We start from the raw sequence: 576,716 nt of genomic DNA, 5'->3' as shown, positions 1-576,716 counted from the left end.
GGGGGGTGTGGTTGTAGGGACAAGCAAGCAGTGATAGAAGCAGATCATCAAAAGATGTCAACAACAATAGAACAAAAGAACACATAGGTGTTAAAGTTGGTGATATTATCTAAACAAATGTGCTAATTAAGAATGGATGGTAGGGCACCCAAGGTATAGCTCTAGTGGGGGTGGGGAGAGCATAAAAGATTTTAAGATATTTAAAAATAATGGAAATAGGTGGGAAAAGAAAAATCTATATAATTTATTGGAAAAAAAGGAAGGAGGAAACAGAAAGGGGATGGGGATGGGGGAAGGAGCTCACGACCTAAAGTTGTTGAATTCAATATTCAGTCCGGAAGGTTGTAAAGTGCCTAGTCGGAAGATGAGGTGTTGTTCCTCCAGTTTGCGTTGGGCTTCACTGGAACAATGCAGCAAGCCAAGGACAGACATATGGGCACGAGAGCAGGGTGGAGTGTTAAAATGGCAAGCGACAGGGAGGTTTGGGTCATTCTTGCGGACAGACCGCAGGTATTCTGCAAAGCGGTTGCCCAGTTTACGTTTGGTCTGTCCAGTGGAGAGCAGACCACATTGGGAGCAACGAATGCAGTAGACTAAGTTGGGGGAAATGCAAGTGAAATGCTGCTTCACTTGAAAGGAGTGTTTGGGCCCTTGGACAGTGAGGAGAGAGGAAGTGAAGGGGCAGGTGTTGCATCTTTTGCGTGGGCATGGGGTGGTGCCATAGGAGGGGGGTTGAGGAGTAGGGGGTGATGGAGGAGTGGACCAGGGTGTCCCGGAGGGACCGATCCCTACGGAATGCCGATAGGGGGGTTGAAGGGAAGATGTGTTTGGTGGTGGCATCATGCTGGAGTAACACCCTGGTCCACTCTTCCATCACCCGGTGAGTAGCTGTGTTGGTCAGACCTCATCACCTGCAAGAATACTCGGAGGCGGGAATGCAAGATTTCCTAATCTTTCTGCTGGTCCCTCCTCCAAACCTGTCTCTGCGGGACTGGAAAGATTCCACCCAGGGACTTCTACTCATTGTGTGAGAATGCAGATTCAGTTGGAGATATGGGAGCAGTTAGGAAATGATTTAAGGGAACAATAGATAACAAAACAAATTAGGCATTCTGCAACTTATAAGTAGGTGAGAATGTTGACTTTTTTTCTTATCAACTACCCAATCAAGAAATTAACATTATCCACTTCATGTTAAAAAAAACCCTCTGCCTAATTTTTAAAGCATTAATACATGAAGTAAGCCAAGATACTTTGCTGGCCAGTAACCTCTCAGAAAAACTCAAGTGGCTCAAGTGTGATGTATAAGGCAAGGTACTGAGAAGCTGGAAAGGCTTTGATAAAATGGGAGTGACGCAGCATGCAAAAGGACTGAATAACCGCATGAGGGAATATGACAACAGCACAAGCATAATGACACAAGCCATATGTCTCAGGGAGAAGAGGCACAGGAAGGAATGTAGCACAGCTGGCTCATCACAGCAGGAGCAGCCAAGGGGGATATCTACCATGCAGTATAACATCTGGGATAACAAAGAAGAGCCATAAAGGAGAACTTTCCAAATGTGACTGTGAGGCTGCTTTTCAGCTCAAACTAATGAAAATTCTAGAGAGTGAACTGGAACAGGTTAAAAAGGGCAACTTTTATCGCAGCATCAGACGTTGGTTGAAAGTGCATTTTACATACATACATACACCAATTCACTTAATGATTGACCAGATAATTAATGTTGGCAACACAACTGAAAGCCCACAAATTTCACTAATAAATGAAAATCCATGAACTAGATCTTGACTGTGTAAAATGGGTGTAAAGTGGGTGAGTGAGTCAGCAGTCATGTGACATCTCTCCCAATTTTTATTTCTATTGACTTCAATAAAAGTCAGCAGTGCTGTAAAACAGGCTGCTCACTCACCACCACCCACTTTACACTCACAAAGGCAAGGTCTACCCCATGCCTGTCACAAAACTTTTAATAGGATTACATTCATCTCCCTGGTCTCTCAAATAAACTTTTAAAATTAACTACAGCTGTAAACACCAATCTGATTTTCTTCCAAGTCAACTTGCAATAAAATATCACCGGAATCTGTTCTGACAAAGTGTTTATGGCTCATTGAAAATTGATACCTCAGCATTTGTTGTACATTATTTCTCCATGAAATCAGGGAGCTAGCAGCACTGAAATTCAAAAGTCCTCCTGGGCTTCACAATAACTTCCACAGTGGAACTTGCATGGATATTCCAGGGAATTGGTATGGATGTTTTGATCTGTTTACACTGTTTCTATGGGTATTCCACAACATTTCTGCTGAGGTTACGATGGCCAGCCAGGGGAACTTTAGGACCTGTGTGATATTGCAGATACTTGAAAAGAAGATGAGCCTGGAGATAAGGACCAACATTTTCCATTCAGCACTACTGACACCACAGTTACAATATTTGTTGGAAGCTTGTGTAGCTCCAGTCCATGCTTTTCCAATTGTTAATGGTTTGAAATCAGAATATGTATGTAATTTCCCTATCTGTGCCCTTTGGGTGGAATTTAATCCAGGCGACAGGGGTTTTGCCTGCTGGCTGGAGAACCGGTGAGGGCCCTGTGTTGCCTCCTTTGTGGAAGGCCTGTCATGCTAAGTGCCAGTGGTGGACCTTCCCTGGAATCAAGGACCCCGGGGCCAAGTGGAAACCCCACTCCCTGACCAGTCAGAGGCTGGCATCTCTCCATTAAAGGCAGTGCTACTGGGAGTAGTGGTAGCTACTGGCAATTAACCCACTAGAGGCCCAGGATCAGTGAGGGACCCTGGCCACAGCTGAGTGAGGGCTAGATGGGGGTCTAGCTAGTTAGGGGCCAAGGGGATCAGTGCCTGACAATGAGGACACATCCTCCCCACACCTACCTGTCCCACCAAACGAGGGTTTGCTTTTTTGGTGCCTCATGTGGTGACTGCCCCGCACACTGCTGCTTTGATATCAGTGGCAGCGGGACGAAGCCCTTAAGTGGACATTAATTGCCCAAGTAAGAGCCTCTGTTGGCGTCATGGTGCCTTCTCACCCAAGACTTAATCAGGCATAGGCAGGAAGGTTCTCCACCCCACACCATCTAGATCAATTAAATGCCCCCTCCCCCCCCCACCCCAGCAACCGCGCGCACCCCCCCCCCCCCCCCCCCCCAACCTCCAACCTCCCATCAGGTAAGGGCATTAAATTCCTCCTTGTTGTGCACGGGCAATCTGGATTGGAAAATCCAGCCCTGAGACACTCCAATGCCACAATACTAATGAATCTTAAGCTTCTTTAATATTGCAGGTTGCTACTTTGATGTAGATGCCATAGTTGATGCAATGTTGAGTTATTTGAGAGGCTCTCCCTTTATGCTCATACAAGTGGAGCTCTGATTGTGCTCGGTTCCAAGTACAGAAATTGGTAAGTCATCATTCTGCAGCTGACATCTAGGGTCGTGCTGATAGGATTGTGCCCTATTTTTGAGCTTTATCCATTTGTCAGTTGGAAGGGCTTTGGAAAATCATTCTTCCACCCTCCACCATGCCAAGGATGGAATCTTTCTGACTGGGGAAGTTCTTTGGTTTCTTCAGGAGGTCCATCCAGTACACACTTACATGGCCTCAGTGGAATGATCTACAGTTGGAAGCTAGCATTACTCTTGTTGATGCCTTCGAAAATATTCCCAAACCATCACCAAGCAAAATTGATCACAGTACATTACATTTCTTTTCTTAAGTTTTCCTTTGGAGTTGAAAGATTTAAATATTTTTAACCTTCTGATGTTAGTAGTAGGGCCTCAGGCACATTCAAGGAGGCATATTGAACTATTCGGCTGTTGGCTGGCAGACAAGTTAGGTTCTTGCAGGTCCTTCCAAGCATTGGTGCTTAGGTAACTGTAGATCCAGAATGAATGTTCGGTGCATGTTGAATTTAGAATGGGGTACTAAAACAGATATAAGGCTTCTGATTTGCACAACCAAGGGGCCCAATTGCCATTTTAGGTGAGTATCCTTGAAAGTCACCAGATTTCAATTTGACAGCCAGTACAGTTCCAGAGCAGATTGGGTGCCAGGAAGTAATCCATTGAACTTTAATTTTCTGCCCAAAGAAACAGGGCCATTCAGCCCCTTAAATTTGTTCTGCCATTCAATAAGATCATGGTGATCTGTATCTTAACTCCATCCGTCTGCCTTGATTCCATATCCTTTTATGCCCTTGTCTAGCAAAAATCTATCCATCCCAGATTCAAAATTATTAATTAAGCTAGATCTTACTGCTTTTTGTGGGAGAGAGTTCCACATTTCATCCACTTTTTGTGTAAAGGCATGTTTCCTAACTTCTCACCCAAAAGCTCTGATTTTGACGCTATGTCCTTTTTTCCTAGAGTCCAGCACCAGCCGAAAACGTTTCCTTTTATCTGCCCTATCAATTGATTTCCAAATCCTAAAAGCCTCAATAAAATCACTCCTTAACCTTTCATATTCTAAGGAATACAAGCCTCTTGTCTGTGTCATCTCTCCTCAGGTATTAGCCCTTGAAGCCCTGGTGACATTCTGGTGAATTGTGGTGCACTCATTCCAAGGTCAATATATCATTTCTAAAGAAAGAAAGAAAATGCACTTTCATAGCAATTGATAATTTATTAATTGATCTAGCATCAATCACCATTTGCTGAAGCTGGTTTACATGCATGTAAAAATTTTTCCTAATTTTAGCCTTGAAAGGTCTGGCTCTAGTTTTTTGACCATGGCCCCCCTTGTCCTAGACTCCACAGACAGCAGAAATAGATTCTCCCAATCTATCCTAACTGTTCCCCTTAATATATTTAAGCTTCAGTCAAATTACCCCTTAGCCTTCTACATTCCAGGGGATACATCCCTTGTTTCTTTAATCTCTCCTCATAGCTTAACTCTTGGAGTCCAGGTATCATTCTAATAAATCTATGGCGTACTCCGCCAAGGCCAATTATATCCTTCTTAAGGTGTTGAGCTCAGAACAGCTCTCACGATATACAGCAATATCTGATTGTGGATAAGGAATTTGTTAAAAGAAAGGAAGCGGTAAGTTCTTTCTATGAGAGTGAAGTCAGGACAGGGAGTAAGTGCTGAGTTGATTGTCTTAGGGCTCAGTGCTAGGGCTGCAAATGCTCTGAATCTACATGAATAACTTGGATACACAAACCTTATGAAAGCTGCTTGAGTTTGCAGATGATGCTAAATTATGGGTTTCTATTGGTACAGACAAAGCTGCCAATGACCAACAAAAGAAATTAGATTAGATTGACAATTGGACATCAGAGACAGATGAAGTCTAATACAAATACATGCGAGGCTCTACACATTGGCAGGAAAAATATATGTCAGGAGAAGCATATTATGGGTGTCATAGAATTAGCTGATGGTTAAGTAGAAAGTAGATTTGGTTTTTAACATGTCAAATCACTATGGAGCAGCAATAAACAAAGCAAATGGAATGTTGAACTATATCGCTGGGTCTCTCAAATATAAGTCAGAAAACTGCAATTCGTCAACCTTCATTACTTCAATTTTGATAACCAAGTTATAAGGAAAATATTTAAATAATGGAAATGGGACTAATCTCCCATGTCAAAAGATGGAGCTGTGAGAAAAGAGACCCGAGAAACTGGAACCCTTTAGTTTGGAAAGGGCACCGTGTAGAAGTATTGAAAATAATAAATGGTGCAGATGGCAGAGAGCACAGCAGCAAAATATGACAAGGGGCAAAACTTAAAACAGGTGAAAGAAAGCATAGGAGTGATCTCAGGAAGAGTTCCTCCATGGAAAGAATTATCAACACATGGAATGGTTTTCCAGATACAGTAGTGGATCTGAAAAGATTCATTCAAGGGCTCTGTAGCCCTGTGGATGTCCACAAGAATATGCCGAGGCATCTGTCAAAAATGTGTAGGAAGACAAAGATTGACATGATAATAGACCAATCAAAACCGGATTCTGGACAAGGGGCACCCAAATGCCTTATCAATCAGGAATTACCGTCCAATGAAAGTGAGTCAAAGCCAGGGTGCTTCTGTGTTTGCACAAGTTTTGGTTGAAGTGTGGCTGGGAGAGAGAAAGAGAATAAGCTGGTCCATGTGTGAGGCAATGGTTGTTGTTTGAATGCAGTGTTTGTAGGGAGACGCCAGAGTGAGGGGCGATAGAGCTAGGGGATAAGACATTGAATGTTGCCTGGCAAACAGCACCAAGAATCAGTGGCAGGGAGAGAGAAGCTGTGACTTAAAGATACATCCCTTATTTCCCCAGTGCCAGGATTTCTTGTGTCATGTTTTCTTTGTGCTTCTGACTCCTCCTTAATTCTGCCTCTTGCGTGTGATTTAACTCTCTCCACATTGCCCTCTTCTCTAACCTTCAACTTTCTTTAATTTGTGATTTGCGTTGTATCCTGATAATTTGATGGGGCTTCTAAGAATTATCACAATGCTCAAATTTTAACTTCTCATGTAACATTTGTGATCGCAAAAATAGAAATCATGGAAAACTTACAATACAGAAGGAGATCAATTGGCGCATCATGTCCGTGCCTGTCTACAAAGAGCTACCCAGTCTAATCACACCCTCCTGCACTAGGTCCATTCTTCCAGGAGGAGCAGGTCCAGAAGCTAGCGGAATCTCAGAGAAAACTGGGTAAATCAGGATATTGTTAGAGTTTGTGGGAAAAACACCAACCTGCATCCAAAGTTTGGCAATATTATAGACTGGCATGTGGCAATATAACTTGTACATACATATGAAATACCCATTTCTAATCCCAAACCATCCCTTGGTGGTGCATGGTCAATAAAACAGCCTGATTTAGCAAATTTGTCCTTATTTGTAGTTGTTTTTTAAAATTTTTATCTTGTTTATAAAGCAGCAACAGGCAACGGCCAGGGTTGTGCTGGATGGACAGTCTTTCCACGAAAACCCAAACTTCAGGAAATTGTTTATCTTTTTGGGGTCAATGTATTCATGTGCCATTTGAGTGGAAAAATACTGGTCAAGGTAAAATTTGTTACAATTTCTGTGCAACTGAATCTTATAAAACTAACTCATTAATGCAGATATTATATGTATTTTATAAACTTGTAATTCCTTGATTGAATTTACAAGAATGTGAAAGTTGTAATTGCTGCATCATTGGGAATTAGAATTGTGTCTACTACCATATTTATATAGTATAAGCATTTTTAAAAAGTACTTGATAAGGCACAAAGAACTTGCAAATGGGAAGGATAATTAAGTGAGATGCCTCTCTTCAGTTGTATATGAAGAAAAGAGGGAATCTCAGCCCAAGACGAGGAATGACTGGAGGATTGCAGTCAAATTGTAAGTAAAACAGAAATAATAACAAATAAATCTTTAATTATATAACTTTTTTTATACAGAAAAAAAACTTGTGTTGCATTACTGGGTATCTGTGGAATTTTTATAACATGGGAGGGGTATCCTCAGAAGGAAAAATGAATTAGATGTTGTGACAGTGAGGATTATAGGTACTCTATTCTGGATGGATGAGCTAATCATGGCCTATTTCATCTGTATATATCTTGTGATCTCCTACATTAACTGCCATTGAGTCATTATGAAACAGAAGGAGGGCATTCAGCCCATCGAGTCCAGCCAACTCTCTGTAGAGCAATCCAATCAGTCCCATTTTCCCTTTCGATCCCCTATTCCTGTAAGTTTATGTCTGTCAAATGCCAATCCAATTGTCTTTTTAAATCATTGATGGTCTCTGCTTCCACCATCCTAGTAGCCAGCGAGTTCCAGGTTATTAATACTCACTCTTTCTCATATCTTCCCTGCAGCTCTTGTCCAAACCTTAAATCTGTCTAGTTTTTGTACCAACAGCTGATGGGTGGAGCTTTTCTATGTCTACCCCATATATATATATATATATACCTGTCTTAATCTTGCACACATCTATCAAATCCCCCACCCCTTCCACCAATCTCCTTTGCTCCAAGGAGAACAATCCCAGCTTTTCCAACCTGACCTTGAAGCTAAAATTCCTCATTCCTGGAACCATTCTGGTAAATCTCCTCTGAACCCTCTCAAGGACCCTCACATCCTTCCTAAAGTGTGATGACCAGAACTGGACACAGTACTCCAGTTGTAACCTAACTAGAGCTGTATACAGGTTCAGCATAACTTCCCTGCTTTTGTACTCAATAGTTCTACTTGTGATGCACAAGATCACAAATGCTTTGCTAGTTACTCTCAAAATATGCCCTGTCATCTACAAAGATCTATGCTCATGAATCTCCAGAGCCCTCTGTCCCTGTACACTCTTTAGAAACGTGCCATTAAGTCTATACTGCTTCTCCCTATTTATTCTGCAAAAGTGCATCACCTCACATTTCTCTGTATTAAATTCCATCTGCTAGCCTATCTATATCTTGCTGCATTTGATTGGTGCCATGCTCACTGTTTGCCACACCTCCAGATTTGGTACCATGGGCAAATTTTAAAATTTTACTCTGTATTCCAATATCCAAGTCATTTTATATATCAACAAAAACAGTGGTCTTAGCACTGAACCCAGGATACTCCTGTTGTTAATCACAAGGTCAGGGCCTCAGTTGACAGTGATTAACAGCAGGATCTGCATCAGGAAGACCTAAAAATTCACTTAAAACTAAACCTGAACAATTAACACTCAGCTCACCCCGACCCTCATCCTCCAACCCCACCCAAGGGTAAACTTTTAATCGCAGTCAGAAGCTACCCTTATGACATTGCCACTGATGGAAAAATCTAGGCCATTGTATCTGTTCTGATCCTCATTTGAAAAATTCAACTGACATGCATCATTTACCCTCTTTTTTGTTTCATGATGATCTCTCCTGTAGTATAAAGGGTTAACAAATGGGTTATGCTAACGTATAATGTGGGTAATGCTGTAGTACTGACATCAATCAGTCATGTGTGAGAGATAGAGAGTTTGGAATCATGCCTAGGAGCTACTTGCCTTCTGTAACTTATTTGGATGTAGTACTAATAAGCAAGTGTTAAGTAGATACCAGAGTATGTCTGCTGTCTGTCTAAGAACCAAGTTCCACGCCTGGAGCCCAAGGTAAAAGGACCCATCTCAGAACATGGTGGCAGCCATGGAGACATCGATGTAAAAAAAAACACATCGGTGTTATCGAATGAACCATGAGTGAAGAAACCTTTGACAGCAGCTTGAAGAATTTTGGCAGTAGGAGGAGGCACATTGGAGAGAGGTAACAATGACCTTTGCCCCACCCATTTAACTGCCTTGAGGGCCTGCAGAGAGGCCAGCAGTGGGGGATATGGAAACGCCATTTTCTCTGGGACCAAGCAGCATCAGGTTTTCATGTAAAGGAGCCAAAGTTTCAAGTTAGTTCCTTTCTTTATACAATAGGTCCAGTAGGAGATGACATTCTCCTAAGGCAGGATGTGCAGGAGTCCACTGCGGATTTTGATTTTATTATTAAAGCCTTTGACACCTATTTTAGCCCAAAGCAGAATTTAGTAATTGCACAAGCATGTTTTAACCAGCAGTTGCAACGACCTGGAGAATCAATTGAATTATTCCTAATTAACCTATATTGCCGAGCTAGTTCTTGTGGATACGGGGTGCTGAAGGACAAAATAATTTGTGATTGCATAGTCGTGGGTGTCCAGGATGAAAAACACCCTGACTTTCTACAGAACAAAGTTGATCTTACTTTGGATCAAGCGGTCCAGTACGCGAGACAGGCAGAGCTTAGAGTATTTAATCGGGCTATAATTTGTGGCGACTCTAAGGCTACACATGACTCTGTAGATTGGGTAGGCCCATGGACAGCAGTCTCACCCACATGAAAGCCCGCCAAACCAAATGAAAGGGCGGGAAACTCAATGCTGGCAGCCATTTTGAGATGCTTGCATTGTGGTGTGAAAACCCAGCATTGGCGCCACAATGCAGCCCAGCCAAAACTGGACATTTCAAGTGTTTTGGAAAATCCATGAATTTTAAACGAAGTCACAGACCAGTAAGTATTTATGAAATATATTCCTTCCAAGAAATGGTAAGTGCAGAATCAGACAAAACTACAGAGTTCCTTGGGGTGGTAAATAGTCTTAGTCCAGACTATTGGTCAGTTACATTCCAAGTTCAAGGCTTCGATACTTCTTTTAAAATTGATACTGGAGCTGCTATTAACATGTTAGCAGATGATCTCAACTACCCTCAGCCAAGGATCCTTTATCCATCGGACATCAAGTTACAAAGTTAAGGCAGCATTGTTCTTCCAATCAAAGGCAGGATTATTGCTCCTCTTAGCTACAAAGGGTGACAGAACATTTATTTTCTCCATGTTCTTCACAATCAGTGTACAGCCCTGTTGAGTGGCGATGTTGGCATACTTCTAGGAGTCTTAGAAAAACCAGGTGATGCTAACCATTTGAACAACTCACTGTCTTTCATGCAATGGTCTTCAGTCTTTTATTTAGAAGCAGAGGAAATGCAGTCTTCAGAAGCTCAGGAAGTTTATACAATCAGAAGTAAGTTCCTTTCTTTCATAGAGACACCATCCACTAGACCTAAGGCAGAGATTGAAGTTATGAATCTCTCAGTTCATCATGAAGTAAGACCAGGGATGGCAGATACAGAAGGCACTGCAGGAGATGGTGACCATTCCCTGAAGACCTGCTGGACCTGAATTGGCTCTTCCTAGATAGTGATGAGGAAGAATCCCTTGAAGTACTGAGTGAATTCTTGGAGGCTCAGGTCCTACAGAATAATTCATCTTTCCTGTTGATGGATGCACTTGATGAAGTCTCCATTGTATTTTTAGAAGAATCAGCTGTGCTTCTAGTGGCTGAGCAGCATTCAGATCTTAGTTCCACTGAATCTACCAAGGTATCGCCTACTTTATCTCCTGTTGTTCATGAAGAGTCTTCCACAGAGAATGCCTTGCCTGCATCCAGGTTAGAATCTACAGAGGATCAAGCTGCATTAAAGCTGGTGCCTTCCAAGAATGAAAGTCAATTGGCACCCATACTTCAATCCCAACTGAAAGTCTTCTTCCCTTCAGAGTTGGAGGAAAGCTGTGTTAGAATCTTTAATACTTCTAAAGCTGCAGAATCCTCTACAGCAATCTTGTCCCAGAAATGATTGTCTCCAGAAAATTCATCTCATTACAGAAGATGAGACTGTCTTGCCTCCACATCCTCAACAGTTTTTCCCATTGCCCATAGAGGAGCAACCTCGTACAGAGAGGGGTGTGGCTTTCTTACCACTGCGACAGAAAGTAGCTGGTCCTCCTGAAAAATCTTTGGGAAATCATCTCGTCTTCTTTTCCTGATAGTCTTATAGGAAATTAATTATTTTTTTCCTCCATAGTCTCAGTTCATTGAAATCGCAGATCTTCAATGCCTTCTCAGTCTTTGATACAGCAGTGGATAATACAGCTGTGATAGTCTTCCCTGATTATTCCTCTTCTGAAGCCTCTTTCCAGAGTCTTTTAAGGGAGCAACAAGTTCCTCAGAGTGTCCTGAGTTCTTCTCCTCTAGTCCTACAGGGTCCAAAGGTTGATTCTCTTCACTCTTCTCTTTTGGATCAGTCTTTGTTGAAAAATCTTCATTATCCTTGCAGTTCAGTCATCCTGTCTCCCAGCAACCCTGACAAATATGATGTTAAAGTGTTGCCCTATTCTGCCAATTCTGCTGTCCTAACAGATGGAGAAGTACGCTCTCATGTCTCCAAGATGTCTTCCCTAAGAGCCGAAAATACTGAGGGAGATTGAACCCCCAGGACTGTGACCTGGGGACAGGAAGAGTAGGACTTGGAGTTGGCTGGAATCTGTAATTGTGAAAAGGAAGTTACAGAAAGATAATGTAAATTGTTAAAGACATAGGGTGGAGTTTTCTACCCCTGTTGGCGTCGGTCGTCATGGTGGCATGAGCGGACAATATGGTAGTTAGGCCAAAAATCAGTTTCATGACATCGTGAAACCAGTTTGCGATTGTTCACTCCGCCTGTCAATGGCGGGCTGTCTTTCTTGCCACCACACATTGGGAATGTTATTTTAATACATCTGTATCTAATTATAAGCCCTGCTCGCCGGAATCATTCCCCCCATGCTGGATCATCCAGCTGATGTGTTTCACAACTGTACATAAGCGACGTGCACCTGGCGAGCTGCACTTCACTCGGGACTCCAAAGTTTGTTTGCCTGCTTTGCTTCGGGGAGCACTCACGGTCATCAGCACCAGGCTTTGCTGGCAGCACCACATCACTTTTAGGGGGGCTCACGGACAGGTCTCTACCTATCAGACCATCTGTAAGGCGGGGGTGGCTTTTCAATGGCTACAGGGCTAGGGCTTGCTTAGGGAAGTGGGAGAAGTGGCCTCAGGCAAGGGAAGAGGCTGCAGGGAGAGGCTGTTCTGGGGAAGGGGGTATCCCAGGATATGTATGGGGGCACATGTTGATCTGTGCAAGTGGCCTCAGGATGGTGAGGGCTGAGGAGGCAGTCTCCAGAGGAGATGAGGCCAGATGGAGATGTGGGGGGTATATGTGAGAGAGTGAGTGGTGATATCCCTTGAGCTGGCAGTGAGTGAGATGCCAGTAAATGTGTGATGGCCATGTAAATTGAGATTGATAAGGTGGTTGCTTTACCTTGGCAGCACAGATGAGATCATTCACCCGTTTTCTGCACTGGTTTGCCAATATCTTGTGTGCAGGTTGGCACCGGTACTTCTGCCACTGCCACATAAGCCGGAGTGGTGAGACTGATGGGGCTCTTGTGGCCAGACTGGGGGTGGAGGATATTGCAGCGGGCTTCCATAGCGTTCTGAAGACGTCCCAGGGAAAAGTCACAGAATCAGAGTGCTGCACTCTTCTTGGCTTTTGGGACCATGTATTCACTGGTGCTGTCCTGGGCTGCAAGCATTGAGAAGTGTGAGCGTGGCTGCACTTTGAATATGGTGCTCTGTGTGACTAAGTGGTGAGGTAACAGCATGGCAAGCAAATCGGAGACTGCCCACCAGCAAAACAACGTATTTCCTGTGGCTGCATAATTAATAAGGTGGGAATGGGACGATACGGTGTGAAAACCCGCCATTGCGGCCAGCTGGTAAAACGACTTATTCCCCGCCCGCTACCATACTTTGTGCAAATCTGGGATGATTCCACCCATAGTTTCATGCTGTTGTTAAAAAGTAAGATCGTATACTTGGAGTGAATTATGGTATCAATGGTTAACAGATGGGATATGTTAATGTATGATGTCGATGATGATATACTACTGACATCAGCCAGTCATGTTTTAGACTCTCTCTCAAGAGAGAGGTTGGAATCATGTCGAAGAGCATCATGCCTATTCTGTAACCTGTTTAGATGTAGTACTAATAGCAAATGTTAAGCAGATACCAGACTATGTCTGTTGTCTGTCTAACAACCAAATCCCACACTTAGGAGCTGAATTTTACGTCCCGTGGGCAGGCACACATCCGACATGATCAGGCATAAAATCACGCGAGAAGACTTCGGGCGTGCGTCCTGATGTCATCGCACGTTCGCACGGTATTTTATTTGGCGGGCACACGCAAAAGTCAGAAGGGCGCCCACCGACAAGTAAGAGGGCAATTAAGCCCATTAATGGCGCAGCTGACTCCAATTTTTCATGGCCTGTCCACCCTTACAGATGGGGGACGGGCAAATCGGCCAGGCAGTCATTGCATTTTTCATCAAACCTCATCCAAGGACGGGATGAAATTTTGGTGATGAAATAAAATAAAAATAAATATCTGTGGACAGCATTTTTATCAGCTATATTTTCAGATGATTGATTATGATGCAGGAAACCTTTTTTCAGCTTTTAAAACCTTTATTTGAGCTTATTCAGGTTTCCAGCTCCCTGAGGCAGCTGTCTGCCTTCAGGGAGCTTTCTCGCAGCGCTCACCTGCGCCTGTGGTGACATCATCGCCCGCCCTCTTCCCGCTCTCACCCTGGCAGCGCTGAGCTTTTCAATGTGGTTTTCACGCTGGCTGACCTTTAATTGGTCAACCAATATGAAATTGTGATTGGAGGCCCATTTCCTGACCGCTTCCAGGCCCACTGATCGGGCATGCCTATCAAAGGTAAAATTTAGGCCCTGCAGTCCCAGGTATAAGGACACATCTCAGGACATCTCCCATTATGCAAGCAACCCTGGCTTTAGTTGTTTTACCTTTTACCAAAGTTGGAATTTACCTAGCCTATACCTGAAACATCTTCTCCTTAAAGGTCGCCCTTTGCTGACAGAGTGTTGGTTTAACATCCCACATATCCATCAGTGCAGCACACCCTGCCTGAAGATCTTCTGCTTAAATCTCAAGAATGGGAGTTGAATCCACAACCTTTTGACTCAGGCAAGCATGCTACCACTGAGCCATAGCTGTCACTGATCAGAATTCTCTGAAGCATTGAGTTAGTTCTCCTAATTGAAGAAAGTTGGCAAATTCTAAATCTAGTTATTTTGAAAATCATCATTAATGGTGATTGTATTAATCAGAGCACAGAATTATATATGCATAAAATACTAGATGAGTAAGTTTTAATTCCCAGGAGGATGGATTGCAAGAATAGTTTGTTCTGAAATGAAAGCATTCTTTCGAGTTTCCTGTAATAATTTCTCAGATTTTTGTTCTGGTATTTTCTTAGTGATTTAAGTCCCAATAGATAATGTTTTACCATATCAGGATTTTAGGCTATATATAATTTCAAGACACCAACTTGTAGAGCATTTATTCTTTTCACTATTTTTAACTTAAGAAGAAACTGATCTGGGTTAACATTCCAGCATTTTGGGGAGCATCATCCATGTGATGATGAGACAACAAGACCAAGTCCTAATCAACCAGAATCCCAGAGGTGTCCAATGCAAACTAAATGTGCCACATAGATCCCCAGCCATGGTATCAAATTGTTAAGTAGCAAATGAGCATAAATAGGTAACATTATAGCTAAGTCACAATATGCACTGCCTGAGAGACAGTTTCAATCGAAGAATTCTAAAGAGAACTAGATTGTTATCTGAAAAGATTATAGGGACAAGGTGGAGAATGACACTAGGTGAATTGCTCATTCAGAGACCCCATGCAGACACGATGGGCCGAATGGATTCCTTCTACGCTGTAACAATTCTGTGGTTCTGTGAATTGTTCTGTTACAGCTTTCCCTATCAGTCTTTGATTCCATTTTACCCTGGCTTGATCCCTTTCATTTTATTGCAGTTAGTCCTGTTCCAATTTAGAAGTTCCACTTTAGATTGTTCCTTGCTCTTTTCCGTTGCTGATCTAAAGTTTATGGTACAATGATCAATCTTACCCAAGTGTTCTCCCAAAACACTTGGCCCACTTCATTGTCCAGCACCAGATCCGGCAATGCCTCTTTCGTAGTTGAACTGAGAACATATTGGTCAAGGAAGTTCTCCTGAACACATTTCAGAATTTTTTTCCCCTCCTTACCCTTTACTCTAACATTATTCCAAAACTTCTGGTCTGTGGATTGTTGGAGACCGGAAGTGTGACCAGAGATATGGGTCAGGGCCCTGTGGAAGTCCTGATGCGTTGACCTATGTGGGAATTGCCTGGGAAGTTTCAACTTCTGATGGGCAATTCCCCTGCTCCTCAGGACCCTCTTGTAAATCACTCCAACTCTGAGTTAGAGTTGGAGACTTCAAATGTTCCAATGTACTTATCTGAATAATTACCTAGGAACTGATAGACGGAAAAAAAAGCTAGTCTAACTCCTGGGTACCTCCAGAACTCACTCCTCAATCACTCACACTGACCGCCTTGACTACCAATCCCCCCCCACAATGGCCCCCCAAACCCAACTAGCACCCCACCCACCTGACAACTCACACACCTAACACCTCACCCACCTGTCATTGTATCTAACTACCCACTTACCTCACCCATCCTATCCTAAGTTACTTCACCCACCTACCCATCCTACCCATTCGCTCATTCATTCACTCACCCATTCACTAACATTCACAATGGACCTTTAAACTTTCCATTTCAATGGAGTTCCCTGGTGAGTGATACTCGCCACATCTCCAGAAAAGTTGAGCTCAGAAGACCCGGTGAGAAATGCAGAGCAGCTTCGACTCGGGCAAAAGTTCAAGTGGAGCGGCACCCAAATGATGATTGACCCTTGGAAGATCGGGGCCATTGTCTTACCCCATGAAGTTAAGCATGTGTTTACCTAGTTCAGTTAAGCTGGATCAAATCTGACCATTAGTCACTTCACAAAGATATTCGATTGTTTTTATTGACACAATTTTACTGTCCTGTGAATGTTTATCTCAGCCGTGTTTACTGGGGTTTTCTCTTACAGGATATGGTGAATCGGGAAAAACCACCACATAGGAGCTTGAGAAAGGTGGGAGTAGCAGACAATGCCAAGTGGGAGTGAATAGCTTGTGGGGCCTATTTGATTTTCCTTTCATTCCTTCAACTTAATTGATCTGGTCTTAGATCCTAGGATAAATTATGATTAGATAATTTGAACATGCAAAGTTTTAGCTTTACCATAAGAAAATCATCATCACATCTTTCCAGATGCTTGCATCTCATACCCTTTTATATACTGTAAATATTGGGCGGGATTTTCTGCACCCACCCGCCTCCGGGATCTTCCAGTCCTGCTGCAAGTCAATGGACTTCTGGCTAGGGTGTGGCCTTGCCAATGACAGGACTGGAAAACCCCGGCCATTGTATTCTGCAGATTAATCCTAGTGACTGAAACAATCATGTGATAGAGAGCCATTTATATTAGTTAGTCTCAGTTTAAGAATTCAATATTCCTACTAAGAAAACTATTTTGCCCAATGTAAGGACATTTTATATTTAAAAGGTTTGAGCCAAAGGGTGTGAAATTTGGATCCATAGGGGAGGATTTTCCCCTCATTGGGTGGGCGTGCCAGGTGGGACCGGGAGCAGCTGCACAACAGTCCACCGCCCACGATTGGGCCCCTGCCATGATTTCATGCTGGCTCCCTGCATGCCGAGGTGAAAATTCAGCCCATAGTGCCACTGGAGCTGGAGCTACAAAAGCTGGAGGCATTCCAAATGGCTGTCTCTGGCACAGTCCGCGCGATGCCCCATATTGGGAAGGACATGCCCTGCGTGCACCAGAAGCTTGCTAACTGGGTGATTCGTGATGTTGAATGACCATACCACCTGGTTTTGTGCATGATTTACAAACTTGGGCCTTCCTGGTCCATTCAACCTATTCGTTTCTCACTCACCAAAGAACGTGCATAAACCGCAAGACTTTGGCTTGTGTTCCTTCAAAGGCCATTCAGCCTGTCGAGCCTGCTCCACCATTCAATATGATCATAGCTGATCATCCACTTCAACACCTTTTCCCCACATTATCCCCATTTCCCTTTATGTTAGTAGAAATCTGTAAATCTCTACTTTAAACATACTCAATGACTGAGCTTCCACAGCCCTCTGAGGTGGAGAATTCACAACCCTCTGAGTAAAAAATTTTCTCCTCATCATGGTCCTAAGTGGCTTCCCCCTTATTTTGAAATTGTATCACCTGGTTCTTGGCTTCCCAACCATTAGAAACATCTTAGCTGCATCTACCCTGTCTATCCCTTTTAAGTGTTTTGTAGATTTCATTGAGATCACCTCTCATTTTATGAAACTCTCAAGAATACAGGCCCAGTTTCCTCAATCTCTCTTCATAGGGTAGTCCCGCCATTCTGGGAACAAGTCTGGTGAACCTTCGTTGCACTGTCTCTATGGCAATAATATCCTTCCTAAGGTAAGGGGACCAAAACTGCACACAGCATTCCAGGTGCGGTCTAACCAAGGTTTTATACAATTGAAGCAAGACTTTGCTACCCCTGTACAAAATCCTCTTGCGATAAAGGCTAACATTCTATTTCCTCCCCTCCTTTCTCCCTTACCTTTTCCCTTACTTGTTTAAGAATTGTTACATCTCCAAATGCTCCCATTTCTCACTAGGTGGGGTCATTGACATGAAGCATTAACTCTGTTTCTCTCCACAGATGCTGCCAGATCAGCTGAGTATTCCCAGCATTTTCTGTTTTTATGATTCTTTCCCTCCCCCACGCCCAAATGACCTGGCTGCAGCTAACCTGCACCTGGTGCCTCACAAATGCCGATGTCAACTCAACACTAGCCTCAAAAGTATGTGCAGTCTGAGCTGATGGGGGATGTGATTGTCAGGTCAAGTCAGGGACAACTTTTATCAGTTTTGTGCTGTTCTCTTTCTTCTCCCTGGGTGTACTGTGGCTGGACAGGTGACAGATCTTAGTTATCAGAAAGCAGAAAAAAAGAGGAGAACAGCAATAGTGGTAGGAGACTCGACAGTAAGGGGAACAGACAGGCGTTTCTGCAGCAGTAGACGTGACTCCAGGATGGTATGTTGCCTCCCTGGTGCCACGGTCAAGGATGTCACTGAATGGCTTCAGGTCATTCTAAAGGAGGAGGGCAAACAGACAGAGATCATGGTACATATTGGTACCAGCGACATAGGTAGAAAGAGGGATGAGGTCCTGCAAGCAGAATTTATGGAGCTAGGAAGCAGATTAAAAAAACAGGACGTCAAAGGTAGTAATCTTTGGATTACTTCCAGTGCCATGTGCTAGTGAGTATAGAAATAGGAGGTTAGTCCAGATGAATGCGTGGCTGGAGAGATGGTGCAGGAGGGAGGGCTTTAGATTTCTGGGACTGTTTCTGGGGGGCGGTGGGACCTGTACAAGGCAGATGGGTTGCACCTGAACAGGGATGGGACCAACATCCTTGCAGGGAGGTTTGCTAGTGCTGTTGGGGAGGGTTTAAACTAACTTGGGAGGGGGATGGGATCCTGAGAGGAGGTTCAGCAGGGGGAGATGCACAGCCAAAATTAGAAGACAGAGCAAGTGAGTCTGGAAGGCATAGAAATTATAGGCCAGTTAGGGCACAAGGGACTTTGGCAAGGTTGGATGGTATTTATTTTAATGCAAGGAGTCTGACAAATAAGGCAAGTGAGCTGAGGGCACAAGTTAACACATGGAAGTATGATGTCATTGCTGTCACAGAGACATGGTTGAGAGAGGGGCAGAATTGGCAGCTCAGTGCTTCAGGATATAGGGTCTTCAGGCAAGAAAGGGAAGGAGGTAAAAGAGGAGGGGATATCGCAATATTGATCAAGGAATCAATTACAGCAGTAAGGAGGGATGACATCTTAGAAGGCTCCTCAAATGAAGCCATATGGGTAGAACTTAAAAATAAAAAAGGAGCAATCAAATTGCTGGGAGTGAGTGGAGCCGGAAGACGTGGGTCGGGTTCTAAATGAATACTTTGTGTCTGTGTTCACAAGTGAGAGGGGTGGCATGGATATGGAAACCGGGCAGAAGGACTGTGATGTAATTAAGGAAATTAGCATAGAAAGGGAGGAGGTTCTAAGTAGTCTGGTAGGCTTATAAGTAGATAAATTGCCAGATCCGGATGAAATGTATCCCAGGTTGTTGAGTGAGGCAAGGGAGGAGATGGCAGGGGCGCTGGCAATAATTTTCAATTCCTGTCTGGCCACAGGAGAAGTGCCAGAGGACTGGAAGACAGCCAATGTGGTATCATTATTCAAGAAGGGAGGAAGGGATAAACCAGGGAACTACAGGCCAGTCAGTCTAACCTCAGTGGTGGGAAAACTATTGGAAGCAATTTTGAGGGACAGAATTAATCTACACTTGGAGAGGCAGGATTAATCAAGGACAATCAGCATAGTTTTGTTAAGGGGAGCTTATGTCTGACCAATTTGATTGAATTTTTCGAAGAGGTGACCAGGTGCGTAGATGAGGGCAATGCATTTGACATAGCCTACTTGGACTTCGGCCAAGGTCCTACATGGGAGACTGATAACGAAATTAAGAGCCCATGGGATCCAAGGCAATTTGGCAAATTGGATCCAGAATTGGCTGAGTGGCAGCAAGCCGAGGGTGATGGTCGAGGGGTGTTTTTGTGACTGGATGCCTGTGTCCAGTGGGGTTCCACAGGGATTGGTGTTGGGTCCCTTGATATTTGTGGTATATATAAATGATTTAGATTTGAATGTAGGAGGGTTGATCAGTAAGTTCGCGGATGACATGAAAATTGGTGGGGTGGTAAATAGTGAGGAGGATAGCCTTAGATTACAGGAGGATATAGACGGGCTGTTCAGGTGGGCTGTTCAGTGGCAAATGGAATTTAATCCGGATAAGTGTGAGGTGATGCACTTGGGCAGGATAAACAAGGCATGGGAATACATCTGTTCTGTTGAAGGGTCATGAGGACTCAAAACGTCAACTCTTTTCTTCTCCGCCGATGCTGCCAAACCTGCTGAGTTTTTCCAGGTAATTCTGTTTTTGTATGGGAATACATGATGAATGGTAAGACCCTGGGAAATACCAACGATCAGAGAAACCTTGGTGTGCATGTCCACTGGTCCCTTAAGGTAGCAGGACAGTAGATAAGGCAGTTAAGAAGGCATATGGGATACTTGCCTTTATTAGCCGAGGCATAGAATATAAGAGCAGGGAGGTTATGCTGGAACTGTATAAATCGCTGGTTAGGCCACAGCTAGAGTATTGCATGCAGTTCTGGAATCCACATTATAGGAATTGTGTGATTGTGCTAGAGAGTGCAGAGAAGATTTACCAGGATGTTGCCTGGGCTGGAGAGTTAGTTGTTAGGAGAGATTGGATAGACTGGGGTTATTTTCCCTGGAACAGAGGAGATTGAGGGGGGACATGATTGAGGCGTATAACATTATGAGGGTCATAGATAAGGTAGACAGGAAGGAACTTTTCCCCTTGGTGGAGGGATCAATAACCAGAGGGCATAGATTTAAGGTAAGGGGCAGGAAGTTTAGAGGGGATGTGACGAAGAATTTTTTTCACTCAGAGGGTGGTGGAAACCTGGAACTCACTGTCTGAAAGGATGGTAGAGGCAGAAACCCTCATAACATTTAAGAAGTATTTGGATGTGCACTTGCGATGCCATGACATACAAGGCTATGGGCTTAGTGCTGAAAAATGGGATTAGAATAGTTAGGTACTTGTTTGACCAGTGCAGACTCGATGGGCCAAAGGGCCTTTTTCTGTGCTATAGACTCCTATGACTCTGTGACAGAAATGGAGAAAAGGGATGCAAGATGTGGGGTGAGTTGGAAAGCAATATTTTCATGGTCACTTCATCGACAACTTTCAAATCATGCCAGATGGTAGAATGGGGATGAGCTGGGATTTGAGGACGGGCAGAAGGCAGGAACATTCAGTGATGTGCAATGTTCTCAGCAATGTTGGCTGCCACCTGCTCTGTCGCAGCTGGACCCTGTGGAGAAGCACCTAGGGCTCAGAACATTCAGGCGTCCATGTCCCACACTGGCTCTGCTCTGTTCTATTTTCTGCTGCTTTATCCTGCAAAAGAGAGGGAAAAGCCTCAGTGAGTGTGCTGTATGTGATTGGGTGATATGCCTGCCACAATTGAATAATTGGAGATATGTGGAAGCAGCAGGAGCTGGGTGTGAGGCTGGCATTATTGGAATGTGTGTGAGGGTGAGATGGAGTAGCTGAATATTAGGCATGAGCCCTGAATGCCTGAGATAGCTAATGGGTGGATAATGGGGGGTGGTCCATTCATGAGAGATTGGCAGAGAGGTGGATAGGAGGTGACATGTGATGCTGCATTCATTGCACTTTACCACCCACATGAACTTCTTGTGGCCCTGCTGCCTGGGTCTCTGGGGCTAGACTCTTTGCATTGACCTCCCTGGCCACCTGCTTTGGAGGTTGGTCCTACATGCAGCCTGTATCAGTACAGGCAGCCAGCAGTAGCTCCCTTCCACAGAGAACAGCTCCCCTGCAAGAGAGGCAGACCACTTTTAAGAGAAGCAGGCTGGCTGCACCACTTGCTACCAACACACGCTACTCAGTCCCCTTTTGAGTGCTCAGGGCAGCTGTGCATGAGCCCTGTTTAGACTAACACTACAATCATACAAATGAGGAGACAGCACCAAGTTTGCATGCTGACTGCCTCAATGATAATGGACACGGACTTGGGCAGGCCTCAGACTGCAACCCCTGCACCTGAAAATGGCCCATAACCAACTTTTTGCTCATAACATTCTCCAAGTTGCTACAATTTTCACATGAAATAGCTGTTATGTAACTAAACTCAATGGAAATGTTCTTAACATTTTGAATGAAATTAAAGTATTTTAAAATTGCAGCAATGTGATGGCTGCCAATAGATGCATCCACTTGTGTAAAACTTGCTATTTTGTTCCATAACAAAAACAGAATTACCTGGAAAAACTCAGCAGGTCTGGCAGCATCGGCGGAGAAGAAAAGAGTTGACGTTTTGAGTCCTCATGACCCTTCAACAGAACTAGATTCTGTTTAAGGGTCATGAGGACTCAAAACGTCAACTCTTTTCTTCTCCGCCGATGCTGCCAGACTTGCTGAGTTTTTCCAGGTAATTCTGTTTTTGTTTTGGATTTCCAGCATCCGCAGTTTTTTTGTTTTTATTTTGTTCCATGTTGTGTTCGAGAAGAAAATGATAAACCATCATCCTTCCACACCAATAACCAATTTTGAGTATTCTAGTAACGAATTATTTTTCTGACATTTCCCACTCTGGTAGTTCATAATGCAATTGTGAAATTAAATTCTGAAACCCTGCACGATTTTTTTGATATGAAGTGTCAAAGTAAGACAGTTTCTGCAGAAAAGCTTAGCAACATGGAAAATGTGCAGCCTGAGTGTGAGTAATTAAATAGGCTGAAGTTCAAAAATTACAAATTCATCACTTTTTAAAATAAGCAATGAAGAGAAATCCTGATACAAGCATAAAATTTCTTGGCAAATTATTTTCTGCATTTATCAGGTTTTCAAGTGCTACAGATAATTAGAAGTCAAAATATCCCAGCGGCTCCATTTCTTATCTGTCTCCATTAAATAAAGAGAACATGGAAGGACACTGAAGTTCTGACTGGCATATGTATAAATTGAACTTATTTTGTACATTGTGTACTCTTCTGTACTTAACAAACAAAAAAGAATAGAAATTGGATCCCATTACATTACAGGTGCAATGAGGGCCAGTTTCATGACCAACCTATCCTGCATATCAAGGGTGTCTAAAAAATGTCTGATCTAAGCAGGTTCCTTTTATATGCCAATACGGGACCTAATGCTTACTCTAGGGTTCTTCAGTGAAATTGCCTGTCCTGAGCAGGGCAGGTGTCTGATCCGCTCCACTCAGGTTTCCCTGGCCGAAATGGGCATGGCGAGCAGTTGCCACCAAAAAGTTGTTTTCTTTTAGCTTTGATGTGGGGTCAGGAGAAGAATCCTCCTCTGGGCTTTACTTCACCCTCAAGGGCTGCTGCTGGCCCAAAATCTGCCCTCTCCTATTCCCTTTCTACTCTGGGACTTAACTTCAGGCCACTCGCCTTACTGAGAGTGACTTGACATTTCCTTAAAAAGCAGACGAGTCACATATGTTGGTTGACAGGCATCAGCAGCAGGTTACAGCAACATGTAATGAGTTAAATTCCCTAAAAATGACATTGGGCTGCGATCCCAACATTATCCTGCCCACCTCTGAGTTTCACCTGGACGGGTTTGAAGGCAAATGGTGAATTCCCTTGGAGCTGACTTGAAGGTAATTAGATCATGCAAACAAGCACTTAAGTATCTCTTCAATCCTGCATTCTGTCTTTAACAGCCACTGGGCTGATTTCCCAAGCTAGGGTCAGCGAGGTGAGTGCAGGAGTGGAGTGCTACTTCAGTGAAACTGACAGGCTATGAAGCCTCTGATCAGTGAAGCTCAAGAGCTGCAGCCATGACCAGGTGAGGGGCTGCTGCTCACATCACTGCTGCTCAAAAAGTGCTTTCACTGCTTGACAGGTGATTGCCAGCTTCTTCAAAGTCACTTTACCTGTCTTGCGCCTCCAGCTGCATTTCCCTGCTTCCAGCCTTTAACGTGGGAGCAGTTTATACACCTCCCAGCTCTGCTGAGGAGCAAAGTCAAAAATGACACCACTGGCAACAGCACCAGGCACAACACACGCAGCAGGACCAACTACTTTCTCTGCAGTTGCATGCTCCACCAGATGGAGGAAGGGGTGATCCAGCTGAAAGGAGGTGAGACCCTCAACACAGGGTCTACAGGCACAGGATCAGCTTTCCCCACACATCTGAGCACAGTGCCTCAGCAGGCTCAGATAGTCACGACAGCTCACTTTTAATATCTGCAGCCTCCTGAACAAGCCCCCTTCCTGGCGGACCAGGAGACCATGCACAAGCCCATGGCCATCAAGGTGCCCCGCACTGGAGGCCCCCCTTCATCTCCCCTAAACCACGGTCTTTCCCCCACATTGTGTGCTCTTTTCTTCCACAAGAACTGTTAGAAATAGCGTGTGTGGAAAGATGGATAACATTTAGGGAGGGTGACTGTGGGGCATGGGTGGATGAGAGCAATAGAATGAGGGTGAGTGTGAGTCCCGACTGTTCACATGGGGATGTGAGGAGCGTGGAGAGTGAGGAGCGAGTGGAGCTGCAAGGTGTATTCTCCTGAGGAGTGCTGTGCTGGAGAATGCTGGGAAAGTCAGTGTCTGGGGTTTTGTCACCTAACAGTTCTTTGAAACTCACCTTTTCCACCCTCCTGGGGTCCTGGATCCTCTTGGTTCACTACCTCCAGGTTGGAGAGACCACACTCTTGTGCCCAACTCCCTCAGCCATGCCTGTTTGGATGGACAGGCTGCCTTCTTCTTCCTGTCCCTGGGAGAGCTCACCTCACTCGTCATCGTAGGACTTCCGGATAAGAGTGAGAGACCTGGGGACAGCCTTCCCAGCTTACCTTTCTATTCCTGTGGGATCTGTGGGATTCCTGTTGCTGCAGCTTCAAAAATCCACATGCAGTTGAGATTACTCAGATTGACTTTAATTAGAAATCATTTCTTTTGCAGATCCAATGCTTGCCCATCTTCTCTGATTGGTCAGAGATCCCAGAAGCAGATGATAATGCTGTAGCTGAGTTAAAGAACTGCAGCAAAGCCCACAGCAGCTGTCAACTGGTTCCTGACCCACCAATGGTCCTGTGGATTTCCCCTGTGAGTTTCAGGACCCCAATGCTGGTCAAAATCTGAAATTGTGGGGAATAGTCACTCACCTGTGATTTTCGGCAACTTGCCCAATTATTGGCCAAGGGTGGACTTGACATTCAATTAAAGATGGCGGTCAGGCTTTCAAAACTGGAGGGTCTCAGGAGGCCCTCCAGCACTGAAGCAGTAGCAGGATGCTACTCCAGGTAAGCTGGGAAAAGGGGGCCTCCATGATAGAGGTGCCCTCAGTTCAACTTCTTTGAAATAAAAAAAAGATCAAACAACCAGATCACTGTTGTGGGGAAGAGCCTTTTCACAGGGCAGCCTGCATCTGCAGCTGAAGCCTGACAGCCAGAGATGGCCTCAAAGCCTACCTGGAGAGCTCGGCCTCAGTCTGCCACCTGGATGCCACCTCCAGGCAGCTGCACTGTTTCCCAAGTCATGGGGGCCCTGATTAGAAATCTACTGCCCCCTCTCCCAGCCCTGCCCTTTTGAAAATGCATAGGGTGGGATTAGCCAGGGAACTGGCAAACCAATTAGTGATGCAAAATTTCGTGCCCGCCCCCATCGGAGCCTAAATATTCAGCCCTAAGTGTTAAAATTCTGTCCAAAGTTAATGAGGATCAAGGCCCAAATTCAGACTGTTCTCCAGACTGCATTTGGGGCATACACTCCCTCTTCAATGGCCATTTCAGGCCTGAAAATCGACCAAAGATAATTTTCACTCCAAAATGATGGTTACAGCAATTACTTCAACTGCTATCTCTATTAATGTATTTTCCCACAAAGGACGTAAATGGTATTACATTGCAATAATAGTACAGTCCTGTCCACAAAGTGCAGGACAAATTGAATCTGGCAAATTACTGCCCCTTCAGTCTACTCTCAATCATCAGCAAAGAGAGGGAAGGTGTCATTGACAGAGCTTTCAAGCAGCTCTTACTCAGCAATAACCTGCTCACTGGCATTCAGGAAGGATTTCACCAGGGCTACTCTGCTCCAGGCCTCATTATAGCCTTGGTCCAAACATGGACAGATGAGCTGAATTAAAGAGGTGAAATGAGAGTGACTGCCCTTGACATCAAGGCGGCATTTGATTGAGTGCGGCATCAAGGAACCCTGGCAAAATTTAAGTCTATAGGAATCATGGGGAAAACTCTTTAGTGGTAAGAACCATACCTAGAAACACAGTTGTAATTATTGGAGGCCAATCATCTCAGCTCCAAGGCATTGCTGCAGTCATTCCTTAGGGCAGTGTCGGCCCAATCATCTTCAGCTGCTTCAGCAATGACCTTTCCACCATCACAAGGTCAGAAGTGGGGATGTTTGTTGATGGTTGCACAATGTTCAGCACCATTTGTGACTGCTCACATTCTGAAGCAGTTGTGCTCGCATACAGTAAGACCAGTTAACATTCAGGCTTTGGCTGACAAGTGGTAAATCAAATCTGGGCTAGACAGGTGGCAGACAATGATCATCTCTAACTACCTGTCCTTGCTGTTTAACAGTATTGCCATTGCTGACTCCCACAGCACCAATATCCTGGGTGTTATCATTGACTAGATACTTAACTGGACCAGCCATATAAGTACTGTGGCTACAGTTCAGAGGCTGGGAATTCTGCAGGGAGTAACTCAGTTGCTGACTCCCCAAAGCCTATACACATTCTACAAGGCACAAGTCAGGAGTGTGATGGAATACTCTCCACCTGCCTGGATGAGTGCAGCTCCAACAATACTCAAGAAGCTTGACACAAACCAGGGCAAAGCAGCCCGCTTGATTGGCTCCACATTCAACATTTATTTCCTCCACCACTGATGTACAGTGGCAGCCATGTATACCATATACAAGATGCATTGCAGCAACTTGCCAAGGCTCCTTTGACAGCACATTGCAAACCCGTGACCTCTACCACCTAGAAGGACAAGAGCAGCACATAGGAACACCACCAACTGAAAGTTCCCCTCCAAGCCACTCACCATCCTGACTTGGAAATATATCATTGTTCCTTCACTGTCGCTGGGTCAAAATCCTGGAACTCCCTCCCTAACAGCACTGTGGGTGTACCTACACCCACTGCGGTAGTTCAAGAAGGCAGCTCACCACCACCTTCTCAAGGGTAATTCTAAATTCCTGCCCAAAACTCTTACTGGAAAGATCCCATGATGAATACAATTGATGTTAAATAATTTATGTACATTCAGGCATTTATTTAAAAGAGAAAACAAAATGGAATGCAATTTGGCTAGTTTTATAGTTGGAGGGTGGAGGGGGTCTGTTCAAACAGCATTAATCTTTCCTCTCATCACCTGCTTGTAAACTGAAGGTGTTTTGATTTGTTTCCTTTTTAATAAGCGGTGGCATGTTCCCCAACCCCTTGGTTTTTGTGCGATCCAATTCTTACTAATAACCTCATAGCAAACTCAAGGTAGGGTGAACTCAAAACAGTTAGTTTGTTGTATACATTCAAAAACCATGAAAAGGAGGGTCCGTACCATCCCCCTCTGCTCACTTACAGTAAATAGAGAAAAGAAGGTTTTACAGTGTAGAAGCCACAGAGAAAATAAATATTGGCTCACATGAGATCCAGAGTCCAGAATCAAGGTCCCACGAGGAACTCCTTCATGGAGGTCAGCAGGCTGAAAGCTGGTGGGGTAAGGTTCACTTTCCCTATGATGTTGACTTCACAAGATGAAATAGACATGCAGAGATGAATCAGTTTTTGTAGGCGATGGTGCAGAATTCCCAGCAGAGTTTGGGTAGATGGGGCCAGGAGTCCAACCTGGCCAGAGCTCCTTCTGTGTAGCCTGCTAGTCAGATGTTAAACCAGCAGACTGGCTTGCAGCTCAGGAAGGCAATATTAATTTGTTCAATAAGCCAGAGTCATAGGTCATGTGACATTACCTTTCCACAAGGTCTTCAGAAAAGGTTGTTTATCTAGTGCCTGGAATTCGGCTTGGCCTTCAGGACTGCTAATGTCCCCATCATTATGGGTTAAAAGTAATGTTTGAGAGGCCACTGTCTTAGTAGGCTGTCTGACTCTGCTGGCAAGCCTGGTCTATCAAATGCAAATGGCCTTTGTGTAACTCCCTTTGAAGTTGGGTTGTGCACTGCCCAGGTGTCTGTTAGTAGCTCCTCAGAAATAACAAGGTGTGACATTTCTGACACTGAGATGTGGCTTATTTTGTTCTGGTGAGTCACAGACATAGGGTCAGTCATCTTAATGGTCCAGTTTAAAATTAAGGAATAACCATGAGGATGTATTTTATAAAAAATATAGAGGGTCAGATTCTGTTCTGTCACATTATTAATAGCTATCAGCTGCCATTAGGTGAGGCAAACAACTAACTTCCAAATTGCAAATAGAGATTAATTTTCAGCATATTATGAGGGTTGGAAACCAGGGGGATTTATGCCCTATCCCAAATTACTTCTCTGTCTCTTGCAGAGTTTAGGATCAATTGATGCCTCAACAAATTGCACAATTTATGTTCTCATTTCTTTCACCCACCCAATACAAACGAAGATGTTGAATATGTCTACAGTTTAAGGAACATGTATGTGTCCCGCTGCACTTTCAATGTAATTACTTATTTTCACATTTCATGGAGTGATATTCAGGACTGCTTTTGAGTTTATCAACCTTTTCATAGCTCATGGTTAACTTTTACTAGCTTTTTAAATTGCTATACAGGCAGTTTAATAATAAAGTCTAGAAAGAATTCAACAGATTCTGTTCTGTGAAACAAATTTAAAAGACTTTTTCAAGCTAACTGCAAGTATAACTAAACTTGTCATTACTTTAACCTATCGAATTTCTCAAAAAAATTCAGCTTTGAAAGTAAGATTATCACAAAGTAGAATCAGAGAATAATGACATTGAATATTTAGTTAACATAATTTGACAAAAAAATCTAATCTTTAATGTTGTTTATCCACATAAACCCCCCACATTTTTATGTCCCTACAGGAGGTATTTTTAACAATAGCATTCTTGCAGTGGGAGGCCTGGGCCATAGGCTTCTCCACAAGCCCTGTCAAACTCATTCTGATCTGACAGGAGGCATCAGCCAGTACACGTGCAGTACGAAAGTGAAACATGGACAGTGAATCTCCTTCGGTTGTCTGGAAGCAGCTAGATTTCCTGCAGATCAGATCCATTAGCCATTCCATTCACTTAAAATGAAATATACAGAGCTGTGAGTTGTTTCAGCATGTGGGCCAACTAATTCACAAAATTCCACATATCCTTCCACCTCAAACCTAATTGTGGCAGACAGGCTCGAGTGACAGGTGGACAAACTGGATTTGATGCAAGTTCTTTAAATTGCAGAGCTATGCTGTAATCTTTTAACTTTGATTTTGCTTCTGTATAGTTCAACCACACTGGAATTTCCCTTTTGACTTAAGAATACGATGGCCAGTGTTTGAAAGATTAAAAAAACCTCAAGCTGTGGGGACCAGTGTTTTAGTATGCAAATGAGTATCTGGGCTAGAGAAAAGCCAAGTGGTCACATGGTTGTCAATGTACCTATAAAAGTTAGCTGTGCAATGGTCTTTGACAGACTTTTAGGCTTGTTGTTTCAGCCTTTCAGTCAACCGTTCCCTGCAGCTAGCCTTCAGAGTTTTCAGTCATATTTTATCAGTGAATAATGCTGAAGTGCTGAAAATGACATCCAACATCTACTGGAGGGCAGAGTTTCAATCCATAAATACTTCACGCAGTTTAAGCCTCCAAGGAATTCTTTCACAGTAGATTTGTGAGACAATGACAAGGAGAGAAAGCCTGGTTTCAAGGTTTTGAATACGGTAGCGGCCAAAAAGGAAAATTAAATACAAAAGGAGTGGGGGATGGGGAGCCTGGATTATCGCAGTGTTCCCAGACCACAAACTTGCTTTTCCTTTAGGCTCTAGCTCTTTGCTTGTATTTTTCCAGTGAGCCCCTGGTCACTTTTGTGTATATTTTATAAATGCAGTTTGAAAAGGTATTAAATTGCTGTAATTTGTTTCCCAAACCATAAAGGATGTAGTCGCTTAATTACTTGTATGGCACAATTCATAGAAAGAAAAAATAATTTACTTATTAATTTTACTTCAGTTTCATTTTAGTTCCGATAGGGAAAGAAAACCCAAGAGGGATTGACAACAGAAGTGGGATCCTCGCTGACATTCCTATCCCCGACCCCCATTACTGCTTTCCCATTTAAGCATTGAGATTGAGTAGCTCAGTAAAGACTAGGGCCAGGATTTTCCGTTTCCACCAGCGCGGGCATGTTCGATGCCTGAGCAGATAATATAGCACGATTAGTTTCACAAAGGCATGAAACCAGTTCGCAATCATCTGCTCAGCCTGCTGGTGGCAAGCCACGTTCCCTGCCATGGGACACTGGGAACCTCATTGGAATATATCAGCATTTCATTATTAGGCCTGCCCACCTGAATCACCCTCCCTACTGGATTGTCCATTCACATTGGCAGGAAAACATGTCGTGTGTTTCACAACAGCACCAAAGAAAAACATGCACCTGGCGAGCTGCACTTTGCTCAGGACTTCAAGGTTTGTTTGCCTACCTTGCTTTGGTCAACACTCACAGTCATCAGTGCCACGCTTCACAGACAGCACCACATCACTTTTAGGGGGGCTCATGGATGGGTCCCTGCCTACCAGATCAGCCATATGTGGGTGGCTTTTCAATGGCTGCAGGGCTAGGGCTTGTCTGGGCAAGGGGGAGAAGTGGCCTCAGGCAAGGGAAGAGGCTGCAGGGTGAGGGCTATACTGGGGTGTGTGTGGGGCACATGTTGATCTGTGCAAGTGGCCTCAAGATGGTAAAGCCTGAGGAGATGTTCAGAAGAGATGAGCCCAGATGGACTTGGGAGGGTATGTGAGAATGGGTGGTGATGTGTCCCTTGAGCTGGCAGTGAGTGAGATGCCAGTGAATGTGTGGTGGGCTTGGGTGTGTGAGTTTAGAGTTTAGAGATGGTTGCCATACCCTAGCTGCATGGATGAGATCATTCATTCTCTATCTGCATTGAATGGCCAACCTCTTCTGTGCAGCATTGGCACTGACCACCACTACCATTGCCTACCAAGCCATAGTGGTAATGTAGCTGCTCCTCCTGCGGCCAGAGCGGGGATAGAGAACATCTCAGCAGGCATCCACTGTATCCAAAGGGCACTCGAGGGCTGCAGTCTTCTTGTCTTTCAGGGCCATGCCTTCTTTGCTGTAGTGCTGGGCTGGAAGCACTGAGTGCGGCTGTACTTTAAATATGGTGCCTGGCGTGATGAAGCAGTGAGGTGACAGCGTGGCAGGCGAATTGGAGCCCACCTGCCATGGAAACAACATGTTTCCCCGGAATGCACAAATAAAGTGGCGGGTTTAGAACAACATGGCGTGAAAACCCGCCATTACGGCTGGTGGGTAAAACATCATTTTAACTGCCCACTACCACACTTAGTGCAAACCTGGGATGATTCCGCCCTATGTGTTGAACCCAGGGGCTATCTATAACATGTAATTTGCCCATCATGCTCAGCGCTCCAAGCAGCCAAGTTACAACTGTTCAGCTGTTGACATAAACTTAGCCCATTGCAAAACTGTGCACAAAGCTCATGAAGGTACCAGTTTTGTTGAAGACTTCCTGCATCTAGAGATGCATGAGGCAGATAAAGCACATACTTATTTTTTCATAGCTCGTTTTTGCTGGAACAGGTCTCTTGCCTGAAGCCTGGGGTATAGCTGGAGAGGCATCAGTCCACATCAAGCATGGCTGACCAGAGTCTCTCCCACTTTTACTGCTTGCATAGGTGGGAAGGACTGGCATGTTGACAATCATCCTGTTTGGCTGCATTATGAGCACACCAAGTGGCCATCAAGTCCAGATCGTAGGGACGCTACTAAGGTTGCCAACTGTAACTAAATGTATTGCTGGAGGTTTCATCACATGACTTGCCCCCACGTTCCAGCTATTGGGCAGCCAACACATCCATCCTTGCGGCACTTTGCCTTCCTACACCAATAGGAAAGAAAAAACACTCATTACCTGATTGGATGATGCTCGGCTGTCAGCCAAACTGCCTTTTTTCCCCACTTTCAATGTTTTAATCTGGTAAAGAGAAATATTCAAAGAAAATGACAAAAGAACCTATCTTTCAAATGCCCCGATGATTTTACTCCATGGTCGTACACAGCAGTTTCCTGGAGATTGATTTTCAATTCCCAGAGACTTGAGGCCAATTTTGGAGGGTTGGCAACCCATGACGTTACCCACTGCGCCACAGGCACCAGGAAATATTTAAATTAGAGAGACTCCCAATAATGTAACTATACTGAGCAGTGTCCAATTACTGAATGCTTTGTGAAATAGGCACTTTGACGGAAGCTAGTGGGACAGAAGAAGAAGTTTATTTTGAGATGGCTATCCCCGTAATACATGGTCACCCATGCAGATTGTTTTTGTCTTACTGGTTACATTTTGAAAAGGGACTTAAATCCCCAGTGGCTGCAGGCAGGAAAAAAATTGGCAGCAATGAACAGGCAGTCTTCTACTGCTATAAGAACAAAAAAACTGCGGATGCTGGAAATCCAAAACAAAAACAGAATTACCTGGAAAAACTCAGCAGGTCTGGCAGCATCGGCGGAGAAGAAAAGAGTTGACGTTTCGAGTCCTCATGACCCTTCAACAGAACTAGTTCTGTTGAAGGGTCATGAGGACTCGAAACGTCAACTCTTTTCTTCTCCGCCGATGCTGCCAGACCTGCTGAGTTTTTCCAGGTAATTCTGTTTTAGTCTTCTACTGCTGGTGGCACCAGATATTCCAATTCCAGATCACAAAGCTGCTTGCAGTTCTTCATTTGCCATACTCTGGAAGAATCCAAAAAAATTAAATGTGACGCTAATTGAATACAGAACTGGATAAGTCTTGATGATTAGTGTGCATTATTGAGTCTATACGGTGAGGTCATGTTTGGGTTTATCACATTTATAATGCAATTGACATCAATGCCTCTTTTTCAACTTGGGGATGCTACTGATACGAACTTTTCCATTTCCCACTACAATCATTTTTATGGCCTCTTTGAGGCAAATTACAAATCTTGTGTCAACATATATGCAGTTAATGCTCTGGACTAACTAAGGACTACTTTGAGACTGTCCAAACTCAATTCATGAAGGATCTTTATAACTGGGGGTATGAGGATTTTCATTAATCAGGTGTGTCTGCTTTTGAATCCAGAACTCATGGGTAATGATCACCTCGAAGGAAGGTATCCTCATTATTTATAGGGAGATCATAAATTCAACTTTAATACTTGTATTTTCAAATCTGTTACAAATTGCAAACAATAAAAATCTTTCCCTCTGAAACTTCAATTCATTAGTAATGATTGAAGCATTGCACCACAGGAAGAGAGCATAAGAAACAATATATTCTTCATCTATTACCATCTAACAATTTTTAAACTGATGTCTGTTATCTACACAAATTTAAAAATTGAAAATATGAATCCTAACCGCACATGTAATAGCATGAGCATGCTTGATGTAACACTGCAATTCTATTTATATATTTTTTCCTGCTTTTTTCCTTTTTCCCGTATTCATCTTGTTTATTCTTTCTAATCTTTCCTTCTATTCCCAGGATCTGTGTACAATTTATTAAAGCACTTAAATTGCTTCAAGTGTGAGCTTCAGGCACAAAACTATTGACTCTTGAATGCAAGTTTTAAATTCTTTATGGGTAACTGTGACTTTTTGGGATGCTGTAAAACAGGTGAGAGCAAATCACTTGTTTTACATTGTTTATGGTTTTTATTTTTATTTCCAAATGAAAATTATCCCTGAGGAGTTTAGAAGGCTGAGGGGTGATCTAATCGAGGTGTATAAAAAAAAAGGGATTCAATGTGGTACACACAGAAAAACTATTCCCCCTGGTGGGGAATTTCAGAACAAGAGGGCATCGTTTTAAAATTGAAGTGAGGTCATTTGGGAGAGAACTCTGGAAGTATTTTTTCACACAAAATACAGTTGGAACCTGGAACTCTCTCCCTCAAAAGGCTGTGGATGGGGCAATTGAACTTTCAAGATTGATAATGACGGGTCTTTGTTAAGATAAGGTTTGTGGAATAAAAGCAGGTAAATGGATTTGAGGTGCAGTTCAGTCATGATTGAGTTGTTTGATGGAATAGGCACAAGGATGTGCGTTGCCTGCTCCTCTCGTAAAGTTCTATATCTTCATTATTTAGATACTTCCTTTCAGTGCCCCTTTCAGCCATTCTGTAATCCTTAGTTCTTGCTACCTCTGGAAAGAAATAAATTGTATTTCTATAGCACCTATTGAAACATAAGGGTGCATCAAAGTGCTTTACGACCAATAGATTGTCTTTAGGAATAGTAATTTTTCTTATGTAGGCAAAAAATAGCAATCAATTAGCAAACAGCAATTGAACGTATGTTCAGATAATCCCTTGTGCTGCTGGTGGTTGAGGGAGCAATGTTAGCCAGGGACCCAGATGAACTACTTGCGGTAGTATATTGCAAGGTCTGACTATTTGGTTATATTGCCCTCTCTGCTGCTCTCTCTCTGTTAGTTCAATAATGGCTGCCTGCAGTTGAATGTGTCTCAGTGCAATACATAACAGAAAGATGATGATGAGATGGAATTCTTTTTTACAATTCTTTTCAGAAATTAAGGACTGAAGAACATTTTGACACATTTTTAGAACCCTTCAAGTTGATTTTGAGGAAATTTGAGTGATTTGAAAGATTGCTCCATGTGTCCTCATTGTATTCAGGTACACAATTGTTTTCAGGTACACAATTTTATTCAGGTACATAATAAATCAGCATGGCGTATAATTTTTTAAAATGCCACTGAAGATAAAGAAGACTGGTGACATTACAAATGAAGGTTACACATTTGGTTGAAAGTGAATAAAATAGGTGATGAAGATAAAGTAAATGGTTTCCTCACCATAATGGGACCAGATGCATTTGAGCTGGTGTTGCCTGTGAGACTCCAGTGCTATGGACTATTCTGAAATTAATGAGATTCTGCACTCATATTATCGCAGGACTAAGAATGAGATTGCACTGAGAACTGCATTCCATGAGAGGAAATAGTTGTCAAGTGAGACTGTTGCAGATTATATTCTCAAATTAAAGAAACTCTCTTGCTACCGTGGTTATGAAGTGAACTTGGAAATCAACCTTAGAGATATGTTTGTAGGAGGCCTAAAGGTCAATGAAATCCAGGTCAAGATTTTGAGCAAAGGTAATAAGCTAACATGGAGAAAGGCCTGTGATGAAGCCTCAGCCATGGAAATGGGCGAAAGAGATAGTTGCAAATTGCATGGGGAATCTTTTTCCTGAGCCGACAGGGTATGTCCATCAGGTTTCAACAGGCTTCAGGCCATGGCAGCCAAGTTCACAGTCAGAAATTTAGATGCTACCACCCATGGTAGCCACGAACCATTTAAATGCTCCCATTTCTAGTCAAAGTGCTATACCTGTGCCGAAATCAGTCATAACCAGGTGAAACACAGGAGTAGAGGAAGCAGTAATGCTCCAAGTCATTGTAAAGTTCCAGCTCATAGCTGTTCACTAGGTTGAGGCTGTGGTAGATATAAAGGTAGTTCAGGGGTTTGGAAATCCTCGAATGTGCATATGATAGATATGAGTTGATGTAATTAAACAGGAAGATTAAGGGCTGAATCTTCTTGTTGGCGTGCAGGGGCGGGCCCGACAGGCTGATGCGTAAAATGAGGCCATTAATAAAGTAATTGACCAGTTAAGAATGCTGCCCGTCCAACCTTAAGGTTGGTGGGCAGGTGAAGAGCCGAAGTGACCTTTGCATTTTTCAGGAAACCTCACCTTCCTGAAGCTTTTATAAAATAATTAAATAAAATTTCCTAACTTCACGAACATGTCCCAGCTCATGTGATACTGTCACATAAGGGGATATATTTAAATAAATTTTTACTTCATTTATTAAAAAGTTCTATAATCCATTCAATCTCCCTGAGGCAGTGCTGTGCCTCAGGGAGATTGCTGCGCCCTTTTGGCACAGGCCCTGACTCTCCCTCCTCCCCCTGCCTGCACAGGTAGTGCTGAACGCTACCGGTCGTGCATTATGCTGGCCTTAATTGGCCCTCCCACATAAAATGGCAGTGCGCAGTCGATCGTCAGCGGCAATCAGCTCCGTGCCCACCCCCACCCGCTCCCACCATAGGAAAAATTCTCCCCTAAAAGTTGTACTCAGTCAAGAGCAAGCAAAACACATGGAAGATGAGAGTAATGGGGCTGAAGATAAACTTACAGCATCCACAATAGAAATGAAAGTCGGTTATTCACAACTTACTTCCATAATTCATACAGTTGCAAACGTGTCTGTTATCCCAGGAGAGTGCAAGAAGTTTCTAAGTCACATTGCCTTATCCAAAACTGATGTGAAACTAATTAGTTATTCCAATAACAATAGTTTAGCACTAAGTCAAGTTAATTTTAGGTTGGGATATGATGATATATTCTATAACTTGCCATTGGTAGTGGCAGGAGGGAACAAAGTCTCCATGATGAGAAGGAATTGGCTTAAGAAACTATGGTTAAACTGGGCTGAGTTATTTACAATAGGGATCAGTAAAAGCACATCTGACATTTGAAGAAGTGCTAAGGGAGCACAAACTGGTCTTTGAGCAAGGATCAAATGATAAAATTAGGCATTAGAAGACAGAAGTCAAGATAAAGGAAAATCTAGAGCTGACACTTTGCAAGGCTAGGCCAGTGCCTTATGCACAGTTAGAAGCAGTAAGTAAAGAGCTGGATAGATTAGAAAGAATGATAGCAATTAAGGAGGTGAAGAGCAATGAATGGGCCACACCATTGTGGTAGTTCAAAAAGCAGACTGGCCCGTTTGAATTTGTGGTGACTATAAGCAAACAGTAGGTAAGGTGATCGAGAAATGGGAGAAGGTGGTAATGTTCGACTTGTAATCTAAAGACCTTGGCTAACGCTCCGGGAACATGAGCTTGAATCCCACCATGGCAGTTGGTGGAATTTGAATTCTGTTAATAAGTCTGGAATATAAAGCTAGTCTCAGGAATGGTGACCATGAAACTATAATTGATTGTTGTAAATCCCATCTGGTTCACTAATGCCCTTTAGCCTAATCTGGCCTACGTGTGACTCCAGTCCCCACAACAATGTGGTTGATTTTTAACTGCCCTCTGAAATGACTTAGTTCAAGAGCAATTAGGGCCTTGCCAGTGATGTCCACATCCCATAAAAAAATGAAGAATGATACCTACCCACTCAATACCAGTGGAGATTTGTTTTCTAATTTAGCCATTGGAAAGCTGTTCCGCAAGATTGGTCAAAGGCATATTTGCAATTAGTATTAACTATCAAGAGCAAGCAATTGCTTACAATTCATACAAACAAAAGGTTGTACCAGTACGATAGGTTACCATTTTGGGGTGTCTGTTGCTCCCTCAGTGTTACAGAGCATCATGGATCAGGTACTAAGTAGAATAAAAGGAGAATACTGCTTCTTAGATGACTTCTAAGCAGTAAGACACATTGTTAACTGACCATCAAGCCCTTATGATCATATTTGGTTCAAAGAAGGTGGCATCATCCCTAACCACAGCACAGCTTCAGGGATGGGCCCATCAGTACGATATTAAGTATCATAAATCAGCAGATTATGCAAATGCAGACATTCTTTCAAGATTTCCCATAAAGACTGGTTAATTTCAAGCCCCTGAGTTACCTGTGAATTAGTTGATATAGACAAATGACATGTCCATGTCTAACAGAGAAATTAGTAAAGAAACTCGCAAGGAAGTGGTGCTCAGTAAAGTATTCAATTTGTCATGAATGCTGCCTAAAGAGTGTGATGATGAGAAATTGTAGGACTATTTCACATGTAGAAATGAAATGAATGCAGATCAAGGCTGTCTCCTGTGGGGTTTATGAATCATTATTCTCAAGGTTTAGAGAGAGATTGTTAGAGGAACTTCATCAAGAACACACAGGGATAGTCTGTATGACAGCACTAGCAATACATTCATTTTTATATCCAAAAGTAGATAGAGATATTGAAGAATTGGCAAAAAGTTGTTAAGTGCATCTCAGAACAAGAAATGACCCTTTCATCCATGGTCAAATACAAGAAAACCATGGGAACAAGTACATGTCGATTTATTTGAAGTGGAAGGACAAGAGTACCTTGTTTTGGTCAATAGTTATGGCCAAGTGGATAAATGTCCAATGCTACAAATGCTAAAACTATTGAGGTATTGAGAAGTTGTTTTGCAATATATGGATGTCAGATAGTGGTCCACAGTTTAGGTCAGAAGACCTAAATGCTTCTGATTAAGGAAACCCCACTCAAATACCACCATATCACCCAGCATCGAATGGTGCTGCAGATTGTGAAGAGATCTTTGCAGAATATTTGCTAGGTGACAAGCTAGGCAGTAATTTGCATGTTTCTCCTCAACACAGGCTAGACAATTTTATGTTCTCTTACAGAATAATCACAGTTTACAACAGGTTGCTGCCCTTGCAAGTTAGTGTTTAAACACACTTCTAGGAGAAGGTTTGGTTTAGTTAAGCCTGATGTCAATAGTGAGGTAAGAGAAAATCAAGATGAAATAAAGGTGTGTCATGACAGACCAGGCATGAAACTTATCTTAGGGCTGGTCAGGGGGTCATGGTGAAAAACCAGTGAGGTGATAAGGAGAAGTATGTGATTGGAATTGTTGTAAAGAGACTAGAGGCATTCAAATATCTAGAGTAGATTAGAAACAGACTCTGGCAGTGTCATGTAGATCATTTGTTTGAAAGGGAAATTCTGACAAAGGGAGAGCATGAGGAATTTCTTATAACCCAAATTCCTCCTACAGCCAAAAGTTAAAGTCAGAAAGAAAGTGAAGCTTTGCTGGTACAAAGGAATCCACTGGTAGAGCAAAGTGAGTAAGGGGCTTTGATTAAGACAAATGAAGGAAGTGATTGTGAATTTGTATAAGGTATATTTGGACCACTGTGGGAGTATGGCTCACTAATGTTCAGTTTGGATTCTGCCAGAGCCACTCAGTTCCACACCTCATTACAATCTTGGTCCAAACGTGGACAAAAGATCTGAATTCCAGAGGTGATGTGAGAATGACTGCACTTCACATCAAGGCATAAGTTGCATAAGTGTGGCATCAATGAACCCTAGTAAAATGAAAGGCAATGGAAATCAGGGGAAAGGCTCGCCTTTGGCTTTGGATCATACCTAGTACAAAGAAAGATGGTTGCGGGTGTTGGAGGTCAATCATCTCAGTTCTAGGACATCACTGCAGGAGTTCCTCAGGGTAGTGTCCTAGGCCTATCCATCTTCAGCTGTTTCAGCAATGACCTTCCTTCATCATAAGGTCAGAAGTAGGGATGTCCATTGATGATTACGCAATGTTCAGCAACAATCGTGAATCCTCAGTTACTGAAGCAGTCCGTGCCCATATGCAGCAGGATCTGGACAACATTCAAGCTTGGGCTGAAAACTGGCAAGTAACATTTGCACCTAGCAAAGCCAGGCAATGACCATCACCAACAAGAGAGAATCTAACCATTGCCCCTTGACATTCAATGGCATTATCATTGGAGAATCCCCCACTATCAACATCCTGGGGGTTACCATTGACCAGAAACTGAACTGGGCCAGCCATGTAAATATTGTGGCTACAAGAACAGATCAGAGATGGGGAATTCTGTGGAAAGTGATTGCAGGCCAACATACTTCACAACTGTACGTAAGCGATGTGCACCTGGTGAGCTGCACTTTGCTTGGGACTTCGAGGTTTGTTTGCCACCTTGCTTTGGGCACTCACTGTCATCAGCAGCAGGCCTTTCAGGCAACATTACATCACTTTTAGGGGGGCTCATGGGCAGTTCTCTACCTACCAGACTAGCTGTAAGGCAGGGATGGCTTTTCAATGGCTGCAGGGCTAGGGCTTGCTTGGGGAAGAGAGAGAATGGCCTCAGAAAGGGGAAGAGGCTGCAGGACAAGGGCTGTACTGGGGAAGAGGGGTATCCCAGGGTGTGTGTAAGGGTATATGTTGATCTGTGTGAGTGGCCTCAACATGGTGAGGGCTGAGGAGGCAGTCTTTGGAGGAGATGAGGCCAGATGGAGATGTGAGGGTGTGTGTGAGAGAGTGAGTGGTGATGTCCCTTGAGCTGACAGTGAGTGAGATGCCAGTGAATGTGTGATGGGTTTGTGGGTGTGTGAGTTTAGAGGGATAAGATTGTTATCTTACCCTGGTAGTATGGATGAGATCATTCATCCATTTTCTGCACTGGATGGCTTACCTCTTGTGAGCAGCATTGGCACTGACCACCACTGTCACTGCCTCCCAAGCCTGAGAGGTGAAACTGATGGGCCTCCTGTGGCCAGAACATGGGTAGAGGACATTGCGGCAGGCCTCCACGGCATCAAGATGACATCCAGAAGGCATCCCCAGGATGCAACACTGAATCGGGGGGCCTCACCGTTCTTGGAATTTGGGGCCAAGTCTTCACCGGAGTAGCCCTGGGCTGCAAGCATTGAGAAGTATGCATGCGGCTACTGTGTAAAAATGGTGCCCTGTGTGAAGAAGCAGCAAGGTAACCGCGTGACAGACAAATCGGAGGCCATCTGCCAGCGAAATGTTTCCCGTGTCTACGTCATTAATGAGGCGGGAATGGGACGATACAGCGTGAAAAGCCGCCATTGCGGCCGGCAGGTAAAATGTCCTTTATCCGCACTTAGTGCAAATCTGGGACGATTCCGTCAGTTATTGTTTTGTTCAACCCATTGCATTCATTATCTATTCATCCTGGATTGTGTACAGTAACATACTTGGTTACTGTTTTGGGATGTATGTTTCTCTCATTCCTTTTTAAAAATTAAATGGCAGGAAACATAAGACCCATTCTGTTCTGGCTTAATCAGGAACTGTACATTTTTAGAACCCATTTCATTTTTTTCATCTTCCCAAGGCAGTTAGGCTTCATCTATAATTAATATGGATGTAGATGAGCAGCAAGACAGAAGCAGCAGGCAAGGGTAGAAGCAGCTCAGAGGTCACTCTCGTCATATCAACCAGCTTCTTCTAAGCATCAGGGATTTAACTATTTCCTTCCTGCAGCATTGCAGAGTATCCCTGGATGTGTTAGTGGAGGGAATTTATCTTACACTGAATTACCACAGAGTTTAGGTGCTGATCTTAACAAACACCTTAAACTGTTTTTTGACAGGAAGCTGATTTTAGTTGTCACACATTTTCAGCCACCCTATGACCTCACGGGGAAAAGCAATGCTGTTGTGTTCTGAAGCTCTATTGTGGTCAATTTTAACCGTTACTGCCAAGTGGGAAATGGGTGACAGTGAGTTGGCTAGCTTGCTGTGGGTCTGACCCAGATTTTCTTTTCAATGAAAACAATAGCTTCTCGCCTAAATGGAAGAGTTCAAATTGACCCTCATTAACTAGAAAGTCCGAGGTTTGATTCCTGGTATGTACTAGTTAGCTGATTTCAGTCAGGGCAGCAGTTGGGTGATACAGTTGGTCTCGGCACCACTGGGTAGCCTGCCAACTATCACAGTCTAGGCTCATACATGAAGATTAACTACTTGGACACAGTGCTGGAGAACTATTGGAGTCTACGGAACCATACCCAACATGAGTCAGTGGTTATGGGAGTATGGTAAACATGCATTTATGAGCACAGAGAGAGGATTGTAGAACTTGGAGAGGGAATTGTGAGATGGGAGAACCCCAGCTTTAGCAGACTGGAATCTGGCGGGATTAGTGTGAGAATGGGGGAGGGGGCCTCAGGAGGCCATCAAATGATCAGGTGCTGACCCGCCATGTGTTCTACGTCAGGTTCGCCCAACGTCATTTTCACCATTTCAATCAGCTCCTCCCTTTATGTTCTTGGCTTCAAGAATTTCAGTGTAAATGTTCCATTTGCTAAAAGAAAGTGGACAGAATATCATGGGCCAGGAGTGCATCATTTCCTGATACAACTCCTGCTCTTCCTTGTTCCACATTAAAACCATGGGGTGCTGTCAGCTACTGTTTGCCTCCTCCATTCTGATTGCTTTCTTTCCTCCAGCCGCACCTCAGGCCCTTACTGGCAGATTTTCTATCTCTCCCACACCCCTGGGATTATGAATAAACAAACGAGGCTGCCATGGTCTTGCTGTTGACCTCTTTTGACAAGTACAGTGTGCATTTAACTAGAATATGCTCCAGTTCAGGTGCAACCCAACTTCTAGGACAATGTATTTAATCAAACATGATGATTGATTCAGTGAAACTAATATGGTGATGGAACAGAAAGAAATCTGCTGTCCTTAACTGGTCTGGCCTACACGTTACTCAAGACCCACAGAAAAGTAATTGACTCTTAACTCGCCTCTGAACTTTATAAAGACTGGTCTTACCAACAATGCCACATCCTGTGAACAAGTAAAAGAAAAGGATCATCTGCTTGTTGAAGAACTGATTCAATTTTTGTCCTACCAAACTCCCAGGTTGAAAATGACCCCCATTCTGTTTACAAACCATTGCTAAAAAAACATGAACAGCTGTTATTATTCCCATATGTATTTTATGTGAGGAGTTCATATTAGGAAAGCACAATTGTAATATATTTACATAAATGCACCACCTGCCTGAAAAATTAATCTCCAGTTTTGTTCAAAGTCTTGCAGATAAAGCAAAATGACTCAGATCCTCATAGGTTAAGGGAATTACCCTTTTACTTTTCAACTCCTGCTGGTGGGTAAATTGCATACTGGTAAATTCCAGAGAGTGCTCACGCTCAGAATGTACAGTTATGATTGAAAACTCATTCAGTTACGTATTTTGTCAAAGCCCACAGGCAGAGGCCTTCAGATAAAAACTTTAATAAAGGCATTAAAAGACACAAAAGTGATTCATAATAAATGTAATCATAATGCTGTGAAATATGTACTTTTGGGTTTTTAGGTTTTGTTGAAACAATTATTTATAAATTTAAAATGAAAAACACAAAAAATGGTGAATAAAAATACAAATTCGCAGGAAGGTTGACAAATCTGCTCTTCAGTACCACCTAGTGGCCAGAACATGGAACTGTAGAGTCACAGGCTATTACACTAATAGGAAATTATATTGAGAATAAAGCCAAATGCATACCCTGGCATCGACCTAGGCACCAGGTTTGGACACAACAAAGCCACACCTAGCTCAGTCAACCCTGCAAATCCCTCACTAAGATCTGGGAGAGCTGTCCAACAGACTGTTCAATAGTCTGACATAGTCATCAGAATCAAACCTTTCAGCCAATGTCCCAGGCACCTTCTTCACCATCCCTGGTCATGGCCTGTACCACTGGCAGGACAGATCAACCAGAGGTGGTGACATAGCAGCATAAGTCAGGAGAGAATGAACCTAGAATTCCTCAGCATTTACCTGGACCCCACAAAAACTTGTAGCCTCAGGTAGTAAACATGGACAAAGAAACTTCCTGATGATTGCCACATAAAAGAACCTATTGGGCCTCACTATCATCAATGCATCCGCCCATGACAGTGTTGGTAGGAGTGACCACTGTACACTCCATCTGGAAACAACAGTTCAAACAGGAGCCCCCTCCATCATGTTATGTGGCACTAACATCATGCCAAATTGAATAAATTCAGGATAGATCTAGTAACTCAAAACTGGGCTTCATGAGGTGCTGTCGGCATTAGCAGCAGCAGAATTGTATTCTATCACAATCTGTAACGTCATGGCTCGGCATATCCCTCATTCTACCACTACCATCAAGCCAAAGGACCAAGCCAGGTTCAATTAGAAGTATAGCACAGCATGCCAAGAGTGGCAACAGGCATACCTAAAAATGAGATACCAATGTGGTGAAGCTACAACTCAGGAGTCCATTGCCCCACTCAAGTGCCAGACAACGATCATCTCCAACATGAGAGAGTCTAACAAGCTCCCCTTGACATTCAACAGCATTGGTGTCATCAAATCTCCCAACATCAATATCCTTTGGGTAGCACCATTGATCAGAAACTTAATTGGACCCATCAGATAAATACTCTGTCTACAAGAGGAGGTCAGAGGCAGGGAATTATGTCATGAGTAACTCAGCTCCTGATCTTCAAAGCCATTCTACCCACCACAAGGCAGAAGTTGGGAGTGCGAAGAATACTCTCCACTCAGCTAGGTGAGTGTAGCTTCAAAAAAACAACACCATCCAAGCAAAACCACCTTTTTGATCATAACCCATACGCCACTTTAAACCTTCATTCTTTCCACCACCAGCAATGCATCCAAAAGATGCATTGTTGCAACTCACTTCTTCAACAGCACCTTCAAACCCATGATCTCTACCACCTAGAAGGTGAAAAGCAGCAAATGCATAGGAACACCACCACCTGCAAGCTCCCCTCCAAGTTACACAGCATTCTGACTTGGAAATATATTGCTGTGCCTTCATCATCACTGGGTTAAAATGCTGGAACTCCCTCGCTAACAGCATTGTTGAACTCCCTTCACTACACAGACAGTAGTGGTTCAAGAGGCAGCTCACAACCACCTTTACAGGGGCCATTAGGAATAGGCAATAAATGCCCACACTCTGAGAATGAATAAAGTTGGAAAAAAATTTACTGAAGCGTAGTAAGGAGGTGTCAGATGTGGGAAACATATGGAAAAGCTGAAAGATACTGTTGACATAGCCTTTTGAACAGAAATAACATATAAAAATCATCTGAGAATCCTTGACCTTAGTCTTTTGCCTCAATGAATGGAAGAAAGGATATTCTTAAAATGAGCTTGACTTCTTATCTTCCCATCTCCTCACCTCTTGATATCAACTTGGCTGTCTGTAATACTGTGAGTCATGAGATTGTGGGCTTCAAGCATTTATACAGGCTTGAATACATAATCCAGGAGTACACTTCAATGCAGTTCTGAGGGAGAACACTACTGTATCCAAGATGTTGGAGCTTAAAGTCAATATGCCCAATAACAGATGCAGAAGCAGAGCATGTAGAACTCAATCGTTAGAAGAGAGTGCACCGCAGCCCATGCTAAATTCATCCTTAGGCATTGATGCAATAAATCCGGCAAGCTGCGAGTACCAGCTGGGAGATCTAATATAGGTCACTGGCCTGGGCCCTTCAAATTTTGGAAGGCTTGATAGCCAAGCCTACCTCCGATAAGTCCAGGAATGGGGGAAGGCAAATGCTTATCCCGGCCCTATGTTAATGTAAGATAAAACAATTTACCTCTTAGTTTTGCCTATGGCCTTCAGTGGCCCCTTTAAAGATCATTGACTAAACCACTGCAAAGCCTGAAGAGCAAATCAATTTTGCAAAGATAGGTGCAGAAACCTCATTTCATGAGACATGCACTCAATTCGAGTAGGTGCCACAGCCAGCTGAGAAGACCCTGACCAATTTAGCTGCCGGCCGAGCGCCTGTGCAAATTGGGCATGTCCGTCTGCTAGATTCATCAGAGTTGCGCTCATTCTACATCTGTAAGATGGGCATAACAATGCTAATCTTTTGGATGAGGTGATAACCCAAGGTCCCCCCTGCATGCTTAGGTGGCCATAAAAGATTCTGTGACATGATTCAAATAGAAAGAGCAAGGCTAAGCAATATCCCTCCTTTAACCAATACTGGGCCACCAAATAAAGAGATTACCTATTTATTCATCCATGCTGTTTGTGGGGCCTGGCTTTGTGCAAAGTGGCAGCTATATTTGCCTAAGTAACAAAAGGAATCCATACACTGTAACGTCTGTTGAGGGATCCTGAGTATGTAATAAGATGCTATATAAATGCAAGTTTTTATTTGATTATGCTTCTCCATTCTGAGGTCAGCAGTATTTTGACAGCACTCCTAGGGTTCCAGAAAAATTGGGGAGGAAGGTTGTCAGAAGAAGGTTACAGCTGCCACTTGGCCTTCAGTACAATATCTAAATGGTCATTCCTCACATATCATCTTAAAAGATTTAATGCCAGGAGGAAATTTGACCATCGTGGGATATGGCAACCAAGCTTGGACATGTTGGCCAGACAAAGCATTTTTCAGCAGGGGTCAAAGGGCAGCAATCAGGAGCATCATGGTTATTTTTTTTTACATAGCCCAGTCTTGTTGGGAGCAGTTGCGATCATTTTGCCACCTTGGCTGAAATTAGCTAACCCAGTGCTCAAACCTGGCATCCGTTTGACTCAATTTTTCATTGGCCCCTGTGAGTTGAGCTACAAGGGGAACCTGAAACTTCTCTAAATAAATAAATAGGAGATTCGAATTTAACCTGTAGAAGTATGCCTGCCACCGAGTCTGAATAATTGCTGCAGGATATAAAATGTACAGCCAGCATTTGTGGTTTAAATGCTGGAGGCAAAGGCAATGTTTTAAATCTGTTAGACACTCCTACCGCCTGCCTTTATAGGGGGAGGGGGTGTGGTAGGAGAAATGCTGACCCAGGCTGCCCTGAAGAACAAGTTGAGAAATTGCAAGGTCTGCTCAGGAATGGTGTGAGAATGAAGCCTTGAATGAATGAAGTGCTGTGAACTGAAACAGCAGTCAGCTGACGGGCACTGGGAAAGCACTGAGCTGCTCAGTGCTGAACAGATGTAGTCTATAGATCTTTAGGCTTTAGTCAGAACAAAGGGAATGTTATCAGGTTCACTTATCAGGGAAAAAAAATATTAGCAGAGGAAACCCTAAGAAGGAAGTGAATGGCAACTCACACGCATTTTGCAGCTGTTGTTGGAAGAACCCCCCTCTACCCACGCCTCCTGTACTGATGTGTGACACCATCTTCACTAATTGAATTTAAACATTTAACATTTGTCCCTTCTCCAGAGCTCCTGCATGATTTACTCTGCTAGAATGCATACTGACTGAGGAGTGCCCTGTTCATCAACATAAAGGTCTTTAACAACTTTTTGTTAACATCACAAGGCATCTATTGTGAACTTGTGATGTCAGGCTGCAAAAAGAAAAATGTGGTTCCGCTGTTGAATCAAAAGACTGAAGATAAAATAAGTCTAAAAATTAACATTAGCCTGAGAGTAACTCAAAGCTGTAATCTAATCTCCGAGTTCAGATGGCAGTAATAAGCTTTGCTCTTGAGGTTTATGACATCATCTAAGCCCTTCGCTTAGACTCTGAGCTTGCTGCTCATTATTGTTTTCTATTTCTAAAACAATGATCATTTCAGCATGCTGGAAAACACAAGGCCAATCTTCTTGACCTTTACCCCCAGGAAATGTCTATTCTTTAGCTGCAAAGGTCAGGGGAAAGGGGACGGAGGCCTCTTATGCAAGTTCTGTGCCTCTTTGTATTGGCAAGGATTCCTTTAACTTCCCCCAGTCGGTGGAGCAGGGTGTTAATGAGGTTATGGATGTTCTCTGTCTCCCGCCTCCATTTCCTGCGATTGCTGCCCAATGGCACTCAGGAATAGGCAAAAGTCCTCGCAGCCAGGAGCACCGCTTCTGGCCTCTTGGGCTGCATTTCCTGGATAGAGGACAGGACTGCACTGGAGCACAACTATCCCAGTTTAATAGTCCATCAAATTTTGACACATCTTGGCCTGGTCTGGAGCAATATATTTAAAGTATGCTCTGTTTATTCAACACTTAAGCAGCAGACACCTTAATATATAGCAGTCATGTGGCCTGAATCTGGTGTGTAGGGCAGCAATGAAACATTGTCATTCCAGTCAATGTCACCCAATTATTGTAAAAGCAAAATACTGCGGATGCTGGAAATCTGAAGCAACAGAAAATGCAGGAAAAATTCAGCAGGTCTAACAGCATCTGTGGAGAGAAAAACAGAGTTAACATATCCAGTCTGTATGACTCTTCTTCAGAGCTTGAAGAGCTTCAGTCATACGGACTCAAAATCATACGGAGTCATACGGACTCGAAATCTTAATTCTGTTTCTCTCTCCACAGATGCTGTTAGACCTGCTGAGTTTTTCCAGCATTTTCTGGTTTTTTTTCACCCAGTATTGTACCTGAGAAATCAAGACTCATGTATTCTTCAGTTCAAGGCTATAGTTACTTGCCAAGACTTGCCATAAGGGGGGAAACAGAAACTTGGATTTTCTTCTGCTGTCCCAAATCAGAAACAATATGAAAATTAGGTATTGGCGCCTACAGACAAGCCCCTGAACCAACATTGTTTTCTCTTCACCATCCACCCTTGCTGGAATGGTCACTCTTAGCCTGATTGCTGATTATAAATTACTGAGTGAAATTAGGAGGACCTAGCAAGTAACCCTATTTTTCTGCCTTCCATACTGTGGGGTATGGCAGTTATCCCTGAGTCAGAAGCAAAAATCATCTCAATGTTCTGTTTGGGAGGAAATGGCCCTGTAGTACACATTTCCATCTTCCAATAGTCTGTGTTTGCTTACCTTTCTTAGATATTGGCTTAGTGCCCTTTGCCATCAGCCTTCTTTCCCCCAAACTATTACTAAAGGAAGTTTTGTTTCATTTCACAATTCAACTTAGTTGCTTTCATTTAAGAAAGACATCAAGTTAGAATGAAAAAAGAAACTGTCCATGTTTCAGCCTATTCATTTCATTAGTGTTAGCAATTATTATCTCTGTCTTATAGAATAGGAAATTAACAATTACCTTTGCGATCATCAAAACATATATGGATAATTAAAACTTCAAATTCAACTATTGCTTTTCAAAATTAACTAACAAGTGTTCTCTTCGCCTGCCCCACACTTGAATTTGTGCTATCTTGTTCTCGCTGCCTGACTTAATACACTTTTTGAAATTTGTGGAAATTTATGGCAATTTTCAAACACAAAACAAATGTTCTAATGTTACAAGATGCACTGCAGGAATTCGTCAAGGCTCCTTAGACAGCACCTTCCAAACCCATGACCACTACCATCTAGAAGGACAAGGGCAGCAAAGAGAGGGGAACACCACCACCTGGAAATTTCCCTCTAAGTCACTCACAACCATGACTTGGAAATGTATCGCCGTCCCTTTACTGCCGCTGAATCAAAATCCTGGAACTCCCTCCCAACAGCACTATGGGTGTACCTACACCAAATGAACTGCAGCAGTTCAAGAAGGCAGCTCACCACCACCTTCTCAAGGGCAATTAGGGATGGGCAATAAATGCTGGCCCAGCCAGTGAAGCCCACATTCTGTGAATGAATAAAAAAAAGGTCTGTAATGAGAACTTTTTTTTTCATCTCTGCCTGCCTGCCTCTTACACAGAAATGCACACAGAAAACCCCTCAGTTTTTGAAAAAGAAAGCAGTTTTAATTTTACTTAAATAAAGCTTTTGAAATTTATCCTATCATCTTCTAAAATTATTTGAATAAAGGTACTACCAGAAGCTATAAAGAAAAACATTTTATTTTCATAGTTGATTAAGTAGATGTGATGTATCTTGGGGAAATTAGGCATATTGCACATACTAAAACAGCATGATCCAAATTCAGCCCATGGAGGTACAGCTCTGGGCAAAATCTAAGCCAAGCATTCACCCTCCTTTTTTCCCAATAAGCAAAGTTTTAAAAAAAGCTAAAGAACTTAGTTGTTTGGGCTTCTGGATCCTCTTCTCAGGCTGGAGCTTGTGCAGGGCGAGACATCCACCGACTCCTTTGTCTACGCCTCAGCTCTCACCTTTTATTAGGTCAGCATGACATATACACAGGGCGGGAATCCTGCTGTCCAGAACAAAGGCAGTGCTGCAAGAGGGATGTTGAGGCAGTGCCAAATGATTTGGGAGCATTAAGGAGCAGAAGGACCTTTAAGAACAGAGTAGAACAGGCTGAGTTTAGGCCAAATCAGCTTCATTCGTTTATGTTGAAGTTTAGCACTTCAGACCAGGCAGGAAAGCAATCTGAAGGCACAGGGTGCGAAAAATAGCACCAGCTGAGGCAGAACATAATGCTAATTCCTTACTTTGCTTTACAGTGGAACCTTGCACAGATAAGTTTCAGTTTTGATGCCAAATTATTTTTTTTATCTGACACACCTTGGCAGGGTGTTTATAACTTAGTATAGACCTATCTAAAATTTATTAAACAATTTTATGCCAGCATGCAATTCCTATCTACAAAACCTTTCTTCTGTTGTTGATACAAATAAGAGTCATGAATGTATATTTTGTATATTTTTCCTTTCTTTGATGTCTCTCATTTATGCTGCCTTTGTCTCACTATCATGTCTGCTATTTAATCACCTCCTGCCCTCCACCCAAGCACGTCACAGGTCATTCTGTTTCTTTTCTTGTCTGTTCGTGTTTTTCCCCTCCCCCCTCCCTTGTTGTGTTCCTTTCTAAATGCTGTGCATCTGTAATATCTACCCGTCTAGAGGAAAGGCCAAAAGCCTGAAATGGATTTGGCTTGACCTGCTGGGCATTTCCAGCTTTTCTGTTTTTAGTTTCAGATTTCATGTGTTTGAAGTACTTTTTATGCTCTTACTTCTATTGTGATGTTTGTGTCACAGTTTTATGTTGACTTTTTCAATTTATAATGTAACCAGCCTGTTTAAATCTGCTAAACTATAACTGCGCCACACTGAGCCCCCCACCCCCACCCCAAACTGCACCCCACTCTCCGCCATGTTTTGGTTGTTCACTTGCTTCAGTTTTACGTTTCCCAGCTTCTCTGTACTGCACAGAAACTCTCCAACCAGCTATTTTTCAGTTTTCTAAAATGCTGCAAGTTGTACTGCTTCAATTTACCTACTTGAAACAAAAATAAAAATACCTGGAGAAACTCAGCAGGTCTGGCAGCATCTGCGGAGAGGAACATAGTTAACGTTTCGAGTCTGTTTGACTCTACCTATTTGAACCTGTTTGGAGGGCATGAAAGGGTGTCTGCCAGAAATCAAAGATCAGGCCCTTGGCTACCTGCTGGCTTCCAGGGAAAAACAGGGAGACATTTCAGTTGGTTTCTCACAAAAGAAATGAGGGGAGTCAGGGCAGGGGAGACCATGACTTTCCTTGTGGGGGTCCAGGGCAGCACTTCTGCTCTGCCCCACAAGTTATAGACTGACCTAAGGCCACTCTCTCTGCAGACTGCTTCAACTGCTTCAGACTGCTGTGGCAGCTATCTAACTCAGGCCCCAGTTAAAACTCCATTGGGGTCCTATTAGCGAAACTTTGTTTACATAATTGACATTTTTTAGTGAGTCATCCTTCATATATTTTCTACATACAAGACAGCACTCTGGAGAATCTGTCGCCTCAGCATCCTTCCGATGGCATGGAACCCAACTGGACTCTAGCTGTAACCCTGTTATATTGGATCACCATTGCATCTCCAATGTTATTCTGTACCTTTTGCCACAAAACCAAGTGTTCAGTTAGCTTTTTATAGCCTTGTCCATGGAAGGTGCTACTTGTCCTGTGAACCTGAACCACAAAATCTTCCTGGCTTTCCACATCACCCAGTTCTTCCCATTCAAGATTTATATTTTTAACATACATCTACTATTGTAAGATATTATGCGTAGCTCAGTAGATCTCACAAAGAGGTTCTGACTCCAGTATAATTTAACAGTAAGTGTTCATTAACTACTCATAATTATGCACAAGTATAAAGTATAAGCTGTAAGCTAGAAGCTGTCTCCATGCTTGCCTCTACATATGTCTCTGTCCAGTACAAGACTGCACTCTAAACAGGGATCATATGTTTCTTTAAATCACAGTGTGGACGCTACTGTACCCAGTCACACGTTAACTCTTTCTATGCCAGCCCCTTATATTATACCTACAAACATACAATCCCAGCTGCTTTTGTTATTACCCATTATGTTATGTCATGAATGCCCAGTCCAAAGGCAGGTCCAAGGCTCATTGTCTGCTGATGCTTCATCCTGAGACGTGTTCCTTGGGATTTTTTTTCAATGGTGGTTTGCCATTGCCTTCCACTCTCAGGGCAGGGCGAGGAGGCAGGTACCAAGTCTACCCCAGTTGATGCGCTATTGGTGTTATTCTGAACCACATGCTAGCCAACTGAGCTAACCAACCTCCATTTTACTGTTAATACCAGTTTACAGTATCAGCTTACAGCTTCCTTAGAAATAATGAGGAAGAATTTTCTCCCTGTCAGGGGGGTTGGGCGGGAGAGGGCGCCTCCTGTGATCGGATGCATGCCGCCATTTTGTGTGGCAAGGCCAATTAAGGTCTGCCCAGCGTGACATGCACCCAGAAGCACTGAGCGCTCCTTGTGCAAGCGGGGGGAGGATGGTGAGTCGGGGTTTGCGCTCTTTCACGCATACGTGCGAAAGAGTGCAGGAATCTCCCTGAGGCACGAAGCTGCCTCAGAGAGATTGGTTTGATTTCCAAAAATTTCAATAAAAAGAAAAAATTTTAAGATATGTACCCTTGAGCTGGGACCTGCCAATGAACCTTAAGTAAAAAATTTATTAAATTTATAAACCCTTCATGAAACCCCATCCCGCCCTTGGATGAGGTTTCATGATAAATGCAAAGGCCACCTGGGCTCTTCACTTGACCGCCAACCTTAAAGTTGGATGGGCAGCTCAGTTAATAACTTTAATTAGTTTTTAAATGGCCTTAATAGGCCTTTGACAATTCAGCGGGTGCGCAGCCGACTCCACTGTGCACCTGCCAAACTGTAGACCTGAATGACATGTGGTGATGTCGGGATGCACGATCGACATCACCGTGCATCATTTTACGTGTTAGCAAGCGGGGCTGACCTCTGCTCGCCGCCCTGAAGATTCTGGCCACTGACTACTATATTTCCTATTTCGGTATCATCTGCAAACCATTCCCTATTGCTATGAATCCAAAATATTCATATACACTGTGATATTTTTCATATAATCATCGAAACCACAGAAGGAAGCCATTCAGCCTGATGTGTCTGTGTTGGCCCTCTGAAGGAGCAATTCACCTTGTTCTACTCTGTTGCCTTCTCCCTTGCCTCTGCCGATTCTTCCTTTTCAGATAATAATCTAAATCCCTCCTGAAATGCCTCAATTGAACCTGCCTCCACCACACTCTCAGGTAATGCTTTCTAGATTCTAACTACTCGTGAAAAAATTTTTCCTCATGTCACCATTGCTTCTTTTTCCAATTACCTTTAATCTGTGCCCTCTGGTTCTCGACCCTCATACCAATGGGAACAGTTTCTCCTTACCTACTCTGTCCAGACCCCTCATGATTTTGAGCTTCCCTCTTCTCAATCTTCTCTTCTCCAATGAGAATGGTCCCCAGCTCCTTCAATTATATTGACTTTTTCAGTCTATAATGTAATCAGCCTATTTAAACAAACTGAAGTTCCTCATCCTTGGACCCATTCTTATGAATCTTTTCTGTACCCTCTCTAATGCCCCACATCCTTCCTAAAGTGCAGTGCCCAGAAAGGACGCAATGCTCTAGTTGAGTCCGTACCAGTGTATTATACAGGTTTAATGTAACTTCCTTGCTTTTGTACTCTATTCCCCTAGTGATAAAGCCCAGTCCGCTTTATTAACCGCTCTCTAAACCTGCCAGGCCACCTTCAATGATTTATGCACATATACAGCCAGGTGCCTCTGCTCCTGTAGCCGCTTCAGAATTGTAGCTCTAATAGCACCCACTTGTGACCATTTGTGTACGTATGTATGTAAACCAAAACTGGAATACACTAGTCCAGTTGGGCACTAGAGCTCCAGGTGTATGCACCAGTGTTTTTGCCCTGCAAAGATTTCACAGTCTCACAATGGGAATAGGGTTTTGGATTCTCTAGCTGAACAAATCTGAGTTTGAGAGGCAAACCAGCAGAGGAATTGTGAGGTTTTTGCTGAAAAATAGGCTTAAAAGTCCTGTCTTAGAGAAAAGGCTGCTTGAACACGTGGGTGGAAGGTGGCTGCACCAACAAGTATTATTGGGCAACTGGGAGTATATAGTCATGACCGAGAATCTTTCAATGACTATGTGAAGAGGCGTTTGACGTTCTTCATTGCTGATAAAATCCTGATAATCCAGCTGTTTAATCAGACAGTGGGGGAAAGGAAAAGCTCAATTTTTTGACAGAAGAAGGCCCAGAAGTGTACAAAGCACTCAAGAATTTGCTCGACCTTAGTAATTCAAAATACACGTCGCTGTTGGATATTTTGTGCAAGCTTGAGCAGCATTACAATCCCAAGCCATTGGAGATTGCTGAAAGCTATCGGTTTGGAACAAGGGAATAAGTTTCTCAGTGAGGACATTGGAGAGTTTATTGTGGCTTTGAGAAAGCTGGCCTTCCACTGTAATTTTGGAGAATTTCGAACAAGAGCACTGTGAAACAGATTTGTGCACAGCTTAAAAAGTGAACACAGTCGCAATAAGTTGCTGACTTTGCCAAAGTTAACTTTCAACATAGCTTGCCAAACAGCATTGTCCATGGACAAGGCAGAACGTGACTCAACAAAAGTCAGAGTTAACAACTGCCTATCATCTGCTGAAGTAAATTAGCTGCAGTTGAGTAAGCTGAAAGCCCCAGTAAAAGCAGTTGGTTGCAGCGGAGGTGTTAAAAATCGTGTCACTGGTGCTTAGGCCAACATTGGGCACAGAATTGTCCATTTCAGAAGACAGAGCACTACAGCTGTAAAAATAAGGGTCACCTTGCCAAAGCATGTCGGAAGAGGGTAAAGGAGAAAAAGCTGGCTGAATGAAACAGCATCATTGCATATGGTTCTTGAAAGCAGAACATTGACGAGGGATCAGATGAGGTCCATACGATCTGAATCACAAAGTCTAGTGGAAATTTGCAGGTCATCATGGCTCAAGTAGCATTGGAATGAGCTTCAGTAAACATGGAAGTCGACAGAGGTGCATCAGTCAGTGTGATTTCTGAACCGCTGTATCTTCAAAAGTTGAGTCAACATCAGCTGAAATCACACATATGGTGTCAAACTTATTGAGTATGGTTGGAGCTGCACTCATCTAGGCAAGTGGAGAGTATTCTAGCACATTCCTGACCTGTGCCTTGTAGATGGTGGACAGGCTTTGGGAAGTCGGGAGGTGAGTTACTCGCCACAGGATTCCTAGCCTCTGACCTGCTCTTGTAGCCACAGTATTTATATGGCTAGTCCAGTTCAGTTTCTGGTCAATGTTAACTCCCAGGATGTTGATAGTGGGGGATTCAGTGATGGTAATACCATTGAACATCAAGGGGTGATGGTTAGATTCTCCCTTGTTGGAGATGGACATTGCCTGGCACTTGTCTGGCGTGAATGTTACTTGCCACTTGTCAGTCCAAGCCTGGATATCGTCCAGGTCCTGCTGCATTTGGACATGGACTGCTTCAATATCTGAGGAGTCACAAATGGTGTTGAACATTGTGCAATCATCAGCGAACATCCTCACTTCTGAGCTTATGATGGAAGGAAGGTCATTGATGAAGCAGCTGAAGATGGTTGGGCCGTGGAACTCCTGCAATGATGTCCTGGAACTGAGATAATTGACCTGCAACAACCACAAACATCTTACTTTGTGCAAGGTATGACTCCAACCAGTGGAGAGTTTCCCCACTGATTCCCATTGACTCCAGTTTTGCTAGGGCTCCCTGATGCCACAATGGGTCAAATGCTGTCTTGGTGTGAAGGGCAGACAAACACCTCACCTCTGGAGTTCAGCTCTTTTGTCCATGTTTGAACCAAGGCTGTAATGAGGTCAGGAGCTGAGTGACCCTGGCGGGACACAAACTGAGTGTCAATGAGCAGGTTATTGCTGAGAAAGTGCCACTTGATAGCACTGTTGATGACCCTATCCATCACTTTACTGATGATAGAGAGTGGACTGAAGGAGCAGTAATTGGCCAGGTTGGTTTTGTCCTGCTTTTTGTGTACAGGGCATATCTGGGCAATTTTCCACATAGCCGCATAGATTCCAGTGTTGTAACTGCGCTGGAACAGCCTGGCTAGGGATGTGGCTGGTTCTGGAGCAGAAGTGTTCAGTACTGTTGCCGGAATTTTGTCAGGGCCCATAGATTTGCAATATCCAGTAACTTCAGGCATTTCTTGATATCACATGGGGCGAATCGAATTGGCTGAAGACTGGCATCTGTGATGTTGGGGACCTCAGGAGGACGCAGAGGTGGATCATCCACTCGTGTTGGATAATGGCAAGGAGAGACCAATTGCATTTGTCTCACGCACCCTCGAGGCATATGAGTGAAATCATGCTCACATAAAGCGTGAAACATTTTTTGATTTTTGGAGTAAGAAGTTTTCTTAAATATTTGCATGGTCATAATTTCGCATCAAAAGTGATCATAAGTGACTTGTGGCTATTTTTGAATCCAAGCTCCTCAGTACCCACTTTAGCTGCAGCCTCAATGCAGAAATTGGCTTTTATTTTGTCTGCTTATCAGTACAACAATAAGTATAGACAAGTGGAAGATCATTATAATGCCGATGCGATGTATAGATTACCATCTTCCTCAGAGGTAGAGCCCAACAGGGAAGATGTATTTTTCTTTTCACATGTAGATGAGTTGCCCGTCACACCAGGTGACATTGGTAGAACAACTCTCAGGGACCCTGTTTCGGCAAGAATATAAGATTATATTGCAAATGGGTGGCCAACACAAATACTAGAATTAGAAATCATGCCATATTTTATGCTGAAGAATGAGCTATCGGTTGATAAAGGCTGTTATATGTGGAGGAGCCAAAGTGATGATTCCTGAAAGGTAAGTTTGCAGTTGCTATGTGATCTTCATGATCAACACTTAGGGATGAGCTTGACAAAACATCTAGCGAGAAGATATTTTTGATGGCCAGGGTTAAATAAAGACATAAAAGACACAATGAAATAGTGTAGAGTATGTCAAGCTGTAGGAAGGACATTGCCATCGATAGCTTTGCAACTTTGGAAATGGCCAGTTAGAACTTGGCAGACACTGTACATAGATTTTGCAGAATTGGAAGGGCAGCAGGTATTCTTTGTTATAGATAGCCATTCAAAGTGAGTTGAGGGGTTTCCGAGGAATTGAACAACAAATGGCAAAACTCAAGATATTTTGTGTAGTTTGTTTGTTGCTTATGGGTTCCCAGTGGAAATTGCGTCTGACAATGGACCACAGTTTGTTCAAAAGGGTTTTCAAATTTCACGAGAATGAACGGGGTGAAACACATTAGAGGTCCGCCATATCATCCTGCTTCAAATGGAGTGTCAGAGGAGATAGCAGAAATTGTTAAACGTGCTCTTGTAAAGCAAATGCCAGATACAAATTGGAAGAAACATCAGTTGACATTGAATTACAAATTGGCAAATTTTTTATCTTTATCATAACACACCTCTCACCACTACTGGCAGAAGGCCAGCTGAATTGTTTTTTAGAAGACAGTCTAAAACAAAGTTTTCATTGCTGGAGCCACATTTAGTAGAAGAGAAACAATCCAGGCAGAAAGAGAGTCATGATTGGGGTAGAGTGAGAGAAAGAAGTCTGAAGTTGAACCAGAAGGTTAAAATGAAAGATCATCATCATATGTGGTTGAACTGGCTACCAGAAGTTTGTGAAAATATGGGATCCTTGCATATATATGATCAAGATGTTTGATAGTGGAAATGTTAGGTTTTTACATATAGAACATGTTTTGCTATCAGAGGTTCATGAAGAAGAATGGAGTTGGGAGTAATTTAATGAGTCTGATGAGTTGGAGTGCCAAAAGTTACTCCAACACAACTTGTGCCTGAACCAGTTCAAATCAAAGCCAGAGCCATACAGACATGTCTGATGTAATGGAAAATTCAAGTGAAGGTCAAAGGAAAAATCAATATTTGTTGGAGAAAACCTCTCCTCAGACTCAGGCCAAGATGGGTCAAAGTCCTTCCCCAAGTTTTGAAAGTTTAGGTCAAGAAAGGCAGAAGATTGGAAAATTATGGCCAGTGCCTCCACAATTTCCAATCTCACTTCCTTCAATCTCCTTGGATGCATCTCATCTGGTCCTGGTACTTTATCAACTTTATCAACTTTAAGTACAGATAACCCATACAATACCTCCTCCTCATCAATTTTAAATTTTTCTAGTGTCTGAATTACCTCCTTCTTCACCATAGCTTGGATATTATCTTCTTCCTTGGTAAAGACAGATGCAAAGGATTTATTTAATACCTCAGCCATGCCACTGCATCCGGCATAAATCACCTTTTGGCCCATAATTTGCCCCACTCCCCTTTTTTACCGCCCTTTTGCTATTTATATGTCTAGGGAAGACTTTTGTATTCTCTTATATGTTAGCTGCCAGTCTCTTCTCATGCTGTCTCTTAATTGCTTTCACAATTCCCCTCTGAACCTTCCATTTTCAGCCAGGCTCTCAGTTGTATTATCCACCTGACATCAGTCATAAGCACATTTTTTCTTCTTCACCTCAATCTCTCTCTTTTTTGTCATTCAGGGAGCTAAGAATTTGTTTGCCCTACCTTTCCCCTTCATGGGAATATACCTTGACTGTGCCCAAATTATCTCTTCTTTTAAGGTAGCCCCATTGTTCATTTAAAGTCTTGCCTACTAACCTTCAATTCTCATTTATCTGGGTCAGATCCATTCTTACAGAAAAACAGTGTGCTGGAAATGTGCAGAAAATCTGGGGACATGTGTGAAGAGACAGAAACAGAGTTAATGTTTCTTGCCAAATATGACTCTTCTTCAGAACTCCAATACTTTTGTTTTTATTTCAGATTTTCAGCATCTGCAGTATATTGCTTTTATCTTACCCCATTGAAGTTGGCATTCTCTCAGTTAATTATTCTTCCTCATTTCATTACTTATCCTTTTCCATTGCTGAAACCTAAACCTTATCACAAGTTTTGTTGTACTGACACTTGATCTATTTGGCCCATCTCATTCCCAGGAATCAGGTCCAGCAATGCCTCCTTTCTCACTGGACTGAAACATAGCACAGTAGAAAACTTTATGAACACACTCTAGGAACTCCTGACTCTCACTCTTACTGTTCACAACTACAGTTCCATTCTATATTTGGATAATTAAAGTCCCATCTTATAACTACACTATAATTCTTGCCCCTTTCTCTAATTTCCTACATCTTTCCCATTAGTTGGTGTTATAGGCTACACCGGGCAATGTAATTTTACCTTTTTTGTTCCTTAGCTCTAGCCAAATAGGTTCTGTCCATCTGGATAAATATCCTTGTACATTGTGGCTTACCATACACATGTGACCTCTGATGTCATTATATGTAAATAAAGTTTTTGGGCAGTAGTCATTCTACACACCATGGCCAGAAATGTACGCTGTTTGTGCAGGCACACGCCTGACCTGGAATCACGTGAGAAGATGTCGGGTGTGTGTCCTGACATCATCGCACTTGTGTGCAACAGTATGGTTGGTGGGCGCATGCGGAGTCGGAAGTGTACATGCCGACAATTAAGCTGGCAATTAAGCCCAATAAGGAGCCACTTGTTAGTGATTTTACGTGGCCCGTCCACTTTTACAGTTGGTGGATAGGCCAAACAGCCAGGCAGCCTTCACATTGGTGCAGGCGGTGGGGGTGACACATTGCATCTGATGGGTACTGGTCCTCCAGGGTCAAGGGTGGTTCATCGGGGTCCTGCAATCAGTTACTGGCTGTCGGTTCTTGGGGAGAAAAACAACATGTCAATAGTATTAGTCATCACACTGTCACTGTGTATGCTAGGTGGGCTGGTGAGACAATGGAAATCTGCATCATGGTGCCATCGTCTTTTAGTGAACAATGGGGACTCCAGGTTTGAGGTTTCCATAACAGATGAGACAACACAACAATGTTTACACACTCAGACACTCTCACATCTGTGCACTGCACTCTTACCTTCATCAGAGACCCCTGTCTCTCCATGACCCTGGTGAAACAAGCTGGGCATCAGCACTTCATCTCCAGGGCATCCATTTCATACCTCATCAGAATCATCAGGTTTGGGGGCCTCTGCCTGTCCTTGGCCTCACGATGTTGTTATGGCTTCTCTTCTCCTGAAAGGATAGAGGAGCATTGATTAGTCCAATCTCTACCTGCAGCGCCATTGCAGCCTGGCCAAGCCCACTTGGGGAACACCTTGCAGGGCACATCTGAATCATGGCCCTCAACCCGCAAAGCAATCAGCCCAAGCAGCCAGATCTCACCGCTGATGTCAGTGACAATTGGCACACAAACTCTTACACCCCTGAGCACCACGGGGGGACGTCTAGCCATTAACACTTCTCCACGCAGATCCATGCCAACTCAGTATTCACTCTTGCCAAGCTCAGCAGATCGCTGAATCTCTTGTGGCACTGCACCAATGAGTGCTGCACAACATCATGGCTGCTGAACTGAGCTGACTCTTCTGCCCATGTTTTCTTGGTCAGGTGCGGTGGCCTCCTCTTGCCATCTCTGGGGATGAGTATGCTCCACATGGCGCTGACCTCCCCCATGAGGATTCCCAGGTACTCATCTGAGAATGGGGGGGGGGCCAAGTGCCCACAGGACTTGCCCTTCTGCCTGGCGAGTCCAGCAGGAGCAGATGCCATTGCAGCTCAAAAAAAAGGTTTCTTCAAACAACTCCAAAGCTACAATGTGTCCCCTGACAGTCGTCAAGGAGCTGCCCTGTGCTGCTTTTCAATCCCTTGCTGGATCGCCATTGAACCCGGTGCATTGAACAGGCTCTCGCCCCCGCTCGGCCCTTCTGTCGATTGTGAAGATGAGTTTCACGCTGGCCGACCCTAAATTGGCCAGTCAGTGTGAAATCATGTTGGAAACGGGAGTGGATTATACGCTTGCATCTGGACTGCTGACTTGGCATGCACGCCAAGCGTGAAATTCAGGCCATGGTGTCGGAAGTAAATAACTGGGATTAAATGGATTTTAGTAGCTGTAAGAGAATTATCAAAAACAGCAGAGAATAATTGAAACTCCAGTCTGTAACTTTATACAGGGCATTGGCTGTTGGGTTAGTTATTATGGTTTTGAATATTCAATACTTAACCCTTTTTTTTGTTCATTTACAGGATGTGACTGTCGCTGGCTAGGCCAGTATTTATTATGCATCCCTAATTGCCCTTGACAAGGTGGTGGTCAGCTGCCTTCTTGAACTGCTACAGTCCACATGGTGTAGGTACACCCACAGTGCTGTTAGGGATGGAGTTCCAGGAGTTTGACCCAGTGACAGTGAACGAACAGTGATGTGTTTCCAAGTCAGGATAGTAAGTGGCTTGGAGGGGTAGTTCCAGGTGTTCGTGTCCCCATTTTTCTGCTGCCCTTGTCCTTCTAGATTGTAGCAGTCGTGTGATTAGAAAGTGCTGCCTAAAGAGCCTTGGTGAGTTCTTGCAGTGCGTCTTGTAGATAGTAAACACTGCTGCCACTGTTCGTTGGTGGTGGAGGGAGTGAATGCTTGTGGAAGGGGTGTCAATCAAATGGGCTGCTTTGTCCTAGGGAGATAAAGGGAGATCTGAGGCTGAATTTAATTTCTTCCAGTCTCAATGGCAGAATTATGAGATGGCCAGAGTTGAACAAGAAACTGGAACAAATAAAAGTAACAACTCTGTTATCAGTGATGGTGAAAGAGTGCAACAACATGTATTGCACCCAAGACTTCACTGAGGAGCAGAAAAGTCAGACTTGTGAAATCCTGGCAGCCTTGAAGACCAATTTTGAATCCTCTACTAATGTTATTTATGAATGATAGGGTCTGGATTCTGGCTCCCAAGTCGGGAGCGCAAAGTCGGGACATTTGTGGGCTCGGCAAACCCAACTGGGAATAAATGCCCTGGAAATTGGAATTTTCATTCGGGGGTGGCGGGGTTTTCTGTGAGTTGCATTGGGCAACCCCGGAACAAGTGCAGAGGCTTCCAGATGCAGAGGCAGACTGGGCAGAAGGCATGCCTCTGTGCTCTGGCACAGTGTTGAAGTTTAAAAAAAAAATAAGATAAAACAGCCTTCCAGCCCTCACCCCTCACATCCGCTCACCCCCACACATTCCCAATGTCCCATTCATGCCAAATGATACCTCCCGCACACTCTCATGGCTCCTCATACCCTTCATACCAACCTATGCCCCTTTGACCACCGCCATGGACCCTCATACCCTCCATGCTAACTCATAACCCCACCCATCCCTATGGCCCTTTAAAACCATTATGCCACCTCATGCCCCTCTTCCCATCCCATGGCCTTTTATAGCCTCTATGCCATGTAGTGCCAACTCATGCTAAGCAATGCCCCCATCCACCACCCTTTGCCCTTACACCTACCATGCCAACTCACCCAGTATTCACCATGGGCAGACCTCAGGAGCCACCATAAGATGAGATGAAGTTCTAACTTTCTATTGCAGACTTTATTTAAAAAAAATACTCCCATTCATTAAAAAAAACACCCACTAAATTTACATTTCTTCAACTACATAGTCTGTTATCGGAACAAATATTTCATTCAAATGCATAACCTCTTATAAAAACAAGATTGGAATTCATAGTCCCACTTTAGAGTCTATAACCTCTTGGAGTTGTCAATCAAACTGTAAAATGGCAGGCATCCAACATTGATAATGGAAGGTTGTGAACTCAGCCACGCAGTGGTAATCCAGCAAAGGTAATCTCCAGGTTTATGTCAACCGACAGAGTGAAATCGCAAACAATGATTTTTTAAATGCTCCAGACAATTGTTTCAAAGATTTAAAGGACAGGGATTGTAAGTGTCTTGAAAGCTTGACAGTTAACTTTGACAGTTCATTTTGACACTTTTGACAGTTACAATGAGCTTGAAAGTTAAGGCATTTATGCACTTTTTACACAAATTCATGCCTAATTTTAACAATTCCAAGTTGCACTTCACCTCTCCGAAGGGGCACCCGACCTCCCTTAAGTGGCACTTGACTTCCCCCAAAGGGCACCTGACCTCCCCCAAAGGTGTCCTGGGACCACATCCAAAGGGGCATCCTTGCCTCTTCAAATTGGTGCCCCACCTTTCCAAAGGACGCCACCAAGTTTAGATCTGCACCTACCAGGTCTAATCTACACACGTCGTGTTTCACACACCTGGGCCAAACTGCTGATTTATTTGGGAGCTGTCTCTGTGAAATATGCACATGCAAATTCTGACCCAGGCGCATTCCTGTCCCCATGAAAATAGAAGGTGCCACTTGAGGGAGGTCAGGTGCCTCCAAGGCATCTTATGGGCTCCCCAAGTGTCTACGTAGTTCAAGAAAGGCACACAGCTTGAACATGTTCCTTTTGTTTTCAGAGAGCCACATTAGGAGCTCTACTGATTATTTTAAACTGGTTGTTAGTGTAGCTATTAGCACATGCAGGATTGTTCAGCTAGTGCTGCCCAATCACAAAGAAAAGACATAACAATTTAAAGAAAGGCCAGCAGAAAGATCTACACCAGAGAACCAGAGAGTAAATACTGTGGAGGACACCACTTAAAGGAAAGGAAACATGTTCAGCATGGGGAAAATGCTGCTCTCGCTGCAAGAAGCTGAACAAAGCTTTGCTGGAATAAAGAAAAGCAAGCTTATAAAGATGGTTGTAGGAGAGATGTGGAATGATGATTCTGACAAATCACCCTAGAGCAGATTGGCACCATCAAGTCATGAGGTAAAAAATAGTTTGTGACAATTGGAGTGATGACTGCATAAGGAGAGCATCAAATTAATGTGAAATGTCAGATAGACAGAGGAGCTTTATGCAACATCATGAGCTTTACAAACTTGTGTGACGTTGCTCAAGATGGTGACCTGAAAATGAAGCTGCTGAAGGAAACGTTGAGACTCTCTGATGGAATGATGCTCACCACACGGGGACAAACCAAGTTGAGAGTCCAATACAACAGAAAGAAAGCAGATCTGCAGTTCCAGATGGTGGACCCATATGCAAAATCCCTACATCTTAGCTGAAACAATTCAAAAGCTTGGACCAATAACCCTTCATGTACCAGAAGAAATTTACTGTGTTTTGCATGACACCAAGCCATTGACTGCTGAACAGATCCTGAATCAGATCAAACAAACTACACAACGGAATGCAACTTTTCAAATGCTACAGGAAGTTGTGATGAAAGATTGGCCTGAAGCCATGAAGGGCACATCTGTTGTGGTTAGAGAGTATTGGGGATACAGGACTGAAGTGATTGCCCAAGGTGGCACCTTGTACAAAGGGACTAGGGTCATTATCTCTAAAGAGATGAGAAAGAAACGCTGAAGTGTGTCCATGCAAGCCATCAAGAAATCAAGTCCAGTCTGAGGAAGGCAAGAGAAGAACTTTGAAGCAAAAACAGAAAATGCTGGAAAAACTCAGCAGGTCTGACTGCACATGTGAAGAGAGAAACAGAATTAACGTTTCAAGTCCGTATGGTTTTTCTTCAGAGCTAAAAGACAGCTCTGAAGAAGAGTCATACAGACTCGAAACGTTAACTCTGTCTTTCTCTCCATAGATGCTGTTAGACCTGCTGAGTTTTTCCAGCATTTTCTGTTTTTGTTTCAGATTTCCAACATCTGCAGTATTTTGCTTTTATCTAAGAGAAGAACTTTACTGGCTAAACATGAGCAATGAGATTAAGAACCACATCAGTCAGTGCAGTGCTTGTAATGAACATAAAGCTAAGTAAGCTAAAGAGTCGCTCATGATTCATGAAACCCCAGACAGATCATGGATAAAGCTGGGAGTAGACCACTTCACTCTCACTGGTATTGATTATCTTGTCACAGTTAACTACTATTCAGACTACTGGAGTTAGATCAGCTGAGATCAATGACCACCTGTGAGTTCGTACAATGCTTGAAAGCGCACTTCAGTCGTCATGGTGTTTCCGACATTGTGATGAGCAAAAATGGCCCTTAGTTCATGAGAGAAGAATTCAGACACTTAATGAATGATTGGGAAATTCAGCACTACACATCATCTCCACACTACCCAATTCAAATGGAAAGGCTGAGGCCTGTGAAAATTGCCAAAGGGATCATAAAAGAATTAACTAGATCCAGCAGAGATATGTACAAGGCAATCTTAGAGTAGCAAATCACAGTTGCTGAAGGGATGAAACGTAGTCCAGTCCAGTGACTAATGTCATGCCACACCCAAACTATTCTTCCAACAGCTAATAAACTATTGAAGCCAGAAGTATGACAGGAATGAATGACAAGATCAAAGTGAAACGACAAAAAGCCAAAATTCACTTTGACAAAGCTGCCAAATTGTTGCCAGAGTTGAGAGTTGGAGAGCTGGTCAGAGCGTAAATATTCAACGCACTCAACAAAAGTCAGCCCACTTGACAACTTGGGACCTGTGTAGAGAAGTTGTCACCTCGATCGTGCACGGTGAAAGTGAGTGACCAGATCTATTGTCACAACCACAAACATCTATGTGCAACTGGAGAGGTTGATGAGGCAGATCTAATTTCATCAACTAAGCAAGGAACTGAATGACAATCAGTCCCAGAGGTCAACTGTCCCCCAACAAATGCAACGGATCAGCAGCAACACTCGCCACGACAACAACATTCCCTAGAGAAACAACATACCCTAGGAACCTGCAGACTCCAGAAGAAAATCAACAATAGCACTCATGTAAACCATAAAAAAATCTGAACTGCTTCCAGGCTTTACCACACTCTTTTTCAAATTATGAATCACCTAATGCTCTGCTTATTAGTCTACATCTCTCCCCTGCCTCCATTTTACTCCCAACCACTTCTAACCTCCCGGTCATCATTATTGTTAGCTACAAATTATCCCCAAGTACCCATCAGCCACCTTCACTTGCCCTCTACTTTCCACCACCCCAAATTCAAACTACTCTGCTTCACCGACCTTAAATCCTCAATGTTCCATCCAAGTACTGTGGTATAACGGTATCTGGCATAGCAAGAGTTAATGTGGGACTGGGAAACAGTTCCACCCAGAGTGTAATGTTTTGAGACACATGACCTGAGACTAGAGTCAGTTGTGGACCGGACAGAGACCTGTGTAGAAGCATGGAGTTAGCTCATAGCTTGGGCCATACCCTGTATAAATGTGCATAGTTATGTGTTATCAGTAAACTTGAATGTTCAACCATATAAAACTTGGAAACTCTTTGTGAGACTTACTGAACATACAACATGCTGGCAGCTAATGGAAAAACCCAGAATCTCAGGGATGCCAGGGCAGAAATTCAAAAGCTGGAAAAATAAAGGTGCAGTGTTCTGACCTGAATAAAAGCACTGGAAGTGAAGACACAGAGGGAGATCACCTGAAAGAAGATCCACTGCAGAATTGGAAGCAGAACAGGCAGAGAATAAATTCCACTGTGCAGCTGAGGATTCCACAAGATCTCTCGGAGGACCAGTGTGGATGCCCATAGATTGCAGAGTCAAGGCACCTAGCAGGGGTGAGCAAAAAATTCAGTTCTAAGCCAGGACGAGTTTAAAAAGCTTCAGTGGTGTAAAAACATCAGAGTAGCCCATTCTGAATGCACCATGGCCAGCCCAGGTTCAGAATCGGCACCACACTGCATGGCGCTTTTACAGAGCGCTGACCCTTGTTCTGCTATCACCACCCTCTGCTTTCTTACCTTTCTGCCACTATCAGCACCTTCTTTACTCTTTACCACTACCATTAACACTCCCTTTGTCCTGTGTCCTTGACATCTTTGTCATTCTCTCCTTAGCCCCGCCTATCCCCAATCTAATTTGTTCCATCTGCCCCATCCCCTCTTAAATAGTATAAAATTCATCACATTTCTACTTCTCTTTAGCTCTGAAGAAACCATACGGATTTGAAACGTTAACTCTATTTGTCTCTCCCCAGATACTGCCAAGCCTGCTGAGTTTTTCCAGCATTCTGTTTTTATTTCAGATTTCTAGCATCTGCTGTATTTTGCCTTTATCACAAAATTGGGGACTTTGGCGAAAAAGATTCTTAAGCTACCTGATAACTTCAGGATTAGATAAAAAGACAAATGCTGAACAAGTGCATATACTACTTTATTCATCCTATAGCCAATTATATTATTGTGAGGCAAGGAATAATTAAATCCTCAGGTAAATTGGATGAAGTTCTAAAGTCATTCAATACATATTTTATTCTAAGAAGCAACAACATTTTAGAGAGACTGAAATTAAAGACAATCCATGAGATTGAGGCAACACATGAGGAAGAGACCCAAACGTACTTCTTGGGTGAGGGAAAGGATCTTGGGATTCTCTTTCTGGAATGCAGCAACTCAGTAAACCAAGTTGGTCATGACAGCCAGTGTTATGGTCCACTCAGATATGGAATGGTGGCTGTGACCTCTGGCTACAAGCAACAGACACACCACTCTATGGACCTGGAGGAATCTGACTTCTGGTCATAGGCTGAACCTAGAATGACCAAGGTATGGCAACAAGCAGATATTCAAAGTCACATATGTCATCTGAAACCAATCCTTTTCTTTCTTGAGTGAAGATGCCTGTGTGGCCCAAAACCATCTTAAAATGTCAGAAGAGGTCAAGACAACTTCTGTCAAGTATACAGAACTGCAAGTTCCCGAGAAGACCAAAAGTAAAAAGACTGTTGACTGGGCCTTCAGCTCTGAATTGTCTTCACTCTTCGCAGAACTGGTTTGTCCAATTTCTTTGCAGGCACCGCAACCTCCTCTTTGGTCAGACCAGCCAAACATTCAGTTAATTAGCACAATACCTTAAGTGGAAGACACACAGGAAAATAACCAGCAACAGAAGAACCCAACCCCAGACTCCATCGGTTGCTGCCACATTATCTATAATACCATGACAAAGACATTGCAACCTCCAGTCAACATGCAAAGCTGCAAGGCGATATTGGAGCAAGGAATTGGTGACCATCAACTCGCCAAAGCTCACCTCAGTAAGGCACAGAGACACATGGGCCTGAATTTTTCACTCGTCGGGCACACGCGATTGGCGGGCCTGGGAGCGGAGGGGAAACAGGCCCCCGATCGCGATTGGCCACCGACAGCAATTTCATGTTGGCTGCCTGTTAATTGGCCAGCCAGCATGAAACATGCGCTGAGAAAGGCTCAGCATTGTCAGTGGGGGCGGGAAGAGGGCGGGTTCCAGTGTCACTGTGGGTGTTGGTGAGCGCTTGTGCTGAGTTCCCTGAAGGCAGGTAGCTGCCTCAGGGAGCTGCTGACCTCCACAGAATAAACAAAACAACAAAAATGCTGCAAAATATGTCCATGCAGCACAGTCAAACTCCTGAAAGCATACCTTATAAAAAAGCAGTCCCCAGATATCCCGTTTTATTTTATTCCGTCCTGGATTGAGGTTTGAGCAAAAATCTAAAGGCTGCCTGGCCGATTGGCCCGTCCGCCAACTGTAAAAGTGGATTGGCCATGAAAAATCACATTTAATTGCCTCCTCATTGGGTTTAATTGCCCGTTTAATTGTCAGCGGGTGCGCTTCCAACTGCTACGCGTGCACGCCAAGTGAGATATCACACGAGTGTGTGAAGACTTTGGGATGCTCACCCGACGTCATCTCGCACTATTTTGTGGTCAGACAGGTCGGGCACTTGTGCGCCTGCAAGACGTAAAATTCTGGCCCAAGGAAAAACACAGTGTTGCAATTAAAGCCAAACTACAAGGTGAACCCACTGATGATGAATGTCTCAATGACAGGGAGAGACACCTTCATCTCCCACAAAGACCACAATGGATCACATGGATAAACAAAAACTGGGATCATACCACAAATGAATGGAGTGAACACCGTCTCTGGAAGGAACAGGACAAGCCAGCGGTCCCCAAGCAGAGCAAATGGGAATTGACAAAGAGAAGTTAAATTCCATGGGGTGGAAAAAGAGTAACAGAAGAAGACAATCAAGTGCCAGAAACACAGACTACAACTCAAACTTCGAATTAACAAAGGTTGCTCAATCAATAGAGCCTACCACTCCTCAGAATGTGAACAAGATCTGGAAGAATCGCCTGAATTTATAAAGTCAGAGATTTGAATAGGGGAGAAGGGGTAGCATGATTGTAATGTAAATATGTTGGGTAAAGACTTGGGGGAAGGTGTAGTATAAGAGTATCTGGCATAGCAAGGGTAATTTGGGACTGGGAAACTGTATCACCCACAGTGTGATGTAAAGAGACACATGACCTGAGACTAGAGTCAGTTATGGACTGGACAGATACCTGTGGAGAAACAAGTATGGAGTTAGCCCATAGCTTGGGCTATACCTTGTATATATGAACATAGTTATGTGTTATCAATAAACACTTAACATTCAACCATACAAGACTCAGAACCACTTTGCGAGACTGACTGAACAAACCCTTACAATAAGTAAAAGTCCATTACTTCCTTCATGCCCTCAACTACCTATTATTCTTCCTTCCGCCTTTATTAACCACAGGTACCAACTTCCCATCTACTCACTAATGCTGCAATTCCTCATTTTCCCAGACCATTTAACTTCTCCATTCCTTTCATATCATACTAGATAAGTACCTTGACCCAAATCATAACCGAAGTACAACAAATTCACTCCCCTATTAAACAGCATATCCTCCAGTTGCCTGAGAGCATCAAGGGTGATTTGCAAGTCTATTTAAAATATTACATCTGGAAAGGCTTTAGATTTTAAGTTCTGATTATCTTAAAAAGCATCTTCCTACTATGAAATAAATAGGAAATAATTGCAAATGCTGGGAATCCACCTTTAACCAATCATTACTATAGCAAACTAAATTGAATAACACCTTTAAAGAGCATTCTGATCGTGTGTGATCTCTCTTTTTCCTGCCCTCTACGGGTGTTTCTTTCCCTATTTCAATTTGTTTCAGGCTGTGTGTGGTTTATCCTGTTTCTGTTTCTCTTGATTTGTCTCTGTGTGCAGGTCTCAACATGTGGCTTTATTTCTCGCTGTCTCTGTATCTCTTGATGACTTTTCTCTCCCATCCCCCAAACACTCATTCACACCCACGCACAAAACACCAATGTGATTTGCAGAAGAATAAAACTCTTCATCAGACCTAGCCAATGCATGTAGTGACAACTGTGCTTACCAGATGTTTGCAGAATCGTGCTCAGCTTTATCCATATGGGAAGCATATGGAAATAAATAGAAACACATAAATCCTAAAAGCTTATTCAGATGCACCACGTTTTAACCAGATGATACGGGGGAGATGTTCAACTAGTGTTCAAAACAGGCACGAATTGGGCAAGGCAATTATGTTACTTGCCTGATATGAGGCACCAACCAGTTTTTCAGGTTTATGCCCATTCAACTTTGCTGAACATGTCAGCATGAATTGTGCTGGTAAATGGAGAGAAGGGATTTTGTTTTTGACAGAATTGACATCAGTTCCTTGGGGCTGCAACTCTTAAAGGGAAGGTGCACTGCTCATTGTTGAAATTAACTAATGGCTGTTTTCAGATTTCTGAAAGGTAGAAATGCTACCAGGACTTAATCTTTAATTTTAGATTGAGGACCTAAGCAGGGGAGGAGTGCAGTTTCTTCTTCCAGCCGGGAGCTGAATTGTGATCCAGGAGAGACCAGGAGGTCACGGACTCCCTTTTTACCAAGGCACATACCTTTGTCAATTTCAACAGGGATCAGGCAAGCCAGGAAGCAAGAGCACTGTGATTTGCTCAGATTTCCACACTCACATGGCTCTTAAATCTCCTTGACAACAAGCAGTCCAGTATGTGAACCACAAAAGCTTCCACCCTCTCAGTGTTCAGCTGGTCTGCGCCCATAACAAACGGATCATGCAGGTGCGTGCAAAACACCCCGGAAATGTCCATTATTTATACATCCTCAGCAGGTGTCAGATCCCTGACATCTTCCAGGGACCACACAGGATGCAGGGTTCGCTACTTGGGGACAAGGGCTACCCATAAAGGACACAACTGATGACACCTATTTGGCGCCTCAGACTCCTGGGGTAGGGTTTTTAGGTTGGTGTGCGGATGCGATTGGCGGGCCCAAGAACAGCTGGGGAACGGACCACCACCTGTGATCAGCCCCCGACCACGAGTTTATGCTAGTGGCCAATTGACGGCCAGCCAGCATGAAGCGAGAGCTTAAACGCTCAGCGCTGCCGGGGTGGGGGCAGGAGGAGGGCGGGCGCTGATGTGAGCGCAGGCATTAGGGAGCACGGAATGAAAGTTCCCTGAAGGCAAAGAGCTGCCTCAGGGAGCTAAAGAATTTAAAACCAATAAATAAAGATTTTAAAATCTGGAATAAAATGCCCACTCATCAGAATCAGTCACCTGAACATCCACATTGTGAAAATTCTGTCCACTCATTTTTTAAAATTTAATAGCGGAAACCTCATCCTGCCCTTGGATGAGGCTTCATCAAAAAATGCAAGTCTGTCTGGCAGATTCGCCCATCTGCCAGCCGGAAGGTTGGATGGACTACAAAAAATCGGGGACCATTACAACTTTAATGAGCTTAATTGCCCTCTTAATTGTCGGCGGGCAGGCTTCCAATTTTTGTGTGCGCCTGCAAACCAAAATGTCGCGTGAGCGCAGAATGACGTTGGGACGCTCACCTGACATCCTCACGCACTGTTTTATGCTCGAGCAGGTCGGGCGCGCGCCCACACACTGACCTAAAATTTCTGCCCCTGGTGAGAGAAGCTACACTGAGGCTCATGCCACAACCCAGAATTTGGTTGAGGACACCACTGGCATCCTGAAAATGAGATTCCAGTGCCTGGACAGATCTAGTGGAGCACTGCAGTACACTCCCCAGAGGGTGTCACACATCATTGTAGCTAGCTGCGTGCTACATAAACTGGCGATGCAAAGCAGGGATGACCTGGATGATGAGGAGATGCAAGAGCTGCATGTCTCCTCCAATGAGGAAGAAGTCGAAGGGGATAAGAGTGATGTGGTCCTAGAAGGCGAGGGTGCAGGTGATGAGGCCATTGCACTGGCCAGATGAGGCAGGTGTAATTGTGAGGCCCTCATTGCCAAAAGATTCCAGGAGGATGATGACAAGATGCAGTGAGGACATTCCTGAGATCTTCAAGTTACACCTGTGAATGTCTGGCACCCGTCTGGCTGAGGGCAGCGTACATACACTCTGTGAAGAGGCTCATATCAATAGAGATGCTGAGAAACAGCAGCCACATGGACTTTAAACAACTTGATCCTTTGGCAGGCTTCATCACCTGTTCCCTTCAGCACCGCATCTTCACCTATCAGGAATGGTGTCAAGATTGGGAGGGGCAGCCTCACCTCAAAGGTGCTGAGAGCAAAAACAGAACATCACGGAGCCCAATGATGCTTGGGTATGAGGTTCTTGCCGCAAACACGAGCCACATGGAGGTGCAAGCGTCACTAAGCTGGGCAGTGATTTTGAAGACAGACAATCACTGTACTCTAAAGGTTACACTCTGCACAGGGGAGAGGCCCTGCACTGTGACAGCAGCCTTCATTTTGTGCAGGAAACAAGGTTTTACATCTGATTGGCACAAACACTGCTCAACATAACAAAGAGCCAGAGACAAGGAGACATTCGTGGAAGTGTATTTACAATGATCAAAATTATGTACATGCGATTAACACCCATGTCCACATTGTGCAACTAAATCTTCTTGATCTTTCTAAACCTGCAGCTACGTCTTGGTGCTCCCCAACATCCACAGCAGAGGTGGAGGCAGCCTGTTGACTGCTACATCCTGTTGTCTGTGATGACCTTGGTGAGTGTCCTCTGGAAGGACAAGGCCTGGAGGGCCCAGACACCTTTCAGGATCCTGCTGCTTGGCAGTAGCACCCTTCTCGGCCTGGAGCTGCTGGGGTCACAGGAAGAGGGGATTCCGATGGGATGGACATTCCTGGAGTCACTAGAGTGAATGACCCCGAGGTGTGCACCTGCTGATCCTCCAAGGGCCCGAGGGCCCTTGGCTGTCTCCTTGAGAGGAAGGAGCATTTGGAGTGAGCTTGAGATGCCACACTCCACCTTGCATTTGTACTTGGATGGATGCCTGAAAGTGCCTCAGCGATGGAGTGCAGCTGCTGCAGCAGTGCAGGACCAATGTCCTGAACCAAGGTCTCCATGGCAGATGCCATCCCGCCATTGTTGACCTCAGTGCATTGCAATGCTGGCGCTATCACCTCAGACTTAAGGCAAACAGACTCCTCCATCATACCTTGCAACCTGAGGAGTGCTGTGGACATCCCTTTCTAATGTTCCTGAGCTTGCCTTTGCAGCTCAAGCAACTGAAGTCTGACCGGATCCAGAGGCTCCTCATCTGATTTAGACTCAGCACAATTCTGACCTCCAGCAGTCCTCTGAATGCTGGAAACCTGGGAAGTCCCTACCTCCGCCTGCTGTGGATCAGAAAGTGCGAGGTACTCATCATAATGTGGCCCTGAGGCTATATTAGAACTAGGTCCCACTGAGGTGTGTGACTCTGCACTAGTGGAGGGTGTGGTGAGTGCTGTGACGGGTTTTCAATGAGGGTTTTAGCAGGCTCCTCTTCTGTGGTGTCCTCGGGGCTAGAGTTGAGGATCTGGCTTGTAGGCCTCCTTGGCTGCGAAAACAAGGAGAGATAATTAATTTACGGCAGGGGACTGCGAAACAGGGGAACTCTCTCACAGCATGGTTGTCTGATGGATGTTGCACTGCTGGATCCTTATTTAGTTGAGCACCACTGACCTCACCATCAGCACAGGAACAGTCCAGATCGTCACTGGCCAGCTGGATGACTCTATTTTCAAAGTCCGTATGGAACTTAATGCCGGGCATTCCTCCACCAGTTTGCGATCTCTCCCTTTTGTTGAGTGCCAGCTTGTCCTGCATGAATACAGATGGAGAGAAGGATGTTTGGAATGTGTGGGTGTTGAGTGGTGCTGTGGATGGGACGAGGACATGATCCGCAGGGCAGATGAAGTTGTGTGTGAGAGAGTGAATGGTGATGTCCCTTGAACTGGCAGTGAGTGAGATCCCTGTGGATGTGTGATGGGTTTGTGAGTTGAGAGTGATGAGAAGAGTGACTTATCCTGGCAGAACAGAAGAGATCATTCATCCTCTTTCAACCCTAAGCGGCTGTCTTCTTTTGCAGGCCATTGGCGCAGACCACTGTTGCCACTGCCTCCAATGTTGGATTTGTCACCTTGCAGGGCTTCGCCCAGAGTGGAGGTAGAAGACTTCGAGGCAGGCCTCCACCGTGTCCAGGTGCTCGAGGGAGGCATCACTAAATTTGGGGGCAGCATGTTTCCTCCCTTTGGCAACTATGACTTTCCAGCAGTTTCTGATCCCTTAGAGAGTGCTAGCTCTGTGCAGGGGCACCCTTTAAATATGGCACCTGGATTACTGAAGGCCTGAGGTGGTGGCGGGGCAAGTGAATCAGAGGTCACCCTGCCAGCGATATGACGTGAAACCCTCTGCACTTTATAAAAAAGGTGCTGCACGATATGGCAGAAAAAGCCACCATTGCCGTTGGTGGGTCAAACGCTGCTTTCCTTGCCCGATATTGGAATTTGCCGAGTTCTGGGGAAATTACAGTGATATCACTTGGGAGACTGCTGTATGTTTTCAGAATGCACGTTGTTGGTAGGGGTGCTATGTTTGGGTTGCATCTTAGACTATGTTCTACTATCAATAGATTTACTCAGTGTTTCTGGTTGTGGTATTGTTCCGATTTGGCATCTGTTTTGACACACTGTTGTGCCATTTGATGTTCGTACTTGATATGATCTGGAATATTCTGACGATTTCCACTGGATTCCATGTGCCATTGACTGGGTGTTGTACACTAACTTTTTGCCTAACATTTAGGTTGGTTAACTTGTTGCCTGTATGCCGGTTGTAGGCGCCTTTCATCTTCCCCTGTTTTTCAATTTGTGCGTCATGTACTCCTGGGAGTATCGACAAATGATGACTAGAAATGGCTATACACACTTATCTGCTGAATAGTAATTGCAGTGTTCTGCAGTGAGATGAAGTCTGCAAATTCGGAATCAGCATAGATATTAGTTTCAGGCTGTGTTGCATAGCCTGTCGGCTGCTGATCTGCATTGCGAGTTAGGTGGTCTTTTCCCAGTGTAAGCATGGGATTCCTAGTGGCATGCCTTGTGGCCTGTGATGGTATCATGAATGATGACCAAGGACAGGTCCCTGCACACCAATAGGCCTTTAATCACTGGATCTGTGGTATATTTGGTGTGACCAGGGTGAGCGTTGTAGCGACACTTAAGTGTAATAGATCCCAGGGACAGAATCCCCAATCCATTGTATGTCCTGAGTTTGGCAGTGGTTGGCTGAACCATCACCTGTCACATCAGTGGGCACATACATTTCAGCGTGCAAAATGCAAGGTTTGTTTTTCAAATAATTTATGCTGCCCCTGCATTTGTGGGCATATAATCTGAATGGTGGAAAAGGCTTTTGTTGGTACCACTGTGCCAATACATTCTTTGATGCTCACCATGCTAGACTTTTATGGACCTTGTTTTGATGATGCCTGGTATATTCATTTGGTTGATTTGAGTGCTGTACCTGTCTGGTGTTTAGTTGTGGCTTCTCATGATGTCGAACCACTAGTTCCAGCCTTTGCCTTCTTCATTTGCACTCTGACATACATCATGGAAATCTGGACAATTTCTGGGTGCATGTGTGAGATTGCATTGCCTGCATTGCTTATTAGGCTTGCCTGTGTTGGCAAATATGCCAATGAGGGATAAATCATACATAGCCTGTAGACTCTGTTCATCCAGTAGTATGGTTTCATTCTTGCACCGCTTTGTAGAAGTGCTTTCATGCTATAACCTTTGGGTTGGTCCAAGAGGTCTTTTGTAATGCTTCTGTGGGAGCAGATGCTATCATGAGGTCAATTATTCTGTCGGCTAGCTCTGCTGTCATGAAGTCGCAACCAAGCCCCTTGTCTCTGCAACTGCTTATGAATTAATCAATGGTCTCTGTTAATTGTTGTCTAGAGGACATGAATTCCAGACAGTGTATTATGAAGTTGAGCTTCACTTGTAATTGATCTTTGAATGTTGACAATATCTTGTTCAGATTTTTAAGGCCATCATCTGATAGACCTGACATGTTCAATCTGTGGGGGCCATCATTGCCAATAGCAATTTTAATATTTATGGCTCATTTGTCTGATTTGGAAATATTGAGGTCCAGGAAACAGTGCTCTATGCATTGTTGGAACAATGAGTGTTGTAAATATTGTGGTCATCCTGTGGCTTTTTTACAGGATTAGTAGGTACAATCTGTAACAGAGGGAAATGTTCAGGCTTCACACAGCTTTTCAGCCTATTGTTTCTGTGGCTCCCTGAGTTGCAGTAAGTGGCTGCAGCCTTAACTGGTCACAGCTTGTTGCTTGACTGGAATAGTGGTGCTGTTGAGTTGTTGCTCCACTCCCAGGTTTTGCAGAAGCTCCACCCATAAAGTAGTGATTTTGTTGCGAAAATGTATTGCAGGGCTTGAAAAGGATAATTAAACAGTGAAAAGTTATTTTTACAGTCTTCTTCAAGCTGTTAGAAGCTGTTGGGAGCTATTACTGGATGGACTCTTCCTTCTTGGCCTAGTCACCCTCCCCTGGCCTCCTGAAGAGATGGCTGCAGCAGTAACGGATTCTCTTCTCTGTGTGGAGTTCTGCTGGACCTAGACCCCTGGAGTCAGCTACTTAAGGGCTGTTCCTGCATAAACTTTGCAGCAGGTAAACATAGACTACTTAAATTCTCTCGAATTTGAACAATGTTAATGTGACCTGATTTCTGCTGGCCGGAGTGAGGTGCAGTGTCCCAGAACAAAGATACTGTGGGTAGGATCCCTACAGCGGTGCATAGTCACTTACACACTGACTTGACAGTTATTTCACTTCCACACCAATTCTTCTGCATGTGAAAGACATGAGTCTTGTATGTTGTTCAGTCAGATCTTCAAAAATCACTCACTACCAGCATTGTCAGCATGTTCTGTTCTTCTATTTGTCACAACTGTACCAATAGTACAGCAAGGATTGGTAAAACAATAGTGTGGGTTCTTCATTTGAAGGTAAGACTGTGAAAATACATTAACTGGGAGGCCATGTAGACATATCTGACCTACAGGACTGCTGCTGTGTTCTGTGTCAGAGTCATGGGATTATACATCACATCCTGTCACCTGGTGGATAGTGGTGGACGGCAGTTTAAGATATAATTTCTTAAAGGTGCATGTACATCACATCAAACCCTGATCCTGCCTTTATACTACCTTCTAAAGTCTGTGCAGTGCCAATATTTGAGCTGCTGGCTGCAAGTATCAGATCAAGTGACAGTTCTTCGTCATCTCCTTTGTCTGCTTTGCTTATGCCCTGCCAAGGTCTTGGGATTGAGAAGCAAAAATGCAGAAAGAGAAGATTGGGGCGAAAGAAGCAGGGGTGGGGCCCAGGATCACACAATCTGCAGTTTGACTTTGTGTCATATGAAGGCTTTTTTTATTCATTCATGGGATATGGGTGTTGCTGGCTAGGCAGCATTTATTGCCCATCCCTAATTCCCTTGAGAAGGTGGTGGTGAGCTGCCTTCTTGAACCGCTGCAGTCCATGGGCATAGGTACACCCACAGTGCTGTTAGAGAGGGAGTTCCAGGATTTTGACCCAGCGACACTGAAGGAACGGTGATATATTTCCAAGTCGGGATGGTGTGTGGCTTGGAGGGGAACTTCTAGTTGGTGGTGCTCCCATGTGTCTGCTGCTCTTGTCCTTCTAGATAGTAGCGGTCGTGGGTTTGGAAGGTGCTACCTAAGGAACTTTGGTGAATTCCTGCAGTGCACCTTATAGATGGTACACACTGCTGGTACTGTGCGTTGATGGTGGAGGGAGTGAATATTTGTGGATGGGGTGCCAATCAAGTGGGCTGCTTTGTCCTGGATGGTGTCAAGCTTCTTGAGTGTTGTTGCAGCTGCACTCATCCAGGCAAGTGGAGATTATTCTATCACACATTCATCTTGTAGATAATGGACAGATCTTATGATGGAAGTAAGGTCATTGATGAAGCAGCTGAAGATGGTTGGGCTGAGGACACTACCCAGAGGAGGTGAGTGGGTGGGAGGTTTCTTTTGAAGGGCTACTCACTGACCTCAACCAATCATGTGAGGTTATTGAATTTTTTTCTGAAACTTCAGTCAGGTCCTTGGGCCAGACTCTGTGGCCACCTATAGATAAAAGCAAAATACTGCGGATGCTGGAAATCTGAAACAAAAACAGAAAATGCTGGAAAAATTCAGCAGGTCCAGCAGCATCTGTTGAGAGAGAAACAGAGTTAACGTTTCAATTCCAAATGACCCTTTTTCAGAGCTAAAGAGAAGTGGAAATGTGATGAAATTTATACTGTTTAAGGGGGATGGAGCAGATGAAACTGGATAGAAGGCCAGTGATAGGTAGGGACAAAGGAGAGATTGGCAAAGATATCATGAACTAAAGGACAAAGAGAGTGTTAATGGTAATGGTAAGGCTAAAAAAGGTGCTGATAGTGGCGTAAAGGTAAGAAAGCAGAATGTGATAATAGTAGAACAAGGGTAAGCATTGTGTGAAAGAACAACATGGAACAAGCAACAGATGGCCCTGTAGAGGATGGATTGGGGGGAGGGGGTCAGTATTGGGGAAAAAATAGGATAGAAAATGGGATAGAAGGGGGATAAAAAGGGGATAAAACAATGAATAAATGAATAAAAATAAGTGGATAAAATAAAAATAAATGTAGAAAAAAGGGGATTAAAGCATGGGTGAGAATAGAGGAGAGCGTTCAAGGTCTGAAGTTGTTGAACTCAATGTTAAGTCCAGAAGACGGCAAAGTGCCTAATCGGAAGATGAGGTGCTGTTCCTCTAGTTTGCGTTGAGCTTCACTGGAACATTGCAGCAGGCCAAGGACGGAATGTGGGCATAAGAACAGGGTGGTGTGTTGAAATGGCAAGTGACAAAGAGGTCTGTCTGGGTCATGCCTACAGACAAACCGAAGGTGTTCTGCATAGCAGTCACCCAGTCTGTGCTTGGTCTCCCCTGGCTACCTCCTCCCATTCATTTCTTAAGCATACCTTGTGGGCCTCCTGCTCTCTGTGGAAACATGTCTCTCCCCTCCAATCAGCCTGTTGGACTGAGATTTCCAGCATCACATTGGAGAACTGGGAGCCCTCTCTCTGGCCTGCCGCAGTCTCCTTCCAGCCCTCAAAGACTTTCTGATATACTTCCTCCAGCTGCTGCGGTATGAATGTACCTTCCCTTTAAGTGGGGCAATCAGCAGCATATCTCACATTGGGCAGCAAGCTATAATCATTGAGATGATCAGGCAGCATGAAGTTTGTGTGCTCCTGCTTCAAATCAGCGAGGTGTGGGGAATTGAACATTGCCATCCCAGCGACCACTAATAGGCCTAGTTGAAATTTTAGCCTCAGTTTCCCATTAGCCCCAGTGCACTTAACACATCAAACCATTTAAGACTACCTTCACCCAGGTTTAGACAAATTCAGCTGCAGCAGCATTATGATTGGCCACAGTGCCAGTGAGCACACAAGTATAAAAATTGGCTACCCTTTCTGCTCCTGATAAATATCCAACAAACACTGCTGGAAACCCTTGGCATGAATATTAAGGGTGAGAAACATTGATTTAGTTTAGAAGCTCCCATGGTTGAATAATTAACTGATGCTCGCTGTCCGTGTTCACACATTAATAAAGGTCATTTGACTGAGGCACTGGAAGACTGACAGCATTTGCAGAACTATATCCCAGCATGAATAATTTGCTTTGGCAGAGAGCATGTAAGAGGAGAAAGATGGGGGACAGGGGACAGCCTTTCTAAGTTATGTTGATCTCGTAATATATAGCTCATGGGCTTGGTTTATTAGAGTGGCATGGGTGTTGTAAGGTATAACTAGCAAGGCCCCAGCCTATCCAAGACAACAAAGTGAAAATAAATTAACTGACTTGTCAAAAAGCTTTTTGTTACCAATCAATCAAGTGCTGAGAAACCCGGATGGATGAAACCATTTTCTGTTGTTTGGAATTAATAGTTGGCAGATAGTGAATAGGTTCTGACTGCACAGCTGCAAGTGTGATGGTCATTTTGAATATTGTTGGCTCTGCATAGTATTGATATGTAAATTGCTTGATAGTGTGGTTTTGTATGTATGGATGTAGTGTGCAAAGATTAACCCTTGAAGAATTGCAGGGGCATTTTCCCCACCAAATATAAAGCAGAATACAGAATGCAAAACAACAGACAGCTAGAGCCCTGATTAAAGCTTTAACATTGAAGAATTCCAATGTAGAAAAATATTCACTTATATTGACTAGCATTTCTGATCTGTAACGGATGTCTATATTTTAAGCAAATACGCATAGAAAGCACAATTTTAACTCGCTTCCCTGGCAGGAACTGATGGTTGAGAATTACCTGCTGCATCCCTGACACTTTTGTGCCCAACCCCATTCCAAGTCTCAGGAAGGCAATGATTTTATAGAAATTTCAAGGTCTGACGCCATTCGGAACCTCTAGATGGTGGCTTCGATGCTTGGTGCTGGAGGCGCCAGTGAAAGCTGGCAACAGGCAAGATCATAGCCAGAGGAGGCCTGGGAAGATGATCAGGAATGCTCTCCCAGCCCCACAAAGAAACCCTGAGACTCTCCTGCCCCTGATTAAAATAGGCCCTTATGTGATGCTACTCGATCCATTGCATAGAATCTTACAAATGGTAATTTGTTTTATCACTTTGTTTTTGATGTGTTTTCTGTTTTTTTTAAGGGGCTGAGTTGTTGAATAAATGATTAAATAGACTGCTGATATTAAGAAACTTGCAAACTATTCTGGGGTTTATGGAACTAATGACCCAAATGTAATGTTTATTGACAGAATATTGTGTATTTGTCAGGATTCAAGTGAATTAAGAAAACAGAATAAGCTAGACTTTTTATTTTGTTTGTTGGTGCTGTTATCCAAAGATTTGACAATCATGGAATATACTTTATCAAGATATCTGTTGTGAAAATATACATTTAATATATTTTCAAACACTGCAATGTGCTTGCAGTAATATGGAATGAGTATTAGCTAAATATTCAGGCCTAAGAGTTGGAAGATGGATTCAAAACCCCACTCCAGACAGCCCCAGCAAGCAAAGACAAGAATTCTGGTCTCTGAATACTGTGTTGAATTCCAGCAGGGTATTTGTGTCCAATGGAAGTGGAGTGGTGACCCTCCCCCCAACCATTGTATCTGGCTGGTCTGCCGGAGAGAGAGCTGTGAGTCAGACTAATGAGCTGTCCACATAAAAAAGGCCTTTGTTATGGAAACAACCTAGAGCACGATCTGCTGGATGTGGAAGAAATGGGCTGCCTCATGTGCCACAGAAGAGAAAGAAGAACATAAATATAAAAGGCTATTAAAGGAAAACTAATCTTTGTCAGATATGTATGTGCATGTTTAACTGCAGTTCTATGTTGCTTTGGTGGACAATACAATCAGTGAACTTAAAATTGCATCCAAGAATTTCTGTATATCAATTTAAATAGAACAGATGTGCTGAGATTGATGTAGGCTAAAGGCCATCCTCCAGTATTGCTGAAGAGACAGGTCAAGCATGTACTTTTTGGCTTCTTTCCCTTTCCTTGCCTCTTCTCTTAAAGACACTGTGGGCAATTATTTTCCCCCCTATCACCTGTTTGCACTTCAAAATGGGATAGTATAGAATGCAAAATATCAGGACTGATTGAAGCATTGTTTTAGCACTCCCTTGTACCTATTTTGGGCCAGATCTCAATGTAGGTGGCAAGACCACCTATTGGGCATGATGTGCTGCTGGTCTCATGCATATTTGTAGCTACTGCAGTTCTGAATTTGATAATTGCAACTGTAACATCCACATTTCCCACCTAGGAAGTTCTGGCCTGTTTGAAGAGACATAGGGTTTCAGCTGTGGGTGCTTACTAAAGCACAGGTTTCCTTTGTCATTGGAATTTGGGGTCAGGTGATGCAGTTATGACCCCCAAGGCTATTTTAATCTGTCCCCTGAGATTACTGCCAATCCCCACACCTATCCATTTTACATGGGCAGTTGAGGACAAGAGTTAATGAAAACAGAAGGTGCTGGAAAAACTCAGCAGATCTGGCAGCATCTGTGGAGAGAAACAGAGTTAATGTTTTGAGTCCAATATGACCCTTCTTTGGAACTGTTCCGAACTTAAAATGTTAACTCTGTTTCAGTCTCCACAGATGCTGCCAGACCTGCTGAGTTTTTTCAGCACTTTCTGTTTACCTCAGGTCTCCGGCATCCACTGTATTTTGCTATTATTTTTAGAGGGTCAAGAGGTGACTGTTTTGAAATGGGATGCAGGTTTGGCAGACTTCCAACTTCCAAGTTCCAATCAGTAACTTGTGAATTTAGTCCCCTCAGTGCTCTAGTTGCTGCAAAATTTTGCCTGCTCATCAAAATTGACAATTACTTTCCCTCCCAATGCTTCCACCCACTCTATTAGAGTGCTCTGTAGGCCCTTCAAAATCAGCCAGCCTACTAAATTTCCTGACCTCAGGACACACATTACCTATAGGTAAGACATTTTACCCTTGCAACTCACCAAATTAATACGCACAAATTGGCTGTCTCATTTCTCAGATTACAAGAGTGACTATACCTCTAAAGTATTTAAAAAAAATGATTTGGGATGTCCTAAGATCAGGAAAGCACTATGTAAATGGAAATTCTTTTGAAGGTGTGCATCCTTTGGGAGTCTGGGAGGGAGAAAATTACCTGGACACTTTGCTCTAGGGGGTGGTCACACTACACAGGTTAGATAATTTGAACTTGGTCTGTGATCAGGGACAGGAGGGAGTGACTGCAGGTGAGGTAGGGCTGGGGACCCAGGGGGTAGCATTCAAGGAGCCTCAGCTCCTGCAATTGTTCAACAGTTACAAGGTTCTTGCAAGCTGTGTGGACAAGAGCGGAGACTGCAGGGAGGATGAGCAAACTGACCATGGTGCCGTGGTACAGGGAGCCATTCAAGTGGGGAGAGGAAATAGGAACGTAGTAGTGGTAGGGTACAGTATAAATAGGGTGATAGATACTGTTCTCTGCAGCCGTGAGCATGAATCCTGATGGCAGTGTTGCCTGCCTGGTGCCGGGGTTAAGGGCATCTCAGGGCTGGAGAGGAACTTGGAGTGGGAGGGGAGGGATCCAGTTGTCATCGACCACATTGGTACCAATCATGTTGATAGGATTAGAAACGAGGTTCTGCTGAAAGAATTTGAATAGTTAGGAGCTAAATTAAAAAGCAGAACCTCCAAGGCAATAATCTCGGGATTGCTACCTCAGCCAAGGGCAAACTAACATAGGATAAATAGAGTCAAGGAGTTAAATGCATGGCTCAGAGATTGGTGTGGGAGGAATGGGTTTCAGTTCATGGGGCACTGGCATCAGTACTGGGATAGAAGGGAGCTGTTCCGGTGGGACGGGCTTCACTTGAACTGTGCTGGTACCAGTATACTGTCAAACCGAATAACTAGGGCTGTAGAAAGGTCTTTAAACTAAATAGAGAAGGGGGGAGGGGGGAAGAGATCTGGAAGGGGGATACATGGGCTTACAAAGCAGAAGGATATGGCAGCAATGCAGGGCAGCTACTTAGGTAATGATACCCAGAGTGTGATAGGAAGGGACAGAGTGTACAAACATAAAAAAAGCAGAAAATAGGGTCAAAGGGGGAAAAAAGTGGTAAAAAGGAAAAATTAAGGGCTCTTTACTTAAATGTATGTAGTATTTGGAACAAAATAAATGAATCAACGGCACAAATAGAGGTTAATGGGTATGATCTTATAGCCATTAAGGAGATATGGTTACAAAGAGATCAAAGTTGGGAACTAAATATTCAGCAGTGTGTGACTTTTTGAAAGGATAGGCAGGAAGGAAAGGGTGATGGGGTAGCTTTGTTAGTAATGAGATGGAATAAATACGATAGCAAGAAAGGATCTTGGATCAGAAGATGTGGAATCCATATGGGTGGAGGCAAGAAATAACAAGGGGTGGGAGTGGTCTATAGATCCCCTAACAGTAGCTATGCTGTAGGACAGAGAATAAATCAGGAATAAATGAGGGCATGTAAAAAAGGCAGTATATTAATCATGGATGAATTTAATCTTTATGTAGATTGGGAAAATCAAATTGGCAGAGGCAGCCATGAGCCATGAATTCATAGAGTGTACTCGAGACAGTTTCCTAGAACCATATGTTGTGGATCCAGCCAGGGTTCAGGCTATTTTAGATCTGGTAATATGTAATGAGGCAGGTTTAATAAATGATTTAGCATTCAGTCTGAGAGTAAGAAACTTGGGTCGGAAACAATTGTGCTAAACTTAAATAAGGATAATTACAAAGGAATGAAGGCAAAGTTGGCTGCAGTGGACTGGGAAAGGAGTTTTGCAGAAAAGACGGTTGATGAATAATGGCAGACGTTTACGAAAATAGTTCATGACTCACAACAAAGATATAATCCCAGTGAGGAAGAAGGATTGTAGGAAGGGAACAAACCAATCATGGTTAACCAAGGAAGTTAAGTATCAAAGTGAAAGAAAAAGCATACAATGTGGCAAAGGTTAGTGGAAAGCCAGAAGATGACCAAAAATAATAAAGAGGGAGAAAATAAACTTTGAGGGTAAACTAACAAGTAATATAAAAACAGACAGTAAGAGCTTCTTTAAATATATAAAAAGGAAGAGAGAGGCCAAAGTCAATGTAGCCCTCTTAGAGAATGAGGCTGGGTAAATAATAATGGGGAACCAGGAAATGGCAGAGGAGTTGAATAAATACTTTGCATCAGTCTTCACGGTAGAAGACACTAATAGCATTCCAAAAATACTAAATAATCAAGGGGCAAAAGTGGGGGAGGAAATAAATACAATAATTATCACTCAGAAAATGTGCTAAGGAAACTAATGGGCTAAAGGCCAATAAGTCACCTGCACCTGATGGGCTGCATCCTAGGATATTAAAGGAAATAGGAAATTGGATAGCGGATGCACTGATAATAATCTTCCAATGATCCTTAGATTCTGGAAAAATCCTAGAAGATTGGAAAACTATCAATATAACACCCTTATTCAAAAAGGGAGGTACAAAAACAACATGTAGCTGTAGGCCAATTAGCTTAACATCTGTCATTGGGAAAATGTTAGAGTCTATTGTAAAGGATGCAATAGCAGAGCATTTAGAAATGCATAATATAATCAAGCAGAGTCAGCATGACTTCATGAAGGGGAAATCATGCCTGACAAATTTATTAGAATTCTTGGAGGAGCTAACAAGCAGGATAGATAAAGGGGAACCAGTAGATATAATATATTTGGATTTCCAAAAGGCATTCTATAGGGTACCACACATATGGTTACTTAATAAGATAAGAGCCCATGGTATTGGGGGGAGTATATTAGCATGGATAAAGCACTGGCTAACTAATAGAAGACAGAGAGTTGGGATATGGGGGGCATTTTCAGGATGGCAAACTGTAACTAGTGGAGTAGCACAGGGATCAGTGCTGGGGCCACAATTATTTATGATATATATTAATGACACAAAGAATCTACAGAGTGATATAAACAGGTTAAGTGAGTGGGCAAAAATGTGGCAAATGGAATATAATGTGGGAAAGTGCGAGGTTATGCACTTTGGCAGGAAGAATAGAGGAGCTGAATATTGCTTAAATGGTGAAAGATTGAAGAAAGCTGCAGAACAGAGTCATTTGGGAATCCTCATGCATGAATCCCGAAAAGCTAGTCTAAAAGTTCAGCAGGTAATAGGGAAGGCAAATGGAATGTTGGCCTTTATTTCAAAGGAAATGGAGTATAAAAATAGGGAAGCCTTGCTAAAACTATACAAGGCACTAGTTAGACCACACTTAGAATGCTGTGAACAGTTTTGTTCCCCTTATCCAAGGAAAGATGTACTGGCATTGAAGGCAGTCCAGAGAAAGTTCACCAGGTTGATCCTGGGTATGGAGGGATTTTCTTATGGGGAGAGATTGAGTAGGTTGGGCCTGTACTCATTGGAGTTTAGAAGAATGAGAGGCGACTTTATTGAAACATATAAGATTCTTAGGAGGCTTGACAGGGTAGATGCTGAGGGGTTGTTTCCCCTTGTGGGAGAGTCTAGGACCAGAGGGCATAATCTCAGAGGGAGGTGTCGCCCATTTAAAATAGATGAGGAGGAATTTCTTCTCTCAGAGGGTAGTGAATCTGTGGAATTCTTTACCGCAGAGGGCTGTAGAGGCTGGGTCATTAAGTATATTCAAGGCTGAGATAGACAGATTTTTAATCAGTAAGGGAATCAAAGGTTATGGGGAAAAGGCAAGAAAGTGGAGTTGAGGATTATCAGATCAGCCATTTCATTGAATGGCAGAGCAGGCTCAATGTCTGAATGCTCCTACGTCTTATGGTCTTTTCTTATCCTTATTCCAGGTTAATTGTAAAGCCCATCACTAGTGGGCTGTGTCTTTTTTTGTGGAATAGAATGAGGCAATATTTGGATTATTACTGTAATCTTCCTTTTGAAATGTAAACAAACAAGTAAATTGATGAAGGATTTCCTGTATTCACATCCACCCTTAATGTATGTATTCTGTTACACAGTGAAATGTTGTATATTAAAGAAGTAATATTTACAGTAGCACCTTGTCTTGGCATTTAATGCTGCAAAACCAAAATTATTACATTTTGATATGATGTTCCCATTGAGACTCATTTACTCCTTTAATATTAAGGATAGTATTTTACAGCCACAGATTACAAAATCAGCTTTGCTTTTCAACAAGGGTAAACAAGCCATGGATATTTTTTTGAACTTGTTCATCTTACAGTTATAGTCTCATTATGGCACAGAAGGAGGTCATTTGGCCCGTCGAACCTATGCTGGCTCTCTATAGAGCAATGCAGTGAGTCCCATTTCCCCACTCTTTCCCCTTAACCCTGCAAGGTTATTTCCCTCAAGTGCCTATTCAATTTCCTTTTCAAATTATTGATTGTCTCTGCTTTATTGATCCTCTCCACTTCCACCATCCTCAGCCAGCCAGCTCATTATTATTTACTGTGTAAAAAAGTTCTTCCTCACAGCCCACATATCTCTTGTCCAAAACCTTAAATCAATATCCCCTAGACCTTGTACGGTCAACTAATGGAACTAAATTATCCAAATCTGTCATAATCTTGTAGACCTCTATCATATCTCCCCCTTGACCTTCTTTGCTCCTAGGAAAACCAACCTAACTTGTAGCTAAATCCCCTCATTCCTGTGACACTATTTCTGTAAATCTCTGCACCCTCTTGAGGATCTTCAAATTCTCCCTAAAGTGTGGTAACCAGAATTGGATGTAATACTCTAGTTGTGCCTTAACTACAGCATTATAAATTTCAACACAACTTCTCTGCTTTTGTGCTCAACACCTCTAGTTACCTCTATTTTTTCTTTTTTATATTTATGAAGTTCAAGATTGCATGGCCAGCATTTTATGATCCCTCCATGACATGTCTCCCCTTGGTGGATGCGATGAGCCATTTAAATCTCCATTCAGTTTGGCGGGACCATAATATCCCGCCGGGCGGGAGGGGCTGTAAAATTCTGGCCCATATGTTTTGCTAACTAGTCTCTCAGCTTTTCCTGCACTTTCAAAGATCTATGCACATGAATCCCCTGGTCCTTCTGAACCTGTACACTCTTGAGAACTGTGCAATTAAGTGCATATTGCTCTCCTTATTCCTTCTGCCAAAATGCAACACCTCGCACTTCTCTGCATTAATTCTATCCGGCACTCGTCTGCCCAGTCTGCTACCCTACCAGTGTCCTGTTGCAGTTGATTGGTAACATCTTCATTGTTTGTCATGCCTTCAAGTTTGTTGTCATTGACAAATTTTAAAATGTTACTCTTGTGATCCAATATCCGAGTGATTTATGCTAATATAATTAATGAACATTAATTGGCTGGAGACAGGACTGCCGCCTTGCCTCAGAGAGCAGCCAGCTAATCTGATTGGCTGGCAGCTCTGTAGTCCCAGCAGCGCTAGTGGCAGCAGTGGCCAGGATTGAGAATACAAGCAGCCCCGAGATTCTTGAACAATGTGAGAAGTTGGTGGTGTGGTGGGCAGGAAACATCATGTGAAGGTGCATTCACTGACCTTTATCCACATCAGTGAACCTGGGAGCCCTCTCCCTACCCTGGTGTTCTATTTCCTTGTTTAGAATTACAGCAAGAGTATCAGCATGAGCCTCCTGTAACTCAGTGCAGCTTACCTTTAAGGGAGACAGACTGCCTTTAGTAAGAGAAAGTTGGTTGCACCATGAGCTATTAGTACACACTGCAGTGTTTGCTTCACTTGCTGAGTTCTAAGGTAGCCAGCAGTGTGGGACCACTCAGGCCAATGTTGTAATCAGATAAATGAGGACGCTGCACCAAATTTGCATCCTGCCTCCCTCCACCGCAGGTCCAAAATCACGCCCTCCATGACCAAAATACAGCACAGGCCAATTTTTAGCTCTAAAACTGAATATATGTAACACTGGCTTTGTTGTCAGCATGTGATTCTCCAATGATCAGAAGATGAGCAGCAAATGCAGCTGTCCAGAGGAAATGCTTTTCTGAGGTTTTTGCTCAAAACTTCTAAAATAATAAAGGAATTCAATAGGGTATTAGCAGAAAAATTGCTTCTTCCGATAGAGTGATCCAGTACAAGGGAGCATAATCTTAATCTTACAGCCAAGCCAGTTAAGAATAAAATCAAAACGCACTTTAACACACAAGGGCTATTGAAGATCTGGAATTCTGTCCCCGGAAAGCTGTGAATGCTTGGTCAATTGAAGCTTTCAACACTGGGTTTAATAGATTTTTTGCTTGGTAAGGCTATTGAGGGATATGAAGTAAAATCGGGTAAAGAAAATTGAGGCCATGGTCCAATTGAATGATGAAACATATTCGAGGGGCTGAACATTCTATTCCTATTCCTATGATTGTAAACACTGAAAGGTACAGGCATGTTTTCCCCTTTACCCCTGGGTGTAAACTATCACCTAAGTGGAGCCCGTTGAGGAAAATTGGCAAAGGGGAATTGCAAACTCGTGGAAGAGCCAGCCTGATTTTCTGTCCAATACATATCTTAGTATTTCATATGTTGCCTCTCAAAGTGGCCAGTTCTGAAGTGTTCAAGACAGTAATTAATCTTACTATATATTCTAGCTTACTCACTGAACTGTGGAAACAGAGATGAGTGCATCATTAGAGGATAAACCACCAGCAAAACAGACGCCAGGGGCTGTTGTTATTGCTTATGCACTCACCTGTTAAAATATTTCACTCTGAAAGCTGCTCTACAGGGGGGAAAAAAGCAAATGTTCTGTGAAGGTACCACACTCTTGGGAATTTTCAGCTGAGTTCTTTGGGAAATAAGACATTTTGATGACATCAGTACAAGCTGCAAGCAGCACATATTTAACGCACATTTAACTTCAAATAAGTGCTTTCCTGACTCAAGTATTGAATCCTAATGTGTCAAACCACCTCTTAATCATACACATCATAGAGTTTTCCATCAAAGTATAATATCAAAAATGTTTTACATAATGATTAGATAGCAACTGTATTTATTGCTATTTTTAGAAAGCCAGGGCATGAAAGCATTTGACTAAGTTACAGTCATTGGGTACATGCATTAACAAGCCAATGGGCAGAATATTACATGGCCAAAGTGGGACTGCCATAGTCCTGCAGGAGCGTTAAATCCGGTGTGATGACATCGGGTCGTGAACCGACATCATTATGCTGGTCTGCAATAATATGGAAGGCAGGTGGGCTCTGAAATTGGCAGCCCTCCCACCATTTTGAAATTAGTACTTAAACCCCAATTAGCAGCTGAATTGACTGCCATAAAACATTGCCCATGCTTTAATAAGGCAGGTGCACAGGAAACACGACTGGTGGTAGTCACATTTTTTTTCAGGGGCTGATGAAAGTGTGGATATGAAGGTTGGAGGTAGGTCTTTGCCTGACTTTAGCAGGGAAGGCTGCTGAGAATTAATTATTTTGGAAAATTTTGATCCACACCTCTGATCAGATTCAGGGGAGGGTCCATAAAGTTGGTGCTGTAGTCATCTTTGAGCACTACACTATTGTGTGAAATGGTGTCCCCTATGAGCATTGTTCTTTCTGTGGGAGGTGTAGTATAATGGGTTACTAGTTATGGTAATGAGTTAGTGATCTGTATCATGATGTAACTGTGACATCAGCAGTCATGTGCTAGAGACTCTTTAGAACAGATGGAATAGTCTATACTCAAGAGACATGTACCTATCTTGTAGCTTATCTTGCATATAGTGGTAATAAAGTATTTTTGAAGCAACCTGCCTGAGTCAGCCTAGAGTTACTCATTTGTAGAGGGAAACCTTTCCTGTATAGATTAGGCTACGAGACCTATCAACAAAACAGGAGAACAGGAGGCACCCCCTCCAGTGAGGAAAAGAGGAGGAGATGGAGAAGGAGGAGACCAGCTGGCCAGGGACAGGAGCAACATGAGTTGCTGGAAGGTGGACAAGTTGCTGAGGAGCGAGGGGTTGTGGAGGAGAGGCAGCAGCAGACACGCAGACATAGGCGAAGGCCATTCTCTGCTAATCGAGTTTTTAGAGACTGAATGCCCTACCTTACGATGATGGAGCAATAGTGTTTGTGGAGACTTCGCCTTTCACGTGAAGCTGTAACAACCCTACATGTAATGCTGGTGTCTGAGATAGCCTCCAATTGTGTGGATGCCTGTGGCCTGAAAAGTGACAGTCGCCTTGAACTTCTTTGTTTCTGGTTTATTCCAGACTGTCTTTGGTGACCTCTTTGGGATCACCCAGCCTACAGCTTATCACTGTGTAAAGATCTTCTCTGATACCATGTTCAGGCGTGCACGTCAATATATTTCCTTTAGCACATATTTTCCAGTAGTAAAAGCCAGTGGCTTTGCAGCCATGGCTGGTTTCTCATGGGTACAAGAGGCCATTGATTAGACGCATGTAGCCACCAAAGCACCAACAGGGCAGCCAAGGGGCTTTCATTACCTATAAGGGATGTCATTCCATAAATGTGTAGATTGTGTGGAGCCACGATCAAAGAATCAGGCATGTATGTGCTCAGCTTCCGGGAAGGAGCCATAACTCGTATATCCTCTGACATTCCCAGGTGCCAGGGATGTTTATGGGCCTGGGCACTTTGGGTGGATGGCTGCTCAGAGGCAAAGGATACTGCCAGAAAAAATAACTGATGACTCCAATTCAAAGTCCGAGGATGAAGCATAAGTGTCATTACAATGAAAGCCACGCAACAACCAGGTCCATGGTAGTAGTCCGCTATGCACCACATAACATGTCAGAGGAGGAATTGATGCAGACAACCTAGTCCTCTGTTTCGGAATCAGAGGAAGAGGAGGGTGAACTGCAGCAGGCAAATGGCCAAGCAGGTCCAAGGAAGGGTCTGGATAGCCGTGAGACATGGGAAGCTCAGAAGCTCTCATCAGAAGATTCCAGCAGCTGAGTTTCTCCAACTCAATATCACCTTCATGGCCATTGGCACTTCTCCGCACAGGTCCATGACATGACCACCAGTGCCGCGTATGGGCAACGTTACTCAGCTAAATAATGTCATTCGGAAGGATGCACATAATCACAGAATCACATAAGAGCATCAATAAATCCATATTCATACTTTTGCACAGAGTTAATAAACAAATGCAGCCAGATAATAATTGTTACGACTGGTCCCCGGACAAGGTACCCCAAATTACTATGCTCCCAGATGAGGAGGGATGAACTGGCTCCCTTTCTTTATTCAATCCCCATGGCTGGTTGCAACAAGGTTAATTTAAAAAGGATCCCATCCTTCAAGGATACCTTTTCCCAGTCCAAATGTATTTATGTTTTAAAAGGAGCCAATTTAACAAGGCTGTCTTGAGTCAAAGAAAGAGTGAGTTTATAAGTTACCAAAAGCAAGGAAAATAATAAAAATGCAGCACACAGATACACAGATTACAAATGAGAAATTGAGTCCAAAAATAAAAGTTAAAGAAAATATACGAATCAGTCCTTTAGATTGTGCAGGAGGAGTAGATGGTGAAACGTTGCGGCCGTTAAGTTGGGGTGATTCTAGTAATGCTGACTTTGGCAGTTGAGCAGTTGAGTTGGAGATTCTTGGTTTTGCAGGTTAGCTGAAAGGAGTTGTCCTGTTCCCTTTTTAACTGTGGCTTTGCTGACTTGTGACTTGCTTCCAGCAATCAGAAAGAGAAAGTTTTTTTACTTGCAAGCACAGGGATACTCAGTTGGTGTTCTTCAGCTGTGACCTTCAAAGCGCACACACACACACCAGAACAGAACACCAGACTAGCACATAGAACTAAAGTTGCAGTTGGCTTTTTTAAAACCCCTTTCCTTGTGTGCTCCTGGAAGGGAAAAACAAGCATGTATTTTGCCCAGATATGTTTTCTTTTCAACTCAGTTCATTTTCACAGTCTGGGATATAACTCAACAAGAGGTGGTTTTGGCTGAGATGGTAATCATTTTCCATTATCTCTGTAACCACAAGAGATTACAGTTCAGTTTGCATTGTATCTTTTCCTTTGAAGTGCCTCTGTCTGAAGTATGCCGTGTCAAACCTTTTAGGTGCAACATTCCATTCTTTCTGAACTAGTTGGTCAAGTAATCCACATAGGAATTTTCCAGCAAATGGTTAACTTACAGTCTCATCCAACTTTTGCTTGTATGTTCTTTTTTCAAAAAACACATGTCTTACTTAAAAGTTCAATATGTTCATAAGTAATTTGGGGATAGGATCGGTGGTCATGACATAATTGGAAAATGAAAATCAGTTATGTATACATTAGTTCATATCAATGTTCAAATCTCACAGATAAGATAGGCACCCAAACTAATGTGGGATTTTCTTGGATCTTTTCTGGGTGCCGTGGTGTCCCCCTCCCCCCTTGCTGTCTGCTGTGGTGGAGTCGGGCTGCCGTCTGTTATGCTGCTTTATCTGTGATGACTTTGGCAGCCATCCTCTGGTCATCTGAGGCTACGAGGGCCCCAGCATGATGGGAGTCTCCTGCACAGGTGCAGGACAAATATCTATCACTGCAGCACTTGAAGGAACCTGTGCCAGTGGCAGAGGGGCGGAGGAGAGGCCGTGACCATCAGGGGTGCCCTGAGAGGTGCACCCCGATGCATTAGCAGCTGCTCGTCCACTGCTATTTGGTCCATTTGGCCGCCCCCTGCTTTCCTGAGAGGGACCAGGAGTTGCATGCGACTCCAAGGTCCTTGTCCCCCCTCTTGCCTCAGCTCTGGACCCCAGAGCTCAGAGACTAGGTGATGGAGTGCTGGTCAGAATGCATACCTAGCATGGTATCTGTGAGCTGCTGGGCTTGCCCACACTATGACACTAGTCTCTCAATGGAGAAAGCCTTGCATCCTGCAGAGTGGGTCATCGCAGCACTCATGGCCTGGGTGGACTCCTCCAATGACAGTGCCAGAATGCACAACTCCTCTGGCATCTCTGCCACATTTCAGCACATTGCAGACTGGACATATGATGGATGACTTCAGAGGCTCGTCATCAACATGCTGCTCAGCATCTGGGTCACCTCTGGCATTCTTCCAACTGCAAGAGGCCTGCTCTATCTCAGTCCCCAAATGTGTGACTGTAACGTATTCTCACCAGCATGAGGATCCCTTAGAGCTGAGTTGCACATACCCACCAAGGCACATGTATCTGTACTGAGGCATCTGTGTAGAGCAAGGATGTGATGCTGCACCTTCTGAGGCATTCTCTTCCTCCTCAGAGGTTAGCATCGGTCCCTCAAGGCTACCGCTGCAGATGCCAAAGTTGCACCTGTGGGAGAAACAAAAAGGGCATTCTGGGGCATCTTCAACCTTGCAGGTGAATTTGCTGAGACACTCTTCTTCATTGCAAACACATGAGCCATGGGTAGATGTGATTCATTGTTAGAACTTTATACCATTCTATATAGAGGCACACTTTCATCCCCGATGTCTGTAAGCCTTCAAAGTCACAAACCATCAATTCTACCCTCCTGCCAGCTTCCCCAGCTTCAAGCACCCCGACTCCCATCTCTCCCCAGCCCCTTCCACAATGTTTGCTGGAATTACACAAATGCGCCCTTGGATTCTCACTACCCTGGGGCCTTCTTCCTATCTCACCTCAACCAAGGCCTGGCTCCATTTGTTGGCAGCCAACTTCTGGACCTCCTCCTTAATGAATGTCATGACAGTGATGTTGAGGACACCAGTCCTGTTCCTCTCTTGGACATTGTATACCCTCTTCTCCTACAAATAAAGAGGGAGATTGTAATGATGATGCTGTGTTACAATCAGGCCTTCAAAAGTGTAGCCATTGTGTATACTTTGTCAGCAGCACACTATTCTCAATGATCTTTCCATCTAACAGGGGTGGCAGTTCCTTCCCCCCTTCTTAACCGCCATTGCTATGCAGAGCGGCATGTATGCATCAGTGCTGCCATATGCATTTGGGCAACACACAAGACAATCCCATAATTGACCCACATCACACCCTTCCATATTTGTCCATCTCCAGAATGATGACACACAGACCCTTGCAGATCCCAGAAGGTCATTGAACCTTTTGTGGCACTGCAGCCTCATTCACTGGATGATCCCAAGGCTGATCACCTCCATGCAACTTCTGCCCAGGCTGCTCTTGTCTGGCTGGGAAGTCTCTTTCTATAAGTGGGCACGAGGACCTCCCGCCGATCACTTGCAGCCTAGAGGAGGTCTGACAGCGAGACTTCATCAAACTTTGAGGCCATCATTGATCTTTTTCCCCCCCCCAGCTTCTGGCTCCAATGTCTCAGCCATCTGTGGACAGACAAAGAGAGTTAAAGGCCTGATTTCTAATACTTCCCAATATACCTTTTGTTCATAAGGGCACTGGGTCAGCTACATTAATTTCTTCCTGGCAAAGGTCCAGAATGCATCCAAATTACATGATTAGTCAGACAAATTAATAAATAAGCTCTTATCTGCTGCAACAGTTTTCAGGAAATCAAAATTTTCACCACAAATCACTCAGGCACCCAAATGCTGCTTTCTGGTGCAGCTGCCACAGTCCCATGTCAGGGATCCCTTTAGATATGTGGACGTGACCTCCTTCTGGGCCATGGCCTGTCCTTTCTGTCCCCAGCCTTTAGTTTCCGATTGGGCACACTGCCTGCCATCTCCTGATGCTGTTGGCTGGCTCCCCACCATTCGGCTGTTAATTGGCCACCACACATATTCTGCGCCACCTTTGAAAGGCGGACGGAGGGGGTCGTGGGAGTCAGAGATCTACTGAATTCCACATCAGTCTCCCATCTACCACTGTATCAGGGAAAATCCTGCCGAAAAATACTCGTTTTCAGTTCCAACAGATTGATTCACTCCTCCTTTCTTAAGACGGTGACTCATGCCAGGGGATGGTTCCATATCAACCAGTACCCTCTAATACCTTAGCCTAGTCTCCATTCTTCTGAACAGTGAGTGTAAATTTTCTGCTTGGACAAAATCCCCAGGAGTAGGAAAGTGGAGAGTGATTGACATCAACCAAATGTAAGCCTGCTGACTCCACAATTATTCACAGGATATTCCCAATTAAAATATTTATGGTGTGGTCTGATTTGAAGCTCACCTGTTGGGGAATGGAAGGTCATGTACTGCTGCAGGGTTTGAAGGGGTAGGCATTTACAAATTGAGATTTGCTGTCAAGCTGTAAGTTTTGATTGGAAGTATTGGGCACGTTTGCTGGTGGAGAGAAGTGAGCCCCTAGGTTTCCTGATGCAGCAGTGGAATGGGGTGTTAAAGGAAATCAAGCAGAAAAGGGAGCAGTGCATGGGGCCCCAAGGAGAACAATGCATGGTTGACCGCAGCTTAAGACAGGGCATTCAGTGCTAAAACAATCACCCTGCATGAATTAGGCATCATAGAAAAAAGTTAAGTAACTTTATCAGTTAAGCAAGGGAGGAAGAGCACTATCTCAATTCTGCCACTTTTCAAGAATGCACAATATTAATTGTTTTCAGTAATTTCCTCTCATAATGTGTTTAAATGCTAGCATTGCTTACCATCATTGCCCAAATGGCAGCACAGTTCCCATGACATTCCCTGTTTTTACCTGGAAGTCTCCCTTCACTCACAGCCTTGCATCCATTCATCCCATGAAAAACCTTTTGCTGAATTTAATTACTTGTTGCACGTGCCTCTCATTACATCCATTATTGACGTCATACCAACAATTGAGTTTAATTGCATGTCATGGGAACCAAATGCAGTCCTTCCATCTTGTATCCTTTTCCAAGAGCAGGAGGTGGATCCAGTAGAGCAAAGACTAATGGCCAGGAAGTTCCTTATTTCAACTGGTGTTAATCATCCCAATGCAATGATCAGGAGGGAAATCAGGGAGAAGGTTATTCAGAAAATAAACAGAGTCACAAAATAAGTGTGGAAATGTTTCATTAATGCAAAAAAGAGAGTGAAGGAAAGGATTGTGGTAGAGTGTGGGAGCCTCATTGTTGCAGTACAGGGGTTCTGAGTAAAAATCTCACTATGGTAAGTTGTGAAATCTACTGATTTGTGCGTGAGCAATAGAAAAAAAGGCTCAGAATTGTCTGATGACTTTCAGGGAAGGGAACTTATCACACATACTTAGTTTGGCCTTTTTGTGAGTCCACTATACAATGTACGGTTGACTCCTAGGCCTGAATTTTACCTTTGGCAGGTGCTCGCGATTGGCGGGCCTGGGAGCAGCTGGGGAACAGACCGCCGACTGCGATCGGTCCCCGATTGTGATTTCACGCTGGCTGGCCAATTAACGGCCAGCCAGTATGGGATGTACGCTGAAAAGCTCAGCGCTGCCGGGGTGGAAGTGGGAAGAGGGAGGGTGGTGTTGTCACTGCAGGTGCAGGTGAGCGCTGCAAGAGAGCTTCCTGAAAGCAGACAGCTGCCTCAGTTAGCTGAAGACCTGAAAATGATGGAATAAAGATTTAAAAATCTTCAAACAAACGTCCACGCATCACAATCAAGCACCTGAAAATATATCTCATAAAAATGCAGTCCTCAGATATTTATTTTTATTTTATTTTATAGTGGAGATTTCATCCGGCCCTTGGATGACGTTTGATGTAAAATGTAATGGCCACCTGGCTGAATCGCCCGACCATCAAAGGTAACGTTGGACGTGCCACGAAAAATCGAGCATAATTGTGCTGTTAATGGGCTTAATTGCCCTCTTAATTGTTGGCGTGTGCACTTCTGACTTTTGCGCGCACCCACAGAGTGAAATATCATACGAGTGCGTGATAACTTTGGCACTTGTGTGGCGCAAATGTTACTTGACACTTGCCAGCCCAAGCCTGGATGTTGTCCAGGTCTTGCTGCATTTGGACATGGACTGCTTCAGTATCTGCGGAGTCGCAAATGGAGCTGAACATTGTGCAATCATCAGTGAACATCCCCATTTCTGACCTTATAATGGAAGGAAGGTCATTGATGGAGCAGCTGAAGATGGCTGGGCCTAGGACACTACCCTGAGGAACTCCTGCAGTGATGTCCTGGGACTGAGATGATTGACCTCCAACAAGCACAATAATTTTCCTTTGTGCGTAAAGAGGCTACAAAATGACATGGATAAGTTAAATCAGTGGGCAAAGATCTGGTAAATGGAGTATAACGTGGGAAAATGTGAAATTGTCCATTTTGGCAGGAAGAATGAAAAGAGGCTTATTATCTAAAGGTTAAAAGATTGCAGAGCTCTGAGATTTAGAGGGATCTGGGTGTCCTAATGCATGAATCACAAAAGGCTAGTATGCAGGTACAGCAGGTAATTAGGAAAGCTAATAGAATGTTATCATTTATTGTGAGGGGAATTGATTACAAAAGTAATTGTACAGGGCATTGGTGAGACCACACCTGGAGTATTGTGTACAGTACTGGTCTCCTTATTTAAAGAAAGATATAAATGTGTTAGAAGCAGTTCAGAGAAGGTTTACTAGAATAATACCAGGAATGGGCGAGTTGTCTTATGAGGAAAGGCTGGACAAGTTAGGCTTGTATCCACTGGAATTTAGAACAGTAAGAGGTGAGTTAATTGAAACCTTTAAGATCCTGAGAGGTCTTGACAGGTTGGATGTAGAGAGAATGTTTTCTCTTGTAGGAGGATCTAGAACTAGGGCTTGCTGTTTAAAAATAAGGGGTTGCTCATTTAAGACAGAGATGAAGAGAAATTTTTTTCTCTCAGAAGTTTGTGAGTCTTCCTCAAAAGGTGGTGGAAGCAAAGCCTTTGAATATTTTTAAGGCAGAGCTAGATAGATTCTTGGGTAACAAGGTGGGTGAAGGTTATTGGGAGTGAGGTTACATTCAGATCAGCCATGATCTTATTGAATAGCAGAGCAGACTTGAGGGGCTGAGTGGCCTACTCCTGCTCCTATTTTGTATGCTCGTATGTTCCTGCTAGGTATGACTTCAACCAGTGGAGAGCTTTCCACCGATTCCCATTGACTCCAGCTATGCTAGGGTTTCTCAACGCCACACTTGTTTAAATGCTGCCTTGATATCAAGGCCAGTCACTCTCACCTCACCTCTGGAGTTCAGCTCTTTGGTCCATGTTTGAACCAAGGCTGTAATGAGGTCAGGAGCTGAGTAACCCTGGCGAAATCCAAACTGAGTGTCAGTGAGCAGGTTATTGCTAAGCAAATGCTGCTTGATAGCACTGTTGATGACCCCTTCCATTACTTTACTGATGATCGAGAGTAGACTGATGGGGCGGTAATTGGCTGGTATGGATTTGTTCTGCTTTTTGTATTCAGTACATACCTGGGCAATTTTCTGGTAGATGCCAGTGTTGTAGCTGTACTGGAACTTGGCTAGGGGCGCAGCAAGTTCTGCAGCACAAGCCTGCTGTACTATTGATGGAACATTGTCAGGGTCCATACGCTTTGCAGTCTCCAGTGCCTTCGGCCATTTCTTGATATCACGTGGAGTGAATTGAATTGGCTGAAGACTGACATCTGTGATGCTGAGGATGTCCAGAGGAGGCCAAGATGGAAGATCCACTTGGCACTTCTGGCTGAAGATTGCTGCAAATGCTTTAGCCTTGTCTTTTGCTATAATGTGCTGGGCTCCCCCACATTAAGGTTGGGGATATTTGTGGTGCCTCCTCCTCCAGAAAGTTGTTTAATTGTCTACCACAATTTATGACTGGATGTGGCAGCACTGCAGTGCTTAGATCTGATCTGTTGGTTGTAGAATCACTTAGCTCTGTCTATTGCTTGCTGCTTGCACTGTTTGTACACAGTCTTGTGTTGCAGCTTCACCAGGATGACACACCATTTTTAGTTGTGCCTGGTGCTGCTCCTGGCATGTCCTCCTGCACTCTTCATTGAATCAGGGTTGATCACCTGGCTTAGTTGTAGTGGTAGAATGGGGTATATGCTGGGTCATCAGGTTACAGATTGTGACTGAGTACAATTCTGCTGCAGCTGATGGCCCAAGGCACTTCATGGACGTCCAATTTTGAGCTGTTAGATTTGTTCAAATCTATCCCATTTAACATGGTGGTAGTGCGACACAAAATGATGGAGGGTATCCTCAATGTGAAGACGGGACTTTATCTCCACAATGACTGTGCAGTGGTCCTACTGATATTGTCATGGACAGATGCATCTGCAGTAGGCCGGTTGGTGAGGATGAGGTCAAGTGTGATGAAAGTATAATTATTTTCATAATGTTTTTCTGGTTTATTGTGAAGTGGGTTTATGGGGATAAGCATGGTTGGGTCTGTCTGTGTGATTTAATTACATCTGGAGTCAAGTAAAATATAAGCTTTTAATCATCAGAAGAAGCTAGGTTCTTGACAAGCTAATGAATAAATATGGATGCTGGCTTTGCATATAACGTGTAAATGGAATTAGCATTTTTAGATAACTGAAGGGATTTTTGGATTTCAAAGGGATCTTGGTCTGTTTACAATTAGCCAGATAAGCAGGGCTAAGGAGTGTGTTTGTTTCTCCCAAAGGTTATTGACAATATTGGCTACATGAAAGTTTATATATTATAAGGAAGATACAGTTTCAAAAACATATGGTGCTATAGAATTTACATATTAAAAAGAGAGAAATGTATATAAAGGAGGATGAAAGGCTATGTGGGAGAAAGCCATGTAAGATCTAACACGAGTGTGTGAAAGAGCCTTAATGAAGCCTGCAGCCATTTATGCATAAGTCTGCTATATAACAAAACTGAAGTTGGGGAAAAGCCATTTGGAATTCCACTGTCAAGTGGGTATTGTATTAACTTGCTGGTTCTGTTTTAAATCTAAAATCTATTTTGGATACCATAAACTGGGTGTAACTGGGGGGTCAAGTTAATTAGGAATTGGATCTATTATAGTGTAAGTGATTGTAGTCTTATGTATGTGCTTGAAAATTTTTATTTTGTCAATAAATATTTTTATTTAATTTTTATCTCTATCCCTAATTTCTCTAATCTCTAAAGATCCTGGTGGACTTATTAATTCTGAATTCAGTGCGCACATCCTCTTGTATTAAATACAAATTGCAAAAATGTTGTGATCGCGCACCCAAGTTGCCCCTTTGGATTTGGTCCGCCTGGCACACATCATCTGCCAAGCCATAATACACATATGTTTTTCCCTCATGTTGGTTCCCTTGCCACCTGCTACAGACCCAGTCTAGGAGCTATGTCCTCAGGACTTGGCCAGCTCGGTCTGTAGTGGTGCTACTGAGGCACTCTTGGTGATGGACTTTGAAGTCTCCCACTCAGAATACATTCTGCACCCTTGCCACTCTCAGTTCTTACTTCAAGTGGTGTTCAACATGGAGTAGTACTGATTCATTAGCTGAGGGAGTGTTGCAGGCCGGGGAAGGGGGGTGGTAAGTGGTAATCAGCAAGAGACTTCCTTGCCCATGTTTGACCTGATGTCATGAGACTTCATGGGGTCCAGAGTCAATGTTGAGGACTCCAAGGGCAACTCCCTCCTGACTGTATACCACTGTGCCGTCTGCTGGGTCTTTCCTGCCGGTGGGACAGGACATACCCAGGGATGGTGATAGTGGTGTCTGCTGAAGCCCTGCAATTTTATGCTGATATAGCTGTGAGGGACAGGTCATTTTGATCTCCACAGATGAAATTGGAATAATCTGAAATCCAAAGGCAAACATTGCACCACACTGCACGGGGAGCATCTAATAAAGCAGCAGGCACCTTGACAGAGGTTGTGGCACTTATTCAGACTCCACACTCTCTTAGGATCCCTCAGCAGGAAATCATGTGTCTCAGCCTGCACCAAGTCCAAGCGTTACAGAATGGAGAGGGACATTCTGTGCACTTCCAGCAATTTCCTTTCATTCATTAGTTTTCCAAATATTAGTTTTTATTTATTTTTATCTTTTAAGTATTGTGTTATTAAGTTTCCTCTCTGTTATATTCTGTGTATGCAAGTGTATTTTAAAGAAGAGTCAGAGAATATTTGCTACATTAAAGCCTGAATTTTTGTAAAGATGGAGAGGATTGCCATTGTTATGAAAATGGCCCCAGAGGCCGGAATCCAGAAGTCCCAATCCCAAAAATGCACCTACCATTTTTGTGGGGAGTGGGAAATGGGGGTGGGTTCTAATGTGCACATCTGTGGTTCACAGAGGCAACTGCACATATTAAAGTGCAGGTGCCTCAGGCTGATCTGATTTGCACTGGTGGGATGTCCAAGTGGTTTTCTCGTTTTATTGTTTATTTTCATAACCCCGACAAAGTCCCGGTGCACTGAGGCAGCCCTTCCATCCAGCTTTCCTCTGCACCCGGCAGCCTCCAGCCCCTTTCCGAGGTCACTTGCCATGATTCCCATTTTCACCTGCCTCCAACCCCGCAGACCGAAAATTTGAAGTTCAGAGACACTTTCTCCTGGGTTTGCAGAGCTGGGAATTGTCCCAGCTCTATGCTCCTGACCCCGGAGCCAAAACTCAGGCCTGAGTTCTCTCCCTTCTTTCCTAAAAGTGTAACGATTCTTCTTAGCTCAAGCACCTCCAGATCAGCAACCGGTTTGCCTGAAGTGGCTGCTCACATTACAATCAATTAACCACTTAAGCACATGTGTGAATCTTCCCCATAAGCTCTCCCTAGAGAAGCTCAGGAAGAATGTTAAGAAATGAAATGAATGGTCAGCATGAAGCTGAAAATGCATTAAAATAAGGCTAGATCTGAATAGGAGAGAGATAATATTAATAATTGTAATATGGTATTTTAGTACTAATTAATGTTATATAAAGTGATTATTCCAAAAGCTCTTCACTTAATTTTCCTTGCATTTTTTTAACTGAGAATTGCATTTACCTGTAGGTTTCTTCAAAAATGTTAAAAGCAACAACTGTCTTCCACAATACATATATTAATTTTCTTTGTTTGCTTTTCATCTGGTATCGCTATAGAGCTCAAGTATATACAGTTGCCAACACCCTTAGGCTCTTCCTGACCTGGCAGTGGAATCTTGAAGCAGATTGCCTATCTGTATCACTCAAACCTGTTTGGTACTGGCACTGAACCCACAGTTTTGCCATGCAATATTAACGTAAATTAGAACATGCTGTAGATCTTCACTATCCTTCAATTGTTATTTGTCAGCCATAAAATGAATTTACAATCCATGCTAGGCCATCATTGTCTAAGTGCCATGCTGAGTATTGTACATGACCATAATCTTCCAAACTTTCCTATCATAGCAACAGCAGATTACCTCCTTGTTGGAGTTCTGGTTAAGCCAGCCTTCAATATTGTCTGGCTGATTCCTTTGCTGTTGTCCTCTTGCTCCTCTTCCGTTAACCCTTCCATTGGTGATTAAGCACTCCAACCCTTCTGCACAGATAACCTGTTGGAAGAATTCCATTTGTAGTCATTTCGTAGTGAAGAACTTGAGTTTTGTTAAAAAAATAGACATGTCTAAGCTTTTCATCTTGCACTCATCAGGGCACTCGCAAGAATATGCATAGTAGCAGCGTGAAACAGCTAGCTTCACCTGTTACTCAAAGTTTTGAGCTACCTTATCCTTCCAGAGTAAGCTGAGGTAGACTGGGCACTTTTCAGGGCCAAAAGTGACAACCTTTGGCCCGTTCATGAGCTTTTGTGATACACAGTGTGAAATGATCTGTTCAGGGTCGCCATTATCCTTCATGATTACCCTGGACGGACAAGGTATCTCAAAAATTTGAGCAACAGATAAAGCTAGCTGTTTCACGCTGCTACTATGCAGTAGCAACACGAGTGGCATTCGCCACTAACAGGATGCTGCCATCAAGCCAAAAAGGTATTCTGCCTGTCACACAAGTGAGTAATGCAGTATATGAATTTCAGTGCCAGTGTGTCGCTAGGTATGCATGTACATCCCAAAGAGTGGCAGACTGTATCAAACAGCATGTCCCAGTCGCTGTTCGCAATATGTAGGCTACACATCGGACCCAATCAGCCCGTGCTTGCAACACTCAAAACACAGTGTTCAATATTAGATGTGATTCCGTGATTGGACAACATTTGCTGAATAATGCTCAATGTGCTAAGAATTACGCTGACAACCAATTTAAGATTCAGTAAGGCTCACAATGTGGCACATTGGTGTGTAATGGAAGCGACATATATTAATTCACAGGACCCTGTTCTTTACAGACAGAAAGAACATGTACACGTTGCACCTGTTTCAGCTGAACAAAATAAGTAACAGCCATTCCCTGACTCATTTCTCAGGGCAATACCTTGACCAATCAGGGTCAAGCTGCCTGGTTTAAATTTCAAAAAATGCTGGGCATTTAACTGTCAGCCGCCATCAGTGGTGCATTCTCCATGGCAATGCCACTTGCCAACCAATCAGCACTCTCTTCACATACAGCATAAATTGTCATCCTCCCCCCTTATATTGATATTCTTGCGAGTGTCCTGACGAGTGCAAGTCAAAAGCTTAGACATGTCTCTTTTTTCAGCAAAACTCCATTTATGTCCTTTTGATATCATTTAAGAGTTCTTTTTTCCTTCCAGCCTCATTCAGTACTTCTTCATGCTAGGCCACCTGTTAATAAACTTATTATCTCAGTGATCTTACTGGATAATTCCATGTTATTACCAATGAATTTCCTCAGATGTTCTGCCACTGTAACTTTGCCAGAAGTCCAATAATACTTACAAGCATTAATGACAATTCCACCTTATTGTAGCAGAGGTATGGTGGCACAGTGGCAGAAATTCCAATGAAATTCTGGGCAAAATCTAATTCTTTTTTATGCTTTAGCTTATTTCAGTTCAGGTCGTGTGCCTGATACCATAATTATCTCTGTTCTCCTGTAAATAATTCCAGTCATTATGATGGATGGTGTCTGCTACCACATAGCAGAAACCGCAATGACAAAGGTACGGCCTGCAAATAAATTTTTATTAGAAATTGAATTTTTAATAATTCTTCTAGTTATTGACCCATGGACTATACCTGATGATGTAGCTGTAGAAGGTGCACCTATTTTTCTTTGGCTCTTGGTAGGCTCGTTGTCTGCCAGTAAAAAGAAAAAAATAGTGATCTGTTTCTAATAGCAGGTTTACATACTGCAGTCAGAAGCTGGCCTTTTAAATGATCCCCCAGGGTGAACAGTTTTTTTCCTGTGCGAGGGTGCAAATGACAGGAAGTGTTCCTATGATGTATTATCCTCATCTGTATCATAATAGGGGTGTGACTTGGCGTAACTGATTCCCACCGCAAATTCTATCTTCGCCCACCCACAATATCTTGTTTTTGTGGCCTCAGGGCTGTGTAATTCTGGGTTTTAAAGACTGCTACCTTTGTAAGGTGCCAGAAGGCTGCTGATTCTGGTGAAACAATATCCCACGAGCAGTTGATGCCACCAAAGGAGAACAGTAGTTTGACGAATGAAAGAATTCTACTCCTGTTGTTTCATTCCACTTCAGTCTTTCGAGAACCCATCCCTTGGTTGATCTAAAAAGTCTTGTGCAACGAAATTGTTATTCCCAGACTTTATTATTAAATTGAGACATATTTTGATTACTAGAAACCAAGGCCTGGATTTCCAAAGGAGGGGCGGGGGCGGGGGGTGGGGGGGGTGTCAGGAATGCAGCACCCAGATGAATTCCGGGTCCCGACCCCGTGATGCTTTGTTAAAACGTAAGTGCCCTGATTGGGCAGGAGGCGAGCTTGGCGCCCAATTAGTAGTACTGAATGCCTCCAGAAGGCAGGAGCTGCCTGCCTGATGGATGCTGCAAAGGCAGATAGCAGCCATAATGGGGCCTTGCTGAATAGAGCAGGCAGCTCCTCAGAGGGCCAGCAGCATTAATATGGAGGAAAGTGGCAGACAAAATGAATGTGCTCAACTTGGCACAAGTTGACCCATGAAATGACAGCTTTCAACAAATAAAAAGATGTCCCCACAACAAACCTGCCAGCTAGGCACTGACATGAACCAGATTGTTCGGGTTCACCGATTTGCCCTCTGAAAATCCCATTCTTGCTCTCCCCAGCCTATTAACAAACTCCTAACGGAGCTTAATGGGTCATTAATTGAAGGTGAGCAGGTTCCCCATTCCCTCCCTCCAACACCACCTTGAAAATTTTAGACTCTCCTAGAGGCACCAGGATCTAGAGATGACCTCTGGGACTGCAATTTTTAAATTGTGCCCCCACTGTCCCAATTCTGCTGGTCCCAAGTGTTCACCTGCTTTCAAGTTACGGACCATTACTGGTAGACAGCTGAATACTAAATATAAAACAGCATCTTCCCTCATTCTCTGTATTACATATTTTGTTGTGAACTGATTATATCAGTGAAATTTTATCTTTGCCTTCTCTTCCTGTATCTCTCCACTTTCCTTGCAGTGAATCGCAATCCTGGATTGTTGCATTATGATATCCTGTACCCTCACTTATTTGCCGAAACAGCTCTAAAGCCGTCTGTTCATCTGTTTGCACAAGATGCTATACTAATTATATTCTGGATTTATCTGCTCCTTCATCTTGATTACAAGTGTTTGCCGCCCAGTGCAACCAGAATATTATGCATTCTTTCCTCCAAATCTGGTTTGACTAACATACAACTATAATGTCCACTCATTCATTGCATTAATTTGCTTTGTTTCCTGTTCCACTGCCCATGACCACTCATTTTTTTCACATTTAGAGTAGAATGACATAGGCCTTTGCCATTTTGTTTTCCACCCAATGAATTTCTGTTCTTGAATAGATTACCTCTGAAAGATGCCAAACCATGGAGGGAGGTAACATTAGAAATTGAGTCATCCGAGGCTGAAGTGATGCACTTGTAGATCTTGTTTAGTTTACCAGATCATCTGGGAATGGCTGCTTTGCTGAGCCTCCTGAGAGGATCTTAAAGAGAGGGAGAAATAAATTTCAAAAAAACAAGGGCCAGGATTTTCCAGCCCTGTCACAGATGGGTCCCACCAAGGGCGAGGTGGTGCCCCAGCCAGAAGCCCGTTGACTTGCGGAGAGACCAGAAGATCACGGCAGTGGGCAGGCGTGGAAAATCCTGCCGAACATAAAGAGTGAGAAATTATAAAATAATATCGGTCTGTGATAACTAAGGTTGAAACACAGGCAGCAGCATTGCATTAAGGAGTGAATAATGCAATGGCAGTTACCTGATGGGCTGAGCGCATTAGGTATCAACTCTCCAGAAACCTGGACACAGAGACCCAGGCAGGAATTTTCCGTCCCCTCACGCCGGCGGGACCTTCCAGTGTGAGCGGAGAGTTCTCTGGCTCACCGGCCCCACAATGGGGAACCCGCCGTGGCCGGGGGAGCTGGAAGGTTCCAGCCCCAATGAGTACAGAGTATTCAAGTCAGCCGTGGCACAGCAATATAGGTGCTGAGAGCAAAGGCTTTTGCAAGTTATGCACTAGGACCCTGATTACAGAGTAACCAAGCAGCACTCCAGCCACAAAACATACATTTGGAACAGACACATAGGGCAGAATTTTGCCCTAGGATGGCGGGCGGGCCCCACGGCTCGGCGGCGGGCAGACAGCCGACCCCCGCCACCGAAACGGGGCCTGCCGCCATTTTGAGTGGGCGGGCCGATTAAGGCCCACCCAGCGGCCTGCCTGACAGGAAGTATTACGTGGTTCCCATAAGGAATCCCCATCTGTCAAAGTGCACTCATTCGCGAACGCACTGCTCCCCGAGGCAAAGTCCTGTCTCAGGGAGATTAGTGACAGGTAAGTAAAGTCTAAAAATAGAAAAATATTAAAATTATTAACATAGATGAAGTTTCATGAATAATCTGGAGCCCGCTGGGGATCCTGGCTTGCCCGCCAGCCTTAGGCTTGGACGGGCAGGTCTTTAATTATCTTAATTAGCCTGTCAATAGCCTCAATTGGCCATTGACAGGTTGGCGGACGGACAGCTGATTTCGCTGTCCGCCCACCTTCCTAAAAATTTAAAGGGACCGCGTCATTTTCCCTCGGCGAGCGGGCCCCACCCCCAAATCGCTGAGGGGAAGATCCTGCCCATAACATGCCATCCCAATCCTTAAGTACTTCCCTATATCTATAAATAGGACTATGTGGGTAGACCCGTCATTACAGCCTGATCCTGCCCACTAAATTTAGTTCTTCCTATCTTCACTTTAATATTTCTCCCCTTGTCCAGCCTTTCCCAACCCACATTCATGATTCATTTGATGCCCTGTCATTTTAACAATTTCCAGTTTCCTGGTCCTAACTGCCTCCTCTTCACTATGGACATCCAACCCCTCTACATCTCTACCCCCCACCAAGGGCAGGACTTTAACATTGTCAGGCGTGTGCTCAAGGCAGGGCCAGGAGCGACCGTGAAACTGACTGCTGCCTGTGATTGGGCCCTGAAAGTACTTTCACACTGGCAGGACAACTAACGGCCAGCCAGCGTGAATCGCACACTGAAACGCTCAGCACTGCCTGGGTGGGGGAGGGCAAGCACAGAAGCCAGCGCAGGCACGGTGAGTGCAAAGTTAAAGCCCCCTGAAGGCAGAGAGCTTCCTCAGGGAGCTGAGGATTTCTAACATTCAAAATAAAGATTTTAAAATTGAGATAAACATGTCGTCTGATGTGGCTGTGTCACATGAGGAGTGACATGTTAAAAATGAGATTTAACAATTTTTATTTTATTTTTAATTAACACTGGAAATCTCACACCGCCCGTGGATGAGGTTTCCTCAAGAATACAAAGGCTGCTTAGCCTTTTTGCCCGCCTGCCAACTGTAAGGTTGGATGGGCAGAGAAAAATTCAGTTGAAATAATGTATTAATGGGCTTAACAGCCCTTATAATTGTCTGTGAGCATGCTGCTGACTCCTGCATGCTCCCATCGACCCAAATATCGCACAAGTGCGCGATGACATTGAGATGCTCGCCCGACGTTATTGCGCGCTATTTCACACTCGTGCCCGCAAGCCGAGCTGGAAATCCAGCCCCAGAGTGATCTGAGGGCTCATCACTTCTTTATTGAACGGAGACCTGAACAGTCCCCATCCACCACCACTCTCCGCTGCCTGGCTGAACTTGTTTTCTCATTGAACAAATCCTTCTTTAACTTATCTCACTTTCTCCAAATAAAAGGTGTTGCTATCCATATCAGTATGGGCCTTAGTTATGCTTGTATTTTTGTGGGGCATGTGGAACATTCCTTGTTTCTCAGGCCCCTCCCACAACTCTTTTTCCGGTACATCATTGGCTGTATCAGTGCTGCTTCCTGCTCTCGCCCATAACTGGAAAAATTAATCAATTTTGCTCCCAATTTCCACCCTTCTTTCACCTTCATATGGACCCACATCTGAAATTTCCCTTCCCTTCCTTGACTTCTCTGTCTCAATTCCTGGGGATTGACTGTCTACTAGTATTCATTATAAGCACACTGACTCCCATAGCTACCTCAACTACAGCTCCTCACATCGTGCTCCCTTTAAGGTTTCCATTCCATTCTCCCAGTTTCTCTATTCCCATAATCTCTGTTCTTTCTTCCACAATGTTGCTCCCAACATGTCTTCCTCTTTTCCTCAACCAATGATTGCCCCAAGGTTGATGGGGCTCTCAACCATGACTGACCCATTTCTCGCATTTCTGCCCTCACCCCTTCCCCTCCCTCCCAGGACCATGATAGGGTTTCCCTTTTCTTTCCACCTGACTAGCCTCCGTATTCAAAGGATTATCATCCGCCATTTCTGCCAACTCGATCATGATGCTACCACCAAACACATCTTCTCCCCTCCCCTATCAGCATTCTGAAAGGTCTGTTCCCTCCACAACACCCTGGTCCAGCCTTCTATCACCCCCAACTCCCCATTCCCTTCCCACGATAGCAGGAGGTATAAAGCCTCCCCCTTTTCCTCCTCCCTCCTCACTTTCTAAGACCCCAAATACCTTCCAGGTGAACCAGCAATTTACTCATTCTTCTTTCAATTTATTATACTGTATTCATTGCTCACAATGGGTTTTCCCCTTCATTGGGGAGACCAAACGCAGACTGGGGGTTGCTTTGTGCAACACCTCCACAGGCATGATCTTGACCTTCTGGTTGCTTGCCATTTAAATTCACCATCCTGCTCTCACACCCACATGTTGCAATGTTCCAGTGAAGCTCAACGCAAATTTGAGGAACGGCACCTCATTTTCTGATTAGGCACTTTACAGCTTTCTGGACTCAACATTGAGTTTACCAACTTCAGACCATGAACTGTTCTCCATTTATTCCTCTAGTGCTAGTCTGCATCTTGTTGTCGTGTTTTGTTTTCAGATAGTGCTGACCTTTATTCTGCTATTAACACCTACTCTAGACCAATGCTTTGTTCCTTTACTACCGCCATTGCCATTACTTTTGCCTTTTGTTCCATGACAGCTTTGTCATTTAAACTCCCCCATCCTCTAACCTATCCCTGACCTTCCCTTTTGCTCCACCTATCCCTCCTCTCATTTTCAGCAGCATAAAACACTTCACTCTCTATCTCTCTTTAGTTCTGAAGAAGAGTCATATTGGACTTGAAACATTAACTCTGTTTCTTGCTTCACAGATGTGCCAGATCTCCTGAGTTCTAGCTTTTTCTGTTTTTATCCCAATCCTTAAGGCTGGGTTCATAATTAATGACAATGTAATCTATACTGATCCATGTCAAATAAACTAATTGGAGAAAAAAAAGCTTGTTATATGACAGTACCGTCATATATTAATGACAAATATTATCATCGCCTGCAAAATATTACCATCATCAGCACCGCCTTCGTTCAATCTGATGCTGACACACCACAGAACATGCAGCAGAGACACCACCCTCTGTAACAAAGTATCTAGTCCATGTTCAAATGCAGGAAGACCTGGACAATATCCAGGCTTGGGCTGACAAGTGGCAAGTAACCTTTGCGCCAAACAAGTGCCAGGCGATGACCATCTCCAACAAGAGTGAATCTAACCATTACCCTTTGACATTCAATGGCATTACCATCACTGAATCACCCACTGTCAACATGGTTTATCATTGACCAGAAGCTGAACTGAACTAGCCAAATAAATACTGTGGCTACAAGAGCAGGTCAGAGGCTAGGAATCCTGTGGCGAGTTACTCACCTCTTGACTCCCCAAAGCCTGTCCACCATCTACAAGGCACATGTCAGGAGTGTGATGGAATAGTCTCCACTTTCCTGGATGAGTGCAGCTGCAAGAACACGCAGGAAGCTCGACACTGTCCAGGACAAAGCAGCCCGCTTGATTGGCACCACATCCATAAACGTTCACTCCCTCCACCACCGATGAACAGTAGCAGCAGTGTGTACCATCCACAAGATGCACTGCAGAAACCTTAGGCAGCCCCTCCCAAACCCACAGCCGCTACCACCTAGAAGGGCAAGGGCAGCAGATACATGGGAACACCACCACCTGGACGTTCCCCTCCAGGTCACACACCATCCTGAGCTGGAATTATATCACTGTTCCTTCACTGTCGCTGGGTCAAAATCTTGGAAGTCCCTCCCTAACAGCACTGTGGGTGTACCTAAGCCACAGAGACTGCAATGTTTCAAGAAGGCCCCTCACCACCAATTAGGGATGGGCAATAAATGCTGGCCTAGCCAGCAACACCCACATTCCATAAATTAATTTTAAAAATTGATCATGTGGGTTATAAGAACGAGAACCCAATCTGGGGTTTCATTTATGATTCACAAATTCCTTGATCTGATTACAGTCCCGCAATGCCCTCCCATTCCAAGCACATTCAAAAAATAAAAATGACAGTGTCGTTAGAATGTTGTGCTCTCTGTTTCAAATGACATCCATTAATATTGTCATAGGTCTTGTAACGATGATGACATAAACTGCAGTATTAGCTGATTCTCTCCACTTGGTGTCAGTGTGTTTTGGCTTTCAAAAGGTTCAGTGCACCATCGATACAGAAGGTTAATGATTTGTTTTCTCTTTAGGGAGCTAACCTCTTTTAATTGGTGAATCTAGCAATTCTGGGAAATTAAATATTTTTCATGAATTTAAATAACATTTGTTAGATGCTACAATATTGATGCTCATTGGTTACAATCCCATAGCAATTTGTTACCATGACAAGGACATTGTAATTTACTGCAGTGAATCATCACTTTAGGTTTGCTCCATATTTCCGTCACATATTTCAGATCAATGCTGAAGCTAAACAGCCATCTCTCATTATTGTGATCATTGAATGTCATATTGAAGATGAACAAAAAGATAAAACAATTACAAAAATGGTAGCCTCTCCGCCCCATTCCACTTAATGTCATTAAATCGATGTTTTTAAACTTAATGTAATCAGTTACAATATACACAACAAATGGACTTCAAATTATCAGTCAAGCACTGATTTGGTTTCACTGTGCTAAGCTGGGTCTCTGATTTTAGTTCTGGCATTGTAAATGCTAAACAGTGCCAGGCCATTATCTCACACAGGCTACGACTATGAAGGACATTAACAGAGCCCCTCCTAACCTGTCAGTGTTACAAAACCATCCATTAAGACCCATTTGGTCCTTTCGATGATCTCTTTTGTAGAGGCATGTGCCTCACTGTAGTGCTGATCTGCTCATGTTCAAGTAATTCTTAGTTGGGTCATTATCCATGGGAGCAGGGGATAGGCTTTGTTAGTTATAGCAATCTGTTTAACATCTTCCTTGAAGAGATCAGGGAAGGTCAAATTCTGAAGCATGAATGCATCATGGCAACTCCATGAAAGTGAATCTCGTATTGACATGCAGTATCCTTTACATGTTCCATGCACAATTATCACAGCTGGAAAGCTCTTCCCGGTGTGGGATTGACTGTAGGAGCTCATCAACAACATGAGTGCTGGGAGCTCCATGAAACTGGATGGTCCTAACCACCGCTGTCTGAATGTGGCATCAAAGACAAATTCAAATTTCCTCAGTCACCTTAAAAATGCAGACTTGAGCAGCACCTTGAAAGATATTGCAAAGACTTCCCCCAGCTGCTTGACACTCTGTTTGTATCCTTTATTTAAAACCAAGGCCTGTGAGATCCATGTGCTGACGCTTGTCAGCCAATGATCAGGATCTCATCATACTTTTCAGCTGTCCCTTTTTCCCCAGGGCTGCTGTCCCTTCCCTCTGGATTCTTGTCACTGGACTGTTGCTTAGAAGTGATGGCAATGGAGGAAATGTTGTGCAGATGAAATGGCAACCAGAGTGGGGTGACTCCCCTTACTCATTTCATCAGCAACATCTGCTAGATTTTGGCTGTCTGGAGGACAGAGTAACTGTCATTAATTTGTGGCTATATAGCAGTGGGTTGAAATGAAACGTCCAGAGTGCAATTCAATTGTGTTAAGATTGTTGAGAGTAGATCTTGTCTGTTAAAGCATTAGATACCTGAATTGTATTATCTATGCACGAACCTGTTGCTGCAACTGGCCCATCAGCCACTTCATCTCCAGCAGGCAAACTGCAATCCACAGAGTTGCCTCCTTGTACCAGCTCAATTCATATATTTGCCATCCTCCCCTTCTGAGTTTGAATTGCCTGGCATTGCCTGGTTGTCTGAATTGGCTGGTGTCAGAAGCGTAGGACACAAGGCCCTAATTTGTAACTAACAGAGGGCTAAAGCTGAAAAACCCCCAGGCCTTCTGGTTATAGTAGGAAAGAAGAAAAACAAAATTGAAATTTCATCCACTATTAACTTAGATTCTTCCCATTTGGCTGTGCATTAGGTGGTTAAATGAACTATTAACACTGATTTGTCACCCATACATTTCAGCTGACCTATCATTTTCTGACGAGCATTCTTGCATGTCAAGACTGTTTTCTTCACTACTTGCCTAGTTATAGATGGTCAGAATAAAATAGGAGATCCTGTATTGAATGTAAGGCAAATAATTCATTGATTTCACTATACATTTCAGTAAAAAATTATTGGCCTGGATCTTGCGGTCCCAATAGTTGTGAATACTGAGCTATTCGCCACTACTAAGGGCCACAACTGCACCACCATTTCCAAGGAGCTCAGTTACACTCGAATTTGGAAGTTGCGGTTTACCTGAATTGGCTCCAAGGGAGCTGATGATTCCACCAGGACCTGTCAGTGCAAGAACTTGGGCCTGGGTCTTGTGGTCAGCGGTGAAGCAGAGGTGTACCACTGCTGACTGCGTAATGCTACATTTTTCATTGGCTGCAATGGGAACTTGCTCTCCTAGCTGCAGTGTGGGTCCATTGACAAACAGACTGGAGAAGTGGCAGGCCTAACGGTGCGGCACATTGCCAGCAAAGTCATGCCCCCCCTGATGTCACGATCTGAAAACGTGCTCCTTAAGGTCTGTCTTCAACTCAATGACAGGTAACTTTTTTTAATAATTTGCAATCTTTTATTTCATGTGCTTTGATTTGCAATGCCACCCTGGCTCCTCTGTATCCCAGTATCCCAAGCTGCATTCCCTAAACCCCTCCTGGCACCCCCAACTCCCCTCCACCCCCAGCACCCCCAGCTCCCACCCTAGAGTTGATGAGAAAAGTAGATACATAGTTTTAAACGCAGTCAGTGGTGTATGCCTCCACTTTGCCGCTGACAGGAAGATTCAGATCTTTGTACCATCAGTAAGATTACTGCATCGAAATCATGCATCGTGTTTCAGATGTTCAATTTATTGTTCAAAAATTTAGTCTTCAAACTCCCTTAAAATATAAATATTCACAAAATACAACCTTAATTAACAAGTTATCCAATTACTTTGAGGCAGAGAGTAAATAATGGGCAGAATTTTACCCTATGCTTGTGGGCTCAGCGGGGGCAGTCGGGAAGCCGACTGTCACCCGCGATCGGCAGTGCACTGTGATTTTACATGGGCAGGCCAATCAAGGCCCACCCAGCATGAGACGCAGCCTTTCAATGAGCGCAACGGGGCGGGCGGGGGCTTAATGTCCGCTGGATCCAATGGCAACCTGCTGGCCGATTCAAATGCAGCCTCGGCAGCCCCTGGAAGGCTGACACCGAAGCGCGAGGAAATCATGTGCTTGGATGCCACAGCGGGTGGACATGGCAGGCGGGAGGGCAGGTCGGCGGGGTAGTAGGCCCTGCGCTTTTCGGGTGAGTGCCTCGCTGCCATCCTGGAAGAGGTGGCAGCCAGGAGTGAAACACTGTCCCGAGGGATGGGAGGAGGAGGCCTCACAAACCTCACCAAAAAGGCCTGGGAGGATGTGGCATCCCGGGTCAGCAGCAAGACGTGGCGAGGTGCACGTGGGTGCTGGAAGCACTTTAACGATCTCCTGCAATCGGGAAGGTCATGAATCAGCTGAGCCCTGTGAGGTGTTCCTCAGGTGGGGTTGGCCAGGCTGCAGTGGCACTGCAGGTAAAGGATCCCTAGTCAATGCTTCTCTATCCTTCCGGGAGAAAACATCCCATAACAATGCAAGAGGTCGCAGACTGGTGGGGGACCCCCCAGCCCGGGACAACCCCCCCACCCCCTACCCTCCCCCACCTCCTCATCCTCAGTAGATACGAGCAGGAGGCTCTGGAGCTGGAGAGGCGCCATGCACCTCGGTCAAGTGGCCGCGGTGAGGTTGGGGTGCCAGAGGGAGGTAAGAGTGCAGTGCACTGAGGTGAGAATGTGGCTTTTCACAACCATAGCAGAGTGGTCTGTATATTGATGTGAGCCTCAAACCTGGAATATCCATTGATAATGGAAAGACCATGATGCAGATCTCTGTCTCATCAGGGTGCCAGGCATGCACAGTGACAGTCTAATGACTTAAATTAATGACATGTGCTTCTTCTCTCTTTTAGGCTCATCAGCAGACCCTGGTTGTGAGGAGCCTGAAGGCTCACCCTGACCCCTGAGGACCACCGTGCTGGGCATGCACTAGCATCACACCCTTTCTGTCAAGCAGGCACCAGCACAGATACCAGCACCTCGGTGGGCATAGGATCAGCGTCTAGTATCTTGGTGCACGTTGGTGAGGGCACTTCACACTCACTCGAAGTGCAGGCGGAGGCAGAGAGTGCCCAGGGTGCTGGCAGTCGGAGGAATGCTGGAGAACAGGACAATGCTCAGTCATGGGCTGATGATGGGCCTCTGGAGTCGTCCCTGAGGCAGCAGATGCTGGATGTCCAGCAGGGTGTGCAGGAGGATCTGGCGGAAAATAATGAGGGAATGCCTGCCATGGCATCCATTGTGGAGGAGTCCATGTGGAGTATTAGCACTGCATTGACCCTCATGGCCGAGCGCACTGCCTCCTCCATGGAGAGAGTAGCGACTTTCATGGAGAGGCTCCTTCAGGGTCGCAGTCAGGGGTTCCTGGGGATGCTCTCGGACCTGCAAGCCCCCACATCGGCAATGACCTCATCCAGTATCCCAGCTAGGTGCCCATCCATCAATGGTGAGCAGGGAAGTCCAGAGCGGCCTGACGTTGGCGCACTAGCTGCCTGTCGTCTCTGCGGGCTCCTCTCAGGGCACTCTGGATGATGGCAGCAGCTCCTCCACCCCTCTGCCAGTAACCATGGCATCTGATGAGGCTGCGGTGACTGGGTAGATACCAGCATGGGCTCCACTGGTCAGAGGATGCCCGCCGAGGCCATCAGAGTCAACAAGGCAGCAGAAGGAGCAGTCTGTCTCCAATGCTGGTGTCAGAGATGGGGGAAGCACTAGACAGAGCACTCGCAAGTGAAAACTTAAAGCACCTTAAACAGAATTTGCATCATGTCGTCTCTGCACATCTGTCTCTACACTATCTACACATTCATCGAGTGGAAGCCCTTCCTGTTGACGAAGGCTCCAGGCTCACCCGCTGGTGCCTTGATGGCCACATGAGTACAGTCGATTGCACTCTGGATACAGGGGAACCCAGCAATCGCTGTGTAGCCTCTGGCTCATTCTGCCTGGCTGGCCTCGTCCGTACGGTAATGAATGAAAGTCAATACCCACTTGAACAGAGCTTCTGTCACCAGCTTGACACAACTGTGGGCAGTTGATCGGTAGACTCCAAACAGACCCCCCACTGAACACTGGGAAGAGATGGAAGCATAGAAGTTTAGGGCCACCGTGACCTTCAGAGCCATTGGCATGGGGTGTCCACGCACACAGTCAGAGCTGATCTCAGGGCTGATCTTCTGACAGATGGAGGTCGCTGTCTCTCTTGAGAGATGGAGTCTTCTTCGGCATTGCATCTTAGACATATTGAGATAGCTGCATCGCCACCTGTATATCCTGGCAGCAGGATAGTGGCATCCTCTGTGGCCCCTTCCACCTTGGACTACCTGTTGTGGCTGCGTGACAGCCTGAAAATCACATGGTCTACATAAACTTGGAGTCAGTTGGTCTCTCAAGGGTCTTAATGGGACACTTAATTACTGGTGGGCGTGCTTCTGTCTTAATCGCGTGCCCGCTGAGCGAAATATCACAGGAGTGCATGTTGATGTTGGGACGCTCGTTCTATGTCAACATGCTTTATTTCACGCATGGGAGTGTTAGGCAATGCCCCCAAACCAAGGGTAAAATTCTGCCCAATGTTTTAATTGCTTCAACAAGCTGAAAACTTTGATTAAAATTGATTACAAGATTGAAGAAAGCACTTTTTTGTCAATATATCATCACTGCACATTTTTTTTTTCTCATAATTATCTGCTTGCACAGAGATATGGGTTTGCAATAGTTCAATTCACCTTTTCTGGCACAAGGGTAACTGAAGTTTCCACATAACTAATATGAACAAAGCCGGGCACTTGAATCTTGATTTTGTAACTTTCTAATGGGGTCTGAATTGGAGCTGAATGAATGATGATCTCCTAAGGGACCTTGAACCATTTTGTGAAAGTAAATTAAAAAATGTTCAGTGAAGCATAAGATTGAATAAATTATACCTTTTGTCCTCTAAGAACTCTGAACATTCAGAAGATAATCAGATAGAGTAGAACAGTCCCAAGAAGGATTTTATGAAATCCTTTAATGAATCTATTAATCTATTAATGAGTCAAATGCTCTGCAGCAACTGTCCTTTCAACTAATTCAGAATTGATATTGAACTACTTTGCCTGTTGCAGTCGCCAATATCTAATGTGGCCACTCTGATCCTACCTCTACAGCTAACAGAAACCAAAGCTTCAAAATGTACTGCAGTTTATCATTTCCCAATATATGCATTTCATATTACATTTTTAATTCTATTTAATGTCTCATTCAAAGGCTGGCACTTCTGACAATATCACCAAGATTTTCTGATCAGATTCATCCATTTTATATGTGTAAATCAGGGAAATTGATTAGAGAATCATTAGAGATCATTTGTGTTGCATTCCTGCCCCCTTGACATCATGCGCAGTTTTGTGGCTCCAGAAATATCAGAAGCAAGAACAACTTACCTAAAATAGAAGAATTTAAATATTTAGAAGTGAGCAAGAGTGACATCCTATGCACTATTTCCTGCTATTTTGGAATTCAGGGTGGCAATTCATAATAATACCTCCAGGTTCAAATCCCACCACAGCAGATGATGGAATTTAAATTCAATAAAAATCTGGAATTAAAAGTCTAATGATGACCATTAAACCATTGTCAATTGTTGTAAAAACCCATCTGGTTCATTAATGTCCTTTGGGGAAGGAAATCTGCCATCTTTACCTGTTCTGGTCTACATGTGACTCCAGACCCACAGCAATGTGGTTGACTCTTAAAAATGCCCTCCGAACAAGGGCAATTAGGGATAGGCAATAAATGCTGTCCTAGTCAGCGATGCCCACATCCCATGAATGAATAAATAAAAATAACCGCATCATGCAGGGCTGTTAGGCCCTGTTAAATATATAGATCATTTAAAGGGCACACTAATGTTTTTCAGTATTGCTTTCTTTATTCTGGCACTTTGGATCTAATGACTTTATGTGCCCATTGTTCTAACTTTCCTGCCTCGGTGACTCCACCAATGGATCTCTCAGTAAGAATTCTCTTTGTTTGGAAAAGAGGAAGATCAACAAAGAGATACCAGGTAGGTAAAGCTAAAAAGAAGTAATTTGTGTCCACTTATCAGTACCCATATCAACAAATGGAGATAAACACACTGGTTTAAGTGAAAAACAAAAGATCCAAAGTCAAATATGAGGGAAAACCCTATTCAAATAGCAAGTGGTTAGGATCTGGAAAGTACTGCCTAAGAGTTTGTTTGGGGTCAGATTCAGTTGTGGCTCTCAAAGTTGGATAGATATCTAAAGATAAAAACATTTGCAGGGCTATGGGGAAAGCGTGGGAAGCTTGGACCATCATAGATCACGGCATATAAATCAACCCAGCATATAAGATGTCCATTTTTTTTGGTGCCAAAAAATCATGCTTTTGTATAAACTCAGCATAAAAGTCAATCCCCCTTTACAGCCACAAATTGCTATACTCCCATTGGTAGTCAGCCTCCATTTTTCACCCCAGAAATGCATGGTTTACTTACCTTATACAGTAAGTCAGTGCATGGGATTAAGGAGGCAATGCAGGCTGTGTTGCGAAGAAGATGCTCAGGAGTTTAAGACATGCCCACACACAGCAGACTGCACATGACATGGTGAGTGATGAAAAGAAATGGATCCCCCAGCAAAAAATACAAAGTATGAAGCTGTCTTTGAGCTAAAAGTTGTAATATTTGCTAACACATCAAGTAACTGTAGTGCAGCAAGGGAATTTGGTGTTAGTGAAAATTTTGGTGTTAGCAAGAATGGAAGAAGAAGGAATCTGCCTTGAAAAAGATGCCCAAAACTATCCACAGTTCATTTATCCACAGGGTCTAATGTCTGCAGCTCAATAGTTCTAGACAGTCCTGAAATTCAAGAAAATGCCTGATTAAAAATATGGACAAACACTACCACTTTTGAAACTTACAAATCCCGTTGTTAAGGATGCATCATCAACAGAAAAGACTATGACATTCCAGCCCACTTGTCTTTCTGCTTCACCATGGACATTAGAAACATTGAAACTCAATGGGTGTTGGACGAATATGAAATGGATCTTATTAACCTTTTGTGATGGCTTATCATCCCAAACACAAAAATCTTGGCTGATTTTGGCGAGAGAATGTGAGAGAAACTGTGTGGTCATTTACAGCAAGAGTGTGAGAGAAACAATGTAGTCATTTACAGTGAGAGAGTGAGAGAGAAACAGCGTGGCTAGTTACAGTGAGACAGTGTGAGAAAAACAGCGTAGTCATTTTACAGTGTGAGGGAAACAGCGCAGTCATTTACAGCAAGAGTGTGAGAGAAACAGCGTGGTCATTTACAGTGTGAGAGAAACAGCGGGGTCATTTACAGCGAGAGTGTGAGAGAAACAGCTTGGTCATTTACAGCGAGAGTGTGAGAGAAACAGCATGGTCATTTACAGTGAGAGAGTAAGAAGAAACAGCGTGATCATTTACAGTGAGAGAGTAAGAGAGAAACAGCATGGTCATTTAAAGCGGGAGTGTGAGAAGAAACAACATGGTCATTTACAGTGAGAGAGTGTGAAAGAAACAGTGTGGTAATTTACAGTGAGAGAGTGCAAGAGAAACAGCATGGTCATTTACAGTGAGAGAGTGTGAGAGAAACAGCCTGGTCATTTAAAGTAGGAGAGTGTGAGAGAAACAGCATGGTCATTTACAGGGAGAGACTGTGAGAGAAACAGCATGGTCATTTACAGGGAAAGACTGTGAGAGAAACAGTGTGGTCATTTACAGAGACGAAGTGCCAGAGGAGGTGGTCTTTAACAGTGAGAGTGCAAGAAGAGTGTGAAACCATTAAAGAGCACAAGAGGGAAAAGAACGCAGAGAGCAACTGATTGGTGAGTAGGATTGGTGAGTATTTCTAGTCTTTAAAATAAAAGTAAGATCTTTAGTTTGTGTTTAGACCTCTAGACTTTTTTTTTCTTTTTCTTAAACATAGTTTGTTAAGTACAAGATCGACACTAGTGTGTATAAAAAAAATTATAATAAAGTGTAAAGAGTGGGGATACTAGAGTAATTAATAAATAAATTGAATAAAATATGATAGCGATGGCAGGACAGTTGATGTATTGCTGCTGCAGCAGGTGGCAGCTGCAAGGTGATCCAGAGCGAACACATCTGTACCAAGTGTTTGCAGCTCGAGGTACTTTGGATCCGAGTTAAGTAGTGGGGGTCTGAGCTGCAGACATTGTGCCACATCAGAGAGGGGGAGAGTTACCTGGATACTTTGCTCCAGGAGGCAGTCACACCCCACAGGTTAGGTAATTCAAACTTGGTCTGTGATCAGGGATAGGAGGGTGTGGCTGCAGGTGAAGCAGGTTTGGGGACCCAGGGGATAGTGTTCAAGAAGCCTCGGCCCATGTAACTGTCCAACAAGGGTTTTGCAAGCTGTGTGGATGAGAGCGGGGACTGCAGGGAAGATGAGTGAACTGACCACAGCACTGTGGTACAGGGAGTCATTCAAGTGGGGGAAAGGAATTGGGAGCATAGTAATGGTAGGGGACAGACTAATTAGGGGGATAGATACTGTTCTCGGCAGCCGTGAGTGAGCGTTCCAAAGGCTGTGTTGCCTGCCCTCAGGGCTAGCGAGGATTTGGAGTGGGAGGGGAAGGATCCAGTTGTCGTCGTCCATGTTGGTACCAATGACATTGATAGGACTAGAAAGGAGATTCTGCTGAAAGAATTTGAACAGTTAGGAGCCAAATTAAAAAGCAGAACCTCCAAGGTAATAATCTTGGGATTGTTACCTGAGCCATGGGCGAACTGGCATAATGTAAATAAAATCAAGGAATTAAATGCATAGCTCAGAGATTGGTGTGGGAGGAATGGGTTTCAGTTCATGGGGCACTGGCATCAGTACTGGGATAGAAGGGAGCTGTTCTGGTGGGACGGGCTTCACTTGAACTGTGCTGGTACCAGTGTCCTTGCAAACTGAATAATTAGGGCTGTAGAGAGCACGTTAAACTAAATAGAGGTGGGGAGGATTCTGGAAAGGGGATATGTAAGCTTACAAAGCAAAAGGACATGGCAGCCTTCCAGGGTAGCTATTTAGGTAGCAGGGAGGGACAGAGAATACAAACATAAAATAACAGCAGCATATAGGGTCAAAGGGGGTTAAAAATGATAAAAAAGCAAAATTAATGGCCCTTCACTTAAATGCATGTAGTGTTCAGAACAAAATAAATGAATTAACGGCACAAATGGCGGTTAATGGGTCTGATTTTATAGCCATTATGGAGGCGTGGTTACAAGAAGAACAAGACTGGGAACTAAATATTCAGGGTATGTGACTTTTCGAAAGGAAAAGGAAGTAAAGGGTGGTGGGGTAGCTTTGTTAGTACAAGATGGAATAAGTACAATAACAAGAAAGGATCTTGGATTGGAAGATCTAGAAACCATATGGGTGGAGGTAAGAAATAAAAATGGGAAGAAGACACTGGTGGGATTAGCCTATAGGCCCCCTGACAGTAGCTATACTGTAGGGCAGTGAATAAACCAGGAGATGATGAGGGCACGTAAAAAAGGCAATATATTAATCATGGGTGACTTTAATCTTTATGTACATTGGGAAAATCAAATTGGCAGAGATAGACACAAGCAAGAATTCATAGAGAGTATTTGGGACAGTTCCTTAGAACAATATGTAGTAGATCCAACCAGGGATCAGACTATTTTGGATCTGGTCATCTGTAATGAGGTTTAATAAATGATCTCAGAGTAAAGGATCCCCTAGGAAACAGTGACCCATAAGGTGGGTAGAATTTAGCATTCAGTTTGAAAGTGAGAAACTTGGGTCAAAAACAACTGTGCGAAACTTAAATAAGATTAATTACAAAGGAATGAGGGCAGCGTTGGCCAGAGTGGACTGGGAAAGCAGTTTAGCAGAAAAGATGGTTGATGAACAATGGCAGACATTTAGGAAAATAGTTCATGATCTTTAACAAAGATATATCCCAGTGAGGAAGAAGGATTCAAGGAAGGGGATAGACCAACCATGGTTAACCAAGGAAGTTAAGGATAATGGTAAGCCAGAGGATTGGGAAAGTTTTAAAAAACCAACAAAATATGGCCAAAAAAATATATAGAGGGAGAACATAAATTTTGAGGGTAAACTAACAAGTAACATTAAAATGGACAGTAAGTGTTTCTTTAAATATATAAAAAGGAAGAGAGAGGCCAAAGTGAACATAGGCCCCTTAGAGAATGAGGCTGGGGAAATAATAATGGGGAACTAGGAAAGGGCGGAGGAGTTGAATAAATACCTTGCTTCAGTCTTCATGGTGGAAGATATGAATAGGATTCCAAAAATACTAAATAATCAAGGGGCAAAGGCAGGGTGGGGAGAGAGAGAGAGAGAGAGAGAGAGGAAATAAGTACAATAACTATCACTGGAGAAAAAGTACTAGGGAAACCAATGGGGCTAAAGGCTGACAAGTCCCCTGGACCTAATGGGTTGCACCCTAGGATATTAAAGGAAGTAGCTACAAAGATAGTGGACGCACTGATAGTAATCTTCCAAGAATCCTTAGATTCTGGAAAAATCCCAGAGGATTGGAAAACTGCCAATGTAACACCCTTATTCAGAAAGGGAGGGAGACAAAAACAGTTGACTATAAGTCAGTTAGCTTAACTTCTGTCATTAGGAACATGTTGGAGTCTATTTTAAAGGATGTAATAGCAGAGCTTTTAGATATACATAATCTAATCAAACAGAGTCAGCATGGCTTCATGAGGAGGAAATCATGCCTAACAAATTTAACAGAATTCTTTGAGGAGGTAACAAGCAGGATAGATAAAGGGGAACCAGTAGATGTAATATATTTGAATTTCCAAAAGGCGTTCGACAAGGTACCACACGTAAGGCTACTTAATAAGATAAGAGCCCATGGTGTTGGGGGTAGTATATTAGCATGGATAGAAGATTGGCTAACTATTAGAAGACAGAGTTGGGATCTGGGGGACATTTTCAGGATGGCAACCTGCAACTAGTGGAGTTCCACAGGGATCAGTGCTGGGGCCTCAATTATTTACAATATATATTAATGACTTAGATGAGGGAAGTGAATATACTATTGCCAAGTTTGTGAATGACACAAAAATAGGTGGGAAGGCAAGTGGAGAGAATGATACAAAGAGTCTACAGAGGGATATATATAGATTAAGTGAGTGGGAAAAAGCTTGGCAGATGGAATATAATGTGGGAAAATGTGAGGTTATGCACTTTTGCAGGAAGAATAGAGGAGCTGAATATTATTTGAATGGAGAAAGACTGCAGAAGGCTGCAGCACAGAGGGATTTGGGAGTCCTTGTGCATGAATCCCAAAAAGCTAACATACAAGTTCAACAGGTAATAGGGAAGGCAAATGGAATGTTTGCCCTTATTTCAAAGTATAAAAATAGGGAAGGCTTGCTAAAACTATACAAGGCACTAGTTAGACAACACCTAGAATACTGTGAACAGTTCTGGCCCCCTTATCTAAGGAAAGATATACTGGCATTGGAGGCAGTCCAGAGAAGGTTCACTTGGTTGATCCCAGGTATGGAGGGATTTTCTTATGAGAAGAGATTGACCAGGTTGGGCCAGTACTCATTGGAGTTTAGAAGAATGGGAGGTGACCTTATTGAAACATATAAGATCCTTAGGTGGCTTGTTAGGGTAGATGCTGAGAGGTTATTTTCCCTTGTGGGAGAGTCTAGGACTAGAAGGCATAATCTCAGAGGGAGGAGTCACCCATTTAAAACAGAGATGAGGAGGAATTTCTTCTCTCAGAGGGTAGTCAACCTGCGGAATTCTTTATTGCAGAGGGCTGTAGATGTTGGGTTATACAGTATATTCAAGGCCGAGATAAAGATTTTTAATCAGTAACAGAATCAAGAGTTATGGGGAAAAGGCAGGAAAGTGGAGTTGAGGATTATCAGATCAGCCATGATCTCATTGAATGGCAGAGCAAACTTGATGGGCCGAATGACCTACTTCTGCCTCTACGCCTTATGGTCTTAAGGTTGTGGTGTGAAAAGCCACAACACAGGATGTTTACTGGCCTAACACAGCACCTTATTTGGAAAATTAATTTGGATGTGTAACAGATCACGTGGTTAAGGCAGTCATGTTTGTTACCTGCTTTTAAAATACAACAGCAGAAGCTCTTCTAACACAGCTAGTACCAGAAACACGATCTAAGCCATGGAACTAGCTGCAAGACAAGTATGCTATGCCTTGGAAGTGGGAGAAGGACTCTATCCCCAACCTGTTCCAAATTCAAATTCACCTGAGTGGTGGACTCCTGGCAATTCAACTACAAGATGCCTCACAGCTTACTGAGAATCTCCTGCTTTTACAAGACCTCCATTCCAGCTAAAGCATCACTCCATCTAAGAAAGTACAGACCTGCTATGAAAGAGATTGAAATCATTCCAAATTGTGATTGTATTGTTTATCTCTTCATCTATATCTAATCTTTTTGTGTGCGATACAGTATGTGTGAGACGTCATATTTTAAACCTGCGGGGCAAGTGTGTGATTGTCATGACCACGTAAAAAGCATTTCCTCAGTGTGGGCTGTGAGCTAAGAATTTGTGTGTGTGTCGCCCCCTTTTTATTTGCAAAAGATTCAACTTAAAATAACCGAGCAGTCTCGCTTTATTCTTAATTAAGATGAAGGTTAGTTTATTACAAAAGTACTTCTGGAAATTACTTAAGTAGAAGTGATAAAGTTATTAATTAAAATACAGATAAAGATTAAAATGCAAATAAGGAAAAATAGATACTTGAAGATGAGATTTCAAATGGGCTTCTGTGAGATATTTGTTGCAGGCCAGCTGCTTGAATTCCATCTTTCTGAAGTGAAGGGGTTGGATCTTGACGCTCTGTTTAGTAGCTGTGATGGCTTATGAAGTAAAAGAGTCAAAGTTTTCCTTCCTAGGTAGGCTCGATAGGTAGAACAGATGCTGGAGGAGAGTATAGGCTCCTTTCCTTGAAACTGCTGGTACCATTTGATACCAACATTTGAAGATTGCGTTTTTTTTTTCCTTTTTAGCATTCCAGGGATGATCCTCTGGATGCCTTACTCTGTAACTCCCTATGGCTGGGAGCCTTAGCTCTCACTGGCTGCTTCAGCTGAGAGCTGTGTGCTGCTGTTGCTTCTCACACTGCCACAAAAAAATGGCTTCTTACAACCTCCTTTGTACAATCCAAAAACACGAAATGGCTGCTATCCCAATCATGCTTCCATCTTAGGTATTAGCTTAGCCCCAGTCGGGGAAGCATAGTGCATTTATTGTATTTTTAGCTGAGGTAATCAACCTTTTAAATGTCTCAGCCATTAAGTTGAATGGTTCCCATTCTCCCAGGTTTGAGGAGGTAGGAAAGAGCTATTCACACCTCCAGGGAAGTAACTGTCATTGAGTTTCTGTTCATTCTTATGCAAATGTACATTGAATTTCAAATGTCTCTACATGTCTGGATATGTCTATTTGCAATCTACTTGCAGCCTTCAAGAAGCTGGGCCATGTTGCTGTTGGAAATATGGTCAAGCTTCTGGCAACCATCTTTAAAACCTCTTGGGTCTATTTAAAAGAAAGATTAGCATTTTTGCAAAATTTTGTGATATCACAACGGTGATATTAAATAATCTCCTTTATCCTAAAATTTACAAAATCTTGCTGCTGGGATCATTTAAATTGGGACAGACCAGTATGAGGGTAGGAAAACACACGAACCTCACACATGAAAACACTTTGATCACAGACAACAATAAAACACAAACCCTGTCCGTGCAAGGCTTCAAAGTTCAAACTACATGCCTTGATCTATGGGGAGAATTTTCTCCCCATTGGGCAGGCCGTTTGGGAGCGGGCGCATGCGGGCGCAGAGCCAATCGCTGCCTGTGGCTCCTGAGGATAGCGGGAGTGGGTGGACAGCGGCGGGATTGCAATGCCTGCTGGGTCCAATGGTGACCCGGCAGCCTGTTTAAATGAAGCGCTGGCAGCCTTGCAAAGACTGTTCATCATGGCCAGGAGAAGGGCTCACCAGAGCACTGCTGGAGAGCAGGTCAGGCTGAAGGGTAGGGCAGTGGGGCAGTGTGCCCTTCATTTTTCCAATGAGTGCCTAGCTGCTCACCTGGAGGATGTGGCAGCATAACGGGAATCCTTGTTCCGAGGGACAGGAGGAGGAGGCCCCCCCCCCCCACCTAAACAAATGTGCATGGGAGGAGGTGGCAGAGATAGTCAGAGATCATTGGGACTGACTATCTCTGCCACCTCCTATCATGTGGTGCGATGCACGTGGGTCCAGTGCCGCAAGCGCTTCACCGACTTCTCGCGCTCAGGAAGGGTGAGTACCATGTTGACAGAGGTCAGTTAACACAGCCAGTAACTTTCCCCTCAAGCCCTCCGCCGCCACCACCAATCCATCTGATGCCCTTGGCATTCCATGTGTTTGTGCCTCCTTGCTTTGCAAGGTTAGACCGTGTGGTGCCAAATATGATGGAGGCAGCATGTGGGCAAGGGGAGGGTCAGCCCTGGCTTCTTGGAGTGTGAGTGTGTAGCAGCTGCAGGATGACAAAGCACTGGAGCCCTGCAATGTCCCATTCTGGTTGGGATGGCAGGGATGCGATGGGAATCCAGGTACAGAGTGGACTAATCAATGCTCTTCTCTCCTTTTCAGGAGAAGACTGCAGATAATGCCACCGAGTGAATGCGGACTGGCGGAACCCAGTCTCAGTTGGCCATCGTGACCAGATACGAGCAGGAGGCGATGGATCTGGAAGGGCGCCATGCACTCAGGTCCACTGTTGGCGGTGAGGCGGGAGTACCATGGGGAGGTGTTTGCCGAGCACTGAGGTCACCATATGTGTCCCAACGGCCATGGCACAGCTGAATGCTCAATGATTGCCATAATAATTGACCATTGATTATGGAAGGATGAGCGCATACCAATCCGGGGGACAGGTATGCACATTGACATTATCTCCACTTTAACTAATCAAATGTCCTTGTTCCTCCTTTTAGCATCACCAGAGCAGGGCCAGAAGGAAGAGGCAGAGGGGCCACCTCTCACACCTGAGGCCCCTGAACATTTGGACTCACCAGTCACACCATCTCTGCCAGGCAGGCACCCAGCACAGATACTAGCACCTCGGTGGGAATTAGATCATCAGCTAGTGTCCCGGGGCACAGTGGTGAGTGCACTTCACACTCACTTGAGGTGCAGGCAGAGACAGAGAGTGCCAGCAGTTGGAGGACTGCTGGAAGTGCAGCAGGGAATGCTGGAGGATCTGGCGAAGATACGTGAGGCTATGTGTGGCATGGTCTCCATGCTGGAGGATTCCACGTGGAGCATCACCAATGCAATGAGCCTCATGGCTAAACACCATGCTTCCCCCATGGAGAGGGTGGTGACTCACATGGAGAGCTCCTCCAGGAGATCAATCAGGGCTTCCGAGGGTTGCACTCGGACCAGCAAGCCCTCACAGCGGCATTGACCTCAGCTGGTCAGTGCCAGTGTGGGAGATGGTTTGGGCACCAAGTAGCCCAGCTCAGTGCCCATCCATCCACGGTGAGCAGGGTGGTTCGAACCGACCTCACATCAGTGCAGCAGCTGCCTGTCATCTCTGTGGGCTTCTCTCAGGGCACTCTGGATGAGGGCAGCAGCTCCTCTGCCCCTCTGCCAATGACCGTGGGATCCCATGAGGCTGTGTCGACTGGGGAGATGCCAGTTCTGGAACTGGCTGCTCCCTCCCAGGCTGAGCCATCAAAGGCTCCACAGGCCAGAGGACGGCCGCCAAGGTCATCGAGGCCAACAGTACAGCACAGTGAGCAGCTGTCTCAGATGCCAGTGTCAGCGAGGAGGGAGCACCTGGACGAAGCACCCACAAGAGTAAACTTAAGGCACCTTAGGCACACCACGGGTTTCTCACTGGCTTTTATGTTGCCCCGCTATTAATTCATGACCACTTTGTGCAATGCGTAACACCTTTGTAATTATTTTTTTGGTGCTTCATTTTGTTAAATCATTAAATTTTGATATGTGATGGCTCAGGGTGATTCCTTACTTCTGCAAGTGGACGGGAACACATGATGTTATTAGTAGTTCTTTGACATTGAGCTTTATTGACAAGGTCCTTAGTTAATGTTCCTACCCAGGCAGATTTTGCACTCAGGTATTGAGTATGGAGCCTGCAGCCTTGGCTTGTGTTGGAGGTCCATCTGTGGTGGGCTAGCTGAAGGTTCATTGGATTAAAGCCTCCCAGGTGTCCCTGCCTCCCCGGAGTACGCCCAGGTCAGCATCTACCCCCTCAGCATTCTCCTGTGCGTGCTCATCCTCGGACTCACTGCTGGACTCCACGTGTGCAGCTGGAGCGGCTGTATCTACATCTTCTTTGTCCACTGATTCTCCCCTTTCCAGCGCCAGATTGTGGAGAGTGCAGCATATAACCATTATCAGTGACACACAATCTAGGGGGTATTGGAGTGCGCCCCCTTGGTGGTACAGGCATCGGAAGCGCATCTTGAGAAGACCAATGGCTCTCTCTACCACAGCTCTTGTGGAGGCGTGGCTCCTATTGTACCGCTGCTTGGCCTCTGTTCGTGGATGGTGGAGAGGCATCATGAGCCACCTTCTGAGGGGATAGCCCTTGGCACCCAGCAGCCATCCATCCAGCTGTGCTGACACATTGAAGAGCCCCGGCACCTGGGAGTGTCTGAGGATATATGTGTCGTGGGAGCTGCCTGGGTACCTTGCACAGACTTGTAGAATCAGCATCCTGTGATCACACACTATCTGCACGTTCATGGAGTGGAAGCCCTTCCTGTTGACAATGGCACCCAGCTCAACCGCTGGCGCCTTGATGGCCACCTGTGTACAGTCTATAGCACCCTGGACGTGGGGGAAGACAGCAATCACTGTGAAGCCTCTGGCTTGCTCTGCCTGGCTGGCCTCGTCCCAGCAGTAGTGGATGAAAGTCAATGCACACCTGAATGGAGTGCCTGTGACCTGCTTGACACAAGTGTGGACAGCTGACTGGGAAACTCTGCAAAGATCACCCAGTGACCGCTTGAAAGAGCTGGAGGCATAGAAGTTGAGGGCAGCTGTGACCTTCAGCGCCTCTGGCATGGGGTGTCCACCCACACAGTCGGAGGTGATCTCAGGGCCTATCATCTGACAGATGGAGTGACTGTCTCCCTTAAGAGTCGGAGCATCCTTCAGCACTGGACCTCAGACATATTGAGGTAGCTGCTTCACCACCTGTATACCCTGGCAGCAGGACAGTGTCATCTTATGTGATCCCTTCTGCCTTGGGCTTCCTCTTGGCCCTGCGCCTCTTGTGCCTGTGCCTGTCCCCCCCAAAGGTAGCTCCCCTGGAGGTTGAATGGGACTCCTGGCCTCCTCCCCCTTCTAGCCCTCCCTTCCTCCTCAGAGGAGGCCCATCCAGTGGACAGCACAATCCCCATTCCCAGGCTAAGGGAAGGATTCCGGAAACCAGCAAGACCCCAGAAATGATGGTTACTCAAGAGTCCTGACCTGAAGCCTGTTACACTTCTCCAAGCAGCTGTGAAGAGTTTTGAAGAATTCTTGCTCTCACAGCCAAGTATCAGTAACTTTAACAATTAAATATCTGACAAATACCACTCGTGACCCCACTCACCCCTCTTATTCCGCCCGTGGATGAAGTTTATACAAATGTCTCCTACCCACTTGCCCATTGTGCCCGTGCGCCGTCCTGAAGATCGCAGGGATCCCGAAAAATCCCTGACAGTTACTGCCTCAAGGGCCTTAAGTGGATCATTAATTAATGGCGGGCTTGCATCGGAGAACATTGCGTACCCGCCCACCTAAATATCGCGATGGCACGCGGTCACCCTGCATTATTTTACACGTCGGCTCGCCCCCACAGACCAATGAGAAAATTCTAGCCATAGAGTCTGAACTGGTCTGGTAGGGAGCTGGCACAGACCGAATAACTTCCATTTGTACTATAACAAATCTATCATTCTATGATTCCTTTCCTCACTATACCTCGCTATTAGTGCAGGCAAATGCTAAAATTCACAATGGAAACTGGAACCGCAGATCTCACAGCACCACTATATTAAGTGAATGACTAGATGTAATGCTGAGTGCTTCCTCTAAGCACTGCAGTCACACCAGGTGATATTTTCAGTGCTATCACATATTCAAAGACATGGCGAGTTGATCAGTGGTTACATGGTAGGGTAACATTGTGGTTACATTACTGGATTAGTAATACAAAGGCCTGGAAGACTACTCTGGAAAAATGAGTTCAAGTACCACCATGGTAACTGGAGAATTTAAATTCAGTTCATTTAATAAATCTAAAAAGCTAGCCCCTGACCATGCAAGCACTAGATTGTCTAAAAACCCACCTGATTCACTAATGTCCTTTAGAGAAGGAAATTTGCCATCCTTATCCAGTCTGACCCATCTATACATGTCTCCTGATCCATAAGAATAAGGTTAACACTTAACTGGCCTATGAATAACAAACCACTCAATTGTATCAAACCACAACAAAATGTCAAAGAAAAATACCGTATGGACAGCATCGACCCAAGGTACTGGACAGAATAAAGGCACACCCTGCCCAGTCAACACTGCAAAGTTTTCCTCACAAACATTTGGGGAACTGTGCCAAAATTCGAAGAACTGTCCCACAGTCTAGTCAAGCAATGGCCTGATTTAGCCACACTCACCAAATTATATCTTTCAGCCAACGTTCATCACCATCCTTGTGTATATCCTGGCCTACCGGCAGAAAATCACAACCAAAGGTGGTGTGGCACTATTGACCATTCAGTCAGGGGTTGTGGCACTGGGAGTCCTCAACATTGACTGTGAATTCTCATGGTATCAGGGCAAACATGAGCAAGAATACCTCCTGCTAAATATTAACCTGTGAATCAATATTCCTGCATCTTAAACAAAACTTCGGAAGATGTACTGAGGGTAGCAAGGGCACAGAATGTGTCCCTTCAATGTTCATCACCAAAGGTAGCTCAGTAGCACCACTGTGGTTGAGATCTATAGAACATAGCTGCAAGGCTAGGCCTATGACAGCTACGGCAATATCCGAGGCTATGGGCAAGATTTTGAGTTCGGCGAGTGGACATGGTCGGCGGGCCTGGGAGCAGCTGAGAAATGGGCTGCCTGTGATTGGCCCCCGACCACGTTTTCATGCTGGTTGGCCAATCAATGGCCAGCCAGTGTGAAAGGAACGCTGAAATGCTCAGCACTGCCAGGGTGGGGGCTGGAGGAGAGCGACTGCTGAAGTCAGCACAGGCACAGGGCAGCACTTACAGAAAGCTCTCTGAAGGTAGAGAGCTGCCTCAGGGAGCTGAAACAATCAAAAGCCATGAATAAATATTTTCAAATGCTGAACAAAATGTCCACGCATCAGGATCAGTCACCTGAACATATTGCTGATGTAAATTGTCCAAACATTTAATCCTATTTTTAATTAATATTGGAAACCTCATCCTGCCCTTAGATGAGGTTTCCTCAAAAAGGCAAAGGCCGCCTGGCCAATTCGCCCACCCACCAACCATAGCATCGGACGGGCTACAATAAATCACTGTTGATTACTGTGTTGATGGCCTCTTAACTGTCAACAGGCGCTGCCCGCCGACCGAAATATTGCGCACGATGATGTCGGGATACTTGCCCCGATGTTGTCACATGCTATTTCACGCTCAAGTGGGTAGGCATGTGGGTCGAAAAATTCTGCTCCATGACTTTTGTCTTCCTGGTGCTGATGGTGTTGGGCAGACACTTAGAAGTGTGATGTCATATTATTCCTGAAGTATGGCTCACAACAGGGCAGGAATTGCAGCTCTACATCCTTAGTTACAGTGTTTTCAGATAAGAAAGAGAGGGGAATTAAAAAAAGGAGTGGGGGTCACAATTTGGCTGGAGAAACAATTACAGCTGTGAGGAGGGTTATATGCTAGAAGGATCATCAAATGAGACAATGAATGGAATCGTCCCAAATTTGCACTAAGTGCGGTAGCGGGTGGGGGTAAAGGATATTTTACTCGCCAACTGCAATGGCAGCTTTTCAAGCCATACCATCCCAATCCCGTCTCATTCATTATGCATTCCCAGGAAACACACCATTTCAATGCTGAGCGGGTTGTCATTCGCCCGCAAGCCATCACCTCATCGCTTCTTCATGCCAGGTGTCATATTTAGAGTGCAGCTGTGCACACATATCTCAGTGCTTCCAGCCCACAACTGCTGCAAAGATGACATGACATCGAAAGGCAAGAAGACTGCAGCTCCCCAGCTTAATGACAATTCCCTTGAGCACCTTTTGGACGCAGTGGAGGCCCGCGTGATGTCCTCTACCCCTGTTCTGGGCGAAGAATAGCAAGCAAGGTCACCAATCAGCATGGTAGGTGGTGGCAGTGGTGGTCAGCGCCAATGCCCAGCAAAAAATTACAGCCATTCAATGCCGCAACAGGATGAATGGTCTCATCCATTCCATCAGTGTTAGTCACTTTGCTCATCACTCTCAACTCACATGCTCACAAACCTATCATACTTCCACAGGGCCTTCACACCTCAAGGGACATCACCACTAACTCTCACACAGACCCTCACATCTTCCTCAGACTCATATCCTCTGGAGCTAACGTCCTCATCCTGTCCATGTCTCCGTCACCACACAAACATTCCATGCAGTGCCATGCGTCCTGCTCACAATCTCTCCTTCTGTTTTCATGCAGGACAAGCCTGTTCATAACAGCAGGGATAGACCCCAGACTAGGGGTGGAGTGGCTCACATTACGTACCTCACTCACTTTGAGGAGCATGTCATCCTGCTGACTGGTGAGGATGTGGACCGCGCCTGCAGCGAGTGAGGTCAGTAGTGAACGCCCTTGTGAGGATCCGCACCATATTATCCCTCTGTCAATGCAAATGTGAGTGCTCTGTCTCCTGCTTTTGACTCTGCTGCCATGCACTAATTATCTCTGCTTTGATTCACAGGGAACTCTGCCAAGCAACTGACACCCTCAGCCAGCCATGCTTCAGCTCCATCCACATCCTCACCTCCAGCTTCGATTGAAGAGCTGGAAGTAAGCAGCCTGGAAGACCCATCACAGTGCTTACCCAGACCTTCCATCAGCACAGAGGCACACACATCAGTGGGACTTAGACCTAGAGCAGGCCCGGGTTCACAATTTGGTCGTCACTGCAAGGACATAGGTCCGCAGCAGGAAGAGGCATGGCTTCCACGATGGAGCCGAGCTCCCTGGCACTCGGAGGACTGATGGGGAAGAGGCATCTGTGAAGCCTAAGTCAGATGACAAGGCTGTGGAGTTGACTATCTAATTCTTAATGGAGAGTCAGCAGAAGGAAGGGGAGCATCTTGCAGAGCTGTTGTAAGCCCTCAACAGAGTGGCTTGCGAGTGGGATGAGTGTGTCTGTCTGGTCTCAGTTGAAGTCATGCCCACATGTGCCTGTATGGAGATCTCCATGGGGAGGGTGATAGATACCATGGAGACCCTGTTCCAGCAGAATGCCGAGATGCACACAGCCCTGCACTCCATCGTGGGAGCCATGGGTGAGTTCCTGCAGTGGCAACAAAAGAGGGAAACGAGGCGCCTCGGCATCTCCCCAGGTGCTCCTTCCCCTCAAGGAGTCAGGCCGGTGTCCTCGGGCACCTGAAGGGAGGAGAAGCGGCAGCTGGACACCCCTGGGTCATCCACTCAGGAATCTCAGAGGCTGTCCTCTCCCTCCGAGTCCCCTTTGCCTGTGACCCCCTCAACCTTGACTTCTGTCACTGCAGAGGGAGCAGCTGGCCCTCAGGAGGATAGCCAAAGCAAGCCGGACCCCAACGCCTCAGCTCTCCAGGGGGCCCATGCAGAAATCATCAAAGGCAACAGAGCCACCTCTTGTCTCCACCACTGCTGCGGATGTCAGGGCAGCACCTAGTAATCTAAGGCATTCAAAAGTTAAGAAATTCTGATCACAGTTGGTTGTACGAGTGAACACATTTTGTCACTTTACAGTCTGAAGATATATTCACTTTCACTGAATATATGTGTAATACTGTCTTTCAACTTCATTGACAAGCTTTGTGAGTCCTCCCACCGTACATCCCTGCACCACCAGCTGTTCAGCTGCATACAGCTGGCCAACAAGTGATTCTGGAAGGAGAAGTTTTTAAATGGTTACTTTTCACCTGTGTTCACTATGGAGAAGGATGGTGCAGGTGTGGAAATCAGGCACAGGAACTGCAATAAACTTGAGCAAATTAGCATTGAAATGAAGTAGGTATTAGCAGTTTTAGTGGGCTTAAAAGTGGATAAATATCCAGACTCAGCTGAGATGTATCCCAGGCTGTTATGTGAGACAAGGGAGGAAATTGCAGGGGCTCTGACACTAATTTTCAAATCCTCTCTGGCCACAGGAGAGGTGCCAGAGAACTGGATGACAGTGAATGTGGTACCATTATTCAAGAAGGGTAGTAGGGATAAATTAGGTCATTACAGGCCAGTGAGTCTAACATCAGTGGTAGGGAAACTATTGAAAAAACTTCTGAAGGACAGGGTTAATCTCCACTTGGAGAGGCAGGGGTTAATCAGAGATAGTCAGCATGGCTTTATCAGAGGGAGATCATGTCTAACAAACTTGATTGAATTTTTCAAGAAGGTGACTAGATGTGTAAATGAGGGTAGTGTAATTGATGTAGTCCACATGGACTTCAGTAAGGCTTTTGACAAGGTCCTGCATGGGAGAATGGTCAAGAAGGTAACAGCCCATGGGATCCAGGGCAATTTGACCAATTGGATCCAAAATTGTCTTAGTGGCAGGAGGAAGATGGTGACGGTTGAAGGTCGTTTTTGCAATTGGAAGCCTGTGACAAATGGTGGGGTCAGCAGAGATCGGTGCTGGTACCCTTGCTGTTTGTAGTGTACATTAATGATTTTGATGTGAATCTAGGGGGTATGATCAGTAAGTTCACAGATGACATGAAAATTGGTGGTTTTGTAAATAGTGAGGAGGAAAGCCTTAGATTACAGGTCAATATAGATGGGCTGGTAAGATGGGCAGAGCAGTGGCAAGTAGAATTTAATCCTGAGAAATATGAGGTGATGCATTTTGGGAGGAATACACAATGAATGGTACGACTCTAGGAAGTATGGAGGATCAGAGGGACCTTGCTGTACATGTCCAAGGATCTCTGAAGGCAGCAGCACAGATAGATAAGGTAGTTAAGGAGGTATATGGGATACTTGCCTTTATTAGCTGAATATAAGAACAGGGAGGTTATGTTGGAGCTGTATGAAACGCTAGTTAAGCCACAGCTGGAGTGCTGTGTGCAGTTCTGTTCACCAGACTATAGGAAGGATGTGATTGCACTGGAGAGGGTGCAGAGGAGATTCACCAGGATGTTGCCTGGGTTGGAGTGTTTTAGTTATGAAGAGAGACTGGAAAGGCTAGTGTTGTTTTCCTTAGAGCAGAGAAGGCTGAGGGGGTACCTGATATAGGTATACAAAATTATGAGGGGCATAGATAGGGTAGATAGGAAGAAACCTTTCTCCTTAGCAGAGGTGTCAGTAACCAGGGGGCATAGATTTAAAGTAAAGGGGATTTGTGGAAATTTTTTTTCACCTAGAAGGTGGTGGGAATTTGGAACACACTGCCTGAGGGGGTGGTAGAGACATTAATCCTCACAACATTTAAGAAGTATTTAGATAAGCACTTGAAATGCCATAGCATACAGGGCAATGGGACAAGTGCTGGAATATGGGATTAGAATGGATAGGTGCTTGAAGGCCAACATGGACATGATTGGCCGAAGGGCCTGTTTCAGTGCCATATGACTCTATGACTATGACTCTAAGTGTGTGTGTGGCAGGGCCTTTCGGAGCCTTGTGCTAGCGCTCTCCCACACACGCAGATCCTTCCTCCCTCACACTCATCTCACTGTCCCGAGCATTTTCAATGCTGCCTGCTGGGGTTCTCTTTCAGTTGTCCATCTGAGCCGACCTGATCTCCTCCCACCCACTGATCACCTGATCACACTCCCATGCAGGCCCTGTTCACACCCAACTTTCAATTTAGCAAGTATGGTAGTGCTAAATTTTTTCCTGCACTCCCCCATCCTTTCCCCTCCCCCAGTTGCCCATTTCCTTTCCCCCATCACTGTCAAACCCCTGGCATCACCTTCCACCTCTCACCGGCCACAACCCTTTTCCTTTGGGGATGTCCTCTTGAATGTTCACGTTCCCTTCCTTCTGGAAAATCTCACCCCCATCCCCATCTTGACACCTTTGTCACCCCACTCCCTGATGCCTTCATTCCCCCACAACCTCACGCCCTGAAACCTTTTTCCCCTCCCTCCCAACTTCAACCCCCGACTCACCTTTCCCAGTAGATCCTAGACCTCCCTCTCCCACGCCCCCCCCCGGTACACCTTCCTCTCCCAAACACAGCTGGACCTTCCTCTCCACCCCCTCGACCATCATCCGTTGTGAGCAGACTCTCAACGGTGATTTTCCACCTTCTGTGAGCTGTTTTGCGGTGGAGCCATGCCCGTGTGAATCTACCTAGCAGGCCATGGACATTCCTCCAGGGTCTGGTTACTGTCAGGCTCCAACATCTTCTGCTCCTCGGATGCCCGACATGTGAGCAAGGCCCTGATGGTAAGTATTGACTTCTGCACGTCACACTTGTCAAGACATATTCTGCACCAGTCTGATTTCCTGTCGACATGGGCAGATGATCCAGCGTGGGGGATGATTCCTGTGGGATGGGCTTATAATGATATGCAGATGTATTACAATGAGGTTCCCGATGTCCGATGGCGGGAAACACAGCCCAACGTTGACGGGTAGAGCTGCGGATTGCAAACTGGTTTCACAACGTCGTGATTTTTTGCCTTCTCACCATATTGTCTGCTCACACCACTGACCACGCCTGACACCAGAGGGCATGGAAAATTCTGCCCAATATGGGGTAAAGTGAAGATCAAAAAAGAGGCTATCAGACTGTACTGCACACCCCCAAACAAATCCTGATGCACAGACATATGGAAATTGCCCCGGAAGTTTAAACTTCCAATGGGCTGATTTTCATTGCCCAGGACCCTCCATGAATATCTCTGGCACTGATCTCAGGTTTCAGACTTGGACCAGATACAGAGGACTTACCTGCATTCTTACTCTGGTAATGTTACACAGTTTAACAGCTGGTCTAACTCAGAGATTAACCAGCATAACTCAAACGAGCAACACAACTGACCAACCCCCAGCCCCCAATCACTCTCCAAAACCAAGCAACTAACCCCCGACTGGAGCCAACTATCCCCTCGACCACCTGACTAACCCCCAACCTGACCACCTGACTCCGCCTCCCCGACCACCCAACTACACCCAGACTAGAGCCAACTACCCACCCAACTACACCCAGACTAGAGCCAACTACCCACCCAACTACCCAACTACCTCCCTCAGACCACTCCACTGCCCTTCCCGACCACCCCGCCCAACCACCCAACCTCCCTCGACTATCCAACTACCCATCTGACCACATTCAACCATACCTCCGACCACCAGACTACCCAATCCCCGACAACGCAACTTGGCCCCAAACACCTCACCACCCAGCCACCTGACTACACCCCCGACCACCCGAATACACCCCTGACCAAACCCAACCACCCCCAAACACCCAACAATCCCCCTGAACACTTGATCATTTCCCCATGACCACTCCCCTGACCAACTTACCTACACCAACCACCCTCCCCCGACCACCCGACGACCCGCTGACACCTGATCATCTGCCACGTCCATCCTGAAAACCCCCGACCTGACCCAACTACACTCCCACCACCTGACTACCCCTTGACCACCCCATGGCCGCTTGACTACCGCACTGCCCAACCCCACACTGGCCACTTGACCACTCCCCGCCCCAACCACCCAACCATCCCCGCAACCACAGCCTAAACACCCGACTACCTCCCCAGCCATCTGACTACCCCCCCATCTGATTACCGCCTAAACTGACTAACTGCTCACCTCACCCACCTACCTATTCACTCACTCAACCATTCACTTACTGAAAAATTTGGACCTTTAATAACTTCTCTGAATATGGCAACTATTGTTGTGAAAAGGGGGCATGTTCTCTCTTCTCCCATCTCTTCTTGCACCCAAAGACCTTCTCCGGAGATAGCTGCACTGACCCTTCAATGCCTCAGCTGGGATCGGAAGATATGGCTGAAGAATTGTAAAAGGGTTGGTTTGCATAAATTTTTGCAGGCAACAACTTCAGTGTACTCAGCATTGATGCTGACCGAAGTTTTGGGCATTAAGTAGTTTAGAATCTTTCAAATTGGATAAACCCCCAGGCCTAGATGAAATGTACCCAGGCCATTCAGAAAAGCAGGTAAGAAATCGTGGGGGCTCTGGCCATCATTTTCCAATTCTCTTTGGCTACAGGCGTAGTGCCAGAGAACTGGAGGACTGCTTGATTTGTACCATTGTTTAAAAATGGAGAAAAGGATAGAACAAGTGATTACAGCCAGTCAGCCTAACCTTGGTGTTGGGCAAATTATTGGAGCAAATTCAGAGGAGTAGCATTATTGGTCATTTAAAACGGCACGGGTTAACCAAAGTCAGTCAGCATAAGTTTGTTAAGGGAAGGCCTTATTTGACTAAATTGATTGAATATTTTGAGGAAGTAACAAGGAGGGTCAACGAGCGTAGTTTGTTTGATGCAGTTTATTTAGCAAGATTTTTATCAAGGCCCCACAGACTGGTCAGAAAAGTAACAGATCATGGGATCCAAGGGAAAGTAGCAATTTGAATCCCAAGGTAATTAGTAGCAGGAAGCAAGAGGTAATGTGACTTTTAGTATGTTTCCAGTGAGCTTCTGCAGGACCTAAGAAGAAAACAGCATACTTTGGGAATATATTGGGCCCTAACTTCCGACTAGCTTCAGGAAATGCTGTCCCACAGGCATTAGAAGAAATAAATAACTACTTAGCTGATCTTGAAAATTGCATGGCCACTTCCGTTCACCGGAGCTGCTTGGGGCCTGCACTGAAAGAGTCCTTGCAGGCCCCAGCAAAGTCTAGATCAAGCATATTCAAGGAGGTCATGTCCCCTTTCTATGGCACTTGCTGCTATAAAGCAGGTTAAGTTTAAAGAAAAATTGACAGACCAGGGGAAGTTAAGTGGATAGGATCTGGGGGTTGGGGGTGTTTTGAGGGGTGGGGTCGGATGTTCGGTAAGGAGGTGGGGGTCAATCAGAGGTCCAGTGAGGGGAGGGTCAGAGGTATGGGTGGGGGCAAGGAGGTGAATCCAATGTATGGGTGGGGGCTGGGTGGGAGTTGGAGGTCTGGGAGGGTGTCCAAGGTCAATGGCGGAGGTTGGTCGGAGGTCCAGTGGGGTCGTGAGGGGGTCCCAGGTCCGGGGTTTCGTGGGGTGGAGAAAGTCCAAGATCTGGGGGTTGGGGGGTCCGAGGTCCAGGGGAGGTGTGTGAGAGTTAGAGGTGTGGGAAGGAGGGCTCGGATGTCTGTGAGGAGTGGGGAGAGGGTCCGAGATCAGGGTGGAGGTCAATCGACGGTCCAGGGAGGTGGGGGTGATGGGGGTTGGGGTGCTGGGAGGTGTCGGACGTCGGGGAATGTTGGACATCGGGGTGGGGGTGGATGAGGGGTTCGAGGCGTTGGGGGTGTTACGTGTGGGGTGGTTCGGTCATGTCGGTGGGGGGCCCCGTGGTTTTGGTCTGGGTCTTTACAATAGTTACCCAGAAGTTAGAAGAGGTTTTAATTCCTCTAACTTTTTCTCGGTAACTATTGGTGGAATCATCCGAAGTTTGCGATTTAAACCGCATTTTCAGATGGTTCCCAGCACAGTGCAATTGTCCAGATGAAGTGTGCACTTATGAGAAATTGCTATGCAAACCCTTACCTGGGATCTTCTGAGAAGGACTTCCCAGTGCATCTTTAGGGTACACCCCAAATCCGATGCTGAGGGGCTCAGAAGTTATGGACTGGTCAAGTGGGCAGGAAGGTGGTAAGTGGAATTCAACTAGAGAATGCGAGGTAATGCATTTGGGAACGGCAAACAAGACAAAGGAATATGCAATAAAGGGGTACAGAAATATAGAGGCACAGAAGTACCTTTGTTTGCATGTCCACAGATCCCTGAAGGTGGCTGGATGTGTAGATAAGGTGCTCAAGAAGGCATACAGACACTCTCCTTTATTAGCTGAGGTATAGAATATAAGAACATGGGGGGTTATGTTAGAATTAATTAGGCCACACTTAGAGTGCTGTGTACAGTTCTAGTCAAGGCATTGAAGGACAAACGTGATCATACAAGAGAGGTTACAGATGAGAGTTACAAGGATGTTGCCAGGGCTGGAGAATTTTAGCTACGAGGAAAGATTGTTTAAGTTGGAGTTGTTCCCTTTGAAACAGAGGAGGCTGAGGGGAGATTTAATTGAGATGTTTAAAATTATCAGGGGCCTAGATAGAGTGAATAAGAGTGACATATTTCCCTTAGCAGAGAGGTCGATAAGCAGGGGTCTTAGATTTAAAGCAATTGGTAGAAGGATTGGGGGGAGTTGAGAAGAATTCTTTTCACCCAGACGGTGGTGGGGTTCTGGAAGTTGCTGCTTGAAAGGGTGTTAGAGGCTGGAATGTTCATCACATTTAAAAAATACTTGGATATGCACTTGAGGAGCCATAACCTATAAAGCTATGGACCAAGGGCTGAAAAGTGAGATTAGGCTGGATAGATGTTTTTTGGTTGGCACAGTCAAGATGAGCCAAATGGCTTCCTTCTGTGACGTAAATCTCTATGATTCCATGAACATTCAGGCCTGGGCTGCTAAGTGGCAAGTACCATTTCTGCTATACAGGCGCCACGTACTGACTACCTCCATCAAGATATAGTCTACCCACCTCCCCGGCTTTCAAAGGGATTGAAACCCCTACCTTATCCCAGAGTCACCATTGATCAGAAAATTAACTGGACAAGCAACTTAAATACTGTGGCTATAAGAGCAGATCAGTAGCTGCATTTTCTGTGGTGAGTAACTCACCTCCTGACTCCCCAAAGCCTCTCCGTCATCTACAAGGCACAAGTCAGGAGTTTGATGGAATACTCCCCACTTGCCAGGATCAGTGGATCTCCACCAACACTCAAGAGACTTGACATCATCCAGAAAAAAACATCCTGCTTAACTGGCACTCCATCCACCACCTCAAACATTCACTCCTTCTTCACACTGGTGCACCATGGCAGCAGCTTGTATCATCTACAAGATGTACTGCAGCAACTTGCCAAGGCTCCTTAGACAGCACCTCTCAAACCCATGACCTCTACCAATTATAAGTTCAAAGGCAACAGCTGCAGGTGGACAGCATTACCTGCATGCTCCCCTTTAAGTAATGCACCATCTTGACTCGGAAATATATTGCCATTCTTTCACCATCATTGGTCAGCTGCAACAATTGAAGAAGGCAGCTCACTACCACCTTCTCAAGGGCAATTAGGTGTGGGTAATAAATGATGGCATTGCCAACGATTCCCACATCCCATGAACAAATTTTAAAAAAACATAGTTTGATGACTGCACCCACCAAGATGGCACCAACCACATATGCAGATGTTTTGCACTCTGCCTGTCAAGATTTGAGGCAACAGAAAGTCAGCTGAAGAGGCTTACCATCTGCTGCTAATACACCCGCCATTACCATGCATCATAGAGCTGGCACAGCCAATGAGAATACTGATCAGATACAAGCTCCAAATGACTTTCATCTCCTTGCAAGGATGCTGCAAAATGAGGATGGTGGCACAAGGAGACAAAGAAAACGCTTTCCTTGCAGTTTCCTTATGCAGCATCACCTCCATATCATCAATCGTCAAACAGGAGGCTAGGGGCCAGGATATTTTGTCACTCAGTACAGGCAGGAGCTTGCACCTTCCATTTGAGTCTGTCTAAAACACAGTTCTAACCATCTGGGTCAAAATGGATCCCAAATTGGAAATCTGAGGTTACTAAATGCTATATTTTGTTTAAGAGCTCATGTCCTGTTGTGGAACTCAAACTAAGAACCTTTTGATCTAAAGGCAAAAGCGCTACAAACTGAGAAAGCTAGCACCTAGCCCAGTATGTGTATCTAGAAATAAAAAAGAACTTACATTTATATGGTGCCTTTCATGACCTCAGAGAGTCCCAAAATGGTTTACAGCTGAATACAAGTATGGTTGTCCTATGACGAAAGGTTGAATAAATTGAGCTTATATTCTCTGGAATTTAGAAGAATAAGAGGTGATCTTATTGAAACCTACAAAATCCTGAAGGGGCTTGATAAAGTGGACACAGACAGATTGTTTTCACTGGTAAGGGAATCTAAAACAGGGGGCACAGTTTCAGCTTAATGGGCCAATCATTTAGGACCGAGATGAAGAGAAATTACTTCACTCAAAGGGCTGTAAATCTTTTTTCAATTTTCTACCCCACAGGATTGTGGATGCTGCATCACTGAATATATTAGAGGGCTGGGGTCGACAGGTTTTTAGTCTCTCAGGGAATTAAGGGATATGGGGAGCAGGCAGGAAAATGGAGTTGAGGCCCAAGATCAGCCATGATTGTATTGACTGGCAGACCAGATTCAATGGGTAGTGTGGTCCGGTCCTGCTCCTATTTCTTGTGTTTTTAAATACGTTTTCAAATGTAATCACTGTTGTAAAGTAGGAAATGCAGCAGCCAATATGCGTGCAGCAAACTCTCACAAATAGCGATGTGATAATTGCCAGTTAATTTATTTTAGTGATGATGGTTGAGGAATAAATAAATACTCCTCTGCTCTTCCTTGAAATAGTGTCATGGATATTTACATCTGACTGAGAGTTTAACCTCTCATTCAAAAGACAGCACTGCTAACAGTGCAGCACTCCTTCAGTCCTGTGCTGAAATGATATCATGTTACATGTTTTGCCTCACAAACCTTTACAGCATCAGCTGTAATTATCTGCATTACACATTATGCTATTTACTTTCTCAATTCTTTTGCCATGACAATATTAAAATATGAAATGCTGGCTGCCAGCTTGAATAATTCAGTAGAGTGATATCAAATTGGTGGATTAGCCACAGATCTTGCATTAACTTCACATCTTATTATGCAATGCAATTAGCTGACATGACACCACTAGTCCACTAGCAATGTTAAACAACAATTTAGCTGCTCTATTTAATTTTTTCCTCTATCTGTTGTGTGTTTGATTATTAGGGTAGACTGGCATATTAGTGTGCAGATTGTCTAACTAAATGTTTGCACAGAATTTTCACTTCAACGTTTACACAATGGTTTACAGATTTTTATTTACAAGACTTTCATCTAATGCCCACAGAAATAAAAACAATCTATTTCTGCCATTAATAAACATGAGGAGTAATTCTGCATTTTGCTGCATTCAGGAAGTGTATCCTGGGAATTTGCAGGCGTACATCCATATAGGCAATTGTGATTTCCTGAGATATGTTCGGTAAATGCCACTGCTCACTGAAAATCCTGGATTGTGGAATCACTCCTATGCTATCTATCAGGGTGGCGTAGTGGTAATGTTGCTGGATTAGCCATCTAGAGACCCAGGTTGATAGACTTAGGTGCATGGGTTCAAATCCCACCATAGTAACAAGTGGAATTTGAGCTCAGTTAATGAGTTTGGAATATAAAGCTAGTTTCAGTGAACATTGATTGTTATAAACCCCATCTGTTTCACTTATGCCCTTTTGGGAAGGAAATATGCTTTCCTTACTTGGTCTGACCTACATGTGACTCCAGACCAACAGCAATGTGGTTGACTCTTAACTGCCCTTTGAAATGACCGAGCAAGGTCAGTTGAGGGAAATTAGGGATGAGCAACAAATGCTGGCCTTGCCAGTGATGCCCACATCCCAAGAAAGAATTTTAAAAAAATCAATGTTGAAGTCTGTAGTATTAGGGAGTTCAGGACTTTAAGGATTATTGTTGTTAATGAACAGTTATTGTTTAACTATAAAAGCCTCTAGTCCTCTTCATGAAACAACATACAACCTTACAACATGGTGGCAGCTGGTGCAGGACCCCAAAATCCCTAAGAATGAAGTAGTAAAGAAATTACTGCCTGACCTGAGAGAAGTGAGCCTAACTTGAAGACCTCAAATACAGAGCTGAGGATTGCCTAAGAAGCTCCATTACAGGCTTGGAGTCTGAAGGACAGAAGAAAGATCCAGTAAGTAAAAGGACTCCACCAAAGCACATGGATGTCCATTGCGTGATCTGATTGAAAGCATAGTCAAAGGACTAGCCAGATTGCAAAAAGGTGAGCAAACTCCAAAAAAAGACTGAAATAAGCCTTTAAATTCAGTGCAATAATCAGGGAGCACTGGCAGATCGATTGCTTTAACGAGCATGGCTTGACAAATGCTGCAGCCTGGATCCAGTGCTGGCGCCGTAACACATGCTGAACAAGAAAATGATTTGTTCAAAAGATTTTCTGGAGAACTGCTGAAGTTTAGAACGGCTCCATAACTGCAATGGGAGCCCATCAAATCAAATAAATGTGGGATGATTACCATGGTGACATTAAAAAAATTAAATCTGTATCCCCATGTGCTGAAATCAGCTATGGATGGTAAATCAACACTGCCAGGCCAAATTAAAACAGAGATGGAAGGGCCAGATCAGGTGGAAAAGTGGGCACGGTGGAGAAGAAGATTTTTAAGATATCTGATAACATCAGGCTTGAATAAGAAAACAGAGGCTGAACATTTGAATACACTATTCTATTCAGTAGGTCCATAATTGCTAGATAAGAAATAAATGACTCTTCTGATAACTTTTAAGAGGTCATGAAGTCCTTTGACACCCACTTTAACCTAAGGATCAATAAAAGCTTGGAGCAAGCAAAGTTTACCGAGAGTCCAAACCTCATGGAGAACCACAGACTCTTTCATAAATGAGTTATATAGGTTGGCTGAAGGCTTTGATTATGGTGACTGTGATAAAGTGGACTAATCATGTGACAGTACTGACCATTCACTGTACAGCGCGGGCTAATGGTTAACTAAGCCTAGAGCTGGAGGTGGTTGTGGGACCACGCAAGGATTTAGTGCTCTGCCTTCTGTTGCAATAAGCAAGCACAGTTTGTTCTTATGTTGGTCTCTCTCCGTTGTTGATAGTGAGCATCAACTAACAAGTGTACATGAAGGCGTGCAATTCGAGTTTACTCGACTAGTGAACTCATAGAGTCAAGACATAAAACTGGTGCCGAGGATTAAGGGTGAGCAAAAAATTAGAAAGAGAATATGTATTTATGTTATCAAATAGATGGCAATCAGAGCATAAAACAGTGCTGCAGTTTTAAATTGGGAAAAAAAGCCCCCCTGCAGAACCATGATTGCGGGGATCCCACCAAAACTTGAAAAGAGTGCGAAACGCAGCACAGAAAAGCCGACAGCTGCAAAGAAGGAGTTAAAAAGAAACGGTGACTGCTCTTAAAGCAACAATACATTTAAAGAGGTACTTGCAAGAAAAATGGCTATAGACAGAAAATTATAAGAGACCATAGAGAGCAGGCAACTCTGTGGAAGGCAAAACACGAATCGATCAATGGCAGTCAAGAAAGCTGCGGTAAACCAAACATCTGAATTTGTCATTAACTGGGAAGCCGTCGAAAGCACAGTCCCCTTGCAGTCGTTCACAATGCCATAGTTCTGGTATGTCGATCTATTCAACCCATTTCAGATGACTGGTCTCAGTATGTCGAATGCCTAGCATTCTTTTTTACCGCTAACGGCACTGTGGGGGAGGAAAAGAAGAGGGCAATTCCTTTGTCCACATGTGGGTGCAAAATGTATGTGCTGATCCACAGCCTCAAGTCACCCAACACCCCCGACTTGAAGACTTCGACAATTTAATGAAAATGGTAAGAAACCACCTGAGACCAAAGTCCTCAGTTACTATTAAGCACTTCAAGTTCAATTCAAGGAATAGGCATTCGGGAAGACAATAGCTGACTATCTTGCCATTTTAAAGGAGTTAACTGAACATTGCAAATTTGGAATGTCCGTTAGGGATATGTTGAGAGGCTGACTGCGGGATTGGAGATGATATTATTCAAAGGCGTTTGCTAGCTGAAGTTAATCAAGACTTCAATAAGGCATTAGAATTAGCCACAATCTTGGAGAGTGCTGTTAGAAATTCGGAAACTATAAGAGATGCACAAAATGGCATCGTCCATCTGGTAGGGTGGGATAGACCGTCAACAAAAGGCGCAAAAACATCAGATCCCACAACAAAGCTGGAAATGCTCCCTTTGTACAGATCAGTAAAAAACAACAGTACTACAGTGAAAACCTACAAAATGAATGAGAGAAGTGCATCCAGTGGGCGATTGACAATTCAAACAAGTCAAATGCTTTTTCTGCCATCGCTATGGTCACATAAGGTGGCTCAACAGAGATAAATCCTGAAATATGTCTCATGGAAGAACCAGAAGAAATAGAATCAGACATGCATTAATTACATAACCTGAAGGTGGGTAGAATTGAGCCAATCCATGAAGTCATTATAGTCAATGGATAACCTGTTAAGATGAACTGATACTGGAGCGTCGTTGTCCAGCTTTGGAGAACATACATTCAGATACTTGAATAAAGGAACCTAACCTTTAAGGTTGGAAGTTTTGGACACTAAACTGAGAATATACACGGGTGAAGAAATAAGACTGGAAAGCATATGTCAAGTCAAGGTTCAGTATGAGGAACAGTCTGCAAAATTACCCCTACTTGTAATGTCAGGCAGGGGACCGAGACTCCTCGGAAGGAACTGGCTGGGAGAGATAAACCTTGAGTGTCCACTAACTTCCCAATTGTAAACTGGAAGTGCTACTGTAGAAGAAATGAGTGCGCGAAGACCTAACGGGAGAAGCCCGTAAAACTTTTACACCAGGACAGAGTTCAAGCTGAAGTCAGCATCCTTTAAAAAGAAAAGGAAAACTTATTAAAGAACTTTTGGACACTACAAAATTCAATCAGCTCCCAATTTGTGCCACTGAAAAGATAAGAAGAAAATGAAGAGTTAAACCTGTCTCTGGCTGAGTTAAGAAACGAATTAGCTGAGAAGGGGAAATGATATGAGATTCTCCAGGGAACTATTAATGAGAATAGGAAAAAATTGAAAGTGCTGAAGCAGTAGCTGCGTAAAAGCCCTGAAGTTTTAAAACTTGAAGGCCCTGAGTTCTCAGAAGAGCTGTCAGAAAACCCAACTATTGAGCTCACCAATGTTCAGCTCGGACCTGAGTCGAGTCCAGCTAATAGTGAAATTAAAGAGAAGACCAAGATAAGGATCAGTGCTACCAAGAAAAGGACATGCTGGAAGAAAAAGAGGAATTATTGACAATCCTCGAAAAGGGCTTGATGCCCTTTACCTATTTCAGCTTGGAGGGGAGAGGCAGCAGGAGAGAGCATGACTACACCCAGAAGGTGGTGAAATCATCCACTGAGGAACCTAGTGGACAACTGGCCCCTGAAAAAGAGGTCTCAGAAAAACCAATTGAGGTTGTTGAGCAGTGACGCTCAATGTGCCCAAATAAGTCTCCTGAGAGACTTGATTTGTAAATAGTTATTAGAGTAAATAGTTCACATGTTATTAAGCTTGTCAACTGTATTTTTTAAGTAAAGGGGAAGGGATGTGATAAATTGGAATACCATGTACCTTGAAGAGAATGCAAGTGGACTAACCATGTGACAATGCTGATCAATCACTGTACAGTGCGGGCTAATGGTTAACTAAGTCTAGAACTGGAGGTGGTTATGGGAGCATGCAAGGATTTAGCATTCTGCCCTCTTTTGCAATAAACAATCAGTTTGTTCTTATGTCGGTCTCCCTCCGTTATTGATAGTGAACATCAACTAACAAGTGCACATGAAGGCATGCAATTTGAGTTTACTTGACTAGTTAACCCAGACTCAAGACAGAAAAGTGACCTTAAGTCAGAGCTCATAAGAGACTGAATAGTAATGGGAGTGGCTGATGATACTCTTTCGGATGTACTCCAATTTAAGAAGATCTCTCTTTGGTAAAAGCCATCCAAATCATCAGACAATCGGAAGTCCGCCTGCAAAATTGATCCATTTTGCAGTGATGACGTTAAATTGTGTGCAGAACAACCCCAACAGTCCAGCTCATTAAGTAGCAAAAGGGCAAGGAGACTCCAGGGCAAGGAAAGCAACACCCAAGCAAAACACAAGATGGTGGCAGACCATATCAGCACTGTGGCACCAAAATAGGTGAGAACAGTGTCCGGCAATCAGTATGCAGTGCTTTCATTGCAACCACCTGGGATGCTTTGGAAAGATGTATAAGTCCAAAACCTCGAGACGTTTGGAGGATCCCACATGAGGAGTCTATGAGATAGATGAACCACACCATGAAGTCCAGCAATGCTTCTTGGGAGAAATTAACTGTTCCAGATTCACATTTTGGAATGCTGACATACCTGTAAATGGTCACCTCACAAATTTCAAATTAGACACAGGAACCAGTGCAAAAACAGAATTACCTGGAAAAACTCAGCAGGTCTGGCAGCATCGGCGGAGAAGAAAAAAGTTGACGTTTCGAGTCCTCATGACCCTTCCACAGAGGGCCATCAGGACTCGAAACGTCAACTCTTTTCTTCTCCGCTGATGCTGCCAGACCTGCTGAGTTTTTCCAGGTAATTCTGTTTTTGTTTTGGATTTCCAGCATCCGCAGTTTTTTGTTTTTATCTCAGGAACCAGTGTGATGATCCTGTTGGAGAACCATGGCTCGTGAAACAATGTCTGATGCCACTTACAACACAGTTATATGGACCAGGAGGCTTCAAGCTCCAGGTCAAGGGTATGTTGCAAGTAATGCTCCAATATAAAAACAAACAAATAGGGGAGAAGTTATAGGTGCTCTAAAAGCAAGAATTTTCTCTCCTGAGCACGAAAGCCTATGTCAACCTCAACCTCAACCAATTCAAATGATTGACGTGATTACCAGCAAGGATTTGGTGCCAATTTTAAAAAAAGGATTTTCCAAAGTTTATCACTGAGCTGTGATGACTTAAGGCTGCATACAGCATAACCAAGTGAGAAATGATGGCAAACCTGTGCGCTTGTTTACATCATGGAAAATACGAAACTCACTTCTGAAGCAAGTACAAAAGCAACTTGATGAGATGACCAAGGTGGGGTTATCTCCCCGGTCATTGAGCCAACAGAATGGTGTTCTGGGATGGTCCCAGTTCTGAAGCTAAACTGGTCCATTTGCATCTGTGTCAACTTGACACAACTCAACAGGGCAGTGGCAAGGGAAATCCAGCCAATGTCTTTGGTGGACAACAGCTTGACCAAACCCTCCAAGAGCATAGTGTCCTCAAAACTTGATGCCAACAGCATCTTCTGGCAGGTTCCGTTAGAGGAGAAATCTAAGTTGTTTACAACTTTTATTACCCCATTTGGCAGATTCTGTTTCAATTGTTTGCCTTTTGGCATTACCTTGGCACCCAAGATTTTTCAGCACACAATGTCAGTCATCTTACAAAGCCTGAAAGGAGTCTTCTGCCAAGGATGATGTCCTTATCTGCAGTATGACTGTCGACTCACAGCTTTGTTGAAGAGCTTGCCAGAAGCAGGACTGACAATGAATCATAAGTGTGAGTTATCTAAGACTATATTGTGCGCAGCAAAAGCATCATGATGGACCCTTGCAAAATGAAGGCAATTAATGAGTTTACAATCTGGTCATCCATTCCAGACCTCAATGTTCCTGGGCATGATGAACCAGTTAGTGAAATTTCTGCCCAATCTGGCGCAGGTCACAGAGCCTCTGTGACACCTTCTCAAAAAAGGCCCAAGCGTGGTGTTAGGATGCACGCCAAAAGCAAGCATTCCATCAGATCAAAGACATGTTGTTCTCACCAGATATCCTGGCTCACTATGACTCATCCCTGCCAACTGCAATCGCAGCGGATGCCTCGTCAACAGAATTAGGGGCAGTTCTATTCCAAGAGCAGCTGGATGGATGCCGCTGACCAGTATATTACGCGCTTAGGGGACTGTCAGACAGAAAGATGCGGTATGCAGCTATTGAAAAAGAGGACCTCACAGTAACATGGGCTTGTGAGAAGTTCTCTGACTCCATTGTTGGGCTGAAAGTGATCATTGAGACAGACTGCAAACCATTGTTCTCATTATTGGACAGGAAAGAACTCGCCAAGATGGCCCCCAGAATTCAGAAATTCCACTCACATCCCAGGTGCTTTGAGTATAAGACAGTGTACGTCCAGGGAAGCATCAAACGACTGTGGACACAATGTTCAGAGCCACAGTTGACCATCCTGTGACACACAATGTCAATCTGGTCGACTAGCTCAAATTATATTCCCAGTTCAAGACAACACAACTGCCAGAGAGCTCCAAAAAGCTTCAACAGATACAGCAGGAGTGAGATGAAGAGTGAGTCTGCATCTGTCAGTACTGCCTACAAGGTTGGCCACTGCAGCGTCCAGGTGGCAATGTTATGAAAATTTACTTTGAACAGCAGAAACACTTTACTGTTATTGATAATCTGCTCGTCTATGATGAGCAGCTGGTCATTCCTGTCTCACTTTGGCTGGAGAGTCTACAACAAATCCATCAAGGCCACTTGGGCATTACAAAGTGCAGAGCATGGGCCCAGCCTGCAGTGCAGTGGCCGGGAATATCAAGAGCAATTGAAGAGATGATTTTAAACTGCCAGGTGTGCATGCTACACAAACCAATCCAGAGGGAGCCCCTTACCCACACACAGTTCTAGACCATGAGAATGTTTGGGAATGGATCTATTCAAATATAATGGCAAGTCCTTCCTCCTCATTGTTCATTACTTCTCTCTGTGGATCGAAGTGAAGCATTTACACACAACAATCACAAAGTCAGTCATTAGGTCATTGAAAGAGATCCTTGCGATCCATGGCAAACCGGACCAGGTGGTGTCCAACAACAGCCCGCAATTCATTAATGAATACTTCACTCATTTTGCCAGGAATTATAGATTTCAACACCTCACCAGGTCCCCAAGGTGAGGCAGAAAGGAGTGTCCACGCTATTGAAAACAAACGGCAAAGATATTAATCCCAGGGTTGGCAGTCAGGGACTATCAGAAGGTTCAGGACCAAGAACAGTCTGACAGACAGTGACAAGCTTCCACTAACAATAGGAAGTTCTGTACTAGAAACCGGCCCAGGCTAAACAGAGGTGACAACATTTGGATCAGGGATCTTGCAGAGAAGGCGTCATTGTCCTGAGGGATGAAGATCAACGATAGTCTTACTTGATACATACCCTCATGGCAATCCTCCTATCATACATTTGAATGAACCACATGTAAAAACCCAAATAACTGAAACACCAAATATTATAACTTCAACTCCAAACCAGCAAAGTCAGCCCAAAGCAGCTGAGACTATCCTCCAAACTGAAAAAGAACGAGATCCAGAAGAGTTGTAAAGCCTCCAGACCATCTGAATTTTTAAAATCAGAGACTTGGAGGGAGAAGGGGGAGCATGTAATTATTATTGTAAATACATTTGGGTAAAGGCTTGGGGGGAGGCATAGTATTAGGGCATTCAGGACTGTAAGAGTTAATGTGGGACTGGGGAAACAGTTACCACCCACATTATGATGTAGAGAGTAAAATGGGAATAGGACAGTATAGCAGTGAATCTGGTAGAAGTTGGCATTAAGGTAGCACCTAGTCTGGACTGTCTCCTATATATATGTGTATAGTTATTTGCTATTAATAAAAACTTATTGTTCAACCATACAAGCCTCTAGGCCTCTTTTTGAGGCAACTTCCAACCTTAAAACAAAGTCAATTTGGCTAGGAAAATGACCTACAACACGCTGGAGTTTTGTTTGATTATGTTTGGAGAATCAGGAAATGCTTATGCAGAACTTGCCCTCAGGAAATTGTGTAATAGAATTTGTGATTAGGTAGATTGTGCAATGAGTAGGCTTGATGGATTAAATAGCCTTTTTGTATTTTCTTACATGAAAGGGATTGATCTGCAGTGGAATTACCATTTTAACTGACATCACTGATATATTTAAGTAATCTTTTGACAAACCCTCAAAGAGGCACACTAAATATCACATGGATTTTACTGTAATTCTTGCTATTACTGCAATGTTACTTTTTGCATCCTCTAAAATAATGACAGTAAAATGAATGTGTTAAATGCAATTCATTGTAATACTCAAATGTGTGCAAAAGTTCCAGTGGTAATGCAATGAGCTGGTGCACGAATGCTAGACTACTTTGCTCACGTTGTGGTATTCTGTGCTGGTGAAGTAATACTTTCTGCTTGTATATTGCTATTCCTACTGGTGTCAAATTATGCATTCATTTTGTATTAATGTTCAGAGAGGGAACAGGGACTTCACTGTTTGCTGGTATTAGTAAGATGTCAACATAAACAGGTTTGACATATGTGGGTAGGACTGTAGTATTCCACACTTGTGCATTAGTATTCTTTACTGCCATACTAATAGGCTGCACTGAAGCATGGGTATTCTTTGATATTGGGCAGAATTTTCTGCCTGCTGGGCGGGCGGGCCTGACCTAATCTCCAGTGGGCGGGGAGCCAATCCCCGCCGGAGAAGCGGCCCCCACTGCCATTTTACATGGGCAGGCCAATTAAGGCCCACCCAGCGTGATGCCCAGTGGGAAGCGCCCTGCACTTCCTGTGCGGGCAGGGGGGATTCCCCAAAAGCGAGAGTGTGCTCTTTCGTGCATGCACACAAAAGAGCACACATCTCCCAGAGTCTAAGTGCTGCCCCAGGGAAATCGCTGACACTTTGAAAAATAGAAAAAAAAATTCCCTAACATGTTCCCCTCATGTGACAATGTCACATGAGATGGGACATGTTCATAATTTACATAATAACCTTATTAAACTTTTTAAAACCCTACATGAAACCTCATCCCATCAGTGGATGAGATTTCATGTTTTTTCTATTTGCCACTGGGGCTCCTGGCCTGCCCGCCAACCTCAAGGTTGGATGGGCAGGTCCTTTAATTGTATAATTGATCCTGTCAATGGCCTCAATTGACCACTGACAGGTTGGCGGGCGCACAGCTGATTTTGCTGCACCCCCACCTTCCTGAAAATTTAAATGGGGCGGATGATGTCGGGGGTTCCACCTGACGTCATCCCGTGTCATTTTATGCATCGGCAAGCAGGCCCCGTCCCCTACTTGCCGACGACAAAATTCTGCCCATTGTCTTTGCATGCCATTATGGTGCATGAACACTCTGTGTTATCACATGACTCGATGGTATTGGCGTAGTAATAGTCTCTGTTGAGGAATCTGTGCTCCTGTCAGATGCTGTTGACTGCTGTTGATTTTTTGTTGCACCAGTCACACTGCTTGAATTCTTCAGGCTTGAAACCTGGGGGAGTTCTCTGCATTGCCATTGAGTCGATTTAGAAAACACAATGATTCATGATAAACCTAGGAATAGATAAGAAGCTGGTTGAGAGGTAGGAAACAATGGGCGAAATCTTCCAGTTGATAGGGTGCAGGTCAGAATGCATACTCACGATTGCCTCAGTAATCTGCTGGGTTTGGCCCTCCATGACAGCCACCAGTCTGTCAACGTAGGAACCGTATGTTCTGCTGAGCGGGGATCGCAAAGCTCATGGACTCAATGGACACCTCCAAAGTCCTTGCCAGAATGTGCAACTCCTCTGGTATCTCCGCCACATCTCCACAGCTGCTGCCTGACGGACAACTCCAGAGGCTCGTCACTGGAATTCAGCATCTGGCTCTCCTCTGGCACTCCTCTGACTGCCAAAAGCATGTTCAGTCTCCGGCAACTGCACATGTGACTGTGGTGTGCTGTCACCAGATTGTGGTTCCCTTATTTCTGAAGCATGATTCCCCACCGATGTGCTAGTATCTGCTCTGGTGCTGGGTGCAGAACAAGGATGTCACACTGCACCCTCTGAAGCTTCCTTCTCCTCCTCGGTGTGAGACCTCGGGGGCTTACGGCTGCAGCAGTTGATGGTGCACCTGTGCCGGAGACAAAAACAGGGCAGGTTAAGACCATCTTCAACCTTCGAGGTGATTGCGTAGAGACCTGCTTTCACATTGCCACCACTACAAGCATTGTGAAATGCCAACATGTTGGCACTCATACCTCCCCAGAGCATGAGAGCACTCAAAATCAGATACCATCATTGCCTCATTCATAACAACATACCAGACATCATGCATTCTCCTCTTAGCCTTCTTTAAAATGTCTCTCTCAATTGAAAATTATGCCCCTTGTAATCTCACCATTCCAGGACCTTGCTCCTATTTCGCTTCTCCCAGTGGACTGACTAAACTAATTGGCAGTGAGCTGCAAAACCTCCTCCTCAATGGGTGTGAGGGTTGCCAGGTTTGGTACACCACCTACTGTTTTGTGTCTTTCTCTGGCATTGTGGGCCTTCTTCTCCTGCAAATACAGTACAACATTGTGATACTTTTGAAACTCCTGTACAATCAGTCCTTCACACATATGGCATCTAAGAACTCCACAGACTGTACAATCTGCACAATGATTAGTGCCCAATAACCAGTGTGCCTTTTGCACTTCCCCCACCCCTGCAAAGACTTCTTCATAGGCCTCGGGACTGAGTACAGGGGTATTTGTGTAACATGCCACATCCCATATTTGGGCAGTACGCAAGACACTACCCTGAAGGAGCTTTCCCACACCTTTCTGTGAATGTACCCCTCCATATGAAGCCTCACTCATCCTGGCAGATCATAAAAGGTCATTGAAGTGTTTGCGCCACTGAATCCAGGTTCTTTCGACAACCCCAAGGCTGCTGACCACTGCTGCAACCTCTGTCCAGACTGCTCTGGTCAGGCTAGGAGTTCTCTTACCGTCAGCTGGCTTGGGGACCTCCCACCTGTTCCTTACAGCCTTCAGGAGGATTCGCAGGAAAGCCTAACCTTGAGGCTGTCCTAGTCCTTCTGCCCTGCCCATCACCTGGCTGCCTTCTCTTTGCCATCTGTGGGGAGACATAGGCGAGGATTTTCCGGTGGTCGGGCGGGGGCGAGTGGGAGTGGCTGCGAATAGGCCCGCTGCTCGTGATTGGTCCGTGACCGCCATTTCACGCTGGCTGCCCAATTAACAGCCAGCCAGTGTGAATCGTGCACTGCAGTGCTCTGCGCTGCCTGTGTGGGGAGGGGAGGAGGGTGAATGCAGAACTTCATACATGCGTGCAGGGGCGTGCAGTAAAGCTTTTTGAAAATAAAACATAAAGAATTTAAAAACGTTAATAACATGTCCCCACTCATGTGACACATGAGCAGGGACTTGTTATAAATTAGTTTGAAGTTTTTTTTTAAAATCGCTGATCGATCCCGCCTGTGGATGAGGTTTCACAAAAAAATCCAAAGTCTGCTTGGCCTTTTCGTCTGCCCGCCAACCATAAGGTCGGATGAGCAGTGAAAGATTTCATTTAATTACAACTTTAATGGCCTTAATAGGCCTGTAAATTGTCGGTGGGCATGCAGCTGACTCCTGCTTGTCCGACATCATCGCGCGTCATTTTACGCTAGTTCGGGTCAGGCGGTGCCCGCTGACGTGCTCAATATTCTGCCCATAGAAAGTTAACAGCCTGATTCTCCACGTCTCTCTATATTCATCAAGGTTATGCTTCAAATGCATTCCATGGCTTTGTCTCCCCTGCCAAAATTCCTGAAATTTTCCCAACAGTAAAAACACAAGAATAAATAAAAATTGGCACTCACCTGCAGCAATGCTTCAAAATAATTATATGCAGCACCAAACTCTTCCTCCTTCAGGAAAACATTTATCCCTAATGCACCTGGCACAGCCCCGTGCCAGGGTTCCCTTTAAATGAGTGGCTGTGACCTCCTTCCTGCCAGTTTGAAGCCCTCAATGGCCCGTTGGGCGAGCAGCCCACCTTGCACTAACCCTGTTGGCTGTCAGCCAGCCCAGCAGCCATTAATTGGCTGATCACCATATTGTGGCACATCTCTCGAGGGCGGGGGCGGGAGCCAGCGACTCGTGCACTTCCAGGTCGGTCTCCCACCCACTACCATGGACTGTAAAATTCAGCCCAATGTTTCACTGCTGAATGTCATTTAGAACAGCCACTAAAACAAGAAGCACAACTGATGCAAACAGCACTGCTGCCACATGGAAAGGCTTATGACTTTTGCATGGTTGAAAATAATGGGAAATTTTTTAACCTAAAACACTTAGAAGGATACACTAAAGTGACTGATTTGTCCCGAACAATAGAAAAGACAGTCGAACAAAGAGAATACACATTAGGGGCAATTTTAACCTAACCTGCTCATTGGGAAACTGAAAGAGGTCAAATCCAATGCTCCACTCGATGGAAGTCAAGAGAAAATAACATTGGATGGGGTGTAGACCAGTTCCACCTGATTCCATTCCCAAAAAATCAGGTTAAAATTACCCCACAGTCCCACTTACTGCCAGTTTTGTGTCAGTTGTGTTGATTTTTTTTTTAAAGGGCATTAACCCATGTGGCAAAAATCTCATTTGAAAGTTGCTTCTCAAAATAAATTTGCATTGTGATGTCCAATCACCCATCGGAATCATTAAATATCTCAGTATTTCAAAGGGAATTGATTTTTACCACAATCGATCACAGATAAAATTAAGTTTGTGCTGCCTCAGATATCTATTATACTCCTCTGCATGAATTCTTTGAGAATTAAACAAATGACTGATGAGGATAATTTTTGATCCAACAATAAAGAAAACTGGACGATTGGCAGCTGTACATAGAATGATTTATTTAGACTGCATTCTCACACTGAAGCAAGAGTCCAGTTTGTTAATGATTATTCATTTAGTCTTTTAGATTTACCTTCATTTCTGATTTCTGTAAGCCCAGTGGCTGATTTAATGCTCCTCATTGGAGCGTGTCAGCATGTAAACCCATCTAGAAAATATCCTTAACAAATAATGGAAGAGGTGAGAAAAGATTTTGCAACTGATAAATCTGCAAAGGGTTTTAACACCATGGTTTAATATAAAGAGAATCAGCTGTAAGACAGTTTTTCAATTGAGCTTCAGTCACTAAGGAATAAAACATGTTTTTGGTTCAGTTCCATTCAACAGTCAAGCATCGCTTTAAAAATATATATTGTCTTTTCTTAATACCAAATCATCCAACTTCTACAATTCACTCCTCCAGCATTCTATTTCGGGTTGGACAACCCTCATGAGTTTACTCCCCTAAGGGGATATTTAGATTGCTGGCCACAGGGCTGGTGTGAGTAAATTTGGAAGCTGTTTAGTTTCACTCTGCTATGTAGTTGGTTAGAAGACAGACTGTGGGAATGAAGATTGCACAGCTGAAAGTTTTTTTCTGTTGCTATATCAGCCAAAAGTAACACTGGTCATGACATCATCGTATCGATACCAATTGAATAATTTCTGTTATGGTAACTTCTCCCTCCCACCTCCTGGAGCCACGCACCATTCATGGTCATGAGGATGGGTTGACAATCTCTCTCACTCCTAAGCCAATGGTCTCCCAATGCAGCATACCAGCCTGGATGCTTCTCCCTGTGATTTGTCCTCCATTTTGTGTGGAGAAGCATCTGGTCTCCATTTTTCACAATTCCACATTGTCTGATATCAGGAACTCAATGTGTGAGAGCTGACAGGCAAGAAGCAACTTTTCACCTTTCCGCAGAAAGGATTTTAATACTCATCATATTATGCTGCCCACAGAAAAACACTTTCATATTCTGTGTATTTAAAGAGCGCAAGTGGCAGTGACTACTGCTCATCACGCTGCTTAGCTGACTGCAGAGGGCAAATTTGAATGTATAAATACATAAAAATGAAATGATCATTAATCTTGCATTTATGGCATTGACAGAGGACACACCAAATATAATGTTGCTTCTTAACTATAACAAAACTGGGTAATATTTTTTCCAGCTATTGATCTTATGCAAATTGGAGCTCCATAGGGGGTCGCAGTTTCTTGATTTGGTGGCATTAATTTGCATGATCTTTCTTTTTATAGTCTACACACACAAATGATAATTGATCTGTGAAATCAATAAACTGCATTTTCAGTTGATGCAGAACCTACCGAGGGCTCAGGTGCTTCAATGGTCTAAAAGTTAGAAGGTGTCACCATTGTGACCTACACTCATTAAGAAAGACAGATGCCACAGTAACATCTCATCACTAATGCTGAAAATCCAAACATATAATATAACCATCTTGAAAAATATTAATTGCAAAATACATGAGTATATAGGAAACATATATAAAGGAGATTTTAAAAAACTTAAGCGCTAGAGATCTGGCATATGTCAACGGTTTTAGAGTTTTTTAATCAAAATACCACATTCCTTATATTCCAAGCACGTCACAATTCAAGTATTAAAGTTTTATTCTGGTATATTGGCACATTTCTCTGTGGATTCTTGCTGCCCTAGATCTCTGTCACTCTCATCAAATTAAAGGCCAGATGATGGGAAAATTGGACCTCCTTACTCCAAAATTTTGGGCTTGAATCAAAAGGAGACAACAGAATTTCACAGCTTCCTGTGAGTAATACTCAGGTGTACCTGGCAATTGTTTTGACAGGAATTATTAGCCTGAAATATGCTAATAAAGTCAGCCTTGCCTTCACTGAGTTGAGATTATACCAGCTGTATCTTTTTTTTAATTCATTCATGGGATGTGGGCATCACTGGCTAGGCCAGCATTTATTACCCATCCCAAATTGCCCTTGTTCAGAGGCCATTTAAGAGTCAACCACATTGCTGTGGTTCTGGAGTCACATGTAGGCCAGATGACCAGGTAAGGATGGCATTAGTGAACCAGATTTTTTTTTACAACAATCAGCAATGGTGTCATGGTCATCATCAGACTTTTAATTCCAGGTTTTTACTGGATTCAAATTTCACCATTGGCAGTGGTGAGATTTGAACCCAGCTCCCCAGAATATTATCCTGGGTCTCTAGAATACCAGTCCAGTGACAATAACACTATGCCACTTCCCCATCTCTGAGAGACCTAACCAAGGTTGTTTAAAGAAATATATAAAAATGCATAAAAAGCTGGTTTTAAACTTCAATGACAGGAGTACAATGAGAAAAGCAAATAACCAAATCTTAGAAATAGAATTAAGAGATGGATAAAGTGTGGATTAGTACCTACCCAGATGGCCAAGTGGGTACTTCCTAATGTAGAACTAATTTCTAGAAAACAGGAGTTCCAAGGTTTCATTCTCAGTGTTACAACTGGGATGGGAGGAGTGCATAGTTGATCTAGCTCGCCCCTACTGCACAGGTCACACCATTAGTTTTAAAGTTTGATTCACTCACCAAAATGGCCAATCATTTACTTTCGCTACTGTTACCCAGGATAAAAGAGACTTTAACCAGGCTTTTTTCAATAAACAACAAACTTATTAGTTTATTATAAAACCATTCTTGATGAATAGAAAGGCAAAGCTTATTAACATATTAACAAGTATGGAGTATGAAAGTATACTAATTACTTTTTCGAGATGCCCTATGTCACACACACGTGTGCATACATGCAAACACACACCAAAAAAAGATAAAGTAAAAATAGAGGAATTCTGTCAAAGGATAAAAGTCAATGGTTCAAGGGAAAAGAAAAGATGGTGAAGCCCTTTAAATGGCATCTGGATTATATGGTTAGCCTCTCAGTGCTGACCGGTGAAACAGCCGACGATTCTTACACTGCTCTTACACTGCTTTTCAGGTGGATTTGAGGAACACATGCAGGGGCACTATTCCAGCACACAGCAACTTAGGAGCAGCTTATATTCACTTCCGGCTGTGGACTGGCTCTGGACTGAAAAAAGGCTGCTTGTCTTCCTTTCACAAGCAGTTGGTCCTTTTTCTTCTCAAAGCAAAACCAAAACCAACTTTTTAAGTTTTTCCAGGCATCTTTCTTTCAGAGCCATAAACTACCATATGACCCCTTTTGTATACAGTCCACCAGGGTCAAGAGGTTTCTAACTTCTTTAAAACTGCTTAATTACCTTTTCTTGTAAAACGGTGCTTTTTTTCCAGGAATAGCAATCAGATTCCTGCATTAACTCTTTAAGGGACAGTGTCTTTTAAAACTCAAATTCTTCCAGAATATTCTTAGTCCTTGAAGATGAATCATTTTCTATGATTAAAGTGTTCATGACATGAGTGTGTGTTAAATTAGTGGATCTCAACCAGGGAGGTAGGACAGATGCGACAATTCACCTCTAACACCCAGGATAAAGAAGAAAAATCAGTCATGTGCCCTCATTTGAGTTCTGCCATGGCCCTCAATGCAAAGTATATTAGAATAAAGTGAGGACATCAGTGGATCACCCTCAGATGTGATGCTCTTCATGGTTAAAAAGGTTGCGAGCACTCAATATCAATGTTCATATTTACAGAAAGTTCACTTGGACGAGAAACTGGAGGACTACAAGCACCTTTGACCATACAAGGCACAGCAGATAGGAAAACAAGGGGAGAAAATAGGAAAGAAGAAAAGCAAGAACGGACATCCTGAATTAAATTGAGATTTTGGACTTACACCAGCATGCCACAAGGAAATGCCAATGGCTAAGAAAACCTATTCTGTCCAGACTAAGGGCAGAATTTTCCGCTGGTGGTGGGCATGTTGGTGGTGTGAGCGGACAATATGGCACAATTGGTTTCACAAATGTGGGAAGGCAGGTTGTGATTGTCCACTCAGCCTGCCAATGGTGGGCCACGTTTCCCATCATTGGTTGTTGGGAAATTCATTGTAACACATCAGCCTATTGTTATCAGGCAATCCCGCCAGGCTCTTGCACCCCCACTGGATGGTCCGTCACAAGTGCACTTGGCGGCCTGCACTTTGGTGAACTGGAGATGAGTGCATAGCAATGTTCTGCAGAGCTCAACAGGGTTGCCTGTTGCTTTGTAGGCTTCAGAGGCACCAGGGAGTTGGGGTTAAATTCTGCCCTGCCTCGGAAGTGACTTTTGAGGGTAAGGGGGAGTGGGAGTCAAGTGCCGCTTTGCCTCTGAAGTGACTTTTGAGGGTGAGGGGGGAGTGGGGGGCAAGTGCTGCCTTGCCTCAGAGGCGACTTGTAAGGGGGTGTTACGTACAGCCTTGCTGCTAAGGCGACTGGTGGCGGGGACAGGGTGGGGCAAGGGCAGCACAAACATTTGGGGTGGGCGGGTAGGGTGGGTGAGGGAAGTGGCCAATCATTTGGGAAACCTGTAGAAAGTGACCATTCCTCTGCAACAGAAACAGTTCAGGTGATATGATTGGGTTTGGACTCATAGCTTATCTGCCCACTCAAGCAATGTAGAGGCATTAAAGTGCCACCAAGTTCTCCAGAGATCCCCCTCCTGCGCCCCCCAGCATAAACTGCAAATCCATGAGCATTTTAGTGGACTGCAGAGCAGTTGGACTGCATATGTTGTACAATCTCCTTGCTAAAGCTGGGCATGGAGCAGTCACTGCTGGAAGCGCTCACAGCCCCTTGCAACGTCAGCACCCCGGTTTGGACCAGCTCCCCCATGGTTCAAGCTAATAGGGCAGCCTTGAGGTGCACTAATCTCTGACCATCCAAGTGGTGGCCAGTCTCTCTGGGAAGCGTTAAGGGGCCGTCACACTTAACCAGGACAGGTTCTTAGTACATCCATGCTAACCACATGTCTCTCTTTTTTATCCTGCAGGAGGAGTACATCAGGATCATGGAGCCTGGTGAACTAGCTGTATGCCTGATGGCCTACAGATTGCGGAGAAGATGGAGGAGAGAACAACTAAGGGCCCTGGCTGCACAGAGGCAGGAGCAGCAACCTAAGGAAGAAGGGGCGGCTGGGGCTCCCGCACAGAGCCTCAGCGAGCCACAGCTTGTTGGTCGGCACCTAGTGACACCCAAGGTCTATAGACATCACCTTTCATTCCTGCAGATGACTGAGAACCAGTGTTGTCGAAGGCTGCGAACCGTCTAAGGAACTGGTTGCTCACATCTGCCAGCTACAGCAGGATTTGGTGCCATAGGGACACAGAGGGCTGTGAAAGTGGTTGTGAAAGTGACTGCAGTGCTCAATTTCTATGCCAGTGGCTCCTTTCAGGGCTCCACAGGTGACCTCTGTGGGATCTCTCAAGCCTCCACTCGCAAATGCATCCATGAGGTAATGGATGCCATCTTTGCGAGGGCACACAGCTTTGTGCATTTCGCCCAGGACCAGGACAGCCAGGATGCAAGAGAGATTGGATTCACCCAGATCTCGGGATTCCCACAGGTTCAGGGTGCGATCAACTGCACTCATGTGGCGCTCAGATCTCTGTCACAACAAATGGTGACTACATCAACCACAAGGACTTCCATTCGCTGAATGTGCAGCTGGTGTGCGACCACCAGAATCGCATCCTGCAGGTGTGTGCACGGTTTCCAGGGAGTGTGCACGATGCCTACATCCTCAGTCGGTCACCGATCCCTGGCATCTTCCAGGGTCCAAAGAGGCTGCAGGGCTGGGTCCTCAGGGACATGGGCTACCCGCAGAGGCTGTGGCTGATGACACCCGTGTGGCAGCCTCAGGTTACAGCAGAGCGATGGTATAATGAGGCTCATGCTGCAACTCGCAACTTGGTGGGGCAAACCATCAGGATGCTGAAGATAAGGTTCCAGTGCCTGGACTGGTCTGATGGAGCCCTGCAATACAGTCTGCAGAGGGTGTCACACATCATCGTCGTCTGCTGTGCCCTTTACAACCTGGCACTGCAACGATGAGAGGAGCTGGCTGAGGAGGAGATGGAGGAGCTGCACGTCTCCTCTGATGAGGAGGACGCCAATGGGGATGAGGCTGAGGAGGTCCTCGGAGGTGATGATGACAGGGAAGAGGCTCTCGCACTGGCCAGATGAGGAAGGCATACTCAGGAGGTCCTCATAGCTGCTAAATTTGTGGAGGATGATGATAACATGCAGTGAGGTGACCCCATAGTTCCTCACATTGCATTTGTGAACGTTTGACTCCAGTCTGGCTTACGGCAGCGTGAATATCCTCTGTGAGAATGCCCCAGGCATCTTGCGGGGCAGGGGTAACTGGAGTGAGATCGATTTGCCCAACACCTCTCTCGCGTATACACTGTTGGAGGCCAACTATGGCCTCAGCAATGGAGTTGAGCCCGTGCAGCAGTGCGGGAGCAATGTCCTGGACCAAGATCTCCATGGCAGCCACTGTCCTACCAGTGTTGACCGCGGTGTGTTGCAATGCCGGTGCTATCACCTCAGACTGAAGGCAGGCGGATTCCTCCATAGTGCCTTGCAATCCGAGGAGTGCAGCGGACATCCCTCCCTGACGTTCCCGAGCTTGCCTTTGCAGCTCCAGTAATTTTGACATCACCGAGTCCAGAGGCTCGTCAACTGACTCAGAATTAGCAAATTTCTGGCCTCCAGCAGTCCTCTGAGTGCCGGACACCAGGAGGTCCTTGCTGCCACCTGCTGTGGATCAGACAGTGCAATGTGCTCGCCAGATTGTGATCCCAGGGCTTCTCTAAAGCTAGGTTCCACTGAGGTGTATGTCTCTGTGCTGGTGGAGGGTGTGGGTGAGCTCTGTAACGGGACTTCAGGGAGGGTGCCTTCAGATTCCTCTTCAGAAGTTTCTTCAGGGCTTGATTGGAGGCCCTGGGTCATAGACTCTGTTGGCTGTTTGACAGATGTGCCTGTGAAAGCAAGGGGAGATAATTAGTGTATGGCATTTGCCTGTGAAACAGGACACATCACTCGTAGCCTTGTTCCGGTGCTGCCAAACCTGCTGAGTTTTTCCATGTAATTCTGTTTTTGTTTTGAATTTCCAGCATCCGCATTTTTTTGTTTTTAACTCCTAGCCTTGATGTCTGATGGATGTTGCACTGCTGGATCCTCACTTGGTAGAGCAGCGCCGACCTCACTGTCAGCACAGGACCGGTCCTGGTCATCACCAGCCAGCTGGATGGCTCTGTTTTTAAAGTCCGTGAGGATCTTGATTTCGCCACCGGTCTGTGACCTCTTCCTCTTGTGTGTCAGATTGTCCTGCATGGATAGAGAATGAGAAATTGTAAGCAAGATGCCTGTCTGGTCAGATGACAAGTATGCCTGGCCTGTGTGGGTGGTTGGTGGTTCCATGGATGGGATGAGGACAATGACGATGAGTGTGAGAGAGTGAACGCATGACCCTTGACCACCTTTATATCCAGAATCTGTCTAACTCGGCCTTGGGTGGATTCAATAACACAGCCTCCGGTGATCTCTGGGGAAGAGATTTTCACGGACTGGTGACCTTCTGAGGGGGGAAATATTCTCCTCATCTCCGGCTTGAAGGAGAGACCTCATTTATGCGTAAACTATGTCCTCTGGCTCTGGTGTCCCCCGCGTGGGGAGTCATTCACCTGGTATCGACCCTGTCGAGTCCCCTCGGTATCTTAAATGTTTCGGTGGGATCGCTCCTCATTCTGTTAATCCCTTGAACTGGCAGTGTGAGGGCTCTGTGGATGTATGGGGTTTGTGAGTATGTGAGTTGAGTGATGAGATGAGTGACTTACCCTGGTGGAACAGAGGAGATCAGTCATCCTATTGCAGCACTGGTTGCTGTCCTCTTTTGCAAGACATTGGCACTGATTGCCTCTGCCACCACCACCCAAGCTGGGTTAGTGCTATTGCTGCCCATCCTGCGGACAAAACGGGGGTAGAGGACATCACAGTGGGCCTCCAGGACATCCAAAAGTCACTGGGGAGATGTGTCACTGAACCTAGGGGCTGCAGTCTTCTTCAACTTCAGAGCCATGTCTTCTGTGCAGCAGTGGTGAGCCAGAAGCACTGAGATGTGTGCTTGTGGCTGGAATTTAAACATGGCGCCCGGTGTGATGCAGCAGCGGGGTGATGGCGGGCGGGCTCTCATTCGCCATGGAAACTGCATGTTTCCTAGGAGTGCATAAATAATGAGGTGGGTTCAGGATGATACGGCGTGAAAACCCGCCATCGTGGCTGGTGTTTTACCCGCCCACTGCCGCACTTAATGTAAATTTGGGAAAATTCTGCCCTAAGTATGCAGAACCCACCACATGCCCATTTAATCAAACAAAAAGGCAGAGTATTCAACCACATTTACATATTTAATATTCAGCTTTGCTACTCCTAGTCTCTTGTCTAGGTCAAATATTTTGCTTACATTTATATTATCTTTGACTTTTACTATTAAAGACCTGAATCATATATAATTTCATACTTTTTCCTCAGAATATAAGCAGAGCCTTAAAGGTTTCCCTTTATAATTGGTGGTCTAAGTCACAATGGGAGTGCATCCAAGTCATTGCTTAGTATCCTTAATTTTCTCTGAATCTTCTCCAACACTCAAAAAATTACAGACAAATAATAAAAATACAGTGAAATATTTAAGGGCAAAATAAATTCTTTAAATTTACAGTCGAATGTCTTTGAGGTGTCCCTATGATATTTAATTAACTTGTATTTAGTAATTTTTTAAACAAATTAATCTTATATTTATGTTCATTCTATCTCTTTCCAGCTGTTGCTGTCCAAATCTATCAGATCTGTTTCTCTTTCTTAGGGTTATATTGTCCTCTTTTGTCAAACAACAGATTAAATGCCCACTTTTCATTATATTCTCTGACTTGCTAGCAAAATCCCAAGGACATGTAGTTTTGAAACGTGGATTGTTGAGAATCCAATTTCATTATTGGTAATTAAATACAAGCAGTAAATTACAACTAACCTGCAATTATGATCTTTTCAGACTGCTGTATATTTATTTTCAAAAATGGATGAACAACCAAAAGCCTAATGAAGTGACCTGTATCTACTTGTAAACAGGGTCATGGAGAAACAAAAGAATATTGTTGGTGCAGGAGGATGATTGCCAAACTTGATATGGAGGCAGTATGCATGGTTACAGACAATGTGACCTTTATGATAACAACTTGGAGGAGCTGCAGGGGAGTCTGAAATAAGTTGCATAATTTAAAGAACATAAAGGTAACAGCACAAAAGTGGCATAAGATATGTAAGTGCATGAAAGTCAAAAAGCTCATAAGGTGGAATCTGGTGCCCTCCCCCATAGCGAGTTTGATGGTGGGTGTGGGGGGGTGCATTTAATCAGGCAGGAAGATGGCAGGTGGGTCCCTGCCATATTCCTGCCTCCACCTTGATTAATTACGTGGCAGGAAGGCCTGTGGACAGCCTTCCTTCCCTGCGCCAATTGAGGCCCTTAAGTGGGCAATTAATGCCCACATAATGGCTTCATCCTGCCGCTGATGCTATTAACCCAGTGATGGGCAGGGGGATCTCCATGTGGGGAGCACAATGAGCAAACCTATGTGAGTTGCTTGCAAGCTCCATGTGGGGAGGGGGGGCCCTCATTCAAAGTCCTCATTAAAGGAACCAGAATTGGAAAAGTTGGGGGGGCGGTGGGGGGGGGCTGCCGCTGAGAGACATTCCCTGCCCTTGCTGCTAAATTCCTCTCCCATGACACTCCTCTCACCATCACTTCACCTCTGGCCTGCTATCCATGATGATCCTAGACCTTGAGTGGGCATCATGCCGGCAGGCACTGCCTCCCCAGTGGTGCTGCCGGTCAATCGAGCTGCTGGCCTTTGATTGGCTGATTGTTCTCAGCAGGCGGGACTTCTGACCCAGGGTCCTTGATCATGTGGGAAGTCCCGCAACTGGCCTGGCAAGTGCCTGAGTAGATCAAAATGTGGCATGCCTTCCCTAAAATTGGTGATGCGGTGCACTGGTTCTCTAGCTGCAGCTGAGACCCCTGTCGCCTCCCTAAGATTCTGCCCATAGTGTTGTCAATTTTCTACTCCTATGTTTTCATTAAAATTAACAAATGTAGGAAGCTATAGTAATTGGTTTTGAAGCATACTGCTCTCGTGTTGCCAAGGTAAAACTGGCCCATAACTGCAAGCCCAGTTATCAACATAGTTATTTTTGGACAACCAGGGTGTGTGAAAACCCATAACTATAGTTATGAGTCTCCAAACAGAACACTGAGATATCTGCAAAGGTTCTATTCACCTTACACAAAGTACAAATTCTCTTCCTGTAGAGACACATCCTACCCGCCTGAGTTCAAAGAGATTAAGTACAGGTTGGCAAAATCTGAAGTTTAGGAAACCTTTATGCATGGTGCAGGGGTACTTCCTGAATTCAGCCAGGCAGCTTAAAATGAGGCCCAACTGGGACATTGACTTGCAGAATCATTTGAAGCCAAGGAGGAAGAATTCCCAGCATTATGCTGCTATGGTTCTAGATTTTACTGCTGCATTAATGAACTAGACTAAGTACTTATTCATCACTGGTGCCCAAGAGTAATACAAACATGCCACACCCCATTGAAGACTGGTTCCACCACTGCAGGTATTGAGTGTATCTTTCTCTGCAACTCAGTAATGATGGATCTTGAACTCTGAATATGTGAGTATATATTCTGGTACTCAGCCTCCAAATAACAACTTCCAGCACTTGTCATTCCAAGGGACTCTTCATCAGGAGACATCAACTTTCAGCATGGGGAAAGGACTAGTGCAGTACAGCTTATGACATGTCAGCCATCTTGTTGTTCTAGACACTCGAGTCCAATTCTGCGCACCATCAATATTGCTCTTGAATAAGTGTTTAATGCAGATGCTCATGAAATAGTGTGGCAAAGGTTGCCAGCCAGGAGATTGACTGCCTGGGCATTGTAGGTGTGAGTGATCCCTACTTGCAACTCTTTTTGCCAGAACTTCATCTCACAGCTTGATCCTGTATGTCCACAAAAAAACCCTTTCATTATGCCTGATAGTTCTGAACCATGAAGGAAAAGTGTTTTGACACATGGAAATCAAATTTTTACAGGCCTCCCCGGTGCATTTCCACCATAAGCTCTGAGTGCAGTGGAAGGCATATGACCTGGGCCAAGATAGACCCTGCCTTCGCCATCAGTTTTCAAAAGACTTTAGCTAGAATTTTATGTTGCAGGATCGGTCGTATGGCCAGCCTGACCTCATGTGACATCACACGAGAAAACATTGGACGCATGTCCTGACGTCATCGTGCCATATTATAGTTGGCAGGTGCATGCAAGAGTCAGAAGAGCATCCACCAACAATTAAGCAGACAATTAAGTCTATTAAAAAGGCAACTGATTGAAATTTTACGTGGCCCAGGCGGCCATCCCATTTTTAAGTGAAACTCAATCCAGGGCCTGAATTTTATGTTGAATGAACGGGTCTGTACCCGACTCCAAATTGTGTGAAATAGAGCGAGAAGACATCGGAATGCACGTCCTGACATCTTCGCATTCAGGTGCAACATTATGGTCAGCACATGGAAATGCACCCGCAGACAATTAAACAGGCATTTAAGACCATAAACAACCCAACTGATCAGAATTTTACATTGCCCACGTGATTAGCGTTCGTCACTCAGGCAGGCGGCCAATTCATTTTTGCTCATTTCTCATCGAAGTGCGAGATAAAAGAAGACCAGAGCATTGCCTGTGTGAGTTGTTCAGAGTTCAGATAAGAGTTTGCTGCTGCTCGTTTGCTGAGATTTCACCCCCACACAAGGTAATTTACATCAAGGAGGGATTGCTTGGGGAGGGGTGTCCCATGCTGGGAGTTAACTCAGTCCTGTATGACTTGAAGGAAGATTTGTGGCCAGTACAGTTTTTGAAAGAAGGCATACCAGCCAATGAGAGGCACAAGTGGGGTCCAACTTAATCATTGGACTGGACTGCTGCAGAAAATGTAAGAATGTTTTGATTAGCTGGGCATCACAGTGTCATTTGTTTGGTCTGGCATCCACCAGTTGGCCCAACCTCCACAGCAAGTATTAGCCTCTTTGGCCAATGGGGCATGTGAGATGTGTCCTTAGCAGTACAGGTATCTAACAACAATATTTACATTCGGTGGCCTCTCCAAACCTGACATGCTCTGGTCGACACTTAAGCCAGGATATCAAACACATCCTGTGTTCAAACTTTGCTGTTTTTGAAGAAAGACAAGAAAGACCACATTGTCTACTCTCCTTTTCAAAGAGTTCCTGTCTATGCTCAGGCTGGAGTTGCATCTTTCTCAGGTACTGATGCCAATTATTGGAAAGACTTGCATCTTTGAATCAATTCAGGAGCTGCCCAAAACTATAATACTTCATTTTGGGGCATACAGGATTATATCTTATTGGTTAGCCCATTTGTCAAGGTGGTCAATAAGGTCCTTTGAATTTTCAGGTGCATAGTATCCTTCAACACCATTTTCAAAAAGGTATCATTTAATTCTTCCAAAAATACCCAAGCAGACTCTCCAAATGCAGCCATTACAATGCTACTCATGATATCATTGATAAAGACATTGTAAAAGATGGCTGATAATGAACAACTTTGCCTCCCTCTTTTTTCAAGAGCTCACTGAGTCCAACATTTAACATTGTATGGACCCTGAAGCTGACCCATCCAGGATATAATCAATATCTCCAATAGCTTCCAACGTGTTCACAACAGTTGCAAGGTGCAACAGGTCAAAGCCTGAAAATAATGATGCTGGGTTTTCCCTAAGACTTAGTCATAAATGTGTTTGTAGCTTGTTGTATATATTCCTTTGATCATGCCTCACATATTCCTCTTTAGACTGAAAACTTAAAACTGCTCCTTTCTGATTACTCTCCAGAGCTCCAAGGTATTCAGTATGCATGCTGCAACAACGCACAGAACACCTAAAAGCCACAAATATCCTCCTTCTTTAGGTGCCACGTATAGAGCATTGGCAACGATGGACTTCCATTGCCACAAAACTGAAGAAGGGCCACACGGACTCGAAACGCTAACTCTGTTTCTCTCTCCACAGATGCTGCTAGACCTGCTGAGTTTTTCCAGCATTTTCTGTTTTTGTTTCAAGTTTCCAGCATCCGCAGTATTTTGCTTTATGGACTTCCATTGGCTTGGTCCATGACTATGCTTGGCAAAGTACTGCAGTGGTTTGCCATTGCCTTCCAGTGTGGCTGATCAGGACACTCTCCCATTCTTACCACCTGTCATCAGGTGTATTGGAAGGATTTGGGTGGCCACTAATCAACCTGTTTGACCACGTTTTGAATGCACCTTCCACGGCCATCAAGACCTGAAGTGGGACTTAAATGCAGAGATCCTGGCCCAGTGGGACGTTAGCACTGCTCCACAAGAAATCCTCCCACATATATCACTGAGATTTATTTTAGTTTGATCCTCATTATGATTCTGCACTCTGAATTATCAATGGTATGCATGTCTCAAATGGAAAATCGTTGGTCGCATTAACTACTATTGTGCCTGACCAGCTAACACAACGAGATTTGACATATGTGCGGATTAGGCAGAATTTTATTTTTTTGTGAACAGGATTGTTAGGAAGTTGAATGCCATATTAGACACACCAAATGATAGAGTACCCCTTTCACAGTTACCAACTGCTGGCCACCCGTTTCTCAGACCAGAAACAGATGGTGACGATTGAAAATCACCACCTTGGCCTAATGAGAACTATAGATATAAACAAAAGAAAGATGTTTGGGAATAGCTTGAATCATAATGGTCTCCAGCTCCACTGAATCAACCACCAGCACGGATACAAAGGATGGAACTTAATGAAGATTCTGGGAATGGGAAATGCGGTGGGCAGGCTGAGTTAATCAGGCAGGAGCTGGAATGTCAAAATCATGACGGAGGGTTCAGGATGAAAAATTAATTTGGCAGAGTGGCAGTCTCACGCCGTACCATGCTGGGTTCCTACTTATACTACAGTTTCATGCCATTAATGTTCATTGTGTTACAACAATTTGAAATTAAGCCCTACCTTCAGGATTAAGTCAATGGCACACGGGCACCTTGTGGCATCCAGTTCACATTATGTAAAGGTGGCGGTGTGCACCAGTCAGCTTTGTGCAGTTGTGTCTGAGGTGAGTGATTGTCTTTGATCCCTGTGGCACAAGGGAGGGGTGCAGGAGAATGGCAACTTGCTGTGAGGGTTGGGACCAGCAAGGACATGTTAGGGGTGGGGGATTCGGGCAGGTAGCATGGAGAAGTGCAAGAAGGCTCTGATGGAGATTAACGGTAGGGTGGGAGTGTGAAGTGTGAAGGGGCTGGTGTCTTGGGTGAGTTGGGGAGTTGGGTGCAGTCAGTGTAGATAAACAAAATGTGGGGCCTAAAGGACGTGGTCAGTATTGTCCATGTGGGGGTCCTGTGGGTCAAGCACATGGTGCTGGCTTGCAGAGGTAACACTCGGTCACAGGGGGAGTTTGATTGGCAGGGAGGCAGATCCAGTGTGTGGTAGGGGTATTCAAAGGTCTCATAGGGCTAATAGAAACTCTAAGGATGATGTGGGGAGGGTCCAGGAACAGAGAAGGAATTTCGATGGGGATGGCAGGGTAGGCTCAGGGGGGAGAGATGGCATTCATCTTTCCATGATGACAAGGTCTAGGGTGATGGGCAGAGATTAAAGGATACAAGGGAAGGTGTATGGTGAAGTTGGAAAGGTCAAGAGTGATGGGGAAAAAGTTGAGAGTGATAGGGGAAGGATGGAGGGTCACAGGTTACTATTCGAGGGTCACGCGCAAAATGTAACTGCCCATGTCCAAAACCTCATTTGTAATTGCCAGGACTGCAGATCCAAGTGGCAGGAGGCCAAAGAGGGGATTGGTGGAACTTTGGATATGGACAATTGAAGAAGTGGAAAATCTTACTGTTCAGCAGCTGTATGGTTGAAACCCGAGGATACACGTGTTCTCATTTCACTGCCTGCCTTTTACACACAGCTCATTTGGTGGAATGCCAATGGGTCTCATATACCCAATCTTTCTACAACCTCAGGAGCAGGAGAGAAGATGTGACAAAAGAGGGCCCTCGCTGATTAACACTTGAGATTGCAAGGAGGTACTGGGGTGGGGGGGGGGGCGGTGGGGTGGGGTGGTTAGGAGTCAGCCATCCAGGGAAGGCATAGGAAAAGGAGGTCACTGGCTTGGCAGCACATCATCAGAACTTGGGCAAACTATCTCCAGATGGCTGAGTGGCAATGCCAGAGACACCTGAGGTTGTCCTGGGAAGCAGCTGCTGAAATCTGCTGGATCCTGCAGCAAGACCTGCCACATGGATTTGGCGGCAACCCCATGTCTGTTGCCCTCAAACTGACTCAAATGCTCAATTTTTATCGCTGCTTCCAGAGCTCCACAGGCAACATGTGTGACATGTCACAGGTTGCTATACAAAAGATGTATTGAAAAGGTGACCAATCCATACCAATGAGTTCATTAGGCTCACCATAGATGGTGACAGCCAGGAGGCCAGGGCAATGGGCTTCATGGGCATCACTCGTTTCTTCAGTGTGTAAGGGGTAATTGACTGCATTCATGTTGCCATTAGAGTTTCCTGGGAACAGCCAGTGGGAAATGTGAGCCACAAGGGATTCCGCTTTCTAAACCTCCAACCAGATTATGTTCACAGGTGAAGAATCATACAGCTCTGTGTGCATTTCCCAGAGAGTTCTCAAGGGTCTTGTGAAACTTGCAGCTCCCTAAGCTTTCTGACATCCCAGCCCAGACTGACAGCTGGATCCTGAGTGACAGGGGCTTTCTCCTCTGTACCTGGTTGATGACACCAGTTGAGGCATCCCCACACCACAGCAGAAAAGCACTTCAACAAACCCCACACTGCCCACACCACCATCAGAGCCATCATTGAACAGACCAGTGGCATGTTAAAATGTGCTTCCGCTGCCTGGACATGTCCAGAGGGTATCTGCTGTACACACCACACAGGGTTTCACAGATAGTGTTGGTATGTTGTGCATTGCACAAAGTGGCCAAGTAATGTGGAGAACCTTATTGTCAGGACAACAGGGAGGAGGAACATTCCTCCTAAGATGAGGATGAATGGGATGAGTTTCAGGAAGAGGACATGAATACATATAAGCCTCTGGTGGATGCTAGAGTCATTAAGAGACATGCCGGGGATTCCAGGGACAATCTCATATACACAAGATTCACCCAAGATTGTGGAGCCTACATGATTATTCTTCCATCACCAAGACAGGTTTGCCTTCTCGGGATGTCTGTAATCCCTACCATCCTCTTTCCCAGGAGATACCTCTCACCTGCCTCCTCTACCACTTAGAATAGCAAGCGGAGGGGCCATCCATCACACAAACTTTCTACGGAAGATTGTTACCAGGACAACTGACGTGCCAGTGGGCATATGTCAAGCAGCTTAGAATGACTGAGATCTCTGAACCTTCTGCATTATTGCAAGTCATTAAGTTCACATAACACAGTTCAATTGTCCCTGTGAAACACAATCTCAGGCAATCCCCTTGACACTGCATATGATGGAGTGTCTGCAGAACCCACCTCTTCCCTTATGTCCCACAGACTGGCGAGCAGCTAAATGGGCACATTCATGAACATGAATAAAGACTGATCCTAAACACATAACACCATGGCCTCCTTCACAATAAAGGAGATGTCTAACATTCGCCTGCAGCCATTAATGAGTCCTTCTCCCAACCCCCTTCCTCCCTCCTGCTCACTGCTTCCCTCTCCCAGCACCCCTCACTCCCTCCCTCCTGCCGCCCCTCTTGGCGTCTCACTCGCTGCCCCTCTTCTGTGCCTTTCTGTGAGTGAGAGCTCGGCAGAGAGTCTGGCAAGAGGGAAGCAGTGGGGGGATAGGAGAGGGCAGTGGTGAGTGGGAGGGAGCAAGCGAGGCAGGGAGAGGGGCAGCAAGAGGAGTGGCGAGAGGGTGGTGGGAAGCAGGTGGTGGAAAGCCGTGAGTGGGAGATGTGAAGCAGCGATCAGAAGGTTAGTAGTAAGAATGGTAAGTAAAAAGAGGATGTTTGGGTCAATTAAGTTCAAGGCAGTTAATAGGTTTTTAATGTAAAAATTACAGGTCAGGAACATAATCCAACCTTATTACATTTTTTTAAGGAAAAAGGATTTTGTTTAGCACATTTACATTTAGCACACCATTCTTCAGGAACACATTAGGAGGGCTAAATGAGAGAGACAGCTGTGTAAATCAAATGTTGCGGCAAGGTGCTTTCAGTTTTTCACCAATACTAAACATATTCACCTGAGTTTTCCACTTTTGTTTGGTTTCCTGCCCATTAATGAGAATGGGAGGAAAGTTGTGGAAGTTGACAAGCCTCACTCCCTGTGCAGTGCAAATTCAGCGTAAAGACCTGAACTGAGTCCTAAAGGAATTCAGGTTCTCAACTGTCACTCTGCTTTATTGTCCACTGAGCTCAGGTTATTATTGTAGCATCAATACAGAGTGAATCCAGTGAGCGCAGAGACCATGATTATATGACAACAACTTGCATTGCTATAGCACCTTTATCACGGTGAATTGTCCAAAACAATTCACAGGAACTTCATCAAGCAAAGACTGACATCAAGCCAAATAAGGAGATTTTAGAAATAAGAACAGAAAATGCTGGAAATACTCAGCAGGTCCGGCAGCATCTGTGGAGAGAACCAGAGTTCATATTTTGGGTTGATGATGACCCGTCATCAGAACATGATGAATTTTGAAAACGAGGACGAGAATTTTAAAATCAAGGCATTGCTGGGACTGGAATAAGTCAGCGAGAACTGGGATAGTAGGTGAATGGAACGTGGGACAGAGTTTTTCGCTCAGTGTACGGGTGCGTGTGTGAAATAGCGCTCAATGACTTCAGGCAAATGTCCCGATGTCATCGCGCATTCGCATGATATTTCGGTTGGTGGGTGCGTGAGAGAGTTGGCAGTGTGCCCACCAACAATTAAGAGACCTATTAAGGCCATTAAAGTGTTAATTAAAACCGATTTTTCACTGCCTGTTCAACGTTATGGTTGGCGGGTGGGCGAATTGGCCAGGCGGCCTTTGCATATTTTAGGAAACCTCATCATTAGGCAGGATGAGGTTTCCAACATTAATTTTTTAACAATAAAATTGTTTTGATGCAATTTATATTAGGTTTATGTTCATATGAGTGAGCCCTATGCGGTGACATTTTTTTCCGATTTTCAAAAGCTTTATTTTTGATTTTAAAATTCTTCAGCTCCCTGAGGCAGCTCCCTGCCTTCAGGGAGCTTTTAGTGTGCACTCCCCTGCGCATGCGCAGACTTTTGCTCTCTCCCCCCTCCCGCCCCCTCCCCGGCATTGTTCCCAGCCACTCCCGGACCCGCCCGAAGTGCCCGCCAGATGACCTGAAAATCGTGCCCATGGTGCCAGTTAGGATATGGGCAGCAAAGTTTTAGATGAGTCCACATTTGCAGAGAGGGCAACTGGGCAGGCTGGCCAGGAAAACAGTGGAAGTCAAGTCTAACAAAGGCATGCCAGGGAGTTTCAGCAGCAGATGAACTGAGAAAGGGGCAGGAACTCGCAATGTTATGGAGGTGAAGTTGGCAGTCTGGCTGATGTAGAGGATATACAGTTGGAAGTTCAACCCAGGGGCAAATGGGAGGCCAAGGTGGCAAACAAAATAGTTCAGCCTCAGACAGTGACCAGGGAGAGGGATGGAATTTGTGGCTGGGGAACAGAGTTTATGATTGAGAATGAAGACAAGAACTTCAGTCTTCACAATGTTGCCAGAAATTTCTGCTCAACTGGTATGTTGGACAAGCAAGCGACGAATTGAACACAATGAAGGGGGTCAGAGAGCTGATAAGAAAATTATAATTAAACAGTTAATTAAGTTATTTGAAATAAAGGGTGGAATTTTGTGATGGTGGGATTAGACCTCAGACATCAAAGTGAGAACTTGTGATTGAGGCACCTAGCAAAACTCCAGGCATACTGTCATGAGTGCACTGAGGTTTGCAGTGCTGTCCATGCCTCTTTAAAGTCTGACAAAGGCAGTGGAATGTTGGTGAGATGCTTGAAGAGGCTCCACCATGACTACTTTGCTCACAATGCATGTTGGTAGAATTATGATGCCATAAAAGAGGCTACTTGGCATTCCAAGGATGAGGCCACCATCACGCAAGATTGTAACTATTCATTCTGAAATTGATATCTTTCATTGAGAGGCTGAGGATAGCAAAAAAGGTGTTAATGTCGAGGCAGCTTGGAGGGCACGGGTGAAAGAGGCTCATATGCTAGTTGCCATCATCATCCTGGAACTATGTGGCTATAAGAATCTCATGGGCCCATCGGCTGTGCCTGGCCTGTGTAATGGCCTCCTCCTCTGAAGCATCAGCTTCCTTACCCTCATCAAGTTGAGTCCTCTCAACACCCCCTCATCAAAGGGGATGAGCAGCTTCTCCATCTCTTGATTTGGCAAGTCATTCCCCCTTTGTAGTGCCAGGATGTGTAGAGTGCAACAAACCATGATGATGCGGGAGACCCTCTGGGGAGAGTACTGAAGAGCGCTGCCTGACTGGTCCAAACATCGGAAACGCATCTTCAGCGGGAAGTAACGAGGATCAGAGGGATCTTGTGCGCATGTCCACTGGTCCCTTAAGGTAGTAGAACAGGTAGATAAGGTGGTTAAGAAGGCATATGGGATACTTGCCTTTATTAGCTGAGGCATAGAATATAAGAGCAGGGAGGTCATGCTGGAACTGTTTAAAATGCTGGTTAGGTGACAGCTAGAGTATGTGTGCAGTTCTGGAATCCGCATATAGGAAGGATGTGATTGCACTATAGAGAGTGCAGAGGAGATTTACCAGGATGTTGCCTGGGCTGGAGAGTTTTAGTTATGAGGAGAGATTGTATAGACTGGGGTTATTTTCTCTGGAGTAGAGGAGATTGAGGGGGGACATGATTGAGGTGTATAAAGTTATCAGGGGCATAGATAGGGTAGACAAGAAGGAATTTTTCTCCTTGGTGGAGGAATCAATAACCAGGGGGCATAGATTTAAGGTAAGGGGCAGGAGGTTTAAAGGGGATGTGAGGAAGAATTTTTTCACCCAGAGGGTGGTGAAAATGTGGAACTCACTGACTGAAAGGGTGGTAGAGGCAGAAACCCTCTTAACATTTAAGAAGTATTTGGATGTGCACTTGTGATGCCATGGCATACAAGGCTTTGGCCCGAGTGCTGGAAAATGGGAATAGAATAGTTAGGTACTTGTTTGACCAGCGCAGACTCGATGGGCCGAAGGGCCTTTTTCTGTACTGTAGACCTCTGTGACTGCTCAATCAAGGAGCGTGTCACAGAATAGGTGCATTGTACCTCTCATCTGCAGCCTTTTGTGGCTTCTGAATGGGTGTCATTAACCATATCTTTTGTGGGTAGCCTTTGTCACCGATGAGCCAACCCTGGATGTTGGTCTGTGGCACCTGCGGGTGACTCAAGATGTAAGAGTCATGCGGGGTCCCAGGGTGCTTCACACAGACCTGCACAATCTGCTTCTGGTGGTTACAGATCAGCTGCACATTGAGAGAGTGGGAGCCTTTTCTATTGGTGAATTGTAGTGGCTGCTGCCAGGGAACTCTTAAAGCCACATGTGCACAGTCAATGGCACCCTGCACCTGTGGGAATCTAGAGATCATTGCAAACCTTACTGCTCTGGCAGCCTGGCTGGCTTCATCTGGGGTGAACTGAATGCAATTGTGTGTCTTGCTAAATAGGGTATTAGTTACCTCTCAAATGCATTTATGAGCAGATGCTTGAGATATGCTGCAGAGGTCCCCATGAAGCCCTGAAAGGAGTCACTCAAAAAAAAATTGAATGTGGCAGTCAACTTTAGAGCCACTGGCAATGGATGGCCTCCCAGTCCCAGCAGAGTCAGCTCAGCCTGAAGAATGTGACAGATGTGAGCTACCAGGTGCCTTGACAAATGAAGGCACATACGGCACTGTCTCTTACTCATCTGCAGGTATGAGAGGTATCTTCAGTTCACTCTTGGTTGTGCCAAATGCTTCCATGGAATGGGTCTGTCAGGCTCAGCGTCTGGGTCTTCATGGGGCCCCACTGGCCCATGTTCCTCAAAGTGAGTCTCTGCTTTGCCCTGCCTCATGGCGATGGCCCCTCCTTCTCCTCCTCAGTTGCCTGAGTACCAGGATAAAAGCAATGTTGCCTGCTGCATCCATTCTCACTCCTGCTCACCTCTGCAAAAACATTGCACAGCCACATGGAGCAGAATTTTGCCCTTGTTGGGCGGATTCAGCAGGGGCGGGCGAGGGTGGTTGGGAAGCCGACCACCGTCCGCGATCGGTGCCGGACCGTGATTCATGCTGGTGGGCCAATTAAGACCCGCCCAGCGTGACACGCGTGCTGCAATGCTCAGTGCTGCCTGTGCAGATGGGCTAGGAGGGCGAGCATGGAACTTCGCACATGTGCATGGGTGTACGCTCGAAAATCTCCCTGAGACACAGAGCTGCCTCAGGGAGGTGAACAGTTTTAAAAATTAGAAACAAAGATTTTAAAAATGTTATAAGACATGTCCCCACTGATGTGTGACTCCATTATATTATCAATGAAATTGTAAAAATTTTGTTTTATTTTTAATTTGATGTTGGAAACCTCATCCTGCTTGTGGGTGAGGTTTCCAAGATAATGCAAAGACCACTTGGCCTTTTCGCCTGCGCGCCAACTATAAGGTTGGACGGGCAGCAAAAAATTTGTTTCAATGACCTTGTTAATGGCCTTTTGATCGTTGCTGGGCGCACTACCGGCTCCGGCATGCACCCGCCGACAGAAATACCATGCCACTGCGCATTGACGTCAGGATCTCGCCTGATGACATCGTGTGTCATTTTACGCTTGAGCAGGTCGGGCGCATGCCTGCCCACCGAGGTAAAAATTCTGCCCATGATTCTACACAACCCTGCAATGATCACCTTCCAGTTGCAAGCTAGGGAGTCACTGTGAAGCCTTGGGATAGCTTTCATTCCCAGATTGTCCCTTGCAGATGAAGCACAGCCTTCAGCATCAATGAAAGTGCATCCCTGCACCCCGGCATCGTGCCCAACCCCACCCGCCCCGCCCCCCACCACCCACCATCAAAGGCCCCAGGCATGACAGTGCTTTCACAAAGTGGGTTGGACCCAGATGACTACAGCTAGGCACCAGTGGGCTCAGTCAGACTGACTCTATTGGGTTAGACTAGATCCCAAGTTTGCATTAATGTAACGACTGTAATCAGGGAGGTGTGCTAAACCTGGACCTGTCGCCTCCGAGGTGTTGAGGTCTTTCGGGCTTTAGGCATATGCAGATTGGCTGTTGTTCCTTTGTTTGAGGATTGCACTTTCTTAGAGAGGGGTGAATGGTAATTGGAGCACAATCAAAATCTGGCCTCAAGCCGTAATAGATTCTCACACGAATGCGCACCATGGGTTAAGGTGCCCAAATCCTTCATTTGCATTTGAATCTTCCTAACATGTCTCAGCTGTGCAGTGATCTCCATTTGGTAAAGCGCAAATTAGTAGGGTGCCCCTTCACTCGACCCAAAAATGCAGTATTCAACTCCTCCCACAAGCCCTTAGACTCCTACCCTGGTGATTTATTCATAGCTTGTTTTTGTGCTGCATCATTTAATTAGCTTGCAATATGGTGGTGCTTAGGTTTTACTATGAGACCAGCTGCCAACCCTCCCCCCACACCCCATCACCATTGAAGTCCCTCCCATCGTGCTGGAAGAGCATAATCTGCAGGTTTCCCTCCCTCCAATCACTCTGCTCCCTCCACCTCTAATCCTTGATCCCATCATGATTGTTGTGTATATCCCTGTCCTCCCCCCGAAATGTTTGATGTCGATGTCTCAATGCCCCATGTTGACCCTCCCCATCTTGAGGCCCTATACACAGTGACATGCTGAGACCCCCCATGAAACCATCGAGAGCCCCCCGTTGTATTATCTGTTCCTGATCTACAGGCTGCAGAGCGATTTTGTTTTTGTTACGGTGCTCCACTGGGCGCTGTCACACCCTCTGATTTATTGAATTTTGGTTTAATTTATTGAATTTTGCTGTGCTTAAAAAGAGTCTATAGGATGCAGATGCCTGACTGTGACTGTGCCAACTGCATCACAGTACCAATCCAACAACCCTGATGTGAGTGAGAGACTGACTGTGCTCTGAACACCATGCTGGGCATAACTGACGCAGGACGGTCAGATCTTTCCTCTCTCTGCACTGGGTTCAGGATAGGCTTGCCAAGCACAGCCCACTAAATAGGTGCACAATTGCCCAGGGCAGTCTATGTTTTCTGGCCCTGACTAATTTCCCACCCCATAACCCCTCCAGAGATGTCCCTCTGTGCACCTTCTCCCCCCCGAGTCATGTGTCTCTGTGCACCCTTCCCCCCAGGGTCCAGTCAATCCCACATCCACTTCCCCCAAAGTATTTGCCTTCCAGTCCCATCCCTTGCCTCTGTCCTGTCTCACCCCACCCCCTACCCCAGTCAAGCCTTTGCCTTCTAGTCCCCACCCTGCCCCACTTGCCTTCCCGCTAGCTTTGGAAAAGACCTCTCCCTTCACCTGCTTGCTTGTCCCTACAAGCACATCACCCACGCCCACTCCTCTCCCCCTCCCCCACCCCCCCCCCAAACAAGCTTATATTTCACCCCTCTCCTAATATTCACTCAGTTCTGCTGAAGGGTCATGAGGACTCGAAACGTCAACTCTTTTATTCTCCGCCGATGCTGCCAGACCTGCTGAGTTTTTCCAGGTAATTCTGTTCTTGTTTTGGATTTCCAGCTTCCGCAGTTTTTTGTTTTTATCTTTCCCTTCACCTTCCTGCTGCTGTGGACTGGGCAGCCTTGGCACGGAGTTGGAGCAGCAGTGAGCGCCGGGCAGTGAAGGTAGGTGAGTGCTGCATGCACAAACCTCGAGATCGTGGTGAGGTGCAGTTCACCAGGTGCACATCACTCATATCCGGTCGTGAGTCACACTGGTTTATTTTGATGCCAGCGTGGCTATTGCTCTGGAAGTGGGATGTGATTTTGGCGAGCTGAGTTTTTGATGAATGCATGCAAATGCATTTCCCAACCCGTCATGAAAGTAGGGAGCGGAAAGCTTATACCTATTTTTATGTTGGCCGACCACATGGACCATTCCTCAGTGCAGAAGCATCAGGTGGATAAACCAGACTGCAACAACTCATGAGGTCACATGATATGATCCTCTGATGCAAATTTCAGATAGGCATTGCTGAACCATCATCTTGCTGGAGCCAGAGGCCTTGCTCATGTTTCTGATCTGCACTGAATGGTGAATCACTGTAATAAGATTATGCGAGACACCATGACCTGAATCACACAATGGGAGATGTTTGAGCAGGGGTGGCCTCTGCTGCACATGTATGACCTCGGAACATTGCATCAGATAGGAGAGCCATTCACGAGATAAGAAACTCACAGAAACAAAATATATTTACATATGTGCATATTAAGTCGAGATTGTGAACACTCATACCATCTTTGTGATCTCAAAATTTCTTAGTTTTTCTTACCCCACCTTATTGCATCCCTGACATCCACAGCAGAGGTGAAGGCAGCCTGCTGACTGCTATGCCATGTTGTCTGTAAAGACCTTGGTGGGCATCTTCTGGAGGGCCAAGGCCTGGAGGGACCCAGCCTGCTTTGGGTTGCCTACAGTGAGGCAGCTGCACGCTCCTTGGCTTGAGGAGCTGGAGTTGATGCGGTCACAGGTAGAGGATACTTGGAGTGGACAGCTCAGGAAGGTCCTGAGCGGATTCCCCCTGGGTGTCTGCCTGATGTCCTTCCCCCCTGTAGGTGTCCGAGGGCCCCTCCCTTGCTCCATGAGGGGAAGGGGCTTCTGGAGGGAGATCGAGATGACCCATCCCACTTTTGGCCAGCCACTGCTGGAGTGTTCGCATGGCTGAAGTGATGGTGTGTTAGTCCTTACGCATATCCGGCAGAAACTGCTGGACCAAGGTCTCCATGGCAGTCTCCACTCTTCCAATGGTGACCTCAATGTGTTACCACGTTGGGACCAAGACATTGGACAGAATCCTCCATCCTCTGTTCTAACCTGGTGACAGCCTCTTAAACCCTGCCTGTCTTTGGAGCTCCAACATCTGACGGCCGAGTCCAGGGGCTCATCATTGGACTTGGACACAGCAAAAGTCTGGCCTCCAGTAGTCCTCCGAGTGTCGGTGATCTTGGCTGCAAATGCCTCTGCCTGTTGTGGACCAGAAACTGTGCTGTGCTCACCAGCTGGTGGCTCCGAGACTGCTCTAAATCCAGGCCCCACCAAGGTATCTGTCTCTGAGCTGGTGGAGGGTGCGGTGAATGCTGTAACAACTCTGCATTTTTGTTTATTTATTCATGGAATGTGGGTATCGCTAGCTCAGCCAGCATTTATTGCCCATCCCTAATTGCCCTTGTTCAGAGGGCATTTAAGAGTCAACCACATTACTTGGGTCTGAAGTCACATATAAGCTAGACCAGGTAAGGCCATTAGTGAACCGGATGGGTTTTTACAACAATCAGCGATGGTTTCATGGTCATCTTCAGGCTTTTAATTCTAGATTTTTATTGGACCTCTGGATTACTTGTCCTGCAACAGCACCACTATGCCAGCGCCTCCCGTCCCAACCCATCCAATGTTATTTTGTAGATGATAAAGCTATGGTCCGTTTGTAGAGAGAGCAGAAATAAATTGTTCCTGTTTCAACTCATTTATCAGATCATCTTTTCGCCTTATGTTCTCACTTATCATGTTATTAATAATTGCAGGTAATTATTCTCCAAGACGATCCAAAGTTAAAAAAGTGTGTGACACATTTGTATTTACATGGAATTGTATATAATTGCTAAATCTTAGCTGACTACTGTTATTGTAATGAGACAAGTCCCAGTTAACCTACTGTATGAATGGTTCTTATTCTGTAACAGTGTCAAATAAACTTTCCTTGCATTGCTGCTGTATTACAAAAATAGAATAAACACAATGTTCACACTTCTGTTTGTGTTAGAGTCTGATAAGTTTGGAAAAGACATTCTCCAGTTCAAAAATCATAATTATTTAGGAAGTCTAAACATCTGATATTGTGTTGATCCCAATGACATGTGCATTGTTATGATACTTGGCCAGACCCTGGGTTGGAGAGGAGATCCAGTTAGGGATCAAAAATGTTTTCTTTAAAGTAGATAAGGTTTGAGATTCAAGATGCTTACTAAGTGAATAGAGCCACAAGATTCCACGGGTTTGGAACAAACAAAAATAAACTACGATTGAAGTTCAGAAAGATAAAACAATTTACAATATCTATCTTATACTCTAACATTCAGGGTAAGTATGAGGTACATGTGAATTAACAAGCGAACTGCGGTTGAAGACACCACAAAACAAAATAAATGACAGATGCAACCAAACCTGGTTCCATGAATTTTTCAACAACCCGCCCAGACGTTCGTCAAGCTGTGAGCCAACCAATCTCACTGAAACTTTGCCTTTCTCATGAGAGTTTCCACTCTCCACTTTTGAAAATCTCGCCTTGAAACTCTCTCCAAAAGTTGTTCCCACTCACACGGCTTCAACAACAAACCACCCCACAGGGGTTTCAATCTCACCTTCTGAGATTCTTTTCCCCTGGATCTCCAAGTACACTCAAGCTTCACCTCCCAAGCGCAAACTTCCGCCGTGCTCAGTGGAGCACCACTGCTCCAAAGAGGTACCTTTACCCCAACGGCCTGCAACATGGAGCCATCAACTTTCCACTGCCTCGGGGCTTCAGGGCTTCTCTAGAGCCCACTTTGCTTAAAGTCTGCTCCCTGCAGCTCTTCCTTTAATTTGGAGCCTAATTTTCTGTTCCTTTCTTCTGACTTAACTTAATGGGATCTATTTCTATCCCCTATCTTTATCCCTGACCTGGACTTCCTTTTGGGACTGCTCCCTGTCCCCCTCCCTGGTTTGGGACCTTCTCCCCGTCCCTTCCTGTGTCCTGGTCCCTGGGACACCTACTTGATAATGTCACTCTGTACCAGGTCACTTGACCTGCCTTTCTCACACGGTTCTTCTTCTTTATGCTGCGCATTAAGTGTGGCTGGTCCTCAACCTGAAGAACGTATAAAGGTAGTATGTGTGGCCAGTTCCCTGCTGGCACGTGTGTGGGAGACCTGAGGTTCATTGGGAACTGGAGTTCCTGACCTCTGAACTTCAGACTAAGGTAAAGTTTCATTGCAGTATCCATAGAAATATTCTGATTTTAGGAAAGCCAGCTTGTGGAATAAATCAATGTAATCAATCACCCAGGAAAGAAAACTTCTATCTTGTGATAAACTCCTGATGTCTGATTTGCAGGACCCATCACCTGTCCAATGGGACTTGATAGTTACAACCAGTTAACTCCAGGCTGGTACAGAGGGAGTCAGTATAAAAGGATCAATGCAGAGGGATCAGAACAGGCGGATCAGTAAAGGGTGATCAGTACAGGTGGTCATTGTACCTCTTTCGAAGAAAGGTTAATGGTGATCAGTCAAGCAGAATTAAGTGCTCCATTTGAAAGGGGCACCACTAACCCACTTTAACAAAAACCCAAAACTTTAAAGGAAACTTAAGAACTCAAATTAAGATGACATTGCAAGGGATGCTGATGCACTCCAGCTCCCCTGGTGCCCACCAGTAACGAAAGGCCTCAAGTGTTTAAGTGGACACTGCGTGCTCTCTCTCCAGGAACATCTGCTTTTAGCTTTTAGCTCGGCGGGTGGGTCCGCAGCCGACCCGCTCAAGCGTAAAATGATGCCGTTCGAGCGTCCAAATGTCAACGCACACTCGTGCGATATTTCGGTCGGCAGGCATGCGTGGGAGGCAGAACTGCACCCGCCATTAATTAAGAGGCCAGTTAAGCCCCTTGAAGCCCCAACTGTCAGCAATTTAACGTTGCCCATGCAATTTTTTGCCCATCGCACAGGCAAAACGGGCAGCCTGGTAGCCCACATTTTGCAAAAGCTCATCCATGGGTGGAATAAGGAGGGTCAGCAGCATTGTCAATGTGAGTAATGAGGGGTTTTGGAGATTGTGTGCTGCTGGTTGCTTATTTGAAATGGACAGCTTCATCTCGGTTCTGAGCTTCATTCTGAGCATTTCTAGGCTTCATTCCAGGACTCATTAGTGTCTTCCAGGCCCCCGGAGAATTCAGACTGTGTGGACCCTTCCAAGTATCAGACAACCTTACATAACCCTGGTAATGGGGATTGTGGTCTCCTCTGGAAGCACCTTCTCTGAGGGGGAACAAAGGGGCAGGAGGGAGAGGAGGCCAGGTGTCCCAATGCAGCTTCAGGGGGGAGAAACCTGTGGGAGGAGAGGCGCAGGCACAAGAGACGCAGGGCCAGCTGACATTCCAAGGCGGAAAGGGCTGCAGAAGACGGCACTATCCTGCTGCCAGGGTTTACAGGCGGCGATGCAGCTACCTCAATATGTCTGACATACAATATCGAAGGAGGCTCCGTCTCTCCAGGGAGACCATGAGCTCCATTTGTCAGATGATCTGGCCTGAGATCAGCTCTGACTGTGTTGGTAGACACCCCAAGCCAGTAGCTCTGAAGGTCACAGTGGCCCTCAACTTCTATGCCTCCGGCTCTTTCCAGGGGTCAGTGGGGAATCTGTGTGGAGTCTCCCAATCAGCTGTTCACAGTTGCATCAAGCTGGTGACAGACGCTCTGTTCAGGTGTGCATTGAATTTCATTCATTACCGTAAGGACAAGGCCAGCCAGACAGAGTGAGCCAGAAGCTGTGTGGCCATTGCTGGCTTCCCCCGTGTCCAGGGTGCAATAGACTGTACACAGGTAAGCCTGGTGCCTTCGTCAACAGGAAGGGCTTCCACTCCAAGAATGTGCAGATAGTGTGTGATCACAGGATGCTGATTCTACAAGTCTGTGCAAGGTACCCAGGCAGCTCCCACGATGCCTACATCCTCAGACACTCCCAGGTGCCGGGGGTCTTCAGTGCTCCGGTCTGATTGGATGGATGGCTGCTGGGTGACAAGGGCTATCCCTTGAAAAGGTGCTTTATGACGCCTCTCCACCAGCCAAGAACAGAGGCCGAGCAGCAGTACAATAGGAGCCATGCCTCCACAAAGGCAGTGATAGAGAGGACCATTGGTCTTCTCAAGATGTGTTTCCAATGCCTGGACCATTCAGGGGGTACACTGCAATACCCCCCAGAGCGAGTGTTACTGATAGTGGTTGCATGCTGCACAATCTGGTACAGGCAAGGGGGGAATGCAATGGAGGAAGAGGATGTTGGTGCAGCTCCATAGGCAACAGATGATAAGCCCAGCAGTGAGACTGAAGATGAGCACAGTGAGGAGAGCGCTGAGGGTGTGGAGCCAGACCTCGGTAACCTCCAGGGAGGCAGGGACACCAGGGACACATTGATCCAAAGCTCCTTCAGCTAGGCTGCCAAATAAGAACCACCATCTCATGCTAGGGCTGCCGCCTCCATCCTAGATCCCAGAAGGGACACTTTCCTTGGCCCCCAAGATACACTCAGTGCCTGTGCAATAAAGTTTCAAGAGACCCATGTCCAACATTACATACTGGCCTACCCTGCACCTACAGAACAAATGAAGCATACTCAGGCCAATAACACAAAATCAAATGTCATTTAATGTTGGAACTCACAGATTCTTGAACTGAACAATATCCAGTGTTGGTAGTCACACCATTAAAAAAACAACTTTTGGGGGAACAAAAGATCACCAGTGACCAGCTTGTACTTAAGATGCTTTAAACTTACATTTACAGGTGCTACATCTAGGTGCTCTCCCCTCGCTGGCACCGGCATTGGAGACAGCTGCTGACTCTGCTGTCTTGTTGACCTTTATGACCTTGGTGGTCATTCTCTGGCCAGTGGAGCCTGTGCTGGACCCAACTGGGAAGGAGTGACCAGTGCCACAGCTGGCATCTCCCCAGTCTCCACAGCCTTATCAGATGCCACAGTGATTGGCAGAGGGGTAGAGGAGCTGCTGTGATCATTCAGAACGCTCTGAGAGGAGCCTACAGAGACAACAGGCAACTCATGAGCCACGTGAGGTCGCTCTGGACCTCCCTGCTCACCACTGATGGATGGGCACCTGGCTGGGATACTAGGTGCCCAATCCATCTCCCACACGGACACTGACCAGCTGAGGTCAATGCCTGCATGTGGGCTTGCAGGTCTGAGCGCAACCCCAGGGACCCCTGATTGTGTTCCTGGAGCAGCCTCTCCATTAGGTTCACCACTTTCTCTGTGAAGGAGGCAGTGCGCTTGGCCATGAGGGTCAACGCATTGCTCATGTTCCGCAGGGACTCCTCCAAAACGGATACCATGGCACACATACCCTCGTGGATCTCCGCCAGATCCTCCTGCACACCCCACTGGATGTCCACCATCTTCTGCCTACTGGACGACTCCAGAGGCCCATCATCAGCCATTGACAGAGCATTGTCCTGGTTACCAGCAGTCTGCCAACTGCTGGCACTCTGGGCACTCTCTGCCTCCGCCTGCATGTCAAGCGAATATGAAATGCTCTCACCAATGTGCATTGAGATACTAGACGGCGATGTCATACCCACCAAGGTGCTGGTATCTGCACTGGTGCCTACTTCAGAAAGCAGGTGTGATGTTGGTGTGTGGGGAGCATGATGGTCCTCCGGGGTCAGGAGTGGATCTTCAGGGTCCGAAGTGCGAACGCCTGCTGGTGAACCTCAAAAGGAGAAGACGAACATGTCATTAGTTAAAGTCATCACATGCCAGGCACCCTGGTGAGACAACGGGGATCTACATCACGGTGCTATCATCCTTTGATTATCAATGGGGACTCCAGGTTCGAGGCCCACATCAGTGAAGAGACTGCACTAGTATGGTTGCACAAGCTGAAACTCTCACCTCACTGCACTGCACTCTCACTTTCATCTGACACCCCAACCTCACCGCAGCCACTTGATCAAGGTGCGTGGCGCCACTCAAGTTCCAAGGCATCCTGTTCATAATGGGAGAAGATGAAGAGGTGTGGTGGTCCACTGCCAGTCCACCACCTCTCAATACTGTTATGGGATACCTCCTCCTGAGAGGATAGAGGAGCATTGATTAGTCCACTGTCTACCTGCAGCACCATTGCAGCCGGGACAACCCCACCTGAGGAACACCTCACACAGAAGCAGGTCAGACTAAATTATCCCTTCCACCACCTACTGCCGGGTGGGGGTCAATATAAGGGAGTGAGTATAGGGGACCAGTACAAAGGCTATGATTAGAAGGGGGTCAGTACATGGTATCGTACAAGAGATTTGGTCAAGGTGTCAGTACAAGGGGTCAGAGCAAGGTATCATAACAAGGCATTGTTACAAGGGAATCATACAAGGAGCCTGTATAATGGATCTATACAAAGGGGTCAGTTCAAAGGAATCAGTAGAAAGGATCAACAAAGGGGGATCATACAAAGCGATCAGTACAAGCAATCTGTACAACTGAATCAGTACAATGAGGGATTGGAATAAGGAGAACAGCACACAGGATCGGTACAAGGGATTGGTACATGGGGGATCAGAATATGGGGATCAGTTTAGGGAGATCAGTAGAAGGGATTAGTATAAGGCGATTAGTATGGGGGATCAGTACAAGGGGATCAGCAAAAGGGGGTCAGCAATTTGGATTAGTATAAGGGGGATCAGTACAAGTGGTCTAACTAATAAGAGAAGTTTCAAGAAAGCATTAAAGGAAGAGGCTTAAAATCATGCCGGTGCCAAAATGAATAGTAAGCTAGAGGATAGGGGGTGTGGAGGGGTGGGAGGTGGTGGGAAATAGGGGTGTGATTTTAAAACTCAGAAAAGAATAGCAAAGAAACTAATAAAAAAAAGATAAAATGAGATATGAACATAAACTAGCAAGAAACATAGGGCAGCATATTGCGCTTGTAGGGTGTGCTGGGCGGGGGCGGGTGGAGACAGTCAGGAAGCTGACTGCCGCCCACGATCAAGGCCGGAAGGCAATGTCACGCTGGTGGGCCAGTTAAGGCCCACCCAGCTTGAAATGCAAGTGGCACCGCTCAGCACTGCCAGTGCTGGTGGGGGGAGGAGGCTGAGTGGGGCAAGTACAAACTTTGCACATGTACGTGAATGCATGCTTCATAATCACCCCGAAGCACAGAACTGCATCAGGGACGTGAAGAGTTTTCAAAAAAAAAATAAACAATTGAAAAATGTTTTAAAACATGTCCTCTCATGTGGCTTTACAGTGAAAGTGAGTGAGAAACAGTGTGGTCATTTACAGCGAGAGAGTGTGAGAGAAACAGCATGGTCATTTACAGGGAGATAGTGAGAGAGAAACATTTTGGTCAATTACAATGAGAGATTGTGAGACAAACAGCAGGGCCATTTACAGTGAGAGAGAAACAGCGTGGTCAGTTACAGCGAGATAGTGACAGAGACAGTTGTCATTTACAGGGTGAGATTGAGGGAAAAACATTATAAACATTTATAGTGAGAAAGAAGCAACATGTTAACTTACAGTGAGAGTGCGAGAGAAACAGCGTGGTCATTTACAGGGAGAGTGTGAGAGAAACAGCGTGGTCATGTAGAGTGAGAAAGTGCGAAATAAACAATGTGGTCATTTAAAGGGAGAGAGTGTGAGAGAAGCAGCACGGTCATTGACAGTGAGAGTGTGTGAGAGAAACAGTGTGGTCATTTACAGGGTGAGAGTGTGAGAGAAATAGCATGGTTATTTACAGTGAGAGAGTGAAAGAGATACAGCATGGTCAATTAGAGTGAGAGAGTTTGAAAGAAACAGCAGAGCCATTTACTGTGAGAGAGAAACAGCATGTGCACTTACAGTGAGAGTGTGAGAGAAACAGCGAGCCATTTACAGCAAGAGACTGTGCGAGAAACAGTGAGGTCATTTACAGGGAGATCGTGTGAGAGAAACAGCGTGGCTATTTACAGGGAGAGCGTGTGAGAGAAACAGCGAGGCCATTTACAGTGAGAGAGTATGAGAAAAACAGCATGCCATTTACAGGGTGAGAGTGTGAGAGAAGCAGCGCGGCCATTGACAGAGTGTGTGCGAGAAACAGTGTGGTCATTTACAGCAAGAGAGTGTGAGAGAAACTGTATGGTTATTTATAGTGAGAAAGCATGAGAGAAAGAGCCTGGCCATTTACAGGGTGAGAATGAGAGACAAACAGCCTGGCCAATTACAGTGAAAGAGTGAGAAAAACAGCCATGTCATTTACAGTGACGGAGTGCGAATCAAACAATGTGGTCATTTACAGTGAGAGAGTGTGAGAGAAGCAGCCTGGTCATTTACAGTGACAGAGTGTGAGAGAAACAGCCTGGCCATTTACAGTGAGAGAGTGTGATAGAAACAGCCTGCTCATTTACCGTGAGAGAGTGAGAGAGAAACAGCCTGGTCATTTACAGTGAGAGAGTGCGAAATAAACAATGTGGTCATTTACAGTGTGAGAGTGAGAGAGAAACAATGTGGCCATTAACAGGGTGAGAGTGAGAGAGAAACAGCGCAGGCATTTACAGGGTGAGAGTGTGAGAGAAGCAGCGCAGGCATTTACAGCCTGAGAGTGTGAGAGAAATATCATGGGTATTTATACTGAGAGAGCATGAGAGAAAGAGCCTGGCCATTTGCAGCGTGAGAGTGAGAGAGAAACAGCAAGGCCATTTACAGCGAGAGGGTGTGAGACACAACGTGGTCAATTACAGTGAGAGAGTTTGAGAGAAACAGCAGAGCCATTTACAGTGAGAGAGAAACAGTATGTTCACTTACAGTGAGAGTGCGAGAGAAACAGCAAACCATTTACAGCGAGAGAGTGTGAGAGTAACAGCGTGGCCAATTACAGTGAGAGAGTGTAAGAGAAACAGCGTGGCTATTTACAGGGTGTGAGTGAGAGAGAAACAGCGAGGCCATTTACAGTGAGAGAGTATGAGAAAAACAGCGTGGCCATTTATAGGGTGAGAGTGTGAGAGAAAGAGCCTGGTCATTTACAGTGAGAGAGTGCGAGATAAACAGCAGGGCCATTTACAGTGAGAGAGTGTGAGGGAAGCACCGTGGTCATTTACAGTGAGAGAGTGCGAGATAAACAACTTGGACATTTACAGGGAGAGAGTGCGAGAGTAATAGCGAGCCATTTACAGCAAGAGAGTATGAGAGAAACAGCAAGGTCATTTACAGTGAGAGAGTGTGAGAGAAACAGTGTGGCCATGTACAGAGAGAAAGTGAGAGAGAAAAAGTGAGGCCATTTACAGTGAGAGAGTGTGAGAAAAAAAGCATGGCGATTTACAGGGTGAGAGTATGAGAGAGAAACAGCATGGCCATTTAGAGTGAGAGAGTGAGAGAGAAATAGTGTGGTCATTTACTGTGAGAGAGTGAGAAAGAAACAGCCTGGTCATTTACACTGAGAGAGCATGAAATAAACAATGTGGTCATTTACAGTGCGAGAGTGTGAGAGAAACAGCCTGGTCATTTACAGTCAGAGAGTGCGAATTAAATAACGTGGTCATTTACATTTGAGAGTGTGAGACAGAAACATTGTGGTCATTTACAGTGAGAGAGTGTGAAAGAAACAGCGTGGTCATTTACAGCAAGAAGTGCAAGCGAAATGGGGCCTTTAACAGTCAGAGAGTGAAAGAAGAGTGTGAGACCATTAAATAACGCAAGAGGGAAATGATCGCAGAGAGCAGCTGATTGGTGAGTAGGATTGGTTAGTATTTCTAGTCTTTAAAGTAAAAGTAAGATCTTTAGTTTGTGTTTAGATGTCTAGTCTTTTTTTTCTCGATTTTTTAAAGACAGCTTGTTAAGTATAAGAATACGCTGGTGTGTATTAAAAAAATTATAATAAAGTGTAAAGAGTGGGAATACTAGTGTAATGAATTAATAAATGGAATAAAATACGATAGTGATGGCAGGACAGGTGATGTGTTGCTCCTGCAGCATGTGGCTGCTGCAAGGTGATCTAGAGCGAACACATCTGTCCAAAAGTTTGCAGCTCTAGGAACGTCGGATCTGAGTTAAGGAGCTGGAGTCTGAGCTGCAGAAATTGCACAACATCAGGGAGGGGGAAAGTTACCTGGATACTTAGCTCCAGGAGGCTGTCACACCACACAGGTTAGGTAATTCAAACTTGGTCTGTGATCAGGGACAGGAGGGTGTGGCTGCAGGTGAAACCGGTTTCGGGACCCAGGGGGTAGCGTTCGAGGAGCCTCGGCTCCTGCACTGTCCAACAGTTACAAGGTTCTTGCAAGCTGTGTGGATGAGAGCAGGGACTGCAGGGAGGATGAGCAAACTGTGGTACAGGGAGTCATTCAAGCGGGGGGAGTGGCAAGGGACAGTATAATTAGGGGGATAGATACTGTTCTCTGCAGCCGTGAGTGTGAGTTCCAAAGGCTGTGCTGCCTCTCCGGTGCCAGGGTTAAGGACATCTCCTCAAGGCTAGAGAGGAGTTTGGAGTGGGAGGGGAAGGATCCAGTTGTTGTCATCCATGTTGGTACCAACGACATTGATAGGAGTAGAAAGGAGATTCTGTTGAAAGAATTTGAACAGGTAGGAGCTAAATTAAAAAGCAGAACTGCTGATCTTGGGATTGCTACCTGAGCCATGGACAAACTGGCATAGCTTAAATAAAGGCAAGGAGCTAAATATGTGGCTCAGAGATTGGTGCGTGAGGAATGGGTTTCAGTTCATGGGGCACTGGTACTAGTACTGGGCTATGAAGGGAGCTATTCTGATGGGAAGGGCGTCACTGAACAATGCTAGAACCAATTTCCTAGCGACCTGAATAGCTAGGGCGGTGGAGAGGGCTTTAAACTAAATAGAGTGGTGAGGGGGCGTGGAGGGGGGGGTGGGGGGGGGAGAGTTCTGGAAAGGGGATACATGGGCTTACAAAGCAAAAGGACATGGCAGCATTCCAGGGCAGCTATTTAGGTAATGATACCCAGAGTGTGACAGGAAGGGATAGAGCGTACAAACATTAAAAAAACAGCAGCAAATAGGGTTAAAAGGGGATAGAAATGACAAAAAGGCAAAATTAATGGCCCTTTACTTAAATACATGTAGAATTGGAATGATGGCGTCGGGGGTGTGTGAGGTTTGGGGAAGGGTGGAGAATGGGGGAGGAGGGTGCAACGGGGAGAATGCGTCAACTGAGGAGGGAGGTGTAAGATGGGAGGAAGTTGTAAGGGAAGTTGTTCGGACGGGGGAAGGAGTTTGGAGGAGGTTCAGAGGGGTGAGAGAGTACTGGGGGAAGGAATCTAAGGGGAGGAGAGAGCTCGGCGGGGGGAAAGGAGTGCAGGGGGGAGGGAGTTCACGAGGGGAAGGAGTCCAGGGGGATGAGGGAGTAAGGGTGGAGAAAGGGGTAGGGGAGGATTATGTCCAGGTGAGCTTGTGAGGGAGGAGTCTGTGCAGTCAATTACTGTCACCTGGGGAGTGAAATGAGGGTGGGCGAGGTAGGAGAGAATGGTGTGTATGAGAGAGGCCAGAGTCAGCAAGTAGGGTGGGAGGGTGAGGGTGCGGCAGTACTGGTAGAAGGGCCGGCAAGGGTGGTTGGTAGGAATTTGGAGGCAGACATGGGCCCTGAGGGTGAGAGGGATGAGGTCGGAAAGGTCAATGTCGATGGGGATGGGATTCTCCAGCAGATAGGGAACATGTGCGTTCACCTGTACATCCTGGGTAGCCAGTGGGAGGTGGAAGGTGATGCCAGGAGGGTCAACAGTGATGGGGGAAAAGGGTATGGTGACTTGGGGGGTGGGGCGGGGAGGAGGACAGGTGAGCTGAAAACATACTTGACAACTATCATGCTTCTGAAATCGAAAGTGAGGGGAGCCTCATGTTGGACGGGCACAGGTGCTGCATGGGAGCGTGATCAGCGGGGTGGGTGGAGATGCAGGTTGGCTCAGACAGACAACTGAAAGGGAACCCCAGCAGGCAGCATTGAAAATGCTCAGGACATTCAGATGAGTGTGATGGAAGAAGGCTCCACATCCATGGGAGAGAGCTTGCACAAGGCTCCGAAAGGCTCTGCCACGCTTCTTCCAGAATCGCTTGTGGTCCAGTTGCGTGCGGTGGTGGGGTGAGGGGGATGTGGGTGTGGCTGCAGGGGAGGACTTCCACAGCCTGTCAAAGAAGCTGAAAGACACCATTACTCATTTCTCAGTGGTAGTGAATAAATTTGCAGATTATAAATCTGAAATCAGGAACTCTTAACATTTTTAGGTCTACCAAATTCTTGTAGTTGCTGCCCTGACATCCGCAGCAGGGGTGCAGACAACCTGTGCAATGGATGTCCCTGTTGCCTCTGATGATTCCAGCGTGGGTCTCTGGAGAGCTAAGGCCTTGAGGGTCCCAGCTTGTTTGGCTGCCCTCCTATGGGCCAGCTGCTCCCACTGCGGTGACAGAAGACGAGGTTGAGGGGAGTCATGGGCAAAGGGGACGGAGGGAGAGGACAGCTTCTGAGATTCCTGAGTGGATGATCCAAGGGTGTCCAGCTGCTGCTCCTCCTCCCTTCAAGGGCCCAAGGCCCCCAGCCTGACTCCTTGATGGGGCAGGAGCACCTGAAGGGATTTTGAAGTGCCCCGTTTTCCTCTCGTGTTGCCACTGCAGCAACTCACCCATGGCTACTGCAATGGAGTGCAGGTCTGCGCGCGTCTCTGCATTCTGCTGGACCAGGGTCTCCATGGTGCCTGCCATCCTTCCCATGGAGACCTCTATACGGACACATATGGGCACCACTTCATCAGAGAGCAGGCAGACGCACTCCTCCAGCTCACAAGCCACTCTGTTGAGGGCTCCCAACAGCTCTGCGTGATGTTCCCCGCCTTCTGCTGACTCTCTGCCGAATTCAGAGGGTCATCATCTGACTTGGACCTCAAAGCTGCCTCTTCCCCAGCAGTCATCCAAATGCTGGGGTGCTCAGCTGAACCTGCCTTCTCCTGCTGCAGACACGTGTCTGTGTGTTGACCACCAGATTGTGAACACGAGCCTGCTCTAGATCTAGGTCTTACCGAGATGTGTCTGTGATGGTGGAGGGTGTGAGTAAGCACTGTGATGGGTCTTCCAGGCTGCTTATTTCCAGCTCTTTGATGGAGGAGGTGTCCACTTGGCTGGAGGTAAGGACATGGATGGAGCTGAGGGACTGGCTGGCTGAGGGTGTCAGTCGCTTGGCGCAGCTCCCTGTGAACCAAAGTAGAGATAATTAGTGCATGGCAGCAGAGTGAAAAGTAGGAGAGAGAGCACTCACATTTGCATTGAGAGAGGGGTGATGTGGTGCAGGTGGGTGTTCGCTGCCACAGCGTGGTCATTTACAGTGAGACAGTGAGAGAGAAGCAGCCTAGTCTTTTACAGTGCGAGAGTGTGAGATAAGCAGCATGGTCATTTACAGTGAGAGAGTGTGAGAGAAACAGCATGGTCATTTACAGTGGGAGAGTGTGAGAGAAACAGCATGGTCATTTACAGTGGGAGAGTGTGAGAGAAACAGCGTGGTCATTTACGGTGGGAGAGTGTGAGAGAAACTGCGTGGTCATTTACAGTGAGAGAGCGTGAGAGAAGCAGCATGGTCATTTACAGTGAGAGCTTGTGAGAGAAACAGCCTGGTCATTTACAGTGAGAGAGTGTGAAATAAACAATGTGGTCATTTACAGTGAGAGAGTATAAAAGAAACAGCCTGGTCATTTACAGTGAGTGAGCGAGAGAGAAACAGTGTGCCCATTTACAGGGTGAGAGTGAGAGAGAAGCAGCATGGTCATTTACAGTCAGAGAGTGTGAAAGAAACAGCGTGGTCATTTACAGCAAGAAGTACAAGCGAATTGGGGCCTTTAACAGTCAGAGGGTGAAAGAAGAGTGTGAGACCAGTAAAGAGCGCAAAAAGGAAAAGATCACAGGGAGCAGTTGATTGGTGAGTAGGATTGGTGAATATTTCTAGTCTTTAAAGTAAAAGTAAGATCTTTAGCTTGTGTTTAGATGTCTAGTCTTTTTTTTCTTTTTTTAAAGATAGCTTGTTAAGTATAAGAATACGCTGGTGTGTATTCAAAAAATTATAATAAAGTGTAAAGAGTGGGAATACTAGTGTAATGAATTAATAAATGGAATAAAATACGATAGTGATGGCAGGACAGGTGATGTGTTGCTGCTGCAGCATGTGGCCGCTGCAAGGTGATCTAGAGCGAACACATCTGTCCAAAAGTTTGCAGCTCTAGGAACTTCAGATCCGAGTTAAGGAGCTGGAGTCTGAGCTGCAGAAATTGCACAACATCAGGGAGGGGGAAAGTTACCTGGATACTTTGCTTCAGGAGGCAGTCACACCCCACAGGTTAGGTAATTAAAACTTGGTCTGTGATCAGGGACAGGAGGGTGTGGCTGCAGGTGAAGCAGGTTTGGGGACCCAGGGGGTAGCGTTCGAGGAACCTCAGCCGCTGCAACTGTCCAACAGTTACAAGATTCTTGCAAGCTGTGTGGATGAGAGCAGGGACAGCAGGGAGGATGACTGAACTGACCACGGCACTGTGGTACAGGGAGTCATTCAAGTGGGGGGAGGAAATGGGAATGTAGTAGTGGCAGGGGACAGTATAATTAGGGGGACAGATACTGTTGTCTGCAGTGGTAAATGTGAGTTCCAAAGGCTGTGCTGCCTCTCAGGTGCCAGGGTTAAGGACATCTCCTCAAGGCTAGAGAGGAGTTTGGAGTGGGAGGGGAAGGATCCAGTTGTTGTCATCCATGTTGGTACCAACGACATTGATAGGAGAACAAAGGAGATTCTGTTGAAAGAATTTGAACAGTTAGGAGCTAAATTAAAAAGCAGATACACTGATCTTGGGATTGCTACCTGAGCCATGGATAAAATGGCATAGGTTAAATAAAGGCAAGGAGCTAAATATGTGGTTCAGAGATTAGTGCGTGAGGAATGGGTTTCAGTTCATGGGGCACTGGTACTAGTACTGGGCTATGAAGGGAGCTGTTCTGATGGGAAGGGCGTCACTGAACAATGCTAGAACTGAATAGCTAGGGCTGTGGAGAGGGCTTTAAACTAAATAGAGTGGTGGGGGGGCGTGGTGGGGGGCAGGGGGGGGGGCGGGGGGGGGGGGGGGGGTGGGTGGGTGGGGGGTGGGGGAGTTCTGGAAAGGGGATACATGGGCTTACAAAGCAAAAGGACATGGCAGCATTCCAGGGCAGCTATTTAGGTAATGATACCAAGAGTGTGACAATAAGGGATAGAGTGTACAAACATAAAAAAACAGCAGCATATAGGGTTAAAAGTGGAAAAAATGGCAAAAAGGCAAAATTAATGGCCCTTTACTTAAATACATATAGAATTGGAATGATGGCATCGGGGGTGTGTGAGGTTTGGGGAAGGGTGGAGAATGGGGGAGGAGGGTGCAACAGGGAGAATGCGTCAACTGAGGAGGGAGGTGTAAGATGGGAGGAAGTTGTAAGGGAAGTTGTTCGGAGGGGGGAAGGAGTTTGGAGGAGGTTCAGAGGGGGGAGAGAGTACCGGGGGAAGGAGTCTAAGGGGAGGAGAGAGCTCGGTGGGGGAAAGGAGTGTGGGGGGAGGGAATTCACGAGGGGAAGGAGTCCAGGGGGATGAGCGAGTTAGGGTGGAGAAAGGAGTAGGGGAGGATTATGTCCAGGTGAGCTTGTGAGGGAGGGGTCTGTGCAGTCGATTACTGCCTCCTGGGGAGTGGAATGAGGGTGGGCGAGGTAGGAGAGAATGGTGTGTATGAGAGAGGCCAGAGTCAGCAAGTAGGGTGGGAGGGTGAGGGTGCGGCAGTACTGGTAGAAGGAACGACAAGGGTGGTTGGTGGGAATTTGGAGGCAGACATGGGCCCTGAGGGTGAGAGGGATGAGGTCGGAAAGGTCAATGTCGATGGGGATGGGATTCTCCAGCAGATAGGGAACATGTGCGTTCACCTGTACATCCTGGGTAGCCAGTGGGAGGCGGAAGGTGATGCTGGGAGGGTCAATAGTGATGGGGGAAAAGGGTATGGTGACTTGGGGGGTGGGGCGGGGAGGAGGACAGGTGAGCTGAAAACATACTTGACAACTATCATGCTTCTGAAATCGAAAGTGAGGGGAGCCTCATGTTGGACGGGCACAGGTGCTGCATGGGAGCGTGATCAGCGGGGTGGGTGGAGATGCAGGTTGGCTCAGACAGACAACTGAAAGGGAACCCCAGCAGGCAGCATTGAAAATGCTCAGGACATTCAGATGAGTGTGATGGAAGAAGGCTCCACATCCATGGGAGAGAGCTTGCACAAGGCTCCGAAAGGCTCTGCCACGCTTCTTCCAGAATCGCTTGTGGTCCAGTTGCGTGCGGTGGTGGGGTGAGGGGGATGTGGGTGTGGCTGCAGGGGAGGACTTCCACAGCCTGTCAAAGAAGCTGAAAGACACCATTACTCATTACTCAGTGGTAGTGAATAAATTTGCAGATTATAAATCTGAAATCAGGAACTCTTAACATTTTTAGGTCTACCAAATTCTTGTAGTTGCTGCCCTGACATCCGCAGCAGGGGTGCAGACAACCTGTGCAATGGATGTCCCTGTTGCCTCTGATGATTCCAGCGTGGGTCTCTGGAGAGCTAAGGCCTTGAGGGTCCCAGCTTGTTTGGCTGCCCTCCTATGGGCCAGCTGCTCCCACTGCGGTGACAGAAGACGAGGTTGAGGGGAGTCATGGGCAAAGGGGACGGAGGGAGAGGACAGCTTCTGAGATTCCTGAGTGGATGATCCAAGGGTGTCCAGCTGCTGCTCCTCCTCCCTTCGAGTGCCCAAGGCCCCCAGCCTGACTCCTTGATGGGGCAGGAGCACCTGAAGGGATTTTGAAGTGCCCCGTTTTCCTCTCGTGTTGCCACTGCAGGAACTCACCCATGGCTACTGCAATGGAGTGCAGGTCTGCGCGCGTCTCCGCATTCTGCTGGACCAGGGTCTCCATGGTGCCTGCCATCCTTCCCATGGAGACCTCTATACGGACACATATGGGCACCACTTCATCAGAGAGCAGGCAGACGCACTCCTCCAGCTCACAAGCCACTCTGTTGAGGGCTCCCAACAGCTCTGCGTGATGTTCCCCGCCTTCTGCTGACTCTCTGCCGAATTCAGAGGGTCATCATCTGACTTGGACCTCAAAGCTGCCTCTTCCCCAGCAGTCATCCGAATGCTGGGGTGCTCAGCTGAACCTGCCTTCTCCTGCTGCAGACACGTGTCTGTGTGTTGGCCACCAGATTGTGAACACGAGCCTGCTCTAGATCTAGGTCTTACCGAGATGTGTCTGTGATGGTGGAGGGTGTGAGTAAGCACTGTGATGGGTCTTCCAGGCTGCTTATTTCCAGCTCTTTGATGGAGGTATCCTCTTGGCTGGAGGTGAGGAAATGGATGGAGCTGAGGGACTGGCTGGCTGAGGGTGTCAGTCGCTTGGCACTGCTCCCTGTGAATCAAAGTAGAGATAGTTAGTGCATGGCAGCAGAGTCAAAAGCAGGAGGGAGAGCACTCACAGTTGTATTGAGAGAGGGATGATGTGGTGCAGGTGGGTGTTCGCCGCCAACCTCATTGTCACCACAGGCATGGTCCATATCCTCACCAGTCAGTGCGATGGCACACTCCTCAAAGTGAGTGAGGGGCCCAAGGTGGGCCACTCCACCCCCACTCTGGGACCTCTCCCTGCTCTTGTGAGCCAGCTTCTCCTGCATGAAAACAGATGAAGTGTGAGCAGGACACATGGCTCTGCATGGAATGTTTGTGTGGTGAGTGGCGTCATGGACAGGAATGAGGATGCGAGTTCCAGAGGATAAGAGCCTGATGGGGATGTGAGGGTATGTGTGAGAGTAGTGATATTGTCCCTTAAGATATGAGATCCCTGTGGATGTGTGATGGATTTGTGGAGTATGTGAGTTGAGAGTGATGAGAAGAGTGAGTTACCCTGGTGGAACAGATGGAATCATTCATCCACTTCCTGTAGTGGGTGCCTGTGATCTTTTGCAGGGCATTGGCACTGACCATTGCTGCCACCATCTCCTGTGCTGGATTGGTGACCATGTCTGCTGGTCTTTGCCCAGAGTTGGGGTAGAGGACTTCGCGGCAGGCCTCTTCTGCATCCAATAGGTGCTCGAGAGAAGTGTCTCTAAATCTGGGAGCAGCATGTTCCTCCCAGCATGTTCCCAGCAGCTTCCTATCCTTTGATGAGTGCTAGCTCTGTGCAGATGTAGCCTTTAAATATGGCGCCCAGTTTACTGAAGACCAGAGATGAGGGCGAGGTGGGCGAATCAGAGGACGTCCCACCAGCGACCCAGTGTGTTTCCCGGGAATGCATAATTAATGAAGTGGGAATGGAACGATACAACACGAAAACCTGCTATTGTGGCCAGCGGGTAAAACGTCCTTTCTCCTGCCTGCTACCGCACTTAGTGCAAATTCCGCCCATAGCTGATGAAATTTCATGCAGAGGAGTGATACATTTCAGTGTGAGGAATGAAAAGGGACAATATAAAACAAAGGGTACAATTCCTAAGGGAGTGCAGGAGCAGGGGGACTGTGGGATGTACGTGCAAAATCTTTGTAGGTTGCAGGGCAAGTTGAGGAACTGGTTAATAAGGCATATCGGATTTGTAAAGGGGGGCATAGAATATAAAAGCAAGGAAGTTATGGTGAACCTTTATAAAATACTGATTTGGCCTCAATTGAAGTAGTGTGTCCAATTCTGGGAACCATACCTTAGGAAAGATGTGAAGGCATGTGAGGATGCAGAAAAAAATTTATAAGAATGGTTCCAGGGATGAGGGACTTAAGTTACGTGGATGAATTAGAGAATTTTCGTTGGAGCAGTGAAGAATGAGGGGTGACCTGATCGAGGTGGACAAGATTACGAGGGGCACGGATAGGGAGCAGCTGTTCCCCTTAGTTGAAGGGTCAGTCACAAGGGGACATAAGTTCAAGGTGAGGGGCAGGAGGTTTAGGGGGGATGTGAGGAAAAACTTTTTTACCCAGAGGGTGGTGACGGTCTGGAATGCACTGCCTGGGAGGGTGATGGAGGCGGGTTGCCTCACATCCTTTACAAAGTACCTGGATGAGCGCTTGGCATGTCATAACATTCAAGACTATGGGCCAAGCGCTGGTAAATGGGATTAGGAGGTAGGTCAGGTGTTTCTCACGTGTCGGTGCAGACTCGATGGGCCGAAGAGCCTCTTCTGCACTGTGATTCTGTGAAGATAGGGTTTTTCTCCTTAGAGAGGAAAAAGTTGTGAGGGGATTTGATTGAGGTGTTCAAGATCATGAGGGGTCTGGACAGAGTAAATATGGAGAAAATGTTCCCATTGGCAGAGAGCTTAAGAACCAAGAGCCACCAATTTAAGGAGATGAGGAAAACCTTTCACACACAGCTAATGGTTCAAATCCAGAATGCATTGCCTGAGAATGGGTGGAGGCAGAATCAACTGTGGCTTTTAAAAGGAATTGGATAATTATCTGAAGACAAAAGAATTGCAAGGCTACAGGAAAAGTGCAGAGGAGTGGAACTAATTTGCTCTTGTAGAGAGCCAGTGTGGACACAATAGACCCATGGCCTCCTTCTGTGTTGTAACCATTCTACGAGCTACAAGGCACAGGTCAGGAGTGTGATGGTATACTCACAACTTGCCTGGATGAATGCAGCTCCAACAACACTGAAGATGGTCGACAACATCCAGGCTAAAACTGCTCGCTTGATTGGCACCCCATCCACCACCATAAACATTTACTCCCTCCATTTCTGGCACATTGTAGCTGCTGTGTGCACCATCTTTAAGATGCATGACAGCAACTCATCAAGGCTTGTCAAGAAGATATAATAATTCTCAATGTTATTGGAATATATTGTAAAATAAAGTAACAGTGGGATGTGTGTCTATATGTGTATGTGTATCTGTGTGTGTGTGTGTGAGGTTTAATTGAATTAGAGGCAGCTAGTCTAGGTGCTTTGATCTAAGAAGAGGTTAGGTTTGAAATGTTAATTAGATAAACATGGGGAAGTTTAGAAACATAGGTGTCAAGGGAACATCTGCATTTTAAAATAAACCAGACTAGATTGTTTTCAAAGGAAGGGTGAAATGTGTCACTTAGCCAGGCAAAGTTTAGAAACAGTGAGTTTATTTGTCCCAAAGGTAAAACTTAGTGCTATGAGAGGTTTTATTATCAGGGAGATAAAGTCCAAAGACATCATGAAACAATGGGGATTTGCATTCAAATAGAAATATATGTATAAAGAAGGAGCAAGGCTGTGTGTAAGGGAAGGCATTTTTAAGATCTTAAAAGCGTGTGAAAAAGCTTTCAGCATCTATGCCTCAAGCTGTTGTCTTCAAAGGACTGAAGTTAAGAAAACTCACTTGTCATTCGACTTGTTCAGGGTAACATGTTTCTTTGCCTGGGTCCTTTTAAAATCTATGTGTCTTACTGTTGTCTTAACGAAAGTGTAAATGGGAGTTAGATTGATTAGGGGATTTAGAAATTATCATAGTAGTAATTTGTAGATCTATGTATGTATTTAAAGTCTTTTCTTCTATTAATAAATGTTTAATCTAGTTTTGAAAAAACCTGTAAGACCTGGTGGTCTTATTACTACTGAATTCAGGGCACACATCTCAAAATTTATGCAAATTGCAAAACAATTTGTGGCAGTTGTTTAAGGTTTCCCTTTGGGATTTGAACAACTCAGCATTTGCCATCGGCTGTACCATCATAAGACTCCTTACTGCAGCTACCCTGATGAGCCGCTTAAGAATTTTATAAGTTTCAATACGAACACCTATCATTCTTCTAAACTCCAGAGAATATAGGCCCAGTTTCCTCAATCTCTCCTCATAGAACAGTCCTGCAATTAATGTGGTGAACGTCTGCTGCACTCCCTCCATGGCATGTATCCTTTCTTAGGTAAGAGGACTAAAACTGTATACAATACTCCAGGTGCAGTCTTACCAAGGCTCTATACAATTGAAGCAAGACATCTTTACTCCAGTACTCAAATCCGCTTGTGATAATGGTCAACATACTTTTTACCTTCCTAATTGCTTGCTGCATCTACATGCTAGCTTTCAGCGACTTATGAACAAGTACACCCAGGTTCCTTTTGACATCAACACTTCCCAATTTCTCACCTTTTAGGAAATACGCTGCACCTCCATTCCTTCGACCAAATTGGATAATCTCACACTTAGCAACATTGTATTCCCTCTGCCATGTTCTTGCCCACTCACTAAGGATGTCCAAATCCCCTAAAAGCCTTTTTCTATCATCCTCTGAACACATATTCCCAACTGGTTTTATGGCATCAGCAAATTTGGAAATATTACATTTAGTCCCCAAATCTGTATTATTGTTATAGGTTATGAACAGCTGGGGCCCAAGTACTGATCTTTGGGTACTCCACTAGTTACGGCCTGCCAACCTGAGGATGACCATTTATTCCTATCTTCTGTTTCTGTCCATCAATCAATGCTCAATCCATACCAATATATTATTATTGTCCCAGGTGCTCTTATTTTGCTTATTAACCTCCTGTTGGGACCTTATCGAAAGCCTTCTTAAAATCCAAACACACCACATCTACTGGTTCTTCCTTATCTATTCTGCCAGTAACATCCTCAACAAACTCCAACAGGTCTGTCAAACGTGATTTCCCTTTCATAAATCTATGTCGACTCTGCCCAATCAGATTATTATCTTCTAAGTGTTGAGTTATCACATCCTTTATAACAGATTCTAGTATTTTCTTCTTTTACCGACGTTAGGCTAATAGGTCTGTAGTTCCCTGTTTTCTCTTTCCCTCATCTTTTAAATTATGAGGTTACATTTACTATCTTCCAATCTGCAAGCACCATTCCAGAATCTAAAGAATTTTGGAAGATGACCACCAATACATTGACTTATCACTGTAGCCACCTCTTTCAACACTCTGGGATGTAGATCATCGGGTGCCAGGATTTATCAACTTTCAGTCCCATTAATTTCCCCAGTCCTACTTGTTTACTAATACTAATTCCTTTCAGTTCCTCATTCCCACTAGTCCCTTTGTTCTCTATTATTTCTGGGAGGTTTTTTTGTATCTTCCTCCGTGAAGTCAGGCACAAAGTAACAATTCAGCTTCTCTGTCATTTCCTTATTTTCCCCATTATAAATTCTCCTGTCTCTGCTTGTAATGGACCCGCATTTGTCTTTGCTATTTTTTCTCTTTTTGCATACCTATAGAACCTTTAACAGTCCATTTTAATGTTTTTGCTGGTTTACATTCACATTCTCTTCTCCCTTTCTTTATCAGTTTCTTGGTCCTCCTTTGCTGAATTCTAAAATGCTCTCAATCCTCAGGCTTACTACTTTTTTTGGCAACTTTATAAGCCTCTTCCTTTGATCTAATATAATCTTTAACTTCCTTTGTTAGCCACAGTTGACTCACCTTTCCTGTTTGTGCTTTAAAGGAATGTACATTTGTTGTCAAACATATATTAGTTCTTTAAATGCCAGCCATTGCCTGTTTACCCATCATACCTTTTAATGTATTTTCTTAACCCACCACAGCCACCTTGCCCTCATACATTCATAGTTTCCTTTGTTTAGACTTAAGACCCTAGTTTCGGATTGAACTATATAATCTTCAAACTTAATGGAAAATTCCATCATATTATGGTCACTTTTCCCTAAAGGTTCTTTTACAACGACATTATTAATCAGTCCTTTCTATTGCACAGCATTAGATCTAAAATAGCCTGTTCCTAGTTGGTTCTTCAACATACTGCTCTAGAAAACCATCCCTAGCACACTCCAGAAACCCGTCCTCCACAGCATTAGTGCTCATTAGACTTACCCAGTCTTTATGTAGGTTGAAGTCTTCCATGATTGCTGTATTGCCCTTGTTTCATGCACCTCTGATATCCTGATTTATACCATGCCCCACATCACCACAACTGTTTGGTGGCCTGTAAACAACTTCTATCAGTGTTTAGTGTCTCTTGCTGTTTCTAAGATCCGCACAAACAAATTTTACATCTTGATCTTCCAATCTAATACTATCTCTCACTAATGTACTGATCTCATCCCTTATTATCAGTGCTACCCCACCTCCTTTACCTTTTTGCCTGTCCTTCCTAAATATTGAACATCCTTGAATATTCAGTTTCCAGCCTTGGTTATCCTGCAGCCAAGTCTCTGTAATGGCAATTGGATCATACCCGTTTACTTCTATTTGTGCCATCAGTTCACCTACCATTTTGCAAATGCTGCGTGCATTCAGATAGAGTGCTTTTAATTCTGCCTTTTTTAACATTATCCTGTATTTTGACTTTATTTGATGCTTGCATTTGTTTCTGCTGCTTTTAACTTTTGTTTACTACTATTCTACTTCCCATTACCAGCTTTGTTTTTTCCTATCTGAATTTCTTTTTGGGTTCCCATCCGCCTGACAAGCTAATTTAAACCCTCCTCTATAGCATTATCAAATCTCCCCTCAAGGATATTAGTCTTGCTCCTGTTAATGTGTAACCAGTCCTCTTTGTACAGATCCCATCTGCCCCAGAACCGGTCTCAATGCCCCAGAAATCGTACCCTCCTACACCATTTCACCAGCCATGTTTTCATTTGCTCAATCCTCCTATTTCTATACTCACTAGCACGTGGTATTGGGAGTAATCCTGACATTACTGCCTTGGATGTCCTGCTTTCAATCTCTTTCCTAGCTCCGAAATCTTCTTTCGGGACCTCATCCCTCTTCCTACCTATGTCATTGCTACCAATGTGAACCATGACATCTGGCTGTTCACCTTCCCCCAAAGAATGTCCTGCAGCCACTCAGTGCACCAGGGAGGCAACACACCATCCTGGATTCACGTCTACAGCTGCAGAAACACCTGTCTGTTCCATTAATTATTGAATTTTCTACCACTATTGCACTACCATTCTTCTTCCTCCCCATCTGTATAGCTGAGCCACCCATGGTGTCACAAACTTGGCTCTTGCTATACTCCTTTGAGTATCCAATATCCAAAATGGAAAACTGTTTAGTGAGTGAGATGGACTCAGGGGACTCATGCACGACCTACCTGGTACCTAGACTGTCTGGCAGTCACCTATTACTGCTCTGCCTGCATGCTCCTAACCTGCAGCGAGACCACCTCCTTAAACGTGTTATCCACATAGTTCTCAGCTTCGCTGATGCAGAACAGTGACTCCAGCCATCGCTCAAGTTCTGAAACCCAGAGCTCAAGTTTCTGTAGCTGGTGACACTTCCTGCACATGTGTTCATCTAGGCCATGTGAAGTATCCACAACTTCCCGCATGTCTCAGGATGCACATTCCAAGTGGCAGAGCTGCCCTGCCAAACCTTAAGCTTACTTTCAGACTATTTACTATGAATTGGAGACTAGAATGTAGAAAGTAGAATTGCTCACTCTTACTCACCCACCAATCCGCTGCTTCTCCTATGCCTATAAAGTAGGTACTTAAGGTTATGTTAAACTTTACCTATGTAAAACTTTTACGGTTTTCTATAATCCAGCTTTTTACCCTGCTTTCCTAAAAGTAGTGAATTTATCTAGCTACAGTTGATCCTCACTGGCCAACAATTTATGACATTACTGCGATGTTATTGTTTGTTTCTTTCACTCTTTCTTCAAATTCACTGCATGCCAATCGAAACACCTGACTCCAACACCCAGGTAAGTGTAGGTCTCAAGTTTCATCCCCAATTTATATTGTTCCTCTCTGCACTGGTTCCACGCAGGTCCGCCACCTCTCCGACACACAGGTATGTGTAGGCCTTGTGCCTCAGCCCCGATTTGCATCATCCCACTCTGGACTTGTTCCATGCTGGTTCACCGTCTCTCCAACTACCAGGTAAGTTTAGGCTTCAAGTTTTGGTCCTGATTTATATCCTCCCACTTTGAACTGGTTTCCTGCAGGTCTGCCACCTCTCTGGCACCCAGATGAGTCCCCTGCTTTCATATGTGCAGGTTGCAAGAACCTTGAACCAACTGCCTGTTCTCCTTTGACATCACACTAGATTTTTCTCAGAATGTGGTTGGTCCACTGTAGAGCCACCAATATTTGTATTACATGGAGTGCAACAAAAACTCATTAGATAGATTCCTGGGGTGATGGGATTGTTCTATGAGGAGAGATTATATCAGTCTAGGACTATATGTTCTAGAGTTTACAAGGATGACAGGTGATAAGTGAAATATGTCAAATTCTTAAGGGACTTGTTTGGATAAATGTCGGGATGATATTTCCCCTAGCTTGGGAGACTAGAACTAACTGTTACAGTCTTGGAATAAGGGGTCAACAGTTTAGGGCTGAGATGAGGAGAAATTTCTGCATTTAAACCTTTATAATTCTCTACCCATAGAGCTGTGGATACTCAGTCATTGAATGTATTCAAGTCAGAGATTGACAGACTTTTGGACACCAAGAGAATCAAGAGTTAAAGGGATAGTGCAGGAAGGTGTAACTTGAGCTCTTTGATGTGCCATGATTTTATTGAGTGTCAGAGAAGACTCAAGGGGCAGAATAACATACTACTGCTCATATTTCTTATGTTCTGAGTACAGGGGATCAGTACAAGAAGGAGCAGTACAGAGGGATCAGTACAGAAGGATAGCTACAAGGGGATCAGTACAAAGGTCCTAGACAATGGATAAATATAAGAGGATCAGTAGAGAGGGACTGGAGATCTTGTGGTGCAGTGGGTAGCATCTGAACCAGAAGCTCCAGGTTCAAGTCCCACTCTAGGACTTGATGGCCAATGTACCTTCATAACATGGGCAATTAGGTCAGTTAAGTGATGGAAACAAAATTGGAGCCTCTACCATTAACAATCATAGCTCTAGGCTATAACATGCATGTAAAAGTGTATGTTGCCAGAGCAACTTGGACTCCTTGGAGGGCCAGTTGGCACAGTTGGCTGAATGGCTGGTGTGGATCAGATTGGTGCCAACATTTGTTCTGGCAGGGGTAGAGATTGCAGCACTGTTGGTCAGACCTGCCTTCTGGAAGAGAACTCAAGAAGAGGCAAAGGGGGTCAGCACATGAGGTTCAGTGCCAGTGATCAAGAACAACAACAATAATGTCCACTTATAAAGCACCTTTAACATAGTAAAGCATCCCAAGGAGCTTCACAGGATTGTTACAAACAAATTTTAACATTGAATCACATAAGCAAATGACTAAAGATTAGTCAAAGAGATAGTTAATGTTTTACTGCCTTACAGAAGGAAAGTGAGGTAGAGAAGTAGAGGGGGTTAAGGAGCAAATTCCGGAGCTTAGGATCTAGGCAACTGAAAGCAATGCCACCAATGGTGAAGAAACTTAAATCTGGGATGCACAGTAGCCCAGCATTAGATTGGTGCAAACGTATCAAGGGTTGTGGGGCTGGAGGAGGTTATAGAGTTGGGTGGGGAGAAAAGTCATTGGGGGGTTTTGAAAACAACAATGAGAATTTTAAAATTAATGTGTTGCTCAATGTGGAGCCAATGTGGGTGAGCACAAGGGTAATGGGTGAACAGAACTTGGTGCATGTTAGGTATTGGCAGCAGAGATTTGGATGACTTTAAGTTTATGGAGGTTGGAAATTGGGTGTATGGACAGGAGTGCATTGGAATGGTCAAGTCTAGAGGTAAGAAAAGTATGCATGAGAGTTTCAGCAGTAGATGATCTGAGGCAGGAGCAGTGAAGTACACAGTGATCAGGACATGGGAATCAGTCTGTAGCTTCAGCAGTTCTCTTCCTTTTATGGTAGATACTCTTGTTGCTGTGGGATGTAGTTCTTTTCATTCAATCTGATGGTGTTTTGAAGGCAGTCTCCTGGTCAAGCTGCAATCTCCTCAGGCATTGTTACCATAAACAATGTGCCACTTGTTTTGATGTCAGTACATGAATACATTAAATGATGGTAGCTGTCACTGTGGGGACAACGCAATGGGTGGAAGAAGGACAAGTTGGCCCAGTTCAATCACATAACCACAATTACCCCACAGCCCTAAAGCCCACTAGAGTGTACTCCATTTAGCCATTTCAGATTATCAGCCATTTCAGAACCCATTGTATCAGACTGGAAACAAGTCCTCCTCGATCCCAAGGGGTTGCTTAAAAAGAAGATTCCAGTTGATTATGCTGAATTCCAAACATCCTGGTTATAAACTCTGCCTGGTTGAATCCAACTTTTCTGACTGGAAGTGTTGATTATCAATATTATTTTAAACCATTATTGTGCCAAAATATTTGAAACATAATCATCTGAATGTATTAATACAAATCATTGCCAATGGGTTTGATAGCAACAGTGTATGCAGAATCCAGGAACAACTAAATAAATAAAGCTGAGATAAAGGCAGGAAATCCAGCTCAAATTTCAAGAAACGACTACTTAACTTACATTGCATTTCTTATGAAATGTGGAAAATAACTAAGTTTATGGGAAGCCATTCAATTTAAAGTTGATACATTCAGTCACTTGAGGTAGTAGTGAAAGAGAATTAAATCTTAATTGAAAAAGTAAAGTGTAAACACTTTAAAAACAGAAATACTTCTCGCTATACAAAGATCTATCAGGAGAACAGGGAAAAAGATATATCGTGATAGTGGGAGGTCACCTTGCCGGATGGTTGGAATCAGTTCATGAGACCAGCAGGCGTTAGGACCCGGTCGTCCCCCCCTGGCGTGTTGCATACACACGCCCCCTTGCTGGCATCATAGCGGGTCTGGGGGCTTTTTATTCAAAGCACTCAGGAGAAATCGGTTGTTGGCAAAGGCGTCATTCCACTGTCCAGCTGAGGAGACGACATTGCAAGAGAGGAGAATTTTTTAAAAAACCACAAAAAGCAAAAAAAATAAAATCCCAAGCCAAGGTGAGGTTTCACTTCTTAGAGCGGTAGCATTTATTGTCCTTCATTATTGCAGCAGCCAAGTATTTTATTCTCAATGGCTGCTTGCCAGCTATTCCCTGCATGGACAGTTCCTCCATCTGCAATTCATCCGCATGTACCCACTCAGCTGGCTCAGGCTAAACCAATTCTTCAGCAGCAATGTGTGTGGTTTCTTCACAATATCAGTGGTGTTGCAGAGACAGTAAATAGCTGTCTGTCTCCCTGATAGATGAGGGGCAGCAATTCCCCATCTATTTTTGCCTAAGACAATATCCATCCCCCGCCCCCCCCCCCCCTCCTGTTACGTTTTGGAATTCAGGACTAAATAAACGCATATCAGACGGAACATTGAAATGAATGTGCAAATCTTTCGGTATAAACGACTTAAAACTGTGGCGGTTCACCCCCGCCTGATTGGGTTTGATCTCACTTGATACAGCAGCTTACCTGACACACTTTGAATGGAAAAGCTTTGCTTGGTACTCGGGTTTGGGATTGCAGATTGTAGATGTCATTATAAACCTGAGGGCACCTCAATTTATCCTTGACTCTGTGCAACTGCCTCACTTGTTCCCAGCTCCATATTTAGACCTGGGCCGTGGTCACACAGAGCTGATCACACTACATGCCACGGGTACAGGCCGCATTTGCTTTTCTTTTTTGGAGGCAAACACAAATTGAAGCTTTTAGCAAAATTGATCCCTTGCACGAGGCTCAAAAGAATCAAGAGAATTCTACATAAACGAAGTCTAGGGAGATAGCACAATAATTTTTTTTTAGCAACCGTCAATGAGGGAGTCTGCAGAAAAACAGTAAGTATAAATATTTCTATCAAACCATGGAAAGCGGACACAAAACCAGGGCCAGTGTTAAAACAAAACAAATCTCAATTTTATGCCATGAGATCACAGGGTTATTTTTAAACCAGGGGTTACAGGACACCATTTCTTATTGTGTTTCCAGTTAGGTTTACTGTGTTACGGTGATTAAACAAGAAAATGTTGCTTTTATTTTTTGGGATTCCACGATTTTTACTGGCTTGGACAGCGAATTCCAGGAGTTTACCCTATTTTTGGCAATTATAAACCCGTGCCTTTGCAAATCATCTGTTATATCCCGTCGTCTTTGAAGATACAGAAATGTAAAATGTTTAACGTGAGGCATCGAACTTTAATATGGGAGGGTCAAGTTCATTCGTTTCGCTTAAGCTATCTAAGAGTCAGTCCGTATTTATCATTTCACGTTAACCCCATTTAGTAGAAGCGTCAAGAGAATGGCAAAAGTTTTAACATTTCAACAAATATATATTTTTCTTACAACAAATATATATCTTTCTTCTCCAAATTATTTTTACTTATAGATTCACATGTGGCTAAGTGGAGGCAGGGTTGGAGCGACCGTTTGAACTACAGTGTACACACTAATGAATAGAGTGTAAAGGCTGAGTAGATGCTGTGAATATGGACACTTTGTGGTTCTATAGTAACGGATAACATTTCTCTCTTATACACACATGTTTGCTCCAGAAAGTCAGCCATGTGGGTTCGCTTCAGCACCATATTTTGTCAACAGATGGAAGAGAATGTGGAATAAGCCAACGCTACTGACGGTTTCATCGGCTGTTAGAAAGGGCCATGGACACAACACTGGTTGCGACGGTGAAGTCTGATCATTATTCGTGAGTCGTCAGAAAATCAGAGCAGGGGTCGTCGTTTATGTTGTTGTGGCTAAAATGACCCATCTGCAATCCGGGCTCAGCGCTGAAATCATCGAGAAATCTCGGCTGGAGCTGAATGAGAATCCAGACGCCTTACACCAGGACATCCAGCAGGTCAGAGACATGATCATCACCCGCCCTGATATCGGCTTCCTCCGCACGGACGATGCCTTCATCCTGCGCTTTCTGAGAGCCAGGAAGTTTAACCACTTCGAGGCCTTCAGACTGCTTGCTCAGTATTTCCAGTATCGGCAACAAAACCTGGACATGTTCAAAAACTTCAAAGCCGACGACCCTGGCATCAAACGGGCTCTGATGGATGGCTTTCCAGGAGTCCTTCAACAGCCAGATCACTATGGTAGGAAGATTCTGGCACTCTTCGCTGCCAACTGGGACCAGAGTAGGTAAATGTAAAGATTGTACTTTTCCTTACTTAATGTTTGACCGCACACAGTGGGTTAAACGTGTTTCACAAACAGCCTCACAGATAGGGTCTTATTACACAGATATTGAAATAATAGGACAGTTAAAATTACATTTTTTTAACTACAAAGCCATTATTTGAGGGATTCTGTCTCCCAATGCTTGGTCTTGACAATGCTTGGAAAATATGACTTCAGTACTGCATTAATTCTGAGTTAAAAGGACGTTTAACTTTCAGAGCACTTCAAACATTTACATATAACAAATCACAAGATAATTACAGAAAAAGACTATTCAACATATTTTAGCCAATCCACCCAGAGCGATCCTACAATCCTTCCATCAAAACATATATGGTTTTTGTTTCTTCTCCTCTATCCAAAACTCTCTGTGGGAAGAATTCTGTGACACCAGTTTAAAGCTTTACCTTTTATTAGTTTGAATTGTTAACCCCTCGTCCTACTTTTACAATTCAGTTTAAATTAATTTTCTGCATTTATCTTTTCCATACAATTTGCTTCCTTATACACATCAATAGATTGTCTCTCAATCACCTCCTTTCAATGCTTGTTTTTTAAGTCTTTCTTCATGCCTCAGCATTTTGACACTAGGGACCAGCCTTCTCTTCTTGGTAATGCCCTCAGTGCTTGCAAATATCCCTGAATTCTACTGACCAAAACTGGACACTGGAATCAAGGTGTGGTCTGGCCAGAGCTAGATACTTTGAGCATGAGTTTCTCTGACTTGCCCTCTACCAATTTTGGTACTTGCTTTGTTGATTCAACAGTTGGACATGTCGGTGTAGTTTGTTCCATGTGGGTTTTGGGAGCCATTATTAAAGCTTACTGATAAACAGCTCAGTAGTGTCAACAGGAAGCCTCAACTCTTTTACAGGCCGGTCGTCATTAAAGAGCCTGAAAGCTGCAGGCAGAAAATGTCTTCGTCATTCCTCATCCTTTTTGGGGCATTACTGCCATCATTGAATGGGAGGCCACAACATCTCCCTCATTGAGTCTACCAAGACTCTAGTTCTCTTTCAACTCACGATTAGCTATTTTGGTATAATTTGTGGAGAATGTGTACTACAAAGTTTTCTTCCAACCTGTAGAACTCTGTCGGCATTGAATTTCATCTGCCATCATTTTACCACCTACATATACTGGCTAATTTATTTTATGCTTCCCAAGTTACCTCTTCAGAATCAATTTCCTCTCTCAATTACAACATCTGGAAATTTAATCAATTTGTATTGAATTTTGGAATCCAGTGATGGATGTAAACTAGAAACAGTGATGGCCCTAATACTGATCCTTGCAACATTTCACTTGACAAATGCTTTTTGAAAGTCTGGGTGCACTATGTTGTAAAGTTTTCTACAGTTCACTTGAGATGTTGCTTCTTCAATAAGGTCTAAAAGTTTAGTCAGGCAGTATCTTCTCTTCTAAATCCATGCTGGCTGTTGTTTATGAGTTTATTATTACACAGCTAATTCTAAAGTTTGTTCCTGATAATCAATTTAATTATTTTATATACTATTAAAGTAAATCTTTAAGTTACCTGCATCTGCTTTGTCCCTTTTTGAAACTGGCTATAACATTATCAGTTTATAGTGTGCCACTTCCTCTACTATCCGCTTAGTATTTTGGGTGATTAACATTTTTCCATGAAGATAAGATATAGACTGCCTAGGACTTCCACCTCTTTATATCAAAGCCAGTAACTCTATTTATGTATGATTACTTAGGGAAGACATCTTATTCATTTCCGCCCTTATGAATACTTTAAGGAAGTAATCATTCAGAATATTAATTATCTTATGCTCATCTTTGGTTTCAGTTCCATTACATCTGTTATGGCTCTTCTCTCTTTTCTGTCTCCCTACTTTGGAAGTTTCTTGCTATTATTGCTTGTGTCTGCAATCCTGTCCAGATATCTCTTAGCTTCTCTGACCAACATTAATATGTTTCTACATGTTTCTATATTCATCTCAATGAACTAATTTACATTTCATCCTTCATAATTTGTAAAAGTCATTTATTTCCTGATTAACCTATTAATCCAAATGGAGTCTCATTTGTTTAGCAGATACTTGCTAACCCTAAGTAACCAATCTTATTTTTGTGCATACTCAATATTATGCCTTTAAAGGTGTTTCACTTGTCTTCGGCTGACATGCTGTTAAACAAATCGCCCCCAGTCTTTAAGTTGTTGTTTCATTTTTTTGAATTTTGATCTTTTAAAATTATTGTCAAATGTAGTCACTGTGTGGGCGTTATTACTAGCATGAGGTTAATGTCTCTTATGGCTTCTGCATTGCACTGAGTCATGAATTGTATTTATCAACTTAACTTCCAAACAATTTAGATATTCCCAATTTATATAACATTGATTAAAGTCACCCATTAATGGAACTTTCTTGTTTACACATACCCTCCTTATTTCTGCTTCAGGCAAACTGCTATCCTTCTTGTACTGACCTGGTCTGTAACCCTTTGTGTTAGCTTTGTCTCTTTACATCAAAAATATCAAGCCAAAGTAGTTTGTTGTGTAGCTTCCCATTTCCCAGAATCAATGTCTTTACCTTTCAGTTTCTCTGACACAGAAAGCTCAACAAATTCCTCTCCACTTTACACATATGAAAGTAACAGGAATTATTTTCACACCTACTGCCAACCAGGTATTTACATGCTCAATTTCTTGGTGAACGGTCCTTCTTTAACTAACATTGAAAGTATACCAAAGGACACTACATTTTTGCCTATGGCTTTGAGTTTTGAGGGGATCTGCAAGTATTGAGTTTAAAGGCCTTTTATTTGTTCCCTCTACATTGTTCCCTCTACAACACTATCTATCACTGGGCTTCTTCCAGGCTCTCTCACTAGCTTGTCTAGCCTTCCTAAATGTGTACAGCTCTAGCTCCAGCTAAACATATTATTCTATAGATATTTTCCTTATGATGCACATGTACTTTTTTCAATAGAGAGGCCCCATTTCCTCCTTGTTACTTATGATCTGCATCCATGTCCCATATATCTTTCTTAAATTTCTGACTCTCATTTCTTATGAACATGAATACTCCCATCATATTCTCAAAAGATTTATGTCTGGAATTTATGTTGGGTTGTCCCAATTTTACACAGTAACTTCAGCAGAAACCTTCGAGAAACAGCATTCTAGAGAAGCCCTAGAGAAACAACATTCATGTTCCTCTGCAGGGTTTTGATCAATCTGACACTAAAGTTAAGGCAGAAGATTGGTGCAATTCTGCAAAAATTCTGTCTCTTGAAATCTGAAAGCAACAATGAAGCAATCAAAGTTTATTTACTCAAAAAAATTATTCATAGGGCAGGATTTTTCAGTTGGCATGCGGGGGTGGGCCCGACATGCCGGCGTGTAAAATGACATGTGACGATGTCGGACATGTGTCCTGATGTCATCGTGCAGTCCTGCGATATTTCATTCGGTGGGCATGCGCTGGAGTCGGCTGTGTGCCCGTTGAAATGTAAACAGCCTATTAAGGTCATTAACAAAATAATTATTGTCATTGTTAACGCTGCCCATCCAACCTTAAGAGTTTCCTAAAGCTTTTATTAACTGAATTTTTAAAATTTCATACAAATAAAAACATGCCATCTCATGTGACATGAGGGGACATGTTTAAATAAATTTTTAAACCTTTCATTTAATTTTTTGAACATCAATTCAGTCTCCCTGAGGCAGCTCCATGCCTCAGGGATTTTGAAGCACTCTTTCGCACGCATGCTTGAAAGAGCGCTGGCCCCGACTCTCTCTGCTCCCCCTGCCCGTACAGGTAGCCCTGAGTGCTCACGTATTACGCTGGGCGGGCCTTTATTGGCCCTCCCGCGTGAAATGGCGGTGCAGAGCCGATCGTGGGCGACGATCGGCTCTGTGACCGCCCCCACCTTCTCTTGCTGAACCCGCCCACCATTTGAAAAATTCTGCCCACAGAATCTATTTAAAAGTGATCCCTATGAACTGCAGCAAACATGACTGAAACTGCAGCAACTTGTCCTGAGTAAAACAGGGTGATTTCACTTTATGCAGCCATATAACTGCAGCTTTAAGTTATAACAAAATTAACTTCCTACTCCTATCTATTAACACACCAAATACTATATTTGGAGCCCTGTTTATCTGGTGAATAGTTATGTGTTTCTTGATCTAGGTTTAAATTGATTGACCGATGAGTGACTTTTTTCATAGCTTTCAATCACTAAATTATTCAAAGTTCTGTGTTTCTTGTCTGCTTTCAGTTTGTAACACTCTACAGTTTTTCTCACTAAAATAATTGAACCAAAAAAGGTTAAAAGAGGTCGCCAGCTAATTACAAGATCCCTAATGTTATACCTATGCTTGCACTTTCTAAAGAAAGACTTATTATGCAAATATTTTCATCAGAACCTCTACAATTGCTAATTATTTTATTTAAACTGAAATTTCATAGTAGTACATATGGAATGGTGTTTGTCACTTTATTCAGCTCAACATCACATGCTAAAAATTAGGTCAATAATACACCATGAAAACATTGAAAATAAAGTGCAATATCCTGCAATTGTGTTAAAAACTGTAATAAAGTCATAATATTGCTTTAGCTTTCAAGCTAAATTGGAAGGCTGTGTTTATTGGAACTCAAAATTAGACAGGGCTGAAGCCCAGAGCAGGTTAGTCAGCATTTGGGGGAAAAAGACAATTTCCAGTTGTAGTGAAAAGCTCGACCCGAAATGTTAACCTTACTTTCCCATTTGGATGTCCTATTTCAGCTTTGGTGTTGTGGAACTGTGGATGCACTTTATGCAGAAAGAACATTACAACATATAACAAATAATATATAAAATAATTTTAAAATTTTGTAGAAGGGTTTTAAAGAGATGGCAGAATATGTCACTTTTGAAATTACCATTGAATGAATGTCCTATTATCATTTCACATGCTTTATTTAAACATATCCTTGTTGTATTGTCTCCAAAGCAAAGCCCAGCACCCAAGGTCAAATGCTTTTATTATTAAAAAAATAAAGGTGCTATTTAGCGATTCTGTGAAACACACTAAAGCCAATTAAGTTTCTTTCAATTTATGGAGTCAGTGGCTTAGTGGTAATGTCACTGGACTTGTAATCCAGAGGCCCAAGGGCAAGGATTCAATCCCACCATGGTGGCTGGTGGAATTTAAATTCAGTTTAAAAAAAAATTGGAATTGAAAACTATCATCAATTATAGTAAAAAAACCCATCTCATTCACTCAAGTCCTTTAGGGGAGGAAATCTGCCATTCTTACCTGGTCTAGCCTGCATGTGACTCCAGATCCACAGCAATGTGGCTGACTCTTAATCATTCTCTGAAATGGCCTAGCAAGCCACACAGTTCAAGGGCAATTAGGGATGGGCAACAAATGCTGGTCTTGCCAGTGATGCCAACATCCCATGGAAGAATAAAATAAAGAACACTAAGCTACTAGACATGCTATTCTGACATTAGGGGCCTCATTTTAACTCTGTATAAGTGAATGGATTATGAGTGAGATATAATATTGCCTTTATAAAGGCAGAATTTTTTAACTGCAATGCAATAGTGAAGTTTTATATGCCTGATTTGTAATACTGTACTTGTGGTATAAATTTAAATTCAATTGAATAAACCTGGAATATAAAGCTAGCCTCAGTAATGGTGACTATGGCCTGAATTTTATCTTTGTCGGGCACACGCGATTGATGGACCCAGGAGCAGTCGGGAAACGAGCCCTCAACCATGATCAGCAGCTGGCTGTGATTTCATCTGGCTGTCTAATTAATGGCCAACCAGTGTGAAACGTGCACTGTAAAGCTCAGCGCTGCCAGGGTGGGGGTGGGAGGAAGGCGGGCGATGACATCACTGCGAGAAAGCTCCCTGAAGGCAGACAGTTGCTTTAGGGAGCTGCAGACCTGAAAATGCCCAAACCAAGGTTTTAAAAGCTGAAAAAAACGTCCTTGCATCATATTCAGTCACCTGAAAATATAGCTGCCCACAGATATTTATTTTAATTTTGTTTCATAGCGGAAATTTCATCCTGCCCTCGGATGAGGTTTTATGAAAAACATAAAGGCCGCCTGGCCGATTCGCCCATCTGCCAACTGTAAGGTTGGACAGGCCAAGAAAAATCGGAGGGAATTGCGCCATTAATGAGCTTAATTGGGCTCTTAACTGTCGGCAGGCGCATTTCTGACTTTTGCTTGTGCCCGCTGAGCGAAATATCGTATGAGTGCGCGATGACGGACTTTCGCCTGACGTCTTCTCGCACGATTTTACGCCCGATCGGGCCCACCCATGGTAGGTAAAATTCAGCTCTATGAAACTATCATTGATTGTTGTAAAAATCCATCTGGTTCACTAATTCCCTTTAGGGAAGGAAATCTGTCATCCTTTCCTGGTCTGGCCTACATGTGAGTCCAGATCTACAGCAATGTGGTTGACTCTTAAATGCCCTCTGAAATAGCCTAGTAAGCCACTCGGTTCAAGGGCAACAAATGCTGGCCTTGCCAGCAAAGCCCACATGCTATGAAAGAATTTTTAAAAATTAATTCATCAAAAAGTATGACTCAATCATTTGTCTGACAATCTTCATGGATTGTGCAGATGAAAATTTCAAGTAGCCTAAAGTGAGTTCAGAAATACAGTAGCTTTTTAAAGTCATATTCTGGCAATCTTTCAAAGAATTGTTATAAATCTGTATCTGTTCTATAAACTATAGCTGTAACAGACCAGACAGTTAGGCTGAGGTGAGCCAGGCTTAGAATCATAGTTTTTCATTGTTCAGGATGTTTTTCCACAGGCCATGGCTAAGTTGCCAATATTGCTACTTGGCATATTAAATTTTGCTCAAGAGGATGTTTTTACAGAATGGGTAAAGGCTATTAGTATTAAACCTGACATGGAGGGACTTCTTAATACAAATATTCCTTAAGACTGTTTATTATGCATCATGAATCAGAGCTAATTAGGCTAACTGGGGCCGAAGAGTAAAGTTGTATATTTGCTTCTCTAAATGAGCTACAGAAACAAATCACATACAGGATGAAATTTATAGGTTAAGGGCCTCTGTGGGAGTTTAATTTGTTTTGAGGATCTCATATCAAATCACATTTTTCTACTTGATTTTTAAACCAGGAAAGAAGTATTTCAAATATGGACTTTTAAGTTTAGCACAATGATTATCCAGAATAGTATATTGGAAAAATTGTTTATTTGAAACTGAAATGATACCTTGTCTCTCCAAGGCATAAGTATAACTCTGCTCTCTTCTTGTTGCTGCCATACTTGGTTCTCTCACTCTTGTATGTGGAATAGGTGTTTGATTGTTTTTAATACGAGCTTCTGGGTCCACAGGAAATTAAACTGCATCCTCACATCAAGGAAATATAGAAAAATCATTGTACCCTTTAGCCAATCGTGCAACAAAATAACTGTGAAGCATTTTAAGCTGTTCTTACTATGTTAAAGACACTGTATAATTGCAAGTCACCTTTGTTGTTTGTGACAATTGTTGCTGGGCTTTTATTCTATAATATCCATCACATCGGAGTGGATTACCCCATAACAGGATTTTCTTTGGGTATCAAAACATGTCATTTACATAGACCAATAATTAGCCAAATTTTTCTCTTTGGCATAAGTATATCCAATGCTGTCAATAACATTCATTCCTTGTTTTATTTAAGGCCACAATTTATTTCTCCAAAGCTGTGGCTTAGTATTAACCATTTCATAAGGGCCTTTAGACCATAGAGTTGAATTTTCCTTAAAGTGAAGGACATCACTTCCCAAGACATCAGTCAGCATCACGGTGAAGCAGTCAGGGAAGAGTGTCCTGCAGTCAGTTCTTGTTGAAAATAACAAGAGTGATATCACAAGACAGCACGAGAGAGTGACGGAGAGATCAGAACCTGCGTGAGTGCAGGGAAGCTTCAAAAAGTGACTTCAGCACAAAGGTGAGAGCTGACTGGTGAGTACTGGGTAAGTGATTTTCTCCAGTTTTTTCTCCAGTTTAAAATAGATTAAGCTAAGGAAAGGTAAGAGTTCTAGTTTTTATTTAAAGCTCATACATAATTTAATGTTTTTTTATTGTATTTAACTTAAAGATTTTTTTGCAACTAGAGGCATGGCAGGGCAGCTCAGCCCCGTGTTATGTACCACCTGCACCATGTGTGAAGTCCTAGATGCTCCTTGTGCTCTGACCGACCACGTGTGCCGGAGTTGCCACCAGCTGCAGCTACTTGAGCTCCAAGTTTTGGAGCCTGAGCAGCAGCTGGAGGGACTGAGGTGCATCCGCGAGGCTGAGAGTTTCATGAATAGCACATTTTTAGACATGGTCCCCCCACAGCTTACGACAGAGTGTTGACAGAGAGGGAATGGATGACCATCAGTCAGAAGAAAGGTGTCAGACAGGTAATCAGGAAATCCCCAGGGTGCATCTCGCTCGAGAACCGTTTTGCTGTTTTGGAAAACGGTGAGAGTGACAGTTCCTCTGGGGAGTTCTGCCATGTTCATGGCACTGTGAGTGGCTCAGCTGCAGAGGGGGGAAAAAGAGGTGAAGAGCAATAGTTGTAGGAGCCTCAATAGTAAGGGGAACAGACAGGCATTTTTGAGGCCATAGACGTGACTCCAGGATGCTATGTTGCCTCCTTGGTGCCAGGGTCAAAGATATCACTGAATGGCTGCAGGGAATTCTATAGGGTGAGGGCAAACAGACAGAGATTGTAGTACATATTGGTACCAATGACACAGGTACAAAGAGGGATGAGGTCCTGCAAGCAGAACTTAGGGAGCTAGGAAGCAGATTAAAAAACAGGACCTCAAAAGTAGTAGTCTCTGGATTATTTCCGGTGCCACATGCTAGTGAGTATAGAAATAGGAGGTTAGTTCAGATGAATGCGTGGCTGGAGAGATGGTGCAGGAGGGAGGGCTTTAGATTTCTGGGACATTGGCGGTGGGAGCTATACAAGGCAGACGGGTTGCACCTGAACCGGAATGGGAGCAACATCCTTGTGGGGAGGTTTGCTTGTGCTGTTGGGAAGGGTTTAAGCTAACATCAAAGGGGGATGAGATCCTGAGAGGAGGTTCAGCAGGGTGAGATGCACAACCAAAATTAGAAGAGAGAGCAAGTGAGTCTGGAAGACATAGAAATTATAGGCCAGTTAAGGCACTAGGGAGTTTGCCAAGGTTGGATGGTATTTATTTTAATGCAAGGAATCTAACAAATAAGGCAGATGAGTTGAGGGCACAAATTAACACATAGAAGTATGATGTCATTGCTGTCACAGAAACATGGTTGAGAGAGGAACAGGATTGGCAACTCAATATTCCAGGATATAGGGTCTTCATGTGAGACAGGAAGGAGATAAAAGAGGGGGTATTGCAATACTGATCAAGGAATCAATTACAGCAGTAAGGAGGGATGACATCTTAGAAGACTTCTCAAATGAAGCCATATGGGTAGAACTTAAAAACAAAAAAGGAGCAATCACATTGCTGGGAGTGTACTATAGGCCCCTAAACAGTCAGAGAGAAATAGAAGGGCAGATACGTAGGCAAATTTCAGAGAAGTGTAAGAATAATAGGGTAGTAATAGTGGGGGATTTCAACTTCCCCAACATTAACTGGGTTAGTCATAGTATGATAGGTTTAGAGGGAGCAGAATTCTTAAAATGCATCCAGGAGAGCTTTTTAAGCCAGTATGTATAAAGTCCTACAGCAGAGGGGACAGTCTGGACTGAATTTTAAGGAATGAAACCGGGCAAGTGGTAGAGGTATCAATGGGGGAGCATTTGCTGATAGTGATCATAACTCCGTTAGATTCAAGGTTGTTATAGAAAAGGACAAGGATGGGCCAGAAATCAGAGTTCTAAACTGGGGGAAGGCCGATTTTAATAAGATCAGATATGATTTGGCCAGAATGAACTGGGAGCAGCTACTTTTAGGGAAATCAGCATCAGAGCAGTGGGACTCATTCAAGAAGGAATTAGGGAGAATACAGGGCCAATATATTGCAGTAAAGATAAAGGGTGGCACCAACAAATCCAAGGAACCCTGGATGTTGAGGAATATACAGGATTGGATAAAGAGAAAAAGGGAGGCTTATGACAGATATTGAGGGCTCAAAACAGCAGAAGCCCTAGAGGAGTATAGAATGTGTAGGGAGGAACTTAAAAAGGAAACTAGGAGAGCAAAAAGGGGGCATGAAAAGCATTGACAAGTAAAATAAAGGAAAAATCCAAAGTTATTTTACAAGTACATTGAGTAAGAGGATAACTAGGGAAAAAGTAGGGCCCATTAAGGACCATAGTGGTAATTTGTGTGTGGAGCTGGAAGACGCAGGTAGGGTTCTAAATGAATACTTTGTGTCGATGTTCACAAGTGAGAGGGACGACGTGGGTATGGAAATCAGGCAGAAAGACTGTGATATAAGTAAAGAAGTTAGCATAGAAAGGGAGGAGGTTCTAAGTGGTCTGGCAGGCTTATAAGTAGATAAATCTCCAGGCCCGGATGAAATGTATCCCAGGCTCTTGAGTGAGGCAAGGGAGGAGATAACAGGGGGACTGGCAATAATTTTCAATACCTCTCTGGCCAGAGGAGAGGGGCCAGAGGACTGGAGGACAGCCAGTGTGGTACCGTTATTCAAGAAGAAGGAAGGGATAAACCAGAGAACTACAGGCCAGTCAGTGGTGGGGAAACTATTGGAAACAATTCTGAGGGACAGAATTAATCTACACTTGGAGAGACAGGGATTAATCAAGGACAGTCAGCATAGTTTTGTTAAGGGGAGCTGAAGTCTGAACAATTTGATTGAATTTTTCAAAGAGGTGACCAGGTGTGTAGATGAGAGCAATGCATTTGATGTAGTCTACTTGGACTTCAAGAAGGCTTTTGATAAGGTCCCACATGGGAGGCTGATAACAAAGGATTCAAGGCAGTTTGGCAAATTGGATCCAGAATTGGCTGACAGTAAGCAGAGGGTGATGGTTGAGGGGTGTGTTTGTGACTGGATGCCTGTGTCCATTGTGGTTCCACAGGGCTTGGTGTTGGATCCCTTGCTGTTTGAGATATATATAAATGATTTAAATGTAGGAGGGTTGATCAGTAAGTTCGCGGATGACACAAAAATTGGTGGGGTGGTAAATAGTGAGGAGGATAGCCTTAGATTAGAGGGGGATATAGATGGGCTGGCCAGATGGGCTGATCAGTGGCAAATGGAACTAATCCGGATAAGTGTGAGGTGATGCACTTGGGCAGGATAAACAAGGCACAGGAATACACAATGAATGGTAGGACCCTGGGAAGTACCGAGGATCAGAGGGGTCTTGATGTGCATGTCCACTGGTCCCTTAAGTTAGCGGGACAAGTAGATAAGGTGGCTAAGAAGACATATGGGACACTTGCCTTTATCAGCCGAGGCATAGAATATAAGAGCAGGGAGGTTATGCTGGAACTGTATAAAAGGCTGGTTAGGCCATAGCTAGAGTATTGTGTGCAGTTCTGGAATCCGCATTATAGGAAGGATGTGATTGCACTAGAGAGAGTGCAGAGGAAATTTACCAGAATGTTGCCTGGGCTGGAGAGTTTTAGTTATGAGGAGAGATTGGATAGACTGGGGTTATTTTCCTTGGAGCAGAGGAGATTGAGGGGAGACATGACTGAGGTGTATAAAATTATGAGGGGTGTGGATAGGGTAGACAGGAAGGAATTTTCTCCTTGGTAGAGGAATCAATAACCAGGGTGCATAGATTTAAGGTAAGGGACAGGAGGTTTAGAGGGGATGTGAGGAAGAATTTTTTCACCCAGAGGGTGGTGGGAATTTGGAACTCACTGCCTGAAATGGTGGTAGAGGCAGAAATCCTCATAACATTTAAGAAGTATTTGCATGTGCACTTGCGATGCCATGGCATACAAGGCTATTGACCTAGTGCTAGAAAATGGGATTAGAACAGTTAGGTACTTGTTTGACCGGCGCAGACTCGATGGGCCAAAGGGCCTTTTTCTGTGCTGTATACCTCTATGTCTCTTTGCTCATAGTCAAACTGAAGAATGCCTAATTAAATGGGTTCATAATTGATTGTGGTGACTTCACATTTAACTATGACTAAAATGACCATTGAAACAAGAATGGGGTATTATTTGGTAAAACCTCACTGTAGTGAAAGATACATTAATTTACTGAGAAATATACATTTTTTTCTGCTGTAAGATCAATAAAAGAAAACTTACAAGCTTAGGAATTACTGTTGACTATATTAATGAACAAAAACTTAATGCGACCATTGAAATATTATTTTGTCTGATATTTTAACAAGACATTAACTCAGTTATCTTAAGAAAATCTACCTTTTTGTCAAAATAACAGAGAAAGGAATGCTATATGAACATGTTAAATATTCATTGCTCATATCACCAGCAGTAATTCCTAAGCCATATTGCTGAAAATTGTTATAAATTATAATTGCTCAAGCTTTGAGAATAGCATCACAATTATGGCCCCAATATGACTCTTTTTGGGAAGAGGAGTCATGTTGGACTTCCAAAATGAACTCTGTTCCTCTCTGCACAGATGCTACCAGACCTGCTGAGTTTTTCCAGCATTTTCTGATTTAATTTCGGATCTCTAGCATCTGCAGTATTTTGCTATTATTACAATTCAGGCCTCAGGTATTGGCAGGAATGCATGTCTAAATTATAATTTTTCTGGATTTTGTTGTGGTATAAGAATTTAAGAATTGCAGCTTGTGTTCAGCACTGTCATTGGGCATTCACACTGTACATGTTTAACTGTAGTGCAATGCCAAACCTTCTTTCCATTGACATTTAATTGGGAGTGTAAACTGGATGTTAAGACAAATGACACTGAAGTGAATAAGGGTGGGCTTTCACCTTCCAGTGTCAGATGATGTCTGGTATCAGAATCTAACACAACATTCTGGCTTCACTTGTACAATGGTCCAGATTTTGCTCTGAGTGGCAAAGGAAAGATTCTAGCCATCGTGTACAGTGGTCCTACTTGTTGTCTTGTCACCAGGGGAATTTCTAGTAATCAGGCATCTGGTCCAATGCAGCTTCCGTTACAAAGGATCTGTTGTGTCAGTGAGCAGGTCAAGTTGCAGGGAGTCTCTCCAACCATTCAGGTTGAAGAATAGCCACTGAGACACCCAGATCACAATCAGGAAGTAAAAACCAGGAAATATAAATTACATTTAAATCATAGTACAGGAAGCAAAGTAAAGACTAAAGCATACGCATGGGATTAAAGGAGAGACTTAAAACAAAAAAAATTTAAAAATCATTTTTTATATAAAAATCTGCAACATTAAGTTTGTAAACCCATTTTTCAGGACCAGAAAGGTTGTTCATCAGTAATTATCCCCATTACAGCATTAAACCTCACCTCCTCTTGACTTTGAAAGGTCTACTGTTTCATCTGTCCAAGACTAATGGGTACTTCTTCTAAGTTAATGCCATTATAGAGATTTTTGTGCAGATTCCATCAGCAAAGACAGCAGCAGTGCAGCCATGGAGGATCAGGGTAACATTGACAACATGTACACCCTTAGATCGTTTCCCTTCAACTCTTAACTTAAAGTGTAACTGGGATGAGAAGTACATCATTTGTGTTTCCAGCATGTTTTATGCTTGAAACGTTTATGCTTTCTGGTAGAAATTACTACATTTTATAACTTTTAGAGGACATGTTCATTTTGTGTTATTAACAAAGTTAAACATTTTTGTAGCATAGCTTTATAAATATGCTGCCTAATTACAATAAAACAGCTAAACAAGCATTGTTTTTGCTGTAATAATCATAAGTAAGATGAATTTCAATCTTTTAAAGCTAGTTTGTCTTTCTGAAGAAGCCAAAAATCCTCTTCAGGCCAGTATTATAAATCCAGTGTTCTTTGTTTACATATAGTGCTAAACTGGAAGTGAAATAAATATTATTCTGAAAACAAGATACTGAAATTGGAATAAAGGAATTGAAACAAATATTACTGAGAACTAGCACTCAATAAAAACTCATGATCAAGCTTTGGTAGTCTAAGTGGAAGTATACTCGCATAACTTTGAGATGGTTCTATGTTCTGAATGCATGTGAAAACTCATTTACCTCATAATGTTAAACATCCATATCAAATTTTAAGTGGCTAATTAAAGGTGATTATTAACTGATTGGTGTAGAAGCACCATAGAGGACCTTGATTAATTGGTTTCACCTGAAAGATTATAGAGGATCTTGACCTGTCACCCTAGTGAATATTCCATTTACAGTCAAAAGGTAACGAATGGTATTGACAATGCAACATTAATTTCCCTTTAATTGACTCAGGCTGTTCTTATATGTACCACTACTCACAACGGGCATCTGAGCAATGGCCTTAAGGGCATAAGCCATGTTAATAATTAAATATCACAATAATGCTGCAGAATCCATACTACCTCTGAGATCGGGTTTATAATAAATGACCAGATATTGTTCCACTAGTCTTGCAACTGGACTGAACCAGTAGATTTGGGTAGAGAGAAGGTCTAGGGCCAGGGGTCAGCAACCTGTGACTCTGGAAATGGATGTGGTCCTTTAAGAACTCGTATGTGGCTCCGAACCTTGATTGATTAAGCTCATTTTGATGGTAATTAAATAGCCTGTTTCAATTTTAATTTTTTTATTGATATTGTGCTTGTGAGAAAGTAGCATTTAATTAACAACTTTTTTGTAAAAACCTTTAAAATGTTGTTGAAATCTTGTTTTCCATTATTATTAGCATTTCAGTAACACTATTGCAGCTCTTTTGTGTTTTTGACTAAACTTGAAAACTGATCCTCCTTGTTATTAAAGTTGCCAACTCCTGGTCTAGGAGAATGTGCAATGGACTGAAGTGCCAACTTATTTAGGATGACCTGATAAATCATGAGTCATGTAGTTCTGAGTGACTCATCTAGTTGTTAATAAGGAAATTGCAAAAGTGCTAATTTATGACCTACACCCTTGTATTGCTGATTAGTAGACATTTTAAACATTGGAAGTTGAGAATGAGAAAAAGCCATTCAGCTCGTTAAATTTACCCTCTTCACAGTAGCCTCTCACTTTAATTTCCACCAGTTGTAATGCCAAATTCATACCTCTTTTCACTGTAAAATCACTGATCTCTCCACCTCTTTTTGGAACGAGTCATCAGAGTGCAAATTCTCTGCATGTTGACAATCTTATCACAGTTTTGGAACGCTAAGATGTGTTTACTCTTGACCTTGCAATCATGCCTCCTGGTTCTTTTCATGATTTTAAAAGATTGTATCATGTTCCCCTCCTCCTCCTTTTCCCCACAAAGAACAGCTGCTCCTCTTCCAGCTCAGACTGTCTTTGTTGCCATTTTTTGGATGCAGTTTCAGTGCCTCTAAATGGTAATAGCTCTTTAGCATTGCATGAACCCTGAATAACACCCATGTGCACGTTTTATCTGGGTGCTTTTTAGAATGGCATTTAACACAAAGTGCAAGTAAAGCAGAAAAACTGCCAGGAAGGACTTTGATGTTCATTTGGATATGAAGTTATAATTTTCCATTTTATTGCCAACAGGTTACGATATAAAATGGATATTTTAATGATAATTGCAAGCATAAAAGATACTGCAGCATGTTCGGCTAGTGTCCTGGGGCAAGGCAGTGAGGGCACTTCACACTTGATTTAAATGTGGGCAGAGACAGAGAGTGCCCAAGGCACCGGCAGTTGGAAGACTGCTGGGGACCAGATACATGCTGGGTCAGTGGCTGCTGATGTGCCTCTGGAGTAATCTGTGAGGCAGCAAACGCTGGAAGTGCAGCAGGGTATGCGGGGCGATCTAGCAGAGATACATGAGGTTATGTGTGGCATGGTGCCTGTGCTGGAGGAGTCCATGTGGAGTATCACCGATGCAATGAGCCTCATAGCTGAGTGCCATGCTTCCTCCATGGAGAGAGTGGCGACTCTCGTGAAGAGGCTCCTCTAGGAGACCAATCAGCGCCTCCCTGACCCACCCACGGTGGTTGACAGGGCCCTCAACTGTGTCCGACCCATCTCCCACACTCTGTCCTCACATCTTCCTCTCCCTCCCAGAACCAGGATAGGGTCCCCCTCGTCCTCACTTTTCACCCCACCAGCCTCCGCATTCAAAGGATCATCCTCCACCATTTCCGCCAACTCCAACATGATGCCACTGCCAAACACATCTTCCCTTCACCCCCCCGGCAGCATTCCATAGGGATTGTTCCCTTCGGGACATCCTGGTCCACTCCTCCATCATCCCCAGCACCTCAACCCCCTCCCATGGCAACTTCCCATGCAATCGCAGAAGGTGCAACCCCTCCTCACCATCCAAGGGTCCAAATATTCCTTTCAAGTGAAGCAGCATACCACTTGCACCTACTTCAATTTAGTCTACTGTATTCGCTGCTCCCAATCCGGTTTCCTCTACTTTGGAGAGAGCAAACTCAAACTGGGTGACCGTTTTGCGGAATACCTTCGGTTTTTCCGCAAGCATGACCCAGACCTTCCTGTCGCTTGCCATTTCAGCTCACCACCCTGCTGTCATGCCCACATGTCCATCCTTGGTCTGCTGCAATGTTCCAGTGAAGCTGAACGCAAACTGAAGAACAGCATCTCATCTTCTGATTAGGCACTTTACAGCCTTCTGGCCTTAGCATTGAGTTCAACAACTTCAGACCATGAACTCCCTCCTTCATCCCCATCCCTTTTTGACCCCCCCCCCTTTTTTCTTATTCATTTTTCTTTTTGAGTTTTTATTTATTCTATATTTTTCCCCACTTATTTTCATTATTATTATTTTAAAAATTTATTTCCATTTTATTCATTGTTTTATCCCCAGCTTTTAGCCTTTTCGATCTTTTTTCCCACTGTCATCCCCTGCCCCCACCCCACCCCCACTAGGGCCATCTGTCACTTTCCAGAATGCTTACCCTGGTCCTGCCATTATTCTGCTTTCCACTCTTAATGTCACCATTAGCACCTCCTTTAGCCAGTACCACCACTATTAACAACCCTTTGACCTTTTGTTTATGACATCTTTCACAGTCTCTCCTTTGCCTCCAACTATCGCTGGCCTTCTATCCAGCTTCACCTGTTCCACCCCCCCTCAAACAGTATATATTTCACCGTATTTGTACTTCCCTTTAGCTTTGAAGAAGAGTCGTACAAACTCAAAATATTAACTTCGTCTTTCTCTCCACAAATGCTGTCAGACCTGCTGAGTTTTTCCAGCATTTTTGGTCTTTGTTTTAGATTTCTGGCATCTGCAGTATTTTGCCTTTATCTTAAGGCCTCCTGGGGTTGCGCTCAGACCTGCAAGCCCTCACAGTGGTATGGCCTCAGCTGGTCAGCGCCAGTGTGGGAGTTGGTTTGGGCACCAAGCACCCCAGCTTGGTGCCCATCCATCCACGGTGAGCAGTGACATCCGAAGCGACCTCATCTCGGCGCAGCAGCTGCCTGTTGTCTCTGTGGGCTCCTCTCAGGGCGCTCCGGATGAGAGCAGCAGCTCCTCCGTGTCTCTGCCAGTGACCGTGGCATCCGATGAGGCTGTGGCGACTGGGGAGAAGCCAGCTGTGGAACTGGCCGCTCCTTCCCAGACTGGGCCATCAAATGCTCCGTGGGCCAGAGGATGTCCGCCAAGGTCATCGAGGCCAACAGGACAGCACTGTGAACAGGCTGTCTCAGATGCCAGTGCCAGCCAGGGGACAGCATCTAGACGTAGCACCTGTAAGCGTAAATTTAAGGCACTTTCGGCACACCACGGGTTTCTCACTGGTGCTTTTATGTTGGCCCATAATACTCTCTGGAAGACTTGGTGTGATGTCCAACACCATTTTTTTCTTGCTTTATGAAGTTATATTTGTTCACGCAATAAATTTTGATACGTTGCCATGCCTCGGGGTGTTTCCTTACTTCTGCAAGTGGACGGGAAGCCATAATGTTATGAGTGAGTTGTTTGACATTGAGCTTTATTGACAAGGGTCTCAGTTAATGTTATTATCCAGGCTGATGTAGCACTCGGGTATTGAGTGTGGAAACTGCAGCCCTGGCGTGTGTTGAAAGTATGTCTGTGGTGGACTAGCTGAAGGTTCTTTGGATTAAAGCCTCCCAGGTGACCCTGCCTCCCTGGAGGATGCCTGGGTCAGCGTCTACACTCTCAGCATTTCCCTATACTTGCTCATCCTCGGACTCACTGCTGGACTCATCCTGTACACCTGGAGTAACTGTGTCTATGTCTTCCTCGTCCACTATGTCCCCCCTTTTCAGCATCAGATTGTAGAGAGTGCAGCATGAAATCACTATCAGTGACACACGATCTGGGGAGTATTGGAGTGCGCCCCCTGAACGGTCCAGGTATCGCAAGTGCATCTTGAGAAGACCGATGGTTCTCTCCACCACAGCTCTTGGGGAGGCCTGGCTCCTATTGTAATGCTGCTCAGCCTCTGTTTTTGGATGGTGGAGAGGCGTCATGAGCCATCTTCTGAGGGGATAGCCCTTGTCACCCAGCAGCCATCCATCCAGCCAGGCTGGAGCACTGAAGAGCCTCGGCACCTGGGAGTGTCTGAGGATGTAGGTGTCATGGGAGCTGTCTGGGTACCTTGCACAGACTTGTTGAATCAGCATCCTGTGATCACACACTATCTGCACGTTCATGGAGTGGAAGCCCTTCCTGTTGATGAAGGCACCGGGCTCACCTGCTGGCACATTAATGGCTACATCAAGATGTACAGTCTATAGCACCCTGGACGCAGGTGAACCCAGCAAAGGCTGCGAAGCCTCTGGCTCACTGTGTCTGCCTGGCCTCGCCCCAGCGGTAGTGGATGAAATTCAATGCATGCCTGAACAGAACATCTATGACCTGCTTGACACAAGTGTGGACAGCTGATTGAGAGACACCACAAAGATCCCTGGAAAGAGCTGGAGGCATTGAAGTTGAGGGCAGCTGTGACCTTTAGAGCCACTGGCATGGGGTGCTCACCCACACAGTTAGTGGAGATCTCAGGGTCTATCATCTGACAGATGGAGGTGACTGTCTCTCTTGAGAGATGGAGCCTCCTTTGGCACTGGTCCTCAGACATATTGAAGTAGCTGCTTCGCCGCTTGTAAACCCTGGCAGCAGGGTATTAGTGTCTGCTGTGGCCCCTTCCGCCTTGGACTTCCTGTTGGCCCTGCACCCCTTCTGCCTGCACCTCTCCTCCCAAAGGTGGCTCCCCTGGAGGCCGAATATGGACTCCTGGCCTCCTCCCCCTTCTGGCCCTCCCTTCCTTCTAAGAGCAGGTGCCTCCAGTGGAGAGCACAACTCCCATTCCCAGGCCAAGGGAAGGCTTCCTGAAAGCTGCAGGCCTCAAAAATGATCTTTAGTGTAGAGTCCTGACCAAAGCGTTTACTCCTGTCCTAGCAGCTGGTATGAGTTTTGAAGTCTACCTGCCCTCACAGGCAAGTATAAGTAACTTTCACACTTAAATACCTGAAAGATCACATTCGCGACCCCACTCACCCCTCTTATCCCGCCCGTGGATGAGGTTTATACAAATGTATCCTAACTGCCTGCCCGTTGCGCCCATGTGATGTCCTGAAGATCACACGGGCTGTGAAAAATTGAATTCAATTGCTGCATCAAGGGCCTTAACTGGCCTGTTAATTGATGGCAGGCGTGCATCCGAACTTATAGCTTGCCCACCTTCCCAAATATTGTGATGGCGCACGGTGACGTTGGGACACACGCCCAAAGTCACCACGTGCCACTTTACGCGTTGGCACGTTCTTTTATGAAGTGTAAACTATTTAAATTGTGAGTTCCCAGGAATCCAGTTTGAGCAGCAACGTTTAGTGCACCGATCAGTTGCTCGCAATTACAAAATTATAGGAATGAATGCAGAGGTGTTTATGTAAGTTTTAGTCTTTGAAGTAATTCTTTTATTCTCAAACACTATGCTTAGTGATTGGGCAGTGCAGTAATTCAGCATATTAACATTTCATCTCTGGGGAGAGAATTTTCTCCCTATCGGGCCGGGGATGGGGGTTTGGGAGCGGATGGGTGCGTAGCTGATCGCCACCCATGATCGGTTCCGTGCTGCCATTTTGTGTGGGTGGGTCCAACGTGATGCACCCCAGTAGCACTCAATGGGGGGGAGGAGGGAGAGTCGGGGCCTGCGCTCTTACACGTTTGCGTGCGAAAGAGTGCAGAGATGTCCCTGAGGCACGGAGCTTTGATTATGAAATAAAATAATTTTTAAAAACTTTCAGACATGCCCCCTTATGTGACCATGTCACATGAGCTGAGACATGTTAATGAATTTTAATAAAAATTTTATTAAACTTATAAACCCTTCATGAATTCTCATCCTGCCCCTGGAAAAATGTGAAGGCCACCTGGGCTCTTTGCCTGCCCTCCAATCTTAAGGTTAGATGGGCAGCCCAGACAAGTATCTCAATTAGCTTCATAATGGCCTTAATAGGGCTTTGACAGTTTGGCGGGCGCGGCTAACTCTGCTGCGCACCCGCCAAACTGAGGGTCAGAATGACACGCACGCCCAATGTCACTACGTGTCATTTTACACGTCGGCAAGTGGGCCCACCCCTGCACACCAACCAGAAGACTCAGGCCTGGGATCTGGTTTCCAGTCCTGACCAAACTGATGGGCTAAATGTCTCTTCTTTCTGTTGGCTGTTAGGGTCCTAAGTAAATCAGCAATCCCATTCATGGAGATCCTAACTAACTAATCTGAGAATTAAAAAATACAAAGCCTGAAATTGATCACTACTAGGTGTGAACACAAGAGCACAAGAATTAGGAGCAGGAGTGGGCCAATCTCAAGCCTGCTCTCCCATTTGATAAGATCATGGCTGAACTGATTGTGGCCTCAACTCCACTTTCCTGTCTGCTCTCCGGAACCTTTGACTCCCTTGTCAGTCAAAAATCTGTTTAACACTGCCTTGGGTATATTCAATGATCCAGCCTTCACTGCTCTCTGGGGAAGAAAATTCGACACTAACAACTCTGAGAGAAAATATTTCTCCTCATCTTTGTCTTAAAAGATAGACTTCCTATTTTTCAACTGTGTCCCCTAGTTCTAGACTCCCAATAAGGGGAAACATCCTCTCAGCTACCACGCCCTCAAGTGCCTTCAGGATCTTATATGTTTCAATAAGATGACCTCTCATTCTCCTAAACTCTATTTGGTAAATGCCCAAGCTATTCAACCTTTCCATAGAAGCTAAACCCTTCATCCCAGGAATCAGTCAAGTGAACCTTCTCTGAACTGCTTCTAATGCTTTATATCCTTTCTTAAGTAGGGAGACCAAAGTTGTACACAATACTCCAGATGCGGTTTCACCAAAGCCCTCTACAGCCTTCACACTTTCCTACTTTTATACTTGATTCCCCTTGCAATAAATGCCATTTGAATTCTTAATCACTTGCTGTACCTCCATGCTAACATTTTGTGATTCATGTACTAGGACACCCACTCACTCTCTATTTAAATAACATACAACTTTTCTATTCTTCCTGCCAAAGTGGACAAGTTCACATTTTCTCACATTATACTCCATCTGCCAAATTTTTGCCCCCTCACTTAACCTATCCAATCCCTTTGGCCTAGCCTCACCTCAGTTGCACAGAGACTGGAGAATTCTCTGAACCTTTAAAAATGGCTGCCTGTACTTCAGATTTTCAGTCCAAGGGAGGCGGACTGGATTAGAAGTCAGGGTAGGCAACCCCAGAAGACCTGAGGAGGCTGCCAGGTGCAAAGGCAGGCTGGGTAGAAAGCCTGCACTCAGGAATCCAGCACTGTGTCCAAAAATTAAAAATAACACATGGAACAACCCTCCAGGCCACACCCTACACACTCCTCATGCCCCATCCATGCCAACCCATGCCACCTCATGCTCTCCCGATGCACCCCCATGACCTCTCATGCTGCCATGCCAAGCTATGTTCACCACCCACCCATTGTGGCCCCTCATGGCCCCATGCCAAAGTATGGCCCTTTTCAGTGCCCCATACCCCTTCACCAACCCCCATGATCCTTTATAGCCCCTATTCAAACCAATGCCCCTCAACCCACACCCATGACCCTTTATAGCCCCTATGCCAACTTAGTGCCAACTTATACCAAATCATGCCCCCCCACCCACCACCTTTTGCCTTTACACCTACTATGGCAGCTCACCCAGTATCTACCTTAAATGGCAGTGAGCAAATGGCTTGGGCCCTTACAAGGTTGCCAATAAGACCAAACTCATAGCGTGTGAAACTATAGGATGTCAGTACACCCATAGTGCTGTCAGGGAGGGAGTTCCAGTATTTTGACCCAGCAACAGTGAAGGAATGATGATGTAATTCCAATTTATGATGGCGTATCTTATAAATGGCATACACTGCTGCCACTGCACTGGTGGTAAAGCGAGTGAACATTTAAGGTGGTGGATAGGCTGCCGAACAAGTGAGCTGCTTTGTCTTGGATGGCGTTAAGCTTTGTGAGGTGTTGTTACGCTCATCCAAGCAAGTGAAGAGTGTTTTATTACAAATCTGAATTGTGCCCTGTAGATTGTAGACAGGCTTTGGGGAGTTAAGAGGTACGTTACGCTCTACAGAATTCCCAGCCTCTAACCTGCTCTTGTAGCTACAGTATTTATGGGGCTGGTCCAATTATGTTTCTGATCAATGGTAATCCCCAGGATGTTGATGGTGGTGGATTCATCCATGGTAATACTGTTGAATGTCAAAGGGAGATGGCTAAAGTCTCTCTTGTTGGTGATGGTCACTTGTGTGGCGTGAATATTACTTGCCACATATCAGCGCAAGCCTGAATCTTGTCCAGGTCTTGCTACACATGGACATGGACTGCTTTAGTATCTGAGGATTGCGAATGGTGCTGAACACTGCAATCATCAGCGAACATCCCCATTTTATGTTGGAGGGAAGGTCATTGATGAAACAGCTGAAGAGGGTCGGGTGCAGAACGCAACACTGAGGAACCAGCAGTGATGCCCTGGGACTGAGATGATTGGCTTCCAATCATCAGAACCATCTTCCTTTGCGCTAAGTATGACTCCAACTAGTGGAGATTTTTCCCCGTGATTAATTCTTGACTTCAATTTTACTAGGGTTCCTTGATGCCATACTCAATAAAATGCTGCCCTGATGTCAAGGGTGATGTCTCACCTCACATCCGGAATTCAGCTCTTTTGTCCGTGGTTGGACCAAGGCTGTACTGAGGCCTTGAATTGAGTGGCCCCGATGGAATGCAAAGTGAGCACTGGTGAGCAAGTTGTTGCTGAGTAGGTGTTAGCATTGTTGTTGATACACTCCATCGCTTTGCTGAAGATTGAGAGTAGACTGATGGGAAGGTATTTGGCCAGAATGGATTTGCTCTGCTTTTTGTGGACAAGACATACATGGGCAATTTTCCACATTGTTAGGTTGGTGTTTGTGTGCAGTTGTACTGGGAAAACTTGGCCACAGGCATGGCCAATTCTGGAGCAGAAGTCTTCAGTACTACATCCGGAATGTTGTCAGAGCCCATAGCCTTTGCTGTATCTAGTACTTTCGCAATTTCTTGATTTCATGTGGAGTGAATCGAATTGGCTGAAGGCTAGCATCAATGTTGGTGGTGACCAGGAGGAGGCTGAGATGGACCTTCCACTAGGCACTTATGGCTGAAGGTGGTTGCAAATGATTCAGCCTTGTCTATTGCATTCAGTTAACATATTCCCATAAAACTCCTTTTTGTAAAGTTTTAATGCAGTTGTCAACCCATTTATTTTAAACAGTTGTCAAGTGTGTTAAATTAATACACAAAGATTTTATGCAAACAAAACAGACAGTGTGCAGCACCATCAACACAATACAAAATCACTCAAAGAAGAGCTTACCTAATAGTATGTGTGATTACTTGCCATTTTAATTGTGGTGTCATTTCCCAGTGGGGTATTTACATCACACTACTGTGGTGCTGACTGAGGTTGTTGCTTTGATCCATTTAGCAATAAATGGGACTTTCTCACAAATTAATCAGTTCACTGCCAGCCTGCTAAATGTGGTGCCCCACCATGAAAAAAAGTGACGGTTTGTCTTTTGCCAGCAGGCAATGGAACAACTTAATTACTTAGGGCTGAACTTGCGCTCTCGAGAATCCTTTTCCCAACTCCGCAAACCCAACTTGGGAGAAAGTGCCCCAGATCTTTGGATTTTCATTCTGGGGTGGTGGATGTTAACTGGAGTTGGGCCAGCTGCCCCCTGGAAATAAAGCAGAGGCAGCCACAGGGGCCGAGATGGGCTGGTGAAAAATCTGGCCTTGCTGTTCTGGAGCTTCATCCCAATTACAATAAAAACAGGAAAACTAAAAACAGCCCTCAAGCCATCACCCCTCACATCCTGTCATCCGCAAACAATCCCCATGCCAGTCCATGCCAACTGATGCCACTTTATGCCCCACCCAACCCCATGGCCCCTTATACCCTCCATGCTGCCCTCATGCCCCTACCCACCCCCATTGTCCTTCATACCCTCCATGCCAACCTATGTCCCTTTATCCACCCCCATGGACCTTTATAGCTATGCCAACTTAGTGCCAACTCATGCCAATCTATGACCCTCCCCCCCATTTATCCCCATGGCTCTTTACAGCCTCATGCCAACTTAGTGCCAAACCATAACAGCCACCCACCAACCTTTGCCCTTACACTTTCCATGCCATTTCACCCAGTATCACCATGGGCAGGTGTCAGGAGTCAGGTTGAGATGAAATAACATAAAGTTCTATTGCAGATTTCACTTTTTATTAAAAAAACTCACATTCGTAAAACCCATTCAATATATTTAAATTCCTTCAAGCACTTAATCACATATAAAAACAATCATTTCCTTCAGTTCTATGTGGATAGATTGGAGAAGTTGGGACTGTTTTCTTTGGAGAAGAGAGGTTGAGAAAAGATTTGATAGAGCTATTAAAAATCATGAAGGGTCTGGACAGAGTAGACAGGGAATTAATTATTCCCACTTGTGAAAGAATCAAGAACAAGAAGGCATAGATTTAATGTAATTGGCAAAAGAAGCAAAAGTGATATGAGGAAAATCTTTTTCACGCAGTGAGTGGTGGGGTCTGGAATGCACTGCCTGAGAGTGTGGTCAAGGCAGTTTCAATGGAGGCATTCAAAAGGAATTAGGCTGAAAAGGAAGAATGCGCATGATTACAGGGAGAAAGCAGGGGAATGACACTAGGTGAACTGTTCATTCGGAGAGCCAGTATAGACACAGTGGGCTGATTGGCCTACTTGTGCACTGTAACAGTTCTGTGATTCTATGAAAACAAACATTTGTATTCATAGCCCCACATCAAAGACTTCATAACCACTTAGAGCTGTCAATCAAACTGTAACTTATGTCCCCCACCCCCACTGTGATAATGATAGGTTGTTGAATCAGGCATGCAGCACTAATCATCTGATGATAACCCTCAAGCCAATGTCAATAGACAGCTAGTGAAATTGCAAGTAGCCTCCACCTGCTATTTTGTTTTTCAAAAATTTAAAGGGCTGGGGGATTTAAATGACTTGACAGCTTGGCAGTTTCACTGAACTTATCCACTTTTTATGCACATTCAAGTCTACCCTTAACAATCCCAAACAGCACCTGACCTCTCCCAAAGGGCACCTGATCTCTTCCAAAGGCATCTTACATCTCCCAAAGGACCTCTCCAATAAAGTACCCTACTCTCCAAATAACTCTGGCAGCTTTAGACATTTTCCTCAAAAGCCCACGAATTGTGTTTTGGACATTCCGGTTGCAAACATTGCATCTATTTGAAAGCAGCTGCACTTTCACATGTGCAGCTGCTTCTGTGAACCACAAATGTGCAAATTACAAACCACCCATTTCCCCCTCCCCCCTGCCCCGGTGAAAATGGTGGTTGCTGGGTTCAGGGATAGAACTCCTGTAATTGGGGCTCCAGTGCCCTTTTCATTAATGCGTGGAGCCCCACTGGCTTTGCAAAGATTCTCCTGCCTGGAAAAAACACGTTATGTTGAAAAATGGCTTGCAGAATGGAACGAATAGCAAATCTCATTACTTATAGTAGTAAACCCAGTAACACATCATGAAGCACAGAAAGATCATGTTCATTTTACAAACATGATGGCGGAATTTTAACAGACAAGCGGAGGTGGATTTGGGTGCATGCGGGCAGCTGCCAAGTCAGTAAATGCCAGATGCAAATAGGTAGTTAACCGCTATTTTAACTAAGGATTCAGACTTTAATAGCTAATGCACCCATTTCCTGAGCAATTTGAAAGGGTCTACCAGGCGAATAACCAGGTGGTGTGTTTCCTCAATTATATTAAAAGCCTCTGAACGGCAAAATTGAAGGGGTACAGCCATGTCTAGGTGAGAGGTTGGTGCTCACACCACTCCTGTGAGTGTGCTTCCACTGCTTTATAGGTGATTGCAAGTGACTTGTCAGTCTTCACCACAGCATAGGATCAGCTAATGCAGCTCAACCTTGCACCTCTGATGAGGAAACCCATAGCAGCACCAGCTGCCTTTTCCTCAGCTATGGGTTGCTCCACAGGTCAGAAGGGTCGGACACGGAGATACAACTTGAAGGAGGTGAGACCTCCCAACACAGAGGCAGAGATCAGGTCTCTCGACATTTCTGAGTATCAGTGCCTCAGGAGGCTCAGATTTCACCCTGGTCTTTGCTGACATCTGCAGCCTCTTGGAACAAGCTCTCCTTCCCAGTAGACCAGTTAGCATGTATTGCCAGTGGACATCAAGATGACTGCCACTGGAGGGCCACATTTCCCCTGGAAAACCCCCGTGCCCTCTCCCCATCCCTGGACCTTTGTCCCTCCCTGAAGTTGTGTGCTCTTTTCTGCAAGAAGCTAGGAGAGTTAGCAATTGCTTGTGTGGATAGGAGGGAAGGTCACTATTTCTGAGGGGTGACTGTGAAGCATGTGTGTGAGAGGGCAATAGGATAAGGGTGCAAGAGGACAATAGGATAAGGGTGTGAGAGGGTAATACGATAAGAGTGCGAGAGGACAATCGGACCTGTGAGTGTTGGCTGTTCAGATGGGTATGTGAGGAGGTGCCTCGAGAGCTGGTAGGTGCTTTGACCTGTGGAGTGCTGTGCAAGAGCATGCTAGAAAGATCAGAGTGTGCTTGTTGGCACCTGAAAATGTACTACCACTCACATTGCCTGCCCTACTGAAGTCCTGGATCATCTTGATTCACTGTCTCCAGGTTGAAGGGACCGCACTCCTGCTGATTTCCTGGGCCTGTTCCATGCAGCCCTGCTTGCTTGGAGAGGCTGTCCTCTTCCTCCCATCCTTGGGAAGATCATTTCTCTGCAGTCCCTGAGCACAGCAGGACCTCTAGGTAAGAGTGAGAGACCTGGCGAGCAGCTCTCCTAGGAATCCTCTCCATTATTGTGATTGCTGCAACTTCAGGAATCCATGTGCAGTTGAGCCTTTCTGACCCCTGCCAGGATTCCTTTAATTAAAAAGTTTGAACAGTTTAAAATAAATATGGAGCCTAATTTCAACTCTGTAAATGAATAGGTTTTGTGTGGGATAAAATCTCACCCATGATCATTCATTACAGTTTAGGATAGGAGGTGTTGGATCATGCAGATCACAATCTATGTGGCCCATATGTAAAACCAACCTATCTGTAATATTTGTACAGTAATCCATTGAGGCATGAAATCTGGAACTGAATGAAAGTTCAAATTATACCTCTTCCACTGATTAAATATTCATTCTACTTTTTACCACAGCCGAGATCAATAGTTAAAGAATCAATTTTAGCCTGGCAGCGCTTTGTTTATGTTACTTGGCTGCAGACTGAACTTTAAGAACCAGGATTGAGCTCTGCACATGTGTACCTATAAATTTCACTTTTGGCCATTAAATTCTAAATGCACAGAATTTGGCAGGAGTGACTCATAATGATAATCTAACTACACCATTGACAGAATGATTTTTTTTACAGGGAACTGCTAATATGTAAAACATGGGCACTGTTATATTAAAGGTATCATCTTGAGATTGGCTGTGATTTATGTAGGGTTGTTATCTGCCAGCATGGCATAATTCAGTCATCACCACACTGAACACTGTTTAAGTTTTATGTTAGCTCTAAAGACAAAAAATTGGCATTAAAAATTATTTTTAATGTTTTGCTTTGCACTGGCTACAATTATCCTGCAACTGGTGTGCAACTAAAGTGGCAGGGCAGTACTTCCTTGAGTTCACTTGTCTCACCCCACTTGCCCAAACTTGATTTGGGCAATTTTGCATTCAAGTCATGGTAAACAATCTGTTTTCTATTAACACAACTTGTCGACAATTAGCTTTCTAGAAAGCTTCTGTTTCTATTTAGTATTCGGCATTTTACAATATTCAGTGCATTTAGCACCACATGATTGTAACAGAGATGTAAATTCTGTTTGGTCAGATTATATTAGGGTTATGTTATAAAAGAGAACAAGAGTGTTGTGCATGAATCAGGTTCAGATTTTAGTACTGGGTGGTTTGGAACACATTACTGTAAGAATTAAGTGAGCCCTTAATTAAATTAGAACTTTTCAACAATGAAGCCCAGGTGGAGTACAATGCTCAATATTGTTTCCAAATCAGATATCAATGGATTCTTTCTGGCTCCACAGACTGGTTAAAAATTCTAATCCCTTTACTGTTGTATGGCTTTCTCTTTTAGGAATACCTTTGTGGACATTCTCCGAGCTATTCTTCTGTCCCTGGAAATCCTTATTGAAGACCCAGAGTTACAGATAAATGGATTTATGCTAATTATAGACTGGAGTAATTTCACATTTAAACAAGCCTCCAAACTGACTCCCACCATACTGAGACTAGCCATAGAGGGTTTGCAGGTCAGTAATTCTTTTTAAATAATTAAAACATTTTGCATATTTCTTTCTTTCTAGTTTGGAGTGAAATTTTCCAATGTTTCAGAAATTGTTATCTCTAGGACGTAAAAGAAATAGAATGCATAGCACAGTGGTTCATTATATAAGTAACACACAGCAATAGTTATAAGTTCCTGTAAACTGACTCCCAATCAGTAAAGGGGGCATTGAGCAGAAGTCAGGCACTCCTCAATAGAGAGGTAAAAGGAATTAGAAGCCAAGTTTTTTGGAGCCATTGTATCTCTTTGCCGATCGCTCGAGAGTAGTCTTGACAGATATCTCAGAGCAGGTCATCTGCCTGCCTGTCCTTTCAGGGAATGGTGTATGACTCAAAGGGAAATAACAAGTGATACAACATAGAATAGAGAAATAAGGTGAGGTATAGTAAACTCATTTATTTTACTTGAAAAATCAAAATGAAAGACCAAGGGTCATAGCATAGGGCACCACCAAAAGGAAAAGAGGTGATTCAAATCAGGAATGAAGAATTGAGTGTTTTTCCAACCTTGAACCTTAAAAGCCTCATGATTTAGCAAGAAGGTGAGACTTCTAGAGGAAACAATTCCACAATTTTGTGGTACATAAAAATGTTGTTAGAATAAGAGACTGTGTAATATGTCTTCTTTCAACAGAACAAGAATGTAATATACTTGACACTTGGTGGAGAGGCGTCATGAGCCACCTCTTCAATAGATAGCCTTTATCACCCAGCAGCCATTCATTTAGTCAGGCTGGGGCACTGAAGAGCCTCGGCACCTGGGAGTGTCTCAGATTGTAAGCGTCATGGGAGCTGCCAGGGTAACTTGCACAGACTTGCAGAATCTGCATCCTTTGGTCACACACTATCTGCATGTTTGTGGAGTGGAATCCCTTCCTGTTGAAGAAGGCACTTGGCTGACCCACTGGCTCCTTGATGGCCACTTGTGTGCAGTCAATTGCACATTGGACACTGGGGAACCCAGTCATCTTGCACAATTTTACGCCCGATTGGGTCGGGCGTGCGCCTGCCCATGGGATGTAAAATTCTGCCCTAGTTTTCTGAAGAGATAGAGACTAATGTATGTAGGTTTGTTGGTGATACAAAGCTAGGTGGGAATGCTAGCTGTGAGGAGGATGCAAAGAGGCTGCAAAGAGATAAAGTCAGTTTAAATGGGTAGATAACAATGTGGCAGATGGAGTATAATGTGGGGAAGGGTGAAGTTATTCAATTTGGTAATAAGAATAGAAAAGTACCTTGTACCATGTAAATGTTGATGTTCAGCAACACTGGGGAGCACTTGTACAAGGAACACAAAAAATTAGCATGCAGGTACAGAAAGTAATTAGAACACAAGAATTAGGAGCAGGAGTAGGCTATTCAGCCCCGTGAGCCTGCTCTGGCATTCGATAAGATCATAGTTGATCTGATTGTGGCCTCAACTCCAATTTTCTGTCTGCTCCCCATAACCTTTGTCTCACTTGTCAGTCAAAAATCCATTTAACTCAGCCTGAAGCATATTCAATGACCCAGCATCCACTGCTCTCTGCGGAAGAGAATTCCACAGACTAACAACTCACTGACAGAAAAATGTTCTCCTCACCTGAGTCTTAAATGGGAGACCCCTAAATTTTAAATGGTGTTCCCTAGCTCTAGTCTCCCCCATAAGGGGAAAAATCCTCTCAGCTTCCACCCTGCCAAGTCTCCTCAGGATGTTATATGTTTCAATAAGTTCACCTCTCATTCTTCTAAATCCCAATGGGTATAGGCCCAAATATTCAACCTTTCCTCACAAGATAACCCCTTTATTCCAGGAATCAGTTCTCTGAACTACTTCTAATGCAACTATATCCTTTCTTAAGGAGACCAAACTCTGCACAATATTCCAGATGCGATCTCACTAAAGCCCTGTACAGTTGTATGTTCTTCTACTATTATATTCAATTCCCCTTGCAATAAACATTAGCATTCCATTTGTCTTCCTAATCACTTGCTGTACCTACATACTAACTTTTTGTGATTCATGTATGAGGACACCCAGATTCTCCTGTATCATAGAGTTCTGCAGTCTCTCTCCATTTATATAGTATGCTACTTTTTTATTCTTCCTGAGAAAGTGGACAAGTTTACATTTTCCCACATTATACCCATCTGCCAAATTTTTGCCCACTCACTTAACTCATCCACATCCCTTTGTGGACTCTACGCAAGCTTGACCACTTAGCTTTCTACCTATCTTTGTGTCATCAACAAAGTTAGCTACCATACATTCAGTTCTTTCATGTAAGTCATTAAATAGTTGAGGAGCCAGCACTGATCCCTGTGGCACTCCACTAGTTACAGCTTGCCAACCTGAAAATGGCAAATTTACCCCTACTCTCTGTTTCCTGTTAACTAACCAAACCTCTACCCATGCTAATATGTTACTCCCTATACTATGAGCTCTTATTCTGTGTAACCTTTGATGTGGCACCTTATCAAATGCCTTTTGGAAATCCAAGCACATCTACAGGTTCCCCTTTATCCACCTCTCTTGTTACTTCCTCAAAGAACTCTAATAAATTAGTCAAACACTATTTCCCTTTGTCAATATCATGTTGACTTTGCCTGATTGCATTATGATTTTGTGATGAAGTGAGAAAGCAAATGGCATGTTGGCCTTTATGGCAAGGGGATTGGAGTATAAGAATAAAGAAACCATGTTGCAATTGTACAGGGCTTTAGTGAAACCACACCTGGAATATTGGATGGAATTGACTGGTCCTATTTGCAGTGGGCGTCATGGCAGGCGGTGGGGGGACAATATAGTGAGAGGGTAAAAAATCGGTTTTACGCTGCTGCGAAAGCAGCTTGTGTTCGTCCGTCCCAACTGTCAATGGTGGGCCGTGTTTTCTCGCCGCCACAGGTCGGGATCCTAATTTCATTACTTAATGTCTGATTAAAAGCCCTGCTCACTGGAATCATCCTCGCACATCAGATTTACCGCCGAAGTAAGAACTGCATTCTTCAATACTGTCTTTAAAAGGTGTGTATCTGGCGACCTGAACTTGGAGGGGAACTCGGAGGTGAGTGCACACAACCTTGCACAGCGCTCGCGAACATCGTCCATATGACATCAAACAGGAGGCACTGTGCATTTGATGGGGAGCACAGGCAAGTCACTATTTCCTGGCTGGCTTTCAGTGCAGTTGTGGGGCAAGGGCTCCAGTGTGGGTCTGGATGGGAGGTCGGTGGGGGGAGCTAACGCAGCACAGATTGAAGGAAGTACACAAGCACATGCCCGGGTGGGGAAGGGGTTCTGAGGGGGGATGGTGAGGGAAATGACCACGCACTTGGAAAAGCTTGTCAAAAGTGACCATTCTTCCGCAGCTGAGACCATTCAGCTGCAGCTCCATTGACATGCTTGGAGTTGGGCCTCTGAAGCTTCTCTGCCTACTCAAGCAACACAAAAGCATGGAAGTGCCACCAAAATGCCCCAGAACCTTTCATCCCTTGGATGCAAGACTACAAATTAATGTGCATTTTGGTGGGGGAGGTGTGGTGGTGGGGGGTGCAGCAGAGCAATTGGCTGACTGGGCAAGTTGTAGAAACCCCTTGCAGAAGGTGGCCATGGCACAGTCACTGGTGGAGGTGCTCATAGCCCCTTGCAATGTCTTTATTAAGGTTTGGACCAGTCTCCCCCATGGTTCAAGCTAACAGTGTAGCCTTGCGGGTTAGGAGAATGCCTGTGCTTGAGCTGAGGGCACAACATGCAGCCCAGCGGCCGAAGCTGCCGCTGATCAGTCAAGTGGACTAGGGCGGAGGTAGGTGGGGTTTTGGACAGCCACAGAGGACATGGCTGATGATGTCTGTGTGGTGCTGGCCTCAGATGGCAGCAGAGCAACCGTGTAATGAGGCTCATGCTGCAACTTTGGTGGAGCAAACGATAGTGTGATGACTCATTGGGGATAGTGCGCTGTAATATCAAGCCCCACTGTTCCCTGAGCCACGACAAATGTGAAAAAGTTTGATCAAACCATCTGGTTGCTCCAATTCTCCCTAACTGTTTAATTTAGGTGAACAGAATATGAGCTCCAGGTTTGTAAACTTAATACATAAATAACTGCTTATTGAACAAACTGTTGTTAACCAGTGACAAAAAAAGAAATATGAACGGCTAATTTCTATCTTGATAACCTAAACTCTACCCCTTCTTAAACCCCTATACACACACCATACAAGACGCATAAACACACAAAAACATGGATCTTAAGGGTGAGATAAAACAGATCAATCACACCAATTCCAGAGTACAGGATTCGATGGGTTGATTTTGATTGATGTCTTCCAAATTCCTTTCAGTTCTTGTTGATGACATAAGATGGTCTTCCAGCACTTTCAGTTTTTAGTTCACTGGTTGAGCACTTTCATTGTCTCTAACAATGATTTTCCCCTTTGCCTCTTGATAGGGGTTTTCAGAGAGAGAGCGGGTTATAGAGATATGAGGAGATAAAACCAGCTAGCTATTAATGTGGAATTACTGGAATCTTCCGCACACAGGAGAAAGAGATTTCAGGTCTTGTTCCTTTCAGGCTAGGAGCTATTCTGTCACACTTCTCTCACACAAACCCTGGTCACCTGGCCAGGAGCCAATTAAAACTTTGTTGCCAGTTAGCTCCTTTGGTCCAGTACTCCTTTCCAGTACCATTCTGTATTTCATAGCACACTTTGTTCCAGAACTGCAACATTGTATATATCTCTCATCCTGTTCCAGTGTTCATGTCTTTCAAACTGCAGCCATTGTAATTTTAATCCACAATCCAAGAGAAAAATAAATAGATATTTTTTTACAACAATCCGACAGAAATAAAAAGATATGTTCCTTACGAAAGGCATTTTGAAAATGAGGACCTGGTGCCTCAATAAGTCTGGCGGAGCACTGCAATACAGTCTCCCAGAGGATATTGCGCATCATTGTCGGCTTGCTGCGCGCTACACAACTGGTTGTTATAACGGGGGGAGGACCTGGCTGAGGAGGAGATGGAAGGGCTGCATGTCTCCTCCGATGAGATGTTGAAGGGGATGATGGTGATGAGGTCCTCAAAGGTGAGGATGTTGCCAATGAGGCCATCGCACTGGCCCGACAAGGCAGGCGTGCTTGGGAGGCCCTCATTGCCGCAAGATGCATGGAGGATGATGACGAGCTCAGTGAGGACAGTCCTGACATCCTCACTTTGCATCTGTGAATGTTTGACTCCTGTGTGGCAGATGGCAGCGCACATGCACTCAGTGCTCAGGTTCATGTCATGGAGACGCAGCGGAGGCTCTAATAGTCGATGGATTTCAGGAGGATGATGATGACATGCAGTGAGCCAGACCATCACTTTGCTCTGAAGGTTACACTTTGCACAGGGAAGAGGCCCTGGGCTGAGACACCTGCCTTTATCTTGTGCAGGGGCCAAGGTTTCACATCTGAGTGACATGAACACTGCTTTTCATAACAAGGAGCCACAGACAAGGAGACATTCTTGGGAGTTTATTTACAATAATGAACATTATGTACAAGTGATTAACACCCATGCCCAGGCTGTGCAATTACATCTTCCTATCTTTTCTAACCCTGCTGCTACGTCTTGGTGCTCCCCCGATATCCACAGCAGAGGTGGAGGCAGCCTGCGGGCAGCCAGAGGGCGTCTGTAATGACTTTGGTGGACGTCCTCTGGAAGGGCCGAGACCTGGATGGCCCTGGCCTGCTTTGAGTGCCCTGTCTTGGGTCAACTGCACCCTCCTTGGCCTCTTGAGTGGGAGCTGCGGGGGTCACAGGAGGAGGGGATTTGGATTGGCCTGACATTTCCGGATGGGCTCAGAATATCGAGCTGCTGGTTCTCTTCCTTATGGGTGCCCAAGTGCCCTGGCTGACCCCTTGAGGAGAAGGGGTAGCTGGAGTGAGATTACGCTGTATCCCACACTCCTTTCATGTTGACACTGTTGGAGGCCAACCATGGTGTCAGCGATGGAGTTCAGCCCAGGCAGTAGTGCAGGACTGATGCCCTGGACCAACATCTCCAAGGTGGCCACCATCCTACCAATGTTGACCTCGATGCTTTGGCATACTGGCACTATCATCTTGGGTGAAGACTCCTCCATCGTCCCATGCAACCTGAGGAGTGCACCAAATATCCCTTCCTGATGTTCCCAAGACTGTCTTTGCATGGTCCATGTCCTCTCCAGCCAGCTCCAACACTTGACTCTCAAATGGGAGTGAGGATCTTGATGTCCGGCACTCCACCCCCTTCCCAGTCTGGGACTCCACTAGGCGAATGTGTGCAATCCTGTCCTGCATAAAGACAGATGGAGAGAGTGTAAGCAAGGCGCATGCCAGGCCAGATGAGAAGGATGCCAGGCATGTGTGTGCGCTAAGTGGAGCCATGGATGGGATGAGGATGCAGTATCCAGAGGAGATGAGGTCAGATGGGGATGTGAGGGTGTGTGAGCACACACAGGTGAGTGGTGATGTCCCTTGAGCTGGCAATGAGTGAGATGCCAGTGAACATGTGATGGGCTTGTGAGTAGGTGAGTTGAGATTGATGAGATGGTTGACTTACCCTGGTGGCACAATGAGATCATTCATCCATTTTCTGCACTGGATGGCAGACCTCTTGTGTGCAGCATTGGCACTGACCACCTCTGTCACCCCCCCTCCCAAGCTGGAGTTGTGACACAGATGTGCCTCCTGCGGCCAGACCAAGGGTAGAGGACATCGTGGTGGGCCTCCACGGCGCCCAGGAGGTATCCCAGGGATGTGTCTCTGGATCGGGGGGCTGCAATCTTCCTGGCTTTTGGGGCCATTCTTCACCAGAGCCATCCTGGCCTTCAAGCAGTGAGAAGTGTGCGCGCACAGCTATATTTTAAATATGGCACCCAGCATGAGGAAACAGCGAGGTAACGGTGTGACGGGCCAATTGGAGCCATTTCACCAGCGAGCTGCCGGATTTCCCGTGACTGCATAATTTATGAGGTGGGAAGGGGGGGACGTGGCAGGTGAGTAAAATGACTTTTTCACACTTAGTGCAAACCTGAGTTTGATTCCGTCAATTGTTTGCAATTTTGTTCTCCTTATTTAAGGAAGGATATGCTTGCATTGGGGGTGGTACATTCCAGGTTCACTAGGTTGGTTCCTGGGATGAAAGAGTTGTCTAATGATGAGAGGCTGAGTAAATTGAGTCTATATTCACTGGATTTTGGAAAAATGAGAGGTGATCACCTTGAAACATTCAAGGTTATGAAGGGACTTGACAGGGTAGATACTGAGACATTGTTTCCCTGGCTGGGGAATCTAGAACAACTGAACATAGTTTTAGGATAAGGGGTTGATCATTTAGGACTGAGATGAGGAGAAATTTCTTCACTCAAAAGGTTGTGAATCTTTGGGATTCTTTACCTCAGGGAGTTGTGGATGTTCCGATATATTTAAGACTGGTATAGACAGATTTTGGTCTCTTGGGGAATCAAATGATATGCGAAGTGTGCGGGAAAGTGGATTTGAAGCCCAAGATCAGCCATGATCATACTGAATGGCAGAGCAAGCTCGTTAGGCTGTACAGCCTACTCCTGTTCCTATATCTTATGTTCTTATGTTCTCATTATATGGTGTCCTTCAATGACATCATCTGAAAGCACAGCAGTAGTTTTCAAATGCACACTGACAACATTCGGTTCTAACTCAAAATTACCACTTGCAACTCCTCCACTGACTCTTAATTATCAGGCTGTTTGTCCAAAATCAGGTACTGGATGAGCAGAAATTCCCTCTAATTGAATATTGGGAAGACTGAAGCCATTGTCTCGGTCCCCTCTACAAATCTGTCTCCCAACCCACTGACTCTGTCCCTCTCCCTGGCAACTGTTTGAGGCTGAACCAGGTTGTTTGCATACTTGGTATCATATTTGAGTTTTTAAAAATTTGATTATGGGATGTGGGCATCACTGACTAGGCCAGCATTTACTGCCCATCCTAATTGCCCTTGTTCAGAGGGCACTTTTTAAGAGTCAACCACATTGCTGTGGGTCTGGAGTCACATGTAGACCAGAACAGGTAAGGACAGCAGATTTCCTTCCCTAAAAGGCATTAGTGAACCACATGGGCTTTTACAACAATCGACAATGGTTTCCTGATCATCATTAGACTTTTAATTCCAGATTTTTATTGAATTCGTATTCCACCAACTGCCATGGCAGGATTCTAACCTGGATCCCTTTGACCAAGCCTTTGGTCACCTTCCCTAAATATCATCCATGTGGCTCAGTGTCAAATTTTGCTTTATAATGCTCTTATGAAGTGCCCTGTGACATTTTATTACATTTATGGTGCTACATCTTGATGTTATTACGGGCAAGAGAGAGACAGAGAGCCTGCACTGATTTCCTCTTACGCCTGTCCGTAAGCAGGAGATGTTTTGAATTAGTTTTTTAAAAGAATAGGTGGTGCCGTGTTTTCCCAATCCCTCGGATTTTGTGATCCAATTTTACGAGTAATCCACAACAAACTCCAGTTAAGATTACTCAGAAGGTTAGTTTAATTTACACATTTAAAACCTGAAACAAAAGGAGTGGTTGGTGTGTGTGGGGGGAGGGATAGTGATAGAGAGGATATTTACAGTATAAGGACCACAAAAAAATGAATATTGGTTCACATGACTGCCAGAGTCCAACGTCAGAGTCCAGAGCGTGTTTTCTTATTGGTGGAGTTCTGTTCTGACGTGGTCCTGGCTGGTTAAACAATACGAAAATCCTTGAATTGAACTATGTTGCTGTACAAGGGACTTTTCTGTTTTTAGACCACTTGAAAGGCATTGATCAGAGAGTTTTGGAATCAAGCAGGCTTTGTGGTGTTGAGACTGCTTACCCAGCCAGCTGTTGGAGTTTTGTCTACTTGATATTAAAACAGCCGCAGGGCTGCAAAGGCCAAAGATATAATATCAACTACCCCAAAGCCTTGGGTCATGTGACCTTCCTTCTCCACAATGACTTCAAAAGGGATGTTTATCCAATGACTGGAATCAGCTTTGGTTTCAGGACTAATAATGTCTTAGTCATTAGTTGTTGAAAGGGATGCCATTTATGTTGAGGGTCTGGCATTTGGGAAACAATTTTCACAGCAGACCCACTGACTCTGCTAGCAAGGCTGGTTTATCCAATTGAAATAACATCCCTGTAGGCTCTTTGAAATTGGCCTGAATAGTCCCAGGTGTGATATGAGTCTGTTAGTCGCTCTCTAGGCATAATGAGGTGTGACAATCCAGAAACTGAGAAAAGAATTCCTTTGTCCTTGAAACTCCTGGGGATTGCTCCCAGACAGAGGGTCAACCCCATGATCAGGTGACTTGCAGCAGCCATCTTAATTTTCTTTGTTCAGCAGAAAAAGACCAGTTTTGAAAATGAATACCAATAAGTGTAAAGTTTTTACATGGATGGTGGTTGGTTTCTTTCCTGTTGTAGGAACCTAACAATGTTGTTTAATATATTTGTGGGATATCACGAACCATCAATCTTTGTGGGGTCCCGTTCAAAACCCGGAGATTGTATAATGCTTAGATATTGCAAAATTATTTTTGCCACATACAAAACAAAGTTTAAGGAAAATCTGATGAGCTTCATTATTGGGCATGCTCCATCCAGTTGATTATTTCTGCCCAAGTGGAATATGGGAAGTCCTGCCCCTTTTTGATTTTTTTTAGAGATCCTGTAACTCAACCGGAAGAATAGCTATTTTTACTGGTGATTTGTTCCAGAGTGGACTCCAGTGGACCCCAGGATTCAGCTCACTTATTTATGTCTCTGTTCAGGAGAAAATTAAGCAAAGGTATTGTTCCACAAGCCAGGTAAATTTGGGGAGGGGATGGTGTAGCGTTATTGTCGCTGGACTAGTAATCCAGAAACCCAGGGTAATGATATGGGGATCTCGGTTCGAATCCTGCCACAGCACATGGTGGAATTTGAATTCACTAAAAATCTGGAATTAAAAGTCGAATGATGACCATGAAACCTTTGTCGATTATTGTAAAAACCCATCTGATTCACTAATGTCCTTTAGAGAAGGAAATCTGCCCTACGTGTGACTCCAGACCAGGTAAGGACGGCAGACCTAGCAAGCCACTCAGTTGTAACAAACTACTACAAAGTCAAAAAAGGAATGAAATTGACCTAGGCGCTGGAAATGACGAGGGCAATCTCAGCTTTGTTTACCCTGCAAAGTCCTCCTTACTAACATCTGGGGCCTAGTGCCAAAATTGGGAGATCTGTCTCACAGACTAGTCAAGCAACAGTCTGACATAGTCATCCTCATGGAATCATACCTTACAGATGATGTCCCAGACACCACCATCACCATCCCTGTTGCACCATCACCATCCCAGTCGCACTGGCAGGACAGAGGCGGCAGCACAGTGGTATACAGTCGGGAGGGAGTTGCCCTGGGAGTCCGCAACATCGACTCTGGACCCCAAGAAGTCTCATGGCATCAAGTCAATCATGGGTAAGGGAATCTCCTGCTGATTACCATGTACTACCCTCCCTCAGCTGATGAATCAATGTTCCTCCATGTTGAACACCACTTGGAGGAAGCACTGAGGGTGGCAAGGGTGCAGAATGTACTCTGGATGGGGGACTTCAGTGTCCATCGCCAAGAGTGGCTCAGTAGCACCACTACTGGCCGAGCTGGACAAGTCCTGAAAGACACAGCTGCTGGACTGGGTCTGTGGCAGGTGGTGAGGGAACCAACAAGAAGGAAAAACATACTTGACCTCACCCTCACCAACCTGCCTGCCGCAGATGCATCTGTCCATGGCAGTATCGGTAGCAGTGACCACTGCACAGTCATTGTGGAGATGAAATCCCGCCTTCACATAGAGGATACCCACTCCATCGTATTGTGTGGCACTACCACTCGTGCTAAATGGGATAAATTTCAAACAGATCGGGCCTCTATGAGGCGCTGTGTGCCATCAGCAGCAGCAGAATTGTACTTAAACACAATCTGTTACCTCATGGTCCGGCATATCCCCCCACTCTACCGTTACCATCAAGCCAGGGGATCAATCCTTGGTTCAATGAAGAGTGCAGGAGGGCATGCCAGGAGCAGCACCAGGCATACCTAAAAATGAGGTTTCAACCTGGTGAAGCTATAACACAGGACTACTTGCATGTCAAACAGCATAAACAGCAAGTGATAGACAGAGCTAAGGGATCCCACAGCCAACGGATCTGATCTAAGCTCTGGAGTGCTGCCACATCCAGTCGTGAATGGCAGTGGACAATTAAACGACTCACTGGAGGAGGAGGCTCCACAAATATCCCATCCTCAATGATGCCCATTGGAGGAAGCCCATTTGCTACAATCTTCAGCCAGAAGTGCCGATTGGATGATCCATCTCGGCCTCCTCCGGAGGTCCCAAGCATCACAGATGCCAGTCTTCAGCCAATTCAATTCACTCCACGTGATATCAAGAAAGGGCTGAAAGCACTGGATACTGCAAAGTCTATGTGCGCTGATAATATTCTGGCAATAGTACTGAAGACTTGTGCTCCAGAACTAGCTGTGCCCCTAGCCAAGCTGTTCCAGTACAGCTACAACACTGGCATCTACCCGGCTACATGGAAAATTGCCCAGGTATGTCCTGTACAAAAAAGCAGGACAAATCAAACCCGGCCAATTACCACCCCATCGGTCTACTCTTTATCATCAGTAAAGTAATGGAAGGGGTCATCAGCAGTGCTATCAAGCTGCGCTTGCTTAGCAATAACCTGCTCACTGACGCCCAGGACTGCATCTTCTAGTTGGCAAGCAGGGGGCGGGGCCCGCTTGCCGACGCGTAAAATGACACGGGATGATGTCGGGCGGGCGTCCCGACGTCACCCCGTGTCATTTACATTTTCAGGTCAGCGGGTGCGGAGCCGAGTCAGCTGTGTGCCCGCCAACCTGTCAACGGCCACTTAAGGCCATCAATAAAGTAATTAAGGTAGTCAGTGGACCTGCCCGTCCAATCTTAAGGCTGGATGAGGTTTCATGAGGGATTTAAAAATTTCAGAATATTTTAAAATAAAAGCTATGGACATGTCCCAACTCACGTGACAGTGTCACATGAGGGGACATGTCAGTAAAATTTTTTCTATTCTTTAAACTGGTTTTCACATTTGAGCTGACCTCCCTGAGGCAGCACTTTGCTTCAGGGAGATCTGTGCACTCTTCCGTGCGCATGCATAAAAGAGCGCACAGACCTGCTCAGGTAATCCCCCTATGCCCGCACAGGGAGCGCACAGCACTTCCAGGCGGATGTCATGCTGGGCGGGCCTTAATTGCCCCACCCATGTAAAATGGTGGCATGCTCCCCTGCACAACACCCCTGATGGGGGGAAGATCCTGCCCCCAGTTTTGGTTCCGCCAGGCCCACTCAGCTCCTGACCTCATTACAACCTTGGTTACAAACATGGTCAAAAGAGCTGAACTCCCAAGGTGACTGTCCTTGATATCAAGGCAGCATTTGACCGAGTGTGGCATCAAGGAGCCCTAGCAAAACTGGAGTCAATGAGAATAAGGGGGTAAACTCTCTGCTGGTTGGAGTCATACCTAGCACAAAGGAAGATTGTTGTGGTCATTGGAGGTCAATCATCTCAGCTCCAGGACATCAATACAGGAGCTCCTCAGGGTGGTGACCTGGGCCCAACCATCTTCAGCTTCATCAATGACCTTCCTTCCATCATTAGTTCAGAAGTGAGGATGTTCGCTGATGATTGCAGAACATCTAGCACCATTCGCGACTCCTCATATTGAAACAGTCCATGTCCAAATGCAGCAAGACCTAGACAATATCCAGGCTTGGGCTGACAAGTGGCAAGTAACATTCACGCCACACAAGTGTCAGGCAATGACCATCTCCAACAAGAGAGAAATCAACCATCGCCCCTTGATGTTCAATGGCAGTACCATTGCTGAATCTCCCACTATCAACATCCTGGGGGTTACCATTGACCAGAAACTGAACTGAACCAGCCATATAAATACTGTGACTACAAGAGCAGGTCAGAGGGTAGGAATTGAGCGACAAGCAAGTCACCTCCTGACTCCCTAGAGCCTGTCCACCACCTACAAGGCACAGGTCAGGAGTGTGATGGGATACTCCCACTTGCCTGGATGTGTGCAGCTCCCACAACACCCACGTAGCTTGACACCATGCAAGACAAAGCAGCCCGCTTGATTGGCACCACATCTACAAACATTCCATCCACTACCGTCACACAGCAGCAGCAGTGTGAACCATCTACAAGATGCACATCAGGAATTCACCAAGGCTCCTTCAACAGCACCTTCCAAACCCATGACCACTACCACCTAGAAGGACAAGGGCAGCAGATAGATGTGAACACCACTGCCTAGAAGTTCCCCTCCAAGTCACTCACCATCCTGACTTGGAAATATATCGCCATTCCTTCACTGTTGCTGGGTCAAAACCCTGGAACTACCTTCCTAACAGCACTGTGGGTGTAACTACACCACATGGACTGCAGTGGTTCAAGAAGGTAGCTCACCACCACCTTCTCAAGGGCAACTAGGGTTGGGCAGTAAATGCTGGCCCAGCCAGTGAAGCCCACATCCCGAAAAATGAATTTTAAAAAAAGGACCGGAGCCTAGATGTGGTATTTTGACAAATATTGGATCACTATACTAAAAGGACCAAGTTCAATGGATGGAATGGCCTTGAATTGTCCTTGGCTTTTATTGTAAAGTAGCATTAAATCTCATGGGAAAAGGCCCAGTTACGTCCACAGCAGTTCATGATTTAAAAACCCATGCTGAATATCCAGAAATAAACCTGAAAGGTCATAAGTATTTTCTGAAAACATTAGTATTATTAATTATTTATCAATTCACAACCACTCAGCAGAATATTACACTTATAGTTAAACTGTTAAAGGTGTTAGAAACACATCATCTGCTATGTAAATGTGTTAAATTATGCCATCAACTGTTAGGAACATCTTTTGGAGTCTGTTAAACAAAATGCTCTTGAGAGCTTATAACAACCACTGTTTGCATTTATATTTTGCTTCTCACGTTATTGAAATTTTAAAATGTTTGACAATCCAAAAAGCATGAAAAGGAGGAAATCTAACAGGATAGCGACCAAGAGTATTATCAAACAACAGTAAAAGCTGGAAACACACAAGTCAATCAGCATCTGTGTAGAGGAAAGACTTTCCATGTTTCAGATGTTTAACCTTTTTCAAACATTGTCAAGGAAATGGCTTTTGAAGGCAGGGAGAGAGATAGAAAGATGAAATGTTTTGGACAGGGATTGTGAAGTAGGGAATAAAGGCTGGAATTTTACGTTGTGAAACCAGTTTGCGATCATCCACTCCACCTGTCAATGGCAGGCCGCCTTTCTAGCCGCCCGAATGTTGGGGACCTAATTTCAATGCATTAGCATCCCCTTATCTTGCCTGCTTATTGGAATCATCCCCCCATGTCAAATTTACTGTCCGTGTTGGCGGGAAAGCATGTTGGCCCAGAACACATCTTGACAAATGTGACGCGCAGAAGTTGGAACTTAGAGTCAGGGCCTTGCTCATTTCCAAGCAGCAAAAGATGCTGGAGCCCTACAGCTATCTGACCCTGGAGGAACACGTGCATCACATGCTGGATGGACTCTCATGGACATGGCTCTGCCGTGAGGCAGCTCACAGGAGGCGGGAGGTCTCGGTTGATGTCTGGAATCTGCTTCGGGACATCACGGTTTTGGTCATGGGCCGCTACGGATGATCGTCGAATGGGTGGGGAAAGGAAAGTCCACTTGTGAGTGGGAGGGGGAGGCATACCCGGGGTGGGTAGGAGTGGAAGGCCTAGGTTTGTCTGGGAGAGGAAGGTGTAGTTGGGGGCGAGGGTGGGTGAGGTTGGGAGGGGAGGAACGAAGATGTTCAGGGAGTGAGGTTAGGAGGGAGGAGAGAGTACAGGGATGAAGGTGTAATGGGAGAGAAAGCAGCAACTGGGGACATAGGCATAAGGGTGGGGAAGGTGTAAAGGAAGGAGTTTGGAGGGGGGAAGGAGTTCAGAGGGGGAAAGGGCTCTGGGGGGAGGAAGGAGTCCAATGGGAGGAAGGAGTTCTGCAAGGGGAAAGACTTCATTGGGAGGCAGGATGTCAGAGGGGGGAAGAGCTCAGAAGGGGAAAGGACTTTGGGAGAGGAAGGTGCTTGGAAGGGGGAAGAAGTCCAATGGGAGGTGGGAGTTCTGGGGGGAAAGAGTTGGGGGAGGAAGGTGTCTGGGGGAGGAAGGAGTTTGGCGGGGGGAAGGAGTCTGGTGGAGAAAAGATCAGTGGGGAGGATGGAGTAAAGGCGGAGGAGGGAGTAAGAATGGAGGTGGGAGTAAAGGGGGGAAGTCCAGGTGAACGTGCTGTGGAGTCAATGAGTGCCTGTGGGGAGCAAACTGAGGGCGGGTGTGGTAGGAGGGAATGGTGAGTATGAGAGGGGGCAGAGGGAGCTGGAAAGGTGGGAGGGTGAGGGTGCGATAATAGCAGTAGAAGGGATGGCGAGGGTGGTTGGTGGGGACTTAGAGGCAGTCACAGACATTGGGGATGGGAAGGAGGAGGTTGGGGAGGTCAACCCGGTTGGGGGTGGGGTTCTCGGGAAGGTAGGGAGTGTGCATGTTCACCTGGACATCCTGGAAAGAAAAGGGTTCTAGTTGGTAGATGACAGTGGGGAGGTGGAAGGTGATGCCAGGGGAGTCGACAGTAATGGGGCAATGGACATGAGTGACTGGGGGAGGGGAAAGGACAGGGGAGCTGAGCAAAAAAGTGACGACTAACATTTTTCTCAAATCGAAAGTGAGCAGAGACTCATGTTGGGCGGGCACAGGTGTTTCATGGGGATGCAAGCAGTGGGTGGGCGGAGATGCAGGTCAGCTCAGGTGGACAACTGAAAGAGAACCCCAGCAGGCAGCATTGAAAATGCTCAGGACAGTGAGATGAGTGTGATGGAGGAAGGCTCCATATGCATGGGAGAGTGCTTGTACAAGGCTCCGAAAGGCTCTGCTTCCCACACGCTTCTCCCTCGAGAATCACTCGTGGGTTGGCTGCATGCAACTGAACTACTGGTGGGGGTTGGTGAGGTGGGGGGGGGGGCGGCGGAATGCAGTGGGAGGTCTCGCGAAGCCTGTAAATGAAGCTGAAAGACAACATTACACATTATTCAGTGAAAGTGAATATATTTTCAGATTATAAAGCGACAAAATGTGTTCACCAGTGCAACCACTTGTGATCAGGAATTGTTAACTTTTGTAGGTCTACCACTTCTTCTAGGTGCTGCCCTGACATCCACAGGAGCGGTGTAGACAGCCTGTGCAGTGGTTGGCCCAGTTGCTCTGATGACCCCTGCTGGGTCATCTGGAGAGCCGAGCCTTTGAAGGCTCTGGCTTGCATTGGTTGTCCCCCTGTGGGCCAGCTGTCCCCTCTGCGGTGACAGAGGATGAGTTTGAGGGGATTACAGGCAAAGGGGACTCAGAGGGAGAGGACAGCCTCTGAGATTTCTGAGTGGATGACCCTGGGGTGTCCAGCTGCCGCTCCTCCTCCATTTGAGTGCCCAAGGGCCCCAGTCTGACTCCTTGAGGGGAAGGAGCACCTGAAAACATGTTGCCATTGCTCATCCATGGCTACTGTGATGGAGAGCAGGTCTGCACCATCTCCGCATTCTGCTGGACCAGGGTCTCCATGACGTCCGCCATCCTCCCCTTGGAGAACTCCATACGTGCATATGTGGACATCACTTCATCAGAGAGCAGGCGGATGCACTCCTCTGGCTCATGAGTCACTCTGTTGGGGCTTCCAACAGCTCTTTGTGATGTTCCCCCATCTTCTGCTGACTCTGCACGATAACTTGGAAGGCCAAATCCAAAAGCTCGTCATCTGACTCAGGCCTCACAGATGCCTCTCCCCCAGTAGTCCTCTGAGTGCCGGGGAGGTCGGCTGAGCCCGCCTCTTCCTGCTGCGGACACGTGTCTGTGTGGTGACCACCAGATTGTGAACCCGAGCCTGCCCTAGATCTAGGTTCGACCGAGGTGTGTGTCTCTGCGCTGGTGCAGGGTTTGGGTAAGCCCTGTGATGGGTCTTCCAGCCTGCTTGCTTCCAGCTCTTGAATGGAGGAGGTGTCCTCTTGGCTGGAGGTGAGGATATGGATGGAGCTGAGGGACTGGCTGGCTGAGGGTGTCAGTCACTTGGCAGAGCTCCCTGTGAACCAAAGTAGAGATAATTAGTGCATGGCAGCAGAGTTAAAATCAGGAGAGAGAGAACTCACAGTTGCATTGAAGGAGGGACGATGTGGTGTAGAGTCAGGTGGGTGTTCACCACCGACCTCACTGTCGCCGCAGGCACGGTCCACATCCTCACCAGTCAGCGCGATGGCACACTCCTCAAAGTGAGTGAGGGGGTCTAATGTGGGCCACTCTGGTCTGGGATCTCTCCCTGCTGATGCGAGCAGGCTTCTCCTGCTTGAAAACAGATGGACAGAGTGTGAGCAGGACACATGGCACTGTGTGGAATGTTTGTGTGGTGAGCGGAGCCACGGACAGGATGAGGGCGCAAGCTCCAGAGGATCTGAGCCTGATGGAGATGTGAGGGTGTGTGTGAGAGCTAGTGGTGTTGTCCCTTGAGGCGTAAGATCCCTGTGGTTGTGCGAAGGGTTTGTGAGTGTGTGAGTTCAGAGTGATGAGGAGAGTGACTTACCCTGGCAGAACGGAAGAGAGCATTCATCCTCTTCCTGCACTGGGTGGCTGTCCTCTTTTGCAAGGCATTGGCGCTGACCACTGCTTCCACCACCTCCCAAGCTGGATTGGTGACCTTGCTTGCTGGCCTTCGCCCAGAGCGGGGGTAGAGGGCTTCGCGCCGGACCCGCACTGCTTCCAAAAGGTGCTCGAGGGAGGCGTCACTAAATCTGGGGGCAGCATGTTTCCTTCCTTTGGCCACCATCAGTTCCCAGCAGCTTCCTATCCCTTGAAGAGTGCTCGCTCTGTGCAAGAGCGCCCTTATAGCATGGCATCCAGTTTACTGAAGGCCTGAGGCGATGGAAGCGTGGGTGAATCACCCTGTCAGCACTTCGGCGTGTTTTCCAGGAATACATTATTAATAAGGTGGGACACGCCAGGAAGGGCATGATACTGCGTGAAAAGCTGCCACAGCGGCCGGCAGGTAAAGCGTACTTTTTCCCACCCGCTACTGCACTTAGTGCAAATCTGGGAAAATTTGCCTGATGTGTGGTATGTAGAGTCAGCAAATTATTTAACTTATGCTATGTGTTGCCTAAGAATATAAGCACAATGTTAACAAGCTTTAAGGTGAAGGGTTCTACTTGCTTTCATTCTGTAATTTTAGTGGAAAAATACATGAAAGTATAAATTGAATACCATTTTATACACACATATTTTAATGCTAGGATCGGCACATGCAAGAATTATGCTCCAGGATGATTTGACCTATCATTTTTTCCTAAAAGTAGCCAATGACAGAATAGACAAAAGTTGTTCATTGTGAGTTCATTATCTCATGTAAAAAATCAAGCTGGATGAAGATCTGGGTAAGTATAGAGTGAAGACAATAAGGATATGTATTGCTATTGATAACTAATGGTGCCAGTGCTACAAGGACCATAATAATGTCTTCTATGGAATAAAACTTGTGAAGGATGAGAATGGTTAGTAAAAATATAGAGTAGATCTTATGAATTGAGTAGAACTGAATTGGCAGTTCTATACAAGTATATGACTGTATGAAATAGGAGCAGAAGTAGGCCATTTGGCCTCATGAGCCTGCTCCACCATTCAATAAGATCATTGCTGATCTGTTTGTGTTTCGAGTTCCACATTCCCATCTACCCCCAATAACCTTTGATTCCCTTACCTAACAAGAATCTATCTACCTCTGTCTTAAAAATATTCAATGACTCCGCCTTCACCACTTCCTGAAGGTTGCACAACCCTCTGAGAGAAAAACTTTCTCCTCATCTCTGTCCTAAAAGGGCATCAGCTAATTTTAAAACAGTGTCCTTTAGTTCTGGACTCATCCACAAGAGGAAACATCTTTTCCACGTCCATGTCCAAGGCCATTCAGAATCTTATATACTTCAGTCAAGTCACCCTCACTCTTATAAACTCCATTGGAAACATGCCCAGTCTGTCCAACCTACCCTGATAAGACAACCCATTTATTCCCAGTATCAATCTACTAAACCTCCCCTATACTGTCTTTAATGCATTTACATCCTTCCTTAAATAAGGAGATCAAAACTGCACGCAATATTCAAGATGCAGTCTCACGAATGCCCAGTATAACTGAAGCATAACATCCTTACTTTTATGTTCAATTCCTCTCGTAATTAAGGATAGCATTCCATTAGCCTTTTTAATTACTTGCTGCATCTGCATACTAACTTTCTGTGACTCATGCATCAGAACACTTTGATCCTTCTGCGCCTCAGAATTCTGCAGTGGTTCCCCATTTAACTAATACTCTGCTTTTTTTATCCTTCCTGCCAAAGTGAACAATTTCACATTTTCCCACATTATACTTCATCTGCCAGATTTTTGCCCACTCAACTTACCTATATCCGTCTGCAAACTCCTTATGTCTTCACAACATGCTTTCCTACCTATCTTTGTGTCATCTGCAAATTTAGCTACCATGCCTTTGCTCACCTCATCTAAGTCATTGATGTAAATTGTAAAAAGTTGAGGCCCCAGCACAGATCCCTGCAGGACTCCATTTGTCACATCCTGCCAATCAGACAAAGACCCATTTATGCATACTCTTTGTTTCCTGGCAGCCAGCCAATCTTCTATCCATGCTAAAAGGTTACCCCCTGCAACTATGATCTTTTGTTTTCTGCAATAACATTTGATGTGGCACCTTATCAAATGCCTTCTGGAAATCCAAGTACATCACATCTACAGGCTCCCTGTATCCACTGCACTTGTTACTCCTTCAAAGAACCCTTAAAAATTGGTTAAACATGATTTCCCTTTCACAAAACCATGCTGACCCTTCCTGATTACCTTGAGCTTTTCTAAGTGCCCAGCTATAACCACTTTAATGATCGACTGTAACATCTTCTATGTGACAGACATCAAGCTAACTGGCCTGTAGTTTCCTGTTTTCTGCCTCCCTCCCTTCTTGATTAGAGGAGTTATATTTGCTACTTTCCAGTCTGATGGAACCTTTCCAGGATCTAGGGAATTTTGGAAAATTAATACCAATGCATCTACTATCTCATTAACCACCTCTTTTAAGACGCTAGGATGAAGTCCATTTGGACCCGGAGACTTGTCAGCCCACAGCTCCATCAGTTTGCTCAGTACCACTTCCCAGTGATTGTAATTTCACCAAGCTCCCCTCCCCCCTCCACCTCCTGATTTACAGCTATTACTGGAATGTTTTATTGTATCTTCTATAGTGAAGACAGAAGCAAAATATTTGTTCATTTCATCTGCCTTTTCCTTATTATCTACTATTAACCCCACATTCTCATTCTCTGGAGGACCAACACTCGCTTTACCTACTCTTTTTCTGCTTAAGTACCTATGGAAACTCTTGCTATTTGTTTTTACTTTTCTAGCTAGCTTCCTCTCTAATTTCTTTCTCCTGATTAACCTTTTAGTCATTCTCTACCGTTCTTTATATTCTGACCTGGCATTCATCTTTGTGCAGTTATCTGCTTTTCCTTTAAGTTTGATGCTTTCCTTAACTTCTTTATTTAACCACAAATGATGGGTCCTTCCCTACCGCAGGAAGCCTGCACTCATGGCAATAATTTGTAAGATCTAACCCATGTAGTCTAAAAAGGAGATGTCTAATAAAATTAAGGCGATTAACATAGAGAAACCCATTATAAAAACCAAAAGGTCGAAAATGCATTAAAAAGTGCACTAAATGTGGAGCATTAAGGGAGAGTTGTTAAAAAGACCATCAGCCAGTGTAGAATACGTCTTGACAACTGTGACGTGCTGAATTTGGGACTTACCGCCAGGGCCTTGCTCACATCACAGACACCTGAGAAGCAGAAGATGCTGGAGCCTGACGGCAACGGCACACTGGAGGAACGTCCATGGCATGCTGGGTGGACTCTCATGGACATGACTCTGCTGTAAGGCAGCTCATGGATGTTGTAAAGTCAGCATTGATGCCCACAACGGATGATGGTCAAAGGAGTGGGAGAGGAAGATCTAAGATCGACTGGGAGAGGAAGAGGTGTCAGGGGAGGGGGTGAGGTTGGTAGGGGAAATGAATGTGTTGAAGGGGTGAAGTTGAGAGGGGGGAATGGAGGTGTCGGGGGTAGGTTGGGAGTGGGAAGAAGGGCGTAACGGGGAGAAAATGGCAGGTGTAAGGGAAGGAGTTTGGAGGGGGGAAGGAGTGCGGAGAGGGGAAGGAGTCCAAGAGAAGAAGGTGTGAAGAGGGGAGGAAGTAAGGGTGAGGAAGAAGTAAGGCTGGAGAAGGGAGTCAGGAAGGAGAAAGGAGTAAGGCTGGAGGAAGAGATAAGGCTAGAGGAAGGAGTCTGCAAGAGAAGGGCTAAGGATGACGAAAGAAGTAAGGTTGTCTGAGGGAGTCAGGAAGGGGGATGGACTAAATGGCGGGGTGAGTCCTCATATGTCGATCTGGCCTCATCTCCACTGGAGACTGTCTCCTCAGCCCTCACCATCTTGAGGCCACTTGCACAGATCAACATGTGCCCCCACACATGCCTTGGAATACGCTCCTTCCCTAGTACAGCCATCGCCCTGCAGACTCTACCCTTGCCTGAGGCCACTTCTCCCCCTTCCCCAATCAAGACCTTGCCCTGCAACCATTGAAAAGCCACCCACATATGGCTGATCTGGTAGGTAGAGCCTATCCATGAGACCCCTAAAAGTGATGTGGTGCTGTCTGTGAAGCCTGGCACTGATGACTGTGAGTGCTGACCAAAGCAAGGTAGGCAAACAAACCTTGAAGTCCCAAGCAAGTGCCTGCCAGGTGCATGTTGCTTATGTACGGTAGTGAAACACATGGGTGTGTTTTCCCGCTGACGTGGGCGGGTGATCCAGTGGGGGGGGGTGGGGTGTGTGGTGGGGGGGGCGGGGGGGCGCGGCGACGCCTCCAGCAGTCAGGCCTAATAAAGATACGGTGATGTATTACAATAAGGTTCCTGATGTCCGATGACGGAGAACACGGCCCGCCATCAGTTTGCTGAGCGGACACTCGTGTACTGGTCCCACGCTGCTGTGAAACCGATCGCACCACCGAACATGCCCAATGCCCATGGGCGCAGAAAATCCTTGCCAAAGTATGACAGCAAACCACATAAGGAGATACTGTGTCAGATGATCAAAAGCTTGGTCAAAGAGCTAGGTTTTAAGCAGAGTCTTAAAGGAGGAAAGTGAGGTAGAGAGACAGAGAGGTGTAGTGATGAAATTCCAGAGCTTGGGGCCTAGGCAACAGAAAATGTGGCTACTAGTGGTGAAGCAATTATAATTGGAAATGCACAAGAGGCCAGAATAAGAAAAGCACAGATATCTTGGAGGGTTTTGGAGCTGGAGCAGATTACTGAGATAGGGAGGAGCAAGGTCATGGTAGGATTTGAAAACAAAGATGAGAATTTTAAAGTCAGGACATTGCACGACTGGGAGCCAATGTAGGTCAGTGATCACAGGGGTAATAGGGGAACAGGACGAGCTGTATGTTAAGACAGGGGCAGTAGAGTTTTGGTGATCTCAAGTGTGCAGAGGGTAGAAATGTCGGAGACCAGCCAGGAGTGAGACTGAATCATGGAATAGTTTGAATAGACATAAACGAAGGCATGAATGAGGTTTTCCTTACAGATGAGTTGAGAAAGGGGATGTTGGAGCTGGCGATGTTAGAGATAGAAATAGGCGATTTTAATGATTGCAGAAATATGAGGTCAGAAGCTCACCTCGGGATCAAATGTGAGACCAAGGTTGCAAACAAACTGATTTAATCTCAGACTATTGCCAGGGATGGTGTTGGTAGCTAGGAAACAGGATTGGATCACCAAAAGGTCGAAGGTGGCCAACTGATGGAGAATGAAAGAATTACGGAAATGCTTAGCAAGTATTTTGCCTCTTTATTTACAAAGGAGAATAAAGAAATTATAGGATTACCAGAACTAACGATGGAATTTTCCAAGGCAAGGGGAGGCAGGTTTTGGGGGGAATGGGGAGCAAAATCCCCTAAAAGTGACATCTGGTCAAGACCCCCATTAGCCTGCCGTCTGCTGGGTTTCACTGGGGCTGTTTCTGAGACTTGCGGGGAACTGCCTTGGATCTGTTGGGAAACCAATTAATATACCTAAAAAGCCAATTAAGTATTGTTTTAACTGGACTTAACAGCTAGGGTACCTGTGAGAAATGGAGATTATTTTTAAAAATATTTTTGTGGAATATTGTGTCATTCTGTGAAGAAGCCTGTATGTCTGTGCATGTGTGCATGCGTGTGTGTGTGCGTGCGTGTATGTGTAAATGATTTAATTAAGCTGGGCAGAAGGTTAATAGAAGACAGGTTGTTTGGGTGGCTTAAAACATGAAAGGATAGAGGTGTTAGGTTTGAGGTACAAGTGAATAGGTTGGGCCTAACATTTGCATTTTTATATAAGTTGAGAGTTTGTTCAAATATCAAAGAGAAGTTAGAGATGACAAGAAACAATTTTGCATCTTGCAGGCTTCCCACAGGTAAACAGAAGAGGGTATATTACATTTTATTGACCTGAAAGCAGAGAAAAAAATAGAAACATTAAAGATTTTATATTTGGAAGCATTTGAGTTTCAAAGAGTTGTGAGAACAATGGAACCTGAGATAAAAGGGAAAAATATATTTTAGAGTTACTGTGGAGAGCTTAGGGGTTGAACTGTTGGGAGCTGAGCTGGGGGCTGTTAGCTGTAGTTCTAGACTGGGAGAAGATACAGTTTGAATCAGCCATCCAGTCAAGCCAGGGAAGTCTTGGGCTGCAACAAGCAGTCCTGTTCTGAAACTTTGGATTTCCACAGCAGAGTTAGAGTTCATGTGGTATGCCCTTATTAAAGCTATAGCAGTTAGCCTTGGGTAATATTACTGGATTTTTATAGTTAAATGTCTATAAGGGAGTGTTGCCTGGAAGGTTTTTACTTGTGGGTCTGATTAATTAGGAGTCTTTTAGGGAGAATGATTTGTTAGACAAAGTTTCACTGTGTAACTGTAATCTTGTGTGTTTAAGTTTCCATTTCTTCTTGTTAGTAAAACTTTTACTTCTAATTTTTAAAATCCCAAAGGTGTTACTGGACTTCTTGCTGCTGAGATTGGTACATCTTTTTCTTTTTTCCAGAATACAAAAAAAAAGGTTATGGCGCGTAAACCAAGTTTCCCTCTGGGATTTGGTTTGCGCAGCAATTAACACCAGCTGTGACCATAACAGTACCTGTTTCCCAACTTGTTAGCATCTTGTCAAGGTCACTGAAGCATATGTACAGCAGGAAAAACTTATCCAATGAGCTCAGAAGGCTTTGATCAGATACACCGAGGAGCTCCAGCTATGGCCAGGTGAGAGGCTGCTGTTCAAAATACTTAACTCAGAGAGTGCTTGACAGTTTATTGCCAACTTCTTGGAAGTCACTTCACCTGGCAGTTTACCCACCTTCAGCTGCTACTCCCTGCTGCCAGACTTCAGCACCATTTGGGAGCAGCTTCTGCAGCTCCAAGTTTCATCTCTGTTGAAGGTCAAGAGCAGAGGCCACATCACCACCAACTGCTCTAGCAATAGCAGGAATAGCATCAGCAACAGCACCATCTGCCTTGTCCTCTCCAGCCAAGTGCCATTCACAAGATGGAAGGGATGGACACAGAGATCTAGCTGGAAGGAAGTGAGACCCTGACACAGGATCTACAGGGGACTGATCAGCTCTCTCACCATGTCTGAATATCAGTGTCTCAGGAGGCTCGGGCCCTCATGGCAGGCTGCTGCTGACATATGTAGCCTCCTGGAACAAGACCTGCCCAGTGGGGCAGGTGAACATGCATTACCAGAAATCAATAAGGTGTCTCACTGGAGTGTCACCACTGTCACCTCCAGGTTCCTGTGTTTTACCAAGTTTTGAGCTCTCTTCAAGGAGAGGAAGCAGAGACATGTGAGTGTTAGAAATGGCTTGTGTGGAGAGGAGGGAAGGGCAAACTTCTGTGAAGGGTGACTGTGAGGCATGGGTGTGAGATGGCAATAGGATAAAGGTGAGCATAAGTGTTGGCTGTTCAGACGGGGATGTGAGGTGCCTAAAGAAAGAGGAATGAGTGCAGCTGCAAGGTGGAAATATATGCTCCTCTGCTCCACAGGAAAGGGGGCTTTGTTCCAGGAGGCATAGGAACTGATCCTCTGCCTGTAGACTCTGCTTTCTTCTCTGATAACTTCTTAGAAGGCACTTTACCTGCTTTGCACTCCAATTACCTTCGGTCCTCTCCACAGCAGTTTATGCATCTCCACCTTGTATCACTAATGAGGGACAAGAGGAGAAGTAACAACAGTCCAACAGCAAGAGCAACAACAGCAGCAGCACCAGCTGCCATCTCCTCAGTTGCATCCCCCTCCACAGGACAGATGGGATGGACGCCAAGATCGAGCAGGAAGGAGGCGAGACCCCCAACACGGGCAGAGTTGAAGGTGGCAAACGGTGGAAAATGAAAGAATTATGGAGATGCTTAGATATTACCTCAGTATTTACAAAGGAAAATGAAGGGATTAAAGGAATACCGAAAACAAACCGTGGAATTTTCCCAGGCAAGGGCAGGCAGGTTTTGGGGAGTGCAGGAAGTACTTCTCTTTCCAATGCCCTTAAGGAAGTTAGCAATCACCTGTCAAACAATAATTGCTCTGTCTTGGAGAAGAAGCCCTTTGAACAGTGACCTCTCACCCGGCCAAGGCTGAAACTCTTCAGTATAACTGATCAAAGTCTCCCCAGCTTGTCACTTTTACTGGAGAGACTCCAGTAACCCTGATGAATTGCTGACAGGCTAGAAACCAGGTGCCCTGGTTGTTTAATCCTTAACTGAGTGTTAAAAAGGTACTTAATGAGCCGTTTGAATATTTTAATTTCTTACTCAACAGCTGCATAGGAATCCCGTGCTTGCCTTCGATCCCACCCTGGTGAACCTCAGAAGGGGTTGGGATGATATTGGGATCTTGATCTGAATTCACTTTTAGGGGCTTTAACTCCCCACATGCATCCAAACCTGCCTCCCATTGCCTGGGAAAATTTGACCCAAAGTACCAGCTTCAATGTAACTAGCTGCCTCTACTTGTGCTCTTAACTGGGAATCTGCTGCCAGATTTGGATGCCCCTATAAAATTGGCACTGAAGGGAAGGTTGATTCAGTCCCTTGAAAATTGGATTCTTAAAGAAGTGCAGCATTTTGTTTGCTACTTCATTTTGATACATTTTTCTACATTTTGATTCTAACATTACTTTTTGTTCTTGGCTAGCCTTTTCATATTTCTTTTTGGAAACATGCCCCCACCCTTTTATTGCAAATGTATTTAAAAATGTAGTTGTGTAGCTGGAGTAATAGCTGAAAGATAGAATGCAGTGTAGAAATAAATGGATGCTCCTCCATCCAGGTGCCAATTTGCACGTGCCAGAGATGTCTCTTATTCTCCACATGCATAAATTATATAAGAATAAGCATAGAGAGAATATGTAAAAGATACCAAATTAGGGTAATTGCAAACCGTATGGAAGAATGCAGAAAACTACAGGATAGATAGAATATGTAAGTGGGCAAATAAACGGGGCAGAATTTTGCCCTCATCAGGCAGGCGTGGCGAGCGGGCCTGGGAGCAGCCGCATAAGCAACTGCCACCCACAATCAGGTCCTGATCGCAATTTCACATTGGCGGGCCAATTAAAGCCCGCCCAGCATGAAACGCACGTTGCAGCACTCAGCACTGCCTGTGTGGTGAGGGCAGGAGGGTGAGCGTGGAAGTTCGCGGAGGAAAAGTTCCCTGAGGCACAAAGCCTCGGGGAGATAATGATTTTTGAAAATAAAAAACAAAGGTTTTAAAAATCTTAATATGTCCCTTCTCATGTGACATGTTAGAAATTAGTTTAAAAAATTTTTAATTCCTTTTTAATGACTGATCGAAACCTCATCCCGCCCGTGGATGAGGTTTTGCAAAAAATCCAAAGGCTGCTTGGCCTTTTTGCCTGCCTACCAATTGTAAGGTTGGAAGAGCAGTGAACAATTTCATTTGATTAGACCTTTAATTGTGGGTGGGTGTGCTGTTGACTCCCGCATGCGCCCGCCGACCAAAATATGGCGCGAGTGCGCGATGACGTCAGGATGCTCACCCGATGTCATTGTGCGTCTTTTTACACTCGTTCGGGTCGGGCACGTGCCCGCCTGATGAGCACAATATTCTGCCCATGGCAAATGGAGTTTCATGAAGTTAACTGTGGAGCAACAAATTTTGGTAAAAAGAACAAAGAGAATGGAGATATGGTAATATTCTCATTGGTGTGGAGGAGTAGCGAGATCTAACCTAGGAATGGTCATGCACAGATCTTTAAACCTGGGATTTTATGGGCAAAAAAAAAAATGAAATGACCAAATTTGAGTGTTATATGTAGGAGACTTGAACACAAAAAACAAGGACATGCAGATGAATCTGGAGTATTATATGTGCGATGTTTGGGAATCCAATTAAAATAAGACATCAGAGGCATGGGGAAAAATACAACATAGATTTAACCAGCATTTGGTCACCTTTGTTTTTCTTTATCTCTGCATCGATTACACCTCTGTGAAGTACTTTGGGATGTCTTCCTACATTAAGTGAATGCAGGTTGTTGTTGAGTGAAATACCAATGCGAGTATAGATCACGAAGTATGCATAGTTTCCTTTTTTTAATTCAAAAGTAATAATTTATAAAACTAAACATATTTGTTAAAAATGTAACTTTGTATCACCTAGTGCAAAAGTCTACATTTATTTTACTAGTCCAATAGTTTGATCAACACATAATGACCCAGATTTCCTAGTTTCTGTAACGTTGGAGACCAGATGTACGACCCAAGATGTGTGTCTAGAACCCTTGGAAATCCTGATGTGCTGACCTTTGTGGGAATTACCCAGGACGTTTGAACTTCCTCACCCTGCTCCCAAGGACACTCTGTTAATGTTCCTGTATGAGAACTCTGAGTTAGAGTGGAGACTTCAGACAGTTCCATGGGACTCACCTAATAGTTACTGAGGACATTTTAGAAAGAAAAATCCTAGTCGAACTCCTGGGTAACTACAAAACTGACCACCCAATCGCTGTCACTGAATCACCCAACTACCCCACTGAGCCACTAACTTCCCCTGACCCTCATTGACTACCACCCCAACCACCCCCCCACCGATTAACCTCAACCCGACACGATTACTCCCCCCAACCACCCGACCACACCTTGACCAAACCTGACTACACCCCCAACTACCCGACTAACCCCACCCCCACCAGAACTGACTAGCCTCCAAACTGACTACAACTTCCAACCCGACCTGACTACTTCCAGACCCAGCTATCACCCTACCACCCCACTACCTGCAACCCTAATCTCCTACCACCTCACCCGCCTGCCACCCTTAACCACATGTTGCCCTACCCACCTACCTCCTCAACCACCTGCCACCCTACACACATACCACTTCACCCACTTACCACCTCATGCATCTGCCACTCACCCACCTGCCACCTCACCCACCTGCCACCCTACCCACATACCACTTTACCCACCTGCCACCTCACACACCTGCCACCCTACTCTCCTACCACTTCAGCCACCTGCCACTCTACACACATACCACTTCACCCACCTGCCACCTCATGCACCTGCCACCCTACTCTCCTATCACCTCACCCACATGCCACCATACCCACATACCACATTGCCCACCTGCCACCTCATCCACCTGCCACCCTACCCAATCACATTACCCACCTGCCATCTCACCCACCTGCCACCCTACCCACATACCACCTCACGCACCTGCCACCCTATACACATACCACCTCACACACTTACCACCTCACACACCTGCCATCCTATCCACCTGCTGCTCTACCCTCCTACCATTTCACCCACATGCCATTCACCTATCTGCCAGCCTACCCACCTACCAAGTCCACCTGCCACCTTACCCACTTACCACCTCACTCACCTGCCACTCTACCCACCTGCTACTCTACCCACCTGTCACTCTACCCACCTGTCACCTCACTCGCTACCCTACCCACCTACCACCTCACCCACCTGCTGCTCTACCCACTTAGCCAATTACCTCACACACCCACCTACTCTACCCATTCACTCATTCGTTCACTCACTCGTTCGCTCATCCATTCATTAACATTCACACTGGACGTTTAAACTTACTATATTGCAGCTAGTGTTGTAAAAGGGGAACGTATCATCTTGCCCCTGACACGACAGTGTTGCGATGGAGTTCTCCCAGGGCAGTTGTGTTCCACTTTTCTGGAGAAGCCAAGCTCGGAAGATCCGGCAAAAAGTAGAGTGGCATCCAGACATGGAAAAGTTTGAGTGGAGTGACAATCTGACGATGATTGCTGCTCCGTGGAAGATCCAGGCCAGTAATTACACACCAACTGAAGATGGAAAATTGCTTAGGAGGAATTAAAGTTGCCGTCCTCCCATAGTGTACCCATAATGCCAGCAGCCTGATATCCGAGTACGCATCTTGATTACATTCACTGACATGAACCCTACAATTAGAGCAGGGACAAAAGACATTGGCAGACTTGCACTGGAACAAACATTTAAGATTTTTTAGAAAATTGTTGATGAAAGATAACTCCTAAATTTTTAATATTTATCCACCTATTTATTTATTGTACAGTTGATTTTAAGTGGATTTTTTTCTGCCACGACATATTGAACGTAATTGGATTAAACTGAATACCATTTTAATGTGGCCTATTAAAGATACACTATGGAACTGTGCACTTTCCTCAAATCCTTCCTTTAATGTGAGTGTAATTTTACAACTGCTTTGTTATCAAAGATGCGCAACATTTAATATGATGATGCTGTGCGGCTAGTAATTGAGTTTATGACATTTTAGGAATTGGTTACGGAGAATAATGTATCACATTAGTGAGGGCAAAGTGTAACTATGTGCCTCGATTATAGCAATTCATACATAAATGACACAAACAGTCCAATGGAACACAGGTTACTTAGCCGCTGATTTTATGTCACAATAATTATCACAAGGTAGTCAGGCATTCAGGATAGTTTACTCTTCAAAATAATTGCTGTTTCAGGTTTATTTCAATTTAATTACAATGGGTGGCAAGGTAAAGCATTGAGTTGATGTTCCAATAATACACCGAATTAGCTTCTGATTCCAGGAAGGAGGGAGAACTTGCATTTCTAATGACTTCATGATATCCCAAAACACTTCAAAGCCAGTGCAGACACTGTTGTGATATACACAATTACAACACTCAAATTACATAATGTTCCACAACAGCAAAAAACAGAGAGTAATGATTAGTTAATCTGCTTTAATGTCGTTGATTAAGAGATAAATGTTGGCTAGGACACCAAGCAAACTGTATGACTGAAATGCTTCACGTATTCAATGGAGGCAAACAACCAAACCAAATACTGTTCTCCACCACCGTTTATAAGGCGAAGAATTATCTTTGAAATGTCCAGCATTTGAAAATGTACAAAGATAAACATCAAAGTCAATGGTGACAAATTACTTTATAAGAAGTATTGGTGGATGCCTGGGAGTAGGTTAGTAGGCTGCAGGAGAACTTGGACCTGAAAGGTGGTGACAAATTAAACTTCAATTTTTGATTTGCATTTGAATTTTTTGAGGAGGTGACTGGGTGTGTAGATGAGGGTAGTGCAGTTGAAGTAGTTTATATGGATTTCAGCAAAGTCTTTGACAAGGTCCCACATGGGAGACTTATAAATAAGGCAAAGGCACATGGGATACAGGGTAATTTGATAAGGTGGATTCAAAATTGGCTTAATTGTAGGAGGCAGAGGGCGATGACAGAAGGATGCTTTAGTGACTGGAAGCCAATGTCCAGTGGCGTACCACAGGGATCTGTGCTTGGTCCCCTTTTACTTATCATTTATATAAACAACATAGATGACTATGTGGGGGGTAGGATTAGTAAGTTTGCGGATGACACAAAGATTAGCCAGGTGGTTAACAGTGTGGTTGAGTGTCTTGGGCTACAGGAAGATATAGATGGGATGGTCAAATAGGCAGATAAGTGGCAAATGGAATTTAACCCTGAAAAGTGTGAGGTGATACGCTTTGGAAGGAGTAATTTGACAAGGAAGTATTCAATGAACGGCATGACACTTGGAAGTTCTGAGGAACAAAGGGACCTTGGCGTGTGTGTCCATAGATCTCTGAAGGCAGAGGAGCATGTTAGTTGGGTGGTGAAAAAGGCATATGGGACACCTGCCTTTATCAATCGAGGCATAGATTACAAAAGTAGGGAGATCATGTTGGAGTTTTATAGAGCCTTAGTGAGGCCATAGCTGAAGTACTGTGTGCAGTTCTAGTCACCACATTATAGGAAGGATGTGATTGCACTGGAGTGGGTGCAGAGGAGATTCACCAGAATGTTGCCTGGGATGAAACATTTAAGTTATGAAGAGAGGTTGGATAGACTGGGTTGTTTTCATTGGAGCAGAGAAGACTGTGGGGCGACCAGATCGAGGTGTACAAGATTATGAGGGGCATGGGCAGGGTGGATAGGGAGCAGCTGTTCCCCTTAGTTGAAGGGTCAGTTACAAGGGGGCAAGAGTTCAAGGTGAGGGGCAGGAGGTTTAGGGGGGATGTGAGGAAAAACTTTTTTACCCAGAGGGTGGTGACGGTCTAGAATGCACTGCCTGGTAGGGTGGTGGAGGCGGGTTGCCTCACAGCCTTTAAAAAGTACCTAGTTGAGCACTTGGCACGTCATAACATTCAAGGCTATGGGTCAAGTGCTGGTAAATGGGATTAGGTAGGTAGGTCTGGTGTTTTTCAAGTTTTTCTTCGGTGCAGACTCGATGGGCCAAAGGGCCCCTTCTGCACTGTGGTTCTGTGATTCAAGGAGAAAATAAAGTTTTCAAAATGAGTAATATTTATCCAGAAACCCCTTTTCCTTGTGGGGTGAGGAGTCTAGCCTCTCTTGGTACCTCACCTCGAGAAGTCAATGAGATCAAGCTCATGGCATGTCCTCTAATCTTTTCTCTTCTCTTAATAGTGTGAATGACTTACTTATGTCCACCTGAAAGGGCTGAAGGGGTGATGGTTTAACGTCTCATCCAAAAGACAACCTCTCTTACTGTGCAGCACTCCCTCATTCCTGGCCTGAAGACAATATAGATTTTGTATTCAAGTCTCTTGGATGGGCCTTGAAATCATTGGGCAGAATTTTTCGCTCGGCATGTGGGCGTACGCCCGACACACTCGAGTGTAAAACGACGCGCGATATTTTGGTTGGCAGGCATGCATGGGAGTTGCCAGCACACCCGTTGGTGATTAAGCAGCTTGTTAAGGACCTTAATCAACTAATTGATTGGAATTTTTCACTGCCCGTCCAACCTTTTGGTTGGCGGGCGGGCGAAAAGGCCAGGTGGCCTTTGCGTTTTTGGAGAAGCCTCATCCATGGGAGGGATGAGGTTTCGACCAGTGATTAAAGAAATAAAAACTTTTTACACTCATATTTAACATGTCCCTGCTAATGTGACAGAGTCACATGAGGGACATGTTTCCATATATTTAAAAAATCTTTATCTATATTGATAAAAATCTTTAGCTCCCTGAGGCAGCTCTGTGCCTCAGGGAGCTTTAGCGCTTGTGCATCTCCCGCCCCCACCCTGGCAGCGTTGCAGCATGCATCTCACTCTGGCCGGTAATTGGCCAGCCAGCGTGAAATCGCAGTTGGGGCCCAATCAAGGTCAGCGGTCTGTTTGTTGGCTGTTCCCAGGCCCGCCCACCACACCCACCCGACGAAGGCAAAATTCTGCCCGTGATCTTTGACTTGGAGGCAAAAGTACTAGTACTACGCCAAGACTGAGGCTGATTCTAATCCTCCAAGCTAACTAATGTGAGGACAGTACTGGCAGATTGCAAGATTATTTTTTTTTTAAATCAGGAAATAAAAAATAGCTGCCAGTTAATGGGTTTAATGTCTAGGTGGAAAATTGCCAGAATCCAACTTAGAGTAGAATAAGTGAAAACACAGAAAACTGTAGGCTGATTAAGGAGAATCCACATAGTTTTCTGAAAGGTGAGTCAGATCAAACCTGATGGAGTTCTTTGACAGGGCTGGGGATAGAGGACGTGCCACAAGCTTGATCTCATTCACTTCTAGAGGTGAGTACCATGGAGAGGCTAGGCTCCTCATCCTGCAAGGAAAAGAGGTTTCTGGAAAAGTGTTACTCATTTTGGAAACATTATTTTCTCCTTGAAGTTTAATTTATCACCACCTTCCAGGTCCAGAGTCTCTAGCAGCCTGCTAACCTACTCCCAGGCATCCACCAATACGTCTTGTAATGTAATTTTGGTACCATTGATGTTGATGTTTAACCTCTGTATGTTTACAAATGCTGGACATTTCAAAGATAATTCTTCACCTTATAAACAGTTGTGGAGAACAGTATTTGGTTTGGTTGTCTGCTTTCATTGAATATGCAAAGTATTTTGCTCACAGTTTAGAATTATTTGTAGTTCATATTCATTACAATAGGTTGAATCCCAAATTCAAAGACACATTTTTCTCTGTGGGATACAAATTCCTGTTTCAAGTATTTTCTTATCATTTCACTTTCCTGATATCCTGGACCAATTGCAGGCAATCTGTTCTCAGACCTTTACTCTTAACTGACTGCTAAAGTGACTACGATGAATCTCCCTCAGACTTCCTCCCTACCCCCATCACTCCTGGTTGGGTAGTATCTGCCTTTTGCTAAATGTATGCCCATGGGAGCTCAGTGATACAAGAAATAATGGGCAAGACCTCACGCTATATCACTTTGGGGTGGTGCTCTAGTGCTGTGGGCCAAGTCCAATTCTTATAATGTGCCACAAGAGGCTATTAAGCAGTTCTGGTTATAGGGAACATTGGAATTGTTACCATATAACTGAGGCTTTATGATGTAAGAGGTTAAACTGCAGGAACCTAGAAAATAAATGTAGAACAAATAATGTGCTGTGATGCAAATGTCAGGGAATATTTCTTTCAGTGCATTTCAAGGATTGAGAACTGTATAAATAAAAGAAAAAGCATTCCAGAATTAAACAAGCAGCATTAGCCATTGAGTAGCATTAATTTTACAGACAGTAGTCACCTTGCTTGATTCTTCTGTGAATTTATCTTACTAATCATTGGATTCTGTGCTCTCATCTCTGCAGGACAGCTTCCCTGCACGCTTTGGAGGCATCCATTTTGTGAACCAGCCTTGGTATATCCACGCTTTATACACGATAATAAAGCCATTCCTGAAAGACAAGACCAGAAAAAGGGTAATTAACATTTCAGACAGATGGAAACATGATTCAGCATGGCAATTACCAATTAATTTGCAAATATGGTTCAGAATAATAAAACTTCTCTCTGCCTAGTTGGAGTAGAGGGAAAAATTATATAGAGAGGAGAGCAAGCTGCAAATAATCAGTCTGTGTGTGCTTCAATCTATGCATTTCTGTGTGCACATTATAAATGATATGCTGATCAGTGTTCAGCCTGTTTTGAAATCCAAAATTAGTTAGGAAAAGACTATATTTTAACCCTCTGAATGCCAAGTTAATTTTTGCATTTGCACACCACAAACTGTTGCCTGAATACATAATACCATAATGAAATAAATATGAACAGGGCATGACAGGATAGATGTAGATAGGATGATTCCCCTAGCTGGTGAGCAATCAGGAGACACAGTCTGAATAATGGACACAGTCCGATGGACTGGTTCTGGGGCAAGTGGGACCTGTACAAGATGCACAGGTTGCACCTTAGCAGGACCAGGACTAACAGCCTTGCAGGGAGATTTGCTAATGCTGTTGGGGAGGTTTTAAACTAGATTGGCAGGGGCATGGGAACCTGAGAGGGAGCTCAGATTGGAGGGAAGCAAAACTAGTAACAGTAAGTAGAAAAGTAGGAAGCAAAATTAGAAGGCAGAGAAAACAAAGGCAAGCATCAAATAGGATCAGAATGTGGACTAATGTTAAAAAGACAAAGTTAAGGGCATTGTATCTGAATGCACGCAGCATTCGCAACAAGGTAGATGATTTAAAGGCGTAAATAGAGGTCAATGGGAAGATTTAATTGCCATTGCAGAGTTGTGGTTATGGAGTGGCCAGGACTGGGAATTGAATATGGAGGGATATTAGTCATTTAGGAAGGATAGGCAGAGGGGAAAAGGAGGTGGGATAGCACTGTTAATAAAGGATGAGATCAGTACATTAGTGAGAGGGGATCTTAGATAGAAGGATCAAGGTGTAGAATCAGTGTGGGTGGAACTAAGAAATAGCAAGGGGCAACAAACATTGGTTTAAGTTGTTTACAGGCCACCAAAATGTAGTGATAATGTTGGGCATAGTATAAATCATTAAATTAGAGCAATGGGCGATTTCAACTTACATATGGACTAATTGGCACTAATGCTATGGCAGATGACTTCCTGAAGTGCGTACGAGATGGAACTGCATGTTGAGGAACCAACTAGGGATCCAGCTATTTTGGATTTAGTATCACCTAATGAGAAAAGACTAATCAATAAATTTGCTATAAAGGAACCATTAGAAAATGGTGACCATAATATGATAGAGTTTTACATTAAGTTTGAAGGGGATATAGATCATTTTGAAACTAGGATCCTAAATCTGAATAAAAGAAATTATGAAGGTATGAGGTGCAAGCTGGCTATAGTGGATTGGGGAAATACAGTAAAAGATTTGATAGTAGATAGGCTAGTATTTAAAGAAATATTACAATGTCTACAGCAAATATATATCGCCCTAAGACACAAAAACCCAACAGGAAAGGTGAATCAACTGTGGATAACAAATGAAGTTAAAGATTGCATGATATCAAAGGAAGTGGCTTATTAGATTGCCAGAAAAAAATGGTAAACCTGAGGATTGGGAGCAAATCAGAATCCAGCAAAGGATGACCAGGAAACTGATAAAGAAAGGGAAAAGAGAATATGAATGCAAACTAGCAAGTAAAAATTTCTTTAGGTATGTGAAAATGAAAAGGTCAGCAAGGACAAATGCTGGTCCATTACAGGTGGAGGCAGGAGAGAGAAATGGCAGAGAAACTAAACAACTACTTTGTGTCTGTCTTCACGGATTAAGACACAGAAAATCTCCAGGAAATACTAGGAAACAAAGGGACTTGCGAAACTGTGGAACTGAAAGAAATTAGTATTAATAAGGAGGTAGCACTTGAAAAGTTATTTGATTTAAGGTTGATAAATCTCCTGGATCAGATGAGCTACATCCCAGAGTGTTGAAGGAGGTGACTGTAGAGATAATGGATGTATTGGTGGTTATCTTTCAAAATTCTATAGAAAGGTTCATGTGGACTGGAAAGTAGCAAATGTAACCATACTATTTAAGAAGGGAGGGAGGAAGAAAATTGAGAACTGTTAGTTTGACATCAGTAGTAGGGAAAATGTGAGAATCTATAATAAAGCATGTGATAACTGGACACTTGGAAAATAATGATTGGGCAGAGTCAACATAGATTTATGAAAGGGAAATAATGTTTGATAAACCTGTTGGAGTTTTTTGAGGATGTTACTTGTAGCATAGATAAAGGAGAACCAGTGGATGTGGTGTATATTTGGATTTTCAGAAGGCTTTTGATAAAGTGCTACACAGGATGTTAGTAAATAAAATTAGAGCACATAGGATTGGGGATAATACACTGCTATGGATGAACAATTGATTGACACACAGAAAATGGAGAGTAGAATAAACGGGTCATTCTCAGGCTGTTATTAGTGGGATACCACAAGGATCAGTGCTTGGACCCCACCCAGAAGGAAGTTCCAGTAATATGGGTACCAGCTGGAACCAGTTCTGAATGGGGAAATAAGAACAGTTCTGAACTGGTGCTTCAATAGAAATTGCCAGTTAATACTGATAATGGTACCAGTAAGCCAGATGGTGGTGCCAGTAACACTGGTGATATAGCTGCTATTGGTCCAAACTGGTTATTTCTCCAGTTTATCTGCTGTTCTTTACATTGCACTTATATTTATTTCTTATATGCATTTATTTATCTCATTTATTGTTGGTGACCATCAACTGGTGTCAATAACTCCCCCTTCAAATGTGCAATTTTTTGGATGAAAATGCTCAAGATTACTAAGTGTGATGCTGCAAATTTGCAGGTCAGACAAAAAACTTGGAATAAAAAAGTATGCGTAAAAACTGCAAATTTTATTGTGAAAAACGCCAAGCATACAAAATTAAAATTCTTCATTGATCACAGGCAAAAAAAACTCAGAATGCAGGGTTCAGTAAAGGATCAACAACTTTATTCCTGGAAAAGAGGTGAGAAAACATAAATAACTCATGCACAGTATCAAAACGCTGATTGATTCCAGGCCAGATTTGCTCACAGTTCAGATTAATTGTTTTCTCTGTTGTATCAATGATCAGCTTGCTTTGCTCCTTTGAGATCTCATCCTCGCTCAACCTCTTTTTCAAATGATGAGTGAAACATGCTGCAGATGGAGAGGGAAGAGGGCAAACATAAGCATTGACTCATTGAAACCATTAAAATTAAACAAATAACAAAAATCAATTAAACAAAAAAACAAATGGAAAAATAACTTCCGCTCACTGAGCTCCAGAACTCCCTGCAATTGAACCTGTAGGGGCAGGGGGCAGGGGCAGTGTTCTGCATGCAAGATTTGTAATACAGACCAAATTACAGCACATATACTGACTACATGAATGAAGATATATATACCACCTTCTGAGATAGCCATTTTAAGGAAGTTTTGTGTGTGAACTGGAACAGTTTTCATCTGGAACATTCAGAAAATCATACCTTCTCATCTATTGGAGTGTAAAGCACCTCCGCACGTGTGCTTGCCCCAACTGTGTGAATAAATACGGCTTCAATTTGCACAGGCCTGGGTTGTTGCTCCGAAGGGTATGGTCATAGGCTGCAGTATCCTCACACATGATTGCTGTGGTCCTCAGGCTACAACAGAAAGGCAGAGTAATGGTTAAGCTTATAATGACTCCTTTGCACTAAGATAGCTGTTGCATAAGGGCTGCAGGTATCTAAACGCATATTACTCTGCATGCAGGTGCTGAAAAATTGGTCCTGGGGCCTGAGTTGAGCCTCGAAAGCTGGAACTCCAACCTTTCTTGGAGGTCTTGATTGATCCCAGAAAACTCTTCCAGCTCCTGCTGACCGAGGGCTGCCTTCTCTGCCTCCAGCCTCTGGACGGTCAGTAGCTTTACCCAGTTCTGGGCAGATGCTGTGCAATCCTCCAGCTGCATTGCTGCCCTGGAAGTACTAGCTTCATTACTCTTGGTCGCTAGGTGTTGGGACATCACACTTCTCAGCTTCTTGTGGTGGCTGGCATACGCTCAGGTAATCTTATTCTTCTATCAGGAAAAATGAATTAGAAATAGAAACAGAAAATGCTGGAAAAACTCAGCATGTCTGCAAGCATCTGTGGAGAGAGAAACAGAGTTAATGTTTCAAGTCTGTATGAGCCTTCTTCAGACCCTTCTCCAAAGGAATTAGATGTTAAGAAGGTTGTTGGCATTTTTGTTGTGAGCAGGCATACAAATTCTATGCACTAGTTGCTTTTAGGCGCTGAATTGTTCATGCAGGTCTGTGAGAATATAACATTAGCAAAGATGATGAAACACAATGAGTAGAGAGCTACACATGTACCCTGGTCGCAGTAGCATCTTCCAATGCTCTCTTCGCTTGAAGGGTTGCAAGGGGTACATTGTCGGCAGTGGTGTCACTCTCTACAGTAGTGTCCCAAACCTTTGGGATTTCCAGGTGTGTCAATTCTTTCTGCTCCTTGAGGCCTTCGCAGAACTCTGCAGATAAAGAGAGAAAACCTCAAGATGTCTCAAAGACACATTTAATTCACCAAGGCCATGAGCACAAAGTTTCAGCTTTTTCATTGAGATTTACCTCTAAGGAAAAGGGTTTGTGCCTTATTAAAGACATTGTCCTGCAACCGATTCTCCTTCCCCAAATCGTAGTCAATTGAGTTGCCAACACTCGCCTGGATCCATCTTACCTTGTACACCTTTGAGTCATGGTGGGTATTGGGATCAAACTTTTTGATGCCCTCTTTAATTGACGCAGTCCTGCAGATCTGCTTATCACCCAGCAGTCAGGCAGAAGCAAACTCTGCTGCACCAGCCATTCTTGGTTCCTAGAGATATGGATTGTATTGATTTAGGAAATCAGTGTGAAAAACAACCTCCTTCCTCCCAAGTTGTGAAAAGCACACCTCCATTACCCCCACTCTATATCTCCGCTCAGCTAACCAGTCCCCTCCGCCTTCCCTCAGAGGGTTCTCTGCCCCCTCTCTCTCTCCAGTATCAACTCTCCCCCCCCCTCCCTCCAAGCTTTCACACTCCCTCAGCCTCCAAACTCTTTCACTCCCTCCAGCCTCCAGGCCTTGGGCCCTGCCGATGCCACAGAATTCCAGGGCCTCCCTCTTCCCGATGATCCAGGGCCTCTCTCTCCCGGGCCCTGTCTCCGAACTCTCGACCACCCCTTGTCCCCTCTCACATCAGACTCTCTGCCCCCTCACTGAACCTTCCCAGTGCTCAACTCACTGACCCTGCGTGCGCTTCAAATCTGGGCTGGCCAGAAATGTCACTTCTGGTTTCCAGCCAGCCCTGAGCGAAGATGTCCGGTAGGGGGTAGGGAGGGGTAGGGTTGGGGGTAGGGAGGGGAGTGTGAGGTGGTTGAGGGAGTGGGAGGGAGGAAGGAGTAGGGTGTTTTTATTATTCGTCTATGGAATGTGGGTGTTGCTGGTTAGGCCAGCATTTATTGCCCATCCCTAATTGCCCTTGTTCAGAGGGCATTTTTAAGAGTCAACCACATTGCTATGCATCTGGAGTCACATGTAGGCCAGACCAGGTAAGGACAGCAGATTTCCTTCCCTAAAGGAAGTTAGTGAACCAGATGGGTTTCTGCGACAATTGAAAATGGTGTCGTGGTTGTCATCCGACTTTTAATTCCAGATTTTTATTGGGTTCAGATTTCACCATCTGCTGTGGTGGGATTCGAACTTGGGTCCCAGAGCATTACCATGGGTCTCTTGAATACTAGTCCAGTGATAATACCACTATGCTACTGCATAGGTTGGGGGGCTGGGGTAGTGGTAGGGGGTGGGGGGAATGGAGCTGTGTGGGAGTTGGGGGAGAGTACTGGAGAGGGGGTTGGGGAAGTGGGAGATGGCAGGGGGAGGTGGGGAGATTGGTAGAGGGAGATGGGGGGATGGGGAGGGTTGGGTGGAGGGTTTGGTGTTGTAGGAGGTGGGAGGGTGGGGCCGATAAAGAGGGATGAGGGATAGGCACATGTCAGTTTAATAAAATTGACAATGGGTGTAATACCAGCTTAAGCCGGCTGACAGTACTGGTGCCTATACTGGTGCCTACACTGGTCACCACTCGAAAACTGGAAGTCCTACTGGATTTCCAAATAGTCCGATAGAATTGCCAGTTTATTAGCTGTTTCCTTTAAAATTTAGTTGACACCTGGTGAGCACCAATTAATACCAGTTCAGGTTTCAACTGGTCCGAACTGTTTTTTTCCTCCTGGGCAGCTGTTCACAATCTACGTAAATGATTCGGATATGGAGACCAAATGTAATATTTCCAAATTTGTTGATGACACAAAACTAGTGAGAATTTGAGTTGTGAGGAGGATGCAAGGAGGCTTCAAGGAGATTTAGACAGGCTAAGTGAATGGGCAAGAACATGGCAGTTGGAATATAATGTGAATAAGTGTGAAGTTATCTACTTCAGTAACCATGTGTGACTGGTATATTGAGTTCAGTATCATGGCGATACTCAAATGGCTTGCTCTTGGATGTAGCTGACCTTCTTAAGTGTTACTACAGCTTCACCCATCCAGGTGTACGGTCAGTATTCTGTCACATTCCAGACTTGATTGTTGATAGTAATAGTGAAGAAACTTTGAGGGGTCAGGAGGTGCGTCACTGGTCACAGAGCATCCAGCCTTCACCCTGATCCTGTAGCCACAAGGTATGTTAATATTGCTGATCTAGTTAATTTTTTGTCAATGGCAATTCCGATGATGTTGATGGTGGGGTACTTAATAATGGTGTTGCTGTTGAAGGTTAAGGGCTGAGCCTTCTCTTGTTTGAATTGGCCATTACCTGTCATTTTGTGGTCTGATTATTATCTGTCATTTGTCAACTGAAGCTTGAATGTTGTCTAAGTCCTGATGTAGACCGGCACTGATTGCTTTGTTATCAGAAGAGTTGTGAATAGGGCTGAATAGAGTGGAATCATAGGCCACTAGCTCCAATTCTCACCTTATGATGCAGCCAAAGCCATTGATGAATCAGCTGAAGATTGTTAGATTGAGGACACTTCCCTGAGGATTTCCTTCAGTGATGTCCTGGGCTGCAATGACTGACATGTGCAAACATAAAACATCATCACTATTTGGACAAAATGACCTGTTGATGATCCTGGAGAAATTCATCTTATCTCCAGTGTGTCCTTTCATTCACTAGTGCGAGTACAACCTGCTAGCACTTCCAGTAGGTGAGACAGGAGGGTACAGTGTGCAGTAAGTTTCAACAGTATGTGCAATGAATATCCATCCATCGGGGCACTCCTCAAAATATGGCTGTAAACTTGTTTCTGTAAACAGTTCCTGCCACTGACCGCATTCATTGCTCATTGAGAAATAAGATAAGACTTCTGTTTGAGGCATTCTAAATTCTAAATAATCATTATTGATTTAAAATAATGTCTTGGCAGATTGTTCTTATTTCACCTATATAACTGCATTGTCAAACAGATCCACAATGCTCATTTTTGCAGTGTCAGTCCAGAGCCAGTGCATAACCCGATTCTAGTTCTATGCTTTGACATGGAGTCAGTTTGTGCCCAGAATCTGGATTTACAGTATGTCCTCCTAGTGTTGGTGTGAAGTGAAAATACTTTTCACCAGTGCTGCGATTGTAGTGTGATGTAAACTAAATGTGTTTGATTAATATGTCTTTTACATTGCATTGGCAGTTTTTAAGCAAAGCTACTTAATTAGAACCATGTGAATTACAGTCAAGTTTTCAGCCACAATACTTGTATTTTGAACAAAAAGCAAAACATTTCAAATACTATAAAACTGAATGAAAAGCTAATTTGCTGTAAATACTCAGCAAGTCAGGCAGCATCTGTGGACAGAATAAAGTAAGGTGTTTTGGGTATAGACCCTTCCCCAGAATTTGTACTCTGATCACTTTAAGATTTTTCAAGATCATATTATGCATCCATCGACAGATGTCTAAAGGCAGGAAAGCTCAAGCCACCATCTGTCGTCCAGATTTATCAACCAACAAAGGAATTACTGTATTTACTTTCAGCCACAAGGTGTCACTATTGTGTTTGGTAATAATGTATTGTTGATCACTTCCAAAATGACACCAGAGGTAACAAGAGTCGCCTTCAACTCACTTTCAATGTTTGGTAAATTAGTTGTATAAAATAGGATTTTGATGAATTCAAGTTAGCTCTTGATTTGATGTTTAGGTCAGTGGCAGTGTTGAAGACGTAGCCAACTGGCCACTGACAACAGATGTCCAAGCTCAGAGAAGTAAATTAAATGGTTGGCTGCATTTAAGTTGACTGTGAATAGGTCTGGCATCTCCAGCTCTGCTTGTGAACTATGTTATGCTTTTTGTTTAGACAATGCAGTGCAAGTATTTAACCTGTGCTGTTACCTTCTTAAACTGAAACATCTTTTAAACTTTTAAACACTTAATTTTCATAAATAACAATTTTTAATGCTGAGCACTGTAAATTAAAAGTAAAATTATAATATAAATAACTAGTCAGTATTTTAGAAATGATTTAACAAAAACTAATTTTGTAGGATTGTTATTTTTATGCAGAAATATAGTGCAGTCTTCAGAAAGGTGCTATTTGTTGTCACTTGTAAACTACATTTGTAAATTAATCTTTAATTGTAAACCATTTTTGGATGACAACACATTTCTTTCTGAAAGTACATTGCAATTCTTCTCTAAAGTTACTGAAGGTGAAACTGGTCATTGCCAGTCATGCAAGTCGGCTTTTAGAGAACCAGCAGTCCATTTTATACTATGCCTGATTTCATTTTCCAATGAAATCAGTGCTTACAAAATATAAAAATCCTTTGATCCATTTAGATGTATGTCACTTAAGGAAAAGCATTTCATTGATATGTAGAACAAGAAAGCACAGTCCTCGTAACAACTGGATGTCACGATATGGAATAGGGCAAGGAGCTGTCGTGTCTCCCTGGATAGATGAATAAAGACGGTAAAATTGGATTTGTTCATTTGTAATAATTTTGCAACCCTGTGGTAAATCTTGTGCCACATGTATTTGAGAATTGAAATGTTTTAAACTGAATGTTTTAATGCCATTAGCAAAATAGATTTTCTCTGTTTTGAGCTGTTCATAACTTCAATTTTAGCTGAAAACCTGAAAAATTATTAAGCAACTGAATTCCTACCATGAAGGGCTTCATAGCCAGCATGATGGTATCACAAAGTCATAGAAAACTTTAGCAATATATAACAGCACGTTGGATTACACTACTACTGTTTACTGTTCCCCCTCAGCAGGAATCATTTCTAAAAAATAAGAAACATGTATTTATCTATAAATATTTGGAGACAAAATTATTTATGCATTTCATACGTGTTAGGTATTCGGTGCTTTGATATCTCAATTAAAATAAAATAAACCTTCTTTAACTGAACATTTTAGTTTTTCTAACCTGGATGCAAATCAGTATAGCATTAATCTATGATTACTTCTTACATTTCACACCTTTTATTTCAGATCTTTCTCCATGGCAACAACCTCAACAGTCTGCACCAGCTAATCCATCCAGAATATCTGCCATCTGAGTTTGGAGGCACTTTACCCCCATATGATATGGGAACCTGGGCCCGGACACTGCTTGGTCCGGAGTACAATGATGATACTGAATATCCCTACAATTCCTACAATTCAATGCACGTGAAAGATATGCTGGATAATCGTGATAGCAGCTGTTCTCCCAAGCATATGAAGAGGTTTGTGCAATCTTGTTATATCTTGTTTTATTGGATTTTCGTTGCAGCTTTCAAAATCTGCTTATGTTCCTGTTTTTTTAATGCCTGTCAAGTTAATGTCACTCACTATTTTAATGGGCAGATGAACCATGTGCCATAGCATTGAGGCAGACAGAACCAGCCTGTGCGCACAGCCCTGATCTCAGCTAGGCTGAGCCATATGGCTTCAGCATCCATTGACCAGAAAGGAGGAAATTTGCCAGCTGATCATTCTCCTGCTGGAAAGTGCATGTGTGCAGGTGAGGATGTGATCAGCCTTGTGCATGAAGCCTTGGAATCAAATAACCTGGTGACAATTACCTTTGGGGCTTAAACATAAAACGTCGCCACTTGGACAGTTACCAGAGGGAGCTATGTGATCTGCTTCCTAGCATTGGATCACTGCCTGCAGGAGAGAAAATGAGAATAAAATCAAATAATAAAAATGCTCCAGTGATCCCTGGAGCTCAGGTTTTATTAAGGTAAATCAATGTTGTTGTAATCAAGGGTGCTAATTTCCCAAGTGGCTGTGAAAATCATGATTTGGAACCGTGTTAGAAATTTTGGCTGAAGTTAATTTAAGGGGGCAGTGCTGCCTCTCTGTAATGTTTCAGGCAGAATCCTGATCAGTTACAACAGTGTACGGTGGAAACTCATCTGTAACTCTTAGGGGGTAATTTTGACTTCAATGGTACTAAAGTCAGGGCAGATGTACAACCAGATGATGATTCACTAACACCCATTTTACACTGTCACACAGAATCAAAATTGCACCCTCTCTGTATTTATGGAAGTTTCTTACTCCTGCTTGGCATTATACCATGATGGCTGAGATCAGGAAAGTAGCTTGCGAGAAGTTGCCAGGTTTGGGGCTGTGGAAGTGTATCTAGGGCTACAGTGCAGTATATCATTGCATTGCCCTTTATGTTTCAATCTCATGAATTTCAAAAGTAGATCCATTTCATTATCATATCACCAATTACATCACTATACTCATCTCAATTTACTACCTAATTTGTGACTGGATGATGAAGGCTCTTTAAGTAATGACATTTGACTACTGTGCTGTTAACGTTTCAGCTTATTGATCACTGCACAGCATGCCAGAGGTCAAAAATAATGTTGCTTTTTTTAAGTCAACCCTGGCAACTCATTCCAGGTTTCTCCTGTGATGTTCATCAACAGAGGTGTCCCTGATGGAACTGTCACTTTGAACAGAATTGAATTGTTAGTGCAGGCAGTTCTACTGAATTGTTAGTGCAGTTGGACATTGCCATCTAATAAAACACTTTGCTCAAATTGTAAATGGAAGTGTCTCCAATGCCTGGTTCTGTTAAAATGCTTAAAAAAAACCTTATTGCAATGGCTTGTACTGTGGAACACTCATTGGTCAAATTTTCCCTTATTGTCTATAAATGGGAGTGAAACACAATTTGTTGGAGGCTTGACTGTAAGGCAACATGTCAGACTGCTGAAGGAGAATAATACTGTATGTAATTGTTCTGTTAAGTTACAAAACCAACTTAATTAAAATTTATCTAGCTATCTAGACAATGTGGAACTAATGCTCTCAAGCTAGGCTGCACAGGAGTTTGAATACCAGATTTGGAAAGTGCATCTTTTCCATATGGAAAAATAGATGCCTGGTCATCTGTTCCAACTGCTTCTGTTGATACAGTTACCATGTAACTTTGTTATGAATGCTTGGCTGAGCTCCAAGAACGACAATGTAGTTAGTTCAGCAGGCAATGTTGACTTAACTGCAGGGGGGAGTGCAAGGTTTATTTGATTGACATCTTTATTACCTTGTGATAAGTTATTCTTCATTTGAAGAGTTTGGATTTTTTCTGTGTCAATTAAACAAGATTAAGAGGTGTGAAGTGAATAATAGCTTTTTACCATTGAAACTATGAAGGGCTCTCATTGATTGACACTTTTTTGAAGTTGTAAGCTAAGCGGCTTTTTCACAGTAGATTTTCAAAGCTTCTTTACTTATTGTGTCAATTTAATGAGCATTTCAAAGACTTGCCAAACTTGTCAATGGTTTGTTGGTTCTGTACATAGTGGATACTTGGAGCCTCATTATGCATTCTTGGCTGAGAGCCCACCACTAGTCTGTTGAAACAACTGGACCCTAGGGAAAACATTGCTTGATTGACAGCTCTTTCTCTGTGATCTATTCTGTTCATTGCACAATGTTTATTTACGCAAGATAATGAGGTGTCAAGTGCTTGAAGTTACAGCTATTAAATGTCTGAATTATTAACACTTTTATAGGGCCGTAAGAAAAGTATTTTTTAAAGCAAGTAGAAAGTTTTAAATGAATGACTGGTTTTTAAAATCTTTTTCACACATGCTATTGCTACTATGGGGCTCAGTGGTCCTATACAGAGTGTACACTGGGTGAATGGACATGGAAGTGCCAAAAGTTTGCATGGAGGAAATGAGGGACAGTGGGGGTGGGTGGGGGGGAGCATGAGTTGGTATGGATGGGGCATGGGGAGTATGTGGGGGTGAGGAGTGGCAAGGGTTTTTTTGTTTTATTAATTTTAATATAACTGGGACAAAGTCCCAGAGCACCGAGGTGGGCCTTTTAAACAGCCCGCTTCAGCACCTGGTAGCCCCTGTGGCTGCCTCCGAACGTTTCCCAGCAGCAGCGGGCCAGACTCCAGTACGCCCGCCCACCAGACCAAAAATCCTGTGTTTAAGGAGCTTACTCACAAAGTAGGTGGGCCAAGCTGGGAAATTTTCCAACTCCCACTTCCCGCCTCTAGGATGAAAATCCAGTAGATGGGAAGTATAGCACGTTAGTGAGGAACATGTGCTGGGTATTTCTTACCCTCAAGTTTGGTTCTGGTATAGACTAATTGATAAAGCTTGATTGCCATGATTAGCCACCAGTTCCATTATTGCTGTGCCATGTGACTAGCCTGATGGTAGATGGATTTTGGTTCTGACCAGAAATTCCTATTTCATGTGGCTAATACTTTGCTTGTATATACATCTGGGTGGTCGGAGCGTAACAGCTACGGTTATATTTATATAGCACCATTAGCACAGAATAATGTCCTTAGGTGCTTCACAGGAGCATTATCAAACAAAATTTAACAGTAAACCATGGAAGAAGATGTTAGATCTGATGGCTGAAAGCATGTCAGAAGAGGTAGATTTTAAGGAGTACCTCAAAGGAGCAAAGTGATGTAGCGAGGTAGAGAGGTATAGGCAGAGAACTCCATAATTTAGGAACCTAGTAGCTGAAGGCATGGCCGCCAATGGTGGAGCAATTAAAATCGGAGATGTTTGAGAAGCCAGAATTGGAGGAGCGCAAATATCTCAGAGGGTTGTGGAGCTGGAGGAGGTTACAGAGATAGGGAAGCGCGAGGCCATGGAGGGTCTTGAAAACAAGGATGAGAGTTTTAAAATCAAGATGTTGCTTAAACAAGAGCCAGTGTAGATTAGCGAGCAAGGGGATGGGTGAACAGGTCTAACACATGGGTGTCACGTGACATTTAGGAGAAGATGCAAATTTGACCAGCAATCCTATTTATGTAGACATCTGTAGAATATCTTCTTGCTGAAGGTAATCCTGTTAAGTTGCTTTGCTGAGTGCCAATTATTGATACATCTTGACAATTGTGACATGATCTTCACCTTCAGCAATTACAAGAGAAATGCTACAAACAACAGAGGGGGTTCTACTGCGCCTTTGTTGACCTGAAGAAGGCCTTTGACACAGTAAATAGAGAGGCCTTGTGGAAAGTCTTAGCCAAACTTGGATATCCTGATAAAGCTGTAAATCTAATACAGCAGTCTCATGATGGAACGACAGCCAGAGTCACTGAATGTAGTGAATACACTGACCTCTTTGATGTAACAAATGATGTGAAGCAGGGATGTGTCATAGCCCCTCCGCAGTTCAGTACATTCTTTGTTGCCATGCTTTCTGGGACATTTGATGGAAATGTGGATGGAATATACATCCAATTCAGAACAGATGGCAAACCTTTCAACCTGAGACTAAAATCCTCAACTAAGGTATCAGAAACGATGGTACAGGAATTGCTATTTGCCAAAACCCTGAAGGCTGTGGATAACTTTACCTATCTTGCAAGCATAATCTCCAAAAATGTCTGCATTGACAGTGAGGTGACAAATAGAATTGCCAGAGCCAGCTCAGCATTTGCCCATTTATGTGGAGGAAATGGAGCATCAAACCTACAACAAAACTTGCTGTGTACAAAGCTGTGGTAATACTTACCCTCCTATATGTCTGTGAGACATGGACTACCAATGCCAAGCATATTAAACAGTTGGACAGGTTCTGCGTGAGAGGCATCCAGAACATCATGGGAACCAAATGGGAGGACAAAGTGCAAAACACTCAGGTACTTCAAAGAGCAGAAATGTCTGGAATTGAAGCACTCATCATCAAATCTCTGCTCAAATAGAATGGGCATGTAGCACATATGATTGATGATAAAATTCCTAAGGCTGTCGTATATTCACAAATTAAACTTGAACAATGCCTGTGGGATAGGCTGAGATTAAGGTTCAAGGACCCCTTGATAGTGAACCCTAGGAAATGTGGCACGTGCACCACAGACTGGGAGAAAAATGCACACCAAGAAGGATCTCCCTAGGCAGCAAACTCAAGTAGCAGCATTGCTTCCTTCAAACAGCAAAGAATACAGGCAGCTAAGGAGAAAAGGCAAACTAGAATGACCGGCGGTCCCAACAAAATCAGACAATTCATCCTTGTCGCACTTTAGAAAGCCATGCAGATCTGTACTCAGCCTCCACAGCCTCCTTAGAATGTACAACAGATGATTCAATGTACACATGAAACGGCCATCTTCGATAATGAAGGGAAAGAGATTACATGGTCATTTCCTATGGCAGACAGAACAAAACTTCCTCTTCAGATGCAATAGCTGGTCTTCCATAAGAAATATTGTTGTGTGTGTATATCCATATCAACAGCATGTATATACACACACATTATATTAATAACTTATGGATGAGTCCTGAGAGGTGGTGGAAAGGCAGAATAGATGGCTGCAGTGTACATGAACTCTTGTCTTCATATAATTTTACAAGGGGCAGCAAGTCAATGGGGAGAGGATGGGGCCAAGGATAGATCCATGAGGAATTCCAAAAGTAATGGCGCGGGGATGAGGAGCTATTGCTGGAAATGCTCTGACTATGATTGGTTGGGCAAGAATGCACCAATAGAGAAGTTGGAAGAGAATGGTGTGGTCATCTGTCAAATGCTGCAGAGAATAGGAGGGAAATGTACCATGCCAACCATTAGACTTTTATTAGGATAGTTTCAGTGTTGTGTTGAGTGCAGAAACCTGATCAGAAAGATTTAAACTTGAAACTGTGTGAAAGGTAGGCTTGGATTTGGTGTTCAGATCCTTTGTAGAGGAAAGGAGGTTAGAGGTTGAAGAAAACAAAATGGCTAACGATTGAGAAATCGTCATCTCCAGGACCTGATGTTTTCTTTTATTTTTTTGATGGGATGTGAGCGTCGCTGGCAAGGCAGCATTTGTTGCTCATCCCTAACAGCCCTTGAACTGAATGGATTGCTAGGCCATTTCAAAGGGCATTTAAGAATAACCACATTGCTGTGAGTCTGGAGTCACCTGTAGGCAAGACCAGATAAAGATGGCAGATTTCCTTTTCTTAAGGACATCGAGGGTATTAAAAGTAGGTGATGAAATTGCAGATATTTTAGCTATGATCTACCAAAGATATGTTGATTCTGGAATTGTCCCTTTGGATTGGAAATTTCAAATGTTATTCTATTATTTAAGAGACATCAAAGAGAAATCAGGATATTGTGCCAATTAATCTATAGTGTGTTGAGGGGAAGTTTCTGGACTCTTATTAGGAATAGAGTGACTGAACACTTGGATAGATATGAGGTGATAAGAGAGAGCCAACATGGATTTGTAATAGCTGAGTCATGTCTAACGAAATTAGTTGAATTTATTTTGAAGAGGTGACTAATGTGATAGATAAGGGGAGTGTCCATGGACGTTATTTCTATGTACTTCCAGAAGGCATTCAGTAAGGTTCCAGACAAAATTATAATAAAAATTAAAGTGCATGGGATTGGATGGAAACTATTAACATGTGTATACTGGGACTTGATTTGGAGGTAGGAGACAGGGGGCTAGATTTTTGTCTTCAATTCGGGAACTGTGAGTTGGGTAATTTCCGCACGTCGCAGACTTGATTTTTAAAGGGCAGCCCACTCACCTGATATTTTGGTCTCCAGGTGTCGAGATGGGGTCACCATCTCCTGAGGCAGGCTTGAGCTGGTGAGGCAGGCAGATACTGGGACATTGGACGCCTCCATTTACTGGGAATTGGCCCAGATCAATTCATGGTAGTTAGGCCCTCCAGATAGACTGATGGGGAAATAGTTGGATTTGTGCTGCATTTTGTAGACAGGGCATACCTGGGCAATTTTCCACATTGTATGGGAAGTGTCAGTGTGTTAGCTGTACTGAAATAGCTTGGGAGGAGCGTGGCCAGTTCTAGAGTACATGTCTTCAGGATTACTACCAGGATGTTGTCAGGGCTCATAAATTTTACTGTACCAGGTGCCTTCAGCCATTTCTTGATATCATGTGGAATGAATCAAATTGGCTGAAGATTTGCATCTGTAAAACTGGAGACCTAAGGGGGATACGGCGAGAAGTCATCCATTTGGCATAACTGGCTGAAGATGAATGCAAATATTTCAGCCTTGTCTTGCGCTGATGTGCTGGGCTCCCTCATCATTGGGAATGAGCATGCCTGTGGAGTCTCTTCCTCTGGTCAGTTATATAATTGTGCATCACTATTCACAACTGATTGTGGCATGATTGCAGAGCTTTCATCTGATCTGTTGTTTGTGGGATCACTTAGCTTTATCACATGCTGCCTCCTCTATTTTGCATGCATCTAGTACTGTGTTGTGGCTTCACCATATTGGCAACTCATTTTAAAAAGGCAAGTGTCTGCTCCTGGCATGGTTTCCCGTGCTCTTCATTGAATCATGGTTGATCTCCTGGCTTGATGGTAATGGTAGAATGAAAGATATACAGGGCTATGAGGTTACAGATTATGGTTGAATTCAATTCTGCAGCTGCTGATGCCCAGCAGTGCCTTATAGATGCCCAATTTTGAGCTGCTAGATTTGTCTGTATCTATCCCATTTAGCATGGTGATATAGCCAGACAACATGATGGAGGGTGTCCTCAATGTGAAGTTGGGACTTCATTTCCACAAGGACTTTGCGCTGGTCACTCCTATCAATACTGTTATGAACAGGTGCATCTGTGACAGATGGATTGGTGAGGATAAGGACATGTAGGTTTCTCCCTTATTGGTTCCCTCACCATCTGCTCATGGCCAAGTCTGGCAGAAATGTCCTTCTGTCAGCTCAGTAAGTAGTGGTGTTACTTGGTGATGGACCTTGAAGTACCCACCTTGATAACATTCTGTGCCCTTGTTACTCTTAGTAGGATCACTCCGTCCTGACTGTATACTACTGTGCTGTCACTTCTGGGGGCCTGGTCTGCCTGTCTGACAGGACATACCCAGGGATGGTGATGGAGAGTCTGGGAAATTGGCTGTAAGATATGATTCGGGGGAGACATTGCTTACTAGTTTGTGGGACAGCTCTCCCAATTTTGCCACAAAATGTCACTAAGAAGGTCTTTACAGGGTTGTTTTGGCAGGGCTTGCCATTGTCACTTCAGGTGGTGCCTAGGTCGATGCCTAGGTCAATGCCAGGTGATCCATCAACTTTTCTGTTGCAGTGTAATACAACTGAGTCACTTGCTAGGCCAGTTCAGGGTTAAGAGTCAACCACATTGCTGCAGACCAGCTATTTGCCCCCTGACTCCATATCCTCTAACCTTTGTCATGAACCTATTATGTCTACCTTATCAAATGTCTTTTGAAAATCCAAGTAAGTGACATCTATTACAGTACCCTTGTCTACTTTTTTTTTGTACCTCTTTAAAGAATTCTATTAGGTTAGTTAAGCATGGCTTTTTTAATGATGTTTTCTGTCAACTGACAGGTCTGTAGTTCTTAGGTTTTGTTTGTACTTCCTTATTGTATAGATAGACGCAACATTAACTGTCAGCCAGTTCTCTAGCACATCCCTTCTTCTCTGGAGCTACCTACTATATAAACTAGCACCTCCCTGGTTTACTTGAGCATGCATGAGTGCATCCAATCTGGACATGGGGATTCAGCCTCCTTGAACCTTGCTGGTTTGTCAATTATTTTCTCATTTTCCTTCCCAGCGTAGGGCAGAATTTTGCCCTTGTTGGGCCTGGGAGTAGTCACGAAGCTGACCGCTGCCCGCGACTGGGCCCCAACATGGATTTCACACTGGCTGGCGAATTAACAGCCAGCCAGTGTGAAACTTTTGCTGCAGTGCTCAGCGCTGCTGGGGTGGAGATGGGATAAGTGCGAGCGCGGGAGTGTGCACATACGCGGGGGTGTGTGCAGTAAAAGCTCCCAGAGCTGCCTCAGGGAGCTGAAGAATTTTGAAAATAAAAAATAAAGAATTAAAAAATGTTAATAACATGTCCCCTCATGTGACTCTGTCACATGAGCAGGGACATGTTAGAAATTAATTTGAATTTTTTTTTTATTCGCTGATCGAAACCTTATCCCACCCGTGGTTGAGGTTTTGCAAAAAATCCAAAGGTCGCTTGGCCTTTTCGCCTGCCCGCCAATCGTAAGGTTGGATGGGCAGTGAAAAATTTCATTTAATTACAACTTTAATAGCTTTAATAGGCCTGTTAATTGTCGGCGGGCAGGCGTGCTGCCGACTCCCACACACGTCCGCCGACTGAAATATTGTGTAGTGCGCGATGACATCGGGACACTCGCCTGACATCATCACGCATCATTTTACCCTTGTCCAGGTAGGACACGCACCTGCCTGATGAGTGCAATATTCTGCCTGTAATATTCTTTTTAAGCTCATCTTGTAATGTAGAGTCTGTTTTCTTATGTTCTTTAGTAAAAACTGAGATATTGGCAACAATATCATTACCGAATCATTTGAGTGATAAGGTCACTTCACTTCACTCACTTTCAATTTGTTATTGAAATTGAGCAGTAAATTCTTACTGCTGACATTTTCAATTGCCAGTCAAGCAAAAAAGTTAAATGAAAGTGGGAAACCACAATAACTGGGCCTTTTAGAAAATGATGTATGAGCCATTTTATAAACATAAAATGGATGCTGTTTTAGCAGCAAACATTTACAAATCATGAAATTGTACACTTTTTGGTGATGATACAGTTGCAATGTGGAGAAAGGTGACAATGATGAGAGACGATATCAGTTTAATAGTGAACAGAAAGTTATTAAAAAAAGAGTTGCGATGTTAGAACTAAGTACAATAAAGGCAAGTGATAAAAACAAAAGCATTAAGAACATTATGTTGCACTGCAATTTGAAACTGGTTTCTGCTATCTGATGCTGGTAGACTCAAATTATACTGCTGACTCCATGGCCTGAATTTTTTCAGAGTCGTGGAGACTCTGCAGCATACCCAAAATGATGGACAGACCCTAAATGCAGAAGTCACACCCCCGTATCCAGCAGAAACCATTTTTGCCAAATGTGAGAAACCTGAGCTCAGCAAGGCCATTTGAACACAGTTCTGAATTCAAACAGACCCCATTTTCACTGGAGTAAGGGCCTTAATCCACAGTGTGTGAGTTACAAGTAGATATAAATGCTCTTGAAGGGCAGATAAGGTATGCAGAGCTGTCAAGCTGTCAAGTTATTTAAATTGCAAGACCTTTAAAAGTTGAAAAAAACTGCCTGCCTGGGTCTGAGTTGAAAAAAAATCTATTCTAGCAGCTTCAATAGCTGTTTGTTGGCATAACCCTAAGTGCTATCACTGTAGCATTATTAATGCTTAAATGCTTTCCACAACTTATCATTATTACAGTGGGTGGCCATAAGTTCACAAGCTGATTGACAGCTCAGGGAGGTTATTAAAAGATTAGCTGTCTTTAGTGTGGGGTTATTGCTTTGGCACAGCGGACGGTAAATGCTGAGCTGCTCAAATCCCAAAGAAAACTTGAAACAGCTACCATAACTGTTTTTGAAATTTGTATTTTATTTCGAGATGCATGCCTTGAATTCAATAGTAATAAGTCCACCAAGTCTTAAGAGGATTTTTACAAAACTAAATTAAACAGTTATTAATAGAAGAAAAGATTTTAAACACATACATAGGTGTACAAATTACTACTATAATACCTCCTAAATCCCCTAATTAATCTGACTCCCAGTTACACCTTGGTTAAGGCAACAGTAAAAACAAATAAATTTCAACAGACCCAGGCAAAGCACACAATATCCTGGACAGTGGTATTCACAATTAGTTTTCTTAGCTTTGGTTCCTGTAGGCAGCAATTTTATACCTAGAGGCTGGAGGCTTTTTACACTTGTTAGCTCTCTTAGAATGCTTTCTCCTTACACATAACCTCATCTCCTTTATACATGTTTCTCTTTTTAATGTAAATTCCATTGTTCCAATATGTCTTTGTAACTTTACTTTTTCCAGAGTATAATTCTTCCATAGTACTCATGTTATCAGTAACCTTTGGGAAAAATAAACACACAGTTTGACTTGGCTTCATATGGCTAGTTGTGACATCCCATCATTCCTTTGAAATCCAAACTACTCTGGTTTATCGAAAAATGCAAATGTTTTTTACTCCTCACGTTCTAAAACTTTGGCTGTGTTTACATATTTAGCATTTCAAACCTATCTTCTCTTTTGATAACTCAAAAGCTCCAGACTAGCTGTCTCTAATTCAATTAAAACCACCACACATACATCCACACAGAGAAATTAATCCAAACCCCACTATTAACCTGCCTTTACAATAATATTATGAAAATTATTATATTTTCAGACAGTTATGAATACAAATGTTTGTTTTTATAAGAGATTAAGTAGTTGAGGGTACTTAAATGTATTTAATAAGCTTTCATGAATGAGAGTTTTTTTTTACATAATGAAGCTCTAATTAACAGTTAGGTTGGAATTGTTCCAGATTTGCACCATTTCCTGTAGTGGGCATGTAAAACAACGTTTTACCTGCTGGCTGCAATGGCAGCTTTTCGCGCAGTTTTGTCCCAAACCCACTGAATTAATTATGCCCAGGCATCATGCCCTTTCCATGGTGGGCGGGCTCTCATTCGCCCACCACGCCATCACCTGGCTGCTTCAGCATGCTGGACGCCAAATTTAAAGTCCAGCTGCTCACGCACCTCTCAGTGCTTCCAGCCCATGACAGCTGCAAAGAAAACATGGCCCTGAAAGGCAAAAAGACTGCAGCACCCCGGTTCAATGATGTGTCCCTTGAATGCCTTTTGGACACAGTGCAGACTCACCATGAAGTTTTCTATCCCGGCTCTGGCCGCAGTTTGGACAGCAATCTCAGTATTCGAGCTTGGGAGGCGGTGGCAGCAGTGCTCAGCACCAACACCTTTCAAAAGAGGACAGTCGCCCAGTGCTGCAAGAGGATGAACGATCTCCTCCCTTCCACCAGGGTAAGTCGCTCTCTCATCACTTTCAGTTCACACACTCACAAACCCATCACACATACACAGGGCCCTCACTCACTGCCAGTTCAAGGGACATCACCATTCACACTCTTACACACATCTTCATTGACTTCATCCTGTCCATGGAACCACTCACCACCCACACATGCCAGGCATAATTATCTGGCCTGGCAGGCATCCTGCTTACACCCTCTCCATCTCTATCCATGCAGGACAAGCTGGCACACAACAAGAGGGAGAGGTCACAGACTGGTGGCAGAATACCTGAAATCAAGGTCCTCACAGACTTCGAAAACAGAGCCATCCAGCTGGCCGGCAAGGATCTGGATCGTTCCTGTGCTGACAGTGAGGTCGGCGGCGCTCTACCAAGTGAGTATCCAGCAGTGCAACATCCATCAGATAACCATGCCATGAGTGATGTGTTCTCTTTCACAGGCCACTGCCATACACTAATTATCTCTCCTTGCTTTCGCAGGCACATCTGGGAAACAGCCAATGGGAGTCCACGATCCAGGGCCTCCAGTCAATTCCTGAAGGAACCTCTGAAAATGAATTTGGAGGCACCTTCTTTGAAGTCCCATCACAGCATTCACCCACACCCTCCACCAGTGCAGAGACACACACCTCAGTGGGACCTAGCTTTACAGTAGCCACGGGTTCACAATGCAGTGAGCACATCGCACTGTCTGATCTGCAGCAGGCAGCAGCAGGGACTTCCCAGATATTCAGTACTCAGAGGACTGCTGGAGACCATAAATTTGCTGAGTTCGAGTCAGATGATGAGTCTCTGGACTTGGTCATGTCACAGTTGCTGGAGCTGCAAAGACAAGCTCGGGAATATCAGGGAGGGATGTCCGCTGCACTCCTTAGATAGCAAGGCACGATGGAGGACTCCGTTTTGCCTTCAGGCTGAGGTAATACTGCTGGCATTTCAATGCACCAAGGTCAACACTGGTAGGATGGCGGCCACCATGGAGACCTTGGTCCAAGACATCAGTCCTGCACAGCTGTGCAGGCTTAACTCCATTGCTGACACCATAGTTGGCCTCCACTAGTGTGTATGCAAAAGGGGTGTGGGGCAGCTCAATCTCACTCCAGTTACCCCTTCACCTCAAGGAGTCAGACGGGGACCCTTGGGCACTCATAGGAAGATGAATCAGCAGGTGCACACCCCAGGGCCATCCATCCAGTTGACTCCAGGAGTGTCCAGCCCATCTGAATCCCTTCTTTCTGTGACCTCAACAATTCTAGCTCCACAGGCCGAGGAGGGTGCCCCGCCACACAGCAGGACCCCGAAAGCAGGCTGGGGCCATCCAGATCTTGGCCTTCTAGAGGATGCCCACCAAGGTCATCACAGACAGGGTGTAGCAGTCAGTAGGCTGCCTCCAACTCCACTGTGGGGAAGCACGAAGACGTAGTGGCAGGGTTAGGAAAGTTAACAAAATGTAGTTGCATAACCTGGGCACAGGTGTTAATCACTTGTGTATACTGTTCACTCTTGTCAATAAACTCCCAAGAATGTCTCCCTGCCTGTGGCTCCTTGTTCTGATGAACAGAGTTCATGTCATTCACATGTGAAGCCTTTCTGCACAGGATAAAGGCAGGTGTCTCAGTCCATGGCCTCTTCCCTGTGCTCTGTGCGGCCTTCAGACCACAGTGATGGTCTGGCCTCACTCTCCCTGGAAACATTACTGATGCCTGCACCTCGACGGTGCTGGTCAATGCTGCCAGAATGTTGTGAGCAGGTGCCACAGAGCTCCGCATTCTCTCTGTGTGCTCTCAGCACCTTTAAGGTGGATCTGGCCCCCATCTCTCCAGCATCTGCGACCAGTGACGCAGTGCTCCTGAAGCAGTCAGGTGCTGAAGGTGGGCAAAGGATCAGGTGCTTCTAAAGTTTAATAGCTGAGTCTCTATGATAGGACCCTGATTACGGAGCACAAGCGAGCTGCCCTCAGCCAGTCAGGAGCCAGACATTCTCAGAGGCAAAGAATGAAAAAAAGGTTAATAAAGAGGGAAAAATTAGAATATGAGAGAAAGCTAGCTAGTGAGAGTTTCTATAGATTTTTAAATAAGGAAAGAGTTAACAAAGTGAGTATTGGTCCCATTGAGAGTGAGTTTGGGGAATTGATAATGGAAAGTAGGGAGATGGCAGATGAATTAAACAGGTATTTTGCTTCGGTCTTCACTATAGAGGACATGAGTAACATCCTGGAAATAGCCGTAAATCAGGAAATGGGAGGGAGGGAGGAACTTGGGAAAATTACAATCGCCAGTAAGTGATATTGGGCAAATTGTTGGGGCTGCGGGCTGACAAATCTCCAGGTCCAGATGGACTTCACCCAAAGGCCTTGAAAGACGTGGCTGTGAGATAGTTGATGCATTGGTTTTAGTTTTCCAAAATTCCCTAGATTTGGGAAAGTTTCCTTTGGATTGGAAAATAGCAAATATAACTCCTTTATTCAAAAAGGGATGGAGACAGAAAGTAGGAAACTATTGGGTAGTTAGGCTAATATCTGTCATAGGGAAAATTATTAGAGATGTTATAGCAGGATAGTTAGAAAAATTCAAGGCAATCAGGCAGAGTCAACATGGCTTTGTAAACAGGAAATCATATTTAACCAATTTATTGAAGTTCTTTGAAGAGTCATATGTGCAGTGGATAAAGGTGGATGCACTGTGCTTAGATTTCCAGAAAGCATGTGATAAAGTGCCTCATCAAAAGTTATTACAGAAAATAAAAGCTCATGGTGTAGGGAGTAACATATTGGCATGGATAGAAGATTGGTTAGCTAACAGGAAGCAGAGAGTTGGCATAAATGGGTCTTTTTCTGGCTGGCAGGACGTGACAAGTGGTGTGCCACAGGGGTCAGTGCTGGGGCCTCAACTTTTTACAGTTTATATAAATGACATGGCTGAAAGAACCGAAGGTATGGTGGCTAAATTTGCTTATGACACAAAGATAGGTAGGAAAGCAAATTGTGAAGAGGATGTAAGGAGGCTACAAAGTGATATAGATAGGTTAAGTGAGTGGGCAAAGATTTGGCAAATGGATTATAATGTGGGCAAATGTGAAATCATTCATTTTGGCAGGAAGAATAAAAAAGAAGCTTATTATCTAAATGGTGAGAGATTGAAGAGCTCTGAGATTCAGAGGGATCTGGGCGTCCTGGTGAATGAATCACCAAAGGTTATTATGCAGGTACAGCAGGTAATTAGGAAAGCTAATAGAATTTTATCATTTATTTTGAAAGGAATTGATTATAAAAGTAGGGAGGTTATGCTTCAGTTGCACAGGGCATTGGTGAGACCACATCTGGAGTATTGTGTACAGTATTAGTCTGCTTATTTAAAAGATGTAAATGCATTAGAAGCAGTTCGGAGAAGGTTTACTAGACTAATAGCAGGAATGGGTGAGTTGTTTTATGAGGAAAGGCTGGACAGGTTAGGCTTATATCCACTGGAATTTAGAAGAGTAAGAGGCAATTTAATTGAAACCTTTAAGATCCTGAGGGGTTTTGACATGGTGGATGTGGAAAGGATGTTTCCTCTTGTGGGAGAATCTAGAACTATGGGTCACTGTTGAAAAATGACGGGTCACTCATTTAAGACAGATGAGGAGAAATTTTTTCTCTCAGTGGGTTGTGAGCCTTTGGAACTCTCTTCCTCAAAAGGTGGTGGAAGCAGAGTTTTTGAATATTTTAAGGCAGAGCTAGATGGATTCTTGATTAACAATGGGGTGAAAGGTTATGGGGAGGTAAGCAGGAATGTGGGGTTGAGGTTACATTCAGATCAGCCATTATCTTATCGATTGTGGGGCCTAGTGGCCTACTCCTGCTCCTAATTTTTATGTTCTTATGTTTGTATATAAGATCTTTGGAGTGTCCTCACTGCATGTCACCATCATCCTTCTGCAACCAATCAACTATTAGGGCTTCCACTATTTCTCTGTAATAGAAGCATTATCACAGAGGGTATGTGCATTCCCATATGCAAGACTGGAATCAAACGTTCATAGATGCAATGTGACGATCTGTTGTGTCTCCTCACTGCATGTCGTCATCATCGTCCACAAATCTAGCAGCTATGACAGTCTCCTGAGCGCGTCTGCCTCGTCTGTCAAGTGCAAGAGCTTCATCCTTGTCATCGTTGCCTTCAAGAACCTCCTCACCTTCATCCCTGTCAGTGTCCTCCTCATTGGAGGAGAGCTCCAGCTCTTCCATGTCCTCCTCAGCCAGCTTCTCTCCTGGTTGCAGTGCCAGGTTGTAAAGGAAGCAGCTGATGACAACGATGCGTGACATACTCTGTGGACTGTATTGCAGGGCACCGCCAGATCGGGCCAGGCACCAGAACCTCATTTTCAGCATCCCAATGGTTTGCTCCACCAAGTTGCGAGTTGCAGCATGAGCCTCATTACACCTTCACTCTGCTGGAGCCTGAAGCTGCCACACGGGTGTCATCAGCCACGGCCTCTGCAGGTAGCCCTTGTCCCCAAGGAGCCTTCCCGGCAGCTTCTGTGGACCCTGGAAGACTTCAGGGATCTGTGACCGACTGAGAATTTAGGAGTCGTGCACACTCCCTGCAAACCAAGCACGGACCTGCAGGATGTGTTTGTGGTGGTCGCACACCAGTTGCACATTCAGCAAATGGAATCCTTTGAGGTTGACATAGTTGACCGTGTTTTGCGATGGAGATCTGAACACCGCGAGAGTGCAGTCAATGGCACCCTGCACCTGTGGGAAACCTGAGATCTGGACAAATCCAATCACTCTTGCATCCTGGCTGCCCTGGTCCCGGGCAAAATGCACAAAGTTGTGTGCTGTTGCAAAGCTTCATGGATGCATTTGTGGGTGGAGGCTTATGATATCCCACAGAGGTCACCTGTGGAGCCCTGAAAGGAGCTGCTGGCATGGAAATTGAGCGCCGCAGTCATTTTCAGGGCCACTGGCAGTGGATGCCTTCCATGTCCCCCTGGACCCAAATCCTGCAGCAGGTGGCAGATGTGACTGACCAGTTCCCTAGACATGCACAGTCTTTGGTGACACTGATTCTTGGTCACCTACAGGAATGAAAGGCAGCGCCTATAGACCCTGGGACTCGCTAGGTGCTGACCAGCTCACTGTGTCTCTTCAGCAGCGTGTGCAGGAGCCCCAGCTGCCCCTTCTTCCAGAGGTGCTGCTCCTCCCTCTGTGCAGCCAGGCACCTCAGTCACTCTCTTCTCCGTCATCTTTGCTCTCTGTAAGCTATGAGGCATTCAGCTAATTCACCACGCTCCATGATCCTGTTGTACTCCTCCTGCAGGATGAAAGAGAGAGTTGGGTGGGTTAGCATGGGTGTACTAAGAACCTGACTTTGTTAAGTCTGAAGGCCCCTTAACGCATCCCGGAGAGTGTAGGCCAGAGATTAGTGCATTCATGTCTGTCCGAAACCCCGCCCAGCTCTGGCCCACTCCACCCGATCGATTGGCGGCAGCTTCGGCACTGGACTGCATGCTGTGTTCTCAGCTCAGGCACAGGCATTCTCCTAATCAGCGCTGCAAGGCTGCACTGTTAGCTTGAACCATGGGGGAGACTGGTCCAAACCGGGATGATGACATTACAAGGGGCTGTGAGCACCTCTATCAGTGACTACTCCACGGCCAACTTTAGCAAGGAGATTGTACAATGTGCCCAGTTGTGCCACTGTTCTGCAGTCCACTAGAACGCTCATTATTTTGCAGTCCGTGCCTGAGGGGCGAAAAGCTCTGGAGCATTTGGTGGCACTTTGATGCCTCTGTGTTGTTTGAGTGTGCAGAGGAGCTAGAGGCCTGACCCCAATCATATCAATGTGGCTGCACCTGAACTGTCTCAGCTGCAGAGGAATGGTCACTTTTTACAAGGTTTCCCTAATGTGTGGCCACTTCCCTCGCACACCATCCCCCCACCCCTCACGTGCTTGTGCGCTACCTTCATCCACATGTCACCCCTTGACCCCCTCCCCCACCAAGTTGCGTTAGCCGCAGGGCAGCTCTTGCAAAACCCCCCCACCCCCTCAGGTGCCTCAACCTTGAAGTCCAACAGGCGATCCGGGTGAGTGTTCCGCAACATTACTGTGCGCTCACCTCCGAGTTTCCCTCAAAGTGCAGCCTGCCAAGTGCAAGCCTTTTATATGCTGTTGTGAAACGTGTTGGTGTGTGAACCAGCAGGGGGGCAGGGGGTGGTGGGGGGTGGAGAGGACGATTCCTGCAGACTGGGCTTATATGCAGATGTATTACAATGAGGTTCCTGACGTCTGATGGCAGGAAACGTGGCCTGCCAGCGGTGGGTGGAGCAGATGATCACAAACTGGCTTCAAGACGTGAAACCGATTTTTGGCCTTCTCCCCATATAATCCGTGCACACCACCAAACACGCCAAACGCCAGCGGGCACGGATGATTCCACCCTTAGAAATTTATTTAATTTCGTCTCAGCATGGCTCCAGAGGTATACCAATGGTGCCCATGGTGGATACTGGCTAAGTTGGCATGGGGGCTATAATGGGATGGGTGCAGGCATGAGTTGACACGAAGATGCTGTAGGGACTATAAGAGGCCATAGGGTTGGGGGTATGAGTTGGCATAGAGTGTATGGGATGCTATTTGGAATGATGGGAGCATGAGTTGGCATGTCTAGGCATGGGGTTTGGGTGGGGGGTGTATGTGAGGGATGAGGCTAGAGGGCCTAATGTTTAAGAAAACAACTGGGGCAAATTCCCAGAGAAGCAAGACAGGCCTTTTTAACAGCCTGAATTGGCACTCTGCAGCCCCTGTGTCCTTTTCCTATCTGCATCCAGGGGCGGCAGGCCCGACTCCATCCTGCACCTGCACCCCTGGAATGAAGATCCCGCCATTTAGGGCACTTTTTCCAGAGTCGAGCGCATCGAGCTGGGAAATTTCCTGGCTCTGCGCACCTACTTCGGGAGCAAAGATCCAGGCCCATGTCACACTAATCAAGGAAAGTGGAGCTCTGAGTATATTTCCAGGCTCACAGTGACCAAATGCTGGTTTAATTTTAATTTTAGCTAAGAGCTAACTTTAAAACATTAAGAATTATGTGTCACATCCCTAAGACATGAAAGAGATCATGAACTATTTAAATCAAGCCTTACCTTTTTGCTTTTTAAAAAAGTGGACCTTCTGAACCAAAAGATGGAAGTTACAGATCACATGATTCACACGTTGGCTACAGTTTCTGGAAATTTCCAGCAGTAATTACAGGACAAAAGCTCACCCCTCATCCTTGTGGAATCTCACAGCTCTCGTTGTGAGGACACATGACAATCAACAAAACCAGGGTCCACAAACAACTCGTCTCCTCATCCTGGACTATAACAAAGAGAGAGCCATCGAAACATGCTACACCTGTAGAGGTGCTAAAAGCTACCACCTTTCTCCTAAAATGAACAATAGATTTTGACCAGGGGCATTGAAACTGATTATTACCCTGCAACTGACTCATTAATGGGCAGCATCAGATGACTTAGGCTTCTGACCTTTGGAAAGTTTTAATATTACATTTCCAGACTCACAACTCAGTCTGCTGTTTAAACTCCAGCCTGCAAACATCAAAACAGAACTCCAGGCTGACCAACATCCTGCATTAAGTCTAAGTTCTCAAAGCCTGTTTTCTCTAGAAGATTCCTGCCATCACCTGCTGAGCAGACCAAGTCTCTGTATACCAACCTCATCTCACTCCGTCACTGTCAACTTTAATGGAATTCTGAAAACTCTTCCTTCAGCTGGCTGAATTCGCCTGAACTGTGGCCCCTCCATGAAGGAACCCTCACTAGACTCTGATTTTCTAGACTCTGATTTTCTGGACTCTGGCAATCACATGAACTGATATGGATATGTAGCGCTTTTTCTTTTCAATTATTCATAGTTGTAAAACTCTTCTTTCATATCTTCTTATGGTGCGCTTGCATGTGTGTATGAAATTGCGATCATTTCCTGGGTTTGAATGTGTGAATAAACTGTACTTCTGATTTAACCCTAAAGGGAGTTTTCTGTGAATCACTTTAAACATTGACCTCAGAAACAGAGGGCTTGGGGAAACATGCCACAGTCTGTTTCAAAAATTAAAATACCTCTGCTTATGTACTGACGGCAAGAAAATAAAGGAGCTTGATTTTGCTTCCCTCCCTGTACATAATTTAAGTTTAAAATGCTTTAGGCAGTTTTCCTAGCCAATGCGAAGTGGAGGCAGTTTATGCTTGCCTCCTCGAGATGGCTTCATATTGTTTTTAAAATATGAAATGCAGTCATTTTAGCAGAGGCTACTTCATACAGATGCAAACTATTTTCATCTTGCATACTAAACAAATGGATAATTTGAAGCAACTTTATTAAGATGTCTGTTTCAGTACAAAATGAACTTGCGTTTATATAGAATTTTTAATATAGAAAACATCCCAAGCTACTTTACAGAAAGGCAAATAAGCAGGAAACATCACAAGCTGATGTTTCAAACTATGGTCTGCTTCACCATTTTAAGAATGAACATACAGCATAAATTTATTTGAAGCATGAGGCTTTTAATGCTTTTCAAATCATATCCTAGATTGTATATTGATATTCAATATAAAGCTTCCTTCAGTTTTAAGCTGTAATTTCCAGACAATTAATATTTCAAAGCCATGCAATCAAAGTTCAAAACAAATTACAATTCCAATAATCTTTGTGATCTCTATGATTCTAGAAGTTCCTCAGTATAATTTCCCAGACAGTTACCTAGTTATTGGATTGGATGTATATACAACGCTTGGCATGGTATGAAGTAATATAGAGAAGGCAGTTTCCATATTTGATGCCTGGTATGTTTTGAGTTTTCTGATCTCAAACAGGGCAGTAATATGGGCATTACAGCTGGCCTCAGCACCCCTCAGGTAGGAGGAGAAAAATAAGGCAAGAGCTGCTTCTAATTGCAATGCAATGACTTCTGCTGGAAATTTGTGTGCGTGTGTGTAGTGTGTATGTAGGCACATGAATAGGGTTTTGGTTAAGGCCAGGATTGAGCTTGGTTCTGATGTCCTCCCCCTTAATTAATAAGCTTGCTGAAACAGTTGTATAATCTTACAAATCTGGAATGACCACTTGAGTGAAGTGTAAGAGGAAAGCTGAGACTTAGGAAATGATACCCTATGCAGTTAGTGCCTATTAAAGAAAAATCGGAATGAACATTTAAGGCACTGACAGTGTTGATAATATGAACCCAAAATTTAATAGTAAACTTCCAAAAAAAAACTACACGTTTTTTAACAGTACAGAATGAGCAGAATGTTGAGAACTATTATAACTGCTAATGCTCTCTGATGTGGCTAAGCAGATTGGTGCTGATCTCTCTCTTTTCTGCCCAGTGTGATTGCTGCTGAAATTCCTTCTAACAACCATGAATAATCCCTTGGTTACCATCAGTAATTATTTCCATTTCCAAGTGATTATTCATGGTTCAGTTAAAGGGCATCCCATACATCAATTGCATGAGAGAGAAAAAAATCATTGCTTGATTGGCAGATAAAGCAACAAAGGAGAAAGATTTAAGGTGCCATATCCAATAGGGTAGTACAGAAGCTGCATATTACAATGGGTGATGCACTCTTTGAACTCATTAGAGCACTAATTTCCCTCTCTCCAACTCCACTCCCCTGTGCACCAGCTAGACCACCATAAATATCTATTCCGAAATTGCTGGAGACCTATGTCAGGTTAGTAATTGTTTGAAAGAGAAATGTGTTGTAGAGTTTCACCTGAAACTTCAACTTGTCTTTTTTACTTCATGTGTTGACTGACCCTGCTGTACACGTTTAATCTTTCCTTCTTGTCTTTCTTCAGATTTTCAGCAATAGTGATTTATTCCTTTTTACTCTCTAATGTTATGCTCTCCCATTTCTGCTCTCCTAAAGACAATGGTTCTCTTGCTGAGTTCCATGGGAGTTAGTTTCTCCTTTTGTCACACTGCAGGCAAAGAAACTATTACCAATAATAAGAGTAAAAGGAAAACTTACAATTATATAGCAGTTTTCAAGTCTCAAAATACTTTGTAGCCAATGGAGTACTTTTGAATTGTGACCACTTTTGTAATGTAGGAAATATGGCAGCCAATTTGCACACAGCAAACTCCCACAAATAGCCGTGTGATAATGACCAGATAATCTATTTTTGTGATGTACATTGAGGGATAAATATTTGCCAGAGCACCAGGGAGAATTCCTCTGATTGTCATCGAAGTAGTGACATGCAGATCTTTTACATCCATACCTGAACAGGCAGATGCAATACTAGAAGATGTATATAAGACAATGCAATTTAGCAAATCACACGCTTGAAACCAATGAGGAAAATCTTTCAATTCATTCAGAAAGAGGATTACAGTCCCCCATCTGCTGTATTCTGCTGTTTCTTAAAGGAACCTTAATAATTGTTGCTTCTCTGGCAAACTCGGAAGTTCATTCTATGTATTGGTCATGCTTTTTAGTCAAGAGCATCTTAATCGTGGTCCCAAATCTGCTTTTTTCTGAGTTGGTGCCTCCTTGACCTTTCAGAGCTTAGCTTGAAGTAATGTTCCAAATTTATATTGCTATATTGTTATCTCTTACTTTCTGCTATGAGGCATCTTCTAGCTTGCATCCTTTCGATAGGCAAGTCTTTCCATATAATTCAGTTCTTTGATGCCAAGTATTAACCAACTATTCCAAGGTTTCAGCATCTCGGTGGCCAAATCATTTAGGCCCACACATAGAAACCATTTTGATCTTACCCTTGCCTTATCCTCAAAGGGTTAATATTCTTTTGCTGGTTTATACTAATCTGTCACCCTATGTGGCCTGTTGTCCATTGACAGCAATAAATAATACAGATTTCCTACATAATGAATGATCCTTTTTCAACTACACATTGCCACTTACTACTTATTGCACCTGCACCTCACTCCCTGACCAAATTATAGCAAATGTTTTATACTTCAATTAATCTGAAAGGTTAAAATGGATTAGTAAAAACGAGCCCAGAAAAAAATAAAGGTCAAAATCCCTCCCACACAAGCTGCTCCTCCAGAGGTAATTCCAGGATAAAGACAAAGGAACTGAAAGATGCTTCACAAATCAGTGCAGCGTTGTGCAAGTTAAGACCGAGGATGCTCTGCTAATTATTCTTTAAAAAGTGCATCAGATTTGATCCATTTACTCTGCAGACATAATACATGTGCAGCCTACCACAAGTCCATTAATCCAGCTTCTCCACACAAGTGACTGCCAGTTAAGTCAGAAAAACTGCGCTGGCACCTTTGTTCTCAAGCATGCTGATAACATTTATTGTAGTTTTTAGTTACAAATGCTTCACTTTTTCTTAATTTTAGATAATACTTAAGATAAATATGAACAGTATATGTAATGGCTTACTACTCTTTAGCTTTAAATTGGTGCAATTTTTCTCATTAATTATCAAGCCTTTTGCAAATATAATTGTAATATTACAATTGCAAATTGCGAACATTCCTTTGGAAATCTTTATCAAGTACATCAGCGCTGAAGAACACAGTACCTTGAAGCACCAACTGACTGAACATAGTGCTAATATGTCGATTTGCATCTGTGAGTCCAGTCTTTGCCAAATTTTATTAATTGATTTCTTTAGGTAGAGTGTACAGCAAACAATTCTATCTCTTTCTTATGTGAAATAACCACTTAGTAGAGTGATCTTATTGAAACATGAGCAGACTTGAGAGATGTTTCCTCTTGTGGGAGAGACTAAAACCAAGGGACATAGTTTAAAAATAAGAGGTCTCCCTTTAAGACAGAAATGAGGAGAAACTTTTTCTGCCAGAGGGTCATTTGGTATGTGGAATTCTCTTTCTCAGAAAGTAGTAGAGGGTGGGTTTTTGAATTTATTCAAGGCAGAGTCACATAGGTTTTTGTTAGGTAAGGGAGTCAAAGGTGACAGGGGGCAGAAAGTGGAGCTGAGATCACAATCAGATCAGCCATGATTTTATTTAATGGTTTCAGGTTCCAAGGGCCAAATGGCCTACTCCTGCTCCTATGTCCCTCCTATCACTTAATGAATTTGAGAAAAATTATGATATGGCATATTAGTGGTACACAATTGTTAAAGTAATTGTTTTATACACCTTCCATAACTACCATAGTAAGACAATCCAAGTCATAGGAAAATGCAATGAAAACTGCTTGGACAGAAGTGGTAAATTACAAAGTGGACTATGGTTGCCTCTCCTCCCGGATTTCCCTGGAGTCTCCAAGAATGAAAGACTAATCTTGAGGACATTGCTGCAAGCAATCTGGGAGAAAAAAAAATTACTACAGCATTAAAAGATTTTATTTCAATTATCTTTGAACACCTTTGTTTATTACCGATAAAATTATCAGATAATGGAGGAAAATGACTGTTTGATTGAAAGCCAAGAATCATCCAGTTGGGTAATGAAAAGTCTATTTTTACTTTCTCATTGCAATGGAAGGTGGGGGGGGAGTCATGAGGATGGATATGTTAGTTGATCAATGGCAGGAGTGTGGAGATGGGAAGGTTAGCGGCAGGAGGTCATGCCATGTGATGATACCTCCGGAATATCTCCAAACATAGCTGGCATAGCGAAGGCAAATATTTTGTTTCCCCTCTGCTAAACAAAAGCTGGGCAGGAACACTAGTAAATTCTTTATCTGTAATATGGTGCCCTGAAAAACAGCAAACAGATGGCACCAGGCAGATTCGCATCATGGAAACGTATCCAAAAGCTTTGTAACCTTTGATCAGCATTTCAGAAAGCTATGGGCCTGAATTTTCGGAATGGCAGGGGCTGAGCAGGAAATACATCCCCGTCAACTCCAGCAGGCCCGATGCCATTTCATGCTCTAATGAGCGTTAATTAGCATAAGGTGGGACTTCCTTCTGTCACCATGAGGAATTCCTGCCTTGGAGATCTGCCAGCCAATCAGATTGGCCAGCAGCTCTCCAGTCCCTCCAGGGACAAAGCTGCAGTGGCCGCAAGAAGCACTGCAGGGAACTGGCTGGAACTAAGTGCTGGGAACTGAAGGAGATGTAAGTGGGCAGGTGCCCCAGGGAAGGAAGGGTAGGGAAAGCCTGGGGGATTCCAAGAGGATTGGGGAAGGGGGGGTGCGATTGGGGCCCTGGGCGATGGGCCAGGAGGGGAGGGAGGTCCGGAGGTCATCAGGTCTTCAGGGGAAGGTGCCCCCAGTCAGAAGGCAGCATCTGATGAAGGCGCCTCCCTCCCTTCCCACCCGAGATCGAATTCTGTTCATTTTTGGGTTTCCCCCCTTGATCTGTCATCTGCCCTCCAGCCTAAAAATTCACGCTGAGTGGGAAAATTGGGGCAAGGGTGGGCTTCCCATCTGAGGCCCTGCCCTCCCCAGCGTAAATTCGTGACCAGGCCGAGGCGGACGAGAACCTGGAAGGGTTCCCAACCATGCAACTTCCCCCCTACCGGGGTTGGGGTTGGTGTGTGGGGAGCGTAAAATTCTGGCCGCAATGATTATAGTCAAGGACACACACCAAACTTAGCAAAATAATTCTGGAAATTCATCCTCCTTTGCAGCTTTACCAACTAACTTGATTTTCTGCAGCGTATAATTTTGTGCTTACTTTGCATGCTGCTATCAGCTAGAAATGAAGCAGCTCTACTGCTTTTGGAGCAGGATAAAACTATCCCTAGTTGGTTTTCTGTACACCATTTAAGGAAACAGGCACAGCAACAATGCAAATAACTGTCAATGGCTATTACTACCATTTTGAATTTCTGGTCTACGATAGGTTCGGCACTCAGCAAATCTGTACAGAATAACAATATAGCTTTCCACTTTCTTGCATGTACATCAGCTTATATTTATATAGCGCCTTTAATGTAATAAACGTGACAAGGAGCTTCGCAGGAGCATTATCAAACTAAATTTTACACGTGTCATATAAGGAGATATTAAGCTAAGGCAGATAACCAAAAGCTCGGTCAAGGAGGTAGATTTTAAAAAGCATCTTATATGAGAAAAGCAAGCTAGAGAAGTGGAGAGGGGTAGTGAGGGAATTCCAGAGTTTAGGTCCTAGCAACTGAAGGCATAGCCACCAATGATGGAGCGATTAAAATATGGGACATCAAGAGACCAGAATTAGGGAAGCACAGGTTTTTTGCAGTGTGGTGGGACTGGAGGAGATTACAGAGATAGGGAGGGGAGAGGCCATGGAGAGATTTGAAAACAAGGATGAGAATTTTAAAAACAAGACGTTGCTTGACCAGGAGACAGTGTAGGTCAGCAAATACACGGGTGATAAGTGAATGGGACTTGGTGTGAGTTAAAACATTGGCAGCAGAGTTTTGGATGACGTCAAGTTTTTGGAGGGTAGAATGTGGGAGATGCGCCAGGAGTCTGTTGGAATAGTCAAGTCTAGAGGTAACAAAGGCATGAATGAAGTTTTCAGCAGCAGATGAGAAGAGACAGAAGCAAAGTTGGGCCTTGTTAAAGAGATGGAAATAGGTGAGCTTAGTGATGGTGCAACTATGTGGTTGGGACCTCGCCTGGAGGTCAAATATGACACCAAGGTTGCAAACAGATGAGTTTGATCTCAGGCTTTCACCAAGGAGAGTGATGGAGTTGGTAGCTAGGGAATGAGGTTGGAGCAATGACCAAAAAACAATGGCTTCAGTCATTCCAATATTTAATTAGAGGAAATTTCTGCTTATCCAGTACTGGATGTCAAGTAAGCAGCCTGATAACTTAGTAACAGTGGAGGAGTTGAGAGATGTAATGGTGAGGTAGAGCTGGGTGTCCTCAATGTACATGTGAAAACTAACACTGTGCTTTCAGATAATGTTGCTGAGGGGCAATATGTAGATGAGAAATAGGACGGGGGCATGGATAGATTCTTGAGAGACGTTAGAGGTAATGGTGTGGGAGCAGGAAGAGAAAGCATTGGAAGTGATTCTTAGGCTATGATTAGGTAAATAAAAATAGAACCAGGTGAGAGCAGACCCACCCAGCTGGATGACAGTGGAGAAGTGTTGGATGAGGATGGTGTGGCCAACCACATTCGTGTCAAAGACTACAGACCGGTTGAGGAGGGAAAGCTTACCTTTGTCACAGTCACCATAGGGGGTCATTTTTGGATTTGATCAGGGCAGTTTTTGTACTATGGCAGAGAGAGAAACCAGATTGGAGAAATTCAAACATGTGGTTCCAGGGAACATATGAATAGATTTGGGAGGCGACAATACATTCAAGGATCTTGGAGAGGAAAGGGAGGTTGGAGACGGGATGATAGTTTGTAAGGTCAGTGTGGTCAAGAGTTGGTTTTTTTGAGGATGTACAATGCACAGCACTGACAAAAACACAAGAACTACATGTATGTGGTTACTAAAGTTATTATGGCAATTTTCATTTCAAGTTATTGGAGATTGTAAAGTAACCACATGAGCAATTTTCGTGATTCTGTTCGAACTGTGGAATCCATCATCCAATATCGATGGAACAGATTCTGCAGCACTGGAGCTTATGTGCATGACAGAGCTGTACAACATTACTGTAATACAAATGTACCAAAATTTGCTCTTCTCTTTAGTTGCCTTAATATTGATCAAATTCTAACTTTATTTTAATATCCATCTCTCAGGCATTTATGCATCTGAGTAGGTAATTGGTCTTGATCACTGAAATATTACTATGATAAAGCAAATTTATTTACACCAGGACTCAATTGGACCGTATAAAACAGGACCCACAAATGTATCTCAAATAAAAAACACAATCATTTCTTTCATCTCTAAAGTTTGATGACATTCACTGAAGCTTCGGTGATCTTTTGCAAATTGAAGAAAAATAAATCACTTTGTTCTACTCACTCTGCAGCTCTTTTTTCATTCTACCCCACCCCCAGCAGCTCTGATCCTGCTAGTTTGTTCTTTCATCCTCCTGGCAGTTCTGGTCTCTGACCTTTTATCCATTGCACCCGGTAGTACCAGTTTTTATTGGAGCACTTTCTACCTTCCCCTGGGAGCCTGGTCATTGTTACAGACTCGTCTGAAAGACTCCCCCGTCTTCTTTACACAAGGCTTTTATCAACTCCTCTGAACACTTTGAATACTTTACCCCAACATTTGTGTTTTTCTCTTTTCGTACTGCCTTCAAACAAAGCAAAAAAAACACAATTAGAAACAAAAGCTTTGTAGCGAGAATGACAAACCGAAGGCTGGTATTGGAAGTGGAAAAAAGTCACACAAAAAGAAAAAGAACAAATGGATTGAGAAGACACAAACACAAGATAATTTTCTAAACACAACACGCCCACAAATTCTCAAGCCGGGCATAAACCTACTTAGCTCTCCTTTGCTGCCTGGAAAACATCCACAAAATAAGGACTAAGGCACTGAAAGTGTTACCTCAATATAATCCTGTTTGAGAATTTGCGAATAGACTTTTCAGTACTGTATATTAAAATAAAACACAAGGATAGCCTGTTAGTAACTGAGCAAAAACTGTTGTAACTAATATGTGGCAATAAGGAATCTGGATTGATCTCAAAATCTGACACTTCTTTTGTTACCACATGCTAAAGAATAGGCTTTGGGCAGGACCACTAATTATTTATAATGACTGAACGAGTCAAGTCTGCTTGGACTCTGGGATGTTTCCCAGTATTTTGATAATTGAATTCATGATTTTGCCCAGTTTTCTTTGAAAATTGTGCAAGAGTGATCCTGGCTCTAAATCAATGAGTTGTACTTCAGGAGACAGGTAATTCATAGACAGCTCTCCATTAGAGAGAGACAATTGGTTATATATAACTTAAGCATCGCTACTTTGTAAGTGTAGGCCAAAGCAAGAAGGCAGGCCTCCTTGAACTACCACAGCTTGTACAGGGATTGAACCCTAGTCGCTGGTATCATGCTGCATCACATGCTAGTCATCTAGCCAGATGATTGATAACCAAGCCTCCATTTGCAGGTTGAGAACAATAAAAATGAGATCATGCTATAGAAATCAGCAGCAATAAGTTCAAATGCAATGCTGTGATTCATGAATTTGCAACTGGGATATTTATGCAGGGGCGCAAATGCATTTTACAGTAACTAGGTTGACACTGACTAAACTCATTTTACAAAGGGCCTTTACAGTTTCAGCAAAAGAGAAATGATACCATTAGCATTTGTGTGAACCAGGTTACCAACACAGGAGCAAGAGAAAGGTCAAATTCAGCATCAAATTTACAGCAATCTCAACGTCTTCTATATTGCACCACCAACGCGTGTAACATGTGCTGGCTCAGACATGGACCTCCTTGCTTCTCAGATGCTGCTTCTCCTGCTAACTGTTTCTAATAGTTTTTTTATTTCCAGTATTTGCTGCATTTTGCTATATTTGAAATATTTGATGGCCTACATTCTCGGGTTCTAAAAGGGAAAGCTGCAGAGATAGTGGATTTTCCAAAGTTCCCGAGATTCTGGAATTCTCCCAGCAGTTTAGAAAATGTAACACTGTTATTTAGGAAAGGAGGGAGAGCGCAAATGGGGAATCACTGGCCAACTAGCCTGACATTAGTCATCGGGAAAGTGCTGGAATCCACGGTGAAGTCTTGCTAAAACTATACAAGGCACCAGTTAGACAACACCTAGAATACTGTGAACAGTTTTGGTCCCTTATCTAAGGAAAGGTATACTGTCATTGGAGGCAGTCCCAGGAAGGTTCATTAGGTTGATCCCAGGGATGGAGGTATTTTCTTATGAGGAGAGGTTGAGTCAGTTTGGCCTGTACTCATTGGAATTTAGAAGAATGAGAGCGACCTTATTGAAACATATAAGATTCTTAGGGGTCTTGACAGGGTAGATCCTGAGAGGTTGTTTCCCCTTGTGAGAGGGTCTAGGACCAGAAGGCATAATCTCAGAGTAAGGAGACACCCATTTAAAATAGAGATGAGGAGGAATTTCTTCTCTCAGAGGGTAGTCAATCTGAGGAACTCTTTACCTCGGAGGGCTGTAGAGGCTGGTTTGTTAAGTATATTCAAGGCTAAGATAGACAAGTTTTTAATCAGTAAGGAAATAAAGGGCTATGGGGAAAAGGCAGGAAAGTGGAGTTGAGGATTATTAGATCAGCCATGATCTCATTGAATGGCGGAGCAGACTCGATGGGCCAAAAGGCCTACTTCTGCTCCTACATCTTATGGTCTTATGGTCTATGGTTAAGGAAATATTAACAATGCACTTTGAAAAGCATACTATGATTAGAACAGGTCAGCATGGTTTTATGAAAGGGAAATCCTGTTTGACAAATTTATTAGAGTTTCTTGAGTATGTAACTAGTAGGATAGATAAAGGGGAACCATGGGATGTAGCATACTTGGATTTCCAAAAGGCATTCGATAAGGTTAATACAGAAGATAAGGGCTCCTGGAATTGGAGTGCTGTTTTGGGCTGCAGTAGAGTGCTTTAGTTGGAGTTTGGTGACTGAAGGAGTTTGGTGAGGAGGGAGGAGGTGTTCCTTTCCTTTTTTAACTTTCCTCAGAAAGAGGAAAGCCTTGTTAAGTAGGACCTAGTGAGTAAATTAGAAAAGTGTAATTTTTTAAACAAGTTGCCATACTTGGATTTAACTGGGAAGTGCCAGGAATAAGGGAAATCTAGGGCCAATAAAATAAAGTAATATTAATAATCCAAAGTAGAATAAAGTTAACGTTAGGGAAGTAGAGTTAAGACATGGTAGGGCAGCTCAGACAAGTGGAATTCATGTCCTGTAATATGTACAAAGTCATGCATGCTACCGGTGTCCTATATGACCACATATGCAGGAAGTGCTGTTAGCTGCAGAAACTTGAGCTCCGGGTTTCAGAGCTCGAGCAGCGACTGGAGTCACTGTGGCACATCCGTGAGGCTGAGAGCTATGTGGGTAGCATGTTCAGAAAGGTGGCACACCGCGGTTTAAGGGCCTGGAGACCGAGAGCGAATGGGTGACCATAAGGCAGTCCAAGAGAAGTAGGCAGGTAGTGTAGGGGTCCCCTATTCACAAGTTGGTTTTCTATTTTGGAAGCTGGTGAGGGTGCTGGTTTCTCAGAGGGGTGCAGTCAGAGCCAAGTTTGTGGCACCGTGAATGGCTCAGCTATATAGGAGGGGAGAAAGAAGAAATGAAGAGCAATAGTGCTAGGAGATTCATTGGTTAGGGGAACAGACAGGTGTTTCTGGGGCTGTAGACGTGACTCCAGGATGGTACGTTGCCTCCCTGATGCCAGGATCAAGGATGTCACAGAACAGTTGCAGGACATCCTTCTGGGGGAGAGTGATCAGCCAGAGGTTGTGGTCCACATTGGGACCAATGACTTAGATAGGAAGGGGTATGTGCTCCTGCGATCAGAATTTAGGGAGCTAAGTAGAAAATTAGCAAGCAGGACCTCAAATGTAGTAATTTCCAGATTACTCCCAGTGCCACGTGCCAGTGAGTACAGAAAAACGAGGATAAGGCAGATGAATGCAGGCTGGAAAGATGGTGCAGGAGGGAGCGCATTAGATTCCTGGGACACTGGGAACTGGCTCTGGGGGAGATGGCACCTGTATAAACCGGACAGAACAGAGCTGGGACTGAGTTCGTTGCAGGATGTTTTACTGGTGCCGATGGGAGGGCTTTAAACTAACTCAGCTGGGGTGTGGGGACCAAGAGAAAATATTAGAGAGGAATACCAGGGGTCACAAAATACTAGGAGGGACAGATAGCACTAGTATAGAGAATAGTAAGTTAATAGGCAAAGTTGGGGTAAGGGGAAAAGTAACAAAATCTAATTCAGGGTCACTATGCATGTATGTGAGTGCACTTAGTATAGTAAATAAGATTGAGGAGTTACAGGTGCAGATTGCCTTATGGGATTATGATGTTGTGGCAATAACAGAGACCTGGCTCATGGAAGGGCTGAACTGGGTGTTAAATATTCTCGGGTACTAAGTCTTCAGAAAAGATAGGAAAGGAAGGAAAGTCAGAGGGTTGGCGCTATTGTTAAGGAGAGCATTGTAGTGCTGGGGAAGGAGGATGTCCCAGCAGGTTCAAGGACAGAATCAATATGGCTAGAGCTAGGGAACAGAAAGGGTGCAATTACATTGTTCAATGTAATCTATAGACCGCCAAATAGTGAGAAGGGCATAGAAGAACAAATCTGCAGGGAAATTACAGAGAGATGCAGGTGTTATAGAGTAGTTATAATGGGTGACTTTAATTACCCGAATGTAGACTGGGGCAGTGGTAATGTAAAGGGCAGAGAGGAGCATAAGTTCCTAGATTGTATTCAGGAGAATTTCCTACAGTTTTATGTGTCCAATCCAACAAGAAAGGACACACTGTTGGACCTGTTTCTTGGAATTGAGGCGGGCCAAGTAGATCAAGTGTCAGTGGGGGAACATTTAGGAGACAGTGATCATTGTATTGTATATTTTAGGATGATGATGGAAAAGGATGATAGGCAATCCAGAGTAAAAATAGTTAACTGGATGAGAGCCGACTTCGATGGGGCAAGAACGGAGCTGGGCCAGGTAGATTGAGTTCACTCCGAGAGTCAGAGAAAACAATGGGAGATAAAAACACGAAGAGAGAGAGCGGGAGTTTACTCCGAGAGTCGGCGAGAACAGCAGGGTCTGCAAGTGCAGAGAGAGTAAGAGAAGGAGAGGTGTGAGGTGTGTATGAGAGCTGGACCCTGGGACAGGCAGTTGGCAGCACCTAGAGGATCTAGCCTATCTAGAGGATCTAGCATCTAGTCTATACTCAAGTAGGAATAAGGATAAAAAATAGCAAAGGTCCATATTCTATTTAATTAACATATGTCTGGGGAGCTCAGTCCTGTAATTTGCACATCCTGCGTTATGTGGGAAGTCTTAGACGCTCTTGGTCTTGTTGACCATGTGTGCAGGAGGTGCCTCTGACTGGAGCAACTCAGTCTCTGGGTTTTGGAGCTTGAGCAGCAGCTGGGGGCCCTACGGTGCATTCATGAGGCTGAGAGTTCGTGGATAGCAAGTTTCAGGACGTGGTCACCCTGCAGCTTAAGAAAGTGCAAGCAGAAAGGGAATGGGTGACTGCCAGACAGAAATCAGGTAGCAAGGGGATGCCCCACGTGCAAACTTGCAAACCCTTTCAGCCTTGGAAAACGGCAAGAGTGACGATTCCTCTGTGGAGGCCACTCAGAGCTGAGGCCATGGCTCTGTGGGTGATCCAGCTGCTCAAGAGGCAGGAAGAAGTATGGAAGGGCAATAATGGTAGGCAATTCATTTGTGAGAGGAGTACACAGGTGCTTCTGCGGCCGTAGACATGACTGCAGGATGGTATGTTGCCTCCCGGGTGCCAGGGCCAAGGATGTCACAGAGCGGTTGCAGGGTATTCTGAAGGGAGAGGAGGAACAGCCAGAGGTCGTGGTCCATGTTGGGACCAATGACATAGGAAGAAAGAGAAATGAGGTCCTACAAGCAGACTTTAGGGAGTTAGGTAGGAAATTGAAAAGCAGGACTTCAAAGGTAGTAATCTTCAGATTACTCCCAGTGCCACGCAGTAGTGAGTATAGGAACAGAAGGATAGAGCAGATGAATGCTTGGCTGGAGAGATAGTGCAAGAGGGAGAGCTTTAGAATCCTGTGGCATTAGGACCATTTCTGGGGGAGGTGGGACCTGTACAAGTTGGACGGGTTACATCTGAACAGGAACAGGACCAACATCCTCACGGGGAGGTTTGCTAGTGTGGATTTTAACTAAATTGGCAGGGGGATGGGATCCTGAAAAGTAGTTCAGAGGGGAGAGAAGCTGAGATAGAATTAGAAGTTAAAACGCTAGTAAGTGAGCCTGGAAGGCAGAGGAAGCATAGGCTAAATAAGAAAGAAGTGAGTTTAACAAGGCTAAATGAAGTATATTGTAATGCAAGGAGCCTAAGGAATATGACAGACAGGCTCAGATAGGCATATGGGAGTATGATAACATAGCTATGACCGAGATTTGGCTAAAAGGAGGGCAGGATTGGCAGCTCAACATTCCTGGTTATAGGCTATTCAGACGAGATAGAGAGGGGGATAAAAGAGGACGTGAAGTCACAATATTGACCAAGGAATGAGGATGATATCTTGGAAGGATCATCATATGAGGCCATGTGGGTAGAAGTGAAAAACACAAAATGGGCAAACATGCTGTTGGGTGTGTACTATAGGCCCCCAAACAGTCAGGGAGAGATAGAGGATCAAATATATAATCACATTTCAGAAAAGTGTAAGAATAATAAGGCAGTAATAGTAGGGGATTTTAACTACCCAAATATTAGCTGGGGTAGTTTTAGTGTGCAAGGTAGGGAGGGAGCAAAATTCTCAAGTTGCATCCAGGAGAATTTTTTTAGCCAGTACATAGAAAGCCCAACAAGGGAGAGGGCAGTTCTGGACCTAATATTCGGAAACGAGCCCAGGCAGGTGGAAGACATATCAGTAGGGGATAGACCAGGAAATTACAGGCCAGTCAGTCTAACCTCAGTGCTGGGGAAGTAACAGAAAGAATTCGAAGGGACAGAGTATATCTGCACTTGGGGAGACATGGATTAATCAGGGATAGTCAGCATGGATTTGTTATGGGAAGGTCGTATTTGACAAATTTGATTGAATTTTTTGAGGAGGTAACCAGATGTGCTGATATAGGGGTAATGCATTTGATATGGTCTATATGGACTTTAGCAAGGCTTTTGATAAGGCCCTTCATGGCAGACTGGTCAAGGAAGGAAGAGCCCATGGAATCCAAGGCAAAGTGACATGTTGGATCCAAAATTGACTGAGAGGCAGGAAGCAAAGGGTGATGGTAGGGGGATGTTTCTGTGACTTTAAGTCTGTTTCCAGTGGGGTTCTGCAGGGCTTGGTGCTGAGGCCCTTGCTGTTTGTGGTGTACATAAATGATTTGGACTTAAATGTAGGGCATATGATCAAGAAGTTTGCGGATAACACAAAAATTGGTAGAGTGGTAAATAGTGAGCAGGATAGTCATAAACTGCAGGAGGATATCAATGGACTGGTCAGGTGGGCAGAGCAGTGGTGAATGGAATTCAAGCCAGAAAAGTGTGAGGAAATGCACTTGAAGAGGGCTAATAAGGCAAGGGATTACACTATGAATGGTAGGACCCTGGAAAGTACTGAAGATCAGAGGGACCTTAGTGTGCATATCCACAGGTCCCTGAAGGTAGCAGGGCAGGTAGATAAGGTGATTAAGAAGGCATATGGGATACTTGCCTTTATTAGCCGAGGCGTAGAATACAAGAGCAGGGAGGATATGCTGGAACTGTATAAAATGCTGGTTAGGCCACAGCTGGAGTACTGTGTGCAGTTCTGGTCACCACATTATAGGAAGGATGTGATTGCACTGGAAAGGTTACAGAGGAGATTTACCAGGATGCTGCCTGGGCTGGAGGTTCTGAGCTATGAGGAAAGATTAGATAGGCTAGGGTTGTTCTCCTTAGAGCAGCAAAGGTTGAGAGGGGACCTGATAGAGGTGTATAAGATTATGAAGGACATAGATAGGGTGGATAGAAAGGCACTTTTTCCATTAGTAGAGGGGTCAGTAACCAGAGGGATCTGATCTACTCTGAAATTGTCACCAAATCGAACATGATGACTCAAAACACTGACTGTCTATGGGTGATGTACCTGCTGGTACTAACATAGTTCCCATGAACTGTTGACTGCGCCTTACTCTCCCAGGAACTCAGGTTTAAAATCAGACAGGTCTTAAGAGTCCATTCGGGCATCTCTGGCAGCGAAGTGTGCGGCTTCGTGTGACTTTCGCCACATCAGGCTCCTCCCCCTCATCCATCCTGCTCCAACTGCTGCTCCTCCTGCTTCCTCCTCCCCCTCTGAAGATGCAAATCAGTTATCTCCTTCCTCCACCTACAGCTCTGGTCATCGTTGCTGCGTTATGTTTTGCATGATTTAAGATAAGAGGTAGAAGGTTAAGAGGTGAGTTGAGAAGTTTTTTCAGCCAAAGGGTGGTGGGAGTCTGGAACTCACTACCTGAAAGGGTGGTTGAGTCAGAAACCCTAATAACATTTAATAAGTATTTAGATATTCACTTGTGTTGCCATAGCCTCCAGGGCTATGGGCCAAGTGCTGGAAAATGAGACTAGTGTAGTCAGATCTTTGTTGACTGGTGTGGACACGATGGGCCGAAAGGCCCTTTTCTGTGCTGTAGATGTCTATGAGACTATGAATCTATGAGACTGGAACACAAGATTGGCAGGAAATATTGTAGCTGAACAATGGGCTACCTTCAAAAAAGTATTAGTTCGAGCACAGTCAAGGTATATCCTATCAAAAAGAAAAGATAGGGCAAACAAGTCCAGAGCTCCCTGGATGAAAAAAGGAGTTGGAAGTTAAGATAAAGAAGAAAAAGGGTGCTTATGACAGGTGTCAGGTAGAAGATACAACTGAGAACCAAGAGGAGTACAGAAGTTCAGAGGGGAGGTGAAAAAGCATATTAGAGAAGCGAAGAGGGCTTATGAGAAAAGACTGGCAGCCAACATAAAGGGGAATCCCAAAGTCTTCTATAGGCATATAAATAATAAAATGGTGGTAAAAGGAGGAGTAGGGATGATTAGGGGCCTAAGGCAATTTACACATGGATGAAGGGGCCATAGCTGAGGTATTAAATGAATACTTTGCATCTGTCTTTACCAAGGATGTAGATGTTACCCAGGCCATGGTGACAGATGAGTGAAGCAGAAGGGTTTAAATTTAAGATTCCGACACGGCATATAAGGTACTAGAATACTCAATACTGAATAGACTGTTGGTACTACATTACATCCTTGTTCAAAAAAGGTTGTAAGAATAAGCCTAGCAATCACAGACCAGTCAGTTTAAGTTCAGTGGTGGGCAAGATTCTGGAAACAATTATTCGAAATAGAATTAGTAGTCACATGGAAAAATATGGGTTGATAAGGAAGAGCCAGCATGGATTTCTAAAGGGAAATCATGTTTAACTAACTTGCTGGAGTTTTTTGAAGAGGTAACAGAAAAGGTCGATGAGGGTATTGCTGTTGATGTGGTGTACATGGACTTTCAAAAGGCATTTGACACAGTGCCACGCAACAGACTTGAGGGAAAAGTTATTGCTCATGGAATAAAAGGGACAATATCAACATGGATACAAAATTGGCTGAAAAACAGGAAGCAGAGAGTAATGGTCAATGGATATTTTTCGGGCTGGAGGAAAGTTTGTATTGGGGTTCCCTAGGGGTTGGTGTTGGGACCCTTGCTTCTCCTGATATTTATTAATGATCTAGATTTTGGTGTGCAGGGCACAATTTCAAATTTTTCAGATGACACAAAGCCTGGGAGTGTTGTGAACTGTGAGAAGGAATGGTGTGGAGCTTCAAGAGGACATAGACAAGTTGGTAGAGTGGGCAGATAGGTAGCAGATGAAGTTCAATGCGGAGAAGTGAGGTGATGCATCTTGGTAGGAAGAACATGGGCAGCCAATATAAAATAAGGAATGAAATTTTGAAGTTGGTGCAGGAGCAGAAAGACTTGGGTGTATATATGCATAGATTATTGAAGTTGGCAGGACAGGTGGAAAAAGCAGTTAATAAAGCATATAGTATCCTGGGCTTTATTAATAGGGGCATAGAGGACAGGAGCAGGGAAGTTATGCTCAATTTATAAAAGACACTCGTTAGACCTCAGCTGGAGTATTGTGTACAGTTCTGGGCCCCACACTATAGGAAGCATGTGAACACATTGGAGAGTACGCAGAAGAGGTTTGCAAGAATGATCCTAGGGCTGAGAAACTTCAGCTATGAGGATAGATTGGAGAGGTTGGGACTGTTCTCCTTAGAGAGAAGAAGGCTAAGAGGAGATTTGATAGAGACGTTCAAAATCATGAGGGGGCTGGGCAGAGTGGATAGGGAAAAGCTGTTCCTGCTCAGAAAAGGATCAAGAACGAGAGGGCACAGATTTAAAGTGATTTGCAAAAGAAGTAAATGTGACATGAAAACTTTTTCACACAATGAGTGGTTCGGGTCTGGAATGCACTGCCTGGAAGTGTGGTGGAGGCAGGTTCAATCGAGGAATCCATGAGGGCATTACATGATTATTTGAATAGAAACAATATGCAGGGGTACTAGGAAAAGGCAGGGCAATGGCACTAGGTCCTAAAGCTTATTTGGAGAGTAGCTGCAGACACGTTGCAGGCCTATGTAGGCTAGTCAGTTTTGCAGGTATGGTTCATTGAAAGATGAACTTACTCGTGACTGCATTGTCGTTGGAGTCCATGACGAAAAGCGGTTAGAGTTTTTACAGACAAAAGACGACCTAACAAGCGACCAAGCAGTTCAATACGATAGGCAGGCCAAACTTAGGGAGCAAATTCATGATATAATCAATCAAGATACCATGGCTTCAGATGAGTCTGTTAGTTGGGTAGGCTCAAAAGTGGCAGCCATGCCAACTTTAAAGCCCACCAAAATGGGCAAAAGGGTCAGAAATGCTATGGTAACCCTCCTGAGGTTCTTACACTGTGACACTAAAAAGCAGCACAGAAGGCAGTATTGCCCAGCAGGGGGAATAGAGTGTTTTCAATGGGGAGAGACAAGATACTTCAAGCAGTTCTGTAAATCTAAAAATTTCATTAAAGGAATAAAGCAAGTGAATGTCTATGAAACATAGAAAATTCAAGAAATTGAGAATAGGGAAATAAATGAAAGTATAGATTTCCTAGGAGAAGTAAAGGATCACAAACAAGACTTTCAGTCAGTCACTTTGGAAGTTAAAGGCTTTAAAGCTGGCTTCAAAATTGACACTGGAGCTGGTGTTAAAATACTGGCTGATAATTTGGAATGGCTCAAAACAGTAGACATCCAGCCTTCAAGCATTAAAGGTGGTACGGATCTTCCAGTAAAAGATCAGATAACTACCACGTTTTGCTACAAGGGGTGACAGATTACAGACACCCTTTATATTTTGCACAATCAAAGCATATGAACAGAACTGAACAGAAATGCATGTATACAACTGGGCATTCTGAAAAAAGTGGATGAAGTCCTACAACAAGGCAATGAGACAGAATTCCACCAAGAATTTTCACAGCTTTTTCAGGGGCTTGGTAAACTCAAGCGTGAATATAATATTACTTTGCTTCATGATGCTAAGCCTGTATGTCTATACGCTCCCAGGAGGGTACCACACCCATTTCTGAACTCAACAGAATGTTACATAGAAGTGTCGTGTCACGGAGTCAACTAGGTGGTGTTTGCGGCTCGTAACAGTTCCCAAGCCGAATAGTCAGCTCAAGCTCTGAATAGATCTCAAATAATTGAACAAAGAGTCCAGAGAGAAATCGATCCCATTTCCTCAGTTGATGACAGCTTGCCAAAACTTGCCAACAGTGTGCTCTTTGCTAAATCTAACACTAATAGCGGGATTTGGCAAATACCCTTCGACTGCTAGTCCAGGCTGTGAGCAACATTTATTATGCTATTCGAATGATTCTTTTTTAACTGCCTTCCCTTTGGGATATCATCAGCTCCAGAGATGTTCCAGCCAACCATGCTAAACATTCTCGAAGAAAAACAGAGAGTAATTTGTCATAGGGATAACGTGCTTACCCATGGAGCCACAAGACAGGAGCATGATTACAGAGTTTGTGAAGTTCTGAAAGTGTAACAAGAGGCAGGTCTCACCTTAAATGAGAAATGTAAATTCGTGAAACTACCATTAAATCCTTGGGACACGTTATACATTGAAAGGGCATAATGGTAGACCCTCAAAAGACGAAAGCCTTCAGTGACTTTCCATAACTGTTCCTTGGAATGGTCCATTAAGCTGATAAATTCATTTTGAATTTAGCTATAGTTACTGAATCTTTGAGAGATCTTTTATGAAAAGGCCAACAATGGTTTTGGAGACTTGAGCAAACCAACACATTTCAGAGAATAGAGGAACGGCTCATCTCCTCAGACGTGCTGGCGCATTATAATCCCAGATTGTCCATGGTGGTGGCCGTCAGTACATCCTTAGCAGGTCTTGGAGCTGTGGTTATTCAGGTCCAGAAGGATGGTAACAGAAAACCAGTGTACTTTGCTTCCAGGGCATTGACTGAAAGGGAACAACGCTATGCAACTATAAAGAAAGAAGCATAGACAGTAACCTGGGCATCAGAGAGATTCTTGGATTATTTGATGGGATTACCATTTCAAATTGAGACAGACCATAAACCATTGGTTGCCCTTCTGAATTCCACAGAGATCATCAAAATGCCTCTACACATACAACAGGGCAATACATTGACTAATTAGGGTTAAGCTACCTTGTTTAAATTTCAAACAATGCTCTACAGTTAACTGTCAGTCACCATTACTGGTGCATTTTCCATGGCAACACCTCTACCAGTCAGCACTCTCTTCACATACAGTATAAATTGTTGTTTTCCCCTTATATGGTATCCTTGTGAAGTGTCCTGATGAGTACAAGATGAAAAGCTTGGACATGTCTCTTTTTTCAGAAATAAATACAACATTTTAGATTTAGGCTAATGTGATACCAGTATACAGCTGTATATGCGCCAGGGAAAGCACAGACCACAGCAGACGCATTATCTAGAGCTACAGTTGATTACAATGCAACCCAAGACTTAGTGCTTATTTCAGAGTCTCATTAGTCATAACAAACTCCTTACTAGCCTCTGAGAAAAAAACTACAAGAAATCAGGGATACACAAAAGGAAGATGTGGAGTGTACCAAGGTTAGGAAATTTTGCCGAAAAGGTTGGTCAAAATATAATGACCAGCTCTTACAAAAGTACCATGAACAGAGCAAACATCTAACGATAGTGGATGATCTTCTTGTATGCAACCACAGACTGGTAGCACTCAAGGTTTTAAGGGAGGAGATTCTTCAGAGAATCCATGGCGGTAACTTGCAAATAGCCAAGTGCACATCAATCTGTGTGGTGGCCAGGTATTTCAAAGGTAATTTAAGACTTCATATTGCGTATTGCTGAAAAAAAAAGATGTATCTAAGCTTTTTGTCTTGCACTCATCAGGACACACGCAAGAATACCAATATAAGGAGGAAAACAACAATTTATACTGCATGTGAAGAGAGTGCTGATTGTTTGGCAAGTAGCAGTGCCATGGAGAATGCATCAATGATGGTGACTGACAGTTAACTGCCAAGCATTGTTTGAAATTTAAACCAAGCTGCTTGACACTGATTGGTCAAGGCGTTGCCCTGAGTCAGTGAATGGCTGTCACTTAGTTTGTTCAGCTGAAACAGGCGCAATGTGTGCACATGCTCTTTCTGTCTACAAAGAACAAGGCCCTGAGTATTAATATATGTAGCTTCCAGTAAATGCAAGTGCGCCACATTGTGAGCCCGACTGACAATCTTAAATTGGTTGTCAGTGTAATTCTTAGCACGCTGAGGATTATTTAGCAAATTTAGTCCAATTGTGGAATCACATCTAATGTTGGCCACTGTTCTGAGTTTTGCAAGCACGGGCTAGTTGGGTACGGTCTGTAACCTGTTTGATGCAACAGTGGCTGGGGCATGCTGTTTGATATGATCCACTGGTCTTTGGGACATATGGCCTACATACCTAACATCACACTGGCATTGAAATTCATATACCACATTACTCATTTGTGTAAAAGCAAAATACTGTGGATTCTGAAAATCTGAAACAAAAACAAAAATTTCTGGAAAAACTCAGCAGGTCTGACAGCATCTGTGGAGAGGAAGACAGAGTTAATGTTTTGGGTCCATATGACTCTTCATCAGCACTAAAGAGAAATAGAAATGTGGTGAAATATAAGCTGTTTAAGGGGGGTTGTACAGATGAAGCTGGATAGAGGGCCAGTGATAGGTGAAGTCAAAGGAGAGATTGCGAAAGATGTCATAAACAAAAGTTCAAAGGGGTGTTGACGGTGGTAATATTAGCTAAAGGATGTGCTAACGGTGATGTTAAGGGTAGAAAGCAGAACGAGCAAGTGACAGATGGCCCTAGTGGGGGTGGGGTGGGGGGAGGGGATCGAAATAGGCTAAAAGGTGGGGATAAAACAATATGGAAATGAATTGTAAAAATAATAATAGAAATGGGTAGGAAAATAAAAAAAATATATAATATATATATAATTATTAGAAAAGGGATTAAAAAGGGGTCAGTATAGAGGAAAGAGTTCATGATCTGAAGTTGTTGAAGTCTGGAAGGCTGTCAAGTGCCTATTCTGAAGATGAGGTGCTGTTCCTCCAGTTTGCGTTGAGCTTCACTGGAACATTGCAGCAGGCCAAGGATGGACATGTGGGCAAGAGAGCAGGGTGGTGTGTTGAAATGGTAAGCAACAGAAACTGTTGAAGGGTCATGAGGACTCGAAACGTCAACTCTTTTCTTCTCCGCCGATGCTGCCAGACCTGCTGAGTTTTTCCAGGTAATTCTGTTTTTGTTTTGGATTTCCATTATCCGCAGTTTTTTGTTTTTATAGCAGTGTGAAACAGCTAGCTTCGCCTGTTGTTCAGATTTTTAACAATACTTCATATTGTCATCCCATACTTGTACAATTAATAGCCAACCCCCCACCGAACCCTTATTACCATCTAGTTTTCCAGATAGGCCTTGGAAAAGATTGGGACTAGATCTCTTCGACTTTAGAGGAAAAGTATACCATGTCACAGTGGATTATTATTCAAGGCAGTTAGAAGCTACCAAATTCCACACTACGATGGCTGGCACTGTGATAAGGCCATTACAGAATATTTTCTCCATGCATGGGTTTGTGAACTAAATTATTTCTGACTATGGGCCACAGTTCATGAACGAATACTTCAAGAGGTTTACAGAAGACTGTGGGATCATTCATGTTACCAGTTCTCCTCTTCACCCACAGGCCAATGGCAAGGGTGAAAGAGCGGTGAAAATTATTAAACTGCTAATGACCAAGAATAGTGATTGGATTTTAGCCTCAGAGCTGCTCATGGGCTGAAAACATAAATTCCTTTGTTGAAGCAAAACTTACAACCAAATGTTACATCAGATGACCATAAAAGAGTGAGGAGTGTGGAGAATGGTCAACAAGAAAAACAGAGGAGCTGGTATAACTCCAGGCATAGAGTGAAGACTTTAGCAATATTAGTACCAGGTCGGAAAGTCTTGAATCGAAAACGAAAGTCTGAAGGCGCAGTCCTTAAAGGAACAGAACAACCACATTCCGATCTCATCCAAACTCCATTTGGAATGTTCAGGAGAAACAGGAAAGCTCTAATCTTATTAGAGGTGGCAAGAACAAATGAGTTTGATTATCACAGGCTCTGGGATGATGACACGAAGACTACATCAATCACCTCGCAGAGTGGTGACCCAGTCAACGAACCAGCTCAAGACTATCACTCTCGCTAAATGGTGACAAGAACAAGGTCAGGGAGAACTGTGAAGGCACTGCAAAGGCTTAACCTGTGAACTTCAGACTTTGAGGGAGATGTGGTAGTGTAAATGTAATGTAAATAATTTAAGAAATAGTTTAACATTGTTATTAAAAAGTTATGAGATGTAGCACAATGGGTTAGTAGTTATGGTAATGAGATAGTGATGTGTATAACGATGTAACAGTGGCATCAGAATTTAGGTGCTAGAAACTCTGTAAGATGGAATAGTTTACACACAAGAGCCTTACTTAAGTCACTCATGAGTAGAGGGACACCTTCCCAGTATAGCTTAGACATGATAAACCATAAAACAATACTGAGCTGAATTTTATGGGCTGTCATGTTTCCTGACACAACAGTCAATTAAGAGCTCTCCCATGAAAAAGCCAGTTACCCTGCAGCCATTTTACACTCGGTGGGAAGTTAATTGGTTCAAGGCGAGATTTCTGCCCCCATCTGGGGAGGAAATCCTACCTTAGAGAGTTGTCAGCCATTCCAATTAACCAGCAGCTCTGTAGTCCCAGCAGTGGCAAATTCGAGCAGTGGCCTCTGTTGGGATGACAGCCAGTCTCCGAAGAGGGGGTTATAGAGACTGGAGTGAAGATAAGTCCAGAGTATTGGCAGGGTATAGCTAGTTGGCCCCATGGAGGGGAATGAAAGGGACGGGCACAGGGAACCACCCCCCCCCCCAAATAGGTCCACCTTTTCTTGCCCGACAAGAGCCTGTCTAATGTTATGACCAGTTCCCAGGTGAGGTTCCCCCAATTTGTTATGGTCCTGAATGAGGTACCCCAAACTGTTATGTTCCCGGGTGAGGAGAGATGAACTGGCTCCCTTTACAAAACCCTCTTAGTTGGTTGCAACAAAGTTAACTTAAAAAGGATCCCAATCCTGGTGGATATCTTTTGCCAGTCCAAATGTATTTATGTTTTAAAGAGGAACCAATTTAAGCAGGCTGTCTTGAGTGAAAGAAAGAGTGAGTTATTAGTTACTAAAGGTGAGAAAAAAAAATAAAAATAATAAATAACATACACACAGATTAGAAATTAGAAATTGAGTCCAAAAATAAAAGTTAAAAGGATATAGAATCAGTCCTTTGGCTTGTCGGTGAGAAGTAGATGGTGAAACGTTGTGGCCGTTAAGTTGGGGTGATTCTAGTAATGCTGACTTTGGCAGTTGAGCGGTTGGTTTTGGAGACTCTTGGTTCTGCAAGTTAGCTGAAAGGAGTTGTCCTGTTTCCTTTTCACCTGTGGCTTTTCTGACTTGTGATTAGCTTCCAGCAATCAGAGAGAAAGAGTTTTTTACTTTCAGGTGTCTGGGTTGTCCAGTTAGTGACCTTCACAACACATACACACCAGAACAGAACACCAGGCTAGCACACAGAACGAAGGTTGCAGTTGGCTTTTTTTAAAACCCCTTTCCTTGTGTATTCCTGAAAGGGAAGAAAACAAACATGTCTTTCACCCAGATGTGTTTTCTTTTCAACTCAGTTCATTTCACAGTCTGGGATATAACACAACAGGAGGTTGTTTTGGCTAAGATTATCTCTGCAACCACAGGAGATCACTATTCAGTTTGCACCTTTTAGGTGTGACATTCCGTTCTCTCTGAACTAGTTGATCAAGTAATTCACATAAGAATTTCCCGACAAGTGGTTACCTTACAGTCTCAGCCAGCTTACTTAAAAAGTTCAATATGTCCATAAGCAATTCTGGGATAGGATCAGTGACCATGACACCAGTAAAAGCTACTGGGATACCGAATTCTGTGGACTTCCCCACTCCTGCAAGTAAAATAGTAGCAGGGGCAGGATGAGACGCTTAAGTTACCATTGATTGGTCACTTAAGGGGCCCAATAAGCCCAAGGGAGGGCAGGCCGCCCATTGCCTCCATAGCCCCTTGTAATTCAGGAAACAGGCATCTGGATAGGCGGCAGGAAAGCTGTGCTCTGCAATATACAAGCCCTCGCCGCTGGTTGGAGAGTGTACAATCCAGCCATGTGTGTGTAGTTTTAGTCTTCATATTTAAACAAGGATATACTTGCATTGGAGGCAGTACAGTGAAGGTTCACTAGATTGTTCCTTGGGATGACACTGAGTAAATAGGGTCTATATTCTTTGGAGCTCAGAAGAATAAGGTGGACTTGACAGGGTAGGTATTGAAACATTGTTTTCCCTGGCTAGGGAATCTAGAACAAGGGGATACAGTCTCAGGATAAGGGGTTGATCATTTAGGATTGAGATGAGGAGAAATTTCTTCACTCAGAGTGTTGTGAATCTTTGTAATTCTGCGCCATCATTGAATATATTTAAATGGAGACAGAGAGATTGTTGGCGCCTCAGGGAATCAAGGGATAAGGGGTGGGGGGCAGGCGGGAAAGTGGAATTGAAGCCCAAGATCAGCCATGATCATATTGAATGGCAGAGCAGGCTCTACAGGTCATGGCCAGGCGGGTAGGCAACAGGAACACCTTGCGCTGCATTTTACAACCCCCCTGCCCGACCTTCAAACACAATAGCAAGGGAGCATAAAATCAAGTACTCTGTGCAATTTTGGTCTCCATATTTAAGGAAGGATATACTCGCATTGGAGGCTGTACAGGTTCACTAGATTGGGCTCTGGTCTTATTTATATTCATATCTGTGGAAACTCCATCCTTCAGCAAGTGCATAATGATACAATTCCCAGATCTTCCCATTCCTGCCGGTTCAAAGTTTCTTTTTCTAATTTTACTCCATTTTTGTAGCACAATTGATTTAGTTCTCAAAATTGACTTTTCACCTTAAGGTCTTTTTTGCTTTTGGTTTGAAACTCAACATTATGTTCCTTTTAAAAAGATAAAGTTCATTAGAAATTCACGTTAAAATGCTTTTTTAGGTTCTTTCTGATCTTGTAAATTAGAAAGCAGTCAGAATTCAGATGACCACTGTAACATATATAGTATGTTTGTGTTTGTATGCATACAGATATTCCAGCAGGGAAACCTCAGAAAACAGCTGTAAAATGCTCTTAGTTAACATTGATATATTGTTCCTTCGTCAGTAACTTGAAAATGTTTTTTCACAAATTTATTTGTACTTCTGTCCTTAGGGCACTGATCACATTTCATTCAAATGAGTGAAGAACCAGGCAAACTATTTTCTGTTGCTCCAACACAGCCATTATCTTCAAGTAACTCAGAACAATGCAGATGTGCAGTACAATGAAATTAAATAAAGGCTCCAATTCTAATTTTGCCATGAGAACTGCAGTTTAGTTGGAAGTACTTTCGACTTTGAGTCAGAGGCTGTGGGTTCAATTCCCACTCCAGGAGTTGAGCACAAACATCTACACTGCACTGTAGTACTCAGTACAGTACTGAGGGAGTTTTGCACTGTCAGAGGGGCTGGCTTTCAGCCGGGAGATTAAATTGAGGCTCCATCTCCTCTCTCAGGCCTACATGAAAGATCCTATGACACTATTTGTGATTCATGTACAATGACACCCATAAAGTCAGCATAAAGGTTCTGCATGTAATTAGGATAGTAAAAAGAATGTTGGGCTTTATTGCAAAGGAGATGGAGTTTAAAAGTAGGGAAGTCTTGCCACAACTGTATAGGGCATTGATGAGACTACACCTAGACTGTAAGTACCTAGAGCACTGTGTGCGGTTTTGGTCCCCTAACTTAAGGAGGGACATACTTGCATTGGCAACAGTACAGAGAAGGTTCTCTAGGCTGATTCCTGGGATGAGGGGTTTGTCTTATGAGGAAAGGTTCACTATGTTGGGTCTATATTCATGGACTTTAGAAGAATGAGAGGTGATCTTATTGAAACATATAATTCTGAGGGAGCTTTACAGGGTAGTTGCTGAGAGGAGGTGTCCCCTTGTGGGGGTAATCTAGAACGGAGAGCAGTTTCAAAATAAGGGGTCCCCCATTTAATATGAAGATGCGGAAGAATTTCTTCCCTTAGAGGGTTGTTAGCGTTTGGAATTCTCTTCCCTGAGTCATTGGATATATTCAAAGCTGAGCTAGACAAGTTTTTGATTAAAAAGGGAGTCAAGGATTAATGGAGGCCAGGGTACAGTAAGCAGGAAAGTGAATTTCAGGGCACAGGCATGATCTTAATGAATGGCGGAACAGGCTCGAGGGGGCAAATGGCCTACTCCTGCTCCTAATTTTGTTTAAGAGCATGGGAGTTATCCCTGGTGTACTGGTCAATATTTAACCTTCAATCATCACAAAGTCTGGTCATTATTGCATTGCTATGCTGTGCACAGAATGGCTGCCGTGTTTCCCATATTGGAATAGTGACTACAGTTCAAATGTGTTTCATCGGTTGTAAAGTACTTTGGAATGTTCTGTGGCCACAAAAGTTGCAATATGAATGCAACATTTTAAAAAGACCCATAGTGCAGGCAATCTTCTTAAACTAAGAAATCTTCAGTAAGACAGCTAAAAGTTTGCCATTTGATTGGAAAGTTGTCTATAAGCATATAAAAATGATACATCAAATTTTCTCTCATCATTAGACAGCATGCCTGATTGCAGGTGACTGCTTAGTAGACAGCTATAGGAGGAAAATGGTCAATGTCACCGGGTAAATAAAAAAACTTGCTAAGTAAAACTTGCTGGAAAGATCTGGAAAGGAATCCAATAGTGCTTATTGTGCTTCTACAAAATCTGTACTGAAAATAAATAATTGTTTAGGATGCTAAGATCACCCATTGCATGGCTGAAGCCATAAAGGCAGGGTTCTGCAAACTGGAAGCAGGTAACTTCTATCCTTGGCCCAACCATAAGAACTAGGAGCAGGAGTAGGCAATTCAGCCCCTCGAGCCTGCTCTGCCTTTCAATACAATCAAGGCTGATCTAATTTCAGCCTCAATTCCAATTTCCTGCCCTCTCCCCCTAACTTTTCAATCCTTTACTAATTAAAAATCCGTCTGTCTCCTCAAATTTATTCAGTGTCCCGGCATCCACTGCACTGAGGCAGTGAATTCCACAGATGCACAACCCTTTGAGAAAAGTAATTCCTCCTCATCTCTGATTTAAATCTACCACCCCTTAGCCTAAAACTATGGCCTCTTGTTCTAGAAATCTTCAGCTGCTTCATCAATGACCTTCCTTCCATCATAAGATCAGAAGTGGAGATGTTCGCTGATGATTGCACAATGTTCAGCACCATTTGCGACTCCTCAAAAACTGAAGCAGTCCATGTCCAAATGCAGCAAGACTTGGACAATATCCTGGCTTGGGCTGACAAGTGGCAAGTAACATTTGTGCCACACAAGTGTCAGGCAATGACCACCTCCAACAAGAGAGAATCTAACCATCACTCCTTGACATTCAATGTATTAACATCACTGAATCCCCCAATGTCAACATCCTGTACCGACAAGAGCAGGTCAGATGCTAGGAATCGTGCAGTGAGTAACTCACCGCCTGATTCCCCAAATCCTGTCCACCATCTACAAAGCACATATCAGGAGTGTGATGGAATACTGTCCACTTGCCTGGATGAGCACAGCTCTAACTAAACTCAAGAAACTTGACACCATCCAAAACAAAGCAGATCGCTCGATTGGCAACCCATCCACAAACATTCACTCCCTCCATCACCAATGCAGTGGCACCAGTATGTACTATCTACATGATGCACTGCAGGAACTCACCAAGGCTCCTTACGCAGCACCTTCCAAACCCATGACTGCTACTATCTAGAAGGACAAGGGCAACAGATGTAAGGGAGCACTACTTCCTGGAAGCTCCCTTCCAAGCCACACACCATCCTGACTTGAAAATATATCACAGTGCCTTCATTGTTGCTGGGTCAAAATCCTGGAACTCCCATCTTAACAGCACGGTGGATGTACCACGTGGACTGCAACAGTTTAAGAAGGCAGCTCATCACTACCTTTTCTAGAGCAATTAGGAATGGGAAATACATTCTTAAAAATTCATTTAGAGGATATGCATGTTGCTGGCTAGGCCAGCATTTATTGCCCATCCCTAATTGCCCTTGAAAAGGTGGTGGTGAACTGCCATCTTGAACCGCTGCAGTTAGAGAGGGAGTTCCAGTAGTTTGACCCAGGGACAGTGAAGTAACGGTGATATATTTCTAAGTCAGGTTGGTGTGTGACTTGGGTCGGGGGGGGGGAACTTGGACGGGAATGCTAGCCTAGCCAGCGATGCCCACGTCCCATGAATGAATAAAAAAAGAAACTTGAGTGGATCCTGTTTCTGGCTACGCTGTAATCTAAAGCGACTGCTGGAGGCCACGAAGGATGCTTTATTCATTTACCTTAACATGGCGCTGGGGAAGTATGAGTGCTCCTTCTGTCTCCATAACAATACTGCAGGCCACTGCCAGTCCACACTTGCTCCCAGTCAAATAGTCTTCCTCCACCCCAGGACTTACCTGCAGACCAACCTTTGGAAACCCTCAACTAGTGAACTGCAGCTTAACACTCAACTGATGTCTGCACCCTGCTAGTATTATAGCAGTGACCACCAAGGTCCAATTTGAGCAAGCCTCAGGCCTGTTTTCAGGAACATATTTCATAGGATTTAAGAGTTAATTAAACATGAAAAAGTTTGCATTGACAAGCAGAAAAGTAAACGAATAGCACTAAGTTTCACAGGTAAAGGAGTTCATAGGAGGGTTAAACTTTCATTCATCTTGGCAGCAATTAATTTCCTTCACATTTTATGAATTCTCTAGAACAAGGAAAGTCAGGCACATGTTAGATATAAAAAGGATAGAATGTGATGAAGGACAATTCATGTAATCCAAAAGCAGATTTTACCTGTAAGAAATATTATGGCCTACTACTAAAAATGTGGATAACATTAATTATGTTATTTGGGATAATGGTGACTATTTTAAGTTCAATGTATTACAATTATCATGCAACAAGAGTATCAAAGAATATTTAAGTTCACATACTGTCCTCATTGTTCAAACGTATGCAGCGTCCATAACTGGGTTATGATCATCAATGGGGAAACTTGATTCATTTCCCTTTTTTCACCCACAACTCCCTTACCCACCCCCACCTCCAACACACACACACACACACACACACACACACCATGCTTCAGGCCCCCTTTTAGCCTAAAAGCACTGAAGCTAATTGTGGTGCCTCAACAGCTGCCCCAGCTGACATTAACTTACTCAGCAGAGACCAGGAATCGAATCTGTGGCTTTTTGTCTGTGTAACTTATTGCTACGCCAGCTGGTGCCTTTATCCACTAGGCTGTTGGGAGAGCTGCCTATTGCTATTTTCAAACACTGTTCACATTAGAATTGTTGGGCTCATGGATTTTGCTTGGCGACAACAAGCAAAGGCTTTTGAATCAAGAAAGAGAAATTTGCTTAGGAGCCCATATTTAAAATATTGTTTACTGCTTCCATTTTTTCTGTTTATTGCAGCATGAATTTGTAAACAACAGCTAATGTGGGCTCAACACAGTAAGGTGAAATACAAATGAGAGGCAGGATTTAAATTACAGCTTAAACAAGGTTTGCAATGACAAACCACCTGGTAATTGATGTCAATAGAAAAGATTAAAAATAGGAAAATAACCAAGATTCTAACATTTTTTGCCATCTAATAGTTTTCCAGTTGCTGGACTGATAAATGAATTACTCAGATTTTGCTACGGTACTCCAGCTTACACTTGACATTTTAAAAACTGATTTCCATATTGTAATATTTACTGTGCAGAACTAACTAATTTGTAACAGTAAAGCACAATTTTTGTTTTATTGTTCTGAAACAGTGGAAGAATTTACAGTTATCTTACATTGATTGAGGTCCTGTTTAACAGTAACATGATTTGTCCATCTTGCAGGTCGCAGTCAGTGGTAGAACCAGGTGCCCTGAAGCACGAAGACAGAGATGATGATAACACTCAGCCATTACTGGCTCTGGACTGAACTAAAGGCATTTCCTAAGTCACACAATGGGAACTCCAGAGCTGGAACTCAGTGGTGCAAACATTAATGGAGCACTTGCTTAAATCAAGTCACATTCAGCTATGTGATTTTTTTTTTCATTTTTCTTAAAAAGGCAAAATTCAGAAATCACCAGTCATCCATCAGCTATCTCGTCAGAACATCCAGGCGTTGATTAAAGAATGAGAAATCATTTAAAATAATATACCTAAAGGATTTTGTATCTGTTGTAAGTGACCTGACAGTAGCCATGACAGCAGATTAGTATTTTGCCTAAAGAAGAGATAAGGCAAATTTTCATTCATGCAGAACTGTTTAGGTCTTGATGACAGGCACATAATATTCAGATATATTTGTGCCTTTGAGTGGTAGCTGAAAGAGGATTTGTTTTTATATTTCGATATCAGAATGAAAAACTCAAAAACAAATAAGTTATGAATAGAAGGGAGGATGAAAAAACATTTATTAAAGTGCCAAAGATCCATATATCCATTTGATTTACTGGATGAATGTTCAATATTCATCAGTGCATTTTATTTAAATTCAGTAAATGAAGCTAATGTTGCCAACCACAAAACTGTTTATTTGATTGAGCAAATAAAGAAGAATTACTCAAGTTCTTTTGTGCTTTATTTTGAGAAATATCAGGGGTAGTGACTTTTACAGCATTTCACAAGTGTTTGTGTTTATAAATAACTTACAGACGTTCAATCCCAACATTTTATTTCATCCCAGCATTAACTGTAATTAAACTTTTACTAATATCAAAATGGTTCTTGATCTAAGAGCTGTATAAAAACCTAAAGTATAATTAAAAACTTTAATTTCAAAAATAACTATTTACAGTTGGAAATACAGTATTGAAATCTAACATAGTGGTAGCTCCATTTTGTTTGAAGAATGTCAGGTTTATACTCTTTAAAAAAAAAGGCATAATATTCCACTTATCCCAACGCAAAGTCATAGAAAACACAAAATCAAGATGAGCTTCATATAATTCATGAATGCAGCTGTGAAAGACATGACATGACTGACTCCTTTATAAAGAAAATTATAACTTTTAGAATACGGATTACAAGGTTCCATATATGCAGAGGCAATTACAGCTAGAAATCGTTGTCTTCTTCTCTAGGAAACCACTACAGCAAAGTATCAATCGACATGATACTGGTACTTAGAACACCTATCCATAATACTCAGAGCAAATTAATTTTATTCAATGATATACAGTAGTATTTTAGAATTAGAATTAAAACCTCATCAAGTCAATGACAGGATATAAAGAGAATTGCAGTGCCTTAACTGGTTGACTGAATCCACTCATTTTAGTAAGACAAATCTGATATCAGGAAGGAAACAATAAACCATGCCAAAAAATGTCAATACACAATAAAATGCAATCTATTTATTCTCTATCAGTAGAATAGAATGCAGCCACTTATCCTATTGCGAGTAGTCTTTTGAAATAGAAGCAGATTGAAGCTGCACTTTTCCAAAACTAGCATAACTGGTATGAAATTTGTTCCAAAATTGAGTTAGGCCTCTAATCATCTTTAAATGTACAGTAGATTAGAATTTATTTTAAGGCTGGGAATAGCAGAGAAATGAAAGTGACCATGTTCTCAATGACAGCTCTCACTAAAAATATATCTTATGATGACAGTAATGATCACCACCAGCATTTGAGTCTCTTCAAACATGCGCTTCAGAATGGAGAAATGAGAGGAAAAGTATCAAACAGCTTTGAATAATGTGAAATTAACAATTTACAAAATGTTGCAGTATCATTGTAGCCTATCACTCATGTTTTTATTTATGGTTACATGAATACTTCAGTATTTTATTCCTGTAACAGGTAAAACTAAATAGATAAAATCTCACTGAATATTATATGCCCTGGTACCTTGATGTTCCTTTTGAGTCTGAACTCAGAATCTCATTGGACTTCAGGACAAAGTCAATGTCACTGGAATGCCAGGCACCATGCAGCTTTGGCTATCACTACCAACATCCTGAGTTCAGTGCATCAGAAAAGAGGTGAGTAAAACATAAAACCACAATATTTAGATAGAATAGCAATAGAAATTGAGGAATATTCAACTACATTTGCATTAAAAAGGGCTCTCATAATATTAGTATGTATGTGATAGACAGGAATAAACCAGATTAACAGAATAAAAGGCTCCTCCCCTCTGTGCCGCTAATCCAATTCCTTTGGGTAGTTTTCAAACAGTAAATCCATCAAAACCAGAATCTACAGCATTAGTCTAACAGAATTATACTTTGTACATGACAAAAAGTGATATATTTATATCACTGTATCTCTACACATTTTTGTTAGACTAAAATGTAATTTCCCACGATCTTCCTGTACCCAACATTCTGTCACTTAGATAGTGTGCCAAAACATAACAATATGTGGAGATCGCATTTTTCCCACATTCTGGTGTAGGTTGCAATCCTCAACTCTCAACAGGGACCTGACTGCTCCCTTGACTGCTTTGAGACAAAAGTATCTTGATTATGTGGTGAACTCAGCCCTCCTTTGCTTTGCTCCTGCAAAGTAAAGTCTGTCATTTACACTTGGCATAATAAATTTGAACATAAAAACATATGGTCATTTTATTGTAGATGTATTAAGGCTGTCACAAGCCATCTGCTTTTTGGCATTTTGTACAGATGTATCAGCTGTCTACTGGATGACTGTGCCTCTCACATTGGCATTTGTTCATTTTTGTCACACTAAAAAAGTTCAACATTGGCATCTGTGGCAATTAGCATCTTATGGAAGTGTATTTTGTGTTCTTTCCACAGAATTTATATGTGCAATTCTGCATTCAAAGGAGGATTCATTTTTATGCTTAGTAAAGCAACACTGATGGTCAGAAACTTGCCTTATGATTATTTATAATATTTGGTAATTTCAACTGTTTTTACTTAAACAGTGACCGCCACTGATATTGCTGGGGAAATGACTTTGGACGAGTTACCAAGCGCAGTGTGGGGGAGCTAAGTATAAGCACAGATACATCTGTTAACTCAGGATGCTTCAGTGATCATGTCATTTCAACTGTGTGTGTTAATCAATCTCGCTCACACTGTCAGGCTTAGTAACTTCTCAAAGGCAGCTCCCCCATTGAGGCTTCAGCACTCACTATAAACAAAAGATTCAAAAATTAAGAGAAGTAGGACAAAATAAATTCAAAGTTAATATTTTAGTTCTTGATTATTAAAAGCGTACTATTGCATGAAACACTATAATTTGTTAATGTTAGCAAAGAAGAAATGCTGATTTCAACTAAATCTGTGTACAGAGTGCAAACTTGACCAAATGCAATGTGAGGTACAATTCATCTTTATGTAATTTGTCAATATCAATGATTGAAGAACGCCTGAATACCTATACAATAAAAATAATCAAAATTTATACAGAATGATTCCATATGGAAATACAAGACACAGAAGACCAGTTATGTGAATGTGACAACGTGTGCATCTTATAAAATTTAGTCAAACCCAATTTTGATTTAATATGATGGAAAGCTATATAATACGCTGATCTTCCCAATGAAGGGGTTCTTCGATAGCTTGAGGTGAACTATTTTGCATCTTTGCTTTTATTCCAAATCACAAGTGGAAAAATGCCATGTTGGATTTTCCTCAGTAGATCTTATTCAGCTTTGGTCTTAGTGTTTTGTTCCAGAAGAGGACACAGGTCAAGTTTGCATCACTCAACCTCTACATGCCCTCTTAAAAATATTCCAGGAGACTTTTGTATTTAATTGGCTGCTTTTTTTTTCAAAATACATTGCCCCTCAGCCCCAGAAAACTCTCCTGGGCCAAAAATATCAGGAAAAAAACAAATCAAAGGAATTTGTTACACTTCATTATGTAAGACAATTTCTTCATATTTGCTCAACTCTCAAACCTTTGCCACTTTATGCCCCAAATATGCCATTAGATTGGGGAAAGAGTTCTTCGTTGGTGAGGCGTCAGCTCTGGGTGCCAAACATCCACTATGAAGATAAGCCGAAAGCTGTTAGCATCCTGCCAAACTTCATGCTCAAAAGAATCATCAAAGATGATCACCTTCCCCTCCTTCCATTCTCTGCAACAAGAGAACAACATTGAATTTGGATCAATATCTGTTGAAAAGCAGAATTCGAAGCTTAGAGATATTTAACAACATTTTTCTTTACATATATATATATATATTTTGGAAAGAGAATTTGGTAAGAAAATTGTTTCCTAAAATAGGGCATCAGTAGGTAGTGCAAGATAAGAACCAATGGGCTGGTTGGGCCAAATGGCCTATTTCTGTGGTGTATATCCCATCTAAGAGTCACGCATTGACTCTAGATGAAGCAGCTATTGCCATTTTAAATTTTCTGGTGTTTTTGACATGTTGGTTGCGCACTTCATTAACTTGAATGCTTGAAAATTATTCAAAGCAGTTTTATTGTATTGCATTGAGCAGTTATTATTGGAGTATTGGTCATGAATTTTTTGTTGATTAGGGTGAGGGATGTTGGTGGGAAACACTTTTTTCATCTACTCCTGGGTCTGGTGAGACAGCAAACTGCAATAATGCACCTTTAGTCCAAATTTTATGAGCACCCCTTTACCAGCAATAGGGATTTTTCTATTTTTCAAACCATTAAGGCTTACCAATTAAAAAAAAAGTATCATTGTAATTGAAACATAAATTAGACATTTGGGTAAAGGTCTGACACTAGACTACCACTTGCAGTCATTAATGCTCAGTAGTGTACAGATGGGCACAAAGACAAAGTCAGTACCAGGTCAATGTGTATTTTGCCTATGGTTAAGAGAAAAATGGTTTCTTAAGATTTAGATGATTAGCAGTCTGGAATGGATGAAATGGGCTGTCACCAAGACATCCTATATGTTTTTAAATTAAGCCTTTACAAATAAAACCTACTTATATATTTGAATGTTTAATGTAACAATATTGACTGGGATTTTGTCAGGGTAGTGATAGAAACTCGGCCTCAGCAGTTTGGGGTAGCCCTGACCCAAATTTCTGCCAAACAAGCAGCTAAGGAGCTGCCATCAGGCTTCCGTCCCTTTAAAGATAAGAGCCTACCTCCAAGAGTTACTGGACATTCAAAGGGTCTCCAGCTTTTCAGTCCCAGCAGCACAATTGGGAGCTGTGGCCACCACTGGAATTGCACCCAACCAAGATCATCCTCGATGTATGGCGACCTCACGGCACAGCAAGTTGGGTCGAGGTCGCAGGGTTCAATCTGGCACGGCCAGTGAGGGGGGTGGTTGATAAAGTGGTGGTGGTGGGAGGGTTGGTGCTGTTGTGGGGGTGGGGGGCAGTCATGGCTGCTATGGGTCCCCTCCATGGGCCCAGAGTGCCCAATTAGGAGGCCCCCCAAAACCCCTGAACTCACAGGCAGGCCGCCAGCAGAGACTGGAAGAGACCCTTAATTGGCTACTTGAATGGCACAATTGGCCTCTGGGCAGGAGGGCCATCCTCCACTTCTCCTGCCAATGGGCACTCTGCACTAACTCCTTGTTGCACCCTCCCCCTCCATCCCCCTGCTGCCCTTTAGCAGGCTCCATAAAATCCTGACTATCAAAGTGCAGAAATTAGTTTAAGGCTGATTAAGCTACATTTCAGTGGAGGCAATCAAATGTTTAAATAACGGTTGAATAGTTTCATAAACTCTGGGGTAGAATTTTCACAGGCATTCTCCCAAGCTCCAGCTGTAACATTGGCAGTAACTCTGGAGTTACGGTTGTAGATTGGGAGAATTCAGTAAAATACTCATACATGTATACAGCAACAGCAATCTGATGCCAGTTTTTCCAACACCAGTCTTTTTTTGCCGTTGTAGCAAACTTGGGTGAGGCAATAACATTTTATAAAAAGGTTACTGTAACTTTTAGGTTCGATTCTTAACTTCTTCAACAAACATCAAGAGATGTCTTACCTGGTGTCATTGGCACAGCGTATTTTACATCCTTGTTTAGGAATAACTAGGCCAAGATGCATTCTTAGGCGGCAGTTTGTAGGTCCGGTGTGAGGCCATACATGAGTCCCTGGATGCATAACTGAATACTTAATCTAAAAAAAATGCACAACAGTAAATTCAAAATTATTTTCTCACACTTACAGCTTATACTGATTTTGATGAATACATCAACCATCTGTGCGTTAAGAACCTGTTTGGCAAAATCTTTGCAAAATATTACTTACATTTCTTAACTTTGCTAAAATTACCCTACAAATTCCTCTGAGGGAAAGCCAGATTTTATGCAAATAACAAAGTTTAGGTTTACAAAAAAGATCAAATATTAACAAAAAATTCAATTACTTGTGCCCAATGGTCAAAAAGATAGGGGACTGAAATTACTGTAGCTTTAACTGCTATTTTGGAAAGCTCATTAGATTCAGGATAGGTTTACAAGGTTTGGAAAGCATAGATAACATACTTAGCATTTGCTGTAGGGACGTTCTGTGGAATGATCTTGAGAGATTGATTAGATGATCATTTAGATAAGAAGAGTTTATTAATGAACAACCAGCATTCAAGAAAGGAAGGCCATGTTTAGCTAACTTGATGGATTTTTCTCAACGATTTCATGGACATAGTGGATAGGAAAATGCAGTTGATGTCTTGATTTTTAAGCTCCACTTTGGCAACTAATGCCTAGGATAAAAAGTCACAGAATAAGAAGTGAAGTATAGCTCTGAGTAGAACATTTCTGTAATCAAGAAACTGAGGCTAGCCATGAATAGTAAAAAAATTCAGGCTGGAAAGAACTTATGAATGAGGTTTGCAGGAAACCAATCTTGGAACCATGACAATTTTAATGTGTGCAGTGAGCTCCAATTATAGTCTGTCTGGCATTCAGGTAAATTGTACAAATTGTGGCTCCCGTACTTAATGCCCTGAAAATAACGGACATGGAGTCAAATTGCCTAGACATGTCAACATATACGTTGCTTTTTCCTCCACTTAAGAAAGACAACGCTCCCTGACTCAGTTTTCCAGCCCTCTCTCAATTCTTGGCTCTCCTAACTTTGAGCTACACATTTCGGGCTTGCCACAACAAGTAGCCAGTTATAGGTTGTTACGGACAGGGAGAGAGATGTGGGATAATTTCCTTTTCTCACCTTGCGGTTGACCACATCAAGATGTGTTTTTGAGGAAGATTGTTTTAACCCCTTGAGTCCACTGACTTTAAGGAAGGGACATGAAATAGGCTTTCTTGTAACTCTGAACTCTGGCAGGTAAAACAAATAAGCCCCAATTTTTTGCCTAAGGTGACTTCTGAGGCAGGGTCCTCCCCTAGTGTTGGGTGAGATGGCTCCCTTTAGTCTTTGCATACCAGGCTGACCTGTCCTGTCCTTGTGGGTTAATAAGGTATTTACAGGTGTTTCCTAATCCAAGCCAGTTTTTGTCATGTGGCAACAGTATCAATGTTTTCCACTGTCCACACAATGGGTTGATGGCTAAGCAATATGCCACACAATGGAGGATGTTTGCTATCTCAACATTCCAGTTATGACTCCCTCCAAAATGTTATTTGAAATTTTATTTTCATGGGCCAGCAAGTCTAGCAGCCATAACTAGTTTACATCTCTTCCATTGAAATGGTAAGGGGTAGTCAATCATTGCCTTTTCCTGTACCTAAAAATGCTCATATCCTTTTGCCCTCACCAACCTATTTGTTGCTGGAGCAGAAATATTCTTTTCAGAAGAAATGTATGCATCTAGTGGGGAAAGGGTCCCATTATGAGGTCTTTTTTCACAACACCCATTCTCAATAACCTTTCTGGGACACAATGTCCTTGTTCAAAATTGTTTAAAATTAAGCTGCCCTAGACATGTTATTGATTCATTTGCTTTTCAAATAAGCCACTAAGTGCATCCTATTGATTCACAGGCAAAGTATGAAACGGGGGTGGGTAAGGCAGGGTTAAAGGTCAAAAGCAGCTGTCAACCCTGAAGCTACTCAGGGATAGTAGTTTTACTGCTTACTAATGATAATTGCTCACCGCCAGACTTATTATGCAGAGTTTGAAGATCCTCTTACGTAGCTGACTTCTGCTTCTATACTTTCCAATGTACCAAGTATTTTTTAAGCTGTCTGATCGGCTTGTGTTGCTAAGAAAAGAATATTTTAACACACTCCTGTGTAGCTGTTCTGTATGCTATGCTGGGTACAGCAATCTATCTATATTAGCAATGGGACTCATGAATAGCTTTTTAAAAAAAAAGTTGACTATTTGACCCTTCACTGACCAATCAGGCCCACAAGTAAAATGGGCTTTGACAAAAGAAATGCACTGCTATTCAGCTTTAAAGAACCAGTACCAACCGGCTGGGTCCTCTGGCTGTTATTCTGGCTGCCGTTCTCAATTCACTCCATCCAGTGGTTTCAATGCTGTTTTCCATGGTAGTGGGTACACAGCCAATTCCTTTCATGTGTCGTGACATGGGTGGACAAGTGGGCACTGGGGGCGGGCGGACAGGTGGGCACTGGGGGCGGGCGGACAGGCGGGCACTGGGGGCGGGCGGACAGGCGGGCACTGGGGGCGGGCGGACAGACAGGGGCACAACACAGACACAATTAGAATCTTCATCTCTAGAAAAATCGGAATTTATTCCTGTTGTTCTGAAATGGCTGAGTCCATGGGAACTACTTATTTTCCATTAGTTTAGCAATCGAAGTAGAATAAACTATACCCAAGCAAATACATTTCAAAGATCGTATGTGAAAATATTTTTTATTCAGATGCACTGTCACCCCCCCAACGCTACACACACTACCCCCAAAAGAGAAGCCTGCTTTCCCCTATAAGGTAGGGTCTGTCTATTAACTAGCATCAAAAACTACTTAAATAAAAACAGAAATGCTGAAAATACTTAGGTGAGGTAGCATCTGCAGAGAGAGAAACAGAGTCAACTTTTCAGGTTGATGACCTTTCATCAGAAATTCTCCCATCGGCATCCGTTAGGCGGGGCACATTTTAGGACAGCTGTCTCTTTCTACCCATAGAAATGGCTAAATGGGGTGAGGTTTCAGTCTGAATGCCAATTAAAACCAGATTTAAAAAAAAACTCCCAAAATAGTCTATGTGCCGCAGAAAGAAATACTTCTAAATTCAAAAAAAATCTTGCATAAGAAATGGAAATGTAGACTGGAATTTTACCAGCCCCTTCATGCAGGAAGGTGTTATAGAGGATATGCCCAATACCTTCCTGCTGCCATGCCATTTTGCCAGTTCTGGCAGATGTGCCAGCTGGAGCCCCACTGTGCCACTTGTGTCCAATTAAGTGCCTCTTTCCACCTCTGCAGGCATTTTGCCAGCAGTGGCTGGGGTTTTTGGGGCAGGGGGGTGCGGGGGATGCGCACCATGTGGGGAGACTGTTCAGTGAAAGCTGGTGGCTTCCCAGCAGGCTTCATGAGTTCACGAGGGGTGGTGGGGGCTGCCCTTTTTGGGCAGTCCAAGGCCCACAGGGGTGCCTCCACACCCGGCAGCAATGACTCCCCCTGTAAAACAGCATGCTCGCAATGAACTCTTGCCACCCCATGATTGTGAGAGACTGCCTGGCTGGCCCCGGCATCCCTGGAACCACTGGGGATCATTGCTGAGGCTGCTGAGTTGCTGGCCCTCTGATTGGGCCACCAGCTCTTGGGGGTGGGTTTAATAGGGATGGCAACACTGTTGACTGCCGCTTATGTGTCCACCACCAATAATATGCTGCCCCAGACTCCTGCTTCTGGCTGAAGCAGGTTCACCTCCCATTTTCAGCCCTGGCGGCAGGACTTCAGTGTCCATCATAAAATTCAGCTCATAGTTACTGTACTTTTGAAAAGTTCTATGGCTAAGCTGCCAATAAACTAGCAACACCAGATTAATGGTACATTAATTTCTAAAGTGCAGAGCATAATAATTTTCAGAATTATTAAAAGTTTGAACTTATTTTGCTCATTCTAACTAATGAGTAGTGTTAGTGATTTATGTGCATCAGTTGTCACAGGAGGGCATTTTCTCTTCAATATTCATGACTAAAATTTTGATCTCAAGCAAAAAAATGCCCAGAAAGAATACTATATGTACTATCAGCTCTCCCCATCTCGATGTGTTGCAGAGCAGGACAGGACAGAACAGACTCAGTCCCTTTTGTCTACTCGATTAGTTAATCTCAGCAAGCATGGCAACAGAGGCAACAGAATTGATCACAGGGTCAATGAGAGAAATGAAAAAAGTTTACCACTGCAGACATGCTAGAAAGTACTTTTGTATTGACATTGGCTGAGATGAAGAATGGGCTTGGCTGTGATTTCCTTACATTCCAATAATTTGCCAATACTCAATATTTTGGGTTACATAGAAATAGGCAATTGGACAAGAGGGCTGTTGATACCCTTTCAGCCATGCCAAAGAACTTTTGGAAAAAAGAAAATGAGTATAAAATGCAAGACCATCAAGTGGACTTTTAGGCTTTGATGCACTCCCCATAGGCAGAATTCTACTGGCCCCCCGCTGGCAGGTTTGCAGGCAGCTGGGGGCCTAAAATTCCCCAGATGGCCTTCCTGTCTATCTGTAAGCCCCTGACCTGTCTGCAATTTTGCAGGGGTGGCCCGCCTGTCTTCGTCCCAATTGAGGCCCTTATATGGCCAATTAATGGCCACTTCCTGCCTGGCCTCAATTATGTGACCGAAGGGAGGAGTTCAGGGAAGGGGCAAGTATCCACGTTCAGACCTCAGGCAGGAAGGCCTCCCACATGGGTCCATTTCCAAATCAGCCACTCCATCCAAGGACTGCCCCTCAGGGTGCTACTTCCCCTTTTGTCCTTGCCATCATGATTTAATTCCCCCCTCCCCTTGGTCTCCCCTCCTGTTCCACCATGAACTCTCAGACTTGCAATGGCCCTATGGACTTACAGCTGGTGGAACTGCTTGTACTCCCCACAATGGCCACCGTTGGATTGCTGGGACTACACAGCCGCTCGCCAATCAGATGCCTGGCAGCTCTGAGGCGGAACTTCCCTTGAGTGAGATGTGAAAGTCCCAACACTCCACGGAGCATTAAATAGCTGCAGGGTCGCCGTGATTGTCAGGGACACATTTCCAGCTGACTTTATCGGAGGAATGACTGAAAACTCAGGCACCATACCTCCTGTGCATTAGCCATTCTTGAACCCCACGATTGAGATGGTCAATGCGGTTTTGTCCTGTAGATCTAAAGAAACTCATCAAGCCTCCTTAGACAGCACCTTCCAAACCCATGACCACTACCATCTAGAAGGACAAGGGCAGCAGATAAATGGGAACACCACCACCTGGAAGGTCCCCCTCCAAGCCACTCACCATTCTGACTTGGAAATATATCGCCAGTCCTTCATTGTTGCTGGGTCAAAATCTTGGAACTCCCTACCTAACAGCACTGTGGGTGTACCTACACCACGTGGATTGCAGTGGTTCAAGGCAGCGGCTCAACATCACCTTCTCAAGGGCAATTAGGGATGGGCAATAAATGCTGGCCTAGCCTGGAGCACCCACATCCCTTGAATGAATAAAAAAAAATTGACAAAATATGTGTTTGAGAGACTTAGCTCATCAGTTTAGGTTGCTTTACAACGTTGAGGTTAATGAACAGTGTGATATGCCACCTATTGTCCTTGATATACCTCGCTCAGAAACTAAACTGATTTTACAAGTGAACAGTTTACTGTAAAATGTTAGCCAAAGATGACATTTGTCAGGCTTAGGGTAATTGGCCCAGATTTTGCAATCAGCAATGAACAAACGGCATCTGTTGCTCATTATGCTTAAAGCTGCCCACAGACGTTTGTGCAGCAACTTATGGCAATTAGAGATCCATTTCAGCATCGCGCCCTCTACAGGGCATCTGTAGCATGTGAGAACAGGGCAAGTAACAGCGTGTCTCTCTTCAGCCAATCAGACTGAAAAATCCTTCTTGAGCCATGCAGTGTCTAAACTGGGAAGTGCAAATTAGATAATATAATTCAATGTAAAATCACATACAGAAAGTAAATAAAGAGAATTGCTGAAAAAAAGATGTTTTGTCAAAGCTTTTCATCTTGCACACATGACAATCGCAAGAATACCAATGCAGCAACAACTTTATACAGTATAAGAGAGTGCTGATTGGTTGGCAAGTGAACTCTGATTAGTTAGAGGCATTGCCATAGAAAATGCACCAGTTAATGGTGACCAACAGTTAACTGCCAAGCATTGTTTAAAATTTTAAACCAGGCAGCTTGACTCTGATTGGTCAAGGCATTGCCCTGAGGAATGAACCAGCGAATGGCTGTCACTTATTTTGTTTAGCTGAAACAGACACAATGTGTGTACATGTTCTTTCTGTCTGCAAAGAGCAGGGCCCTGCGTATTAATAGATGTAGCTTTTAATACACACAATTGCGCCACATTGAGTCCAACTGACAATCTTAAATTGGTTGTCAGTGTAATTCTTAGCACATTGAAAATTATTTAGCAAATGCTGTCCAATCGCAGAATCACGTCTAATGTTGGACAAAAACAGAATTACCTGGAAAAACTCAGCAGGTCTGGCAGCATCGGCGGAGAAGAAAAGAGTTGACGTTTCGAGTCCTCGTGACCCTTCGACAGAACTTCTGTCGAAGGGTCACGAGGACTCGAAACGTCAACTCTTTTCTTCTCCGCCGATGCTGCCAGACCTGCTGAGTTTTTCCAGGTAATTCTGTTTTTGTTTTGGATTTCCAGCATCCGCAGTTTTTTTATCTAATGTTGGACACTCTGTTTTGAGTTTTGTAAGCATGGGCTGGTTGGGTATGGTCTGTACCTTGCCCGTTGCGAACAACAGAAGGGGCATGCTGTTTGAATCGATCCACTAGTTTTTGGAAGTATGGCCTACACACCTAGCATCACACTGGCACTGAAATTCATATAACATGTCACTCATTTGTGTGACAAGCAGAGCTTCATTTTGGCTTGATGGCAGCATCCTGTCAATGGTGAATACCACTCATGTTGCTTCTGCACAGTGGCAGCGTGAAACAGCAAACTTCACCTGTTGCTCAAAGTTTTGAGGTACCTTTACCTCAGATTACCCTGGAAGGGCAACTGTGCACTTTTCAGGGCCAAAAGTGATGGCATTAGGCCTGTTCATGAGTTTGTGCGATATGCAACGTGAAATGATCTGATCAGGGTCGCCAATATCAAATTTCTCCAAGAGTGTATTACACCCAAAGTTATGCCAGTTTTCATTTCCAAACATATCGATAATGCTAAAATGAGAGACAATCTCACGATTGAGCAAGCATTTATGCAAGATAAGATTGAACAGTTTGGAAATAGGGTTACTAACTTATACTGTGCCCTACACTGCACTTGGGGTGAGGTGTGCAACTTCCTTTCATTTTTGATTTCATCCGTTTATGCCACTGTATTGCTTCAATTGATGACCGCACCATAAACAGTGCCCGATTGAAACACGTTTGCACCATAAGCTCACTTAAGCCAAAGCGGTTTGGCAACACAATTAACAATGCCACTAAACACAACAAATTTCTCTGACCATATACTCTCAGAAAGTGAGGAGTTTGTGCTTGTGCATGGTTTCAATTTTGGTGTATTTATACCAACTCAAGTAGGAAGAAGTATTTGCTGAGTTCGAATTCCTCTACTCCCAGCTATCCCACCTGAGGATGCTGAATAGTTGAAAGCAAGCCTAGCTGATTTAGCGCATGCATACTGCAGGATTCCGAATGGCCTGTCTGATTTTCACATGCAACATGAACGTCTTTCAGCGTTGAGAAGTCTTAAAACTAAGCTGGACATACACATCAGTAAGCCTGACAGAGGGACGGGAATAGTCATCCTTAACAAGTGTAACTATATCAACAAAATGCACATCATTCTTAATGACAGGTCAAAATTTGTATCCATTGGACCTACTGCTCAACTTGACCAGACAGCCTTGCTCGAAAGTAAGCTAAAAAAACTTGCTGGATTTGTGTAAGAGCAATGAGCTGCTGCATGATATATATGACAGTTCGTCCTCAAGGTTCACTGCATTGAAATATGTATGGGCTGCTCAAGACATACAAAAATAAAGACCTTTACGTCCTATCTTATCTATGACTCGTTCTTGCACAGCATGAACTGACCAAATGGTTGGGTTTTGAACAAATTTTCCAGATACACAGTGAAGGACTCCTTCAGATTTGCAAAGACCATACAGGACTTGCATATCGATAGCAATACTGTGTGTCCATGTGCTTATTTGACACTGTTAGCCAATTCACTAATGTTCCACTTAAGGAAGCCATAGATATTTGAACTGTTCAAAGTTTATGAACTCGGGAACTCGCACAGTTAAGTTCAGTTTTAACTACACCATGTATGCCCAAATAGATGGTGTTGCCATGGGGTCCCCTCTAGGCCCAGATCTCGCAAACATCTTTGTTGGGTTCCATGAGAAATGTGTATTTGATGGAATGACACCTCACCTCCTACCACTTGCATATTTCCGATATATGGGTGATATGTTTGCTACATTTAAAGTCCATAGCAGCATGTAACAATTTCCTCAAATGTCTTTATGGGCTCCATCTTGCACTCAAATTCACCTTTGAAATGGAGCAGTCCTTCCTTGATGTACGAGTTGATAAATCTGCCAGGGGGTTCTCTTCCACAATCTACTGCAAAACTACCTTAATTGGTCAATACATGCTTTGGGATTCTTGTGGTTCCACACACTATAAGATTGGCCTTATCGGCAACCTTGTAAATAGGGCCCGAGCCATTTGCTCACCATGAAAGTTTGATGCTGAAATAAGGCGCATCAAAGACATCTTGTGGGGTAATGGTTACCCTGATCAGATCATTTTGCTCTGTATATCACGCAAACTCATGGGTATAAGGCCATCATTTTCGGCCCTGAAAAGTGCCCAGTCTACTTCAGATTACCCTGGACGGACAAGGTATCTCAAAAATTTGAGCAACAGGTGAAGCTAGCTGTTTCACATTGCTACTATGCAGTAGCAACATGAGTGGTATTTGCCATTAACAGGATGCTGCTGTCAAGCTAAAAAGAAGTTCTGCCTATCACACAAATGAGTAATGTGATATATGAATGTCAGTGCCAGTGTGATGCTAGGTATGTAGGCGGTACGTCCCAAAAACTGGTGGATCGTATCAAATAGTGAGGTGGTGGTATAGTGGTAATCCAGAGACCCAGGATGATGCTCAGGGGATCTGGGTTCTAGTCCCACCATGGCAGATGGTGGAATTTGAATTCAATAAAAAAATCTGGAATTAAAAGTTTGATGATGACCATGAAACCATTGCTGATTGTCGTAAAAACCCATCTGGTTCACTAATGTCCTTCAAGGAAGGAAATCTGCCATCCTTACCTGGTCTGGCCTACAAATGACTCCAGACCCACAGCAATATGGATGACTCTTAAAATGCCCTCTAAACAAGGGCAATTAGAGATGGGCAATAAATGCTGGCCTAGCCAGTGACGCCCACATCCCATGAACGAATTAAACAAAAACAGCATATCCATTCCACTGTTTGCAATGGACAAGGTACAGACCATACCCCACCAGGGAGCACTTGCAAAAATCAAAAAAATTGTCCAACATTAGATGCGATTCCGCGATTGGACCACGTTTGCTAAATAATCTTCAGTGTGCTAAAAATTACATTGACAACCAAGTTAAGATGGCCGATCGAGCTTGCAGTGTGGCGCATTTGTGTACATTGGAAGCTACATGTATTAATAGAGGGCCCTTTTCTTTGTAGACCAAAAGAACATACACATACATTGTGCCTATTTCAGCTAAACAAAATAAGTGATAGCCATTCGCTGGTTCATTCCTCAGGGCAATGCCTTGACTAATCAGAGTAAAGATGCCTGGTTTAAAATTTCAAACAATGTTTGGCAGTTAACAGTCACCATTAATTAGCGCATTTTCCATGGCAACGCCTCTACCAATCAGAGTCCACTTGCCAACCAATCACTCTCTTCTCATACAGTATAAAGTTGTTGCTTCCCCTAACATTGGTATTCTTGTGATTGTCCTGATGAGTGCAAGACAAAAAGCTTCAACAAAATGTCTTTTTTCAGCAATACTCAAGTTCTCTACTACCAAACAACTAAATAAAAAGAAAAGAAAATTGGATTTGAGAGAGGATGGAACAATGGAAAATGTTAAAAAAACACTTTTAATTCTTATAAGAGCTCCAATGATAATTGTAATGGGAAGGAATGAGACTCAACACTTGCAAATGCAAATTTTCAGTGCCAGAGAGGTTGTTTGATAAGACCTATCACACCATTAAAAATCCATGTACAGTTGAATGGACATTTAGTGAATAACTATTGAATAAGTACTGCAAATTCACGCCCTTACTGTGTATCAATGCTGAGTCTCTTAGCAAAGTATTGGTGTAGCGAAGCCTGTGGAGAAGCATGGCAACTCAGACAGCAACTTCCTGATTTCCCTATTTAACTGCACTTGAGGATGCCAGAAGTTGCTATCTGATTTACTCCATAATAAGTGAGTGCTGATAGCCTCATCATTATTCCTACCACACAATCTGGGCCATGAAATATGGCTTTCCTGTTTAGACGTGGGCAAAGGTAATGGTGAACAGTCAAGCTTGAATCAGAAATCAGACCCGTCAATGGGAAATCGCTGATGTTATATTTGATTGGGAACATATCACACGTCTTAGTAAGGAATTGTTCTCAAACATTCTCAGCAACCGAACAGGTTACAAAGAGTCTGTCGGAGTTAGCAACCAAATTTACTGTGGATGACAAAGGTAGGATTGGATTGAAATTTGGTTTGAGGTCAGAACACCAATTTTATTTTTCTTTTCTTGGTCCACAAGTGCTGGTAATAACCTGCATTACACTGGGCATTCTAACTGCTGGACTTATCCTTTATGCATCACAATACATCTCAATCTCTGTAACCTTCTATTACTGGAATATCTGAGGTGCTTCTGTAGGCTGTCATAGGAGAACTAAACTGTTTCTGCCTCTCATTTCTCCTCGTGTTTGCCAGAAAATGCCACTACTCTGAATATCAAGCTAATTACTGATGCCATGTGTATCAAGACTCAATCAGGATCTTAATGAATTGTTTCATAAAGTGCACGCCGTTTTAATTGGTATGAAAGAACAATGCATTTAAAAGATTGTTTTCCCCTGAAAAACTGTGGCTGGTCTTACATACCTGTGTGCCGCGAGGATTTTGAATGAAAAATCTACTTTTGAGTCAAACTAGAATTTAGATTTATTCTGAATTGTTAAAGGATGCACTTTACATCTTCCTCTGTTCAAAATTCACTGATCACATTTCACTAATTTTACAATAGAAACTTATGGAATAATTTGAAATCTCCATATAGCACTCACCACTGAATGGATACATTGTTTCTACAATAAAAGTTTATGAAAAAGTGGAAGTACCTGTCCACGTTTGCAGCCTGTTGACTCAGGAAACTTTTCAAACAAGGCACATGTTTTGGGGACTTGTTTACAGGATTTCTCAGTCCTACGACCTAGAGGGGAAAAGAAAAATATATACAAGGCAGCAGCTGCATTACCATAATTTCAGATAGTCATAATTAAATGCATAGGCAATGAATTGACCTAACAACAATTCCAAATCTAAAAATTAATGGATTTGAACAATCCAGTTTACATATGCTCTGTGTACACCATCCCCACCAATTCATATGGCATTTTGGTTACACATCAACATTTGTTCAGATGGATATAGTCGTAGTTCCGAACAATATATATTAATTGTATACATCTTTAGCATGAGTTGGCAGATTTTCTAGTATAATAGCATTTTGTATGTGAATTCACCTTCTATTTACAAAGCTTTTATGTCTAATTAATTTATCCAACCTACACAAGTGGGGTAAAAAAATAAACCTCCTCCACACGTATAATTTTACCTCAGCAATAATATAGAACTTACAGTGCATGTGTCACAGATTCACTGACAGTGATGCATACAAGCTCATCTTTCTGCATGTAAGAGCCCAATTCTATTCACCAAGGACTGTAATTGAGTGTTCAGTAACTGCGTATTCAAGTGCTCTGAAAGCTTTGATGCATGCCTCCACTGGGAGATGACACACATTTCGATGCAGTATCTCCCATGTGAGGCTACTTTAAGATTTGCTACTCTGTCATGCATGAAACGGTTTGTTCTGACCCCTAATTTTTCACATTACCAACAAAATGAATTGGAAGCTGCTTCACCTGCTAAAATTTACATTTAAAATATGAAACATTTTTAGAATTCACCAATGTAACTTTACATTTTATTTTAGCTATTTCAATGGCCATTACCCCTATTGGACTTATACAAAAGGTTATTAATATTGAAGACATGGAGAAAATTACATCATAGGTCAAATCACCAGATATTCAAACATGCACTTGTTAGCAGAGGCCTCCCGAGTAGAAAATCAGAAGCAGAAACCTGTAACCAATTTTTCTTCCTTCCCTAATCTTAGTTGCTGAAATTGATTGTGCTCCCACACCATCTCAGTTGATGTCAGATAGTTCAACATCTATCGAGTAGGAGCTTCCAAGGAAGCACCCCAGATATGTAAATTTAGAACTGGCCATCTAAGAGAAACAAAACTAAAAAGAGCTTTCCAATCGTAGATTAATCATAAGGAAAGCACCCAAGAGAAGTGGAGGCTGTGGGGTGTTTGCTAGGAAATATTTATAAATGAAGGAGAGAGTATTATAACTGGATGAAGAGATGAAAAAAATGATCCATTGATCAAAAGGGAAGGGTATGGCTTTAGAAAGTTAGGCACAAAAACTTTGAAGGACAGACAGAATTGAGGAGATTATTAAAAGTGGATTATTTTGTATAAAACACGAAGTAACTCATCACGGGTGTAAAATAGCTGAATGAGTATTGGACCTCAAGAGAAAATCATCAAGGATGAAAGTTGGAGAAGATACAACCTGGGTGGGTTATCATCAAATTGAGACAATTGCTAAGAGAAACTATTTCCCTCTGCTTAAACTCATCTTCCTCCTCAAACTCCCTAACAGCGATTGGAAGACCCATACTGTGCATTGAGCAAGAATCCAAGTTTTCTTTTTGAATAACACTCTAATTTCTCTTTCATCAGCTGGGTCAGGGCTCCAGACACAAATACCTCATGACTGCCAAAGTACAACAGGGAGTGGAGTCATAGAAAATCAAAATGGTTTAGACAAAATATGATAGAACAATAGCAGATGAAATTAATACAAGGAAGTGTAAAATACTGAGCATAGGTGGGAAAGATAGATCACAGGTGCTCTCTTTGAATGGTGATGAAAGAGCCAACAACAAAGTTGAAAGGGATCTAGAAATCATTGTAGTTTGGGTATTTAACAAAACAGCAGACAATATAACTAACAGAATTACACAGCCAAAACAGGAGAATACCAATCAAAGGAAGCTTTATTCAGCCTATAATGAATTCTGGTTAACTCATACCTCGAGTGCTATGGCCAGGTTCTGGTCACTGAGACATGAGAGGAGGAATCAAGTGTTGGAGGCAGTGCAGAAAAAAGCTAACAGCCCAATCTCTAGTGTGAAAGATCTGAATTACGAGGTAAGATGGGGGAAATTTGGCTTCTTAACGTGACTTCTTGACAGATGCCAAGAACAGATGTTAATCAGTGCTGAAACATCTGAAATATTGAGTCAGAGTACAAGTAGACAAGATGTGCAATGTCAATTTGTTCAGCCTACCCACATTCTGAATGGCGATCTAGAAAGGTGGTAGGAGGCTACATAAAATAATTTAGAATCTTTTCTTACACATTTTTAAATTGGTGACTATTTGATTGATGCACTCCAATTCTGTGGCCAATTAACTTAACCAGAAAATCTGTTTCATTTAATAATGTAGCAATAGTTGGAAGCCCAAACAAATGCACAGGGTTGCTAATTTAGGTTTACATCTCTCAAATAATTTTTTTGTTTCATTTGAAAATTTTTCCCATCAACAAAACTGCTCCATGCTGTTATGCTAAAGATTAAGGAGTCACATTCTACTGAACTGTTTTAGAAAGAAAACTATAAAACAGGCCACTGGTGTAGAACTAACCCTTGCTCATTCCAGTGTGATATTGTGCAGTTCTGCTCCAATAATCTCACAAGAAAGGAATACTTCCCTTGGTCTTCCACTGTGGTTAGAATAAATGAAGGAAGGAATGTTGCAGAGAGGAATCAGTAAATTACTGTTTTGTAAAAGGAAAATCAATCTTCACTCTAGCATCTGGCAAATCTTGTACATTAGCTTAGGCAGCACGCAGCATGACTGAAACATCAGGAAAACATCAGCAATGCACAGCTACCATGTGCTCAGGTCAAGCCACACGTTAGGACCCAAATTCTAAACATATAACAGAATTTAATAATTGCTCAACTTGCACCACTAAGTGCGCATTTCTTTTAAACAAAGTAGGATCATTAAAGAAATAAAGTTTGCTACATTGTTGTGCTGGGGAGACAGATATTTTAAGATGATGATTAGGATTTGGATTAGGTTTTTAATGAACATGTCCACCAAGCTCTCCTGATTACCAAGCAGATAAATGTACTAATGTAGCAATGGGCTATTCAAGATATAGAGGCCTCAGCTTAAAATCTCTGTTCAATACAGAATTACCTGATCTTGACCTCGGGGCAGGGGAGGATGCAGGGGAATACCTCAGTGGGTGGTAAGTGGAACAAACAGAATCATCAAAAGTTCCTGCTGGAAGTGGACTGACTGTAGACGTTAAGTAATGACTGGATAATGCTTAGCTGTGACACACACTGCTAAGATTTAAGATTAAAAGGGCTGCTGATGCGTATGGAACCACATCACACCTTAAGGAAAAGGAAGTGGTAAAAAGAATTAGAGGACTTTGAAACAAAGGAAATGTAATTCGAAAAGCTCCACTGTAATTGGACTCAACCTAATACCTGGAAAAACTCAGCAGGTCTGGCAGCATCTGCGGAGAGGAACACGGTTAACCATAAGACATAGGAGCAGAAATTAGGCCATTCGACCCATCGAGTCTGCTCCGCCGTTCAATCATGGCTGATATTTTCTCAACATTATTCTCCCGCCTTCTCCCCGTAACCTTTGATCCCCTTACTAGTCAAGAACCTATCTATCTTGGTCTTAAATACACTTAATGACCTGGCCTCCACAGTCTTCCGTGGCAATGAAATCCATAGATTCACCACTCTCTGGCTAAAGAAGTTTCTCCTCATCTCTGTTCTAAAAGGTCTTCCCTTTACTCTGAGGCTGTGCCCTCGGGTCCTAGTCTCTCCTACTAATGGAAACATCTTCCCCATGTCCACTCTATCCAGGCCTTTCAGTATTCTGGAAGTTGCAGTCAGATCCCCCCTCATCCTTCTAAACTCCATCGAGTATAGACCCAGAGTCCTCAAACATTCCTCATATGTTAAGCCCTTCATTCCTGGGATCATTCTCGTGAACCTCTTCTGGACCCTCTCCAGGGCCAGCACATCCTTCCTGAGATACGGGGCCCAAAATTGCTCACAATATTCTAAACGTGGTCTGACCAGAGCCTTATGGAGCCTCAGCAGCACATCCCTGCTTTTATATTCTAGTCCTCTTGAAATAAATGCCAACATTGCATTTGCCTTCCTAACTACTGACTCAACCTGCAAGTTAACCTTAAGAGAATCGTGGACTAGGACTCCCAAGTTCCTTTGCACTCCAGACTTCTGAATTATCTCCTCATTCAGAAAATAGTCTATGCCTCTATTCTTCCTACCAAAGTGCATGACCTCACACTTCCCCACGTTGTATTCCATCTGCCACTTCTTTGCCCATTCTCCTAACCTGTCCAAATCCTTCTGCAGCCTCCTCGCCTCCTCAGTACTATCTGACCCTCCACCTATCTCTGTATCATCTGCAAACTTAGCCAGGGTGCCCTCAGTTCCTTCATCTAGATCATTAATGTATAAGGTGAAAAGCTGTGGTCCCAAACTGACCCCTGCAGAACTCCACTAGCCCACCATCCTGAGAAGGACCCCTTTATTCCCACTCTCTGCCTCCTGCCAGACAGCCAATCTTCTATCCATGCTAGTACCTTGCCTTTAACACCATGGGCTCTTATCTTACTGAGCAGACTCCTGTGCGGCACCTTGTCAAAGGCCTTCTAGAAGTCCAAGTAGATAACATCCATTGGCTCTTCTTTGTCTAACCTATTTGTTACCTCCTCAAAGAATTCTAACAGATTTGTCAGGCATGACCTTCCCTTGTTGAAACCATGCTGACTTTGCCTGATTTTACCATGCACTTCCAAGTATTCTGAAATCTCATCCTTAATAATGGACTCTAAAATCTTACCAATGACCGAGGTCAGGCTAATCGACCTGTAATTTCCCGTCTTTTGCCTCACTCCCTTCTTAAACAGGGGGGGTTACATTAGCGATTTTCCAGTCCTCTGGGACCCTCCCTGACTCCAGTGATTCCTGAAAGATCACCACTAACGCCTCCACTATCTCTTCAGCTATCTCCTTCAGAACTCTGGGCTGTAATCTATCTGGTCCAGGTGATTTATCCACCTTCAGACCTTTCAGTTTTCCTAGCACCTTCTCCTTGGTAATGGCCACCATACTCATCTCTGCTCCCCGACTCTCTTGAACTTTGGAAATGGCACTCTTGCTTCCACAGTGAAGACTGACGCAAAGTATCTATTCAGTTCCTCTGCCATTTCTTTGTTCCCCACTACTACTTCTCCAGCGTCATTTTCCAGCAGCCCAATTGTCCACTTTTGCCTCTCTCTTACCCTTTATATATCTAAAAAAACTCTTGCAATCTTCTTTTATATTACTGGCTAGTTTACCCTCATATTTAATCTTCTCCCTCCTTATTTCTTTTTTTAGTTGTCCTCTGTTGGTTAACGTTTCGAGTCCGTATGACTCTTCAACAAAACTAAGTAAAAATAGTAAAAAATTTGTTTTGGATTTCCAGCATCCGCAGTTTTTTGCTTTTATCAACTTGTTGCATGATGAAATCAGTGCAATCAACAAACAGGCAATGTAGCTTATTACATTTGTGTTATGATTGCTACTAACAATTTGAATTAATTTGAAAGCATAGCTTTTACGCAAGATATTACTGCAAATGAACTGCAATTAATGTATGCTTTGGCTTGGTTTTCACTGTTAATAATCCTGCTGTGCACTTTCCCAGGACATTTGCAGTGTGAGCCTGTAGAATTTGTTCCAAATAGAACAAATACTAAATAATTTAATTATTCTGTGACTTGAGTTATTACAAGTAGACAGCATGCTTCAAGAAGTTATACAATAGCTTCTAAAATAAATAAGGGATAATCCATTTTTTTTTTTTTGCTTCACAGGATTACTTGTGCTTTATTCTTCATTTCCAATGTACAACACAATTATAAAGTGAGATCATATTTAGCAGACATTCATAAGCAAAATTCATAGTTGATAGGTGCTTAATAATGCTTTCGGGTTAAATAGAGAAATGGAATATAAAAGCAAAGAGAACATGCTAGAACTTTATAAACGGCTGGCTAGGCCTCAGCTGCAGAATTATGGATGATTCCGGGCATCACTCATTGGGAAGAATGCAAAGGCCTTAAAAAGGGTATAGAAGAGGTTTACCAGGATGTTAAAGGGGGTGAGGAACTTTTGGTATGAGGAGGGATTAGAAAAGTTTGAACTCTTCTCCTTGGAGCAGAGAAGGTAAAGAGGTTTAGAGGGTTTCAAAATGGGAAGTGGTTTTGAAAGAGTAAAGACAGAAAAATTATTTCTTCTGTCAAGTGAATCAGTAACTAGAGGTCATAGATTCAAAGTAACTTTGCATGAGGGGAGATTATGGGAACTTTTTCATTCAGGGGGTTGTCGTGATCTAGAACCCTCTACCTAAAAAAGTGGTGGAAGTCGAGCTCATGAATAATTTTAAAAGAAGCTGAACAGGTTCTTGAAGATAATGAGTTTACAGGGTTATGGACTAAAAGTAGGTTGTTGGACTAAGCATAACTGCTCCTTCAAAAAGCCAGCATAGGCACAACTGGTTGAATGACCCCTTCCTGTGCAGTAGGTTATGAATTTATGCTGACCTTTTTGTAAGAAATTTATTCCTCACAAAAATCACTAAGATTGATGTGTCCTGTCACTGTCAACATTTCACATGGCAATTTCCATGTAAATGTTGTTCACACCCTTCGGGCCAGATGTTCCCCTCTCAATGCTGAGCAAACCCGTGTCAGGAGGCCTAAACTGGAAGCATGGGGTCCCACAAATTTGTACCTAACAGGCTTTTCATGACAGACTCCATTTTTCCTGTGGCGGGAATCATGGCAGGTCACAACCCGAAGTTCATGTAAAGTGATGTCAGGACTGTCATTTAAGTACCTCGTGCAAATACAATTTTCCCCAGACATTGGTACTTGTGTCACAGTGTGTGGGTTCCTGAAGGTTGTGTGAATCATGCGAGCTAATTTAGCTCGTGAACCTTGGGGAAAGCCTGTGTGATGTCAGTAACCCTGTGACAGGTCAGTTTACAAGCTCTTCCCAACTTCAGATATCATAATTAGACGTTGTTTCATAAGTTAAAAATGTTTTAATGCAGCAATTGATCATAGGGCTCTGTCCTTAAAAGGTAAGTGACCATTAAAATTGACCAGCACTGTGTAAGTGTTCACATGCATTAGAGTACTTTATCTGGTGGATAAAGTGCTCTTAGGTATACAACAGTATTGAGAATCTGATTTAAATGGGTCATCTTGGCACAGTGCTTTGAATTTTTATATTGATTTGAATTCCAGAATATGTAGAGACCTTGCAAAAAAACTGAACAGATGCAAAACTTCTGTGATTGAAACTCCATCTGGTGAGCCTTTGAAACAAAAGATGGCAGGATTTCTGGTCAGGTATCTTCAAAGACTCCATTGGATTGTGCTTTGTAGGGTTTGTTTATTCAGTTGTTTGATGGAATCGTATTATGAATGCATTGCTAAGTTCCAAACCCCATTACTGGATTTAGCTCAGCAGGATTTTTTTTAATATAAACACAATTTACAAGGAGGCACAGTGGTAATATCACCAGTATAGTAATCCAGGCTAATGCTCTGGAGTCATAGGTTTAAATCCCACCGTGGCAACTGGTGGAATTTAAATTCAGTTAAGAAATTCGGGATTTAAAAACTATTCTCGGTACCAGTGGCCATGAAACCATCGTTGATTGTCGTAAAAACCCATCTGGTTCACTAATGTCCTTTAGAGAAGGAAATCTGCCGTCCTTATCTGGTGGGGCCTAAATGTGACTCCAGATCCACAGTAATGTGGCTGACTCTTAAATGCCCTCTGAAATGGCCCAGCAAACCACTCAAAAGGAATGAAACCGGACAACCACCTGGCATCAACTGAGACACCAGAAAAGACAACGGCAAACTTAGCCCTCTCGACCCTGCAAAGTCCTCTCTACTAACAAATGGCTTGTGTCAAAATTGGGAGAGCCGTCTCACAGACTAGTCAAGCAACAGCCTGACATTGTTTGAAAGGTATGATTCCGTGAGTATGACTATACCCCAGATACCATCATCACCATCCCTGGCTTTGTCCTGTCCCATCGACAAGCTAGGTGCACTTGAGGTGGCAGCACAGTGGTATACAGTCAGGAGGGAGCTGTCTTGGGAGTTCTCAACATCTACTCTGGACCCAAGAAGTCTCATGGCATCAGGTCAAACATGGGCAAGGGAACCTCCTGCTGATTACCACCTACCGGCCTCCTTCCCACCCAAGCCCCCACAACCCCTCAGCTGATGAATCAATGCTCTTCCATGTCGAACACCACTTGGAGGAAGCACTGAGAGTGGCAGGGGCACAGAACGTACTCTGGCTGGGGGACTTCAACGTCCATCACCAAGCGTGGCTCTGTAGCACCACTACGGATAGAGCTAGCCGAGCCCTAAAGCACATAGCTGCTAGGCTGGTGTTGAGGTGCAAAAACCTACCTGACCTCATCTTCACCAATCTACCTGTTGCAGATGCATTTGTCCATGACAGGGTGAAGGTGAAGTCCTGTCTTTACATTGAGGATACCCTCCATCGTGTTGTGCAGCACTACCACTGTACCAAACGGGATAAATTTTGAACAGCTCTAGCAACTCAAGACTGGGCATCCATGAGGTGCTGTCAGCCATCAGCAGCAGCTGAGATGTATACAACCACAATCTGTAACCTTATGGCCCAGTATATCCCCCATTCTACCATTACTATCAACCAGGAGGATCAATCCTGGTTTAATGAAGAATGCAGGAGGGCATGCCAGGAGCAGTACCAGGCAGATCTAAAAATGAGGTGTCAACCTGGTGAAGCTACAACACAGGACTACTTGCATGCTGAACAGTGGAAGCAGCAGCCAGCTGATCAGATCCAAGATCTGTAGTCTTGCCGCATCCAGTCATGAATGCTGGACAATTAAACAATTCACTGGAGGTGGCGGCTCCACAAATATCTCCTTCCTCAATGATGGAGGAGTCCAGCACATCAGCGCAAAAGATAAGGCTGAAGCATCTGCGACAACCTTCAGCCAGAAGTGCAAAGTGGATGATCTAAGTTGGCCTCCTCCTGGGTCCCCAACATCACAGATGCCAGTCTTCGGCCAATTTGATTCATTCCACATCAAAAAATGGCTGAAGGCACTAGGTACAGCAATGTCTATGGGCCCTGACAACATTCCGGCAATAGTATTGAAGGCTTGTGCTCCAGAACTAACTGCACCCTTAGCCAAACCGTCCCAGGACAGTTACAACACAGGAATCTACCCAGCAATGCGGAAATCTGCCCAGGTATGTCCTGTACACAAAAAACAAGAAAAATGCAACACGGCCAATTACTGCCCCATCAGTCTACTCTCGATCATTAGCAAAGTGATGGAAGGGGTTGTCAACATTGCTACCAAGTGGCACTTAATCAGCAACAACCTGCTCACAGATGTTCAGTTTGGGTTCCTCCAGGGCCACTCAGCTCCTGACCCAAACATGGACAAGAGCTGAACTCAAGAGGTGAAAGTGACTACCCTTGACATCAAGGCCGCATTTGCCAGAGTGTGATATCTAGCAAAACTTGAGCCAATGGGAACCAGGGGAAGACTCTCCACTGGTTGGAGTCATACCTAGCACAAAGGAAGATGGTTATGGTTGTTGGAGTTCCTTAGGGTAGTGTCCTAGGCCCAATCATTTTCAGCTGCTTCATCAGTGACTTTCCCTCCGTCATAAAGGTCAGAAAAGGGGTTGTTCACTGATGATTGCATAATGTTCAGCAGCATTTGCAATTCTTCAGACACTGAAGCAGTCCGTGCCTAAATGCAGCAAGACCTGGGCAATAATCAGGCTTGGGCTGATAAGTGACAAGTAACATTCGCATCACTCCAGTGCCAGACAATGACCATCCCCAACAAGAGAGAATCCAACCATTTCCGCCGACATTCAATGGCATTATCGTTGCTGAATCCCCCACTATCAACATCCTGGGGGGTTAACATTGATCAGAAACTGAACTGGGCCAGCCATGCAAATACTGTGGCTGCAAGAGCAGGTCAGAAGCTAGGAATTCTGAAGTAACTCACCTCCTGACTCCCCAAAGCCTGTCCCCCACCTACAAAGCACAAGTCAGGAGTGTGTTGGAATACATTCCACTTGCCTGGATGAGTGCAACTCCCAACAACACTCAAGGTGCTCAGCACCATCCAGGACAAAGCAGCCCACTTGATTAGCACCTCATCCACAACCTTCAACATCCACTCCCTCCACCACCGACGCACAGTGGCAACAGTGTGTGCCATCTCAAGATGCTCTGCAGCAACTCACCAAGGCACCTTCCAAACCCGCAACCACTACCACAAAGAAGGACATGGGCATGAGATGCATGGGAACACCACCACCTGCCAGTTCCCCTCCAGGTACACACCATCCTGACTTAGAACTATATTGCCTTTTTTTTCATTGTCGCTGGGTCAAAATCCCGAGAACTCTCTTTTACGGTGTAGCTACATCACATGGGCTGCAGCAGTTCAAGAAGGCAACTCACCAACAACTTCTTGAGGGCAATTAGGGATGGGCAATAAATGCTGGCTAGCCAGCGATGCCCACATTCCACGAAAGGATAAAAAAAACTGTGGAGGGGTCTATGTGCTTTGTTTTGACAACATTTTTAGGAGTAGGATTAAATGTTTTGATGAGGTTTTTGAATGGCTGTTTCTTTACTTTGACAGATTAATAAACACTTGTGGAGAGTGTGTTTTTACAATGGGAGCTTGAATGACTCTGATTTTTGAGCTTCTAAGAGGGGCAATTGTTTTCAACTGGCAATTGTTTTCAACTGAAGTTTGAAAGGATGATTGAAATGCTCAGGAAAATAAACAAAGACTTTCCAGTGTTGCATATGGGCTATGGGTTCTGTATGTAGTGGATGCTGGGTGAGTTGGTATGGAAGTTGTATGGGGTGTATGAAGAGGGCATAGAATATAAGGAGGTATGGAGGGGGCATGGGGGCATCAAAGGGGCTGGGTAGGTAGTGGGGGAGGGGTGCGGACCTGGAGGCTGAACAACCATGTCAAGTACTAAGCCAAAGCCCCAGCAAACGAAGGCGAGCCTTCTAACCTATCGGCCTTAGCATCCACCCACCTCCATTCCAGCCTTGGGAGGTGATGGCCAAGATTCCAGCCTGCCCTTGACTCTGGAAGATGAAAATTCCTTGTGAGTGGGCTGACTTTCAGAAGTTGGGAACAAGATATCGGGAAATGGCCCAACCCGTGCTTCCTAGCTCTAAGGGAAAGATCTGCCCCATTATGCCTGCTAGTATTTTTTTGGGCATCTAAGCCCTAAATCACTTTTTTTTCCAGTCACAACAGTCTCTAACTATGTACAATTCTTTCTTAGAAAATTTGGTTTAAGTTTGCTACACCTCAATACTGTGGCCAGCGACTGGCACTGCACCAGTTTAGATTCTAAATTCCTCCGTTTTCAGACACTTTGTTATTATGCCCAAGATTCAATAATTTACAAGTTCCTCTCTATTGCTAATATGATTCAAATAACCGCCAGTATCCATCCCGCTACCCCAGAGAGTCAATCCTTGCAGGCAACAAAATCCTCCCCTTCCCACTCAGCTGCCTGCCATTGCTTTCCCTGAAGACTTTCATTCCAGAACACAGTAAGCACCCCTCTCTAATCACAATTTTGCATTGTAACATCCTTCCCCAAAAGGTACACAATCTTGCACTCATTGAAATAACTCCTTTATCCATATTTATAAATATATATAACAAAAGAAAACAGTTTATGTAAACAAGCACATGGAGCATTTACCTTCTCTCTTGAAAATTTATCAATTCAGAACTTTTGGAAAAAACAATTATTGATGCTTCCTAATATTGCTCCATCATTTTTGTGTTGATCATCCAAATTAAAAGAAAAACAAAGGTCTGGAAACACTCAGCCAGTCTGGCGGCATCTGTGGAGAGAGAAACCGAGTTAACGCTTCGAGTTCAATATGACTCTTTTTGGAAGAGGAGTCATATTGAACTCGAAACAATAACGCTGTTTCTCTCTCCACATATACTGTCGGACTGGCTGAGTCTTTCTGGCACTTTGTTTTTATTTCAGATCTCTAGCACCCCCAGTATTTTAACCAAGTTATAATGTTGGATAATCAACCTGACTTGCAAATTAAATCACCTTAAATTTTCATCAAACAAAATCACCAAACATAATTTATGACTGAAACTCATTTTAAAAAATGCTAATTTCTTATTCCTGGCTTACATAACTAAAGGAAATGTATAGCAAGTCCTACACAAATCTCAATGAGTGAAAGATTTTCTCCAGCCAGGCATATGCTTTTGAAGGATCTATGACAATTCAAAAATTTCAGAGAATAACAGAATCACATTGACAAAGAAGGTCACAAGTTCAATTCTAGGTCTGCGTCAAGACAGCTGGTCTAAGCTGCTGCAGTAATGGCACTATAACAGCCTCAGGTTCACTAGGTTAGGGAGAGAGTAAAAGAAGAAAAGGTCCTCTCCCTGATCATTATTCTGGTGAATCCTGCAGGAAATCTGTGCCTGGATATGAGGGGCTGTCATGACAGGGTACAGATGTGATGCCCCCACTGCATGGGCCACGGGAAAAGAGCAGAGGAATGTAACTAATTATATAGCTCCACCAAAGAGCCTTATAAGCACATTGGGCTGAATGGTCTCCTTCTGTGCTGTATCATTTTATGATTCAGATAAGTTTTTGACAATCACTGGCAAAGGTCATAAATGAATATAATCACTTGGGCAGGGTATTGGATGGCATTAGCACCCATGCGCCTGTATCTTCAGGCTGGAATTAATGCGTCGAGGGCATGAAGAGAGAAAACTACTGGATTAAACTGAAAACGTTCCACTTTTTGCTGGATTGCTCATATGAATTTATTTAGATCTTTACCTACAGCTTACAGGGAAAAAGTAATTGAATGTAGAAAGCAAACTAATGGCAGACACATTACAAGCAATGTGTGTCAAGGGATTAATAAAATGAAATGCCAGCATATATTAATCCAAAATACATTTATTCAAAGCTGTGCATGATTATATCATTTAAGAAAGCAATAGTTTCTCTTGTTAGGCACTTGTTGCAAAGTATCAAGCCAGGTGAAAAAACGACATAAAATATCATAAAATGCTTTAATAATCTAGGAACAACACACATTAATCACTCAGTAGCTGTGTGCTCAGGCATCACATATTGCTGACTGATGGTACAAGTTAAAAAAAATTACGGAAGTAGCCCTGATTGAGTATATCCTGTATTGCACAAGCATATAAACCATAGGCAACACGGGGGTGTGTGTGGTGTCATTTATGCTACAACAGATTTGTGATGCTAGAGTGCTTTAATAAGTTAATAATTGAAAATACTATGTTGCTTAATCAGCATGGCAACCGATAAATTCAAATGATGGCATCAGACATGTATTGTTACTATGGTACGTTACTTAGCATCTTGATAGCTCTACAACAAAATATGTTAATTCAGTGGCTTGCATACACTTTCTTGCCATAATGTAATATATTGTGAAATGCAATCTCCCATGTTCAGGTCAACAAAGGCTTTGCTACAGCAATCTTAACCAATTTTTGAACCTACTTACCAGGGTCATTATTTATTTCCAAATCAGAGAAAAAGTGAACACATTCTTCATGGGTTTTACACATTGTAATATATTATGACACAGATAATCAATATACAGTAACATCACACATCTCAAAATGATGTCCTCACAATTAGGTATTACCTTGCTGCCAAAGTGTAAACTGGCCCCAATCTCCTTTTTCTCTCAAGTTTTCATCTTCTGGCAAGAAAAAACCCCTTTCTTTATCCATAACAGCCAGACCCTCATCACGGATTAACTTCCAATTCCTCTCAAGAGTCTACAAAGAAAAAAATATTAGTAAAGTTTAGATATTGGATTTAGGATCTCACAACAGAACAACCATCCTTCAAGAGCTAAGATAATTATCAGGAATAACTCTTCCTCAACAGCAAAATGAAAATCTAATAATCAGAGTTGCCCAAGTCTGGTCAGTCTCCGAAAGATCTGTGATGTGCAATGTACAGCACCAACATGTAACCAATAAAATCACAAGACTTACAGGTGATAAAAAGGGATGTGACCCAAATTAATTGGGCAAAAGAGTTAGCGGGCAGGTCAATAGACCAGCAATATGAAATGTTAAAGCACAAGATGGAGGGAGTACAAAATAAATATATTTCTACCAAGTGAAAAGGTGAATGAAACTGCAAGGTTCTGTGAACAAATAGAAAGACTAAACTAAATTGAAACTTGAAGAAAAGGTACAAGATAAAGTTAGAACTAGCAATTTAGAACAGTGAAAATGCAGCAGGAAGTTGAAAGAGATTAGAAGGGCTGATAGACTATGATAATATAAGAGGAAATAAAGTTTATAAAATAGTTAAAGAGAGGATAGAACAGCCCAGGAATGAAGGAACGAATAAACTGTGGAAGGGTTGACAATTACTTTGGATTCGTTTTACCAATGATGGAATTGAAAATGTCAGTCACTGGGGAGGATATGAAACAATTGGTAAAGATAACTGTAAAAAACAAATTGATTCTGAAATATGAGGACCACTTGGGGTAGATAAGTCCCTGATAACATGCACCCACAGTAGTTGAAAGAGTCAGAGAAAATGGTAGAGGCTTTGGCCATGATTTTCCAATTCTCATTAAACAAGCAAATTGTACCGATGTAACAAATTAAAACAGAAAATGTTAGAAATATTTAGCAGGTCTGGCAGCACCTGTAAAACAGGGTTAATGTTTAATTATAAATCAATCAGTCTGATTTGAACCGTGGACAAGCTCTTAGAATCCATAACCAATAGTATGTATTTAGAAATGCGAGTTAGGAAAGAAGAAAAACAAACTTGCATTTATACAAAAACAAAAATAGCTGGAAAAACTCAGCAGGTCTGACAGCATCTGCTGAGAGGAATATAGTTAACGTTTCGAGTCCATATAACTCATCAGAACTAAGGAAATATAGAAATGAGGTGGAATATAAGCTGGTTGAAGTGGGGGGGGGGACACGACAGGTAGAGCTGGATAGAGGGCCAGTGATAGGTGGAGGCAAAGAAGAGATTGCCAAAGATATCATAAACAAAAGAACAAAGGGGTGTTGACGATGGTGGTATTAGCTGAGGAATGTGCTAACGATGATATTAAGGGTAGAAAGCAGGATGAGCAAGTGACAGTTAGGCCGAGTGGGGGTGGAGTTGGGGGGAAGGGATCAAAATAGGCTAAAAGGTAGGGATAAAACAATGGATGGAAATACTTTTAAAAATAATGGAAATAGGTAGGAAAAGAAATATGTATAAAAAAATTAAAAATTATAAATTATTGGAAAAAAGGGGATCGGAAAAGGGGTGGGGATGGAGGAGAGAGTTCATGATCTAAAGTTGCTGAACTCAATATTAAGTCTGGAAGGCTGTAAAGGGCCTAGTCGGAAGGTGAGATGCTGTTCCTCCAGTTTGGTTGAGCTTCACAGGCCAAGGACAGACATGTGGGCATGACAGCAGGGTGGAGTGCTGAAATAGCAAGCGACAGGGAGATCTGGGTCATGCTTGCGGACAGACCGAAGGTGTTCCGCAAAGTGGTCACCTAGTCTGTGTTTGGTCTCTCCAATGTAGAGGAGACCGCATTGGGAACAATGAATGCAGTAGACTAAATTGAGGGAAGTGCATGTGAAACGCTGCTTCATTTGAAAGGAGTGTTTGGGCCCTTAGATGGTGAGGAGGGGGGAAGTAAAGGGGCAGGTGTTGCATCTTCTGCAGTTGCATGGGAAGGTGCCATGGGAGGGGCTGAGGTGTAGGGGGTGATGGAGGAGTGGACCAGGATGTCCCGGAGGGAACAATCCCTGCGGAATGCCGCCGGGGGGGTGAAGGGACGATATGTTTGGTGGTGGCATCATGTTGGAGTTGGCGAAAATGGCAGAGGATGTTCCTTTGAATGTGGAGGCTGGTGGGGTGATAAGCGAGGACAAGGGGACCCTATCATGGGTCTCGGAGGGAGAGGAAGGTGTGAGTGCGGATGCGCGGGAGATGGGCCGGACACGGTTGAGGGCCCTGTCAACCACAGTGGATGGAAAACCTCGGAAACGGAAGGAAGACATGTCAGAGAAACTGTTTTTGAAAGTCGCATCATCAGAACAGATGCGACGGAGGCGAAAGAACTGAGAAAATGGGATGGAGTCCTTACAGGAAGTAGGGTGTGAGAAGCTGTAGTGGAGGTAGCTGTGGGAGTCGATAGGCTTGTAATGAATATTGGTGGACAGTCTATCACCAGAGATTGAGACAGAGAGGTCAAGGAAGGGAAGGGAAGTGTCAGAGATGAACCATGTGAAAATGATGGAAGGTGGAAATTGGAAGCAAAATTAATAAATTTTTCCAGGTCCAGACGAGAGCATGAAGCAGCACCAAAGCAGTCATCGATGTACCGGAGAAAGAGTTGTGGAAGGGGGCCTGAGTAGGACTGGAACAAGGAATGTTCCACATACCCCATAAAGAGAGGCATAACTGGGGCCCATGTGGGTACCCATAGCCACACCTTTTATTTGGAGGAAGTGAGACGTGTTTAAGGAGAAATTGTTCAGTGAGAGAACAAGTTCAGCCAGGTGGAGGAGAGTAGTGGTGGATGGGGATTGTTCGGGATTCTGTTCAAGGAAGAAGCGGAGAGCCATCAGACCATCCTGGTGGCCGATGGAGGTGTAGAGGGATTGGAAGTCCATGGTGAAGAGGAGGCGGTTGGGGCCAGGGAACTGGAAATTGTTGATATGATGTAGGGTGTCAGAGGAATTGCGGATGTAGGTGGGAAGCGACTGGACAAGGGGAGAGAGAATAGAGTCAAGATAGCAAGAAATGAGTTCCGTGGGGCAGGAACAGGCTGACATGATCGGTCTGCTGGGACAGTCCTGTTTGTGGATTTTGGGTAGGAGGTAGAAGCGGTCTGTCCGAGGTTGGGAGACTATGAGGTTGGAAGTTGTGGAGGGAAGATCTCCAGAGGAGATGAGGTCAGTGACAGTCCTAGTGGGGGGGCGGAGAGAGAGGAGGGAAGGAGGAGGGAAGGGGAGAGAAGGAGGGAAGGGGAGAGGAGGAGGGAAGAGGAGAGGAGGAGGGAAGGGGGGGAAGGGTAGTCTGTCACTCTGTTGAGCTGGCTGAGGAATAAACCTGCCTGGAGTAAAAGACCATTTTCAGACTCATTCTTCTCTTATATACAACTCTTGAAGCTAACAATAGGGAATACAATCTCAATTTGTAGATGGCATGTCAGGGGTTTAGTATGATTTGGTGGAATGGGCAAACAGGGAATAGATGCAATTTAATGCAGTTAAATGTGAGGTAACACACTTTGGTGGCAAAAAGCTAGAAAATGAAAAGACAATAAAGTTGGTTAATAAACGGAGAGGTCTAGGCATTCAAATACATAATTTCCAAAAAGTGTGAGTGCAGGTAGATAAAGGAACAAACAAGGCCAACAGCATTACAGGCTATATAAATAGGGATACAGGAAACAAGAGTAAAGAAGTAGTGATAAATTGTGTAATAAACTGAATAGACCGCAGTTACAGAAAGGAATTAAAGTCACTAAGAGTGCAGAGCACAGATTCACAAGGATACTGGCAAGATTAGGCACTGTAGTTATGACAGGGGATACTAAATACTAACACTATTTATACTGGAGGACATAAGGCAAAGGGAAGATCTAAAAGAGGCTGTTAAAAACGTAAAGTGTTTTGGAAGAGTGAGTGAGGAAGGCAATTTCCTCTGGCCGGGTGTCTGTGATGAGGGGATATCAATTTGAAGTTGTCATTAAGAGAGGAAAGAGGTTAGAGGAAAATTTTTGTACAGGGACTGGGAATATGGAATACTTTGCCACAGGAAATGGTTGATACAAAGACTCATCCAATCTTTCCTCAAAAGATGCACGAGTCTTTGAAGCAGAGGAACATACAGAAGATACTCAGAGGATTAAGATTAGTTTTGAATTGCCCTGGCAAAGAGTTGGCACAGACAAGACAGTTGCTTAGGAAATGGTGCATCATGAAAAGGGAAGAGAAAATGTATTTTAGGCTGCAGAAGGAATGAGCTAGGTTAAACAATCTACATTTATGAAAAAAAAATTATAGTTGAGGCCCTCCAGATATCTTGTGAATAAATTTAGAAAACTGGTCAGTTTCTGCCCATCTAATGCCCACCCTTAGGGCAGGATTTTCTGCACCCACCCGCTGCCACGACCTTCCAGTCCCACCGCATGTTAATGAACTTCTGGCGGGGGCACTGCCTCACCCTCGGCGGGGCCAGAATATCCCAGCCTTGGAGTCCAGTAACTCAATTAATTACTGGAATGTAACAGCCATGTGATCAACTATCTGACTGAGGATCCCTCATCATGTCTGTAACCATCTCCAGCCCTACAACCCTCCAAGAACTCTGTTTTCCCTGACTCTAGCTCACTCTGCATCCTCTCATTTCCTTTGCCCCTCTACTGGCAGATATGCGTTCAACCATATAAGCTCTGGAATTCCCGAACAAAACATCTTCACCTCCCTCTTCTTTACCAAACATTTAGTCACCTCTTCTCATATCATCTTCTTTGTCTCAGTGCCAATTTGTCTGATTATGCTTCCAGGAAACATCCTGTGACATTTTCCTATGTTAAAAGCGCTACTATACAAATACAAGCTGCTTTTGTTGTTGTTGAATAATTACTCTGAACACAAGTCTCTACTAAGAATGCACATACCTTCACCAGTTCAGTATACCCTGTTTCTTTAGTTGTCCACCAGGGCTGAGCCTTAAGTCCATTCACATTGTAGAGTGAACGCTGCCACACAGATGCAAAATGACCCTTTTTGTGTCCCAGCTCATACCATGTGTATGCCTGTGGATCAAATGAACCAGCAAAACTATATCATAAATCATACCAAGAAATAGTGTCAGCAAGTCTGTTGTTCCTATGGACCACCAACTCCTTCACTGCTAACTGCATTCAGCGTTAAATATAATGCTATAGAAAAATTCCAAACACTCAAAATTACATGATATGTTTAATTTCCCTGATTACAAATTGGATTACTTACTCACAGAAATTAACCATTCATAATCTGACCATTTAAGTGAATTTGTTTCATCAACAGCAACGCGAATGTAAGCTTTCCTATTGATGTATTAAACACGATTTAAACTAGTTTATTGCCCAGAGATAGATTATTAATTAGCAGTTGTAACATTGATTACATATAGAACTTGGCTGGAGCCAGTTTGAGGACACAACATGGATTTTAATTGTTTGAAACTCAGATATTTCTTGGCAATATCTGAGGATGCATCACTGGAGGTAGAAGAGAGAAGCCAGTGAAAGGAATGAGCAAAAACATTTTGAAGGATGAGCTAGAAATTGCTAATATTGAAAGAAATCCATTTAGAGATATATTTAATCCAGCTTCAACTTTACTTGGAAGGTTAACCCACTAATTTAGAATCAGGCAGTTTCTTGCTAAAATCCTCTTACAAAAAATATTTAAAGTAGAATTTTCAATCGTCATTAAGCAGAATTTCCAAATACTTTTTGCTAATTTTATTATTTTAGTGTATATAATAGATGTTACTTTGAAAAAAGATACACCTCTGATCTTAACTGATTTTTTAAAACTCATTTGTATAAAATGGGAACTTGCAGTTTTACTCACCTCTTGATCACCCACCCTCTGCAATGCATCTCCTAAGTGGAAGTAAAAGCGACCATCATCAGTCCCTGGGTCTCCAGATAATAATCCTTCCTGTAGAGATTGCATTTTTAAAAAATCTGTTTGTGCAACAAAGCCAACATGCAAAAAGTACATTCTTAGATACTCATAAGGAGATATATACTTGACATTGTTTCTACTTTATTTTCTCTACTTCATTGCAAGCCTGGATTTCTGAATTAACTACCTTCAGTGCAACTAAACTAATATAGTAATCATGCAAAAATGCACTTGAAATCTCATGTCTAAAACAACTAACTGTACACACTGAGCAGCAACACAATTTTCAACTTGCCAAGGACATGGGAATTAAATCTGACTCAACTTTGAATGAAGCAGCACCATGTGATGGCAGAATGCAGTTTTCCTGCATTTCTCTGGCCATGTACTGACACCTTAAAAGGACAATCCTGCTGTCTCAACATTTTCATTAAATTACAATGTACTTTAGTCTTATCGTCTGAACTCTATACTGAACCAATTACTGTATTATAAGCTTTAAGTTTACATGAAGCAATAATGAAAAAACTATCCAACCCCACCCACTTGAATAGAGGTTTGAGGATGAAAATATCTCTCCTTACCTCTTAGCTTCACACCTTCAGAAATGAACAACATGAAACTGATTTAAACAGTAGGCAACTTTTTGTTAATATACAATGCATCGCTGTGAAAAGGCCAACAGAGTTTGTATGCCACAACAGAAATTTACCAAGCACATTGATGATATTTGTAAAGGCATTAAGTTGCTACAAAGTTCAGATGTGGCTTCAAAACTTGACAGAAATTGATTTTCAAGTGGGCAATTGTTAATTGGTAAAAACAAAAAAACAAAAAAAACGGCGGATGCTGGAAATTGGGATTTGGCAAAACTGTTAAATTAGTGCTGCTTTCAACTGTAGGTTGATGTAGCATTAATGGTCATACTAGAAAAGTAACTTGTATTCCATTTAACCTGACTGGGTTCTGGTGTTTAAACATGTTGCAACATCCAACTCTTGATGAGTTAACCTTACTAGTGTAGCGCTTACCTTAAGATATGGAATGCTTTCAGCTATCTGATTTCTAGCTTTGAGGATGAATCCATAATGAACTTGAGCAAATCCATCATCTGGAGCAAGGGCCAGAACCTGCAACAACACATCACTATTATTGTCAGTTTCCTTTCTTCTGAAATCTTTCATGGGCCTTTGCTGAAATGAAAAATCAAAATGAACTGCCTATTCAAATTATTTTTGATGGTTTTCTTTACAAATGTATTTAAACTGTATCAAAAAACCTTTCCAAAGTAGCTCTGCTAATTTACCTGAGTGGACACCAATCAGTAGCTAACAGTGAATCAGTGATGGCAGATTATTGAAAAGGGGAGTCAGAAACATAACATAACACAAGGACATGGTCACACAACCGTAACTGCTTTTCCATTTCATATACCCATATGCAGAGTATTTCTTAAATGGCGACAGATTAGAAAGTGTATATGTACAAAGGGACCTGGGTGTCCTCGTGCATGCAGGTGCAGCAAGCAATTAGGAAGGTTAATGGTATGTTTATCGCAAAGAGTGCAGGAGTAGCAAAGTCTTGTTTCAATTGTATAGAACCAAGGTGGGCAGCCACGAGGCATGAAAAAGAATCCAACTGCAGACGTCATTGAAGCACTTAGCTTAGTGACCGGTGGCTCGCATCACTGCTTGACAGGAGACAAGAGAAGACTGTTGAGAGTTTTCACTTTGCTTTTCGCTAATATTTGTGCTGTGCTGAGTATTATTCATAACAGAAATAAACAGAAATAAATTGAATTCAAAAACGTTATATGGCGAAAACATTGGCTTCTCAATCAATGAATTGTGTTGCTTACAAGTATCTAAGCTATGATGTATATTTTGCAATGTTCGGTGTTTTCATTTCATTCGGACATGTTTTCCAGTAAGTAGCAATAAATTATTACTCTGTTGTATGGCATTTGCAAAGCACATAGAAGCAAATGATTTCACTGTCACCAGCTGACTGCCAGTTATGAAATTTATTGTAGTCTTAGCTGAAGCAGGTAGCCTTTGATAAAACAAAAATTATGAACTCGTGAAACTGTAATATCTTTTTGGGAAGAGAGCTTTTAACTCGTGCAGTGCGATGTTGGTTCAGTGAATGCAATAACTTTAAGGTAGTCTAGTCTGATTCGTTCCATCAGCGGTTGAGGAAGGTAGCCGCTGGAGACAACATTAGCTACGGTTCAATCAGCACACCCCACGTATTGTGCTGGACAGATCCAACCAGAAGTCGCACTGAGTATAATGTAGGTAAGGCAAGCGTAAATATTTATTTCATTTTTATCATTTGAAGTTGATGACAGTTCTATTAATATATGAATGATTAAACATCTTGTGTAACTTAATGAAATATTTGGCATGTATTAAACGTACTTAATCTTGTTTATGAGGGTCATGGTTAGTGCACATGCCAGATTTCAATCTTGCAGCTCACTGAGATGAAGGAGGGCCACTCAAGTGGCCCGTTCACTAGGTTGCCCATCATTGGTATAGAACCTTGGTTAGACTGCATCTGGAGTAGTGTGTGCAATTTTGGTCCCCTTGTCTTAGGAAGGGTATCATTGCCATAGAAGAAGTGCAAAGAAGGTTCACTGGACTTGTTCCCGAGATGACAGGATTGTCCTATGAAGAGAGACTGGGAAAACTGGGCCTGTATTTTCTAGAGTTTCAAAGAATGATAGGTGCTCTCATTGAAATCTACAAAATAGTTAAAGGGGTAGACAGGGTAGATACAGGCCAGATGCTTCTCCTGGCTGGGGAGCCAAGAACCAAGGGTCACAATTTCAAAATAAGGTGGAAGTCACTTAGGATCAAGGTAAGGGGAACTTTTTTCACTCAGAGGGTTGTGAATCTTTGGAATTCTCTACCCCAGAGGGCTGTGGAAGCTCAGTCATTGAATATGCTTAAAGCAGATATTGACAGATTTCTAAATACCATTGAGGTAAAGGGATATGGGAAAAGGCATTGAAGTAGATGATCAGCCCTGATCAAATTGAATGGCCTACTCCTGCTCCTATTTTCCTCTATAAACACTTTGTGCTGTTATTGTGGGGCTGGGGCAGGGTAGGGAGGTGGGGGGGTAGTTCCTTACTCATAATGGTCATGTTCACTGAAATTACTTTATTGAAGGACCAGTGGTGATCAAGAAAAGTTTCTCCATGAAAGCCAAACTTACTGAATTTTTTTGTTATTCATGCAGATTTGTAAAAACACAAGCTGGCGAATTGCTTATTGAGAAATAATGGCATTATTGTTACATTAGGGGAGGTAATTAAGTAAACTGTGCAATATATTTAATTACTTAATAATCATAAAACAGAAGTTCATTTGGCAAATTTAATTTTGATGGAATGCTGAGAACTGTGTTTTATTTTTCTGTAAATGAAATGCATCAAATGCAAATACAGAAGTTGTGAGGAGATGCAAGGTCAATGAGGATGGAATATTCATATTAACCATTGGGGTGCTAATTGTGGATGTCAAAACTAACTTTAAAAATGCTAAGTTTCCATAAGGGTAAAAACTAAGGCTGCAGGAAGCCATGGGTTAATTCTAATTCCAGATTGACCTTTGTATTCAGGGATACCATGCAATTATGTTCATGACCTGCGAGAGTATAGGGTCAATGAGAACAAAGGAGAAGCATGGTTCTGATCCTGATGAGAACCATGGCAATGGAATTTTTGATAACAAACAGCCGAAAATTTGTTGTTTATGAGGCTTATTTGGCACAGCTTGATTGGCAGTCTAGACAGAGGCTACCTTTGTTTCTAAGCAACACTATCTGGAAGAATTTGAGAGAATGGAAATAGACCCTATTTCTTTTCTCTCTGCAGTCTGGTCTGTATACTCACTTTTCTTAGTCCATTCCTTCTTAGTTTTCTGGCTTTGTGCCTGATATAAAGGGCAATGATATGAGGGCATTATCTTGCTTAAGAAGTATCTGGTAAACATTGTTTGGGAAAGGGAGAGGGCTAGGATTCTCCTCACAATTTTGTTAATGCAAGTTATGCACTAACACATTCCAACATTATTTATTCATAAACAAACTGAGTAGGATTTGCCAAATACTTTTGACATATTCAATGGCTGTGAGGCTATACGTGTAGTTTAGATTCAGTGTCTGTATTTTTATCAGATTTTTAAAAAAATTCATTCATGGGATGTGGGTGTCATTGGCTAGACCAGCATTTATTGCCCATCCCTAATTGCCCTTGAAAAGATGGCAGCGAGCTGCTTTCTCGAACTGCTGCAGTCCATGTGGTGCAGGTACACCCACAGTGCTGTTAGGGAGGGAGTTTCAGGATTTTGACCCAGTGACATGAAGGAACGGCGATATATTTCCAAGTCAGGATGGTGTGTGGCATTGAAAGGAACATTCAGGTGGTGGTGCTCCCATGTGTCTGCTGCCCTTGCCCTTCCAGATGGTAGCAGTTGTGGGTTTGGAAAGTGCTGTCTGAGGAGCCTGGGTGAGTTCCTGCAGTGCATCTTGTGGATGGTACACACTGCTGCTACTGTGTGTTGGCGGTGGAGGGAGTGAATGCTTGTGGAAGAGGTACCATTTAAGCAGGCTGCTTTGTCCTGGATGGTGTCAAGCTGAGTGTTGCTAGAGCTGCGCTCATCCAGGCAAGTAAGTGGAGAGTATTCCATCACACCCTTGACCTGCGCCTTGTAGATGGTGGACAGGCTTTTGGGACTCAGGAAATGAGTTATTTGCCATAGGATTCCTAGCCTCTGACCTGCTTTTGTGGCCACAGTATTTATATGGTCAGTCCAATTCCGTTTCTGGTTATTGATAACCCCGAGGATGTTGGTAGTGGGGTACTCAGCAATGGTAATACCGTTAAATGTCAATTCAATATATATTTTCTCCAACAATGCATACACAAAGTAAAGCCCAATTAAACAGCTTGATAATGTACATTGTTGAAATACTGTCCAGGTAATGTCTCGGTTACATGTCACAGCCTGACAGAAATTAGTTTAGAAATCAGTCAGTTAATTAGAATAAGCTGGATTTTTCTGTCCCAACACAGGGACAAAGTGATCAATCAGCGGGCTTTAAAAATGGTGGGCAGGACCCAAATCTGGGATTCCTGTCCCCATTCCTGACATAGGAAATTTTCATTGGTGCAGGATAAAGGGAAAGGTCAGGAGCCCACGTACTGTTGCTCAGCTGTTCCCGCCACTAAGTGGAAGTGCGCATTTCGGAACTTCCATAATTTTGATGGAGAAGGGCAGGCTTTTATAGGCGGTGTAAATCACAACAGCAAAGAGTTGCCGTGAACCATGTTTTGAAAGCAGAAGGGTATGAAAGGTAAGCACAAAAGGTGTTGTCTACTTCATATGTCATAATGATGTGTTGTAGCATAAATTACATCTGCTTTTGGTACAATGATTGATCATAGTGTTGTTTTGAAAAGGTAAGTGACCAATAAATAATATGGTTGCCAGATTGTTACTTCTGAAAACTGGCAAGCTGTCAAGAGAAAGAACAGTATCGTGAAAGTAGAAAAACCTTCAGATGCATTACAGTACATTATCCACTGTATATAGTATTACTCAGCATTGTACAGTATTAAATCCAGATCTGATTGTGTGAAATATCCCCATTGCTTTAAATTTTTTCCTTGAAGTTCTGCTCAGTCATCTGTTTGGCTCTTTCAAAGCTTTGACAGATAGCTGAACATATGGCTGCCCTCAAGCTAAAGCATTCTGCTCAGCAGGGATTGTTTATACAATATGAACGTCACTGTGAATGCTTAGTTGCCTTCCAACCCACTAATGAAGTCTGCTTAGCAGGATCTGTTGACACAGCTGTTAAGGGGAATGTGAGTTTGTTTATTTTGACAGTTTCATGAGCATTTAAGAGGATAAAAGTTTTTAAAGACTATTCAAGCAATGATTGATCACTTTGACAAATTATATACTTTTCAAAGGCTTCCAAATGTTATTATAGAACTTGAGTTCTGTTTATAGTGGATACTGGGTGCGTGGGTGAAGGGAGCGGATAAGGGGGGGGTGGGGGCAGGTGAAGGTTATGGTGGCCTCACACTCATCTCTAGAACAGGGTCGATTTCTCAGCGAAAGGAGGCAGGCCTTTTTAGCTGGCCACCTCATCATCGGCCTGTCTAGCAGCAGGCCTACTAATCAGTGGCCATTGCCGGGTAGGTGGCGGTTTGCAATGTCGGGAAATCTCCCATCTCAAAGATGAAAAGCCAGTCCTATGTGTCTGAATAAAATTATTTTTGTCCATCAACACTAAATCCAACACCCTATCTAAATATGGCAATGAAGGAAATGCATACTATTTTCATAACCTGAGATGAAGGATATTGGAGTGTTCTATGGATTGTTTCATTTTTATAATAACTACCAGCACTTCTGTGCATCTACATTGGGATGAAGGGACCTTTGGCATGGTGTTGGTTACATTTCTGGGTACTAAGTATTTTACTCTCCTCTTTTTCTGAAGATGCAGATTCATGCTAGGATTGTTCCACAGTATCAGCCATCCTCTAGTATCTTACCTAAATGGTCACCCTCTTTCATGCATGAGCGTAAATAGTGAATTCTAACAGAGATCAAAACTTGATCCTGTCTTGGCCAACTGTCCACCTGCACATACTTACCACCAGGAGTGACTGAAACACAATCCAGAGTAGCACACCAGACTAATTTTATTCGCCTTTTCAGTTCATGGTTGCTGAGGTAGCTTTCATAGCCATAACCCAGGGATCAGCTAATTTAGCACAGATTGAGGATGCAACTTGTTATCTTCATATGGTTCAGTTCCATGATAAATAACTCATGTACCAAATGAAGCATTAGGAAGTATGTATTCTCTAGACTATTCTCTCTTTAATTATGGGATCCAAAATGGGAACATATATACCCTTCTGAAGTAAAAATCATACAAAAAAAATTCTGATATTTCTATTTGTTTACAACTTACCTCTTCATAGACATTCTTGGCATTATCGTTGTCTCCTAATAAGAGATAACCTACTCCAAGCTCATTCTTAATTGAGATATCATCTGGGTAACGATCTACCAGGCTCTGAAGGGTCACCACAGAACGTTTGATGTGGCCTGTACATACACATAGATAATCAAATACAGGTTGGCAGACAGGTCATATTATAGCTTGCAATATATGTCATCTTACAGACAGGTGTTGAAGAACTTCTGAAATGACTATTTTGCAAAACTACCCTTATTTCTCCAATCATTTATTGGGTAATGTGTATTTGTCATTTTCATACCCTTCAAACATTTATCTTTACTGAAGCTTTTGCACATCACATATACTCTTCTGCTCTGCCAATGGTATTGGCAGCACACAAAAATAAATAAAAAGTTCTACCCACCTAACACCTATCAAATGAAGTGGTTTTCACAGGTTCCTCCAGTGATGGCAGCAAGCCAAAGGAATACAATTATTTGCAGAGGTAGCATAGCTTCCTGGCTGCTAGGAGGGTGGAGGGGGGTTGCATGTTTTAAACATCTAATGTTCTAAATTTACAAAGCAGTTTTGTTCTATGGTAGTTAGCATCTATTTATCTGTCTTGAAATTCTCTACATTCTAAATACTGAAAAAAGTGTTGATTCAAAAAAGGCTTGGGGGCCCAGTTACTGATCATTAAAGTGTCAAAAACAGGTACAGAAAATAATCAAAAAGGCTAGTGGAATACTGGCCTTTATATCTAGTTCACTGAAAAAAAGGTGGGGGTGGGGAGGAGGGTAGAAATCAGCTACAGCCATTCAAAGCCCTGGTTAGACCACATCTGGTGTACTGTGTTCAGTTCTTGGCACCACACCGTAGGAAGAATCTACGTGCAGCGTGGATTTCCCAGAATAATACCTGGACTTTAAGTGTTAAATTATTAGGAACAAATACAAAAACTAGATTTTCATTCTCCAGGATTTAGAAGATTAATGGATGACTAGATCAAAGTTTTCAAAATATTAAGGGGAATAGATAGAGAGAAAATATTTCTGCTGGTTGGGGAGTCTAGGACTAGAGGGCATGGTCTAAAAATTAGAGCCAGGCCTTTTAGGAGTGGAATTAGGAAAGGGTGGTAGAAGTTTGGAACGCTCTTTTGTAAATGGCAATTGATGCTAGATCAATGCATAATTTTAAATCTGAGACTGATAGATTTTGTTAACTGAAAATATTAAGTGATATGGTGCCAAGGTAGGTAAATGGAGTTAGGCACCGATCAGCCATGATCTCATTGCATGGTGGAACAATGGTTTACTTCAATTTTGGTGAGTCCTTGCCCATGATTCAATGTTAGTTTTCTTGGGTGTCTAGCATGCTGACCTCTTCCTCTACAGTAAATGCTGACTCAAAATAATCATTCAACATGCCCGCCATTTCCTTATTTTCATTGTCAATATCACCATCATCAGTTTGAGGGGTCCACAATGCTCCTGACCATTCCCTTTTTCCTGACATAGTTGCAAAAATTCTGTGCATTGATTTCACCATCACTTGCAAGTGCTTTTAGTATTCCTCTCTTGCAACTCTTGCTTCATCACTTTTTGCACCTTTCTCATTCACCAGCATCTGCGCTCCTTTTTGCAGATTTTTGTGCTTTTTCATTTAGTTTTATGGTATCTCCTCCCTCCTTAGATATCCATGTCTATCTTGTCAGGGAAGTGGAGCTCTTGCTTCTTAGGGGTAGAAACTAGTATTATACCATATTAAATTCTTATTTGTACACCTATTGATCCTTTGTTTTTTTACCCATTAAGAGATTTACCCTGTTTACCGTGGACAATCTCCGTCTCACTACATGGAAGTTAGCCTTGCCTAAATCTAGAATCTTACTAGCTGTTTTGCGTTTCTCCCTTTCAAACACTACACTGAATTCAATCTTATCAGTGCTACTAGATAAATGATTGGATCCTTCTCCTCCCCCTGATATGCTTCGAAGCAGCTTTGAGATTTCCCTCTCCCTGGCACCAGGACAGCAAAATACCGTGTTCACCAAATTCTTTGAAATAACAAGAGTAGACAAGGCTAACGCAGCAGATAGAACATTTTTATATTTTCAAAAGTTTTTTGATAGGGACATGACTAAGTTCAGCAGATATAGAGTTAGGGGATAGGTAGCACAATGGGTACAAGCTGGCTATTTAAGAGGAGAGGGTTTAAGGGTAGTTAATCAGACTGGCAAATGGATTGGTGCATGAATCTGTTGTTCACATTTCCATCAGTGATTTGGAATTGGGAATCGAAAATTCAATCTCAAAATTTGGGACCACCACCAAATTAGGAGGTGTAGCTAATACAAAAGAAAAACCGTGACAAAATACATGAAGACACTAATAAACTTGCAGAATTGTCATGCAATTTACAAATAAACTTCAAAGGGTGAGGTGGTGCATTTTGGTAGGAAGAGCAAGGATGCCACATAGTGCTTGGATAATGAAAGTTTAAATGGAGAAGGGGAGGAAAGGAATCGAGTTGTACAGATATGCAAATCACTAAGTGTAGCAATGGAAGTTAATAAGGCCATAAAAAAGCAAACCAATAACCTACTATATTGACTGCACTTCAAAGTTATGTAATTGGCTGCGAAGCACTTTAGGATGTCCCATGGTCATGAACGCAGTATATGAATCTAAATTGTTTCATTTCCTTTTTACATTATTGCACTTCTCACGCGAGGACTTTTCTAACTACTGTTTTGCATCTGCCTTATAGAATCCATTGCAACAAACTCGAGAAATGAGATCCAATTTCTTTTGTACAGATCAACCGAATGGGAAGATCCTTCAGAATCTTCACTGACTTCTTCGGCCTATCTGGTATTCATTTATTTTATTAGTTCATGGGATGTGAGTGTTGCAGGCTAGGCCAGCATTTATTGCCTATTCCCAATTGCTTTTGAGAAGCCACTTTCATGAAGCACTGCAGTCCATGTGGTATAGGTATGTTTGAAGGGCTGTTAGAGAGTCCCTAGGGAGATTTTGACAGCGAAGGAACAGCAATATAGTTCCAAATCAGGAATGTGAGCGACTTGGGGTGGTACTTGCAGGTGGCGATGTTTTCATGTGCCTGCTATCCTTGTCCTTCTAGGCAGCAGAGGTTGTTTGAAGGTGCTGCCAAAGGAGCGGTCTGAGTTGCTGCAGTGCATCTTGTAGATGGTACACACGCCTGTCATCAAGTGAAGGTGGTGCAGGGATTGAGTGTTCAAGGTGGTGGATCAGGTGTCAAACAGGCTGCTTTGTCCTAGATGGTGTCAAGTTTTTTGAGAGCTGTTGGAGTCGCATTCATTCCAGGCAAGTGGAGTATTCAATCACACGCCTGAATTGTGCCTTGTAGATGGTGGGCAGGCTTTGGAAAATCAGGAGGTGAATTACTCTTTGCAGAATTCCCAGCCTCTGGCCTGCTCTGGCACATCCAAACCCAACAGACACTTTCGGCAATCAATGTTCATCACAATGCAAAGTGGAATGTGTAAAAAAAACCTTGGAAAAAATGTAATCCTTTGGTCACTTTCCCTTATGTCTGAAGGGCAAGCTATAGTGTCAATCATCTAGGCCCTTTGAAGTTTCAAAAACCACAAACAGTTGAAACTATTTACTTATGTCAACAAACATTGTGAAATTAATGGCAGAGTTCCAAGAGCCTGAGCTGTCAACCAATGTTTCCTCTGGGGAGCAAGTGTTCTCATATTTAAATCGCTGTCTGGGCTCTCAGCCAAACCTCATTATGTACAACTCCGTGAAAATTGCACAGGAGTAGCAGATATCTATCTCTACAATGGAGCCTGCTAGGTCAGGATTATCAGATGTGGACTTCTGACAGGAGCAGACAACTTTAAAGGCACTCCCAAAAATCTCTTAGCCCAGAAAGGGATCAGGAATCCTGGATCGGAGCCGCCTGTCATTTTTAAAGGGCTCCCAAGTCAACTCGAGTCGGTGAAAATCTATGAGATGCTGTGGGTCAAGTTTAGAGTTGTTAGATCTGTTCGGAATCCATCTTTAGCTCAGTGGAAGTGGCACATAAGATAATGGACATTATCCTGACTGTGAATAAAGGACTGTACAGTGGTCACTTCTACCAATACGGTCATGGATAGACATGTCTTGGACACAGACTGGTGAGGACGAGATTAAGTTGCTTTTTCCCTCCTGTTGGTTCTCTCACTATCTGCCGCAGGCACAGTCTGGCAAATCTGTCCTTCAGAACTCAGCTAACTCGGTCACTAGAGGTGCCACTTAGCCTTTCTTGGTGATAGACATTAAAATCCTCCACCCAGAGTACATTGTGTGCCCTTGCTATCCTCGCTGTTTGTTCCAAGTGGTGTTCACCGCAGGGGGAGTTGATTCATCAGCTGAGCTCAGGTTACATGAGGGCAAGGAAACCTGTTGTTTATCACATACTGCCCTCCCTCTGCTGATGAATCTGTAATCCTCCATGTTAAGCACCACTTGTAGGAAGCTAAACAACAGAGTTCAGCAAGTTCTCAACCAATGGTTCAAATCAAATCTCTGCAGTCCTGCCACAACTAGTTGTGAATGCTGTTAAACAATCAGACAACTAACAGGGGTGGGGGAAGCCTCACAAGCATCCCCATTCTCAATGATGGCAGAGCCCTGCATGAGTGCAAAAGATGAGGCTGAAACATATGCAGCGATCTTCAGCCTGAAGTGCCAAGTGGATGATTCATCTCAGCTCCTGCTGAGATCCTCAGCATCAAAATCTTCTGCCAATTCAATTCACTCCACGTGATATCGAGAAACAGCTGAGCACACTGGAAAAAACAAAGGATATGGGACCCTAACAACATAATAGCTGAAGTATTGAAGACCTATGCTCCAAAACCAGCTGCATCACTAACCAAGCTGTTCCAGCACAGCTACAACACTGGCATCAACCAGATGATGTGGAAAATTGCCCAGGTGTGTTCTGTCCAAAAAAAAGTAGAACAAATAAATCTACTTTCAATCATCAGCAAAATGATGGAAGATGTCATCAACAGTGCCATCAAGCCAGACTGACTTGATAATCTGATCACCGATACTTAGTTTAGGTTGCACCAGCAGCCCCTGGCTGCAGACATTATTACAGCCTTGGTCTAATTATGGACAAAAGAACTGAATTCCACAGGTGAGGCGAGAGTGACTGCTCTTAACATCAGGCAGCACTTGACCACATGTTCCATCAATAAGCCCAAATAAAATTGAAGTCAGTGGGAATGAGGGGGAAACTCTCTACTCATTGGAGTCATTCCCAGCACATAAGGAAGATGGTTGTGGTTGATGGAGATCAATCATCTCGGTCCTAGGACTTGCAGGAGCTCCTCAGAGTAGTGTCATAAGACCCAACCATCTTCAGCTGATCCAACAAAGATCTTCCCTCGATCATAAGGTCAGAGAGGGCGGCGGGTTTGCGGGGGGGGGGGGGGAATTTGCTGATAACTGCAGTGTTCAGTTTCATTTATAACTCCTCAGATCCTAAAGCAGTCTGTGCCTGTATGGAACAAGACTTGGACAACATTCAACTTTGTGCTGCACAAGTGCTGGGAAATGACTATTTCCAACAATGGAGAATCTAACCATCGCCCTTCGACATTCAATGGTGCAACTATGGCTGAACCCCCCATCAACATGCTCGGGTGTTACCACTGAGCAGAAACTGAACTGGATCAGCCATATAAATACCATAAGAGCAGCTCTTGGGGGGGCTGGGAATTCTGTGGTGAATAACCCACCTTCTGACTCCCCAAAGCCTGTCTACCATCTCCAAGGCACAGGTCAGGAGTGTAATGGGATACACTCCACTGGCCTGGGTGACTGCAGCTCCAACAACACTCAAGTTTGAGACCATCCAGGACAAGCACCTCACTTAATTGGCACCCCATTCGCCACCTTAAACATTCACTCCCTGTACTACTGATGCACAGTGGCAGCAATGTGTACCATAGATAAGATGCAATAGCAACACCTCACCAAGGCTCCTTTGACAGAACTTCCAAATATATGATCTCTATCACCCAGCAGAACAAAGGCAGCAGGTGCACGGGAACACCAGCTTCAAGTTCCCCTCCTTGTCTCACACCATCCTGACTTGGAAATATTATAATCGTTCCGTCATTGTTGTGTCAAAACCCTGAACTCTCTAATAGTACTGTGTGTATACGTAAGATTACAAGAAATAGGAGTACGAGTAAGCCATTTGGACCATTGAGCTTGCTTCACCATTCAATAAGATCATGGCTGATCTGTTTGTGGCCTGGACTCCACTTTCCAGCCTATCCCCCTACTTCAAGAACTGCAGCAGTTCTAAAGGAGAGTCACTACCACCTTCTCAAGGGTAATTAGGGATTGGGCAATAAATGCTGGCCTTGCCAGCAGTGCCCACATCTCAAGAATGAATAAAATAAAATCTCTAAATGCCCCTTTCTACATCTTCCATCACCTTTTCAAAAACTTGAAAGTTGTGGTCTTGAGCTCGCTGTCATTGTCTCTTGCCTGTCTCGCTATTGCAATTTATAAACTTGTATTACCATTGCTTCTATGAACTGTTTTCCATGTTCCCCTCCCAAGGTCAAAATACATCCTACATATTCTCTCATGGCCCTGTGTCGTGTAATGCCCCCGCCAATTAACCTTTTGATCAACCTGTGCTCTCAATTTTTTGCGTTTGCATGTATGTGCGTGTAAATGTATATATTATATATGCATGTATGTGTATATATGTGCGTGTGTATGTATATATATATATATATATATGTGCATATATATAAATATGTGTGTGTGTGCATATATATATATATATATATATATATATATATACACACATGTGTAACACATGCATATAATATGTTATATATAAAGCTTATATTGGCTGGCCTATTTTTACTCTCCAGTGCAAATATCATTGCCCAGCAACAGTAACAAGTACAACTTCTTCATTCCTAGATTTTCTTACAAGCTAAATGAATTACACAAATCGCTCGAATCCCTCCTGCTCTATGCAACTCAGTAATTAACCCAGAACATTTACTATTTAATTCTAGATGCTAATTCCAATCAGAATATGTTTTTGTTGCTTTGTTACTCTGCTGGCCTCTTTCCCTACTTTCCATTCCTTGTTTTGGCCTTTTATTTTTTTACCCAATGCACTGACCTAGGTTGAAATTAGACATTGATATTCATTTTCCAAGTCAAAAGGTTAATCTTCACGATTTGAAGTACTGACTCAAATCAGTTATTAAAACTTCCAATAAGCTATGCAAAGTTTACAAATACATTCCTCACCTAAAAACTGCTGTCTGTTTGCCTGTCGTTTTATTGCTAGCTTCACCAGATCTGCAGTTGGATTTAGCATGTCAGCCACTTCTCCATAGGTATTGATTGCTCTCTGAAGTATCTCATTGCTTCGCATCTTCTCTGCCAAATCATCCTCTGACTAGAGTAAACCATAAAGTATTAAAATCTATAACAAGTATTCAGTTTAATACACACTTATTACAAAATAGCAATGCTTCGGAATGCTTCCATGCTGCTAATTCTCTGCAATTCTATCCTATAATCAATTGGATTGCAACCCAAGATGAGAGAGAGAATAATTTACCATGAATAAAACCTTTAGCCAAAAATACTTTGCCAGATTGTGACTTTCATTTCCTATTAGGTGAGTTAAATGCCAAGTACATAGAAGCCATTCTTTCCTGTTCCATTTTATTATATGACTTTCTTTAAAAAGATACTCCTCTCCATTGATTGCTCCTATAGCAGGCTGTTCACCAACATGCAGCCTTCTCTAGCTCTCCACAATGACATGGCTTCAGATAACTGATAAAATGGTATAGAAATAACGCAAAGATGTTGAACATCATCATAGCTCTTTGTAATTGTACGGAGTGTGAGATTCCTTCCTGAAAGATTTTTCACCAATTACTATCTATATCTACTCAACTTAGATAGTTATGAAAAGGAACAGTACCTTCTCCTGATTCTTATGCTGAAAATGTACATGCATAGACATTGGTTAAAGACAAGATTGGACATGATGCCCCCCCACAATCTACTTTCCTGCCAGCACTCATTGTCTAGGCTCACAAAAGGAATAAACTACTTGGTAGATGTATTACAGGAAGATGTGCTCATGGAATCATACGCCATAGTCAGGTACATAAGAGGAGAAAAACTGCCAAAAAAACTATTCTATGGTGAAGGGGAGGACACTTTAAAAATATCACCATTTTTCCTCTGTACCTAGTTTTCAGTGTTAAAACTGAAGTTAAAAAAAAAGCCTTTGAATGTCTATAGTTGCAGCATAAATTAACTTGCCTGGGCTTTTCCATATTTAGCTCGAGGACTTTGAGGATAGCTTCTCAGAAGTTCATTAAATGCCTGGAGTGCTTCCTCAGATTTGCCCTAAGTGGAAAGGGAGAGTAAGTTTCATGTTAATGTGTGGGAAATGTTTGTAAATTGCACAACAAAACCTACAATTGCTATTTCAGAACAAATTTAAATAAAGTCTCATAACTCAAACTTCAGCTGTTAAACCTTGTCATCTCAAGATAATTATAGATGAGGAAGGCCATTCAGTCCATTTTAATTCATTTATTTCGAATCATCTTACAGTCCTCACTGCATCATCCAGTTGGTTCATAAATTATTCTATGAATCCATTTCATATATGTTGATCACTGAAGAATTTCCTGATATCAGGCGTAGCCTGACTTTTTATTGGTATTAGCCTTGGCCCCTTTGTCCTAGTTTCACAACAAATTGTAAAGTAATATTCTGAATTTACCTTTGCCATATCATTGGCTATTGCGTACTTCTACAAGATCACTTCTCTGACACCTCCTCTCCAGATTAAAGAGCACAAATTTACCATATGTTCCTTCTAACATACACCTCTAACACTGGCACAAATTACTTAGACATTCACCACCAGGTCTAGCTTGACTACACAAAGCTCCACCAGACCCTATCCCCCTCTTCCAAAACTGCTCATCAGTTCAGGATCATCCTGAAGTACAAGGGCAATCTCAGGCTTCTCTTCACTACAAACCACCATTTCCTTTGACGTTCTCTTTAGTCTCCTCCAATCTCATCAACAAACACAAGGAGCTCAGGGATTTCTTTTTTAATGCTATCTCTGAAGCTTTACCTGCCAAAGGCCTCTGTTTTAGCCCTCAACCTGCCTCTCTCATTTCTCCACACACATTCTGTCATGAAGCTATTAATGTATATATTATTGAAAAATATTTTTCTTTTAAAATAGAGGTTTAGTCTGTGGGCGTGTCTTAATTGGAATAAAGCCAGCTAGTCTGGGTGCTTTAATGGGTACTAGTTTTGATATGTAAGGGAGCATGCATTTGCATTTTTTGAATACAGCATTCAAGAAGTGGGGTGAAAACTGACACCTATCTAGCAGACACCAATGCCATATGTTTATATTACTAATAAAATTGGTACTATGAAAGAGGTTTTATTGTTAGAGAGCTTTAGTTCAGAGGTTGGTGATACAATGAGAATTTATATTCAATGGGCAGTGGTAGGTATAACTTCAGCAGTTTTTGGGTGTGCAGAACAGAGACAATGTGAGACCAAAAGGCAGCTGTAAGCCTCCAACTGTCTCCACAGGAAGCAAAGTGGAAAGAACCTCATTTTGAATTCGTAAGGTGAAAATGCTTTGCCTGGTGTTTGGTTAAGTCTATGGGTTGCTGTTGCCTTAATGGAGATTAGTTTGGGAATTTGTTATAAATTATGATAGTAGTAATTTGAAATCACGTGTATATATATTTTAACCTGTGTACATTAATAAGATGTTTCATTTAGTTTAATGTAAAACCGCAAAAACTGTTGCTCTGATTCCTGAATTTAGAGTCACATTTCAACATAACACTTAAAATTATAGGTTATGACAGTTTTTTAAAGTTTCCCTCTGGGATTTATAAATAACTCAGCTTTACCAACTGCATCGGTTATAACAACTCTCTAAGCTCAACTTGTCCATGGAACCAACTGCTTTCTCCCTTGGCTCCATTCACACTAAACTGCTAACTTCCCTTCATGGTTTCCCACAGTAGCTGGCTTTGTGAATAGTTCCCTCTCCTCAGGCACTGTTCTTGAAGTATGGTGCCCGAGTGAAAAAACAATAAAAGGTAGCTAATCATTGTAATGATGGCTTTGGCCTTCTGAAAATCCAGGCTTTTACCAACAACTCCCTTCCCCTACTCAGCCACCTTGTCAGACTGAGCCAGACAGTTCAGACCTTTCCTGTCCCATTTCACTGAGTTGAATTTTTGGCCCTATGTCCTGTTCATCATAAAAACACCTTCCACCTCTGCCACTTACTCATCCTATCAATTGCTGCAGCCCTACAGCTTCCTTAATGCCCTCCTGGTTGACCTCTCATTTTCCAGCTTTCTACATTTCCTATACACATTGTTGCTGTTTTCCTCGTCATCATTAATCAACCTAATGGCTCTTGCCTGCACTGTTTGAATATCTCCCTTTTGTCTCATGAACCAGAACTAGGTGCAATACTTGACCATTGTACAGTTTGATCATTATCTGCCTGGAGTTATATTCTACTGCTTTGATTACGTAGAGTAGCATTCTGTTGGCTTTGTTAATTGCTGCTCTGTGTTAATTGGACATGCTTAGCATTGACTATATTAAAACTACTAGGTCTCTTTCAACATCATTCCTAGTTATTTCAACATCATTCACAAAGTATGTGTGTTGTTTATTTTTCCTTCCCAAGTGCAGTAGCTCGTATCGCCATATATACATTTTACCTGCTATTGATCTGCCCATGTTTATTTTGTTGGAACCATTTTGTAAATTCCACAACAAAATCTACAACTGTTATTTCAAAACAATTCTGAATGAAGTCTCATTACTCAAGCTTGAGTTGCTAAACTTTGTCATCAATTACAGATGAGAAAGGACATTCAGCCCAAGTTAATTCATTTATTTGGAATCATCTTAATAGTACTTGTGTCATTCAATTGGCTCATAAATGATTCTGTTAATCCATTTCATATGTTGATCACTGAAGAATTTTCTGACATAACTTGACTTTTTAACTGGTTTTAACCCGGGTCACTCTGTCCCACTTTTATAACATATTGAAGTAATATTCTGAATTTACCTTTTCCATATCATTGGCTATTGTGTACACTTCTATAAGATCATTTCTCTGACAACTCCTCTCCAGACTGAAGACTACAAATTTACCAGACGTTACTCCTAACATACACCTCTAATACTGGCACAAATTGCTTAGACACCCATCATCAGATCTGGTGAAGTTCCATTATGGGCTCTGAAGTCTGTCCAGGAGATAGACAATGCCAATGGCTGACTACAGCTGACCTGTGTTTGAATCAGGTGACGTGGTAGCAGAAACTGCACTTTCCTCCAATAATTATCAACGAAAATGTTAACATATCGATGAACTGGACATGCTAATTTATTGCTAAATTAATTAATGAATGTTCTCTGACTTGTCAAAAGGTGGTTAGAATTTTTGGACTAATGCTCATCAGAATTACACTGCAAGGCATAATCTATTGAGTGTTAACAAAATAAGCAAAAAAGATGCCTCCCCAACATTAGAGATATGGATTAACAGTTGATTGGAACTGGAACAGTCCAGAGGTAACAGAAGCTTAGATTCATAATAGGAAAGGTAAAGTGGCTTTGATTGTACCAGGGGCATTTAACATTAGAATAAAAGAAAAGGCTTGTGATCCATTTTTGAGTGATGCTGTGGCTTTGCAGTCCTGTGGCCCATCAGGGATAGATTTTAAAATTGAGTGTCAATTTAGCACTGGAGAAATAGTACTATGTCATGCATAATACCACATTCACACACAGTTGCACTAATTCAGCGTGTAGAACAAGAACGAAAGATAGTGCTTTCAGAGAGCTGTAAAAGCAGGGAAAACGCATGCTGTTCTATTTCAAAGGCATTGCTGAAATGTGCAGAATTGACATGAAACATTGGAAATTTCGCAGGGACCCTGGTTTAACTGGTACCTAAAAGTTTAGGTAACATTCCAGAGCTTGGGTTAAAGCATCACTTTTGCGGTTTTTGATTCTTTTCCAAGTTGGTAATAAGAATATCGAAGCATAACGGTTTAGTTATTCAAATATTCATGAAACACAAGCCCCAAGAACTGTGCTGCACCTTCATTAATAAAACTTGCATGCAAGTTCCTACTGCATCATGCACTTAAAATATTATTGTATTTCAATATTAACTGGTATTGCTAAAATATTAATTACATATCAGCCAAAGTCACTGGTAGATTGGAGATAATGTAACAGAATTTATAGCTCACCTTTTTACGTAGTTTTTCAGCAGCATCCAGTTCTGCCTTAATAGTCTTATCAAACTTGTTCAGGAGCTTTGGTTTCCTTTTCTTAGCTGGACCTAATCCAAAAAGAGTTAGTGCATATGTATATTCCAAAAGCAAATGACTGTCACAATTCTCAAATAATTTATTTGGCAAAAACAGGGCTTCCAATTTCCATGGGCAACTTTCTGATTTCCAGCTGAAACTCATGTAAGAGATTGACCGAACCTCCAGAGATGCCTGAGGGATGTCGCACTGTCAGAAGTACCAGTTTAGATTATCTGCCCAAATCTCTGGAATAGGGTTTGAACCTATGATCTTCTGAATTGCAAACTGAATTTCAAATATACATATGAATTCCCTAATGGAGTAAAGGTGAGGGTTGGGGAGGGAAGAACTGGGAGCCACAAATGTTTTAATTACAAAAGAAAAAATGAAAATCAATGGAAGTAATTGTTAAAGCAAATATAGGGGTACTAAGCTACAAAGGTCAGGAAGTCCAACAACCGCCATTTACATAGCTCTGTTAAGCTAGAAATGTCTTAAGGTGCATAACAGTGATATAAGGAAGAAGGAAAAAAATGACTCCCAAAGGAGAATATATTAGGAGAGGTAATCAAGACATGAGTCAAAGAGCTAGGTTTTAGAGGATCAGAGGAAAATTAAAACTTCATAGTGGGAGGGTTTAAGGAAGAAATTGTAGACAGTAGGGCTTGGATGGCAGAAGGGATGGGCTCCAACTGTGATGTGAAAGGAGGGGTTGCACAAGTGGCTGGGCAGAGAAAGAGTGCATGCAAGGGTCACAATAGTGGAAAAGGCAACAAGGATGAAGAGGGCGAGACGATGATGGGATTTAAACAAAAGAATTAAAAATGTAAATTTTGAAGGATATCGAAGGATAAGGAGTCCATGTAGTTAGCCAGGACAGGATGATAGATGAATGGGGCTGGGCACACAATAGAGTGTGGGTTGCTAGGTTTGGTACTTAAATCCCTTTCACGATTTTTGTAATGCTCCCATGATATTCATTCCCAGACCCTAGCTACCAAGTATTACCACATCCCAGTAGGACAGGATGAACAAAAAATTCTTTGGGTGCACTACTGATTTATACTTTGGATCTCCCATTGACCTAGAAGGAGGCGCAGCACAGATTCACATACCAGGCTAAAAGGGTTAAATGATAAGGACAGGTTGCACAGAATTGGTTTGTATTCACTTCAGTGTACAATGTTAAGGGGCGAGATCATTAAATAATTTGGTAAATTATAGAGAGAAACCGTTTCCTCTGCTGTAGCAGTCTAGAATAAGGGAGAATATCCTCAAAGTTGCAACAAGGCTGATCAGAGGTGGTCAGGAAGCATTTCTTCACACAAAGGGTAGTGGAAGTCTCTCCAAAAAACTGTTGAGACCAGGTCAATTGAAAACTCAAACTAAGATTGCTAAATTTTTGCTAGGCAAGGATACAGTAATTAATTACCCAGCAGGGAAATGCGCTCAAGTACAGTTTGGAAAGCCACAAGTAGATAGAAGGACTGGATTTTTCAGTAACAAGACGCAAGTTGAAATCTCAACAAGCAGATTGAGTATAGAGTATCTTAGTACAGTTAGCTATCTCAGGATTGACAGCATTGACTAATTTATCTAGGTGGTTGGTTCTATCTGCAAATATGGCATGTTATTATCAGAACATTGTTGGATTCTTTTAAGGTTCTCTCAATAGCAATGTAGTGAACTTCTAAGAACTTTTGCTAGAGGATTCACCAGAAAATCTACAATCACCAATATCTTGGGTAGCAGACCATGATCCTTCCATCATATTCAAATTAGTGCAAAGTGCCTAACAAAAATTTATCAAGCTTAGTTTTAGAGTTTTCAATTGACCTGGTCTCAACAGTTTTTTGGGGGAGACACTTCCAGGCTTCCATTAAAATGTTATCATCTATAAAATGCTTATTGATAGTCAGGTTAATTTGCACTATTTGATTCAATTGCTTTAGTAAACCACAACCCTCACGTGGACTATAGCTTAGGAATAGATACTATTTTCTGCAGCTCAGAGCATGAGTCCTGAAGGTTGTGTTGCCTGCCCGGTGCCAGGGGCTTAAGGACATCTCCTCGGGGCTGGAGAGGAACTTGGTGTGGGAGGGGGAGGATCCAATTGTTGTGGTCCATGTGGGTACCAATGAGATAGGCAGGACTAAGAGAGAGGTTCTGTTAAAGGAGTAGGAGCAGTTAGGAGTTAAATTGAAAAGAATCACAAATGACCTCTGGGTTACTACCTGAGCCACAAGCAAATTGGAATAGGGTAAATAAGAAGAGAGTTGAATGAGAGGCTCAAAGATTGGTGTCAAGGAAGTGGGTTTTGATTTATGGGGCACTGGCACCAATACCGGTGGAAAAGGGAGCTATAACGCTGGGGCAGTCTTCACCTGAACCACATTAGGACAGTCCTGGTGAATCGAATAGCTAGGTCTGTATAGAGGGTTGGACCAATTAGTTGGGTGAAGGGGAGGGTTCGGGTGAGGGGAAATTTGGAAAGTTAAAGAGAAAGGACAAGGCAATAGTGCAGGGTAGCAGTACGGGCAATAGCTGTTTGGCAGTACAGAACTTGAGCATTGCTGAAAAAGAAACAACACGCTATCAAAGCTTTGTGTCTTGTACTGATCAGGATAGCTCACAAGAATTTTTAAACAGTAAAGGGAAACAACCTTTTATTCTGCAGAAGAGTGCGCTGATTAATTGGCAAATGGACTCATTGGTGGAAGCATTGTCATGGAGAATGCAGCATGGAACAGTTACTGCCCAGCTTTGCTCAAATTCAAACCAAGCAGATCAACTTTGATTGGTCAATGTTCCTCAAACTTTAATCGAAAAAAGGTGCAATGCGTTGACATGTTCCTTTTGTCTGTAAAGGACAGGACCCCGTGTGCGAATATATGTGGCTTCTAGCATGTGTAAGTGAGCCATAATGAACCCAACTGACAACCTTAAGTTGGTTTTCATCTGATAAACAGATTTGGTCCAATTGTGGAATTACATCTAATGTTGGACACCATGTTTGCAGTTTCACAAGCATGGGCTAGCTGGGTATGGTCAGTAGTTTGCCTGTTGCGAACAGCCGAAAGGATGTGCTGTTCGATATGATCCGCCAATTGTTAGGATGTATGGCCTATATACTTAGCATGTCACCAGCACTGAAATTCATATACCACATTTCTTATTTGTTTGATAGGCAGGACATCTTTTTGGTTTGAACATATCCACATCCTGATGAGAGCAAGATGAAAAGCTTTGATAGCATGTCTCTTTTTCAGTGATAATCAGTGTGACAGGAAGGCACAGAGCATACAAACCTAAGAGTGCACCAGCAAACAAGGTCAGAGAAGGGAAAAATGATAAAAAGACAGAATTAAAGGCTCTTTATCTGAATACACGGCATTCATGACAAAATGGATGAACTGATAGCATAAATGGAAATAAACAAATATATGATAGCCATTAGAGATGAGGAGCTGGATATTATGTGCTCCGCCAGGCATGTTTCTGGCAGGGAGGGGCACATAAACTAGGTCAGGTGGCAAGCCCACCACCTTCCCATGAGCTCACACCAATAATATACTAGGTGGGCGGGCACCAAAATCAGCAGCCCACCCACCATATGCAAACAAATAATTAAGGATCATTGCCTACTGATCTGAATAATATGCTGCCCACACCAATAACACTACTGGTGTTGGCAGTGGGGCAACTGTGGGCAGGCCGTTTTTAAAAGGTCAGCATGATCAAGGGCGGGTAGGAAGGGGGGCACCTCTTTTGGAGACGCCATGCACGTGACGGGGCATCCCACCCTCAAGATGTTACCCCACATCCTTCTGTGGTGGCATGCCTGACAGGATATGGCCCTCACTCCCTCCTCCCTAGGCTCTGGGATTCCCTTCCTACACTAAAACCCCAGGGTTTACCTTCTTGGGGCAGCCATATTCCTCTTTGGCCTTCTTCCTGCAGTCCCAGCAGCTCCCACTACTCAGTAAGTGCTGCCAGGAGTGATGGAGCTGCTGGCCAATCAAAGTATTAATCTTTGGAATTCGCCCAGAGAGCAGTGGATCTGGGTTATTGAATATATTCAACCTGAGTTAGACAGATTTTTGATCAACAAGGGAGTCAAGGGTTATGCAGTCAGACAGGAAAGTGAAGTTAAGGCCACAATCAGGTTACTGAATATCAGAGCAGGCTTGAGTAGTGATCTGTGGACATGCACTCAAAGGTTCCTCAGAATCCTACCAGAAATTGTGTATTCCCTTGTCTTGTTTGCCTTTTCGAAACGCATTATTTCACAGTTCTCCATGGGTTGAATTCCATTTGTCACTTTTCTACCCACTTGACCAGTCTATTGATATCTTGCTGCATTTTACAGCTTCCCTCCTCACCTAACCACATGGTCGATTTTTGTATCATTTGCAAACTTCTTAATCTCCTACATTTACATCTAAATCATTGATATATACCCTAAAAAGCAAGGTACCTAGTACTGAGCCCCACAGAACCCAACAGCCTTCCAGTCACAACAGCAGCTATCATACATTGCCCTTTGCTTCCTGCCACAAAGCAAGTTTTGGATCCAGCTTGCTTTCTCTTGGGTCCTAAGAGCTTTAAATTTTCTGACCAGTTTGCCACGTGGGACCTCATCAAAAGCTTTGCTAAAATCCATATAGCATTAAAAACACTACCCTCATCAACCATCCTTGTTACCTCTTCAAAAAATTTTATCAAGTTAATTGGACACAACCTTCCCTTAAAAAAATACAAGCTAACTGTTCTTGATTAATCCATGCCTTTCTAAAAGGTGACTTATACTGTCCCAGAATTTCTTACATTAATTTGCCCACCACCAAGAACTAGCCTATAATTACTTGGGCTAATCGCTTCCCCCCTCCTTTAACAATGGTACCACTGTAGCATTCCTCTAGCACCAAACCTGTTGCCAGAGATGTTTGGAAAATAATGGTCAGAGCCTCTGTTAATTTCTTCCCTTGCTTCTCTTAGCAGTCTGGGATACATATCTTCCAGCCATGGTGTCTTATCCCATCTAGAATGCCAAATACCTTAAATAATTGGGGGGGGGGGGAAGAGGTGGCGATAGACATGGGGGGAAGTATTAAAATTTTTCCTCCATACCACAATATCTGCTTCGTCCTTCTCTTTGTGATAACAGACAAAATATCCATTAAGAAACATGCTGATGCCTTGCCGCCTCCACACTCAAGTTACCTTTCTGGTCTCTAATCTGCCCTACTCTTTCTTCAGTTTTCCTCCAACTTTATGTATTTATAAAACATATTTGGGTTTTCCTTGATTTTACATGCCAATATTTTTGTATGCCTTTTGCTTGCTATCCTAATTGCCTTTTTAATTTCACTCCTGAACTTTACACTCTTTCAGGCTTTCTATGGTATTGGGCTCTTGGTATCTGGCATAAGCTTTCCTTTTTTCACCTTATCCTACTCCACATACTCTGACATCCAAGGGAGAGGGTGTGGCTGGGATCTAGATTTGGGAGCCCCATCTTTTTTCTTTGTGGGAACATATTTGTACTGAACTCTTTTTTTCTCCTTGAATGCCTCCCGCTGCTCTGACACTGATTTAACTTCAGGTAGCTGTTTCCAATCCACTTTTGCCAAATCACATCTCAAATTAATAAGATTGGCATTTCCCTAGTTTAAAACTTTTACCTTAGATTTAAACTATTTTTGGAAAAGAATAAAGGTACACTAACTAAATAATGATCACTAGCCACTAAATGGTGTCTCTCTGATACCCATTCCACTTATCTAGCTTCAATTCCTAACATTGCCCCTTTTTCTTTTTAGGCTTGCTATGTACTGGCTAAAAATGTTCTCCTGAATGCACATTAAGAATTCTGCTAAAGCTTCTACACCCAATTTATCATAGTTGGTAACAGGGTAGTTAAACTCTCCTTTTACAGTCCTATTGTTTCTGCACTTCTCAGTAATTTGCTTGCATATTTGTTCCTCCATCTCCTTGCGAATATTTGATGGGGTTTATAGCATGCTATTAGCAGAATAATTGCCTTCTTTTTGTTCATCATTTCTTCCCATTTGGTTCCATCTGAAACTTCTTCCATTATATCAGTCCATCCGCAGTTTTTTGTTTTTACCTCTTCAAGTGTAACTGGTTCTTTAACCACTATTGTGAAACCCCCTCCCTTTAAATTCCCTTTCTCTCCCATCTAAAAACCCTGTTGAGCTGCCACTCCTGCCCCTCTTTAAGCCATTTTTCAGTAACAGTTCTGATATTATCATTCCAAGCGCCTTTTTTTGCTCTCAGCTCATCTGCCTTATTCACTAGACTGTGCATTATCACAAATCCTTTGTCATCTACTTTCTAGCCTTTGTTTCCTCCACCCTTCATTTTGGCTTACTAATTTTACCAACTTTCTGCCCTCTATTTCCAGCTTGCTTCTATCCCTTCTGAATCTACACTCAGGTTCCCATTTCCCTGCCAAGCTGGTTTATACCCTGTACCTGCAAACCACCTCGTGATGATGTGCCCAGTCTCATACAAGTCCCACTTTCCCTAAAACCAGTCCTAATGCCCCTGCAATCTAAAAGTCCTCCCTCCTGCACTGCCTCTCCAACCACACATTCAGCTGCATTAATCCTATTATTTTCGTATTCACTAGTGTGTAGCACCACTAGTAGTCTGGAGATTACTGCCTTTGATTTCTTTATCAAGAGTTACTTTTCTCTCTTCTTGAAATTTGCCTACAGGAACACATCCCTTTTCTGTTTCGGTCATTGGTACCAGTATGGACCATTACCTCTGGATGTTTACCGACCCCAACTCAGAATGTTCTGCAGCCGCTCCAGTGACATTACTGACCCTGACATCAGGGAGGCAACAGATCATCCTGGAACCATGTCTGCGTCAGCGTCTGTTCCCCTAAATACTGAATTTCCTATAGCTATTGCTTTCCTGACCTTCCTCCATCTGGCCGCCATGGTGCTGTGGCCTTGGCTCTGGTTGTATTCTCTCAGATGAATCATGGCCTTCAATGTTCAGAACTGAATACTGGTTAGAGAGTGCTCAGGGTACTCCTGCACTACTTGCCTGGTCCCCCTCATCTGTTCAGTGGTCACACATTTCCCCTCTGCCTGCACACTCTTAACCTGCAGTGACAACCCAAAGAAATATGCTATCCAAGTAGCTCTCAGCCTTGCAGATGTACTGCCAGCTGTTGCTCCAGCTCAGTAACCCTAAGCTCTGGATGCCGATGTGTCTTGCATATGTAGTTGTCCAGGACACGACAAGTGTGCTTGAGTTCCCACATGGTACAGGGTATGCATCCAACAGGACTAAGGTACTTGGTCATGCTTCTATTTATCTGACTACTATCTAAACTTAAGAAATAAAACTTAAGCCTAACTAAAACGTAGTAAATTTAAAACCTACCAAACTTAAAATCAACTAAATATAATACAGAGCAGTCAATAATAACATTTATACATGGAATAATTTACTCAAATAGCTGGTCCTAAAAGAAATGAAATTCCTACATGCAATTATTGCACTTCCAGCACACACTACCATGGTGGTGGTGATAGGATTTGCAGACCAAATCCTACATATCATGGATCACTTGGACCCATGAATCATTTACCAGATGAGCAAAAGTCCCTCTGGATGGCCGATTCAGGTTAATTTCTCTCCAGTAATTAAACAGGCGTACGCTGGAGTTACTTCTTAAATCACAGTGGTGTCGTACCACATCTGCATGTGCTGCAACTTTCATTTATTTTGACATGAAAATTAACCAACTCTGCAAATCAAAGCTTTACGCAAATAAAAGCTTAATTTGGTGACACACTAAATTAGTTTGGGCTTGTGTCAAGGGCGTGGAATTAACAGCTAAAATTATACAAGTGCTTAACTCCTTCGTTGCTGGACTATTAAATATTTTAGTTTCCTTTTAGTTAAACTTCAATAATCAGAAACCAAACAACTAATTTGTGTAAAATCAGGCTGAATTGCAACAACTTTTTTAAAATTGAAATAACTTAATCCAAGAATGAAACACATTATTTTTCTGAGCGGCAAATTTCAGTGATTGAACAATTTATAAAGACAAACCATATTTGAGAAATTGCAACCAATAAAGATATTTAAAAAAACTGCAATCGAAGTTTGGATTACCAAATGCCCTTGGTTTCAAACAAGGAACAAACCCAATAGAAATGTATAACTTCACTTCAACTAGAAGAAACACAAAGTAGAGACACAAATTTAGATTCTTTTTCATTAATTGCTGTGCTTATAAATACAAGGAAAAATCAGTGCTGGAGAGTGGGAGGATTCTCCATTTGGGTATCCAGAGCTAGCACTGGACCAGGTCTGAGGAATGGCAATCATTTCTCGCCTGGACTTCCAAACCGGCCCTCAAGAGAAATGCCTGCTCTGGGAGTTCTTCCTTATAGTGCAGGATCAGCAGGGAAGCAACACCACACCCCCTTATAAGAGCTAGATGCAGTATTTTGTTAAGTCTTCATTCACCAACACTGTGAAAAGCTTTGGAACATTTAAATAGCTTTCCAGTGTGTTAGCGAATGAGTGAGTGAGACAAGTTGCTCGGGTGCCACCCGGGTGTTCGGTGGCAGAGTGGGCAAGGTGCTGAGATTGGGGGAGTCGGGGAGTTCAGTTTTATCATTACCCAAGCATTAGATATGTTTTTTTTCCACTGTCTTACACTCCCTGGGTTGCTATTCTGGTGAGTGAGTCAAATCCCTCTGAAGTCTCCGATTCTAACTCAGAGTTGGAGACTTTTTCGGAGGATTCTGGACACAGGAGTACTCTCCATTGGAAGCTGAAACCTCTCAGGTAATTCCCGCAGAGTCCTTGCGTTGGGACCTTTGAGGGGTCCCCCCAGTGCAACTTCAGGAGTAAGACCGTCTGGAGCCTGCAAGGTCTGGGCCATTAAGTTTTCACAAAAAGTGTGGCACAGCTAGATGTAGTAGTACTTTTCTGCATTGGGAATTACAAGATTTTCCCATTAGCTATTTTAAATTATCTCAAGCTTTTATATTTACACAGCTTCATCTAGGTTTAGGAGCCTGTTATACATGAGGAAAATTTTCTCTAAATATACTGGGCTCCCCTTTTTGGAGTTCCAATGAGAACAAGCTCATGGGAATAGCTCCCCATGTTTACCAGACTCCTTTCTTAACATTATGATACCACTGGGATATGGGAATTGGAAATGTTTATGTTACACGATGCATTCAACAATAGGGGTTGGAATTCCCTGTGTTGCACTCATATAGTAGAAATGGGATAATTATTTATTAATAGCTATGTACAATGTGCTCACATTCATCAGATATTGGATTGATACTGTGCATGCTGCCTTTTGTACCAATATAATCTCATAATTAGGGGATGTGAATCTATGGTAGTAGGTATAGCATATGTGGTCAGTCAGTATAGGTTGCAGACAACTGGTCTCTCCAGTTTCATGAAAAACTCAAAAAGTATAGACATTTGTACATACCCACTGGTTTCTCAATTTGAAAAAGTCAGACAGAGTGAATCCTCTGGCAAGTATAACATATGAACAGTGGCATCACAGAGATTGGCAGGTTAAGTACCAATCCCTTGCTGAAACATCATAACAATGAGAGTTGGAAGCATTTGCAGAAAATTGAAGGCATGCCATACAAACATGGAACAGGAGTAGGCCATTCTGCCCCTCGAGCCTCCTTGGCTATTTAAAAAGATCATGCTGATCTGAAAGTAACCTTAAATCTGCATCCCGCCTACCCCTGATAACCTATCACCGCCTTGCTTACCAAGAATCTATCCACCTCTGCCTCAAAAATATTCAAAGGCTCTGCTTCCACCACCTTTTCAAAAAGAGAGTTCCAAAGACTTACAACCCTCAAACTTTTTTGCCTCATCTCTGTTTTAAATGGGCGACCCATTACTTTTTAAACATTGATCTTGATTCTCCCACAAGAGGAAACATCATTTTCACATCCACCCTGTCAAGGCCCCTCAGGATCTTATATGTTTCAATCAAATGCCTTCTTATTCTTCTGAACTCCAGCAGGTACAAGCTTAGCCTGTCCAACCTTTCCTCATAAGGCAACCCACCCATTCCAGGTATTAGTCTGGTAAACCTTCCCTGAACTGCTTCCAACGCAGTTACACCCTTCCTTAAAAAAGGTGACCAATACTGTACACAGTACTCCAGTTGTGGTCTCACTAGCGCTCTGTATAACTGAAGCATAACCTCCCTACTTTTGTATTCGATTCCCCTTGCAATAAATGATAACATTCTATTTGCTTTCCTAATTACTTGCTGTACCTGTATACTAGCCTTTTATGATTCATGGACTAGATCCCTTTGCATCTCAGAGCTCTGCAATCTCTCACCATTTAGATAATATGCTTTTCTTTTATTCTTCCTGCCAAAATGGACAATTTCACATTTTCCCACATTATACTCCATTTGTCAGATCTTTGCCCACTCACTTAACCTACCTGCATCCCTTTGTAGCCTCATGTCCTCTTCACAACTTACTTTCCTAACTTTGTGTCAGCAGCAAACTTGGGAACCGTCCCTTCATCCAAGTCATTTATATAAATTGTAAACTGTTGAGGTCCCAACACTGATCCCAGTGACACACCACGTTATGCCTTGCGAGCTTGATAAATACCCATTTACGCTTACTCTCTGCTTCTTGTTAGCCAGCCAATCTTCTATCCATGCCAATACATTACCTCTTTTACCATGAGCTTTTATTTTCCGCAATAACCTTTGAAGTGGCATTTTATCAAATGCCTTCTGGAAATCTTAGTACATCCACCAGTTCCCCTTTATCCACAGCACAAGTTACTTCCTCAAAGGGCTCCAATAAGTTGGTGAAACATAACTTCCCTTTCATAAAACCATGTTGATTCTGCCTTATTATCTTATTGCTAGAGCTTCTTTAATAATAGCTTCTGACATTTTCTCTATAACAGATGTTAAGCGAACTGGCTTGTAGTTTCCCGCTTTTTGTGTAATAGAGTTACATTTGTATTTTACAATCTAATGGGACCTTCCCCAAATCTAGTGAGTTAAACCAATGCATCAATTATCGTGCTGGCCACTTCTTTTAAGACCCCAGGATGAAGTTAATCAGGACCCGGGTACTTGTCAGCCCACAGCTCCAACCATTTACTCAGTACCATTTCTCTGGTGATTGTAATTTTCCTGAGTTCCCCTCTCATTTCCATTTCCTTATTTATAGCTGCTTTTAGGGTGTTACTTGTATCCTCTATAGTGAAGACTGTTGCAAAATACTTGCTTATTCATCTGCCATTTCCTTTTTTCCCCCTCATTATCAATTCTCCAGACTCACGTTCTATAGGACCAACGCTCACTTTGTTAACTAGTTACATTTTTTAAATATTTATAGAAACTCTTTCTGTTCTTATATTTTTGGCTAGCTTTCTCTCGTACTCTAATTTTTTCCTCCGTATTAATAGTCATCCTTTGCTGTTCCTTATATTCCGTCCAATCTTCTGGTTTCCACCAGTCTTCGCACAATATTTTATCCTTTAAATTTGATATTATCTTAAACCTTTCTAGTTAACCATAGATGGTGTGTCCATCACTTGGACTTTTTTTTTAACCTCATTGGAATGCATCTATTCTGAAATATCCCCTTTAAATGTCTGCCACTGCATCTCTACTGGCCTATCCCTTAACCTAATTTGCCAATTCACTTTAGCCAGTTGTTCTTCATGCGCTCATAACTGCCCTTATTTAAGTTTAAAAACAGTCTCGGACTCACTCCTTTCACTCTCAAACTGAATGTAAAATTCAATCATATTATGGTTGCTGCTGTCTAGGGGTCCCTTCACTATGAGGTCGTTAATTAATCCCATCTCATTTTACAATACCAGGTCTCATATAGCCTGCTTAAAAGCAAAGAACTGAGGATGCTGGAAATCCAAAAGAAAAACAGAAACAGAAATACCTGGAAAAACTCAGCAGGTCTGGCAGCATCAGCGGAGAAGAGCACAGTTGACGTTTCGAGTCCTCATGACCCTTCAACAGAACTAAGTAAAAATAGGAAAGGGGTGAAATATAAACTGGGTTGGGGGGGGGTGAGGGGAGCGTGGTTGTTGGGACAAGAAGCCAGTAATAGGTGGAGATAACCAAAGGATGTTACAGACAAAAGGACAGAGGTGTTGAAAGTGGTGATATTGTCTAAAGGAATGTGCCAATTAAGAGTAGGAAGCAGGACAAACAAGGTATAGATAGCTCTAGTGGGGGTGGGGTGAAGGAATACTAAAAATACTAAAAGATAGAGATAAACAATGGGTGGAAATACATTTAAAAATAATAATGGAAATAGGTGGGAAAAGAAAAATCTATATATAAATTATTGGAAAAAACAAAAAGGAGGGGGAAGAAACAGAAAGGGGGTGGGGATGGAGGAGAGAGTTCATGATCTAAAATTGTTGAACTCAATATTCAGTCCAGAAATCTGTAAAGTGCCTGGTCGGAAGATGAGGTGCTGTTCCTCCAGTTTGCGTTGAGCTTCACTGGAACAATGCAGCAAGCCAAGGACAGATATGTGGGCAAGAGAGCAGGGTGGAGTGTTGAAATGGCAAGCGACAGGGAGGTCTGGGTAATGCTTGTGGACAGACCGAAGGTGTTCTGCAAAGCGGTCACCCAGTCTGCATTTGGTCTCTCCAATGTAGAGGAAACCGCATTGGGAGCAACGAATGTAGTAGACTAAGTTGAGGGAAGTGCAAGTGAAATGCTGCTTCACTTGAAGGGAATGCTGGGGCCCTTGGACGGTGAGGAGAGAGGAAGTGAAGGGGCAGGTGTTGCATCTTCTGTGGTTACATGGGAAGGTGCCGTGGGAGGGGGGGTTGAGGAGTAGGGGGTGATGGAGGAGTGGACCAGGGTGTCAAGGAGGGAACGATCCCTACAGAATGCCGCTGGGGGGGGGGTGAAGGGAAGATGTGTTTGGTGGTGGCACCATGCTGGAGTTGGCGGAAATGGTGGAGGATGATCCTTTGAATGCAGAGGCTGGTGGGGTGATACGTGAGGACAAGGGGGACCCTATCATGTTTCTGGGAGGGAGGAGAAGGTGTGAGGGTGGATGCGTGGGAGATGGGCCGTGGGTAAAAGGATCTGTTGAATGGGGAGAAGACTCCTGCCCAAAGAATTGAGCACGCAGATGAAGGCGGCGGAAGAAGAGTTCAGCATCGTGCCGAGCCCGAAATTCATTGAGGTGAGGGCGTAAGAGTATGAAACTAAGTCCTTTGCTGAGCACTGATCATTCAGTGTTGGAGAGGGGAAGATTAGGGGGTATAGCGAATACACGGCTGGGGCTGGGATTGGAAGACGGGATGGGGACAGAGGCACAGGCAGGGGTGGAGGGTCCTGGATGGGTGTTGGGGTCGATGAGTTGTTGGAATTGTTGGTACACCTGCCCCTTCACTTCCTCTCTCCTCACCGTCCAAGGGCCCAAACACTCCCTTCAAGTGAAGCAGCATTTCACTTGCACTTCCCTCAACTTAGTTTACTGCATTCGTTGCTCCCAATGCGGTTTCCTCTACATTGGAGAGACCAAACGCAGACTGGGTGACCACTTTGCGGAACACCTTTGGTCTGTCCGCAAGCATTACCCAGACTCCCTGTCGCTTGCCATTTCAACACTCCACCCTGCTCTCTTGTCCTTGGCTTGCTGCATTGTTCCAGTGAAGCCCAACGCAAGCTGGAGGAACAGCACCTCATCTTGCGACTAGGCACTTTACAGCCTTCCTGACTGAATATTGAGTTCAACAATTTTAGATCATGAACTCTCTCCTCCATCCCCACCCCCTGCCGGTTCTTTCCCCTCCTTTTTGTTTTTTTCAATAATTTATATATAGATTTTTCTTTTCCCACCTATTTCCATTATTTTTAAATGTATTTCCACCCATTATTTATCTCTACCTTTTAGTCTTTTTAGTATTCCTTCACCCCACCCCCACTACAGCTATCTGTACCTTGTTTGTCCTGCTTCCTACTCTTAATTAGCACATTCCTTTAGACAATATCACCACTTTCAACACCTCTTTGTCCTTTTGTCTGTGACATACTTTGGTTATCTCCACCTATTACTGGCTTCTTGTCCCAACAACCCGCCCCCCCATCCCCCTTAAACCAGCTTATATTTCATCCCTTTCCTATTTTTACTTAGTTCTGTTGAAGGGTCATGAGGACTCGAAACGTCAACTGTGCTCTTCTCCCGCCGATGCTGCCAGACCTGCTGAGTTTTTCCAGGTATTTCTGTTCCGATATAGGCTGCTCTTTGGTTGGCTCCAGAACATGCTGTTCTGAGAAACAATCCTGGAAACCATCCTATGAGCTCCCCATCTAGGCTACCTTTGTCCATCTGACTTTTCCAGTCTTTCTGTAGTTTAAAATCTCCCATGATTATCACCATGCCTTTCTGACAAGCTCCCATTGTTTCTTCCTTTAAGCTCCATTCTGCCATGCGGTTACTTTTAGGGGCCTGTACATGACTCCCTAAAGTGACTTCTTGCCTTTACCATTTCTCATCTCTACCCAAATAGTTTCCACATCCTGGTTTCCTGAACTGAGGTTATCCTTTTCTATTAGTTAATGATGGTATTAACACAAGAGAGCCACCCCTCCACCTTTTCCTCACTTCCTGTCCTTCCTAAATGCCCTATACCCTTTAATAATCAGACCCCAATCCATGTCCTCCTGTAGCCTTGTCTCTGTAATGGCTATCAAATCATAGTTATTTATTTGTGTGTGGGCTCTCAGTTCATCTGTTTTATTTCAAATGCTGTGTGCATTCAGATGCAGAGCCTTTAGTTTTATCCTTCTATTCATTTTATAACCTCAAGTCTCATCTATTGATTTACTGTTAGACTTGTACTCTCTATCCCCTCCTGTCATGGTCTGTTTTTCATTTCCCGAAATAATACCTTTCTCTTTTGCCTTGTCTCCACTCTTTGATTTACCATATCTTCCAAATTTGTAATCTTGCCCCCACAACTTAGTTTAAAACCCTCTCTACTTCCCTTTGCAGCTCGCAAGAACTCTGGTCCCAGTACAGTTCGGGTGTAGACCATCCCAAAAATACAGATCCCACTTTCCCCAGTACCCCATGAACCGGAACACACTTCTCCCACACCAGGCTTTGAGCTATGCATTCATCTCCCTAATTGGATTTGTCCTATGCTAATTTGCACGGAGCTCAGTAATAATCCAGAGATTATGACCTTTGAGGTTCTGCTTCTTAATCTGGTGCCAAACTCCTATAGTGACCATGCAGAACCTCCTCCTTTGCCCTGCCTATGTCTTTGGTACCAACATGGACCATGACGACTGGGTCCTCCCCCTCCCACTGCAAGTTCCTCTCCAGCCCTGAGCAGATGCCCCGAACCCTGACACCAGACACCACTGTCTGGACTCATGCTTTTTGCTGCGGAGAATAGTGTCAATCCCTGTGATTATACTGTCCCCTACTACCACTACAGTCCTTGTAACTCCCCCCACTTGAATGGCTTCCTATACCACAGTGCCAAGGCTCATCCACCCTGCAACCCCCACTCTCATCCAAACAAGATGAAAAAATGGACAATTGCAAGGGCTGAAGCTCCTGCACTCCTGCTCTCTGGGTCCCCTTCCCTCCTCACTCGCAGTCACAACTACCTCTCCCTGACCACTGGCCAAATCAGAAGGCTCTATCTTAAGGGATGTGACTGTCTCCTAGAATAAAGTGTGGAATAAACTTTACCTCTCTCTGATGTGCCGCACTGTCTGCAGATCAGCCTCCAGCTCAATAATCTGAGCCAAAGCTCCTGCAGCTGCAAACACTTACTGCAAATGTGTTTGCCCTGGATCACACCGGGATCCAGAAACTCCCACATCCTGCAATATCAGCACATTAGCTGTCCTGCCATCTCCAACATGTGTATTAATAATTAATAATTGCTAATTAATTCTAATTAATAAAGTCTATACCTCCCAATAGGTTTCGGCACTGCTAGTAAAATTTACAATGCTGATAAGACAATACAGTACTTACAATGCTGATAAACTAATAATACCAGTTACTGGTTTTCCTGCTTCTTCTGCAAAGTGGAAATCAAATATTGGAGGCTGAAAAAGTGAAGAAAAAAACACCTCCTCCCCACTCAGCACACTTTACTTCTTGCAGTAAACCTTACCTAAAGCAACTCTTTCCCAATACGCACAAAATTCCCACTTTGAACCAAATTCCCAAGTATACTTACTCGGCCTCTGTCTCAGTCTCACTCAGGCCGAGGTCTCCCCTCACTGTCCATGTTCCTCTTACTGACCCTACAGGGAACTGCGCAAAAAAGCAATCTCTTAAAGAGTATGTTTCTATGACAAACGAGTGCTTCTAAATCTGATCTGAGCGATGAAAATGCAATCATAGGTCTCTTCAATGGAGTACAATAGCATAATGGTTCTGTTACGTGACCAGTAATTAGAGGCCTGAACTAATGATCCAGAGGCACTAGTTCAAATTCCACCACGGCAGCCAGGAAATTTAAATTCAGTTAATGAATAACTCTGGAATAAAAAGCTAGCATCAGTAATGAAGACAATGAAATTACTGGATTGTTAAAAAAAATTTGGTTTACTAAATGATCTTTGCAGAATTAAGGCTGCCATGCTTAACCGGCCTGGCTAACACATGACTCCAGATGCACAAAAATGTGTTTGACTCTTAACTACCCTCTGAAATGGCCTAGCAAGCCACTCAGTTGCATCAAGCCACGATGAAAAACTCAAAGAATAAAAAAAAAAACTGGTCAATTTGATTAACTCCATGTGATATCAGGAGGCGGTTGAGCACAATGAATACGGCAAAAGGCTATAGGATACAACAAAAACGTCCCGGCGGTAGTGCTGAAAACTTGTGCTCCAGGCTAGCCATGCCTCCAGCTACAACACTGGCATCTACCTGATAATATGGAAAATTGCCCATGTATATATACCCTCTTCACAAACAGGTGTTACACTCCTGGACCAGACCCCAAAATTTTGTTAAGATCTGGTTAGAGCCCAATAACTTTTTGTTTAAATTAGACAAAGCTTGAGATTCAAGGCATTTGCCAAGAGAATAAAGCCACAAGATTTCACAGGTTTTGAGCAAAAATAAACTTTACCACACAAGATCAAAAAGATAAAACAATTTACAACATCTATCTTATACTCTAACATTCAGGGTTAATATAAGGTACATATGAATTAACAGGCAAACTGTGGTCAAGCACACCACACTGTGCAATAAATGGCAGATGCGAACAAGATAGATTCCACGGATTTCTCAACAATCCACCCAGACATCAGTAGGCACTGAGTCAACCCATCTCACTGAAACTCTGTTTCCTTCATGAGGGATTCCAAACTTTTCATTTGTGAAGAATCCTTCAACTCAGACTGCCTCAATGACTGCACACCTCCCAGGGTTTCAATCTAGTCTCCCGAGAATGATCCCAGGAATGAAAGGCTTAACATATGAGGAACGTTTGAGGACTCTGGGTCTATATTTGATGGAGTTTAGAAGGATGAGGGGGGATCTGATTGAAACTTACAGAATACTGAAAGGCCTGGATAGAGTGGACGTGGGGAAGATGTTTCTATTAGTAGGAGAGACTAGGACCCGAGGGCACTGCCTCAGAGTAAAGGGAAGATCTTTTAGAGCAGAGATGAGGAGAAACTTCTTTAGCCAGAGAGTGGTGAATCTATGGAATTCATTGCCACAGAAGGCTGTGGAGGCCAGGTCATTGAGTGTATTTAAGACCGAGATAGATAGATTTTTGATTGGTAAGGGGATCAAAGGTTATGGAGAGAAGGCGGGAGAATGGGGTTGAGAAACTTATCAGCCATAATTGAATGGCGGAGCAGACTCGATGGGCCGAATGGCCTAATTTCTGCTCCTATGTCTTATGGTCTTATGATGCTCCTTCCCCTGGATTTCAGAGTCTGCACTCTGGCACAATTTCAGTTAATAGCCAGCTAGCTTCACTGGGATGACACTTCCCCTGAATTTCACCAAGCTCCAATCTCCCCAGCTATACCAAGCTACAAATGGCTGATGACTTATTCTGAGCCATAAAACTTTCCAGCATTGAGCCAGTGACCTTCTGCCACCTTCTTAACTCCTCAGGACTTCTCCCGAGTCCTAACTGCACAGAACTATCAAAACAGCTCCTGGGACATCTCCTGAGCCCCAGATAGACAGACCCCGCTAACAGCAACACTTTTGCTGCCTAGAGCCTGCTCACAGCAGCACCTTTTTGGTGTGACCTTTTCCCCTGCTGCAAAACACTCTCTGCCCAAGCAAACACACAGATAAGTTGAAAACCTAGAACCTTCTTAAGCTCCACACATCTCAATAACGATGTGGTCTTCCAGAGTTCACTGAATGCTCTTAAATTAATTTTACCTTTAACTCCCAAAACCAACAACTCTATGGGCTGCATTTCTTTGCTAGCAGTGTAGACAACATGTCTCTAATTCTCCAGCTAAGGAAGCCCACCTGTTTTTTTTTAATGATCTTACCTTTTTGCTGTTAACCCCTTAAAAGTAAACATGGCCCCAACCTTTTTCTTCAAGCTGCTGTAGTTGCATTTACCCCACTTTCTACAGTTAAACTTTAATCTTCCCAGAACTAAATATTCTCTCTTAAATATTACAATGAACCATGAACTCTGTATTTATAATACAGGATAAGCACAATCTGGCCGATTACTGTCCAAGTCTACTCTCAAAGTGAAGGAAGGTGTCATCGACAGTTCTGTCAACTAGCACTAACTCAATACAAACCTGCTCACCTATGCTCAATTTGGGTTCCACCAGGATGACTTCACTCTCAACTTCACGACAGCCTTGGTCCAACACATACAAAAAGCTGAATTCAACAGGTGAGGTGAGAGCGATTGGCCTTGACATGAAGGCAGCATTTGACAGATTGGGGCATCAAGTAGCCCGAGTCTAAGTGAGGTCAATGGGAATCAAAAGAAAAACTCTCCATTGCCTGGAATCATATCTAGCACAAAAGAAAATGGCCATGTTTGTTGGGGGCAATCATTTCAGCCCAAGCATTGCTGCAGGAATTCCTCAGGACAGTGTCCTATCATCTCACCACCATGTTCTTCGGGGCAATTCTGGGTGGGCAATAAATGCTGGCCTTGCCAGCTACATTTATAACAAAAGAAAATTGCAACAGTTGGGTTACTGTCAGCATGTGTTGAAATTTTAAAAAACAGACTTCACAATTTAAGATAAAATAAGACTACTGTCAAGTTGTAGGTGCTGGTTTCTAATCATTTCATGCAGAGTATACCGCCAGTTGCAAATCCATAAGACTGCAAAATGTCAGCCACAAAGCAGTACTACTTCACTGTCACAAATTTTTAAACTTAGGACGACTTATGATCTCAGCCAGACTCCAAATTTTGTTATGATCTAATTATGGAAGAGTAGTTTTAACAAAAAAGTAGACAAAATTCGAAATCCTAGTTACTAACGAAGAGAATAAAGCTACAAGATTCCATGGTTTTAAATAAACAGAAGAATTTTTACTATACAAGAGTCAACAAAGCAAACAATCGACACCATCTATCTTATACTCTAACATACAGAGTTAACAAGGTAAACATGAACTAACAGGCAAACTGTGATCAAACACACCACCAACTGCACATACCAAGACAGATCTGTCAAATTTTCTCAGCAACCCACACAGATGCCAGTGAACATAGTCCTTTACATTTGATCTTCCACACGAGTGGTCTCAGCTTTTCGCCTTTATAGGCTTGGCCTCTGATTTCCTTTCGACAGCAGCTCCATGTCAAACTGAAGGACCTCTTATTTCTTCAGTCTACACCGAGTTGAAGCGTTAAAAGCAACAAGACTCCAACTGCTCTTAACCACCTCCCCCCCCGCCGTTCAATCTCTTCTCCATTGGGTTGGCCAGACTGTACCCATAACACCTAAAGCATTTACACACCTGCATGATCCTAATTATCTAACAGCACTGAGTAGACAAACACTACAGCTTTCCTGAGCTGGCATTGCTTCCCAGCTGGACTGAGCAACCATTGCCCATGAACTGCCACTCACTCTGCCCCTTGAACTGATTTGTGCCCTGTTAATATCTCCCAACAGGATTCCACCCCTGCCCCGAGGTAAGATCTGATGTATCCAAGCTTGGTACATTCTGTACGTTAAATGTTACAGTATCTGGCTTTGGTCTACCATAAAAAACAGACAAAAATCCAAAAACAAATTCTCCTCACTGTTCCCTTGGGAAAAAAGGAAAGCTAAATCATAGTAAAGGTCACTTCGCAATAACTTTCAAAATACAACAAATTATCATAAACTTATAAGAAATAGCTTACTACATTCTGTACAGGTACCAATTTTATTTTTCATAATTTCATATATTGTATTTACAGAATTATAAGAGTTTAACCAGAACAAAAGTACATGAACATGTAGGATTAGAATGATTTAATCATAAATTATCATAACTCAGCCTGCATTTTCTTCTAAATCCTCTCTTTAGCCAAGAGGTTCTTTGCAGAGCGAAGTCCATAGTTAAATTGTCGCTCTCTCCTTTATCTTCAGATGTATCTTCCCTCAAGTTCATTTTTCAGACTCAAACACTTCAGATTCTCTCTTTGAGATCCCAAGTTCAAAACAGCTTCTCTTGGTGCCAACAACTTGTTCCTACATTGGTCTAAATGTTCCCTTAGACACTTTGAGAATATCATTCAGATGCTTTTTAGTCGCAAGCAGAAAGGTTAGATATTCCTGTTTGGCCTGAACTTTGTAACCCTTCCTGATCTTATTCAGAACATATCTTTTTTTGAGCGATCAACAGCTTCCTTATTCTGGGCTTTCACTTTCCTTCCTAACACTTTTGAATCTTCCACGCAATTCACAAACCACACCAACCCAATCATTTTGGGATTTTAAATGGTCTTTTGTCAACTGTCCACCTGCCTGAATTCCTGCTGTTGTATCCTGTATCTCTACACTAACAAGCACTCGTGATTTGGTGTGAAGTGTCACTGGTCCCTCAGGGTCATATTGTGGTCTCAGTCCTCCTTTCCTTTTTAACGTTTTTAAATTTGAAATTCTGCAGGTGCTTCTGCTGCCTCTGTACTGTTTCTCTTACTGAGGCGGATACATCAGTATTTTCATTTGAATACATTCTTTGCTGAAACAGATCACAAATAAGCAAGTTGTTACTCTCAGGAACTATGGCCATCCCAGGTGGTGGACAATCTACACTACCTGCTATCTGAAGTCCAAAGTAAAATCTATATTCTTAATAAGCAATTTAGAAGAAGTTCCAACCGTACAAGACCCCTTTACCAGACCACAATTTAAATCCACTCTACACAATGAGGTAGGCACACAATTCTCATCAAGACCTTGGATTAATACATTTTTTATTCAGCAAGCTTTTTGAACAAAAGATCTAAATCCTTCGCTAGCCATAAGCTCTTGAGCCAAATCAGTATCTCTCAGGATAACAATCTTTCTAGGCTCGCTCTTAGACAAAAATGGAGCGACCTCCCCTTCAAATATAAACCCCTTATAATCCTTTCCATTCTTATCCATTCCCACTGTAAAATATTAGAAGCAATGGGTTTCCCACAACCTTTTGATACAGCTTTCTCTGTGCAAATTTCTGCTGTTTAGTGCCACTGATTTAGGCTTAAATCTCCAACAGTTTGCCTTCACATGTCCAATTTTCTGACAGTAATAATATGTCGGTCTTTTGGTCGCACCCCAATCTTTCACACCATCTTCTTGACCACCTTGGAAAGAATCTCCTCCTTCCTTCTTGCTATTCCCTTTACTATTACTCAAAGCTGGTCAATTTCCATTTGGCCTATCTTTCCAACTCTTGTGTGGGTCAACAAATGGAGAACTACTGCCGCTTAGCTGCTTAAGTGATATATCATACCCAACTGCAAGAACCACAGCTGCCCCTATAAAAGAAACTCTGCAGCCTTCCAGATGTGACCTGATGGCTACTGGGATGCTCTTTCAAAATTCTTCCATTACCACCTCTCTCATTCTCAAACGTTTGCTCTAGGTTCAAGGAACACAAGCGCACCTACTGAGCAAATACATATCACCAGCTCTGGGAGGTAGCATTTAGATCACCATATAAATAAATTAAATAGCACACCTTTTTTTGTTCTTATGAAATCCAGGGAGGAAAATTTAACTTCGCAACGGCACAAAGCCAGTGACAATGAATTAGAAGCCCTGGCATCTTCTTCTCCCCATTTACCACAAAGGGAAATGGTTGGGAATACACTCGGCAGCCAGTCTGCTCCTGTCCATTTTGTGCCCTGTTGTAATTGAACTACTAATTTCCTTCCCCCTCATTGGGAATTGTGGCAGAGAGTTTAGGTTACAGCACTAGTAATTCAGAGTTCAATTTCCACCACGCCAGAAGTTAAATTCCATTAATAAATAAATATGGAACAAAAAGCTAGATCAATAAGAGTGACCATGTAATTACTGGGTTGTCATTAAAACACATCTGATTCACTGATGTCTTTTAGGAAGGAAATCTGATGTCCTTGTCAACATTCCCTCTAATTTTTGTTTTGAGTAGGTGAGATAATTTAAAGTGGCTGACTTCTGCACAACTTGCTTGGAGACTTCGGAGTTGCTGCGCAGCTTAGAAGCAACTGGTCCTTACCCTATCTGGCCTATATCTGGTGCCAGATCAACAGCACTGTGATTGATTCTTGTGTTCGCATCCTTTCATCTATGAGAGATAATGGACACGCAGCAAACAATCCATTTAGGCACATTGTCTTCATTTGGTGCACCTTTGCTGAAGGCCAATCTTTGAGAGGCAGATTCAGCCATAAGTGCCTCACAAAGCTACCAAGCGATGTTGCGGGTTGTTTTCAGAATTGGCACCTGTTGCCAATGGTCATCATGTGCATGCCATCTGACAGGTGATGTTGCCATTTCCCTCCTTCACAAGTTAGTGACTCCCAGATGATAGTCAACATTTATGGGCTTTATGGCATGCTTGCAAGCATTCTTGAAACAGAGCCTTGGGTGCACTGCTGGTCATCTGGCCCAATCTACCTCACCAAATAGAAGATCCTTGGGTATGCAACCATCTTTCATCCCATGGATGTGCCTGGGGCACCAATGCCACCTCTGTTTAATTAGTGCCAACATGCTTCAGAGCTCTGCCTTCAGAGGACTGCTGCATTCATGATTTTTGTCCTGTCAGGTTTTACCCACAATGTGCTGCCGACAGTGAAAATGGAATTACTGAGCTTCCTTCTTTTCCTGGTAGCTGCAAGCCATATTTGACAACCATACATCAAGGTGCTGAACACACAGGCCTTATAAACCGTCAGCTTGGTCCAAAGGTCAGCCTGGTGTTATTCCATATGCACTTTGCAAGCTGGCCAAAGGTGGTAGCTTACACGTGTATCATGCTTTGCATCGGGGGACAGATTGTCCATCACCATGGACCTAATTTAGCAGAATTTCCTAACCACTTACAGCGGGGTGTTATTTAATGTGATCAGTGGCAGAAATGCAACACGATGACCATGGTTTTATTGGAGTTTATAGTCAGGGAGAACATGTTACAGGCAAAGGAGAGACAGTTCATGAGTCATTGTAACTGAGTTGCTGTGTGGGTGACTAGTGCAGCATGGTCAGCACAGATCAGGACACGCGTTTTTGTCTTTGCCTTCAGTCTTGATAGATTGTAGAACTTGCCCTCTAAGCTTGTGTACAAGAGAGTCCATCCTTATCTGCAGGGAAGGCAAAGGTCAGAAGCATGGAGCAGAAAATACCAACCAGTGTGGGGGCTAAGAAACAGCCCTGTTTGACTCCATTTTTCACTCCCAAACTGTCGGAAGCAGAGCCAATGAACTATATGGGGAAATACATGCTGCCATGGAAGGAGTGGATGAGATTAAGGAGCTTTGGAGGACAGCCAATTTTCCCAAAACCTTCTAGAGCCCTGCTCTGCAGACTGTCATTGTAACTTCCTGTCATGGATGGGTTAGATGAAGAACTCTCAGGACTTGAGCTCAAAAGGGCCATAGACTACCAAGTGAACAGAAGAGCACGAGGCAAGGATGGGGCTGAACTTCTCAAGCCTGGAAAGTCTCATCTATTGCCACATCTTTACGACCTTCTCCGCTAGAAGGTAGGCTCCTTTCCTCAAGAGACCAATGACGCCAAAATCATCACACTATACAAAAACAAAGGCAACAGAGGAGCTTGCAACAACTACAGGGGCATCTCACTCCTTAGCATCATGGGGAAGGCCTTTGCTAGGGTCATACTTAAAAGATTCCATTTGCTTACAGATCGAGTATACCCAGAAGCACAATGCAGTTTTCATGTCGGCAGATCTACCAGCAGATCTACTGTGGCCATCATCTCCATATGCCAGCAACAGGGTAAACCCCTTTATCTTAGTTTCATGGATCACACCAAGACATTCGACACTGTCAAAGTAGGGCTTCACAAAGTTGATTTTTAATTCCTTTGAAATAGTCTAGCAAGTTGCTTAGTTGCCCAGAAGGTGGCTTACCATCACTTTCTAAAGGGAAATTAGGGATTGCTAATAAATGCCAACATTTATTTCCCTTGTCCATATCCTATAAGAAACTCATGAAACACCTTTTTATTTTTAAATTCGTTCATGGGATGTGGGCATGGCAGGCTAGGCCAGCATTTATTGCCCATCCCTAATTGCCTATGAGAAAGTGATGAACTGCCTTCTTGAACTGCTGCAGTCCATGTGGTGTAGATACACCCACAGTGCTGTTGAGAAGGGAATTCCTATGTTATGTACCAGGAAATAGTCAGGCAAAAATCTAATGACAGTAGCAGTCCTTTTGCATATTGTCTTTCCATAATGTTTTTGTAATCCTTAAATTTTCTCAGCAGCATATTACTATACTCAAGACACTACGTCACTAAAATTGATTTTAATAAATAATGCGTCCTGAGCTTTACAACAGATGAGCCCTCATGAGCTAAGGTCAGAAGCCACGTTGAAATTGACTGAATTGTTATCTGATAGCTGGCAAATCCTAGGAGGTAAAAATATCTGGAGGTCTTCTTGCAAGTAATCAGATATTAGTCATGCAAAATACCCCAAAAATTAACAGGATCTATAAATAAAGATGCATAACGTAATCACACTGAACTGAAGTATTAAATTTGAGAAAGCAAATAAATACTGAACGTTTGCAATTAGGAAATGTGTAGTCTTGCATTAAGGAAACTACAAAGAATAGGAACATATTTTATAAATGTACAGCATACGCCAAAGAATTTGAAGTTATTTTTCCTCAAATGAAAGTCTGAACTATCCAAAAGTTGAAATTAAGCAATTTTAGTGAAACAGCACAGCAAAACAATACAATACAGAAACACAAAAAACCCATGGAACATTAAAAGCATCTATTGGACTTCATGAAACTGAAATGTGAGCACAGCGCAAGCTGCACAATGTTAAAGGTCAAATATTTTGCAAAACGCTCTTACAAATGCCTACAACACATTTGCCTTTCTGCCTCCAAAGTATTTGTCAGTCATGTATGCAGGTCAGAAAGAACTATCATCAAGGCTATCTAGTTTAGTTGCCAACCACTTCTTCAACTGCACATAATTGTACGGTATGGCTACAGTGGTGGCTAGTTTCTTTTTATCCATCTTAGTACATCCACTTGTTTGGACTTTCTCCTCTCTAGTAATAACCACTCAAGCATTAACATTAAAATTCAACTGGGTTCATGAGGCTCAGAACACCAGTCCTTCCTGGGCTTTTCAATCTTGTCTTGCTGGAAAATTTGAATGAATTTGGAATCAACCCTTTATCTGCATTGTGAATCAGCCATTTCAAAACTCACCATGCAATTAAATCCAGTAGAATTTGAATAGGTATTCGATTTCACTGATCAAGATCCACTTGCAGTGGGGATTCAAATTCACCAGTAGGTTTGAATTCCATTCCACTTTGAATCAAAAGATAATTTAAATTAAGTGACTTTTAATTAAGAGGAAGAGGCTATATATGCATTGAGGGAAATGTCCAGAATTCCACAAGTATATAGCTTGTAATTCAAAAAAAGTGAAAAGCAGCAAGTTATAAATTATTTCAGAAACTTGGACCAACATATGTCAATGAATTCATGGTTGTCTGCTCTGTCATGCATGCAGGCATTAACCAAGAAATCAATCAGCTGCAGGGAAAAACATGCAAGATACACAGGGGAAAAAAAACGATGTCGGAAACTGCAATCATACCCCAAGTGTGGAGACCAACATAGGAAACAAAGTAGCAATAAAGGGGATCCTTTCAGGTTATCATTGCCCTAAGCAATGAGTTCAAGTTAGTCTTGCAGCCACTACTCTATATACATTTATCTGGAGACAAAGCACTCATAAACAAAAACACCAAGTTTGTATATGATATGACATCAAAATAGGAAGCTAGGCAACAAATCTGGACAGTAGGTGGCAGGTGCAGTTCATTGCAGACAAGTTTAAAATTGTTAGCTTGGGAACAAGAACTATATGCTAAATGGAACAGTTGTACAGATCCAAAATAGTAAAGTTGACATTTAGTGAATAAATCTATAAATTCATAGTTTAGCAACAGTAAAAGCAAAAACAGTTTACAAAAGCACTAACAATGAAATAGAGAATATGATAATTTAAAGAGACAATGAAAGTGTGTTTTTCATTAAATAAAAATTAGTTATGCTTTGCAAAGTAGTAATACTACACAGTTGCTTTATACAACAAAATAGCAAGCAGCAGCCCTGCAATGTAAATAATGGGACCTTATCCTTCTGAAGTAGTAATCGCTCTCAAACAACAGTTTTATTGGATACTTCTGACAAGCAATACCGCAAATAGCAAAGCTAAATGATTCCCGGTAGTATCACTTATCCCTAGATCTAGATCTTAAACCTGATTATTGATGGGCTGATGGCAAGGTTGATTGATGGCAAGGTAAAGTCACTTCGCTGGTCTGTACAAGTCTTTGACCCCCACGCCCAAGAAGAATCCATTATTACCATTAGTTCATAACTTTGTTTGTAACAATGTTAGATTCAGTTCCGAAAAAAAACTATCCTCATTTTACTAAAGGTGATTCAGCAGCAATAGGAGCTTACTAATTACAAATTCATTTATTTTTATTCATTCATGGGACTTGGACATTATTGGGAGGGCCAGCATTTATTGTCCATCCCTAACTGCCCTCAAGAAAGTGGTGGAGACGTCAGGAATTCCAGGATTTTGACCCAGTGACAGTGAAGGAACAGTAATATAGTTCCAAGTTAGGATGGTGTGTGACTTGGAGGGGAACATGCAAATGGTGGTGTTCCCATGCACCTGCTGCCTTTGTTCTTCTAGGTGGTACAGGTTGCAGGTTTGGGAGGTACTGTTGAAGAATTCTTGGCATGTTGCTGCAGCACATTTGTTACACACTACTGCCAATGTGTGCCAGTGGTGGAGGGAGTGAATGTTTAAGCGGGTGGATGGAATGCCAATCAAGCAGATTGCTTTATCTTAGATGGTGTTAGGTTTGTGTTGTTGGGGCTGCTTTCATCCAGACAAGTGCAGAGTATTTGATCATACTCCAGACAATATGAAGTAGCAGACTTAATTGAACAATTCAGCTCCCTTGCACTTAAGGGGTCCGAATCCCAGTGACCCCATCAAGTCTTACCATTTCAACAAAAACTTTCAACAATATTTAAATATGATTGGCCAAAAACAAGTATATAAGTTAATCATAATTCTTTTAATTATTTTTCTTTCTTTAATAAAAATGTTCAGGTGTACTGTTCAATATTAACTCTTTGAAAAACTACAGAAAAAATAAACAAGATTAACTGGGCCAGCCATATTAACAACATGGCTATAAGATCAAGACAGAAGCACAGTACTTTGATAAGTGGTTCACCTCCTAACTCTGCAATGCCTTTCCACCATCTACAAGGCTCAAAATGAGCATGTGCTAAAGATTCACCACTTGCCTGAGTAGGGTATGGTTATAACAACGTTCAAGAAAATCAACACCATCAAGGCCAAAGCAGTCTGCTTGATTAGCACTACTGCCGCTAGATTGGCATCCACTCTCTCCAGCACTGGTACACTGTAATGCAGTATGCATGCAGCTAATTTACTTTGACAAAAGTTCCTAACCCTGTGACCCCTACCACGAGGAGACCAAATGCAGCAATACCATGGGAACACCATCAATTCCAAGACACACTGGACATGTATCATTATTTCATTATCATCAGGAAATAAAATCATAGAATTCCCTGTCAAACATCATTGTAGAAGCACCATAACTTTAAAAAATTGAAGAGGTAATGGGAGAAAACCAACTATCACCACTCCAGGGCAACAAGAAATGGACAATAAATACAGCCTTGCCAATGTCACCCACATCCCAAGACAATTATTTTCTCAAATGACTGCTGTATTTTCCAATGTGAGATTCACATCGTTTATCAGCTGTCAGCAGCCAGACAGCATTAATGGAACAGCAGGGGGGGTTATGGCACAATGAAAAGCTTTCTGGTGCCTTCCCAAATTAGAATTCTTCATGTATGAATATTGACAGCATGATATTGATAATGTAACTGCCACATTACAGTTGAGCTTTATCCTTCAGCCAGAATCTTGGGCTATGAATCAGGAGTGGGAACCAGAGCTAACCTTTTCTTATCTAGTCCAGTACCCATGAAGCCAATAGGAGACGTCTCACTGTTACCCCAGCTACGATCAACCTATTCAATACAAATGACAGATCAGGAGTTTTCTGGTCTATGTGACTCACTCTACACAAGGTAGTGTCAATCCAGACCATCTTTAACCAGCTTGTGATATGTTCTTGATAATTATCTCAAAAATATTTCCCAAATATATGAAGAGACAAAAGAAAAAATTCTTCAATTAGATTTGGTTCAGAGACAACGGACTGAATTTTCCAGGTGCCATGGAGACAAAGTTGGAGGTAGGAGGTCTGGGAAAATAAAGGGAAGCTGGCTCTTTGACACATTCCTGCCTCTGGGACTTCCCAGGGAAGGAAGTTAGAAGCCTGCTCCAAACAAGGCAGGCAGTCAATTATGCCAATTAAGGATTTGATTAGAGGCCATTTTCCATTGGAGATGGGATCTTCTGGCCATCAGAGTAGTAGCCTGCTGTGTGCTGAATCTGTCAGCTCTGTAAAAGGCAGCTTCCAGTCTGACGAGGTGGGGATCATTGACATGTCATTTGAATCCCTCCTGGACCTGCAGTGATCGTCAAGTCATAGCCACTGCTTTAGGCCATTCTGTGGAGAAGCTCCCTGTCCACAGCAGCTGCAGCCACACTTACTTATACCAATTTTAAAAGTCTTGAGGGCAGCTCCATCCCCAGGTACCCTCATGACATTGCACTTACATCGGCAGTGCTCTTTTATCCTATGTTAGCAAGTCAGTTGACCACAGGGGCATCTGTTATTTGATTCAATACTGACTTGTGTATACATTGCATAGGCTCTTCCTTTGCAGCGCTAGTCACTGCCTACAGATTCAAGTGGGAACCCTATTTTTTTTTCCTTTCCCTCCCAAACGAAGTGCTCTGTGTGCATCAGCACCACAACAGGTGGTGTTTCACTCACTGAGCCATCGCAGAAGCAGTTCTCCAGCTGGGGCTGCCAGGTACCCTCAAGCTTGGGTTCTCCTATTGGTCCTCCCAAAAAGCTGCCCACCCTATTAACTGGCCATCACTGTGACAATCGTACAGGCAGGTGGGGCTCAAACACCATTAAAGTTGGGACCCACTTACAGTCTGTGTTGGAGTCCCCAACTCCAGCTGGAAAACTCAGCCCAACAATTCTCCGTTTTCAAACCTGAGCTTAATGATATCAGCATTCAAAAAATATAACTTTGTATAAGTTGTAACAGTTCAGAATAATTTCATGGCTTCACTAAAACATTCCATATTAAATTAACTACATAGACCTCTTAGGAACAAAACATGAAAATTGTGATATTAATTAAAATAAATCTGGGGAAGTAGTTTTTTTTAAATTATCTATGTTCGACAATTCAAATTGCAATACTCTCAAATTAACCCATTAAGCAAAGCAACTACAGGAATATTCTTAAGTGCAATTTATTGGGTCAAATTAAACCAAAGTTAAAATTTTCCTTCGTGAAAATCTGCATAGATAAAATTCAGCCAATGAAACTTAAAATTAGAAATGTGAAAAGAAACTGCTCCTGTGATGGCTTAGCAGATGAAACAACAGCTGTTGTGCTGCTGAAGCACACGGAACACTCGGGTTGGGAGAGGAAGAAAAAATATCAGGGCTCCCATTTGAATCTGTGAACAGTGATTCATGCTGCAGAGAAAGAGCATATGCAACATTACGCAAGTTGGTATAGAATCAAATAACTGATGTCCTTATGATCAAATGAATTGCTGATATTTACTGCCTAGGTTCACACATAAGGAATGTAGACTGTACGAAAGCTTGTTTCCTGAGTTACCATTAATTTATATGGGTCTCAATGCTGCATAACAGGAAGCCCTCTAGTATATACCTGAACATTGGACCAGGAGCTGGCCATTCAGCCCCTTGAGCCTGTTCCATCTTTAAGGGCCAGCTCCTTGTTTTTATCCTGTTAAATCCAATTCTGTATCCTTGCAGAAAACACAAATTTTCATGAGGTGCCCCAAATTTACCAGTGTAACTGCCACAGTTAGTTAGTTCAAGGATGCCATTCTCTTGGCATCAACACTAAAGGAACAGAGGCAGCTCAGTGCTGTCACCCAAGGGGCCTGCTACAGGGCAGATTTCAGATTTGGAACAAAAGGTGAGGAGAGAAAAAAAAACAATCACTGCCTGTTTGGATATGCTGATTTCCTGCTGTTTCTGGTGAAAGCCATCTCTTCTGTTGTGTATCGGAGCTACAGAAGGCAGCAGCACCGCCTTATTTTACTACACTAATGCTCAGAATGACAAATGGTGGCATCAGGTGCAGCAGTCATTAAGGCCACTTAGCTTACCATTTCCAAACAGTAAAAATCCAAAACAGCACTGTTGCATAACCTTCATAATTTATAAAACAAAGGGGCTAAGGTAATAACATGAAATGTTTAGTCTTCCATACTTGATAGTGTTATTTTGTTGCTCAGACTTATCTTCACACTGTGCACAACTCTACAGGGTGCATATTCATGTAAAATTATATTTAAAAGAAAAGGTGGCAAGGTTAGATACTCTACGTAAGCAGCAAGTAAACACACTTCAGCTATAAATTTGTTTACAAATCCTTGATACCAGTCACCCCAACAAGCATTTACATAGAAAATTCAACATTAGATAACATTGAAGTGGAAGCAAAATTGACAGTGCCGGAGTTTACGAGGTACGACTGAAATCCTGATCATAAGAGGTGGGTTATATGGTGAGTCCTAAAGGAGAAGAAGGTGGAGCTAGATTTAGGAAGAGAACTTCAGAGCCTTGGTCAAATATGATTGAAGGGGTTAGGTTGGGTCAAGGCTGGTAGGGGAGGGTAGTCAGGTTGGGTCGGATCAGAAGGGTGGTGAGATGCGCGAGAGGTGGGGTCGGTTGAGCTGCTCAGTTCAGCTATGCTGGTTAATCTCTGAATTACACCAGAGATTAAATGGTCCAACATTCGCAAGGTGACTTTTCAGGTGAGACTTGCATATTTGACCCAAGTCTCCAACCTGGAGCTGAGTGTCTGAGACATTCGTGGAAGGTCCCAGACAGTGCAAATCAACCCAGCAGAAGTTTAAACTTCCCAGGCAGTTACAGTGCACATGTGCACGCCAGGACTTCCACAGGGTCCTGACGTGCAACACAGACTTAAGTCCAGATCTCGCTGCTCTACACATCGGAAAATTTGGTTTTACATTCTTTAAAAATTTGTCTATACAATTTCACACATCAAGCACAAAATAGGCCTAAGTCAGTCATTCATTAATTTACAGTGCCATCTAGTGTGAAAAGATTGCAAGTTTTATATTTCAAGTAATTCCAGGCAACTACAAAATTTCCCTTTTAATAAAGTTGTTCACCAAAAACAATGTTTGTAAAATTGAGAGAGTGAGTAATTGTATTACCAGTGCAGGATCCCATCTGTGCAAATCTCAAAAATAATTGCCATATTTTTGCAACCCGGAGGTACAGATTTTCCAGTTTAGCTTAAGGCAATCCATTTAATATTTGCCTGTACGTACACAGAAATTACAACACTGGAAAACAGGCCATTCAATCCAATTTCTCCAGGTTGGCATTTACCTTCCGCATGAGCAAGTAGCTTATCTGTTTATACAACCTGTTCCTTTACCCCTTCAACCCCTTTTCCGTTATCCATTATTCAATCTAGTCTGAGTGCTGACATTATGTCTGTCCCAACCACTAATCCTGGATGTGAATTCCACTTACTTACAATTTAGTGTAGTTTCTTGTGCCCTGCTCCAAATCTCTTACATGTAATCATATGTATGGCCTCTCATTTTTCACCCTTACTTGCTGGAAACAGTCAACTTCAGCCTTTCCTAATTTTCAACACCTATTATATCGCCCTACACCAGGGTGTTTTCATTAAAAAATAATCTAAATTGCAGCTCAATTCACCTGGTAAATTTACTTTGCAAGCAATTATCTAGGGCGTTAAGTAGATGAGAACTATTTTCTGAAATAGTAAACTTAACATGACCTTAAATGGTCTAAGAACCTTTCCAAATATTTATAAGTAACTTTAGCAGGCAATTTTAAATGCATCCACTTGGTGAACTTGCGTCCTGAATACATTTTAACTGGCTCTGGCTTATGCCTTTAGACGAAGGGGCATCTAAAGGCATAAATAAGCCAGAGCCAGTTAAAATGTTTTCAGCAAACAAGTTTTCTTGTTCAGCAGGAAGCGGGTGGGCTGTCAAATTAAGAAGCATCTACAATTATACAAAAGTGTTAAGAGCAGCAAACAGCAAGGCCACCTCAGTGAAAACTGGCTGATCCTCAGGGTTCATTCTCAGCACCCCTTTCTACTGGTGGTACAATATTCAATCTCGACCAATTAAAAAGGAACCGCCTTGCACCCCACCAGTTCAAATCAAACTAAAACAGCCACACAAGACTGATTGCAACTTTGGCCAACTGCATGACCATCTGCATACCAATTTCAGTGTCCTAAACAACAGTTGCTAAGTCACCCTTTAATAATTGTTGCTAGAAGCAGTTAATGCACAAGGTGGAGCTTACCTTTCTTTTCCTTCTTTACTTCAGAGTCAGATCTTTCGTCTGGAAGATTACAAAAATTATTTCATTGGTTAAGGAATATCCAAAATTCAGTGTTAAAGCAGATTATTGTATATATTTTTGAAACAGCAATCAATACAACAAATTGGATTTTTAATCTCCCCTTTAAGCGCCTAAAATAGTGAGATTTGACAAGCAAGTCACAACCATACAACTAAGAAAGGGATGGTGTACACATAGCCAAGTTGATATTTTAGAAAAAATAGCTTTTGTAAAACAGCATCTCACGTAGGTATAACTTATAACATTAAGTTTTACTGTAAATATTTACTAGTTAGAATGAGGACAAAGGAGGACAAGTTTTCTGGGGTTTGGGGTATCGAGGTTATGGCAGATTTCTTTCTTTCCACTCCGCAAACAAAACAGTAGCAATTGTTTGGAGGTGGAATATGAATGATTCAAATATTGTTAATTGCAATAGATCCTTCAAGACATCAGCAACACCTGAACTGAAAGCTCAGGTTACCAGAATATTGGGAAGTAGAAAGTGCTAAGTTATGTAAACATTTGAAAGCTAGTCAGCTGGATGGGTGTTTCATTTGAAATTTGTCAGGTGAGTGTGTGAGGCTAGAATGTGTATAAAGCATCAGGCCTCATCAGCACAACAAAAAATCCAAGCACAACATCATGTAAAAGTTCTCCAGTTACTGAGCAGGGTCTAAGTTTAGCTTTGATATAGATAATTTACTTACTTAATAAACATTTGAATATGATGGTTTCTACAAAGGTTTAAAATATAACATTACAACATATATGTAGCAAATAAGCACAAATTCATGGAGGATAAATTTGATTAAGTAGCTTAGGTTCTGTAAGGTTCTCGTTGTCTTGTACATGAAGGGAGCAATGAGGCTGAACTTGCATTTTCAGAAGAATTTTTCAACTAGTAAAATGCCAAAGACATTTACATCTTCTGTTTAATGGTTAGATTTGAGTCAAAGAACATAACTATATTCACTGTATTTACATAAAAAATACAAAGACTCACAGCTGTAATTCTAGGAAATTTTATTGCTGACAAATGACATATCCAAAGACACATTGTCATTGTTACATTAAACAGGTTTGCACCTGTACTTTGTGCAGCAGAATAAAATTATATCATTTGCAAATGCAAGGTATTCCTTTATGCCAGCATGGCTTTTGACAAGTTAGAACTGCTAGCTTAAAGTCAGTTAGTGCACATGTAAACGTCTGACTGTCAAGTCAGCTGTACAAACCGAGATCCTTGGCCAGTATGAAAATGCAATAGGTTATTTAAAAACAACCTTTCCTAACATTGCAGATTAGCAATTTTTCCCAATTTGTAGCTAACTCATCTCCTTTCTAATTATCCCAACCTTTCAAACTTTATGGCTTTTTAAAATTTAATACATTGCTTTAAATAAAAATGTGAGTACCATACATCATGATTAAGTTTGTCAATTTTCAGCCATAAGGCTATTTACAAGGCATATACATAGATGACAAAATATCACAGTTGATAGGTTTTATTGCTAAATCTGACCAATAATTATCACATTCATAACAGAAAACTTAGCTTGGCTTAAAAAAAAGACTCACTTCTTACTGAAAATAGTGTTAGTTAAAATCTCCCTGACATTTGTAACCACTTTATATAACACTAGTGTTGATCTGATTAACCGTTCTTCACACTGAGGTCCTGTAAGGTTCACCTTGCTTTCCATAGCTATAGGTAGCATGCAAGCTGAATGTGCACTCAATTACAAAACAATCTTTTCAATCATTTCTCTCCCCCAAAATAATAATTAAGATAAATGTCTATATCTGCAACATTCTTCTGCTAAATCGTTACATTTTGTTCAAATAGAATCTTTAAATTTACTGCATCTACTCATTGAAGTCCACTCTGATACTGATTTATTAAAAAATAAATCACATTTACACTTTACCAAGTCTTTCATTTCAATATATATTATCTTTGTGTAACTTCACTCATTAACATTTGAGAGCAGACTTTGTATGAGAACATAGTAGACTGATTGGTAACACGCTTCTCACTGAATTTCTACCACTGCAGTCATTAGTGTTACATGATTAGGTTTTTACATCAAGAACCTTTGCAATGTATCCTACAGAATTCACAAAAGCACACTTGATCCAAAGTTGTTAAATGATTAAAAATACACATACATATAACTTAAAAAAAAAACTACGTATTGATGGAAAATATTCCACATCTCTTTCAGGGTGTTTCATCACATTATCTTCAATCCCAGAGGTCACACACTAAGTGCTTTAAGAACAAAAGCAAAATTAAAAGAAAACTAATAGTGGAATGTAGAGTGGCCTGGTCCAAATGTTTTTGAAGTCTGTGATGATTTAAAGATCTGTAAAACAATACAAATTTTTAATTAAAAGTCCTGGCAGAAAACAGTGGAATTGACTGATAATTATAATTGATCTGCACCTTTAGACAATTCTTCATTTGTTGTGAATTCTGCAAGATGCTCTGCTGTTTTAAATCCTCAGTGACCAATTTCTCTTGTACTTGTATTACAGTATTTACATGATTCCATCTGGAGCACCAATCAGATAAGGGCATTGGCTGAACCCTTCATTTTGCAGATCATTGCTCTAAAAAGTAACTGCAGGTACAGATCTGCATCATTTAAAGCAGAGGTGTGTTTTTTTCAACTAAATGGAGGAATATAGTAAAGAAAGAATAGGCTCATGCTAGCAAGCCATCATGCAATGAACTTCACTATTTGTTTACCATACTTCAGACAGGCCTTAATCAAGATCACCATCCATTTACCGATAAAATTTGTGCCCTACAATATACTTGGTGCTGTATTACCACTGGATTCAACAACAAATGATCCCAATAAACTTCTCAGTTAATTAAAAAGCCTTTATCTAATTATGCCAACAACCATACCACTCTCAACCATTAAATGGCTACCTTTAAGCAATTCGTGCTAAAAGTCTCGAGAATATTGCTCATAGAAATTCCTCAAAGAGCAAAGTATTATTAAAAATTAGACCCAAAAAAACTCAAAACAGGATTCATACCCACACATTTAATACAATTTTGGACTGAAAAAGATCAGCTGCATTTTTGTTTAGATACCACTTTTAAATGCACGTGTCCATTTTTGGCACGATACAAATTTTCCATCTATAAAATTTTCCACAATGTATTCTTAAAACCAGAACTTTCAATCATTTTTCATCCCCCAAATACAAAATCAAAATGAGATGACGTCCTAAGTTTGGTTATAATCTAAAAATGTGATATAATTTCCAGCTCCTGGAATTTTCAGAAGAACCAAGAGACTGACTCCAATGTACTCCTGATTTATTGTTTAATACCCTGGTTACACTGCTCCTTACGTTCAGGAACACAGGTGTGATGGTGGTATGATACAGTTCACTCAGGGAGTCCAAGTTACTGTGGCAACATGCACTTTTACATGCATACTGTAGTCTGGAGCTATGGATAATGATGGTAGAGGCTCCAACATTCTTTCCATCAGAGGGCCAGGAATCTCCCTCACTTTTAATGCATGCTATTGGCGTGTTGGAAGGATTTGCAGATTGATACCCAACCTGTTGGGCCGTGTTATGAATTCACCTTCCTTAGCCATCAAGTCCTGCGGTGGGAGCTATTTGCAGAAGTTCTGGCTCAGAGGCAGGGATGCTAGCATTTGAGCACGTTTTTGAAAAATGTCCCAAAACCTTCAAATACAATCAATTACTTTGAAGTGCAGTTCAGTTTGTGGTGAGTCCAGCAGGTATCCAGTATTTGATGGGCGAAGAAATCACTATGCTTGAATTTAAAGCATCGACTTGGGCCTGGTACATAGAAAATCTGCCCATGTTGAAGCCAACCATTCAATCCAACTCACTCATTTTTTTTTTTTAAAAACACCAAAGAAATTTTTATGACTAAACGCAAAGAAAGAAAAATTTGTGTCATTATGTATCACCTTTCACTCTCATACCTGAACAGACTGCCGATTTGAGAGGAAAATGCAGCACTCCCAGAGATTCCTGCAGAATACGTCTGACTTAGCAAGGTCACTTCACTTAAAGTATACCTATGTGTTGCTGTAATTTTCATTGCTAACTATGACAAGTAGGCATCAAATGAGCAGTGCAGTAGCTTTTAAAGGCATGTTGCACTTGCTGTTGAATGTTTCTTGGTGGCTGATGTTATAGCTAGTAAACTACCCCATCAGAAAGAAATCATGGGTTTGCATGAAAAGAGAAAAGGTAGAATATTTTGTTTGCAGAGGAAAATCGAACCTCTAAGTAGTAAGCATGGCTGGAATTGGCTAACTATGTTAATGCTCTTCTCACGTCCATAGCTCGTGGCACCAAATCAGGAATTTGTTCTCTGGATGGAGGAAGGATGCCAAAGGAGCATTGACAAAACTGGGGACCAAAAGAGAGGAGTAAAAAGCAAAATGCTGTCAGACCTGAGTTTTTCCAGGTATTTTTGTTTTTGTAAAAGAGAGGAGTACCTGTACCAGGGAATAATTGTACAGTGGTTATATTACTGGATTAAAATCCAAAATCCTGGACTAATGATCCAGAGACATAAGGTCAAATCTCACCACGGCAGCAAGGAAATTCAGTTAATAAATAAAGTAAGGTAATTAGCCATACAGCAGGGGCCATAAGCATTGCTCTCCAATAGGGAGAGACATAGATAGCTTGAGGGATATCAGTTCACAAGCATGGTGCAAGGCAAGGAGGCAGGCCTCCATGAACTACCACAGTCGGTACGGGGATTGAACCTGCACGTTTAGCATCATTCTGCATCACACACTTGCCAACTGGGCTAACTGACGCCCGTTAATAAATAAATCTGGAATAAAAAGCAAGTGCCATAATGGACTGTTGCAAAAACCGATCTGGTTTACTGATGGTCTTTCAGTGAGGAAGGCTGCTGCTCTTACTCTGTCTGGTCCATATGCGATGTGAATCCCAAAGTAATGTGGTCGATTCTTAACTGCCCTCAAATGGTCAAACAAGCCACTCAGTTTGGGCATTTGCAGAGATACAGAATTAAAGATGAAAAAATAAAATGGTAAACACTTCACATGAAGTTCTAAATCCCAGCACCTGTGTTTTCATAGGTTTATTAAAGAATAATCCCAAATTGCAACCAGGAAACAAGTGAGTACTATAGAAATAGTCATTTGGTAGTGCAGAACTTGAGCATTGCTGAAAATAAGACATTGTTGAAGCTTTTCGTTTGGCACTCATCAGGACAATTTGCAAGAATATAAAATGTAAAGGGAACAATAATTTATACTTCATGAGAAGAGAGTGCTGATTGGTTGGCGAGTGGACTGATTGGTAGTGATGTTGCCATGAAAAATGCCCCAGTTAATTGATGACTGAGAATTGTCCCAATGAGTGCAAGACAAAAAGCTTCGACAATGTATTTTTTCAACAATATTTGAGTATTATAGGTAGGAGGGTATCAGTTCTAATTTCCATTTGTTTATAGCTTATTCCCAAAATTGTGTTACTGAAATGTTTCATGATTGTCACATTCAAATTTTACTTAAAATTCAGATTTATAAATATCTGAATTACATTTCAAACTAATTTCAGATTGAAAAATGATCTAAATTACACATTGTGGGGAAACTTTAATACAAGAGTCATTTATCACTCTCACATGATTCTGCATGCAGCTTGCAATAACAAGTACCTTTTTAAAAAAATTTTTTTCATGGAATGTGGGTGTCACTAGAAAGGCCAGCATTAGTTGCCCATCCCCAATTGCCCTCTAGGCGCTGGTGGTAAACTGCCTTCTTGAAACACTGCAGTCCATCTAGTGCAGGTACACCCACAGTGCTGTTGGGAAGGGAGTTGCAGGATTGTGAACCTGTGACAGTGAAGGAACAGCAATATAGTTCCAAGTCAAAATGGTGTGTGGTTTGGAGTGGAACTTGTATGTGGTTGCGTTCCCATGTGCCTGCTGCCCTCATCCTTCTATGTGAGTGGTCCTGTGTTTGGAAGGTACTGTCAAAGCAGCCTTAAGTTGATGCAGTGCATCTTGCATATAGTACACATTGCTGCCACTGCGCATCAGTGATGGAGGGAGTGAATGTTTAAGTTCATTGGTAGGACAGAATTTGAATATTACTTAAAAGAGAAACATGTGGCATTCATCAAGACAAACACAAGAATGCCAAATTTCAAACAATGACAACAATTTATATCAAAGAAAAGGGTGCTGATTGCAAGTCACTGATTGCTTTCTCCATGGCAGCAGCCAATGAGGAACTACAGGCTCTGCAAGCTCCAGGGTAATTCAAAAATGTGCAAGTCTTGGAACATATTCCTTCTGTTTGCAGAGAATGGGTCCCAGTGTATAAACGTATGTCATTTCTAACAAGTGTAAATGAACCACCTTACGAGCCTCGACTAATTGGACCAGATCTTCTGGTCTCTGACAGTTCAGAGCCAGGTGATGTACCCCCAAGATGTATTACGGGACCCCTCAGAATTTCCGACTCAATTATTCTGCGAGAATTGCCCAGGAAGTTTCAACCTCTGATGGGCAATTTTCCTGCTCCCAGAACCCTCGAAAAAGTCTACAACTCTGAGCTGGAGTCGGAGACTTTGAACAGTTCCAACTTACTTACCTAATAGTTACCCAGGAGTTAGACTAGGATTTTTCTATCTGACCTAACTCCTGGGTAACTATATTATATTACATTCTCTGAAATCATAAGGATCAAATTTGCAGTGCAATCACTGCTCTCTGCGAGGCTACGGAGGATAGCAAATACAACTTTAGCACCAGAAACTGCGCTTGAAGTTTACAAAAATAAAAAGGTGGATATAATTAAATCATTGTTTAAAAATAAGGGATCGCTCATTTAAGGCAGAGATGAGGAGAATTTTCTTCTGAGGGTCGTGAGTCTTTGGAACACTTTCTCAAAAGGCATTGGAAGCAGAGTCTTTGAATATTTTTAAGGCAGAGCTGGATAGATTCTTGATTAACGAGGGAGGTGAAAGGTCATCGGGGTAGGCAGGAATGTGCAGTTGAGCTTACATTCAGATCAGCCATGAATGGTGGAGCAGGCTCGAGGGGCTGAGTGGCCTACTCCTGCCCCTAATTCATATGTTCGTATGTAAGAACAAAGCTCTCAGTGATTTCCCAAGCAACTCAGGTTATAGCAGGATTCCAGCACGAATCAAGCAACATGATAGTGGCTCATGTCCTAAAATGGTCACAGCGTGTTGTGTCATTGCTCAGCTGGGCTGGGCCTGACATGCCTCAGAAAAATGAATTTTCCAAATAGAAATGTAGCATAGAGCAAAACCTACATGGTAATGATCAACCATGGTCAATGCGAAAGGTAGATGGGGTTTTGACTGTCCCACTTGGTCATAAGTTCCACGCTTATTATAAGAGTGCCAAGAAAGATCATTTGAAATAATACTGGAGTTTCGCTTGCCATCCCATTGTGCCATAGCAGCTAAAGCAATTATCAATTGAAGTCACTGAAGAGCAGAAGGCAGCAGTTATCCTCATTAGTTCCAATCAGACAGATTTGCAGGGGAGGCAGAATAGAAGTTAGCACCTTGGTACAGAATATGGAGTTGCCTTTTATTTTCAACTTCAGACTCCTGCAGGCACATTTGCCCTTCACGCCACCTCAGCTATAGGCAACTGATCGAGAGTTAACATGATTCACAAGGAATGTGGGATGGGTTTTAAGTTGTTCTAAGAGATGGACCCATTTTACAGAAATGCAGCTTACACAAACGCTCAATGAGCCATCAGCCCAAACAATTCAACAAAGCTCAGATCGTGACCTACAATACCAACCTTCTAGTCATAGCAACCACCCACACTATTTGGCCCACTTTCCCAACTCTCCAATCATTTGAGGCGTGAAGGCTATCTTAAATAAATATGCGAACAACCAGAGTCAATATTAGGTTCTTGGATTTCAGAAGCATTTCTTTGATTCACACTTTTAAAACTTAGTACAATTAGTACAAGGTAAGATTTGAAAACATTTCGATTATTCTTTAGATAATACACATGGCAACAAATTATCTTTTAGGTAGATGCTTTTGGAGCTTGGTCAGTATTCCAATAATTATTCATGGTGTGCCCAACTACAGTCATTAAGTAGTTTGACGGATAGCTGGACACCGCAGATCTGACATTAGCACCTGAAAGTTAGTTTAATTTTGTACCAAACAAAAGGGTAACCCTTTAATGGGAGGCAAAGTACTAAAATGAGTTGCAAAGATGAACAGGTTTGCTTTGTTATACCTTTGCTCTGTAGCTTTACAAAGCAGTTTTGGAACATTTAAACTTCACTTACCAGAATACAGCAGCTAGTGCTGTAAAAAGGAGGCATGGCTGCTGCATGGATTGCCTTGCTAATGTCTCTGAGATTTCCTGCACTGACTGAGTTCTGCAGTATCCTCCATTGGAATATTGCCCAGGGAAATTGGAGGAAGGTAAGTGGGTATTTTTTTGTCTGATTAGGATTGGAAACCAGGGCTCAGAGCCTGATTGGAAGACTTGGGCTATTAGCTGAAATGTGTTGTTTGTGTAGCTATTAGCACATAAATGGTGTTGAGGTATACAACTTCAATTTTGTTAATTTGCCATTGTATTGAGGACCAGGCTGAGTACAAGAGATATAAGTGAGATGTTTCTCTCATTCAGAGACCTAATAAAATGAAACCAACAGAATGAAAATAAAGCACAACTGAACTTGAACATAAAAGGACTGTTGTGGCACTGCAGATGGTAAATGCTGAGCTGCTCAAATCCCAGAGGGAAACTTGAAACAGCTGCCATAACTGTTTTGCGATTTGTATTTTCATTTTGAGATGCGTGCCCTGAATTCAGGAGTAATAAGTCCACCAAGGTTTAGAGGGCTTCTACAAAAATAAATTAAACATTTACATGAATAGATGATGATTTTAAGCATACATAGGTCTACAAATAACAACTATAATAACTCCTAAATTCCCAGTTATAACTCCGTTAAGGCAGCAGTAAAACAAAATAGATTTTAACAGACCCAAGCAAAGCACACAATACCCTGGACAGTAATACTCAAAGCGAGTTTTCTTAGCTTCGGTTCCTGTAGACAGCAAATTGATACATACAGGCTAGAAGCTTTTCAATTTAGATCTTAGAATGCCTTTCTCTTTACACATAACGTCATCTCCTTTATACACGTTTCTCCCTTTTTAATGTAATTTCCATTGTTCCAATATTTCTCTACAATTTTACTTTTTCCATAAAATAAATCTCTTTCATAACACTCATATTATCAGTAATCTTTGGGAAAAATAAACACTGTTTGGTTTAACTTCTTATGGCTAGGTGTAACTTCCAATCATCTTTTTGAAATTCAAACTACTCTGGTTTATCTAAAAATGCAAATATTCCCCACACGCTAAAACTTCAGCCATGTTTACATATTTAGCATTTCAAACCTAGCTTCTCTTTTGATAACTCAAAAGCTCCGGACTAGCTGTCTGCAAATTAATTAACAACCCCCCGCCGCCCCACACACACTACCCCACAATTGACCTACCTTTACAATAAGTCACAATAATATTATGAAAATTATTCTATTTTCATGACACCCCCTTCTTACTGGAAAATGAGCTATCATAATTTAAAAAGACTGCTTCATTTTCTTAACCCATCTTACATTACTTCCTATACCTATCTATGGCCTCGCACTATTACATTGCCAGATGCATGTATTAACATAATATATATGTACAAATCCTTCATATCAACAGAAATCATTCCAGTCTAGTGTCCAAGTTTTTAAATGTCCAATTTTCCCTTTTAGCTTCAAACTCTTGACAATACATCTGCAATCGTATTTTCTCATCCAGCCACATGTATAATCTCTAGATTAAATAATTTCAGTAATAAACTCCATCCGAATAGCCTTGCACTTTTATCTCGAAATTTGTCCAGAAACTTGAAAGGATTGTGGTTTGTATAAGCAATTGTTTCTGACAAATCATTTGCAATGTAAATCTCAAAATGCTGCAATAATAACACCAGACCAAGAGTCTCTTTTTCGATCGTAGAATATCTTCTCTGTTGTACATTTAACTTCCGTGAAATATACCCCATCAGTTTTTCAATTCTGGTGTCATCTTGTAACAATATGGCCCCAATGCCTATACCACTTATGTCAGTGGCCAACTTAAATTGCTTGGCATAATTGGGTACTACCAAAACTGGTATTGCAGTCAATATAGTTTTCGAACTGTCAAATGCCTTCTGACGCTCCTGTGTCTATTGAAATTTCTTGTCCTTTTTTAATGGCTCAGTCAATGGAGCAACCACAATGCTAAAATTTGGTACAAATTTACAGTAAAACCCACTCATGCCCAGAAACCTCAAAACTTTTCATTTTGGCATGGGGAAATCCACAATAGCCTTGACTTTCACATCTCTTGGAGCCATGTTACCATGTCCAATGGTATGGCCTAGATATGTAACTTGCGCTTTTGCAAACTCGCTTTTAGTCAAGTTCATTACCAAATTAGCTTCTTGTAATTGACAAAACAATTCTTCTAGATGTTGTAAATGCTCTTCCCACGTTTGACTGAAAACTATCAAGTTGTCAATACAAACAGCACAATCGCTCAGTCCTGCAATTACTTTGTCAGTCTTTGAAATGTTGCAGGTGCATTTTTCATACCAAATGACATGACTTTAAACTGATATAGTTATTCTGCTGTCACTAAAGCCGATATCTCCTTTGCTCTCTCCGATAGCGGTACTTGCCAATATCCTCTTAGCAAGTCAATCTTTGTAATAAATTTTGATTGTCCCACTTTTTCAATGCAACCTTCCAACCGTGGTGTAGGATATGAATCCATTGTTCCAATATGTCTTTGCAACTTTACTTTTTCCATAAAATAAATCTTACATAGTGCTCATATTATCAGTAATCTTTGAGAAAAATAAATACTATTTGGCTTAACTTCTTATGGCTAGGTGCAACATCCCATCATCTCTGAAATTTAAACTACTCTCGTTTATCTAAAAATGCAAATGTTCCCCACACACTAAAACTGTAACCACGTTTATGTATTTAGCATTTCAAACCTAGCTTCTCTTTTGATAACTCAAAAGCTCCAGACTAGCTGTCTGCAATTCAATTGAAACCCCCCAACACACACCTGCACACAGAGAAACTAATCCAAACCCCACCATTGACCAGCCTTTGCTGTAAGTCACAATATTATGAAAATGATATTTTCATGCAAGAATTGCATACAACGACACACTCCGCTCATCCCAATAATGAAGGATACTAACATGGCTGTGCCACAGTAAAAACTTCTCTCGGATACAGATCACTACTTACTTCCCAAACACACCATCATTTACACAATTCAATGCAAGCAAAAATATTATTACAGAGCACTTTAATACACAAATAAAGTAGGACCTTAAGAACCAGCTGATATTATGGAAGCTCAGTCTAGGACATTATATTACTATAATATATTATTATATATTAAAAAGATCACAATTCTATCCCCTCATCTAAAAGAAAAATATTTCAATGTGCAAAATCTTGAAAAATAGCTTAAATGAACCAGGCTGCATTATTTTTCTCATTCTCATCCTACTGGAGATAGGTTATGTAATTAACTGCTCCAACTATACATTTCTAATGCAAAGAAATTCAAGCTGACACCAGAGATAATGTTCATGGACACAGGTCAGTACAAAGACAACAGCTTGCTCCAAAATATAAAAGGGAAGGATATGAGAGAATGGGAAAGTTTTCTAATGGATGATATCATCAATTAGGAAAATCCAAGTAGGTGAGAGAGTCAGAAGTTGTAAATGCATGTATAACTTGTATTTATATAGTGTCTTTTACATGGTAAATGTCCCATGACACATCACAGGAGTGTTATAAAGCAAAATTTGACATTGAGTCACATGTAGAGATATTAGAGCAGATGACCAAAAGCATGGTCAAAAAAGATAGGTTTTAAGGAGAGTCTTAAAGATGGAAAGAAAGGATAAGAGGTGAAGTAATTTAGGCAGGGAATTCTGGAGCTTCAAGCCCCAACAGTTTAAGGCACAACCCCCAACAGTGGAGCAATTAAAACGAGGTACGCGAGAGGTCAGAACTGTACAAGTGCAGATATCTTGGAGGGCTGAAGTTAGGTTACAGAGATAATGGAGGGCATGGCCATGGAAGGATTTGAAACAAAGATGAGAATTTAAAAATGGAGATGTTGCTGAAGCAGGAACTAATGTAAGTCAGCAAGCAGAGCGAGTATTGGGTAAACAAAATTTGTGTGAATTGGGACATGGGCAAGAGTTTTGGATGACTTCAAGTTTATGGAGGGTAGAATGCAGGGGGTCAGTGAAGGGAGCATTGGAATAGTCAAATCTAGGGGTAACTAAGGCATGGGTGAGGGTTTCAGCCAATGTCCCTCTAAGCTGCGTGCCTACCCCAAAATTTGCGCACAGGTCATGCACAAGTCGGTACCTTTAAATTGCAGAATGCTGGAGGCTGCAAAAAAAAAAAAAAAAAAAATTTTAAAGGGGCAGTGCACTTCAAATCACCCACACATTCAAAAGAGGGAAGGTTGGCTTCAACATTAGATGAGCTAAGCTGAGGTGGAGGTAGAGTTGAGTGATGTTATGGGCCTGGAATTAGGCAGGTTTAGTGATGGCACAGATATCTGGTCAGAAAGTTCATCTCCGAGTTAAATACTGGGGCTGCTGCTTTAAGACCTAATAGATCAAAGGGGTTATGAGGCAGCGTTTATCTTGAATTGATTTTGATAAATGGCCCAGAAGACATGCTGAAAATGTTAAACATCATTATGGAGCAGAGATCACTTATCACATTCAACATGATCCAGGATTCAGAAATACTTATTGAAGACCAGGAGCTGGGTAAGTGATTTATCATTTCAGAAAATATTGTATATAAAACACTATTAATTCGTCCTTCCACACTTAGGCTAGAATTTTTCCTTTGGCGAGTTGGGGGTGGGGCCCGCTCACCGACAAGAAAATGATGCGGGATGACATCAGGAGGAACCCCTAACGTCATCCCGCCCCATTTAAATATTCAGGAAGGCAGGTGGACAGCGAAATCAGCTGTCCGCCCGCCGATTTGTCAATGGCTAATTGAGGCCATTGACAGGATAATTAAGATAATTAAAGGCCCCGCCCATCCAACCTTAAGGCTGGTGGGCAGGCCAGGAGCCCCGGTGGGAATTAGAAAAGCATGTCCGTTTCATGTCCGCTTTAAAAATCTTTAATAAAGTTTGTCATATTTATTAACATGTCCCATCTCGTGTGACATTGTCACATGAGGGGGACATGTTAATAATTTTATTTTGCTATTTTTGATGTCTTAAACAGTCACCAATCTCCCTGAGACAGCGCTTAATCTCAGGGAGCAGTGCGTTCTTTTGCGAGCATCCGCAAAAGAGCGCACTTTGACAGTTGGGGAATCTCCCCCCCCCCCCCCCCCATACAGGAAGCACATAGCACTTCCTGTCGGGCAGCCTGCCTGCCCACTCAAAATGGCAGCGGGGCCCATTTCAGCGGCGTTCGGCTGCCCACCCGCCACCGAGCTAGTGGGGCCCGCCTGCCTGCCCATCAAGGGCTAAATTCTGCCTTTAGTATTTAACTCAGGCAGGTCTTGTGAAAAATAAATAAATGAAGTAAGGAAACTTCTCATTAGGATCTGGAGAATTTCATATATGCATTTTAGAGAAGAGCCATGGAAAATGCTTTCCTTTGCTTGCAAATGCAGAATGGATACGAGGATGTTCTATGTAAACTATGCAGTGGGAAATGAGAGGAGGACCTTTTTTTAAAAAAACGCAGCAAGTGATGATCTGGAACTCACTGCCCATGGGGGTGGCGGAAACGAATTATATCATTTATGTCAAAAGGAAATTGAAGGGCTCTTGAAGCAAATAAACCTGCAGGGCTATGGTGATTGAGCAGAGGTGTAAGATTGATTTGGATTTGATGAGCCAAAAGGCCTCCTTCTGTGCCATGATTGTATGACTTAATGCCCGGCTCTCACTCAATTCTTGCCCACTGCCATTTCCCTGCAGCCTCTGCATGGGTAGCCAAAGCTTCAAAGCAGAAACCTCAGTCCAATATACTGATCAGGGCATATTCATGCATCAATTGCACAGGGTATTAATGGTGAGGCCACATCAAGCGCACTGTGTACAGTTTTGGTCTCCTTATTTAAGAAATGACATAAATGCATTAGAAACAGTTCATAAAAAGTTCACTCAACTGATCCTTGGGATCAGGGGGGTTACCTTATGAGGAAAGGTTGGACAGGTTGGGCCTGTATCCATTGGAGTTACTCCAGTGCAATGCGACTGACTCCGAAATGGTTTAGCAAGCCATCACTTCCACCAAGGGCAATTAGTAAAGGGCAATAAACACTGATCTTGCCAATGACACCACGTCCTGTGAGAGAATAAAAGATGGAAAATCTTTTTTGTCTCTCCTCACGACATTAAAGACAAATGCTCTGCCAACACCATGCCAGGTCTGTATGGTGTCAGTGTACAGAAAACAACCAAGCCCTTCTTTACTTGCTCATCCAGCACAGTAGTCATGTATTCATGAAACTATTGCAGCTGCTTTCCTCAGGCACAACTTAAATCTGTTAATGGCCTATTTCTACACTGACCCAACAATTTTTTTGAAGGAGCTAGAGGCTGTACGTGCCAGAAAGAATATGATGGGTTAAGAAGATATGACGAAATTGAGTAAACTAGCCCTATAGCCCCTGGAGTTTAGAAGAATGAAAGGTGATCACATTGAGACACAAAATTTTAAGGGGCATGACAGGGCAAATACCGCAAAAATGTTTCCCCTGACTAGGGAATCCAGAACATGGGGTCACAAGTCTCAGGATAAGGGTCAGCCATGTAGGACTGAGATGAGGAGACATTTCTTCAATTAAAGGGTTGCAAATCTTTGGAATTCACTACCCCAGATAGTGGATGCTCCATTATTGAGTATATTCAAGATGGAGGTTGATAATTTCTTTGGTACCTTAAGATCTAAGAGATGCAAGGATAATGTGGGAAGGTGGCGTTGAGGTAATGAGCCATGATCTTGTTGAATGGCAGAGCAGACTTAAAGAGTGAAACGGCCTACTCCAGCTCGTATTTCTTACGTAGTAGTTGGATTTCATTTCACAAAATGGTGCAATGAGAGCCAATTTCAATAACCAATGTGTCTCAAGATCGTCTGAAAAATGTTCAACCCACAATTTGGTTAGCCCATTTTTCAGGCAGCTAGGGTAGCTGTCTAAAATAGGCACTAGGATTTTTTTTGCGTGTCAATAAAGTGCCTTACACTTGTTTTGTGCCATTGGACGCCCACCACTCAGGTTTTCTACAAAAAGATAAGTTTAATTACTTTTTGAAATTGATATGGACTCAGGAGGTGGTGTGTTCCTCCAGCCTCCATAACACTTCTGATGGTCGCTGCAGGCCTCAGTCAGTTCTCCTCCAACTGCCGGCAAAGCAGGTACCTGAAATTTGCTTATTCATGATTGCTGCCAGGACATAGCCGTTGCGTTTAGATGAAGCCAAGCTCTAAATTTTTGAGATCTTCACACCTCCTGTTTTAGATACAGGGTGAATGCATTAGGTGCCGAAAAACATGTCTAAATGAATTTCTAGCATTATATCTTACACCGTATATCTACACTGCAGCATTTTTACTTTGAATCCTAACTGAATTTCATATTTGATTGGCAGTGATATGGAAGAAGAAACTTTTTCAGGGTCATGTGCCAACAGTTGAAGAGTTCACGAGTCTTCTTCATATATTTTTGAATGGGCTGTGCACTGAAAGAAGCCTTGTGATTTTAAGAAAACAAGTCTATTGTTGGTAAGTTCCACTGGCAGGATGTATAACTTTTTAATCTAACGGATCAATATCAAGAAGGATGGAGTACAGCATTATCTGCAGCGGAAGCTATCCTGCAACTATGGGATTCAAAAGAATAAAAATGTTAAATGTAAGTGATATGGACAGATTTTGAACTGTAGTTTAGCATTTAACAGCTTAAAAATGTTGACAACGAGCATTAATGTGCAAATTTTCTTCTGGTTCTTAGATTGCAGAGAATTTAATCATTATTGGTCAACTTCTAGAGGGCATGTTATAAAAATGACTTTGCTTATGCTATATAAAAATGTGAATGTTATATTATATGAATAACGGAAAACTTTAATATATACAGATTCACTTAGATTGATGCTTAGTGGGGTAAGTGTCTTGAGATGCTGGGGTGAGGAATTACAATGTGTAATTTCTTCTCAGTGGATCATAGTACCTTTATCCTCCAAATTAAAAATCTAAAAAGTGTCATGAAGACCGCATCATGCTTCTGATCATTCGAAAGCTTAAAAAAAATTATCAAAACTGCACACACAGCTAAACCATTGGAAATTGAAAACAGCAGTTCAGTTTTTAATTACTAACTGGGTCCAAAATGAACACCAACTGGTTCATACCGTGTTAATTTCTTGCAAGTATGATTCATGTGCTTAAAACCAAAAACTCAAATCCATCTCGAGGCTACATGAAAATATTTACAAGAATTTCAGCACAAACTCAGGCAAAAGCTATAATGTAACCATCATTAATTGCAATGCAGAACAGAACAGTTACAGATCTCAAGTCAAAAGGGTAAAATCCAGATTCTCAATATTTTCATTTTCTTAGAGTGATTCAGTGTCCAAGAGATATATGCTCTATCAGCAGCTCTATGTAACTTTTTAAAAAATCACATTTAAGAAATAAGCAAAAACAATCTGGAACCTGCTGATAGGCTATAGCTTTCGGTAACAGATCTCTGACACAAGTTGTACTCAAATTGCAGCTGGTCACTACAACTGGTCTTTATGCACTTTGGTCTAGCTCAATTTGAGCGAGGCAAATGTGTCACATGAATTGGTGAAGTGCTGCTGAATATTGTCCACTTTGTTAAATTAGGTTAACTATTGTGCATTTGTTAATTATTGTGGGCACATCACTAAATTCGACATTAATAATTGATTTAAAAGATGAGTGCACGACATAAAGGAATTCTGCAGAATTAATTCCACCTCCAGCAGTAATCATTGTTCAGTTCTATAAATACAATTGATAATAAACCAGTACTGCATTATTTAACTTCCAATCAAGTAGAACAATGCCCAAAACACTAAGTTAGAGAGTGCAATATTTACAGATTAAAATATTTACAGGCAGCAACAAGAAGCCAGCGATGCTCAAAATCTAAGAGTTGCCTGGCACATACAGTGTCAGAAGTATTTACTTAAAAATGACTATTACATTGTTTTTATGTGTTTTCAAAGCAGAGACCAAATATAGATAATCAAACCTGGTTTGTTCAAATCATTATCTTTGAACCTTGTAATGACAATTCTTGTGTTTGTCTGCTGTGTTCCACTTGATGCTTTTCTATTTGCTTAACAGAAACTTGGTTTGGCCTTAACTGGAGCATTGCGTCTTGTTCTGGACACCACACTTAAGAAAAGGGGGGAAGGCATTAGAAAGAGAGTGTAGAAAAGATTCATGAAAATGGTTCCAGGGATGAGAACTTCAGCTACATAGATAGATTTGAAAGGTTTGTACTGTTTTCCTTGGAGAAAAGAGGTGGTAGAGCTGAAATTTGATAGAGGCATTCAAAATCAAGAGGGGTTCCCATTGGTGGAAAGATTGAAAACAAGGGGACACAGATTTAAGGAGTTGGCAAAAGAAGTAATGGAAGAAAATCTTTTTCATGCAGCAAGTAGTTGGGATCTGGAATGCACTGCCTGAGAATGTAGTGTGGTTCAATTGAGGGAGTTGGATGATTATCTGAAAAAGCAGCATGTGCAGAGCTAAGGGGAGAAGGTCAGGAGTGGCACTAGGCAAATTGCACTTTCAGAGAGCCAGCGCAGACATGACAGACTAAATGGCTGCCTTCTGTGTTGTGACCATTCTACATGTCTGTGAACCTCATTAAAATAGCTGCATTATACTGGTAATATTAATTTACCTAAATTATCTGTGGCTTGTGGCTTTACCAATGATGTGGTATAATGAAGTGATGATGAATTCATTCATGTAGCCCAAATTCACAGAAGTAGGGGAAAAAATTCAAATCCAAATTCAAATTCAAAATTCAAGGCTACAGATACTATTTGGCATTTGCAGCAAAGCTTTGGCGATTAGCCTAAACTCTTAAAAACATATTTTTGCTCACTACCCTATGCGTTTAAAAAGTTTACTAGAGTCAAATATTTTTAAAACACTGATGGGCTGATTAGCTCAGTTGGCTAGATGGCCAGAGCATTGTGCAGAATGATGCCAAAGGCACAGGTTCAATCCCTGTATCAGCTCTGATAGTTCATGGAGGACTCTCTCCTTGCCTTGCCTTATGCTTGATGTGGAGTGATGCCCCTCAAGCTATATAACTACTTGTCTCTCTCTGTTAGAGATTCCAAGGGTTTCTCATGGACGACAGCTAATTACCTTACCAGAGGGCCATGCAATACATTTTCTGTAGAATTACCAAAAGTCTTGAGATATTTTCTTTTGGTGCTCATAGATAATAAAGTGCAAAACATGCAAAATGCAAATACCTGATGGCGTTTCCTTTAGCTTATCTCCTGATAGTGAAACTGTCTCTAGGAGAAGCAAGCAACAAAAAGAGAAACAATGTTTTTTAAAATTCTTAAAGTTTAGGAATCAATTAGTTTTAAAGTTCACATCAAATATAATACTCTTTTACCAGTACAATTCATTTAAAAGGAAAATGAAGCATGCTATTTATCACCACTATCAAGATTCAAAATCCGTCCAACATTGTTTGAATAAAAGCCTCCCTCTACTTAGTCCAATTATCCCATAAGATTTGCAATTTCACACAACGCACCAACTAAATGACCAAAAACTGTTTGCAATTCAACAAGAATTGGCAAATTGATGTGTTATAAGGATTACTGATGTTGGGATGCTACTCTAAAGTTTGAATTCAAAGACAATGTTGGGCAGAGCAGAGGAAGCTTCATCCAAAATTGATCATATTATACCAGAGTTCAGATCAGGTTAGCAAAAAGGATGCTACACCAGTTTGATATTGACACCAGACTAAAGTGGAAACTTTCCAATTCCCAGTACTGATATATCTCCTCATGTTGAACACCAAAGTTTGCCATGAGATATAAACTTAAAAGGAAACTATTCTTCTTAAATATTCTTGTCAGGGCCAAGACAGCTATAGAGCAAAGGGTTATTTGTTCAGTGGAGATGGCAGAGAATTACAATAAAACATGTAGATCAGTTGTTTTTAAAAGTTGGAAAGTGCCAATTGATTCTGCAAACTTGGTATTATATTCAACCCCAATGAGAGCTTCCAGCCACAATTCCACTCCATCAAGACCATCCACTTCTACCTCTGTAACATCAGCCAACTCCACCCTGCCTCAGCTCACCTGCTGCTAAAACCTTCAGGCAGCTTTGTTACCTTTAGACTTAACGATTCCAATATTCTCCTGGCCAACCCTACACAAACTTGATGTCATCCAAAATTCTGTTGCCATATAACTTGCACAAAAGCCCACTCACCCATCTCCCCCGTGTTTGCTGACCTACAATGGCTCCCAGTCTGGCAACACAGCCATTTCAAAATTCTCATCCTGACTTCCAAACCTCTCCATGCCTTAGGCTTCCCCATCTCCAACCCTCCAAAATCCTTGCATTCCTCCACTCATGGCATTTTGCATATCCCTGATTTAAAATGATCCACTGGTGGTCATGTCTTCAGCTGCCTTAAGCCCCGAATTCCCTCCCTGAATCTCTCCAACCCCTCTACCTTGTTGCCCACCATTATGACATTCGTCAAAACCTACCTCGAACCAAACTTTTGGCCATATGTCCTAATATGCGGTTTGGTGGAAAATTTTGTTTGATAGCACTTGTGTGAAGTGGCTTAAAGACTACATTAAAGATGCTGTATAAATGCAATTTATTGTTTTTGTAGTGGTGTAGGATAGGTTTTATGTTTTCTAGATTAAGCTTTGCAGTAACAATTATGTTCTGTTCCATCCTGCTTCAAAACAAGAAAAGATTGTTTGAAACATTCAAGTTCTATTTTCTATGAAAGATTGCAGCTCCCATTTGGTGTAGCTGTGATACAAAGCTGAAAAACACTAATCACTTTCTCAGAACGTTACGTTAGAAAGTTAAATGTAACTAACATGCTTCTAGATTTTAAAACAATGATTCAATATATGGGATGCTACCTACAGATTTTCATATTAGACAACATGGTGGCAAAGCACGCAGAGCTTCATCCACTCTGTCATGTACAGGTTCAAAATAGCTTCACAGTAAATTGCCTGGTGGTTCAGCTTCCTATCTTCCTCATATTATGTTAAGAACAGACATAGCAGCAATCTAACATGCCTTCTAACTAATGAAGAGAAATGATCTCCATTCAATTCTGAAGTATCTTCTGGCATCTAGTTACAGTGACTGGCAGCCAGTGTACAACTTATTCTTTTTAGTAGAGCACCTACTGCATGCAAAGCAGAAAAATCAGAGAAACAGAAGAGGTTATAGAACACCATAGCGCTATGGATGTGCCATAGATTCTTGCTTTAACCACTTCAGACTGCTGCATTCCCCATCTCAGCTGTGTCACTACAGAATCATAGAATTTTTTTTTATTATTCGTTCATGGGATGTAGGCATCGCTGGCTAGGCCAGCATTTATTGTCCATCCCCAATTGCCCTTGTTCAGAGGGCATTTAAGAGTCAACCACAATGGCTGTCGGTCTGGAGACACATGTAGGCCAGGCCAGGTAAGGACGGCAGATTTCCTTCCCTAAAGAACATTAGTGAACCAGATGGGTTTTTATGACAATCGGCAATGGTTTCGTGGTTATCAGACTTTTATCGAATTCAAATTTCACCCTCTGCCGTGGTGGGATTTGAACCCAGGTCCTTAGAACATTACCCTGGGTCACTGGAATACTCATCCAGTGATAATACCACAATGCCACTGCCTCCCCAATTACAGCACAGGAAGCTGCCATTCAGCCAGTCTTAACTGTGTTAACTCTCTGCAAGAGAAACTCACCCAGCCCCACTCTCCTGCCTTTTCACTGTAGCCCTGCAAATTTATCTTCAGGCAATTGTTCCATTCCCTCTTGAATGTCTCGATTGAATCTGCTTCCATCACCCTGCTCAGATGATGCATTCCAGATCCTAACCACTCACTGCTTAAAAAGGTTTTACCCTTATTTCACCGTTGCTTCGTTTGCCAATCACCTTAAATTGGTGCCCTCTTGTTCTCAATCTTTCCACCAATGGGACAATGGGAACAGTTTCTCTCTATCCAATCTGTTCAGACCCCTCATGATTCTGAGCACCTGTTCTCTTAATTTTTTTCTTCTCCAAGGGGAACAGCCCCAGCTTCTCCAATCTATACATGTAACTGAAGCTTCTCATTCCTGGAACCATTCTCGATCATCTTTTCTGCACCCTTTCTAATGCCTGCATATCCTTCCTAAAATGTGGTGTCCACAACTGGATATAATACTCCAGTTGAGGTTGAACCAGTGTTTTACACTGGTTTTTCATAACTTTCTTGCTTTTGAACACTACACCCCTACTTATAAAGCCCAGGATCCCATATGCCTTATAACTACTTTCTCAACCTGCTTTGATTTAATCAATGATTTGTGCACAAATAACCCCAGGTCTCTCCGTTTCTACACCCCCTTTAGAACGGTGTCCTTTTTTTTCTATTGTGTCTCATTCTTTTTTTAAAAAATCAAAATGAAACACTTCACATTTCTCTGCATTAAATTGCATCTGTCATTGTCCGCCCATCCCTCCAGCCTACGTACTCTTGAAAATTATCACTATCCTCCTCAATTCATAATACTTCTAAGTTTTGTGCCGCCTGCAAATTTTGCCCTGTGCACCAAAGTCCAACTCTAGATTAACATAGATCAGGAAAAGCAGCGGTACTAACATCCTGGGGAACCCCACTGTATACCTTCCTCCAGTCCACAAAACAACTGCTCCCCACTACTGTTTCCTGTCACTCAGCCAGTTTGGTATCCATGCTGCTACTGTGCCTTTTATTCCATGGGCGTTAATTTTGCTGTTTGTTGTGCAGCACTTTATCAAACACCTTTTGGAAGTCCATGTATCCTCAACGATCCTGTTACCTCAAAAGCTCAAGCAAATTAGTTAAAATCAATTTGCCCTTAACAAATCATGCTGGTTTTCCTTAATTAATCCACATTTATCCAAGTGACTGTTCATTTTGTCCCAGGTTATCGTTTCTAAAAGCTTTCCCACCGCCGAGGTTAAATTGACTGGCCTGTAGTTACTGGAATTATTCTTAAACCCTTTCTTGAATAAAGGTGCAAAAACACTTGCAATTCTCCAGTCCTCTAGCACCACCCCTGTATCTAAGGAGGAGTGGAAGATTATGGCCAGTGCCTTTGCAATTCCCACCCTTACTTCCCTCAGTATCCTTGGATGCATCTCATCTGGTCGAGGTGTCTTATCAACTCTTAAGTACAGCCAGCCTATCTAATATCTCCTCTTTACCAATTTTTAAACCATCCAGTGTTGCAACAACCTCCTCCTTCACTATGTCTTGGGCAGCATCGTCATCCTTGCTAAAGACAGATGCAAAGTACTCATTTAATACCTCAGCTATGCATAAATGCCCTTTAAGGTCCCCAACGACCCCACTCTTGCTTTTACCACTCTTACTACTTACATGCTTATAGAAGACTTTTCAATTCCCCTTTATGGTAGCTGCCAGTCACTTCTCTTATTTAATTTTACACATGCAATATTTTTCTGCTTCATCTTTCTCTCTTTAATCATCTAGGGAGCTCTGGTTTTGTTTGCCCTACCTTTCCCCCTCATGGGAATGCACTTCAACAGCCTTGAGCTATTTCCTCTTTAAAGGCAGCCCATTGTTCTGTTACAATTTTGCCTGACAATTTTTGATACCCATTCACCTGGCTCAGATTTGTTCTCACCACATTTAAGTTGGCCCTCCTCCATTAATTATTCTTCCCCTGGATTGCTGTTTGTCCCTTTCCATAGCCAACCTAAATCTTATGATACTATGATCACTGTTCTCTAATGTTCCCCTACCAACACTTGATCAACCTCATTTCCCAGAACCAGATCAGGCAATGAAAAAATATCAGAAAAATAACCTGAGAAGCTTGATAATCCATCCCAAAAGAGGGGCATGGTGAAAACCCTGAAACCTCTTGCACATTTTGAAATTCTAGCGTCCAAGTCATTGTGCCTTCAAATTGAGCTCTTCCGTAAGGATGTAATGAAGGGGAAAGCCTCCGTTTGTCACGAAACACAAGACCAGAGTTTCCATTGAAGGGGGAAAACTATGAATAGGAAAGTACTTCCTAGTAATCTACAGAATATTGCATTGGAGCATAACACATTCAATCACTATATCAACTGATAAAATATTCTTAAATATGTATTTATATAGCTGACAATGTTTAGGCGTACCATTAGGTGTTTCCTCTTCTAAATCAGCTGCTCCGCCCTCTGCTTCTGTAATATTAAAAATAAAACTGGTCACTGATAAAACCTAAGCCATAACAAAAAAATTGCCTCTATACTCAGCCTTTACCTGAAGAAAAATCTTGAATTGACCCACAAACCTAAGGAGTCAAAAGCTACAAGCTTATAGGGAAACATTTTCCTCCCATTGGGGAGGAGGGAGGCAGCAGAGAGTGCAGGAGCGCCCCCAATTTGGGGGGGGGGGGGGGTGCTGCCATTTTAAGTGGGCAGGTTAATTAAGGCCCGCCCAGTGTGACGTCCACCAGGAAGCACTATGCACTCCCTGTTCCGGGGGGGAAGGTCTGGGGTGTGGGTGTGGTGGGGGGGGGGGGGGAAGAGATTACCTTAGCCCAGAGTGCGATCTTTCACGTTAAGAGTGCACAGATCTCCTGAAGGCTAAGTGCTGCCTCGGGGAGATCAGCTCCAAATTAAAATTGCAATACAAATGATAGAAAAATTTCCCTGACATGTCCCCTCATGTGTCACTGTCACGTGAGTTGGCACATGTCCATAACTTTTATTGAAACCGTTATTAAAAATTTAAATACCCTCAAGAAACCTCATCCCCCAAGGTTTCATGCTTTTTCTGAAGCCCACCAGGCCTCCATTAAGGTTGGACGGGCAGGTCCATTAATGACTTTAATTAGTTTCTCAATGGCCTCGATAGGCCATTGACAAGTCAGCAGGTGCGCAGCTGACTCGGCTGCACCGCTATCAACCTGAAAATGGAAGTGACGTGGGGTAATGTCGGGAGTTCCACCTGACATCATCCTGCGTCATTTTACGCATCAGCGAGCGGGCCCCTCCCCGCTCACCAACCGGAAGATCCTGCCCATAGGGTAGGGTGAAATAAACAAACACTAAGCACAATGACTGTCATAACACAGGACAGAATATTTCAGGAAATAAAAATTTCACAATTAATCACATTATGATTGTGCAGAAAGTCCATTAGAAGTACAAAGCTAACTTAAGGAAATTTCTGCCCTTTCCTGGATTGAACAAGTGAAGTGCCATCATAAATTTTTGTCCCTCTCTCTGTGTAGCCTTCACAAGATCTGATATTCTGTGCCAGGTAGGCTTGTTGATCGCCGCTCAACTAATGTCAGTATACGGTTATCAGCATTGAGCTGGAGGAAAAGATACGAAGCAGAGAACACAATTCCTAATAAAGTACCAGGCAGTATCTTGATAAAAGGGGCCAGGTTTACCCAACTGCAAATTACAATCATATAGCAACAAAACAAAAATACAATACATTTAGGAAATAACATCTCTCAACAGCGTTCCAATAGTGTATTGATTTTTTACCTGGTTCAGCTATGTCCACTTCTTTTGGCTCACCTGAAAAAAGAACAAGAGCACATTCAATTTTTTCTCCTATGCACACACTAGTTCCTGTGTTTGTTTTTCGATTAGTTTACTGCAGATCTGTGGGGACTTGGAGGCCCGATCTAGGAAACCAAATTAACAAAACAAATGTCAAAGCTGGCTCCTGACACCTGGAATCTGAACTAAAAGAGGTCCCAACATAAAAGTGGCTTCAGAGAGACAGAGAGAAAAGAGAGAAAAAAAATTGCCAGAATAAAAAGCTAGTGAAATTGTAGTAATTATGTTTCTGACTAACCTGTTACTTCCAGATGGTCAGGTTCTGAGGGTTCACTCACTTCTGCATAATTCACATATTCTGTAGTGACACAAAAAAACAAAGAAAGCATTCACTCATTTTCAAGGAGGCTCTGCAATTTAAGTCCTGGGCTGAGAGTACCCTGTCTGCATATTGACATTTAAATTAATGTAAATGACAAACTTTAAACAGAGGTGGTGGAAAAGTCCTTGTGGTGTATGACACTACTCAGATATCTCAGTTGCATTGCGCCACAGAGTGGTGAGATGCAGATCTGCACCCACGATCCCCTAGATTTTAGAAATCTTGCCCTCTTTCACATAATATATATGCCTGATTAAGTTGATATTTATCCATTTCAAACAAAAGAAAAATAATGAGTACGTACGGGAAACAGCACTACAACACAACCTTATGTTTGTAGAATTAGCTGGAAACTTCTGCAAATTTCTTAACTCAGAATAATTAAGATGTTTACATTGAAATAATCATGGATTTAAAAAAACATTATTCTCTCCTTCTCAACAGTTGAAAATCAAAATAATCTAAGGCACTGCTCAGCTATTCTGCTGAACTATCCTATCACAAAATGGTACAAATATTATTTGGCTGGCTTCCAGACTCTGCCTGTTCTCTTCCCCAGTTAGAAGGAAAGGTGGGTAGTTGAGTTAAATGGTTTGCAATGTAAAACTCCCTACAGCTACGATCAATTCCACTTTACCATCAAATAACAATCAGATATTCTTGATCAGCCAGGCATTCTTGATAGTTGGAATAGGTCTTCATGTCAATTCTCTCACAAAAGATCAGCTCCCCCAACATACATAACTAAGCAAAGCTATGAATGGCTGAGATACAAATGAAATCCTGAACTTAATTCCCTCCACCAGATTTTTTTCAATTGCTCCTCGGTTTTCTCTGGGTAGCTGACTTTTAAAAAAAAGTGGTTTCAAAAATAAAATGGAAAGCAGAATGCTGGCCAGCGAACAAAACATAACAAACTTCTATAGATAGCAAAAAGTAGGTACAATTAAAACAGCCTTGGGCGAGACTTAAATACAATTAAATACATTTTCACAGAAGCCACACAATAAAAATCATTACTTTTTTTGCACTTGAAATGAAGACAATTACCTTCTTCAGCTGGGTGCTCTTCAGCACCCTCGAGAGTATCACCTTCTGTGAGGAAATGAGGAGTTACATTGCTATGATTGGCATTTGAAAAAATGTTTGTGAATCAAGAAAAAGAAACTATTTTACCATCTAGATTTCAAATAGCTTAATCATGCATTATTTTAACAGAATAAATTAAGTTTCCTCTCCTGAAGGAAAACCAAGCACGCATTTTTTGCAGTTTAAAAAACTTCACTTGGCCTTATGATCCAAGAATCAGCATAAGATTTTCAAAGTGGTCCACGCACATGCAAAGTGATTTAAACCCTATTTTCCCTGAAATAATAATTTTGAATCGCCACAGATGAGATTTGTGTTTGTTACAGAAAGCAATTGAGCGAGATATACTATGGTTTAAGTGCTCAATTTTACTATAACCATAGTAGACTGTCACCTTTGTCACTGGAGCATCATTGCTCTTAGTCTGACAACAGGATCTGCAATTAGAGTATAAGACCACACTGCTTGAAACAGAGGCTAAGTGGTCACACAAGAATATATTAGTGATTGTACCATATACATTTGCCTGTATTTAATGTTTATGCAATTATATCTGTAAGTATGCGAGCAGGAAGTTGTGAGATCAACATCTCCAGGCTTGCAGAACTATCTTAGTTTTTCAAAAAGGTGGCTTGATCAAAGCTATGTGCGCCTGCAGTAGGATATGGGTATCGGTTTGAAAATCCTACTGCAAAGATCCCAGGGGTTGGGAAAGTCTAGGTTGTTGGTGTCAGGTTTCTGTAATTGTGACTTACTAATACATTCCTGCTGCAAATACATAATAAATACAAAAATAGACTGTAAATAATAAAATATTTCTGCAATAACACTTTTTCGAATACCTATATTTTTCAGGATGCCCTGGGAACATTGCAATATTTACCAGAGATCTCCACAGGAAAAAGTTCAAAAACCATTGAGGTATGATAGCAATCAACACTCACACTATAGTAAACTAATTAGATATCTCAACCAATCTTTCATGAAAACAAATTTTGATCAAACAGCTACAACTTTCACCTCAGATCTAGGTTTGACACTAGTCCAAACAAAATTAAGTCTCCACTTTCTGATTTCTATGATGACCCAAAGAAGGTTACACCCTCCCAATTCAGGCTGGCAGGGAGTGAGCCCACACCAAAAAAAAACTGTCCTAAGTTAGTACCAATTGCCAATATCACCAAGAAAGGCTATAAGGATAGCTGGGGTGAGACTTGCAAAAGTTACTCTGTTGGAAGTACGGGGAAGCCCATGGAATTTAGAGGTGCAGAATAGTACTGCGGAAAGTAATACCTATAGAATGCTCTTCTGTACTCTTCTGTAGCAGAAGCATGCTTCTCTGAATGATGTTTTTGACCTAACTACACTCAGTACCGAAGAACATGATTAGCCATAACAAAACAGCTTTCTTCCCAATCTGACTTGGTTAATGTATAATTGCACAAACTGTTTATAGAGAAATACACTCTTTATAAAATGGTTCACGTAGTTTATTCCCATTGTGGACAGTGGGGAAAGGGAGAGGGGAAGAGGCTAATAAAGACAGCAACAAACATTTATAACATCCAATGTAGTTACTGAATGCAGTATTTGGGTGATAAGTTTTACATTGGGCTCTGCTTTCTAGGTTGTGACTTAAAGCAGCTAAGTTTCCAAACTGCTGCCATAAACATCAGTTGTGTTTTCCCTGCAAATCTTTCCACAACATTTCTGAGAGACTGTCTCTCTCTCTCTTCCTCTTTGGCAATAAAAAGAAATTTAAATGTAAGTCTAAAACTTAAGCTTAATACCAACCGTTAATTCTAAATCAATCAGGAAAATGTAGTGCCAACCCAGAAATCCAACAATAGCAAACTAAAAACTTCAAAGAAAGCGACAACCCAAGAATAATCCCGATAATCATCTCTGACATGAAAACAAGCAGTTATATTGATTCTGTAACTGAAGCTGTAGGAATGACCCAACATTCACTCATTTCAACCTCGAGAAAAACTAAAACGAAATTAAAGGAACAAGTGCAAGTGTTGAAGGCCCGAAACCTGTGCTATATTTGTCGGTTTTGTGCCTTCAACACTTGGAATGCTCCTTCTAGTTAACAAATTTTTAACTTCTGGCCCTTCACTGCCTTCTACTTTCTCTTCCTTTTCCCATTCATTGCTGCCATTTCTTCCTTTCCCTTTTCTGTTACTAATGTATGGGATTCAAGTCATTACGTATGAAAGTTAGGATGCTCCAATTCTCATGAGAATTCTTGCCCACTGTAAACAGCTGCTGAGGCCCCCTTCAATTAACAGCCAAGCTCTTATAGGTGTGGCGCCAAGGGGGCTAATCCACACTGGTTTTGGTCACTCGATGCTGATTGTATCCCACATCAATGACCATCAAACCCATGGCTGGCATGTATGCGAAAATTATCCTAACCAAACAGCTCGTGAGGTAAATAACATGTTCAATATTCAGCTCATTAACTTTAAGGTTTTTTTCAGATATTTGAAGAGCACCCCTTGATTAAAAAATGTTATTTTACAGGATGATAAAAAAAGGTGAGGAAATAGTTTGAAGAGATTGCATTAAGTGCAACTAAAATTTGCTTTGCTATTGGAAAAAAAAATCACATTGAATCTGTCATGAGTTGTGGGTAGCTTGGTGCTGAAGTTGACACTGGGAAATTTTCAATTTGATGTTGGCTAAGAAAACACAAAACTGGACAGTGATTTTAAATATCCACTGAGGTACAAAGAAACTTTGGACATCCCTCGGTTAGAAAGGTTCAAGTAAAACAAAGACTAAATGACGAAATAGGGATTATGTGGAGCAATTCATTTTAAAGTTATTAGTACGAAAGCTTTAATTGTCAGGATAGTGGGGACAAGTAACAGTGGAGGGTAATTAAAGCCAGTTTAGGGACATCAAAAAGGTATTAGATAAAGGATAGCAGACAATTGCAGCATTATGGCCAAGTTTTTTCAGTTACATTAGAAGGCAGAATACAATTAAAGACCACATTTGGCCTTTGTGAATAGGTTAAGTGTGATATAGATATAGTTGATGAGCTAAATAAATACTCTACAATAATGTTTATTTCTGAAGGCGTTGACAGCCACAGTACTGCAAAATAGAAATTCAATTAAAATTGTCTCAACAGAAGCAACTACAGAAATGGATTTAGCCAAGGGTAATACACAATGCAGAGAGCTGCGCAATATGATTATTTTAGTACTGTAGAGTAACATGGAATGGAAAAGGAAAGCTGTCACCTACTGGCTCATTCAGTTGGGCACTTGGGCTCCACTGATTGTATAGAAGCTCATGGGCAGAATTTTGCCATCAGCGTGCGGGGCTGGGCCTGACATGCCGACGTGTAAACTAACGCGCAATGATGTCGGGCATGCGTCCTGATGTCATTGCACGTCATCTTGATATTTCGTTCAGCTGGTGGGCACGCGCTGGAGGCGGCTGTGTGCCCACTGAACTGTCATTGGCCTATTACGGCCATTAAAAAAGTAATTAAACTTGTTAAGAACGCTGCACGTTCTAATGTCCAACCTTAAGGTTGGCAGGCAGGTGAAGAGCCCAAGCGGCCTTTGCGTTTTTCAGGAAACCTCATCTCATCCACGGGCGGGATGAAGTTTCCTGAAGCTTTTATAAAATAGATAAATAAATTTTCCTAACTTCACAAACATGCCCCAACTCAGGTGACACTGTCACGTGCAGGGAAGTTTAAATACATTTTTATTTTATTTATTTAAGTTTTTTTAATCCATTCAATCTCCAAGGTAGCTCTGTGCCTCAGGGAGATTGCTGCATCCTTTTGTGCACGTGTGAAAGAGCGCAGGCCCCGACTCTCCCTCCTCCCGCACAGATAGCGCTGAGCGCTACTGGCCACGCTTTATGCTGGGTGGGCCTTAATTGGCTCACCCACATAAAAATGGCAGCATGCAGCTGATCGCGGGCAGTGATCGGCTCTGAGCCCGCTCCCGCCCAGCCCACCCACCATAGGAAAAACTCTCCCTCATACGGTCCCATTATCTAAGAAATCAAAGCCATGAGCTTGATTTCAGTTGTTGAGAACCTTCTGGGAAATATGAAATAGAATATGATTTATGGTCACTTATTGATTTCAGTTGTTATTAGGGAATCCCAGAATGGCTTCAGGAACCTTATGTCCGGCCTCTGCTCTTTAGGAATTACTGATGAGAATAATCCAACTGATGTTGTATACCTTGATTTTCAAAGGACAGTGATAAAGTACCAGGTTGGTAGCTTTTGGAAAAAGTGAAGTCATCCAGCATTATAGGACACTTATGTTGGATAAATAGCTGATTGAAATCATATTAAGCATTTAGTTAGAGCTAAGAAACAAGAGAGGTAACATTACATGACTGGCTCTATTGTATAGGCTACCAGTGAGGAGGTTGTAGGGCAATAAACCTGCGAAGAAATTATAGATGTGTAAAAACTATACAGTAGTTATAATGGGGAAACTTTAATTATCCTACAATAGATCGAGATAGTGATACCTCCAAGGGATGGGCAGGCGGAAAGAGAGTTTCTGATGCATATTCAGGAGCATTTTCCAGAGTAGGATGTTTCTGGCTCAACGAGGAAGGAGGCTTGCTGGACTTGGTTCTGGGGAATTAAATGGGCCAAGTGAATCAAGCGTCGTTAGAGGAACATTTAGGGGATGGTGATCATAGGATCATAAGGTTTAGGTTAACTACAGAAAAGGACAAAGAGTAATCTAGAGTAAAAATAATAAATTGGGGAGAATAAATTTCAAAAGGGCTAGAACAGGTCTGGGTCAGGTAAATTGGAATCTCAGATTAGCAGGCAAAACTCTTAATGGAACAATGGGCTGGTTTTAAAGAGGAGATAGCTCAGGTACAGTCAAGGTATGTTCGCATGAAGGGGAAAGGTGGGATAAACAAAGCCAGAGCTCCCTGGATGATGAAAGAGTTAGCGAGCAAGATGAATCAGGAAACAGGCGTGTATGGCAGATGTCAGGTTGATAATACAGGCAAGAACCAAGATGAATAAAGAAAGTTCAAACGGTGAAAGTACAAACAGGAGAAGCAAAGAGAGTGTATGAGAAAAGACTGGCAATTAACATAAAAGGAAATCCATAAGACTTCCATCAGCATTTAAGTAGCAAAAAGCAATAAAAGGAGGTGAGGCTGATTAGGGACCAAAGAAGGGTTTCATGCATAAACGCAGAGGGCACTGAGATATTAAAGAACTACTTTGCATCTGTCTTTACCAAGGAAGATGATGCTACAGAGGAATGGGATAAACCTCTTCGCTTCCACTGTATAAAATCCCAATTGGACCCAAGCCTCTCTCATTAATGGACACTCCTCTATTAACTGTTATTTATTGCCAGGATCTGGAGCCTCAGAATAAAAAGATTAAGGATGTGAGGGGCATAGAAAAGGGAAATGGGAGTGACTGGATTGCTGTACAGAGAACTGGCATGGGCTTGATGGGCCAAATGGCAGCCTCCTGTGCAATAATGTAGAATTGTAAATTCTACGATTTTTTTTTGAACAAGGGTGTACGGATAAGCCCAGCAACTACAGTCCAGTCAGTTTAACATTGGTGGCGCTAAAGCTTTTAGAAACCATAATCCAAGGTAAAAATGAGACACTTGGGCAAATGTGGATTAATTAAGGAAAGCCAGCACAGACTTAAGGGCAAACTGAGATTCACTAACTTGATTGAGTTTTTTGATGAGGTTACAGAGAAATGAGGGTATTGCAGTTGATGTGGTGTACTTGGACTTCCAAAAGGCATTTGATACAGTGCTGTATAACAGGCTTGTCAGCAAAGCAAAAACCAGTGGAATAAAAGGGGCAGCAGGATGTAAATGCAAGCCTCTTTCTTTTGTTTCCATTAGTAATTTAGAGTAGGGCACAAATGGAACTAATTTGCTTATGACATGAAAATATGTGCAGAAACATAACTGAAACAAAATGCATGGGCTATAGTTTGATTTAGAAAAGTTTAGGCATGTCTGTGTGTATGAGATTTGTCATTCAATGTGGATAATTCAGTATTATACAATTGAAATCAGCAAAATCCAGGCATGCACAGATCAATCTAGACATACCAATTACTAATTAATGCAGGCATTGCCTATTATTAACAAATAAATTTGGGAGCCGATTATTAGCTAGAATGACTACATTCAAACTTGGAATAATATGTTCAGTTTTAATCTTTGCACATGGTGCAGGATATTGAGAGTCTGAGAAAGGCAGCCTTAAAGACATGTGATTGAGTCAGAATAGCACAGCCCATTGAGTCCATGCTAGCTCTCATTAGAGCAATCTAGTCAGTTCCATTCCCTTGCTCTATCCTTGTAGCTCTGCAAATATATTTCCCAGAAGTGTCCACCCAATTTCCTTTTGAAATCAATCATCTTCCCTTCCGCCATCCTTACAGTGGCAAGTACAAGGTCATTACTACATGTCCCCTGCATCTCTTGCCCAGAACCTTAAAACTGTATCCCCTAGGCCTCGTACCATCAGCTAATGGGAACAACTTTTCGTTGTCTACTTTATCTAAACTTGTCATAAACTTATACTCCTATATCAGATCTCCCTTCAATCTAATTTCCTCCAAGGAGAACAAACCCCAGCTTCTCCAATATAATCTTACAACTAGAATCTGTCACCTCAGAACCACTATGGTAAATCTCCTCTGTACCCTCTCAAGAACCCTAACATCCTTCCTAACTGGATGCAATTGGGGATTCTTCAATACTTCATAAATGTTCAGCATAGCTTCCCTACTTTTGCTCAATTTATGAAGTTCAAGATCCCATGTGTTTTTCTCACTGTTCTCTGTATGTCCTACTACCTTCAAATTTCTATGCACATGAATTCCCAGGTTCCTCTGGCCTCTTTAGAACTGTGCCATGAAGTCTTTATTGCCTCTCCCTATCCCTTCTACCAAAATGCAAAACTTCACATTTCGGTGTTAAATTCCATCTGCAACTTGTCTGCTGCCCAATGTCCTGTTGCGGTCAATTAGTATCATCCTCACTGTCTGCCACATCTCAAATGTTAAGGTTTTAAAAATGGTTAATGGATCGGACTCGGAACATTTAGACAGTTTAATGCAGATGGGTAAGGATGGCAGACTATTGGGCATAAAGTTAGATTAGATTTCAGAAAGCACTTCATTTCTTTTTGTAGAGACTCATTGTCCCTGGAACTAACAAAGCATGTGGTGGGAAAGGTTCAAAAAAAAAGGGAACTTGATAAGTTACTCAAAAGGAGGAAACTTCTAATTGAGGGTACATAACTGTTTAACTGTAGGGAGTTACAAGTTATTACGATCGCTTTTACTTTGCCAAGATTTGTTGAGTTGGGTACAGACTGGAAAAGAGCTGAGTAAAGCTCAGACAGAGCCAGCTGAATTTAGAGAATGGGCCAACAGAAAAGATGTATGCTTAGCCAAAAATCAAAGAACTTCCAGAAATGTTGATCTGTTTAACTGCAAGCAACGTTCTGCTATTGGTGAATATTAATTTAATGAAATACCACCTTTATTACTATAGGTACTGCTTTCGCACTGTTTCAATGAACGCATCAACTACAATTAAAAATAATATGTCTGGCTTATTGCCTCTCCAAGAAGCATTTGTATCATGATGCATAGGGCACCACAACTATATGGGACAAGCTAGATGGACATGCTAGTTAGACCAGTGGGTTTTCCTGTCCATGATTTTGTTTATGTACCACAGGAATCATAATATATCACACAAAGGCACAAAATTACACCTGAAAATGATACCAACCTTCCTCTGTAGGCTCTTCCACTGCCTCTGGAAGAGGTACTGCAACTGTAAAATAGGAAGGATAATAATGTTCTAATGCCTTGAGAAGTACTAAGCTGAAGAAGTATGCAAAAAGCTTAAGGGGCATGCTGTATTTCTTAATGCAAGCAGCTGCAAGACCGATCAAAACAAGCTATTTCAGAGTTATAAGGAACGGAAGTAATCACCTTAAACCAACACCCACATTACACAGACTACATAGAAAAGAAAGGCGCTTACATTCTGATCACTTCAACTGATTTTTTAACAATTTTAGAAATCTGCCATGATAGAATTTGTCACCTTTACAGCATTAAATAGCATAATCTTTTTTCTTCAGTGTTGCCTTGCTGGTGCCAACTATTTGGTATTTACACATTGCAGCATTTGGTGAATTTATGAATTTCAACCACAGTCCATAGCTGAGACAGTGCAGTGGCCTTGATAGGTCTGAGCTTAGGGAAGGCTGACCATGGGGAGAGAAAAACAGCTAGGAATCCCGCACCCGATTACTACCCGGTGATTCCCACTGGAAAGTGCACATATGGGACATCAGATGAGAACAAGGTCAAGATCAAATTGAATACTCTCTAACTAACCTGCTAACTAATTATGTTCAATTGAGACAGATACTGAAGTATGGACAGCACAAATGGAATTGTACCCAAATACAGATTCACCAAAACACCTTTTGAAAAGTTTTACAAAACAGCATTAAGCACACAACTCCCAGACAAAACGGGAAAAAAACTCAGGCGTAGAAAACTGCAAACTACAACAGGATAGGAAAGGGCCGAGGACAGCCAATTCAGACAAACCTTGGATTTCAGATTCCACATCCAAGTTCTGAGATCCATAGGCTGTTGTAAGTAATAAAATTGACATTTTGTTAGTAATGTTCACCCCTTACACTTTCAGATGATGTTAGATTTTGTTTCAATAAAATGGAAAAAAAGATGATAGCCAGTTATGAAAGGTAATCTCGATGCAAACCTGATTGGCTATCTTCATCTGTATTTTGAAGAACAGGAGACACTTCTATATAAAAAAAAGAGGCCACTGAGTCAAAGGCAGTATATATCTCACAAATTAATATTATTTTATGATCCATCAAATTGTAGGTCAGAGCCTTTTTATGGCCTCCCAGGGATGGAATCACTTTAGGGGTTGTGAACTAACATATCTAAGAATCTGAACAAGGAAGAAAACTGAGTACAGCTAAAAATACTAAACATTGTCACACAGATTCACAAGAATAGGTGTATATATTTTAGTTATTGACATGATTCTTAACTGTTAATTCAATAAAACTGCATCATAAAACATACCTTTTTTCCCCCTCATGCCACAGAACCAATTTTGTTCATGGGGAAAAGACAAAGAAATGGCCTGTTTCCTGGTCAATGCCTTGAGAGTAGTTGTATGCAACTTATTTCTGAATCAAAGACAACAATCAATAGTTTTCTTTGATGGGTTGGTGTATGAAATAGGTTCTGTTTTTGTTGATCTCCCCTCACCCCTGCCACAATTGGCACAACTGCCTATTATAAGGCTTTCAGACTAGAGGCTTAAACTGATGACTGGTAAAACGGAAACCCGCTGAGATAGCTGGAATCCAGGACAGATAGCCCTGATCCTGGAATCTGATCTAGTTGGCACTCTATGCAGTAACAGCTAAGCTTCTCACAGTTGAATTGACTGTTTAAGGAAGTAAGCAAACCTTGTATGCCTTCAGTCCCCGGAACATATTCTGTTTCTTCAGCTAATAGAAAGCAATTTAAAAGCAGTTAAAATCCAGCTTTTTAATGTTATTTTCAATCTATGTTTATCTCCTCCGTTGACTATCACAGCTGAGAAAGCAAAGGGCTTATTGAGCCCAGTAGGCCTTTGCAGTAACAAAATATTATTTTATTCTTAAGCCTGCAATTTTTCATGTAGCCACAAGGCGGCCATTAACTTATTTTCTTTGCAAAAAATTCATATAAACAGTATATTCACAGCTGTTTAACTTTGCTTGTTTACAATATAAAGATTACATTTGTCTATAGAGAGGCATTAAGAGTAACAAGGCACTTACCATAAAATTCTTCCACTGTATCTTCAGGCTCTACGTCTTTAAGTTCTGCTAAAGTTGAATTAAAAAATTTTAAAAATTTTAAAACTTTCCCCTCAAATCTTCCCCATCTTTCTTCAATCCTGACATGGCACTCACTGGGGAATAGTTCCAGTTATATTGGCAGTCCTATAACTACTTTGTTAGGCGAACATTAAAAATTTTCATTTTACAACAAATTGAACATAGTTATAGTCAGGCACACAAGAAGCTGATCTAGTCATCAGGTTCCTGCCCATCAACAACTTACATTTACATAGGGCCTTTAATGTAGTAAAAGATCTGAGGACACTTCACATGAGCTTTATCAAACAAAATTTGACACCAAGCTTAATCTTTAAATAACCAGTTGCTAATCAATTTATATATTTAGAATGCTGCCTACCAATGCTTTCCAAAGTATTGCATCTTAGGGCATTAGATGTCAGTCAGACAAAAGTCAACAAACTAAAATGAGGACATCTTTGAATTTCCAATAAAAAAGCTGATTAAACAAACAACTCTAACGCAGTTAGGTTCATTCAGTAAGCAACTGCAAGAAAGCAGAGATCAGGCTAATCAATCCATGTTTTTTTTAAAGTCAGCAGTCCTGAATTAGCAAGTGGAAAGCAACCAACTAAATTCCATCTTCAGATTTCCTCCCAGTTGAAAAATAAGTCCTTTGTTACAATTTAAATTATATTGGACTTTGCTTTTTAGGCAAATGCCTCAATTCCTCTCAACTGCCTGCAGCCAATATAAATTGCAGCATACCCACCACCTCATTTTAGCCCCGTCCACCACTTCTGCTAAAATTTTGACAGTTTGACCAGAGTCTCCTGATCAGTCCAAGTTAATTGTAATTTAATCCAACTTGACTGCCTAGAGTCATTCCTAATTTGCCCCTCCTCCTAGCCAAGAAACTATTTATGGATGAGACAAGACAATTCGAATTTGGGAGAACTTGAGTCAGAGCAGAGAGAGAGGGGTTGGGGAGGTAGCAAAGGAGGAAGAGACAGACAAACAATAAGGATCAATTTTTTTTTTTAAGTCTAAATGGGTTGGCTAAATAAAGTTTCAGAATGACTGAATTACACAGTTCACGATTATCAGCATCAAAACAAACTGTTTAAAAGTGAACTGAAGACATTTAAACATCATTTAAACACAGCTTAAGCAAACTATGGTCAGGGAGGCTAATTGGTAGAGAAAAAAATTTTGGTCAAACAAAATTAGATGCTGCGAAACCCTCCCCCTCTTTGGAGATGCATGTCCCATCTTAACAATTCTCATTTTCAGTAAATCTGGTACACTGTCATCTAAGAATTTCACAGCCTCTTCAGTTGTTCCTTCTCTGCAACCTCGAGTTTGTAACGCAGCAAACGACTGTGTGGCATATGTGCTCCATTCATGATCTAAGAACTGGTTCAGAGCCTATATTCTAGGTCCTTCTGTACTTAAAATTTCTTCCAGCTCCACATCTTTAATGCTTCCAGCCTTGTTTCCTTCCCTTCAGAAAGTTACCTCAACTTCCAAAACACAATCCCATTTTATTCCATAGCTCCACTACTCCACCAATTGCCAACTTCATTCCTCCGATTCCTCCAACACTCCTTTATCCCCAAATATTCTCCCACTTCAATGCTTCAAGCCTTTTTGTATTCCCAAAACAAAGTTCCCCCACACAAGTGATGCTAGATACAGCATCAAGAACACACAACCCTAAATTACAATCCAGTTGAAATGCTTCTGTACCTCGCAATATCTGACAGGTCCAACCCCTTCCCCACTCCCTTCTACATACTCCCCATCAATTTTCAACCTCAACCCTAATCTTAAACACTTGCACCTAGGATCTCACAGTTGAACCTCACCTTTTTTCTCAGACTCTGCCAGTCTCTTCCCACTTTCTCCTCCAACCTTATAAATGTTATCTCCCAACTATGTGTGCCTTTAGCTTTACAAATAATGGAAAGAACTAGGATATTGGGGTAAAAATTGGTCTTAATGACAGCAGCCTTTTTAGGCCCATTCAGGATTTCTCAGGGCCCCTGTCAGCAGGGTAAGTGACCCAGATATTGATGTAAAATGTGCAAGCTGCTTCAAAATTGCAAGCTGCTTCAAAATTGCAATGGACCATTGGTAGCTCACGAATAAATGTTAATGAACTCCTAAAGACCAATGGCCAACTTTAGTCCGGCCTGGGATCTCTGAGTTAGTGTATGCACTGTTTGCATGCCACTGGTTATGAACCAAAACCAGACCATAACCAATTTCCACTTCATTAGATAAATCAGTAAAGGAATATGCTTGAAAGCTACACAGACACGAGACAAGAAAAGCAGATAGAGGGGTGGTGAGATTTACAGAAATTGCAAAATGGAAACAATTGGAAAAATTGTTAACTGTGATGTAGTGGTGAGGGAACAAAAAGGAGAGAGAGTACATTATAGAAGGAAAGAGCAAAAGTGAGGCGGAATGCAATCAATAAAATAATTTGAATGGGAAGGAAGCAAAAAGCAAATTTTTAAAAAAAAGATTTAATTATTTTTCTCCATGCACAATGCATTGCAAGATCTACTATAACATATTGTATATTACATGGTACAACACTAATTATAACCATGTATGCTCCAGCTTACCTTTAACAGCAGAAAAGATCCCTACTAATTAACAATTTCACTACTTCGACATATTAATCACTAGTTAAGAGGGCAATACAAACTTGTGGAAAATGTACAAACTTGAGCCACAAGTCAAGATATACCTTCAATGAATTCATCGCTCATCAGCAGCTCCTCCTCTATTTCATCTGCAAGTAAAATATAGTATTTAACAAGTAGCATAAATGTAGCTGTTAATCCACAGCTAGTCAATCCCTATGAATTTATATACTGGTTTGTCCAATTTAGAGTGTAGGCCAAATTTTGCTCCCACTAGCAAACAAGTACCACCAACCATTTAATACCTTTGTACTTGGATTACAGTCCAAAATCCCATAGCCCATTATGAAATAGAGACCCAAAATGGTACAATGTCCTCCATAGGGGATGAGTGACCTGTGTGAACAGGGCAAACAACTGTCTACCCCCTTAGCAAATCAGGTTGAAAACTCATTAATGAGCAACACAGAAAATTTCCAACCTGGCAGACATACCCCTTAAATAATAATACAATACTTTTGCTCTGGGGAGGTGGGGACAGGGTTGAGTCAGCCCGCCAAACCCAGAAGCAGTTCTGATGCAGCCACGGAGGCAGGAGTGCTGAGGCGGGCTGGTTAGAAGGCTTGCCTCTGTTCTCTGGGACTTTGGCCCAGGTGAATTAGAGGCTGTTTAGCTCTCACCCCACCTCTATGATCCTTCCATGCCCCCCCCCCCCCCCCCAAAATCCTCCATATCCATTCACCCAGTATGCATCACAGAACCAATGAACCATATAACAACAATGGCATAGTTCCAAGGTAGCCATGTTATGAATGCTTGGCTGAGCTCCAAGACTATTGGATTAGCTCAGCAGGGAGTTTGTTTACACAGGTGGAAAGAATGTCTTTGCTTTGATTGAAAATAAAAGATTGAAGAATAACTTATTCTTTGCAGACAGGACGAACATGTAGATATATTGCGTCCGTTTCAGCTAAACAGTAAGTGACAGCCATTCACTGACCCATTCCTCAGGGCAAAGCCTTGATCACTCAGGGTCAAACTGCCTGGTTTAAAACTTCCAACAATGTTTGGCAGTAACGGTCAGTCACCATCAGTGGTGCATTCTCCATGGCAACACCATTTGCCAACCAATCGGCATCCCTTCACATACAATATAAATAGCTGTTTTCCCCCTTATATTGGTATTCTTGCGAGCATCTTGATGAGTGCAAGGCAAAAAGCTTAGACATACCTCTTCTTCAGCAATACTGAAGAATTTGTTCAATGCCTATATGTTTATTTGGACAAGATTAACAGGTATAAATTGAGGTAAAGATCCTGTTATCAAAATTACAAATGGTACTGAGAGACTGACATTTCTCAAGTTGTAAGAATAGTTTTTTCCCCCCCAAAGGAGATTTTTGAATGGGTGTTTTTATATACATTTCAAGACTTGACATGTTATTATTTGGTTCATTGGTTTTATGGTGCATTCTGGATGAGTGGACATGCAGAATACAGGGGGTGGGGGGGGGGGGGTGGGGGGTGGGGGGCAGGGCTGTCATGAGCGAGCATGGGTAAGAACTTTTAAACATACCTTTAAAAAGGCTCCCGAATCCAGACTATGGTTCACGGTTCCTCTAAAGGGGCCATGAAGCATGAGTCCTTGAGGGGCTGGCTGGATTCCACAAAAATTGCAGCAGGTTGTGTGATATGCCTGCCCACATAACGGAACTGGTCAGGTCAGGAGTGCAGAGTACAGGTTTGCTACCCAAACCCATTACCCTGCACCAGGAAAAATTGCCAACTCCAGAAACAGGCTCAAGAAATCCAGAATCAGGCCCAGCCCACCATTTCTTAAATGCCTTCAGTCTGTCAGATTCCATGAAAATCCAGCCCAGAGAGTGTACAAGGAAGTGTCAGTCAGAACAAGTCAAATCAGAAAGGGAAACAGGTGAAAAACAATGGGATTAATATATATAAGAGAAAAAGGAAAAGTAGAACAAAAAAGTGTTTTTGAATCTCCAACAATAATTACAATTGAAAAGATGAGACTCCACACTCGCAAAAGTTATTTTTCATTATCAGACAGATTATTTGGCAGTAATTAAGAGGTGTGCTCTACCACTGAGCCACAGCTTACATAAATCATCTGTGGATCATATTAGGTCAATACTTATTGAAACCAGCTACAGTAATGTGGTGCCAAGAACTCTGTGTGTTTTGTTTTAATTTATTTTACAGGATGTGGTCATCACTGGCTATGCCAGCATTTATTCCCCATCCCTGATTACCTTCGATAAGGCGATGGTGAGCCACTTGCTTGAACCACTGCGGTCTATGTGGTGTAGATACACCCACAGTAGTTAGGAAGGGAGTTCCAGGATTTTAACAAAGCAACAGTGAAGGAACAGCGACATAGTTCCAAGTCAGGTAGTTGTGCGACTTGAAGGGGAACATGCAGGTGGTGGAGATCCCATTCATCTACTGCCTGCGTCCTTCTTGGTGGTAGAGGTCACGTGTTTGGAAGGTGCTGTCGAAGTAGCCTTGGTGAGTTTCTGCAGTGCATCTTGTAGTTGGCTCACACTACTGCCATTGTGCTATTGTCTGGAGGGAGTGAATGTTGAAGGTGGTGGATGGGGTGTCAATCAAGCGGGTTGCTTTGTCTTGAATGGTATCAGCTTCTTGAGTGTTGTTGGAGCTGCACTCATCCAGGCAAGTAGAGTGTTCCTTGAAGATGGTAAACAGGTTTTGAGGAGTCAGGAGGAGAGTTACTCACCACAGAATTCCAAGTCTCTGGCCTGCTCTTGTAGCCACAATTGTATAGAAGTTTGGTAACACCGCACCTGGGGTACTGTGTGCCGTTTTGGTCCCTTTACCTCAAAAGGATATTATTGCCATAGAGGGAGTGCAACGAAGGTTCACTAGACTTGTTCCAGGGATGGCAGGACTGTCTTACGAAGAGAGATTGGGGAAATTGGACCTGTATTCTCTAGAGTTTCATAGAATGAGGGGTGATCTCATTGAAGCCTACAAAATACTTAAAAGAATAGGCAGGGTAGATGCAGGTAAGATGTTTCCCCTGGTTGGGGGATCTAGAATCAGGGGAAACAATTTCAAGCGGGAAGCCACTTAGGACCAAGATGAGGACAAATTTCTTTACTCAGAGTTGTGAATCTTTGGAATCCTCTACCCCAGAGGGCCGCGGAAGCGAAGTCATTGAATAAGTTTAAGGTAGAAATTGATAGATTTCTGATTAACAATAACGCAAAGGGTTATGGAGACTGTGTGTAAAAGGCATTGAAGTGTTCAATCAGCCATTGAATGGCAAAGCAGGCTCGATGGGTTGAATGGCCTTCTCCTGCTCCAATGGACAGGTGCATCTGTGACAGGTAGACAGGCGAGGACAAGGACAAGTAGGTTTTTCCCTCTTGTTGGCTCCTTCACCACCTGCTGCAGACCCAGTCTAGCAGCTATGTCCTTTAGAACTTGATCAGCTCGATCAGCAGTGGTGCTACCATGGGCATTGAGGTGCTACACCCAGAATACATTCACTGCCCTTGTCACCCTCTGTGCTTCTTCCAAGTGGTATTCAACATGGAGGAGTACTGAGTCATCAGCTGAGGGCAGGCGGTAAGTTTGTGGTAACCAGCAGGAGATTTCCTTGCCCATGTTTGACCTGATGCCATGAGACTTCATGAGGTCTGGAGTCAATGTTGAGGACTCCAAGGGCTACACCGTCCCGACTGTATACCACTGTGCTGCCACTTCTGATGATGATTATATCTGGGACATAGCCATACTCACAGAAACATACTTTACAGACAATGTCAGGCTGGTCCCTGACTGTGGGACAGCTCTGCAAATTTTGGCACAAGCCCTAAGATGTTAGTAAGGACAGGGCTGGGTGTGCTGTTGTTGTTTCCGGTGCCTCGGTTGATGCCTGGTGGTCATCTGGTTTCATTCCTTATATTAGGCTTTGTAGTGGTTTGATACAACTGTATGTCTGGGTTCACTTGTAGGCCAAGGCCAGATAAGGACAGCAGATTTTCTTCCCTCAAAAGGGCATTAGTGGACCAGGTGGGTTTTTAACGACAATCGACAATGGCTCCATGGTCACCATCACTAAGACTAGATTTTTAATTCAAGATTTATTAATTGAATTTAAATACCACCAGTTGCCATGGTGGGACTTGAACCCATGTCCTCAGAGAATTACCCTGGGCCTCTGGATTACAAGTCTAGTGACATTAGAATTATGACACCACCTCCCCTATTGTTCAAATCCTTGTGCCACTGCCTCAGCAGCACCTAATCAGACTGTTGCCACCCTTACCTTGCCTCATTAACAAAGCAAAAAACAAATTTACATATAAAACAAGTAACTACCCATTTTAAAAAGATTAAAGCATGTAAATCACATTTTGAAATGTCAAGGATACTATCTCCCAATGGATTTTGAATCTAATATCCTTTCAATACTTTGAGAAAGGACAGTGGTAAGAATGGCATAGTACTATTTTCAACATATTTTTACCGAAATAAAACTTTCACTTGGCATACGCATACCAAAAGCGCAGTTTCTTCACATCAGAAGCAAACAATAGCTGTCAACTGCAGAACACAAAAAAGACTTTGCAACAATAAATAAGCACAAAATTTTCCACCTTCAATGTCCACTTGATCAGAGAAATCCTCTTCCACATTGGATTCATACAATCCTGAAAAAAAGTAGCAAATCTAACGTCATTGAGGTCAAAGCAGCATTTAAGTATGTAAACCATTCTAATTCAATTTATGTAGTTGTATTTTTGAATGATAATGGTATGAAAGGAGTTCACAGCAAAATCCTTGGAGTGCACTTAGTAATTTCACACCTACTCAGTTAAAGCTCTTCGTAAGAATGTCCACTTTCCTCCCAAATGTCAGTTAAATATTTCATCTCTTTACAGTTTACAGAAAGAAACAGCCAAATTGATTTATACCATGCTCTACATAGCACTCAAAGTGACTTTAGGTATAGCACCAGTTAAAACTTACAATACAGTACATACCTGGAACATCTTGTTCAGAAACTAGATCTTCAGGCTCGAGCTCAGCTTCATCTACAACACAAATAGCTTTCTGTTAATAGCTTGGGCATATGAGCAATGTTTAAAGCTAACATATTTATTGGTAAAACCACAAACCTGAAGCAATATCAACTTCTTCCTCTCTTGTTTCTGATTCTGAAGGGAAATAATGTATTTCTGTTATTTTTCATGACTTTTCCTCACAAATTTGATGGTTACTATGGAGATGGTAGACACATAACTACCTGGAATTCTGTCTTCAGGTACATCTGCAGCTTCAGGTCCAGAATCCTCTGAAATTAATAGGCACTAATCAATGCCTTAGGTACAATAGCCTGAGTGTTGGCTATAGTCTTCAACTTCAATCAACAAGGCTTTATACAAGGATAAAAACAAAAAAACTGCGGATGCTGGAAATCCAAAACAAAAACAAAAACAGAATTATCTGGAAAAACTCAGCAGGTCTGGCAGCATCGGCGGAGAAGAAAAGAGTTAACGTTTCGAGTCCTCATGACCCTTCGACAGAACTTGAGTTCGAGTCCAAGAAAGAGTTGAAATATAAGCTGGTTTAAGGTGTGTGTGTGGGGGGCGGAGAGAGAGAGAGAGAGAGGTGGAGTGGGGGTGTGGTTGTAGGGACAAACAAGCGGTGATAGAAGCAGATCATCAAAAGATGTCAACAACAATAATACAAAAGAACACATAGGTGTTAAAGTTAAAGTTGGTGATATTATCTAAACGAATGTGCTAATGAAGAATGGATGGTAGGGCACTCAAGGTATAGCTCTAGTGGGGGTGGGGAGAGCATAAAAGATGTAAAAAAAAATAAAATAAATAAACAAATTTTTTTTTTTCTTTTTCTCTTTTTATAATGGAAATAGGTGGGAAAAGGAAAATCTATATAATTTATTGGAAAAAAAAGAAAAGGAAGAGGGAAACAGAAAGGGGGTGGGGATGGGGGAGGGAGCTCACGACCTCAAGTTGTTGAATTCAATATTCAGTCCGGATGGCTGTAAAGTGCCTAGTCGGAAGATGTGTTGTTGTTCCTCCAGTTTGCGTTGGGCTTCACTGGAACAATGCAGCAAGCCAAGGACAAACATGTGGGCAAGAGAGCAGGGTGGAGTGTTAAAATGGCAAGCGACAGGGAGGTTTGGGTCATTCTTGCAGACAGACCACAGGTGTTCTGCAAAGCGGTCGCCCAGTTTACGTTTGGTCTCTCCGATGTAGAGGAGACCACATTGGGAGCAACGAATGCAGTAGACAAAGTTGGGGGAAATGCAAGTGAAATGCTGCTTCCGGCCTGTCCCTCCGTCCCCACCCCATCTTCCAATCCCAACCCCAGCCGTGTATTCACTATACCCCCTGACCTTCCCCTCTCCGATGCTGAACGTTCAGTGCTCAACAAAGGACTTAGTTTCATATCCTTACGCCCTCACCTCAATGAATTTCGGGCTCGGCATGATGCTGAACTCTTCTTCCGCCGTCTTCGTCTCCGGGCTCACTTCTTTGGGCAGGAGTCCTCTCCCAGTTCAACGGATCCTTTTACCCATCTCCAATATTCTCCCTCCACCTGGACCCCTCCCTCTGGATTCTTACCTTCTCTTGATCTTTTCATTGAGAACTGTCGGCGCGACATTAGTCGTCTCAATTTCTCTGCTCCTCTCACCCATTCTAACCTGTCTCTCTCTGAACTTACTGCACTCCATTCTCTCAGGTCCAACCCTGACATTGTCATCAAACTCGCTGACAAGGGTGGTGCTGTTGTTGTCTGGAGCACTGACCTCTACCTCGTGGAGGCTGAGCGTCAACTCGCAGACACTTCCTCCTACCTCTCCCTGGACCATGACCCCACCACTAAACATCAAGCCATTGTTTCCAGGACTGTCACTGACCTCATCTCCTCTGGGGATCTCCCTCCCACAGCTTCCAACCTGATAGTCGCCCAACCTCGGACGGCCCGCTTCTATCTCCTACCCAAAATCCACAAACAGAACTGCCCCGGTAGACCAATCGTCTCAGCTTGCTCCTGCCCCACAGAACTCATTTCTCGTTATCTTGACTCCCTTCTCTCTCCCCTTGTCCAGTCCCTTCCCACCTACATCCGTGATTCCTCTGACACCTTACGTCACATCAACAATTTCCAGTTCCCTGGCCCCAACCGCTTCCTCTTCACCATGGACGTCCAATCCCTCTACACCTCCATCCCCCACCAGGATGGTCTGAGGGCCTTTAGCTTCTTCCTCGAACAGAGGCCCGAACAATCCCCATCCACCACTACTCTCCTCCGTCTGGCTGAACTTGTTCTCACGCTGAACAATTTCTCCTTCAACTCCTCTCACTTCCTCCAAATAAAAGGTGTGGCTATGGGTACCCGCATGGGCCCCAGCTATGCCTGTCTCTTTATGGGGTATGTGGAACATTCCTTGTTCCAGTCCTACTCCGGCCCCCTTCCACAACTCTTTCTCCGGTACATCGATGATTACTTTGGTGCCGCTTCATGCTCTCGTCGGGACTTGGAAAAATTTTATTAATTTTGCTTCCAATCTCCACCCCTCCATCATTTTCACGTGGTCCATCTCTGACACTTCCCTTCCCTTCCTTGACCTCTCTGTCTCAATCTCTGGTGATAGACTGTCCACCAATATCCATTACAAACCCACCGACTCCCACAGCTATCTCGACAACAGCTCCTCACACCCTGCTTCCTGTAAGGACTCCATCCCATTCTCTCAGTTCCTTCGCCTCCGTCGCATCTGTTCCGATGATGCTACCTTCAAAAACAGTTCCTCTGACATGTCCTCCTTCTTCCTTAACCGAGGTTTTCCACCCACGGTCGTTGACAGGGCCCTCAACCGTGTCCGGCCCATCTCCCGCGCATCCGCCCTCACGCCTTCTCCTCCCTCCCAGAAACATGATAGGGTCCCCCTTGTCCTCATTTATCACCCCACCAGCCTCCGCATTCAAAGGATCATCCTCCGCCATTTCCGCCAACTCCAGCATGATGCCACCACCAAACACATCTTCCCTTCACCCCCCCTATCGGCATTCCGTAGGGATCGGTCCCTCCGGGACACCCTGGTCCACTCCTCCATCACCCCCTATTCCTCAACCCCCTCCTATGGCACCACCCCATGCCCATGCAAAAGATGCAATACCTGCCCCTTCACTTCCTCTCTCCTCACCGTCCAAGGGTCCAAACACTCCTTTCAAGTGAAGCAGCATTTCACTTGCATTTCCCCCAACTTTGTCTACTGCATTCGTTGCTCCCAATGTGGTCTCCTCTACATTGGAGAGACCAAACGTAAACTGGGCGACCGCTTTGCAGAACACCTGTGGTCTGTCCGCAAGAATGACCCAAACCTCCCTGTCGCTTGCCATTTTAACACTCCACCCTGCTCTCTTGCCCACATGTCTGTCCTTGGCTTGCTGCATTGTTCCAGTGAAGCCCAACGCAAACTGGAGGAACAACACCTCATCTTCCGACTAGGCACTTTACAGCCATCCGGACTGAATACTGAATTCAACAACTTGAGGTCGTGAGCTCCCTCCCCCATCCCCACCCCCTTTCTGTTTCCCCCTTCCTTTTCTTTTTTTTCCAATAAATTATATAGATTTTCCTTTTCCCACCTATTTCCATTATAAAAAGAGAAAAAGAAAAAAAAAATTATTTATTTATTTTATTTTTTTTTTTACATCTTTTATGCTCTCCCCACCCCCACTAGAGCTATACCATCCATTCTTAATTAGCACATTCGTTTAGATAATATCACCAACTTTAACACCTATGTGTTCTTTTGTATTATTGTTGTTGACATCTTTTGATGATCTGCTTCTATCACTGCTTGTTTGTCCCTACAACCACACCCCCACTCCACCTCTCTCTCTCTCTCTCTGCACCCCACACACACACCTTAAACCAGCTTATATTTCAACTCTTTCTTGGACTCGAACTCAAGTTCTGTCGAAGGGTCATGAGGACTCGAAACATCAACTCTTTTCTTCTCCGCCGATGCTACCAGACCTGCTGAGTTTTTCCAGGTAATTCTGTTTTTGTTTTTGTTAAGGCTTTATACAATGCCCTTAATACAGTCAAATATCCCAAGTGCTTCATAGAGGCACAAGAAAAATATGGATGCCAAACAACAGAAGCAGATATTAAGGAGGGTTCATCAAATGTTTGGTAAAAGAGGTGGGTTTTAAAGGAAGATAATAGACGGCAGAGAATTTCCAGAGCACGAGCCTAGATGACTAAAAGGCACAACCACCAAGGCACCAAGAAAAGCCTTTGCTCCATGTCCCTGGGTACCCTTACCTAAAAAAAAGTTATCCATCACAGCCTTGAAAGTTTCAAATGACCCAACAACCCCTGCGTTTTGGGGAAGAGGTAGTCCATGGTCAGAAGCATTTTGGATGAACTGAAGCTTACAGAAAGCAGGTGGAAGGCCAGCCGGAAGAAGAGTGGGATAGTCAATTTTTGAGACGTGAAAGGGGCAAATGAGGGTTTTAATGGTAAGTGACCCAACATAGGGAATGGGGCAAAGGCAGATGGTGATATTAGAGATGGAAATAGGCTGTCTTTATGGCAAAAAGGATATGGAGTTAGAAGCTTAACTTGGGCCAAATAGGTTGTCAAGTTTGCAAACAGTCTGGTTGGCCTCAGGAATGAATGACGGACTGTACAGATATTTTTTTAAACCAGGAGCTGAAGACAATCTTCCTGATGTTTAGCTGAAGAAAATCACGGTTCATTCAAGACTGAATGTCACCCTAGCAGTCTGGCAGCACAGAAACAGTGGCAAGGTGAAATTAGACGTCACAGTGTACACATAGTGATTGACCCCATATTCATGGATACAGTTGACAATGGAAGTTTAAAGAAACAGTTGAATTATTTATTAACTTTAGTTTTTGAGCGAGGTTCCCTTAGAAGACTGGAAATATCAGTTTCTTTTCCAATGAAATGCTTAAATGGAAAAATCAGTTTTGTTTACCAGGCAGACTTTAGCTGATAAGCATTCAACTAAGAGTTCTCTTTGTATTAGCAGCTGTCCTGCAAGGGGATAAAACAGAAAATGCTGGATGTACTCAGGTCAGGCAGCATCTGTGGAGGGAGAAACAGGAGTTAATGTTTCAGGTCTGTGATCTTTCATAGTTCCTTGTCCAGTTCTGATGAAAGGTCAAAGACCTGAACATTAACCGTTTCTCTCCCCACAGATATTGCCAGACCTGCTGCGTATTTCCAGTATTTTCTGTTTTTATTCCAGATTTCCAGCATCTGCAGTATTTTGCTTTCACCTCCTGGGATTACCTCTTTCAAGGACGTATGGGTGCAAGGTATGTGATAACTCATCTAGTTGAATGATTTAAATGTTATTGGCTATTCCATATGTATAATTGTTGATAATAAGTGCCACTGAATCCCATCACTTTGGAATAATTAATACATTTATAACATCTGCAAACAGATGAGAAAGAGCAGGCAGCCAATTATTCACCATTGAGACAATAGCACCAAGGACAACATTTTTCCAAACTTCATATCTCAAAACTACAAGCACGGATTTAGCACTCCATGAGATGGTTTCTCAGACCTCAAGCCAGGCAGTTCAGGGCGTACACTCCTATTTTAACTTAGTATTAGGGCTGGACGAACAAATTACATGTACAAGTTTATTCCTCAAATACATTTATCTTCTTTAAGTCTTTGTCTCATGCATCATTCTCTGGCTGGGTTGACAAATTAACTGAATTGTTACTTAATGTACCTTGGCATTGGGAACGACAGTACCTGTTTAGCAACTTTCCAAAGCATCACAGTCAAATGGATGCATTGTAAAGGAACATCAGGACTTCAAAGCCACCATTAAAGAATTCCAATATCAAACACAATGTATTGCTCACATATCAACAAACTCAAGTTTTACTAAATAAATAGATATGAATAAAACAGAGCATGGAGTACCTAGAACCTCTGTACCTTCAGACACTGCTTCATCTTCCACATACTCAGATTCTTCTGTAAGAAAGATGCACTCATTTATTTATAGCCCAAGATATAACATCCAATTGAAATTAATCAGTGCAGAGCATTTAGTCACTAACCTGAAGTTTCTGCATGTTCATACATCATCTCTTCTTCTACCATTTTAAATTAAAAAAGAATGGTATTTAGTTAAAAGTATATTTTCATGCTTAAAATAAGTGACTAAAAGTGTGGAGTACAAACCTGGAGTGTTTGCTTCTTCAGGTTCAGACTCAACTGTTTCATACCTAACCTCATCTACAAATGGAAAACAAAACCTCGATTATGAGAATATTAAAAATGAACTACAAGCACAGATATAGCTGGCCACAAATTTCAGCTTCAACATCCCAAAATAAGGATGGGAAGCACATGAGCAAGCCTCTGTAAGGGCATCTTTATTTACTTTTGTATGTATGTGTCATTAATCACTTATATACACTTCAGCAGAGACCATGCAGCATTAAATGGGTTGCCAAGAAAGAAAGGATCAAGACTACATTCTACAGATCAAAATTCTAAAATTAATTTGTTTTGCAACTACCAGTTTGAATCTTCAGTGATTTCAGCAAAATACTCTGTGCTCTCTCCTCAAATAGAAGGGATTCTGATTCCAATGCCTTTGGAGGAGACTTTCTACTTCAAGCAGCAAGTTGGAACAGGTCCGAGGTCTCTCTAGCTGCGCATGTTTGTTTACAACAAACGTAACTTGTTAAATCCATAAAACAGCCATCCAAGAATGGTTTACCTGATCAAACCCCTGAATCTCATTTTATTCTGTCCAAAATTAAAGGGTAATGTCTTTTAGTCATTAAGGGTTTGGCTCAATGTTTCCACTAAGCTGTGTTTGCATAGCAGCTTAAAAAGGTACTATGCAGGTCTTGTTCCGCATTGAACACTCCATGTGTAGGGCCTTGTGCCATGCAAAACAATTTAAAGGTATCGTGCATTGAAAAAAAACTGCCTGCACAACAATGAAATTTTAAATGGAACATTTGTTTAGGCAGCCTAAATTCAACTTCCTATAGTCATTCATTTGCAAAACAAAACTATAAAGTTATAGTCTAACAAGATGTTGGTTGCAAAGCGGGCTGCTGCTCCAAATTCATGATTAGGGTACTTCTTGTAGTACAGGTGCTTTACTCAATGTTTGGTTCAATAACATGATATTGAAATTTCACAATCCAAAAGTATCATGTTGTATACATCTTTGAGTATCAAAACTTGAACTCTAGAATTTCATCTCCTGGAAATAAAGAAACAATATTCAGATCTCCCCACTGCAAGTCTCTGATCACCATCTACTTTTGCCTCTAACCTCTCCTTGTTTTCAATTCTTTATCTTGCAGTGGATGTCTCCAATGCCCCTTGCACCACACATTATCCTGACTTTCTATAACCAGTTCCTTCTCCCTGATGAGCACTGTCTCTCTTTTAGGACTACCTGGAGAGTTGTAGGAGTCTGGAACACTCTGTCTGAAAGGGTAGTGGAGGCAGAAACCCTCAACTCATTTAAAAGGTGTCTGGATATGCCCCTGAAGTGCCATAACCTGCAGGGCTACAGACCAAATACTGGAAAGTGGGATTAGGTTGGATGGCTCGTTTCTCTGCTGACACAGACACAGTGGGCCAAGTGGCCTCCTGTGTTGTAAACTTTCTAGATTCTAAACATGAACACAACCTGGTCTTGCTCTTTAGGATGAAGCGTTGCATTTAAAAAAGACTTGCGCTTATATAGTACCTTTCACAACCTCAGGACATCTCAAAAGTTTTTATAGCTAGTGAAGGACTTTTGAAATAGACTGGTATAACATAGGAACTGTGGCAGCTGATTTGAGGAAAGTAAGCTCCCACAAATGGCCACATAATAGTGATTAAAATATTTTTAGATGTCGATTGAGAGATAAATATTGGCTAGGACACTGGGGATAACTCTCTGGGGCTTCTTTAAAAGAGTGGCATGGAATCTTTTACATACACCAGGGAGCAGGCAAGGCCTCAGTTTAACAGAACTGGACATAAAAGATCACATGGCATTATTCAAAGAAGAGCAGGTGAGTTTTACTAGTGTGTCTCAATCACTGCAACTAAAACTGATTAATTGGTCATCTATCCAATTGCTGAATAGGATCTAGCTATGCATAAGTTGACCATCATGTTTGCCTGCATGACAATAGTCACTACCTTAAGAACATCTCTGGCTGTGAAGTGCTTTGGGATATCAAGAGCACATGAAGGGTCTTTTAAATGCAAATTTTCATTGCCTACGTTTCCCTCAAATTTTCTCATCTCTCTTGAAAGTGGAGACTTTTCGTTAGGGTTATTGATCACTCTCTGGCACATCACAGAATTACACAATTGATACAGCACAGAAGGTGGCCACTTGGCTGCCGTGTCTGCACTGGCTCTCTGAAGGAGCAATCTGCCTGGTGCCATTCCCCACCTTCTCCCCGTAACCCTGGATTCAGGTAACAATCCAATTCCCTCTTGAATGCCTCAACTGAACCTGCCTCCACCACATTCTCAGACAGTACATTATCGATCCTAACCACTCGTTGCTTGAAGTTTCCCCTCATATCTCCATTGCTTCTTTTGCCAATTACTTTAAATCTATGCCCCCTTGTCCTTGATCCTGCCACCAATAGGAACAAATTTTCCCATATCTACTCTGTCCTGACGTGATTTCGATTACCTCTTATAAATCTCCTTTCAACCTTCTCCAAGGAATCATCCCCGTGAACCTTTTCTGCACTCTAATGCCTTCACATTTTTCCCAATATTTGGCACCCAGAACTGGACACAATACACCAGCTGAGGCTGAACCAGTGTTCTATACAAGTTTAAAATAACTTCCTTCCTTTTGTATTCAATGCCCCGATTAATAAAGCCTATGACACTATATGCTTTTTTAATCATGCTCAATCTGTCCTGCCACCTTCAATGCCTTATGCACATATACACCCAGCTTACCTAATACCTCCTCTTTAAAAATTTTAAACTCCTTAACCATCTGAACTCCGTCCTATTTCACCATTACCAAGGACGATGCTGCTGCGCAGGTCAAGACAGATGCAAAGTATTCATATAGTGCTTCAGCTATGTCTCCTGCCTCCATGTGTAAAAATGGGATTCCCTTTCATATTAACTGCCAGTCTCTTTTCATACTCTCTGCTTATTTGATTTTTTTCCATTTCCCCTCTAAACTTTTGACATTCAGCCTGATTCAGTCGTGCTATCCACATGACATCGGTCATAAGCTCACTTTTCCTTCAACTTAATCTCTATCTCCTTCATCATCCAGGTTGCTCTGGATTTGTTTGTCCTACCTTTCCTTTCCATGGGAACATACCTCAACTGTGTCCGAGTGATCTGCTCTTTAAAAACAGCCCATTGTTCAGTTACTGTTTTGCCTGCCATCCTTTGATTCCAGTTTATCTAGCTCAGGTCCATTCCTACCCCATTGAAGTTGGTTTTCCCCCAGAGAAGACTGAGGCCATAAAGATGGTGAGGCAGTGCAAGATTTCAGAGGATATCTTGGGGCTAGCCGCTGTCGCCTGTAACCAGGAGCCACTCAGACCCCATGGTCGGAAACAAAAATCAAGGTGTGACATCACTGGGAAGCAGGCAGGCGATTGGTTGGTGAATATTTCTTATTTATCTTATTTAAACTACGGAATTTCAATCAGGGTAAGTAGAACATTTATTAAAATAACAGTAAAAGAAAACTAGACACATTAAAATTTTTAATATAGAAAATAATGAGTTAATTAAACCACAGCAGGAGGTGATGTGTTGCGGTTGCAATATGTGGGAGCTTGTGGATTCCAGTGGGATCTAGGGCCAACATGTCTGTAGTAAGTGCCTGCGGCTCGAGGATATTTAGTTCAGAGTCAATGAGCAAGAGGCTAAGCTAAAGAAACTACGATCCATCTGGGAGTGGGAAAGTTACCTCGATACTTTTTCTAGACAGCAGTCACACTTCTTAGGCTAGCGTCATCTGATTTGATCCAGGGTCAGGCTCAGGAGGGTATGACTGCTAGTAAGGCAGGTATGGGGGCTTAGAATGTAGAAGTGGAGGAACCTCACTTTGCAACTGTCCAACAGGTTTGAGGTTCTTGCAGCTTGTATGGATGACTGAGGGGACTGCAGAGTGGATGAGAGAAATAGCCATGGGACTCTGGTATAGAAAGCCATTCAAGCCAGGGGAGTGAATAGGAACTAAGGAGACAGTATAGTCAGGGTGATAGACATAGTTCTCTGCAGCTGAGTGAGATTCCAGACGGCTGTGTTGCCTGCCTGGTGTCAGGGTTTAGTCCGTGTGCTCTTGGCTGGAGAGGAGATTGCAATTGGAGAGGAAGGATTCAATTGTTGTGGTCCACGGAGGTACTAACAACTGGATAGGACAAGGAAGAGGTTCTGCTTAGGGAGTATGAGCAGCTAGGGGCTGAATTAAAAAGCAAAACCTCAAAAGGTGATACAGGGTGAACACAGAGGATGTTTCCCCTTATGGGAAAGAACTAGAGGACACAGTTTAAAAATAAGGAATCTCCCTTTTAAGGCAAAGATAAGGAGAAATCTTTTTTCTCATAGGGTCGTTGGTCTGTGGAATTCTCTTCCCCAGAGCAGTGGAAGCAGGGTCATTGATTATTTTTAAGGCGAGTTGATTGACTGCCTTGTCAGTCAAGAATCTAAGAGTATGGAGATAATCAGGAATGGAAAGCTGAGACCACAATCAGATCAACCATGATCTTATCAAATCGTGGAGCAGGCTCAAGGGGCCAAGTGGCCTACTCCTGCTCCTAATTCTTAAGTCTGTATGTATGTAATTATTCTTACTCTGGATTGTTCAATATCCTTTTCCATAGTCTAAACTTAAACGTTCTGATACAATGATCACTGTCCTTTAAATGTTCTCCTGCTGACACTTGGTCCACTTGGCCCACCTCATTCACAAGAACCATGTCTAGCGGTGCCTCTTTTCTTGTTGGACTGGAAACATACTGCTGTAGAAAATTTTCCTGAACACACTTGGAACTCTTGGCCCCTCTGCCCTTTACACTAGTAATTATCTGAATATGGACGGGGATAGTAAATTCCCCCATTATAATTATTGCACTGCTCTGTAATTTACTTGCAAATTTGTTCCTCTACATTTTTCCCGCTTGCTGGTGGCCTATAGACTACACCGAGCAATATAATTGGGCATTTTTAGTTCCTTGGCTCTAACCAAATGGATTCTGTCCTTGACTCCTCTGGGACGTCCTCTCTCTCTCCAGCATTGTAAACTTCTCCTTAATCAATGCCACTACCCCTCCTCTTTTCCTATTTTACCTGACACCTTGTATGCAGGAACATTTAATACCCAAAGAGTCATACATGAGCCTCTGTAGTGAGTAATGGCAAGCTAACCAACACCAGGAGGCATCACAGCTGACACTGATCCAGAATTTTTTAGCTGACAGTCACATGCACTTTCCAGCACTGGCCCGTGAATAGCAAGAGGGAACCTTGACTAAATTTTCTCTCTTGTAAATCCAAGGGTGCTGTGGCCTTTACTGTTACCTCTGCTGACAGCTAATGCAATTAGGAGCACAGAAATTAACTTGGGATCACGTTGGTCTGCAAGATTCATGTACTCACTATATAAACCTGCTGCATTATAGTGAATCTTCACTCTTGGGAAAATGATGGCTAGCTTCTTTAAGTCTTGCTGATGTGGGTACATCACTGATGTAATAATGCTGACTAATGAGAATTACGTACCTATTTCACCTCTGGAAACAATAATAGTTTATGAAAGCTCACCTGCTTCACCATCTTCTGAATCTTCAGCATCAGCATCAAATTCATTTGTCCTTTTCTCCATTGGTTCTTCTTCCCTTTTAACTGCCTCTTCTACTTAATTATGAAAAAAAAGTGCGCGCTTCTAAAACTTGTACAAATGGTAAAATTCAAAGCTTGTATCTAGTTAATGCTGAACACCAAGATAATTATTTTAGTGCTTTCAAATAAGGTGGTTATAAAAGTATGTCTGAAAAATACGTGTTAAGCACAATAAATTCTTTTGTATTCTATATATGATTCACATATGAATATTTAATATTTGGTTGAATTTTTCATAATTCTTACAAAAACTAGCCCAAGATTTTTTAAAATTACATTGTTGGGCTTTGTACTCACTCCAACATCTTTTGTTCATTTACCAGTGAAAACCAAACACCCGCTGACCTTATTCCCAACTCACATTAACCCGTCATGTATGTGATTACTGACCTACATTTAGACATGCTACAATTTTAAAATCCCTCCATGGCCTCACTCTTCCCCATCTCTGTAACCTCCTCCAGCCCTACAACTTACCTGGGTCTTTACACTCCTTCAATTCTGACCTCGTGCACTTCCCAGATTTTCATCACTACAGCATGAGTAGCCATGCCTTTACCTGCCAAGACTATGCTCTGGAATTGCCTCCCAAAACCACTGCCTCATTCTCCTCAAAGCACACTGTTTTGACAAATTTTTGATCACCTGTCCTCAAATCTCATGTGAAAGGTATAAAATTTTGTTCGATAATGGTTCTGTGAAACACCCATGATGTTTTTATATTTTATTGTTAAAAGTGCTAAATAGATGCAAATTGTTCTACATCACAAGTCCCACTATCTTGTGTTGTCATTCTTCTGTTCAACAAATCCCTACAAAAGCCAGAACAGGGAATGAAAGCACCTTTTCACACTTCTTTTTCAAGCAGCAGCAGCAAAGCAAACTGCTGTGAATTCTTCAGATTATACTACTTTAGTGGAAGCAACAGATCAATTATAGTGATACCTAAAGAAGTATCAGGTTTCACATCTTATTGATTTTATGCTTTAAATCCATTTGATCTTGCTTAGGTTATGGAATAATATTAAGCTTGGAAGAAAAAAACCTACCTGGGATGGGTTTAAGAGACTCCTGAGTCGCACCTGGGAGCGTCGATTCTAGCTCTTCTTTGTCAGCCTCTAAAATAATGTATTTGCTCAGAAACAGCTTCAATTTAAATAATCTTATATTTAATAGCTAGTAATGAGACAAAATGTTGCTATTTATTTATTTTATGCTCAATTTTTTTTTTATAATCCACTGCTGGTATTTACTGAGCCACATAATCAGGAATATTCCTATGCTGCCTTGAGACGGTCTATTCCAGGCTGGATTATTTTTTTAAAAAGGTTAGTTACAATTCTGATAATCAGTTTAGGGAGATGAATGGCACTCTTGAATTGTTCTTATGGTCTCTACTAGAGAAACTCATTCAATTTAACAGGTCACAAATCCTATGCCAGTCAATAGTGCTGAATGCAGTTGAATAAATGATTGGGTTTAAAAAGTGACGCAAGGACATATTTTGTTGAAGTGATAGAGATGCAACATAAAACAAAAGGGCCAGATTACAGAGGTAATGATGTCAAAGAATAGACTTAAATGTTTTTATTTGTGCAAGTATATTTGGAATAAGTGTCATAATTAGATGTAAATTCAATTACTGAGAATTCAGATATTACCGAAATATAGCTGTACACAGAACATGGGATAATTTGGAGTCAAAAGAATATAAATTATTTAAAGACATATAAATCTATCAAATGGAATAGCATCATTAGTAAAGATGATTAAAAGCTCAATGGATGAATACCAGTAGAAGGGAGAACTGAAGAAGCAATGTCAGTAGAAACTAGTAATAAGAGCAACAATGCAGTTATTGACATGCATTATTCTATGTCAATGCAAGACAAACCAGTGTACACCAAATTGATGGGCAAGGAAGAGGCTGCACAAAACTTAATTATTTGAAGGCGAAGACTATTGCTCATTGTACACCAAGGAAGGGCAAGCAGATGGCTGGAAATTGCCGAGGATTGGGTGGGAAATGAAACTTAAAAATGAAAGTTAAAAGCCAAAATTATTCAGCTGGTAAAACCTTAAATAATCTAAATGTTTTGGAAAATATTTGTGAAAATATAAAAAAGTCCTGAATAATCACAACAACTTCTTAGACGTCAATAGCTGTCACAGTATTTTTGTTTTTGTATTAAAGCTACATGTGCATTCTAACTATGCCAATAGATATCTTTAAAATTATGAAAGGTTTTGATGGAACGGACATAGGGAATGTTTTCTGTTGTGGGGAAGAGCCTAGCTAGGGGTCATCAACATAAGATGGTCACCAAAAAATCCAATTCAGGAGAAACTTCTTTACCCAAAGAGTGGTGAGGATGTGGAACACACTACTACAGGGAGAGGCTGAAGTGAATAGTATAGATGCATTAAAAGGGGAAACTAGGCAAGCATAGGAGGGGATAAAGGGATTGGTTATTATACGGTTATTAAAGTAGATATAGATGAGAAAACATGGAAGAAGATTCAAGTGGAGCATAAACACTGCCATGGATGGGTTGGGCCGAATAGCCTGTTTGTGTTGTATATCCTATGCAAGTAATACAGTATACTGCACCAGTCGTTTGTTAGCTGATGAAACAGCAGGGGAAAGTTTATTTTAATTTTTTTTTTAAAAAGCACCATTAGTATAAAATGTCCCTCTTGAAGCACCTCCCAGAAAATGTATGTATACTGTTGGTCAATTTGAATTCTAAAAACTCTGTTGGCAAGACCCATTAACCTTTACAGGTAATCAACTTAATAAAGATGGGAGAGGAAAACAACTTGACAAAAATTTGGGTCCTTTAAGATTCGAAGTTGGCATTTTGTTAGTGTCAGGAAGATATAATAATTCTCATGTTATTGGAATTTATTACAGAGTAATAGTGCAGTCAGTGCGAGAGAGAGGGTGGTGTCAGTGAGAGAGAGACTTAATTGAATTAAAGGCAACTGGTCTAAAGGCTTTGATGTAACATTTCCAGGTAATTCTGTTTTTGTTTTGGATTTTCAGCATCCGCAGTTTTTTTGTTTTTATTTAAGATAAACTAGGTTTGAAATGTTAAGTAGGTAAACATAGGTGCAAAGGGAACATTTGCATTTTTAAATAAACCAGACTACATTGATTTCAAGGGTGGGGTGAAATGTTTCACCTAGCCAGAAGTTAAGAAACAATGTTTTTCTCAAAGATTACTGGTAAAATTGGTACTTTGATGGATTTTAATATTAGAGAGGTCAAAGTCCAAATAAATAGTGAAACAATGGGAATTTGCATTCAAAGGGGAAAATATGTATAAAAGGAGTGAAGGTGTGTGTGAGGGCAGGAATTTCTAAGATCTAAAACAAGTGTGAAAAAGCCTCCAGCATCCACACCTCAAGCTGCTGGATACAAAGAACTGAAGTTAAGAAAACTCACTTTGAATTGGATTGTTCAGGGTATCATATTTCTTTGTCTGGGTCTTTTAAAAATCAGTGTGTCTTACTGTTGTTTTAACGCGAGTATAACTGGGAGTTAGATTAGGGGATTTAGAAGTGATCATAGTAGTAATTTATAGATCTGTGTATATACTTAAAATCATTTCTACTATTAATAAGGGTTTAATTTAGTTTAGAAAGAAGCCTGTGAGACTCGGTGGTCTTATTACAAGTGAATTCAAGGCATGCATCTTGAAACTTATATAAATTGCACAACAGTTGTGGCAGTTGTTTCAAGTTTCCCTTTGGGATTTGAGCAGCTCAACATTCGCCATCGGCTGTGCCATAACAAAGTTGGGGCTCTTTGCAGGATATATTTGAGATTCCTTGACTGGTTTGGTTTGGAGTTGGCAAAAATTAAGGCTACGTGTACAAGAAGCACTTGGAATTCAGAAGTTAGAGAGAGGTTTTAAGTGGTGAGACTGCAATATGGCTTTGGCAGTTGCTAAGACTTGTCTGGCAGCTGAAGTTATAACTGACTGGTTTACAAAAAAGTAACTAAAAAGTTAATGGATTTGGCAGAGAAGTTACAATTGGGATTACCTGCAGGGGCAAAGAAAGCAGATATAATTGAAAGTATAATGCAGCATTTAAAGTTGGAAGTGATATTTGACACTAGTGAGTCACAGCTGGAAGTACTGAGAATTCAGTTAGAAATGAAGAAGCTTGAACTTGAACAAGCAAAGGAAATGGAAAAAAATTTGAGCTAGATGCAGAAGAAAAAGAAAAGGCAAGAGAAAGAAAAAAGAGAAAGGTCATTTCAAAGGAAGCAAGTGGAAATGCAGAAGAAAGGAAGGAAGCTAGAACTGGAATTCCAGGCAAGAGAGAAGGATAAAGAAAGAAAGGCAAGGGAAAGACAGAAGGGCTGAGAAAGGGAATACCAGTTTAAAAGGCTGCAAGTTAAAAAAGAGATCTCAGATTCTGAGGAAAGTTCTGATGATGAAAAATCCTTTAATCTAAAGCCCAGCGGGGAGATGTTTAAAATTGTACAAGCTCTTCCGAAGTTTGAGGAGAGATGCTGAAGCATTTTTTATTTCGTTTGAGAAGATAGCTAAACAGATTAAACGGCCACAGGAAAACTGGACATTGTTGTTACAATCCAGGTTGATGGATAGAGCACATGAGGATTATGCTTCACTGTCACAAGAAATGTCAGTGAACTATTATGTAGTAGAAAAGGCAATTTTGAGTGCATATGAGTTGATTCCTGAGGCACACAGGCAGGAATTTAGGGATAAGAAAAAACAGCCTGGGCAAACTTAGATTGAGTTTGAGAGAATAAAACAAAGTAATTTTGACCGATGGATACGGGAATTAAAGATAGAGATGGCACATGCAGCTCTTTGGGAAGTAATTCTTTTGAAAGAATTTAAAGATTCAATTCCTTTGGTAGTGAGAACGCTTGTGGAGGGACTGAGCATTCAAATGGTAAGACAAGCAGCAGATATTGCTGAATATTATGAGTTAGTTCATAGAGCTAAACCTTTCTTTCGTCACCCTTTTAAAATCAGAAAAGGATAGAAAGTGGGAAGGTGAAAGAAAGGTGAGTAGTTAGGGAAGAGAAGTAGGTGGAAATTACCAGGAAGATTTTTCTCAGGATAAAAAGAAAGGTGCTAAGGGTAGAAACGACACTCAAAAATTGAGGTGCTTTCATTGTAAAAAAAAAATGGATGCATGACTGGAAATTGTAGGGAAAATCTTTTAGAACTATAGGGGTGCAGAGAAGTTCTGGAAGTAAAGGTTCAGGCACAGGAAAAACCAATGGTTTGTTTACAGGTAAAACAGGGAGAATCAGTGATAGGTAAAGAAGTGGGAATGTGTTCACAATTTACCCAAAAGAATTCTGAGGAGCAGGCTGCAGAAATGTTTAAAGATTGTGTGTGTGAAGGGAAAGTCCTCCCATGTGTACAGAGAGGAGTAGGTAAAGCTGTTTCAATGGACACAGGAGTATCAGAAGGCATTTGACAGTTTGAAAACTGTACCGACTACACTACCAGTTTTGGTAGTGCCCAATTATGCCAAGCAATTTAAGTCGGCCATTAATGCAAGCAATATAGGCATTGGGGCCATACTGTTATGAAATGACAACACTGGAATTGAGAAACCGATGGACTATTTTTCCACGGAAGCTAAATGTACAACAGAGAATATATTCAACAATCGAAAAGGAGACTTTGGGCTTGGTGTTGGCATTACAGCATTCTGAAATTTACGTGGCCAACAATTCATCAGAAACAATTGTTTATACAGACCACAATCCTTTAAGGTTTCTGGACAAATTTCAAGACAGAAGTGCAAGGCTATTTCGGGTGGAGTTTATTACTGCAATCATTTAATCTACAAATTTTGAGATTATAGATTATACATGTGACAGGATGAGAAAATCTGATTGCAGGTGCGTTGTCAAGAGTTTGAAGCTTAAAGGAAAAATTGGACATTTAAAAACCTGGACAGTGGACTAGAATGATTTGTGTTGGCACCAAGGATTTGTCTATGTTATGATGTTAATGCATGCATCTAGTAATGTAATAGTGTAATAAGTATAAGAGGTAATGTAAGATAGCTTCATTTTCTGAGCCTTTTTAAAATTATGATGGTTCACTTTTTAAATAAAGGAGGGGAATGTCAGGAAGATATAATAATTTTCACAATGTTATTGGAATTTATTGCAGAATAAGGGCGGGGTCTGTGTGTGGCTTAATTGAATTAAAGGCAGCTGGTCTAAAGACTTTGATGTAACAGAAGATAAGCTAGGTTTGAAATGTTAAGTAGGTAAACACAGGCATAAAGGGAACATTTGCATTTTTAAATAAACCAGACTACATTGATTTCAAAGGTGGGGTGAAATGTTTCACCTCAACAAGATAAGTTAAGATACAGTGTGCTTATTTTTCCCAAAGATTTCTGGTAAAATTGGTACTTTGATGGATTTTAAAATTAGAGAGGTCAAAGTCCAAAGAAATAGTGAAGCAATGAGAATTTGCCTTCAAAGGCAAAAATATGTATAAAGGAGCGAAGGTTGTGTGTAAGGGCAGGAATTCTAAGATCTAAAACAGTGTGAAAAAGCCTCTAGCATCTGCGCCTCAAACTTGTGCCATAACAAAAGCTTAGTTCATTTTTTCCCTCGACATTGCTGTAATGCAGTTAATTGGTTTATTTTATACTGCAGTCCGGTAACTTATTAAAACAGTCATTTTGCAAGCTTTGGTTTTGCCATTTAATAATGCAGGGCCAGCATTCTATTCTGCAAACTCCCAATTAAAAAATACTGGCAAACATCTTTACTCTTATGTTTACAATCATTTTGAGTATCCAATCGTGTGGGACTTTCATGTAACGGAATTTCAAATTTACCTGACTCTACAATTGTATGTACTGATGGTTGAATTCGTTCTTCATTCTTCCCAAAATGTTCAGCAGGAACAGGTCCTCCTCCATCTTTCAATCCTGTTTTCAAATGTTGAAGGATTTCATAAAACAACAGAAGCTGCATCAAGTCCAGCTCAGCCCAGATCAACTGGGCTTCTTAAAATTTTAATATACCGAAGACCTTTTTAAGCATACAAATTGTCCTATGCTACCACTACCAACTGCATTTAGAGGTGGTAATAAATTTTACAGCTATTAATTGAAGTCATCAGCACAGCTTAACATTCTTACACTATGATGTCGCCATTGATTTCCCAAAAGGATTTGGAAAGAAAATGAGAAGAAATTCTTAAAGCTTTATTTCAAACAAGAAAATGTAGGAGGCAAGGAGACACGCAATCACATGTACAAATCAAAATTCTGCATGACTGACATTTCTGGCAAATTTAAGTAGTTCTGGTTGCATAATTCAAAGATATGCATCCTTCATTCAGCTGGTAAAATAAATATTGATCAAATGTGTATAGGTAATGCATTGCAAACCTACTTACTGTAGGACATCACTAAAGACTTGGGAAATTCTACCTCACATGCCCAGGCAGCGTAATCTTCCACAACCTCAACTGCATTCAACTTGGAGATACCAATTACTCCAGCTAATGCAGCCAGAGCTAAAATCAGAGTCATGCTCTTGGATACAACAGGATGCCAATGCTGTGAATAGTCTGACTCTGTTGGAGTCAGTGGCCAGGGATGTGGATGGAGTTGGTGGTGAGGATACAATATTTGTGGCGTTTGTCGAAGATGATGGCGCTGATTTGTGAAGCATTTTGAAAGAAACTGGAAAACTAATTCCCAAAGTTTTTATTTCAGGCAAGAAAAAGTGGGGAATACGAGAGCAGAAAAAGTCAGACACTTACACTATTAGAAAGGGTTATGGAAGAGATGAAAGGAAAGGAGCAGGAAAATTCATTAGTATATTGGGCGACTGGAAACCAACTTGAAAAGTCAGTCAATTGAACAGTCAGTCTGAGACCTGAGAAGATCAATGGGGCAGGCAAACACTGGGAAGGTGTAGGTGCAAAGTCTAGGTACGAGATTGGATTACAAAGTGAAGGGATGCGTTACTCTCTGGCTGGTGACTCTTCTTAGGATACCAGTAAGTTTCACATGGTCTATTCTCAGTATCACGGAGCTATTTTACATGAGGATTTATTCTACATTGCCATCCAATGGATTTTTAATGGAGCTGCATGCACGTAGTTACATGGTCACCTTAAAGGCAAAAAGATAAGTTCCAAAGCACTTTATAATAAGCCATTTGGCATTATAATTTTCACCCAGCATTTGCAATATATAACAGGTATCAACAAAGCACTTTTCCATTATGAACTCCTCACAAATAGCCACAGAGAGGCAGCACATATGGATTCAGGAAATTATGCAGCTCCAGTTGATGAATCTCTGTCCATTCATTTAAAGCAGCAACATCTCCAGTTCAGCGAGTAATACTACAAGAGATCTAAAAGTGTAATCAGAATTTTTATATACATGGCATACACCAAACTTCAAGTCTGTATTCAATATTGAAAATCCACACGTCGTACATTAATGACTGTATTGGCTTAAGTAGACAGGATTTGTTTAGGCAATCATGCTGTTTGGCTAAAATACTTAGAGCTAGAAAAGGTAATGCTACCACTCAAAACCTTCAGTCAAGCTTTTCTCAAGCCCAGGAATTCAAATTTCCCATATAACTTTGGCAAAGTAGCTTCAGTCAAAATCTTAATTTCTAACTTAACAAGCATATTCACAACCACCCACATTCCCCCTCACACCAATAAACTTAAAAATGAAAAAGCACAAACTTGAGCTATGTTATATCAAAAATTGCTCCCATAAATGTTCCCATGCAACAATGTCTTTGTGGAGTTTGTGACTTGAATACGGTTGCATTCCTGAGTTTGCATTGTATTCTACCTAATATTTCCTGAATGAAAAGGTTCAGCAAGTACCAGTGTCATCACAACAGCAGGTGATCATTAAGCCTAATGGTATTCATTGCAAAATTTTGTACACTTCCTCTCCACCCTGCTTCTCTCCTCACCCCACACTTTGGTCCTTGTGCTCTTTGCTTTACTTTAATTCACTGTGCCCACTCGTTCATTACCATCCTGTTAAGCTCCAGCCACAAACTCCACCACAGCCCAATTTCATTATGTTCCCAGCAGTGCGATCATACCAAATCTCTGAACAAAGCTTCAAATTCAATATCCTAGTCATCACAAAGGTGGCTCAATTCCACTTTCACATCACTGGCTGCCATCCTTTTTCACCCCTTAAAACACTCTTTCATGTCTTTGTCACATCCAGTTCAATTATTTCAATGCTTTTCTCAATTCCTTCCAGAGTCACAAAAACTTGTGCAAAATTCCTGGGATGAAGGGGTTGTCTTAAGAGGAAAGGTTGAGCATGTTGTGCCTGTACTCATTGGAGTCTAGAAAAAATGAAAAGTGATCTTATTGAAACAAAAGATTCTGAGGGGCTTTGACAGGGTAGATGCTGAGAAGAGGTTTCCCTCATGGGACAATCTAGAATTAGGGGGCACACTAAGTATAAGAGGTCTCCCATTTGAGGACAATCTTTTCCTCGAGGGTCATTAGTGTTTGGAATTCTCTTCCACGGGGAGCAGTGGAGGCTGGGTCATTGAATATATTCAAGGCCGAGTTAGGTTTTTGATTGACAAAAAAGTCGAGGTTTATAGCAGACAGATAAGAAAGCACTGCTAAGGCCACAATCATATTAGTCATGATCTAATTGAATGGCAGAGCAGGCTCGATGGGAAGTGGCCTACTCCTGCTCCAATTTTTATGATTGATGTAAATGAAGGTTATTTGATAAAAAGGTAACTCCTCATTTGTAACTTTCGAGTACAAACACGTTTCCATCTGTTTATTCAGATGAAGTTACATTGTTTCATAGTTTGCCATTGTGAGATTTGAACTCTTGATCTTGGGGTTACAAACCCAGTACCGTAACCACTTGGCTATTTAAGCCAAGCCTCCTCATTTGTAACTCTTTCGAGTACAAACACGTTTCCATCTGTTTCAGATGAAGTTATATTGTTTCATAGTTTGCCATTGTGAGATTTGAACTCTTGATCTTGGGGTTACAAGCCCAGTACCATTACCACTTGGATATTTAGGCCAAGCAAGTTACATTGTTTCATAGTTTGCCACTGTGAGATTTGAACTCTTGATAATCTTTTAAATTTCATGAATGGTTCAGTAACTCTTTTGAGTACAAACATGTTTCCATCTGTTCCTATTCAGATGAAGTTACATTGTTTCATAGTTTGCCATTGTGAGATTTGAACTCTTGATACTCTTTTGAGTAAACCTGTTTCCATCTGTTTCAGATGAAGTTACATTGTTTCATAGTTTGCCATTGTGAGATTTGAACTCTTGATCTTAGGGTTACAAACCCAGTACCATAACCACTTGGCTATTTAGGCCAAGCCTCCTCATTTGTAAGTTGCATTACCTGTAAGAGAGAAAGAATCTGTTGCCAATTAAGCAAATTCATCAGTTGTTTGCAGTGTTCAAAGGATTCTCAACAGATATTGTAGAGACATTTTTATGAATTTGCAACCTTCTCATGGCCAAACAGATCTTCACAAACTGCACAGCACTCAGCAGTGTAATGTGCATCAGCTGCCTGGCAGGAAACAGAATTGTACAATGTTTATTTCCTTTAGTAATCAAGGAAGTGCAATTATTATACCAATCCAAGTTTTCCTAGCAAAAACAAAAAATTCTCAAAAAATATCTGTACTGGAGCTACTGCATTTCTATTGGTAATTGGCCACTAAGAAAAATACACAATTCCAAAATATTTTAAGCTGAAATGCTTAATGGCTAACCCCATTCACAGCAAAATGATTTGTAAATGAGCAGATACATAGTTTCACTTCTTTTGTAGCTCTCTTAGAAGGGGGTCATTTCATGTGACAATATCTGCATTTTCTGTCAGTAGTTTGGCCATTTGATCAAAACTCAAAAGGTACAGTGATCTCTAGGAGGCAAAGTGGAGGGCAGCCGAAAGAATGGTCAACCTAGGCATAGTTGGATGACGGATGTCAGAGTGGTTGCAGAGCTACAGTGGATGCGAGAAGGTGGTGCAAGACAGGTAAGTGTGACATACCATGATAGCAGGTTCCCGGTAGGAATAGCTAAAAGCAACAAAAGCAATGTGTGTTCTCAGTTTTAATCATGGAAAGATTCTTGTAGTACTATAATACTCGCAACAATTCAAAAATATCAACATTCATGCAACCAAGGGAAGACATCTGTTGGTCAACTTCATCATTTGGAGAAGTTCAATCTAAACTTGATTCAAAATTCGATTAAGATATTTTTACTTTGACTTAATTTCTACATTAAGATGTGAAAGCATTCGCTGATCATCAAATACCTGTTCAACTGGAGTGATCTGAATGGTGTTTTTGCAGTGACAGTACAGAACTAAGCTGAAGGTTACACCCCTTGCGAATGCAAACCGAGCCTTTTACGGTCAGGTGTGTGTGCACGCACGCACACACACACACACACACACACACACACACACAAAATCAGACCCCTTGGAAATTAAAATTCAATGACAAAACCAAATTAATCTTAAATTTTAAAAAATGAACTGCTTATGTGCTTTTAATTCCATTGTCCATTCTATGTATTATATTAAATAAATCCCCTCATAAGAAGGGATGGAAATTGACCTAAACTATTGCTAGTTTTTTTTTGACAAAGAAACAGAGACATGTTGGGTGAAAGTTCAAATTTTATTTTCTGTTGCGCCAAAAAAAATGTGGTAATTTTAAAAAAAACTTCTCAAGTTATATTTCACATGGAATAAATGTTATTCAGATATTTATATCCATCACAGCCATAATTAATTACCTTTTCCATTATTTTCTTCCTCTGATTTTTAATCTACAAATGCTGAGCTTTGATGCGCAATATTATGTAATAAAAAAAGTTGAGAAATCATGACCATAGTTTAAGTCAAAGGAGCCGATTTAAATAAGAGCAGTATTTAAAAGATGGGGCCCACCACTTCAGTCATTGCAATTCCTAACCAATGCAGGCAATTTTACCAAATCCTGTAGAAATTTGATAAAATTATTTGTTAATCCAACAACAGAATTATCTAATAAATAATAATTTCAAAATAAACAGATTGATACATTAGTTAAGTATGGAACATGCATGTTTTTTTACAAGTATGAACAATGGAACAAAACCACTGGAGAATGTTAAAACAAGTAATCCAATTACAAAAGTCTCACTATGCAATTCTGAAAGTGATTTGAAATCAACAAGTAAATTATAAGCCACAGTTATAATTACCACAGTAGAGTTAGTACAATTATCAATAATACAGAATTTACCAAGAGGTTATGAGGGAGAAATTAGTTCAAGGTTTTAAAGAAGCTATTCTAGTGTTCAGCTTACCAAAAGGCCAGATAACGCAGTGTTGAAAATAAAGGCCATTTTTAGATAAATACAAAGGTTCAGAAGAAAAACCTGAAAGAATGCATTACTTCATAATTTTGTTAAATACAATTTCTGCTGACTTTTTGTTGCTTAGACCAACTGTTGCTTTGGTCTAAGTGTTTGTAGAGCAGTGGTGTCCAAATATATTTGTTAAACAGCACTATGCACCAAGTAAGCTATTTCTTACTCTGGCCAAAATGCTTGTGAATTTATTATACCAGCAAAAATTATGAATTAATGCAATTAATAAAACATAAAAGCCTCCATCTGAACAAAATTGGTTTCTATTGCAGTCAATGGGATGCCCTTTTTCAAAAAAATTCATAATAATTACATTTACCTATAAATTCTCAGCACGAACAACCTCAATATAGGTCAAGGAGACAGATTGCTTTGACAATAATTAGAAGCAGCTGAAAATTATTGCCAGTAATAAAAAATGGACAGGTGTGTTGCAGCAATAATTTATCAGAAGAATTTGATGCATGTAGCCTAGATGCTTCATGTAAAAATTGATCTACTTTGTAACTGTTGCTCAAGTGTATTCATCTAATTTTAAAAATAAGGACAGATAGTCTGCAGCAATTTTCAATCAGTAGAGTGCAGGACTGCACAAGGTATAAAAATCACACAGCCCTGTCATGCTGATTGTGCAGTCTAGCCCTCAAACATTACTGGAAATTGTAAGGATAGTTGCATATTGGAAAACACAGGCTGATACCCAGATTAACTGCTTCACCTGATAGCTATTAGTTTGGCCATCTGCACAAACTTGAGGCTTAGAACAATTCGAGGAATATCTAATACAGAATTTAAAAAAAAAAAATTTGCTAGGCCAGCATTAATTGCCCATCCCTTAATGACCTTGTTTAGAGGGCATTTAAGCGTCAACCACATTGACGTGGGTCTGGAGTCACATGTAGGCCAGACCAGGTAAGGACGGCAGATTTCCTTCCCTAAAAAGGACATTAGTAGACCAGATGGATTTTTATGACAATTGGCAATGGTTTCATGGGCATCGTTGGACTTTTAATTCCAGATTTTTTTTATTGAATTCAAATCTGCCGTGATGGGATTCAAACCCAGCTCCCCAGAGCATTACCCTGACAATACCATTATGCCACCACCTCCCCTGCATTATGCTATTATTTCAACAAGTTCCAAACATTATTTCTAGTAATAAGTGCTCAGCTGAATAAAGGCAAAATGGAAGCCATTAAAATTTCCAAATATTTCAAGCGGTTAATTGACTTGTTTAAAAATTGGTAGTTTTGAATTGTAACTTCTCAGGATTAGCACTTTTCATTCTTGCTAAATGCTTGCTGATTTGCAGGTGTTCTACTTGCTCAATTGAGATCTGTTGCCAACACCTGAAGCATACAGGAGAAAAAACTGATTGAAGGCACAATGTGTTAGATCTCTTGTGGCACTGTGTACAGATATATTGAAATACATTTGAATAAAGATGGAAGTGGTTAATTCACAACACCAAAAGTTCTAACCTGTTTTCCAGCACTGAGCTGATCAAGGGTTTGAATGGTGGGTCGAGGTGGCAAAGAAAATCAATTGGATTGGGGAGGGGGGGTAAATGCTGCCATTGACGACCTGGGACACAGGGGATAGGGTAGTAAAGAATGCTGGCAAGAGTAATTACAGGAAATGTAATCATGCCACACAGGACACAGCAGATTGAGCTGGTCAGGGAGGCAAATACGAAATAAAAGTCCCTGGCAGTACAAAGACTGGGAAATTGCACCAAAGTGCACAGTGGATACAGAGAGATCGTTTCACCTAGCTTGGGAATCTAGAACATGGGGATAGAGTCTCACAATTAGGGGTGCATCATTTTGGACAGAGGTTAGGAAAAATCTCTCCACTCAGAGGGCAGTGAATCTTTGGAATTACCTAACTGAGGGTTATGGATGGCCATCACTGTGTATATTTATCAAGGGATTTGGGGAGTGGGCAGAAAATCAGCCTTGATCATATTAAATGGCAAAGTAGACTCAAGGAGTTGTATGGTTTAGTCCTGCTCCTAGTTCTTATGCTCTTAAACTACTAAAAAATTTGGGTGAGGAAGGAAAATGGAAGATGGATATCGGTGCAATATATAACAACCTCACCCCCAACGAGACTGGTTCACAGGGGGAGGAGACAGGGGAAGAGCACAATTAGGCCAAGCCCACTTACCAGCCTGAGAACATTCCATTCTTATCTGGCAGCATTATATATTTAATTTTGAAGTCAGCTGAGATCTCCTGCTGCAGGCAATCTAATGATTTTATTGGTGGTGCTGCAACGTGATTTTTCACAAGGGCAAGGGTCACCCAGTTTCAAATCCACTAGAGAAACCTGGTAAGAGGTGCTGAATTGGCAGAAGAGGCTATGGTGAGTTTAGAAAAATTACTTTTATGCAAAATCCATTTGTGCCAGGAGAGACCAGAATTTGTGTCCAGCCTCAAGATTATTGTACCTTGCTGATATCCGGTACTAACTTTATGCCTTAGATTCCCTTGGTGTCTCCCTGGCCAAACTTCCTGCTCCAGTCAACCCAGCCCTGACAATGGTCCTGCCAGTTTAAAGAAGGAGACTCTGCTGCGTCATTTTGAGGTCCAAGCCTCACAGAGATCACAGTAGTGGTTTCCACTCCACTTGCACACCCACTTGTTCCAAACTCTCCTCTTCCCATCACCACCCCAGTGTAAATTTGAGGCCATTGGCATATGAGTCCTTTCATTATAAAAGGTTGATCAAATGAGAGATTTAAAAATCTTGGCACAGGAAGTTTAATGAAGACAAGAAGTGCACATTATAGCCCTCCATGCAGAATTACATGTCCATGGCATTGCTCATGGTTTAAGTCAAAACTGTTTTAGAAAGGCAAGGACATTTTGCCAGAGGGTAGAAGAGGGATCATTTTTAGAATTGAAATTTAGAAACAATCTTACTTTACAAAAAATATTCAAATATTGCATCAACTGGATAAACCAAGCTTCACATTCTAGCATCCATTCATAAATTCTAAAGGATTCATTTTAGTGACTCATGGTATTAATTTATTTCTCAATTGCACCGCAGCAAACTCACCCGAACAAGCAAATTCAGATTTTGAGTTTACATAAGATCTTGACAATTAGATGATTGGGTTTAAACCTAAACAGTTGGGAGAAACAAATTACAATCCAAAGTATTGGTGCTGCACCAACAAACCGCATCCATCCGCCCCCCCCCCCCCCCCCCCCCCCCCCCCCACCAAGGCCTAGAACATACAAATCTTCAAGGGGCCTACCCACTTCTTCCACTTTCTCAAAAAAAAATCTGTATAGGCTGGCATGAACTAAGTCAAAGGACTTTCAATATAAATACAAATCCTGGTTTTACCACTTCAATAAGAGAAAATTCTAAATCCCACAACTAGGCAGCTTTAAGGATTGGTTTAAATAACTCAGTTTGCAACTTTTAACCAAGTTTACTTCTGGCCTAAATCAATATTTCAGGCAAACTACCTGCATCGTAAAATTTCATATCCAGGGCTTATCCAAAGATCTTCAGACAGATAGACCTCCTCTTTCAGGGGAGGGGGCAAGAATGAGAAAGACACCCCTCATGATTTTTAGCTGAAGCCAATTTTATAAAATTAGTCCCATCTCCAAAATGTAATTTGGGATCTGGGATGCAGTGGGAAACCAAACAATGCTATTTTCACTATGCGAAGGCATGGGCAGTGGTGGGGGGGAGAAAGAGAAAAGAAACAAGAGGAAGAGAAACTAAGAGAGTGAAAGAGAGAAAAGAGAGAAGAACACAAGCAGAAAGATCTTAAAATTTCTTCAAATATTCTTCTGGCATTCCCTGTACAGGATTTATCATAGTTATAGATACATCGACTGTTTCAGTTAATTTTACAACTAATTTTTTTTTTTAAAAACAGCATCAATGCAAGAATGAAAACATTTTTGCTACTGCCAATCCAAAGCAGCCCATCACCACCTGCCTATCATTCAAAAACAGCTTCAGGATTGAAGTTACAATGGAAGAACACGAGAAGTAACAAATATTCATTATATTAATTGAAAATTTACAATTTATACAAACTAGATATTTTCATACAGCTAACATCTTAAGAAATTTGAAGAGAAAGGTGACAGATGGCAAGATAAATTGTGTTTCATAACTGATGCTTTAATAAGAATTGTACAGGCTCATACATAGTAAACCTAGGGGTAAGTTCACAAAATAAGGATCTCAGGGGATGTTTTAATAATGAGAATTCAGTTTTAATACACCATTTAAAAACAAATAAATAGTCTCATTTATGTAGATAACTAGTACTAGTGTATGAATGAGAAGCAGCATTTCCTGTTCTGTGTAGTATTTTTCAGATTCACCATTTTCATTAGTTACAAGAGAATTGCTACCAAAATGCAGAAAACAAAGTTCAGTTTTGCTAAAATATATTTTTATTAATATATATATTAAACTATCAGTTTAAGTTGCTCAAGTTCAAGCATTAAAGCACTACTAGGTGCAATTAAATCACTTATACCAGCAAAGTATAGTAAAAATGGTTGAGGGGATCTACTAGATTGTTGTCACAGTGAAGGTCAACATAGGCAGCAGCTCGAACAATGTGTCTCACACATTGTGATATCTTCATATCTTATTCCCCTTTTCCTTCTCCTTATTGCTAGTTTTAACCATGAGATTCTTAGTGGCTTCCTTTTTATCTTTCATAGGCACACGTTTTGCACCTTTAAGCTTTTCAAAAAGCTTTGTAACCTTCTCTTTCAAGGACTCAGACTTTTCCTTTATTTTCACTTTCTCAACCTTGTCTTTCTTCTCTTTTGCAGATCCCTTTTGCCTCATTTCAGGTTTGTTCACAGGCTTTTCCTTTTTCAGTTTTACCACTTTCAGCTCTGCCTTTTCTTTCTTTGCTTTCTTAGACTTCTCTTCCTCAGCAGCTCTTATAGGTTTGGGTCTCTTAACTTTCTTCCTTGTTTCAACTTTCTCTTTTGCCTTTTTAAGCTCTTGTAATGCTTCCTTCACTTATAATTTTAAAGAAAATCAAAATACAAATGAAAAGCTGTACTTTTGGAAGGATCGTTTTGACGAGAAAACAAAAAAAAAAAGACAACAGCCTGGATTGCAGAGTTAAAGAGTCTACTCCATATATTACTGGATGGAGGGGTGGGGTGTAAATCAGAAAGCCAAGTGTTCTCTATCTTACAAGATTCCAAAAGCATTTTGAATTTGGGGATCATACTACTACAAATACATCATGAAAAATTCTATAGGTACTGCATATGGGTGGGGAAGTAGTTCTGATGTTAGATTGAATGCAAGGAGCATTTTTTTATTAATACACTAATTATTGATATATTGTCTATCAGTTGTAGTCAAATTGAATGCAGCAATATGAATTTTGGATTGGAAAATGTATGCTAATCAGTCACTTAGATTTCAGCAGCGCTTAATGGTGCACGTGAAGTTCAATCACACTGAACATGTTAATAGCAAACAGTAAAATTATGAACTGTGACTGGAAAGAATATTTTGAACAGCGTAACCCTAGGACTAAGTATGGTTAAAACAAAGAGGTGATGAGTTTAAAAATGTTTTTTAGGTTGGTCTTTGCTCACATCTAGCAGAAAATCACCTGCTAGAATTGTTTTAATATGAAATGCGTGTTCTTCACCCTCCATCCCACATGGACATTCCTAAACTAGTAATTTCACAGTTCTAGCACATGCTGATATCATCAACACGCATTCATGCGGTTACTGTCCCTGCAGCAGCATACAACACCACTGCGAGTACACACATCGATCAAACTTACATGGCTGTTTTGATTAGGAACAAAATAGCAGGCCTGCAGGAAGAACAGGCGCACAATAGAAAGCATCACGCATTAAAGCATTTTGGTTTAAGACTCCTTTTTTAATATATCATATTATAATAAGACAAATAAGCGAAGTGATAGTCCAATTAATAGATTATCAATCTGACTTTCTTCTAAATTCAAGAACCAATGTTTCTAGGTTCCTGAAAAATGACTGTAGAAGACGATCCCGTATCATGATGTTGGTAAAGATGCAATAATTAGAAACATAAAGACAACCCAAGCAAAGTATTGCATTTTCAAGTTTATTAACAGGTGTTTATACTGCCCTTCAGGTTAGCACAGAAGAACACTGCATTGCTGGAGTTGCTTTCATTTAATTAAGGAATTAATCAAGGCCATGTCTGCTTTCTTAGTCGGACATAAAAGATCCCTTGGCACTGTTCAAAAAGATATTGAAAAGTTTCTCCCAGCGTCCATTACAATACTTATCTCAACCAACATCACAAAAAAAAATCATCGCCATTTACTGAAGTGCTGTTTATAGGTCCTTGGCTGCAGGCAAATATTGCAGCCAATTTGCACATTACAAAAAAGTACTGCACTTGATTGTAAGTCTCTGTCCTGAAATAATGCTAAAAGCTAAGTAAATGCATGTTTTCTCTTGCCTATATAGTTACTTATCCAGGTCCAGCCCAGCCATTAATCTTACCTTAGTGACCTACACAGGCTGAGCTTTCCAATGTATCAAATTTAAAATTATCAATTTTTACATCTCTAATCTTCTCAAAAGGCATACCCTGCCTATGAACCTCTATGTATCTCTCCACCTTACACACCAGGTCCCACATTCTGGAATTTCCCCACCCCCCCCCCCGCCCCAAATCTTCCATCAAGACACTTAAAATCCACTTTTTTAACCTCAACATCTCTTTGGCTTGAAGCCCTTTTTTTGCTTACGTCACAATGAAATATCTTGGAGCATTCATGTTAAAAGTTATTCTTGGGAACAAAATATGATGAAATATTGAGAATACTGTGGGTTATCTAATTGAATCACTCAGTACAATGATACTTTGTGATGATTCATCAACAAGTACACCATCAGTATAGTATACTCTTAAAAATAAAAACTATTATTTAAAGTAATGCTCTTCTTAAGTTAAACAAAAACAAAAACAAAAACTGTGGATGCTGGAAATCCAAAACAAAAACAATTACCTGGAAAAACTCAGCAGGTCTAGCAGCATCGGCAAAGAAAAGAGATGATGTTTCGAGTCCTCATGACCCTTCCACAGAACTGTGTGTGAGTTCTGTAGAAGAGTCATGAGGACTCGAAACGTCAATTCTTTTCTTCTCCACCGATGCTGCCAGACCTGCTGAGTTTTTCCAGGTAATTGTTTTTGTTTTGGATTTCCAGCATCCACAGTTTTTTGTTTTTAGCTCTTCTTATGTTCTTGGTTTCATATTACTACTTCCTATAATCCTCAGTTCTTATTCTGCCACTATTCTTTGAACTCGCAAGATTTTCCCTTTAATACTAGTCCTAATCTCTCCCATAAACCATGATTAGATCACTCCAGAATTACCTCCTTTGTCTTCTTGAAGACATTCCACATCCAACTTGCAATTTTCACTACCAGTTGATGGTGACACTCCATCTGGAAGCCTGCTGTTGAAGTAAATAAGCTGCACTGGGGATCAGTTTCAACCTGCTGATATTGCCTCCTCTTAATATTAAGAAAAGGATGAAGAGTAGCACTTTGCAAATCACTTGATCTGCAGGTCCATTCTCTCACTATGCAAACTTGCCTGGATACCTGTATCTCATCTGCAACTGCATTCCAATAGCAGAACATCATGAAACTGTACCATAGAAGTATACAAAAAAAAAGCAGTAAATCAGTCCACTGTGTCTGTGCCAGCTCTTCATGACAATGTATTCCTAATCCTACTGCCTCCTAATCCTGTTGTCTCATCAATGCAGCGTCTTCCTCGGCTTTTCTGTTAACTATGTAATGTCTCAACCACTCAATGCAGCAACCATACTCTCATTACTATAGAACATGAAAAATCACCTAACTTGCCCCTAATTCAGTGATATGTTTTAATTCATGAACTCTGTATTACTGACACACTAACCAGAGTAGTCTTTCCATATTCACCAAATTCATCCTAGTTTTAAAACAACTACCTACCTGGCCACCTATTTTCCAGTGGAAAAAACTCCCACTATCTTGAGCTTATCCTCAATGCAGTTTCTCATCTTTGGCAGTACCCTGTGAATCTCTGCTATACTCTCTACATGGCCTAACCAATAAAATATAGACATTTCTCATTACCTTAACGCCAGCACTGTATGCCTCCATTATTTTTTCTCTCTAAATCTCATTTGGAACATCAAATACTTTTTGAAAGTACATACAACCAACAACCTAACCACAACTACATTTGTCACAATAAATACCCTTCACAAATCCAAGCTGACTCAGAATCATTGAACGGTTATAACAAAATCGGAGGCCATTCAGCTAGTGCTCTGATATTTCCTCATGTGGCCAATCACTAATAGGTTCCAATAATTTCCTCACAACGCTCAAACCGACAAGGCTTTGTATTTTTCCTCTCTTCCTTCTTAAATAGAGTAACTGAGGATAGTGTGGCACCACATAACCAACAGCTGTGAGATAACAGTACAGGCTGTTTCCTAGTGAGAGCTCAGAGAACCAGTGTGATAAAACAGGATCAACCATTTCCTAGTGTGGTGTAGTGAGAACACCAGTGCAGTGAAACTGGGTAGACCATTTTAGAAAAAATAAACTAGTAGACATTTAGAAGTACAGAACTGGAGCATTGTTGAAAAAAAAATATTTCTAAGCTTTTAGTCTTGCACTCATCAGGACACTCAAGAATACCAATATAAGGGGGAAAACAATAATTTATACCATATGTGATGAGGTGGCTATTGGTTCGCAAGTGGCGTTGCCATGGAAAATGCACCACTGATGGTGACTTACAATTAACTGCCAAGCATTTTTTAAAAAAATTTAAACCAGGCAGCTTGACCCTGTTTCCTCAGGGCAATGCCCTGACCAACGAGTCAGCGAATGGCTGTCACTTATTTTGTTTCGCTGAAATGGGCGCAATGTATGTACATGTTCTTTCTGTCTGCAAAGAACATGTCCCTGTGTATTAATATATGTAGCTTCCATTACACACAAATATGCCACATTGCGAGCCTGACAATCTTAAATTAGCTTAGCACATTGAGGATTATTTAACAAATGTAGTCCAATCACAGAATCACATCTAATGTTGGACACCGCTTTGAGTTTTGCAGGCATGGGCTGGTTGGTTGTGGTCTGTACCCTGCCCGTTGCAAACAGTGGCTGGGACATGCTGTTTGATACGATACGCCAGTCTTCGGGACGTACAGCCTATATACCCAGCATCACACTGCCATTGAAATTCATATACCCCATTACTCATTTGTGTGATAGGCAGAACATTTGCTAAATAATCCTCTTGTGCTAAGATTTACACTGACAATTTAAGATTGTTAGGCTCACAGTGTGGCACACTTGCATGTTCTGGAAGCTACATATAGTAATACAAATGGCCCTGTTCTTTGCAGACAGAAAGAACATGTACATGCATTGTGCCTGTTTCAGCTAAACAAAATAAATGACAGCCATTCGCTGACCCATTCCTCAGGGCAATAGCTTGACCAATCTGGGTCAAGCTGCCTGGTTTAACTTTCAAACAATGCTTGGCAGTTAACTATCAGTCACCATCACTGGTGCATTCTCCACGGCAACGCCACTTACCAACCAATCAGCATTCTCTTCACACAGTAAATTATATTCCCCCTTATATTGGTACTCTTGCAAGTCGAAAAGCTTAGACATCATTTTTTCAGCAATACACAAGAAAATAAATTGCTTAAGGGGAAGATGACAAAGAAACAAAACGTTAATCCTGGACTCAAATAGAAATGTGTGATTTCTGTTTTAAGGATTTTATGAGAATATTTTATTGGAATGTAAAGTTTTTCAGACAAACTGAACGTGATAAGATGGTAAATATTACATGAGTAAGACAGCATGAGGAAATGATTAAGGGTAGGAGATAAAGTTAGGGAAAATGTTACACCACATATTTGAGAACCGAATTTGATAATCTGGCCATCAGACATTAGAGCTGTACAGGGGAAGATAAGCAAAGATCCAGAGACAGAGATCCCCCTTACCCACCTTTTACATGAAGTGATTAATTTGGCCTAAAGAGTAAGGAAACATTTTTAAAACAATCAAGGCAATAGAGAAACTGTCTTTAAGAGAATCTTATGATGATCATGGTCAAAAGCAGTAAAAAAAAATTAAAATATAAAGAAACTGTGTTTGAAGGGCAAGGTGAAATAATACGTAATTTACCACAAGATGGATACAGGTAAAAGGGAGAGCTGGAAGAAGGATGGGCAATGCATTACTGACCATATTAATATGCCCGTTAGCTACAAAAAGTAGGGCCACACCCTGATGGTAGGCAGAGATATGCAGCTGCCAGAGGGAACCGCCACTGGGAGCAAAGACATTGGGCCATTTAAAATAGGATAAGAAGGTGCATTGTACAGTTGTGTAAACAGCTTAAGGAATTGAGGTCCAAGGTGAACCAGCAGCAGACCGGGAAAGTAGTGAGGGGGGGGGCAACAGCTCCCCTAGTACATGCCAGAAGTGAGGGATAAGGTAATGGTTAAAGGACCAGGTTAAGAGCACCAGAACAACCAGGATACACCCCACAATGGCAAGAACATTACCAGGTAATGACGACTAGTGACACAAGTGTATGTTTGGAAGCATTGGTCACAGGTGAAACCTTATATCTCTGAGTCTGTTTCTGTCAGCAGGAAAGCAACCAGCAGCTCGCTGAACTATTTTATTTCAGACAAATCCTCAGAGCAATGGCAATCTGGAGGACAGCACCAGCAGTAATCATCCTCTTAACAATAACACAAACATCAATAAAGCCACCTGTCTGCATCCAGAGCAGTGAGTGCAGCTACCAAAAGGAAGGAGCGGAGTGGATAAGAAAACAGAGCATTTAGATTTCTGATAAGAGTCACTAGCAGCAGTCATTGTGTCATTCAGATTACATTATCAATAGGGGAAGTCTGACTCAAGTAACACTGGCATGACTTTTACGCTAATGACATGGCTAGAAATGTGGACATAAAGGGAATGTACAACACCAGCACAGGCATGGGGCAATTCTGGTATCTGTATCTAACACAGGAGTGAACATCACGGAGGGATGGGCTAACCTACCCCTATTTGTTTGGGAGCCAGGATTAGAGGGACAATATCGTCAAGAACAACGTATATATGTTGTTAATCGGCTTGGTTGTCGTGATACAGGATGCTTTAAATTTGTCAACCTGTTGGTATCAGAAACCAACAAAGTGCCCAGGCACCATGTCACCACCCCCAGATGGTATAGTCAAATAGGGAAATTGAAGTAGTATGACATAATGTCACGATGGTGACTGTAGAAGCAGTCTATAATTTGACTGGGTTCATTCCAACCCTACTAGCAGCTTGTGGCGATCGTGCAGAATCCACTAGTTGGGCGAGACAAAAAATACCGCGTCTGACCCAGGATTACCAAACCTACGTAGCCCAGAAATCCGGGATATCAGGAGGGGGAGAAGAAGGCAGCAGACACTCTTGGGGGATTTGTTCAGAAGTGCCAACTCGGCCAAAAATTCACTGCAAATCTCCAATATAAATGATCATGCCTCTTGGGTAGCCAAAGAGACGCACTTACAGCTGTACAGATCCGGGGGAAGGTATAACAGAGGGGTTAAAACTACAATCCCAGGTCATCATTAATGCAACAGATTCATTGTCAAAGGGGAGGGCAGGTAACATGTTGGCTCAGGGCTTGATAGGTAACTTTAGGTCAGATATTGAAGATATAAAATTTGGTACAGCGCCTTGACACATCAGGTTGTGGAGAAATTAGACCTTCTCAATTTACAGGTAAAACGACAGGAATTAGTATAGTTTATGAGAGGTATAGGAGACAATTCAATTTCTGATGAGTAAACAACAGAAACAGAACATATCCAGGAGGTGGATATACAAATTCAAATCCTTGGGAGTGGAAAAGAATGGCTAGGTGTACCAGGTGGGATCCTGTGGATATACAATCCCAAGCTGAAATGGACCTCTTGTAATGATAACACAAAAATGTTGTACTGCATTGCATCATCTGCTCCTGTAATATCCTGAAATACATCAGTAATAATTCTACCATTGAGGTGTTATTTAACCCTCCTGAAAGAGCCTTCAAGGCAATCCAAACTTCCCCAACGCAGTGGTGATTTTTGATGGACCAGGCGAGATTCATATGTAGAGACTTAGAGTAAGACAATAACCACACCTTCTCGCTTACAGATCACTGACTCCTTTACTGTGGGGGCTTTCACCTTGCAGGCAGGGCTATGTATTCAGTCCATGGTGGGACGGGACATCAAACGTCAACAACACCCCAGGCTAAATGGTTTGGGGGGCAGTGGAGGGGACCCTAACCACTACCAGGTGGTTTATGGAACAGAAACATCAAGCAATAATGAGGAGAAGGGTGGTGAATCTAGCCACGGGAAAAGCTAGGAAATTGAGAGGATTCAGCTGGTAATTGAGCCATGATGGAAAGAATGCCGCATAACTGGCGGGAAGTACGGAGGGTGGCAGTGGCCGTTGCATCTATGGTTTTGTATTTGCTGTCATCAGAGAAGCTGGTATCCCAAGCAGTACAGATGGTAATGCTGGTCAATAAAGGGGATACCTCAGTATCCACTGCGACTGAAACTCCCTTCCCAGGGAATACAGAACTCAAGGACATTTATGGAGATTTTGCAATTGAATGAAATGATGGTTCCAGGCCTAGCTTAGGTCATTAGGACATAGGCAAAGCCATAAAAGAACAGTACAGTAGCACTCCAAGAGCCCACTAGACTCTAGTAGAATCCCAAGAGCTGCTGGTGGGCAGAGGGTCTTGGGAATGTCCTGCCTGAGCCAGGCAGAGCCTGACCAGGGCCCCAAAAGTGGTGTAACAGAAATGATTTCATATTCAGATTGATATTGATATTGATATTAAGACATGCATTAATAGCTTTGGAATAGGCAAATGTAGTTATGGAGAGTTCTTTCTAAGCACGATAGGGAACACAGCCAAGGCTATAAGAATGATGGGTATGTAGCCAGTACTGTAACTAACAAACAAAAGTCATAAAATCTGATGACCTTCATAGGATGGGTAACAAATGTTAGGGCAATAAGAGCACAAGCTGGGAGGTATTAGGTCCAAGGCATTCAACCTCCCAGCGAGATAACAGAACACCTGCAGCCTGAATTATTCTGCTCACTAGGTATTTAACTGGAGGTTGTACTAGGCAGCATAGTGAAATGTGATAACTAAAATATATAAATGTTATGCAGCCTTTGGATCAGAGAGACACCCTGTAGAATCAGGCTGTGTTCCTCCCAGCATATGCTTGTAATAAAGTCCTTGCTTGCTTGAATCTCAAGACTCAAGAGTAGTAATATTTGCACCACAACAATGCTTAGGTTTCTTTTAATACTGAATTTTTGCACATGAATGTGAGGCAACTTATCAAACACCTAAATATCCACATTTCCTTCTCTATTTCACATCAATACAATATTCATAATCAATCACTTCAAAATAAATTATATAGGTTTGAGCAGATACATTCTGTCACTCCCTTTGGCTCGATAGCCCTAACATTACTCAGCATTAACATGTCAAGATGTGCTAGTGAAGACAAAAAGGCAATACAGTAAGCTAATATTTCTTGGAAGCCTGCTTCCACCTCCCTAACATATTTGTCCAGAAACATACTTGACCCACACTATGTAATGTCACAGGGGAAAATGAATAACTAGATTAAATCTTTCTTCACGACAAAAACCAAATCAGTATTTTAAGAATTATACCATGGAAGCCAGAAGCATCCATTTAGTTAAGTGAAGCAGATAGGGTCAAAATGCATTAATCTATTTAAAAGCTAAAGAGCAAGTCAAAATATAACTACTCTGAAAACAGACAATGCAAGACTTGTTTCATGGAATTGTCACTTTTTATTTAATCATATCTACTATTTTAATCAAAACTGAATTCCTTTGGAAAATGAAGCAATTTCCTATACAGTTTAAATATATATACTGCCTTTTGGAAATGTTGAATAATTTAAAATTATACTGTACAGTTAACACATTATGAAAAAATGTTTCAAGTTCTCCAGAAATCATTAGAAATTGTGTCATTATTGACAATAAAATCAAAGAGGCAACCATCAATGCAGGAATCTATACCACAAGGTAATTACAGATGTAGAAGGCCATTTTAGTTCCTCAATTCAAAACAATGCAACAGTTTCATTACAACTTCCAATTAGCTCTGAAATTATTCCAGGGTTTTTACCTCATCCACATTATTGATTGACCATCCTCTGAAGAATTTAGATATGAGTTCTAAATGTGCCTGTTATTAATTTGGCCATCTGTCCTACTCTGGTAATTTAAAGTAATTTTCATATGTAACATCTCATAACTGTAAAAATAGCAGCAAGGTGACTTTTAGGAAATCCTAAGTTATTGCAGTCGTTCTTAACACAGACCTTTAGAGAGCAGCCTCGTGCCTCATCCATGCATTACCTTCAATTCTCAAAAACCTCTCAATTCGGTGATCAGAGATGAACTCAGTGCTGGCCCCAGTGCTGTGCATAAATTCTACTGACATGTGCCATACTTGTTTTTAGTATATAGTTCAATATTGGCTGATTACTGCTCTGCATTGGCTGAACACGCTGAGTATCAAATCTACAAAGGCTCCAGGGTCTCAACTTAATCTTCAGCTACTGCAACACCACAGTGCATGTATTATCTATTTTCCCTTCCTATATGCAACACTTAACGCTTGGCTACATTAAATTTCATCCACTTGTTTTCTGTCCACTTTAAATTTAGCCTATTCTGTAATTTCTAAGCTGCTTCTTCAGATTTGACTTTATTCTGTTTCAAACTTGTTTGAATTTTTTGTGGTTTTCATCTCCTCTTTGACCACCCCTCCTTCTCAAGATTGAAAAGGGCTTCAGTGTTATATTTTTTGTATCTGCAGCTATGCTCATGTCTCTTTGCCCCCCCAGCTCTGATCATCTTTCTAATAATTTTCTGCATATTTTCATTTACATCCCCAAAAGATTTGATTGTTCAGTTTAATTTTACTTTTGTCTTGTTTATTAATCTATTCATGGCCACGCTTGTTTAAGCTGAGTTTACTGATTCTAGATATTTATTTTTCTTGAGTGCTCAACATTATACATTAAAAAAAGTGTTCCAGTTGCACTCTGCTGTAGTATTGCTGAACATCCACTCTAAATCAATTTGGTAAAACCATTTCCTAACTTAATTCAAGTTAGCCTCTTAAGTTTTTATACTTGGCTCCTGATCGCTATTTCCGAATAGATGAAACTTAAAATGTGGAAAAATGGTCTGTAGAAGGTCTTTGCACATTACAGCACAGCAAAAACGGAAAAAATATCCTACTGCTGGGAGATGCAATTTATCATTAATGGCCACAATCATGCAGTGCATGCTTTCACAAATCCAAATCAGCCAACCAGCTTTGCAGGTACTGGATTTTAGCAAAGTACCTTTCTCTTTAGCTTTTTCTTTTGCTTTCACTTTTCCATCTGGTTCTATCACGAGAAGGAAAAATACACTTAATTTTAAGTTACTTCAAAAACAAACAAGTCAATTTCAACATATTATCTACACAATCCTGAACTTCTCCAATAATGTATAATTATTCAAATTGTTGTAAAGGACCCACATGCACAGTGCTTTATGTTAATAAAACTTTCATGATACATGAAGATAATTGATACCCGGTTATGAGACTGAATTTAATGTTAGATTTATCCAATGTCCTTCAGATCATATTAAATGGCAAATGATTCTAGCATGTTGATTACAGTTGGGGTGGAAAACAGGAAGAATTAATCTTTTGATACTGGCAACAACAAAAAACCTCAATACCACCAGACATGAGAAGCTAGTGGTGAAATTACCTCTGATAAAAATGCGACCCAGTCTCTGTCAACTATATTATTCCTCAAAATCACCACCAAATCTTTGTAACAAGCACTTAACTCCTTGGATGCCAAACAAAATCACTTCTAATCAGTTCTCCATTTTAAAAAATAAAACTTCAGTGCAGGCAATAATTGCCATTGTCAGGCTAAAATATAACATTTATTGGCCTGGAGAGTTCATTAATCCTTCAACAATAAGCATTTTTGTCATAGTGGGACCCAAAATTATTAGACAGTTTCTATGTACAGGCATAATCTTTGCTGTCAATCAATCTGGGATAGATTTCACTATAGGAAGATAATACATTAATCCAGTTCTCCCTCATGGTTTCTTACATGATCCAAAATATAACAGTTTGCCTTAGAATCTGAAACCTGCTGTTGCTACAATGTATGCTTACACTGTATTCAACATGAGAAAATGTTTTCACTAAGTAATTTTACTTTCACGTTAGTGCATTTTTCCTGTTCTATTGGCGAAGAATGCCAAACAATGATTCTGGCCCAGATTTTGGTGCGAGTGGCAAAGGAATGGCCATTCACCTCTCATACAGTTGCCGATAGACTTTTAGTGGGCATGTCATCAGAGACTTCCAGTCATCCAGCCTCTGTCTGAATTCAGTGTCTTCTGCAGGGATCTGTGGTGTCTGTGAGAAGGACAACTGGACTGAAGAATCCTCACAGATATTCAAATGGCAAAGCAGGAAACAAGGGGGAAAAAAAGATTGGGACATACATATGGAATTAACGAAGAAGCATTAAATAGAAAAATAATTTTACATTTTAATAATTCTGGAACATTCATTCCCCACCGTCCCAACCCTCCGAGGGAATGAGACTGCGCACTTGTAAAAATGAATTTTCAGAGCTGGAGAGGTTGGTCGGCCGGCCGTACATGTTACTTATTACATGGTTAAACAGTTCAGTTACTCCTGATTCTACAAGCTCTAATTTTTCCATTTGAATTTAGAATGAGAATAATTAGACCACACTCAACACACAACACTGGGGGACTTCTGTGTATATTTCATCGGCAATGAATACAAACTGTGCAGCCTGCAGAAGAGCCAAGTATCACTGGCAGCACCTTCCAGATTTCCACCTTTACCTGCACATGTTTGGACCCCAAACACTGCTATCAGATCTATTCAGTAACAACGGTGATGCTGGCAGCCCCACTTATTAGCATAGCAAACTCTGGGCCCATGTTTCTCCATAATGTCACTTCTATTTTCACTTAGTGTTTGGAATTAAAGCATAAGAAACATCCTTACTATGTAACATAGTTGTCACAACTTTCACAAGAAAATCTATTCTAATAATTCAATATTTGAATACATTTAAATTTGCAACTAACAAAACTAAAGATGACTGCATTATGAACCTTTCTGGTCCACGTTGCGTACTTTCATGCCTCAAGAATTTTATACATTGAACCATGAAAAACAATCCATGTATTTTGATGCCAATCATGTGCAACGGATGATAATTAAACAAGCATAACCTCTGAAGTCAGATATTGAGAACAGCTGCATTATTCAAACTTTTGACAGTCTACAAGTTGAGGAAGTGCTCACATATAAATCAAGTAATTAACTGACTGAAATGAGCTCCATTTTAAGCCATTTATACATTAACATTCTGGAAGATATTGCCACTATTTTTATCGTTTTCTTTATTGTATACATGCAAATTGCAACATCCTTGTAAATCCAAAACAAAACACACTATAGTCCGGTGAATGGGAGACAAACCTCAAATCTAGTGGGCAGGCAAGCCAGCTAAAACTATTCATTCCACCTACCCCGAACCCCAGACCGTGTGTCAGAAAGGGACGGATGGCAGTTTTTGCACGATTAGATTTCTGTGAATAAAAGTTCAAGTGGAATGTGTTCGTTTAAGAACACAATTCTGCGTTGTCGAGTTTCACTTGGAGAACACTGCCTGCATCGCTTTCTCCTTCCTTGAGAGATGCTCTGACACGGCAAAGGGCCCCTCCATCAGAGTGCAAGGTATCAGCAATCAAGGAGTGTTGTTGCTCATGATGAGAGTCCATCTTGCCCAGCCTCCCGCAACACCCCCAATCTTCCCCATACTGCAGCAATTTTGTGTCTGTCGTGGCAATGTCAAGGGCATCTCTGGCCATGAAGAATGCAGCAGAGAATGGTTAACTGCCAAGCCTTTGTTCAAATTCAAACCCAACACATCGACTCCAAATGGTCAATGAATTGCCATGGGGAACGGGCCAGGGAGTGACTGTCACCCAAGCTTTTGTTTAGTTGAAAAGGGCGCACCTTCTGTCTGCAAAGGACGTGGCCCTGTGTGTGAAGGTATGTGACTTCTATCATGTGTCAGCCATACTGCAAGCCCAACTAATAATCTTAAATTGGTTTTCATTGTAATTCTTAGCATAATCAGGACTATTTAGCAAGTGTTGTCCAATCGCAGAATCACACGAATCACACCTAATGTTGTACATAATGTTTTGAGTTATGCAAGCACAAGTTGGTTTTATACAGTCAGTACTTTGCCTGTTGCGAACAGCCATTTGATACGATCCAGTTGTTGGATGTATGGCATACATGCCTGGCATCACACCGGGACTGAAATTCATAGACCACATAACTCATTTGTGTGATAGGCAGACTGTCTTTTTGGCTTAGCAGCATCCTGTTAGTGGAGAATACCATTTGTTCCTCTACTACATAATTGTTCAAATTTTTGAGCCACCGGGGTAATTTGCCATTTAGAAGATCTCTACCATACTGAAACAAAAACAAAACATTGGGAATTCTCGTTGAGCAGTTTGTTTATCTCTCCATAGATGCTGCCAAACCTACTGAATATTTCCAACATTTTCTGTTCTAATTTCAGATTTCATGCATCGGCACCACTTTGCTTTTGTATGCTATATTGGTATAGCAGAACTCAATTGTGGTAAAGTGCAGAATTGCAAAGTCTTTTCCAGATAGCACATTCTCAACGAAGCACTGGATAATGCCAAGTAATCAAATTCTGCTCACGTCATAGGAACAAACACACACAGACACACTTTAAAAAAATAGTAACTTTGTTGCAATAACAAAAACAAAGCACTTTACACTGCAAAGTGTTATGCTTCCAGTTAGGACTCAGACTCTACAGCATACACAACTTTGGCTGGCAATTCAGTGCAGGGAGCATTCCATTCCCCTCCTTTGAATGAGATGATGCACTTAAGCCAATCGTGCTATTCAGATGGAAATCAAAGATCCCATGGCACTATTGGGAAAAAAGCAGCAAATTTTCCTGGTGTCCTGGCTAACATTTTTCCTAAGCCATCATTTCATTAATGTTTATAAAACTAATTAAACAAAGAACATCCATGTTCACCTGCATAATATTTTAAAGTAATCATAAACGAATTTCTTTGGAACATAGAGACATGTAAAGATGCTTCATGAGAATGATTCATTCTTTCCTTAAGAGCATCTCCAGCTGAGACTTCTCTCTGCTCAAAAATACAAATCTGAAGTTGGATTTTTTGACAGCGTGAAAGCAGTTCACATGACTCCAATATTTTGCTCCTCTCTATTAAGAAGGAGCAGCTCATACGCACCTCCCATATGCAATGCCTCGGATAAGGCCAAGAACTCACCACATGGAGGATCATGAATATGAACTTGTTTCTACCACTCTGATAGAGCATGTTAGGGGTTCTGGACAATATTCAAAATACTCAACTTCAGTTTGAAAAAAAAGCACTGATTTTAAAAATTTTACCAAATCTAATAATTATTATTCAGGAGAATTTCTATGAAACACTGAAATTCAATCTGTTCCTTAAAGATGAGAAGATTTTTCTTCGATTCAACTTAACAAGTGTAACGCTGTAACGCTGTAAACACTTCAAAGAAAGATGGAGTTTATGTTACAATAATTCCAAGAAAGTACAAAATTCAACTGAACCTATTACTCAAGATTCAGTAACCAAAGGTAAACAATTTTAAATATCTTAACCAAAACAGAGTTGTATGGTCAATTAGTAAATAATGCAGATTAAATACAGGTTAAGGATTAAAAAGAATCTCATTGTCAAATCACAATATTAAGTTTGTACTTGCAACATACTGTGAGCACGCCCCGCATCCCTTGCCACCTGTCCGTCCAGACACCACCCACCCCCATTCATTTGGATGAAAACTGAATGTTTTTGTTCAACTGCAGAGAGAACATTGAAAATTTAGAATGCACATATCCTTCTAATATTAGATTAGCATTGTGGTTACGAGAACAAATATATACAGTCACACATTTAATCATTATTTCAGTGGTCTCTGGAGTATGTACCATAACTTCACCTTGCAACACCAAGTAAATAATTCAGCATGATTAAGTAAAAACAGTACGTTTATTGGAATATAAAGGACGCATGGAAAAAAAATGTAATTATGAAAATCGTTTTTGCTACAAAAGAAATTAAGTCAAGTTATTTGTCGTTTTCCTATTCTGCATGGAACTGACTTCACTTCAAAATTTCTTTAACCTTGCATGTGTCACGCTAGAAACAGTGTATCCTTCCTGAAGTTAAAGCATAACACTAATTGCATGACTGCTGGAAGCAAGTTCCATTCCATTGAAGGGAAGGAATATGAGAAATTCTAAGACAAATTATTCTCCAATATTTCAGAAGTTTCTACTGCAGCAACTTTACAAAACATTTTAAAACCTTGCTAAATAGAACCGTTTAAATATCCCATTCTTCAAACATGGTCCCATTGTTGAATATGGGCATTATATTTTACATCTATTATTCTCAATGTATCACATTTATAATATACTCTCCATTATATTTGACAATCAGCAACTAAGTGCATAAAATTAAATTCAGAATGGAACACAGATGTCTTAGAACTGGGTCTACTTTTAAGTCTAAGTTACTGCATTTTTTTAAAAAATGCAAACACCTGTGCCATCAAATCAATGAGTAACCAAGCATTGGAGTTGAGAATTCCAGATCCTTCTACAAGAATGCCCATTAAAGCATTGTGCAGTTAATGCAACTGAAACAATTACTAAATAACAGCAAGCAAAATCAAATCTTTACATTTTATTTATTTTAGTATCATTTGACGGAATCAGTTATGTCAAAAACATTACAGACATGCTAATTTAGTGTGATTTTCACTAAAGATACCATATTACACACTTCTCATGCTATGTTGACATTACAACCAGAAAATCTTGACACAAGAACTATTCATACATTAGTATACAGTACAAACAAAAAACAAATAAATTCTTAAATATTGGAACAGTGATTAGATCAACAGAAGAGTCTTATTTACATTATGTAAACATGCAAAGTTTCCTATGCATAATTATGCACAAGTATTCAAGCTGTGGTCAATTCTGTTAGTACATTACCATTAATGTGCCAGCCCAATGGCAACCAACTACAGCTCTCTACTCGTTAACATTAGTGCAAAAATACACAGGAAGAAAAGGCGCAAAAGCATGAATTTGGCTGTGTTAAAGCAGACACAGAAGTAGTAAGTTACACTCACGTGTAAGCATTTACCCACTCCCTATGGCAATCAGCCACAGAAAGAATTTGGTAGGTTGTAAAACCAGATGATTTATAATAACATTTCATATATACATCAAAGTTTCATATAAACAATCAACAGTCCATATGAGTTAGCTAACTAAGGGCTTTCACATTTTTTTAAACTGTCCATTGCTGCTACTTATAGTACTACAATGCTTTGACAAGCATTTTAATGGTGCATCTTAAAACTCATTGCTGAAATCACATAACACCTTACCCTCAATAGACTTCTATTTCTTCTCTATACTCAAATTTATTTGTGCTGGTCTTCAAATAAATCTTTCTGATATTTTCCCCTCAACTTCATGAAGGATTTTAGAATGAAAGCTATTGATTCTGTAAATCCAGTATTACACAATTTTCTTTTCCCTGAACCCCTGCATTCTCTGACGTACCAGCAACATCCTCTGATGCTTCATTTTCTTCTTCTTCTAGTATTTCAAAAGGCGTCATTACATCATACAGAAATGAGAGGAAACCATAAACCCAATCTGAGGATTCCTCTGTTATAATATCTAGGACTTCCTCGAGTGTATCAATTTGTTCATTACTACCATCACCTTTAGTGAGGCCTACATAAGAATAAAAAGGAAAAGGAGAGAAAAGAAAGAGGCGGTCAGACAGAAATGGAAGAATATAGAACTGCAGGGTTCTACATCCCACATCTGATCTTATTTACAAGAAAACGGGGATGTGAATATCCAAGCATTACAGCATAAACACACATCATTACTGGTCACAAAGAATTCTGGTTCTTCCTTCTTCTACTCTTTTCTTTTTCCATCCTCATCACCCCAAACCCTGACCAAAAAAAACTTTTTGCTTATTCATCGATCAGCGAGTAAAGGTAGAGGCAAAGATTCTATTCAACAAAATATTCAATTAATTATTTTTTTTTCAGGGTGTAACTAGGACAGCCCAAAAATCGCCAACAACAGGAGGACCAGAATTCTAATTGAGGCAACAGCTACTAGATATACAAATCAGGAAGTGTACTCCCTTGGATTTGGTGACTCTATTTCTTTTGCTACTTGTAACTAGAGCAATAGAATCCAATTGGATACAACATACAACATGTACCTTTTGGTCCACAACGTTCCCAAACGTTTGAAATACAGGTAACAAGGTTTATGTAACAGTTTTTTTTTTAAATTACGACTACGTCTAATGCATTCAGTGAACATTTATTTTAGAGCAATGCAGCTCTAATTGAAATCAATAAAAGTTTAGCTTAGTACTACGCTTAGCGACCAACATCTTAGATTATATCTGAGACAAGAGGTTTGTTGACTTTTCATTCCAGTCCTGGAAGGAACATACAACAGCAGACACAGAAAATAGTGAGATAAGAGAATACAAATAATTACTCTGCTCAAAATAGGTAACAGTTACTCTAAGTTAAAGTTATTACCTGTCATCCTAACAGAATACTGACACATTGTATTTAAAACGCTATTGCCTGACACAATGATACAGTTGTGAAGCATTAAGTTGAAGAATCAGCTAAGTGATTTTTGCAATCTCAGATTTAGCTCTCTTACTCCTGCAGAACACAAAACTGCTGTTTCCAAATGCTATTTAACACAATTTCTGTAATCCCAGGTCACGCTTCTTACATGCAGTGACTAAATATTACAGAATATTTATGTATTTCATATGAAATGCAACCATATTTATCACACCTAGGAAAATAAATTTTTAAATCATGGAGGTAACAATTCTCAACGTCGAGCTTTAAAACTGTATCAGAGGTGTGAGGGGCTTCATATACTGCACATAAAACTATTCACAAAAATATTACATACTTGAAGTATTACACTTCAATAACATTATAGCTTCTGCAGTTTTAATTGTTCTGCTTACCATTAAAAACAAATCTTTTTAATAGCACTTCTGCAACAAGACTTAGTTGATATGAAGGAGTAATTTTTTTTGATGCAGTGCCAACAAAAGCATTAAATTGTTACTGCTGGCAGCCAGAATGTAGTAAATGAAGTGGTGCTGCTGCTTCCAGAGGTTGCACCACCAAAAGTAGATTTTCCACAAGCACCTTTAGATGCAAGACCACCAAAACTTATAAAACCAAACCATAAATCAGAGCCATCAGCAGCCATGGTTCATACAGTCCTGTGGAGTGGCACTGCACTCTTCAGCCTCTATATGCCCCAATGAGGCAGTACCTAGATAAATAGTTAAGAACTGCAGAATAAAGAAAGTAAATCCTGCATGTGGATTTTCTGTTGTTTCATCAGTTCTGTGGCTTTTTCTGACAACAGAGAAGAGGCACCTTCTGCAACACATCCTTCAGCTGATTATGCAAAACTGCTTCTCGACATGGTCTTGCAATAGTAATGTATCATAAATTTTCAAACTACATGCAGCGGGCAGTTTCAAAAACAAAAGAACAAAATTCTGCTGTTTAAAAGTTTCAAGTGAGTGGTGTCAAGAACTGCATATTCTACAGTATAAGCTTACAAGCTACATAAATGGCCAAAACTAGGATAATTTTAAGAGCACTCATTGTAAATATCAAATCTAGTCTCACCACGTAACTGAAATTCTGCATCCCATATACTGATTGGCTACCTAAAGGAACCAGATGTTACAGTATGAGATGCAACATTTTTGATGTTTCATTGCTTTCATAAGTGATTCACAATTATATGCAAACTGAGAGACAGAGGAATTGCTCCATAATTAACTAATATTTTAACCCAACTGTCTTAATGAGAGCAGTAGGCTCTCAACGTTACAAAGCTATAAACAAGCACCGTTAGCTGATGTTGTAGAACTGAAAAAGGGAAAAGAAAGAATTCCTGTAGTTTCAGAATCAAAATGGTTGCAAAAAACATCATGTATATAATCACAAGTGAGCCGTATCAAAGGGGAATCTGCAATTATCTTAAGATTTTTTTTAAAAGCCAATGACTATGCTGGAATGGGGAACATAAATGTCAGAATAGGCCAGTCTGACCAAATGACCCATTTCTGTGCTGCAGATTATATTTAACTTGGAAGAGTTTCAGCAAGAGAGGTGTCAGTTTAAGGCAGTTTTAAAAATCATTCTCAGGACATGAGCATCACTGGATAGGTGGTAGTTATTACCCATCCCTCACTGCCCTGAGAAGATGGTGACACATTGAAGTGGTTTGTTGAGCCATTTCAGAGGCCCAAGTTAATGCAAGACTGGAGTTATATACAGACCAAACTAGTCAGGGCAGCAGATCCAATAACCAAAACGGTATTAAGGAACCAGCTAAGTCTGATCACAATCTGATTTTTTTTTAAGTGACAAGGAACCTGATACCAGCTTTATATTTCCAGATTTTCTTTTAAAACACAATTCAAATTCTCATTCGAACTTTGGTTCTACAAATTACTAGTCCAGTATCACAACCACTAAGCCACCATAAGGACGCGAGTAACTCAGGTGGGTAGCTATCATGCCCTTGGCTTCGCTCAATTGATGGATTCATATTGTTACTTGAATCTTCTTAGGAGGGATTGGAGCCTGATGATTTGGAGACAAGGAAATGGAAAGCTGAGATATTCTGGATTGTCCTGAGACTTTCTGAATGCATCCTCCCAATGAGGAGGAACATAGCCCTTCCAATAAATATTGGACATACACCAGTCAGGAAATGGTATTGCAGGAACTCAAGAACTGCCAAGTGGGCTGGAACCCATTTATAGAAGCCCACATGACCCAGGCACATTTCACACAGCTCAGATCACTCTCATGGAAATCATAAGAAACCAGAAACTCTTTGACACTGCCCCACAAAAGATAATGATATAGAGTTTCTATTTTGGACTCGATCAGGAAACTTGACACAAACTGTGTTCTTTGAAAAAGTTATGGTTCAAATTTACATAACCACAAATGTAAAATCTTCCATATTCCATGCAGCAGTACAACATAACGGAATGTAATCATTTATTTATTTTCCTTTTGCATTAAAAATTATTCAATGCACTTCAGTGGTAACCAGATGTAGTTGTTAGCTCAGGTGAAAATGGGTTTATCACACAAAATAAGCTTTAATAAATAGTGAATATTTTTCCACCTGACAGTAATGTCATTTTAACTCTAGAACATGTCTACTGGTGCCTGTGCACCTAAATTAAACAAGCTCAATTTCCATGAGCAGACAATCAGCAGAAACTCAGTTATACTGACCTGGGGCATGGCCAATTTTTTTGGTTAGGGCTGCCTTCCAGCACAATCTTTTTATACAAATCAGCATTAAAAAAGATTGCTAAAAAGTAAATTTATGCTCAACATCACTTGCATTTAAAACTTTGCAATGTTTTACACTAATTTGGCAGATTACAGCCAGATTGCACTGCTAAATCCAATGCAAACTAGCAGAAACTCAATGCTTAGAGTCTACAAAGCCCATAACTACACTTGTTAGGCCCTAAATAATCCTGAAGATTGTCAAATTATCCCGATGTCCAAACAACATAGTTTTCACCATATGTAATGGCCCCAAACCCCAATGTACTGTGAAAGCTGCATGTATGATTTTACATGTATGTTTTTTCTTTAAAAAGAAAATTTTCTGCCAATCCCACCACTTGTTTTAAAATTATACTTGTGTATATTCTTCTGCCTATTAGGCAATGCATTACATATACTCATTTGCTGCATCACAGAGCATTATTTCAGTGCCCTTGCTTTTCCTATAGTCTCAAATTTAACTTTGCAGAGGGGGATAAAAGAAAGTCATAAATTGTTCAATGTAGGTCACACAATTTCACTCATTAGCTTTTAAGTGTAACGCCAACCAGTCAGTCATGCAATAGCCAAATAAAGATGCAACTTTAAAACTCCATGCAAAATAAAAAAAATCAGAATATGCTTGCCTAGCAAAATTTTGGCATCTTCCACATCAAAATCACCATCTCCATCAGCATCATAGACTCCAAGTTTTCCTATTTGGGAGTGAAAGGAAGAACGAGAACAATTATATTACCCTCACACATTTCACTTCAAAGAATGCATAGCGTGAAAAAAATTAACTAGAGCAGTTGAATATTTAGATGCTTACAATTTGAAAAGTATAGAGAGAGTAATTACAACATACTCTTCATACAAACTCCACTCAGTACATAATCCACGACCACAGAGATTGCCAATGGAGCATCAACCTCTTTCAGAAAAATCAAACAGGAACCTGATGACGTTCCATAGAGTTAGATAACTTATTTAAATCGCTCCAATCAAGCAATGTTAACATCCATACTTTATGACAAGTGGAAATAATTTAAATGCATTCAGACATACAAAAATTGCCATAAAATTAGTGCTTTTAGGCTTGATAGAGGTATTCAAGCTCCTGAGGGGTATGGACAGGGTAAATAGTGAGAAAAAGTGTTCCCACCCAAGAAAGTATCAAGAACCAGAGGGCATAGATTCAAAATAATTGGCCAAAGGAGTAAAAGTGAGGAGAGGAAAAAAAATTTCACCCGGAGGGTGGCTGGAGTCTGGAACAAACTTACTGAGAGAGTGGAGGCAGGTTCAATTGGAGGTATTCAAAAAGGAATTGGATTGCAATCCGAAGAGAAAGAATGCACAAGATTATGGGGATAAGGCAGGGGAGTGGGGCTAGGTAGAATGTTCTTTCAGACAGCCAGTGCAGACTTGATGGGCCAAATGTCCTCCTTCGGCATTATAAAGTTTGATTCTATGCAAAGATCTTTGGAAAAGATGATGCACAATTGTCGCAGTAAGAGTGGAAGTATCTTTTTTCAGCTATGTCAGAAGTCAAAATACCATTTAAGAAATGCATAGAGCCACTAAAGGATAATGTGGGGGAGATTCAAATTGATTGTCAGTTTATGGCAGAGCTACTGAATTTCTATTTTGCATTATTCTATATTCTTGTAGGAGGGGGGGTAACAAATCAAGCCAAGGGAACCACAGGCCTGTCAGGCTGGCAGCCATTATTGGGAAGATAGTACAAGGGATGAGATGCCTTATATGATTACTGGAGAAGGCAATGCTGCCATCAGAAATTCACAAAACAGCATCTGAAAAAAAAGAAGTGCTTAACCAATTGAGATTTTTGAGGAAATCACCATATTGGATGAGGAAAGTTGGTAAGTGCAGCCTACCTGGACTTTCAGAAAGCCCTTTGATAAGATGCCTCACACCAGGTTGCTTCACAAAATTCTATCAAGGAAAGGCTTCAATTCCATAGCTGAAAAGTTGCAGTTGAGGGATGTAGTTCAGCTTGGAAGCACATTATTAGTGGTGTTCCCCCAGGGATTGATACGCGGACCATTACTCTTCGCAGTCTCTAATAATGGCCCAGACAGCGGTATTGGATGCATGCTAAGTAAGTTTGCAAATACAACCAAAATTTGCCCAAAGGTTAAGTCAGAGGAGTACAATCAAATCCAAAAAGCTTTAGAAGCAATGGGGAAGTGGACCATGCAATAGCAAATGACAATTAGTTTAAATAACAAAATATTTGTATTTTAGGGGAACAATACGGAAAGAAGTCGAAACACAAAAATATCTTGGTGTTACTTATGCACAAATCACCAAAGATTTGTGAGCAATGTAGAGGAAACAGAAGCTAAAATCTAACTAGATGTGGTGTTGTATTAATAGAACCATTCAGTATAAATCAAAGGATATAAATTTTGGCTGTAGGTTGCTAGTCAAACCACATCTACAGCACTGTTCCCAGCTTTGGCTCCCTCATACGATGGGCAATATAGTGGCCTTAGACAAGGTCCAGGAGAGCTACAAGAATGGTTCCTAGGTTTAAGAACCTCATCTACTCAAATTGGTTCAAGGACCATGGTCTCTATTTTAGAGCAGCAGAGGCCCACTGGAGGTCTATAAAATAATTGATGGGCTGGATAGAATCCCTATTAATGAATCATTCCAGTTTAAGAGATTGGAGAGTACCAGGGAAAATGAATTTAAACTATTTAATAGTAGGAATACACTGGATATTAGGCAGTTCTTTTCCCAGAGATTTGACAGCCCAATGGAACGCATCTTCAGCTGTTGAAGTTAGTGCCAACTCTCTGAATGCCTTGAAGAGGAAGCAGAGCCAGTTCCTGACTGAGGATGCGAGTGTGTCATACAAAAGGCAAGCGTCTTTACAGACAATACTTGGTCCATGTGATCTCCTGAACTGGTTTTAATCACCTCAGGGGATCTGTGTGGGAGTTAGTGTATTTCTTTCCTTAATTGGCCCTGGTTTCTTTTGTCTCTCTCAGAAGATAACACGGCTACAAGGGCAGATGTGAAAGGAGAGGGAGGTGGTGGGTTGGGGAGGGAAACCGTTTAGTATTATGGTTCAACCAATACAGTTTAATATGTGTTCATAGGATGTGGGCTTCACAAGTTAGACCAGCATTTATTGCCCATCTCTAATCGTCCTTAAGGTCATGGTGAGCTGTCTTCTTGAACCGCTGTAGTCGATGTGTGGGAACACCCACAGTGCTATTAGGGAGTACCAGAAATTTGACCCAGTGACAACGAACAGCGATATAGTTCCAAGTCAGGATAGTGTGTGGTTTGGAGGGGAACTTGCAGGTGATGGTGGTGTTGCCATGCATCTGGTGCCCTTGACATTCTAAGCGGTAGAGGTCACAGGTTTGGAAGTGCCGTCAAAGGATCCTTGGTGAATGACTGGAGTGCACCTTGTATCTGGTACACACTGCTGCCACTAGGCGTCAGTGTTGGCAGGAATGAATGTTTAAGGTGATGGATGAGGCACCAATCAAGTGGGCTGCTTTGTCCTGGATGGTGTCCAGTTTCTTGAGTATTGTCAGTGCTGCACTCATCCATGCAAGTGGAGAGTATTCCATCACACCCCTGGCTTGTGCCTTATAGATGGTGGACAGGCTTTGGGGAGTCAGGAGGAGAGTCACTTGCCACAGGATTCCAAGCCTCTAACCTGCTCTTATAACCACAGTATTTATATGGCTAGTCCAATTCAGTTTCTGGTCAAAGGTAACCACCACCATCAAACCACCCCCCCACCCCGGATGTTGATAGTGGGAGGTTCAGCTGTGATAATGCCATTCAATGTCATGGGGAAAAGGTTGGATTCTGTCTTCTTGGAGATTGCCATTGCCTGGCACTTGTGTGTTGTGAATGTTACTTGCCACTTATCATTCCAAGCCTGAATGTTGTCCAGGTCTTGCTGCATATGGACGTGGACTGCTTCAGAATCTGCGGAGTCACAAATGGTGAAAATTGTACAATCATCAGTGAAAATCCCCACTTCTGACCTTATGATGGAGGGAAGGTCATTGATGAAACAGCTGAAAGTGGTTGGGCTTAGGACAGTCCTCTAAGCGATGTACCGGGACTGATGATTGACTTGCAGCAACCACAACCATCTTCCTTCATGTTAATAAAAACAAAAAACTGCGGATGCTGGAAATCCAAAACAAAAACAGAAATACCTGGAAAAACTCAGCAGGTCTGGCAGCATCGGCGGAGAAGAACAAAATTGACGTTTTGAGTCCTCATGTCCTCAGAACTGTTGAAGGGTCATGAGGACTCGAAACGTCAACTTTGTTCTTCTCCGCTGATGCTGCCAGACCTGCTGAGTTTTTCCAGGTATTTCTGTTTTTGTTTTCCTTCATGTTAAGTATGCCTCCAACTTTGGAGAGTTCCCCCCACCCAATGATTCCCATTGACTAAATTGTCCAGTTTTGCTAGGCCTCCTCAGTGCCACACACAGTCAAATGCAGCCTTGTCAAGGGCAGTCACACTCACCTATCCTCTGGAGTTCAGCTCTTCTGTCCATATTTGGACCAAGGCTGTAATGAGGTCAGGGGCTGAGTGACCCTGGTGGAACCCGAACTGAGTGTCAGTGAATGGCTTATTGTTGTCTAAGTGCCACTAAGAGCACTGTCAACAACACCTTTGATGATGATAGAGAGCAGACTGATGAGGAGGTAATTGGCCAGGTTGGATTTGTCCTGCTTTTTGTGAACAGTCCATGCCTGGGCAATTTTCCACATTGGCAGGGAGATGCCTGTGTTGTAGCTGTACTGGAACAGCTTGGCTAAGGCCGTGGCTAGTTCTGCAGCACAAGTCTTCAGTATGATTGCCGGAATGCTGTCAAGGTCCATAGCCTTTGCAGTATTCAGTGACTTCAGCTGTTTCTTGATATCACGTGGAGCAAATCATCCCCCCACCCCAATATAGTTGCATAAAACCCTGATGGAGTATCTGGTCTTTTGAAGCCCATCATCTGTGCACACTTTTAAAAATGTATTTTGGGTTATCCAAGAAAATACACACACTAAGTTCCATCACATTCAGTCATGTATACTGAAAGTGGCAATGAACAGAAAACAGATGTCGTATGCATAATTCTAAACTGAAAACAATTCAGAACAGCCAAAGATGAGAGTGCCAAGGTATAGTAGAAGATAAGGAGTCAAACCTCCTAAAAGTGCAATAATTGAAATTATGCTTTTATCATCTGTTATAGTTGATTCTATTGCTTTGTTTGAGACATGGGACAACCAGTGACTCCTGGATCTAAATACTATCTTGTCAAACAGCCTGTCTTTGGGAGTTGCACAGAAACAAATGCCCTGAAAAGGCAGAGATGTTCCTGAAGGCTGATTATCAAACGCTGGATCCAATATGTTTCAACTGAGTTCAACAGGGAGACATCACCATGCCAGCTAATGACAAACGAGAATTAATTCTGCAAAACAACATTAAGCATTGGTACATTTAAAACTTGTCGACCTTGTTGCCTGTGCAGTAAATTACTGGAGGGAGGAAGAAAGAATATGTATGATGGGGCTCGGTTCAAAATCCATGGGAAAGGCAAATTAGGCTGACAGTGCATCAAGGAGTCTTGGCCTAACTATGCATATAGCCTTCCAACAAAATCAGAAATATAACCAAGTTATTACAGCCCCATTTCAACATGCAAGAACTCTCAATTATTAGAACGTGAAGCTCAAAAATGTTCCTAAATTTAACCACTCAACTGCTCTGCTGTGTTTTATACATTTTCTCACCTTCTTTGAATAAAGGCACATATGAGGTATTGCAGGGAATCAACAAAAGAGTTGAAAAGGTCTTCTATGCAGGGAATAGGGCATACCATGGTATATTCTAAAGTGATCTTGATCCACTGCTCACTGAAACGTGAATACAGTAGCTGCATATATGATGAATGTTCTGTTATCACAATTCTTTTGTTGAAATGTTTTACTAATTGACGTCAGAGCATAGTATGTTTAAACCTGGATCCATGCATCAGCGTTATATAACTATACATGGAAACAAAACGTCTACATGTCTACCTTGTAGGAAGGCACAGCTCAATGATCCAAGATGGCTGACTGATCAATCTAATCTAACATTCACAAAGCCCACTGCTATCATAAGATGGAATGTTCCTAATTTCTTACTGAAAATATGGCCACTTGAAAAGGTAAAAGTTACATAGGACAGAAGCTGCCAATCCTCCAGATTCACATCTAAAACAAGGCAGACCTATGATCTTAATTAAGTATAGTTTATGAAGTGCAAGACAATTTAATAGACAGAGATAGAGAAAGATAAAGAGAGAGGTAAAAGAAAAAAATGCATTTATATGGTACTCTGGTTACTACCAGACAGAAGTAGTTAAAAATCATCACTTTATACTCATTAGAAGTCAGCCTTGGCTTGCTGATTGCAATTGTGCACTATGTTTACAGCCAAATTATTTACCTAGAAAGGAGTGGATTCCACAACTTCAGTGAAAATAAGGGTAAACAGTAGCCTACAAAGAATCCTTTTCATAAAGGTGACCTCATATCACTGGAATTAATCCTAGCGGATTCTTGTCATGAGACTATAAAATAATGACTTTCAACAATGTTAAAAAAATGTGAAGTATGGATATCAGTAAGCTGAATTTAAAAAGATAAATCATTGATATTTTCATCGACTATCTTGAACAAATTTGTGAAACTGAAACAAAGAATAAACGAAGAACAAAATAACTTTCCATGCAAGATTTAGAGTAGGGATTTAACCAATGGCCAAAAGGAAAAGAACAGGGTTCATTCACCAGCCCAGAGGAAGCACCCCCATGTCACAGGCGATTGCTTCACAGCAATTCCTCATTTAATCTTACAGCTCTGGTTTGAGAAGAATGCTGGAGTGAACAAATTAAATAATTTAATAATAAGGGTATACTTCATTGAATTGCCAAGATCCAACTGAAATAAAATGACACTTTTTGAACATAAGATATACATTCTTGCCAAGAATACCCAACTTGAGCAAGTATACAGCATTCAAATGATCAAAAAGAGAAAAAAATTAAAAATTGCAAAGTATTACACTAATTCAGGGTTAGAATATTATCCACACTGAGCTAATGATAATCAAAATACTTTGAAAATTTAAAACTAATGAGTTAGCATAAAATGGAATCTCATATTTCCTTAGGCTAACAACATCAAAGCAATTTACAAAGATTAATTACTGAGTTAATAACAAGGATATTGTTTAAAAAACACTAAAATATAAATAGTGTGTGAAAATCCTTTAGCCCTTTTACCTGTACCATGGGCTGAATATTAGGAATAATACTTCTATAGATAGGCCAGTCAATATTTCAAAATGCTTGTATATAGCAGGAATACTACTGGTCCATTAATTGCTGCCACTAAGCCAGTTGAATAATGAAGTGAAACTTGCAGGCTTAAGTGAACAGTATTTCTTTTTGTTTTTTGGTTAACTTCAATTGGATGTTTTTCCTCTTGCAGCATTAATCCGCAATTTAACAACCTTTTCCACCCGCACAACATCAGGCAGCAAAAATTCATTTGTCCAAATTTAAAATAACTCGCATTTTAAACTTACTCTGGCTCACAATAAAATTACTAAAGATTAATTGCAACTGTATTTTGGACTACAAATCTTAGATTTAAAATCTTCATCCAAAGTAACAGAAACCCAATTAGAACATGGCTTGTTGACCTGATGGCCTGTTCATTCAAGTAGTGCAAATCCAAGTTCAAAAATTTTTTAAATTGGTGCCTTTTAGATTTTGCGCAGTGATTCAAATAAATTTGTTATGGGTGGGGTGTGTGGTATAAAATAATGCATTTATATTGTATGCCAATATCACCAGATATATTGTCAGACAACAGCTAGATTAGAAACCTCTGGACAACCAAAATATTTTTGAAATCCAACGTAGCTAACTATGGTCAAAAGTTTAACACAAATGTGGCATGGTCCACTTTACTAAATGTGATACAAATCTTTGATAACATGAATTATTATAGAAACACTAACTGAAATTGAAACCAATTACCATTGACTGCAAAATCCAAATGATTGCGATCAGTTTTGCATTAACAACTGATCAGTACAACATACATTTCCAAGCTTTTTTTAAAAAACCAGCACCTCCAAAAAACTAACTTGAATCTTAATTTTGGGAAAAATCAAATTAGAAATACAAATCATTGGGGAGAAAAAAATAGCTTTCCCATTATTATCTCATTAGAGGATCAAAACAAGGACTAAAGCCTATTTTGGTCATCACTAAAAGTTAAAGTTAAAATTAGCCCATGACTATGAAGCAGCAAATACTGAATGCTATGCTTTGCTATACTATGTAGAAAACTACCTTCTCATATTCAATATCGCAAACAATAAAAACTAAAAATTACAAAGTAAAGTGAAGGAAACAAACCAATGTGTACTGCAAATCACAGGATAGAAAAACAAAGAAAAATAGCTAGTTTCAACACAGGAAAAATGGATGCACAAAGGAAAGTTCAGAATAGAAGGTTGAGAACAGTGGAAAAATCCTACCTTGTAACACCTCTGAAAAATTATAACGAAATTCCTTTGCTTTTGCTGCATGCATGATAAAAATAAAACTTTTTATACACGGTGGATTAGTACAGATTAAACACAGCAAAAAAAATGAACCAAGACCAGGAGACACTTAAAAAAAACCCACAAACCACATGTATTTATATAGTGTCTTTAAAGTAATAAAAACATCCCATGTTGTTTCATAAGTATTTTATAAAGCAACATTTGACACCAAGCCACAAAAATCAATAACAGAACAGATGAGCCCAAAGCTTAGTCCAAGTAGGTTTTAAGGAGTATCTCAAAGAGAGAGAGAGAGAGAGAGAGAGGCAGGGAGGTTTGGGAGGAAAATTCCAGAGCTTAGAGCCCTGGCAGTTGAAGGTACATGCATCAATGTTGGAACAATTAAAATTTGGGATGCTCAAAAGGCCAGGATTAGAGAAGTGCAGATATCTGAGGATCGTTTGGCTGGAGAGGATTACAGAAGATAAGGAGGGGCGACAAGGTCATGGAAGGATTTGAAAATAAGGATGAGAATTTTAAAATCAGGGTGTTGTGTGGCCATAAGCCAACATAGGTCAGCAATCTCAAGAGGTGATAGGTGAACAGGGCTTTATGCATGTTGGGACATAAGTGAATGGTTTTTGATGACCTCAAGTTTACAGAGAGTAGAATGCAGGTGGTCAGTCAGTTGTGCATGCAGAACTGAATGTGGGGGGCAGGTAGTCTGATAATTTAGTGACAATGGAGGATTTAAGAGAGGCAACAGTGAAGTAGAGCTGAATGCCTTCAGAATGTGAAAATCGATCCGAGGTTTCAAATTGGATTAGTTTAGTGTAGTTTTAATTTGATTTTAAATATTTGCTTTCACTCGTTACAAAGCAACTTTTGACTAAGACTGACATTATTATACACCACAAATATATTTATTAAAATCATTTTGATATAATGGGTTATGTCTGGAACTAAAGTTACATCATCAGCTGTAAGCTCTGATGCCTAGAAGTTCATACTAGTATAATCCACGGGTACCACAGGCCACCACCACCCACCCCCGAGTCGGAGCGATTATAATAAGATACAAAGTGTCATTATGGTTCTATAATTCTTGCATAAATGACCTATCCAACTATAACTTTATTGGTTTATTTCTAGGGAATGTGCTGTACTGGATTATGAACAACTGGCCACAAACACTGCATGTGCATGTCCCAGGTTGCAGTTACATTATTGTAACAAGGGAAAGAGCTGTTAGCAAAGGAGCTATCCATTGATCAGTATTCTCAACTGTGGTTAATTTGTAGCGCAGAAATTAGAATGACTAAAGTACAAAATAAAGGATTGCATTAATAAAATAATTTGGCAAATGATAAGCCACAAAACAATACTGTGCATTCCACTTATACCACATCACTTTTCCAGAGATAGCCTTTAAACAATAAGATTATGGACCTCCTCCCTACAATGAAAAAAATTTGGAAGTTTAAAAACTGAAATTGAAGAACTTACCCAGAACATCTTTGTAATCCACCAAATCAAACCAAACAACAGCTACTGATGACCAGACACCCAGTAAGGCAATTATCATGAACCATGTGAAGAACGAGCTTCCAGAAGGTCCATCGCTTTTCTTCCCATTTTTATTAGAGCTGTGCTTATCTGAAAAAGAGGCTCTCATTAGTTGTCTGTGATGTGGAAACAAATGAACATAAATGACAAAAAAGGAAAATATTCCTGATTTCGAGAATCTGCAGTAAAAACAGAAAATGCTGAAAAGGCTCAGCACACCTGGCAACAGCTGTGTAGAAAGAAACCAAATTAACATTTCAGACTGATGACCTTTTATCAGGACTGGAAAAAGTAAGAGGTGTAACAGGTTTTTAAACAAGTACACAGGCAGGGAAAAAGAACAAAAGGGCAGGCCCACAATAGGGTGGAAGATAGGAGATTCAGTGACAAAAAGGACAATGCTGCAAGACAAAAGGGAATGGCAGTGAGTCAAATAAAAGAAAATAAAGATAGGTCTAGATGGGTTACAAATGGGGTAAGCAGAATCATCAGCAGCTGCCACCCAAAACAAAATGCGGTCTGAAATTGCTAAAGTCAGTGTGGAACCTGAAGGCTGCAAATTGCCTAACTGAAAAAAGGAGTTAAAAACAAAAAAACTGCAGATCCTGGAAATCCAAAACAAAAACAGAAATACCTGGAAAAACTCAGCAGGTCTGGCAGCATTGGCGGAGAAGAACAAAGTTGACGTTTCGAGTCCTCATGACCCTTCAACAGAACTAAGTAGAAATACGAAAGGGGTGAAATATAAGCTGGTTTAAGGGGGGAGGTGGAGGTGATGGTGGTGGTGGTGGTGGGGGGGGGGGTTGTTGGGACAAGCAAGCAGTGATAGGAGGAGATAACCAAAAGATGTCACAGACATAAGAACAAAGAGGTGTTGAAAATGGTGATATTATCTAAAAGATTAAGATTGGAGAGCAGGACGAGCAAGGTAGCTCTAGTGGGGGGTGCGGTGAAATAAACCATGTGTGGAATACATTTAAAAATAATGGAAATAGGTGGGAAAAGAAAAATCTATAGAAATTATTGGAAAAAACAAAAGGGAGGGGGAAGAAATGGAAAGGGGATAGGGATGGAGGAGGGAGTTCAAGATCTAAAGTTGTTGAAATCAATATTCAGTCCGGAAGGGTGTAAAGTGCCTAGTCGGAAGATGAGATGCTGTTCCTCCAGTTTGCACTGAGCTTCACTGGAACAATACAGCAAGCCAAGGACAGACATGTGGGCAAGAGAGCAGGGTGGAGTGTGAAAATGGCAAGCGACAGGGAGGTCTGGGTAATGCTTGCGGACAGACCGAAGGTATTCTGCAAAGCGGTCACCCAGTCTGCGTTTGGTCTCTCCAATGTAGTGGAAACTGCATTGGGAGCAACAAATGCAGTAGACTAAGTTGGGAGAAATGCAAGTGAAATGTTGCTTCACTTGAAAGGAGTGTTTGGGCCCTTGGACAGTGAGGACAGGAAGTGAAGGGGCAGGTGTTGCATATTTTGTGTTTGCATGGGGAGGTGCCGCAGGTGGGGGTTGAGGAGTAGGGGGTGATGGAGGAGTGGACCAGGGTGTCACGGAGGGAACGATCCCTATGGAATGCCATCGGGTGGGTGAAGGGAAGATGTTGTTTGGTGGTGGCATCATGCTGGAGTTGGCGGAAAATGATCCTTTGAATGTGGAGGCTGGTGGGGTGATAAGTGAAGACAAGGGGGAACCCTATCATGGATTGTTTGTTTATTATCAATACCGCTGAATTCAAATGAGGCCTTTATCACCGCATGGGGTGAGCTCTCCAACGCCTCTAGTTTCCGGATAATGGCGGACAGAATTTGGACTTCAAGCCTTGGCATGGCTAGACCCCCATTCCTGTTACTGCTGTATAGTAAACCATCCGTTGTATGTGGCGGAAGGTGTAGTATTTCTTTTGTTCCATTCTTGATATAGTGATCCAGTTTAACTAGAATGTTCTGTGAGACCTCTGCGAGGATCAGGTGGAAATATATTCTGGGTATCATATGCGTTTTAAGGATTTCAATCCTTTGGATAGGCCGAAGAGCTGCCTTCTTCAGATTCTCTATCCACATACCGATTTTGGATCCCCATTGCTCCTCAGTTACTCCCGCCCAGAGATCGATTCTGGCACCCAGATATTTCTCCATTTCTCCTGGTGGTATGTAAGAGATAAGCTTGCCCTCTGCTTCAGTGGGCCCATGTAGAAGACAGAGGACAGAAGTCTGAGTGGAATGGAGAAACGTGACACAAACTGTTGTTGATTGTTGTAAAAACCCATATGGTTCACCAATGTCCTTTAGGGGAAGAAATCTGCCATCCTTGCCTGGTCAGGCCTACATGTGACTCCAAAGACACAGCAATGTGGTTGACTCTTAAATGCTCTCCGAAATGGCATAGCAAGACACACAAATTGAGGGCAATTAGGGATGGGCAACAAATGCTGGCCTTGCCAGTGATACCCACATCCAATGAAAGAATGTAAAAAGCAGCATCTCAGATGGATAAGGACACAGGGGGAAAAAAAAGCTAGTGACAAACTGGTTTTAGTGCAAAAAGTAAAAGAAACACAAATCCAAATGTTATGGTGGGATTCATTTCGGCTTTTAATCACTGGTTGAAGGGGTCATCACAATTGAGCACCCACCATTGAGTTCAATAGGAAGAGAGGGCAATAAGGTAAAATTGTTCTGTGAACATACATAAAATTGTAATATAAAACCTCAGTACATCCCTCAACTCCACTTCCTTAAGCCCAAGTGACTGGACTTGAATGTCTCTGGCGACTGAATTAACAATTAATTCACCGCCAAATCTGGATCTTACATCTTTTGAATAAATATCAGGCAATGCTCTCTATCAGTAAAACTACCTACTTTCCAAAGATCTTCAAGGAAGGTAAAAATAACATCCAACTTCTTTTCCCCATCATTAACCACCCTCCTTTGACTCCTCCACCTTCACCACCAGCAGTAAGTGCAAAGAGCTCACAGGCTTTTCCATTACAAAGATTGAGACTATTCGTTCCCTTTCCTCCTTTCCCCTGACCCACATGGCCTTTAAGGTTTCCCCTAGCTCTAACGCTGAATTTGCCATCTTCTCTAGTTTCTTTTCTATCTCATCTTCTCAATGAGGCCTACCTTTTGCTCTCTAGACAGTATGCCCACTAAAGTGCTGACTACTCAACTTCACTTCCTGGTTCCTATGTTAGCTGACATTAGCAACTGTCCGCCTCTCCTTCAAATCTGCTTCACACCTCTCCTAAAAAAAAAAACCCTTGACCCACCCTCCCTGCCTGTTCTTCAAAATTACTGCCCCATCCTGGTTCACTATGACAAAAATAAACTATCCCTTCTGAACCTACAGCCTTTGACACAGTTGGTCCTGAAATTCTGATCCAGTATTGGATGAGCAGAAACTTCCTCCAATTAAATATTGGAGGATAGGAGCTACTGTTTTCAATCCATCACAAAGTGGTCACCTACTCCAAGCCTCTCTGAGAAATGTCTAGGGCTGAACAAGACTAGTGAGATAAGCTAGACCTCCATTTTAAAATTCTCATCCCACTCCCAACTCTACTCCCCTCATGCCTGACAAACACCATTGCCCCACCCCTGTACCAATCTCTGCATTCTGCCAAACCTGGCTTCTATAATCACCACCAGTGGCAGCCATTCCTTTATGTGCCTAGGCCCCAAGCTCTGGAAGTCCCTCCTGGTATTTTTATGTCCCTCTTTCTTGCTTTAAGCCACTCCTTAAAACCCACCTCTTTGACCCTCATCTGATCTAACGTCTTCTTATTACATAACTGGCTAAGGTTGACAGGGTAAATAGACTTAAAGGTTTGGCAATAAATAAACAGTGGGAAACATTTAAAGAAACAATTCAAAAATGTTCAACAAAAATACATTCCATTGAAAAACAAAAAACCAGCATAAAAGACCCATCCATAGCTTATTCAGGAAGTTAAAGATAGTAATAAATTTAAAGAAGAGACTTATAATGTTGCAAGGAACAGTTGCAAATCTGAGGGTTGAGAGTGTTTTAGTAATCAAAGGGCCACCAGGAAGTTGGGAAAAAAACAGAATATAAGAGTAAACCAGCCAGGAATATAAAAACAGATTGTAAGAGCTTTTCCAAGTATAAAAGAGAGTAGCTAAAATAAATATTGGTCCCTTAGAAGCAGAGACATGAGAAATTATCATGGGAATGAGGAAAAAATGGCAGATGCATTAAACAAATATTTTGTGTTCGTTTTCAATGGAGAAGACTCAAGTTACATAAATTCCCCAGACTAATTTCTGGAATGACAGGATTATCATCTAAGGAGAGATTTGAGGAGGCTGGGCCTGTGTCAGGCCATAGGAACATACAGTGCAGACTCACTATACAATGCAGATTCACCATGCTGCTGTCTGGTACAAGGAAATACAATTGTGAACACAAACAATAACTGGGGCTCCTTTTATTGCAGCAGAGGTGATCATTAGGTGATTTGATGGGGATGTTTAATATTATTAAATGATGTTTTCACATTAGATAGAAATAGTTTTCTAGAACAAGGGGACATAAACATAGGATTAAACATAGCAGGGGCCAGGGGAGGAGAGAAGAAATCTTTTTTTGAAAAGGGGGTTGAGAGACTATGGAAGGCACTAGAGTTATGACTGAAGAAGACACTATCTCAACATAGCAAATAAGATATATGTGTTTGAAGGAAAAAGTAAATAAAAGTGATACGAGAAGAGTGAAGCTACAGAGGACTGTGGGACTATTTCTCACGAAGGATAAACTCTTCTGAAGAAGAGTCATACAGGTTCGAAATGTTAACTCTGTTTTTCTCTCCACAGACGATGCTGTTAGACCTGCTGAGATTTTTTAGCATTTTCGTTTTTGTTTTGATTTCCAGCATCCGCAGTATTTTGCTTTTATCTTGTATGAGGATAAACACAGCATCTGTTGAGATGAACAAACCATTTCCATGTTGCATCTCTACGTACTACTGACACTGGCTGAAAATCCTGGAACTCCCTATCCAACAGCTTTGTAGTGTAGGTTACACCCAGAAAGTGTAGTGGTTCAAGGTTGCAGCTTACAGATGGACAATAAATGCTGGCCTTTGCCAGCAACACCCACATCACGATTAAAATAAAACCTTCAACTCATTTTAAGCTCTCCTTTATTTCCCACTCCATGGCCTGAATCCTTCCTCATTTGCAGCACAGGTAGAAATTATCTGTCAAGCCTCTACCAATGCCATAATCCTTCGAAGACAATAGAGCAAATGCAAGCAAGCTCTAGGCCTATTTTCCCCCTCTTTCTCTTGTGATGTAAATGAGCAAGTGATCAGATTTTGAAATTGTTAAATCTGATTGAAGATCAATTTTCCCAAATCTGGCTTTTTTTCCCCTCCCAGGAGAGCACATGGCTACCGGTAGGTGATATATGTGTCAATCATGATGCTTATGGTATCATGGTGCTATTGAGCAAACTCAATGGACTACTAGTTCTGATATTTTGATAAAAGATTATAGGCCTGAAATCTCAACTGTTTCTCTACAGATGCTGCCTGACCTTCTGGGTATTCCTAGCATTGTGTGTTTATTTCACTGCGCTAGTTATATTTTTCCACCTTCACCTTTAGCATGGTCATATGCTCGTATGTCCCAAGAAAATCCAAGTCATTTATATTTTTTCAGTAACTCGAAAACCAAAAGCGCAGAAGATTAAATCAGAATGCATCAGTATAATGTCATAATTCTAAATTTCCAGGGAGCATGTTCTTGGACAAACATTTTCCAAGAAATGCCCCAACAATTTTCCACTTTGAACATCTACATTTTCATTTTAGGAATTCAGGTACATGCGACCATTTCCCTCAAATGCATGTCTAAGAATACTAGATGCACCCATAGGGCAGAATCTTGCCCTTGGATGGTGAGTGGGTCCCACCGGCTTGGCGGCGGGTGGGCAGCTGACACCCGCCAATGAAACAGGGCCTGCCGCCATTAAGTGGGCGGGCCAATTAAGGTCTGCCCAGTGGCATCCCCAACAGGAAGTGCTATGCGCTTCCTGTGCAGGGGGGGGATTCCTCATCTGTCAAAGTGCGCTCTTTCGCATGCGCGCGGAAGAGCACACTTCTCCCTGAGGAAAAGTCCTGTCTCAGGGAGAATAGTGACAGTGTCAAAAACATTAAAAATAGAAACATTAAAAAATTAACATGTCATATGTTAATAAAGACCACATAAACTTTATTAATTTTTTACAATACGGACATGAAACTTCATCCTGCCAGTGGATGAAGTTTCATCAATAATCTGGAGCCCACTGGGGCTCCTGGCCTGCCCACCAGCCTTAAGGTTGGATGGGCAGTGCCTTGAATTACTTTAAATAGTCTGTCAATGGCCTCAATTGGCCATTGACAGATCAGCGGGCGGACAGCTGATTTTGCTGTCTGCCCGCCTTCCTAAAAATTTAAATGGACCGGGATGACGTCAGGGATTCCTCCCAACATTATCCCACGTCATTTTCCCCTCAGCGACCGGGCCCGCCCCCAAATCTCCGAGGGGAAAATCCTGGCCATAATTTAAATTACAACGTCTATGTAAACATGTGTTTTCATATGAAACAGGCTATATCATCAGCTATATCATCAGGGCTTCAATGGTTCTCAGATTTTTAAGGCTACAGGAGCATTTTAAAGCAGTTATATATATATATATATATATATTAACTTGTACCGCCTCAGGTTTAATGTCATTTAATATGGTTTCTATCTTATCTGGAAATTTGGACACAACGCTCTATTTCCCTATATCCAAATCATTGATAGACACACTGAATAGAAGTAGCCCCTGAACAGAATCCTGAGCAACACTACTGCCCACTTCCAACAAATGAGAAACTGCCTTTAACTCCTGCTGTACTCCCCCCATTAACCAGTTTGCCAGCTTCCCCAATTTCATATCACCTAATCTTCTCCAATAGTCTTGTGCAGTAACCACGAGTTGAGTTCATGTACGCTACATTCAGATATGCCCTGAGTCATCTTGGTCTCTCTTTTTGAAAAAGGTCATCATATTGGCCATTCTCCAGTCTTCCCGAAACACGACCACTCAACAAAACCTCAAAATATAATTTCTAGGATCTCTACCATTTATTCCTCCTTTTCCCTTGAACTTGGATGTATCCATCATGTCTTGTCACTCTGTCCTTGTTTAGCTTGCTTAAGTTCTTTAACACTTTCTCTCTATTCAAAATGTCACTTAGCTTGTTTTTAACCAATTCTGGATTTACCTCCTTCCCCATAGTCTACCACTTTGCAAACACTGAACCAGATTATTTGTTTAGTATCACCAATTTCCATTTATCTGTCTCCTTTGGTCAACATGTTTCCTGCCCAACGAGCAAGGTGGCATTGCTGGATCGAGTCCTGGGGAATGAAGTGAGTTAGATGGAGAATGTCACAGTTGGGGAAACCTTGAGGACAGTGATCATAGTATTGTAAAGCTTAGAGCAGACATGGAGAAAGACGAAGAGCAATCTAGAATACAAATACTTAACTAGAGGAGGGCTATTTTCAACAAACTCTAAGTTACCAAGCCAGAACTCTCCAGTCAAAGGCTGGCAGGCAAACACTGTAAAAGAGCAATGTGTGGTCTTTAAAGTGGGGGGTGATTCAAGGAAAACTTCAGTACATTTCAGGAATGGCATGAAGGCATTGGGGATGGTACAGAACAGATTTACTGGCATGCTTCCAGGTATGAGAGATTACAGTTAATGTGAATAGACTAGAGAAACTGGGGCAGTTCTACTTAGAGCAGCAAAGGGTAAGAAACAATTTGATAGAGGTATTTAAAATCACAAAGGATTTAGATAGAATAAATGAAGAACTGTTTCCAAAAGCACAGTTTTAAAGGTGACTAGTGAAAGAACCAGGGGTGACGGAGGAAAAACATTTTTACAAATTGAATGGTTAGGATTTGGAATGTGCTGCCAGATAGGATGGTAGACAATATCTCAGTAGTAACATTCAAAAGGAGAATTGGATAAATACATGAAGGATTAAAACAAAAATGCAGGAATATGGGCAAAGGGCAAGAGAGCGGGGCTAGCCGAATTGTTTTTTGAATAAACCAGAATAGACTTGCTGGGCCAAATGGCCTCCTTCTGTGCTGTAGTATTCTATGATTCCCACATTTAACAAGTGCATGCAATGGTGAAGGTTTGCTTTACTACACCAGAATAAACAATGATTTTCTGGAAGCATGCTTATGATTAGAGTAATAGTTTGCCATACTTTAATTTTTGCCAGTTTTGCAAAATAAATTCTATTTAGTTAACAAACTAACGAGATGTATATACCTTTCAATATACCAGAGATCATTTAGAACTATGTACAATTGTTAGGTTAAAAATAAACTGCGCTGCCTTTTTGGATTTATTTTTAAATTATATAAACATGATCAAACTATAACGTCTCCATTGCACCATAAACAAACAAAATATACATGAAATTCAGGATCAACTGAGTGAAGCAGCAGTTTTAAAATGCTGCTGTTACTGATTAATGGCCTAATTCATTTTTACATCATTAGAGTTTTATATTGCTCAGTGAACAGCACATCAAATATGATATCTGTCAATTAAGCATCATGGACAGAGTTTCAGAGTTGTGGTGGTAGTTGGGAACGGGGTGGTGTCAAGAAACTTAAAGGTGGTTTCCCCGAATGGTATGGAATTTTAACACCATGGTATACAATTTTCCTTTCCAGGCTTCTTGCCTAAAACACAATCCAATAGACAGGCCAGTCAGTTGAGTGATGGTGGCTGTAGAAAAGGCCACAATCAAGGAGCAGTGGTAGAGGAATCGTGGGGGTTTTGGGGGTTGGTTTGGTGAGCGTAGTTACTAGGGGTTGGCGGACGGTATCAGAGAAGCTGACAGATTGCTGCTTTTAATAGGGCCTGTAAAATGCACAATTTGCAGATTCAGCCCTTCTTGCCTTTTCAGTTTCCTAAGATTAGGAAGACATGGACAACAACAGCAAAAAAAAAGGTAAGATGAAGGCACACAGACTCTAAAAAGTATTGATAGCTAAATCGCCTCCCAAGTGTACATCGGTCAACACCACGTTAAAATCAGAAGTGAGTGGGTTGGATTTTTGTTTGAAATTAACATTTTTACTTCCCACCTGATCCAAACAAACCAGTTTAGCAAGGTCTAAATTCAACAAAAGCTTAGCTATTATTTATATGCTCCAAACTTTTGTTTTTGCACGCTTGATTTGTATTCCATATTGTGGTCGTCCAGCTACATAAATCAGTACAGGGAACAGACTAACTACTTTCATACTTTAAGCAGTGGCCCCATCACTCCCCATTAAGGGTAAACCACAGATCAGAGGTAGAGCAAAGGTACCTCAACATTACACCACAACATCAGATGGACATCTCTTCCTCCAACACAAGTGCAACATTGTAATTTCCAAGACTAGCCATCCTCCTGACCTGAAGATTCAACTTATCAATTAGGAACAGTTATACAGTAGATTCACTACACTAGGATTTGGATCAACACTATCTATACGTTGGCTAGATGGAGCAAGCCCACGTTCCAGGAGTGGAAAACAAAATGTGGCCATAAATAGTGAAACCTGTATAAGCAGACACTCACAAAACAGACATTTGAGGCACCCAAATACTTTCCATGGTGAAATATACAAGAAGCATTCTCAAACAACAGACATTCATAAGTTACGGACAGCCATCAATGCACCAAGCACCTCTAAAACTAAAAGTGTGGAACAGATGGGTCAGCAGGAAACAGTAGCTGGTTTTGAGAAAGAAATTGCTTTTGGCCAACACTGATCCCTTTATACATGATCCAATGTGGCAGAGGGCAGAGAAACCATTCCACCTCTGGGATCAAATGCTTGCATAGCTCTATCCAGGGATAGAGTTTCTGTGCCACTATAAATACTGGGTAAAATATGCCCCATTCCCCTGAAAGTACATACAATGATCATTTTGAAAAGAATGTTTGCAAGAAAAAGGGAAACTGATGCCAGTCCCTATGTAGTCTGAAATTAATTTTTTTTAATTATTTGTAATGGGATGTGGGTGTCATTGACTAGGCCCACAATTATTGCCTATCCCTAACAGCCCCTCAAGGCCAGTGATGCCCACATCCCATGAACAAATAAAGAAAATGCAAACTGATATAATGAATTTTTAGAACTTTGAAAATTTGTACAAAGTGGGAGGACAAAATGTTAAAGCTGGAAAAGAAAAAGAACATATGGATTCTAGGTTTTATAGAAGTGTAGAGTACAAAACCAAAGGGATTATACTAATCCTCTACAAAACATTGGTTACGCTACAGCTAGGCTATTGTGCCTTGTTCTGGGCACTTCGTCTGCAGAGAGCATTCAGAGATGCAAGATGATACCAGGAATTAGAGGCTTTAATTATGAACGTAGATTATAGAATTTTGGGTTTTTCCCATTAGAGCAGAGAAAGAAAGATAATTTTAATCACCTCTCACATTTTATGAAAAATTTCTACAGAAGATATAGCAAGTGTCAGTAACCCAGGGTATAAATTTATCATAGAGGGGTGCTGGAGAATTTAAAAAACACAACAGGTCAAATCTAAATGTCAAAGCAGACAGAAATAGTGGAGGCAACAGAATACATAATAGCTTTCAAAAGTGGATAAATACTTGAAATAATTATTTTTTAAAATAAGGAGGGAAAAGCAGAGGAATATAGGGCTGTGTAGATAGCTCTTCAAGTGCCGACAAAAATGTTGGAAAGCTTTCTTCAATGCTGCAAAATCCTAAATTCTATGCCAACATTGCATCATACTTTTCAAAGATTTAGTTTACATGAACAGCATACTGAACTCTGCACTGACATGTTTACAAATGGTGTACAGTCCCACCCCTACCCAGTTAGTATACCCAGCAAGTAGCTAAGTCACAAATACCAGAAGTGTTTGTGCTCACTAAGCTGATCTTTAATGAGATAGCAGTCTCCAGTTTTATGGTTTATTCTTCTCCTGCTTCTTGAAGAAACACATTAAATTGGTTACTATCCAGTCCAATGGTAAAATCTGAATTATTTATGAGGATATAATGAGATAGATTAATGGACTAAATGACCTCCTCCTTTGCTGTACTGATTCTGATTGAATAGTTAAGAGGCTACCATCTCTGCTCTGACTTTAAGCAGCTAGAGTGCAGGCTAACAGTGCCAGGCCACTTAACTAACCATCATGCATTCTGCTAATTTCTTTCAACACTTTCTTTTCTCCAGTTATTTCTAAAACGGGATCAGCTCAGTAGGTCGCATTTTCAGTTGGTGGTTCAAGTCCCATTTGCGAGATGAGAACACAAGATCTACACAAACACTGGGGAAGTGCTGCAGTGCATTTCAAATGAGAATTTAAACTGAGAATCAGTTTGCCTTCTCATTTGGACATAAACAATTCTATTTGGAGAAGCAGCTTTCCCAGTTAATATTTAATCCTTCATCGAACATCAATTAAACAGAGGACTTATCACTGTGTGTTGTAGTTTGCTGTGCACAAACAGGCTGTTACATTTCCTATATTACAACAACAGTGACTTTAAGTCAAAGGCAATTCATTGGCTGTTGTGTTCTAGAATGTTGAGAGGTCATGAAAGGCAATATATAAATTAAAGTTGCTCGATATTGATATATATCTATATATTATGTGTTTCCAATTTTGCTATCATTTGTAAAAATCGATAAAAAATACTCTCTCGTATAACTTTTCTGCACCGATTCTATAGACTTCCCAAAGTTTGGTGGCCATAATTGGACACCATAGTCCAGTGGAGGCCGAACCAGTGTTTTCTAAAGGCTCAGCATAACTTTACATGCTTGTATAATTTATGCCTTCCCCACGATCCTTCATGCTCTTTTAACCTCTTTCTCAATGTGCCCTATCACCTACAACAATTTGTGCATATATCCCCAGGCATAGTTAGATGATGGACATCAGAGTGGTTGCAGACGAGCTACAGTGGATGTGTGAGGATGGTACAAGACTGACGAGCATGACATACCATTAGAGCCGACCTCCTGGTAGGAATAGCTACAAGCAGGGCTCTGTCCCTGCACCTACTTTAGAATTGTACCCTTTCCTTGATCTTCCTACCAAAATGTATCACTTCAAATTTCTATGCATTAAATTTCATCTGCCATACACCCTCCCATTCCACTAGCCTGTCTATACCCTCAAAGTCTATCACTACCTTCATAATTCACACTACTTCCAAGCTTTCTCATATGCAAATTTTGAAAATGTGCCCTTTATCAATTCACTGATATATAGCAAGAAAAGCAGTGCTCCTAGTAACATCTGCAGAACATCACTGCATACCTTAATCCAGTCCCAAAAAAAGAAACGTTTACCACTACTCTTTCTTGCTAGTCATCTTCATATTCATGCTGCCAATTATACAATGGACTTTAACTTTGCTGGCAAGCCAATTATGTGGCACTTTATCAAATGGCTTTTGGAAGTTCACATATACAAAGACAAAACCTTGATCAACATAAGAAATCAGAGTAGGCCATCACTTCCTCACATCTGCTCTGTCATTCAATGCAATAATGGCCAACTTCCTACCTTACCCCACTTTCCTGCCCATTTGTCATATCCCTTGATCCCATAAGATCAAATATCTACCGATCTCAACCCTGAATATACTCAACAATGGAACATTCACAACTCTTTGGGGAAGACAATTCCAAAGATTCAAATCTCTGAAGAAATTTCTCCTGACCTCAGTCCGAAAAGATCAATCTCTTAACCTGAGACTATGCTAGATTCTCCATCCATCCAAAGGAAACAACCTCAGTGTCAACCCTATCAAGCCCTTACAGAATTTTGTACATTTCCATAAGATCACCCCTCATTCTTCTAAACTGGAGTATAGGCCCAATTTACTCAGCCTCATCAGGACCTCTCACCCCAGTAGTCAATCAAGTGAATCTTTGCTGTACAGACTCCTTCCTTAAATATGGAGACTAAAACCGTACACAGTATTCCATGTATGGCCTTGCCAAAGCCCTATACAATTATAGGGAAACTTCCTTATTATTGCGCTCCAATCATGCATGTAATAAAGTCCAGCATGCAATTTGCCTTTCTAGTTACTTGCTGTACCTGCATGCTACCTTTGTGTTCTTTGTACGAGTACACCCAAGTCTTTGTAAACATCAATATTTATAAATCTGCCTTTAAAAAAAAAACTGCTGCTTTTCTATTCTCACTACCAAAGTGAATAACAAACATACTTGCCCACATTATACCCCAGCTGCTACCTTGTTATCTTCCTCACAGCTTACATTCCTACCCAACTCTGTATCAGCAGCAAAGCTGGATACATTACTCTTGATTACTTACTTCAAGTCATTAATATAGATGTAAATAGCTGAGACTCAGCACTGATACATGCAGCATTCCACTAGTTAGAATTTGCCAACTTAAAAATGTCCCCTTTATCCCTAGCCTGTGTTTCTTATTTATTACTCAATCCTCCATCCATGCTAACATATTACCCCCAACCTTGCATATTAACCTTTCGTGTGGCACCTTATCAAATGTCTTTTGAAAATCCAAGTATACTACATCTACTGGCTCCCCTTTTCCACCTTACTCGTTATGTCCTCGAAAGAAAATTAATAAATTTGTCAAACACAATCTCTTTCATAAAACCATTTGACATTTGTCTGATCATACTGATTTTAAACACATTAAGGCTTCCTAATTAACAAATCTAACATTTCCCCGACGACCAATGTAAGTTCCCCATTTTGACTCTCCCTCCTTTCTTGAATAGCTGTGTTACACTTACTTCCAATCCAATAGGACCGCTCTAGAATCTAGGGAATTTTGGAAATCCATTACTAGTGCATCCAACCATCTTTGCAGGCATCTCTTTTGGAACCCCAGGATATCGGCCATCAAAACCTGGAAATTCGGCAGCTTTTAGACCAAATGCTTAAGTCCCTCAATTACCCTGTATTTCTGGTATGTAATTTGTGTCTACTGTGAAGACAGGGAAAATATTTGTCCAATGTCTCTAATATTTCCTCATCCTACGCAATGATTTCTCCTGTCTCTGACTCTAAGGGACCAATGTCTACTTTAGCTACTTTAAAAAAAAAAATATATATATATATTTCTGGCTAGAGCTTTTAATATGAAACGGATGTCAAATTTACTTGTTCTAAAAAAAAAATCAACATTTTGATCACCCTTGCAGGTTTCTGAAACTCAATCCCCCAGTTTACTAGTATGCTTTAAAAGAGATTATGCTTACAATCTAAAATTATCCTTATCCATTTGTGGATTAGGGAAGTTCTTTCTTACACATTTTTTAATATTTTGAATTGCTTCTTTAAATGTTTCCCACAGTTCATGTACTGCCATCCCTTTTAGTCTATTTGACCAATTAACCTTAACCAGCTCTCCCCTCATACCAATGCAACTAGCTTTAAAATTCTTGTTTGGAACTGGAGTATGGCTCTCTCAAACTTCATATAGAATTCAATTGTACTATGATCTTTTTCTCCCCCCAGTGTACCTTACACTACGGCAACTCATCAATATTTTTAACCATACTTTACTTACATACATGCACTGTAAACCTGAATTGGATCTTACTGTATTTCCACTCAGTCTGATTCCACAATACACCTTACTTTTTCTTATTCTAGTGCACCTTCATTCTCCTTCCTAATGCTACATCTCACTTCCCACCATTGCTAAATTAATTTACTCTCCAGCAAGCCAGCACACAAAGGCATTGGTCCCAACTCTGTTCTGAGATGCAATACTCCTTCATCCTCCACAATGAGACTTTTTTCTTCATCTCCAAGCAGCACTCCCTCACCTTCAACTATTTTTTTTCTCTCCATGTTTTGTTGCTTACAAAATACCTTACCATTTCCTTTTATATTATGTTTTTTTCTCATATTTCCTTCTGAACTGATGACATTTAACAAGTCAAACTTAAACAATTTATCATTCGACCTTCAAGATGAAATCACCACTATGCCTGTAAACAAACTTGAGATGTATATGATTGCGAAAAAATAATGTTTCAGATAAATAGTGTTTTGCAACAAGTCAAGTAGGGGGCATATTTCCAAGTACATTACCATCATCAGAAAGGTAAATTATTTCAATTTTAATATATGCCCCAATGAAAAGCAAAAGCTAGTCCTACAAATTATAGCCACTGTACAGGATAATTTTGTACACATCTTTATTTGCAAATTCAGAAGTAAACAATCGTATTCCTCATCAGTTCCAACAAGGAGTTTTCATAGAGACATCAACTGGTTTAAATTTTACAGAAGTGCAAACAATCTGAATGCAAGCTGCATTAGAGCTTAGGCAAGCAGTGTAAGATCACCTCCAGAAGCTGGCCCATCAACTACTTCAATTACATTTCTATTGCAATAGAACGCCAAACCGCAAAGCAGTTTAAAATATTCTCAAGCCATCCAATAGATCAGTTAGGGGCATTAACGTACTTTTGGTTCTTTGCTACAATAAAAGTCCCAGCTGCACGTAAAGGCTTATGCCACTATAGACTGTTACTAGCCTCCCACCAGTACCCACAAGTACACGTTGGACACATTAACCCTTTCCCCAAGTAATCTTAAAACTGTAAACACAAAAATAATTAAACATATTTGCACACTGTAACAATTAGATTATGTATTGTATGCCCACGTTAAAAAAACACACTCTAAAAAAGTACACATCTTTACAGAAGTGAATCTGCTGACCACAGAACATTTGTTACTACACTACAAGACACCAAGTACTCTATTAACAAAATAAAATGTTGGAAATTGGAAATAAGCGAAAATGCTGGCAAGACTCAGGTCTGGCAGTATCCATGTAGAAAGAAACAGATGTACATTTTACTTCAATGATCTTTCATCAGAACTGGAAAAAGTTAGAGGTGCAACAGGTTTTAAGCAAGTACAGAGGCAGGGGAGGAAAGAACAAAAGAAGGTCTGTTATAGTGTGGTAGATTAAATGACAAAAAGGTGATGGCAATGGGACAAGTAAATAAATGAAAACTAGAGGCATAAATGGAAAAAGCAGAATTAACAGCTGCCACCTAAAGAAAGGGCAGCAGAGGTTATTATCTCAAATTGATTAACTCAATGCTGAGACCAGCAGGTTGTAAAAAAATGCCTCATTGAAAGATGGGGTGCTATTCCTTGAGCTAACGTGGAGTTTCATTGAAAATGTGTAGGAAGCCAAGAGAAAGGTTATACTGGGAGTGAAGCAGAGAATTAAAATGACAACCATGGTGGAGCTTCATTATAGAGGTGTAGGTAGCCAAGAACAGAGAGATCAGAGTGGGAGTGTAGCACAGAAAATGCAATTCCAGCCATCTTTTACCTCCTCCCTTTTCACTACCCAAGGCTCAAAATGTCTTTCCAGTAAAACAATAAATACTTCTTTCAATTTAATATACTGCAGTCATTTCTCACGATACAGGCTCCTCTGCACTGAGACACTAAATGCTGATTAGGTGACTTCTTCATTGAACACCTCCGTGCAGTCCACAGGTGTGAGCCTGAGCTTCCAGTCTCCTGTCATTTTAATTCTCCACCCCCACTCAGACTTCTGCCCTCTACCTTGGTCCCAATGAAGCAGAGGATAATCTTAGGCAATTTACAGCTTTCCAGGTCATTTCAGATCATAACCTCTGCCACATTTTTTTGGTTTTGAATGGCAGCTGATGATTCTGCTCATCCCAGTTACAGCTCAACTAGACCCACCTTTTGTTTCTTTACTTGTCTCATTAACATTTCCTTTAGCCTTCCACATTATCTCGTCATTTAATCTCTTGCTTCCAACCTGACACAGACCTTCCCTGCCTGTGCACTTGCTTAAAACTTGTTGTATATCTAATTTTTTCAGAGCTGATGAAAGGTCATTGACCTGAAACATTAACATCTGCAGAGACAGAATTATCAAATCTGCTGACTGTTGAGAAGTTTTTGTTTTTATTAGCTAAACATTCTGAACCAGTCCACTTTTTTGTTATTACCACAAGCTTGAGATTGATCCATGCCAACGACAAGAACAGAGCTGAACTAATTTTACATTAGGTTTGTGCCAGTTCAGCACAAACTAAGAGGCAATGGGTCCTCTACCACCAAATAGAAAACTGCTTTATATTACAGACCAAGTAAAGCACATTAAATTTTCAACCACAGTACAGAATCAAAAGGCAACTACAAATTCTAGCATGTCGTAAAATGCAGATGTTAAAAGAAAATTTCTAGTACACAAAATATCTAATGTTACAACATACTTGGTTCGTTTCACATATAAACAGAACATTACCTGCATCATCTGCCATGGTGTTGGTCATCTACACTTTCCATAAAGTTTAGGGAAATCTGCACAGAGTCTAATAATGAAAAGCAAATCAGAATGTTCAACTCTGCAATCCAAACTCCAGCTTCACAGATAGGGTGAGAGCTAACTCAGCTATAACCTGATACGAGACCAGCCTGCAGAATCTGCTAACACGGTATTTTTAGATTTGCTTTCTCCATGAGCCAAACAGATTCAAGCACTCATATGGAAAGGCTCCTCTTTGAATAACAAATATTTGGCATTAAACTTGTCTGGGTTACCCAACCAAAATTCACCATTAATATTCACTTACTACCTAGTGCTATGTACTGCTCAATGAGAAGAAAACACAAAATTGTGTCATCATTTTTCCAGGAATGCACACCTTAATGAATAATTCAGTAGTTGTTCAATCACGAGGCACTGTTAATAATAGCAAAATGCTTCAATGTATGATGTCATGCATGGCTTGTAGGAAGTTTTTGCAATCAACTTTAGACAACAGTGCATTTAGCAGCAAGCCATTTTTCTCACTTTCCCACAAGGTGTCAGCACCTCACCTAATTCCTGAATCTTTACAAGCACGCTTAAAAAGTGAGAGATGGCACATTATTCTTGCGCTAGTCTTGACTCAGAAGTAACACATTCTCCTGCTGAAAGATCATGGATTTAAACCTCACTCCAGAGATATGACTCAAGCTGAAGGTACAGCACCTCATCGTTTGATTATATCAATAACACACCAACTGTTTATAGTGGCCATACATTTCCCAACAAAATAGTGACAACATTTGTTTCTCTTAATTGTTCAGGGGTTTTTTCATCCTTAACTGCCCTTGAGAAAGTAAGTGGTGGTGAACGACTTTCTTCAACTGCTGCAGTCCACCAGGTGTAGCTAAACTCAAATGGTGTTAGGGAGTGTGCTCCAAGATTCTGACCCAGTGCTGAAGAAGACACACTGATATGTTCCAAAGTCAGGATGGTGAGAAACTTAGAGGGGACCTTGCAGATAGTAGTTTTTCTGTGCACTTGCTCCCCTTGTTCTTCTAGGTGGTAGAAATCATGACCTTGGAAGGTGATGTCGAAGGAAGCTTGGTAAGTTGCTGCAATGCATCTTGTAGATAGCACACCCAACTGCTATGGTGTACCAATGGAGGAGGGAATAAATGTTTGAGCTGGTGGACAGGATGCTGATCAAGTATGTTGCTTTGTTCTGGATGATGTTGAAGTTTAAGTTTTGTTGGAGCATCACTCATCTAAGCAAGTGGAGAATTTCTGGACTAACTTGGCTTTGGAAGGTCAGAAGGCAAGTTACTCACTACAAAATATCCAAGTTCTGGCCTGGTCTTGAAGTGCTTATATGGTCCAGTTAAGTTTCTGGTCAATGGTAACACACCACAACCCCCTCTCCCACCCCACCTTGTTGTATATCAACAAGATAGATGGTCATTACCTGGCACTTTATGGCGCAAGTGTCACTCCTCACTTCTCAGCCCAAGCCAGAATGTTACCCAGGTCTTGTTACACATGGACACAGACTGTCATTACCCAAGTAGTTTCAAATGGAACTGAACACTGCAATCATCAGTATATATCCTTCACTTCTTCCCTTATGATAGCAGGAAAATCATTGATGAAGCGAAGATGATTGGGCCTAGGACACTGCCCTAGAAACTTGTAGATCAATGACCTAGGGCTGAGATGGCTGGCCTCTAACAACAATTATCTTTTTTACTGCTGTGCTTTGTCCTATGACTCCAGCCAATGGAGAGTAATTGAATGTATTGGATTTATCAGGCTTTTTGTGGACAGGACATAGCTGAGCAATGTTACAGTTTGTGGTGTTGGGTAGATGTTAGTATTGTAGCTATACTGGGACAGCTACACTAGGAGCTCAGCTGGTCCTGGATCAGAAGTTTTCAGCACTACAGCTGGGATGCCAATAGCCTTCCCTTGCATCCAGTGCACTCTCAGCCTTTTCTTGACAACACATTGAGTGAATCAAAATGCCTGAAGACTGGCATCTCTGATGCTCAGCAATGCAGGATACCAAGATAGCTCTTTCACTCACCACTTCTGGCTGAAGGTGGTTGTAAATGCTTCAGCCCCTTTCTCCTACTTACTCGTTGAGGATTTAACATTGAGGACGGGCATGTTGGTGGAGCCTCCTCTTCCTGTTGGTTGTTTAATTCCCCAACACATTTTATGACTGAATTTGGCAGGCCTACAAAGCTTTAATCTGATCTGTTGGTTGTGGAATCACTTATCTCTGTAAATGCATTGGAGGCGGTTCAAAGAAGGTTTACTAGATTGATACCTGGAATGAGTGGGTTGTCTTATGAGGAAAGGTTGGACAGACAAGCTGTGGAAGGCAGCATCATCAGAGTAGATGTGAATGAGATGGAGAAACTGGGAGAATAGAAAGTGCTTTTGTTGTTTCCAGTTCCTAGGTCGATGTCAAGTGGTCCACCTGATTTTATTCTCCAGCATTTTCATAGCAGTTTCAGGGAAACTGAATTGCTTTCTAGGCCATTTCAATGGGGCGCTGAGAGGCAACTACATTGCAGTATGCCTGGAGTCACATGCAGACCAGACCAGGTTATGACATTAGCTTTCCTTCCTAAAGAAAATTACTGAATCAGATGGGTTTTTACAACAATGAGAGAATAATTATTGCTCCAGATTTATTTAACTAATTGAATTTAAATCCCCCAGGTGCCATGGTGGGACTTGAGCACATGTCTCTGAAGCATTAGTCCAGCCCATGGATTACTAGTCCAGTTACATGACCATTATGCCATCCTTCCCAACTTATGCTATTTAACCAGCTGTAAATTATTTTGGGACACCCTGAAGTCATGAAAGGCACAACATAAAATGCAAGTCATTCCTTGCTTCCATCCATGGAAAGCGTCACAGCGATAGCTGGGCTTTCATTGTCACAGCCAGAATGTAGATAAGCTTCAGAGGCTCGCCATAGGAAGGCTGAAATTAACTTTTTGATATGAACTTGAGGGTAACAAAAGAAAACTGCTTAATGAACAGAAACAGGGCAAACCAATTCCATCCTTGATCTAAGCCCATGCTCCATCCTCAGAATTTTGCACCTTTTCACCTGCCATTTCCATGTGCTCCACAACTTCCCTTTACTTAGAGCAACAGAAAAGAAACCAGCAGCTCAGGCATAACTTATCTAGCTTCACACTTTGATTCATAGGCAATTTGTGTTTGACTATACTAATTAAGTTTGTGTTGAAGTAACAGGGAGGACTGATGAGGGTAGTGCAATTGATGTGCATAAGGATTTTCAAAAGGCATTTGATCAAGTACCACATAACAAACTAGTTAAACAAAATTCAAGGAATCAAAGGGACAGTGGCAGCATGGATATAAACCTGGCTACAGGACAGAAAGTAAAGAGTAGCATTGATACTCATTTTTTTCAGACTGGGGGAAGTATACAGTGGTATTTCCCCAGGGGTCGGTATTAAGACCACTGCACTTTTTGTTAATGACCTAGACTTAGGTGTACAAGACATAATTTCAAAGGTTGCAGATGACTAAAAACTCAGAAAAATGACTCATAATAAAATACTTCAGGACAACAGACTGGTGAAATGGGCAGACAAAATTTAATGCAGAGAAGTGCAAAGAAATTTATTTTAGTAGGAGGAATGAGGAGAGGCAACTAAATAGTACCATTTTAAAGAGACACCCAAGGGGCCCATGTACTCAAATTTTTGAAGGTAGCAGGACAAGTTGAGAAGGCTGTTAATACTATTAATAAGGCCAAAGATCCTTACACACATTTTTAACTAGAGTAAGGTGGCACAAAAGCAAGGAAACTGTGCTAAAACATTATAAAACACTCATTGGGCCTCAATTGGAATAACTTGGTCAATTTTGAGCACCACACTTTAGGATGGATGAGGAGAGGATGCAGAAGAGATTTACTGGAATGGTACCAAGGATGAGACACTACAGTTATGTGGAAAGACTGGAGAAACTGGAGTTATTCTTCAAGAAAAGATAGTTAAGAGATGGGAGATATTTCCAGTGGCAGAATTGTCAGTATTCAGAGGACACAGATTGAAGGTGATTGGTAAAACTATAAGTAACGAGGAAGCTTTTTATATAAAACAGAGTTGCCATGATCTAGAATTCATTACTTGGAGCTGATTTCAGTAGTAACAGTCAAAAGAACTGGATAAATATTTGAAGGGAAATGATTTGCAGCACTATGGGTAAAGAGCAGGGGTATGAGATCAGCTGAAAAACACTACCCAAAAGCTGGCACAGGCACAAAGAAGCAAGTAGTCTCCTTCTGTGTGGCATCATTCTATGATTCTGGCTCAAATCCCAACATCACACCAAGATTGGCTTCAAACTCCGAAACCTGAAAAGGTTACATAGAATGTTACTGGCTGCACTCACTGGGCCTCACACTGTCTCCAATCCCTGTGGGTATATGACCAACCCACCTACCCCCGCCACACTGGCTAAAGATTCAAGATTGGTGGACCTAATGCAGAAAGAAAGTGCCGAAATGACTGACTCTGTTGAACTCGAGTTCTCACAGGGCCACACGGCGCTAGATCCCATTAGGGCCTTGGTCTAAACATGGGCAGAAGAGTTGAATTCCAGAGGTGAGGTGAGATTGACTGCCCTGGACGTCATGCAACCCTGACAAAATTGAAGTCAATGGATGTCTGGGTGGGGTGGGGTAGGAAAACTCTCCACTGGTTGGAGTGATACCTACCACAAAGGAAGGTGCTTTTGGTTGTTGCAGGCCGATCATCTAGGTCAATCACCTCAGCCAAAGGCCATCGCTTCAAGAGTTCCACAGAGCAGTGCCCTAAGCCCAACCTTTCAGCTGCCTCCATCATAAGGTCAGGAATGGGAATGTTCACTGATGATTGCAGTGTTCAGTACCAAAAGCAACTCCTCAGATAGTGAAGTGCATTCCTGCAAGGGCCAAGATAAGATATGGACAGCAAATCAGACCTGGGCTGATAAGTGGCACGTAACGTTTTTGCTAGGCCATGACCACAAATAAGAGAGAATCTAACCATCTCCCATTGCTGTTCAACAGCATTGCCATCTCTGAATCCCCCACTAACAACATCCTAGGGGTTACCATTGACCAGAAACTGAACTGGACTAGCCATATAAATACTGTGGGTACATGAGCAGGTCACAGGCTGGGAATTCTGCAGCAAGTAAATTACCTCCCAACTCCCCAAAGCCTGTCCACCATCTACAAGGCATAAGTCAGGATCGTGACAGAATACTCCCCACTTGCCTACATCAGGACAGCTTCAAAACCTTGAAGCTTCACACCTTCCAAGACAAAGTGGCTGGCTTGATTGGCACCCCATCTACCATCTTAACCATTCACTCTCTCCACCGGCACAAAGTGCACACCGCTGCCACTATCTACACGATGCACTGCAGCAACACACCAAGGCTCCTCCAGCACCACCTTCCAAACCTGCTATCCAGAAGAACAGGGGCAGCAGACATATGGCAACACCACCACCTGTATTTTCCCTTCCAAGTCACACACCATCTTGACTTGGACCTATGTCACCATTCCTTCCCCTCACTGGGTCAAAGGCTGAGAACCAGTGCTGTGGATATACCTAAACCTCAGCAGCTTAAGGAAGCAACTCAGCATCACCTTTTCTCAAGGGCAATTAGTGATCGGCAATAAACACTGGCATTGCCAGTGCTGCTCATATTCCACTAAAGAAGTTTAAAAAATAAATTCACCCGTTTTTTAAAAAATTCATTCACAGGATGTGGGCTTCGCTGGCTAAGCCAGCACTTATTGCCCATCGCTAGGTGCCCTTGAGAAGGTGGTGGTGAACTGCCTTCTTGAACTGCTGCAGTCCATGTAATGTGGGAACATCTACATTTAAACAGCTTTTGAGCAGTCATGTGAAATGCAAACTTTGAAGGTAAACTTATCTACTAATTTAATTTAGTTAAGACTATTGCTCATTCTGCAATGGTGTTTTGCTCTGACTTGCTGAAGTGACCAATCGCCCCAGCACATCCCAAAACACTTGCTGAGTTTGAGATACCACAAGAATTTTCCATTGAGACAAAGAGAATGAAAGACACCCCTTTCTCACTTTCTTGATCTAATTATTCCTCACTCTTCAACACTGCTTGACATGGATGTTGCCCTTGATCTTATCTCCATGCACAATACCATTGCAGACTAAGCAGTTAGTCCTAACTAAATGAAATATATAAACTTGCTTTCAAAATTTGCATAACTGCTCCAACAATGTTTATATTTCAGGTGAAATTGAGTTCAACAGTGACAGAGCCAGTCATTTCAGCACATAGCAGCTATTTGGCACAGTGTTTGCTGGCTTCATGATCAGAGCTATCTACTCAGATCACATTTGCTTACGCTCTTCCTGTAGCAACTCAGGGCCTCCCAGCCTTCGAACAACTCGGCTTCAAAGGTCTTTTCACTTTCTGCTTCTTGCACTCATTTTGAGCCCTCATCACAGAGATTCATCTCCCTCAAACAGTTTTGGGGAATTAGCTTTGGCAGACTCTGATCTTATCCATGCTTTACCTGATTTTTTTTAAAAAGCATTACACTGGAAAATAACACTGTCAACCAGTATACAATAATACCAGCAAGCCAAGAATCTACATTAAAGAAGATTTTTTCTGTTGAAATAGCATAATTGTGCTCTTTTAGAGGTAATTGTGGTGATGGGGGTCACACAGCAGGCATAGGAACTAAACTGGCACGTGACATGGGAACATGTTCAAGGCTGCCAGTTTCTGTTTACAATGTTGCAGTATTACAATATTAGAACTTGATAGTCTATTTAGCCTATTTTACTCTGAAATGCAAGAAACATACTTATTTTAAATCAATGACAAAAATCTGTTAAGTCCCAGCAACCAATGTGACGAGTACATCTACGATATGAACAAAAATCGCTCACCAACTCAAATTTCTTGTTTTTCCCCGACAAAGAAAGGGGAGGGTGGGTGAGATCATTCTAGTCCACATCCTTTGACTCAAATGTTAGACAAAACTAGAGCAATTGTAAAAATCCTGAATAAAAGCATTATTTAATCATGAAAATGATAGTGGCAGTGTCGGCACATAACCCTTGCTAACCTTGGACACAGATTTAGGCTAGATACAAACCTATAAGTTGGCTATAAATTTACTAAGGTACTAGTTCCCAATAAACAGTCTCATTGAAAAGAAGATCAAAAAGAAGTGATGCAAAAAAATTGGTAAAAAAATCCATGTTGCTGTAACAGGAGTTCCACTAAGATTCAGGCTGTGAAATGTTACTGGAACGGCATGTACCTGATCATCGTTTGTATTATCCTGAAAAGAGCAAAATGAGTACAAAAAGTGAAATTTCATTCCTTACCTCTGTCAACCACGTCAAACAGAAAGTCAGTAAAGAAAATTAAAATATAGAGCATCATGTTTAAGGAGCAGCTTTTGGCATGCCACATACTCTAAACTTACATATATTTCCAAGTTTAAATCCAGGGTATAATGTGGATTTAGTGGTGATCAAGACGATTAAGATTGGAGCAGGAAGAATTTTAAAAAGGAAAATTAACAGTACAAACCATCAAAGCTCAAGATAACAAGATCTTTTAAAAAAAGATGGTTCATGGGACAGCCCACATTTATTGTCCATCCTGCTGGAGCTGGTGGTAAGCCTTCTCCAGGAATCACTGTAGGTGTTGCACTGATGGCACTCCTCTATTGATGTAAGTTTTGGAATTCTAGGGCTTTCAGCCAGGGGTAATGAAAGAACAGTAATTATACATCACGATGACTTGTGACTTGGAGGAGTACTTACAAGTTATGGTACTTCCATGATAACGTCCACACACATATGCACAAAAAAGTAACAATCCTATGCCAGAAGGGAAAGGCCTAACCAAGTTAAACTATAATTTACTTCTATGAAGTAAGAGGAGACTATCAGTTGCTTTATATGGGTATTTTCCAGGCAGCACATAATGAAAGGTGATAAAAGTATGAGAAAGATCTGAACCATTTAAACAAGTGAGCAAAGAAATGATTGGTTGGGGGAGGGGGGGCTTTTAAATATAGGTACAATGAATGCAACATAAAGTGGAATAGGAATCTAAGCAAATAAAGTATACACAATAACAGAGAGGAAAGAAAGATGGAAGCAAGGAAGGACTTACATTTACATAACACCCTTCAGGAAAACTCACAGCAAATGAAGGTCTTTTTGAAATGTAGCCACCATTGTAAAGTAGGGAACCGTGTCACGCAGTCCACACCTGGAAAGTCCTACAACAGCAATATAAAATAAAGGATACAATTCTAAAAAGGGCTGCAGAAGCTGCAGTACCTGGGGATATATATGCACAAATCATTGAAGGTGGAAGGGCAGGTTCAGAAAGTGGTCAATAAGGTGTATGGGATCCTGGGTTTTATAATTAGAAAGCAAGGAAATTATGGTAAACCTTTAGAAAACACTAGCTCGGCCTCAATTGGAGTAGTGCATCACACTTTAGGAAGGATGTGAAGACATTAGAATGGTTCTGGAGATGAAAGTCTTCATTAAGTGGAAAGATTGATGAAGCTGAGACTGTTCTCTTTAGAGAAATGAAACTTGAGAGAAGATTTGATAGGGGTGTTTAAATTCAGGAGGGGTTTGGAGAGAGTAGATGGGCAGAAACTCTTCCCATTGGCGGGGGTTGAGGACCAGAGGACATTGATGTAGGGTGAATGGCAAAAAGCAACCCCAACAGCGACGAGGAAAATTTGTAGAGTGAAGGAGAAAAAGGAGAGTGGAATAGCCGAGTACGTCTTAGAGAGATGGCACAAACACGACAGTCTGAACAGCCTCCTTGTGCACTGTAACCATTCTATGATTCTATAAATGGCCAGAAAGTCTATGGGCATGATGTCACTTGAGGAATAATGCTAGCCAGGGCATCAGAAGATTTCTCCTGCTCTCCAAGTAACATTGTGGGCCTCTTACATCTACCTGAAAGCAAACTCAGTTTACTCTGCTGTTTCTCTCTCCTCAGATGCTGACAGACCTGCAGAGTACTTCCAACATTTTGTGTTTTTAAATGCAGATTTTCAGCATCCGCAGTACTTTCTTTTGTCTCAGTTAACATAGAAACTAGGAGCAGGAGTAGGCCATTTGGCCCTTCGAGCCTGCTCCGCCATTCATTATGATCATGGTTGATCATCCAACTCAATAGCCTGCTCCCAATTTCTCCCCAGATCCTTTGATCCCTTTCGCCCCTAACTCCTTCTTGAAAACATACGATGTTTTGGTCTCAACTACTTTCTGTGGTAATGAATTCCACAGGCTCACCACTCTCCGGGTGAAGAAATTTCTCCTCATCTCAGTCCTAAATGGTCTACCCATATCCTCAGACTGTGACCCCTGGTTCCCGACTCCCCCACCATCAGTAACATCCTTCCTGCATCTACCCTGTCTAGTCCTGTTAGAATTTTATAGGTTTCTATGAGATCCCCCTCATTCTTCTGAACTCCAGCGAATATAATCCTAATCGACTCAATCTCTCGTCATATGTCAGTCCCATTCCAGGAATCGTCAGGTAAACCTTTGCTGCACTCCCTCTATAGCAAGTACATCCTTCCTCAGATAAGACGACCAAAATTGCACACAATATTCCAGGTGTGGTCTCACCAAGGCCCTGTACATTTACAGCAAGACATCCCTGTTCCAGTACTCGAATCCTCTGGCTATGAAGGCCAACATACCATTTGCCTTCTTTACCACCTGCTGCACCTGCATGCTTACCTTCAGCAACTGATGTGCAAGGACACCCAGGTCTCTGTTGCACATTCCCCTCTCTCAATTTATAACCATTCAGATAATAATCTGCCTTCCTGTTTTTGCCACCAAAATGGATAACCTCACATTTATCAACATTATACTGCATCTGCCACGCATTTACCCACTCACTCAGCCTGTCCAAATCACACTGATGCATCTCTGCATCCTCCTCACAGCTCACCCTCCCACCCAGCTGTGTGTCATCTGTAAATTTGGAGATATTACATTAGTTCCCTCATCTAAATCATTAATATATACTGTGAATAACTGGGGTCCCAGCACCAATCCTTGCAGTACCCCACTAATCACTGCCTGCCATTCAAAAAAGACCTGTTTATTCCTACTCTTTGTTTCTTGTCTACCAACCAGTTTTCTATCCATCTCAATACACGACCCCCAATCCCATGCGCTTTAATTTTACACACCAATCTCTTATGTCGGACTTTGTCAAAAGCCTTCTGAAAATCCAATTAAAACACATCCACTGGCTCCCCCTCATCGACTCTACTAGTTACATCCTCGAAAAATTCCAGTAGATTTGTCAAGCATGATTTCCCTTTTGTAAACCCATGCTGACTCTGTCCGATTCTGCCACTGTTTTCCACGTGCTCAGTTATTAAATCTTTTATAAGGGACTCTAGAATTTTCCCCACTACCAATGTCAGGCTGACTAGTCTATAATTCCCTGTTTTCTCTCTGCCTCCCTTTTTAAATAGTGGGGTAACATCAGCTACCCTCCAATCTGTAGGGACTGTTCCAAAGTCTATAGAATCTCAGAAAATGACTACCAATGCATCCACTTGACCACCAATGCATCCATTAGAATCTCATCTGAAAGATGACACCTTCAATTGAGCTACACCCCCTCAATACTACATTGTAGAACCAGCCTAGAATAAGCACTCAAGTGTTAACACAGTAGGGTTTGAACCCACCACTTACTGGCACAGGTAAAATTGTTACCACTGAGCCAAGGCTGACATCTGAAAATGGCATCGAGCTAAAGACCTTCGCAACCTAGTTTTGTCAATCCCTCCAGCCTATACACTCACCTACACAGCAACCAACAGGCAGGTGCTTTTCAACTCCTAAAAAAGGTGAAGAAAAGTTACTAAAATTTCTGAGAATGATTGCTCATCATTCATTAAAAATTCCCATTCAAAGCTAATCAAATTCATGAGTTCACCTTTGAGAACGCAGAATTGCACATCAAAACGTGTTATTCCAACCTTGTATAGATCACTAGTGAAGGTCCATTTAAAACACTGCAACTTTGGGCATCCTACCTTGAAAAAGGACACTGGTATGCAGCAGAAAGTTGAGAGCAGAGTGGCAATGATTCCATATCTTGGAGCTCTAACACATTAGGAGAGACTTGCAGAGCTGAAAAGAACAAGTTTGGGGGAGTATATGATCCAACTCAAGCCCAGAGGCAATTAACTCTTTTCAAAAGGTACTAGATGAAGAAGTGCAACTTGGAATGAGGTTAGAGTTAAAAAGCTAAGTATGAGATAATCAAATGTTTCACCAGATGTAATAATTTTTAAGCTGTTTTAGGGGAGAATCAGGCAAGGTTAAAAAAAATGGAAATATATGAGGATGAATGAATATTTTGAATGCAGTAGAGTAACTAATGAGAACTTATGAGAAAGTTCTGCATAAGATTAATGTGTATGATATACCGTACACTGAGTTGATTTTTTTAATGGACAATGCACCAAGTGTTTTTTGTCACTTCATGCCTAGTGAACAATTGGCACGCTACAGGTGGTAGTATTGTACTTCATCTCAAGAAAATGTTGCGTAATGCACTAATTCACTTTCATTGCATTTTTAAAAAACATTTGCAATGATCAAAATATGAAGCTAGAACAAATTCTGCCGTGACAACCTAACTAGAAAAATGGAACCACACCTTCTCAGCAATGACTACCCTGTACAAACAAATGTATTTTTAGTTTGACAATCCAAATGATCTAAGAGTACATTCATGCAGAGTTAGGAGCAAAATCTACCTGGTCAAGAACCTGGTTAGTCCAGGATTTTTTTTCCACCAGTACAAAAACGTTAACACTGCTAAACAGCACAACTGGAGCAATAAGAAAAACTTACAAATAAAAGTAGCACATTTTCCAGTTACTTAACAAAACACAAATGCTAACGTGTCAACTCAAAGAGCACATCAGACCAGGAGCTTACGAGCTGCTTAAACAGAGAGGGGAAAAAACACAGCAACAGAAAAAAAAGTTGCATGCAAGCACATAAATTCAACTGCTATGAACATCCAACACTAACGATAATAGAGCTCAACAACATGCCATTCACAGAGGTTACCAGTGTCAAAATCTTCGCTAGGAAAGCTCACAGTTCCAGTTGAACTTGCAGTGTTGATGCACAGCTTCTGTGCCAAGATGGAAGAATCAATAGTTAAAAAGCAGTAAACTTGTCAACTGTTTACAGTATTAGGCTAAATTATGACAGACCATCTGAATTTTTGTCAGTGTTTAAATGTTCATAGCTAAGAGCCAAGAACAAAACAAAATAATTTAGAAGGCACTTGTTTTGCAGAATATTTAGCTGTCAGCATTAATTATTAAAAGTTGATTTCTCCCATACAATGAAGTCATCCAATTAGAAAGCTGAATACTGCACCCTCACCACTAAATACAATTTTTAATTCATGAGCATAAGGAAATGCAGTGTTCAACTCATTAATCGTCGCAAGGGACATCAACCTTCAACATACAAGTTCAGATGTTGGTGAATCCACAACTATTGAGGAATTGGATGAACGCTTTTCTAATGGAATATGATTACAAAAAGATTAAAATCACTGAATAATGTGTGTATGTCAGACTATTCAGATGCTCAAAGGCAGCAAAAATTGGATAGTACATCACAGGGCAAGTTAGGGACGTTGATTGAATAGTCAGATGGGTGCCAATGTGACAGAAAGTTGCTTGGCAATAAGATTTCATAAATGATACCTAATAGAAAATGTCTCAGCAACTAAACTGCCAGCAACAAACATCCATACAGCCAAAAGGATTCTGTTCAGTGTTTTTAACATCACTATTTTTAGGAAAAGGGAAAACAAGTTTCAAAGTGGATGCTTTGCCATTAAGAATGCTTTATTTAAGCTATTGACAGGTTTTATCAACAAGCTTTTCAACAGGTTATGAAAAGAGAAAGAATATATGATTAAAATTAAAAGTGACTTCATTAAAATAAACATTAAGATGTGTGTTTAACAAGTGACCTGCAGTCCAGTGAAATAAAACTTAACTGCTAGATTCCTGCCTAATTCCAGCATCAGTACAAGAGACAGAAACCAGGAAACTATAGGACAGTTAGCCTAACATTTGCCATTGAAAAAAATTCTGTAATCCATTATCAAGGAAGTAGTAGCTGGACGGGAGGTCTTGTGGCACAGCAGGTAGCGTCCCTACCTCTGAACCAGAAGATCTGGGTTAGAGACCCAACAAGGGCTTGATGGTCATGGAAGGTACATTCGTGACAAGGCCAAACAGGTTTGTCAACCTATAAATCCTTCCGATACTCTTATGGCAAGCATCAAGAGGGGGAAGAGTCTCCTGGTCAGCTAGAACCTGCAGAAGGCAATGACAAACCACTGCAGTACCTTGTCAAGCATAACCATAGACCAACATATAGAAGTCTGGGGTCATCAATGTCCTCTTAGGGCATGGTACCTGAAAAGGGAGTAACTGCACAGATGGTCTGCGTATGGAACTTCTGGCTTAAGACCAATGAAGAGGTCCTTGAATTGCAAGAACATAAAGAACTCTTAAAAAAAAATGACAGAAAAGAAATATGTCAGTATTTCGGCCATTTAGTCAGAGCTGGAAAACTAGAGATCTCTTCTACAGTGAACAGTGAAGAGCAAGAGGGAAAGGGGGTTGACCTAGGTGTAGTTGGATGATGGATACACAAGAGTGGTTGCAGAGAAGCTACTGTGGATGTGTGAGGTTGGCTGATCCTGGGATAAAAGTGTCATTATACGAGGAAGGATTCATCAGGTTGGGTCTATACTCACTGAAGTTTAGAAGACTGAGAGGTGACCTTATTGAAATATAAGATACTGAGGGGGTTTGACAGGGTAGATGCTCAGAGAACATTTCCCGTAGTGTGGAATCTAGAACTAGGGGACAAAGTTTCAAAATAAGGGGTTGCCCGTTTAAGATGGAGATAAGGAAGAATTTCTCAGGGTTGGGAATCTTTGAAATTCTCTAACCCAGAGTTATGAAAGGCAAGTCAATGAATTTTTTTTTATTCATTCATGAGATGAGGGCATAACTGGCTAGATCAGCATTTATTACCCATTCCAAATTGACCTCAAGAAGGCACTGGGGAGCTGCCTTCTTCAACCACTGGAATCTATATGGTTTAAGTACACCCACAGTGCTGTTAAGGAGAGTGTTCCAGGGTTTTGACCCAGCAACAGTGAAGGAACGGCTATATATTTCTAAGTCAGGATGGTGAATGGTTTGGAGGGGAACTTGCAGGTGGCAGTGTTCTCATGTCTGCTGCCCTTGTCCTTCTAAGATGGGGTGGTCGTGGGTTTGGAAGGTGCTGTCTAAGGAAGCTTGGTGAGGTTGTTCCTGCAGTGCATCTTGTAGATGGTAATCACTGCTGCTACTGTGTCAGTGATGGAGCTAGTGAATGTTTGTGGATGGAATGCCAAACAAATGGGCTGCTTTATCCTGGATGGTGTGAAGTTTCTGGAGTGCTGATGGAGCTGCACTCATCCAGGCAAGTGGGGAGCATTCCATCACGCTCCTGACTTGTGCATTGTAGATGGTGGACAGACTTTGGGGAGTCAGGAGGTGGGTTACTCGCTGCAGGATTCCTCGCCTCTGACCTGCTCTTGTAGCCACAGTATTTTATGGTTAGTTCAGTTCAGTTTCTGGTCAATGGTAACCCCAGGATGTTGATAGTGGAAGATTCAGTGATGGTATGCCACTGAACATCAAGGGGCGATGGTTAGATTATCTCTTGTTGGAGATGGTCATTGCCTGGCACTAGTATGGCATGAATGCTACTTGCCACTTGTCAGCCCAAGCCTGGATATTGTCCAGGTCTTGCTGCATTTGGACATGGACTGCTTCAGATTTGAGGAGTTATGAGTGGTGCTGAACATTGTGCAATCATAAGGTCAGAAGTGGGGATGTTCACTTATGATGGAAGGAAGGTCACTGATGAAGCAACAGAAGATGGTTGAGCCTAGGGCACTGCCTGAGGAACTCCTGCAGTGATGTCCTGGAGCTGAGATGATTGACCTCCAACAACCACAACTATCTTCCTTTGTGCTAGCTATGACTCCAACCAACAGAGAGTTTTTCCCCGATTCCCATTTACACCCAATATATTAAAGGCTGAAATAGACAAGGGTTATGGGGAATAGGCAGGAAAATGAAGTTGAGGCCAAGATCACATCAGCCATGATTTTATTTAATGGTGCAGCAGGCTTGAGGGGCTATATAGCCTATTCTTGCTCCTATTCCTTATATTCTTATGCTGACAAAAAATTGCTCACAAAAAAAAATCACTCTGTACTCAGCTCTTGGTTAAATGGAAACATTCACTTTGAAGCTTTTCTTTCTCTGAACGGACTGACAGTAATTCCTGCCAGAAACCAGTAGTGGACTGGTGGTTAAACAAGAAGTCATTCAGAGCCTGGCATTTCCCTTTAATCATCTTCGCATTAAGGTATGAGGTTTAATCAGGAAAATAGTTCCTTCAAGTATATTTCTGCTAGTCATATCTACCAAGATTTTAATATTTGTGGAATTGATGCAGAAATAAAGAAAATTAAGGTCAAAGTAATAGTATGTTTAAAAAAATGCACATTGGTTTTGCTTTAGCAGATTAAACAAGGAGAAAAATACTCTCTTAATACTGAAAGTTTGCAGCCAGTTATTTTTCAACTTTCAATATAAAGAAATCTAATCTCTAGCGGCATCAAGAAAATTTAACTGGATTCAAATGAGTTATGATATTTTTATCTGTAGATTGCACAAAACATTTAGGCTCACGCGACAATCTCTTAATTTTAGAGCCGTTTTCACATTTCGGCTCAGGAGGCAAGCAAATTAAACCACTTTCATTTTGTTGTGCAATATATAGTCCAATATCATATGCTTCTGTGAGCAGGTCACGATACTGTAGCCAATGTACATACATTGAACAGTGGAATCATGATTATTACAAATCTGGTCTGCCATCACTGACCCAGATCTTACAGTCTCTGAATCGTTGGACCCCTCAGATGTCCTGACACAATGACTACATGGGAATTGCTCAGAAAGTCTGAACTTCTGATGGACAATTCCCCTGCTCCCTGGGAGCCTCTGAGAAGTTCCAACTCAGAGTTACAGTCAGAGACTTCGAACAGTTACGACTTACTTACCAGAGAAGTTACCCAAGAAATGTTAAGACAGGAGAAAAAAATCCTAGCCAAACGCCTGGGTAACTATACATCTGATCCCCCCCAATCACTCACACTGTGCCCTCCCCAATAAATGCCACCCCTGATCCCCCACCCCACCCGCAAACAAGTTATCCCCCTCAAGCCCTGAGCTGACCAGCCCCCGCCATCCAACTCCCTCCAAACCGTGACCTGACCCAATTTCCCTCCTCACCCAGCTGCCACTCCACCCCTTCACCAACTGACCTGATGTACCCCCTTAACTTCTCTCCGTAGCTGTTTTCAAAGCAGATTTGAGACATTTAAACTCATTACTTACCAAAATACAGCAGCTAGAGCCGTAAAAAATGGCATGGCTTCTGCTCGGATTCTCTGCACTGCTACCTTGAGGTTTGCTGCACTGAGTCAACATGAAGGATCCTCCATCGGAAGATCAGTCAGAGAAATCAGTGGAAGCATGCACTTTTGTCTGGTCAGGGTCAGAAACAGGCTTTCCAATCCCGATCGGAAGATCTGGGCCGATTGATTCTCAGTTTCAGTGACATCGGTCAATTCCATATTCAGAGCTGACTCAATTTGCGCAATATTAAATCATAGTACAACCAAGAGCGTGTAATGTGTTGCCCCCTTGATACACAAACAGAATATCAAGTCTTTAATACACTTTCACATGATCCTTCAATTTTTCTAGCTTGTGGATATTTGCCTTTTAGTGAGATAAGCTCTACAATGGCCTGCCTGCTTGTCTTTCACCCCGACCTGGGCTTGAATCTAGCCAAAACTCTTGAAATGAAAAGTTGCCCCACTGCTTGTTATGGTGGGGGGGAGAGGAGACATTGGACACTCTCATCCAATTCTACTGAGCACTGTTTAAAGCCCACATCACAAAACTACCCAGATTTTAGTCTCACAAGAAGCTGAGGGACTACAAATCAATTGAGAGGGTCAGAAAATACTATATTTATGCAACAGTTTGGTGCTTTTCTGGGATTAAGATCAGGTGGGGGGGGTACGGTTTGCTCAGACCAACTTATCCATGCCATGAACTGGGAGTGCTTGATACAGAAAATACCTCAAGCAAATATTTCATTTCCCTATAGGAACTCATTCAAAAATAAAAGTCTCCAAAACAAGATATGCCCAAAGGTTTCTGCAAAACATTAAAAGAAAATACCTAACTCTTAAAAGGCTTACACATCCTAGAGAAAAAAAATTACAACTGGCAAGACACTGAACACAACCAAATTCCTAATCTCAATTAATATTTCCCATCTTTCTGAAAGAAACTACAAGGGCCAATTAACTTTTACCCCTACCTTTCTAGTTTGAGATTGTAAAAAGTCAGCTGTGCCAAACAACGCTCAGTGGTATCAAGAGAAAAGCAGGCACTTTATAGATAAAATGGGAATGACAGATGTTTAAAAAGTACAAGTTACATAACATTGACGTTGAAGGAATTGCTGGTAGGCTTAACCATAACATTACAAGCTAAAGGATTTTTAAAAGCAACTTTATAAATTATGATTTTTTGAAAGAGAGAATATATGTAGCATTAGAAATTCATGTCCAATCACTTGGTTATGAATTCAAAATGACAGTTCAGCAATAAGTTATACTGATCAGTAAGGTCTGTACCTCACCAAAACTGGAGATCTTAGTTATGTGACAGTTCCTTTGGTTGGAAAAGCCAGGCTTGAAAACTTTGGAATAGAAATCACCTGTACTGTGTTATATTGGAAATAATTATTTGGCATAAGTCGGTGATTAGTTGGGAGGCAGGAGACAAAGAGGAGAGATAAAGGGACTGGTGGCAGCATGTGACATATTCCTTGTGGATCTGTACTGGGGTCTCAGCTTTCCACCATCTATATTAGAGAGAGCGTAAAGGAAATTTATTAGAATGATACCAGGACTAAGAACAGAAGAGCATAAGAAATATGTTTTTATAGCTATGTGAGGAGACTAGATAAACTGGAATTGCTCCCTTAGAACAGAGGAGGTTAAGGGGAGATTTAAAAGAAGTGTTCAAAATTAATTCAGAGTTCCAACGAGGATAGATTGAGAGAAACTGTTTCCACTGGCAGAAGGCTCAATAACCAAAGGATAGTGATTCAAAATAATTGGCAAAAGAGCCAGAATTTATTTTATTAGTTATTTATTTACGGGATGTGGGAGTCACTGGTTAGGCCAGCATTTATTGCCCATTCCCAGTTGCCCTCGGGAAGGTGGTGGTGAGCTGCCTTCTTGAACCACTGCAGTCCATGTGGTGTAGGTACACCCAGTGCTGTTAGGGAGGGAATTCCAGGATTTTAACCCAGCAATAGTGAAGGAATAGCAATATATTTCCAAGTCAGGAATGGTGAGTGGCTTGGAGCAGAACTTCTAGGTGGTAGTGTTCCCATATATCTGCTGCCCTTGTCCTTCTAGATGTTATGGTCGCAGGTTTGGAAGATGCTAAGGAGTCTTGGTGAGTTTCTGCAATGCAGCTTGTAGATGGTACACGTTGCTGTCACTGCTCATCTGTGATGGAGGGAATGAATGTTTGTGGAAGGGGTACCAATCAAGCGAGCTGCTTTGTACTGGATGGTGTCAAGCTCAATTGTTGTAGGAGTTGCACTCTTCCAGGCAAGTGGGGATTATTCTATCACAGTCCTGACTTGTGCCTTGTAGATGGTGGACAGGCTTTGGGGGAGTCAAGAGGTGAGTTACTCGCCATATCAGATAATTTTTGTTATGATCTGGAATGTGCTACTGGACATGATGATAGGAGCCAATTCAAAAGTTTTCCAAAGGGAATAGGATGTACTAAAGAAGCAATCTGCAGGACTACAGGGAAAGAGCAGGGAAGTGACACTAATCGAATAACCTTTTCAAAGAGTTGACATAGGCAGAATGGGCTGATTGGCAAAGATACTATGATTTTAATACTTGGGGAAGAAGAAGAAAGTGGGACACATTCTCAGGGCGGTAGAGGAAGACAGGACTGCCCAATGCAGGGAGCTATACCAAGGTCATGAGACCACTGGTATTGAACAGAGGTGGTCAAGCAAATATTTTTAAATTAAGGATTTTTGATCGAATGAATAGGGAAAGACTTTCTTTGCATTGTGGAAGTCAGTGAAGGGATTCACCGATTTCAAACCATTACCAAGGGTTATGGGGACAGAAAGGAAAGTGAAATGAGACCACCAGATCAGCCATGATCTAATTGAATGGTGGAGCAGGTTCAAAAGGCCAAATGGCCTACTCCTGCTCCTAAGTCCTATGTTCCTTTTTTGGGGGGGGGGGGGAGAAGAGTGTCTAAGAAAGGCCATTGTATCTTTTAAAGAAAATCTGGATAAATATTTGAAGTAGAGGGCTGTGAGGAAAGAGCAATATGCAGGAACTAGTTTTAGGGTGCTCTTATAAAGAGCAAACACTGGTGCATTGAGTTGAATGTATCCTTTAGCAATTGTAAATTTCTACGATTCGATGATGCTAATATGAAGCAATGTGGAAATTTAGGTACAAAGGTCAACTGACCAACCAAGAAGCACTTTACCTACCTCTGCAGGGAATATGAATAGAACCTTATTAAAGCACAATTCTGTATCAAAAAGAGGCTAGCTGAGACAATACTCAAGTGGCAAATTGAAATCTTTCGACCATTTCTATGTACCACATCTGACCGTACAATTTCAATATAAAAGTTTGTTCTTTTGTTAATCGCTAAATTTAAATTTGGGTATATCTTTCCAATTCCTTTTCCAAAATGGGTCATATCCTTACAAAAAGGAGACATTTGTTTACCTTCCCACCAGTTTTGGGCCTGCTTAAGTCAGAACAAGATTCAACATTTCTTAAAAGCAGGAGCGGAGGAGTGGGGGGGGTAACGGGAATAGGAACAAGGAAAAACGATGAAACGCAGCTGGTCAGCACATTCAATTTAACTAAAACCAAGTGACTATGCATTTCACATATTCCCTGGATTCACTTTGCCTTTCAACTGATTATACAGGCATACCTCTGAACAAATTAAGAACATTTTTCTTATCTTTCCCAAATGACTAGCTGAGAAAATCTCAATATTAATGTGAAAATGAACATCCTAAATCAGTCCTTCCTCTATCTATGCTGATGGACTGCTGTATATATCCAGCATTTTCTTATTTCAGAATTTTGTATTCTCAGTGAAGTCCTTTACAATAAGATAACTTCAGTTCTGATATGCAGTCCAGATGGAATGATTTAATATATAACCCTGGAAGATATTCGGATATGGAACAGGAATAAACTTATTTCACAAACTACCTAAAAAGCCATGGAAATTATTACCTTCATTAGTCAGGAACAGCTCAATATTATATACTATCCTGCCCCATATTGGTAAGTGACTTGATGACCCAATTGAATTCTCCACACAGCAAACCAATAGCTATCATGTTCACAGTGCATATTCCTACTATAACACAGAAATGAACATTAATGAAGTAGGATCTACAATAACACACTAAAATAACGCACATCATTCCAATTTTGAAAAAAGATAATTTACTATTGCTTTTTACTTACAAGCCAATTTAAATATGTATAGTTCCTATGGCAGTTTGTATTGTTAAAAAAGGAAAATTCATGAAATTTTAACTTATGCTACAGTAATCAAGTGGCCAACTCCATAAATAATTGAAATAGTTGCCACCATGTATTTGACAAGGAAATCATCTCTCAAATGATGCACGTTTTCCTTCAGCTATTGCTTCTATTAGCTTGAAACCAGGGACAATTTTTTTTCCACAAACTGCTTAAATATAAAAGAAAAATGTTCAAAAATATTTGTCCTGGGGAACCAGCACAGAAACATGATCACAGGGATTCCATTCATGAACTGACTGGAAGCAGCAGGTAAGATGTTGCTCCAATGCATAAATATTATAATTTATAGTGCATAATTCTCAACATTACATGTTTCTCCCAATGCATAGGAAAATTGTCAGTTAAACGCTTCAGACATCCAGATAACTCATCCTGGAGTTGAGATGATGTGTTATTAGCTTGAACATAGGCAAACTACATGCTGTGTGTAATATGTAGTCATTGCTTTTTATTGCTTTTTGCCTATGTAACATTATAGCACAGAAAAAAGTAAACCCCTTACTCTATGCCATGTAATCAGGCTAGATATGGTACACAAATTTACTTTACTACTACTACTACTACTATCTATTCCACATTAGATTAAGCAAGAATAATGCTCTAATTTGTGCCTGTAGGTGTGGAAATTAATTCTCAACAAAAGAACCACCAGTTTTAACCTGTTTAAGAAACTAATAAGAAAGACTCCTATACTTGTCAAATTAAAAGGGAAAGACATGATGCTCTTCACCCCAGGCTCAAATTTTGACGCACAAAGTTGGGAAGTTCTACCATGCTAACTGCATTAAACCAGACTCTGTTCGATAGTGTTCACAAATTGGCAAATATGTCACAGTTCCCAACACTAAGGTCCTTCATTTTGAAGGATATTCAAAAGGCAAGTTTTTTAAAAAAGGAGAAACTTCTTCTTTACCCAGAGTTTTATGGAACAATAGTGGTATTATATTCAGTATGTGTCTTCATCTATTTCACTTTTATCAAACACCCAAATTTTTAACTTACAAAATTCAATTTCATTTAAGTTTGTAAAGTGAGCCACAAAGCTAACCAACTTCTATTCTCCAGGTAGCATTCCTGATTATTGGAGGGTTGCTGAATCATGGCTTATGCCATGGTTTTACTACGGGGCAGGGCAAGAAAGCAGGCCCCAAGGCTATCTCAACCGGATCAGAGATCAAACCCCACACTGTTGGCATTTTTCTGAACCACACACTAGCTCACTAATCTAACCAGCACCCCTCAAGCTAGCCTACAGAAGGCATTTTTAGTACAGGCACAGAAGGTCAAAGTATTTCAATCCTACACACATGAAATATTCAGTCCCAATATCCAAGCACACCCGCACCATACCCATGAGAATACTCCACCACAGGCAATCACAAACAAAATCTTGCAGCCTGGAACTCACTGACATTCAGAATTTAATAAGACAGTGTTCGGTTCATGAACAGCCATCAAAATCTTTATTAGGGTAGAAATTGCCCTTATCAAGGGCAATTAGGGATGGATAATAAATTCTGACCGAGCTAGTGGTGCCCACGCTCCATTAAATAGTTTTTTTTTTAAATGCAGATTAAGGTTTAACAGCTTATCATTCCTCATATCACACCTGGCTAAAATCAGGAACTTCCAAAAACATAGGACTTAAGGCCAGAAGTAGGCCATTCGGCCCTTTGAGCCTGCACCGCCACTCAACAAGATGTGGTTCTGGTCTCAATTCCACTTTCCTGTCTGCCTCCCATAACCCTCGTCGCCCTTATCTATCAAAAATCTGTCAAATTCTGTCTTGAATAAATTCAATGACTCTGCCTCCACAGCTCACTCAGGAAGAGAATTCCACATATTCCACAAAAAAAAAATTACCCTCGTCTCAGTCTTAAGAGAGGCCTCTTATTAAAAACTTTTTCCACTAGCTCTAGTTTCCCCCACAGGTGGAAACATCTTCCCAGCATCTACCGTATCAAGTTCCCTCAGGATCTTATTCTTCTGAGCTCCAATGGGTACAGCCCCAACCTATTCAACCTTTTTTCTTAGGATAACCCTTCATCCTAGGAACGAGTCGAGTTAACCTTCTCTGTACTGCTTCTAACATAATGTGTTTTTTTTTCCCAAATAAGACCACCAAAACTGAATACAGTATCTAGATGCGGTCTCACCAAGGCCCTGTACAGCTGCAGTAAAACATTCCTGCTTTTATATTCCATTCACCTTCTAATAAACAAATATTCCATTTGCCTTCCTAATCACTTGCTGTATATGTATTCTAACTTTGTAATTCATGTACCAGGCCACCCAGGTCCCTCTGTACCACCAAGTACTGCAAACGCTCTCCATTTAAAATGGGCAAGTTCACATTTTCCTACATTATATTCCACTTCCCAAATTTTGTCTACTCATTTAACCTGTCTAGACTCCTTTGCAGACTTTCTACCTCCTCTTGACAAATTACTTTGCTATTTATCTTAGTGTCATGTAGCTAACATACATTCAGTCCTTCATCCAAATCACTAATGTAGATTATACATCAAACCTAGAGATAAAGGAAAATTCAAGACAGGACAGGAACATGACCTTCAATGTTATACACCTAGCACATCTACTGGTGTATACAGAGCCTATGCAGGAATTGATTGTGCAACAGGAGTACCGCATTTACAGAAAATTAAAGAAGATTCAGCTATGATATGACGGCAATAAAAATGTCTGCTGATATCCTCAGAAGAAAAAAGGTAGAGGAAGAGGAGATGGAAAATAAATAAAGAACAGCATCAGAATGTGGGTATCTTCGTGAAATTCTAAATAACTTGACTGTCACATGCTATGCAGTGGGGGTGGGGCAGAACAGATGAATCAAAAATGCTTTCCTTCCCCAACAGAGCTGCAACATGTGAAGACTTTCATTAAAACTAATTAATAAAATGAACATTAAAGAGTTAGCTGTATGTCTCTGGTGAATAATAAATATATCTGCTTGATAATGTCATTAAAAGTTGTGACTATAAGTAGAGAGATCAAACACCCAGATGCCAGTGCTCTCAGACTATACAAATATTTGTCACTCGACCTGATTACAGTGGAGCTAAAGCAAGTAATTGAATATAGTTTACATGGTTTACCACCAAAATGCTAAAAAATTGCACAATCTGAGGGGGTGAAAATGTAAGTTTTTAAAAAAATCTTAATCAAATCGCCTGGAATTCACTATATTATCTAATAGGGTAAGCAGAAATGTTCATAGGCGGATCATTTTCCTGAAGCACTACTTACAGTTATTTAAGTTGCTCAGAGAATTAAATGGGAAGAATGGATGATTCAACAAATTACAAGCCTGTGTAGAACTAATAACATTTATAATTGCTGCAACTAGAATTTAACATTTTTTTTAAAAAGTGCAACTTTGACACCTTCAAGGCTTCTTTTATGCCAATAAGTTTATCTAGCAATTCAGATGATAGAACTGGGTACTACAGGAACAAGTGCAAGTTGTAGATTCAGTATTTTCATTTATTTTTCTTTGAACTTTCCAAATGGTGTTGATCTTAATTCCCTGTTAAAAAGCCACAAACTCCAAATTGAGAAATCCTCAACAGCTTCTGTTGGCTCAACATAGAGTACATTACTCTCTCCTTAGCAAAGTTCAGAGAACCTGCCTGGTCTCCATTAATCAAGCCTGTTCACGAGTACTGCTGAAGCTTAAGCCACACAGTAAACTTCCCACTTAGCCAGCTGGAACTATCCCCAAATAAACTATGAACAATCTCAGCCAACATTAACAAACCAGATACAAACAAGAACCAACTCACCTACACCCTAGAGATAAAAACAAAAAAACTGCGGATGCTGGAAATCCAAAACAAAAACAGAATTACCTGGAAAAACTCAGCAGGTCTGGCAGCATCGGCAGAGAAGAAAAGAGTTGACGTTTCGAGTCCTCATGACCCTTCGACAGAACTGAAAAACAGAATCCGCCGATTCTGCCAGACCTGCTGAGTTTTTCCAGGTAATTCTGTTTTTGTTTTGTTTTTTCACCTACACCCTAGAAGGATAGTCACTTGTAAATTACGAGCTCTTGCAGGACAGACAGCAATCACAATGGGCTCCTTGCATGGCATTCTTAAAACAACTCAATAAGTTGACCACAGTATGGTCACTAATTTACTCAAGCAATTCCAGTCCCCGGGGTAAATGCCAACATTGTATTTACCCCTTCAAATTGTTTTTTGCACCTGTCTGCTAACTTTTTAAGTAATCTGCATACCAGCTTCTGCTTATCCAGTTTCTAGCTTCTTATGATTTGGCCAATATTCTGAATTGTTCTCCTTGGATCTAAATCTCTCACTTCCCCACATTCAACTCCAATTGCCAGTTCTGCTCACTCACTTAAGCTGTTCCTTTGTGACTTTCTGCTTCCTCCTACATACGGTACTGTTCTATATATGAAAAAAAACAAGGTCAGAGTACAGATTACTGGAGAAAAATGGTTTCTCACATTTCATCAATTAGTAAATTCCCTTTATCCCTAATCTCTTTCTCCAATCAATTTTAAATCCTTTTAAAAACTTTAAATTATGTCCTGAGGTTTCCTCCAGTTTCACGTGTTCTAATTTTTACTAATCACTTGTGTGAACCATATCAAAAGTCCATACTGACAGCATATTTAAGTACTCCCATCCACTTCATCTGTAGCCAAATTCACTTCCCCAGCCAACACAGGAATCGTACCATATAAACAGCATTCAGGTAACACTTCCCATTCATTCAAAGTGAGTTTTCTCAGCTATATCACAGAACTTGTGCCTTCAAAGAAATGGACATTAAATTGTTTAAGATCAAGCAACACCCAATACTTGTGCACAGAAGTAAACAATTTCTGAATCCCACTGATGCGCTTTGAAGTTACCATCTGGACTGTACATGTTATAATCCCACATCTGGCAGATGAAACTATACCCATGTACTCTTCCAGTCAGCACAACAGCTGAATGCAACATGGAATTTCAACTGTTATAACTATATATAGTATGTTCTTATTTTATGTAATAGTTTATAAGAAAATAAGTAGAGGCATAACATACAAAAGCAAGGAAGTTATGATGAACCTTCCTAAAACACTGGTTCAGTCTCAAATGGAGCATCGTCTCCAATGTCTGGCACCATACTTTAGAAAGGATGTGAAGGCATTAGAGGGGGTTTAGAAATGATGTAGGAGAATGGTTCCAGGGATGAGAGGCTTCAGTTATGAGGGCAGACTGGAGAAGCTGGGGCTGTTCTCGATAGAGAGGGTTAACTTGAGATTTGATTGAGATGTTCACAATCCTGAAGGGTCTGGATGAGTAGATAGAGAGAAACATTCCCATTGGAAGAAGTATCAACGACCAGAGGACAGCAATGTAAGGAGAGCAGTAAAGGAACCAAAGATAACAGGAGAAAAAACTTTTTTTATGCAATGAATGGTTCGGATCTGGAATGCACTACCTGAATGTGGGGTGGAGGCCCAATGGTGCCTTTCAAAAGAGAATTGGATAATTAACTGAAGAGAAAAAAAATGTCAGGTCTACAGGGAAAGGGCGGGGGAGAGGGACTCGCTAAACCGTTCTTGCAGAGAACCGACACGGATACAATGGGATGAATGGCCTCCTTCTGAGCTGTAACCAGTCTATGAAGGAAAAATAACGGAGATACACATCGGTGTACAGATCCAACCATCTCGTCCCCACTGTACAAAATGTTTGACATCCTGCAAGAGAGTTAGGTACTGCAGAAAATGCCTTTTTAATTAAAACGCTGGTATAAAAGCAGAGCAGAGATTTGTCTTTGACCTCTGAAAAGAGGCGGCGTATGACGATCTGACTGAGACCCGGTGCAAATCTTGCACGAAAAGCGATGATCCCTCAAACACAAGGTGCATCCAACACGCGGTTAAACGGTAAAAGGTGCATTTTAAAACATGCAAAATAAAAATCGCGCTCACTAACAAGGCTGCATTCCCCCGGCGCGGTAACCGATCCCTGCTCTCCTGAAGCAGGGCTGGTGGCTCAGCCGGAGCCCTCTCTACTCATCTCGCCACCGGGGTCTCTAACCTTTTCTGGATCCCGAGGTGTTGGACCTGCTACTGCCAGCCTTGTTCTTCGAAGTCATGGTTCGCTCGCTTAAAACGTTTCGTAAATCGAGGCGGCGGAGACAGAATCAGAAATATCACAGCCCACCTCACACTCGCTGCTCACAGCCTGAATCCCAATTTCCACCGCCCGAGCCCGGTGGCACAGTCACAACCCAACCTGACTCACAACCTGTTTGATTGACAGCACACCAACAGCAATCAGCGGCCTCCTTCCCAAGACAGGCCCTGATTTCTGTTGGACAGCCGGCGAAATGATCCGCCCCTCCGACTGAAGGGGGCGGGGCTGCCGTTTCCATCAGGTTCGGTTGAAGTGCAGCGTACGCGCCGAGCGAACGTGGCAACATGGAAGCAGCAAAGTCTCGCGAGAAGTGCGGCTGGCTGCGGCCTGGTGGCAGCCTCTATTCTGCAGCTGAGTGCTAAGAAGTCAATTTGTGTCTTAAATTGAGGTGATAGTACCAGGACACATTTACTGCCCAACCCTAGTTTCTCTGAGAAGGTGGGGATGGCACTGGCCCTTCCCATTGAATCATCGCAGTCCTGTAGCACATTGTGCACACACAGTGGTGTAAGCTAGGGAATTCCAGGATTCACAAAATTGTTTATTTTTTATTCATTTAT

General features: G+C 42.5%; 3 protein-coding genes across 16 annotated transcripts; 1 reads left to right on the top strand and 2 right to left on the bottom strand.

Moving 5' to 3' along the window:
* Nucleotides 1-211,117: 211,117 nt before the first annotated feature.
* On the top strand, nt 211,118-337,535 carry LOC121279058 (clavesin-1-like). 3 transcript variants are annotated; one of them, XM_041189910.1, is made up of 6 exons: nt 211,118-211,280; nt 211,995-212,589; nt 241,383-241,557; nt 276,023-276,133; nt 285,701-285,936; nt 336,817-337,535. In XM_041189910.1, exons 2-6 carry the CDS (start codon nt 212,201-212,203, stop codon nt 336,899-336,901), a joined length of 996 nt encoding a protein of 331 aa, XP_041045844.1. In that variant the 5' UTR covers nt 211,118-211,280; nt 211,995-212,200; the 3' UTR covers nt 336,902-337,535. The 3 variants fall into 3 exon arrangements, with proteins under 3 accessions (XP_041045844.1, XP_041045843.1, XP_041045842.1); XM_041189909.1 differs by having other exon boundaries at nt 211,829-212,589; XM_041189908.1 differs by lacking the exon at nt 211,118-211,280 and having other exon boundaries at nt 211,373-212,589.
* On the bottom strand, nt 337,532-576,283 carry unm_hu7910 (un-named hu7910). 12 transcript variants are annotated; one of them, XM_041189907.1, is made up of 38 exons: nt 576,058-576,169; nt 560,187-560,283; nt 531,563-531,712; nt 522,088-522,156; nt 490,046-490,138; nt 484,234-484,302; nt 483,107-483,196; nt 477,506-477,559; nt 477,382-477,417; nt 477,242-477,295; nt 471,528-471,575; nt 471,400-471,438; nt 471,265-471,315; nt 470,878-470,931; nt 466,336-466,380; nt 463,554-463,601; nt 463,197-463,238; nt 462,470-462,514; nt 462,295-462,336; nt 461,459-461,503; nt 453,616-453,660; nt 452,482-452,541; nt 452,166-452,198; nt 450,801-450,845; nt 445,868-445,912; nt 439,717-439,740; nt 427,142-427,180; nt 393,723-393,814; nt 389,704-389,790; nt 388,669-388,819; nt 381,344-381,480; nt 375,373-375,471; nt 374,285-374,374; nt 373,339-373,476; nt 368,311-368,446; nt 354,402-354,493; nt 342,883-343,016; nt 337,532-341,027 (listed from the first exon to the last, which is right to left on the bottom strand). In XM_041189907.1, exons 3-38 carry the CDS (start codon nt 531,639-531,641, stop codon nt 340,877-340,879), a joined length of 2,601 nt encoding a protein of 866 aa, XP_041045841.1. In that variant the 5' UTR covers nt 531,642-531,712; nt 560,187-560,283; nt 576,058-576,169; the 3' UTR covers nt 337,532-340,876. The 12 variants fall into 12 exon arrangements, with proteins under 12 accessions (XP_041045841.1, XP_041045829.1, XP_041045830.1 ...); XM_041189895.1 differs by lacking the exon at nt 560,187-560,283 and having other exon boundaries at nt 576,058-576,283; XM_041189896.1 differs by lacking the exon at nt 560,187-560,283 and having other exon boundaries at nt 463,554-463,598; nt 576,058-576,283.
* Nucleotides 499,774-512,411, bottom strand: LOC121279059 (stress response protein NST1-like). The gene is made up of 3 exons (XM_041189911.1): nt 512,172-512,411; nt 511,188-511,232; nt 499,774-500,657 (listed from the first exon to the last, which is right to left on the bottom strand). Exons 1-3 carry the CDS (start codon nt 512,176-512,178, stop codon nt 500,266-500,268), a joined length of 444 nt encoding a protein of 147 aa, XP_041045845.1. The 5' UTR covers nt 512,179-512,411; the 3' UTR covers nt 499,774-500,265.
* Nucleotides 576,284-576,716: the final 433 nt, after the last annotated feature.

Source organism: Carcharodon carcharias, chromosome 6 (genome assembly GCF_017639515.1).
Source record: "Carcharodon carcharias isolate sCarCar2 chromosome 6, sCarCar2.pri, whole genome shotgun sequence".
Classification (NCBI taxonomy): Eukaryota; Metazoa; Chordata; class Chondrichthyes; order Lamniformes; family Lamnidae; genus Carcharodon; species Carcharodon carcharias.
The sequence above is the reverse complement of the archived record's forward strand: the minus strand, read 5'-3'. Positions and strand labels throughout refer to the sequence as shown.

What these genes read in the sequence shown, in the direction of transcription:
- LOC121279058 (XM_041189910.1), top strand. Translation starts at nt 212,201, where the DNA reads ATGACCCATCTGCAATCCGGGCTCAGCGCTGAAATCATCGAGAAATCT. An exon ending in GCCAACTGGGACCAGAGTAG is followed by an intron (nt 212,590 to 241,382) that starts GTAAATGTAAAG and finishes TTTCTCTTTTAG; the next exon opens with GAATACCTTTGTGGACATTC. An exon ending in TCTCCCAAGCATATGAAGAG is followed by an intron (nt 285,937 to 336,816) that starts GTTTGTGCAATC and finishes TCCATCTTGCAG; the next exon opens with GTCGCAGTCAGTGGTAGAAC.
- LOC121279059 (XM_041189911.1), bottom strand. An exon ending in AGAAAAAGCTAAAGAGAAAG is followed by an intron (nt 500,658 to 511,187) that starts GTACTTTGCTAA and finishes TAAAATTATAAG; the next exon opens with TGAAGGAAGCATTACAAGAG.
- unm_hu7910 (XM_041189895.1), bottom strand. Translation starts at nt 576,115, where the DNA reads ATGACTTCGAAGAACAAGGCTGGCAGTAGCAGGTCCAACACCTCGGGA. An exon ending in TACAGTGGAAGAATTTTATG is followed by an intron (nt 463,239 to 463,553) that starts GTAAGTGCCTTG and finishes GCTTTCTATTAG; the next exon opens with CTGAAGAAACAGAATATGTT. An exon ending in AGAAGAGGAAACACCTAATG is followed by an intron (nt 445,913 to 450,800) that starts GTACGCCTAAAC and finishes TGCTTCTCCTAG; the next exon opens with AGACAGTTTCACTATCAGGA.